The sequence below is a fragment of the Mustelus asterias genome, chromosome 13 (assembly GCF_964213995.1).
Source record: "Mustelus asterias chromosome 13, sMusAst1.hap1.1, whole genome shotgun sequence".
Classification (NCBI taxonomy): Eukaryota; Metazoa; Chordata; class Chondrichthyes; order Carcharhiniformes; family Triakidae; genus Mustelus; species Mustelus asterias.
The window spans coordinates 65653813-66205991 of NC_135813.1; the positions used below are offsets into that span (position 1 = coordinate 65653813).

General features: G+C 46.1%; 5 protein-coding genes, 14 non-coding genes and 2 pseudogenes across 27 annotated transcripts; 17 read left to right on the top strand and 4 right to left on the bottom strand.

Annotated features, from left to right (window-relative positions):
• Positions 1 to 58704: 58704 nt before the first annotated feature.
• LOC144502269 (histone H2B type 2-F-like) lies at positions 58705 to 59413 on the bottom strand (annotated as a pseudogene).
• A 36866-nt stretch (positions 59414 to 96279) lies between these two features.
• On the top strand, positions 96280 to 301059 carry LOC144502721 (hepatocyte nuclear factor 1-alpha-like). 2 transcript variants are annotated; one of them, XM_078226962.1, is made up of 10 exons: positions 96280 to 96876; positions 144293 to 144492; positions 150667 to 150922; positions 184274 to 184509; positions 206380 to 206537; positions 235489 to 235690; positions 244667 to 244858; positions 269158 to 269276; positions 283171 to 283303; positions 284283 to 285144. In XM_078226962.1, exons 1-10 carry the CDS (start codon positions 96539 to 96541, stop codon positions 284297 to 284299), a joined length of 1851 nt encoding a protein of 616 aa, XP_078083088.1. In that variant the 5' UTR covers positions 96280 to 96538; the 3' UTR covers positions 284300 to 285144. The 2 variants fall into 2 exon arrangements, with proteins under 2 accessions (XP_078083088.1, XP_078083087.1); XM_078226961.1 differs by lacking the exon at positions 284283 to 285144 and adding an exon at positions 300805 to 301059 and having other exon boundaries at positions 96545 to 96876.
• A 16721-nt stretch (positions 301060 to 317780) lies between these two features.
• Positions 317781 to 357355, bottom strand: c13h12orf43 (chromosome 13 C12orf43 homolog). 3 transcript variants are annotated; one of them, XR_013499375.1, is made up of 7 exons: positions 357209 to 357355; positions 352270 to 352324; positions 349058 to 349156; positions 344947 to 345008; positions 342602 to 342692; positions 327384 to 330461; positions 317781 to 317879 (listed from the first exon to the last, which is right to left on the bottom strand). XR_013499375.1 is itself a non-coding variant. In XM_078226963.1 (6 exons), the coding sequence occupies exons 1-6, from the start codon at positions 357330 to 357332 to the stop codon at positions 329939 to 329941; spliced, it is 954 nt and encodes a 317-aa protein (XP_078083089.1). In that variant the 5' UTR covers positions 357333 to 357355; the 3' UTR covers positions 326689 to 329938. The 3 variants fall into 3 exon arrangements, 2 of the variants coding, with proteins under 2 accessions (XP_078083089.1, XP_078083090.1); XM_078226963.1 differs by lacking the exon at positions 317781 to 317879 and having other exon boundaries at positions 326689 to 330461; XM_078226964.1 differs by lacking the exons at positions 317781 to 317879; positions 349058 to 349156; positions 352270 to 352324; positions 357209 to 357355 and adding an exon at positions 346624 to 347558 and having other exon boundaries at positions 326689 to 330461.
• Positions 357356 to 360964: 3609 nt separating this feature from the next.
• On the top strand, positions 360965 to 377591 carry slc35e4 (solute carrier family 35 member E4). 4 transcript variants are annotated; one of them, XM_078226968.1, is made up of 3 exons: positions 360976 to 361348; positions 361491 to 362320; positions 377029 to 377591. In XM_078226968.1, exons 2-3 carry the CDS (start codon positions 361711 to 361713, stop codon positions 377466 to 377468), a joined length of 1050 nt encoding a protein of 349 aa, XP_078083094.1. In that variant the 5' UTR covers positions 360976 to 361348; positions 361491 to 361710; the 3' UTR covers positions 377469 to 377591. The 4 variants fall into 4 exon arrangements, with proteins under 4 accessions (XP_078083091.1, XP_078083094.1, XP_078083092.1 ...); XM_078226966.1 differs by having other exon boundaries at positions 361246 to 361363; XM_078226967.1 differs by having other exon boundaries at positions 361302 to 361369.
• A 15773-nt stretch (positions 377592 to 393364) lies between these two features.
• Positions 393365 to 424103, top strand: LOC144502725 (synergin gamma-like). Of its 3 annotated transcripts, none has more exons than XM_078226969.1 (6): positions 393365 to 393637; positions 397788 to 397857; positions 401646 to 401742; positions 410985 to 411145; positions 418256 to 418357; positions 420911 to 424103. In XM_078226969.1, the coding sequence occupies exons 2-6, from the start codon at positions 397807 to 397809 to the stop codon at positions 421124 to 421126; spliced, it is 627 nt and encodes a 208-aa protein (XP_078083095.1). In that variant the 5' UTR covers positions 393365 to 393637; positions 397788 to 397806; the 3' UTR covers positions 421127 to 424103. The 3 variants fall into 3 exon arrangements, with proteins under 3 accessions (XP_078083095.1, XP_078083097.1, XP_078083096.1); XM_078226971.1 differs by having other exon boundaries at positions 418256 to 418361; positions 420911 to 424097; XM_078226970.1 differs by lacking the exon at positions 397788 to 397857 and having other exon boundaries at positions 420911 to 424097.
• A 2634-nt stretch (positions 424104 to 426737) lies between these two features.
• LOC144503196 (U6 spliceosomal RNA) lies at positions 426738 to 426844 on the top strand. Its single transcript, XR_013499429.1, has one exon. It is a non-coding gene; the product is annotated as a U6 spliceosomal RNA (small nuclear RNA).
• Positions 426845 to 433968: 7124 nt separating this feature from the next.
• LOC144503208 (U6 spliceosomal RNA) lies at positions 433969 to 434071 on the bottom strand. The gene has a single exon (XR_013499439.1). It is a non-coding gene; the product is annotated as a U6 spliceosomal RNA (small nuclear RNA).
• Positions 434072 to 434289: 218 nt separating this feature from the next.
• LOC144503195 (U6 spliceosomal RNA) lies at positions 434290 to 434396 on the top strand. The gene has a single exon (XR_013499428.1). It is a non-coding gene; the product is annotated as a U6 spliceosomal RNA (small nuclear RNA).
• A 2144-nt stretch (positions 434397 to 436540) lies between these two features.
• Positions 436541 to 436647, top strand: LOC144503207 (U6 spliceosomal RNA). Its single transcript, XR_013499438.1, has one exon. It is a non-coding gene; the product is annotated as a U6 spliceosomal RNA (small nuclear RNA).
• Positions 436648 to 438708: 2061 nt separating this feature from the next.
• LOC144503204 (U6 spliceosomal RNA) lies at positions 438709 to 438815 on the top strand. The gene has a single exon (XR_013499436.1). It is a non-coding gene; the product is annotated as a U6 spliceosomal RNA (small nuclear RNA).
• A 552-nt stretch (positions 438816 to 439367) lies between these two features.
• Positions 439368 to 439474, top strand: LOC144503209 (U6 spliceosomal RNA). Its single transcript, XR_013499440.1, has one exon. It is a non-coding gene; the product is annotated as a U6 spliceosomal RNA (small nuclear RNA).
• Positions 439475 to 441108: 1634 nt separating this feature from the next.
• On the top strand, positions 441109 to 441215 carry LOC144503203 (U6 spliceosomal RNA). Its single transcript, XR_013499435.1, has one exon. It is a non-coding gene; the product is annotated as a U6 spliceosomal RNA (small nuclear RNA).
• A 1635-nt stretch (positions 441216 to 442850) lies between these two features.
• On the top strand, positions 442851 to 442957 carry LOC144503205 (U6 spliceosomal RNA). The gene has a single exon (XR_013499437.1). It is a non-coding gene; the product is annotated as a U6 spliceosomal RNA (small nuclear RNA).
• A 1836-nt stretch (positions 442958 to 444793) lies between these two features.
• LOC144503197 (U6 spliceosomal RNA) lies at positions 444794 to 444900 on the top strand. The gene has a single exon (XR_013499430.1). It is a non-coding gene; the product is annotated as a U6 spliceosomal RNA (small nuclear RNA).
• Positions 444901 to 445452: 552 nt separating this feature from the next.
• LOC144503211 (U6 spliceosomal RNA) lies at positions 445453 to 445561 on the top strand. The gene has a single exon (XR_013499442.1). It is a non-coding gene; the product is annotated as a U6 spliceosomal RNA (small nuclear RNA).
• A 1629-nt stretch (positions 445562 to 447190) lies between these two features.
• On the top strand, positions 447191 to 447297 carry LOC144503198 (U6 spliceosomal RNA). Its single transcript, XR_013499431.1, has one exon. It is a non-coding gene; the product is annotated as a U6 spliceosomal RNA (small nuclear RNA).
• A 1643-nt stretch (positions 447298 to 448940) lies between these two features.
• LOC144503212 (U6 spliceosomal RNA) lies at positions 448941 to 449036 on the top strand (annotated as a pseudogene).
• Positions 449037 to 450666: 1630 nt separating this feature from the next.
• On the top strand, positions 450667 to 450773 carry LOC144503199 (U6 spliceosomal RNA). Its single transcript, XR_013499432.1, has one exon. It is a non-coding gene; the product is annotated as a U6 spliceosomal RNA (small nuclear RNA).
• Positions 450774 to 454076: 3303 nt separating this feature from the next.
• On the top strand, positions 454077 to 454183 carry LOC144503201 (U6 spliceosomal RNA). The gene has a single exon (XR_013499433.1). It is a non-coding gene; the product is annotated as a U6 spliceosomal RNA (small nuclear RNA).
• Positions 454184 to 457972: 3789 nt separating this feature from the next.
• LOC144503140 (dual specificity protein phosphatase 18-like) lies at positions 457973 to 462332 on the bottom strand. Its single transcript, XM_078227649.1, has 2 exons — positions 462279 to 462332; positions 457973 to 459645 (listed from the first exon to the last, which is right to left on the bottom strand). The coding sequence occupies exon 2, from the start codon at positions 459590 to 459592 to the stop codon at positions 459005 to 459007; it is 588 nt and encodes a 195-aa protein (XP_078083775.1). The 5' UTR covers positions 459593 to 459645; positions 462279 to 462332; the 3' UTR covers positions 457973 to 459004.
• A 485-nt stretch (positions 462333 to 462817) lies between these two features.
• On the top strand, positions 462818 to 462924 carry LOC144503202 (U6 spliceosomal RNA). The gene has a single exon (XR_013499434.1). It is a non-coding gene; the product is annotated as a U6 spliceosomal RNA (small nuclear RNA).
• Positions 462925 to 552179: the final 89255 nt, after the last annotated feature.

Sequence of the window (552179 nt, forward strand, 5' to 3'; positions counted from 1 at the left end):
AAGGATTATTCACTGGAGAAAGGATTCATCCACCCGAATCCTTACACAGTGTTGGTCAATTTAATGGCCTCTTACCTTTCAATGACCGAACTCTATGATCAATCACAGCATTGAAAACATAGTTAAATCATCAAATGCCATTACATTCGGACAGTTGGAGTTGGCAAAAGCTTTTAAATTTAACTATCAAAAGATTCATGACTCCACCCCAAGGTTCATAAACTAACTGGCTTGGTGTGGTTCTGATGCGCGATTAATTCACTCGAGAGGCTAGATCGTACTCGGGAAATAAAGGCTTTTATTCGCAACAAGAATAGAGCATACTGCTTAACAATACTATCCCAGACTGAGGGTCACTAGGAAGTGCAGTGACCTTTATACTCCTATAGGAAGGCGGAGCCAAACGGTGTGTACCACAGAACAATGCTAACAGGTGGAACACCCCAACCCTAACCCCAACAGTAACAAGAGTAACATATGTACAAGTACCCATAGTGGTAACCATCTATGGTTCACCACAGGTTCCCACAACCTCCAGGAACCTGCCTCCATCCGCAAAAGTAGTAATGAAAGGGGATATGAATTTGCGGCAGCCATTTAAATAGAGCATCCAAAGTCACTTTAAGTGAACATAGGGTCACAACCCGCCACAATGCCTGAACTAGTGAAAATGGCAGCCAGTGGGAATTGGAGAGGAAGCTTGAAGATGCAGCCCCGCATGTCTCCCTTCGTTCTCCTGACACAGCTTTGATTAGCGTTGGGAGATTAAAATTCAGCCCTACGCCACTATCTATAAAGCTAAGGATCCATACCCATTTCTCAACTTGTTCCTCAAAGACCTGTGTATGTACACCTCTGTCGCCCTATTCCTACACTCCCTTTATTATTGGACAATTTAGTTTTTATTACCTCTCCTACTAAAATGAATCATTTCATACTTTTCTATGTTGAATTTTAACAGCTTGCAAGAAGTTGCCACACTCCGGTGCCGTCTTGGGCTCCTATTTCTCCAGTCTGAAAAGCAGTTGTCCATCACCACTCGCTGCCTTTTGTCCCTGAGCCAATTTTAAGTTGGCAGCAATTACTCCTTTAATCCCAAAGGCTTTAATTTTGCTCAGAGGTCTGCTATATGGTATTTTATCAAATGACTTTTGAAAATCTGCACACACATACACAACATCAACCGCATAATGCTCCTTAAACTACTTTGTTACTTCATCACAGAACCAATATTGTACGTGCTTTTACCAGCCACTGAAATTAATAGTTGCAAAATCAGATGCAATACCTGCCTTTGTCTCAGGTGTGACCTTTTGGCAACTAAGATCTGTTACCAGAAAAATAAAAACAGAAAATAACTTTTAAAGTACTCTTCAAATACTTATCCTTCCCCTTTCAATTTTTCCCTCAGTTCTCTTCTTCTTTGTCTTATTTTCATTCCAGTGGCATTGCTTGGCATGGGGTTAGGGGGAAGGGTGGAGATGCTGGCATAGTGGTAGTATTACTGGGGCCGTGGGGGGGGTATTGGTTAGCTTAGTTGGTTGCACAGCTTGTGCACGATGCAGAGTGACGCCAACAGCCTGGGTTTAATTCCTGTATTGGGTAAGGTCATTTATGGAGGCCAAAGTTGAGGCCTTCTCAACTTTGCCCCACGCTTGAGGTATGCTGATCCTCAGGTTAAATGGCCACCAGTCAGCTCTCCCCGTCAAAGGGGAGAGCAGCCTATGGTCATCTGAGAATATGGTGACCTTTGGGCTTGAAATCTAGAGGCCCAGGTTAATGCACTGGGGGGTTGCATGGGTTCAAATCTTCCCATGGCAGCTGATGGAGTTTGAGTTCAATTAACAAAATCTGGAATTATGAAGCTATTATCAGTAATGGTGACCATAAAACTATTAATTGTTGTAAAGACCCATCTAATTCACTAATCTCCTTTAAGGAAGGAAATCTATCCCCTTGACCTAGTCTGGCCTTCATGTGACTCCGTGGAACCTGGTTGACTCTTAACTGCCCCCTGCAATGTTCAGTTCAAGGACAATCAAGGATGGGCAACAAATGCTGGCTTTGCAGCAACACCCACATCGCATGAAAGAACAAAAAAAAACTATTGAGACTTTATATTTCCGTTTGCTTCCTGTTGAAGTAAAATCTTTGTAGTCCAAATAATATGAACATAAAACCAGGCCACAAATTTTAATGCACTTTAATTCAATAGTTTACAAACTACCAGGTGAATTAAGGCACAACATACTTATTTTTTCATAAATAATCTCAACAAGTTTCCATGGGGCAGAGTTTCATCTTCCTTGCCTGAAGACTGCAATAGCCTGACAGGGTGAACTCAAATGCCCTTTACAGAACTCACCTGATTATCATTCCATTGAATTGTCGGTGCAGGCTTGATGGGCCAAATGGCCTCCTTCTGCACTGTAGGGATTCTATGAGTCCAATGAGTTTTGTAATTTTAATAAATCCTCAGAGGCAGAAGTCCCTTCACCTCCCTTTATTTACAAGTCTGATAACGGCATACAGAGTGCTTTCAGTTAGCTGTCTACACTCGGAGTAGTAGTCTTCTTACTGTGCTTACCCCAGTCCAACGCCAGCATCTACACTAGGAGTCCCAGAGGAACAGACACTCCTGGTTAAGTACAAAGCAAGAGGCTTCCTGATTAGCCCCTCAATTTGGCCCTTAATCAGGGAGTTAATATTCTAACAGGCCCACTTCAATTGCCTGATTAAAGTCATTACAGTAATGTGTGCATGATCTTCCTGCTAGACCTCTACGGGTCAATTCTCTCTTTGAATGGAAACCCAGGAAATCCTTCATTTATTACTTTTATTTGTCCTTGTGTAATTGATGACTTCTCCCATCATTATAATGTTGCCTCCCACCTATGACTTACGTCCGACTATAAATCAATAGTTACACAGACAAACCTCTGAACAATGATGAAGATTTGACCTTAAACACTCATTCACATTTGCGAGAAAAAGTGAGCAAATCTGGGCAGCCAGCCACGAATCCACCAGTGAGAGCATTGACAATCTGAGGAAAAGCCAAGTAAAATAGTGAGTCATTTTGCTGCAGAAGGTGAACCAATGGTCAAAGAGTTGCCGTGAGCTACAACTATAATTTATGCCAATCGCCTGAACAAACTATTCAACTCCAACTACCTCTTGCTCCTCAGGAAGAGGCAGCAGGAATGGGGAGGCGGTGGCCTAGTGGTATTATCACTAGACTATTAAACCAGAAACTCAGCTAATGTTCTGGGGACCCGGGTTTGAATCCCCCATGACAGATGCTGGAATCTGAATTCAGTAAACAAAAGCTGCAATGATGACCATCAAACCATTATTAATTGTTGAAAAAAAACCCAATCTGGTTCACTAATGCCCTTTAGGGAAGGAAATCTGCCATCCTTACATGATCTGGCCTACATGTAGCTCCAGAGCCACAGCAATGTGGTTGACTCTCAAATGCCCTCTGAAATGGTCTAGCAAGCTGCTCAGTTCAAGGGCAGCAAGGGATGGGCAACAGATGCTGACCAGCCAGCGATGTCCATGTCCCAGGAATAAATAACATAGAAAATGTGGGTCAGAGTAACTACAGCAGCTATAGATAATAAAGCCCAACTGACCTCCTCCTTGATCAGTGACAGAATTGTTGTGACACTATCATTAGGAATAAAAGCGCAGGCATTTCAAGCAGCTGCGATGCAAAATTAATTAAGTTCCCTCCGGTTGAAATGTTCATCCAGCTGAGAATTGATTAAATTAATAAAACATTTGGGTTAACTTCTTTTTTTTAAAAAAAACCTAGTTTCAACCTACACCACCTCAGTGCTGAGGGGAGGTGAGGGAGAGGGGATACCGGCAAGCGAAGGAAAATGGAAGAATAATCAGAATGAGGACTCAAGAGAAAGCTGCAGCAGGGATAAATACCTACTCTTTTCACATGGTTACTATCAAGTTGCTAAAATATGCTCCACTGAGTGACTGTTTCATTGAGGATGCAAGTCCAACGGAGTGAGGTCACAGCGTTTGTGACTTTGACCCTCTCCTCCTCTGACCATCCAAGGCGGTCAGTGTCCAAAATAGGCAGAACTCTCCATCCCGCAGTAATGTACATCATATTTGCTGATTATTCGATATGTTATGGCCTGGATTTACTGTTCTGCAGCTGAGGGGGAATCCATTTCTGTATTACCACTCAGCAACACTTTGCCATAATTTGGGGAGGATATGTTAATTAGCTATAGTTTGGCTATTTAACTATTTAAAATTTTCCTCTTTGCATTGCTGCAAAAGAAATATATTGCAACCTCTCCCGGGAGGGGAAAAGTAGGTGGGTACAGCTTCCCATTTTAACCCTACTCCATATTGACTGGCATTATCATCTTAGCTCCCTCTTACTTGTGAATAGTTCTCTGCACATTCCTGTGAGGACACACTAAGTTGCACTCTGCATTTGCCACTGCCTCCTGTGTTCTTTTTAGGACCTTCACAAAGATATCCATGATATCTCAGTAACAACTTGTAATGTCCTACCTACGTTAGGGGTTGTGGGTTTTACACACAAAAAAAAGCTGTGGTTTTGCACATGTAGATTCAAATTAACAAGAACAGATTTATTCTAGCGGATCTTGCCTGTACAGTGTATAAACTAAAAGTAAAACAACAGCCTCTGCAACACCCTAATGACATCACTGTCACATCATGTGATCAGCAATCTTCAACCACAACTCCTGCATACTGCTTCTCCATGGATGTATAAACCTATGAATGCACAAGGCAAAATGGTGCATTCATTTGGTGACCTAATTCCTAATTCATGGGAATTGCATGGACTCTCTACTCATTGAAGAGCCTTCATTGTTCAATTACTGATTTGCATATGAGTTTTTGATTCCAATGCACCTGGGATAGTTCCATTTTCAACTCACTGAAGTTAGTCCCCCTCCAGTTAAGTATATTTTAAGCTTCATTGCACCTTCTCTGTTTTCATAGATATTCTAACCTTGATGACATGCTGATCATTCTTCTGCAAATGTTCTCCCACTGAAACTCGTGCCACTTAGACTGCTTCATTCCCTGGAACTGATTCCAGGACCTCTTTCCTTCCTGGGAATATCGTGATCAAGAATTTGTTTTTGCAATCATGAGGCGGGCATGTTTAGCGGCATGATTGGAAAATATCATGAGAAGGCCCTAGAGGTGTTTCATGGCGGCTTAAGTACAGGACATGATCATCCCCTCCCACCATCAACGGCGGGCCACATTGCCTGCCATCCAACATCAGGAAAGTCATTATAATAAATTTGCATCACATTATAGTTCCCACGTGCTGGATTCATCACCCCACGTCAAACTCAAATCCCATGGCTGTGTGTTTTCAGAACAGCATCATTCACAAATACCATTGAAAGGTGTGCACCTGGCAGCCTGAACTTCCAGGGGAACTCAGAGGTGAGTCCACAGAACTTAATGCAGCTATCGGGAGGATCCCAATGCAAGAAAACAGCTCCGCAGATTCAGAGGGGGTGGCTCAGCGGCTTGTGGTACTGGGGCAAGGCCAGCAGTGTGGGGGCAGCGGGGTGGTGGTGGGGAGGGGGAGTTTTTGGTCCAAGCAATTGGCAAAGCATTTCAAAATTGAGCATTCTTCCACAGTTGAGACAGTTCAATAACAGTTCCATTGCCATGCTTGGAGTCTGGCTTCTGAAGCAATTATGCCCCCTCAAGCAACACAAATTCCTGCTGTTAGGAGTTTGAAAGTCAATGAAATTAACAGTGAACTTGAGATTGAAAACAAAAAATAACAAACAAGTAACAAGATTGGCAGACATCTCGAGGACCACTGAGATATGATTTGCCCAGTAACAAGATTAGCAGGCGTCAAGAGAAATTGAGGCGCAATTTATCATAGTAGAAACATTGTTTACCAGGGATTAGGGGGGTTATACAAAATAATAAATTTCTACATGCAAGGAATTTTGCAGATAGATAGCTGAATCCACAGGGTGGGTTATCAAAGTGGCTGAACAGTACCTCATTGGAGAGGAGATTAGTCTTCCATCCAACAGTCAGACAGGCCAAAAACCTCTGAGAGGCCAGCTCTATCTCTGAGCAGAGTCATGGAGTCCCATTCTATCCAACATTTAGAGCCACGACGGATTACTGAAATTCCTCTCCCAAAGATGTAGTTTCGTACCTTTACTGAACCAACAAAAGACGTTTTTCCAGACTTGGTTATCTCAGCTGTATTATGAGCTGGATTTAACTTATAGAGATACTAAAGTGGGTGTTGTTTGGGGAAAGGGATGTCTCAGTGAGTTCAGGGAACATGGGTATATTTTGGGAACAAGAAGTAATTTCAGATAAAATGGTGCATTTAGTTATTAATATATTTAACTGTCAAAGTCTGTATTAGTTTTTCTTGCTGCATATTTTCCTTTTCTTTTGCTTTAATTAATACTCTTTCTTAACACAACGTCTGGTCTGGTGCCTCACTGGGTTGTACATTGTTCCTCACATTATTCACCACTAAGAACCAGTATATCAAGTTTTATCTGGAGTTATGGTGCTCTCTGGCCACTTGTGTCCCATTGGTGATCCCCTGGGCCTGAGGCATTCCGGCGATGGCAGCAAATCCAGCAGTCCAGGCATCTTGGTGGGCCTGGTCCAGATGGAAGTGGATGAAGTCAGAGGCCTGGGCTTACAGAGCACCTGTTGCCCCTCGGATGTACTTGTGGGTTGATCACTGAGAGATCCCACGTTAATCGTTGGTCAAATCCTGGAATTATCCAGAGGCAGAGAGAGTTAGGGCTGCCGTGACCTTCACTGCCACAGGGAATGGGTGCCTTCCTCCTCCACGTGGCGTGAGGTCTGCAAGGACGTGGCAGAAGTACTGCACTGTCTCCGTGTTCAGGCAGAGTCTTTGGCAGCACATAGTGTCCGACAGCTCATTGTAGGGCATGCGGGCCCTGTACACCCAAGGTCTCCTTCTCGGGAGTCTGCGACCCTCCTCCTCCTCGGCCTGATGGGCGGTGGGGTCTTCAGCCTGACCAGTGACCTCCTGTTGTACTGGCACAGGCTCCAGCCTGGGTTGGGTTTCTCGGAGTCAGTGATATCTGTCTGCCTCCAGAGCAGTAATCAGGATAATCACCAGCTCCACTGGCTCCATACCGAGATAATCTGGAAGGAATGGGAGAAAGAGAAAGAGAGACAGTCAGCTAGATGACCCATGTCATGACCCTCAATCCCTCCCAACACCCCTTGTCCTTATGATCCTGAGGCTGACAACTCAATCCCATCTCCAGCAGCCAGCGCTACCACAATTCCCTGCTACCTACAACACACCATCGCATCAACATTACTGCCCAAGCCCTTTCATAGTCACCTGTCACCTCCCGTCTGGTTGTTCCTTCCCTTCACATCAGGAGCAGTGGGGTCTTTCGTGTGTTGTGGCAGACGAAGTCTCATGTGAACCTTGAGGGATCTTGGATCCCCCAGGACAATCAGGTAACCGTAGTTGCGAGGTGCTAGTCTATCCCTCCTGATGCCCTGCATCCAACCTTTAACACTTGAGGATTCAACCCCTCATCTTGGAGAATGTGGGAAGCGGACTTTGGTGAGGGGTAAATGATGATGACCCATTAGTTGGAGGAGCAAGACTGTCAGAGATGTTAGAGGGCACAATTACTCTCTGAGGGGGAGAAAGGCAACACCACTAAGCACCGTTAATACGCAGGCTTGGTCATTCCATGATCTAATGGCAGCCATTGCACGACCGAAGAATCAAAGTTCAATAGCACATCCCATATGTTACAAGTTAGCCAGGAAGGACCTGAAGAGAGAGCTAAGGAGAGCCAGGAGGGGACATGAGAAGTCTTTGGCAGGTAGGATCAAGGAAAACCCTAAAGCTTTCTATAGGTATGTCAGGAATAAAAGAATGACTAGGGTAAGTTTAGGGCCAGTCAAGGACAGTAGTGGGAAGTTCTGCGTGGAGTCCGAAGAGATAGGAGAAACGCTAAATGAATATTTTTCGTCAGTATTCACACAGGAAAAAGACAATGTTGTCGAAGAGAATACTGAGATATAGGCTATTAGACTAGACGGGATTGAGGTTCATAAGGAGGAGGTGTTAGCAATTCTGGAAAGTGTGAAAATAGATAAATCCCCTGGGCCGGATGGGATTTATCCTAGGCTTCTCTGAGAAGCTAGGAAGGAGATTGCAAAGCCTTTGGCTTTGATCTTTATGTCATCATTGTCTACAGGAATAGTGCCGGAAGACTGGAGGCTGGCAAATGTTGTCCCCTTGTTCAAGAAGGGGAGTAGAGAAAGTCCTGGTAATTATAGACCGGTGAGCCTTACTTCTGTTGTGGGCAAAGTTTTGGAAAGGATTATAACAGATAGGATTTATAATCATCTAGAAAGGAACAATTTGATTAGGGATAGTCAGCACGGTCTTGTGAAGGGTAGGTCATGCCTCACAAACCTTATTGAGTTCTTTGAGAAGGTGACCAAAGAGGTGGATGAGGGTAAAGCAGTTGATGTGGTATATATGGATTTCAGTAAAGCGCTTGATAAGGTTCCCCACGGTAGGCTATTGCAGAAAATACGGACACATGGGATTGAGGGTGATTTAGTGGTTTGGATCAGGAATTGGCTAGCTGTAAGAAGACAGAGGGTGGTGGTTGATGGGAAATGTTCATCCTGGAGTTCAGTTACTAGTGGTGTACTGCAAGGATCTGTTTTGGGGCCACTGCTGTTTGTCATTTTTATAAATGAGCTGGATGAGGGCGTAGAAGGCTGGGTTAGTGTGGTGAACCACTGTAGTATTGTCTGTTTATGTGATATGCCTGGACACGCCCCTGCTGCCTCAATCCGGGGCTCCACCCTTCTCTGGGTATAAAGGTGACTGCTCTCCGCCCCTTTTGCCTCAGTTCGGATTAGCTATCGGTTCGGCTGTGCTCCAGTTCTTTCATTAATAAAAGACTGTTATTTCGCAACAACGAGTGTTTCCGTAATCAATGGTGCATCAATTTTATTAACGAAAGTTTTTGGGATGGAGCAACTCTTAAAACCTGATAAATTGGACTTGGACCCCCAGGCTGTTGGGGCCTCAAACTGTTTTGATCACTGGCTGTGCTGCTTCGAGACCTTCATCGCCTCCTCCTCCGCCGTCGTCGTAACCGACATCGACAAACTACACGTGCTCCACGCCCGCGTCAGCGCCCACGTCTTCGCGATAATCTGAGACACGGAAACTTACCATGAGGCAATCGATCTCCTAAAGAACCAGAACAACCGGCAGCTGAATGAGGTCTACGCCAGACATCTGCTGGCCACTCGCAGACAGCAGCCGGGGAATCGACGGAACAATTCTTGCGCGAACTGCGTACACTCGGCAGAGCCTGCAACTGCAAGGCCGTTTCAGCCGCCCAAAACGCCGACGGCCTGATCAGAGATGCCTTTGTCGCGGGCATCAGGTTGACTTATATCCGGCAGCGCCTACTGGAACAAGGTGGGCTGGACCTGAAGAAAACTGTGGAGCTTGCCGGCTCGCTGGAGGTGGCTTTCCGGAATCTCGAGGCCTACACCTCCGACCACGAGGGCGCACCGTGGACACCGTGACTGCAGCCATCTCTGTACCCGGGAGGGCCGCAAACCTATGCCACGCCCCGTCCCGACACCGAACTGACCACTGCGGCAGTCTCCAGAGGCCCGAGATGCTACTTCTGCAGCCTGGAGAAGCACCCACGACGATGCTGCCCGGCGAAAGACACGGTCTGCTCTGGCTGCGGTAAGAAGGGCCATTACCTGAAAGTTTGCAGGGCAAAACTGGCCTCCAGGCCCAGCAGCGCCGCGTGCGATCCGCGGGAGACACCGTCTTCGATGCCATCGGCTGCGTGCGATCCGCAGGAGCCGCTATTTTGGACGCCATCGGCCGCGTGCGACCCACGGAGGCCGCCATCTTGGATGCCATCAGCCACGTGCAACCCACGGGAGCCGCCATCTTGGATGAGGTCAGCCGCGTGCGAGTCACGTGGGCCGCCATTTTGGGAACTGTCCACTGCGTGCGGCTCCTCGCCTAATCTGACGGTGGCCTCGGTCACGTTGGACCAGTCCAGGCTTCACCAACTCACCTGGTCTATGATGGACATCAAGGTAAACGGCCACACCACTAACTGCTTATTTGACAGTGGGAGTACGGAGAATTTTATCCACTCTAACACGGTGAGTCGCTACGCACTGCCAGTACTGCCAATGCAGCAATCAATCTCCATGGCTTCGACGTCCCAGTCGGTGAATGTCCTCGGCTACTGTGTGGCAACTCTGACTGTACGGGGCACGGTGTACAAGAAGTGCAGGCTCCTCGTGCTGCCACAGCTCTGCGCTGCCGTACTACTGGGACGAGATTTCATGTGTCACCTTGGGAGCGTCACCATGGTATATAATGGGCCTTTTCCCCCAATCTCCGTCCAAAATCCGCAGCTATTAGACCAGACCACCTGTGGTCTCTCGACCCTTAAAGTTGCCCCTCCCTTGCTCTTTGAACACCTCACCCCCGACTGCAAGCCCATTGCCACCAAAAGCAGACGGTACAGCGCTGGAGATAGAACGTTTATTAGGTCCAAGGTGCGACGCCTCCTGGGGGAGGGGATCATTGAGGCCAGTACCAGCCCCTGGAGAGCCCAAGTGGTGGTTGTTAAGACTGGGGAGAAACATCGCATGGTTATCGACTACAGTCAGACCATCAACCGATACACGCAGCTGGACGCGTATCCCCTCCCCCGCATCTCTGACATGGTCAATCAGATTGCACAATATCGGGTGTTCTCCATTATTGATTTGAAGTCTGCATACCACCAGCTCCCTATCCGCCCGGAAGACCGCCAATACACTGCCTTCGAGGCGGATGGCCGTCTCTATCACTTCCTTCGGGTCCCCTTCGGCGTCACCAATGGGGTCTCGGTTTTCCAGCGTGAGATGGACCGAATGGTGGACTAGAACGGGCTGCGGGCCACCTTCCCGTACTTGGATAACGTCACCATCTGCGGCCATGATCAGCAGGATCACGACGCCAACCTCCAAAAATTCCTCCACACCGCGGCACTCCTCAATCTGACCTATAATAAGGAGAAGTGCGTATTCCGCACACGCCGCCTCGCCATCCTTGGTTGTGTTGTGGAGAACGGGGTCATCGGCCCCGACCCCGACTGCATGCGTCCCCTCCTGGAACTTCCCCTCCCCACCATCCTCAAAGGACTGAAGCGATGCCTAGGCTTCTTCTCATACTACGCCCAGTGGGTCACCAATTATGCGGACAAAGCCCCGTCCGCTCATCAAATCCACATCTTTTCCCCTAGCAGCGGAGGCTCGGCTGGCCTTTGACCGCATCAAAGCGGATATCGCGAAGGCCACGATGCACGCCGTAGACGAATCCACCCCATTCCAGGTGGAGAGCGATGCGTCTGATTTTGCCCTAGCCGCCACTCTTAACCAGGCGGGCAGACCCGTGGCCTTCTTCTCGCGCACCCTCCAGAGCCCTGAAATTCGACACTCTGTCGAAAAAGAGGCACAAGCCATCGTGGAGGCTGTGCGGCACTGGCGCCACTACTTAGCTGGCAAACGGTTCACCCTGCTCACGGACCAACGGTCCGTCGCCTTTATGTTCAGTAACGCGCAGCGGGGCAAAATCAAGAATGATAAGATTTTGAGGTGGAGGATCGAGCTCTCCACCTACAATTACGACATTTTATACCAGCCTGGGAAGCTCAATGAACCCCCAGACGCCCTGTTCCGGGGGACCTGTGCCAGCGCGAACCTAGACTGGTTACAGACTCTCCACGATGACCTCTGCCACCCGGGGGTTACCAGGTTCTTTCACTTCATCAAGGCCCGGAACCTGCCCTATTCCATCGAGGAAGTCAGGTCTGTAACCAGGCACTGCCAAGTCTGCGCGGAGTGCAAGCCGCACTTCTATCGGCCAGACAGAGCGCACCTCATCAAAGCCACCCGCCCTTTCGAACGCCTAAGCGTTGACTTCAAAGGCCCCCTCCCCTCTTCTGACCGCAACATTTACTTCCTCAATGTCATCGATGAGTATTCGCGGTTCCCCTTCGCTATTCCCTGCCCAGATATAACCTCGGCCACGGTCATTAGGGCCCTGCACAGCCTCTTCACCCTGTTTGGTTTCCCCAGCTATATCCATAGCGACCGGGGTTCCTCTTTTATGAGTGACGAGCTGCGCCAGTACCTGCTCTCCAAAGGTATAGCCTTGAATAGGACCACCAGCTACAACCCCAGGGGGAACGGACAGGTGGAGAGGGAGAATGCGACAGTCTGGAAGGCCGTTTTATTAGCTCTCCGGTCTAAGGGTCTTCCAGTCTCCCGCTGGCAAGAGGTCCTCCCTGATGCTCTACACTCAATTAGGTCACTACTGTGCACGGCTACCAACGCCACCCCTCATGAACGAATGTTTGTTTTCCCCAGGAAGTACTCCTCGGGGACCTCACTACCGTCGTGGCTGATGTCCTTGGCCCTGTCCTGCTCCGGAAGCACGTGCGGACCCATAAATCGGACCCCCTGGTCGAAATGGTCCAACTCCTCCACGCCAACCCCCAATACACCTATGTGGCGTATCACGACGGGCGGGAAGACACAGTCTCCATTCGCGACCTGGGACCCGCAGGTACTACGTCCCACGGCCCCTCACCCCCAGCTCCCAACGTTGCCCATGATGCACCAGAGTCGCAGCACACTCATCTAGCCCCTGTGTACGGCACGCCTGAGCCTCCACACACCCTGCAGTCTGAAGGCGCTATGGACGGCTTCACCTATTATGGACTGGCGTCTGACTCATCACCGCAGCTTCCTGAACCGGCATCACGGCCGACACTGCGGCGTTCGCAGCGGCAGATCAAGCCCACGGAGAGACTGAACTTGTAATTCTGTGACTGTTGTTCTACCACCTCGCCCCCGCCGAATGTTTTTTAAACAGGGGGTGAATGTGGTGAACCACTGTAGTATTGTCTGTTTATGTGATATGCCTGGACACGCCCCTGCTGCCTCAATCCGGGGCTCCGCCCTTCTCTGGGTATAAAGGTGACTGCTCTCTGCCCCTTTTGCCTCAGTTCAGATTAGCTATCGGTTCGGGTGTGCTCCAGTTCTTTCGTTAATAAAAGCCTGTTATTTTGCAACAACGAGTCTTTGCGTAATCAATGGTGCATCAGTTAGTAAATTTGCGGATGACACTAAAGTTGGTGGAGTTGTGGACAGTGCGGAAGGATGTTGCAGGTTACAGAGGGACATAGATAAGCTGCAGAGCTGGGCTGAGAGGTGGCAAATGGAGTTTAATGCGGAAAAGTGTGAGGTGATTCACTTTGGAAGGAGTAACAAGAATACAGAGTACTGGGCTAATGGTAAGATACTTGGTAGTGTGGATGAGCAGAGAGATCTCGGTGTCCATGTGCATAGATCCCTGAAAGTTGGCACCCAGGTTGATAGGGTTGTTAAGAAGGCGTACAGTGTGTTAGCTTTTATTGGTAGAGGGATTGAGTTTCGGAGCCATGATGTCACGTTGCAGCAGTACAAAACTCTGGTGCGGCTGCACTTGGAGTACTGCGTACAGTTCTGGTCGCCGCATTATAGGAAGGATGTGGAAGCATTGGAAAGGGTGCAGAGGAGATTTACCAGGATGTTGCCTGGTATGGTGGGAAGGTCTTATGAGGAAAGACTGAGTGACTGGGGCTGTTTTAGTTAGAGAGAAGAAGGTTAAGAGGTGACTTAATAGAGGCATACAAGATGATCAGAGCATTAGATAGGGTGGACAGTGTAAGCCTTTTTCTTCAGATGATGATGCCTAGCACAAGGGCACATGGCTTTAAATTGAGGGATGATAGATATAGGACAGATGTCAGAGGTAGGTTCTTTACTCAGTAGTAAGGTCGTGGAATGCCCTGCCTGCAACAGTATTGGACTCATCAACATTAAGGGCATTTAAAGGGTCATTGGATAAACATATGGATGATATTGGAATAGTGTAGGTTAAATGGGCTTTAGTTTGGTTTCACAGGTCGGCGCAACATCAAGGGCTGAAGGGCCTGTACTGCGCTGTAATGTTCTATGTTCTATGTTCATATCTCCCCCGCTATAATCTCTGAGGGAAGCCAGCAGCTGTAAACAAAAAGCCTCTTCAAACTTTCTGAGCTTTGAGCTGCTTTTACTGGAGACAAGTTGAGGAATAGACTGTGCAGTGAGAAGATCTTAAGAAAGACAGGTTACATATTTGCTTTGGGCTGTGAAGAGGCTTTAAAACAGAAAAACATCAGGCTTCAAGGCAACATAAACCAACCGTGACCCCTATCCAGGGGGAGACCCCCTGACCTGGCTCCCTCAACTCCGGACCGACCCTCCCACCCAACTCCCTTTGAAGGGTCCCCTCCTCAGTGTCTGACTAGAAGTTACTTTTTCTTTGTGCACCCGGGCTCAAGGCAGAGAACGGTAATCACCCCCTTTCCCCCTCTCAGAGTCCATGGCGCTTAGTCCACATTTTGAAAGAGCAGTAGCAATTTGCCCTCGCGTGACATGATACTGGGGGGCAGGAAGATGCAGTGAGGCTGGAACATCTGACATCAACCTCATTAATGAGATTAAAATTAATTCAAAAGCATTTAAATCAGGTTTTCACCCTTTCTGTGGGTGGCACGGTGGCACAGTGGTTGGACTGCTGCCTCACAGCACCAGGGACCTGAATTTGATTCCCGGCTTGGATGACTGTCTGTGTGGAGTTTGCACATTCTCCCCGTGTCTGCGTGGGTTTCCTCCGGGTGCTCCGGTTTCCTCCCACAGTCCAAAGTTGTGCAGGTGAGGTTGATTGGCCATGCTAAATTTCTCTTTAGAGTCCTGGCATGTGTAGGTTAGAGGGATTAGCTGGGTAAATATGTGGGGCTGTGGGGTAGGGCCTGGGGTGGGAATGTTGTCAGTGCAGACTCGATGGGCCAAATGGCCTCCTTCTGCACTGTAGGTTTCTGTGCGTGAACCTTATTATTATTTTTTGAATTTATTTGTGGGACATAGAATCATAGAATCCTACAGTGCAGAAGGAGGCCATTCAGCCCATCGAGTCTGCACCGACCACAATCCCACCCAGACCCTATCCCCATAACCCCATGCATTTACCCTAGCTAGTCCCCCTGACACTAAGGGGCAATTTAGCATGGCCAATCCACCTAACCCGCACATCTTTGCACTGTGGGAGGAAACCGGAGCACCCGGAGGAAACCCACGCAGACACGGGGAGAATGTGCAAACTCCACACAGACAGTGACCCAAGCCAGGAATCGAGCCCGGGTCCCTGGCGCTGTGAGGCAGAAGTGCTAACCATTGTGCTACCGTGCCGATATATCTCTGACTCTGGGGTTGGAGTCGGAGGGTCCGGGGGAGGCAGGGGAATTACCATTCAGAACTTCAAACTTCCCAGGCAATTGCAAAGGGTTCTTGCACTGGGAATTCCAGGGGTCTCATAACATATTTTCCAGGGTATGTCCAGTCCCTGACCATCCAGAGATCAGACAAACTGTGTCAATGTGTTGTAGGGAATGATAAATCCTGGTGGGCAGGTGACACCTTCCTCCTGTGAAATCAAAGTCGTCTTTGGAAGACAATCTGCCTAATAGTCCATCTCATGGGACAAAATTGAAGATATCCTCAATGTGAATCCTATTCCACAGCTGAAATTGCCGACTGCAAACATTCCCAGCCCCCGTGACAATATATATCCGCCCACTGTGCTGTGGGTAAATTCAGTTTCTCTGGGAGACACAATGCTTTCAGAAGCAAATGGAAAGTTGCTACTGCTGCTGATAAAAACAAAGCTTTTAAAACTTTCAGAGGCAGCCATTCTTTATAGGAAGGGAGACACCCCTTGGACTGCAGCCAGCAGGCAGGAAATGACCCGCTTTGATGTCTGATTGACACGGCCTCTGAGCTGTACTGCGGTGCATGCTCAGTGAGATGCGACAGGAAATCTGCAGGCAACAGAAACCTTCCTACACGACTCCCCGGTCATGGTCCCTTGGCTTTGCTTCCCCAAAATGGGCTGCAAAATGGAAGAAAATAGAAGCAGTAACATGTAGAATTATAAGCTCAGGTATCACATCTGAGGAAGTAACTACCAAACCAACAAGAAAATTGTCTCAAAAACAGGAAAGGGTTTGGACTTAGAATAACACAAGTAACCTTTTTGTTTAGAAAAAGTTTTGAATTCACTCATAACCGCACCCACGTAGTTTTAGTAGAGTCCAACCTATGTTTGCCAAACACATTTACGTTGATATGACACTTGTACAGACCAAAAAGTAAAGTCCCAGTCCATTCTCTGCTCAGGGTATGTTGCTGTGAGGACCTGCCTAACTCTACAACACTCCCTGACCACATTAAAGGCATTCTTCCTTCACCGCCTATGTTGATAATCATTTATCTCCATGTGTGATACGTGAACAAATATGTGGCACATACTTATTAGGCTTAGAAATTAGATGTGCCGCAAAGGCCGATCAACCTTTAATTAAGAAGGCTACCAAGACTGGAATTCAATGTAAACTTGATTTGAAGGATTTTCTCTGCCCCTTGATGGTGGGCTTGGAGTCGGGTTGGGGGTGGGGTGGAGTGGGGTGGGGGGGAGTGGAAGAATCAGGGGGGGAAGCCATTTCAGCGTGGCTCCCCAATGCTCTCCTGACACTGGGGATCCCGATCAGTTGCCCACATCACATAGGCAGGCAGCCAAATGAGGTGATTGAGACTGACCCTGTGGGCCGGCAGATCAGTCCCCATCACATACAGAGGCTGCTATCTCCATGGACGTAGCTTCCAGGAAGGGGAGTGGGGCTATCGGAATAGGAGGCTCCATGTCCCCTATTGAGGGCGCCCTCTGACCTACATGATGCACCCAGAGGGGTTGCCCCTCCATTTTGACGGGCCTGACATCTCCCCCCCCCCCCCCCCCCCCGCCCCCTCCTCATAATTTTAACTTGGAATATGTGCTTCTGCGCGGACCTCCATGTTGGTGTGCTCTGCCTGAGCAACACTTATTCCTCCTGGTTTGTCTGCCAATGCCCCAGAACTGTTGATTGGGCTGGCAACATGGAGAACTTGTCTACCATCCTCGCTCAACAGCGATCATGGAGCTGGCCAATGAGGAGGCAATGGGAAGATTATGCTGTCCTCAGGAATGGGCTTGGGATCCCCATCTTGTACCAGGATCCTGAAGCGTGAGGGAAAATTCACCCAAAACACTCAAGAGTTAATATTGGATAAGAATAGAAATTGTGAGGAGAAAATCCAGAGAAGAAGTCCGTGAAGCACATTCCTATATATGGCTGGCGCAAATCTACTGAATGTACAAAGGCTGCATATGAAACAGGAACACACATGCCACAGGGAAAGAGAGGAAGAACTTCTCATAGAATCCCAACAGTACAGAAGGAGACCATTCAGCCCATCGAGTCTGCACCAATTCTCCGACAGAGCATCTTTTACCCAGGCCCACCCCCTGCCCTATTCCCGTAACCCCACACATTTATCCCCCGAATCCCTCTAACGTACACATCTTGGGACACTAAGGGGTAATTTAGCATGGCCAATCCGTGGGAGGACTGTGGGAGCACCCGGAGGAAACCCACGCAGACATGGGGAGAACGTGCAGACTCCGCACAGTGTCCCAAGCCAGGAATCGAACCTGGATCCCTGGCGCTGTGAGGCAGCAGCGCTAACCACTGTGCCACCATGCTGCCCTAGTTTGCCCAGTCTAGACAAGGATAATTGCAGTACCGTTGATACATGCTCCTCTAATCTCCAGATTTATACTTTGTCTGACGCTATAACTGCACTGATACTGCCACCGGTGCTTTCCCACCTTTGTTTTTTCTGTGCTTCATCCATACTGACGACACACGCAGGAAATTGAATCCTGTAATGCTTTCTCAAAGCTGTTGTCCATTATTATCAGGTTTGAAAATTTCACAGTGGGAGTGAAAGCAAAAAGTCAGACAATGCAAGTAATTGGGAGTTCGATTTTGAAGAGAAACAAAATTACTTGCACTTTTCAAAACATGCTGTAAAGTGACAGATAAATATCTTTGGAAAAAAATGAGTGTAAATTCCAGTGGAGAGCTATGCTCAAAGCGGATCAGAGATAAGGCCACAACATTGTAGCACCAGTACTCTCAGCTGCTTTGGTTGATGAATTTATCCTAATCATGCATTAAGCCTGTGTCTTTTGGTATTTTAAAAAAAGTAGGAGTGGCAACCACTAAGTAGAGTAAGAGAAAAACTAGTTATTAACCATAATAACTATTTACAGGGAATGAGGATGAGGCTACGGAATGCTTCGACTCCAAATTCTAGACTGTCTGGGAGAGCCCGCATTCCGCCCCAGGATTCCAACATTTTGGTCTGATTGGCCAATGGGTCACATTACGGGGAGGCGATGGCCGAGTGGTATTATTGCTAGACTATTACTCCATAAACTCGGCTAATGTTCTGAGGACCCGGGTTCAAATCTCACCACGGCAGATGGTGGAATTTGAATTCAATTAAAAAATCTGGAATTAAAAACCTACTGATGACCATGAAACCATTGTCGATTGTTGGAAAAACCCATCTGGTTCACTAGTGTCCTTTGGGGAAGGAAATCTGCCGCCCTTACCTGGTCTGGCCTACGTGTGACTCCAGAGCCACAGCAATGTGGTTGACTCTCAACTGCCCTCTGAAATGGCTTAGCAAGCCATTCAAGGGCAACTAGGGATGGGCAATAAATGCTGGCCCTGCCAGCGATGCCCATGTCCCACGAATGAATAATAACCCTCCGAAGCCTTGCCCCTTAAAGGGGCTCACTACTACAGGTATCAAATCAGGAATGCCATATTTTGGCCTGAAGTCAGTCATGTGATGTACTGTCCCTATGAATTTGCGACAGCGAATGGCCAATAGCTTTGAGTTAACACTGGACCAGAGCCATGGGAAACATCAAAAGCTTTACTCCGGTCTCTGGGCTCCACAAGCAACATCACAGGCAAGCTACACGTGTGCTGTAAAAGAACCATGTGCCCATTGTAAAAATATTGCAACAAGGGTACCGGAGACCCACTCCCCCCAACACCCCATGGTGAGACCACCCACAATCCAGCTGGCTGCCCTTGTATCAGTTTATCGCTGGGAGCAGTGTTAATTGCTCTGAGGCAAGTCAATCGGATGGCTGGCAGGTCTATATTTCCCGGCAAGAGTGGTGCTGACTGCTGGGACTATAGGCAGCCCCAACAAAGGGGAGGTAAGTCTGGTGTATCATTGGCGCTAGGTTGGCAAGCCCTGATGAGGGGTAGGAGCGTTGGAGGAGGTCGGGCAGGGAGAGGGTAAAGGCAGAAGCATGACCTTGGGGGTGGGAGTGTCTCGGATGGGCTAACAGGATCTGAAAGGGAAGATCCACTCCACCCACATGCCCCAACCCAGCCTGTGAAGCTAAAGCTGCCAGGCTTCCTGCCAGGAGTGGGCCTCCCTCGCCATGGGTAAAATGCAGGTGGGCTGGAGGAGGCCCATTAACTGGCCACTCAAGGGTCTCAAAAGGCTAACGTTCCAGAGAGGTTGGGGTGCTTGGGTAAGCGGCAGGAAGGCCACCTGAGAATTTCACAAGCCCTCCCTCTGCCTTCAAATCCGCTTGTTGTGGAGATGCCGGCGTTGGACTGGGGTAAACACAGTAAGAAGTTTAACAACACCAGGTTAAAGTCCAACAGGTTTATTTGGTAGCAAAAGCCACACAAACTTGTGTGGCTTTTGCTACCAAATAAACCTGTTGGACTTTAACCTGGTGTTGTTAAACTTCTTACTGTTCAAATCCGCTGGCAGGTGAGTGTAAAATCCAGACCCATGAGATAGGCATTGCTGTACGAGAAAAGACCAAGGTTAATCTAAATTATCTTCTACCATCCTGGTAACGGCATGATAGAATAACAATGGAGGTGTTGACTAATCATAATAATTGATCTCGATCCACTAGTGTACAAAAGACCCCGGTAGACATGAGGTGAGGAAAATGCCTGTGGTGGAAATCAAGTTTATTTTCTTTGTCCATTATTTTACCGTTCTTATCTTTAAAGAAATTCCTACATTTGTTCTTTAAAGATTTTGTTTAGAAATCCTTTGGTTCAGATTGTTGGATACAGTATAAGAATAATTTGAGACATAGAATACAGTGAGTGTCGGTATTGACAGGTGATATGGGACCAATAATTTCCTGCACTTGCTGTATTCTATGTCTCAAATTATTCTTATACTGTATCCAACAACCTGGACCAAAGGATTTCTAAACAAAATCTTTAAAGAACAAATGCAGGAATTTCTTTAAAGATAAGAACGGTAAAATAATGGACAAGGAAAATAAATTTGATGATTTTTATTTCTTTTATATCCGTTTTTACTATATTTCATTCAATGTCTTTCACACAGCTAAATGTTCCAAAGTGCTTTACAAAAGGGTGGTAGGCATTGAGTGGGAGGTGAAGGAGAGGTTACAGGAGATGACTAAATGTACCATTCTCTCTCTCAAACTTTCCACATCCTGACGTTTTGTCTGCTCCTGGAGCTAATTGTTCCTGGAACAGCTCGCTAGCCTGTCACCAGGGGCTTATAGCTTGAGGGACATTATACCACAACAAGCATAGCCACACAAACTAAGGGGCAATTTAGCACGGACAATCCACCTAATCTGCACATCTTTGGACTGTGGGAGGAAACCGGAGCACCTGGAGGAAAGCCACACAGACATGGGGAGAATGTGCAAACTCCACACAGACAGTCACCCGAGGCCGGAATTGAACCCGCGTCCCTGGCGCTATGAGGCAGCAGTAATAACCATTGTGCCACCGTGCCACCCATATGAAGTTACTGTGAAAAATCCCCAAGTTGTCACACTCCAGCGCCTGTTCGGGTACACTGAGGGAGAATTTAGCGTGGTCAATCCACCTAACCAGCACATCTTTGGACTAAGGGAGGAAACTGGAGCACCCGGAGGAAACTCACGCAGGCACGGGGAGAACGTGCAAACTCCACACAGTCAGACTCCCAAGGCAAGAATTGAACCTGGGTCCCTGGTGCTGTGAGGCAGCAGTGCTAACTACTGTGCCACCCCAAATGTACCATTGAAGAAGTATATTTGAGGAGATTATTGAAAGAAAATAATAGCACATCATTTCTGAGAGCAGGATAGATAGGGGGTAAATCAGATGCCATTTATAAAATGGAAATTACAAATGAAATTGTCATTAGAGGAAGTGAATAAATATTCAGCGCTCCTTAGTGCTGCTTAAGTATTCAGAAGCCAAGAGAACAGCGTGAACAATCACAAAATGCTGTCGGAATTGATGGTAGATGGAGGGAAGCTCAGGCTTAAATGTTTTGCGAGTCAATATCGCACAGAATCAGAAGACTGGGGAACAGCTGATGTTCGCTAGCATGGAAAAGGTCAGAATTATCATCTTACGGGTCATAGGTCCGTTCGCTTGACAGCTATTATGGGTAAAGTATTGCAGCCAATTATAAATGGAGACATTCAAGAGCATTTAACAAAAGTGAAGACAATTATTTGAAAGCAATGTGGGCTTATTAAAGGCCAGGCAAGTTTATTAGACATTTCTGAGGATGTGACGGTACTGGTAGATAATGGCAATGAGGTGCTTGATATGGCTCATCAGAAAGCACCTCATTAAATGATTTGCAACAGATCTGTGGCTATAGAAAAGCTCTTGATTAAATAATAAGTCAGGCTCAGAAACAGTAGGGGTGTAATCAATGCTGGAAATTGAAGTTGGATAGCTCTGACCTATACAGGCCTGAACTGATCAGTACATTTCTCTGACAGACATCCACCAAAACCTTCTCTGCACTACTTACTGCAGGCACCAACCTACCCGCTATCGCCCGCATTATCATAAAGAACAAAGAAAACTACAGCACAGGAACAGGCCCTTCGGCCCTCCAAGCCTGCACCGACCATGCTGCCCGACTGAACTTAAACCCCGTACCCTTCCGGAGACCATATAAAGAACAAAGAAAGACCGAGAAGAATTTGGTACCGGCCTATCCTAATATTTTTAAAATAACGTTGAAGGAGGTAACAAGAGCAGAAGGTTGACATTTTCAGGTGATAGTTGTGTGGGGAAGTCGGATGATGAAAGAAAGGAAGAAATGCATCGATAAAGTTAAAGTTTATTTATTTATTAGTCACAAGTAAGGCTTACATTAACACTGCAATGAAGTTACTGTGAAATTTCCCTAGTTGCCACACTCCGGCATCTGTTCGGGTCAATGCACCTAACCAGCACATCTTTCAGACTGTGGGAGGAAACCGGAGCACCCGGAGGAAACCCACACAGACACAGGGAGAACATGCAAACATCTCACAGACAGTGAGGGAATTGAACCCCGGTGCCTGGTGCTGTGAGACAGCAGTGCTAACCACTGTGCCACCGTGCCGCCCAAATTTCCCAAATGGCTTGACGTGAGAAACATTGGCTGGTCGTGTTTGAAAACAAGATGGCAAAAATAAAGAAATGTTATTGAATAAGATAAACTCGGAAAGGATATTTGGAGATAACAGAGAGTCAAACATTGAATGTAGATTAATACAGCAGAGGAGCAGTTATAATGGCAATTCAGAACACAATTAGATTCACAGATCATTCTGGGCGGCACAGTGGCACAGTGGTTAGCACTGCTGCCTCACAGCACCAGGCACCCAGGTTCGATTCCGGCTTTGGGTCACTGTCTGTGTGAAGTCTGCACATTCTCTCCGTGTCTGCATGGGTTTCCTCCGGGTGCTCCGGTTTCCTCCCAAAGTCCAAAGATGTGCGAGTTAGGGGGATTGGCCATGCTAAATTAACCCTTCTTGTCAGGGGGACTAGCTAGGGTAAATACGTGGTGTTGCGGGACTAGGGCCTGGGTGGGATTGTTGTCGGTTCAGGTTCAATGGGCTGAATGGCCTCTTTCTGCACTGTAGGGACTCTATGATTCTAACATTTAACTTAGGCGATAAAACTGATATACATGTCTGCTGCATCATTACCACAATCACCATCTATAGAATGTATACTTATTCTGCAAACCTTCCTTCATGTTATGTACTTTAGAATGTGCTTTTCTACCAATGTTACCATTGTAACTGACTACGGTAGCATTTCCCATTCAATATTTCAATGTCAACTATCACGAGCTAGTTATAGGTTCTGGTCAACAGGTGGCTCTGTATAATGCATTTCTGAAATCACTCTTTTAATTCCATTGCCAGTTTCAAAATATATATATTTTAAATGTATTCATCAAACAAATGCATGTTAACAATATTTAGGACTGAATAACTTTTTTTTATTCTTAAGTTGGTCTTATTAAAATCGAGCATTACAGGATGCCTTGTTATTCTTACCCTATGGAAGTAAGCGACCCAGTGGTCAGTGTGGCACCATGTTTTCAGTTCTCTACCCAAGGGCAGGTCTGACCCACTGCACAATAATCTCCACCACAGGTAGGGTGAGGAGGCAGGTACCAAATCCACCCCAGTCAGAATGGGGAGCAAATCCCATGCTGCAGGCACCAATCTGGTCCACATCGGCCAATTCACTCAACCTGCTGCAGAAGATGTCTGACTTGCTGGGCCAACCAGCACTTTCCCATACATGTTATAGCCTGGAGCTACAGACAGTGATGGTGGAGTGTAGCCAGATCCAAAGGTTTTGTAGCCGAATGGCTAACAGCAAAGCATGATGGGAAAAGTAGTCAACCTTACACAACGCAAGGTCTGTGAAACAGCTTGTTTTTGCAAGCAAGTGTGAGAAGATGCGCTCAACATGAAATCGCAGCGGTTACTAAGACAGATCAAGGCCAGCAGATATGTAGTGTTTTTGCAAAGCTCGCACTGAGGAAAACAGGTAACTGGTCACCCATGAACGTGGCAAAAAAAACTTTCTGGATGCTGGAAGAAACTGGATAAAAGGGAGAAGTTAGCAGGTTCAGCAGCGAGACCTGCAGGATCAACCATCGCGTAAGAAGACTACCCGGAGTGCGGAACTCAGAGAAGAAGAAGACCCATTGGAGAGAGGCTGGTCACCTCCCCTTTCAATGGGTGATATTTGACTCCAAGTCTTGTGAATCATTGCAACTAACAAATAATCCGTACTTTAACAAGTGAATTTTAAAAATTTATTTATTCGTGGGAGATGGGACTTCGCTGGCTGGTCAGCATTTATCGCCCATCCCTAGTTATTCTTGGAGGGCAGTTGAGAGTCAACCACATTGCTGTGACTCTGGAATCACATGTAGGCCAGACCAGGTAAGGGCAGATTTCCTTCCCTAAAGGACATTAGTGAACCAGATGGGTTTTTCCGACAATCAACAAAGGTTTCATGGTCATCAGTAGATTCTTAATTCCAGATTTATTTTATTGAATTCAAATTCCACCATCAGCCGTGGTGGGATTCGAACCTGGGTCCCCAGAGCATTAGCCGCGTTTCCAGATTAATAGTCTAACGATAATATCACTCGGTCATCGCCTCCCCCAAATGAAGAGTAGTTCAGTGTTTATCTACTGTTTTAAATATTAATAAAGAATAAGTTGTACGATATATCTCGTGTCAGAGTTTCTTTGTCCACCGCATCAGGGAATAACCTAGTTCGAGAGTCAACAAGAGGCTCCAGTTTCTTTCCATCATTCAGTTGATCAGGAATCTCTCCCACTTTTAGCACCTGCCATTGGCAAATGCTGGGAGGATTTACAAGTTGACACTCAACTTGTTTGGTTTCACTTTTAATGCATCTTCCTTGGCCAGCAGGTCCCAAAGCGGGACTCGAACCTAGAGCTTCCTGCTGAGAGGCAATGAAACCATCCTTTGTCCTCAAGGGGCCTCTTCCTTATATTCTAACAATATTCTACACTAATAGTGCTTGTTGGACTATTTCAAGCTGCATGAAAGAAGGTGCCCCTAATTAAATCTAATTTTAATGTAACATATTACAAAACAAATGCTTAAAAACTATCGAATGATGGTCCCAGGCAAAGGCTGACATTTTTCAATATTTTTGGAGAATGAATTGTACAGCTGCGGAAGACTGGAGTGACAATGAGGAAGAAATCCAATTCGCTGTCACCCATTTTGTGCCTGAAGGAAGGGTAGCGGTGGCTTGACAATCAGGAGAAGGGGTGGAGAACTAGGCCTCTCCTTTGATGGCCTACTCGATGTGATATTTGGTTGGGCCTGCAAACCAGCCAGCAGCTTATCACTTTAAAAACCGGCTTAAATAGCCAAATAGCCCTCAGGGGTGGCACGGTGGTTAGCACTGCTGCCTCACTGCGCCAGGGACCCGGGTTTGATTTCTGGCTTGGGTCACTGTCTGCGTAGAGTCTGCACATTCTCCCCGTGTCTGTGTAGGTTTCCTCCGGGTGCTCCGGTTTCCTCCCACAGTCCAAAAGACGTGCTGGTTAGGTACATTGGCCGTGCTAAATTCTCCCTCAGTGTACCCGAACAGGCGCCCGAGTGTGGCAACTCGGGGATTTTCACAATAACTTCATTGCAGTGTTACCGTAAGCCTACTTGTGACACTAATAAATAAACATTAAAGACCCTTAATTGAAACTCAGCCTTTGTTTAATGTTCCGTGGGGCTGCCAACCCACCAGGACTTTATCTGGAATCTCCAGAAATGATAAAGCTGAATGACCTGCACACAACCCAAGAGAAAAATCATAAGCATTAAGAGAAAATATTTTTGTTCATTTTCTTTCGCATAAAATCTCCATCCTTCTTCGTGGCTGGGATTCTCCGGTGCTGCTGTAATGGAGTTTTGGCTGGAATGCCAAATTCTCCGTTCTCACTTGCAGGGTGGTGGACACAGACAAGATTAGAGAATTTGAGTGGGAGGATGTTTTCACTCGTGGGAGAATGTAGGACCAGAGGGCACGGTTGCAGAATGTAGGGGTTTTCATTTAAGGCAGATTTGAGGAAGAATTCCTTGTCTCAAAAAGCGGTGTATCTTTGGAATTCTTTACCCTATTGAATGATGGTGCCAGGCAAAGGCTGCCGTTTTTCAATATTTTGAGAGAATAAATTGTACAGTTATTTCGATAGGAAACTGGTGGCCGAGCCCTCAAACATTTCCAAAGCTGAGATTGATCGGTTTTCAATCAGTTGGGGAATTAAGGATTACAGGGAGATGGCAGGAACATAGAACATAGAACATAGAACATTACAGCGCAGAACAGGCCCTTCGGCCCACGATGTTGCACTGACCAGTTAAAAAAAAAACTGTGACCCTCCAACCTAAACCAATTTCTTTTCGTCCATGAACCTATCTACGGATCTCTTAAACGCCCCCAAACTAGGCGCATTTACTACTGATGCTGGCAGGGCATTCCAATCCCTCACCACCCTCTGGGTAAAGAACCTACCCCTGACATCGGTTCTATAACTACCCCCCCTCAATTTAAAGCCATGCCCCCTCGTGCTGGATTTCTCCATCAGAGGAAAAAGGCTATCACTATCCACCCTATCTAAACCTCTAATCATCTTATATGTTTCAATAAGATCCCCTCTTAGCCGCCGCCTTTCCAGCGAAAACAATCCCAAATCCCTCAGCCTCTCCTCATAGGATCTCCCCTCCATACCAGGCAACATCCTGGTAAACCTCCTCTGCACCCTCTCCAAAGCCTCCACATCCTTCCTGTAATGTGGGGACCAGAACTGCACACAGTACTCCAAGTGCGGCCGCACCAGAGTTGTGTACAGTTGCAACATAACGCTACGACTCCTAAATTCAATCCCCCTACCAATAAACGCCAAGACACCATATGCCTTCTTAACAACCTTATCTACTTGATTCCCAACTTTCAGGGATCTATGCACACATACACCTAGATCCCTCTGCTCCTCCACACTATTCAAAGTCCTCCCGTTAGCCCTATACTCAACACATCTGTTATTCCTACCAAAGTGAATTACCTCACACTTCTCCGCATTAAACTCCATCCGCCACCTCTCGGCCCAACTTTGCAACCTGTCTAAGTCTTCCTGCAAACTACGACACCCTTCCTCACTGTCTACCACACCACCGACTTTGGTGTCATCAGCAAATTTGCTAATCCACCCAACTATACCCTCATCCAGATCATTAATAAATATTACAAACAGCAGTGGCCCCAAAACAGATCCCTGAGGTACACCACTTGTAACCGCACTCCATGATGAATATTTACTATCAACCACCACCCTCTGTTTCCTATCCGCTAGCCAATTCCTGATCCAATTTCCTAGATCACCCCCAATCCCATACATCTGCATTTTCTGCAGAAGCCTACCATGGTGAACCTTATCAAACGCCTTACTAAAATCCATATATACCACGTCCACTGCCTTGCCCCCATCCACCTCCTTGGTCACTTTCTCAAAAAACTCAATAAGGTTAGTAAGGCACGACCTACCTGCCACAAAACCATGCTGACTATCACCTATCAATTCATTACTCTCCAAATAACTATAAATCCTATCCCTTATAATTTTTTCCAACATCTTGCCGACAATAGAAGTGAGACTCACCGGTCTATAATTCCCGGGGAAGTCTCTGTTCCCCTTCTTAAACAATGGGACAACATTCGCTAACCTCCAATCTTCTGGTACTATACCAGAGGCCAACGACGACCTGAAGATCAGAGCCAGAGGCTCTGCAATCACTTCTCTTGCCTCCCAGAGAATCCTTGGATAAATCCCATCCGGACCAGGGGATTTATCTATTTTCAGACCCTCCAGAATATCCTGCACATCCTCCTTATCAACTGTAATACTGTCTATTCTACTCCCTTGCAACCCAGTGTCCTCCTCAGCTATATTCATGTCCCCTTGCGTGAACACCGAAGAGAAATATGGGTTCAATGCTTCACCAATCTCCTCCGGTTCCACACATAACTTCCCTCTGCCATCTATAACTGGCCCTAAACTTGCCCTAACCAACCTTCTGTTCTTGACATACCTATAGAACGCCTTAGGATTCTCTTTAACCCTATCCGCCAAAGTCTTCTCATGTCCCCTTTTAGCCCTTCTAAGCTCGCTCTTCAACTCCCTCTTAGCCAATCTAAAGCTTTCTAGTGCACTACCCGAGTGCTCACGTCTCATCCGAACATAAGCCTCCTTTTTCTTTTTAACCAACAAAGAAACTTTTTTGGTGCACCACGGTTCCCTAGCCCTACCAATTCCTCCTTGCCTGACAGGGACATACCTATCACAGACTCGCAGTAGCTGCTCCTTGAAAAAACTCCACATGTCGGACGTTCCCAGTCCCTGTAATCTCCTAGTCCAACCTATGTTTCCTAATTCTCTCCTAATAGCCTCATAATTACCCTTCCCCCAGCTAAAACCACTGGCCCGAGGTTCATGCCTATCCCTTTCCATCACTAAGGTGAACGTAACCGAATTGTGGTCACTATCACCAAAATGCACACCAACTTCCAAGTCTAGCACCTGGTCTGGCTCATTTCCCAGCACCAGATCCAATATAGCCTCACCTCTAGTTGGCCTGTCTACATACTGAGTCAAAAAACCTTCCTGCACGCTTTGAACAAAAACTGACCCCTCTAACGAGCTAGAGCTATAACAATTCCAGTCAATATTAGTCAAGTTAAAATCCCCCATAACAATTGCCCTATTACTTTCACTCCTAAGCAGGATTGACTCCGCAATCCTTTCCTCAACCTCTCTAGAACTTTTAGGAGGTCTATAAAAGACTCCCAACAGGGTGACCTCTCCTCTCCTATTTCTAATCTCCGCCCATACTACCTCAACAGATAAGTCCTCATCAAACCTCCTCTCTGACACTGTGATACAATCTCTGACCAATAATGCTACCCCTCCCCCTCTTCTACCTCCTTCCCTACTTCGACTAAAACATTTGAACCCCGGGACCTGCAGCATCCATTCCTGCCCCTGCTCTATCCATGTCTCTGAAATAGCCACAACATCGAAGTCCCAGGTACTGATCCACGCTGCAAGTTCACCCACTTTATTGCGAATACTCCTGGCATTGAAGTATACACATTTCAAACCCTGCTCCACCCCACCTCTGCAATGCCGTGCATTGCAGTCCCCATCCATGCATCCCTCACTTTCAGCCCCACTACTCAGGATCCCTCCCCCCCCCGAATCAGTTTAAACCTCCCTGCATGGCCTTAGCAAATTTACCCCCCAGGATATTGGTCCCCTTCTGATTAAGGTGTAGACCATCCTTCTCATAGAGGTCACACCTTCCCCAGTACGAGCCCCAATTGCTTAAGTACCTGAACCCCTCCCTCCTGCACCATCCCCTCAGCCATGAATTCAAACCTTCCCTCTCCCTATTCCTCTCTAAACTATCCCGTGGTACAGGCAAGAGTCCAGAGATAACCACTCTGTCAGTCTTGGCCTTTAGTTTCCACCCCAACTCCATAAATCCCTGCCTAATATCCCCTTCCCCTATCCTCCCTATGTCGTGTGTCCCCACATGTACAATAACTTGTGGTTTATCTCCCTCCCCCCTAAGAGTCCTGAATACCCTGTCAGACACATCCCGGACCCCAGCCCCTGGTAGGCAACACACCAACCCTGAGTCCCTACCTTTAGTTCCGACCCTCCTATCTGTCCCCTTAATTGTGGAGTCCCCAATCACAAGGCCCAGTCTTTTACAGCCCCTAACCACCTGAGCTTTCTCACTCGGCTCACCCCCAGAGATCTGCTCTCTATGCTCAGTTGATTCCTCCTCAACTGTAGCCTCCAGCACCGAAAACCTATTATGGAGGGGAACCGCCCCAGGGGATTGTCTTCCCGATTGCTTCTTACCCCTCCTCCTGGCATTGACCCAAGCCTCATTTCTAGGAGTTACTATTTCTCTATAACTCCTATCAACTTCCACCTCCGCCTCCCGAATTATGCGGAGTTCCTCTACCTCCCCCTCCAGCTCCTTTACACGCTCCTCCAGAAGCTGCAATCTAATGCACTTCTTACAACTAAAATCTCCTGAAACACTACTGGATTTCCTCACCACATACATCCCACAGGAGATGCAGCATACTGCCTGAACTGCCATCCCTGAAGCCATTACCAGCAAGAAAAAAAGAAAACAAAAAACTTCCCCACACTTATAATTAGGTTAGAGGAGGATGGAAGGGTGGGATCCTCTACCAGTGTAGAGGATCGGGTATCTCCTCTGCACCAATTTATAGGGCTAGGGGCCCGAGAGAAAAAAAAAACTACTACTGAGGGGGAACCTCCCAGGTAACTGACTTTTAAAGTTAAAATAAAAACCCTTCCCAGACTCCTTTGCTGCCCACTTCTAGTTTTCACTTTAAACTTGAAAAACTGCTGTTAAAGTAAAGGCCAAAAAAATACACACACTAGCTGACTAATTAAATAAATAAACAATTCAATTAATCCAATTAATCTCTTACCAGCACTGCTGCTTTTCAATCACCCCTCTCAGCTTGCTCCAGTGGATCAATGAGGGGGAACCTCCCAGGTAACTGACTTTTAAAGTTAAAATAAAAACCCTTCCCAGACTCCTTTGCTGCCCACTTCTAGTTTTCACTTTAAACTTGAAAAACTGCTGTTAAAGTAAAGGCCAAAAAAATACACACACTAGCTGACTAATTAAATAAATAAACAATTCAATTAATCCAATTAATCTCTTACCAGCACTGCTGCTTTTCAATCACCCCTCTCAGCTTGCTCCAGTGGATCAATGAGGGGGAACCTCCCAGGTAACTGACTTTTAAAGTTAAAATAAAAACCCTTCCCAGACTCCTTTGCTGCCCACTTCTAGTTTTCACTTTAAACTTGAAAAACTGCTGTTAAAGTAAAGGCCAAAAAAATACACACACTAGCTGACTAATTAAATAAATAAACAATTCAATTAATCCAATTAATCTCTTACCAGCACTGCTGCTTTTCAATCACCCCTCTCAGCTTGCTCCAGTGGATCAATGAGGGGGAACCTCCCAGGTAACTGACTTTTAAAGTTAAAATAAAAACCCTTCCCAGACTCCTTTGCTGCCCACTTCTAGTTTTCACTTTAAACTTGAAAAACTGCTGTTAAAGTAAAGGCCAAAAAAATACACACACTAGCTGACTAATTAAATAAATAAACAATTCAATTAATCCAATTAATCTCTTACCAGCACTGCTGCTTTTCAATCACCCCTCTCAGCTTGCTCCAGTGGATCAATGAGGGGGAACCTCCCAGGTAACTGACTTTTAAAGTTAAAATAAAAACCCTTCCCAGACTCCTTTGCTGCCCACTTCTAGTTTTCACTTTAAACTTGAAAAACTGCTGTTAAAGTAAAGGCCAAAAAAATACACACACTAGCTGACTAATTAAATAAATAAACAATTCAATTAATCCAATTAATCTCTTACCAGCACTGCTGCTTTTCAATCACCCCTCTCAGCTTGCTCCAGTGGATCAATGAGGGGGAACCTCCCAGGTAACTGACTTTTAAAGTTAAAATAAAAACCCTTCCCAGACTCCTTTGCTGCCCACTTCTAGTTTTCACTTTAAACTTGAAAAACTGCTGTTAAAGTAAAGGCCAAAAAAATACACACACTAGCTGACTAATTAAATAAATAAACAATTCAATTAATCCAATTAATCTCTTACCAGCACTGCTGCTTTTCAATCACCCCTCTCAGCTTGCTCCAGTGGATCAATGAGGGGGAACCTCCCAGGTAACTGACTTTTAAAGTTAAAATAAAAACCCTTCCCAGACTCCTTTGCTGCCCACTTCTAGTTTTCACTTTAAACTTGAAAAACTGCTGTTAAAGTAAAGGCCAAAAAAATACACACACTAGCTGACTAATTAAATAAATAAACAATTCAATTAATCCAATTAATCTCTTACCAGCACTGCTGCTTTTCAATCACCCCTCTCAGCTTGCTCCAGTGGATCAATGAGGGGGAACCTCCCAGGTAACTGACTTTTAAAGTTAAAATAAAAACCCTTCCCAGACTCCTTTGCTGCCCACTTCTAGTTTTCACTTTAAACTTGAAAAACTGCTGTTAAAGTAAAGGCCAAAAAAATACACACACTAGCTGACTAATTAAATAAATAAACAATTCAATTAATCCAATTAATCTCTTACCAGCACTGCTGCTTTTCAATCACCCCTCTCAGCTTGCTCCAGTGGATCAATGAGGGGGAACCTCCCAGGTAACTGACTTTTAAAGTTAAAATAAAAACCCTTCCCAGACTCCTTTGCTGCCCACTTCTAGTTTTCACTTTAAACTTGAAAAACTGCTGTTAAAGTAAAGGCCAAAAAAATACACACACTAGCTGACTAATTAAATAAATAAACAATTCAATTAATCCAATTAATCTCTTACCAGCACTGCTGCTTTTCAATCACCCCTCTCAGCTTGCTCCAGTGGATCAATGAGGGGGAACCTCCCAGGTAACTGACTTTTAAAGTTAAAATAAAAACCCTTCCCAGACTCCTTTGCTGCCCACTTCTAGTTTTCACTTTAAACTTGAAAAACTGGAAAGTGGACTTAATGAGTGTTAGATGAGCCATGATTTTATTAAATGGTGCAGCAGCCTTGAAGGGCTGAATGGCCTTCTGCTGGTCCTATTTCTTATGGTCTTTGATTATTAATTATAAATCTATTAGTCACTGTGTGTGAACTGGTCAAGAATCAGGTCACATTCCATTCGGTGTGTAAAGCTGGGACACTCTGAAGTTTGCCGGCTGGATAATAAATGGTATTTATTATCATTTATAAATGATAATATATAAATATTAGGAAGGAGGAAAGGGTTGTTGTGATGGAACCTTCTGGAATATGTCCAATCAGAATGGGGAACTCTAAGCGGTAACAGGTTGGGAAGCTTAACTAACGGTACTGGAGCTGCGGCTCGATGACCTTCGTCTGGTCAGGGAGAATGAGGAGGTGATAGATAGGAGTTACAGGCAGGTGGTCACACCGGGGCCACGGGAGGCAGACACGTGGGTCACAGTTAGGAAGGGGAAAGGTCAGGTACTAGAGAGTACCCCGGTGGCTGTGCCCCTTAAAAATAAGTACTCCTGTTTGAGTGCTGTTGGGGGGAGCAGCCTACCTGGGGGAAGCAACAGTGGCCATGCCTCTGGCGCAGAGTCCGGCCCGGCAGCTCAGAAGGGTAGGGAAAGGGAGGATGAGCAAACTGACCACAGCACCAGGGTACAGGGAGCCATCCAAGTGGGGGGAGAAAAAGGAAATATAGTAGAAATTGGGGATAGTACACTTTTGGATGCTGTTGGGGGGTGGGGGGACTTAGCAGGGGTAAGCCATGGGGTACAGGTCACTGACCTAGAGTCCGTCCTTGTTGCTCAGAAGGGAAGGGGGGAGAGGAGTAGTGGATTAGTCATTGGGGACTACATAGTTAAAGGGACGGATAGGAGATTCTGCGGGAACGAGAGAGATTTGCGGTTGGTGTGTTGCCTCCCAGGAGCCAGAGTCCGCAATGTCTCGGATCGTGTTTTCGAAATCCTTAAGGGGGAGGGGGACCAGCCCCAAGTTGTGGTTCACATAGGCACTCAAGACATAGGTAGGAAAAGGGATGGGGATGTAAGGCAGAAATTCAGGGAGTTAGAGTGAAAGCTTAGGGCTAGAACAAATAGAGTTGTTATAAGACCATAAGACATAGGAGCGGAAGTAAGGCCATTCGGCCCATCGAGTCCACTCCACCATTCAATCATGGTTGATTTCAACTCCATTTACCCGCTCTCTCCCCATAGCCCTTAATTCCTCGAGAAATCAAGAATTTATCAATTTCTGTCTTGAAGACGCTCAACGTCTCGGCCTCCACAGCCCTCTGTGGCAATGAATTCCACAGACCTATCTCTGGTTTGTTACCCGTGCCACGTGATAGTGAGGAGAGGAATAGGGAAAGAGAGCAGTTGAACACGTGGTTACAGGGATGGTGCAGGAGGGAGGGTTTCAGATACCTGGACAATTGGGGCTCTTTCTGGGGTAGGGGGGACCTCTACAAACAGGATGGTCTGCACCTGAACCAGAGGGGTACCAATATCTTGGAAATTTGCTAATGCTCTTCGGGAGGGTTTAAACTAATTCAGCAGGGAGGTGGGTACCTGAATTGTAGCTCCGGTGTACAGGAGGTTGAGAGTAGTGAGGTCATGGATGAGGTTTCAGGGTCGCAGGAGTGTACTGGCAGGCTGGAAGGCGGTTTGAAGTGTGTATACTTCAACGCCAAGAGCATCCGGAATAAGGTGGGTGAGCTTGCAGCATGGGTTGGTATCTGGGATTTCGATGTTGTGGCCATCTTGGAGACATGGAACGAGCAGGGACATGAATGGTTGTTGCAGGTTCCAGGGTTTAGATGTTTCAGTAAGTGCAGGGAAGGTGGCAAAATAGAGGGAGGTGTGGCATTGTTAGTCAAGGACAGTATTACGGTGGCAGAAAGGACATTTGATGAGGACTCGTCTACTGAGGTAGTTTGGGCTGAGGTTAGAAACAGGAAAGGAGAGGTCACCCTGTTGGGAGTTTTTTATAGACCTCCGAAAAGTTCCAGAGATGTAGAGGAAAAGATTGCAAAGATGATTCTGGATAGGAGCAAAAGTAACAGGGTAGTTGTTATGGGGGACTTTAACCTTACAAATATTGACTGGAAAAGCTATAGTTCGAGTACTTTAGAGGGGTCAGTTTTTGTCCAATGTGTGCAGGAAGGCTTCCTGACACAGTATGTAGATAGACCAACAAGAGGCGAAGCCACATTGGATTTGGTACTGGGTAATGAACCAGGCCAGGTGTTAGATTTGGAGGTCGGTGAGCACTTTGGTGATAGTGACCATGATTCGATTACGTTTACCTTAGCAATGGAAAGGGATAGGTATATACCAAAGGGCAAGAGTTATAGCTGGGGGAAAGGAAATTATGATGCGATTAGGCGAGATTTAGCTGGCATAGGTTGGGGAAGGAAACTGCAAGGGATGGGCACAATTGTAATGTGGAGCTTGTTCAAGGAACAGCTACTACGCGTCCTCGATAAATATGTACCTGTCAGGCAGGGAGGAAGCAGTCGTGTGAGGGAACCATGGTTTACTAAAGAGATTGAATCTCTTGTGAAGAGGAAGAAGGAGACCTATGTTAAGATGAGACGTGAAGGCTCAGTTATGGCGCTTGAGAGTTACAAGTTAGCCAGGAAGGACCTAAAGAAAGAGTTAAGAAGAGCCAGGAGGGGACATGAGAAGTCTTTGGCAGGTAGGATCAAGGAAAACCCTGAAGCTTTCTATAGGTATGTCAGGAGTAAAAGAATGACTAGGGTAAGATTAGGGCCAGTCAAGGACAGTAGTGGGAAGTTGTGCGTGGAGTCTGAAGAGATATGAGAGGCACTAAATGAATATTTTTCGACGGTATTCACACTGGAGAGGGACAGTGTTGTCGAGGGGAGTACTGAGATGCAGGCTGTTGGACTGGACGGGATTGAGGTTCATAAGGAGGAGGTGTTAGCAATTCTGGAAAGGGTAAAAATAAATAAGTCCTCTGGGCCGGATGGGATTTATCCTAGGATTCTCTGGGAGGCTAGAGAGGAGATTGCAGAGCCTTTGGCTTTGATCTTTGTGTCGTCATTGTCTACAGGAACAGTGCCAGAAGACTGGAGGATAGCAAATGTTGTCCCCTTGTTCAAGAAGGGGAGTAGGGACAACCCTGGTAATTATAGACCGGTGAGCCTTACTTCTGTTGTGGGCAAAGTTTTAGAAAGGATTATAAGAGATAGGATTTATAATCATCTAGAAAGGAATAATTTGATTAGGGATAGTCAGCACGGTTTTGTGAAGGGTAGGTCGTGCCTCACAAACCTTATTGAGTTCTTTGAGAAGGTGACCAAAGAGGTGGATGAGGGTAAAGCGGTTGATGTGGTGTATATGGATTTCAGCAAAGCGTTTGATAAGGTTCCCCATGGTACGCTTTTGCAGAAAATATGGACACATGGGATTGAGGGTGATTTAGTGGATTGGATCAGGAATTGGCTAGCTGTAAGAAAACAGAGGGTGGTAGTTGATGGGAAATATTCATCCTGGAGTTCAGGTACTAGTGGTGTAGCGCAAGGATCTGTTTTGGGGCCACTGCTGTTTGTCATTTTTATTAATGACCTGGATGAGGACGTAGAAGGATTGAATAGTAAATTTGTGAATGACACTAAAGTCGGTGGAGTTGTAGACAGTGCGGAGGGAAGTGGCAGGTTACAGAGGGACATAGATAAGCTGCAGAGCTGGGCTGAGGGGTGGCAAATGGAGTTTAATGCGGAAAAGTGTGAGGTGATTCACTTTGGAAGGAGTAACAGGAATACAGAGTACTGGGCTAATGGTAAGATACTTGGTTGTGTGGATGAACAGAGGGATCTCGATGTCCATGTGCATAGATCCCTGAAAGTTGGCACCCAGGTTGATAGGGTTGTTAAGAAGGCATATGGTGTGTTAGCTTTTATTGGTAGAGGGATTGAGTTTGGGAGCCAGGAGGTCATGTTGCAACTGTACAAAACTCTGGTGCAGCCGCACTTGGAGTATTGCGTACAGTTCTGGTCGCCGCATTATAGGAAAGATGTGGAAGCGTTGGAAAGGGTGCAGAGGAGATTTACCAGGATGTTGCCTGGTATGGTGGGAAGATCGTATGAGGAAAGGCTGAGGGACTTGAGGTTGTTTTCGTTAGAGAGAAGAAGGTTAAGAGGTGACTTAATAGAGGCATACAAGATGATCAGAGGATTAGATAGGGTGGTTAGTGAGAGCCTTTTTCCTCGGATGTTGATGGCTAACACGAGGGGACATAGCTTTAAATTGAGGGGTGATAGATATAGGACAGATGTTAGAGGTAAGTTATTTACTACTGCCTGCAGCAGTAGTGGACTCGTCAACATTAAGAGCATTCAAATGGTTATTGGATAAACATATGGATGATATTGGAATAGTGTAGATTAGAGGGGCTTTAGATTGGTTTCACTGGTCGGCGCAACATTGAGGGCCGAAGAGCCTGTACTGCGCTGTAATGTTCTATGTTCTAACTCAAAACGTTAGACATATAACTATTAAACAATTCCCACCCCCTCCCCACACCACCCCACCCCCTCCCCACACCACCCCACCCCCTCCCCCACCCCACCCCACCCCCTCCCCACCCCCTCCCCCACCCCCTCCCCCACCCCCTCCCCCACCCCACCCCCTCCCCCCTCCTCCCCCCTCCCCACCCCCTCCCCCACCCCCCATCCCCTCCCCCACCCCTCCCCACCCCCTCCCCACTGTAGCAGTGTGTTCAATGTGCCTCCCCCATGACTGCACTGGCTGGGGGAGGTTCCACAGAGAGATGGACAATTTCCCACTCTCCCTAACTGAGGAGCCGCAGCAAAGCTTCCACGTGACGCCTCCCAGCTCACTGGCTGCATAGGAATGAGACTCAAAGCTAAATATGACTCATGCCATCGCTTCACTAACTGTGCTTGGCCACACGTTAAGTTTCTCAATCGTGATTTATTTCCAAATCTATTGGGGGAATTTTCACATTGTGCAAGCATTAGGTGTACAATGAGGTTTCACCGTGGTCTGATGTCATTGGCAAGAGGCCCAGGGGATGTGAAGGCCAACGTCTCCTTTCCATTTGATTGGTGAGCTGTGAATGCTGAACCAATGCTCACAGTAAATCCACCAGGCCAGGATGTGAAAACGGGTTACTCAAATGGCAGCATTTTCACTTCCATTTTCCAAAGGTTGGGGGTTCAAGTCTCACCACAGAGTTTTCAGCACAAATTCTAGGCAGCTCGGACGCTTTACTGAGTGCTGCACTGTCAGAGATGCAGGGGGCAATTCTCCCAGCCTGGAGACTCGAGTGGAGGCCATTTAGGTTATATGGTGATTATCACAATGTGGGAACTTGCTTGTGCATATACGGGTTAGCACGGCTGCCTCACAGCTTCAGGGTCCCTGGTTCGATTCTGGCCTTGGGTAACTGTCTGTGTGGAGTTTGCACGTTCGCCGCGTGTCTGCATGGGTTTCCTCCAGGTGTTCCAGTTTCCTCCCACACTCCCACACTCAAAAGATGTGCAGGTTAGGTGGATTGGCCATGCTAAATTGCCCCTTAGTGTCCCAAGATGTCTTGGTTAAATGGATTAGGCATGGGAAATGGTGATACGGGAGTAGATCGTGGGAGAGATCCTGGGTAAGATGCTTTGTCAAAGAGTTGGTGCAGACTTGATGGGCCGAAAGGCCTCTTCTGCACTGTAGGGATTCAATTACTCTATGAAATGGGCTGCCATGTTTCGTACAGCACAACAGTGACTACATTTCTAAGGTACCTCATTGGCTGTAAAGTGTTTCGGAACATGAGGTTGTGAAATACACTACAGTGTTTCCTTTCTTTATTGCGAGTGTGGAACTTGGCTGGGCTACCAGTAGATGGGCAGATGTTTGCACAGCCATGGGGCGCGTTTCCTCTCCAACAGACACCACGAAAATCACTGCCAGAGCATTTCTGAAAAGCGATCCCTTTAAGCAGCACTGGCTCTGCTGCTCAATGCCCGTGTGCAGTGCACATTCTACCCATTGATACCTGAAACATATGTTAGATCCTACAAGCGGTGTAGGACACTGTAAAGGAAATTAAAAATGGAAACCCCCATACCTCTTTTACATGGGGAGGGAAACACTGGTGCACACTACGGAAATAAGCCTGAATGTGCTGCATCGACATTTTTAGAGCAGCAGTATTGCCCAGGTCACTGTCCAACAGAGACCCTGACAATTGAGTCCTACCCCCCCTGGTATCTAACAAGACATGTTTCTGACATTGTCAATCCGTACAAGTCACCAGCTGGCTAACAGGAAGGGTCCTATTCAACGAAGAGCCTTCCATAATTGCAGTGAGGTGCCAGCAACATTCAGGGAACTGTGAAAGACTGACTGGAAAAATAGCCTTGCAAAAACATTGTAAAATGAGGCACAAATTGGCAAATATTAATTCCGCCACACTGGAGGATTCAGGCAGTCGAAAATAATGAGAAAGAAATGAACTTGATGTGAGTGCTTGAGTTAAAGACAATCAGAAATGACCTCCATCTGTAACCGCATCCTCCAAAGACTGAACTTGCAAAAAATGAACCATGTAAGAATAAATGAGAAACTGTAGCAATGCTCTTGGTTTAAATGTCACGGAATGGCAAAATAACGTTAATAAGTCAATTAGAAGAAAAGAAACAGGAAATGCAATTTCTTTCCAGTTGTTTAATTGTCTCTCTCTCACTGGTATTACCACTAAAATGTCAGGATATTTCAGAAGATTTTAAACAGCAAGGGAACCTGTCTTTGCAGCTAATTTATTCCTGTCAGCCTATAACTTTAATGATGGGAGCCATTAATTGACAGGTACAGAAGATGAAGCCATTAAGGGTAATGACACTTTAAAGAGAAGCAATAAGTTTATTGAACTGTCAAAGATAGGAATGGTCGAAGCAGAAATAGGCCATTCGGCCCCTTGAGCTTGCCTCACCGGTCCATTAGATCATGGCTGATCCATATCTTAATCCCATCCACCTTCTGAAACTCTTCTCCAGCAAAACAATCCATGGTTTTGAGATTTTCAGCTGATTGAGGCTCAGTAGAATTCCGCCACACTTTGTGTGAAGAAAAACTTGCCAGAGTAACTTCTGATCGGCCAAGCTTTAATTTTAAGGTTCTGAACACTTCTACTCTATTGGTTTTTCGATCAAAACATCGCAAGTAGCTTAGTCCTAACTCAAGGGAAGACAACAGTCATGCTTAGTAACACTGAGAGAGGCAAATTTGTGATTCACTTCTGCTGACAGATAATGATAATCGTTTATTGCCTGTGGTAAGTGTGTGTGTGTGTGTGTGTGTGGAAGGGCGGGGGGGGGGGGGGGGGGGGCGGCGTGGGGGGAACTACAGGTATAAAATTATGTACAAAATGCAAAGTGAAGCATTTCTGCTCTCAATGCCTATTTGCTGCAATGAGCTACAGTATGGGGATAAGGGAACATGATTATGCTTTAAAATCTATTATGAATCTCTTCTTCATGATATCTCCTTGAAATAATACAAAACCTGTACAACGTTGTCACTAAAATTTCAGTGAAGTATGAAATTTCCATACTTGAACTTGAAAATAATACATAGCAATGCAGTCATAGATTTTACCCTTGTAGCGTTGGCTGTGTGTACAGCCATTATTTTGAGTTGCGCAGCATTAAGCTGAAGTGCTGACAGGTACAAGTTTGCCACTGATAGCGCAAGAGATTTGAGATGATGGTTTAAGAGGTTTAAAAATGAGCTCTTAAAATAATAAGTGTGCGGTAAATGAGAGTTAATTTTGTTCCCTTTTCAGCAACACACAGGTTTTGCTCGCAACACATTCTTGGAAGTCAGAAAGACACTAAGGCTGCTCACCACGGGAATCGGAGTGGGCGAGGGGCGAACCATGGAAAGGTACATTGACCTCGGGCGGGAAAATCCCGACCTAAAAATAGGAGCAGAATAGGCCATTCTGTCCTTGGGCCTGTAACAACATTTGATAAGATCACACCTGATCTGATTGTGGTCTCAACTCCACTATTCTTTCTGTCTGCGCCTCAAAACCCTTTGGCTCACTCGCTCATCAAAAATCCATCTAACTCAGCCTTGAATAAATGCAATGACCCAGTCTCCACTGCTCTCTGGGAAAGAGGGTTTCACCAACTGTCGACTCTCTGAGGAAAACAAATCTCCTCTTCTCAGCCTAAAATGGGAGATCCCTTAATCTTGAACAATTTCCTCAATATTTGGACTCTCCCAGAAGGGGAAACATCTTCCCAGCATCCACCCTGTCAAGTCCCTTAGGATCATATGTATCAATAAGAACATCTTTCATTCTCCTAAATGGGTATAAGTCCAACTTGCTCAACCTTTGCTCATAAAGGTAATTCCTCCATCCCAAGAATCAAGTCAAAAGAATCTTCTCTGAGTTGCTTCTAATGTAATTATATGTTTTTTTAAGTAAAGAGACCAAAACTGCACATAACACTCCAGATACTGTCTCATTAAGGCCCTGTACAGCAACACTTGCCCACTTTTATTCTCGATTCTCCTTGCAATAAACATCTTTCCTCACCACTTGCTGTACCTGCGTACCAACTTTTTGTGAGTCATGTAACCATGACACCCAAATCCCTCTGTACCTTAGTGTTCTGCTGTTGCTTTCAATTTAAATAATACATTGGTTTTTGTATTCTTCCTGCCAAAATGGGCAAGTTCACATTTTCCCACATTTTATGCTCCATCTGCTAAACTTTTGCCTACTCTGAAAGCTCTATATTTCTCTGAAAACTCCAAAGCTGTCTACACTCATTATAGCAAGTATATTTGTGGTTGCTAATTATATTTTGAGTGAGTTTGAAATCTGTAGGAAGAATGTTTTGGAACTGATATTGTGATAAGTTAGAAATTAGAGTTGTTTATTAAAGATTGTTCAACTAGAAAGAGTTCAGAAAAAAAATTATTAGGATGCTACCAGGACTTGATGGTTTGAGTTATAAGGAGAGGCTGGATAGACTGGGACTTTTTTCCCTGGAGCGTAGGAGGCTTAGGGATGATCTTATAGAGGTCTGTAAAATAATGAGGGGAATAGATCAGCTAGATAGTCAACATCTTTTCCCAAAGGTAGGGGAGTCTAAAACTAGATGGCATAGGTTTAAAGTGAGAGGAGAGAGATACAAAAGGGGCCAGAGGGGCAATTTTTTTCACACAGAGGGTGGTGAGTGTCTGGAACAAGCTGCCAGAGGTAATAGAGATGGGTACAATTTTAAAAAGCATTTCGACAGTTACATGGGTAAGAGGGGTATAGAGGGATATGGGCCAAATGTGGGTAATTGGGATTAGTTTAATGGTAAAAACTGGGCGTCATGGACAAGTTGGGCTGAAGGGCCTGTTTCCATGCTATAAACCTTTATGACTCTATAAATGTTAAGAGTTAAGCTTCTTCATTTTGTTAGAGTTATACTTAAACTGTGTTATGAATAAAGCTTGTTTTGATAAAAGATCCCTAATGTGTCAGTGGAATTACTACTGGAGTGAAACATCCTTTCCTCACATTGATGTCAAAATAGAAAAAATGTTGGGTTCTAGTCTGGCTTCAAAATGTATCTTGGGGTTCTGGTCCAAAAGATTCCAATAAAAAATGTCCTGTTGCCAGGGAGCCAATAGCAAAGGTTCCAGTCTAATTCTCCTTCTCGCTGTTCATTCAAGTTACTGATGTAACTACTCAGCAAAGTTACTCCCCACATCAACTGAAAACCTTCAGTTCTGGTCACGGATTCCTGTTGATATGCAATGCAAATAAATTCAGAATTAATTACAGATGGAATGTAATTGGTCAGAATATAAGGTGTTTAGTCTCTACACTTTGTCCAGATCTGGAGTTTAATCATGAGGCAATGGTGCTTTGAAAGTTAAGTAGGAATTGCAATGTAGTTTTCCTAATGTACTAGTTGATAACCTATCTTTGTTTACTAATGTTTGTGGCCATTGTAAATGCATTAAAAAATACAGATTTGCTTTGATTTATTCATTATTGAAATGCAGTAATGGTAATAATTTAAGGAATAAGTAGAATATGCAGCGTTGACCTTAGTTAAGAAACATAGAAAAACTACAGCATAAAACAGCCCTTCGGCCCCACAAGTTGCGCCGAACAAATCCCTACCTTTTAGGCCTACCTATAAGCCTCCATCCTATTAAGTCCCATGATAGAAACAAGTTGTGTTGTGTTGTGTTGTGACCTGTTAATTTGCAATGAGATGGGATTCACTAACAGGTATTGCATGTGGACTGGCAACCCATAACCAAACTGCAATGTTACACTTAACAGAACAGGGTACCATGGGGAGGAAGAAGCTTTGCAAAATCCAGGGGTACTTGAATAGGATTCGTATTGAACATATGTCGCTTGAGTCAGAAAGTCATGATGCGGTATTGAGGGGTTGGTTAGCTCAGTGAGCTAGATTGTGCTACTGCTTTGACTTAATCCCTCTGCTGGCTGTGGTAATTTGTGGTGTGTTGCCTCCTTGCATTGCCCCACCCGTGTTTGATGTGCCCCTCAATCTATATAACATATATAACCTAGTGGTATTATCACTAGACTATTAATCCAGAAACTCAGCTAATGTTCTGGGGACTCAGGTTCGAATCCTGCTGCGGCATAGTGGAATTTGAATTCAATAAAACATATCCGGAATTAAGAATCTACTGATGACCATGAAACCATTGTCGATTGTCGGAAAAACCCATCTGGTTCCCTAATGTCCTTTAGAGAAGGAAATCTGCCGTCCTTACCTGGTCTGGCCACAGCAATGTGGTTGACTCTCAACAGCCCACCAAAGGCACCTAGGGATGGGCAATAAATGCTGGCCAGCCAGCGATGCCCATGTCCCATGATTGAATAAAAAAAAATTGTCTCTCCAATGGAAAGAGATACCTATGATCCTTTGCAGACTACGACTAATTAGCCGCAGTACTGAAGAGTGCTGCAGTGTCACAGTTGTCAACTTTTGAATGAAACTTCAAGACACAAGCCTGTCTCAGGTGCATGTACACAGACACCCAGAGCATTGTCTGAAAGGGAGTTCTCTCTGAAGACCTGGCCAATACTTATCCCCGCAGCTAACAACAATACCAACTGATCTGGTTTTCACATTGTCGGTTTTGGGATCTTGCTGCAGGTAAAATTGTCTGTCGGATTTCCAGAATTTAAACATGAATACACTTAAAAATTTACCAGGGGAGGTGATGGCCGAGTGGTATTATCACTAGACTATTAATCCAGAAACTCAATTAATGTTCTGAGGACCTGGGTTCGAATCCTGCCATGGCAGATGGTGGAATTTAGACTCAATAAAAATATCTGGAATTAAGAATCTACTGATGACCATGAAACCATTGTCGATTGTTGGAAAACCCCATCTGGTTCACTAATGTCCTTTAGGGAAGGAAATCTGTCGTCCTTACCTGGTCTGGCCTACATGTGACTCCAGAGCCACAGCAATGTGGTTGACTCTCAACTGCCCTCCAAGGGGCAACTAGGGACGGGTAATAAATGCTGGCCCAGCCAGCGACGCCCATGTTCCAGGAATGAATTTTTAAAAAGTTCTTATTGGCTCTAAAGCACATTGCAACATCCTGAAAATTCTTTCTTTTACAGAGAGGAATCTGGCTGTGATTTTCAAATAATTTGCTGATAATTTGGTTGCCTGGTGTAGAAATAGGAGGAAGGGCTGGAAATGGTAGGAGATGTGTGGTGTTTACATTTGAATTCGATAAGTCACATGCAGGATGTCTGCCCAGGCATGTGTGGGCATGTTGTAATATTGAACTGGTGGAAACATGTCATCAAACTTGTTTATTCTCAAATTGTGTTGTATAGCAATGCTGAATATGAGGTTTGCACCTGGTGTCAAGTGTACTAGGGTAGGCAAACTAGGTCATTAACATTTAAAGGTTTTCCAATCAACACAGAGCAAGTCATTGCACATGCTTTAACCAATTTTCAAAATCTGCAACTGGCAGCAGAGAGGCAGTTGGGGTAGGAATCAGAGCGGAGAGTAATTTAGGAGCCTGAATGAAAACAATGGCTTTGGTCTTTCTGTTGGAAGAGGTTGTGGCTCCTTCATGACTGGTTGTCAAGCAGGCAGTCTGTCCTGGTGGTAGGCTGGCGAGAAGGTGTGGAGAGTAGAGTTGGTAACTTCAGCGTTGCGTACCTCATGCCAACCTGTGATGCTACTGAGGAACTGGAGCAGAATGAAGAGCAGGAAAAAGATTGAGGATAGATCATAGAAATATAGAAGCGTGGAAAACAGGAACAGGAGGAGGCAATTCAGCCCTTCGAACCTGCTCCGCCATTCATTATGTTCATGGCTGATCATCTAACTGATCACACCTTCCCTCCATACCCTTTGATCCCCTTCACCTAGGGGTGACACGGTGACACAGTGGTTAGCACTGCTGCCTCACAGCGCCAGGGACCTGGGTCACTGTCTGTGCAGAGTTTGTATGTTCTCCCCGTGTCTGTGTGGGTTTCCTCCGGGTGCTCCGGTTTCCCCCCACAGTCTGAAAGACATGCTGGTTAGGGTGCATTGGCCACGCTAAATTCTCCCTCAGTATACCCGAACAGGCAGCAGAGTGTGGCGACTGGGGGATTTTCCAGTGTTAAAGCAGTGTTAATGTAAGCCTATTTGTGACACTAATAAATAAACTTAAACTTAAACCTCAAGAGCTATATCTAACTGCTTCTTGAAAACATACAATGTATTGGCCTCAACTGCTTTCTGTGGCAACAAATTCCACAGGGTGACCACTCTCTGGGTGAAGAAACTTCTCCTCACCTCTGTCCTGATCCTCGGTAAGAAGTTTAACAACACCAGGTTAAAGTCCAACAGGTTTATTTGGTAGCAAAAGCCACCCTCGGTAACATTGATCCTCGGTAACATTGTGTCAATCAGCTTGAAGCCTGTAGAATTATTGTCTGCATTTGGACAGTTAGAAATCAATCTATGCAAGGACAATAGACCAAAGGTCAAAGAGGATAACATATCAAGCTCATAGACAGAGGATGTAATTTATAACTTTATCCAGGGTGTCTTGGTATGAAAAGGGAGGAAACTCACATAAACATAATGAAACCATGGCACAATCCAACCATGGTGGAATTTACATTCAATTAATAAAATCTGAAATTGAAAGCCAGTTGCAAATTATGGCGACCATGAAACCATCTTTGATTGTCGTAAGAACCCATCTGGTTCAGTGATGTCCTTTAAGGAAGGAAATCTCTCCTCCTGACCTGCTCTGGCCTACACGTGACTCCAGATCCACAGCAATGTGGCTGACTCTTAACTGCTCTAGCAAACCACTCAGTTCAAGGGCAATTAGAGATGGGCAATAAAATGCTGGCCCAGCTTGTGATATCCACACCCCCTTCTCCACCATCAAAAGAATATTCAAAAATAGGGAGTCTTGGGCGAGACAGCATGAAGTCAGAACGCAATGCCATATGTTGAAAGAGGAGAGAGAGCCTGTATCTCCCAGTGATTGTTCAGACTCTGGATGGGGCACGGGTGGGGTGGAAGGCAGAGAATTGCCTTTCAGGTATAGGTAGTGAGCCTCCACATAGCAGCATCTGTTACTGTCAGTGCATCTCTCCCACCCCACCCCCCGGTGCCCACATCACACACTACCTCCACCAACTGGTGGGATGATCTGAAGAGCAGTGTAGACAGAGGTGACAGAGCACTGGAAGGCAGTCTGGTTGTTCTGTGCTCTGAAGCTGGAAGCAGCTGAACTGTGCAACATAGCTAAAAGGAGTGTGTAAACATGTGACCGCACCGATTAGCTTGGCTTTGTACTCTCCTTGCTCTGTAGTTTTAAATGTTCTGCTCCATCACAGCAGGACAATGCGATATGAAAGCTAGAGAATTAACTCTGCCCACTGTTCATCTTTCAGGGCTTGGTCATGAATTTTCACAGCAGTATGCAAACTCATCGTATTGGAATGTCGACTGAGTTACCCATTAAATGTGGCAAGTTTAATGGCTGCAGATGGTTATCCTTCTGTTCATTTCTTCGTTAACATTTGATAGGGGCCTGATCACTTGTACGACACACACCTAATCCCACAATCTTCTTTTCATTGAGTGTCTCATTTTAGATCTGCTCACAAGACACGGTGGCACAGTGGTTAGCACTGCTGCCTCACAGCACCAGGGACCCAGGTTCGATTCCCGGCTTGGGTCACTGTCTGTGCAGAGTCTGTATGTTCTCCCCGTGTCTGCGTGGGTTTCCTCTGGTTTCCTCCCACAGTCCAAAGATGTACGGATTAGGTGGTTTGGCCGTGCTAAATTGCCCCTTAGTGTCAGGGGGATTAGCAGGGTAAATATGTAGGGTTACGGGTAAAGGGCCTGGGTGGGATTGTTGTCGGTGCAGGCTTGATGGGCTGAATGGCCTCCTTCTACACTGTAGGGATTCTATAATTCTATGAAAGGAAATATCAGGAGGCAGCACACGCAGACAAATGGACAATTCTGGTGTTGAGAAGGTTGGCCTACTTTCCTTATATCAATAGGAAGAATATAATTTAAATATCCATTGATCCCAAAATTATTACATTGTCCATCTACCTGAAGTGGGGAAAAACATAAAGATGGGTACATAACACATAAAATGGCTGCCTGGCACATAAAAAGTTACCTGTGAAAGAGACATTAAGCAGGCACTGACTTTTAGTGCAGACAGCTACTTGAAATTAAAACATGCAGGACAGACAGTTATTTAAAGTTAAACATGCAGGAATCAGGTACCGCAGGAAGCCAGCCAGGGCTTGAGGCACTTTAAGATAAGGACAATAGGGTCTGATAAAGAGATTAGCCCCAAATGGGAACGGGAATACATGAATGCAGGAAAACCAATTCCTGTATGTATAGACCGAAACTAAGTCATTGATAAATCACTGAAAGAGGAAATGTATCCATTCTATGAAACAATGCGATGTTAAAAGCCAATGTCTATATATGTCTGGCTGTAACGATGAGTTAACTATCGATCCTACTCAACTGTAACGATGTGTTAAATGGCTAATGTCCAGACTATCCATTGTCTGAAAAGTATAAAAATGAACCACTCCTATTGTATCATTGAGAGAAGGTAGCTGCCTAAAGTACTGCGGAGTGACAGTGCCTGTTCTCCACGAAGCTTCGTCAAATAAAACTGTATTGTTGAACCTCCAGTCTGACTCCGGTGGTTTTCCTACAACATACCCATCCTGCATCAGGATATGGATTAGCCAAAGTTGTCCTCTAGTTCAATGGTGCCTTGACTGAAGCAGTCCACTAAAGTTCTTGTATACACATCTTGCCTCTTCCATTAATCACAGGCTGTTGCCTTGCATTAACGGTGAATTTCCTTCTTCAGAATCAGGTGAGATGAGAGTGACTGCCCTTCACATCAAGACCGCGTTTGATCGAATGTGGCATCAAGGAGCCCCAGTAAGACTAAAGTCAATGGGAATCAGGGGGAAACTCTCTACTGGCTGGAGTCATACCTAGTCCGAAGGAAGATTGTTGTGACATCGCTGCAGGAGTTTCTCAGGGTAGTGTCCTCAGCCCAACCATCTTCCGTCGGGAAAAAGATACAAAAGTCTGAGGTCACGTACCAACTCAAGAACGGCTTCTTCCCTGCTGCCATCTGACTTTTGAATGGACTTACCGTGCATTAAGTTGATCTTTCTCTACACCCTAGCTATGACTGTAACACTACATTCAGCACTCTCTTGTTTTCTTCTCTATGAACGGTGTGCTTTGTCTGTATAGTGCGCAAGAAACAATACTTTTCACTGTATGTTAATACATGTGACAATAATAAATCAAATCAAATCAAATCAATGCAGGGTCATAAAAGATCCCAGAGTAAAAATAAACAAAACCCCATTTAAGCCATTGAAGTAGCAATAAAAGGACGTCGAGTAGATGGCCTGGGAACAATGAGAAAAAAACTGAAAAGGTCTGCTTACAACTGCAGAGAACATGATTTTTAAAAAAAATTCTTAAAGGTACACTAACATCACAGTTCTGACTAGGAAATGTATCACCGTTCCTTTAGTGTCATTGGGTCTAAAGAAGAACTCTTTCTCTAACAGCACTGTGGGTGTGCCTACATGACAGGGATTGCATTCATTTGAGAAGTCAGTTCACCACCACTTCTCAAGGTCAATCAGGGATAGACAATAAATACTGGCTGAGCCAGTGACGCCCACATCACGTGAAAGAATAATCTGTCAAAATCTAAGATGGTGAAAAGGCAAATGTAAACCAAGCACACACTGCTTATAATTTTTCATCCAATTATTTTAAGTGCCTAACCATGCCTCACTAAGATTTAACGTCTCAAAGTCTGTGTGTGCAGAATCATGGTACTTTGCCTCCCATAGCTATCCTGTAATAGATTGAGGGCCACTCGATATGGCTTGAATCAACAAAGGCTTTACTGGGACACAATAAGAATAATATATATACAACAAGGTCAGACTAAGTTACAACGCAACGGCTCTACTCGACTCCTGGCTCCAACTGCGAGACCCTCCTCGACTGGGGCGGGGTACGCCGATTGGCTCAGTTTCCCAGCGGGACGATTCATAGGGTCCTCACCAATCATGTGGCCCTCGGGAAATTCTCCCCCACCTTAAAGGGCCACGCTACTACACTGCTTCCCCCCTAAAATCTGAAATACACCTATGAAGGACCAAAGAACAGGATAGTAAGACCCACAATAGGTTTCAAATAAAAAGGGTAACAGAAAGAACCACTGGAAAACTCATCAAAGGTTTAATCAGTCCAGAGACTTCCGGGCTCTGGTAGAACGTCTCAGTTTGGCGATAGGCTCTTTGAGATTCAGGGGTCTGACTGGACAGATGAGAAAGGAAGGTTCATTAATCCTGGATCTAGTGGCTCTTTGGCAGCTTCTGGTTCCTCAGTTTCCACAACCATCGTTTGCCCTGGTCCCACATTCTCCACCAAAATCCCAGTAACCAGACTTAGTATCCTCAAAGTATTTGCAGGGTCGCCTGTGGATCCCCTGTGTCCATTACTGTTCTCCTCCTTAGCTGGTTCATGTGTTTCCTGAGCCAATCACGTGACCCTCGAAAATGCCCCACCCACTGCCCCTCCCCCTCCCCTTCCCCCCTTCCTCTACCCCCCCCCCCACCCCCCACCTCCCCTCCCCAAGGGCCATACTGACACATATCCCATTATCAACATTGCTTTCTTCCATCTTTGCAACATCACACATCTCTGTCCTCCCCCACCTCCCGCCCTCACCCACTCCCAACCCACTTCCCCTCCCCTGCTTACAAAACCCTAATCTGCACCCTTATCATTTACAAGTTCCATTTCTCAGGTGCTTTCTCAGTTTAGAGATCTTCTCTCTCCAGATATTACAACCGCTAAAAACTGGTGCAATGTGTATCCTTTCCCAGGCAAAGTTCCCCACCCCCATTAACCTTGTGCTCGTCACCCTATACTCCAGTGAAGATCCTTTTCTTTGATATAAAATCCTTTCAAGGCTTCCTCCTGCCCTAATCCAGCAACCTCCCTTAATCTTAGCTTCTCAGTCACATCTTCCGATCCTTCGGCACCTCTTCACTCCCCCTGCTGCCTCACTTCACCATCCGTAGCCACTATTTCTGACACTCCAGTCCTCTGAAACTCTACCCCCATCTCCCAATTTGACTTTCTCCTTTATGCCCTCAGAAGCCTCCAGGTATATTTCTTTTTTCTGTTTGTGCTTTCAGCTCCAACGCAAAACACTTTTCCGCCATTCTCTTTTCCCATTCCTTACTGTTGACATCCACCCCTGCTCTGTCACGAGCAAGAGGATGTTTAGCAGAAGGCAAGAAGTTTCATACAGGTAGGGATTGTTAATGTGGTTGATAACGTTTAAAACAAAACACTCAGTGCTCAGATGCAAATGGAGAATAATGTTCTTTTCCTTCACCCCAAGAACAGGATGCTCCAATAGTTTCTGCACATGATATTTCAGAGGAGACTTCATTGTTCCCAGTTCCGGTCATCAACGATATTCCATCCAAAGTGGATAATCCCCTCTTTCACTACCGGTCACCATTTCTATTTTTAAAAATTGCAATCTTTTCCCCCAGGCCTTTGAAAATAGTCTGGATGAATACTAACATAATGTGGAGATGCCGGCGTTGGACTGGGGTAAACACAGTAAGAAGTCTTACAACGCCAGCTTAAAGTCCAACATGTTTATTTGATAGCACGAGCTTTTGGAGCATTGTCCCTTCATCAGGTGAGTGCAGGATTTGGTTCACAAACAGGGCATATATAGACACAAACTCAATTACAAGATAATGGTTGGAATGCGAGTCTTAACATGTAATCAAGTCTTTACAGGTGCAGACGATGCGAGTGGAGAGAGGGATAATCACAGGTTAAACAGGATAATATTTAAATGCTTAGGAAATGTCTATTAATGGGCCTGCTCATTTTTTATTTTACTTGGTTCGAGTCTCCTTTAAAATAGGAAAAATAGCCATTAACGCAAACATCTTTCTCTGCACCCTAGCTATGACTGTAACACTACATTCTGCACCCTCTCCTTTCCTTCTCTATGAATGGCGTGCTTTGTCTGTATAATGCACAAGAAACAATACTTTTCACTGTATACTAATACATATGACAATAATAAATCAGATCAAATCAAATATGTTCAGCACTTCATTTTCATATGAGGGTCTATCACCCGGATAATAACTTTGAGGAGGGTTGGGGCCAGTGTGAAATTTAACAGCTAGAAATTTTGGGAGTTGGGATTGAATAGCTGGCCAGCTGGTTGACTGTGGGGCAAGGGAGTTAAATCACCCATCTGTGAATGAGGGGCATTCATCGGGGTTGGCAATCATCTATTGAGGATGGGTGCAGCCAATTGGGGAGGCACTGGCCACGGAGTCAGAGAGGGATATTTGGGAGTGGGTTGGAGCTGGAAGAAGGGGTTGGGAGATAGGAAAGAGGTTGGAGATTGGGAAAGAGTTGGAGATTTGGAAGGGTTTGCAGATTGGGAAGAGGTTGGAGATTGGGAGGGGGTTGGAGATCGGGAGGGGGTTGGAGATCGGGAAGGGGTTGGAGATCGGGAAGGGGTTGGAGATCGGGAAGGGGTTGGAGATCGGGAAGGGGTTAGAGATTAAGAAGAAGTTGGAGATCGGGAAGGGGTTGGAGATCGGGAAGGGGTTGGAGATCGGGAAGGGGTTGGAGATCGGGAAGGGTTGGAGATTGGGAAGGGGTTAGAGATTGAGAAGAAGTTGGAGATTGGGAAGGGGCTGGAGATCGGGAAGGGGTTGGTGATCGGGAAGGGGTTGGAGATCGGGAAGGGGTTAGAGATTAAGAAGAAGTTGGAGATCGGGAACGGGTTGGAGATCGGGAAGGGGTTGGAGATCGGGAAGGGGTTGGAGATCGGGAAGGGTTGGAGATTGGGAAGGGTTGGAGATCGGGAAGGCTTGGAGATCGGGAAGGGGTTGGAGATCGGGAAGGGGTTGGAGATCGGGAAGGGTTGGAGATTGGGAAGGGTTGGAGATCGGGAATGGGTTGGAGATCAGGAATGGGTTGGAGATCGGGAAGGGGTGGAGATTGGGAAGGGGTTGGAGATCGTGAAGGGGTGGAGATTGGGAAGGGGTTGGAGATCGAGAAGAAGTTGGAGATTGGGAAGGGGTTGGAGATCAGAGAGGGAGTTTTAGCAGGACCAATGCACAAGTATTGAGTGCCCTAGGTGAACCATTAGCCTTGCACCCCCTCCCCCATCGCTATTAACTTCCAAAAATTAATAGTGTGCATTAGTATGAATAAAAATTCTTCAGTTATAATTACAGACTCGATGGGCCAAATGGCCTTATTCTGCACTGCTGTGGTTCTATGGTTCTATGGATTAAGGTAAATATTCTGATACTGATTATACGTTCTTATTGTTTTACTCTTTCACAGGAGGTGTACTAGAAGAAATGTATATTATTATGTGTTATATGGCTCACCTGATATAGCTGTGTTCTTGTAACAGTTACTAGATGATTTTATGCACAATTTACACAGTCAATAATCATTACAATAGAGTGGGCTAGATTAAATTCCATTCTTTGATATTATTTACAGGTTCACAGTTTTGGAATAGTCCTGTAGGTGGGCACATTTGTAAAACTGTCACATACACTCTAAATCTTTTGAACTATTTACAAATATACAGGACAGAGTAAAAGCTATGCTTGCTGGTACATACAATTAGTATCTGCTCAACACTAACTGACCCTGGGTACGGGCCACATGCTCTCTTACATCACTGTGTGGCCAGCACTGTACTCAGCCCCACATTCACCCGAAACATGCCCGATGCTTATTCTACAGCTTCCACATTGTGATATCGGGGGTTATTTTAACCAGGGCACCCAGAGAGTGGTTGAAAATGTAAAAAATTGGAATCTGATCTCAAACTGCCCCTGCCACCATGACCATTTCCAGTTTTAATGGAGATAAGTTGCGGGAGTGGGTAACTAACCCATACTTGGAGGTAGATCAGGATTCCACACTTCCAAGTCAATTCAGACTAATCCAAGGCCACATAATTGGGGACTTTGGAGGAAAAGATTTCTGAGTTATGGCATTGCTTCAGGTTTTGACAGAAAGTTAGAAGAAGCAAGGCGGGTCAACACATTACTCGGTAGGTCCGATCATAGAATCATAGAATCATAGAAACCCTACAGTGCAGAAGGAGGCCATTCGGCCCATCGAGTCTGCACCGACCACAATCCCACCCAGGCCCTACCCCCACATATTTTACCTGCTAATCCCTCTAACCTACACATCCCAGGACTCTAAGGGGCAATTTTTTTTTTTAACCTGGCCAATCAACCTAACCCTAACAGACAACATTTTTGCAAGACCGGATATCATTGCATCATCTGCTGAATTTGAAGAAGTATTAAATATTTTAATGTTTATTTTAATCTAAAAAGCAAAAAATACTCAAAAGAGCTAAATTTAACAAGTGAGTCAACAGCTGGGAGAACTTGTCGATTCATTCATCAATGACCTATGCAGGATGGCAGAAGGTTATGAATACAGAGACATCAAATCTGAGTTGATTGGAGATAGAACAGTGGCAGCAGTGCTGGATGACAGACTGTCTGATCTCCTGCACACAAAGACAGATCTAATCTTGGAAAAGGCAATCCAGATAAGTGAGCAGTCAGGATTTCGCGAGCAGGACAGAACCATTTTAAGGGGAGAAAACAAACTGTGGTGCAGAGGCCAGCCCATAGTTCAGCAACAAAGACACAGGGACACTCCAGGCCAGGAAAAGCAATACCCAAACCGGCCAACAGATTGGCCATACCATCACTGTGAAGCAAGCGCCCCCACAGGTGGGATGAGTGTCCTACAATTTCAGCCCAATGCTTTCAGTGCAACGAGATTGGGCACTCCGGAAAACTGTCCAGGGCAAATATTCCAAAATGCACAGAGGCCTAAAGATTATCCACGAGGTTACGGCTGTAATCCCAGAAGACACTCAGTCACTTCTTGGGTGAAGTCAAAGATCTTGGTTTCTCATTTTGGAATGTGGACGTTTCAGTCAATGGCCATTTAACATATTTTAAATTAAACAACTTTGTCAAAGAACTAAAAGACCCCTGGCTTCAAGCCTGGAGGATTCCGACTTCCAGTCATAGGCATGACTCTGGGACCACTAAAGTACGGCAGCAAACAAATCTTCAAGATAATGTACGCCATCCATAACCAGCCTTTCTTCCTCTTGAGCAGAGATGCCTGTGTAATCTGCACTGTTAATGTAAGCCTATTTGTGACACTAATACATTACATCCCTGCTTTTGTATTCTAGTCCTCTAGAAGTGAATGCTGACATTGCATTTGCCTTCCCAACTCAACCTGCAATTTAACCTGAAGAGAATCCTGAACGAAGACCCCCAAGTCCCTTTTCTGAATTCTCTCCCCATTTAGTCCAAAGATGTGCGGGTTAGGTGGATTGGCCGTGTTAAACTGCCCCTTAGTGTCAGGGAGACTAGTAGGGTAAATGCATGGGGTTACATGTAGGCCAGACGAGATAAGGGCGGCTAATTTCCTTCCCTAAAGGAACATATGGTTTCTTGCAACAGTTGCTGATAATTTCATGGTCACCATCACTGAGACTACTTTTCCATTCCAGAATTAATTATTAACTAAATTTAAATTCCACCAGCTGCCATTGTGGGATTTGAACCTATGTCCCTTAGAGCATTAGTCTAGGCCTCTAGATTAAAGTAAAAGTAAAGTTTATTTATTAGTCACAAGTAAGGCTTACATTAACACTGCAATGAAGTTACTGTGAAATTCCCCTAGTCACCACACTCCAGCGCCTGTTCAGGTCAATGCAACTAACCAACACATCTTTCAGACTGTGAGAGGAAACCCACACAGACACGGGGAGAATGTGCAAACTATACACAGACAGTGACCCAAGCCAGGAATTGAACCCAGGTCCCTGGCGCTGTGAGGCAGCAGTGCTAACCACTGTGCCACCATGGATTACTAGTCCAGTGACATTAAACTTCATCCTTTATAATTGTACCACTTTTGCTAGGAACCAGAATTAAGCAGCACAAACCCAGTTCGCCAGTTTGCGAGTTGCGTACCAGATGGGAAGGTCTTTCAATGCTCCCAGAAAATACAGAGCAGCAATCAGCTACGTCAATGGAATATTAAATTGCATAGTTCATCCTTCATTACCCCTCCCCCCTCCAACCCCCAACGGAGCCCATTGCTTCCTGGTAGTAAATACACAGTAAATGGCAGAACCCTTAGGAGCATTGACATACAGAGGGATCTTGGCGTACAGGTCCACAGATCCCTGAAAGTGGCAACACTGGTGTAAAATGTGGTTAAGAAGGCATATAGCATGCTTGCCATCATCGGCCAGGGCACTGAGTATAAAAGCTGGCAAGTTGTGTTACAGCTGTATAAAACTTTAGTTGGGCCACATTTGGAATATTGCATGCAGTCCTGGTCACCACGTTACCAGAAGAACATGGGTGGTGTGGAGAGTGTGCAAAGAAGGTTCACTGGGATGTTGTCTGGTCTGGAGGATTTTAGGTAAGAGAGGTTGGATAAACTCAGATTGTTTTCACTGGAAAGATGGAGGCTGAGGGGTGAACTGATAGAGGTCTACAAAATTATGAGAGGCACAGACAGGGTGGATAGTCAGAAGCTTTTTCCCCAGGGTGGAAAGGTTAACTACAAGAGGGCACAGGTTTAAGGTAAGTTTAGGGGAGATATGTGGGAAAGGTTTTTCACATAGAGGATGGTGGGTGCCTGGACCTCACTGCCAGTAGAGGTGGTTGGAAACAAGCACGTTAGCAACGTTCAAGGTGTATCTTGATAAGACACAAGAATGGGAGGTGAATAGAGTGATATAAACCACATATCGACACAGACTTGGTGCGTTGAAGGGCCTGTTCCTATGCTGTATTGTTCTTAGTTACAATTCTCCTCCTTGTATCAATGGCCTGGGGGATCAGGAAAGAGGCGATGACAGGCAGGTGAGCTTATGGAGACATGTATGATCATTTAAGGTATGGCACGGTGGCGCAGTGTTTAACACTTCTGCCTCACAGCGCCAGGGATCTGGGTTCAATTCCCAGCTTGGGTCACTGTCTGTGCAGAATTTGCATGTTCTCCCCATGTCTGCATGGGTTTCCTCCGGGTGCTCCGGATTTCTCCCACACTCCGAAAGACGTGCTGGTTAGGTGCATTGGCCATGCTAAATTCTCCCTCAGTGTACCCGAACAGGTGCCGGAGTGTGGCGACTAGGGGATTTTCACAGTAACTTCATTGCAGTGTTAACGTAAGCCTACTTGTGACATAGACAAATAAGTAGGAAATTCCAAAAGCGACTTTAAACTAAATTGAAAGGTTGACGAGGGGTCAAAGGTTCAACTCGTAAAAAGTCAATTGAGGACCAATGTCAGGAAGTTCTTCATCCCAAAAATATGCTCAACACTTGGAATGAATTCCCGGAGAGTGAAGTTCAGGATACAGCTCTGGAATCATTTAGGAAACTGCAGCATCCAATTGAGGGGAATCTGGGGAATTTGGGATGATTTTTGAAGGATGAACTATGCAATTTAACATTCCATTGACGTAGCTGATTGCCGCTCTGTGTGTTTTGGGTGCATTGAAAGGCCTTCCCATCTGGCATGCATCTTGCAAACTAGTGAAATGGGTTTGTGCTGCTTAATTCTGCTTCCTAGTAAAAATGGTACAGTTGAAAAGGGTGAATATTAAGACCCCTGGAGGAAAGCCAGTGGGGTTTATGTGCTGCCCATCAGACGCTGAGATCAGGCCCACTCAAACAGGCCAGATTCATCAAATGCTGATCATTTGTCCATCAAAAATGGACATCCAGATTCAACTCACTGGCTTTGGGCCTAAGAGGATCGGAGGGCCCGGAGCAACCAGACGGGCGGCACGGTGGCACAGTGGTTAGCACTGCTGCCGCACAGTGCCAGGGACCCGGTTCAATTCCCAGCTTGGGGGGTCACTGTCTGTGCAGAGTCTGCACTTTCTCCCCGTGTCTGCGTGTGTTTCCGCCAGGTGCTCCGGCTTCCTCCCACTGTCCAAAGATGTTTGGATTAGGTCGGTTGGCCATGCTGAATTGTCCCCTAATGTCAGGGGGATTTTCAGGGTAAATATGTGGGGTTACATGGATAGGGCCTGGGTGGGATTGTTGTCAGTTCAGGCTTGATAGGCCGAATGGCCTCCTTCTGCACTGTAGGGATTGTATTATTTTGTGATATGTGGGGTGGAATTTATGCTCATGGCAGTGGGCGGCTGGTGGCAACTCTGCCATTGCCAGGAGCCTTGATAGGATTTAATCCCCAGCAGACCATCTGCTGGCTGTCATCAAGGTTGCCAGGTCCTGCAGGGAGATGTCCCACCTCTGAAACCTGCCAGTCAATCAGAGGCCAGCAGTACCAACTGTGCCACAGGGAGAAGTGGCCATTGCCGGTATTGCACTAGACCTGAGGCTGAGGGTCATGGCTGGAGCCTCGGAATGCAGGTAACTCGGGTGGGTTTGCCAAGGTCAGTCAGGAGGCCCTGGCGAGGGAGAGCAAGGGGGGGGGAGGGGCCCAAAATACACAGAGCGGCAATCAGCTCCATCAATGGAATGTTAAATTGCATAGTTCATCCTTCAAAAATCATTCCAAATTCCCCAGGTTCCCCTCAATTGGATGCTGCAGTTTCTTAAATGATTCCAGAGCTGTATCCTGAACTTCACTCTCCGGGAATTCATTCCAAGTGTTGAGCATATTTTTGGGATGAAGAACTTCCTGACATTGGTCCTCAATTCACTTTTTACAAGTCGGAACCTTTGACCCCTCATCTACCTTTCAATTTAGTTCCGAGTCACTTTTGGAATTTCCCACACTATAAATGATCAGACACGTCTCCAGAAGCTCACCTGTCCATCATCACCCCTTTCCTGATCACCAGATCATGAATATCCCCACAGATCCCTCCCTTACCACGGGTGGATGGATCCTTCTTGGGCATAGGATACCCGAGACAGAGGAACCCACCCCAGCAGGCCACAGGCATGCCATTTAAATGTACCTGACAGGATTTGCCTGGCAGCTGGTCCAGATGGTGCGGCCCCTGCTTGCCACTTGTTGAATACCAGCAGTGCTGAGGTGACACTATAAGTGGCCACTGAAGGGCTTCAATGGGCCTCTGGCCTGGATGGATGTTCTCCATTCTCCCTGCCCTGGTCTTCATGGGGGAATGGGGGCGTTGATGCTGTTTGGGAGTCAAGAAGGCAATGGACTCTCCTGTCCAAGCCTTCCTGCCCCATTGTATAGCCCACTCCTGCCTCCCAGCCTGCTCCTGGGGGCAGAGGTAAATTTTGCCCATAAGGTGGGAGAGGAACATTCAGGAAGCTTTTGCTGGATCCAGGTGAGCCCCATAATGATATGTTTTAAACATGTGTGTCGGGGCTTTTGCTGGGTGTGTTTTTCAGTGCATTGTACAGCTTTACTTGGAGTTGGGGTACTTGGTCACCATCTTTGTTCCCTCCGAGATGGCGTGCTTGGCCAGTTCTGAGGGCAGCAGCAGGTGCACGGCAGTCTGGATCTCCCTGGAGCTGATGGTGCTGTGCTTGTTATAATGGATCGGGCAGGAAGCCTCACCCACGATGCAATTCATAGAGTTCATAGAATCCCCACAATGCAGAAGGAGGCCATTCGGCCCATCAATTTTGTGCTGACCACAATACCATCCAGGCCCTATCCCTATAGCCCCATGCATTTATCCTAGCTAGTCCCCCTGGCATTAAGGGGCAATTTAGCATGGCCAATCCACCCAATCGCACATCTTTGGACTGTGGGAGGAAACCGGAGCACCCGGAGGAAACCCACGCAGACATGGGGAGAACGTGCAAACTCTACCCGGACAATGATCCAAACCTGGAATTGAACCCGGGTCCCTGGCGCTGTGAGGCAGTTGTGCTAACCACTGTGCCACCGTGCCACCCAGATGTCGCTGACGGTCGTGTCCATGATGCTCATGCTTTGGAGGAGATGCCAGTGTTGGGGTGAACTTGCTTCATCACTTTGTAGATGTAGATGGAGTAACTCTCCTTCCTGGACTTCCGCCTCCTCTTTTTGCCACCTTTCCGTAACAACTTCTTCAGGGCTTTCTTGCCATCCTTCTTGGAAACTTCTTGCTTCTTATCCTCACCCATTGCCACCTTCAATTTTTTGCTGGGTGTCTGTCGAGTTCCATCATGTGGAGTACCTGTAGCAGACCCACTCACACCACAGCAATCACTCCGATTCGCATCGATGCACGAGGTTCCTGCTCGGGCCAGAAGGGAAGCGGAAAAGCCCAGGAAAATCAGCATGAGGCTGACAAAAGCAGGATGAGTCCACCGTCTGAATTTTAATTCCCACTCTCCATGAATTCCAACAGGAAAGGAGTTTGATTTCCATCGGCACAATCTCACACATCAAGACCACGGCTGCTGTGGGAAATGGATAAATGACACAGTTATGTTCTGAGGCCTCATCATTGTAGGGTGGAGTACACGGAGCTTCACCCTGGCTGCAGTTAGCCACCTTATACTTGACTTAGGAGTGTTTGATGCAAAGAGAGGGGGGTCCCCGAAATGGGATGGGTTTCAATCCCTTGAAATGACTTCAACAAGACCCATGAGGTTGGCCTCTTGGAGTATGAGCTCCCTGATTGAGATAAGTATTGCCTGCCCAATCAGGGAGCCTCAGCTGTGTATAAAAATGGGAGTATCAGGCCAACTGACACTCTGGATTCTGACTGTGTACCTGAAGCACTCTTAGGAGTGGAGTTGAGTTTGTAAGAAAACGGAATTTGGTGAAGGGACACCGGCCTCTGAGGAGTTATTTCATCTCTCATCTTGAAACCACGTCACAGAACAACAGTCCTACAGTCCAAAGATGTGCAGATTAGGTTGATTGGCCATAGTAAATTGCTCCTTGCTCAGGGAGACTATCAGGGTGGATAAGTGGGGTTACAGGGATAGGGCCTGGGTGGGATTGTGGTCTGTGTAGATTCGATGGGCCGACTGGCCTCCTTCTGCACCGTAGAGCTTCTATAATTCAATGATTCTAACAAAGGGAAACCCTCATTAGTTGCTTTATTAATGGCCACATGAGTGTCCTTCTGTTTTTATTACAAAGCAGCTTTGCCTGACCTTTAATTGAGGGAGTATATTCACTGGTTGTGTAAACAGTCTCACTGATACTGTATCCTCCTAAACTCCAGCAGCAACAATTACAACCACTATGCACAGCCCCGTGTAACTGCTATTGTGAAGTTGCTGGATTGCATGGAAATGATGAGAAAGGCAAAGCAGGTTGAGCCGTTTACTGGGAGATCTTAGCAACTCTGACATGCTGTTTGTCTGCCCAATGCCAGGGGAGCATGCACTCACTACCCACATCTCACTTCCTGTGTACATGTCATCCCGAGGTACACATGGCCAGCCGGTCTACAGCTTCCCCATTTTAATTGGGACGACTGGTACCACAGGCATGTGACAATGTTAGATAGTGGTAACAAGTCACTATCTTTTTACAATATACAGAGCACAGACCTGGGCTGCAGCACATGGTGCATAGTCCATCTCGTCTCTTCCCACCCCCCTTTATACTATTACTCTAAGTCAGTACATAGTCCTTAAGCTTGGAGTTTGATGTGCTCAGAAGCTGATTTTTTAGCACAGCGGGCCAGGAAATTCAAGCAGCAGCCGATTTGCGCGATTTGCGTTGGGTGTCCGGCCCTGAGCGTGTCTCCCAGCCTAAGTTTTTTGGCATCGACGGATCCACGCTGAAAATCAGCTTCATGGACATTAGCATACGTTTACATACCTTACCATCTAATTAGCGGATCCGCGACTAGAATCTCCACCCCCGCTGGTGGATGTTTCCATAGTGGGCGGAATGCGTTCAGTCCCAAGTTGAGCTTCACATCGTGCCTCCGCTTCATCACAAAGAGTGCGTACTTCCGCCCACACAACATTGCCAGCTTCCACATCTACTTCAGACCCTCGGTCACCACTGAAATCCTTACCCACACTCACATCACCTCCATGCCTGAACACCCGAACGCTCTCCTGGTTAGTCTTCCATTGTCAGCCAGCCATAAGTGCCAGAGTGTACAAAATGCCCATATTCTGTTGCACAGCCAAGTCAATGGGCCTACTGAGACAATGGCTTCCCAAACACATTAGGGGAGGTGATGGCCTAGTGATATTATCACTAGACCATTAATCCAGAAACTCAGCTAATGTTCCGGGTTCAAATCCCACCATGGCAGCTAGTGGAATTTGAATTCAATAAAAACTACCTGGAATTATGAATCTACTGATGACCATGAATTCATTGTCGATTGTCGTGAAAACCCATCTGGTTCACTAATGTCCTTTAGGGAAGGAAATCTGCCGTTCTTACCTGGTCTGGCCTACATGTGACTCCAAAGCCACAGCAATGTGGTTGACTCTCAACTGCCCTCTGAACAAGGGCAACTAGGGATGGGCAATAAATGCTGGCCAGCCAGCGACGCCCGTGTCCGACAAATGAATTTTTAAAAAATGTCGCTAGTGTCAAGCAGACTGCAGATTACTATAATAGGGACAGACATCTTACACATTTGTCCTCACTCGCTGTTGATGCACAGTTAGTTATGGCTCAGTTGGTAACACACTTGCCTCCAAAGCCAGGTTAAGGGCTGGAAATGTCGCACAGGTCGCACGCTGGGTATTTCCAGCATTTTCTGTTTTAGTTTCACGCTTCGGAGACGTGAGTCTATAATCTAGGCTAACGTTCACTGTGTGGTTGCAGTGGGTAATACTGCATGACTGGAGGTGTCACCTTTCAGGTGAAACATTGTACCAAAGCACATTCTGCTCTCTCAGGTGAAGATGAAAAATCCCACCGCACTATTTGAAGAACAGGGGAGTTTCCTCATTTCCTGCTCAACATGTGATTCTCAATAAATGTTTGTAAAACAGATAATCGAATAATTATCACCTTTCTATCTTTTTTATTCATTCATGGGTCATGGGTGGCACTGGCTGGCCAGCATTTATTGCCCATCCCTAGTTGCCCTTGTTTAGAGGGCAGTTGAGAGTCAACCACATTGCTGTGGCTCTGGAGCCACATGTAGGCCAAACTGGGTAAGGACAGCAGATTTCCTTCCCTAAAGGACATTAGTGAACCAGATGGGTTTTTCCGACAATTGACAATGGTTTCATGATCACCAGTAGATTCTTAATTCCAGGTATTGTTTGATTTTGAATTCAAATTCCCCTATGTGCCGTGGCAAGATTCGAACTCGGGTCCCCAGAACATTAGCTGAGCTTCTGGATGAATAGTCTAGTGATAATACCACTAGGCCATCGCCTCCCTATTCATGGGAGCCGGCTGTGTGCAAAATTAGTTTCTCCATTTCCTACATTACAACAGTGTCTATGCTTCAAAAATGTTCTCTTTTCTTTTAACATTTGTCTTTATTTTGTTGTTTCATCCCCAGAGAGAGAGATTCAGTGTGGGTCAGAGTGGATCAGATGCATTGATCTGTGATTAGGGAATTATCCTGGTTGGATTTAGTCTGCTCCGGGTTGCAGGGTTGTGAGATGAACCGTTGCTTGTGGCTGGGTGAACTGTCAAACACACCAATTATAGCTGGTGCTGCATGCTTCGATTGCAAAAGGCAACTAAAACTGGCTTACGTGTGTTGAAAAGAAGAGACTGAAAAGAACTGAGGGTCGGACAATTTAAAATACGCACAAGGAAGGATGTGTCACAAATTTGGCTTTGCTGGAACTAATTTTCCAAATATTTCTGGTCGAGAGAATCAGGGAAAACATCAATGACTTCCTGCCCAAGCATTCCCCGCAGTCAAGACTCTATGCAAGGTGTGAAAGAAACACTCAGTAAGTAGTAACTGGGTCACAGGAAAAATCACACTTTTACCTCAGCCTTCATCCCCAGAGTTAGTCAGATTCCTGCTCAGTTCAGAGTTAGGCCTACCCACAGAGTCTCACAAAAATCTTCTTCAAACCCTGTTCTTCCAAATCGAGTGGTCAGCACTGCTGCCTCACAGCGTCAGGGACCTGGGTTCGATTCCTGGCTCGGGGTCACTGTCTGTGTGGAGTCTGCACGTTCTCCTCGTTTCTGCGTGGGTTTCTCGAGTGCTCCAGTTTCCTCCCACAGTCCAAAGATGTGCGTGTGAGGTGGATTGGCCATGCTAAATTGCCCCTTAGTGTCAGGGGCACTAGCAGGCTAAATACATGGGGTTACAGGGAGAGGCTGGGATTTTTGTCAGTGTATGTTCAATGGACCAAATGGCCTCATCCTGCACTGTAGTGATTCTATGAGTAAACACTGATGGAAGTATGGTTGATCATCACAATTTTTAAATTTTCCTACCATTGCTTTTTTTCCAGAAATCAATTTGTTAACTTAATCTCAAGCCATCCCTTAATGTTCACTTCACTTTCACTTCAAGGCTTCCTCCAATTCAGGGTCATGGGGAGTCGGAGCCTATTCCGATAGATGCTGGGCTCAAGGCACAGGACGGGATGCCAGTCTCTCATAGGGCACACACTCATGTGCAAACTCCACACAGACAGACACCCGAGGTTGGAATCCAACCCGTATCCCTGGCGCTGTGAAGCAGCAGCACTATACCACTGCGCCACCCCTATCCTTTAATGTTGTAACCCGAAATATCATCAGGTCATTGCTCTTAAATACACTTTGGCAATTTGTCTTTCCATTGACCTAAATGTTCATTTAAGTTTGCTCTGGAGAGGCAGTAGCATTGTGGTTTTATCACTGGACTAGTAATCCAGAGACCGAGGACAATGTTCTGGGGACCTGGTTCAATGGTGAAAATTGAATTCAATAAAAATCTAGAATTAAAAAGTCTATTGATGACCATGAAACCATTGTCGATTGTTGTAAAAACTCATCTGGTTCACTAATGCCCTTTAGGGAAGGAAATATAACGTCCTTACCTGGTTTGGCCTGCATTTTACGCCAGACACATAACAATGTGCTTGACTCTTAAATGCCCTCTGCAATGGCCTAGCAAGCCATTCAGTTGTGTCAAACTGCTAAGAATAGCCTAAAACAAATAAAACCGGGCGGACCTTTTGGCTGAGATCAAGCGTCAGATCCAGCCCAAGGTGGGGTGCAATGCCTCATCTTGCCAGCTTGGGTCTTGTTTGTCTCTCTTGTGGGGACCGTGGATTGGATTCAATTGGATTTTGAATTTGGTTTTTGGAGCAAGCAAGAATTGGATTTGGGTTTACCCAATCCGCTGTGAACATCGGCTTTGTAACTTTAAGAATGGAGTAAAATGCTTTTTAAAAATTGAAACCAGATGGATCATCTGGCGTTGATCTAAGCGTCAGAAATGGCAATGGCAAACTCAGCCCCATCGATCCTGTTAGGTCGTCCTTACTAACATCTGGGGACTTGTGCCAAAATTGAGAAAGCTGTCTCACAGACTAGTCAAATTCAGGGAATCGTACCTTACAGATCATGGGGCGAATTTCACCGTCCCGCCCGCCACGAGAATCGGAGCGGGTGAGGGGAGAACCGTGGAAAGGTCTGTTGATCTCAGGTGGGATTTTCCGTTTTCGGGGCGAGCGCAGCTGGAAAATCGTACCCAATGTCTCAGGCATCACCATCCCTGGATATGGTGATTGCACAATGTTCTGCACCCATTTGTCACTCTTCAGATACTGAAACAGTCCATGTCCAAATGCAGCAATCTTGAACAATATCGAAGCTTAGGTAATAAGTGGCAAATACATTTGTGCCACATGTGTGCCAGGCAATAAACATCTCCAACAAGAAAGAATTTAACCATCACCCGTTGACATTCAATGAAATTGCCACCGCTGAATCCTCACTATCAACATTCTGTTTGGTGCGGGGGCGGGGGGAATACTATTGGCCAGAAACTGAACTGGATTAGCCATCTAAATACTATGACTAAAAGAACAGGTCAGAGGCTAGGAATCTTGCTGCAGGTAACTCACCTCCTGACCCCACAAAGCCTGTTAACCATCTACAAAGTGCAAGTCAGGAGTGTGATGGAATACTCTTGACTTGCTTGGATGAGTGCGGCTCCAACAACACAAGAAGCTCGACACCATCCAGGACAAAGCAGCCCACTTGATTGGCATCCCATCCACAAACATTCACCCTCTCTGCCACCAATGAATAGTGGCAGCAGTGTGTACCAGCTACAAGATGCACTGCAGCAACTCACCAAGACTTCTTAGGCAGCATCTTCCAAACCCACGACCACTACCATCTTGGAAGACAACAGCAGCAGATAACTAGGAACATCACCGCCTGGCAGTTCCCCTCCAAGCCACTCACCATTCTGACTTAGAAATATATCACCATTCCTTCACAGTCGCTGGGTCAAAATCCTGGAACTCCCTCCCTGACAGCACTGTGGGTGTACCTACACCTCAGGGTCTGCGGGGATTCAAGAAGGCAGCTCATCACCACCTTCTCACGGGCAGCTCGGGATGGGCAATAAATGCTGGCCTAGCCAGCGATGCCCACAACCTTTGGATGAATTGAAGAAAAGCTCAAAATAAATCCCAGAGTTCATCTACTTCTGGGTAAGTATTAAAAAAGACAATGATTGATTAAGATGTATTCACATTTGAACCTGTTTACAATGTTTAATTATCGAAACTATTGCAAATCACTTCTGGTGACATTAATTAGTTTTCTAAATCTAATTCAGGTATTACACTCCAGCAAAACACAGTGCCACCCGACACCCCCGCTCCGCAAAACATTCTTACACTGGCGTACAATCACTTCCTTGGTTCATCCGTCATATGTGTTTCAGTGGAAGAGAATTTTGGAAACATTTACGAGCTGAGAGGTCATTCAATGTTAATTGAAACTGAGGACTCAATGTCAGTAGCACTGTGCTGCTGCTAGACTCGATTAGTGCCATGTCCAAGACACTCATTAACACTACAGCAACTGCATCCCCTTGTTTCATCTCTTCTCCCTTTCAGTGAATGGTGCTGGTGGAGATGGCGAGGGGGGAGTGATATTAATGTGACACTGGAGGGATTTTGTGGTGGCACAAATAATGTAGTTAGTAAAACAGTGGCGTGATGCTGCCATCTCAATAAAATTTACAATCTTGTTCGGAAACTGCCACCTTGCTCTCTCTCTGAATCATCAGAAACTGTACAACCAAGTTGCTTACCAACTCTGTGGTAACTCGAGGCAGCTCAATGAGGCTTGTAACAAACTGAATGATTTATTGACTGAGAAGGACTAGGATGGCACAGTGGCACCGCTGCCTCACACTGCCAGGAACCCGGGTTCAATTCCCAACTCGGGTCACTGTCTGTGTGGAGCCTGCAAGTTTTCCCCGTGTCTGCGTGGGTTTCCTCCAAGTGTTCCAGATTTCCTTCCACAGTTCAAAGATGTGCGGGTTAGATGGATTGGCCGTGCTAAATTGCCACTTAATGTCAGGGGGATTAGCTAGGGTAAATGAATGGGGTTATGGGGCAGGGCCCGGGTGGATTGTGGTCGGTGCAGGCTCAATGGGCTGAATGGCCTCCTTCTGCACTGTAGGATTCTAAATACATGGGGTTAACATAAGAACTAGGAGCAGGAGTAGGCCATCTGGCCCCTCGAGCCTGCTCCACCATTCAATAAGATCATGGCTGATCTTTTTGTGGACTCAGCTCCACTTTCCCGCCCGCTCACCATAACCCTTAATTTCTTTATTGTTCAAAAATTTATCTATCCTTGCCTTAAAAACATTCAATGAGGTAGCCTCAACTGCTTCACTGGGCAGGGAATTCCACAGATTCACAACCCTTTGTGTGAAGAAGTTCCTCCTCAACTCAGTCCGAAATCTGCTTCCCTTTATTTTGAGGCTAAGCCCCCGCGTTCTAGTTTCACCTGCCAGTGGAAACAACTTCCCTGCTTCCATCTTATTTATTCCTTTCATAATCTTATATGTTTCTATAAGATCTCCCCTCATTCTTCTGAATTCCAATGAGTATAGTCCCAGTCTACTCAGTCTCTCCTCATAAGCCAACCCTCTCAACTCCGGAATCAACCTAGTGAAGCTCCTCGGCAGCCCCTCCAGTGCCAATATATCCTTTCTCAAGTAAGGAGACCAAAACTGTACACAGTACTCCATGTGTGGCCCCACCAGCACCTTATACAGCTGCAACCTCGCTGTTTTTAAACTCCATCCCTCCAGCAATGAAGGACAAAATTCTATTTGCCTTCTTAATTACCTGCTGCACCTGCAAACCAACTCCTTGAGATTCCTGCACAAGGACACCCAGGTCCCTCCGCACAGCAGCATGCTGCAATTTTTTTTACCATTTAAATAATAATCCATCCTATCAAAATGGATGACTTCACATTTACCAACATTGTACTCCATCTGCCAGACCCTCGCCCACTCACTTAGATTATCTATATCCCTTTGCAGACTTTCAGCGTCCTCTGCACACTTTGCTCTTCCACCCATCTTAGTGTCATCTGTGAATTTTGACACACTACACTTGGTCCCCAACTCCAAATCATCTATGTAAATCATAAACAATTGCGGTCCCAACACTGATCCCTGAGGCACACCGCTAGTCACTGACCCCAGGGTTATGGGGTAGGGCCTGGATGGGATTGTTGTGGGTACAGGTTCGATGGGCTGAATGACCTCCACTACTGTAGTGATTTTATGATGTACAGAGAAGGGTTTAACAACACAACTGTACAGATCTACTCCCATCAGTGTCCTGACTTCTGAAGCCTTCCAGCCCCAGGAATGTATGCACTAGTTCCCGATTGGCCCAAGTTCATACACTAGTGCTCCATTGGTTCTGGCCCAGTCACATGGCCCCTGAAGGATCACCCCTTAAAGGGGCCACGCTACCACAAACTCAAACTGTCTTTGTGCCAGCTTTTTGATTTGGAGTTCCAGAGAGTACGTGATCCTTTATTACCAAACTATTTTTTCTTCACTGGTAGCTGGTGGGGGAGGTGATGGTCTAGTGGTATTATCACTAGACTATTTATCCAGAAACTCAGCTAATGTTCTGGGGACCCGGGTTCAAATCTCGTCATAGCAGATGGTGAAATTTGAATTCAATAAAAAAAATCTGGAATTAAGAATCTACTTGTCGATTGTCGGAAAAATCCATCTGGTTCACTCATGTCCTTTAGGGAAGGAAATCTGCCGTCATTACCTGGCCTGGCTTACTTGTGACTCCAGTGCCACAGCAATGTGGTTGACTCTCAACTATCGTCCAAGGGCAACTGGGGATAGGCAATAGCCGGCAATGCCCATGTCCCACGAATAAATTTAGAAAACGCTGTATTTCTAACATGCCGATGTACTGGGTGCGGATCCAAATAGGCCTACATTTTTTAGCTCCTTTCACCCTCACACGGTATCCCAAAGCATTTTACTGCCCATGAAGTACTTCTGGAGTGCAGTTACTGTTGCGATGTCGGAAATGCAGCAGCCAACTTGCACCCAGCCAGCTCCCCCAAACAGGAAGGTGATCATGATCAGACAATGTGATTTAGATTGAGGAATGAAGATTGTCTGGGATACTGGGAATACCTCCCCTGCTCTCCTTCACACAGTGCCATGTGATCTTTTACGCTTGCTTAAGGAAGCAGACTGGGCCTTGGTCTCATCTAAAAACCAGCCCCTCTCACAGTGGAGCAATCCCATTGTACTGCACTAGAGTGTCAGTCTTCATTTCTTTTATGTATTAGTGTCACGAGTAGGCTTACATTAACACTGCAATGAAGTTACTGTGAAAATCCCCTAGTCGCCACACTCTGGTGCCTGTTCAGGTACACTGAGGGAGAATTTAACATGGCCAATGTACCTAACCAGCACATCTTTCGGACTGTGGGAGGAAACCGGAGCACCCGGAGGAAACCCATGCAGACATGGGGAGAACATGCAGACTCCACACAGACAGTGACCCAAGCCAGGAATCGAACCCGGGTCCCTTGCGCTGTGAGGCAGCAGTGCTAACCACTGTGCCACCGTGTGCCCATGCTGGAGTGTGACTTGAACCCACAACCCTCCGGCACTGAGGTGACGGTGCTGCCAAGTGAGTCGGAGCTGTCGCTAAAATCACTTATAAATCAATTCACATCACCTTAGCACCAATTGACTGCATAAATATCTTCAGAGGTATCTGGTAGTGTTTTGGTCTGACATTAGGAGAGAAGGAAGGAGCCAATTGCAGATCTCATTTAGACTGTTGTGTGTTTAAAATTAAACCACTGGGATCACCGAATAACTTGGTTCACTGGAAAACTGGTAGGTGGCATCTGGCTTCAGTATTGACTGAGGCGCCTGGCCTTATCAGCAGGAAAGTCACTGAGCAGGAGAGAAAGGGGGGCAGGAGGAGATTAATAACCTCAGTGTGCCACTTGATGCTCCCTTTAGAGACTCTTGGAGTCATAGAATCATAGAATCCCTACAATGCAGAAGGAGGCCATTCGGCCCATCGAATCTGCACCCACCACAATCCCACCCAGGCCCTATCCTTGCAACCCCACGTATTTACCCTGCTAGTCCCCCTGGCACTAAGGGGCAACTTAACACGGCCCATCCACCTAACCTGCACATCTTTGGTCACTTTCCCATTGGTTCTGGTGGGGCCCAGCTTTATGATCTCTCCCTTGGCCGCCAGGGGATTGAAGTGACCCCCTCCCAGATTCAACAGGCTAGGTTTTGACCCTGTGCAAATGGTTGGGATCTGCCTTGAAAATGCTAATGGATTTGTCCCTGGAATTGGGTCCACACTGCAGGCAGCCAGGAATCCATACCTGACATTCTTCGAGGAACAGCTGGGAGGTCTGGTACTTTGGCTCCAAGAAGTGAAACAAAAAAATCTAATGACAGCTTTCATAGTTACCTGACTCCTTTCAGAAGAATGAGGGGGAGATCTTATAGAAACATATAAGATTATGAAGGGAATAGATAAGATAGAAGCAGGGAGGTTGTTTCCACTGGCGGGTGAAACTAGACCTAGGGGGCATGGCCTCAAAATAAGGGGAAGCAGATTCAGGACTGAGTTGAGGAGGAACTTCTTCACACAAAGGGTTGTGAATCTGTGGAATTCCCTGCCCAGTGAAACAGTTGAGGCTACTTCATTGAATGTCTTTAAGACAAGGATAGATAAATTTTTGAACAGTAAAGGAATTAAAGGTTATGGTGAGCGGGCGGGTAAGTGGAGCTGAGTCCATGAAAAGATCAGCCATGATCTTATTGAATGGCGGAGCAGGCTCGAGGGGCCAGATGGCCTACTCCTGCTCCTAGTTCTTATGTTCTTAATATTCTAGTTTTATTTTATCTGTTCTATTTCATATAAGCTCTTTAATAAGTTCGCTCTCTTTTTAACTTTTGCTGAGGGCAATAGTGTTTCAATCTCTCCAATCTTGCCTCCTCACTCATCCAGTTTACAACTGGGATCATTTGTGACAAGTTCTTCAATCACAGGAAGTAACACGGTGGCCAGAATTGAATGGAATACTCCAAGTGTGAGCTGTCCAATAAAGAAAGGAAAAAATTGCATTTATGTAGCGCCTTCCAACACCTCAGAATGTCCGGCGTCCTTTACACCCAATGAAATACAAAGATTATGAAGCTTTTGCTTGTATATCCCAGAATTTTATTCGCATTTTCATGACCATATTATCGTAATATTGAAAATAATGAATCTAAGACGACTGATGCATTCCTTTCTGAATCTCCTCATGTTAATTCTATTCTGTTCAGTGTATTCTCAAATTGCAGCTTTTTTCCTCTTCAACATGAAATGCTTTACATTTATCATCGTTAAATTTAATTTGACATTTGTTTTTTGGGTGCAGCACTGGGTCAGAAGCACCTGGGTTATCTGTCTTCACTGCAGTGACATCTGCAAATTTCACCAGCTTAAAATCGCTTTTAACATCGGAGTCATTTAGGCAGCACTCTCAACCTATCTACGGAGGCTGGTCGCAAAGACCAAGCGTGGATACTGGAATATGTATGCAAAGAACAAAGCAAAGAACAGCACAGGAACAGGCCCTTCGGCCCTCCAAGCCCGTGCCGATCATGACTCGTACCTACAATATATATTTTACAACCGGAAATAATCCATTCAAGATATAACTGAGCCTTTAAAAATCACGAAAGGATTAGATGACGTAAATTTTGATAAGCATATTTGAAATGAGTAATCATAGAAATCATAGAAATCATAGAATCCCTACAGTGCAGAAGGAGGCCATTCGGCCCATCGAGTCTACACCGACCACAATCCCACCCAGGCCCTACCCCCACATATTTTACCCACTAATCCCTCTAACCTACGCATCTCAGGACTCTAAGGGGCAATTTTTAACCTGGCCAATCAACCTAACCCGCACATCTTTGGACTGTGGGAGGAAACCGGAGCACCCGGAGGAAACCCACGCAGACACGAGGAGAATGTGCAAACTCCACACAGACAGTGACCCGAGCCGGGAATCGAACCCAGGACCCTGGAGCTGTGAAGCAGCAGTGCTAACCACTGTGCTACCGTGCCGCCCATGGTGGCACAAATAGAGGGTTTGAAGTAAGTAATGGTGGCACAAATAGAGGGTTTGAAGTAAGAAACAATATAACTTATCACGAACTGCGCGGATGGTATCTGTGATGTTACTCTGAAATTCCCCTAGTCGCCACACTCCGGTGCCTGTTCAGGTACACAGGGAGAATTTAGCATGGCCAATGCACCCAACCAGCACGTCTTTCAGACTGTGGGAGGAAACCGGAGCACCCGGAGGAAACCCATGCAGACATGGGGAGAACATGCAGACTCCACACAGACAGTGTGGTTCGTGATGGCGTATAGTTCTGTTTTTGGAATTGTGTGAGGAGTCATGAGAATAACCAGCTTAGTCGCTGTGTAACAATTATTAGTGACTATTTATTAAATTAAAGAAAAGACAAATACGCACAAATAGGATGTTAACACTCTCAGACAATTACATATCTGAATTAGTAAACACACACACAGTTTACATAGAAATTCCCCTTGTTCCAAAATATATATCTGCAATCGTTGACCTTAAGACTTTCCCGTTCCCAAACAACATCCAAATTAAATAAATTCAGGAGTCAAACTGAGCTTATAGTTACCACAAATACAAGGTGGATGATTACGTCAGGGAAATGTCTTTTCCTGGTCCAGTGAAGATACTTAAATTGCTTTTATGAAGGTTTCTGCACTATCTTAGAACAAAGAACAATACAGCACAGGAACAGGCCCTTCGGCCCTCCAAGCCCGTGCCGCTTCCTGGTCCAAACTAGACTATTCTTTTGTATCCCTCCATTCCCACTCCGTTCATATGGCTGTCTAGATAAGTCTTAAACGTTCCCAGTGTGTCCGCCTCCACCACCTTGCCTGGCAGCGCATTCCAGGCCCCCACCACCCTCTGTGTAAAATATGTCCTTCTGATATCTGTGTTAAACCTCCCCCCCTTCACCTTGAACCTATGACCTCTCGTGAACGTCACCACTGACCTGGGGAAAAGCTTCCCACCGTTCACCCTATCTATGCCTTTCATAATTTTATACACCTCTATTAAGTCTCCCCTCATCCTCCGTCTTTCCAGGGAGAACAACCCCAGTTTACCCAATCTCTCCTCATAACTAAGCCCCTCCATACCAGGCAACATCCTGGTAAACCTCCTCTGTACTCTCTCCAAAGCCTCCACGTCCTTCAGGTAGTGTGGCGACCAGAACTGGACGCAGTATTCCAAATGCGGCCGAACTAACGTTCTATACATCTGCAACATCAGACCCCAACTTTTATACTCTATGCCCCGTCCTATAAAGGCAAGCATGCCATATGCCTTCTTCACCACCTTCTCCACCTGTGACGTCACCTTCAAGGATCTGTGGACTCGCACACCCAGGTCCCTCTGCGTATCTACGCCTTTTATGGTTCTGCCATTTATCGTATAGCTCCTCCCTACATTATTTCTACCAAAATGCATCACTTCGCATTTATCAGGATTGAACTCCATCTGCCATTTCTTTGCCCAAATTTCCAGCCTATCTATATCCTTCTGTAGCTTCTGACAATGCTCCTCACTATCTGCAAGTCCTGCCAATTTTGTGTCGTCCGCAAACTTACTGATCACCCCAGTTACACCTTCTTCCAGATCGTTTATATAAATCACAAACAGCAGAGGTCCCAATACAGAGCCCTGCGGAACACCACTAGTCACAGGCCTCCAGCCGGAAAAAGACCCTTCCACTACCACCCTCTGTCTTCTGTGGCCAAGCCAGTTCTCCACCCATCTAGCCACCTCCCCCTTTATCCCATGAGATCCAACCTTTTTCACCAGCCTACCATGAGGGACTTAGCTCTAAGACTGCTGAGATGTTAAAATGGTCTCTCAGCTGTGAGGTGTTACAATGCCTGCCTGCTTCTACAGGTGCTGGCAAGTATACCCTGGCTCCTGTTTGATTCTCCCCTCCACATATTTGGGCTGTCTGCATCTCTCACATTCTGTGACTCCCTGAGCATCTGTATACTTCCACTGATCTCTTAGTCATCTAGGTAACTTGTTTCCTGATGATATAAAGTTTAAAAGTTTTAAAATTATTAGTGTACAAGTGGACTTATGTTAACACTGCAATGAAGTTTCTGTGAAAGTCCTCTAGTCGCCACACTCTGGTGTCTGTTCAGGTACACTGAGGGAGAATTTAGCATGGCCAATGCACCTAACCAGCACGTCTTTTGGACTGTGGGAGGAAACCCACGCAGACATGAGGAGGACATGCAAACTCTGCACCGACAGTGACCTGAGTCGGAATTGAAGTCGGGTCCTTGTCACTGTGAGGCAGCAGTACTAACCACTGTATCACCTCACCTTGTCTATCTACACAAGATTCTGTCTGGATGCCTGCTAACCCCGTTACTGGGAAAGGTCGCATCTCCTCATAAACAAAAAGCATGAATTTCTTCTGTTTTCACGTTCATTTGGCACTTAGAATTGTTTGGTCCGATCGCCCCCACAGTCTGTTGGCTGAGAATGAACAATGATATTGAAGCCTTTGTCAAGTGGGAGGCATGTCAAGCACAGTTGCCAAGTCAGCACAAAGCATCATTGATTCTACATGAAGTTCTTACCCATCCTTAGTTCAAAATCGCATCCAACCCATTTATATCCATGGCACTGACTTTATCATCATCATCAACAACTTTCCCAAGTACCCCATTATTCAACAATTGCACAATATGCCAACTGTCACAATTCGTAAGCAATTTCAGGGTCTGTGAGCGAAGTGGAATATAGTCCACACTACTTCTTCTCATTACACTAGGCTGAACAGCCTAGCTGAACAAATGATTTGCATAGTGAAATCCCTAATTCTTAAATGTAGACAGACAAAGCAAGAGCTTCACTTTGCTGTGTTACACCAGAAGGTGACACCTATAAGTGCAACTATTCCATCACTGGCAAAGTTCATGTTTAGCAGACTGGTGTTTACCAATTTACCTACTCTTATCAATTCGACTCTCTCAGAAACTAGGCAGCAACTTTTAAAACTACAAGAGAAGATGGCCAACATGCGTGATAAAGAAGTGGATCCCAAATTGTATGAGGTCTGACTGATTCTATGGACTGTTACTAGTGCGAGGCCATGGAGGGATTTGAACGCATGGATAAGAATTTTAAAATGAATATTTTCTTTGACCAGGAGCCAGTGTAGGTCAGTGAGCACAGGGATGATATATGAAAAGAATTTGGTTCGAGTTAAGACTCGAAGTTGTGGATGACCTCAAATTTACAAAGGGTAGAATGTGGGCCCCCAGCCAGGAGAGCGTTGGAACAGTCCAGTCTAGACTTAACAAAGGCATGAATGAGGCATTGAGCTGCAGGTGAGACTGGGTTATTGTAAGCGGGCTGGAGTGCCAGTGAGAGCCCCGGTTACCGAAAGCAACCACATCAGGTGCCTCTTAACAGGCCAGTGACGGGCCTTCCGTGGGACCAAGGACCCAGGGGAGGTGGGAGAGGGAGAATCTCACCTGGCAATCTGCTCCTGGCCAATCAGAAGCCAGCCAACAACTCTATTGAATGGCAGTACCACTGGGAGACAGTGGCTGTTGCTGGTATGACACCCACCGGAGGCCAAGCATTATCGCTGGACCCCAGGCTGCAGGTAAGTGATGGTAGTGGGGTGGAGGGTGGGGTAAGGTGAGGTGGAGTGGTGGTGGGGGGGTGGGTGGGGGGGTAAGGTGTGGTGTGCTGGTCTGGGGAGTGTGATTGTGGGACTGGCAGTAAGGGTGTGGGCTGGCTCTCAGCGAGCTCCCCATTTTCAATGTCGGGTCCCTCAAAGGAATTGAGTGCCTTTGAATGCGGGACGTCCCCTTGGAGCCCACACATTTCCCCACAGCTGCTCTGTTTGTCAGCCTCTCCCAGTGGAGTGCTCCTGCCCGCCACTGGGTTAATACCACCTAAGGGCATCAGTTGGCTGCAGGATGGAAAGGACATCCATGCACCGGCCCGTCAGAGGCTTCATCGGGGTAGGGGCAGGAAGATGGCCACCTGACACCCTGATTAAATGCCTCCCCTCCACTCCTGCACCACCAAACTCACCACAGGGGAGAATAGAAAATTTGGTCCAATGTTTTTGCACAGTCCATGTTTAGATTATGAATTTCAATGTTTCTAATTGCTTTAACGTACTGCAAAAAGCTAAATAAAAATCTATAATGGATTAGTGCAGAATGTAGCCCTGGAGAGGTGACTCAGCTTTCAATCTGATCAAGGTTATTGATGGTGTTTTAGTTTTTCTTACCTTCTGGGCAAACGTGACTTTTTTACAATGAATTACAATGTTTTCTTTTTGCAATAAAAAGAGCTCAGAAGTCTATAAATAAGTGTTATTACCCGTCACTGGGCAAAGAATCTCCGAGCTTACAAATATGGAGTGCATCTTGCTGACAATCAACGATGCTGATTGGAAAACAGCTAATGTAACGCCACTGTTTAAAAAAGGAGGTAGACAAAAGGCAGGTAACTACAGGCCGATTAGCTTAACGTCCGTAGTTGGGAAAATGCTGGAATCTATCATTAAGGAAGAAATAGCAGGACACCTGGAAAAGAATGGTTCAATCAAGCAGACACAGCATGGATTCATGAAGGGAAAGTCATGTTTGACTAATTTACTGGAAGTTTTTGAGGATATAACGAGTGTGGTTGACAGAGGGGAACCGGTGGATGTGGTGTATTTAGATTTCCAGAAGGCATTCGATAAGGTGCCTCACAAAAGGTTGCTGCATAAGATAAAGGTACATGGAGTTGGGGGTAAAGTGTTGGTGTGGATTGAGGATTGGCTATCTAACAGAAAGCAGAGCGTCGGAATAAATGGGTGCTTTTCCGGTTGGCAATCAGTGACGAGTGGCGTGCCGCAGGGATCGGTTCTGGGGCCTCAACTATTTACCATATACATAGACGATCTGGAGGAGGGGACCGAGTGTAGGGTAACAAAGTTTGCGGATGACACAAAGATGAGTGGGAAAGCAAATTGCGTGGAGGACACAGAGAGTCTGCAGAGAGATTTGGATAGGCTAAGTGAGTGGGCAAGGATCTGGCAGATGGAGTATAACGTTGGTAAGTGTGAGGTTATCCACTTGGAAGGAATAATAGTAAAATGGACTATTATTTAAATGGTGAAAAATTACAACATGCTACTGTGCAGAGGGACCTGGAGGTCCTTGTGCATGAATCACAAAAACTCAGTTTGCAGGTGCAGCAGGTAATCAAGAAGGCAAATGGAATGTTGGCCTTTATCGTGAGAGGGATGGAGTATAAAAGCAGGGAGGTCATGCTGCAACTGTACAGGGTACTGGTGAGGCCGCACCTAGAGTACTGTGTACAATTTGGTCCCCTTATTTAAGAAAGGATATATTAGCTTTGGAGGGGGTACAGAGAAGGTTCACCAGGTTGATTCCGGAGACGAGGGGGTTAGCTTATGAGGAGAGATTGAGTAGACTGGGACTGTACTCATTGGAGTTTAGAAGGTTGAGGGGAGACCTTATAGAGACATATAAGATAATGAAGGGACTAGACAGGGTAGAAGCAGCGAGGTTATTTCCACTTACAATGGAAACAAGAACTAGGGGGCACAGCCTCAAAATGCGGGGGAGTCAATTTAGAACAGAGTTGAGGAGGAACTTCTTCTCCCAGAGGGTAGTGAATCTTTGGACTTCTCTGCCCAATGAAGCAGTAGAGGCTACCTCGTTAAATGTGTTTAAGTCACAGATACATAGATTTTTAACCATTAAGGGAATTAAGGGTTATGGGGAGCGGGCGGGTAAGTGGAACTGAACCCACTATCAGATCAGCCATGATCTTATTGAATGGCGGAGCAGGCTTGAGGGGCTAGATGGCCTACTCCTGCTCCTATTTCTTATGTTATGTTCTTAAAAGGTCCCATTGCCAAAGCCACACAGAACGCCCAGACAGACTTCAACCTCACACAACCTCGTCTCGGAGTGGTCCTCCTCACCCTCTGTAAAATTGGTGTGATTCACCTCTGTCTTTGGCTGGGTGGCCGACATCGAGGAGGGTTTGGTGCTGAGGGAGTCTTGTAGAAGGGAAAGCAGCAAGTACTGAAGTAAATCAGGGAAGAAATCGACCCTGGGACTCATCCTGCCCCTGTGCACCGTTCAGTAACTGGTATGGATGAGTTGTTTGCTAGCAGCTCACTTGCTCGTCACGTGATGGGTGTGGGGCAGTTGGGAGAATCTAAAGAGTGAAGGTGACAATTAATTAAGTGTTGAGAAGGAGGGAAGTTTTAGTATTCGTGGAGCTGTCACTTTGGAAGGCTAACAAAGAACAAAAAACAGTACAGCACAGGAACAGGTCCTTCGGCCCACCAAATCTATGCCGATCACGTTGTCCTATCCTGACCAACCGCCTGTATCCCTCTATACCCCGCCTGTTCATGTGTCTATCCAGACGTTAAATGTCACTAACGTGTCTGCCTCAACCACCTCACTTGGCAGTGCCCCCACCACCCTCTGTGTAAAAAACTTCCCCGTACATCTCTACTGAACCTTTCACCTCTTACCTTAAACTTGCGCCCCCTTGTAATTGGCAGAGCAGTGCAAGTGGTGGTGATCTCTGTCGCTCGAAAAACTCATGCCATCTCTCTTCTTCAACACAGATTATTGGATAAGTTGCACCTTCAACATACTCATAAACCCACCATTATTTATCAGGCATATTGTGAGGCAAACCTAACAGACATGTCATTAGAACCTAAAAGTCCGACAAGTGGAGCAAGTTTTGGATGTGAATCACATTCCCTAGAGATCAGAGCAATTATCTAACACGGACTATCCACTTGTTTTTCGAACATAAATTCAAATGTATCTAATAACGACTGATAAAGATCTTTCCGTTTTTGTACAGTTGTGTTCCGCCAACATGGAACAGAAACCCAACACTATCATTATTGCCATTTCTTATTTTTAAACTGAACTTTTCTGCTGAACAAAGGCAATTAAGATGGTTGACCCTCTGTGTGGGAGTTACCCCAGCAGCCTCCATAGTAAAAGAATTCTCCTCTCAGTCACAACTCATTGTACCTAGTGAGCTGCTAACAGACAACCTGGGACTGATCAGAGAAATTTCAACGGAGCTCCAAGAGACCATTTGTATTTGATAAGCCAACCTTACTGGCAGAGTCAATGGGCCTACTGAGACAATGGCTTCCCAAACACATTAGGGGAGGCAATGGCCTAGTGATATTATCACCAGACTATTAATCCAGAAACTCAGCTAATGTTCTGGGTTCAAATCCCACCATGGCAGCTAGTGGAATTTGAATTCAATAAAAACTACCTGGAATTAAGAATCTACTGATGACCATGAATTCATTGTCGATTATCGGAAAAACCCACCTGGTTCACTAATGTCCTTTAGGGAAGAAAATCTGCCGTCCTAATCTGGTCTGGCCTACATGAGACTCCAGACCCACAGCAATGTGGTTGATTCTCAACTGCCCTCTGAAATGCCCTAGCAAGCCACTCAGTTGTATCAACCACCAACTTCTCAAGGCAACTAGGGATGGGCAATAAATGTCGGCCAGCCAACGACGCCCATGTCCCACAGATGAATAATAAAAAAAGAACCTCAACATAAACCTCAACCCATAATGGCTGAGACATTACCAGTCCTGAAAACAAAGCAAATTCCAGACTTTGGATAAATACCCCTTTCTGCCACCATTGTGGCAAAGGAAGATCACATGATCCAAGCTTTTTGATACTACCTTTCTGAGCTACACATCCAGTTTGCTGTTCTACCATCTGACTGGGGAGCCACAAAGAAACTGGCTCTGTCCCTGCAGGGCCACCGGCCCACTCGACCTGAACTTGCTGGGAAATGTTGTACCATCACCTACAGAACCGGCTCAGTCTCAGCATTCCCACTGCATATTCTGACATCAGCACCACCTGAAAAGTGAATCTTACAACACCGGCCTCTAGCCAGCCCAACTTGAAGTGCTCACCTGAAAGAATTCCTCATTGGATTCTTACCTTGGGGCTCACATTAACCAATATTGGGTGAGATTCTCCGGCCTCTCAGCTGTGTGTTTCCCCCCCGGTGGGAGGTGGTTGTTTGCTTGCAGCTCGATTCTGTCCCGCCGCTGTCAATGGGAATTCCCATTGGCATCACCCTACGCTGGCAGGAGTTCAGCAGCCGGCTCCCTGGATGACCTCAGGCTCCCCCACCCCTTCCCCCACTGGCGAGACTCACATCCTGGCACTGTTTTTGCTCTAAGTGTCATCAGATTGCGACTGGCAGCTCGCCCAAATAAACCAGCACAATCCTCTCCCATTTTCTCACCTATTCAGCACTTAGAACCTTTCTCTTAACATTGCATCCTCAGTGTCGTTTCAGGCGAGAAAGCCGATGCTCTTTGTGCCAGCACGTCCAGCCCACATCAGGCTGCGATTTTCCCACACAGTCATTCTGGGAGGTGGGGGGAGGGGGGTGCGTTTTGTACCCTTTCTGAGGGTCAGAGCCTAACACGCCGGCAGGCCCCGCTCCGCAGAGACTAGGGTGCCATTGTAAAAGGGAGCCCGATCTCAAAGTGAAATTGAAGACCTCCCTCCCTCCCACCATGGACTCCAGGGACCCCCCCCCCCCTCACTATTGATAGCATGTCCGCACCAGGTTCCCGCTGCGCCCAAAGGCTGGAGAATCTCTCGCTGGGCAGGAACCAGTTTACGCCAGGGAACGGGGTCTGGGGGACATCAGCGGAGGCCGGTTAGCGGGGCTTCCCTACTGGGTGCCATGGCCTCTGCGCATCTCCGACTCCACGTTTGTTGGAGTCATCAGCTCCGCATTGATTTCCATATTTAAATTTGAATTTAAATCCCATTAACAGGCCCAGGGCTAAAGTTTCCAGGCCCGCTAGCATCTGGGTGAGGGGGCGAGTTGGGGCGGCGGGGGGGGCGGGAGGGGGGGTGGTTGGTCGGGACTGGTAGGTGGGGGGGTGGGGCGGTCAGGATTGCCGGTGGAGGTGGGGGGTAGAGGGTACATTGGGTCTTGCCTGGAGCAGACCGGGAGGGATGGGGGGGGGAGGGGGGGGGGTGGGTCGAGAGGGGCAGCAATGTGGGGTCACGGGGCTGGCCAGCGATCGGGAAGCCGGCAATGCGGAGCCACTGCGCATGCACCGATCTTCCCTCTGACAGAACGGCGCATGCACAGTGGCCCGCTCAGCGCTATGCTGCAGGCCTCTCAGGCGGGAATAGGCCCCGTCCACAGATTTTCAGAATAATCACGCTGAGGCACTCTGCAGTGCTCAGACTGTGGGAGATTATGAGGGACACGGTCAGAGTGGATAAGGAGCAGCTGTTCCCCTTAGTTGAAGGGTCAGTCACAAGGGGACATAGGTTCAAGGTGAGGGGCAGGAGGTTTAGGGGGGATGTGAGGATAAATCTTTTTACCCAGAGGGTGGTGGTGGTCGGAATGCGCTGCCTGGGAGGGTGGTAGAAGTGGGATTCCTCACATTCTTTAAAAAGTACCTGGATGAGTACTTGGCACGTTATAACATTCAAGGCTATGGGCCAAGTGCTGGCAAGTGGGATTAGGTGGGAGGTCAGGTCTTTCATACGTGTTGGTGCAGACTCGATGGGCCAAAGGGCCTCTTCTGCACTGTATATTTCTATGATTCTATGATCCTGTTTGTGGTTGAACATTGATGGTTAATGAGGTTCTGATAAACGGCCCATATTACTGTGCGAGATTGTCAAAAAGCTCTTGTCCCAGATATTTACCATTTGTAAAACGCATTTCAAAGTGCTGTGAGTGTTTCTGTGAAGCACTCACAATTCTCCACGGGCCTTCTCTGCTTTCATAAGCATCAATTTGCAGGGAAGTCGCGCATTGCTTTTCATGCAGAAGCGCTGCCTGGCTTTAATTGTCCGCTCTTTAAATTTTGGAATGAAAGGTTTGCACAATATCAGGTGCTGTTACGGGCCATCATTCCCGAACCTTTTCACCCCAACTTCAGGCTAATAAGTTAGATTATTCTAAACTGTTTTTCTAAAAAAAAAGTACATAACAAAGCCAGAATAATCGTTTTAACTGGATGAAAGCAAATGACTGCGGATGCTGGAATCTGAAACTAAAAGAGAAAATGCTGGAAAATCTCAGCTTTGACATAGGATCATCTGGACTCTAAACGTTGACTCTTTTCTCTCCTTACAGATGCTGCCAGACCTGCTGAGATCTTCTAGCAGTTTCTCTTCTGGTAATCATGTTAACTGTTTCCTGACTATTTTTCCCAAATTCCACACTTTCCCGATTATGATCAGCCTTTTTTATGAGGCAATTGAAAATGCTTTCAACATATGAGTTACTTTGTAAAGGTTTTCTGTGGGCATTGATTTACATTGGGTATGACCTGCTCTCCCGAGTGATTATCCTTCATGTATTGATCTGGGTTATGATGTTTGCAGGAGGCATCAGGTGAACCCTGATTCCTTCATTACCTCATGGTTGAGAAAGTCAATGGTGCCACACTCTTCCTCTGGGCACTCAATAGGACCTTAAACCTCCAAACTCAAGGGCAGGAGGCGCCATATTGGTATAACCAAAATGTGGATGTGTGGTTCCTGGAAGTTCAAAATAATCATGTTTTCAGACTCATAGGCCATTCCTGCCAGCAGCACACTCCCGCTCACGAGTTTCCCACCAGCGTGGGGTGACACCAATGGGAATTCCCATTGACAGCGGCGGGAGCAGGGAATCCCACTGCTAGCAAACAACGCACCAGAGAATCTCACCCATAGAATCCCTACAGAGCAGAAAGAGGCCATTCAAACCTATCGAGTTTTCACCTACTCTCTCTGACAGAGTACTTTACCCAGGTCCTTCCCCCACCCTATCCCCATAACCCCAGACATTTAGCATGGCCAGTCTGGCCTAACCTGCACATCTTCGCAGTGTGGGAGGAAACGCACGCAGATACGGGGAGAATGTGCAAACTCCACACAGACAGTGACCCGAGGTCGGAATTGAACCCGGATCCCTGACGCTGTGAGGCAGCAGTGCTAACCACTGTGCCACAGTGCCGTCCTAATGCTGAGCTTCATTGAATGTATTTCTCAGACCACACCATGTGCTGGGAACTATATGTATTGTTGTTTCGATACCCTGACTGTGCATTGGTGAGGAACGTGGCATTCTGGGTACTTGTGCGTACGAACGCATGTTCCTACAGTTCCTAAATCATATTAGAATAACATAACTTTCGGCATCCTGGGCCTACTCCTGAATTAGGCCGTGGCCCCTTTGAAGCCGCCTTGTGTAAAATTGGGTTGCACCGAATGCCGGTTAAACTGCATTCAGGAATACCTGGTCTGAATGTGACGTACGCGTGGCTGCCACCCTCAGTAGGTTCCTGAAACACACTGACTTGAACATGGAGCTGGGGGAGGGGGGGGCGGTTAGAAGGAGCACATAAATGTCTAAATCAGTGCCTACACATGTTGCTCTTGTTGAGTCAGTTTGGTTATTGCAGTAGGTGGAGGTGTGTGGGAGGATTGTGTATCTCCACTGAAGGGATTTGGAAAGAAGTTGGTGAGAAATCTAGTCAGTGGTTTTTTTTCTGATTGATTTCTGGAAAATGAATAATAATGTTTTCCTGCTTTATTGAGACAGATGGATAAATAAGCTTGTTTGCGTTACAGAGCGGAGCTATGTAAATACATCTCTGTACAGTCTCACAAAGGGCAAGGAGAGACTGGACAGACAACATGTCCCATTATTTCCGGATGTGGGTTTTTGCAGAGAGGACAAAAATACGAAACTTAACAAAACCTAAAACAATTCTGCCGCTTTCATTTTCTAAATATCTCAGTAACAGTAAACAGGTTTTGCTTAATGTCGAAATTTTATTCAAAGGATGTTTCCTTTCTGCCATTTTGTTCTGTCACTGCCTAATCCCCTGTTCTTGCTACTGAAACAAGATCCCTTTCTGATCTTTCCAAAGATTTCCCAAAGTTTTGTTCCCTTATTATGTCACTCCCTTTTAATGACCCCAAGACCTTCCAAGCTGCACTCAAAAGTAAGTTTAATGTTCCTTCCAAACAACCAAATCCATGTCTGGATCTGTGAATCATTAAGCAAGTGGGTTGACTCAGGAAATTTGAACCAGTAGTGGCTACAGCAGGAATGTGGCTTGGCCTCAGGGTCCAGGAATGACAGAGGACGAAGCATGGCACTGTTCCGCCATTACCAACCAAGTACCACTCTAGTGGGACTTGCAGTGGGGAAGTCCAGATGTGATGAATGGCCACTAAGAGCTGTGGCCGGAGAGCCGACACGGAGGCAGCCAGCAGAGTGAGTGCAGCCTCATATTTACTGGGAGGAGGCGAGAAAGAAACATACTGATGCCAAGAAGGCTGTCGTGGTAACCTCTATTAAAGGTAGGGAGGTGGATTTGAGACCAGGAAGAGATCAGCTGTGATCTGATTGAATGGCGGAGCAGGCTCGAAGGGCTGAATTGCCTACTCCTGCTCCTAATCCCTATGCTGCTATATTCCTACTCAAATTCAGCTCAACTTTCCAATGTTGGCTGACAAGGCAGCTTTGCAGTAATAAAACAATACACATCACTCTGGCAAAAGCTAACGTATAGAGGAATCAAAGTGCACAAAAGGAGGCTAATCAGCCCATTGTGCTTGTACTAGTGCTTTGAAAGATCTATCCAATTAGTCCTACATCCATCTCTTTTCCCATTCCTCTCTAAATGACTCCTTTCCAAGTGTATGTTCGATTCCCTTTGGAAATTTTCCACCGAATCTGCTTCTATAACCTTTTCAGCTAGTTCCAAATTACAACAGCTCACTACCGCAACGATAACAATTGAAAAATTCTCCACATCTTCTCCTTAGTTCTTTTGCAGATTATCTTATATCTGGTGACCAACCCTGCTGTCATCGGAAATGGTTTCTCCCGATCTACTCTGTTGAAACGTGTTCTCAAAACATTGATTTGGGGCTTCTCAGTGGGAAGGTTTCATGGGTTTGGGGAAGTGCTGTCAAGGCGAGTTTGATGTGTTGCTGCGATGCAGCAGGTAGGAGAGCAAACTGCAGCCACAGCACCCCATCAATGCACTTGGCGGGGATACTGACTTAATCATGTGACCTGCTTTATCCTGAATTGTAACGATGTTCATAAAGTGCTGTTGCAGAGGTACTGGAGGTACAGCAACTTGCTCTCTGGCATGTCAACCAAAGGACTTCAGTTGGTGAATCCGGGGAGTGGGATCTCACTGACCTACAAAGGTGACATGACAGCTCCTATCAGCAGTTCATGCCTAATTGCTTTGTTTTCTCAAGCCGTGCAGGTCATCTATTTCTCTGTGGAACACACACTGAAGAGACTTTGCATCTTTACCCCCTTGTCTGGATTCACCAAAATGATTCACCAAAATTACTGATGATGTGTATGAATCATAACCACCAAATCATCAGGAAAGGATGACACTCCATGAATGGATTAGAGTCTTGGCAGACCATGATTCATATACACAACACTTAATCTGACAGTTACCCTGTATCATCATGTTATAGCCCTTCCCCAAGGCCCCCAAAATACTAAAGATTAAAGTTTATTTATGAGTGTCACAAGTAGGCTTACATTAACATTGCAATGAAGTTACTGTGAAAATCCCCTAGTCGCCACACTCCGGCGCCTGTTCGGGTACACAGAGGGAGAATTTAGCATGGCCAATGCACCTAACCAGCACGCCTTTAGGACTGTTGGGAAGAAACTGGAGCACCCGGAGGAAACCCACATGGACACGGGGAGAACGTGCAGGAGGGTAACTAAGAAAGGTCGCTTGGGAAGTAAGACTGTCCATTGCACCCTGAATGCTTAGAGCAGTGAGGGATCCCCGCAGAACACCTGAGCAGAGATATCCTGGGCTGATTAGCCTCCTTTTGTGTGCTTTGATTCCTCTATACGTTAACTTTTGCCAGAGTGATGTGTACTGTTTTATTACTGCAAAGCTGCCTTGTCAGCCAACATTGGAAAGTTAAGCTGAATTTGAGTAGGAATGTAGGAGCACAGGAATTAGGAGCAGGAGTAGACAGATTCAGCCCTTCGAGTCTGCTCTGCCATTCAATCAGATCACGGCTGATCTCTCCCTGGTCTCAAATCCACCTCCCCACCTTTAGTAGAGGCTACCATGCTGCTGTCAGGTTCTTGGTGTTTAGAATGATTGGCATCCTCAAACCTGGGGTCAAATGCTGGGATCGATCAAGGTGAATGCTGGAGTATATAACCTGAGCACATTGTCTAAAACCACTGTCTGCAGTTGCATGTGTTACACAGCAGGCTGGGATAGGCTGAGCACAGTGGGAGACATTTCCTGATCCGCGCCATGTGTACTCTGCCTACTCCTCTATCTAACACGGTGAGTGAAACGCCTGACTGCTACATCACAAAGGTGCAGATTCAACTTCACACATGGAGCTTATTTACAGAAACTGCACTGTTGCCACCAGTGAGACAGCGTGCACTGAACGGATGGGATTTAATAATACATTCTGGAGATGCTGATCACAGCTTCTTTAGCGGTTGGCAGAACAGTGCAGCTTTACTTTCAATTAATATGTATGGATTCATCTGCTGATTTCTAGTAGCATATGCACTGCTGATTATATACAAATGATGGAACGCTAAAAAGCAAATTGCACTCGACAGCACAGTTTCCAAAATTCCTAATGCAGTCACCATACCATTGCCCAGAAACTGAACTGGATTAGCCATATAAATGCTGCGTCTACAAGGTCAGGTCAGGGGCTTGGAATCCTGTGGTGAGTAACTCACCTGATTCCTCAAAGCCTGTCTACCAGAGTGTGATGGAATACTCTCCACATGCCTGGATGAGAGCAGTTCCAACAATTCTAAAGAGGCTTGATACCATCCAGGACAAAGCAGCCCACTTGATTGGCACCCCATCCAGAAACATTCACTCCCTCCACAGACATAATGGTAACAGTGTGTACCATCTACAAGACGCACTGCAGGAACTCACCAAAGTTCCTTGGACAACACCTTCCAAATCCACCACCGCTACCTAGCTGAAGGACAAGGGCGGCAAATATCTGGGAACATCACCACCTGGAAGTCCCTCTCCAAGCCACTCACCATTCTGAATTGGAAATATATCACCGTTCCTTCACTGTCGCTGGGTCAAAATCCTGGAATTCCCTCCTTAATGGGATGGTGGATGTACCTACACCACATGGGCTACAAGAATGCAACTCACTACCATCTTCTCACGGGCAATCAGAGATGGCAGCAAATGATGTCCAAGCCAACAACACCCACACCCCATGAATGAATAAAGGAATGCCCACCAATGGCAGTGAAAACTGCATCTGCTAATAGTCTACCGATTATAAAAATAAATGAAAGAGAAAATCATCACGCCTCATTTAGACAGAAATTGTAAGTGCATCAGTTTCGTTGGGATGTTAACACTGGCATTAGAGAAATGACATTTAAAAAGTTTGCCATCTGTTTCATAATAATGGCGGATATGAAAAGGAGCCTTGTGCCAAAGTGGATAGAGATTCCGTCTCTGTCTAACTGGCAATGTCTGGTTTCCCTAGCTCAATGATTTTATACTGCAGCAACAGAATGTGAAATCTGAACATAACTCTGGGCCTCAGGCACTGTCTGCGTTTTCTTCTCTTTAAGCTATTTTTGTAGGATGGTGTAAAGTTCGCTTTGAAACCAAGGTTAAGGTGTTCCTTTCATTCGCTCATTCGGAAAGAAAGAGCTAGATACTAACTTGAGAAGAAACCATTATAAAAAGAGGACAAGAAATTGGTGTTGAAGAGATAGAGCTTCTGTACTTAACAAAGTGGCAAAGAATGCCAAGAGGTAAAATGGCCACCTCCTTATTTATGAGGACTGGTATAGAGATTAATAAAAGACCACGAGGTATGTGGAAGTAAACTAACTGGAACTGTTAACTAGCAGGTCTGTTCTCTAGCACAGTCAGCACAAGACTGGCTAGGCGGGGAGGCGATGGCCTAGTGGTATTATCGCTAGACTATTAATCCAGAAACTCAGCTAATGTTCTGGGAACCCGGGTTCAAATCCCGCCACGGCAGATGGTGAAATTTGAATTCAATAATTTAAAAAATCTGGAATTAAGAATCTACTGATGACCATGAAACCATTGTCGATTGTCGTAAAAATCCACCTGGTTCACTCACGTCCCTTTAGGGAAGGAAATCTGCCATCCTTAACTGGTCTGGCCTACATGTCACTCCAGAGCCACAGCGATGTGGTTGACTCTCAACTGCCCTCTGAAATGGCTCAGTAAGTTACTCTGTTCAAGGGTGAATAGGAATGGACAATAAATGCTGGCCAACCAGTGACATCCATGTCCCTCGAAGGAATAAAAAAAAAGGCAAGCTCCACCCAGGGTCTTGGGTCACCTGACCTATTCTCTTAAAGGGGAATGCCGCAACATACATAACGCCCCTATTTTTCTAAATAATTATCAATGTCTCTCTTGGTTTTTCTTGTTCCTCTATTTTCTTATAGAGGGGGTGGATTTACAAGGAAACACACCATGTCCCCACAGAGACAGGTTCCCCCCAGAATGTAGGCCCCCTGATTGATGTTTCTCACAGCCAGTCAGGTACAGATATACATTGCAAACCCACCCACGTGTGAAAGATCAATCACTATTCTCAGCCGAGCACAGATGTGAGGGCGGCATTTATCTGATCTGCTGTAGTTCTCAGTTCTGCGCTGGTGCTGTAGAGACATGCACCTGGGAACTATGTTATCCATGCTGCACTTGGCCAAGGACATGTGCATTGCGAATGGAATCGGGGGAGCCCAGCCTGCGGTGCCAGGTGGGGGTGCAGCTGCAATTGGTGCCCAGCGTGCAGGGATACAAACCTGAGAGAGCACGAGTGGGAGCCGCTGCCACCTGGGTGGGGCTGGAATTGAAGGTGTGCAACTGTAAATCCCAGCCCCAGGGGGCAAGAACCATTATTGCAGGCATTTAACCCCCTCCTTCACCTCCACCCCCTCCTTCATCCCCACCTCCGTTTCCCTTTCTTTCATGGGGCATGGTGTGGGAGGGGTGTGTTTCATTGTTAATCCACCTCTGCCTCATCCTAATGTTATCTGCATATCTTAATTGAAAAAAAAAACGATGCTAATTGTCACTGTCGCCGTGAATCAAAGGTGAAGAAAGTTAATAGAGCCACTGGTAAACTTACCTTCCCCATAAAGTGAGTATTTTGTCAAAGGGAAATCCTGCAGAAAGATCCCACTGGCATGTTGACAATATTTTTTATATGTGGACAGGAATTCTTCTTGTCACAGCATGATGAACACACAAAGAAGCAGAAACTAGCTAAACTGCAGCAGACGTTGTGACAGCTGTACCTTGGCGCCCACAGTGAGAATGAGTGCTAAGCTGACCTAACACTTCCAGAGGGTGCAGGCCTCAAGCAGCTGTCTGTCGAGGGAGACAAGGACAGTAATGGAGAGAGTTGTGGCAGGGAAAATAGGCCCAGCCTTTTCAGCCTCTCCTTATAATCCAAACCTGCTAGTCCTGGTAACATCCTTGCAAATCGTTTTTGCTCCCTTTCCAGTTTAATAACATCCTTCCTATAGCAGGGCGACCAGAATTGTACGCAGTGCTCCAAATGTGGCCTTAGCAATGTCTTGTACAGTTGTAACATAACATCCCAACTCCTGCACTCAATGCTCCGATCAATGAAGGCAAGTGTGTCAAACACCTTCTTCACCACCCTGTCTACCTGTGACACCATTTTCAAGGAACTATATATCTGCACCCCTAGGTCTCTCTGTTTGACAACACTCCCCAGGGCCTTCCATTAACCGTGTAAGGCCTGCCCTGGTTTGTCTTATAAAAATGCAACACCTTGCATTTATCTGGAATTCCTCGGCCCACTGGTCCAGTTGATCAAGATCCCCTTGTAGTCTTAGATAACCTTCTTCACTGTCCACTACACAACCAATCTTCGTGTCATCCGCAAACTTACTAACCATGATTCCTATATTCTCATTCAAATCGTTTATATAAATGCCAAACAACAGTGGACCCAGCACCGATCCCTGTGGCACACCACTGGTTACAGGCCTCCAGTCTGAAAAACAACCCTCTACAACCACCCTCTGTCTCCTACTGGCAAGCCAATTTTCTTTTTATTTATTATTGTCACAAGTAGACTTACATTAACACTGCAATGAAGTTACTGTGAAAGCCCCCTAGTCGCCACACTCCGGCGCTTGTTCGGGTACACTGAGGAAGAATTTAGCATGGCCAATGCACCTAACCAGCACATCTTTCGGACTGTGGGAGGAAACCGGAGCATCCAGAGGAAACCCAAGCAGACTCCGCACAGACAGTGACCCACACATGATAGATGATGGAGTCATAGAATCATAGAATCCTACAGAGCAGAAAGAGGCCATTCGGCCCATCAAATCTGCACAGACCACAATCCCACCCAGGCCCTATTCCCATAACCCCATGCATTTACCCTAGCTGGTCCCCCGACACTAAGGGGCCATTTAGCATGGCCAATCCACCTGACTCGCACATCTTTGGATTGTGGGAGGAAACCAACGCAGACACGGGGAGAATGTGTAAACTCCACACACAGTGGTCCAAGCAGGGAATCGAACCCGGGGCCCTGGAGCTGTGAGGCAGCAGTGCTAACCACTGTGCCACCTTGAAATGGTGTGTGGATTATGTGGTTGTTCTCCCAGTACTGGTTGTCAATGTATTGTTTTTAAATTTAAGCTTGATTCACATTATTAGTGACCTCCATTGTCACTGTTCAGTGGCCTCAGCTAGTATGGGAATCGAACCTGCGCCTTTGGCTTCGCTCTGCATCACAAACCAGCCGTCCAGCCATCAGAGCCAGCCAGACCCCCTGATTGTCAATGTATCAGCAAGTGCATGCTGTGATAATGACATTGTTAAGCTAATTGCCTTATTAAAGACAGGTATTGGCTACTGGTTGAACCTCCAGAAGTGTATATATGTACACAGTTGGAACAGTTGCTGTGGGGAAATTCTATGGAGTTTGTATCTCTACTGAGTTGGAGACAGAATAAGCTTGCGGAAGGTAAAAGACAAGCTGCTGTATTATTCCTCCATCATGTACTAACATTCACTTTTAATTGTGGACCACCAGGCCTCTATGAATACTGATAACTGGGGGACATCTGGCCCTGGCTGTCACCGGTTATTTATTTGTGATATAAGTTTCATTCAGAGACACTTCTTTTCTTACAATTTCATGAAGTTTGACTCTTGAGTTTGTTAACTCTTTTCTTAGTTCACAATAATTCATTGCATGCAAAACACCAGTTAACATCAGTTAATGGTAGGGCGATGGGGAGAGTTACAGAACAAAGAGATCTAGGGGTACATGTTCATAGCTCCTTGAAAGTGGAGTCACAGGTGGACAGAGTGGTGAAGAAGGCATTCGGCATGCTTGGTTTCATCGGTCAGAACATTGAATACAAGAGTTGGAATGTCTTGTTGAAGTTGTACAAGACATTGGTAAGGCCACACTTGGAATACTGTGTGCAATTCTGGTCACCCTATTATAGAAAGGATATTATTAAACTAGAAAGAGTGCAGAAAAGATTTACTAGGATGCTACCGGGACTTGATGGATTGAGTTATAAGGAGAGGCTGGATAGACTGGGACTTTTTTCTCTGGAGCGTAGAAGGCTGAGGGGTGATCTTATAGAGGTCTATAAAATAATGAGGGGCACAGATCAGCTAGGTAGTCAATATCTTTTCCCAAAGGTAAGGGAGTCTAAAACTAGAGGGCATTGGTTTAAGGTGAGAGGGGAGAGATACAAAAAAGTGTCCAGAGGGGCAATTTTTTCACACAGAGGGTGGTGAGTGTCTGGAACAAGCTGCCAGAGGTAGTAGTAGAGACGGGTACAATTTTGTCTTTTAAAAAGCATTTAGATAGTTACATGGGTACAAAGGGTATAGAGGGATATGGGCCAAATGCGGGCAAATGGGATTAGCTTAGGGATTTTTAAAAAAAAGGGTGGCATGGACAAGTTGGGCCGAAGGGCCAGTATCCATGCTGTAAACCTCTATGACTCTATGACTCTAACACCACATCAAAGAGTGAGTAACTCCATGTGACAGCCTTTGGCAACACTTCTTTGTGATAATCTGAGCACTTTGCAATCTATTTGAGTGTATTTTCAACCTGCACCGACTCTTTTCTAACTTGTAGTCACTCTGACAGTGGCACTGATGATAATTGAATAAAAGTAGAGTGGGGATAGATCTTGACTTTGTGCCGATGTGTGGAGTAGGTCAATAGCCCATGTTACACATCTATCAATTTCTATTTCCATTGACTTCAATCGTTAAACTGTGGAACGTACTTTAACCTGATTTACGCTATTGTTATAATTCAGGTCAGAAGCTCCAAATTGTTTTATGAAGCCCGCCTGAATCATAAGTTCTGCACCTTGAAAAGCAATGAAACCGAAACAGTTTATAGCTGCAGAGAACATGAGTTAAAAAAAAATTCTTAAAGGTACACTAACATCACATTATGGCATCAAGTTGAGATCCACCCAACATCTGGTATCATAAAAACTAGGTTATATTTAACTGAAGGTCAAAAAAGAAATGAATTTATTTCAGATCAGTGAGCAGAAATTAAAATATGAAAGTTCCTTTCTCATGGGTCACATTAGTTTAAATACTGCACCATGTATAAATTTATTAACATAATGGAGACCCTAAATTTACTTCATTTTCCCATTTCTCACTCTTACTGCTTCAGAGTAATATAATGAGCTAGCAAGAGCAATGACTGCATTTATAAAGCACCTTTAAAACACTTAAACACCCAAGGTGCTTCACGGGAGTGTTATCAAGCCACATGTTGACAAGGATTTTCCTGCTCCGCCTGCTGGTGGGATCGTCCGGTCCTGCCGAAAGTCAGTGGGCTTGTGGCCAGGCCACCGAATCCCCCATGGATGGGTTCTGATATGACGGGGCCAGAAAATGCCAGCCTAAGTCAAGGAAAGAGAGACATTAAAAGAGGTGATCAAAGAATTGGCTATAAAACTTGGTTTGAAGCAGCATGGAGAGGTGGAGCAGATTAGGGAAGGAATGTGAGAGCCTGGGGTCTAAACAGCAGAAAGCACCATTGGCTGCCAATGGAATTGGGAGTTGATTTGATTTATTATTACCACATAGAAGTCATAGAATCCCTACAGTGCAGAAGGAGGCCATTTGGCCCATCGAGTCTGCACTGACCACAATCCCACCCGGGCCCTTTTCATGTAACCCCACTTATTTATCATGTTAATCCCCTGACACTAGGGTCAATTTAGCTTGGCCAATCAACCTAACCTGCACATCTTTGGACATCTTTGTGGGAGGAAACCAGAGCACCCGGAGGAAACCCACACAGACACAGGGAGAATGTGCAAACTCCACATCGACAGTGACCCAACTCTGGAATTGAACCTGGGTCCCTGGCGCTGTGAGGCAGCAGTGCTAACCACTGTGCCATCATGTTGCTCTGTATTGGGATACAGTGAAAAGTATTGTTTCTTGCCCGCTATACAGACAAAGCATACTGTTCATAGAGTACATAGGGGAGAAGAAAAGGAGAGGGTGCAGAATACGGTGTTGCAGTTACAGATAGGGTGAAGAGAAAGATCAACTTAATATATGATAGGTCCATTCAAAAGTCTGATGGCAGCAAGGAAAAAGCTGTTCTTGAGTTGGTTGGTACATGTTTTCAGACTTTTGTATTTTTTCCCGATGGAAGAAGGTGGAAGAGAGTATGTCTGGGATGCATGGGGTCCTTGATTATGCTGGCTGCTTTTCCGAGGCACCGGGAAATGTGGACGGAGTCAATGGATGGGAAGCTGGTTTGTGTGATGGGCTGGGCTATGTTGCCTAAGAAGACAGATTTGGAAAGTTGCAGAGTGTTGCAGGACAGGAGATGGTTAGCCTTTCAAAGAGGCATGGTTATTAAAGTATTAGTACACTAATTTGTACACTAGTGTGCAGTGGCATGACTGATAATGTACGGCACCAATGTGGTATATGTCATTTATAAAAGTGTTCTTTTAATGAAGGCAGGCGACTTCATCACAAATGTTGAAATCCTTTCAGATGCAGCAAACACTTTTTCTGACCAGAATGACAGATGTAGAAGGATCGCATGTAGAGTAGGCTGCCTCACTCATGCGGGGCCTCTGCCTTTCAGGAAAGTGATGATGATGTTGTTGTTTGTACCAGAGGGCAAAGCGACATTCTCTTTCTCACTATCTGGACATTTGCACAGCTACAGTCAGTGTTGATATTGAGGGAGTCACATCCCACAATTGTTTTTGTCCTGGGTTATCCCCCCTCTCCTCTTACCTCCCCACCAGTCACTATTGCATGCCCCCAACTCATTGCAATATGGATACTTCAACAGTATTTAGAGTCATAGAGCTTTACAACAAAGAAAGAGGCCCTTCAGCCCATCATGTCTCTTCCAGCCATCAGGCACCTATCTATTCTAAACACATTTTCCAGGACTTGCTCCGTGGCCTTGTATGCTATGGCGTTTCAAGTGTTCATCTAAATACTTCTTAAATGTTGTGAAGGTTCCCGCCTCCACCTCCCTTTCAGGCAGTGAGATTCCAGACTGCCACCACCCTCTGGATGAAAATGTTTTTCCTCAAATCCCCTCTAAATCTCCTGCCCTGATCGCAAATGTATTCCCCCCGGTTACTGACCATCTACTAAGGGGAAATGTTTCGTCCTATCTATGTCCCTCATAATTCTGTACACGGTACAGTAGTGGCACGGTAGCACAGTGGTTAGCACTGCTGCTTCACAGCTCCAGGGTCCCGGGTTCGATTCCCGGCTCGGGTCACTGTCTGTGTGGAGTTTGCACATTCTCCTCGTGTCTGCGTGGGTTTCCTCCGGGTGCTCCGGTTTCCTCCCACAGTCCAAAGATGTGCAGGTTAGGTTGATTGGCCAGGTTATAAATTGCCCCTTAGAGTCCTGGGATGCGTAGGTTAGAGGGATTAGCGGGTAAATATGTGGGGGTAGGACCTGGGTGGGATTGTGGTCGGTGCAGACTCGATGGGCCGAATGGCCTCCTTCTGCACTGTAGGGTTTCTATGATTCTATGACTTCAATCAGGCCCCCCCTCAGCCTTCTCTGCTCCAAGGAAAACAGCCCCAGCCGAACTGTTTATTTATTAGTGTCACAAGTGGGCTTACATTAACACTGCAATGAAGTTACTGTGAAAATCCCCTAGTCGCCACACTCCAGCACCTGTTCAGGTACACTGAGGGAGAATTTAGCATGGCCAATGCACCTAACCAGCACGTCTTTTGGACTGTGGGAGGAAATCGGAGCACCCGGAGGAAACCCCATGCAGACACAGGGAGAACGGGCAAACTCCACACAGACAGTGACCCAAGCCAGGAATCGAACCCGGGTCCCTGGCTCTGTGAGGCAGCAGTGCTAACCACTGTGCCGCCCGCTTTTCTTCATAGCTGAAACACTCCAGCCCAGGCAACATCCTTGTCAATCTCCTCTGCACCCTCTCTCTAGTGGAATCACATCCTTGCCATAGTGTGGTGACCAGAACTGAACAAAGTACTGTGGCCCAACAAGCATTTTATACAGCTCCATTATGACCTCCCTACTATTATACCCAATGCCTCAGCTAATAAAGACAAGAATCCCATATGCCTTCTTAACCACCTTATCTACCTGTCCTGCTGCCTTCAGGGATCTTTGCACACGCACCCCAAGATCCCTCTGGTCCTCTGTGCTTTCTAGCATCCTACCGTTCATTATGTATTCCCTTGCCTTCCTTGTTAGTACTCCCAAAATGAACCGCCTCGCACTGTTCATTGACTGTACACCCTGAGGTTGTGAAAGGAACATACATGAGTCTACCTCTGGGCTGTCCCTCTCTCTTAAATGAAGGGTTGACTCCAGTTTTGGTTCATTACAAGACTGCCAAGAAAATGAGTAACCCTGCTTTCACTGGAAAGTAGGCCGGAAAACACCACTCTGACCATTGTACCCAGTTTGGAATTCAATCTGGTCGGTAGCTAAAGAGAGCAGCTGACTGGGTCTGATAGCTGAATCAATATTGAACATGAGTTGAAAATAAATATTTAAACAGAGATTGGGGGGGAGGAGGGGGGGAAACAATGAGAAAAATTGGTTTTGAAAAAAAATGCTTTCATTATTTCGTGCATTTCAGATCCAGAGAGAAACAAAAAGAAACGTTTTTTTTTATTGAGCTGTGGCGATGCAGTTTTAGTGTGTAACATATTCCCTGCACTTTGTGCAACAGTTAAAATGGGGTCCAAAGTTCAGTGGCTGGAAGAGCGGATGGATAAACCGTGAACCCTGGAAAATGTGCCTAGTTAGAATGTAAATAGATGAACAGGGGCTAGGGTTTATCAAGCAGGCCACTTTCTAGTGCAGAAAGTAATGGTTTTTGCTGATTTACTTGTACTTTGGCAGAGAGAGCCTTTCCACTTCAGCTCCTCGGATGATGTGGGGAGAGTTCAGGACGAGGGGGAAATGAATTGGAGTTGAAAGCAAATCAGGGGGTGGGGGGGAAAGTTACAACCTTTGTTTTTTTTGGGGGGGGGTTGTTTGGGGTGGAGGGGGGGGGGGAATGGAGATGGTGAGCAAATTGACAGCATTGCAGCAGGAGTTGATGAACGCCCTGGTAGACTCTGGGCTCAGCAAGGAGACCCTGATTGAAGCTCTGCAGGAGCTGGAGCCCCGTCAACCTGTCAAGACGGAGGAGGCCGAGGGGTCGGCGGTGCTCACTCCGCTGCCCAGCGATGGCTCCAAGGCCTTGGCGAACGGCCAGCAGCAGCAGGACAAGCTCTCCGGCGACGAGAGCTCAGAGGACGGCGACTACGACACTCCGGCTATCCTGAAGGAATTGGTCAACCTCAGTCCAGAGGAAGCCGCCCAGCAAAGGGCAATCGTGGAACAACTTCTCCAGTAAGGACACCCCCTCCCCATTACTCTCCCTCCCTCTCTCTCTCTCCTCTTGCCTTAGGCACCACTGAATCTATTGCTGTCCCCATCCAAAGCTGCCCATTCTATGCACAGTGTGATGGCAAGTTTGCCTGGCTGGATCAGGCGTGCCACAGCTAGTTACTAATTATCCAATTGATTGTTATTTCTCTCTTTTGCAAAATATAAACTAAAATAGTGTAGCCGTCCCTTTTTGGAAACATTTGATCATTAACTACTGATTATACAAGGCGGCCGGAAGCGTGTGACCGATATGGGAAATGTCTCTGCCCAGATAAAAGTTATTTCGTTGTTTTGTTATTAATTAATTTCCCCCTGTGTATAAATTCGATGGTAATGAGGCTCCACAATCCCGTTTGTACACGGCAATTGCAACAATTTGGCACCCTGTATTGAAACTACCTACATTTATAAACATCTGGGACAAAAAAAATAATAAATGTTCCTTTTCTCAATCCCCCAACCCCCATCGAATTCATCTTAATGTGTATATTTCTTTCATTTCTAACTAAATGTCCAAATTAAATCGATCGGGACGTCCCTCTGTAGATAAGAGGAATTGTCTGTTACACTTTCTGGGTAAATAGTCAAACAAGTTAAAATATTGCACAAAGAGTTCGTTAACTATTTCCCAATCAGGATTTTTCTTTTAAAAGTAACCGGTTTGAGATTGAGTGTGGCTTGCTGTGTGCACTAACGAATTATTTTGGTGGGGGTTTTCAGCCAACTTTAAGGGAAGGGAGTTCGTTTTTAAAGGAGCAATCGAATATTTTAATTTGATAGTTACATTATGTTATGGTTGTGCAAAGCGCCAAATTTTGAACGCCACAAAGTGAGTTGTAACCCCTAAAAAGTGAGTTCATTCGGGCAGCCAGGGTATGGGTTGTTTGGTTGGAATGTACGGTTGGTGTGAGGTGAGTGTTGAGGGTGAATTTTGGAGTCACCTTTAAGTAACTAAGAAGAGCAGAGAACGTGTGGAGCCAGCGACAAGGTGGAATGTGCAAACTGGGCGGGTCACAGTGTTTGCTCAGACTTTTACAGTCATATATAACTTATCAACCAGGCTCCCATTTCAAACGCAACAGGACTCGGGTTGATGCCTAATCCAATTTGGGTTAAACTGAGTGGCAGGACAGTCCCTCCCCTTTACTAAACCAGAGCTCAGGAAGCACAAGGTGGAATTTGTAACCCAGAGAGGGGGAGTGTATATGGAAGCTGTGGAAAAGAGCGTTTGTTTGTTCCAATGCGATTTGGACTTTGGTCCACGTTGGAAGTTTGATCTGTCCAGTCAACATCAACAGATCAATAAAAAAGTAGTTCAGGATTAGCACAGGCGAACGAGCACGTATTCATTTGAGGGAAAACTGTGTAACAGGTTGTACGAAATGTTAAATCAAAAATCACCGCACTTTCCATTACATGTCCGTGTTGTTGGTGTTTAACACAAGTATTTGTTGCTGGGGTTGGTGATATCACCTGCCGCTGCTGATCTTACCTGAAAACGGGGAGATTAATGTATTGAATTTTCAATACTGGGACCTCCTAGCCCCACACTCCCTCTTTCTCCATTTCATTCATTTCCCAGTTCAGCTGCAGTAGTGGCCGCACTGAACAGATTCCCATTTCAACTGGACCCCACCGTGGACCAGGGCACGTTACTTGTTCATCCAAATACAATCGTGCCATCGCCCAATGGTTACAATACAAGAAGAAACCATTCGGCCCGCCCTCTTTGTACTGGCTCACTGCAAGTGCCTTTCCCCACAGCCCTGCAAATTATTCCAAAACAGAAAATGTTGGAAAATCTGAGCAGATCTGGCAACATCCGTAAGGAGAGAAAAGAGCTGACGTTTCGAGTCCAGATGACCCTTTGTCAAAGCTGCCAGACCTGTTGAGATTTTCCAGCATTTTCTCTTTTGGCTTCAGATCCCAGCATCAGCAGTAATTTGCTTTTATCTTGCAAATTTTTCCTCCGATCTCCCCATTAAGAGCCCCATATTGAATCTGGAATGATAACAACCCCCCCCCCCCCCACCAGAACAAATAAAGGGAAAGGAAATCATAAGCTTTGAATAACTGATTGGCCCAACACACCATATCAACTTCAAGAGGAGGCAATGGTGTAGTGTGGTATTGTCACTAGACTAGTGATCCAGAGTAATGCTCTGTGATGGGCAGCAGGATGGCACAGTGGTTAGCACTACTGCCTCACAATGCCAGGGACCCGTTCAATTCTGGCCTTGATTTCATAGCATAGATTTGAATCCCTACACTGCAGAAGGAGGCCATTCAACCCATCAATTCCTGATCAGCTATGTGATGGAAAGAAAATTGGTACCTAAGACCATAAGATGCAGAATTAGGCCATTCAGCCCATTGAATCTGCTCCGCCATTCAATCATGGCTGATAGAGTTCTCAACTCATTATCCCGCCTTTTCCCCTTGACCTCTTTACCAATCAAGAACCTAATTTTCTTCATCTTAAATACACTCAATGACCTGGCCTCCACAGCCTTCTGTGGTACTGAATTCCATAGATTCTTCACCCTCTGGCTGAAGAAATTCCTCCTCATCTCAGTTTTAAAGGATTGTCCTTTTACTCTGAGGCTGTGCCCTCGAATCCTGGTCTCTCCTACGAATGGAAATATCTTCCCCATGCCCACTCTATCCAGGCCTTTCATTATTCTGTAAGTTTCAATGAGATTCCCCCCTCATCCGTCTAAACTCCATCGAGTACAGACCCAGAGTCTTCAAAAGCTCCTCATACATCAAGCTTTTCATTCCTGGGATCATTCTTGTGAACCTCCTCTGGACCCTCTCCAAGGCCAGCACATCCTTCCTTAGATATAGGGCCCTAAATTGCTTACAATATTCTAAATATTCTCTCACCAGAGCCTTTTAAAGCCTCAGCGGTACATCCCTGTATTTGTATTCGAGTCCTCTTAAACTAAAGGCTAACATTGCATTTGTTTTCCTAACTACCAAGTCAACCCGCAAGTTAATCTTAAGAGAATCCTGAACATTGACTCCCAAGTCTTGGTTACCATCACTATACATAACTCCAGACTATAAGATGTAAAAGTGCAGGTTGCCACAGGATCTCCTCGAGTGGACAGCCAGTGTGGATGGGGTTTGATCTCCATTCTGGCTGGGGTGGATTGGGATAGGCTTCCATGCCCAACCTCCTGTGGAGGTCCTGTGAGTTGGACCTGCCTTTGAGCAGATAACTGAAGAAGAATGTTCCCCGTATAAGGGGATGACCAGCATCTCCCACTCAACATCACTTTCTTGTTTCTGTATTCCGTGACCCATGGGTACAACCCACCATTAGCCATTTTTATGTTATTTCTTTCTTTAATCCACCTTCCAAGGTGTATGTTTTTGTATTCCCCGTGAGCAGTTCGAGACATGACATCTTAGGAAGGATAAGGTCTCGCCTCGGAGCGTATCCAGGTACCAGAATGATAGCTGGACTCCACGGGAAGAGATTGCATTTCCCAGAATGTAGAAGGTCAAGGGATGAATTGGTCATAGTTTTGGGGATATTAAGGGGAGCCAATGGGCTGGTGGAGAGAAACCATTTCAGCTTGTTGGGGAGTTGAAGACAAGGCGCACAGTCTAAAACTGAGAGCAGGACTTCCAGGGGTGAAATTAGGGAACATTTCTTTGTGAAGAGGGGTGGAAAGAGGTCAAAGGGCTAAATGGTCTACTCGAGTGATCTGAATCTTATCATTTAGGAGTGTGTTCCTTTCACTTTTATGTCTTCTGAAATGTACTATTTCATTGTTCATCCCATTTACCCGCTTGTCGGTTCACTCATCTGTTTTAGATTTTCCTGCAAATCCTGTTTCCTTCCATGTTTTGCCATGTCTCTTCTTCACACAAAGGGTTGTGAATCTGTGGAATTCCCTGCCCAGTCAAGCAGTTGAGGCTGCCTCATTGAATGTTTTTAAGGCAAGGGTAGATAGATTTTTGAACAGTAAAGGAATTAAGGGTTATGGTGAGCGGGCAGGTAAGTGGAGCTGAGTCCACAAAAAGATCAGCCATGATCTTATTGAATGACGGGGCAGGCTCGAGGGGCCAGATGGCCTACTCCTGTTCCTAGTTCTTATGTTCTTAATTTGATATTGTCAGAAAACAACAAGGGAACATTTCCCTCATCCTGGGTCTCATTGATTTTTTGGCTTACAGCAAATGTATAAAAAATGAGTGAAGTAGAATGCATGTTGTTAATTGAACCCAGGTAATTTTCTGTTAATTGGAATAGATGGTAAATATGGGGACTTCCTTGTGAGCATGAGCTCCCTGATTTACTTATTCATTCGTAGGATGTGGGTGTCACAGGCAAGTCCAGTATTTATTGCTCATCAGTAATTGTCCCTGAGAATGGGGTGATGAGCTGCCTTCTTGAAATACTGCAGTCCACATGCTGTGGGTTGACTCACAATGCTGTGAGAGAGGGGATTCCAGGATGGTGAGTGGCTTGGAGGGGAACTTGCAGGTGGTGGTGTTCCCAGGTATCTGTTGCCCTTGTCCATCTAAATGGAAGTGATCGTGGGTTTGGAAGGTGCTACCTAAGGATCCTTTGTGAATTTCTGTGGTGCATCTTGTAGATAGTACACACTGCTGCTACTGAGCGTCGGTGGTGGAGGGATTGAATGTTTGTGAATGTGGTGCCAATCAAGCGGGTTGCTTTGTCCTGGATGGTGTCCAGCTTCTTGAGTGTTGTTGGAGCTGCACCCATCCAGGCAAATGGGGAGTATTCCATCACACTCCTGACTTGTGCCTTGTAGATGGTGGATAGGCTTTGGGGAGTCGGGAGGTGGGTTCCTCGCCGCAGTACTCCTAGCCTCTGACCTGCTCTTGTGGCCACTGTGTATATGTGGTGAGTCCAGTTGAGGTTCTGGTCAATGGTAACTCCAAGGATGTTGCAATTGATAGCTCACCTCTTGAGAGCAGATTAGTGGCTAGCAGCCCCTGTCCCATCTCCAGGCAGGTTGGAGGTGGATTTCAGAGTTTTAAAGTGTTTACATCTCACTGTGATCCGAATGTATCTGTTAGTTACCCATGTTGCAGTAAATGGCTAGTTTACCATGTACACATTCATCCACCATTCATTTCAGCAGAACTAATGGCAGCCGTTTCAATCTAAATCATTACTCAGTAGGAGCTAAGGCTTGAACTGTTACCCAACATTTTGCATCTCATATTCAAGGTTAATGGCCGTTTCCATGAATAGACCATGTGGTCAAAAGCCTATGTCTGTGGATGGCTTAACACATTACCGGTTCATAAGTTATCAGACTTGTCTCAGTAGTATAATTCTTGCCCTTCAATCAGAAGATTGTTGGGTTAAATTTCAACGCAGGGATTTAAGCACATGGTCTGTGCCAATGCTTCAGGGTATTACAGAGGGAGTTCTGCACTGCCAGAGGTGCCAGTTAAACCAACAGTGGCGGCATGGTAGCACAATGGTTAGCACTGCTGCCTCACAGTGCCAGGGACCCAAGTTCGATTTCCGACTTGGGTCCCTGTCTGTGCGGAGTCTGCATGTTCTCCCCGTGTCTGCGTGGGTTTCCTTCGGGTGCTCCGGTTTCCTCCCATAGTCCGAAAGATGTACTGGTTAGGTGCATTGGCCATGCTAAATTCTCCCTCTGTTCCCCGAACAGGCGCCGGAGTGTGGCGACTAGGAGATTTTCACAGTAACTTCATTGCAGTGTTAATGTAAGCCTACTTGTGATACTAATAAATAAACTTTAAAAAAGAGGCCCTGACTGCTCTTGCAGCTAGAAGATCACATAGTACTGCCTTCAGGAGCATGAGGAGTTCTCCCTGTATCCTGGTCAATATTTGCCCCTTAATGAATGTCACTGAAACAGATTATCTGGTCATTATTTAATTGCTGTCTGTGGGCCAGGCTAAGACTTTATTCCTTGGAACGGGGGAGAATGAGGAGTGACCTTATTGAGGTACATAAAATCATGAGGGGCAGAGATAGGATGAACGCACATTGTCTTTTTCCCAGGGAAGGGGAATTGAAAACTAGAGGGCCTGGGTTTAAGGTGAGAGGGAAAGATTTAAAAGGGACCTGAGGGGCAACCTCTTCACGCAGAGGGTGGTGCGTAAATGGAATGAGCTTCCAGAGAAAGTGGTTGAGGCAGGTTCAATAGCAACATTTAAAAAGCATTTGGATAAGTACATGGATGGGAAAGGATTAGAGGGATATGGGCTAAATGCGGGCAATTGGGAGGGCACCATGGTCGGCATGGACCTGTTGGGCTGCAGGGCCTGTTTCCGTGCTGTATTGCTCTATGACTCTCTGACTTCACTGCGTGCAATTCTATATTGCCAAAGTTGAACAGGCTTGGAAAAGTACCTTGTTGTCTCCACATGCCCTCAGGTCATTACATATAAATACAAGTTCTTCTTTAATGTTGAATTATGGTATATAGTTATTGAAATTAAATGAATAACCTACTTCCATTTACTATTTGTCAGTTTTATTTGTTGGTTAATATATTTATAAAAACTACAGTGCAGAGGAAAAGTGTAAGAGCATAATACTTGAAAAAAATGAATTTGTAATTAGTCCATGAGGAGTTAATTAGCCCGTGAGAAGAAAGTAAGTAAATGATGTGGAAGTCAGCACATTGTTAGGGTTCAAATCTCCCATCAGAACTGGAAGTACTGGAGTCATTCCTTCCATTAATTGAATCCAGAGACATCTGCACCCGGAGATGGCATAATTATCATTGGAGTTATCTTAAATGTTTCACCTGGACTCATGCTGTGATTGTACAATTGAATTTATTCCTCAAGCAAAGGTCTTGAATTCTGATTAATTCCTAGATGAATAACCATGGTTGGCTGCTGTAGGAGGCAACTGATTTTCTGACCTTAGTTTTGAAATGTGGTCAAGAAAAAGCAACTTCTAATTTGAACTCTTAATTATCTCAAAACAGTACAGCATAAAATACAGATATATCACCATTGTGTCATAACCTGCACAGGCCGATGATTCCACCAGCAACCATATCAACAAATTGCTATGTACTGAATAATGGTGTGTGCCAGAGGACAGAAGTTTACGCTAATGTGCGTTGTGAGGGGGGAGGGGCAATAAAATTGACTGGATGGGATTTCCCCCAGGAACTCCCCCTCCCAAACCCAGGTGCAATTTCTTGCTTGGGTGGGCAGGTTCCTGGCAAGGAAACCTGCCCTTTCACTTATTAAGGCACTTAAGAAGCCACTTAAAAGCCTTTTCTCAGCCAGTCTCAATTTTTAGTCTGATGGGAGCGGGTGCGAGTGGGCTGAGAAAGTGATGATAAGCCTTTTCCCCATCTTGGGTGGCAAGGAGGGAGGCGCCTCACTCTGAAGACCCCCTCAGAGTTGGGGCGCCATTCTCCCTGGGATGTCGAAGCTCCGGTACCCACTCTCCAGCTGACCAACCCCTTCCCCGATATTGTGATCACACCTTCCGACCCCCTAAGGTGTTCCCCACCCTTCTGCCTCCAGGACCGCTGGGACTTATCTTTCCAATGGTCCTGGGACTGGTGCCCAGCGGAGTGCTGCAGTACCGCTTCTGGCCAGTGCAGCGCTGTACCTGGTCGGGTTGGCGAGGCCAATCTGATTGGCCGACAGCTCTCCTAGGCAGGGTTTCCTTCTAATGGCGGGATGGAGGTCCTGCCCAACTCCCAATCAATGCTCAAGTGAGTGTTAAATGGCAGTGGGAGTTGCAGAGTCGGGGGCAGCGCATTAGGCACTGATTCTTGGGATGGTGAGCGCTGATCGCTTGTCCTCCTTAAGATCCTACCCATAGGATTATGGAATCTTTGCAATGCTGAAGGAAGCCATTCAGCCCATCGAGTGTGCATTGGCTTACAAAGAGCATTCCATGGAGTGTACAATGTTTCAAAATGATCAAAATTTTACTTGAAACTTTCTAGCTCAGGAACATTAATGTTTAAAATTTAAAGTTTATTAGTCACAAATAGGCTTACATTAACACTGCAATGAAGTTACTGTGAAAATCCCCTAGTCGCCACACTCCAGCGCCTGAGGGGGAATTTAGCACGGCCAATGCACCTACCCAGCACGTCTTTCAGCTCTGTGGGAGGAAACCGCAGCATCCAGAAGAAACCCACGCAGACACGGGGAGAATGTGCAGACTCCACACAGACAGTGACCCAAGCCGGGAATCGAGCCCAGGTCCTTGGCGCGTTGTGAGGCAGCAGTGCTAACCACTGTGCCACCGTGCTATTTACCAGATACTAAAGATCGAAAATGTATTTGTAAACAGCGCACTCTGGAAACGCTGTGTAACATCATTATAAATGAAGTTGGTATTTCGGATGCAGCCAGCGAGTTAGCACAGAGTGGAGGGCAGAGCTGTTCCATTCTCATCATTACAGATTCTGCAGCATGAAAAGGCACTCGGTTCTAATGTGAAGCCATCATATTGTCAAACTTCAGTGAACACCTCATGCCTTTGCCTAATTTATATCTACATCAAGTATGTAAAGCAACATTTGCTTATTAATGAGACATTGCTGTTGAACTTCTAACAAATCAAAAGCTGGTGTCAAGGTTAATTCAGCAGCAATAATCTTAGCAACTCATAAATTGGTAATAACCGGTTTCCACCCCCTCCCCATCACCAGACATTTCAAGTGCCAACGGCCCATTTCGAGGCCTGCCTGAAAATTGTGGTGGGGGGGGGGGTGTAATGACTTCAATCAGGCCACTGAGGTTGGCCTATTGGAATATGAACTCCCTGATTAAGGTGTCAATTGATGGGCCAATCAGGGAATCTTTTCCTTGTATTTAACCGCGAGTGTCAGTTCCTCTGATAGCACTCTGTGTACTGCTGTTAGACTTGTAAATAAAAGGATTTTGATGAAGGGACTTCTGCCTCCAAAGACTTATTACAGGGAGACGGGAAACATAGGTCATTAATGCGCAGGGTTCCACCCGCAACCGACTCCCCGCAATGTTTGCCCATCTACTGACCAGATTTCAGTGTGAATGGGGCAGACACCATTTGAAAATCATTCCAGAATGACATTAATACTGTTAAGATCATCAGTGGGAAAGGCTGTTGGACACACTTGCGATGCCCAGGTCAGCTGACTATGAAGAATCATGCAGACAAATTGAACCAAGCATGGATCACAAGTCGCAATTTGTAAATACAACATGAAAAGAGACCTGTTCCTGAACAAGTCCCAAGATGTGTGGGTTAGGTTAGGCCATGCTAAATTGTTAAATTAGTGTCAGAGGGTTAGCAGGGTAAATATGCGGTGTTACAGGGATAGGGCCTGGGTAGGATTGTTGTGCAGGCTCAGTGGGCCCAATGGCCTCTTTCTGCACTGCAGGGATTCTATGATTCTATGAAGAACTGCATCTCAACTAATTTCCAAAGACAGTCAAAAACAATGAAAGTTTGGAAACTAATCGGAAATTGTTTCTGAAGGAAAGAATTGAAACTCTAATAAGTGTTAAGTTCATTCCACTGGGGGGCAAATTGAATGGGGTCTACTCCACAGTAATAATGTTTGAGGTGACAATAACTAATGCAGAAAGGATGGGATCTTGGATGTGTTGTGAAGCTTTGCTTTTCATTTTGCTACTCCTGTTCGGTTGTCTCTCTTCCTCTCTGAAAGGTACAGGTGGACATTCAAACCTGATGGGCAATTCCAGCATGGAGTGCACCATGCCTGTGCCTAATCTTTCTTCACTAGACCACTGAACACGTTTATCCGGCAGGAGGAATAATGACCAACTCCCTGTCCCCAACCCTTCACCAGCCCAGCTTACTATGACAAAGGGTCATCCAGACTCGAAGGGTGGAATTTTTCTGTCCCGCCTGCCATGGGAATCGTAGCGGGTGAGGGATGGACCATGCAAAGGTCCATTGACCTCGGGTGGGATTTTCCGGTCTTGGGGTGAGCGCAGCCGGGAAATTCCACGCGAAATGTTGGTTCTATTCTCTCTCCACAGATGCTGTCAGACCTGCTGAGATTTTCTGTTTTTGTTACTATGATTACTGGTGGCCCTACTACCTGAGATCATTCAAGCCAGCACATTGTGAGCTGAGCTGATACAGGCTGAGCTCAGGCCTTCCTGATACCAGGAGGGGAAATTACACAATGGCAGTGCATTTACTGGCATAGCCATTAGGGGAGCGAGCCAAGCATTCCAATGGGGGAGCCCATTTGACTGAACTGGAAACAAGTGAGTCAATGCATTGTTTTACCCTTTAAAAAGGCAATTAAAGGAGGGATTATCCAACTGAATGTTTGTATTAACAGAATATTTCTAACAGGCAGTAATGAAATGAACTGTGTAAAACACAAGATGCTGTGAGAAACATTCACCCAGGGAATGTTTCAGTTGCTGATTTTGTAGACATTCCAATATTTTCATGGTGAGCACGGTGGCACAGTGGTTAGCACTGCTGCTTCACAGCGCCAGGGACCCGGGTTCGATTCCCGGCTTGGGTCACTGTCTGTGCAGAATCTGCACATTCTCCCCGTGTCTGTGTGGTTTTCCTCCGGGTGCTCCAGTTTCCTCCCACAGTCTGAAAGACATGCTGGCTGAATGCATTGGCCATGCTAAATTCTACCTCAGTGTACCCGAACAGGTGCTGGAGTGTGGTGACTACGGGATTTTGACAGTAACTTCATTGCAGTGTTAATGTAAGTCGACTTATGACACTAATAAATAAACTTATATTTTATTTTGGGTTTGCTGTGAATGATCAAAAGTGCAGTAGTTTGTCACAAAGTGCATTATTTATTAATTTGTGATGTTAGGTGGCTGTATGGTGGGGATATTAGTACTCATATGAAGGGGATTGAAAAGTCTGAAACAAATTCAGTAATAAATAGTAATTGCCAACTTACATGTTAAAGATCACTAGGAGCAGTTAATGTCTAATTTTACGGTTTTGTGTATCAATTCCCTCATTCTTGACTCAATGAAATACTTTTGGGATGCTGTTATGGTAGTAATGTATATAAAATATTGGCCAGGGCTGAACTCCCCTTCACTTCAACATAGAGCCACATGAGAAAGCACAGAGAGGCTTTGTTTAATGTCTCATGTGCAAGGTGGCTCCTCTGACAGTGCAGCACTCCCTCGGTGTTATGTTGGAGGGGAATCTACAACTCACAACATGTGACACAAGTCAAAACACTGTCACTTAGCCATGGCAATCACATCAAGAAGCAATGACTGTATAATGTAATCTAGCATTATTTCAGAATATTTTGGCCAACCCACTGCATACCCTTACAATTATAATGCTGATTAGCATCAAACTTGTGGTTGTAATATGGGCCAGAATTTTATGCTCCTCCACCATCACCCGATGGGTTCTGGGGTGGGTTCATGGGAAGCCCACCCATACCCCTATTAAGACCCTTTAGTGACCACTTAAGGGCCTTTTCCCACCTATCCTCAACTTCTAGGCGTGCTGGTTGGAGCACGGTGCCAAATTGTAAAAATTAGCAATCTCCATCCCAGGCAGGAAGGGTGGAGCGGAGGGGGGTGGGGATGGGGGTGGAGCGGAGAGGGGTGGGGGTGGAGTGGAGGGGGGTGGGGGTGGAGCGGGGCTGGGTGCTCAATCTGAAGGCCTCTTTAGATTTGGGGTGCTCTTCCCTCAGGGACCTGAGAGCTTTGGCTCTTTCCCCTCCCCGGGCATCCCCTACCCTCACACCCCCAGGACCCTGGGTACTTACCTGAAGTGTGCATCGCTGCAGTAACTCTTTTGGCCACTGCAGCGCTGTGCCTGGAGGGGCTGGAGAGCTGTCGGCCAACTGTTGTCCAAGGCAGGACCGCCTCCAAGGGCGGACGGAAGTCTCGCCTGCTGCCAATCAATGCTCAATTGAACATAAAATGTTCCTGTTAGAGTTGGTGGGGATGTGTCCTGAAAATTCAGTCCGAGGTGATTTGATTTATTATCGTCACATGTATTGCATAGAGTGAAAAGTATTGTTTCTTGCGTGCTAGACAAAGCATACCGTTCATAGAGATGGAAAGAAGAGAGTGCAGAATGTAGTGTTACAGTCATAGCTAGTGTGTAGAGAAAGATCAACTTAATGTAAGGTAGGTCCATTCAAAAATCTGATGGCAGCAGGGAAGAAGCTGTTCTTGAGTCAGTTAGTAAGTGGTCTCAGACTTTTGTATCTTTTTCCCGATGGTAGAAGGTGGAAGAGAGAATGTCCGGGATGCATGGGGCCCTTGATTATGCTGGCTGCTTTTCCGAGGCAACGGGAAGTGTAGAAAGGGTCGATGAACAGGAGGCTGGTTTGAGTGATGGACTGGGCTACGTTCACAACTCTTTGTAGTTTCTTGTGGTCTTGGTCAGAGCAGGAACAATGCCAAGCTGTGATACATCCGGAAAGGATGCTTTCTATGGTGCATCTGTAAAAGCTGGTGAAATTTGCACGGACATACCGAATTTCCTTAGCCTCCTGAGAAAGTTGGTGGGTTTTCTTAACTATAGCATCAGCATGGAGGAACCAGGACAGGGTTGTTGATGCTCTGGACACCTAAAACGTGAAGCTTTTGACCATTTCCATTTCAGCCCTATTGATGTAGACAGGGGCATGTCCTGCACGATGCTTTCCAAAGGTGTGTTATCTCCCACCACATTATAAGACTCTCAGTTGTGACAATCTCTGTCATTCCCTTCCTTCTTCATAAGGCCTCCTGCTACAAATATCTGGTCCACCTTGCACATTTGTCATATATAACATCGGGGTTCCGTGCTGTGGGGCATATTTCCCAGCAGTTGGTTGGAAATTTATACTCTTGTCAGATACTATGAGACCCAAAGATAATACACCGAATACTTCGGTCTAAAACTTCAGATGAAAAGACATTGAAGTTGACAATGTTTTCTACACTTCCTGCAGCACTGCTCTGCCGTGGAGCCCTGGGTCCTGAGTAGCATGGCCCTATGTCACTAATATTATGGGATGTTAGAGATCTATGAATGGCCGCAGAGAAGACAACACTCAACATTGTGCTACAAAGGTTCAACTGATCTAGATTTTTTATCGCAATTAAACTCTGGAGTTGGCTCCTTGATTGAATTGACTTCCTTTAAGATAGACCAGTAAAGAGTTAGTTGGAACTTTGTGGATTTTGAATAATGGACTGTTCAAATTTTTAAAAGGAACTGTCACTCATGAACAAACTGAACCCATCAGATTACAGATTATTTACATTGGATTTATCTGCTGTCTGGCCTATAATTAATCAAATTTGCAACACTCACTGAAATAAGCTTGGTACAGGGACATGAACAGCAGTTGCTTTGTTAAACAGCTTGCGTGCTAGGATTATATTTCACATTTAATCTTTATAAAGTTTAAGTTTATTTATTAGTGTCACAAGTAGGCTTACATTAACACTGCAATGAAGTTACTGTGAAAATTCCCTCGTTGCCACACTCTGGCACCTGTTCGGGTACACAAATGGATGTGAACGAAACCCAGCCCATCACCCAAACCAGCCTCCCACCCACTGACTCTGTCTACACTTCCCACTGCCTCGGAAAAGCAGCCGGCATAATTACGGACCCCGTGCACCCCAGACATTCTCTATTCCACCGTTTACTGTTGGGAAAAAGATATAGAAGTCTGAGGTCACGTACCAACCAACTCAAGAACAGCTTCTTCCCTGCTGCCATCAGTCTTTTGAATGGACCGACCTCGCATTAAGTTGATCTTTCTCTACACCCTAGCTATGACTGTAACACTACATTCTGTACCCTCTCTTTTCCTTCTCTACGAACGGCATGCTTCGTCTGCATAGCGCGCAAGGAACAATACTTTTCACTGTCTCCCAATACATGTGACAATAATAAATCAAATCAAATCAAAATCAAACTGAGGGGGAATTTAGCATGGTCAGTGCATCTAACCAGCACGTCTTTTGGACTGTGGGAAGAAACCGGAAGCACCTGGGGGAAACCCACGCAGACACGGGGAGAATGTGCAGGCTCCACACAGACAAGCCGGGAATCGAATTTGGATCCCTGGCACTGGCTTTTTCTTTATGAGGGCCACAGAGTGAACACTTGCTGAGCTCCCAGTGACAACTCAAAATGTGACAATGCATTTCTAAAAATGTGTTGCTTTGGCCATCTGTGGCAGGACTTGGAGCTTAGAGTGAAGCCCATGTAAAATTCTTTGCAAGCCAAAATTGTAAATTGATGTTCCACGTTGGCATGCCTTTTTGGGGCCGGGGGGAGAGGAGTTTGGATTGCAAGGCAAGTTTCTTTCCTCTCTGGTTTGTTCTATTGGGTGGAGTTGGGGGGAGGAGGGGCTGTGGTGGCGTGTGGCAGAGGTTGGTTTGCGATGCGATAGAGCAATTAGCCTGGAGAGTATTAAGGATTATTTATAACCACAGCAAATTGTTCATTTTCCGTTTATATAAAAGATTGTAGTGATGAAACCAGTGGTACATTATGGGTGAGTGAGCAATTTTTGGGTGTGATTTCCTGTCCCAGTCCCCACGAGAACTTAGTAACCGCTGAGTTCCAAATGTTTAAAGTTTTAAACTTATAAAATTCTAACAGGGCTAGACAGGGTAGATTCAGAAAGAATGTTCCCAATGGCGGGGGAGGCCAGAACTAGGGGTCATAGTTTGAGGGTAAAAGATAAATCTTTTAGGACTGAAGTAGGGAGAAATTTCTTCACCCAGAGGATGGTGAATGTGTGGAATTCATTGCCACAGAAAGTAGTTGAGGCCAAAACCTTGCCTGAATTCAAGAAGAAATTAGATATAGCTCTTGGGGCTAAAGGGATCAAGGGATATGGGAGGAAGGGGGAATCAGGATATTGAATTCGGTGATCAGCCATGATCAAGATGAATGGCAGAGCAAGCTCAAAGGGCCGAATGGCCTACTCCTGCTTCTAGTTTCTATGTTTCTAAAGTTTTAAAGTTTTTAAAAGTTTATTTATTAGTCACAAGTAGGCTTACATTAACACTGCAATGAAGTTACTGTGAAAATCCCCTAGTTGCCACACTCTGGCACCTATTCGGGTACACTGAGGGAGAATTTAACATGGCCAATGCACTTAAATGGCAGGAGTGACCAACTAAAGCAGGCTCCTCGAACATGCCATCAGGGGCCTCACACCTGATTTCCGGAACTGAGGGTGGGGCAGTGAGAGTGAGGGGACAGGAACTGAGGGTGGGGGCAGTAACTGAGGGTGGGGGGCAGTGAGAGTGTGGGGATAGGAACTGAGGGTGGGGCAGTGAGAGTGTGGGGGCAGGAACTGAGGGTGGGGGGTAGTGAGCGTGTGGGGGCAGTAACTGAGGGTGGGGCAGTGAGAGTGTGGGGGCAGGAACTGAGGGTGGGGGGTAGTGAGCGTGTGGGGGCAGTAACTGAGGGTGGGGCAGTGAGAGTGTGGGGGCAGGAACTGAGGGTGGGGCAGTGAGAGTGAGGGGACAGTAACTGAAGGTGGGGGCAGTAACTGAGGGTGGGGGGCAGTGAGAGTGTGGGGGCAGGAACTGAGGGTGGGGCAGTGAGAGTGTGGGGGCAGAAACTGAGGGTGGGGGGTAGTGAGCGTGTGGGGGCAGTAACTGAGGGTGGGGCAGTGAGAGTGTGGGGGTAGGAACTGAGGGTGGGGGGTAGTGAGCGTGTGGGGGCAGTAACTGAGGGTGGGGCAGTGAGAGTGTGGGGGCAGGAACTGAGGGTGGGGGCAGTGAGTGTGGGGGCAGTAACTGAGGGTGGGGCAGTGAGTGTGGGGGCAGGAACTGAGGGTGGGGGGCAGTGAGTGTGGGGGCAGTAGCTGAGGGTGGGGCAGTGAGAGTGTGGGGGCAGGAACTGAGGGTGGGGGGCAGTGAGTGTGGGGGCAGGAACTGAGGGTGGGGGGCAGTGAGTGTGGGGGCAGGAACTGAGGGTGGGGGGCAGTGAGTGTGGGGGCAGTAGCTGAGGGTGGGGGACAGTGAACGTCTGGATGCAGGATAGGAGGGTGGGCAGGGCCATCTGTCATTTACCCTGGTACTGGTGAAATGCAGGCGGCAGCAGTAAGGCAATGGGTATGCCAACATCCTATCCTGGTCCCACCTTGCTTCCCCTCCCAGCATTCTCCCTGGCGTCCCGCGTGGCTCTCAGTTCAATCACTGGATGGAATTCTCCAACCTCGTCCGCAGCTGGGATTCTCCGGTGTCGCTGCTGTGAATGAGGTTTTGGCTGAGCGCCAAATTCTCCGTTCTCGCTGGCAGCGGTGGCGGAGTGTACGGCGTGGGAGAATTCCGGCCCCTGTCTCTGCTATAACCCTGCCCTTCAATTATTAGGGATGTAAAACACTGAGGGAATTCATAGATGAATAGAAGTGGTGCCTGGTGGGTGGCAAAGATTTACAAGTAAACAGCAGTGACTGAAAGTTCCTTTGTTAAAGAAAGGAATCATTGGTTGTGACAGATCCTTTACATCATGAACCCTCTAACCATGCCAGAAAAACACTGTGGATAAACACTTGCTGTCCTCCACATAATGGATGCTGCAAAGGGAATTGAACCCAATTCTGTAACACCTCTTCAGTGAGAATGTCAAAGTGCTTTCCCCAGCCATTGAACTGGAGCTGAAACTTTTAACCCTCCCGTTCAATCTATTGTAGTTAAGCAAATGCTTTGTAAACACAGCTTATTCTCACCAGATAAACAAACAGAAAAATAGGGTTGAATTGTCACTGTACAACATTGGGAAGCAATATGAAATTCCCCCCTTCCGAACAAGGAGACATTGCTGGGTCAGGCTCTGGGAAATGAAGTGGGCCAAGTGGATCAGGGATTAGGTCGAAAAACATTTAAGGGACAGTGATGAGGTTTGAGGTTAGTTATAGAGCAGGACATTAAAGGCAGCACAGTGGTTGGCACTGCTGCCTCACCGCCAGGGACCCAGGTTCAATTCCAGGCTCAGGTGACTGTCTGTGTGGAGTTTGCACGTTCTCCCCGTATCTGCGTGGGTTTCCTCCGGCTGCTCCGGTTTCCTCCCACACTCCAAAGATGTGAGGGTTAGGTGGATTGACCATGGTAAATTGCCCCTTAGTGTCAGGGGGATTAGCTAGGGTAAATACATGGGGTTACGGGGATAGGGCCTGGGTGGGATTGTGGTCGGTGGAGGCTTGATGGGCTGTAGGGATTCTATGATTCTATGGTGCAACCCAGAATAAAAGTAATTAATTCGGAGGTAGGATCAGTTGCAGTGGGGTGAGAACCCAAATAACTTGTAATTAAAGCATCTGTAAGGAGAGAAAAGAGCTGACATTTCAAGTCTTGAAACCTCAGCTCTTTTCTCCTCTTACAGACGCTGCCAGATCTGCTGAGATTTTCCAGCATTTTCTCTTTTGGTTTCAGATTCCAGTATCCGCAGTAATTTGCTTTGATCCATTTTAACTTGTAATCAAAGATTGGCAGGCACAACGTTAACTGAACTCTGGGGAGCCTTTAAGGAGGAGATGGTGAGGACTAAAGAATGGAAAAATGCAACAACTCCTGAGCAGTCAGTTTAACCTCAGGAGTGGGAAGCTTTGAGAAATAATAATCCAGGACAAAATTAACAGTCATGTGGGTCAGTGTGCATTAATTCAGGAAAGCCAAGACAGATTTGTTAAAGGCTAATCATGCTTACCTAACTTGATTGAGTTTTTTGAGAAGGGAACAGATAGGGTTAATGAGAGTAGTACAGTTAATGTGGTTACGCAGACTTCCGCAAGATATTTGATCAGAAGCTTGCTAGCAAAGTTGAAGCCCAGGGAATAAAAGGCACAGCGTCAATACGGGTACAAGGTTGGCTAAGTGACAGGAAAGAGTGATGATGAATGTTTGTTTTCAGACTGGAGGAAGATATACTGTGGGATTCCGCAGATATCGTTGTGAGCCCTCTGCTTTTCTTGATCTGTATAAATGATTTGGACTTGGGTGTATAGGGCACAGTTTCAAAATTTGTGGATGAAGTATAGTGAACTGTGAGGAGGATAGTGATAAGACTACAAGAAGACACAGCTTGGTAGAATGGGTGGAAATGTGGCAAATATTTAATGCAGAGGATTGATATATCTTGGTAGAAAGAACAAGGCGAGGCAGTAGAAGGCAATATGTCAAGATGTACAAAATTTTAAAAGGGTTTGATAAAGTGAAAGTAGACCAAATGTTTCCTCTTATGGGGCAATCTCGACCAAGAGGTCACAGGTATAGGGTGAGAGGCGATAGATTGAAACTGAGATGAGGAGGAACTACTTCTCACAGAGGATGGTGAATTTGTGGAACTCGCTGCCCCGTTGCGCGGTGGAGTCTGAATCGTTGAATTGTTTCAAGAAGGAGATAGATATATTTCTAATTTAAAAAAGGGATGTGGGGAACAGGTGGGGAGGTGGATTTGAGACCAGGGAGAGATCAGCCATGATCTGATTGAGTGGCGGAGCAGGTCGAAGAGCTGAATTTGCCCACTTCTGCTCCTAATTCCTATTTTCCTAATATAAAGTCAAGGACACTATTCTAAAAGTGATGCAGGAATAGAATTCCTGGGCACACAGCAGAGCAAGCTGAGAAAATGGCTAATAAGGCGTACGGGATCCTGGATTTTATAAATCTGGGCATACAGTACAAAAGTAAGGAAGTTATGAAGAATCTTTACAAAACACTGGTTCAGCCTCAACTGGAGTATTGAGCGGGATTTTCCATCCTGCCCATGGTGTATTTGTGGCGGTGAATCTTCCAGTCCCACCACCGTCAACGGGGTTTTCCATTGTGTGCTCCCTCCACCGCTGGGGAACCCGTGGGAGGGGTCGCCGTCAGCGGCATTGAAATATCCCGGGAACGGCCAGAAAATTCCAGCCCATGTGTCCAATTTTGGCCACTGCATTTTTAGGAAGTATGTGAAGGTGTTAGAGAGGGTGCAAAGAAAATTCATGAGAATGTTTCATGGGACAAGGGCTTGAGTTCTGTGGACAGACTGGAGAAGCTGGTATTGTTCGCCTCAGAGAAGATTAGAGGAGATTTGAAAGAAGTGTTCAAATCTGGACAGAGTTTATTGGGACAAGCTGTTCCCATTGGTAGAAAGGGTGAGAATTGGAGGACAGCGACTTAAGGTGAATAAGACCATATGGCCATAAGATATAGGAGAAGAATTAGGCCATTTGGCCCATCGAGTCTGCTTCGCCATTCAATCATGGCTGATATGATTCTTATCCCCATTCTCCTGCCTTCTCCCCGTAACCCTTGATCCCCTTATTGATCAAGAACCACAATACCAGGTTAAAGCCCAACAGGTTTATTTGGAATCACCTGACGAAGGAGCAGCGCTCCGAAAGCTCGTGATTCCAAATAAACCTGTTGGACTTTAACCTGGTGTTGTGAGGCTTCTTACTGTGCCCACCCAGTCCAATGCCGGCATCTCCACATCACAATCAAGAACCTATCTATCTCTGTCTTAAAGACAGTCAATGACTTGGCCTCCGCAGCCTTCTGTGGCAATGACTTCCACAGATTCACCACCCTTTGGATACAAGATTCAACAATGACATGAAGGAAAGCTTTTTTTTCTGCAGTGTGTGTTTAGGATTTGGAATGCAGTGCCTGAGACTGTGGTGGAGGCAGATTCAGTTTTAGTTTCAATCTACCTGCAAAAGAGAACGGGATAATTAGCTGAAATGGAACAAGTTACAGAGTTGTGGGGATAAGCGAGGGTGTGGCACTAGGTGAGTAACTCTTGTAGGGAGCTGGCACAGACGTGACACGCAAAATAGTTTCCTCCTGTGTTCTAACCAATCACTTTGATTCTAATTGATCATTAACTCCCTTTTTTTGCCGCAGAAAAAAGGTTAAAGTTTATTTATTCGTCACAAGTAAGGCTTGAAGTTACTGTGAAATTCGCCTAGTTGCCACATCCCGGCGTCTGTTCGGGTCAATGCACCTAACCAGCACATCTTTCAGACTGTGGGAGGAAACTGGAGCACCCGGAGGAAACCCACACAGACACGGGGAGAACATGCAAACTCCACACAGACAGTTTCCCAAGCCGGGAATCGAACCTAGGTCTCTGGCGCAGTGAGGCAACAGTGCTAACCACTGTGCCACCGTGCCGCCTGTGGAGGCTGAAGGCTGTGCAGGCCAGGTCATTGAGTGCCTTTAAGACAGAGATAGATAGATTATTGATTAATAAGGGGATCAGGGGTGATGGGGAAAAGGCAGGAGAATGGGGATGAGAAAAATATCAGCCATGATTGAATGGCAGAGCAGACTCGATGGGCCGAGTGGTCTAATTCTTCTCCTATGTCTTATGGTCTTATTCAATGCTACACAAGGAATTTTGTGCTTTTTCTGAGATTCTTAAAATGCAATGTCGACTAAGGCAAGTAGTCTCACCTTGTCCTAGGCAGTAGAACCAGAGAGCATGACCTGTGCTTGGTAAATCCAAAACTTAACCTGCAGAAACATTGGTTCCGATACTTACAGAAAGCTAGGCATGGAGTGGAGGGCGGAGGCACATCTGTCGTGAAACTTGGAAGTACAGGTTTTCTGGCTGGATTGAGAGGTTGGCTGGATGCCAGGCTGAAGTTATAGAGCTGAGAGGAGGCAGGTAAGGAGTGGTTATGGGCCACTGGGATATCAATTGGATGTGGCAGGTGATGGCTTAGAAAGATCAGTTAGGGCAATTGTAGAAAGCAGGGTTGGGGATGGTCTTGAGGCATCAGTTGGGGTTCGGAGAAAACGTGTGGATGGGATCCTAGGGGAGGTTTGGAGCAGTGCCAGGGGGTGGTGCCTGATCACCAGGGGGCAGTTCCAGGACAGTGCCGGGGGGCAGTGCCAGGGGACGGCCTGACCATCTCCCTCTTCCCCTGGGGTAATATTTACCTGAGCATCTCCGGTGGGTTCCCTTCATCTGGTTTGTGCTTTTGAAAAGCAGTTGTAAACCACGCCAGCGGGGGAATTTCAAACGTGGGGAAACAATATGGCAGGGATGCCTGGTACTTGTATTAAAATTTATTGAAATAACGATCGGAAAATGACCTTGCCGGCAAGATTATCCTTTTCTGAGTCTCGTGAGATTTTGCCCATGTCACGGTTTGAGCTCACTCACATCGAACGTGGGTGTTTCATCGCTTGTTACATAAAATCTCATATGTTGGGGGGGGGTGTGGGGGGATGGCAGTATTATCAGTCAATGTTCCCTTTTCTGATCACTTATCCAGTGATTCTTTATGGAAAGTGGAAGTGTGTGAACCTGGGTGAGAGAAGACTTGAACTCATCTGTGCTATTTCCCCCTTTTAAAAGTTTATTTATTTATTAGTGACACAAGGAGGCTTACATTAACACTGCAATGAAGTTACTGTGAAAATCCCCTAGTTGCCACACTCTGTGGCACCCGTTCAGGTACTCTAAGGGACAATTTAGCATGGCCAATGCATCCTAACCAGCACGTCTTTCAGACTGTGGGAGGAAACCGGAGCATCCGGGGGAAACCCATGCAGACACAGGAGGAGAATGTGCAAATTCCACATAGACAGTGACCCAAGCCAAGTTCCTGGCGCTGTGAGGCAGCAGTGCTAACCGCTGTGCCACCGTGCTGCCCTTGTGCCACCATACCAAGAGGGTCATGCTTGGACAATACCCTGGTACTGCCCTGTCACTGCCTAGGCAATGCCTTCTGGCACTGCCATGGCACAGCCCCTTCCACTCCAGGCAGTGCCAGGGGGGTGTTCTGTTTTGGGGGGGGTGTTGTATGGGTGGGGGGTGGCACTGTTTCTAAGGGGGTGGCGCTTTGGTGGTGGTTGGGGGGAACGATGTGGGGGTGGGGGAGTTCTGTGGCAGGGGGGGTTCTAAAGTGGGGGAGTGGTGTGAGTTCTGTAGTGGGGGGTTGTTTCGCCTACCCTGCTGCCGTTTCGGAGTGAAATCCACCCCTTACCTTTTTTGTCCATCAATTAAAAAATATGGTGGGAAACCCTGCCAGTACTGTTAACAGGCTACCCTCTGCTTTCCCTGCTTGAGATGACACTGCTAAAAAAAAATGGCAAAATTCCACCCAATGGCTACTTCACATCCCTCTCTTCCCAGGAATCAATCTGGTGATTCACTGCACCCCATCTTTTTTTAAAATCATTTATGGGACAAGGGCGTTGCTGGCTGGCCAGCATTTATTGTCTATCCCTAGTTGCCCGAGGGCAGTTGAGAGTCAACCACATTGCTGTGGATCTGGAGTCACATGTAGGCCAGACCAGGTAAGGACGGCAGATTTCCTTCCCTAAAGGGCATTAATGAACCAGATGGGTTTTTCCAACAATCGACAATGGTTTCACGGTCATCAGTAGATTCTTAATTCCAGTTTTTTAAAATCAAATTCAAATTCCATCATCTGCCGTGGCGGGATTCGAACCCGGATCCCCAGAACATTAGCTGAAATTCTGGATTAATAGTCTAGCGATAATACCACTAGGCTATTCCCTCCCCCACCCACCCAAGAACATTTAAAGCAAATATAATTTTCTTTTGGTAAGGAGACCAAAACTGTGCTCCAGGTTTGTCTAATCAAAGTCCTGTATAATTCAGCAAGTTGTCCTTATTTTTGTATTCCAACCCTCTTGCAATAGAGGCCAACATATGATTTTCCTTCCTAACCATTTGCTGTACAGGTACCTTCATATTAACTATATTACTAGTACAATGACCCATAAATCCCTTGAACATCAAAATGAGTAGTTTCTCACCATTTTAAATTATTTCGTTTTTCTATTTTTACTTCCAATGCGATAACCTCGTATTATACTCCATCTGCCACCTTTTTGCCCACACATTTAACCTACAAATATCCCTTTGCAGACTCTGTGTATCCTCATTACAGCTTGCTTTCCCACCTTGATTCCTCGCTATTTCTGGTACGTTCTTTGTATCTTCTACTGGCAAAGGCAGACCCAAATATTTGCTTCAATCTTTGCTATTTCCTTATTCCCATTATAATTTCACCAGTCTCTGAGAGACCTAAGTTTACTTTTGCTACACTTTCCTTTTATATGAGAGGTCACACGGCACCAGGTTATAGTCCAACAGGTTTATTTGAAATCACAAGCTTTTGGAGCGCTGCTCCTTCACCAGGTGAAGTGGAGAGAGGCACGCAGGCGTGGAATATGCCAGAATATTCCTTTTATATATTTGTAGAAACACTCCCAATTTGTTTTTATAGTTCCAGTAATTTACTTTCATGCTCCATTTTCTCCCACTTTGTCAACTTTTTTTGCTCTCCTTTGCTAGTTTCGAAAAAACTCCCCCAAACCTCAGGTTTACTACTTTTCTTGGCAATGTGATAAGCTTTTTTCCTTTTAATCTAATGCTAAACTTAGCCTCCTCAGTTAGCCATGAATCAATCTCTTTTCCAATAGAGTTATTATTTCCCAATGGAATATGGATTTTTTGGACATTTTGAAATATTACTTTAAATGCTCACCATTGCTCATTTGCCACCGTACACTTTAATCTAATTTTCCAATTTACTTTAGCCAATTCACCCCTCATGCCTGTGTAGTTGGCTTTATTTGAGTTCAACACTCTTGTTTCAGACGTAGAATTTCACAATGAGTTTGAGTGAAATACAGATCACATTGTGATCACTCTTTCCAAGATGATCCCTTACTATGAGATTACTAATTAACCCTGCCACAAAACAGATTTAAGATAGTCTCTTCTCTGCTTGGTTGCCAAATGCAATATTCTAGGAAACTGTCTGAAAATGGTGAGAAATTGTCTTGAATGTATCTCATGAATTCGCCCTCCGTGTTATTTTTGTCATTTGGACAGTCTCTACAAATGACAGCAAAACACAGACAGAGTTCGATCAAAAATGCCCAATAAGAACAGAATTATTTCTGCAGCAAAATGCAGTTGGTGGAGATTAGTTACATAATATAAATGAAATGTGTAAAGTTATTTACAGCAATGTGACCTTCAGGTGTGATTGATGGGGGAATTAATCATCCCTAAACTGACCAGAATGTGTAGTGCACTATATGCCGCTGCTAGTAAATGCCCATCTTCCCAGCTATGTCCACATCCTGAGAATGAATACAAAAGAAAGTCTTCAACATGTAGTTGTACTTAAGTTGAAATGTTTAATTGAGTAACTTGCCATGGCTGAAAGGTTATTAATTTCCAGGATTTGACAATTGTGACTTCTTGCCTTGCCATACCATCAAAGAGGGAGAGATGGACATCTCAGTGGGTTAGTGCATTGTTGTGGTACCCCATTGGTTGGGGGAACTTGGTTGATGGTCAGTTTCACCTGTTGTCAGTTTCTGAACTGTCAGTGACCTCACCTAAAATCTTGAACTGACCAAAGGTCATATTATGACCTTGTGAGTGTTATGGTTGTTCATTAGATCAGACAGTCAGCTGGGTGGAAAAGTTTTTCAAAGTTTATTTAAGAGTGTCACAAGTAGGCTTCCATTAACACTGCAATGAAGTTACTGTGAAAATCCCCTAGTCGGCACACTCCAGCACCTGTTCGGGTACACTGAGGGAGAATTTAGCATGGCCAATGTGTGGTAAACCACTGTCGTGCCTTCGGCACGGTTGAGCTGTATATATTGTTGCCACTACTGTTCGTATATGAGACACTCCCTGACACCTTTAATTTGGCTGCACCTTTAACTGGAGGCTCCGCCCTCAGGGTATAAAGCCCTCCCCCTCCGGCTTCAGTCGGGAGATCCTCATGCCCAGTATTGTTCTGTTTATTGTCTGTTCCACATCGTTCCTTTTTAGCGAATAAAAGCCTTCTGTTCCTGGCAACATCAGCCTTGTCTATTTATCAGATGTGCCTCACAATGCACCTAACCAACATGTCTTTCGGACTGTGGGAGGAAACCGGAGCACCCAGAGGAAACCCACACAGACACGGGGAGAACGAGGAAACTCCACACAGACAGTGACCCAAGCCGGGAATCGACCCCGGGTCCCTGGCACTTTGAGGTAGCAGTGCTAACCACTGTGCCATCGTGCCGCGCTAAGAGTTGAGCAGTGTTGCTACGGGAACGTAGAACCGTGTTAACAGTTGTCTGGCCTTGATTTGTGTTGCATTTTGCTGATGTACAGTCAGTGCTGGCTGTAGCAGGAGTGCGGTATGTTTCACTCTAACATTGCAGCTTACATTCATGCAGTGAAAATGTAATAGACATCACTTGATTTTCACTGTTCCTGCAGTCTGTGCAACTTACCATTTCATCCGAGTGTTTATAATTGGGCTCCAGAGTTTGAAGAAAACTGGCAGTTGAAAGGGATTCTGTAATGTTTGTTCGATTTATGCCTCAATTTTAAACAGGTGAAGTCTTTGTGGTCTGCATTATAACAAATCTGTAATTTTTAGGCTGAATTGGTCCCATCACAGCCAGCTTATTTTCTAGTTATTTTTTCCCTTAGCTTTCCAATTACTACTGAATTAATCCAGAAGGAGGAAACGGCACCATGGAGATGGCAGGAGAGTGGGAGAGGAGACCAGATATATCAAAGAATAATGAAAAGAACCATAAACAGAACCATAGAGTCCTGATGGTGCAGAAGGAGGCCATTCGGCCCATTGAGTCTGCACTGACTCTCCGAAAGGGCAGTTACTCATGCCCACCCCTCTGCCTTATCCCCATAACCTCACACAAATTTCCTCCTTTGCCGAGTGCCAGTCTGCATCTTGTTTTCATGCTTCCAGAAAGAGCTGTCCTTTATTCTGCCATTAACACTTACTCTGGATCAATGCTTTGTTTCTTTGCTACAACCATTACCTCTCCCTTTGCCCTTTTGTTCCAGGACATTTTTGACATTTAATCTCCCCCGACCTTTAAGCAATCCTTGACTTTTCCTCTTCTTCTACCTGGCCCTCCCCCATCCCTCACCAGCATCAAAGCCATCACATTTCTCCCTTATAGGTGATGTTAAGGTGGCTTTTTAAAGAATCATAGAATCCCTACAGTGCAAAAGAAGGCCATTCGACCCATCAAGTCTGCACCGACTCTCTGACAGAGCATCATTGTAAGCCTGTAACCCGACATTTTTACCCTCCTAATTCCCCTAACATATACATCTTGGGACACTAAGGAGCAATTTATCATGGCCTGTCAACCTAATCCGCACACCTTTGGAGTGTGGAAGGAAACCGGAGCACCCGGAGGAAACCCACACAAACACGGGGCAAACATGCCAACTCCACACAGACAGTGACCCACGGCTGGAATTGAACCCAGGTCCCTGGAGCTGTGAGGCAGCAGTGCTAACCCCAAAGACTCCAGATTGTAGGAGGAAGGGAAAGCTGTGGGAGACCAGACACTCCACGAGGCTCGAGTCCCGAGAAAGACACGTGTTGAGAGTTGGAGCTGATACAGTCAGCCTTAATTTCAACACAGAGATGGTGTGGGGAGAAGGATCACACCGGGTAGCTCCAGATATGAGCAGGAACGAAAATATTCTCAGGAGAAGCTGAGGTTGACATGAAAAGAAAAGTTGAAGGGGCAGAGGTGAGAGCAGGTGTTTAACGATGACAAGATTTTTCTCTTCATTGCATACTCCCACACCATTAATCTTTCCCTTATTCACGGGTGTGGGAGCATAAGCTATTCACAGGCATCTACTTTATACTTCACTTTGCGCTGTTTTGGGTGTGTCTGAGGGTGACTTAATCTCCCTTCTGCACCTGCAAATCAGGCATTGGTATATATTAAAGGATTGATATTGAAGGAAATAATTCTGTCACTTTTTATACATCATTGGGCTAATCACATTTGCATTTACAACTTACCAGTCACAACCTCAGGATATCTCAAGGAGCCTCACAGCCAATGAAATTCTTTCAAGATGTATTTGTGTGAAGGGGAGTTCAGAAGAGCTGGCACAGTGGTTAGCACTGCTGCCTCACAGCTCCAGGGACCTGGGTTCAATTCTGGCCTTGGGTAACTGTCTAGACTGAAGAGATGAGGGATTGGATTATGAAAGGCAGCTATGTGAATTGGGCATGTTCTCTCTGGCAAAGAGCGCTGATATATTTACTGTTTTTAGGATTTTTGAGGAACCGCATAGCATAGGCCATGTCAAACTATTTGACCTTGTCCAGAGACAGGGAGCTGGAGGTCACAGCCTGGGTTTGACGGGGGAATTACAGAATGAATCTGCAGAAAAGTAGGGTTGAAATTTGTGTTCCTGCCACATTCAGAGCGCGGACTTGGTAGTGGATGGAAAATGTGGAAGAGTGGGACGTCTGTTAGTGGCTTTTTAACCGAACCACTGCATTGGGTTTCCTGACGAGTCTGTTAGACCGGGTAGGATAACGACTCTTATGAGTTAATTCCAACTCCAGCCTTTAAAGGGACATTTTAGACATGGAACTTGATGACTCTTGGTGTTGGGAGCAGAACATGAGGAAGTAAGAGAATGGAATACATACGTTCAAGGGATGTACTTGCTTTAATTGGTGCTTCCCTGGATTTGATGCCAGCGGTTATAAGGGCCGTCAGGGAGATACTGTTCCCGACTGACGGAAAGAAGGGGCCTGTCAGTGAAACCAAGATGGTGGGTTTGGAGGCTGTCCACAAAGTCAGCGGCACCAGTCCTTGATGTGTCACATGTTCAGAGATGGTCCTTCTCTCTGGGCTTTAGATATACTCAGTATACTCATACTCTGGTACCTGCTTAACACTTATTTATTAACACGACATCTAAATTACCCTCCAAGCCACTCACCATACTGTCTTGGAAATATATCACCGTTCCTTCACTGTCACTGGGTCATAATCCTGGAACTTCCTCCCTAACAGGACTATGGGTGCCATGTGGACTGCAGCGATTCAAAAAGGCAGCTCACCACACCTTCTCAGGGGCAACTAGGGATGGACAATAAATACTGGCCCAGCCAGTGACACCAACATCCAGCAAATGAATTCAAAAACAGGTTACAGAGTAGGTATGCTGCTCCTAGGCATGACTCCGACCTCTCTCTCTCAAGAGTGAGAGTGTAATACATGACTGGCTGATATCAGTGGTACAGCATCATCTACATCATACATTAGTATATCCCGTCTGTTAACCCTTTATACCACGCCATGCTCATGGATTCAGTGATGCTAGGAGTTTAATGAGCTAAGCAGGACAGGAAAGGTGAGTAACGTAGTACATTCACCTACATCATGATGTGTGTGTCACCCCATCCCCCTCACATTGATTCCCCAGGGAAGATTGCTCATTTTGCCACTATGGACTCATGCAGACCATGCACCAGCTCAGATACTCATTCTTCAGTGGAAATAGGAAGGTAGATGGTGACACATGCAGCACAGGTGAGTGAGAGGAGATAGTGGAGACAGGGACAGGAGTGAAGAGACCGCGTCAGAGGCCCAGGATTCTGTAATCTCCGTTCAGCTAGAGACAGATATAAAACCTCAGGGGCCATCAACATAGAGGATACTTTATTGCAGTATGTCAAATACACAGGCAGGAGTTCCAGCAACACTGCGCGTACTTGCATAGAGATTGGAGGAGTCCATCTCAGACATGAGTGACAAAATACTGCAGGTATTTACAATGATGTCTTCATCCTTGGCAAGAGTGGTCATCTGAATGGAGTATCAAACAGACCAATCTACGGTTTGCACAATTGCCACCTTAACCAGGATGACTACAGATAAGTGTGAGGTGTTGCATTTTGGAAAGTCAAATCAAGATAGGACTTTTGCGGTGAATGGTAGGACCTTAGGGAGTATCATGGAACAGGAGGACCTTGGAATTCAGGTACATGGCTCTCTAAAGGTGGAGTCACAGGCAGATCGGGCAGTGAAGAAGGCTTTTGGCATGCTGGCCTTCAGCAGTCAGGGCATTGAGTATAGAAGGTGGGAAGTTATGTTGCAGTTGTACAGACTGTTGGTGAAGCCGCACCTGGAGTATTGTGTTCCGTTGTGGTCGCCTTGCTATAGGAAAGATGTTATTAAACTGGAGACAGTGCAGAAGAGGTTCACAAGGATGTTGCCAGGACTCAAGGGACTGAGTTATAGAATCCGTTCAGCGCAGAAAGAGACTATTCGGCCCATCGAGCCTGCACCGACAACAATCCCACCTAGGCCCTATCCCCGGAACCCCACGTATTTACCCTGATAATCCCCCTGACACTAAGGGGCAATTTAGCATGGCCAATCCACCTAACCCGCACATCTTTGTGTGGGAGGAAACCAGAGCACCCGAAGGAAACCCACGCAAACACAGGGGGAACATGCAAAATCCACCCAAAACGGGAATCAAACCCTGGTGCTTTGAGGCAGCAGCAGCTCTAACCATTGCGTCACTGTGCCAACCCACGTTTAGTTAACAGAAAAAATGTACTTTGCATTGAGTGATAAATATTTTCTCATTTTAAATTAAAGCTAACTACTCTGATAAATAGGGAGAGATTGGACAGGCTAGGAATTTTCTCTTTGGAGCGTAGGAGACTGAGGGGTGATCTTATAGAGGTCATGAGAGGCATGGAGAGGGTGAATGTACTCAGTCTTTTCCCTAGGGTTGGGGAATCGAGAACTAGAGGACATTGGTTTAAGTTAAGAGGGGAAAGAACTAATGAGAACCTGAGGAGCATCTTTTTTACACAGAGGGTGGTACGTATGTGGAATGAGCTGCTGGAGGAAGTGGTTGAGGCAGGGACATTGACAACATTTAATAGGCATTTGGACAGATACATGGATAGGAAAGGTTTAGAGGGAAATGGGCCAAATGCAGGCAATTGGGATCTTGGACCAGTTTGGGCCAAAGGTCCTGTCTCCGTGCCGTAGATTCTATGATTCTATGACTGTTAACCTTATCTGCAATCAGTCTAGCCTGTTCACTGCTCCACTCACCTACAGCAAAGTGCTCTCCCGCTCATTGTTAGCAGGGAAGTGGGAACGGGCATAAGAGGGGTAATGGCGAAAGGGAAAAAGGAAGTAGGACTGTGCTCAAAGTGCTTCCACTTCTCACCCATATGCCCCCTTCAGTTAGTGCTGCCTCGTGTCCTGACAGCCGGGTCTGCCCCTGCACTGCAGTAGGTGGAGAGGTCTGTAGCACGACTCTCACAGGCTCCTAAACCCAGAACACGCCAGACAAGATCATCTCAACAGTCAGAGCAGGGATCAGGGTTAGGTGGATTGGCCATGATAAAATGCCCCTCAGTGTCCAGAGATGTGTAGGTTAGGTGGATTAGTCATGGCCTGGGTAAAATGCGCTTTTGGAGAGTAGGTACAGACTCAATGGGCCAAATGGCTTCCTTCTGCACTGTAGGGATTGTATGGATCTGAGCAACCTACCTTTACCTCCGCTAAAGCAAGTAAAGTGCGAGGAAAATGAAGAGAAAGATTTGTGGTTATATGTGGATGTGTTTGAATGTTACATTTCTGCTTAACGTTTGAAAGCCCAAGCCTTGCTACTGTGTAATATTGTACAGAGCCCAGTGCACCATAGCCCTTCTGTACACCATGACTGGTGTGTATTGAAGGGCACCAGAGGTGTCCAGGCCCTTGAAACTCACCTTCAGCATGGCCAATGGCTTGTTCATTGGTACATGTGGCTGTCAAATCGTTTTCAGAATACCATGTCCGGGTTGAGTTCATTGTTTGGGTTTCTCTCAGGTGTCACCAACTGGGCTTTAAGTGGGTATCAGGGCCAAGGAGAGTTAGAGTCTCTGGTGTTTCCCTCTGTGTCTGTGTGCCTCATCCCCTCCTCCTTTAACCTCCCCACCACATCCTCCGGAAATTGGCGTCCATAATCACAGTGGGGTCAAACTGTTTTATATTGGTTCAGCAACACTTCTTGGCTTTTGTACTCTATGCTTCTATTTATAAACCCATCTAAAGCTCAGGTTTCAATATGATATACTTTACAAACATGGCTTGGTCAGACACACGACTGGGTCATTCTCATTGTGCAACCAGTTCTGCTTCTTTGAACCTGGCCCTAAGCAATATTCAGACAGCAACCTCCAAAAGTCTTGAATCTCGCAAGCACTGCAAACAACAATCCCATATATTTGGGGGCGTCTTGACAAATACATTAATAGGATGGGAATAGAGGGATATGGTCTCCGGAAGGGTAGGGGGTTTTTGTTCAGTTGGAGAGCATGGTCGGTGCAGGCTTGGAGGGCCGAAGGGCCCATTCCTGTGTTGTAATTTTCTTTGTTCTTTGTACAAATGAGAATATCTTGAACTAACGTGTTCTATTGACACATGACTCCTGGTTACCCTTTTAAATTCAAAAATGGTAAAACCTTCCAGTAGAATAACACCAACCAATTCACCTACGATAATGTGTTATTTCTGTGACATTTCCACTCCATCTGACGAAGGAGCAGCGCTCCGAAAGCTAATGGTATTTGCTACCAAATAAACCTGTTGGACTTTAACCTGGTGTTGTTAAAACTCTTACTTATTTCTATTCAAACAGGTCGGTTTCATAGAATCCCTACAGTGCAGAAAGAGGCTATTCGCCCCATTGAACCTGCACCGACAACAATGCCACCCATGCCCTGTCCCCGTAACCCCATGTATTTACCCTGCTAATCCCCCTGACACTAAGGGGCAATTTAACACGGCCAATCAACCTAACCCACACATCTTTCTGACTGTGGGAGGAAACTGGAGCACCCGGAGGAAACCCACGCAGACACGGGGAGAACGTGCAGACTCCCCACAGATAGTCACCCAAGCTGGGAATCGAACCCGGGTCCCTGGTGCTGTGAGGCAGCAGCAGTGCTAATCACTGTGCCACCGTGCCACCCCATGTTTAGTCAACAGAAAAAATGCACTTTGCATTGAGTGTTACATATTTTCTCATTTTAAATTAAAGATAACCACTCTAATAAATTCCCAGCTTCTAACAGGAGAGTAAAGTCCTGCAGATGTCTGAAATATAAAAGAAAATGCTGGAAATTCTCAGCAGGCCAGGCAGCCTCTGTGGAGAGAGGATTAAAGTCAACACTTCAGGCCCATGCTCTGCTCCTGATCTGACAGAGGGCCACTGTTGTTCCTCTTGGCACAGGCATGCTGAGCATTTCCAACACTTCCTATTTCCATTGGAGCAAGCCAGCCCTGCAAAAAAAATCCACTCAGCCCCTTGCGAGCCTCACCTTCTCCTGCAGCAAGAAACCCGGCAACAGCTCCCTGAGATCATTAAACATTAAACCTTAATTTCAATACAAGTTAAGGTATGGAGAAAACAAAATATCAGAGCCAAAGGAATAAATAGATCGTTTTTTTAAAAAAAGTGTTGTGGATTAAAATTACCATTTAAAAAGTGCCAAGGCGCACTAATAAAACCTTCTTTTGCCTTTTTTGCTTAAGAAGCAAAGCTAGAGGGAGACAGACTTGGCTCCAAGTCCAGGTCACCAGAGAAGGTGCGGGGGAACCGGGACTGAGCTGAGGAGTTGGGTTTAACTAACACCAATCTTCTGTTTTCCTCTGGTGGAGCACATTCCAGACTGGCATTGGTGGAATTCAGGAGTGTGCGTGTGTGCGTGTGCGCGCGTGTGTGCGTGTGCGTGTGCATGTGCACGTGTGCATGTGTGCGCACGTGTCTGTGTGTGTGCACGTGTCTGTGTGTGCGCACGTGTCTGTGTGTGCGCACGTGTCTGCGTACGTGTCTGCGTGTGCGCACGTGTCTGCGTGTGCGCACGTGTCTGCGTGTGCGCACGTGTCTGCGTGTGCGCACGTGTCTATGTGCATGCGCATCTGCGTGCACGTTTCTGTGTGTGCGCATGTGTCTGTGTGTGCGCGTGTGTTTGTGCGTGCGTGCATCTGTGTGTGTGCGTGTGTATTTATGTGGGAGTGTGTGCGTCTGTGTGTGTGTGCGTGCGTGCGCCTGTGTGTGTGCGTGTGTATTTATGTGTGTACGTGTGAGTGTCTGTCTGTCAGCCATTGGTAAAGCAAGGCCACCAGGTCTACTTGCCAGCAATGTCTTATTGCATCAAGCAGCCAGTGCTGAGCCTCTGAGATACCTGGACATGATGCAGTGGTTGACCCTCACTCTGCACATGCTGTGTGACGGGTATAGCCTCTCTATTCACCTCCTGCACCTCTCCTACTGGTGCTATTCCTGTGTTTTCTGTTTTTGTCACTGCTGCTGTTGATGCTGCTGCTCTTCCTGATTCTTGTCTAAGGTTAAACAGCGTAAATGCCACCCACATTGAGCTCCAGCTCCAAAGTGAAGATCAGGCGTACAGGTCGCCACATGCTGTAAAGTTACCTCTCAGAACAAGCACTGTGATCAAAGCCTTTCAACAAGCAGAGTTTGGAAAGTAGCTGGGCAGGGATTCAGTGCTTAATGACATATCTTCCTGCCTTGTCTTCAGCTCCTTCAGATGGATGTGTGTTCTCACACTGTGGAGCTCCAGGAAGCCCGGGGAATGGCTGCTTCCACAGCTCAATTCCAAAAGCCATCTTAATATTGCTGCAACCGAGTGATTAACACATTGAGATCGACACCCCACCTCGCCTGAAGGATAGATCCTTCCTCAATTCCGAGGATACGGCTGGAGAGTCTTCACCTAAAATATTCAGCTCGCTTCAGATACTCGTGGCCTGCTTGGTATTTGTGACATCTTCTGTCAGAACGCGGAGAGGAGGCCTGGAGTATTATCTTTCCCTCGTTTTTCCTTTTCTGGCAGTTTTGCCGTGAATATCAGAGATTTTCAGGTGTTGACTTGTGTTAACAGTTGGGTCTTTATTCAGCTGATAAGCTGGGGGTCCCTGACAGACAGGGTCAGGGTGGGAGTGCAGAGGGAGTGGGTCAGAGTCGGGGTGCGGGGGAGTGGGTCAGAGTAAGGGTAGGGGGGTGGGGGGAGTGTCAGAGTGGGGGTGGGGTGTGCGTCAGGATGGGGGGAGTGGGTCAGGGTGGGGAGTGGGTGAGGGTGTGGGGAGTGGGTGGGTGAGGGTGGGGGTGGGTGAGGGTGGGGGGAGTGGGTCAGGGTGGGGGTGGGTGGGAGTGTATCAGAGTGGGGGTGGAGGAGTGTGTCAGAGTGGGGGGGAGTGGGGTGGGGATGGGGGGGAGTGGGTCAGAGTGAGGGGGAGTGGGTCAGGGTGGGGATGGGGGTGAGTGGGTCGGGGTGAGGGGGGAGTGGTTCAGGGTGAGGGGGGGAGTGGTTCGGGGTGAGTGGTCGGGCTGAGGGGGGAAGTGGGTCGGGCTGAGGGGGGAGTGGTTCAGGGTGAGGGGGGGAGTGGTTCGGGGTGAGTGGTCGGGCTGAGGGGGGAAGTGGGTCGGGCTGAGGGGGGAGTGGGTCGGGCGGAGGGGGGAGTGGGAGTGGGTCGGGCTGAGGGGGGAGTGGGAGTGGGTCAGGCTGAGGGGGGAGTGGGTCGGGCTGAGGGGGGAGTGGGTCGGGCTGAGGGGGGAGTGGGTCGGGCTGAGGGGGGAGTGGGTTGGGGTGAAGGGGGGAGTGGGTCGGGCTGAGGGGGGAGTGGGTCGGGCTGAGGGGGGAGTGGGTCGGGCTGAGGGAGGAGTGGGTCGGGCTGAGGGGGGAGTGGGTCGGGCTGAGGGGGGAGTGGGTCGGGCTGAGGGGGGAGTGGGTCGGGCTGAGGGGGGAGTGGGTCGGGCTGAGGGGGGAGTGGGTCGGGCTGAGGGGGGAGTGGGTCGGGCTGAGGGGGGAGTGGGTCGGGCTGAGGGGGGAGTGGGTCGGGCTGAGGGGGGAGTGGGTCGGGCTGAGGGGGGAGTGGGTCGGGCTGAGGGGGGAGTGGGTCGGGCTGAGGGGGGAGTGGGTCGGGCTGAGGGGGGAGTGGGTCGGGCTGAGGGGGGAGTGGGTCGGGCTGAGGGGGGAGTGGGTCGGGCTGAGGGGGGAGTGGGTCGGGCTGAGGGGGGAGTGGGTCGGGCTGAGGGGGGAGTGGGTCGGGCTGAGGGGGGAGTGGGTCGGGCTGAGGGGGGAGTGGGTCGGGCTGAGGGGGGAGTGGGTCGGGCTGAGGGGGGAGTGGGTCGGGCTGAGGGGGGAGTGGGTCGGGCTGAGGGGGGAGTGGGTCGGGCTGAGGGGGGAGTGGGTCGGGCTGAGGGGGGAGTGGGTCGGGCTGAGGGGGGAGTGGGTCGGGCTGAGGGGGGAGTGGGTCGGGCTGAGGGGGGAGTGGGTCGGGCTGAGGGGGGAGTGGGTCGGGCTGAGGGGGGAGTGGGTCGGGCTGAGGGGGGAGTGGGAGTGGGTCGGGCTGAGGGGGGAGTGGGTCGGGCTGAGGGGGGAGTGGGAGTGGGTCGGGCTGAGGGGGGAGTGGATCGGGGTGAAAGGGGAGTGGGTCGGGGTGAAGGGGGAGTGGGTCGGGGTGGGGACCGTGTCGGGGTAGGGGTGGCGAGCGTTTCGGGGTAGGGGTGGCGAGCGTGTCGGGGTGAGGGGTGGCGAGCGTGTCGGGGTAGGGGTGGGGAGCGTGTCGGGGTAGGGGTGGGGAGCGTGTCGGGGTGAGGGGTGGCGAGCGTGTCGGGGTAGGGGTGGGGAGCGTGTCGGGGTAGGGGTGGCGAGCGTGTCGGGGTAGGGGTGGGGAGCGTGTCGGGGTAGGGGTGGGGAGCGTGTCGGGGTAGGGGTGGGGAGCGTGTCGGCATAGGGGTGGGGAGCGTGTCGGGGTAGGGGTGGGGAGCGTGTCGGGTGAGGGGTGGCGAGCGTGTCGGGTGAGGGGTGGGGAGCGTGTCGGGTTGAGGGGTGGGGAGCGTGTCGGGGTGAGGGGTGGCGAGCGTGTCGGTGTGAGGGGTGGGGAGCGTGTCAGGGTAGGGGTGGGGAGCGTGTCGGGGTAGGGGTGGCGAGCGTGTCGGGGTAGGGGTGGGGAGCGTGTCAGGGTGAGGGGTGGCGAGCGTGTCGGGGTAGGGGTGGCGAGCGTGTCGGGGTAGGGGTGGCGAGCGTGTCGGGGTAGGGGTGGCGAGCGTGTCGGGGTGAGGGGTGGCGAGCGTGTCGGGGTGAGGGGTGGCGAGCGTGTCGGGGTGAGGGTGTTAGGGTGAGGGTCGGGGGTGTGTGGGTTGGGGTGAGGGGGGAGTGGGTCGGGGTGAGGGGGGAGTGGGTCGGGGTGGGGAGCGTGTCGGGGTAGGGGTGGCGAGCGTTTCGGGGTAGGGGTGGGGAGCGTGTCGGGGTGAGGGGTGGCGAGCGTGTCGGGGTAGGGGTGGGGAGCGTGTCGGGGTGAGGGGTGGCGAGCGTGTCGGGGTGAGGGGTGGCGAGCGTGTCGGGGTAGGGGTGGGGAGCGTGTCGGGGTAGGGGTGGGGAGCGTGTCGGGGTAGGGGTGGGGAGCGTGTCGGGGTAGGGGTGGGGAGCGTGTCGGGGTAGGGGTGGGGAGCGTGTCGGCGTAGGTGTGGGGAGCGTGTCGGGGTAGGGTTGGGGAGCGTGTCAGGGTGAGGGGTGGCGAGCGTGTCGGGTGAGGGGTGGGGAGCGTGTCGGGTTGAGGGGTGGGGAGCGTGTCGGGGTGAGGGGTGGCGAGTGTGTCGGTGTGAGGGGTGGGGAGCGTGTCAGGGTAGGGGTGGGGAGCGTGTCGGGGTAGGGGTGGCGAGCGTGTCGAGGTAGGGGTGGCGAGCGTGTCGGGGTAGGGGTGGGGAGCGTGTCGGGGTAGGGGTGGCGAGCGTGTCAGGGTGAGGGGTGGCGAGCGTGTCGGGGTAGGGGTGGCGAGCGCGTCGGGGTAGGGGTGGCGAGCGTGTCGGGGTAGCGAGCGTGTCGGGGTGAGGGGTGGCGAGCGTGTCGGGGTGAGGGGTGGCGAGCGTGTCGGGGTGAGGGGTGGCGAGCGTGTCGGGGTGAGGGTGTTAGGGTGAGGGTCGGGGGTGTGTGGGTTGGGGTGAGGGGGGAGTGGGTCGGGGTGAGGGGGGAGTGGGTCGGGTGGAGTGGGTCGGGGTGAGGGGGGAGTGGGTCAGGCTGAGGGGGAGGGTGTTAGGGTGGGGATGGAGGGGAGTGGGTCAGGCTGAGGGGGAGGGTGTTAGGGTGGGGATGGAGGGGAGTGGGTCGGGGTGAGGGGGGAGTGGGTCGGGGTGAGGGGGGAGTGGGTCTGGCTGAGGGGGAGTGGGTCAGGCTGAGGGGGAGGGTGTTAGGGTGAGGATGGGGGGGAGTGTGTCAGGGTGAGGGGGAGGGTGTTAGGATGGGGATGGAGGGGAGTGGGTCAGGGTGGGGGGTTGGGGCAGCTCATTCCGATGCAAGTTTTAGTGGGCAGATCCCAGTTCACCTGTTTTGGGATGAGTGGGGTTTAAATTTACAAATCTGGGAGTTTGATTGTTGTCGAATGCCAATGTTAATGTTGAAGTGGAGAGAGGCAGTGAACTGTCCAACCAGCATCCCTTAACGGGACAGCTCCTGCCCTTTCTTCAAATAAAAACCCTTCTTTCTAACGTTTGGTTTGCCCCAGTGAGGCTGCTGTCCCACACTGACCCTCTTGGACTGACTGATGAAATCCTGCAGCACTCTCCTTGCCCCTCGGCCCTGTCCTGCTGGGTGGCCCAGGGTGGGGATTGGCAAATCTCCCACTCTCCCAATCCCTCTTTGCCGCCCTTTTCCTGCTGGCTGCCTTTGGATGAGGTCTCGCCCCGGAGTTAGGTCAGGCCTGCTGAAGCTGGCATTGGAATGGGGGTGGTGTGACACAGGAAGAGACCAGCTGGCCCATGCCAGTGTTTGGGTTGTACCAAGCCTCTTTATCTAACCCTATCGGCATAGCCTCCCGTTCCTTTCTTCCTCATGTTTATCTAGCTTCTCCTTATGCGCCTCAGCAGCCCCATGTTTTACAAAATGCCTGATTAATTGCCTGGTTTGTCTGTGTTTACTGGTCTCAGCTGACGAGGCAGGGAGTGGTGATCAAAGCGACCAGAATATCCTGGGCTTGGAGGGGGAAAAGCAGATTATCGGCCAGTTTTTCTGTAACTCTTGTTAGTGGAGTGACGGCTGTGATTTCATCTGTGGGAGAATAGCTTTATAGAATATGGTTTTCTGGACATTAGCCATCTTTTCTAACTTTCCCATGTAGCCATCTATAAGTGAGACGGCCAGATTACTTGGCTTGATGGAGAATCCTAGCTGAAACCAGTCCCAGCATTCCCACAGATCAAGACCAATTGTAGAAAGCCATTTCAGCACAGACCAGTGATTGAGTTCAAGGCCTTCCTCGATCCCCCTGGACAGTGAGAGAATGTGTGGGTGTGTGTACATCTGTGGGTGTGTGTGCGTGTACGTCTGTGGGTGTGTGTGCGCGTACTGATGCGCGATTGATTCACACGGGAGGCTAGAACGTACCCGGGAATAAAGGCTTTTATTCACTACAAATAGGAGCACACTACTCAACAATATTATCCCAGACTAAAGACTACTAGGAAGTAGCAGTGACCTTTATACTCCTGTAAGAAGGTGGAGTCCTGGGCGGAGCCGAACGGAGTGTACCACATAAACAGGTGGAACACCCAACAACCCTAACCCCAACAGCAATGAGAGTAACATATATACAAGTACCTATCGTGGTAACCATCTATGGTTCACCACATTCACCCCTCCTTTAAAAAACAAAGACAGGTGGGGTAAAAAAACAATAAGAACTGTCCACATGTTCACAAGTTCAGCCGAACTCCGCAGTACCGGCTCCAGTGCCGGTTCTGGTGACCGTGGTGACGACCCTCTCTCCGAGGTGGTGTCCACAGACTCCTCCAGTTCCTCTCCCGACCGCCGACCTCAAGATGGCGACAATCCCCTGGACTCAGTCAAGCTGCACACGGGAGTAAGAGGGTTAAGTTGAGGTCCCGATGCTGCCCGCGCCGTGTCAGGAGGGGAGAGAATGGGCAAAGGAATCCTAACCAGGGGTGCGGGAGTGACGGGGGTTTCCAGGTCCCCTGCAGGCACCAGATCTCTGATAGAGACCGTGTCCTCTCGCCCGTCAGGATATGCCACATAGGCATATTGAGGGTTGGCATGGAGGAGATGGACCTGTTCAACCAAAGAGTCGGACTTGCGGGCCCTAACATGCCGCCGCAGGAGAACAGGTCCTGAGTACGTCAACCAAGATGGCAGTGAGGTCCCAGAGGAAGACTTCCTAGGGAAGACAAACATCCGCTCATGTGGGGTAGTGTTGGTTGCCGTACACAGGAGGGACCGGATCGAATGGAGCGCATCAGGAAGTACCTCTTGCCAACGGGTGACTGGAAGACCCCTAGACCGTAGCGCTAGTAAAACAGCCTTCCAGACTGTAGCGTTTTCTCTTTCGACCTGTCCGTTACCCCTGGCGTTGTAACTTGTAGTCCTACTTGAGGCAATTCCCTTAGAGAGCAGGTATTGCCTCAAGTCGTCGCTCATAAACGACGAACCCCTATCACTGTGGATATAACTGGGGTAGCCGAACAGGGTGAAAAGACTCCGCAGGGCCTTGATGACCGTGGCAGAGGACATGTCAGAACAGGGGATGGCAAAGGGGAATCGGGAGTATTCGTCAACAATGTTGAGGAAATACACGTTCCGATCCGTCGAAGGGAGGGGCCCCTTGAAGTCGACACTCAGTCGTTCAAAAGGGCGAGTGGCTTTAATGAGGTGTGCCCTGTCAGGCCGGTAGAAGTGCGGCTTGCACTCTGCACAGACCTGGCAGCGTCGAGTTATCGACCTGACATCCTCTATGGAATAGGGCAGATTCCGAGCCTTTACAAAATGGAAGAGCCGAGTGATCCCCGGATGGCAGATACATTGTGGAGGGCCTGTAACCGGTCCTCCTGCACACTGGCACATGTTCCACGCGACGGTACATGATATCATAGTTGTGGGTGGAGAGTTCGATTCTCCACCTCAAGATTTTATCATTCTTAATTTTTCCCTTTAATGTGTTGTTGAACATAAAGGCCACGGACCTTTGGTCCGTGAGCAGGGTAAACCGTTTGCCAGCCAAATAATGGCGCCAATGCCGTACGGCCTCCACAATGGCCTGAGCCTCTTTTTCCACAGAGGAGTGCTGAATTTCAGGGCCTTGGAGGGTGCGAGAGAAAAAGGCGACGGGCCTGCCCGCCTGGTTAAGTGTGGCGGCCAGGGCGAAATCAGATGCATCACTCTCCACCTGAAAGGGGATGGACTTATCGACAGCATGCATCGTGGCTTTTGCGATGTCGGCTTTTATCCTTTCAAAGGCTAGGCGAGCCTCTGCTGTCAGGGGAAAAGGGGTAGATTTTATGAGCGGACGGGCTTTGTCCGCGTAATTGGGGACCCACTGTGCATAGTACGAGAAGAAGCCTAAGCATCTTCTCAGTGCTTTGATGCTAGTGGGTAGGGGAAGTTCAAGGAGGGGACGCATACGGTCTGGATCGGGGCCCGATGACCCCGTTTTCCACCATGTATCCGAGGATTGCTAGGCGGTGCTTGCTGAATACGCACTTCACCTTGTTATAGGTCAGGTTCAGGAGAGCCGCAGTGCGTAAAATCTTCTGGAGGTTGGCGTCGTGGTCCTGCTCGTCATGGCCGCAGATAGTGACGTTGTCCAGGTACGGGAAGGTAGCCCGTAGCCCATTTTGGTCCACCATTCGGTCCATCTCACGCTGGATGACCGAGACCCCATTAGTGACACCGAAAGGGACTCTTAAAAAGTGGTAGAGACGGCCATCCGCCTCAAAGGCCGTGTGTTTGCGGTCCTCTGGGTGAATGGGGAGCTGGTGGTAGGCTGACTTCAAGTTGATGGTGGACAACACCCGGTACTGCGCAATCTGATTGACCATGTCAGATATGCGCGGGAGAGGGTACGTGTCCAGCTGCGTGTATCTATTAATGGTCTGACTATAGTCTATGACCATCCGGGGCTTGTCTCCAATCTTGACCACCACGACTTGTGCTCTCCATGGGCTAGTACTAGGTTGAATGACCCCTTACCTGAGGAGCCGCTGAACCTCAGATCTAATAAAGATCCGATCCTCAGCGCTGTAATGCCTGCTTTTAGTCGCGATGGGCTTGCAGCCTGGCACGAGATTTTCGAATAGGGAAGGCGGGGTAATTTTGAGTGTTGAGAGGCTGCATGTGGAGCGCGCTGGACAATTTGGAGGCTGCTGTTTTCCCACTGAAAGTGGAGGGAGTGGCCCATTGTACCGCAGGGTCACGTTCCTCAGGTGGACCATAAAATCTAGCCCCAGGAGTACCGGAGCGCAAAGGTGCGGTAGCACGAGGAGCCTGAAGTTCTTGTAGACTGTGCCCCGCACCGTTAGAGTTACCACACAGCTCCCGAGAACGTGGACAGATCGGGACCTCGATGCCATGGAGATTGTCTGCCTGACAGTTTGCACACGGAGAGCACACCGTTTTACTGTATCCGGATGGTTGAAGCTCTCCGTGCTCCCGCTGTCAAACAGGCAATGCTCCAGGCGCCCGTTTACCTCTATGTCCATCATGGACTTGTCGAGTCTGTGAGGCTTGGCCTGGTCCAGGATGATTGACGCCACTGTTGGATCCCGAGCGTAACTGCAGGCAGCTGAGATAGCCGCCGCCGACGACCCCTGCTGGTCTCCTGTGGCCGATGTCAACCAAAATGGCTGCGCCCATGAATCGCACGCGGTCGAGGATGTTGAAAATGGTGGCACCCGCAGGTCGCACGTGGCTGGCGTCATCGTCATAGGAAATGTCGGCGCCCGTGCATCGCACGTGGTTGAAGGCATCGACGAGGCTGGAGACGAGGAGATGGATCCTGGAGAGTCGCACGCAGCACTGCTGGGCCTGGAAGGGGTCTTCGCTCGGCACACCTTTGCACAGTGCCCTTTCTTTCCACAGGCGGAGCAAAACACCGCCCTGACCGGACATCTTTGGCGAGGATGCTTCGCCAAACCGCAGAAGTAGCACTGTGGGCCTCCAGGAGCTGCTGCAGCCGTCAGGTCCGAAGTTGGGAGCATCATCGCGCAGTTCCGAGGAGCCGCCGAGTACAGCTGAGGCGGCGGCTGTGCTTGCCACGCTGTTCCCACGTGGTCGGTGGGGTAGGCTTCGAGATTTCTGGAGGCTGTCTCCAGTGCGTCGGCCAATTCTACCGTCTTAGCCAGGTCCAGGTTACCCTGTTCTAGCAGCCGCAGGCGGATATAGGACGAGCCGATTCCAGTCACGAACGCGTCCCGAATGAGGTCGTTGGTGCATTGAGTAGCCGACACCGCCTTACAGTTGCAGGCTCTGGCTAGCCTTTGAAGTTCGCGCAGGTACTGTCCCGTAGTTTCGCCGGGCTGCCGCCGTCGAGTGGCTAATAGGTGACGAGCATGAATTTCGTTCGGCTGTTTGTTATACAGCCCCTTGAGCAAGTCGATAGCGTCTTTATAATTTTGGGAATCGCGGATTGTTGCATACACAGTGTCGCTCACCCTGGCGTGGAGGACCCGCAATCTGTTGGCGTCGGGCTGGACTGCTGCCGAGGCCTCAACGTAATCCTCGAAGCACTTTAACCAATGGTCGAAAGTGTTCGATGCCCCAGCGGCATGCGGATCCAAGGTTAGCCGACCGGGCTTTAGCATCTGCTCCATTTTCTTCGAACAAAATTTTCAGTATTTTGTCGTGAATAAAATTGATGCGCGATTGATTCACACGGGAGGCAAGGACGTACCCGGGAATAAAGGCTTTTATTCACTACAAATAGGAGCACACTACTCAACAATATTATGTCAGACTAAAGACTACCAGGAAGTAGCAGTGACCTTTATACTCCTGTAAGAAGGCGGAGTCCTGGGCGGAGCCGAACGGAGTGTACCACATAAACAGTAATAACAGGTGGAACACCCAACAACCCTAACCCCAACAGCAACGAGAGTAACATATATACAAGTACCCATAGTGGTAACCATCTATGGTTCACCACACATACGTCTGTGGGTGTTTGTGTGTACATGTGTGCATACATGTGAATGTGCATGTATACAAATGTGTACATGTGTGTGTGTGTGTGGTGAACCATCGTTGGTTCACCACTGGGGTTGTTATTGTATTACTGTTGGGCTAGGGTGTTGTTGTTATGGGGGTTGTACTATGTTGTTGGGATAGGGTGTTTACCTGTCCTAAGTGTTATCATGGCACACTCCAGTGGGGTCCCGCCTCCGGTGGCAGGGTATAAGACCCCCTGCTCCGGCAGGACCCCTTCAGTCTGAACGGGTGAATTTGTGTTAGTAGTTTCATTGTTAATGTATTAAAGCCTTCAGTTCTAAAGCCTTGTTTCCGGGTGCTCATTGAGGTGCATCAATTTAATACATTAACTGAGAATATGGAACAGATCCTAAAACTGGATCGTCTGACACTGGACCCACGTGCGGTCGGTGCAGCTAACACGTTCGAACATTGGTGGAAGTGCTTCGAGGACTACCTGGCAGCCTCGGTAGCTATCACTACAGACAGTGATAGACTCCAGGTCCTCCACGCAAGGGTAAGCGACACGATTTACCTAGCCATTCGTGCAGCTTCCACTTACCAGGGTGCCGTCGAGCTCCTAAAGAATAGGTACATTACGCCACCCAACGAGATTCACGCTCGTTATCTCCTCGCTACACGACGTCGGCAGTCGGGCGAGACCATAGAAGACTACGCCAATGAACTCCTGCAGCTTGCCAGGGGTTGTGACTGTAAGGATGTCTCCGCCGAGCAGTACATGCAAGACCTCGCCCGAGACGCGTTCGTAGCAGGGGTAGGGTCCTCGTACATCAGACTTAAATTATTAGAAAAGGGGAAACTCAACTTGACCCAGGCAATGGGGATGGCCGTGAGGTTGGAGGCGGCGTCGAAGAGCTTGGCGCTGTACCCCGAGGACCACGTGCAGTCAACGTGGTTGGAGCAAGCTCTGCTCCCTCCTCGCCCCGCGAACCTGCGCTCCCAGATCGATTCGACGACGGCGGCAGCTCCAGGTGGCCAGCGATGCTATTTTTGCGGTGGGGCCAAGCATCCACGGCAACAGTGTCCGGCAAGAACGGCAATCTGCAGCCAGTGCGGTAAAAAAGGCCACTACGGCAAAGTCTGCAGGTCCAAACCTAAAAACGGCAGTGCAGCTTGTAACCCTCCAGAACGGAGACCATCTCTTTCGGCGCTGCAGTACCCACGAGGTCCGACCACGTGCGATCTCAGGACGGCGCCATCGTGGCAGACAGAGGAGGAGGAAGACCACCAGGAGTCGCTGCGCTTGGAGCCCTCGGCCACATGCGATTCATGGGGGCGGCCATCATGGTCCACGACGACTAGGAGCGACCAGCAGGGGTCCTCAGCATCCACATCGGCAGCATGCAGCAGCGACCAGCAGGGGTCCTCAGCATCCACATCGGCAGCATGCAGTGACGCCCAGGGGCCAACGGTGGCGTCGATCTCTCTGGATCAGACCAGGCATTACAGACTGGAACATTCCATGATGGAGGTAAAGGTTAGTGGCAGAACTGTAAATTGTCTGTTTGACAGTGGGAGCACCGAAAGTTTCATACACCCTGAAACTGCTAAAAGGTGTGGACTCCGGGTTCTCCCTGCCAAACAGACAATTTCCATGGCATCACAGTCCCGGTCTGTACCGATCCAAGGACAATGTATGGTAACTCTTGAGGTACAGGGCACAGTTTACGAGCAATACAGGCTCCTTGTGCTACCTCACCTTTGCGCGCCAATTCTCCTCGGACTAAACTTTATGGCCCACATGAGGAGTGTGATCCTACAGTACGGTGGGCCACTCCCTTCACTGGCAGTAGGGAACCAGCCGCAGCCTCCAAATTGCCCAAAGCGCCCCGCGTGCAATCTATCCACCCTGAAGATCACAACACCATCCCTTTTTAAAAATCTGGTACCTGGCTGCAAGCCCATCGCTACTAAAAGTAGGCGTTACAGCGCTGAGGACCGGATCTTTATTAGATCTGAGGTTCAGCGGCTCCTCAAGGAAGGGATCATACAGGCCAGTGCTAGTCCGTGGAGAGCGCAGGTCGTGGTAGTCAAAAGCGGGAACAAACCTCGGATGGTCATCGACTATAGTCAGACCATTAATAGATACACGCAGCTGGATGCGTATCCTCTCCCGCGCATTTCTGATATGGTCAATCAGATTGCGCAGTACCGAGTGTTTTCTACCATAGACCTTAAGTCCGCCTACCATCAACTCCCCATCCGCCCAGAGGACCGACAATATACGGCTTTTGAGGCGGATGGTCGTCTATACCAATTCCTCAGGGTTCCATTTGGTGTCACCAATGGGGTCTCGGTCTTCCAGCGTGCTATGGACCGAATGGTGGACCAGAACGGGTTGCGGGCTACCTTCCCGTACCTGGATAACGTCACCATCTGCGGCCATGACCAGCAGGACCACGACACGAATCTCCACAATGATCTGTGTCATCCTGGAGTCACCAGACTCTACCACTTCATAAAAGCCCGCAACCTACCCTACTCGGTGGAGGAGGTCAGGTCAGTTACTAGAAGTTGTCGGATTTGCGCAGAATGCAAACCACACTTTTATCGACCAGACCGGGCACATTTGGTCAAGGCCACTCGCCCTTTTGAGAGGCTGAGTGTAGATTTTAAGGGCCCCCTTCCCTCAACGGATCGGAATGTCTATTTTCTTAACATAATAGACGAATTTTCCCGGTTTCCGTTTGTTTTCCCCTGTGCGGACACGTCGACTGCCACCGTCATCAAGGCATTCAGTGAGCTTTTTACCCTGTTCGGGTACCCCTGCTATATTCATAGCGACAGGGGCTCGTCGTTCATGAGCAACGACTTGAGGCAATTCCTGCTCTCATTCGGGATTGCCTCTAGTAGAACCACGAGCTACAACCCTAGGGGTAACGGACAGGTGGAAAGGGAGAATGCTACAGTCTGGAAGGCTGTCCTACTGGCACTGAAATCCAAGGGCCTTCCAGTCTCCCGGTGGCAGGAGGTCCTTCCAACTGCGCTCCATTCTATCCGCTCCCTCCTGTGTACGGCAACCAATGCTACTCCCCACGAGAGGATGTTCTCATTCCCTCGGAAGTCGTCCTCGGGGACCTCATTGCCAGCCTGGTTGACGTACCCAGGACCCGTCCTTCTGCGGCGCCATGTGAGGGCTCGCAAGTCCGACCCCTTGGTCGAACCGGTCCAACTCCTCCACGCCAACCCTCAGTATGCCTATGTGGCATATCCTGACGGGCGAGAGGACACTGTCTCCATTAGAGACCTGGCGCCCGCAGGGGACGTAGCAACTCCTGTCGCTCCTATTCCCCCAGTCACAGATCCACTACTCCTCATTACTTCCCCAGACGTGGCGCGGTCAGCACCGGGACCAGTGCATAACACTTTTACTCCCATGTACAGCTTGCCTGAGACTCGGAGATCGGCGCCACCATCATCACCACCACCACCACCACCAAACGTTCCAGGATCCCCTACACCATCGCCTCATCAGGGCCGGCTGGCCCGGGAGTCTTTGAGGGGACAGCCAGATGTTGTTTTGAGAGAGCCACCGCAAGCACCTGCTCCGGTTTCGCAACCGGTGTTGAGAAGATCGCAGCGTCGGTGTGGTCCTCCAGACCGTCTGGACTTGTGAATCCTGTTATTTTTTTTTTGTCATTGTCTGTTTTCATCCACCCCGCCACCTTTGGTTCCTAAAGGAGGGGTGAATGTGGTGAACCATCGTTGGTTCACCACTGGGGTTGTTATTGTATTACTGTTGGGCTAGGGTGTTGTTGTTATGGGGGTTGTACTATGTTGTTGGGATAGGGTGTTTACCTGTCCTAAGTGTTATCATGGCACACTCCAGTGGGGTCCCGCCTCCGGTGGCAGGGTATAAGACCCCCTGCTCCGGCAGGACCCCTTCAGTCTGAACGGGTGAATTTGTGTTAGTAGTTTCATTGTTAATGTATTAAAGCCTTCAGTTCTAAAGCCTTGTTTCCGGGTGCTCATTTTGAGGTGCATCAGTGTGTATACACGTATATATGTGTTGTGTGTGCACATATCTGTGCACGTGTGTGTGTATACATGTGTACAACATTTGGGGGAAACTGGAAGGAGCCCCTATTCCCAAGTGCCTGTATACTCACGGTCTACTTTCACAGATGTCCTCTTGAATGAGATAAAGGAAATTGATCAGTACCTATGAGCAATGCTGCAATGTGAGGGAAATGAGAAGGCGAGAGGAAGGCAAGGAGACAAGGCCATTAAGTTCCTTTTTATTCATTCATGCAATGTGGGCGTCGCTGGCTGGGCCAGCATTTATTGCCCATCCCTAGTTGCCCTTGAGAAGATGATGGTGAGCTGCCTTCTTGAAGCGCTGCAGTCCACGTGGTGTAGGTACACCCACAGTGCCGTTAGGGAGGGAGTTCCAAGATTTTGACCCAGCGACAGTAAAGGAACGGCCGATATATTTCCAAGTCAGGATGGTGAGTGGCTTGGAGGGGAACTTGCAGGTGATGGTGTTCCCATGTGTTTGCTGCCCTTGCTAATGATACGAATCAATTCCAGAATTGTAACTCTGTTCTTTGCCTTCACTGCAGAGAGGACCCATGGAGGGCAGCGAAGATGATAAAGTGCTACATGCAGCAACACAATATTCCACAGCGAGAGGTAGTGGACACAACTGGCTTAAACCAGTCTCACCTGTCGCAACATCTGAATAAGGGGACGCCAATGAAAAACCAGAAACGTGCTGCCCTCTACACCTGGTATGTCCGGAAACAGAGGGAGATTGTCCAGCGTAAGTTTCATTCCTGCTAACACCTTGCCTGATGCTCAAGGCACTGTCCATGAATTTTGCACTAACACAATTCAGAACTCTTGATAATTTACTTTCAGAAGTAATTTACTTCAGTTTTCATCACTCTGAAAATTATTGAGATCCGTGGGGATTTATTTTTGCCTAACTTTCTTTTTTAAAATGAGAAATCTTATCCCTTGCAATGTTGTGCATTAGTGACTGAAGTGAGAGGTAATGACCTTCTCCTAGGCGTCTATTAACACTGCTCCCAAACTCTCTGTCAAGGAGAGAGCAACTCTCTGACTTTCTTTACCTCCCTTTGAAAGACAGGTTTCTAGGTGTCCAGATCACCAACAACCCGTCCTGGTCCCTCCACACCGACGCTATAGTTAAGAAAGCCCATCAACACTCCTTCTTTCTCAGGGGGCAAAGGAAATTTGACATATCCGCAACAACTCTCACCAGCTTTTACAGGTGCACCATAGAAAGCATCCCTTCTGATTGTATCACAGCTTGGTATGGCTCCTGCTCTGTCCAAGAAACTATAAAGGGTTGTGAATATAGCCCAGTACATCACTCAAATCCATCCATTGGCTCCGTCTACACTTCCCGCTGCCTCGGGAAAGCAGCCAGCATAACCAAGGACCCCTCGCACCCGGACATACTCTCTTCTACCTTCTTCCATTGGGAAAAAGATATCTAAGTCTGAGAACGCGTATCAGCTGACTCAGAACAGCTTCTTCCCTGCTGCCATCAGACTTTTGAATAAACCTACCATATATTAAGCTGATCTTTCTTCACATACTAGCTCTGACCATAACAATATATTCAGCACCCTCTCCTTTCCTTCTCCCCTATGTACTCTATGTACGGTATATTTTGCTTGTATAGCGCACAAGGAACAATATAGTCATAGTAATACAGTTGTAGTATGTTATATGTACCCTGTTCCTGATACTTAGGCTGTACTTCAGTCATCATTAGCGAGCCCCCCCACAACCCCCATCACTGTTACCATGGCAATGTTATCCCATGGCCAAATTCCAGGGACACCCCAAGTGACAGGCAGATTTCGAATGTTATTCAGAATAGTTGGACACAGACACACTCCTGATTCTCATCATTGGGTAGAGCATTTGACCCGCACACATTGACCAGTCACAACTGGCCACCTGGTCAAAGGGAATCCCAAAGGTATTCTATTTCTTTGGGCAGGAAGAGATTGAGTGTTTTTCCATACTCCACAAAGCTAGCCTGGGACACCCCATTTCCAGACATCAAGCCAACCCCCCCGCGCCCCCCCCCCACCCCCCCCCCCCCCCACCCACCCCCCCCCCCCCCCCCCCCCCCCCACCCTCCGCAACTCCACAACTGAATAGGTCCACAATGGGAGCGGTTGGTGGGGGAAGGGGTAATCCGCCTCATTATAAGATGTGGCTATAGAGAACAGGGGATGACTAAAATTGCATGCTCAGTAAGCTGATTAAGGTACCTCACAGCAGCACTGTTTAAAAGTGAGTGCAGATCCCTCCAAGATGGCAACATGGAGGCACAGTGGTTAGCACTGCTGCCTCACAGCGCCAGGGGCCCAGGTTCAATTCCAGCCTCGGATCACTGTCTGTGTGGAGTTTGCACATTCTCCCCGTGTCGGCGTGGGTTTCCTCCGGGTGCTCCGATTTCCTCCCACAGTCCAAAGATGTGCGGGTTAGGTTGATTGGTCATGCTAAATTGGTCAGGGGAACTAGCTAGGGTAAATGCATGGGGTTGTGGGGATAGGGCCTGGGTGGGATTGTGGTTGGTGCAGACTCGATGGGCCAAATGGCCTCCATCTGCACTGTAGGATTCTGTGATGTTAAGCCCCCTGCGTTTGGGATTTTTGCTCCTTATCGGGTGTCCTACATCTGTCACACGTTCCGGCCATGATGGATTCCATTCCTGAGAGATGCTGATGGGTTTTGTCAATTCTCAATCTGGTTATAACAATGCAAGGGATTGAAGCTAATGCATCCCAATCAGTAAAATGCAAATTAATCTCTCACTATAGTTTGTCAAGGTTCCCAACGGCGATGAAATATAATCTAAGGTACCCCAGAATCCACTCCTTACTCGTCAGCCTTGTTTAGATTGGGACTGACTTCATTAGAGGAAAATTAAACCTGCCAGAAATGAGTTATAGCTACAGCAACATCCACAGAGTTGCACCTGTGGGGCCTGGAGCCAGACCTATAGCAACAGAGAATGATTGAGAGCAGACTTCCTCGTGTAAACAGGACTCTGAGATCGTGGCACATTGCAGAAATATTCTGAGTTTAATACTTAAGCAGAAATGATTGCTTTAATGAAACTGCATTTGCAGTAAAATTGATTGAATGTAACTTGACTGTAATGATCTCGAATACAATAAACCTCCACTTCTCGTGAGCTCATGTACAATGAAGATCTAACAGAGAAGAGAATAATGTGTTCCATTTCATTTACTGCGCATGTTCATGGATAGTAGCTGGTCCACAACTGGGGAAAATCAATAATAGAAATACAACAGTAAAGATCAAATAGTTTATTGTCGGAAAGCTGACATATAGTATTGAATTTGTTCTCAGGTTCCCGTTACATGGTGTGTGTGTGTGTGTGTGAATGAGTATTTGTCCACATCCTCTATCTCCTCTAGATATTCAGAAAGATTTTAGCCTTTAGCTAGTTGCAACTGTCCGCTCTGTGTCAAAGCTCAGATTCAGATCTTGAGTAGGATCGATTTGACATACCATAGAATATACAGCAACAGAAACACGCCATCGGCCCAATTAGTCCGTACTGGTGTTAATGCTCAACACCAAACCTTTCCCCACTCTTTTCCTTCTCACTGTATCAACATATCCATCTATCTCGCTTTCTCTGAGACCCACCCATGCTATTTCCTCAACTACTCCGTATTGTCGCAATTCCCACATTATAACCACTCTCCGGGTGAAGAAACATCTCATCTTCTTATCGGATTTATTAATCCAATTAAAATACATCTTGTATTTGTGACCCCTTCGTTTTGGACTCGCCTAGAAAGGAAACATCTCTCTGCCTGCCTTATCGACCTCTTCATCGTTTGAAAGACCTCTCTTGGTACACCCCTCAGAGAGAAGAGCCCCAGGGTTCAGTCTTGATAAATGGGTGGGATTTTCCTTCGGAGAGGTGGTGCAGACTCGATGGGCTGGACAGCTTCTTTCTGCACTCTAGGGATTCACTGCTTCTTTGGTGCAATGTACGCTGAATTCTAAAAAAATATAAGTATCGTACATTTAGCTAAATAATTCACCTATAGTGAAATGTGCTTATTTATATTAAAAAAACGGTTCTGGGCATGGATTAATAATGCACTGTTTATTCCCACGGAATCTTGCTCTACATATCAATACCTCCACTTGATGTTAATAATGCACAGTTTAACCCCAAGGAAGTTTGCTCTGCATATCAATACCTTCACTTGATGATTGCCTCTACTTACTGAAATCCTTTAAGTATACCCTTGAAATGGATCAGCTGTCCTGGAGCCATCATGCCCCTTCGCTTGATACATGGAATTAATTTACAGACAGGTTCGTATTTGGGAGCAGGGAATGTAACTCCCATTCACTGTCCGAATGAACCCAAACTAGGACGTTTCAGTCCCGTTGTTGGCCCCTCCTCTCGTGTCCAGTGCACAATCCCTGCTCTGAGAAATACAGGGACCAACATAAACTACAGTGAAGCACAGCGCGCTTCTGACAAACAACCATATTAATCACCAATGTAAACACGGAAAACGCTGGGTAAACTCAACAGGTCTGGCAGCATCTGTGGAGAGAGAAACAGAGTTAACTTTCTGAGTCTGTGTGATTCTTTTTTAGAGTTAAAGAGAAGGAGAGATGCTGATGAGTTTCATTAATTCTCAGTCAGGTTATAACAATCCAAGAGACTGAAATTAAGTTTTAAGTTTATTTATTATTGTCATAAGTAGGCTAATATTAGCACTGTAATGAAGTTACTGTGAAAATCCCCTAGTCGCCACACTCCGGTGCCTGTTCGGGTACACTGAGGGAGAATTTAGCATGGCCACTGCCCCTAACCAGCACACCTTTCAGACTGTGGGAGGAAACCGGAGCATCTGGTGACACAGGGAGAACGTGCAAACTCTGCACAGACAGTGACCCAAACTGGGAATTGAACCCGGGTCCCTGGCATTGTGAGGCAACAGTGCTAACCACTGTGCCACCACGCCACCCCAAAGCTAATGTATCGCGTTAACTCTGCTTCTCTCTCCACAGATGCCACCAGACCTGCTGAATTTCTCCAGTGCTTTCTGTTTTTATTTCAGGTTTCCAGCATCCGCAGTATTTTGGTTTATTACTCACTGATATGTTTTTCAGAGTGGATTATGCTGAAAAATCCTACCGGATTAATCTTACCAGCATTGTTGGCATCCCATTCCATTTCTCATGCAAGTTCGTGGATGGTGGCTGGTCCACAGTTAGTGGACACCGATAATAAAAATACAAGATCAAATATGTATTGTCTGAAAGCTGACATTTTAGTATTTAATTTGTTCTCAGGTAACCATTACACTCCTGTGTGTGTGTGTGGGCGGGGGGGTTGTGTGGATGTGTGTGCGTGTATTTGTGTGTGGGGGAGTATGTGTGTGGGGGTGTGTGTGTGTGTTTGGGGGTGAATGGGGTGTGTGTGGGGGGGGGGGGGGGGCGGGTGGGAGTGTGTCCACATTCTCTCTCCTCTAGATTTTCAGAAAGATATTAGCCTTTAGCGAGTCGCAGCTATCTTTCTGTCGTATGTTCAAGCTCATTTTCGGGTTTTGGGCAAGATCAATTTTGGTGTCTCTTGACGCAACTTACAACCCAGATTTACATGACTGATTTATGACCGGTATCTTCAGCTGTTGATGATTCATAGTGTAATTCGCACGAGGAACTCCCAGAACTGAAACCTGGGCTAGATCTTCATCACAAGAGAGGGAAAAGTGGGGGCGGGGGTGTTGAATTCAAGGGTTCCCTTGAAACAGTCAGGTACATCTGTATGGTACCTGGCAGCCTTAACATCTGGAGACTCTATGGAGAGATAAACTCAATATTGCTCACTCCATATAGTACAAATACTCGATAAAATGGACACCAGACTCTCGCAGGCGTAAAGCGCTTAAAGCAGGTGGAATTGGCCTGTGCTTGACAGCACCAAATGGGGATATAGAAAATCAACGTCCCCGTTACACCAGGTCCGCCTTCCTTACTCATTGACGTCTAACATGCTGCTATTCCTTTACAAGTCAGTTCCATGCCTCTGATACAGACCAATTGCACCTACAGAACATCGTCTGTTAAAACATAGCCACAGTGTAAAATACTATTCAATGGCTCTCAAAGGGCGGCACAGTGGTTAGCACTGCTGCCTCACAGCGCCAGGGACCCAGGTTTGATTCCGACCTCGGGTGACTGTATGTGTGGAATTTGCACATTTTCCCTGTGTTTGCGTGGGTTTCCTCCGGGTGCTCCGGTTTCCTCCCATGGTGCAAAGATGTGTGAGTTAGGTTGATTGGCCATGCTAAATTGCCCCTTAGTGTCAGGGGGATTAGTAGGTTAAATGGTTGGGGTTACAGGGATGGGGCCTGGGTGGGATCGTAGTCGGTGCAGACGCAATGGGCCGAATGGCCTCCTTCTGCACTAGGGATTCTACGATTCTATAACTTGTGGCCGTTTACTTTTAAACCATCTGTGCATGGACGAATCACAGTGTGGCATTGCATGGTGCTATATTCTGCAGTACTCACATTCATTTCCATGAAAACTGCACTGTATGCAGCAAGTTCTTCATCCTGATAAATCTCTCAGAAGAATAAACCGGAATAACAGTGTTGGAGGGAAAGGTGGAGGCAGTTACAAATTGTATTTCTGTCACAGAATGAGTTCTCTGAAGTTGGCAGACTGGACAATACAAGTAGAAATCAGATCTAACCTGACTGCAGGTTGTGTTTTATGACTGGATTATTATTGTATTTCGGGCAACATGAAAACTCCTGAAAGCAAAAGCAGGATGGTCACAATATGCTGCCTATTAATGTTCTTGTTTTTTTAGCCTTTGATCATGCAACTTCCTTTCTTTTTTAAATTAGCCACAATTGTCTCCTCTTTCTCGTTTCAGAGTTCAGCCAACCGACACAGAAAATGGGGCAACATGTGGTGGAAAATAGGCAGCAGCTGTTTCTCTTTGGAGAGTTCAACAATTCAGCCCAGGGAGTTCCTGGGGATGAACCCGTTGAAGAACCAGCCAACAAGAAGATGAGGAGAAACAGATTCAAGTGGGGGCCTGCGTCGCAGCAAATTCTATTCCAGGCTTATGAGAGACAGAAGAACCCAAGCAAGGAAGAGCGAGAAGCATTGGTGGAAGAGTGCAACAGGTAGGTCGAGCAAGAATGGGTAACTGTGTTGAGTGTGGGACGGAATAATGCAGACTTGAAAGTTCCCAGGTTTGGAAACTAGTCTGAGTGGCATGGTGGCACAGTGGTTAGCACTGCTGCCTCACAGTGCCAGGGACCCGGGTTTGATTCCCAGCTTGGGTCACTGTCTGTGCGGAGTCTGCATGATCTCCCCGTGTCTATGTGGGTTTCCTCTGGGTGCCCCAGTTTCCTCCCACATTCTGAAAGACGTGCTGGTTAGGTGCATTGGCCATGCTAAATTCTCCCTCAGTGTACCCGAACAGGCGCCGGAGTGTGGCGACTAGAGGATTTTCACAGTAACTTCATTGCGGTGTCAATGTAAGCCTACTTGTGACACTAACAAAAATAAATTTAATGTTTCAGCCCAGCTGGTGGTAGAGATGCTACAATTGGCCTTAACTTGATCTTAACACTGCTGAACTAATGCGGCTAATAAGACTGGGGTTCACTTCCTGGCCTTCTGGCTGTGATCAAGCATCAGATTGAGCCAAAGGTCTGGTGTAATGGTGTTTCTTGACAGCTTGGAACTTGTATGTCTCTCTTGTGGGGACCATACATCAGATTCAGTTTGAATTGGAATTGGTTTGTGGAGCAAGCAAGGAGATGGATGAAGGGTTCGCCCAGTCCACTCTGCACGTTAGCTTTGTAACTTTAAGAAGTAATTTTTTTAAAAAAAGGCAGGTGGGCTCAGCCTTCCCATCTGACATTGCCATGACGATAGTCACAAGCTTAATTCAAATATACGGAATGGCAATTGGGACGAGCTGCAAAAGGCTGCCCGTTCGTGCGTAACTGAACCCAAGTGTGAGCTAGTCCCACTGGAAGAGATGAAGAGAGAGGTTTAGCGATCACATAGAAGCAAAAGAACGGGAGCAAACCACATAGTCCGTTGGGTGGCACAGTGGTTAGCATTGCTGCCTCACAGCGCCAGGGACCCGGGTCCGATTCCCGGCTTGGGTCACTGTCTGTGTGGAGTCATAGAAATCATAGAAACCCTACAGTGCAGAAGGAGGCCATTCGGCCCATCGAGTCTGCACCGACCACAATCCCACCCAGGCCCTACCCCCACATATTTACCCGCTAATCCACGCATCTCAGGGGCAATTTTAACCTGGCCAATCAACCTAACCCGCACATCTTTGGACTGTGGGAGGAAACCGGAGCACCCGGAGGAAACCCACGCAAACACGAGGAGAATGTGCAAACTCCACACAGACAGTGACCCGAGCCAGGAATCGAACCCGGGACCCTGGAGCTGTGAAGCAGCAGTGCTAACCACTGTGCTACCGTGCCGCACGTTCTCTCTGTATCTGCGTGAGTTTCCTCCGGGTGCTCTGGTTTCCTCCCACAGTCCGAAAGACGTGTGGGTTAGGTGCATTGGCCATGCTACATTCTCTCTGTGTACCCGAACAGGCACTGGAGTGTGGCGACTAGGGGATTTTCACAGTAACTTCATTGCAGTGTTAATGTAAGCCTACTTGTGACACTAATAAATAAAATTTACTTATTTTTTAGTCACAGTAATTCTGCCTCTAATCCCAGCCCACCCTTTCTTCTTACTCTTTAATATTTTTGCTTCGTAACAACATTTTGATCTTCCTTTTAATTGAGTCTGCATCAATTGGCTTCCAGGACAGCGCATTTACTTTCTCACAATCCCCTCTGTCAACTTTATTCCCCTGCGATTCTCTTCGCATCAGCTTGGACTACACTTTAATGATGCCTCCTTATTGTAGATTGCAGGTCTGACAGCATCAACTCTGATGAAGGGTCATCCAGACTCGAAACGTTGGCTCTCTTCTCTCTCCACAGATGCTGTCAGTCCTGCTGAGATTTTCCAGCATTTTCTGTGTTTATTTCATTTCTCTACCAAAATGCAGTAAGTGAGATAGTTACACCAGCGTTTCCCAAACACGGGCAGCGCGGTGGCACAGTGGTTAGCACTGCTGCCTCACAGCGCCAGGGACCTGGGTTCAATTCCCCACTTGGATCACTGTCTGTGTGGAGTTTGCACGTGTCTGTGTGGGTTTCCTCCCACACTCCAGAGATGTGTAGGTCAGGTGGATTGGCCATATTAAATTGTCCCTTAGTGTCAGGGGGACTGGTTAGGCTAAATCCATGGGGTTATGGGGATAGGACCTGGGTGGGTTTGTGGTTGGCGCAGGCCCGATGGGCCGAATGGCCTCCTTCTGCACTGTATGATTCTATGATTTTCTTACTGTGACCCTATTTCAATGCTTGGACAAAGGTGCAATGAGAGCAGGAAGGGGTCGGGGAGAGTTACTGAGCGGGGTTGGTGGGGGGTGGGGAACTACCGAAGGCAGCCTGATGGTTTTGTTCACAGCTGTTCTGGAGGTTCTGGATGGGGCCTTGGAACTGCGCGAGCACGTAATGGCAACTAGTCACCGATCCCAGGAGCATCTGCCAGAGTCTCCTCCGCTCGACAGTTGCCATTGCTGTCTCCACCACTCAGAGTTTGGGAAAAAATGAGTTACGCAATATGAATTGATTCATTGCCTAGCAAAAAGCAGTGAGTGGAGGATAGTCATGTACTGTAATGCAAACTGATTTCATCTCCAGCAAATAGCAGTGGATTAAAGATAATTACATAATGTAACTTGGAATAGAATCATAGAACCCCACCAGTGCAGAAGGAGGCCATTCAGCCCATCGAGTCTGCACTGGTAACAATCCCACCAAGACCCTATCCCCATAACCCTACATATTTACCCTGCTAATCCCCCTGACACTAAGGCCGGAATTTTACTGGCCCACCCGCCACGGGAATCGGAGCGGGCGAGGGACGGACCATGGAAAGGTCCATTGACTGTGGGCAGGATTTTATAGTTTCGGGACAAGCGAGGCCATAAAATCCCACCTCAAGGGTGAACTTATCATGACCAATCAGCCTAACCCGCACCTCTTTGGAGCATGGGAGGAAACCGGAGCACCCGGAGAAAACTTGCACAGGGAGAACATGCACACAGACGGTGACCCGAGGCCGGAATTGAACCCGGGTCTCAGGCGCTGTGAGGCAGTGGTGCCAACCATTGTGCCATCGTGCTGCCCAATTCACTTGTTTGCAAAATGCAGTGAGTGGAGGGTTATTGCACCATACAGATTTGGTGTGTAAATCGATCCTAATCACTTGGAGCATTGCAGGCTTGATTTTCCTGGCAAAACTATCCAATCATCTCCGTCTGATCTGGATTCATGTAATCAATGACATTCCTTTGGCAAATGGAGTTTAACCCTGACAAATGGTAGGACAAATTTAAATGTGGATTACAGGGTCAAAGGTAGGGTTCTGAAGAATGTGGAGGAACAGAGAGATCTTGGGGTTCATATCCATAGATCTCTGAAGGTTGCCACTCAAGTGGATAGAGCCGTGAAGAAGGCCTATAGTGTGTTGGCGTTCATTAACAGGGGGTTTGAGTTTAAGAGCCGTGGGGTTATGCTGCAACTGTACAGGACCTTGGTGAGACCACATTTGGAATATTGTGTGCAGTTCTGGTCACCTCACTACAAGAAGGATGTGGGGACACTGGAAAGAGTGCAAAGGAGATTTACCAGGATGCTGCCTGGTTTGGAGGGTAGGTCTTATGAGGAAAGGTTGAATGAACTTGGGCTTTTCTCTTTGGAGCGGAGGAGGTTGAGAGGAGACTTGATAGAGGTTTATAAGATGATGAGGGGGATAGATAGAGTGAACGTTCAAAGACTATTTCCTCGGGTGAATGGAGCGGTAACTAGGGGCCATAGCTATAGGGTTCATGGTGGGAGATATAGGAAGGAAGTCCGAGGTAGGTTCTTTATGCAGAGAGTGGTTGGGGTGTGGAATGGACTGCCTGCAGTGATAGTGGAGTCAGAAACTTTAGGAACATTTAAGAAGCTATTGGATAGGCACATGGAGTACTTCGGGATGATAGGGAGGAAATAGCTTGATCTGGGTTTCAGACAAAGCTCGGCACAACATCATGGGCCGAAGGGCCTGTTCTGTGCTGTACTGTTCTATGTTCTATTCCAACATTAGTATTGGTGCTTAGGCTGGTACCTGTGTGGACCTGACTATGATCCCTTTGGTCGCACAGCTTTTTACTTCCTTCCCTGTGTGGAATTTGAGGGCTGAACAAGCATTGAAGTGTGACAGCAATGCGTCCTCATTTTGCACGGATCATTAGAATTATTTCATAAACAGTGGTTGCATTGGTAAATCACACCTTTGTTTTGCTCAGCAAATCTCACATGCATTCAACAGCGGCAGAGTATTTTCTGTTCATATTTCCTAACTGGTTATACTGCAATCCTGTTCAGCTTCAATTTTTTCCAAACATGTGTAACATCTTGCCTCCAGCATGAAGCCTTCAAATTATTCCTCAGTCATTGCCAACAGAAGGAAGGGAATATCTTATTGTCCAAGAATGTGTAGATTAGGGGGATTAGCAGGGTCGATGCGTGGGGATACAGGGTTAGGGTCTCGGTGGGATGTTCTGTTGGAGAGTCAGTGCGGGCTCGATGGGCCGAATGGTCTGCGTCTCCACCGTAGGGATTCTATGACTCTATTCTATGATTCAAAACAAGGCCTGCCAGTGAAGTCTGATCTTTCTAACACAAGTGAAGCTGATCACACGAACCCAGCAATTTTATCCTGATAAGCTACTGGTTTGAGTAAGAGCAAAAGGCTGTGAAACTGCATTGTTGGGGAAGGGGAGGAAGAGGCAGAACAAGGACAAATTTAGTGACAAGCTACTTAGTCTCTGAATAGCTGCTTCCAGTATCGGATGGGTTGAAGGAATGGAATTTGATTCATTTGCATTTATTCACTTCTATCTTCCCCTCAGGACGGCAGTGGGCGATACATAAGCTTTAGCAATCTATTTTTCTTTGATCTGTGTTGTATCAGTTGAACTGAGTTGGCAGTTGAACATTCAAATTAGCATCACCGTCCTTGGCTTAAGGCAGGGGAATGCAGTTTAACCCGTAGGAATGAGTCGACCATTCAGATCTTGTGCCCACTCTGGCGGCACGGTGGCACAGTGGTTAGCACTGCTGCCTCACAGCGGCAGGGACCCGGGTTTGATTCCCAGCTTGGGGTCACTGTCTGTGCGGAGTTTGCACATTCTCCCCGTGTCTGCTTGGGTTTCCTCCGGGCGCTCCCACAGTCCGAAAGATGTGCTGGTTAGATGCATTGGCCATGCTAAATTCTCCCTCAGTGCACCCGAACAGGCGCTGGAGTGTGGCGACTCGGGGATTTTCACAGTGACTTCATTGAAGTGTTAATGTAAGCCTACTTGTGACATGAATAAATAAACTTAAATTTAAAAAAAAAACAGATTCAGGGTTTCCCAAACTGGGTTTCGTGTGGCAAACAGTCGGGTCAAATGAGCCCCTCAACCACCCAGCTGCTGGACCTGTTACTTGGCTAGGCCCAGGAGGTTAATGAGGAGGTCCTCTGCTTATCCCTCTCAGCATCGGGTGACTAAACAAGAGGAGTGTGAGGCTGAAGTGCCTAAGATGGAAACTTATTAAATTGAAATAACATTTTGGTGGGAGCTGATGCCCACCAGCCCCTGTGGTGCCCACTGGCTGTGAAAAGTCACGAGCATATCAGTGGTCACCCTGTGCTCTGTCCAAGGACGCTGTGAGCAATTTTGGGCTTTGTTTCTAAGGAAGGATGTGCTGGCCTTGGAGAGGGTCCAAAAGTGATTCACGAGAATAATCCCAGGAATGAAAAGCTTGATGGAGGAGCATTTGAGGACTCTGGGTCTGTATTCGATGGAGTTTGGAAGGATGGGGTGGGGGGTGGGGTGGTAGTTCTCATTGAAACTTACAGAATATTGAAAGGCCTGGATAGCGTAGATGTGGGGAAGATGTTTCCATTCGGAGGAGAGACTAGGATCCGAGGGCACAGCCTCAGAGTAAAGAGACGACCTTTACTGAGATGAGGAAGAATTTCTTTAGCCAGAGGGTGGTGAATCTGTGGAATGCATTGCCACAGAAGGCTGTAGAGGCCAGGTCATTGAGTGTATTTAAGACAGAGATCGATGAGTTCTCGATTGGTAAAGGGATCAAAGGTTATGGGGAAAAGACGGGAGAATGGGTTTGTGAAACTTATGAGCCATGAATGGTGGAGCAGACTCGATGGGCCGAATGGCCTAATTCTGCTCCTATATCTTATGGTCTTAATCTTTCGTGCAATCAATTTGTGCAAGATTTCTTTGTCAACCCTGGGGAGAATGAGGCTGGAGAGCTGTTGAGAGCCCCATATTGCCACCTCTGGGGAAGGCATGCCACATTATGGGCCTATCGGACAATTAACAGGCTGTGGATGGGCCTTCCCGAGGATCAAAGGCCCCGGGAGGAGGTGAGGGGGGTGGGGAGCAACCCAACAAGAGATGCCGGCCAATCCGAGGTCTGTGTGATAAAACTGGAGGCCTGGGATTATAGAGTAAACCCAGACTGGAGGTAAGTGACGGCCGGGGGGGATGGGGGGACATCGCCGATGGAATCTCGGAGGGGCTGAGGGTGTCAGGGGGTCCAGCAGCAAGGGCATGGGGTCCACTTTCAGCTGACCTCCCCGCTTCCCGATACCAGGCTCCTCAATCAGGCACTAAGTAACTTTGAACAAGGGAACATCTCCCCCTCTTGACCCTGCACATGTTTGCTTGTGTGGTCCCATGTGGCAACAGGTTGGTCTGCTGCTGGTTTAATACCAGCAGCCATGGACTCAGGCCCCTAATTGGGCATTAATTGTCCACTGAAGGACCTCAATGGAAGGCTGCCTATGGGCCTTCCTGCCACGGACTTGGAGTGGGAGTGGGAAGTTGGCGGGATCCCATCTGGCACCACTCTGCCGATTGAATGGGCTTCCAAGCTCAGCAGGGAGGGAGGGCACTAAATTCCACCCCGTGTTTTTGAGTGAGGTTCACTCCCCCCCCCCCCCCCCCCCCCCTCCTCTTGATTCCCTTCATGCAGCTCCCTCTGCCTCTTCAGCTTACTTGCCTGCATTGGTTCACAACAGAACCTCAATTCCTTAAACCACTGGCACTGAACAGATTCAGACACTTGGTAATTTTTGCCCCGACTGAGCTATTTTGATGGCTTTACATGAAGCTGATGTTATATGATTTCCCGGTGCACTAAAGCGGATGGACATGATAAAAGACGCTGAGTGAATTGACGATTTCCTGAAAACTGCATTTGTAGTCACCTTGATTTCTGAGCCATCAGTCTATCAAATAGCACAGCAGGATGAGAATAACATGGAATGCTCGGTGAAAACCAGGTCAAGCATATTTCAAAGTGTATTTTGATAAGGCTGGAATTCCTTTCAGCAATTTTCTCTTAACCTTTTGTACGCTGTATCTCAATGCCCTGCAGTTTTCAATATTATTGTGATAAATGTTTCTGGGCTAAAGATTTACTTTGAGCCTAAGTATAAAATGGCGTTTTATAGAATCATAGAAGCCCAACAGCGCAGAAGAAGGCCCATCGAGTCTGCACCGACTCTCCGACAGAGCATCTTACCCAGGCCCTATCCCCGTAGCCCCAAATATTTTCAGGGTGGCACAGTGGTTAGCATAGCTGCCTCACAGCGCAAGGACCCGGGTTTGATTCCCGGCTTGGGTCACTGTCTGTGTGGAGTTTGCACATTCTCCCCGTGTCTGCGTGGGTTTCCTCCGGGTGCTCCGGTTTTCTTCCACTGTCCAAAGATGTGCAGGTTAGGTGCACTGGCCATGCTAAATTCTCCCTCAGTGTACCCGAACAGATGCCGGAGTGTGACGACTAGGGGATTTTCACAGTAATTTCATTGCAGTGTTAATGTATGTCTACTTGTGACACCAATAAAAAAAAACTTAAACTTAACCTGCACATTTTGGGACAATAAGAGATGATTTAGCATGGCCAATCCACCTAAACTGCACATTTTTGGACATGTTTTATTTCCACTGTGACCAATGGGGAACATGTCAAACGGACTGCCACCTCACAATTGTGCAGTTGTCAAGATCTATCCCTCTATTATTGCAGTATTTTACATGGAGATTCCTAGGATTTTAAAACATTAAAAAACAAGAGTTTGCTGTAAAAATGACATTGTGTGAACAGCGCACACTGCATATTCACATGCAAATCATCCAGCAATCTGTGATGAATAAGAGGTACAAAGTCAATTGCAAATTGCCACAAGTTGCATTACTTTACCAATAGCTTCATGAGGAAAGGTACCTCCCTGGAATCTCTTTGTGATTTTGATAATGTTGCTGCATTGGCAATTTGTCATGCGTGGAAAATTAATTGCTGACTCACTCCCATCTGTTTGCAGTGTCACACCAAGTTATAGTCACCACCTTTAATGTCTGTAGGAGGGGAGACCTGAGTAAGGGAGAGACGAGCTTATTGAATCTGTAATAGATTGAGGGGGACTTGCTGTGGCTTGAATCAACAAAGGCTTCATTGCCAAATAAAGAGTAATATATACAACAAGATCAGACCGAATTACAATGCAACCGCTCTACTCAACTCCCTGGCTTCAACTGTGAGTCCCTGTTCGACCAGGGTCAGGGTATGTGCCCTCCTGCTGATTGGCTTAGCTTCCCGCCTGGACGATCCATAGGGTCCTCTCCAATCACGTGGCCCTCGGGAACCGCGCCCTTGCTTAAAGAGCCACGCCAGTGCAGAACCTTTATAAACAGTTGTTGTATTTGTGATCTAATTTCAAGAGGATTTTCAATGCAGGCGACGGTCCATGCTGTCCTGGCTTATAAAGGTATAGGATGGGATATTCCAGCCGCACTTGCCGCAAGACCAGAAAATCCCGCCTGTGGTCAATGGACCTTTGCATGGTCTTGTCCTGCCTGCTGCTATTCCCATGGCGGGCGGGACGGGAAAATTCCACCCAGAATGTTGTTTCCTCATATCGCCTTCAGGACCATTCAGCATTTAGATGGCTCTGCAGCCAATGAAAACACTTGAGCTGTTCAGATTTGCTCAGGTGTCTGTCGGCTCCAGAGAAGAGTTGAGTTATCCAGTGATTTTCCCTCCTTATTTCAGTTTTGATGATGACACAGGTAATCCTGCTGATAAATTAAATACTCTTTTGTCTGTGAACTTGCACATTACGAAAAAAAATTCCAAAGTACACCAAACTTTGAGGGACAGCGATGGGTTTAATAGAACCAGCTGGCTCAGGTGACCAAGAGAAAGAACTCGCTGTGTATCTGTGTCGCAGCCTTTGGAGATGATTAACAAACTATCCAGGCAGCAAAGTGGCACAGTGGTTAGCACTGCTGCCTCATAGCGCCAGGGACCCGGTGTGGTGGACTTCAGTTGTGCCCTTGTCTTACATGGACCACCGTTGTGTGTTTGTCATGCCTGGGCACATCCCCTGCCGGCTCGGCTCCTCCCCTTGTCACCTAGTATAAAGGTGGCTGTCTCCTCCCCCTTGTTCAGTCCTGGGTCGGTTACCTGTTGGGATGTGCTCCTGATTCTGTTATGAATAAAAGCCTACAGTTGTATTGGCACACGAGTAGTCTTTTGCCTAATTGATAGCGCATCACCCGGGTTCAATTCAGGCCTCGGGTCACTGTTTGTGCGCAGTCTGCATGTTCTCCCCATGTCTACGTGGGTTTGTGCAGGTTAGGTGAATTGACCATGCTAAATTGACCCTAGTGTCAGGGGGATTAGCAGGGTAAATGTGTAGGGTTACGGGAATAGGGCCTGGGTGGGATGTGGTCGGTACAGACTCGATGGGCCGAATGGCCTCCTTCTGCACTGTAGGGATTCTGTGAATGGGGAGGAATGCCGGCCAGGGTTCCTGATCCCCGACTTCTGGAAAGGACACATCAGGGTGCAGCTCAAGCTGTGATGACTCTCTCACACTCTTGCTAACACCCGTCGCTTCGAGCCATGCATGAGGGAAGCTGCTTTGCTGAGGTGAGTGGCCACGCAGCAGTCATGTCGAGAAGCACAACAGGCGAGTGAAATGTGGAACTCTCTCCTCTGAAAGGCTGTCGAGGCTGAGGGAGTAAACTGAAACATTTCAGAGCTGTGTTTGATAGATTTGTGTTAAGGGAGGGTGGACGGAGTTCAGATACAAATCAGCCATGATCCGATTGAACTGCCTGAGGGGCTCGATGACCTTCTTGTGTCAAGTGTGCCCAGCGGCAGAGGGAAGAAAGGACTCAAACCCTGCAATGACTGCCTGTTATAATAACAGGCGACTGCATGGGGTGTACATGTGGAGTTCTTCAGAGCGCTACTTTAGTAGAGGCATCGATTTTAAGATACTGATTAAAATGGCAGACAAGGGAATCTCGTACAAGTCTGCTTCCGAGTCAGTTGATATTGCCAATGTTCACTGTTGAGAGAATGTGGATAATGTTTTGCCACCCTGGGTGGCTTTTCCTACCTCCCTTAAAGAGGCACATCTGGAGATTGGACTTGACAGCAATAGAAAAATGTGAGCTGATCCTAATCAAAGCAGATGGCAGTCTGTTCCCTCTGTGCATTTACACATTCCCATATGTTGAAAGTGAGCACATTGTCAGCCAGGCTCACCCTGTGTCTCAATCCAACCCAACGCGGGGTTTTCTATCTACTGGGTGGCCATTGTGAAAGGCAATGGGATCAGGTTCCCAAGCATCATGCAGAGAAGCTGACCATTGTTGATGTGCAAAGTGACAAGCATGCCTCACTCTGGAACATAATTCATCATTTTTATTAGCTCAATATTGTTGCAGATATTTGAAACTCCCTCTGCTTGGACTCTCACACTTCTGTAATTGAGAGATAATGAAGAATGAAATGAAAGACAGATTATGTGACAAAATAATCAACGGCTTGTATTTATGTAGGTAGTTCTTTGAAAGTGGGAAAATGTCCCTGCGTGCTTCATACATGCATTTCAGATACTGAGGCAAAGGAGAAGGTACAGGAGCTGTGAAGAAAAGCTTTGTCAAATAGACAGGTTTCAGAGAGTCTTAAAGGAAGGGAGGGAGGTGCTGAGAATTCCAGGAAGTTGTAGCCACGGTTGCAGGATGGGGTAGGAACTCGGGCGACATGGTGGCACAGTGGTTAGCACTGCTACCTCACAGCGCCAGGGACCTGAGTTCAGTTCCAGCCTTGGGTCACTGTCTGTGCGGAGTCTGCACGTTCCCCCCGTGTCTGCGTGGGTTTCCTCCAGGTGCTCCGGTTTCCACCCACAATCCGAAAGACGTGCTGGTTAGGTGCAATGGCCATGCTAAATTCTCCCTCAGTGTATCTGAACAGGCATTGGTGTGTGGCGACGAGGGGGTTTTCACAGTAACTTCATTGCAGTGTTAATGTAAGCCTACTTATAAATAAGCTTTAAAAGAGTGGGGAATGCTTTGGAGGCCGGAGGTGGAGGAGCACAGGCTGCGAGATTCAGCTCTGCCGCTGGTTTCAGTGCTACGGAAGACAGGTGACAAATGAATGGCAGGGGTTCCTATCCTTACTGGCTAGTGGTGTGGTTTGCACCATTTGCCTTGTTTTGAAAGGCAATGGCGCAGCCACCCTGCGGAGTGGGCAGATTGTGATATCAGTCAGCTTCTAACTCTGGTTTGATGTACAACATGTCATTTTCACTCTTACTGCTCCTGTTAACGCCCTCTCTAAAACATGCACACAATACACTGAGTGACTGCCTCACCGGCACTGTTTAAAGGCATGAGGTGCCTTTAATAATCTTTTGACTGCTGCAGTGATAGTGTTGTTGGAGGAGTTGGCAGATGTTGTTTTAGAAGCCAGTGGCACTGCATCTTTGGAATGATTGCTATGGATTTGAAGGGTCTCCAAGAACACCACTTCACAGAATCACAGAATCCTACTGTGCAGAAGAGGCTCTTTGGCCCATCGAGTCTGCACCGACGCATGAAAGGCCCTGACCTGCCCACCTAATCCCACTTGCCAACACTTGACCCATAGCCTTGAATGTTATGGCGTGCCAAGTACCTCATCCAGGTACTTTTTAAAGGATGTGAGGCATCCCGCCTCCACCACCCTCCCAGGCAGCACATTCCAAACCGTCCCCACCCTCTGGGTTAAAAAGTTTTTCCTCAAATCCCCCCCCTAAACCTCCCACCCCTCACTTTTAACTTGTGTTCTCTTGTAACTGACCCTTCAACTAAGGCTCACCCTATCCATGCCCCTCATAATCTTGAACACCTCACTCAGGCCACCCCTCAGTCTTCTCTGCTACAGAGAAAACAACCCAAGCCTATCCAACCTCTCTTTATAACTTAAATGCTCCATCCCAGGCAGCATCCTGGTGAATCTCCTCTATACCCCTTCCAGCGTGATCACATCCTTCTGATAATGTGGCAACCAGAACTACACTTGCTCTCTGTCATGAGGGCTGTACAAGAGGTGAGGTGAGAGTCACTCCCCTTGACATCAAGGCAGCATTTAACCAAGTGCAGCAACAAAAAATCCTTGCAAACTGGAATCAATGGGAATCAGGGGAAAATCTCTCCGCTGGTTGGAGTCATACCTGGCATAAAGGAAGGTGGTTGTGGTTGTTCGAGGTCAATCACCTCAGCTCCAGGACATCCTGAGGGCAGTGCCCGAGGCCTGACCATCTCCAACTTCATCACCAATAATGATCCCTCCATCATAAGGTCAAAGATGGGGAAATTCACTCACGATTGCGCAATATTCAGCAACATTCACAACTCCTCAGATACTGAAGCATTTGTGTCCATATACAGCAAGACCTGGACAATATCCAGGCTTGGGCTGATAAGTGGTAAGTTACATTTGCACCATGAAGTGCCAGGCAATATCCATCTCAAACAAAAGAGAATCTAATCACAGCCCCTTGACAGTCAATAGCACAACCATTGCTGAATCCCTCAGTATCAACACCCGGGGCCACCATTGATCAGAAACTGAACTGGACCAGCCATATAAATCACAAAATGATTTATGCTTCCCATTGTGGAAGTGGCCAAGCCTGAATATTGTCCAGGTCTTGCTGCATTTGGACATAACTCCATAGATACTGAAGGAGACCCATGTGTGGTGTGAGCATTGTGCAATCATCAATGAATATCCCCGCTTCTGACCTTATACTGGAGGGAAGATCATTAAAGTAGCAGTGGAAGATGGTTGGTCCTGAGGAACCCCTAGAGACATCCTACAGCTGAGATGATTGGCCTCCTAGAACCATCTTCCTTTGTGCTGGGTATGATTCCAACCAGCGGAGAGTTTTTCTTCCCCTGATTCCAAATGACTTCAATTTTCCAAGGTTCCTTGCTGCCATACTCAGTCAAATATTGCCTTGATATCAAGGGCAGACATTCTCCCTTGATCTCAGGAATTCAGCTCTTCAGTCCATGTATGGAAGAAACTGCAATGGAGTTGAGTTGAGTGCATGGTCCTGGTGGTACCCAAACTGAGCATGTATGAACAAAGTATTGCTGAGTAAGTGTTGCTCGATAGCACTGTTAATGACTGTGGTGAACCATAGATGGTTACCACTATGGGTACTTGTACATATGTTACTCTTGTTACTGTTGGGGTTAGGGTTTGGGTGTTCCACCTGTTATTATTGTTTATGTGGTACATTCCGTTCGGCTCCGCCTTCTTACAGGAGTATAAAGGTCACTGCTACTTCCCAGTAGCCTTTAGTCTGGGATAATATTGTTAAGTAGTGTGCTCCTATTTTGTCGTGAATAAAAGCCTTTATTCCCGGGTACGTCCTAGCCTCCCGTGTGAATCAATCGCGCATCAATTTTATTCATGACAAAATACTGAAAATTTTGTTCGAACAAAAAAATGGAGCAGATGCCAAAGCCCGATCGGCTAACCTTGGATCCGCGTACTGCTGGAGCGTCGAACACTTTCGACCATTGGTTGAAGTGCTTCGAGGATTACGTTGAGGCCTCGACAGCAGTCTAGTCCGACGCCAACAGATTGCGGGTCCTCCACGCCAGGGTGAGCGACACTGTGTATGCAACAATTCGCGATTCCCAAAATTATAAAGATGCTATCGACTTGCTCAAGAGGCTGTATAACAAACAGCCGAACGAAATTCATGCTCGTCACCTATTAGCCACTCGACGGTGGCAGCCCGGCGAAACTACGGGACAGTACCTGCGCGAACTTCAACAGCTAGCCAGAGCCTGCAACTGCAAGGAGGTGTCGGCTACTCAATACACCAATGACCTCATTCGGGACGCGTTCGTGGCGGGAATTGGCTCATCCTATATTCGTCTGCGGCTGCCAGAGCAAGGTAACCTGGACCTGGCTAAGACGGTAGAATTAGCCGATGCAATGGAAACGGCCTCCAGGAGTCTCGAAGCCTACCCCACCGACCACGCGGGAACAGCGTGGCAAGAACAGCCGCCGCCTCAGCTGTACTCGGCGGCTCCTCGGAACTGCGCGATGATGCTCCCAACTTCAGACCTCTCGGCTGCGGCAGCTCCTGGAGGCCCACGGTGCTATTTCTGCGGTTTGGCGAAGCATCCTCGCCAAAGATGTCCAGCCAGGGCAGTGTTTTGCTCCGCCTGTGGAAAGAAAGGGCACTCTGCAAAGGTGTGCCGAGCGAAGACCCCTTCCAAGCCCAGCAGTGCTGCGTGCGACTCCCCAGGATCCATCTCCTCGTCTCCAGCCTCGTCGATGTCTTGGCACGTGCGATCCACGGGCGCCGCCATTTCCTTTGATGACGACGCAAGCCACGTGCGACCTGCGGGTGCCGCAATTTTCAACATACTCGACCGTGTGCGATTCATGGGCGCAGCCACTTTGGTCGACACCGGCCGCAGGAGACCAGCAGGGGTCCTCGTCGTCGGCTATCTCAACTGCCTGCAGTTACGCTCGGGATCCAATAGTGGTGTCAATCATCCTGGACCAGGTCAAGCCTCACAGACTCGACAAGTCCATGATGGACATAGAGGTAAACGGGCGCCTGGCGCGTTGCCTGTTTGACAGCGGGAGCACGGAGAGCTTCATCCATCCGGATACAGTAAAACGGTGCGCTCTCCGTGTGCAAACTGTCAGGCAGACAATCTCCATAGCGTCGAGGTCCCGATCTGTCCTCGTTCTTGGGAGCTGTGTGGTAACCTTAACGGTGCGGGGCACAGTCTACGAGAACTTCAGGCTCCTCATGTTACCGCACCTTTGCGCTCCGGTACTCCTGGGGCTAGACTTTATAGTCCACCTGAAGAGTGTTACCCTGCTGTACGATGGGCCACTCCCTCCACTTTCAGTGGGAAAACAGCAGCCTCCAAATTGTCCAGCGCGCTCCACATGCTGCCTCTCAACACTCAAAATTACCCCGCCTTCCCTATTCGAAAATCTCGTGCCAGGCTGCAAGCCCATCGTGACTAAAAGCAGGTGTTACAGCGCTGAGGATCGGATCTTTATTAGATCTGAGGTTCAGCGGCTCCTCGGGGCAGGGGTCATTCAACCTAGCACTAGCCCATGGAGAGCACAAGTCGTGGTGGTCAAGACTGGAGACAAGCCCCGGATGGTCATAGACTATAGTCAGACCATTAATAGGTACACGCAGCTGGACGCGTACCCTCTCCCGCGCATATCTGACATGGTCAACCAGATTGCGCAGTACCGGGTGTTCTCCACCATCGACTTGAAGTCAGCCTACCACCAGCTCCCCATTCGCCCAGAGGACCGAAAATACACGGCCTTTGAGGCGGATGGCCGTCTCTACCACTTTTTAAGAGTCCCTTTCGGCGTCACTAACGGGGTCTCGGTCTTGCAGCGTGAGATGGACCGAATGGTGGACCAAAACGGGCTACGGGCTACCTTCCCGTACCTGGACAACGTCACTACCTGCGGCCATGACCAGCAGGACCACGACGCAAACCTCCAGAAGTTTTTACGCACTGCATCTCTCCTGAACCTGACTTATAACAAGGAGAAGTGCGTATTTAGCAAGCACCGCCTAGCAATCCTCGGATACGTGGTGGAAAACGGGGTCATCGGCCCCGATCCAGACCGTATGCGTCCCTCCTTGAACTTCCCCTACCCACTAGCATCAAAGCACTGAGAAGATGCTTAGGTTTCTTCTCGTACTATGCACAGTGGGTCCCCAATTACGCGGACAAAGCCCGTCCGCTCATAAAATCTACCTCTTTTCCCCTGACAGCAGAGGCTCGCCTAGCCTTTGCAGGGATAAAAGCCGACATCGCGAAAGCCACGATGCACGCTGTCGATGAGTCCATCCCCTTTCAGGTGCAGAGTGATGCTTCTGATTTCGCCCTGGCCGCCACACTTAACCAGGCGGGCAGACCCGTCGCCTTTTTCTCTCGCACCCTCCAAGGCCCCGAAATTCGGCACTCCTCTGTGGAGAAAGAGGCTCAGGCCATTGTGGAGGCCGTACGGCATTGGCGCCATTATTTGGCTGGCAAACGGTTTACCCTGCTCACGGACCAAAGGTCCGTGGCCTTTATGTTCAACAACACGTTAAAGGGAAAAATTAAGAATGATAAAATCTTGAGGTGGAGAATCGAACTCTCCACCTACAACTATGATATCATGAACCGTCCGGGGAAGCTCAATGAGCCCTCAGATGCCCTGTCGCGTGGAACATGTGCCAGTGTGCAGGAGGACCGGTTACAGGCCCTCCACAATGATCTCTGCCATCCGGGGATCACTCGGCTCTTCCATTTTGTAAAGGCCCGGAATCTGCCCTACTCCATAGAGGATGTCAGGTCGATAACTCGATGCTGCCAGGTTTGTGCAGAGTGCAAGCCGCACTTCTACCGGCCTGACAGGGCACACCTCATTAAGGCCACTCGCCCTTTTGAACGACTGAGTGTCGACTTCAAGGGGCCCCTCCCTTCGACGGATCGGAACGTGTATTTCCTCAACGTTGTTGACGAATACTCCCGATTCCCCTTTGCCATCCCCTGTTCTGACATGTCCTCTGCCACGGTCATCAAGGCCCTGCGGAGTCTTTTTACCCTGTTCGGCTACCCCAGTTATATCCACAGTGATAGGGGTTCGTCGTTTATGAGCGACGACTTGAGGCAATACCTGCTCTCTAAGGGAATTGCCTCAAGTAGGACTACAAGTTACAACGCCAGGGGTAACGGACAGGTCGAGAGAGAAAGCGCTACAGTCTGGAAGGCTGTTTTACTGGCGCTATGGTCTAGGGGTCTTCCAGTCACCCGTTGGCAAGAGGTACTTTCTGATGCGCTCCATTCGATCCGGTCCCTCCTGTGTACGGCAATCAACGCTACCCCACATGAGCGGATGTTTGCCTTCCCTAGGAAGTCTTCCTCTGGGACCTCACTGCCGTCTTGGTTGATGTACTCAGGACCTGTCCTCCTGCGGCGGCATGTTAGGGCCCGCAAGTCCAACCCTTTGGTTGAACAGGTCCATCTCCTCCACGCCAACCCTCAATATGCCTGTGTGGCATATCCTGACGGGCGAGAGGACACGGTCTCTATCCGAGATCTGGTGCCTGCAGGGGACCTGGAAACCCCCGTCACTCCCGCACCCCTGGTTAGGATTCATTTGCCCATTCTCTCCCCTCCTGACACGCCGCTTGCAGCATCGGGACCTCAACTTAACCCTCTTACTCCCGTGTACAGCTTGCCTGAGTCCAGGGGATTGTCGCCATCTCGAGGTCGGCAGTCGGGAGTGGAACTGGAGGAGTCAGTGGACACCACCTCGGAGAGAGGGTCGTCACCACGGTCACCAGAACCGGCACTGGAGCCAGTGCTGCGGAGGTCGCAGAGACGGTGCGGACCCCCGATACGGCTGAACTTGTGAACATGTGGACAGTTCGTATTGTCTCCTTACCCCACCGGCCTTTGTTTTTAAAGGAGGGGTGAATGTGGTGAACCATAGATGGTTACCACTATGGGTACTTGTACATATGTTACTCTTGTTACTGTTGGGGTTAGCGTTTGGGTGTTCCACCTGTTATTATTGTTTATGTGGTACACTCCGTTCGGCTCTGCTTCTTACAGGAGTATAAAGGTCACTGCTACTTCCTAGTAGCCCTTAGTCTGGGATAATATTGTTAAGTAGTGTGCTCCTATTTTGTCGTGAATAAAAGCCTTTATTCCCGGGTACGTCCTAGCCTCCCGTGTGAATCAATCGCGCATCAATGACACCTTGTGTCATTGCACCGATGGGTGAGAGTAGGCTGATGCACTTGACCAGATATCCAGGAGCCGCTGCCTGAGGATAAAAGCCTGGAGGAAGAGCAGACCTCAGGAAGAAGCACCCATCAACTGATATGATGCTCCCAGCCACCAGCTCAGACACTGAAACTTGGGGCATGGTGGCACAGTGGTTAGCGCTGCTGCCTCACAGCTGATTCCCGGCTTGAGTCACTGTGCAGAGTCTGCATGTTCTCTCCATGTCTGCGAGGGTTTCCTCCGGGTGTTTCGGTTTCCTCCCACAGTCCGAAAGACGTGCTGGTTAGGTGTATTGGCCGTGATAAATTCTCCCTTGGTGTATCCGAGCAGGTGCCGGAGAGTGACGACTAGGGGATTTGCACAGTAACTCCATCGCAGTGTTAATGTAAGCCTACTTGTGACACTAATAAATAAACTTCACTGCACAGACACCGAGATCTTGATTTTCCTGAACAGGATGTATCGGGGCAATTTCCAGCAATTTCCTGTTATTTGGTGGCTCCAGCCTGTGCTGAATAGGAATCTACGACTTCAAGTTAAAGTTTTATTTATTCGTCACAAGTAGGCTTATATTAACACTGCAGTGAAGTTACTGTGAAAATCCCCTTTCATCTACCAGCTGCTGCACTATAGCTGGGTCTACAAGTCTTCTATTGAAATTAGTCACCACTTCCACAATGGGAAGTATAGGCTCCAAGCTCTGTGCAAAGGCCTGAGCCATGTTGGAGCAGACTCCACTGTGTACCTTGACAGTGACAGCAGGCTTTCTAGCAGAGCTGCGAAGCCACCAAGAATTTTGGTGCATGGGCCCATCACCTTTTTTCCTGTATGCCACCCCATCACTGTCCATACCTATCGGCAACCTCACCCTCTGGGAGCTGGCTAACTCACCATTCCTTCCCCCGACTTCCCTGCAGCCCATTCCTACCTGGTGACTCATCACATGCAGATCCTGCCTCTGTACCACCCTGTGAGGTTTGTGCAGTACCAGTATCTGAGCTGGCTTTTCTTCATTCATTTGTGGGACATGGGGGTGACACAGTGGCACTGGGGGGGGGGGGGGGGGGGGGGGGGGGCGGCACAGTGGTTAGCACTGCTGCCTCACAGTGTCAGGGACCCGGGTTTGATTCTGGCCTCGGGTGGCTGTGTGGAGTTTGCACATTCTCCCCATGTCTGTGTGGGTTTCCTCCGGGTGCTCAGATTTCCTCCCACAGTCCAAAGATGTGCAGGTTAAATGGATTGGCCATGCTAAATTGCCCCTTAGTGTCAGGGGGATTAGCAGGGTAAATATATGGGATTATAAGGATAGGGCCTGGGTGGGATCATTGTCAGTGCAGATTCGATGGGCTGAATGGCCTCCTTATGTACTGTTGGGATTCTATGATAATTCTATGACCGTCGCTGGCTGGCCAGCATTTATTGCCCACCCCTAGTTGCCCTTGAGAAGGTGGTGGTGAGCTGCCTCCATACATGGACTGAAGAGCTACAGTCCATGTTCTGTGGGTTGACCCACAATGCCATTCGGGAAGGAATTCCAGGATTTTGACCCAGCGACTGTGAAGGAACAGTGAAAGATTTGCAAGTCAGGACGGTGAGTGGCTTGGAGGGGAACTTGCAGGCGGTGGTGATCCCATGTATCTGAGCTGGTGACTGTGAGTGTCAGATCAGTTGATGAGTGCTTCATCCTCTGAGGTCTGCTCTTCCTCAAAGCTTTTATCCTGAAGCAGCAGCTCCTGGACATCTGGAAGCATCAGGGCACAAGGGGATGGTTGGGGGTGAGTGAAGGAAGAGATGGGTAGGAAGCAAGAGATGCATGGACGTATGATCTGCTGCTTGGTGAGAGTTAAGTGCGAATTCAGAAGGTGCATAAGGCAGAAGCATCCTGGATGTCTTCAGCATTTGGTATAGCCACAGTGATGTCTCCTCCAAGGGACTGTGGACATGTGCGTATCCCTTGCCCATTCTTTGCTGCCTCCACCATGTCCTGCAAGACAGCCGGAAAACTATGGGTGAAAATGTTGTAATGTCTTTGAATGAAGTGCCTGTTGTTGCTGAAAATCTGGAAGTATGTGGAAGCTCTGAGATGAAGGTGTGAGGTTTGTAGCCACGGCAGGTATGTGAGTGTGAGGCGGAGCATATGAATGTTAGGGGTGAGTTTTGACTACTGGAAATTGTTGATGAGTGAGTGACGAGAGTGGGGGGTATTGAGCAGTGTGTGAGGATGGTGGTGCAGTGGGTGGGAGATGGCATTTGAGGAAGCATTCGCTGACCTTGGCAACTTGAGTGAGGTTCATTGAACTTTTTCCAGCACTGTGCCCATGTTTCTGGGGCTAGACTCTTGTCATTGTCCTCTGTGACTGACTCCAACTACCTTTATAGGGTATGTACCTTTATAGGGTATGTATAGGGGCGGCACGGTAGCACAGTGGTTGGGGCGGCACGGTAGCACAGTGGTTAGTACTGCTGCTTCACAGCTCCGGGGACCTGGGTTCGATTCCCGGCTTGGGTCACTGTCTGTGTGGAGTTTGCACATTCTCCTCGTGTCTGCGTGGGTTTCCTCCGGGTGCTCCGGTTTCCTCCCACAGTCCAAAGATGTGCGGGCTAGGTTGATTGGCCATGCTAAAAATTGCCCCTTAGTGTCCTGAGATGCATAGGTTAGAGAGATTAGAGGGATTAGCGGGTAAATGTGTAGGGATATGGGGGTAGGGTCTGGGTGGGATTGTGGTCTGTGCAGACTCAATGGGCCAGATGGCCTCTTTCTGCACTGTAGGGTTTCTATGATTCTATGATTCTATGTATGTCTGCAGGATCTCCTTATGGAAAGATGAACTCTTTCCTCCTTTCCACCTCATGCTCTAAGGCCCCCAGTGTTGCAGTTGAGAACCTAGGAACCCTGTCTCTGGTCTGCTACTATATTGCTCCACCTGTTCCTGCTCCAAAAGTCTTTCTGAACCGCTTGCAGCATCTGCAGCAGACAAAATACACCTTTAAGAGGTCCATGTTACTTTTAAGGAGTACAGACTAACTTTAATTCCTGCTAGTCTCACACAAACCTGGGTCCCCTGCTGAGCTAACTGCCACTCAGCATCACATTAACACTGGCCCGGATGCCCAGAGGAGGAGATGAACATGAAACACAAAGTTTACATGTTGCCTGTATCAGTTCCATTGGGCGTGGGGTAATTGCACAGTGAAATCCTTGGGCTGGCTATCGGGCTTTATTGAACCCTTTCTCCATAGTGTTCTAGCGGGGGGTTGCAGGGCTGGGGGAGATGGGTAAGGCCATGGAAGGATTTGAAAACAAGAATGTGATTCCTAAAGTGCGGGTGTTGGTGCATCGGAAACCAGTGTAGGAGAGTGAGCACAGGGCTGTGTTTACCTCAGAGATGTCACTGAGCCAGCCTGCCTGAAACAACACTGACTGAAAAGGTAACCTTAATTATAGCTCCTTTGCTGACTCACCGGGTAAATACAATGCCCTATTTTTAACCTATCAGATTAGGAAGGAAACTGATGCAATCTCTATCCAGTGCCGAGTTGACTAATTATCTCCGTCACTGAAGTTGGGCGAAGGTAATGTTTTTGCTCCTGTTATTCCCTTTGTGAATGATACATTTCACAAACTAGGGGAGTGATCGCAATGATATTTAATACACAGATAGGGCCTGGCTCAAGGAAGAACTGATTAGACTTTGGTGAAGTTATAGATCCAGATCCTGGAGGATCTGTTAACATTCATAGAATCATAGAATCCCTACAGTGCAGAAGGCCCATCGAGTCTGCACCGACCACAATCCCACCCAGGCCCTATCCCCGTCATTTTTATTTATAAAAATAAAAAATGAAATCGTTTTACCAACAGTTTCCATCTCTTGGAGGAGGCTTCAGGCCAATCCACATCCAACAACCTGCACCGAAAACTCTGCACATACTTTGACATGTATAACAAATCCTGCCACAGCAACTGAGATCATCCATAAATCAATCAGCAACATTCTAAATAAAGCTATTTATTCCTATCCCACACAGTGGCACTGCAGCCCCAGAGCGCCACGGACCCGGGTTCAACTCCGGCCTCATATTTACCTTGCTAATCCCCCTGACACTAGGGTTAATTTAGCATGGTCAATCAACCTAACCAGTACATCTTTGGACTGTGGGAGGAAACCGGAGCACCCGGAGGAAACCCACGCAGACACAGGGAGAACGTGCAAACTCCACACAGACTGAGGCTGGATTTGAACCCGGGTCCCTGGCACTGTGAGGCAGAAGTGCTAACCAATGTGCCACCATGTGGGATAGGAATAAATAGCTTTATTTAGAATGTTTTTGATTGATTTATGGATGATCTCAGTTGCTGTGGCAGGACGCCTGTCAAAGTGTGCGCAGAGTTTTCGGTGCAGGTTGTTGGTTGTCCTTTGGCCTGAAGTATCCTCCATGAGCTGGAAACTGCTGGTAAAAAGATTTCATTTTGTATTTTTTGAAGTTAGAGAGCATCAAGCAGACAAGGAAACAACTCAGGGAAGAGTGGTGTAATTGTAATAACATTGTGTTAACACTGCGTGGTGGAGGAATGCACTCTCACCACTTGTTTAGGCATTGGTAGTATTGGTATCAATTGCTATTGACTTGAACAACCTCAGACCAGGAAATGAGGAGCTAGATCAGCCATCAGTTCCTAATTACCATTTGGTTCTCCTGTTGGAAATCTTTCTCTCTTCTTAGGCAGCCCCCTGTCAGGGCCAAGGATGACTTGATTCCACTCTGGTTAAATGGTTTCTGAGATAACTGACAAACCCACTACATGGTCTGCAGACTCTGCCACATAAAACCGTAAGACTTAGAAGCATAAATAGGCCATTCAGCCCATCGCGTCTGCTCCGCCATTCAATGACATCATAACTGATCTGATGTGATAATCCTCAACTCCACTTCCCCGCCTTATCCCCATAATCCTTGATTCCCTTCCTGATTAACAATCTGTCTATCTCAGCCTTGAACATACTTAATGACCCAGCCTCTCCAGCTCTCTGCGGTAAAGAATTCCACAGATTCACTACCCTCTGAAAGAAAAAAATTCTTCCTAATCTCTGTCTTAAATGGGCGACCCCTTACTCTGAGATTATGCCGTCTGGTCCTGGACTCTCACACAAGGGGAAACAACCTCTCAGCATCTAACCTGTCAAGCCCCCTGAGAATCCTACATGTCTCAATAAGGTCACCTCTCATTCTTCTAAACCCTAAGGAGTGCAGGCCCGACCTACTCAACCTCTCCTCATCAGAAAATCCCTCCATACCTGGGAACAACCTAGTGAACCTTTGGACAGCCTCCAATGCCAGTATATCCTTCCTTAGATAAGGTGACAAAATACGGGGCAGGTGGTGTTTGAAGGGTCAGGGAGATGTCGGGAAATTGTCTGCCTAGTGATTGCATTGTGTGACATTCGATAAGACCACAAGATATAGGAGCAGAATTAGGCCATTTGGCCCATCGAATCTGCTCCGCCATTCAATCATGGCTGAGAAATTTCTCAAACCCATTCTTCAGCCTTTTCCCCGTAACCTTTGATCCCCCTACCAATCGAGAAGCTATCTATTTCTGTCAGGTACAACCCATTCTTTGGTGCACAGTGAGAGACAAACACATGACAAGAGCACAAGAATGGCCTCTCTGATGATAGTTATACCGTGCATTCAGAAGAGGATAGAGAACTGCCTCTCGCTGCACAGCTTGCTGTTACATGTAATCGAATTCTGAGACAGCTGCCTCTGAGAGGGACACAAAATGGGGTCACGTACAATGTACATTTGGGGAAGTAACACTACAAGCTCTGTCAAGCCTCTTTAATGTTTGCACATGTCATCTGTCACCCAGACTAGACTTGTCTCGTGTGTACACGATTCTCCAGTCACAAAAGCAGGGTGGATGTTTTCCTTCAGGTTTCATCACATGACCTCCCGTCTCCAGCCGCCCCACCCAGTCGAACAGCCTCTTATCCCATTTCCACTGTTTTCACACCAAATAAAAGGAAGTGAGTAAAGTGTACAATTATATTTAATGCCCCGATGATTTTATTTCTTGGGCAGTGCCCAGATTCATTCTTAATTCTTGAGCACTTCCAGGCAATGCTGAAGGGCTGGTAACTCTAGTGACAATTTGCATATAGAATCCCTAGAGTGTAGAAGGAGGCCATTCGGCCCATCGAGTCTGCACCAGCCACAAACCCACCCAGGCTCTATCTCCGTAATCTCTAATTACCTTTGTTAATCCCCCTGACACTAAGGGCTGGAATTTACAGCCTCACTTGTCTTGAAACCATAAAATCCCGCCCAAGGTCAATGGACCTTTCCATTGTCCGCCCCTCGCCCGCTTCGATTCCCCATGGGGCGGTAGAATTCCACCCTAAGGGGCTATTTAGCATGGCCAATCCATCTAACCTACACATCTTTAGACTGTGGGAGGAAACCAGAGCACCCGGAGGAAACCCACGCAGACACGAGAAGAACGTGCAGACTCTACTCAGACAGTGACCCAAGCCGGGAATTAAACCCGGGTCCCTGGCGCTGTGAGGCAGCAGTGCCAACCACTGTGCCACCGCGCTGCCCTGGCCCAGTGGGAAATGAAATGTTGTTTCCTTAGCTGTGGTAGTCTGGCAGATTTTTTAGCACGTCTGGATAATCATAGAAACCCTACAGTGCAGAAAGAGGCCATTCGGCCCATCGAGTCTGCACCAACCACAATCCCACCCAGGCCCTACTCCCATATCCCTACACATTTTATCCACTAATCCCTTTAACCTACGCATCTCAGGACTCTAAGGGGTAATTTTCTTTTAGCATGGCCAATCAACTTAACTTGCATATCTTTGGACTAATGCAGATCACCTCAGCTACTTGTTCTATTTCTGTAATGACTTCAATCAGGCCATTGGAGTTGGCCTATTGGAATATGAACTCCCTGGTTAAGGATCCAATTGACAGGTCAATCAGGGAGCCTTTTCCTTGTACTTAACTGGGAGTGTCAGTTCCTCTGGCAGTCCTGAAGGTAGGCTGCTGACTGATAGCACTGTGTGTCCTGCTGTTGGAATTGTAAATAATGGGATTTTGGTGAAGGCACATCTGCTTCCAAAGCCTTATTACAATTTCATGTCGACACACCACCTTCTGTCTTCATAAGGCATCGGGATAATTCTGCACTGAGTTTGATGTAGTAAAGAGAAATGGGGCAAATGAATTGAGGTATTAACAGTAATTGCTAAACTTAACTAGATCCTTGTTGCTGTTCAAAAATAATAAACAGTTTGTAACTTCTACATTAATCTATGATGTGAGCAATCTTTCTTACAAAGTTATTGCTCTTTTTCCTAATCCTCAAACTATGGCCTCGCTAATCCTCTTTAAACAAAGTTTAATTTCAAAGGGACCTTTCAATTGACGTACATGTTAATTAACCTCACAGAATGTTTAGGGCTGATTTTAAGTTCCATCACTGGTGAAAAAGAGGCAGAAGTAGATTGTTGGCTTGTTGTATTCCATCGTGGGAAGGAAAATCAGATGGCTGATCTGTTATTGCTTAGCTTCTGCCACTCCCAAAAGTTCAAATGACATTTTGTGTGTCAGGATTGAGTGTCGATGGCTTATCTTTATGTTCCCGCACTGTCACCTCTGGGGTTCCTCTTTACCTCTCCTATTTCTCATTTCTATGCTGCCCCATAGTGACATAATCTGGAGATATGGCGCCAGGTTCCACATGTCCATTGATGCCCCACCTTGCCATCACTGCTTCTGACTCCTTCAATGCCCCTGATTTGTCAAACTGCCTGTCGGTTACCAAGGTGTAATGAGGGGAAATTTGCTTCAATGAAATATCGAAGCCAGTGAGCAGGGTTTTCCACCGCTCTGCGTGACGTGTTTTGTGGCGGCGGAGGCAGTCTGCAATTGGCTAGTGGTAGGACTTTCCGGTCCCGCTGCTGTCAACGGGGTTTCTTTTGCTCGCGCCCTCCGCTGCCGGGGAACCCATGGTTGGGGGCTTAGCGTCAGTGGGACTGGCGGGAAGGGCAAGAAAATGGTAAACTCCATTCTCCAGAAACTAACTCCAGCCACGAACCCCTGCCTTCTCCAGATTGTAGGTTGAAGTAGACCGGATAAAACCTTGGCACCTTTATCGACCTTGATCTGAGCTTTAAACCTTATTCTCTCCATCACCAAGACTGCCTACTTCTATCTTTGTTATGTGGTCCATCTCACCCCCTCCATTGTTGAAACCCGCAACCAACCGTTGCCACCTCCAGGCCCCAATGCTGTCCTGATACATCTCTTACCCGAAGTCATCCAAAACACGTCAGTTTACATCCTAACCCTCAAAGAGAGACCCGTTTGCCCATCACCCCCTGTGTTTGCTGAACTACATTCTGGGACCCAGTCGGGAATCACCTCAATTTTAAAATTCTCAAACTTGTTTTCAAATCTTTCTGCGGCCTCAGTCTTCCCTATTTCATGAATCTCCTTCAGCCCCACAGCCATCCATACTTCTCCAATTCCGTGCATCCTTGGTTTAAATTGCTCCATCATTGACGTCCGTGCCATCATCTCTCTGGGTCTTGACCGCCGGAACTCTCCCCTGAGCCTCTCCATCCCGCTACCTCTCCCTCTCCTCATTTAAGACATTCCTCAGAACCTACTTCTTTAACCAAGCAGTTTGAAAGTGCCTTGGAAAATTTTGTTATGTTACAAGTCCAAAGATGTGCGAGTTAGGTTGATTGGCCATGTTAAATTGGCCATGGTAAATATGTGGGGTTACGGGAATAGAGCCTGGGTGGAATTGTTGTCAGTGCAGGCTCGATGGGCCAAATGGCCTCCTTCTGTACTGGAGGATTCTATGAAAACAAAGGTGCCATATAAATGCAAGTTTGTTGTTGTTGCCTGTGCCACTGAGACCTGTCATCGGAAAGATTAATTGTTACAACAGTTGACTGAACTAGGCCAGAATGTGTTTTAATTTATGTTTTGAAAAGATATTAGAGTTTTAAAAGCACATATTTGGTGGTGAACATACAAATTAGGAGCAGAAGTAGGCCATTTGGCCCCTCGAGGCTACTCCGCCATTCAATAAAATCTCGGCTGATCTGATTGTGGTTTCAACTCCACATTCCATCTACCCCGATCATCTTTGACGCCCTTGTTAGTCAAGAATCTGTTTACCACTGTCTTTAAGTTTATTTATTAGTGTCACAAGTAGGCTTACTGTGGTGAACCATAGATGGTTACCACTATGGGTACTGAACCATAGATGGTTATCACTATGGGTACTTGTACATATGTTACTCTTGTTACTGTTGGGGTTAGGGTTGGGGTGTTCCACCTGTTGGTGTTGTTCTGTGGTACACTCCGGTTGGCTCCGCCTTCCTATAGGAGTATAAAGGTCACTGCACTTCCTAGTGACCCTTTAGTCTGGGATTGTATTGTTAAGCAGTATGCTCCATTCTTATTGCTAATAAAAGCCTTTATTTCCCGGGTACAATCCAGCCTCCCGAGTCAATTAATCGCGCATCAATTTTATTAGCAATAAATTTTGTTTGAAGAAAAAAAAAACCATGGAGCAAATGTTAAAACCCGATCGGCTTACCTTAGATCCGCGTGCCGCTGGAGCGTCGAACACTTTCGACCATTGGTTGAAGTGTTTCTAGGATTATATCGACGCCTCGACAGCAGTCCAAAACGACGCCGACAGATTGCGGGTCCTCCACGCAAGGGTAAGCGACACTGTGTATGCAACAATCCGTGATTCCCAAGACTACAAAGGGGCCATCGAACTACTTAAGAAGCTGTACAATAAACCGCCAAACGAGATTCATGCTCGGCACCTACTAGCCACTCGACGGCAGCAGCCCGGCGAAACGACGGGTCAGTACCTGCGCGAACTTCAGCAGCTAGCCAGAGCCTGCAATTGCAGGGAGGTGTCGGCTACTCAATACACTAACGATCTGATCCGAGATGCGTTCGTGGCGGGAATCGGCTCATCCTATATTCGCCTGCGGCTGCTAGAGCAAGGTAACTTAGACCTAGCTAAGATGGTGGAATTGGCTGATGCGATGGAAACGGCCTCCAGAAGTCTTGAAACTTACCCCACCGACCACGTGGGAACATCGTGGCAAGTACAGCCACCGACTCAACTCTACCCAGCGGCTCCTAGGAACTGTGCGATCGTGCTTTCAACCTCGGACCTGACGGCGGCGGCAGCTCCAGGTGGCCCACGGTGCTATTTCTGTGGATTGGCGAAGCACCCTCGTCAGCGATGTCCGGCCAGAACGGCATTTTGCTCTGCGTGTGGGAAGAAAGGACATTATGCTAAAGTGTGCCGAGCGAAACCACCTTCGAAGCCAAGCAGTGCTGCGTGTGACTCTCCAGGATCTGTCTCCTCGTCTCCGGCTTCATCGAAGTCTTCAACCACGTGCGATTCACGAGCGCCGCCATTCCTGAGGACGACGACGCAAGACACGTGCGACCTGCGAGTGCCGCCACTTTCAACGCCATCGACCACGTGCGATCCATGGGCGCAGCCATTTTGGTCGACACTGACCGCAGACGACCAGCAGGGGTCATCATCATCGACCATCTCAGCTGCCTGCAGTTACACTCAAGATTCAACGGTGGCGTCAATCATCCTGGACCAGGCCAAGCCTCACAGACTCGACAAGTCCATGATGGACATAGAGGTAAACGGACGCCTGATACATTGTCTGTTTGACAGCGGGAGCACGGAGAGTTTCATTCATCCTGACACCGTGAAACGGTGCTGTCTCCGAGTACAGACTGTCAGACAGACAATTTCTATGGTGTCGAGGTCCCGATCTGTTACCGTTCTTGGGAGCTGCGTGGTAAACCTAACGGTGCGGGGCACAGTTTATGAGAACTTCAGGCTCCTCGTGTTACCGCACCTTTGCGCTCCGGTACTCCTGGGACTAGACTTTATGGTCCACCTGAGGAGTGTGACCCTGCAGTACGATGGGCCACTTCCTCCACTTTCAGTGGGAGAACAGCAGCCTCCAAATTGCCCAGCGCGCTCCACGTGCAGTCTCTCGACACTCAGAATCACCCCGCCGTCTTTATTTGAAAATCTCGTGCCAGACTGCAAGCCCATCGCAACTAAGAGCAGGCGTTACAGCGCTGAGGATCGGATCTTTATTCGATCTGAGGTTCAGCGGCTCCTCAGGGAAGGGATCATTCAACCTAGCACTAGCCCATGGAGAGCACAAGTTGTGGTGGTTAAGACTGGAGACAAGCCCCGGATGGTCATAGACTATAGTCAGACCATTAATAGGTACACGCAGCTGGACGCGTACCCTCTCCCGCGCATATCTGACATGGTCAATCAGATTGCGCAGTACCGGGTGTTCTCCACCATCGACTTGAAGTCAGCCTATCACCACCTCCCCATTCGCCCAGAGGACCGAAAATATACGGCCTTTGAGGCGGATGGCCGTCTCTACCACTTCTTAAGGGTCCCCTTTGGCGTCACTAATGGGGTCTCGGTCTTCCAGTGTGCAATGGACCGAATGGTGGACCAAAACGGGCTACGGGCTACCTTCCCGTACCTGGACAACGTCACTATCTGCAGCCATGACCAGCAGGACCACGATGCCAACCTCCTAAAGTTTTTACGCACTGCGTCTCGCCTGAATCTGACCTATAACAGGGAGAAGTGTGTATTCAGCAAGCGCCGCCTAGCAATTCTCGGATATGTGGTGGAAAACGGGGTCCTCGGCCCTGATCCAGACCGTATGCGTCCCCTCCTTGAACTTCCCCTACCCACTAGCGTCAAAGCACTGAGAAGATGCTTAGGCTTCTTTTCGTATTACGCACAGTGGGTTCCCAATTATGCGGACAAAGCCCGTCCGCTCATAAAGTCTACCTCTTTTCCCCTGGCAGCAGAGGCTCGCTTAGCCTTTGAAGGGATAAAAGCTGACATCGCGAAAGCCACGGTGCACGCTGTCGATGAGTCCATCCCCTTCCAGGTGGAGAGTGATGCATCTGATTTCGCCCTGGCCGTCACACTTAACCAGGCGGGCAGGCCCGTCGCCTTTTTCTCTCGCACCCTCCAAGGCCCTGAAATTCGGCACTCCGCGGTGGAAAAAGAGGCTCAGGCCATTGTGGAGGCCGTCCGGCATTGGCGACATTACTTGGCTGGAAAACGATTTACCCTGCTCACGGACCAGCGGTCCGTGGCTTTCATGTTCAACAACACGTTAAGGGGTAAGATCAAAAATGATAAAATCTTGAGGTGGAGAATCGCACTCTCCACCTACAACTATGATATCATGTACCGTCCGGGGAAGCTCAATGAGCCCTCAGATGCCCTGTCGCATGGAACATGTGCCAGTGTGCAGGAGGACCGGCTACAGGCCCTCCACAATGATCTCTGCCATCCGGGGATCACTCGGCTCTTCCATTTTGTAAAGGCCCGGAATCTGCCCTCCTCCGTAGAGGATGTCAGGTCGATAACTCGAAGCTGCCAGGTATGTGCTGAATGCAAGCCGCACTTCTACCGACCTGACAGGGCACATCTCATTAAGGCCACTCGCCCTTTTGAACGACTGAGTGTTGATTTCAAGGGCCCCCTTCCTTCGACAGATCGGAATGTGTACTTCCTCAATGTGGTTGACGAGTACTCTCGATTCCCTTTTGCCATTCCCTGTTCAGACATGTCCTCTGCCACGGTTATCAAAGCCTTGCGGGATCTTTTCACCCTGTTCGGCTACCCCAGTTATATCCACAGTGATAGGGGTTCGTCGTTTATGAGCGACGACTTGAGGCAATACCCGCTCTCTAAAGGGATTGCCTCAAGTAGGACTACGAGTTACAACGCCAGGGGTAACGGGCAGGTCGAAAGGGAAAACGCTACAGTCTGGAAGGTTGTCTTCCTGGCGTTGAAGTCTAGGGGTCTTCCAGTCTCCTGTTGGCAAGAGGTACTTTCTGATGCGCTCCATTCAATCCGGTCCCTCCTGTGTACGGCAACCAACGCTACCCCACATGAGCGGATGTTTACCTTCCCTAGGAAGTCTTCCTCTGGGACCTCACTGCCGTCTTGGTTGATGTACTCAGGACCTGTCCTCCTGCGGCGGCATGTTAGGACCCGCAAGTCCAACCCTTTGGTTGAACAGGTCCATCTCCTCCACGCCAACCCTCAATATGCCTATGTAGCATATCCTGACGGGCGAGAGGACACGGTCTCTATCCGAGATCTGGCGCCTGCAGGGGACCTGGAAACCCCCGTCGCTCCCGCACCCCTGGTTAGGGACCCCTTGCCCTTTATCTCCCCTCCTGACACGGCGCAGGCAGTTTTGGGACCACCACTTAATCCTCTTACTCCCGTGTACAGCTTGCCTGAGTCCAGGAGATTGTCGCCACCTCGAGCTCCACCCGTCCGTGAGGAACTGGAGGACTCACTGGACACTGCCTTGGAGAGAGGATCATCACGGTCACCAGAACCGGCGCTACCGCCAGTGTTGAGGAGGTCGCAGAGACGGTGCGGCCCTCCGATACGACTGAACTTGTGAATATATGGACAGTTCGTACTGTTTTTTTTTGCCCCACCGGCCTTTGTTTTTAAAGGAGGAGTGAATGTGGTGAACCATAGATGGTTACCACTATGGGTACTGAACCATAGATGGTTATCACTATGGGTACTTGTACATATGTTACTCTTGTTACTGTTGGGGTTAGGGTTGGGGTGTTCCACCTGTTGGTATTGTTCTGTGGTACACTCCGGTTGGCTCCGCCTTCCTATAGGAGTATAAAGGTCACTGCTACTTCCTAGTGACTCTTTAGTCTGGGATTGTATTGTTAAGCAGTATGCTCCATTCTTATTGCTAATAAAAGCCTTTATTTCCCGGGTACGATCCAGCCTCCCGAGTGAATTAATCGCGCATCACTTACATTAACACTGCAATGAAGTTACTGTGAAAATCCCCTAGTCGCCACACTCCGGCGCCTGTTCGGATACACCGAGGGCGAATTTAGCATGGCCAATGCACCTAACCAGCACATCTTTCAGACTGTGGGAGGAAACCAGAGCACCCGGAGGAAACCCATGCAAACTCCGCAGACAGGCATCCAAGCCGGGAATCGAACCCGGGTGTCTGGCACTGTGAGGCAGCAGTGCTGACCACTGCGCCACCATACTGTTGTCTTAAAAATATTCAATGACCCTGCCTCCACTGCTCTCTGGGGAAGAGAGTTCCGAAGATTCACAATCACCTGAGAGGTAAATTTTCTCCTCATTTCTGTCTTAAGTGGGAGACCCCTTATTTTTAAAAGGTGTCCCCTATTGAAAGAGTCCCCCACAAGGGGAAACATCCTCTCAGTATCCACCCGGTCAAATCCTCTCAGGATCTCCTCTCTATCTTCTAAACACCAATGAATACAGGCCCAACCTGTCCACCATTTCCTCAGAAGATAACCTCCCGTTCCCAGGTATCATTGAACCACAGAATCCCTACAGTGCAAAAAGAGGCCATTTGGCCCATCACGTCTGCACCAACTCTCTGAAGGAGCATCCGACCCAGGACCTCCAGCACGGAGGCACAGTGGTTTGATTCTGCCTTGGGCCACTGTCTGTGTGGAGTCAGCACGCTCTCCCCGTGTCTGCGTGGGTTTCCCCCGGGTGCTCCGGCTTCCTCCCACAGTCCGAAATACTTGCTGGTTAGATGCAATGGCCATGGCAAATTGTCCCTTCGTGTCAAAAGATGTGTAGGTTAGGTGGATTAGCTATGGTAAATGTGCAGGGTTAGGGGGATAGGGCGGGGTGGGGGAGGGGGGCAGGTCCTGGGTCGGGTGCTCTTTCAGAGTGTTGGTGCAGACTTGATGGGCCAAATGGCCTCTTTTTGCACTGTAGGGATTCTATCAGTCGAGTGAACCTTCTCTGAACTGCTTCTAATGCAATTATATCCTTTGCTACTTAATTCCTAGCCTGGAAAAGGGAATGAAAGTTTATGATGATAAGGACTAACAAAAACTTCTTTGACCCAAAGCAGAAATGTTTTTTTTCAATGTGTATTCACAGTGTGAATTTGGGAAAGCTGTAAAGAATCTATCTCATGTAAATTTTCCCTGGAAGCTTCCAGACAAACTGATATTAAATGGGCTCCTGCTCTTTCACATTTATTATCCATCTTTATTGCAGAGCAGAGTGTATACAACGAGGGGTTTCCCCATCACAGGCCCATGGGCTGGGCTCGAACCTGGTTACCGAGGTGCGGGTGTACAACTGGTTTGCTAATCGAAGGAAGGAAGAGGCTTTTCGGCACAAGTTAGCGATGGATGCATACGGCACTCAACAGCCCCACACGGTAACCCCCGTGACACCCCATAATAACTTGCCCATGCAGCCAAGTGCCCTGTCACCCAATAAATTACATGGTAAGGTTCAATCCATTCACTTTTTTTGACTACAGTGTTTAAGGTACCTAATGTGGGATATTCAATCTAAATAAGACAGGGCACGCTGGACCTCAGACTGAGTTGACTGTATGTTAAGAGTCAAAGGCTATGGGCAACCTCCTGAAACCTTAGATACCATGTTGTCCTGTGCAGTTTAGCGGATACCACTTTTCCAAAACATAGGCTGGAATTCTCTGGCCGTTCACACTGCAGCGAGAATGGATAATTTGGTGCTCAGCCAAGTCTCCGTTCACTACAGCAGGACTGGAGAATCCCAGCTGCGGACGCAGCCAGAGAATCCCAGCCTGTACTCTCGCAGGAGAATTGCATCAAACGCGTTCAGGTTATCCAGCACTAGTGTTCCATTAACCGTGCATCGAAGCATTTTGAAGGAGTACAATCCACATGATCCTTTGAAACTGTTTGAAGCTATTCTCGAGCATCAGCCTCCACATGCAGCTCCCAGTTGATCCATCTCGCAGCTGAAATTTCCCCGTTCACTATTTTCAACGCTTGCTTCCAAATTCTTGTAAGGTAACTTTACCACTAATGAACCAGTTTAAACCAAGTGGATTTAAAACTGGACACTAACTTCATTAAAACAGTGCACACAGGAGTTTCATTGGCAATATGTTAGTCAGCGTGTTAATCATCCCTGTTGATGTAGACAGGGGCATGTTCTCCTTCACGCTTCCTGAAGTCGATGATATTTCCTTCGTTTTGTTGACATTGAGGGAGAGATTATTGTTGCCGCACCAGTTCACCAGATTCTCTATCTCATTCCTGTACTCTGTCTCATCATTGTTTGAGATCCGACCTACTACGGTGATGTCATCAGCAAACTTGAAAGTCGGGTTGGAGGGGAATCTGGCCGCAGTCAGAGGTGTATAAGGAGTATAGTCGGGGGGCTGAGAACACAGCCTCAGACTTTTGTATCTTTTTCCCGATGGAAGAAGGTGAAAGGTCCGACTCAAGAATAGCTTCTTCCCTGCTGCCATCAGACTTTTGAATGGACCTACCTCCCATTAAGTTGATCTTTCTCTACACCCTAGCTATGACTGTAACACTACATTCTGCACTCTCTCCTTTCCTACTCTATGAACGGTATGCTTTGTTTGTATAGCGCGCAAGAATCAATGGGCCCGATTCTCCCATCCCGACGCGCACGTCGTTTGACGCTTTGGGATGGGAGAATTGTATGTCGGCCATTTTGAGGGATTTGCGCATGCGTTCTTGATGCATGTGCGTCTCCCACAACCGGAGAACAGGCGCAGTCGGAACCGCGCTGGAAACCGACGGGAAGAGAGGCAAGTAATTTAAATCCTTTTTAAATGTATTTTAAATGTGATTATCGGGCCCGGCACGGAATTCTCCGGGCCCGATAGCATCTCCCACCTCGTCAGGAGTATTTCACTCCGGCGGGGTTCAGAGTAGCTCCCCACTTGCAGGGAACTAGCGGGAGACGACTCTGGAGTGAATCAGGGGGCAGTCGGGGCCCCCTCAGGGGTTGGGCAGCAGGGGGTGGTGCCTCCTGGGCATGGGCACCCTAGCAATGACAGCCTGTACCCCCTGGCACTGCCCAAGAGGCAAAGTGCCCATACCCAGGGGGCACCTTGGCACTGCCCATCGGGAATGGGTCAGGGCCAAGGGGCAGGGCCTAGAGGGCAATGAGATGGGGCCTGGGGTGGGGAGAAGGGGCAGGGCCTGTTGTGGGCAGGGCTAAGGGGGTGATCGGTGGGAATGGGGGTTCCGCTGCCACTCTGCATTGATATCGGTTGGGGCTGGAGGGAGGCCAGCGCTCGGGGCGGGCTAAGAGGGATGGTCTGCCGGGGGGTCTGTCTCCGGGGCAGGGGGGGGTTAGCGGTGGGGGGTTTGCTGGAGATTGGGGCGCTCCAGGATGGGGAGGTCGGGGAGGTGGTCGTGGCTGGCCGGGAATGCTTGTGGACACCGTGATCAGGCTGTGGGGGGTTTGGGGGGGCAGCACTGTGGCCAGCAAACAGGGAGACTGACTAAATAGCATTGTGTATGTTATATGAGAGGAGTGTAAGAGAATGCAGAGCTTGAGAGGACAGCTGATTTTCCCTACTATCTAGAAGACGTCCGCTCTGCTCACTGCATCAAGGTGGAGTAGTGTTCGCTGTTCTCTGCACTTCTCTTGAAGCTGACATAGGGATAAGATCATGTCCACTGTGGATCTGCCTTCTCTGAAGCCACATTGTGCTTCTTGGTGTATTCTGTTGGTTAGTCAATGGAGTCTCACTAGAATAACTGGCTCTGCCTGTGTGTCAGTGCTTTACCGCAGGATGATGCTGTGTGTCAAGTGTAGCTGTATGATCTGCTGCTGCTGGCTAGCTTACTGCGATGGGGAGGCAGAACGTGTAAGGCTCTGTTGCCAGGACGTAGCCTCTGCATCACCACGACCCCCTGTAATGCCTCCTCACAGCAGCATACAGTAACTAGACACCCTAGGGCCCTAGGCTGATCTGCTGGTAATCTCGGAGGAAGCTTGCTGTTCACAGCTGTGATATACATTCCCTCTTGTGAATTTGCGTGTCCTTGCATCAATCAGCCAGGTCCCAGCTATGGGTCAAATAGTATCCACTGTCTTGTGGGTCTGGCTCAGGAGAGTCACGGGCACTGCAGTGGGGTCTGAGGGTGCCTGGTATTCCCGTTAAGCAGTTACCTTCTGGAGTAGGCTCCAGATGTAGGGGTGGCCCGCCCATCATCTGGATTCAGCCTATAAGGTCGAGGGGGAGTTGCAGATACTGTGCCAACAAATGCTGCCCTGGTTACCCCGACTATTTATAAAATGGAGCAGCACGATAGCACAGTGGTTAGCACTGCTGCCTCACAGCGCCAGGGACCCAGGTTCGATTCCCGGCTTGGGTCACTGTCTGTGCGGGGCCTGCACGTTCTCCCCATGTCTGCATGGGTTTCCTCCGGCTGCTCCGGTTTCCTCCCACCATCCGAAAGGCGTGCTGGTTAGGTGCGTTGGCCATGCTAAATTCTCCCTCAGTGTACCCGAACAGGCAAGTAGGGGATTTTCACAGTAACTTCATTGCAGTATTAATGTAAGCCTACTTGTGACACTAATAAATAAACTTTTAAAAAAAGATAGGTGTGCGGCCTTCTAGCACCTTTCATGAATTCTATACATCTCAAAGTGCTTTACAGTTAAATAAGAACTCTTGAAGCACATTCTGTCTTGTAACGTATGTAAAACAGCAACCAATTTGTTCATAGCAAGGTCTGACAAACAGCATTGAGATCATGGCCAGGTTATTGATATTTGTCAGTGGCGCTGGGTTGAGGGATGAATGTTGGTCAGGACCCTGGCATCAATTCCCCTACTCTTCTATAAAATAGCGCTGTGGGATTTACCTGACATGGCAGACATGGTTTTGGTATAACAACCATCCCCACCCCCCTCCCCCCTCAAAGTGACCTCCAGAAGGTGGAACAAAGAGATGTTGTGACCTTAAAGGGACACATTCAAGCTGTAATTCAGCAGCAGAATAATGGATCATGCCTTAGGTTGCATATTGTTCCAATTACTATTGAACAAATGTGTGTGAACAGCCCACAAGATGGGCTAGTGGTGACAAGATTCATCTTCTGTGTCCCTTTAAAGTTTATTTATTCATGTCACAAGTAGGCTTACATTAACACTGCAATGAAGTCACTATGAAAATCCCCTAGTTGCCTCACTCTGGTGCCTGTTTGGGTACACTGAGGGAGAATTTAGCACGGCCAATGCACCTCACCAGCACATCTTTTGGACTGTGGGAGGAAACCCACGCAGACACGGGGAGAATGTGCAGACTGCACAGACAGTGACCCAAGCTGTGAATTGAACCCAGGTCCGTGGCGCTGTGAGGTAGCAGTGCTAACCACTGTGCCACCGTGCCGCCTGAGCTCCTACCCCATCCTGCAACCGCGGCTACAACGTTCCGGAATTCTCAGCACCTCCCACCCTTCCTTTAAGACTCTCCAAAGCCTGTCTATTTGACAAAGCTTTTCCTCACAGCTCCTGTACCACCTCCTTTGATTCAGTATCTGAAATGCACACATGAAGCACCCTGGGACATTTCCTACTTTCAAAGAGCTACCGACATAAATACAAGCCGTTGATTATTTTGTCACATAATCTGTCTTTCATTTCATTCTTCATTATCTCTCAATTACAGAAGTGTGAGGGTCCAAGCAGGGGGAGTTTCAAATATCTGCAGCAATATTGAGCTAATAAAAATGATGAATTATGTTCCAGAGTGAAGCATGCTTGTCACTTTGTACATCAACAATGGTCAGCTTCTCTGCATGATGCTTGGGAACCTGATCCCATTGCCTTTCACAATGGCCACCCAGTAGATAGAAAACCCCGCGTTGGGTTGGATTGAGACAAAGGGTGAGCCTGGCTGACAATGTGCCCACATTCTGTTTGAAGAGCTATCAGACTGAAGACATTGGCCGAAATTCTTCGGCCGTTCCAGCTAGTGGGATCTTCCCTGGCAGCGGAGGGTGTGAACAATGGCAGTGGGTGAGGAATGGGTGGGAAATCCCATCCATTGTTTGTGACAGGAGAAGCAAAACAAAACCTTTTGGACCAGGTTCAGACCTCAAACTTGCGACTTGGCAACTCGTACCTACTTCCCGCTGTCAGCAACTCTTATTGCTTCACAGGGCCTGTCATCTGTTACCAGCACTCCAGCGCTGACAGGCTGTTGTGCTCTGATTTGACAACCAATTAATAATAATAATGCTTTGAAAGTCTTTTATCAATTACTTAACAGCGCTGCCTAATGAACACTAAAGGCTCGAAGTAGGTCAGTAGATGATGGATGGACAACATATTAACGATCATAATGTTCAAAGTTTTGGCTGCAATATGTGCTAGATCAGCTATACACCTCATTTATTATCAGCCTGCATTTTTCCACCCTCTTCCTGGCAGGTAAGAGTGAGATGTTTGGCAGGGAGCTGTCTCCACTGACTCTCTGACCTCTGCAGGCCTTCCCGCAGGAATAGGAACAGAGTTGGAAGATTCAATGTTAATGGTAGAAATACATCATCCAGTATCTCTCATCATTAATGCCTTGCACTGCCCTCCTTCTGAGCAATGTTGAAATATGGATGAAATGGGGGTAGCTCTTGTCTTGCATCTGTCCTGATCGGGGAGTGACAGAGAATGGATAGCTGATCCGATGTAGCCCCTTTTACACCACTGATCAACATCAAAATTCCCTGGGGCCAGAATTTAACATTGCTCAGGAGAATGTGCGCCCATTCTGGAAGCATGCGGAAACGTCAGGCGCATGTCCTGACCTCATCGGCTATATAAAACCTTGGTTAGGCCGCATTTTGTGTGCAGTTCCGGTCGCCACACTAGTTTCAGTTTATTTATTAACATCACAAGTAGGCTTGCATGAACACTGCAATGAAGATGAACGTCTGAGGATCGTGGGATTATATTCATTGGAGTTTAGGAGGTTGAGGGGAGATCTGATAGAGACTTACAAGATAATGAACGGCTTAGATAGGATGGACGTAGGGAAGTTGTTTCCATTAGCAGGGGAGACTAGGACGCGGGGGCACAGCCTTAGAATAAAAGGGAGTCACTTTAGAACAGAGATGAGGAGAAATTTCTTCAGCCAGAGAGTGGTAGGTCTGTGGAATTCATTGCCACAGAGGGCTGTGGAGGCCGAGACGTTGAGCGTCTTCAAGACAGAAATTGATAAATTCTTGATTTCTCGAGGAATTAAGGGCTATGGGGAGAGAGCGGGTAAATGGAGTTGAAATCAACCATGATTGAATGGTGGAGTGGACTCGATGGGCCGAATGGCCTTACTTCCGCTCCTATGTCTTATGGTCTTAAGTTACTGTGAAAATCCCCTAGCCGCCACACTCCAGCGCCTGTTCGGGCCAGTAGGATGTGGAAGCTTTGGAGAGAATGCAAAGGAGGTTCATCAGGATGTTGCTTGGCCTCGAGGGTGTTGGCTATGAGGAGAGGTTGAATAAGCTAGGATTGTTTTCACTGGAAAGATGGAGGTTGAGGGGAGACTTGATAGAGGTCCACAAAATTATGAGAAACATAGACAGGGTGGATAGTCAGAGGATTTTTCCCAGGGTGGAAGTGTCAATTACAAGGTTCAAGGTGAGAGGGGGAAAGTTTAAGGAAGATGTGTGGGGAAAGTTTTTCACACAGCGAGTGGTGGGTACCTGGAATCCGCTGCCAGAGGAGGTGGTGGAAGCAGACACATTAGCAACATTTAAGAAGCATGGGTACATGAATAGGGAGGGAATAGAGGGATGCGGACCGAGTAAGGGCAAAAGGTTTTTTTTGTAGTTTAGTTAGGGCATCATGATCGGCACGGGCTTGGTGGGCTGAAGGGCCTGTTCCTCTGCTGTACTTTTCCTTGTTCTTTGTATTTTGGTTGGTGGAGGCAGGAAACATGCCTGCCAAGAATCAAGCAGGCAACTTAACCAATTAAGGAGCCAATTGACCATAGTTTTACCTGGCCATCTGGTTTTACAGATGGCGGGTCTGCTGATTGGCCGGGCGGGCTTTACGTTATAGCTTCAACCTCAATCCAGGACGGGATGAACTGTCCGGGCTGAGATAACATTAAAAGGGGGTCTGGGGTATGAGGCCAGTGTTTGAATGTGCTGCCTAGACACTCTTTGCATAGTTTTTTCCATCGCTATTTATTTTTCACATGCCTGCAACTCCCAGAGATAGCTCCAGAGCAGCCGCTCCCCCTGAGGGGGCACCAGGCCGCACCCTCCCACTTCTCAGTGCCGCCCTCTTACCGCCCTCCCCGGCAGCGCTCAGCCTTTTGCAGCACGTGCTTCACACCGGATGGTCATTAGTTGGCCAGCCAGCATGGAATTGCGCTCCAGGGCAGTTTACGGCCGGCACCGCGTTTCATGCCCGTTTTCGGACCCGCTGAGTGTGCACGAACTACAGAGAAAACACCCAGGCCCTGGTTTCGAGCTTTGCTAAGGCAGTCGAGGATGACTCGGAATTTAAAACATGGGTTTGTAGGCTGGCCCTACCCTGCTGATTGAATGGTCTCTGACGATAAACTCCTAACTTTTAATTGGTCCCTTGCTGAGTTAAGAGGAGCAAAACTTGGTCTTTTGTGGCTAAGTGGCCGAGAGCTGCATTTTGGGAGATCAACAGAGGCTTTGTGAATCAGAGAATGAGGAACAGGTTGAGGTAAGGAGGAAGCAAACGGCAGTGGGAAGGAACTGGAGGGGGAAAGTTACTGCAGGTTCTGTGTTCTGGTGAGGGCTGGACTGGCACCAATTTAAGAGGCAGGATTTTCCCAACCCCAGGTGTCAGGCCGGGAGGTGGGTAGTTTGGAAATTAGTGCGGGGCCTTGTGGGGACAGCTGTCTGAAGCAGTGCCATAGCTGATGAAATTTCCCAGCAGTAAGACAGGGTCTACATTGGCAGGCTGCTGGACAGAGGCTGACAGTCAATTGAAATCACTAAAGGCTCTGTTAAGGGCAATTTTCCTAGCCTGCTGATGTTTAGCAGGTAATACCCCCCTCCAGCCAGTCCACACCCCTGCGGGGGGGTCACTGCCAGCTTCAAGGGGGGGCTGACTGACTGTGGAACCATCAAGGCTGGAGACTTCATTCTCCAGAGAGGGGGCCACGGACAAGGAAACCACCCCCCTCACTCCAACCTGCCATGTCCACAATGTACCACCAGGAGTGGGTTTGATTCCCAGCTTGGGTCACTGTCTATGTGGAGTTTGCACATTCTCCCCGTGTCTGCGTGGGTTTCCTCTGGGTGCTTTGGTTTCCTCCCACAGTCCGAAAGACATGCTGGTTAGGCATATTGGCCATGCTAAATTCACCCTCAGTGTACCGGAGTGCCGGATTTGTGGTAATAAGGGGATTTTCACAGTAACTTCATTGCAGTGTTAATGTAAGCCTACTTGTGACGCTAATAAATAAAATTTACTTTCATACACAATGAATTAGTCAAACCTGGAGTTACCATTGTCATGTGGATAAGTATGGAAGCCATTTTGTACACATTAAGGTCTCACAGACAGCAGCTGGCCTGGATAAGCAGCTGGATCTTTTTGGATGTTGTTTGAGGGAGGAATGTTGGCTGCGGCGCCTCCCTGCTCTTTGTTGAATAGTGTCCAGAGATTTGGAATGCCACCTCAGCCACTAAATATGCAATAGTGTGTCAGCTTAGTCATGAGCTCAAGTTCTGGACTAAGCTTCTAATTCAGAGGTGAGACATCCAGTCACCAATAATGGAGCTCCGAGGGGGAGGTGGTATCAGGTCTCCCCTCAACCTCCGTCTTTCCAGTGAAAACAATCCTAGTTTATTCAACCTCTCCTCAATTCCACTCCTAAGGGGAGGTGGTGGTGCAGTGGTATTGTCACTGGACTAGTAATCCAGAGAGCCAGGGTAATGCTCTGGAGTCCTGGGTTCAAATCCCACCACAGCAGATGAATTCAATAAAAATCTAGAATTAAAAGTCTAATGATGACCATGGAACCATTGTCAATTGTCATAAAAATCCATCTGGTTCATGCATGTCCTTTAGGGAAGGAAGTCTGCTCTCCTTACCTGGTCTGGCCTACATGTGACTCCATAGCCTAGCACGCCACTCAGTTCAAGGGGAATTAGTAATGGGCAATAAGTGACACCCAGCCAGGTACACCCACATCCCCTGGACAAATAAGAAACAAAAGTGAAGCCAATACAAGGTTCTAATTAATGGGCGTTTTGGATGTTACACGGAAGAAAATCGGTTTCCTTATTTTGCAAACTTTCTTCCAATCTCCCATTATGCAACTCTTCAACCAGTGTTTCTCACAGGCATTTAAAAATATTTGGCTCTGCATTGGGCTGGGGGGTCCTACAGCAGATCGGAGTGAACCAGTGAAGATTAGAGATGGAATATTTGTCTGTGTTTCTCTGTTTTCTCCCTACAGTGCAAAAGGAGGCCATTTGGCCCATTGAGACTGCACCGACAACAATCTCACCCAGTCCCTATCCCTGTAACCCTATGTATTTACCCAGCTCATTCTCCTGACATTAAGGGGCAATTTAGCACAGCCAATCCACTTAACCAGCACATCTTTGGAGCGTGAGAGGAAACCGGAGCACCCGGAGGAAACCCACGCAGACACAGGGAGCACGTGCAAACTCCACGCAGAAGTAACCCAAGGCTGGAATTGAATCCGGGTCCTTGGCACTGTGAGGCAGCAGCGCTAACCACTGTGCCACTCAAAAAATTCATTTTATGGGATGTGAACATCACTGGTTGGGCCAGCATTTATTGCCCATCCTTTACTGCCCTCCATTTCAGAGGGCATTTGAGAGTCAACCACATTGCTGTGGCTCTGGAGTCACATGTAGGCCAGATCAGGTAAGGATGGCAGATTTCCTTCTCTAAAGCAACATTAGTGAACCAGATGGGTTTTTCCTGACAATCAACAATTTATATTGAATTCAAATTTCACCATCGGCCGTGGCGGGATTTGAATCTGGGATCCTCAGATCTTGCTCTGGATTGCTAGTCCAGTGACAATACCGCTACACCACTGCCTATAGCAGATAATACTTAATAATCCAGTAGGTTCATAAGCCACTGTCCTTCTCTCCAATCATGTGCCCTGCTCTTCCTTGTGTTAAATTGACTTTGTAATTTTCGTAAGCCTTCATTAAACGGAAGGTGGATTTTTTTGCCACTTCCTGTCCTTAATACACACCATCAGTCCATTCAGTTTTGCCTCCTGTTTATTAACTCCTTGTAATAATCCTACGTCCTGGTCTGCACACCAGCTAGAGCTCTTAGCATTGTGTAGAATAAGCCTGATTACACATCAATCCTAAGGTTTCCTCGGCAGATCTCTGTAGATTTTGTATGCAGCTATTTGTGATTCATCATACATCCAATATTTGCATAATGCAATGAGCAATTTTCAAATGTAAAAACAGCCCTGCTATCAACTGCTCAGATAGATCACATTCTGACCTGAGAGAGCAGTAAATACATCCTGAAGGAACGGCTGCTCAGTCAAAGAGTTGGCAAAGTTCCACGCTCCGAGCAGCTGGAAGACAGAGGAGAACGGCACAAAGTGACTTGTTCATTTGCAGAGGTAGTGTGGACACGATGGGCCAAATGGCCTCCTTCAGCGCTGTAACAATCGTACTATGTGAAATCATGGCTTATTTATGTGAACTGTACTTTGGTAACTCAATCCCATGTACTTCAATAACTAAGATGTGCAGATGCCGGCGTTGGACTGGGGTGGGCACAGTGAAAAGTCTCACAACACCAGGTTAAAGTCCAACAGGTTTATTTGGTAGCACGCGCTTTCGGAGCGCTGCTCCTTCATCACCTGAAAGCTCGTCCTACCAGATAAACCCGTTGGACTTTAATCTGGTGTTGTGAGACTTCTTTCAATAACTAATGTATTCTTTCAATACTCTGTATAGAACGGATAGCCTTTTTTGCTAGACATTTTGAAACCTCTCTTCTATCTAATGAGGCACAATCGGGAAACCAATTCCATCCAAGTCAAAACAAACACCAATTTGCTCTCAATTCAGTTCTGAATCTCCAGTTATCCTCTGCCAAGTTGGCCCCATTCCAAATTGCTGTGATAAATTGTAACTTCCTGAAGATGCTGAGAGCTCTCCATTAGCTTTTGACTCTGGCGTTTTCACGATGGAAAAGGGTGGCACGGCGGCACAGTGGTTAGCACTGCTGCCTCACAGCATCAGGGACCCAGGTTCGATTCCCGGCCTCGGGTCACTGTTTGTGTGGACTTTGCACATTCTCCCCATGTCTGCGTGGGTTTCCCCCCATAGTCCGAAGATGTGCGGGTTAAGTTGATTGACAATGCCACATCGTCCCTTAGTGTGAGGGGGACTAGCAGGGTAGCATAGGCTGAGAATTGAATTAATTATGGCTTAGAATGTCCTGGAACCACATGTTGCGCTAAAATTTATATCATTCCAAGTAAGATGATGCTGTCATTTCCTGAGAATCTGATTAGCGTACACCACAGAAACCTCTGTACAACGATTAATGCCATATTCTGCCTTGAAGTATCTCTCTGTGGATGAAAGTTAAAGTCTCAAAGCCATTAAGCCATAATTTAAGTGTTAAGGCTCAGGCCAGAAACTCATAGAATCCCATAGAGTGCAGAAGGAGGCCATTTGGCCCATCGAGCCTGCACCAACAATGATCCCACCCAGGCCCTATCTCCATAACCCCACTTATTTACCCTGCTAATCCCCCTGACACTAAGCGGCAATTTAGCATGGCCAATCCACCTAGCCTGCATGTCTTTGGACTGTGGGAGGAAACCAGAGCACCCGGAGGAAACCGATGCAGACACCGGGAGAACATGCAAACTCCACACAAACAGTGTCCCAAGCCGGGAATCAAATCTGGGTCCCTGGCACTGTGAGGCAGCAGTGCTAACCTCTGTGCCACCGTGCCGTCAAGGTATTTTATGCAGTTAGCCTAGACCTCAATTTTTGCATCTGGTTTTTGCATTAGGGTGAGCATAAGGTGTTTCACTACAGGTATGAATGAAGTGACCCACTGGGAAGTTTTTATCAAGAAAAGTTAGGATATAACAAAAAGAATTAGAAAAACTTTTTCCAATTAAAACACTTGGACTTGACAAAGTATAATCCTTAATAGCTAGCTATCTCTGTTGTTCCAATTTAAAGGAATGCCCCATAGATCCAAATCCTTCTGTAGAACCAATTAGCTCAGAAGCCAAAGATGCTCACATGATGCTAGACTTCCAGCTTTTTAACACTTCTGGACAGAAATCCAGAGAGCAATTTTCAGAGAGAGATCCACTCTCATACAGAATCTCCAAGAAAGAAACTTACCTCCTGTAGATTCCAGTCTCCCACTTCAGAGAGGGGAAAAGAGAGACACTGCTCCCCCTCGACTCAAAAAGCAGGGTCTAAGCTTGAATATCTTGTATAAGCCCAGCTTCCCCGTCACATGGGGCTAAAGGGATCAAGGGATAAGGGGGGGATTAGGATATTGAATTCGATAATCCGCCATGATCAAAATGAATGGTGGGGCAGCCTACTCCTGCTTCTAGTTTCTATGTTTCTACGACGATACCTGCCAATCATCCCAAACAAGCCCCACTCTGCAAAATCCCAGGGAAAAGCAGCAGAACAGCATTAGTTCAGACATAAAACCAACATTCTAGCGGTTAGAAACAGTTATGCTGTTGCAGCAACACTACAGGATTCCGGTAGACAAAATGGCTGCAATAAAATGGAAGGGACTGCTAGAAATATCCTGTACAGAACCATGACTAAAATATATTTCTTAAAGGTACAGTATGGTCACATAAGTACCTTAGGCACAAAAGCCTAGGAATGAGTTGGTATTGCAACCTTTAAAAAGGGGAGCCCAGCTGTCAAATATGGCAGTTTAAAAAAAATTGATTTATGGGATGTGCGGATGACTGGCTTGGTCAGCATTCTTTGCCCATCTCTAATTGCCCTTGAGAGACTGGTGCTGAGCTGTCCTGCTTGAACTGTTGCAGTGGTGATAATGGCATTTCTGGAGATCTCGAGATTGAGTTTATATTCTTCCAAATGCCATCAGTGAAAGCTGAAAATACTTAACACATATCCTCCCAGCACCTCACAGTTCCAGGCAAGCCACGGTCTGCACTATGGAGAACACCTCCCAGCCCTACACAACTGGAATATGTGGGGAAAATGTGAAGTAAAAGCTGAAGCTTTGGGAAAGATGTCAACAATAATTATGATCATAGAATCTACAGTTTAGGAGGAGGCCATTCGGCCCGTTGAGCCTGTACCTACAACAATCCCACCCAGGTCCCATCCACGTAACCCCACGTATTTACCCCACTAATCCTCCTGACACTAAGGGGCAATTTAGCATAGCCTATCAACCGAACCCGCACATCTTTGGACTGTGGGGGGGGGAAACTGGAGCACCCGGAGGAAACCCACGCAGACACGAGGAGAACATGCAAACTCCACACAGACAGTGGCCCAAGCCAGGAATGGAACCTGGGTCCTTGGCGCTGTGAGGCAGCAGTGCTGACCACCGTGTTGCCCACAATATTTCAAAACAAAGCCCCCAAATTTCACAGGAAGTGTTGATTGCCGGCTAGACCAGCATTTATTGTCCATCCCTAATTGCCCTTGCGAAGGTGGTGATGAGCTGCCTTCTTGAACCGCTGCAGTCCATGCGGTTTGGTACACCCACCATGCTGTTAGGGAGGGAGATCCAGGAATTTGACCCAGTGACGGTGAAGGAACGACGATATATCTTCAAGTCATGAAGTTGTGGTCCTCGAAATCTAGCTTTCTGTGCATTCCTGATTTACCCTGCCCCAGCATTGGCAGCTTTATGTTCAACTAGAAGGCGGCAGTTAGGGATGGACAATGAATGCTGGCCTAGCCAGCGAAGCCCACATCCCCTGCATGAATAATGCCTAGCTCCTAAGATATGGAATTCCATCCTAAACGACTGCACCCACTCTGCCCCAGTATATACTTGACCAAGCTTTGGGTCACCTGCGCTGATCTCTCCTTCTCTGGCTCTGTGCTGAATGTTTGCTGATAATACACATGTAAAATACCCTCGGATATTACATTAAAGGTGCTATGCAAATGCAAGGTTTTTGTTGTTTGACACCTAGAATCATAGAATCCCTACAGTGCAGAAGGAGGCCATTTGGCCCATCGAGCCTGCACCGACAACAATCCCACCTAGGCCCCATCCCCATGACTCCATGTATTTACCCTGCTAGTTCCCCTGACATTAAGGGTCAATTTAGCATGGCCAAACAACTTAATCCGCACAAGCTTTGGACTGTGGGAGGGAACCGGAGCACCTGGAGGAAACCCACACAGACACGGGGAGAACGTGCAAAACTCCGCACGGAAAGTCACCCGAGGCCGGAATCGAACCTGCGTCCCTGGTGCTGTGAGGCCATGATGTGGAGATGCCAATGTTGGACTGGGGTAAACACCGTAAGAAGTCTCACAACACCAGGTTAAAGTCCAACAGGTTTATTTGGTAGCACAAGCCACTAGCTTTCGGAGCGCTGCTCCTTCATCAAGTAAGTGGGAGTTCTGTTCACAAACAGGGCATATAAAGACACAAACTCAATTTACAAAATAATGGTTGGAATGCGAGTCTTTACAAGTACTCAAGTCTTAAAGGTACAGACAATGTGAGTGGAGAGAGGATTAGCACTGCTGTGAGGCAGCAGTGCTTGCCACCATGCTGCCCTATCTACTTGTCGATAAATAGACAACTCTAGTAAATAAACTTCTACCAAATGTTTGATACCAAAGGAAAGAAGCCTCCAATGATAATTTGAACATATCTGTCTGGAGATTGGCGCTGAGGTGTAACGAAAGCTCTTGAGTAAGCTGGAAAAAACTATGACGACAAGCTCTTCTTAGTAAGCAAGAATATCCACTATAAACAGGTTCTACATGTCCCTTCATTCAGTTGTGGTTTCTTTGCTGTCAAAAACATTTGCCTTTTAAAAATAATTCTTGAGTTCCACTTTCGCTCAGCTGAGTGTGCCAGTGAGTATTGGAGGCAACAAGACCAGGAAAGTTCCAGTTTGGATTTCTGATTGGTAATTAGTTAACTGATCTCCGTACAGAATCATAAAATACTATGGGTGCTGGCAGATGGAAATTGTTGTAAATACTCAGCAGGTCAGGCAGCATCTGTGGAGATAGAAATAAACTTAATACTTCGAGTCGATGGCCTTTCATTAGAAGTGAAAATGTTTGAAATCAAATACAGAGCCAGGGAAAGGGTGGGAGCGGAGGCTGAGAACAAAATGGAAAGTCCGATAGGGCAGAAAGTGGGAGAGATGAAGCAACAATAAAGGGGTGATGGTGCAAGGGATGGTAATGAGACAAGGAGCGAAACAAAAGATGGGCTTAGAGGAGGTACAAAAAGGAAATCATTACCATTATCTGTTGTCTCAAAACTAGGGCAATAGTCCTGATCGGAAATTGTTGGACTTAATGTTAAGTTCAGGAGGCTTCAAGTTGCCCAATTGAAGGATGAGTTTACATTGAGCTTTATTGGAACAGTGTAGGAGGCCGATGATAGAGAGGTTAGAGTGGGGCAGAGGATTAAAATAACAAGTGCTCAGAGTCACATTTGTAGACTAAATACAATCCCACCCAGGCCCCAACCCCGTAACTCCATGTATTTACCCTGCTATGTGTTCCTCACAGTGATTCCCCGATCTGCATTTGCTTTCCCCAGTGTAATGGCTCAAACTTTTTCTAGTTCGGGTGAATGGTCATCAGCCTGAAATGTTAGCTGACCTCAATAACTGGATCTCTCTCTTCCTTCCATGGGAGAGAGGTGAATCATCCTGATTGCTGGCCGCTGACCGTTACTGGAGGTGTGTGTGTGGTGTGGCAGGAGTGGTGAGAGAATTAGGTTTGAATCTGAAATACCCCACGGCCCCTCCCGCCCACACTCTGTGATAAAATGAGCAGATGGTGCTGGGGTCAGTGGGGCGGGGAGCGGGTGAGTTTGTACTTCCCATGTCAGGGTACTGACAGAATCAGACATGACACTAGTTCCTTCCTGCTATCGGGTTTCCTGCTTGACGGGTTAGCTTCAGATTATTCCCTTACAGTCTAGACTTGCAGATAAACAATGATCATCTGGGCCACATTTCAGGACAGGAGATTGCTGGTTACGTTGACTCATATTTCAGTAAGGAGTCAAATCCTTCAGGAGAGGAGGAGGAGGACAATGGGTGGATTTTTGGCAGAGAGAGGGAGAAACACTGCCAACCTGTCAATTGTAATTTAATTTCCGATAAAGTGATCCAGAAACACACCCAATCTGCATTCGGTGCCCTCAGTGTACAGCCTCTAATGTTTTCCTCTTCTGATGAACATAGAAAAGCTGACACTCGAGTGAAGTATTTTCTCATTAACCGTGATTGGTTTCGTGAGCAGCAATTAGCCCCTCAAGTTATATCAAGTCTACGGCTGGGATTTTCCAACGGGATCTGCCGCAGTGGGGTGCGGCAGGCCAATCAAAAGCCCATTGAGTTTTGGCGGGACTGGACGATCCCGGCGGCGGGCGGGACTGGAAAATCTTGCCATACAGCACAGAAATATCCCACTCAGCTTAACTAACCTACATAAGTGTCTATGCTTCATGTGAGTCCATGCCACTTTCCTAATCTCACTCTCTCAGCATATCCATCTATTCCTTTCTCTCTCATCTATTTTCTAACTTCCCCCTTGCATGCTTCCATGTTCAACTACTCCTTCAATACTTGTCAAATTCTTACTACTCTTTTGGGTTAACTGCCTGAATTTCCTATTGGAATTATTAGTGATTGTCTTATATCGATAACCTTCCATTTGGACTCCACCATAAAGCGGAGGTTTTTTACCTCAGTGTCAGCACCAAAGCCACTCTATATTTTTCTGGCCAATCAGCCAGTTTAGGTTGGTGCATCCAGATGCTGGCAGTGTAAGGAAATGTAGGAAGGGAAACCATGGAAAGATCAGTGCCTGGCAGAAATGGGAAGCAGGAAGGATGTTACCTGGAAGCACAGGCTAAAGGACAAAGTAAAGAGAATTGCAAAATTAATAGTACATAAAACTAACGTTAAGTTGGAAAGTGAGTGATCAGTAGCTTCTGTTCCACCCATGACGAAGGGTCATTCTGACTGGAAACATTGGCTCTATTCTTTCTCATGATGTGGAGATGCCGGCGTTGGACTGGGGTAAACACAGTAAGAGTTTTAACAACACCAGGTTAAAGTCCAAATAAACCTGTTGGACTTTAACCTGGTGTTGTTAAAACTCTTACTCTATTCTTTCTCCACAGATGCTGTCAGACCTACTGAGATTTCCCAGCATCTTGGTCCTGTTCCCTGTATTGTTGAAGCAGTACAGCTTTTACACTATGCATAGAAATACCAACATTTACATTGCACAATAGAATGTTGGCGTTGCTCAGAAGCTCTGCTTTCTGGGGACTTTGCTAAAATGTCAGCCAGATAATTGAAAGGCTTTTAACACATCTTTCATAATTCCTATAGCTCCTTTCAGAGATCTACACCAATGCTGAGGCATTATAATAACCTTGCCCTGTTAGGGGCGGCACCGTGGTTAGCACTGCTGCCTCACAACGCCAGAGACCCGGGTTCGATTGCAGCTTCGGGTCACTGTCTGTGTGGAGTTTGCACCTTCTCCCCGTGTCTGCGTGGGTTTCCTCCGGATGCTCCGGTTTCCTCCCACAGTTCAAAGATGTGCAGGTTAGGTTGATTGGCCATGCTAAATTGCCCCTTAGTGTCAGGGGGATTAGCAGGGTAAATATGTGGGGTTACGGGGATAGGACCTGGGTGGGATTGTTGTTGCTGCAGGCCCGATGGGCCGAATGGCCTCCTTCTGCACTGCAGGGATTCTATGAGGTGTGGTTGCTAATCACCATTGTTGATTTTCACTTTTGTGCTTTCCATACTGGTATTGGCTTGTTGGCAAAGCAACAAATTCCACATTGCTTTGCTGACTTTCTTGAACTGAGCTGTTCTGTAAATTTATTTCATATTATAGTAAAATGCATGCTCAGTCGAAACTGCGGAATGGTTCAAATGTGAATCCAGGTACAAGTGCTGATTAATTAGCTTCAGCACTTTCTTCTCATTGTTAAAGTCTGTTGTGCAGCGATACCAAACTCAAAGGCCCATCCTTATTGTTCACATCACTAAAGACTGCTCCTCTTTACTGACTCAACCTGTGCGAGGAGATAAGAATGTATTCAGCATGCGGGCTACTGCTAAGTAGTTAATCAGGAATCCGAGAATTGCAGTGTCGGACACTGGCCTCTCATCTCGGGTATTGGCTCAGGATGAAAGTTCCTCTGTCTGCTAGCTTTAGGAATCATGTGTGAAACATACTCGTGCAATCTGAATCCAGTTGCTCGAGTGTAGAATGCTGACAGTATAAAATTGGACTGTCATTCAGAGGGACCTAAGGATGGTTGCTATGGATATACATACTTCATAGAACCATAGGAAATAGGAGCAGGAGTAGGCCATTCAGTTCATTGAGCCTGCTCAATATGATCACTTACACTCCATCTAAATATATCTTGATGCCTTTAGTGTCTAGAAATCTATTTATTTTCTTTTTAAATACCTGGCCCCCACAGCCTTCTGTGGTAGAGAGTTTCACCATCCACTGAGTAAAGAAGTTTCTCCTCATCTCAGTCCTAAATGACCCGCCCCGTATCCTGATACTGTGACCCCCTTGTTTTAGACCCCCCCCCCCACCCCCCCGCCACCCCCACCATCAGCCCTGTATCCAGTCTGTTCAGCTTCAGTTCCAAAGGTTGATTGCTGCTCTGTAATAAACAGCTCATTCCAGCGACAGAAGCTGATTGAGAAGTAAAGAAAATCTTCTCAGTGTTCCTGCACCTGGGAGGAGGTATGTGTAATAATCTCGCCAAGGACGGTCTTCCGTCACCAACACCCTTTACCTACAGTGTGCATGAGGTACCGCTTCTGTGGCTACAGTGTACAAGTCAAACCCCGCAGTCCTTTGACTGCCAGCCGGAGTGGAGCCAGCTGGTTTTAAACCCCCCACCCCTGTTGCCCCTTCCCCATAGGACGAGCCTCCATTTACTTAATAGGAGAGCTTGTACTCTAAGAGGTGCGCAGGGAGATCTACTGATGATTTAGGAGTGGGCACCCTGCCCACTTTATGTTTCTTCCCTCTGTAGTCCAAAGCTATGGAGCTTCAGTAGGCAAGCTGGAACCTTGCCGGCACCAACACAACATCCGATTTAACTCCCATTTTGTAATTCTGCTGGATAAACCCTTGTACTTAATTCTGAATCACATTCAATTATTTCTCAGCTTCCTTCAGTGTGTACGAAGCAATCCTTCCAATACCATCAAGCCTTTAGCAGTGAGTACATTAACACGCTGATACTTGAGCTCATAATAACAAGACAAAGTGCTGTTTTAATTTCTTTGATTTGATTTATTTTTATCAAATGTATTAGTATACAGTGAAAAGTATTATTTCTTGCGCGCTTTACAGAGAAAGCATACCATTCATAGAGAAGGAAATGAGAGAATGCAGAATGTAGTGTAACAGTCATTGTTAGGGTGCAGAGAAAGATCAAAACTTAATGTGAGGTAGGTTCATTCAAAAGTCTGATGGCAGCAAGGAAGAAGCTGTTCTTGAGTCGGTTGGTATGTGTCCTCAGACTTTTGTATCTTTTGCCTGACGGAAGAAGATGGGAGAGAGTATGTCCATGGTGCATGGAGTCCTTAATTATGCTGGCTGCTTTTCCGAGGCAGCGGGAAGTGTAGACAGTGTCAATGGGTGGGAGGCTGGTTTGAGTGATGGGCTGGACTTCATTCACAGCCCTTTGTAGTTTCTTGCAGTCTTGGGGAGAGCAGGAGCCACACCAAGCTGTGTTACAACCAGAAAGAATGCTTTCTATGGTGCATCTGTAAAAATTGGTGAGAGTCGTAATGGACATAGCTTTCTTAACTATAGTGTCGGCATGGGGGGACCAGGACAGGTTTTTGGTGATCTGGACACCTAAAAACTTGAAGCTCTCAACCATTTCTACTTCGTCCCCGTTGATGTAGACAGGGGCATGTTCTCCATTACGCTTCCTGAAGTCAGTGACTATTTCCTTCGTTTTGTTTGACTTTGAGGGAGAGATTATTGTTGTTGCGCTTAAAATGTATGCATCCTTTGGTGATTTTGGTTCTGGTAAAGGTCACTTCTTCCCTATTTTTATCACCTGTATCAGCAGCAGGTTAGGTACTGTATGGGTTAGATGCTGAGCAATGCTCCTTCTCGCTACCCCAGCAATGTTCTCCCACTCAATGTCAACACACCACCTCCTCTTGCACCAAAATGGCATTTATGTTTGCCATACTAATGTGTCAATGTTTTAATTCAATGACGGTGCCATTTCGATCTGTCTCAATGTGTCTGGATTGAGGGTAGTTTGGTGCTATGGACCTGGGCTAATTGGATAGAGATTGTCAGATGCATTTCACCAAGCTACCTGGCACCCACTGTAGAGTGACTTGCAGCACGGACAGGATTCAAACCCAGCTCCTGGACATAGAAGGGCAGAGCGCTCACTTACCATAACAAAAAAAGCAGTCCATCTCACTCATGGAATTTGACCAATTCTGTGACTAGTTTTGAAAGTGGAGAAATGTCTTAATCCACGTTTGGGAGAGGTGAGTAGCCAGTGGGAAAGATAAAAGGAAGTCAGTGCGAATCTCCACTGTTCTGAATTGTTGGGCCAAGTGATCTGCTGAATATCGCAAGTTTCAAATTTGTGAAAAATCAAACCATAGTGAAGGTAATTTGCTGGGTGCACCATTACTTGTCCTAATATTTATCATCCGAATTGCTAGGTATTCACAAAATCACTGGATAATTGGAGTTTGGCACATCCTAGCCCATTCACCTTGGGCAGGGATAGAGACTTAACAGAGTCAAATCACTCCAATGTTTTGTAACATATATTGTGAATTATTTTCCTCTTGATTTCCCTCCGTAAACCCCTCATGGTTCAGTCCACTGCCTTAACAACCTGCTGAAAGTCTATCTTATTAACCAAGAGCTTTCAGCCACGTCCTGTGACTCTCCCTCCTATCGTGTTTCAGCATTCATTCCTTTATCTAATGTATTTATTTAACATCGGCCCTATCGCCCTCAACTGCTTACTCTGCAACTTCCTCTGGAATATTTATAAAGTCTATATAAACACAATTTCTTCTTGAATCTATTTTATTCCATACTTGATCTGAGATATTTGATCTAAGAAGGACGGCACGGTGGCACAATGGTTAGCACTGCTGCCTCACAGCGCCAGGAACCTAGGTTCAATTCCCAGCCTCGGGTCGCTGTCTGTGTGGAGTTTGCACATTCTCCCCATGTCTGCGTGGGTTTCCTCCGGGTGCTCCGGTTTCCTCCCACAGTGCAAAGATGTGCGGGTTAGGTGGATTGGCCTTGGAAAATTGCCCCTTAGTGTCAGGGAAATTAGCAGGGTAAATACGTGGGGTTACAGGGATAGGGTGGGTGGGATTGTGGTCGGTGCAGACTCGATGGGCTGAATGACCTCCTGCACTGTAGAGATTCTATGATTCTAAGATATTGTTAGTAGCAGTATTGAAAGTGGATATCTGTGTTCAGTATTGTTTGCTGAAGTCAGTGACATTCACACTAAAAGACTAACCACTGTGACATGACAAGTTTATCAAAAAGTACTTTGAAGTTTATAAATGTGAAATGATGTAGCCAGTTACATGGCCAACTTTCCTGTATCCTTCAAGTGTCTTAAAGTTTTAAGTTTATTTATTAGTGTCACATGTAAGGCTTACATTCACACTGCAATGAAGTTACTGTGAAAATCCCCACACTCTGGCACCTGTTCAGGTACACTGAGGGAGAATTTAGCACGGCCAATGCACCTAACCAGCACTTCTTTCAGACTGTGGGAGGAAACCGGAGCACTCAGAGGAAACACATGGAGACACGGGGAGAACGTGCAGACTCCGCACAGACAGTGACCCAAGTCGGGAATCGAACCCAGGTCCTTGACGCTGTGAGGCAGCAGTGCTAACCACTGTGCCACCGTGCTGCCCAGTTGTCTTGACAACTAAAAGAAAGGGCTGCGCTCAACATCTGACCCTCAGTATCCATCGTTCCCACAAGATGTCTCTCGGGCTGATCCTTTCTACTCAATGATGAGTGGTTTTCAGTAAGTCCCCTAATTTCTCCTTTCTTTTCTCATGACAGGAGTAAGGTACGGGCAGCAAGCATCCAATGATGTGGTGCCTCCATCTGTTAGTCACCAGGGCAACAGCACTATGGTGACAACTCACACTGTACTCCAACCTGTTTCTCCTCCTGGCCTGGAACCAAGCCATAGCTTGTTGACTACGGATACCAAACTGGTAAGTGCGTCAGAAGTGATAGAATCACGACGTCTTATGTAGGATGATGCTGTCATCAGGAGATAACAGTCATAGTCCACAGGCTCTACCCTTGAGCACTCTGCTCTTATCAGACATTGTGATACTTGTTGCTTTGTAAACCTGTGTGGTGGAATTTTTCAGCCCCTCCCACGGGCGGGATTTTCCGGTCCCGCCGAAGTCAACGGACTTTCGAACAGCTCACTGCATTTTCCGACCCCAGCTCCGGCCGTGATAGAGCCGGAAAATCTCGCCCCAGGTTTCCACTCAAAACCTTGAAGGGCTTGAAGCTTGACAGAAACCCCTTCTGTCATAATGTATAATGGTTGTTATTCTTATTATAGATGCTGTGCTAGCTTAAACTGAGCACATGTTGAATTGTGGGGTGAATATTTGCCCCGCTGATGTGTTGAAGGCCAGGCAGTTGGGGAGAGGGGGGTAGGGAATGTAAAATGAAGCAGGTAGCCAATCCAGCGCCTTGCTGCCCACCCTGATCTGTATCTCGTATTGGTTAAGATATGGAGATGCCGGTGTTGGACTGGCGTGGGCACTGTAAGAAGTCTCACAACACCAGGTTAAAGTTGAGGTTTATTTGGTGGCACAAGCTTTCAGAGCGCTGTCCCTTTATCACTCACCTGACGAAGGGGCAGTGCGCCGAAAGCTTGTGTTCCCAAATAAACCTGTTGGACTTTAACCTGGTGCTGTGAGACTTCGAACTGGGATTGGTTAAGGCATCGGCCTGTCCTTGGGTCTACTGGGGCTCTTAAGTGGTCAACTAATGGCTACTTGAGGATCTCATTCCACCCACCTCCTCCGCTGTAATGTGTGCGGATGGGCAAGACAAACAGAAGGTGACTAGCCCGACAGATTTTACCGCATGGGCTAAATGCAAGTAGGAAGGGGTAGGGATACCTCCATCGCGGACTATTGGTGGTACCCCAAGCCCAGATCGTAACCTCCCCACCCCCCCCTCCCCCGATGTGCCTCCTCACCAGCCCTTAAACCTTCACTCCCTCTTCACCCTCCCACCTCGTTGGGATCTCCAATCCCTGCCTGACCAAAATACCTGGTCTGACCAAGTTTGGGAGCCATCTTCTTCCTTCCAGGGCACTGTTTGCAGTCCCAGCAGTGGCACTACCATCTTCTGATGCTGCTGGGAGTACAGAGCTGCCAGCCAGTCAGATCGATCATGCTGGTAAACATCCTGAAGTATGAAGCAGCTCAGGGGAGAACCTGCCCTGCCCTTTCCCCAACTGCAGAGAATCCAGCAATGCCCTCTTTATTTATTCACTGATGTTGGAAGTGTTAAGGAACCCATGACCCAGTAAGACCCGGTTGCAGGTGTAATTCAGAGCACCTAGAATCCCTGCAGTGCAGAAGGAGGCCATTCGGCCCATCAAGTCTGCACCGACCACAATCCTACCCAAGCCCTATTCCTGTAACCACATATATACCCTGCTAATCCCCCTGACACTGAGGGGCAATTTAGCATGGCCAATCAACCTAACCCGCACATCTTTCGGACTTTGGGAGGAAACTGGAGCACCCGGAGGAAACCCACGCAGACACGGGGAGAATGTGCAGCCTCCACATAGACAGTGACCCGAGGCTGGAATTGAACCCGGGTCTCTGGCGCTGTGAGGCAGCAGTGCTAACCACTGTGCCACCGTACTGCCTATTAAAAGCATTGAGAATTTTGAGAGATAGTGTATGCAAAATAATTATTTTCTACAAATTTTCATGATGTTAGTGAAGACAATTGAAACCTTAATGTGAAGAGTTTACCAGGGCAGTAAGCAGCTTCTGAAACCCATTGAGCTGTTTCCAAAATTCCATTAACCCTTCAAGACCTCTTGTTTATTTTTACCATTTTGCTTCATTCACACCAGTTTCCTAGCAACATTATTTTTATGTGCAATGTTCCTCAGTGAGAAAGGATGTCAAGAGCGGGCCATATCTGAGCTCGTGACATAGAATGATATTGAAGCTAGTTAGAGGGTGGAATCTTGTGGAGACGACCAGGGTTACAGGTGCTGGCTGGAGAGAACCAGTGAGTGAGCCCCAGGACACCTCTGTTTGGGAAGACCCGCCACATCTTGTTCCACTCAGGCACTTGAGAGGCCAGCAACAAATCTTCCCCTGGGATCGAGGACCTCGGGGTGGAAGTCCATGCTGCCGAGAGATATTGGCCAACCAGAGGCTGAACACTAGTGCAGCCAAGATGCTGCTCCCAGTACTACAATTACCTGAGGCCTAGTATCACCACAACAGGGGAAAGGGCTAGCTCATCAAGTGTACTCATCACCAACCTCCATTGCCTTCCCATCTCTTGGTGTGTCTGCTTCAAAAATCTTCATTTTGTAAATCTGTACACCATCTCTGTCGCCTCCAGCAGCCTAAAGTCCCAGGACTCACCCTCTGTTCAGCTGTCTCACTCTGCTAGGCCAGTGGTGGCAGAGCACTTTAGAATTCTCTTCTTAAATTCTTTCACCTTCAAAATCTACCTCTTCAATGGGGTCAGCTTCCTAATAATCCCCCCATTTCATGCTCCCCTTCTATACCTCCAAGTTGGTTGGGCTAATTTTAACCTTAACCCTGCCAAGTGGAAACTGGTAGGATTGGAAATGGGTCCAGCCCAAAGCTATCCCCTTCCCTTCACCACACCCATACACACACACACGCAAACACTCTCTCTCACATGCACATACGCACGCACACACACGTGTGCGCGCACGCACTCGCACGCACGCACACACACACACACACACACATGCACACTCTATCTCTCTCCCACGCACGCAATCCACAGACACGCACACACTCTCTCTCTCTCTCACACACACATACGCCCACTCTCGCTCTCTCACACACATAGGCATGTACAGGCCCGCACACATGCACACAAAGATACATGCACGCACACACACGTGCACAGATGCACACACATACACACACTCTCTCTCGCACATGCGCGCGCACACACACACACGCACGTGCACTCTCTCTCTAACACACACACATGCATACAAACGCATGCAGAAACACGTATGAACACACACGTACACAGACACATGCATACACGCATGCACACATGCATACAGAAATGCACACACACACACACTGACTGCCTGTGTTTCAATGTGATCACTAAGTGTGTGTATGGCTACATCTGGAACCAGTAGAAAACTGTGCAGCTTATCAACAAGGATCACTGCTGGGTTTCCTGCTGGCTGGACTGGCTAGGACAGCCCTCTCATACACTGACTCGTTACTTAGAGTCAGAAATGAAGACTGTCATCTTCCAGTGACAGGTCCCGGTGACATTAATGAAGCAGACAGTTTGCGCAGTCACTAACAGCATTGTGGAGCTCTGGAGGTGAAGGACAAAGTGTCCAATTAATTAGAATCGGAATTAATTAGAATTAACTAGATGAATTAATTGGCATCCTGACTGTGACAAAGATAAACTTTCTCTCCTTGTCCATCTCGATCTGTCTGTAACTTTTGACACAGTTGACCTGCACTAACCTCCTTGAACACCTTTCCACTGTTCCTCAGCTGTGGGGACACCAGCCTGGTTCCATTTATATTTATCTAATCACGGAATGTGGATGTCACTGTCCTGGCCAGCATTTGTTGCTCATCCCTCATTACCCTTGAGAAGGCGGTAGTGAGCTCCCTTCTTGAACCACTGCAGTCCACGTGGTGTAGGTACACACACAGTGCTGTTAGGGAGAGAGTTCCAGGATTTTATCCAGCGACAGTGAAGGAACAGCGATATATTTCCAAGTCAGGATGGTGTATGGTTTGGAGGGGTATTTGGAAGTGCTGGCATTCCCATGCATTTGCAGTCCCTGTGCTTCTACAGGTACATGTCACAGATTTGGAAGGTGCTGGCAAAGGAGCCTTGGTGTGTTGCTGCAGTGCATCTTGTGTATGGTACACACCGCTGCTACTGTGCACTGATGGTGGAGGGAGTGAATGTTTAAGGTGGTGGATGGAAAGTCAATCAACTGGGCTGCTTTTTACTGGATGGTGTTGAGCTTCTTGAGTGTTGTTGGAGCTGCACCCATCCAAGCAAGTGGGGAGTATTCCATCACACTCCTGACTTGTGCCTTGTAGATGGTGGACTGGCTTTGGGAGTCAGGAGGCCAGTTAATGCCTGTAGAATCCCACCTCGGATCTGCCCTTGTTGCCACAGTATATATTTGGCTAGAGTATCACCTGAAATGGCTTCTCTTCCTGATTCTACCTATTACGTTTGGTGTCCCTGAAGGGCCCAACCTCAGCCCCCTCTTATTATTGAGATAATGGGTGGCACTGTGGCACAGTGGTTAGCACTGCTGCCTCACAGCGCCAGGGAGCCGGGTTCAATTTCTGGCTTGGGTCACTGTCTGTGCGGAGTCTGCACATTCTCCCCGTGTCTGCGTGGGTTTCCTCCGGGTGCTCCAGTTTCCTCCCACAGTCCGAAAGACCCGTTGGTTAGGTGTATTGGCCGTGCTAAATTCTCCCTCAGTGTACCCGAACAGGCGCCGGAGTGTGGCGACTAGGGGATTTTCACAGTAACTTCATTGCAGGGTTAATGTAAGTCTACTTGTGACACTAATAAATAAACATAAACTTATTGCCCCTCCCATGACATCATTCACAGTGTCAGTTTCCACAGACTCCCTAATGACTCCCAGCTCTGCCTCACCAACACCTCTCTCGACTTCACTATTGCTAAATAATCGGACTATTTATTCATCATCTGAATGCTGGATGAGCAGAAATTTCCTCTATTTAAATACTGGGATGGCTGAAGCCATTGTTTTCAGTCTCTGCTGCAAACGCCCATTCCTTGCTACCAACTCCATCCCATACCTTGGCAGACTGTCTGAGACCAAACCAGTCCAATCTCAACCTTGGTGCATTATTTGATCCAGAGATGAATTTCTGACCACATGCCTGCATCATCACTAAGATATTTCCACCTCTGTAACATATAATCCCTATAGTGCAGAGAGGCCATTTGGCCCATTGAGTCTGACCGACTCTCTGAGAGAGTATCTTACCCATGCCCTCTCACTCACCCTATCCCTGTAACCCCACACATTTACCATGGCTAATCCATCTAACCCACACATCTTTGGACTCCACGGAGCAATTTAACATGGCCAATCCACTTAACTTGCACATCTTTGGACTGGGGGAGGAAACTGGAGCACCCGGAGGAAACCCACGCAGACACGGGGAGAGTGTGCAAATTCCACACAGACAGTCACCCAAGGCCAGAATTGAACCTGGGGTCCCTAGGGCTATGAGGCAGCAGTGCTAACCATTGTGCTACCATGCTGCCTGACTTCACCACTGCTTCTGTTTATCTGCTCTTGAGAGCCTCAGAAAGTCTTTGTTATCTCTAAATTTGCAGACACTCACAGCTGGCCTTCCTTCTGTAAACTTGAGCTCATTCGAAACTCCCTATCTCCCCTATGTTCACTGATCTGCATTCGGTTCCCGTTTAAGCAACTTAATTAGAATTTTAAAATTTTATCGCTGTTTTCAAAGCCCTCCTGGGTCTCGTCCGTCCCTATCTCTGTAATGCCCTCCAGCCCCGCGACCCTCCCTGATATCTGCACTGTTCTGATTCTGCCCCTGGAAGAGATCTGAAGTTAAACGCTCTTCCATCGGTGGCCGTGCCTTCAACTGCCTAAGCTTTTGAATTCTCTCCCTGAAACATTTCGCTTCTGTCCTTCGCTCCCTTCCTTCAAAATAAATCTTAAAATTTACCGCTAACCAAGAGTTTGGCCGTGTCCTTTTGTGGCTTGGTGTAATGCGAGAAGATGGCGACATAGTAATATCGCTGGTACTAGTAATCCATTAGACCTGGGGGCCTGGGTTCAAATCCCACCATGGCAGATAGTGACATTTGAATTAAATGAAAAAGAAATCTGGAATTAAAAGTTTATTGATGACCATTAAACCATTGTTGATTGCCATAAAAATCCATCCAGTTTGCTAATATCCTTTAAGGAAGGAAATCTGCCATCCTTACCCAGTGTGGCCTACATGTGGTTCCAGACCCACAGCAATGTGGTCTTAAATGCCCTCCAAAATGTTCAGTTCAAGGGAAGTTAGAGATGGGCAGCGTTCCATGAAAGAATTAAGTAAACTTTGCTTCATGGCAAAATGAGATTTTGTGACATTAAAGGTGCTATATTAATATTACTTGTTGCTGCAGTTTTAAAAGCAGAGAATTTAATATTATTTGTTTTCATTTTGAATTCTTTGAACCCACAAGTGCTGATATAAACTGATTTTCCCCCACAGTGAAGGATAGAATAATGTTGCTGAATTTTAAAAAGTCAGTTATTTTTAAATGCAAAGATTGAATTTATATATTGTCCACTCATGTTTCTCAGTAACACTGCAAGCTACCTCACAAACGAGGCAGCACGGTGGTGCAGTGGTTAGCACTACTGCCTCACAGCGCCAGGGAGCCGGGTTCGATTCCTGGCTTGGGTTACTGTCTGTGTGGAGTCTGCACATTCTTCTTGTGTCTGTGCGGGTTTCCTCCGGGTGCTCCGGTTTCCTCCCACACTCTGAAAGACGTGCTGGTTAGGTGCATTGCCCGTGCTAAATTCTCCCTCAGTGTACCCGAACAGGCACTGGAGTGTGGGGTCTAAGGGATTTTCACAGTAACTTCATTGCAGTGTGAATGTAAGCCTACTTGTGACACTAATAAATAAACTTAAACTTAGTGGGAAATGCAGGGACTGTTTTAACATCAGCAAATACAGCAGGGATTTCACTTTTAAAAATTAATCTACAGGATGCAGCCAGCATTATTGCCCATCCCTAATTGCTCTTGAACAGAATGGCTTGCTAGGCCATTTCAGAGGGCAGTTAAAAGTCAGCTGTGGTGGGATTCGAACCTGGGTCTCCGGATTACTGGTCCAGTGACTTCCAGAAAGACAGAACAAACACCAAAAATGTGAAAGCAGTTAACTGTGAGAAATAGGATCCGAGACACCAGGCAAACTTCCTGCTGCTCTTCAAATAGTCATAGATTCCTACAGTGCAGAAGGAGGCCATTCGGCCCATCGAGTCTGCATCGATCACAATCCCACCCAGGCCCTATCCCCATAACCCCATGCATTTACCCTAGCCAGTCCCTCGGACAACTTATCATGGCCAATTCACCGAACCCGCACACCTTTGGACTGTGGGAGGAAACCGGAGCACCCGGAGGAAACCCACGCAGACACGGGGAGAATGTGCAAACTCCACACAGACAGGGACCCAAGCCGGGAATCGAACCCGGGTCCCTGGCGTTGTGAGGCAGCAATGCTAACCACTGTGCCACCTGGTCTCGGCAACTTTAATGGCCACAACCTTAAATCCCAGACAAGAACGGCTGCTGACTGAAGCAAGCTGAGTCTCTTATCCTTTTGAACTCAGAGGGAGGGGTGGTTGCTCACATCAGTGACGCTGCGCAGTTGTCAGTGCAAATTACTTTCACCGCCCTGAGTTCTTTGTGCAGACTGTTTGAGGAGCTGTGCCAAGTTGAATAGGCCTGAATGAGCCCTTCAGACAGAATCAAACAGAAACAAACATTTTTGGGTTCTGCTCATATTACTCAGCTCCAGAACTTGAGCTGCTGTGTCCGAACTTGGTTGCGTTCCTGAAACGACACTCCTGTCACAACACAACACTCACAAAGGTCAGAGTACAGCTGCAAAGAAACTGAGGCCAGGCAATTATCCTCATTATTCCTTTTCTGCTCCCACTACTGGAATGAGGTGGCGACAAGTGCTGCTTCTCAAAATAATTTCAACGCAGGTTTGATAGATACGATGGAATGCTTGGCACAGCCTCCTGTTGAAGGAATTCTCCAATAAAACAATGGGTTAAAACCGGGCTGTGCAATGTCAGTAACACTTGTTCTGCAAAAGCAGACTAAGTGCCATACCATTGTGTCTGGGAGCTCACCCAAAAAATAGGTGTGATTCGCTCCCCTTTTCACGCTCGGTTGGCACTTGGAATTTGCTTGGTAAGATCGCCACCCCCCCGCCCCCCCCGCTCCCGCCCCCGCCCCTGCCCCTCTTGTCTATCAATTGTGTCATTCTTAATTTTTATTTTGAACCCTATTTTATCACCGCCACCTTTGCCTGAATGTTTCCCTACTGATCCTGAAGGAAGTGAATGAATAAAAGATTTCATTCCTTCCCTACCTCTAGTTTGCATCCTTTGGGGAACTGTGCTCATCAAGTTGAAGGATGTTAGGAATGCAATATCTGCCTATTTCAGCATCTATTATTCAGAATAAGCAATCCCAGAAGGAAAAGCAAAATACTGCAGAAGCTGGAGATCTGAAGTAAATCATTAGATTTACGACCTCTTTTTCTGGTGTCTCCTCCCAGTGGAATCCTCTTCTTCATGTCTACCCTACCAAACTCTTCCGTAATTGTAAAGACCTCGAACATGCCACCCTTTGGTCTTATCTTTTAGAGAAAACAGTCTCAGCCCATTCGATCTTTTTCAATAGTTTACATTCCCGGTTCTGGTATCCTTCTTAAAGATCTTTTATACTTTCTCATGTGCCCCATATTCTTTACAAATGGAGACCTGAACAGTACACCGATTCCAAGAGTAGACTAAACAAGGTTCTTTACAAGTTTAGCATACCTGCTTTGCAATGTTTTCCCTCTAGAAGTGAGCCACAGTGTGTTGTTGGCCTTTCGATGTATATTTGTAACCCCCTTTGATGGGAAACTGCCTGAAGTTCAGCTTTTAATGGGGGTGAGCCCTTAATTTACACAGAGAGCAGTTTCCTGTGCAACTAGAGCCAGTGGAGGTAGTAATGGAGGTGGGTCCAATTCAATGGACCATGGCAGCCAACACTGAAGCTGCTGATAGTCCTGAGGGAGAGATCTGTACCAAATACACAGGGAAGCAAGATGTCCAAGTGAACTGGAGGCCAGACAGCCATGAGGGAGAGAAAGGTAGTCCTCTTCACAGAGAGTGGCAGGAGGACGCTGCCTCATCCTGTAACAGGGACACCTCTCTGTTCACCATCTTCCCTCTCCGCCTCCATATCCTCCTCCTGTCTCACCTGCTGCTCCTTCCCTTCTGAACTTTCCAAGGCCCCACTATCATCAGGCTCCTGACCTCTGGAGAGCCATGTTATGAGGCGTGTAACAGATTGTCACAATGGCCCAAGATCTTTGCAAGAGGCAGGGTACCAACTGACAGTTCCAAGCACGTGCCTGAGTGCCCTCTGACCCACTGCCCTCTGACCCACTGCCCTCTGACCCACTGCCCTCTGACCCACTGCCCTCTGACCCACTGCCCTCTGACCCACTGCCCTCTGACCCACTGCCCTCTGACTCACTTTCCCCTGACCCACTGCTATCTGAGCCTGTAATGCTCCATCAGATGTAAGTCTGATGTATTGGTGATGAGGGTGTCACCTGGGTGATGTTCTAGTGTGCAGGATGCTGCAGAGCTCCACACTGACACGGACACAGATATCTGTGGCCGTCTGCTTCGAGAGTTGCAGTCTCCTTTGGCAGTGGTTCTCAATCATGTCCAGGTAGCTTTGCCTCTGCCCATAAATCCTGTGCTCTGTGTAGTATCTCCTTCTGCTTTCTGCCCCTTGTCCCTCTCCTCCAGCCTGCTGGTACCCGACGCACTGTCCTTCCTGTGCAGGTCACTGCCCCTCATCTTCAATGGCTGTGATTTCTGAGGGCGCAGTGCCCATTTTCAGCTGCAGCCTTGTTGATGCTCAGGTGGCATCCCAACACCCTAACCCACTGCTCCGATGCCCATGTGATGCCAGGAGGATAGAGTTCACCTGAACCAGCAAAGTTCTTAATTCTGATTCCTTCTCTGATCAGCCGGCATGGTGGCACAGTGGTTTGCACTGCTGCCTCACAGCACCAGGGTTCGATTCCCGGCTTGTGTCACTGTCTGTACGGACTCTGCACATTCTCCCTGTGCTTGCGTGGGTTTCCCCCGGGTGCTCCGGTTTCCTCCCACAGTCCAAAGATGTTCAGGTAAGGGGGACTAGCCATGCTAAATTGTTCCTTAGTGCTGCAAGATGTGCAGGTTAGGGGGATTAACCATGGTAAATACACGGGGTTACAGAGATAGGGTGGGGTGGGCCTGGGTAAAGTGCTCTGTCAGAGAGCTGGTGCAGACTCAATGGGCCAAATGGCCTCTTCTGCACTGTAGTGATTCTATGATTCTATCTGTGATATGAACATATAAAATAGGAGCAGAAATAATCCATTTGGCCCCTCGAGCCTGTTGCACCATTTGATAAGATCATGGCTGGTCTGTTTGCGTTTCTAATTCCACATTCCGTCTATCCTCTTTAAGCTTTGATTCCTTTTCCCAACAGGAATCGATCCCCTTGAGCTGCTGCAACTTTAACTTCAAAGGGGCAAGTCCTTTAATCTATGAAAAGCATGAACGTTCACTCTTTTATACCTTTCTTGCCTCCAATGACTCGCTCCAGACATGGTCTTTATCTGCCTCCGGCCAGGAGGATTCAAAACATTTGCAGAGATGGGCTTTTAACAAACCCTTAACTACTTTAATTGGCCGGTTTAGGATCATGAGTGAATTTGGAGACCCCCCCCCCTCCCTCCCCCAGCACTCACAACCCCTGAGCCGCAGTCCTTATTAAACATAGCTGAGCTCTGAAATGAAGACAGAGCATCTGATCTCACAAATGTTGTCCCATTTTATCCGTGGGTCTCCGTCCGTTGCGACCTGAATCTGCCTTGCAGAAATCCAGCCCACTGTTTCCAAGGTGGTAACTCCAATGTGATGTGTTTGAGTGAGATTGTAAATCTCTTTACTTTTCTGGAGATGAGATACATCAAAGCAGGCTGCATTTAACGTGCAAATGAGTAATCGTCATTCATACTTAGTGAGAATTGTTGGCTTGCAGATGAGTGAAGTCTGCCTGCCTGTGACCTTGTTGGACAGATGTATGCCAAAAATATACAAGAACACAAGCAAATTCAGGATGGAATTCTGTACTTGCAAGGGTAGGTTCGGACTGCGCAACGGGATTCGAGTGAGACAGGTTAGCAGTGCTGCCTCACAGCGCAACACGGTGGCACAGTGGTTAGCACTGCTGCCTCACAGCGCCAGGGACGCAAGTTCGATTCTGGCCTCGGGTCACTGTCTGTGTGGAACTTGCACGTTCTCCCCATGCCTGCGTGGGTTGCCTCCGGGTGCTCCGGTTTCCTCCCACACTGATGTATGGGTTAGGTTGATTGACCATGATAAATTGCCCCTTAGTGTCCGGATAAATGCGTGGGGTTATGGGGATAGGGACTGGGTGGGATTGTTGTCAGTGCAGGTTCGATGGGCCAAATGGCCTTCTTTTGCAGTGTAGGGATTCTATGATTTGCTTAACAGTAGTTGATGAACTTCATACATCTGTATTTACAACAGGAAAGGGTGAGGGAGCCTAAAAAACTGCAGGTTTAACAGTAAATCACCTATATCATAGAGAAAAAAAATACCCTACTACAATTAAAAATGGATAGATTTTGGGTTTGTAACCCTGATAGGAACAAGGAAACCATTTAACAGTGAGCATAAATTAACACGAGCATTTCTTACACAATCAAAGGGGAAAGGCCTCTTACCACACTTAAGTTTTATAGATTTAAACACATCAGACTAAAAGTACTTGGAAATAGTGGTGCCGCAAACTGAGGCCTATGAGTCACATGTGTGGCACTTTTACAGTGTGGTTCAGTGGAAAAGTTCCATCTGCCCTTTGCACTCTTAACTTAGTGATAACTGTCATTAAACAGTGGCGGCCTATTGGCATCTCCTGAAAGGCCTTGACCATTATTCTTTGCCCCTGACCTTCTTGCTGATAGCAAATGTACCTTAGTTCTGGGAGCCAGGATATCGCCGTGATTGTTGTCTTTTTAATTCAGTGTCAGGATGTGGGCATGGCTGCCCATCCCCCTTTGCCCTAAGAAGATGGTGGCGAGCTGCCTTCTGGAACAACTGGGAGCGGTCTGGCATAACCGAGGGGCTTGCTAGGCCAATTCATAGAATCATAGAATCCCTCCAATACCGAAGGAGGCCTTTCAGCCCATCGAGTCTGCACCGACAACAATCCCACCCACACCCTATCCCCGCAACCCCACGTATTTACTCTGCTAATCCCCCTGACACTAAGGGACAATTTAGCACGGCCAATCAACCTAACCCGCACATCTTTGAACTGTGGGAGGAAACTGGAGCACCCGGAGGAAACCCACGCAGACACAGGGAGAACTTGCAAACTCCACACAAACAGTGACCTGAGGCTGGAATTGAATCCGTGTCCCTGTGCTGTGAGGCAGCAGTGCCTGCCACTGTGCTCTCTGAGGATAGCTAAGGCACAACTATGTTCTTCATGACAAGGTTCAGGAAGTGCCTTGTTTCTCTTATTCTCCTCCCCCTGCCCCCCAGCCTTTCTTGCCCTTTTGCTCTGGCAAGTGCGGACCTTGTATCTTCACCAAACGGCCAGTGATTCACGTGTGAGCCCTGGACAGTCAGTATTGGTGGCTTAATCAATCGTAAGGAAGTTCATAACTGAGCCAGATCCTTGATGTCAGCATGCAACCAATGCTATTGGACAACGATCAGTTGTGGGAGCCCTGGCCAATATTTCTTTCCTTAACCAAAAGAGAAAATGCTGGAAAATCTCAGGCAGTCTGGCAGCATCTGTAAGGAGAGAAAAGAGCTGATGTTTTGAGTCCAGATGACCCTTTGTCAAAGTTAAAAGGCAAAGAAAGTGGGAGATATTTATACTGCAGGGGGAGGGAATGAAAGATGAGTCATAGCCATAGAAACCAGGGGAAAAGACTGCTAATAGCTGTCTGCAGAGAGAATAAAGGGTGTGAATGGCCAAACGGCAGAGAAGCTGTAAGTTGTGACAGATGGAGATGTTGGGGGAAGGGGGGTACAGAGGTAGAATATAGAAAAGGGGAAACGGGGTGAAAAGGTAAGGGAAGGGGGATGAAGTAGGGGGAAAGAGTGGGGGGGCGGGGAAGAAAAATGAAGAAAGACAATAAAGAAATAAAAGGTAGAGAACAGTAAAAAATTAAATAAAATAGAATGAAACAAAATAGAATTTCTTTCCTTAACCCACCCATGTAGCAGCCAGTGTTGATGCCCTGACATCTCCCCTGGTCAAGATTAGCTTACTCGAGGATTGAACCCATGGCCGTTCTGGAGTGAAAGGCTTAGCTAAATCGCTAAATAAAGTTCACTGAGTCGTTGAGGGGGCTTCGTCCCAAAGTGCCATTACATAACCTCCTGTAGTAGACAGAGAACAAGGTCAAAGTTCTTCCTTAGAATGAAAACGTAAATAAAAGTACGCAGAGTATTAGAAAATTCCTCAAAACAATCATTCATCTGGATTTATTCATCTGATTTTAATAAAGTGAGTGATGCAGAACTGTGAGGAAAGCCAATAAGAACAGAGCCCATTTGCAATGAAAGCTGAATGTTAATAACGGGGAGGGTGAGTGGATCATAGTTGACTGGCGGTGTGTCTCATCACAATCATTTAGTCAGGCACGTCCGACAGTATTGTAAACTGGATCCGTGACATTCAAACAATTCCGGAATATCCGTGTAGCTCTGGGATGGAATCCGCCACTTCCAGCTCTTCCTGTTTTGGGTGCCGACTCTTAGTTTTACTTAGTGCCGCGGAGGCTGAATTAACAGTGGGGTCAAATTGCTGAAAGGAGCACTGGGAGGTTATCCAGGATAACCTTAATCACAAATGATATAATAAGATCATGGCTTGTCTAGAAGATCCGTGAAAGACCAGTGGTGGTTTGAGCAGGTTTCAGGAATGGAGCCAATTCTTTAATGGGATGTAGGCACCGCTGGCAAGGCCAGCATTTGTTGCCCATTCCTAATTGCCCTTGACTAGAGTGGTTTGCTCGGTCATTTCAGAGATGCAGCTAAGAGTCAGCCACATTTTGTGGATCAGGAGTCACATGTAAGCCAGAACAGGTACGGATGACAGATTGAAGTTTAAAGTTTATTTATCAGTGTCACAAGTAGACTTGCATTAACACTGCAGTGAAGTTACAGTGAAAATCCCTGAGTCACCACACTCAGGCGCCTGTTCGAGTACACTGAGGGAAAATTTAGCATGGCCAATGCACCTAACCAGCACGTCTTTTGGACTGTGGGAGGAAACTGGAGCACCTAGAGGAAACCCACGCAGACACGGGGAGAGTATGCAGACTCTGCACAGACAGTGACCCAAGCCGGGAATTGAATCTGGGTCCCAGGCACTGTGAGGCAGCAACGCTAATCACTATGTCACCTTCCTTCCCTAAACATAGAAGATAGGAGCAGGAGGAGGCCATTTGGCCCTTAGAGCCTGCTCCGCCATTCATTATGATCATGGCTGATCGTCCAACTTAATAGCCTAATCCTGCTTTCTCCCCATAACTTTTGATCCCATTTGCCCCAAATGCTATATCCAGCCACCTCTTGAATACGTTCAATGTTTTGGCATCAACTACTTCCTGTGGTAATGAATTCCACAGGCTCACCACTCTTTGGGTGAAGGAAGGACATTAGTGAACCAGATGGGGTTTTTATGATGATCAATGATAGCTGTCATGGTCACCATTACTAACAGTAGCTTTATAATTCCAGATTTATTCATTGAATTTAAATTCCGCCAACTGCTGTGGTGAGATTTGAACCAGTGCCACCCAGACCATGAGCTTGGGCTTCTGGATTCTTAGCCCAGTGAAATTACTGCTAGGGCACCATCTCCCATCACATGGCAAGGGATATGTGCTGGATAGACAATGCCAAGAGTGACTTATCACAGAATAGATACAGATGCCTGAAGTGAGCAGGCTAGTGCTGGACTGAATAATACAGTGAATTCATTTGCTCCCTTTGTCACTGCTGTTTGGAGTTCAGTGGTAATTTAGTACTAGTTTAGTACTAGTTTGGTAGTAGTAATAGTTGAGGCAGCTTAAAGCAGAAGAAAAGTTAATGATGAGCTAGCATCTGAAGGGATGGGTTTTCAAAACAATTGGCAATAGTTGTCATGGTAACCATTACTGAGACTAGCATTATATTCTGGGTGTACTAATTGAATTTAAAATCCACCAGCTTCTAGGGTGGGATTTGAACCCATGACCCCTGGGCCTCTGGATTACTCATTCAGTGACATTGCCATTACACCACCATCTCCCTGTAAATTGTAAATATGGGACCCTGAAAGACAAATGAATTTGGGATTGCGAAGTTGTGGGAGTCTCCGAGGAGACTTTATCAGGTTTTCTACAGCCCAGGGAGCATTTAATGCTATTGGAAGCTGGGCAGTTAACAAGGTAGGCAAAAATGAGAAAGCAAGATCATATATTTGTGTGAGATGGCTGCGAGATTTTATGGAGGAAAATGACAGAGTGCAGAGTTTTGTATACAGGGGCAGCTACTCAAAAAAAAAGAAAGAATGAAGTGGCTAAGGAAATTCGGCATGTCCACTATGACTCCACCAACTTTTACAAATGTACCATAGAAAGCATTCTTTCCGGATGTATCACAGCTTGGTATGGCTCCTGCTCTGACCAAGACCGCAAGAAACTACAAAGGGCCGTGAATGAAGCCCAATCCATAACGCAAACCAGTCTCCCATCCATTGACTCTGTCTACACTTCCCGTGCCTCAGAAAAGCAGCCAGCATAATTAAGGACCCCACACACTCCAGACATACTCTCTTCCACTTTCTACTGACTCAAGAACAGCTTATTCCCTGCTGCCGTCACAATTTTGAATGGATCTACCATATGTTAAGTTGATCTTTCTCTACACCCTCACTATGACTGTAACACTACATTCTGCTCTCTTCCTTCTCCCCTATGAACTCTATGAATGGTGTGCTTTTTCTGTATTGGGCACAAGAAACAATACTTTTCACTGTATCCCAATACATGTGACAATAATGAATCAAAGCAAATCGAGTTGACACAGAAGCTGCTATTATTCAGTGTTCTCACTGTGGTGGGCAAAGGCTGCATTGGCACTTAGAGTGTCCCGCCAAAAATATGGAGTGCCGGTTTTGTAAGAGACGAGGCCATTTTTAAGCCATATGTCCACAGCAGAAAACTCCTAACATAAATGTAAGGGGGAAATAATTGAAGTGTGTTGCATTCAAGAAACTAAAGATATAAAAGGCAATGAAGTGCCATTCCTGTGAGAAATTACAGGAATAATAGGAACTATTGGAGTGCAGAGCTTATAGTCAATGGGCCTAAAACAAACTTCAAATTAGACACCGGAGCTGGAGTTTCAGTTCTTTCAGACTAAAGCAAATGGCTAAAGCAAGACTTCCTCCAGCCATCGACCATACAACTCCATGGTCCAGGAGGCACTCAGCTGAATGTCAAGGGACTGCAAAACTTCAGTACAAAGGAAGATAAATCACAGGAACTTTGTAAGTGATGCAAAACCAAGAGTGTTCGTGATTAAATCGAAAAGCTTGCATGATCTACAGTTCATATATAAAGTTGGGAAGCCAAGACAAACTGAAAGAATTCAGGATAGATTTTCCAAACTTAATTAGAGGTCTTGAGGAGACTGAAACTAATGCCCAGAAGCGGGAGCACCAGAACCTAATAGAACCATGTGAAAACATTGGAAAAAAAGGTAGAAAGTTTCCCATGATCTGCAGGTAAAGGAATCACCAGTTAATTAGCAGGAAGGGTAACTTGCATCAATCAAAAAACCAATGGAGAAACGTGAGCACAAGAAGAAGAGACCAATAAGAGGACATACATTTTGTCAAAGAAGTGGGCCGAAATTTCCCGGCCCTTTCGGCCAGTGGGACCTTCCATTTGTGCCGATGGTGACTCTCCCGCATTGCGTTCCCCAGCAGCAGAGGGTGCGAGACATACAAAACACCATAGACATGGGCGAGACTGGACAATACTGCTGCCAGTCAATGGCAGGCCACCGCCACAACTGGAAGTATGCTGCAGGAAGTGGGGATGGGGGGAATTCTGCCTGTGGAGTCCCATACCTCACTGAGCACAAAGATTTCCACCAGCAACAACACAGGATCTAAATGAAATTTAGAAAACACAAAAAGCAGATGAGGAATGTGTCCAAATTTGGGAATACTGCATCAAAGGATGGCCAGAAAACCTTCCAAATAATCTCATCCTGAAGCATTACTTTGAGCAATGGTGAGAGATTGGTCAACTATAGAGTCCTCAAACTCAAGAGTCTTTAGAGAATATAACAGGCACAACTGGGCATTAAAATGTTTCATGGTAGAGCATGGAATTCAGTTTGGTGGCCAGGGATCACAAAATCATTAGAAGAAAATAAGAAGAAATGAAAGAAAAAAAAAATATATGTAACATGGGGTTATGGGGATTGGGCCGAGGTGGGGCTGTGGTCGGTGCAGACTCGATGGGCCGAATGGTCTCCTTCTGCACTGTAGGATTCTATGATTCTCTAATTTTATATATATCTATAACATCCTGGCTATTTTATAAAATTCCATATACTTTTTTAAAATAATGGACGCTGACGTAAGACCTGACTCTCTCTGATTTACACAAAAGAAATTTCTAGCCTTCAGAAAACTACAGCAACCTCGCTATCTCTAAATAGGCATAAACGCCCTCTGTGACTGCAAAACTCAAGCTGTAAGGAAATGCAACAAAGGACTCTTTACATTTCTGAGGTAAATCCCTTGACGATGGGGACAATCTGTCTGTGTGAACAAAGGAGACAGGAAGCTCTGGTAAACTTATTAATGGATATAACCATCTCAAGGATCCACACCAGGGATATACATCCTTTCTCCAAACCGTGGGGAAGAATTGGGAGTTACATCATACAACCCCTACCACCCTCCCCAAATGTGCTAGAACCTATAATATTGCCTTGTGAAGCTAAAGGAGGGTCCCTGCTATCTTCCATCAACAAAAACAGCAGCAGAAACACAGCTCTGTCCAAGTTTAAATTCATAGAATGGAATCGTAGAATCCCTACAGTGCCGAAGGAAGCTATTCGGCCCATCGAATCTGCACCAACTCCCTGAAAGAGCATCTTGTCCAGGTCCTCCCCTGACCTGTCCTGGTAACCCCACATATTTAAATCCCCTAACCCACACATCTTTAGACACTTAAAGCATAATTTAGCATGAGCAACACCTAGCCTAAAGTTTATTTATTAGTATCACAAGTAGGCTTACATTCACACTGCAATGAAGTTTCTGTGAAAATCCCCTAGTTGCCACACTCTGGCGCCTGTTTGGGTACACTGAGGGAGAATTTAGCATAGCTATTGCACCTAACCAGCATGTCTTTTAGAGTGTGGGAGGAAACCGGAGCACCCGGAGGAAACCCATGCAGACACGGGGAGAACGTGCAGACTCCGCACAGACAGTGACCCAAGCTGGGAATCGAACCCGAGTCCCTGGCGCAATGAGGCAGCAGTGCTAACCACTGTGCCACCGTGCCGACCTGCACAGTTTTGGACTATGGGAGGAAACTGGAGCACCCGGAAGAAACCCACGCAGACATGAGGAGAACGTTCAAACTCCACACAGACAGCCACCCGAGGTCAGAACTGGATCCGGGTCCCTAGCACTCCTCTACACTGTTTTCTACTGAAACATCTGAACTTCTATACCAGTGACTACCACAAGATTCATCCATCTCCACGTGCTTCTTTCATTGTGGAAGTCATGCTACTGGAAAAGTGATTTACCCTGCATCAGCTTCATCCTGTCAACCTCTCTGAAAGAATACACCCTTGGATGTTTGATTCTGGACACTGGACCCATGTGAAACAATGGCTCTCATTCTGTCTGTGGTCTTTGCCCTACATCTCGATTTTTCCCTATCCCTCTTCTATTGCATGAATGCAAAAACGTGGGGGTGATGTTGCAAAACCTCCTCCCAGGTTTTCAGTGGGTGTAAAATATACTAACCCTCTGATTTTACCTGATCCGGAGTTTGCTGTGGGGTTATTAATAGAGGATTTGATCACTCCAAAACTGAAGGGTTGGGGAAAATGCATGATCACCACCAAGTCAAAACTCGAAAACACCTTTCTGTTTATGGACAGGTGGTAAGGAGAGAAAACAGGTTTGGTTTTAAATTAAACCCACTCCTGTCCACAACACATTCCAAACTGAATCCAGGAACAAAGAGACCCACTAAAGATATCCTCATTCCAGTCCAGGCCCGTGGGAAGGTCTCCGAATGGACCTTTTCGAGTTCACGGCGAAGACATTCCTCATAATTGTTGATTATTACTCCAGATGGATTGAGGTTACACATCACCACATCAGAAGCGACCACACATTACTGAAATACATGGTTTTTCCAACCTAGTCATTTCACACAATGGCCCACCGTTTGCTAACACACATTTTCAGTCGTTCAGTGAAGCTAATGGGTTTGTGCACATGACTACCAGATACCTGTAAACTAATGGGCGGGCCACCAAGGAGTAAGGATGGTGGAGGCTTTATTGAAGAAAAATGACAATGTCAACTTGGCACCGTTGAGCTACCATTCCATACCGTGCCAAAATGGTCCAATCTCTAATAGCAAGACAACTGCGGACTCAACTTCTCGCTCTTCCTCACAGGCTTATGTTGTGCCTCCACACAACAGATATGGAGAAAGTAAGGGAGGATGAGTATCGTGCTAATCAAACCAGAGACTATAGTCAATGCCACAGAGGACCTAACGTAGCAGAACTCCAGGCAGGTGAGTCAGTATGGGTTTGAGACCAAAATCATAAAGGCCAGGTTTTGGATAAAACACGAGGGGTCTGATTTTCCGGCCGCATTCGCCCCTAAAGCGGAAAATCCCACATGAGGTCAATGGACCATTCCATGGTCCGCCCCTCGCCTGCTCCGATTCCCGTGGCAGGCGGAACGGGAAAATTTGCCCCTACATCCACAATCTTGTCTTGTGGAGACTGAGAATGGAATAGTGAGAAGAAACAGAAGCACACTCGTATCTACAAGAAGAAGCCCGTCAATGGAATGATCCTTTTCCCAGACAATCAGCAAGATGACCCGAACAACAAGCTGGTAGTCTCTGATGATTCACATTCCATTCTAGAGAGTTCAGGAAAAAATATGGAGAACGTGAATCCTTTACATCTTCCGAGAGAGCTGGAAACAAGGTCAGGGCGATTGGTGAAACGACCACATCTCTCTGAACCAAGGATGAAGGCAGACTTCGGCGAGAGATGTAGGATAACATAAGCAATGTATTTAACAGAGTCAGAGACTTGGGCAGGGAGATGTAGTGTTAAGGGTTTATGTAAATAGACAGTCTGGATCATCAGTGATCTTAGCTCACATGACAATAGAGTATGCTGGGAGATAGTTCTATGTGAAACCTCGTGCTAAGCTTTATCCTGTATATGGTTAGAAAATACTTAATTAAAAGTGAAGGTTACTAACAGCCTTGCCTCCAACAGTCTCTCTCAATCCTAACCAAGCTAAGAACCCCAACAATGAAAACAGCACCATCATCTTCTCAAGGGCAATCAGCAGTGGGCAATAAACACTGCCCTTGCCATCGATGCCCATATCCCATGAATGACTGAAGAAGAAGTGACTAAAAGGATTCACAGATGAGAACTTAAATCAAGTTGCCTTATCAGTGGATAGTGCACTAAGCTGTCTTTGAGAGACAACCTAAGACTGCCTAACAGCATCGTGGGTGTAGCCACACCACAACTACACTGCTTCAAGAAGGCAGCTCACCATTATCTTCGAAAGGACAATTAGGGAGGGGCAACATGTGCTGGCCTAGCCAATGACACTCAACATGCCATGAAAGAATAAATAAATAAACAGGCTATAGAGGCATTACGTATTACTGGCATCATGTTTATACTACTTGTAGGGTCCATTCATCCCTCAAAATAGACAAAGACAGCAGTGGTACTAAGTTGAATTCTTTTATTGAACAGACCTTAAAATTAACATTACAGAAAGCGAACTGAAAATAATTACTGGGGAGGGAGAGAGAGAAAGAGATACTGGCTTTTGCCAGTCCTGTACTGATCACAGCAGAACTCAAAACAGACTCTGGACTGAACTAAAAGCATAGAACTGTGACTACAGGGTGGCACGGTAGCACAGTGGTTAGCACTGCTGCTTCACAGCTCCAGGGACCTGGGTTCGATTCCGGCCCTGGGTCACTGTCTGTGTGGAGTTTGCACATTCTCCTCGTGTCTGCGTAGGTTTCCTCCGGGTGCTCCGGTTTCCTCCCACAGTCCAAAGATGTGCGGGTTAGGTTGATTGGCCATGCTAAATTGCCCCTTAGTGTCCTGAGATGCGTAGGTTGGAGGGATTAGTGTGTAAATATGTAGGGATATGGGAGTAGGGCCTGGGTGGGATTGTGGTCGGTGCAGACTCGATGGGCCGAATGGCCTCTTTCTGTACTGTAGGGTTTCTATGATTTTCTATGATACAATATATATTAACTCTTATCTGTATTATTGAAATTGCTCGGCACATGCTGTCTCTAACTTTCATAAACAACTTGCAGGTGCTGTTTATGAAAAACTTTATTTTGGCTTATGAGAAAGCCCGTTTCTGCTTGCATTGGACCTTCAAAAAAATGTAATTAATTTTCCTAGTTAACGCAGCATGCCTGCTGAGTCTTAGAATGTGGTTAAATTCGCTAACTCCTACAAGTCTAGCATTTAAATGTAATTGCATAGGCAGAAATATCTTAAAATGAAGTCTTTGCATTAATGAAGCAAACATAGCTAAGCATACATAAGATCCCTCACTATTTCATTGAATCAAACTTTGTACCCAGGTTTGATCCTGGCAAATATGTCTACCCCAACAATGATCATTAATGGCCAGACCTTCCATAGAACAGCCGCACCACAATCAGATCTGTTTGCAAACTCTCCTACTCTCAAGTTAGTAAAAGGAATGTAGAACTGAGACTTATTGATGAGGGAATTACTTATTAGTGTCACAGGTACGCTTACATTAACACTATAATGAAGTTACTGTGAAAATCCCCTAGTCGCCACACTCCGGCACCTGTTTGGGTACACTGAGGGAGAATTTAGCATGGCCAATGCACCCAACCAGTGACCATTAGGAGTCAGTCCCAGGTGGCTGCAGTGCATGAGTGGACAAGAAGGAGTGTCAGAATTGGCCTCAGTGTCTTATGATAGAGAGAAAGGGTAATCAGTCAGGATTGAAGCTCAAGTTGGAAAGAGCATTGGGATGGAAAAGGTTTGGATTGGGATTTGACCATGATTACACTCCCCTCCCAGAACTGAATAAGTGCATGTGGACTATTTTGTGGCATGAGTCAAAGCTTTCAAAAGTGGAAGATGAAAAGTTAAGCCATCTTATTTGAAGCAGAATAGTTAATTTCTATTTAAGCCACACAACCAGGTTGCCTTCATAGATATCCTCAAAGAAGTAGTAGGCCGCCAGGCACCAGAACCACACATTTGGATTAGAATGCATGTGTTCAATTTGTAGGTTAAGGATAAAAAAACACTTTTATCTGTAAACAAGTCTTATCTTCTCCATATTTGTTCATCTAAATACAGAGTTGCCAGGGAGATGAGTGGAGACTGCAGGGACCCAGCACAGTAGACCAGATTCATAAAAGACCCAGTTATTTATTTGTTAGGGCTGAACAATTCTCTCCAAATATAGCAACTATTTTCCTGAGCGTGGATGTATGGGCAATTGGCTCGCCTGAGTGAAGTGCTTTGAAAGCATTATTTTACATTATTTGATTCATTAACTGTGAGGGGTTCATCAACTGCTTTTACACTTCATAAAACAGATCTCCGGAAATAAAAGGCTATTAAGTAAGGTCTTTGTTTTATGACTATTCCAATTATAATTAGACAACTCTGTTGAAGGAAAGAAAGCCTTTAACTTCTTAGTAGAGCTTGGATTTCTGTATGTTCTCCACTTGCCTCCTAAAGGAGTGACCCCTTGCTGAGGTACCATTCTATTAGTGCTGGCTACCCTCTCGTGCCTCACTCAAAGTGGCCATTTTGACAAGCGTGAGGCCTAATCATGAATGTCAATGGAGCTTTCAAAGGGCAGTCCATCCAGGCATCTTGCTTTCACTTAATGTCCTTTTCTTTTATTTGTTTATGGAATGTGGATGTTGCCGGCAAGGCCAGCATTAATTGTCTATTCCTAATTGTCCCGGAGAAGGTGGTGGTGAGCCGCCTTCTTGAATCTGTGCAGTCCATGTGATGTAAAGTGCTGGTCCAAGGCTGGAACTAGCAATCAGGAACTAGATGTCTGGGTGGTTCTACTCTCCATAGCTAGGGCCTCAAACTTCATCCCCAACTGCAATCCCAACCAGGTCAACATAGATGAGAAACCTCTGGGAGATGCTGAAGATTTGAGGTTCTGATTTTGACTGTAGTAGATTGTCCTGCATATTGATTTACAAATAGGAACATGTGAACATAGGCCATTCAGCCCTTCCAGCCTGTTCCGCCATTCAATAAGATCTGATTGTGTCTTAACTCCACTGTGCTGTCTGACCCCATGACCCTAAAGAGCGGGGAAGAAGAAATGTAAAATATTATTTGTGTTAAAGTCAATAATGTCCATATCTCATGAACCCTAACAGCCAAGAAAGTAAGTACTGTACTTTGTTTTGTCAGTCAGCAGGTTTTACTGCAACAACTTGTTCGCTAACGATAGTATAAGCTGTGTATTGGCCATAGGTTGCACAATCTGATGTTACAGAACTTCTAACAGTAGGGCACAGAGTTATATAAATACATGAAAAGCATTCATTTAGTTAAGAGACAGTTTTACCATTTAGAAATCCCTGGCCGACAGATATCCCATCAACAAGAACCCTGTTGAGGAGAGAGTCTTGCCATTGGAAACAATCTGTTAAAAACAGCCTTTCACCATTGGGAACTGAGACCCACATTAACCCGTTTGACCCATTGCGCCTGTGCTGGTTCATTGTCAGAACAATTTAAATCTAATCCCGCTGCCTTGCTGCCTCTCGATAGTCCTGTAAATTACGCTTGAAATGTTTAACTGCCCTTCTTCTAAAACATGGTTGGCCTCTGCCTCAATGAGTCCCTGTGGTCCATCCCTGCACACTTTAACAACTCTATTAAAGACAGTTTTCATAACCTCGCTCCTCATTCTTTTAATGACAGGTTTTAGTGGATGAGCCACTCGTCCCCCGACAAGAGTAAACGGCCTATCCCCATTCAGTCTATCGAGACTTCTCATAATCTAAAAAATAAATCTCCTATTAAATCTAACCTCAAACCTCTCTGCTCCAGTGGTAATAATCCTAGGATCACCAGTTACCTCTGATAACAGTATAATTCTGGTGAATTTACTTTTTACGCTTTCTTTGGATTTAATGTCTTTTCTACGATCAGTCACGCTAAACAACGCATTGTAAAGTGTAACTGAACTTTTAAAATTTAATTCTAACTCCTTTAACGTTGCACTCTACGTTCCTATTCGTAAAACTCAAATTGCCACGGACCTATTTATGATTCCGTCAAGCTGCATTTGTAGTTTCAGGTAGTTCAGCATCTTCCCATCAAATGGGCGGCACAGTGGTTAGCATTGCTGCCTCACAGCACCGGGGACCCGGGTTCAATTCCAGCCTCGGGTCACTGTGGAATCTGCAGATTCTCCCCGTGTCGGCGTGGGTTTCCCCCGAGTGCTCCGGTTTCCTTCCACACTCCAAAGATGTGTGGGTTAGGTGGATTGGCCATGCTAAATTGCCCCATAGAGTCAGGGGGGTTAACAGAGTAAATACATGGGGATATGGTGATAGGATCCGGGTGGAATTGTGGTCGGTGCAGGTTCGATGGGCCAAATGGCCTCCTTCTGCACTGTAGGGATTCTAAACGTAAAAGGAAGATGAACTTGCATTTATTGTAGCACTTTTTGCAATCTCTGGACTTCCCAAAGTACGTTACAAACTGGTGAAGTTCTTCTTTGAAGTGTAGTTGCTGCTGTAATGCGGGAAACCCCCCAACGGCCAACTCCACAATTTGCCAAACCATTCCTTTCAGCAGCAAATTTTGATATCATGCTTCTAACGTTTGTGTACAAATTATTTAAACACCTACCAAGAGCAGAAATATATGCAGTATCAGTCCTTGCTCTAACCCTTCTCCAATCTGAGCAACACCCTTTAACCCAATGCCTTTGTTTCCTGTCCAGCAACTAACTTCCTACTAATGCCGCTACATTTCCTTTCGACTATTTACCTGAATGTTTGTAACATGTCGACTGTGAGGCAATTGATCAAGTACCATTTGGAAACTCATATACACAGTGGGTGGAATTTTCCAGTCACACTCACCCTGGGATTGGAAATTCCTACCTGAGGTCAATGGACCTTTTGCTTGTCCGTCAAATTCTCCACGGTGGATGGGCGGGTGGGTGGGACCGGGAGATTTCCGCCAATCTTTATCACATTCCTTTTAATGTACAATTGGTCACTGCTTCAGATATTTTTTCCCTTTAACAAATAGATGCTCCCTGTCCTTCATTAGCCCACCACTGTCTTTCTAAGTTTTAAATATTTATTCTTGGGCAGAAGGAGCCGCTGGCAGTAAAGGGTTCACATTGGTGTGAACATAAAGGTATAAAGAGTTGACCATTTGGGCTGTTCGATATGATCATGGGTAATTCTGGCCTTTATTCTGGCGGCATGGTGGCACAGTGGTTAGCACTGCTGCCTCACAGTGCCAAGGTCCCGGGTTCAATTCTGGCCTCTGTCTGCGTGGAGTTTGCACGTTCTCCCCTGTGTCTGCATGGGTTTTCTCCAGGTGCTCCGACTTCCACCCACAGTCCAAAGATGTGCGGGTTAGGTTGATTGGCCAGGTTAAACTCTCCCTTAGTGTCAAGGGGACTAGCTAGGGTAAATATGTGGGGTTACGGGGATAAGGCCTGGGTGGGATTGTGGTTGGTGCAGATTTGATGGGCTGAATGGCCTCCTTCTGCACTGTAAGGATTCTATGATTCTATGAGCTCCACTTTCCTGTCTCTTCCTCAAACCCCTCGATTCCCTGAGATACCAAAATCTCCAGTCTTAAATGTATTCAACGATGGTGCATCCACCCTCTGGGGAGAGAATTCCAAAGATCCATGACTTTTTGAGTGAAAAAATTTCTCCTCATCTCAATTCTAAATGATTGTCCCCTTATCCTGAAACTGTGCCCCGTGTTGTAGATTCCCCGGCCAGCAGAAATAATCTCCGTGCCCATCCAATCAAGCCCCTTCAGAATCTTGTATGTTTCAATGAGATCACCTCTCGTTCCTCTAAACTCTAGAGAGTACAATCAGCCTCTCATCATAGGGCAATCCTCTCATCCCCGGGACTAATCTAGTGAACCTTCTCTGTATTGCCTATGGAGCAGTGTGTGAAAAAGGGGGAAAGCTTGCATCATTTGTTGCTGTTTAGAGCCTGGTCAGGCTCAGCCTTGTCAATGGCTGCAATTTTATCGCCTTACAGAACGTAATTCTCCTTTGGCCTCCGTTGGATTTTATAAGTGTAACCCCCTGCTGACCACTATATGGGGCTACTATTTAAATATTCAGTCAACAGGATCCCGAATTCCTAGCGGTTGATGTTGATTTGGCTAATTCCCTGTTTAGCCATAAATGTCAGTACTGTAATCGGAATATCAAAAATAAATTTAATAACAAATATAATTCACAGACATAAAACAGTGAGCTCTGATCTATAACCGTTGGGGCCCATCCGTTGGTGCACACATGGGGAAACTCGTCCTCAGTAACACACTTGTAGATACTGTTCCAGTTGGATTGTATAGTCCCCACCAGTTACTCACGACACACACACACACACAGTCCAGAAGAGAGATACATGTGGAAGATGATGCTGTAGGATGCCGCAAGCTATCCGTGCAGCAATGTAGGTCCAGTGCGCTGAAGGCCGTCCTTCTCGGCAGTAATGAACAGAACAGGCAGGGGAACGCCTGGCTGCCTTTCACTCCAAACCAAATTCTCACTGCCTGAGAAAAGCTCCCCTTCAAAACGTGGCTATCTCTCTCCGCACACTCCCTGCCTTACCCCGCAGCTGCCTCACTTCTTGGCGCCTTTTTTCTTCTTCCCGCCCCCAGAGCAATCCGATTGGCCCAGCCCACATCACTCAACAAACAGCATCCTGTTCAGCAAACAGGACACTGAAACCCACAAGGGACAAAGAACACTTGTAAATGTCTTCCCCACAAATCCCCATTTTTCTCAGTCCCTTACATAAGCCACACCCGAGCGAGGTCATAAAGTCCCAACCAATGGGTCTGAAAGTGACTGCAGCCATTAATATTCTTGTCTTCAGTGCAGCTGTTAATATTAGCAACAATCAATCAATTAGATGTTCACATCTACATCGAGCTAGTGAACGGTGAACCTTTCACTCCAGAGCCAACAATCTCATCTCATCTTCTTTATTGAGGTTACACAGAAGGAAGACAAGACTTGCAAGATGTCAGGCTACTCCCTGCTCTCCCCCCCCCCCCCCCCCCCCCCCCGCCAGGTGCAGGCCATCACCAACTGTACCACACAAACTGAGTCCAATATCGCAGAGAATGCACGGAGAGGAAATGTTTCTGTTCACACTGCTCATGATGCAGGCCTGTGTCACATATCCCCACAGTTGCCATGATGTCTTCAGCCAGCGTCCCCACTCCCCCTCTCTCTCTTTCAATCAGATCACTGCGTCAGAGGCTGGCTGCTTGAGGACAAGGGCTACCCCTGCACACTTGCTTCATGACAGTCTCCGAGATGAAACGGCACGGTGGCACAATGGTTAGCACTGCTGCCTCACAGCACCAGGTTCGATTCCCGGCTCAGGTCACTGTCTGTGTGGAGTTTGCACGTTCTCCCCATGTCTGCGTGGGTTTCCTCCGGGTGCTCCGGTTTCCTCCACTCAAAAAATGTGCGGGGTTAGGTTGATTTGCCATGGTAAATTGACCTTTCTGCCAGGGGGATTAGCAGGGTAAATATGTGGGGTTACGGGGATACGGCCTGGGTGGGATTGTGGTCGGTGCAGGCTCAGTGCAGGCTCGAATGGCCTTCTTCTGCACTGTAGGGATTCAATGGGCGGAATTTTACTGGCGCATCCGCCCGAGGTTTGAACAATCCCGCTCGAGGCCAACAGAGAATGCTGTTCTCCGAGCCTTGCCCGTCCCCGGAATCAGGGAATCGGGGTGGGCGCGGCGGTAAAATTCTGGCCTATGATTCTATGAAATGCAATCAAAGCTGAGAGTCCACCGCGGGGAGAGCAACCATTAAACTTACCAAAGCGTGGCAATGTATTACATCTTATCACACTGCCTCCTAGCTGTACCCATACAAACCCTACAGCACAGACACTGTAACGACTGGGTTGATTCACTCCATTGAGATTGGAAATTGTACTTGGGCTGAGGTGAGGCCTATTCTGTCCCTTGATGCATAGTAAGCTGGTAACTAGTAGGCTGCAACAGGCAATGATAGTGTGGTGAACCATCGTTGGTTCCCACTAGATAGTACTGAGCCAGGGTCTGGCCAGTACTACAAGTATGTATATATGTTGCTGTTGGGGTTAGGGATGGGGTGTTCTACTTGTTGCTGTTGGGGTTAGGGTTGGGCTGTTACACCTTGTATTATAGTTATTGTGGTACATCCCAGTCGGGCTCCGCCTCCTGGGAGAGGTATAAAGGTCACTGCTCTGTCTGGGACCCCTCAGTCTGGGATCGTGTATATAATTAGTAGCTTCGTTGTAACAGCAAATAAAAGCCTTTATTTCCTGAGCATCTCAAGCCTCGTGTGTGATAACGCGCATCAGATAGTTCACATTTAATTCTTCGATCTAACCTTGTGTTCTCTTCACAGATAGCTGCCACTGGAGGAACCCTTCCCCCTGTCAGTACACTGACTGCCCTCCACAGTTTACCACACAATACCCACACTGTAACCCAACAGACCCAGAACCTCATCATGGCTTCCTTACCCAGTGTCATGGCTATTGCACCGAGTGAGTCAACCTGTCTGTCACCTGCTTTAACCAATGGAGGAGCTTCAGCTTTGGTGATAGGTAAGTAGGTGTGAGTGGATGGGATATTTATTATAACCTCCTAAAAGGGAGAACTATACACATTTATTCAGGCTCTTTGCCCATCTGTAATAAGCATCTGAAAATCTTTCAAACTCACTGAACATGTGAAGCACAATGGATGGGATTTTCCGGTCTTATTCATCCCGAAACCGTAAAACCCCACCCAAGGTCAAAGGACCTTTCCATGGTCCGCCCCTTGCCCGCTCCGATTCCTGTGGCGGGCAGGACGGTAAAATTCCAGCCAATGTCTGTTGCTGGGTATGAGAACATGGCAGCCATTTTGTACAGAGCATCATCCCAATGCGCCAATAAAATGCCAGGGCCTGCTTGAAACAACCCTGCAGAGAAACATGATTAAAATACATTTCTTAAAGGCACAATATCATCACAGCACCTTCTCAGGGGCAGTTAGGGATGAGCAATACATGCTGGTCTAGTCAGCGACACCCACATCCCATGAATGAATTTTATAAAAGATAACTAATGAATCTGTTTTTTGTTGTATTTGTGAGGGAGGATGTGAGAACCCCAGACTCTGGTTTGAATATATTTGAAGATCTTTAGCCTCTAACTGGACAAGTTATACATAAAGATGATGGGGGCGATTCTCTCAGCCCAACTCTAAAAGCACAATGGGCCGGGAGATATCAGCGGAAGCCTTTTAGCGGACTCCCCGCTGGGCGCCATGGCCTCTGCGCGTCTCCGGGACAGAATTTGTGGCGTCGTCAGCTCCGCGCCGGAAATCGGTGCGGTGCTGATTTAAATATTAAAATCCCAATTTGACTATCATTAGCAGGCCCAGGAATGAAGTCTCCGGATCCGCTAGCCTCTCACCCCCACCCGCCCACCAGAAATGGTTCATTCCAGCAGGGTTTACAACAACTCCCCACTAATGGGGAGCTGCTGGGCGACCCCACAGGAATGAAGGGGGGGGGGGGCATTGAGGCCCCACCAGGAGGTTGGGGGTAAGGGTGGGGAGTGCCAGCCAAGCAATGCCCAAGGGGCAAAGTGACAATGCCCTAGGGATACCTTGGCATTGCCCATTGGGGAGGACACATCAGGGCAGACCCCGGTGTTGTCCAGGAGCTCAGCGATCGGGGGTGGCGTGGGGGGGGGGGGGTTGGATTGGGGGGTCGCGGGGCTGGCCAGCAACCGTGAGGCCGGCAGTGCGAGGCTACTGCCCATGTGCCGAGCGCCGCGCTGACAGATTGGCGCATGCACAGTGGCCCGCTCAGCGCTATGCTGCCGGCCTCTTGGGCAGGAATAGACCCGTCCCTGGATTTTCAGCGTGAATCTCTCTGAGGCTCTCTGCAGAGTGTGGGAGATTCATTTTCAAAACCCCGTTTCTATGTGAATTCGGCACTTTGAATGTTTTCTTTGGGAGAATCGCCCCTAATATCTCAGGTTAACTTATTATTCAAAGAACAAACATCAAAATATCAAAAAGCACAAATATCCTTGAGACCCAGACACTGGTTAATCAGCAACAGGACTGACTGACGTGTAATTCATACTATTAAAGATGACAATATTAAATCATTCACCCTATTGTGCCTAGGCTAACTCTCTGCCAGAGAAAACTCCTGCTGTCTTGCTCTCTCTACCTTGTCCCATACCTTCCACTGTTTCAAATGTTACCCTCTCTCCCCTTAAAAGAGGCAATGGTTTCTGCTTCAACTGATCCCTGTACTCACATTCAATGTCTGATCTTTTCTGAGTAAATTGATTTTGGGCGGTACGGTGACACAGTGGTTAGCACTGCTGCCTCACAGCGCCAGGGACCTGGGTTTAATTCCTGGCTTGGGTCACTGTCTGTGCGGAGTCTGCACGTTCTCCCCGTGTCTGCATGGGTTTCCTTCGGATGCTCCGGTTTCCTCCCACAGTCCAAAAGACGTGCTGGTTAGGTGCATTGGCCATGCTAAATTCCCCCTCAGTGTACCTGAACAGGCGCCGGAGTGTGGCGACTAGGGGATTTTCACAGTAACTTCATTGTAGTGTTAATGCAAGCCTGCTTGTGATACTAATAAAGAAACCTTAACTAAGCTTGCGTTTTATAGCACCTCATGAACTCAGGATATCCCAAGCTTCTTTACTGCTAATGAGTAGTTGATGTTGTAATGGCTTACACACAGCAAGATCCCACAAACAGTAATGTGATAATGACCATATCATCTGCTTTAGTGATGTTGATTGAGGGATAAATATTGGCCAGGACATGGGATAACTTTTCAATTCTCCTTTGAAATGGTGCCAATTAAATCTTTAATGTCTACCCAGAATTTAACGCATCCAGGGCATGTCCATCCCAGAAGAGGGTGAAGTAGCTCGTGATGATGTTGGGTGCGCATCCCGATGATAGAACAGCACGGTGGCACAGTGGTTAGCACTGCTGCCTCACAGCGCCAGGGACCCGGGTTCAATTCCGGCCTCGGGTCACTGTCTGTGTTGAGTTTGCACATTCTCCCTGTGTCTGTGTGGGTTTAGAAACATAGAAAAACTACAGCACAAACAGGCCCTTCGGCCCACAAGTTGTGCCGAACACATCCCTCCGGGTGCTCCAAAGATGTGCGGGTTAGGTTGATTGGCTGTGCTAAATTGACCCTAGTGTCAGGGGGATTAGCAGGGTAATTGTGTGGGGTTGCAGGAATAGGACCTGGGTGGGATTGTGGTCGGTACAGACTCGATGGGCCAAATGGCCTCCTTCTGCACTGTAGGGATTCTATGATGATAAGTCATCCTGCACCTGCACGATATTTCGCTTGGCGGGTGTAGGCGTGGATCAGCCATGGGCCCATCGACAATTATGGAGCCAATTGAAGGGAAGATCCGCCCGGAATATTATGTTGCATGTTGCAGCAGGACGCTGTGTAGCTCAGATGTGCTGGCACAGCGGATGGAGTAGCCCATGCCTTTGGAACCAGATCGCCAGCTGTGCCAGTGCCTTCAGGAGAGGAGGGGGAACCGATCAGGGCTGAGAGGAAGCAGAGCTTTGAAAACTTCTTGGAGACAATGATATAGTAAACAGGAGATTGTGCTTCCAACGCGCTGTACCCAGTGAGCAGAAAAACTGTGAGGCTTCAGTCAAACCTGATTTATGGAGTGCCGAGTGAATGTGACTGCATTCCACCAAGGATTTCCACATAAAATCCTCAGCCTGTGCTCGCTGGCTGCTTTGGATTGAAATTTTAATTGAATTTTTAAATAAGGTGCAGTGATGAATTACTTGAGTATCCCGGTATCAAAGAGCAGGAAGACCTGGTAGAGGTTTGTGCAGTTCAGTGGGAAAGACAGATGTGGCTCTCTCAGAAATCTGAAGCTTGCACGCTCCAGCGTATACATATGGAAAGGAAAATGTTCAGACTTCTCAATCAGTGCATTCACTTCACACAAGAGGCAGCGAACGGAAGGTGGGGACATGCACACACCTCCATGAACATACCGGTTATAACAAAGACTCATTTATGACTGGGGTGACGTATGAACATGCAAAACCGACGGGCAAAAGAATCCAGCCAGGCCCAGCAATCGATAACAGCGGCTTGCTTTCATAATAAATATGTCTCAAGACACTTCCGAGGAGCGTTACAAAATAAGGTTTGACCCTGAGCCACACAAGGAAGTATCAGGACACATGACCAAAGGCTTGGTCAAAGAAGCACTTTTAAGCAGAGTCTTAAAATAGGCAAAAGAAGCAGAAAGGTTTAGGGAATTCCAGAGCAAATAAAATTGGGAGTGCCAGAATTAGATAGGCGCATATTATCTCAGAGGATTGTGGGTCTGGAGGAGACTACAGAGTTAGGGAGGGGTGTTGTTGGGGATTTGAAAATGAGGAAGACAGTTTAATAATTGAGGGTTTGCCAGGCTGCGAGCTAATATAGGTCAACAATATCAGTGGGTGAATGAGATTTGGTGCAAGTTAGGCCGCAGGTAGCAGAGTTGTGGCTGACTTCAAATTTACAACGAGGAGAATGTGGGAGAGCAGCCAGGAGTGTATCGGAATAGTCAAGTTTTGAGGTAACAATGACATGAATGAGAGTTTCGCAATGTATGTGCTGGGGCAAGGATATGAGGTGATGTTACAGAGGTGGGAATAGGCTGCCTGAGTGATAGCATGAATATGCATCGGAAGCTTACACGGGGTCAAATTTGACACCAAGGTTGTGAACCATCTGGTTGAGCTTCAGTTGCCAGGGAGATTGGTAGCTAAGGAACAGAGTAGTAGGGCTTGATATGATGGTGGCTTCTGTATTGGAGGATATTTCTGCTCATCCAGTACTGGATGTCAGAAAACAGTCGTATAATTTAGAGACAGTAAAGGAGCCAGGAGTTAAAAGCGGCAGTGGTGAAGAGTGGTATTGTCACTGGACTAGGAATCCAGAGACAAAGAAAATTACAGCACAGGAACAGGCCCTTCGTCCCTCGAAGCCTGTACCGACCATGCTGCCTGACTTAACTAAAACCTCCTACGCTTCCAGGGCCCATATCCCTCTATTCCCATCTCATTCATGTACTTGTCAAGACGCCCCTTAAAAGTCACTATCGTATCCGCTTCCACTACCTCCCCCGGCAACGAGTTCCAGGCACCCACCACTCTCTGTGTAAAAACTCTGCCTCGTACATCTCTTTTAAAACTTGCCCCTCGCACCTTAAACCTATGCCCCCTTGTAATTGACTCTTCCACCTTGGGAAAAAGCTTCTGACTATCCACTCTGTCCATGCCTCTCATAATCTTGTAGACTTCTATCAGGTCTCCCCTCAACCTTCGTCAGTCCAGTGAGAACAAGCCAAGTTTCTCCAACCTCTCCTCGTAGCTAATGCCCTCCATACCAGGCAACATCCTGGCAAATCTTTTCTGTACCCTCTCCAAAACCTCCACATCCTTCTGGTAGTGTGGCGACCAGAATTGAACACTATATTCCAAGTGCAACCTCACTAAGGTTCTATAAAGCGTCAACATGACTTGCCGGTTTTTAAACTCAGTATCCCGGCCGATGAAGGCAAGCATGCCGTATGCCTTCTTGACTACCTTCTCCACCTGCATTGCCACTTTCAGTGACCTGTGTACCTGTACACCCAGATCCCTTTGCCATTTACTGTATATTTCCTATCTGTATTAGACCTTCCAAAATGCATTACCTCACATTTGTCCGGATTAAACTCCATCTGCCATCTCTCCGTCCAAGCCTCCAACTGATCTATATCCTGCTGTATCCTCTGATGGTCCTCATTGCTATCCACAAATCCACCAACCTTTGTGTCGTCCGCAAACTTACTAATCAAACCAGTTACATTTTCCTCCAAATCATTTATATATATTACGTACAGCAAAGGTCCCAGCACTGATCCCTGAGGAACACCACTTGTCACAGCCCTCCATTCAGAAACGCACCCTTCCACTGCTACCCTCTGTCTTCTTTGACCGAGCCAGTTTTGTATCCACCTTGCCAGCTCACCTCTGATCCCATGCGGACTTCACCTTCTGCACCAGGGTAATGTTCTGAGGACCCGGGTTCGAATCCCACCATGGCATAGAATCAGACAATCCCAGCAGTGCAGAAGGAGGCCATTTGGCCCATTGAGCCTGCACCGACAACAATTCAACCCAGGTCCTATCTCTGTTACCCAATGCATTTACCCTGCTAGTTCCCCTGACACTAAGGGGCAATTCATCATGGCCAATCAATCTAACCCGCACATCTTTCAGACTGTGGAGGAAACCGGAGCACCCGGAGGAAACCCACACAGGCACGGGGAGAATGTGCAAACTCCACACAGACAGTGACCCATGGCCAGAATTGATTCCGGGCCCCTGGCGCTGTGAGGCAGCAGTGCTAACAACTGTGTCACCGTGCCGCCCAATCATGGCAGATGGTGAAATCTGATTCAATAAAAAATCTGGAATTGAGGGTGGGATTTTCTGGCCGTGCTCGTCCCCAGACTGGAAAATCCTGCCTGAGGTCAATGGACGTTTGCATGATCTGTGTCCCGCTCACTACGATTCCTGTGGCTGGCGGGACAGCAAAATTCCGCCCGAAGAATCTAATGATGACCATTAAAACATTGTCGATTGCCATAAAACCCCATCTGGTTCACTAATGTCCTTCAGGGAAGGATATCTACCGTCCTTATCTGGTCTGGCCTAATGTGACTCCAGAGCCACAGCAATGTGGTTGACTATTAAAATGCCCTCTGAAATGTTGAAGGGTAATTAGGCATGAGCAGTAGATGCTGGCCCAGCCAGCAACATACAGATCCCAAGAATGGATTAGAAAAATAGAGCGAGGAGTAGTCCACCTATGTGAAAACTAGACGTTGTTGCTGAGGGACAGTTTATAGGGATGAGAAATAGGACGGGGCCAAAGATAGATGCTTGGGAGATGCCACAGCTAATGGTGCAGGAGTGGAAAGAGAAGCCATTGCGAGCAATCACCTGTTAATGATCAGATCGATAAGACTGGAACCAGGTGAGTGCTGGCCCACCCAGCTGGGCAACGGTGGAGAGGTGTTGGAGGAGGATGGTGTGGCCAACAACATCAAAGACTCCAGAGGTCGAGAGGGATGAGGAGGGAAAGTTGCCACAGTCACAAAGGATATCATTTCCCTGCCAAAGTTGGTCGGAGGGATTGGAGTTCCGGAAAAGATGGGCATAGATTTGGGGGACGACAACGTGTTCAAGGACTTTGGAGAAGAAATGGAAGGTGGAAGTATCATGCTTTCATAGCTGCAGGTATCTTGGCTAAACACTGTCCTCTTACCATCCACCACAGGCAAGTAATCTCTCGAGGGGAGAGATTATTCAATGTTGCTGGGTGTGTTTCATTTTCTGCCTCACCTTCTCTCTTTTGAAGTCTCACTGTTATTAAGAAAATGGATGAAATGAATTCAGAATACTACTTATATTAACTTGCCAGAGTAGAACAAGGGCTACAATTTTATTTAAGAGGTAAATAGTGGAAAGAATCAGCCAGTCAGGCGATATCCGAGGAGAGAGAAAAACATTCGGGTTTGATGACCAATCATCAAGCAATTCCAGTTTGTGTTTCAGCTTTCTGGCATCTGCAGTACTTTGCTTCATTTGGACACAGGCTCAGACCAGTAAGAGATACATTTTGAATTGATGTAAGTTCGCAGCGAGTGTGATTAACATATAGAATAGACTTTCAGATAGTGAAGGCAAAGACTGATGAATAATTTCTAAAAACATTTAAATGCTCCATTAAGCTTTAGGATTATTTTGGTTGCATGAATTAAGCTTGGTTGACAGACTCCAGATTGGTGTCAACAGTTGCTGATTTGGTTGCACTCTTGCCTTTGAGTCAGGTTGTGGGTTCAAGTTCCACTCCAGAAACATGAAAGTGCAACCTAGACTAATACATAGTGTGGGACAGAGGGGAGCGGGATTTTATGGCCTCGCTCGAGCGAGACTGGAAATTCCCGCACAAGGTTAACGGACATTTCCGTTGTCCGCCCCTTGCCAGCTCCGATTCTGTGGCAGGCGAGGCAGTAGAATTCCGGCAAGGGAGTGCCATGCTGTCAGAGATGCTGGTTTTGAGATGAGGCAATAAACCACAGTCTTGTATGCCCTTTTGGCTGTCGTATGGTGTTGCAAAAAGAGTGGGGGTGGTCTCCCCAGTGACCCGACACAGTTATCCTTCAGCCAGCATCAGTAAAAGGCAGATTATCTGGCCATTATCACATTTGTGGGATCTTGTTGTGTAAACATTTGCTGTTGCATTTCCTATATTGCAACAAAGACTTTTCAAAAATAATCTGTGGTGATTGTCACTTTAAGACGAGGCTGACTGAGTAAGGGTCACCTGGTCTGGACAATCAATCAGCATGATGTGGAGATGCCGGCGTTGGACTGGGGTAAACACAGTAAGAAGTTTAACAACACCAGGTTAAAGTCCAACAGGTTTATTTGGTAGCAAAAGCCACACCCAGCATGGGGAATCTCTCTAAGGCAGTGGTTCCCAAAGGGTGCGGCGAGAGAGGATGGCAAGTGTGGTGGGAAGATTCAAGGACAATCAAAGAAACATTTAAACATGGTTTAAACAAGCATTGTTTTATACTTTCTGGATGTCCCATGATCATATTATAAAGTAGTTGTGTTCTATGTTATAAACCAAGCACTGCTAGGAGTTGTTTTCTTTTGTTTTTGAATGTATTTCTTATCAATAAAAAATTAGATGTGGCGCGGGCAAATTTTTATTCCGAAACTGCGGCCCAGTGAAAAAAGTTTGGGAACCACTGCTCTAAGGGTCTACGTTTTTCTAGCTAGAATTAGTTTTCTATGGACTAGCGCAAAGCATGCAGCTCATGAAACAACCTTGTGAATAAAATTCATTTGTTCAACTGAAGAAGTTTCCAGAGTCTATTTGCACATTCTTGATTGGCTTTTCGGCCTTTTGGCTAAGATTAAGCATCAGATCAAGCCCAAGATCAGGTGCAATGCCTTATCTTGTCAACTTGGATCTTGTTTGTCTCTCTTGTGGGGGACCATTAATTGGATTCAATTGCATTTGGGGTTTTTGGAGCAAGCAAGGAGATTGATTCGGGTCTGCCCAGTCAACTCTGTGCATTGGCTTTGTAACTTTAAGAATGGAGTTAAAAATTAAATTTAAAAAAATATCTTCAGATACTCGATTGGCTGTCAAGCACTTTGGGGTATCCTGAGGTCATGAAAAGACTGCAAAGTCTTTCATCCCAGTCTGAGAGGGTGGAGTGGCTTGCTGAGTTATTGCTGCTGGAAACATCCAAGGACTATTTCAAACCCTTAGCGTAAGTTGCCAGCATCTTTAATGTTCAACGTAACTCCCCAACAAAAACAAACCCTCAGTTTACCCACAATGTGCGTTGAATGAGGACGTTTTAATGTGTTCTGAGGTTTCAGCTACATGGAATATGCCAACAAAAGCATTTCCTAACACAAATGTTTATTTTTGCACTTTCCAGGCCTTGCCACGACTCAAGCTCAGAATGTTCCGGTCATTAACAGCGTGGGCGGCAGCCTGACGACCCTTCAGCCAGTGCAGTTTCCACAGCAACTACATGCCCACCACCAGCAGCCAATCATGCATCAGGTCCAGGGACACATGGCCCAGAGTTCATTCATGGCTACAATGGCACAGCTTCAGAACCCACATGGTGAGTTCTTTCTTGTTTATTGTCATTCCAGTGGCATGTGGCTTCAAAAGCCATCTAATGGAATTCACAGTCAAACTCAAAACTCTCCAAAATATTTTTGCATTTAAAGTCTAGCTGGCGATACATCTTGCATCCTACCCAATTTCGGAGGTTACACATATTGTGTAGAAGCGCTGATATTGGGAACAGGAGAAATTCTTCCTTCCCCGTGCAAGAGATTTGTTTTTCCTCAACGTTCCTCAGCTACTAACTAAAATGTGGAATACGCAATTCCTGTGGAAACATATTTCTTGGTGTAGATTTATCAGCCAGTCATGAGCCACCTGTGATAACACAAAAGCAAAATACTGCAGTTGCCAGAAGTTTGTAACAAAAACAGAAAATGCTCGCCGGGCCTGGTAGCAAAGAAAAGTCTTCCTGATGCAAGGTTATCTACGTGATAACCTGCTCCGAATTTTCTCAAATCCCAGGTTGTGCCGCCATCAGGACCGAAGGTTGTTCCCGAGCCCTTGCGGGACCCTGGGTAAGATATTATCACTGGAGGTCAATTGAGCAGCCACCAACCCAACCGCCATCTTCAATTGAGGACAACAGTCTGCTTTTCAAAGTTGGCAGCCAAATCAGAGGGCCGGCAGCTCAACAGCACCACCAGTAGAGATGGCCACTGCTGAGAGTGCAGGAAAAAAGAGGGCACCTCACAGGCTGAGGTACCGTCGAAGGGAATTGAATATTTCATTAGTTGTGGAGGGGCCTGGCGATTGGAGGGGTGACCCTTCCTGTGGTGGCATTGCAGCTGTGGGGGGTGACCATACTTTCCAGGGGAAGTGGGGGTGGGGGGAGATGTCTGTGGGCAATGGAAAGGTTATTAAGATGCTCCCCCCACAAACTGAAACCCATTAGGAAGATGCCATTGTTTCCCTGCCAGCAGGGACAGGAAGTGACCGTTAATTGGTTGCCCAGTCAGTCAGCAATGGACAGCTATGCAGCTGTCGATTCCACCATTGGGAATACCCCGTGGAGGTGGGAATATTCACTTTCTATGCCTCTGCCACCATTTTACCAGGTCTCCCACCTCCCAGACTGTCTCCAGAAGGCTGGTAAAATTCAGCCTGTTCTCCACAGACCTGCTAAGCATTTCATAGAAACCCTACAGTGCAGAAAGAGGCCATTTGGCCCATTGAGTCTGCACCGACCACAATCCCACCCAGGCCCTACCCCCTTGTCCCTACACATTTACCTGCTACTCCCTCTAACCTATGCATCTCAGGACACTAAGGGGCAATTTTAGCATGGCCAATCAACCTAACCCGCACATCTTTAGACTGTGCTTCCGGAAATTGCTGCTTTAATTCCAAGTATCATTATACTTCAGTGATTCTCAAGCAGCGAAATGAGTCTCTTAACCTTGGTGAATACCTAGAAAGGGCAGCAAAAGATAACTAAATACTTCAGAAAAAAAAATACCAACTCAAGACAGTGTTGTACGCATGTTCAACATTCCTGAGCTTAATTTATCCATGTTTTCCCTACCCAGAGGCAAGTCCTTGACTCACTGTCTCCTGGCCCAGAAGGAAGAAATCAATTCTCATCTGCAGTCTTATTTCCCGATTTTACTGGTGTCCCATTTTAAAGTATGATGTGGAGATGCCGGTGTTGGACTGGGGTGGGCACAGTAAGACATCTCACAACACCAGGTTAAAGTCCAACAGGTTAATTTGGAATCACGAGCTTTCGGAGCACTGCTTCTTCCTCAGGTGAGTGGCTGCCGCTCACCTGATGAAGGAGCAGTGCTCCGAAAGCTCGTGACACCAAATAAACCTGTTGGATTTTAACCTGGTGTTGTGAGATATTTTAAAGTATACAAGACCAGTTCAGACCAGTATTCTTATTTCTGCATGTTTACTGTTTTTTCCTTCTGGGGGTGTTTCAGCCTGAGCTGTTTTCTTGACGTTTTGTGTCAGTGGTGGTTTTTCCATTAGGGTAGGTAGAGGAGGCAAGTCCCAAGTCAACCTCAGCCAGAATGGGAATCAAACTGGCACTGCTGGCATCATTCTGAAATGATGTGGAGATGCCGGCGTTGGACTGGGGTAAACACAGTAAGAAGTTTAACAACACCAGGTTAAAGTCCAACAGGTTTATTTGGTAGCAAAAGCCACACAAGCTTTCGAGGCTCTAAGCCCCTTCTTCAGGTGAGTGGGAATTCTGTTCACAAACAGAATTTATAAAGACACAGACTCAATTTACATGAATAATGGTTGGAATAATCATTCTGAAACACATACCAGCCATCTAGCCAACCGAGCTAACTGGGCCCCATCCTTAGATTTATATTGGAGGGAGCATTACAAGTCCATGAATTCACAGAGATTTTTATGTTGAATTCAGACTTGAAGCTGAAACTTTGCACGGGTTTTTCAGGCGCCATTTCCCTCCCTTCATCTTGCAGTTCTCCACCCTCTTGGCACTCGTTTTCCCCTGCCCACTCCTTCCCAAGTCCAGTGGCCCGGTGTGCCAAACCTGCCTTGCTCTGAAAATGTGGCACTGCGCCGGCATTGCAACAGTACGGATTTTGTGCTTAAGTTCTATGGCGGAACTTAAACTCATGGCCTTCACTCAAGAGGCAAACATTTTTCATCATTCTTTCACGGGATGTGGGCGTTGCTGACGAGGCCACCATTTATTACCCATCCCTAATTGCCCTTGAGAAGGTGGTGATGAGCTGCTTTCTTGAATCGCCGCAGTCCATGTGGTATTGGTACACCCACAGTGCTGTTAGGGAGGGAGTTTCCAGCGTTTTGATCCAGTGACAGTGAAGGAACGGTGATATATTTCCAAGTCAGGATGGTGCATGTCTTGAAAGGGAACTTCTAGATGGTAGAGGTTGTGGGTTCGGAAGGTACTGTTGACTGGTAATTGATAGCAATCTGCTGAGCCAATCCATATTGGTAAGAAATTGTATTCTTCTTTTGCACCATGCTTGACGTTGTCAGGGAATATCAAAGAATCATAGAATCCTACAGTGCAGAAGGAGGCCATTCAGCCCATTGAGTCTGCACCGAACACCATCCCACCCAGACCCTACTCCCATAACCCTACACATTTACCCTGCGACCCCCCCCCCCCCCCCCCCCCCCGACACTAGAGTCAACTTAGCATGACCAATCAACCTAACCCGCACATCTTTGGACTGTGGGAGCACCCGGAGGAAACCCACGCAGACACGGGGAGAATGTGCAAACTCCACGCAGACAGTGACCCGAGTCCGGAATTGAACCCAGGTCCCTGGCGCTGTGAGGCAGCAGTGCTAACCACTGTGCCACCGTGCCGGCCCTCCCTCCTCGGCCCATGTAACCGCCTTTCATCCTTTCCTATTTCCAATGCTGTGTGCTCTCCGTGAAATTTGTGGTTGTTTATCGAGTGTGAAAACAGAAGGGGCACACTATTTTACAACACATCCCACCTACATATCCGGGTACCTTTAATTAGCAAATAAAATGATAGGTCGGGAGCAGCTCAGGGGAGGTTTGACTCCCAACAGCTCTGAGGGGCACTTCTCCGACCCCACCATTGAAGAGGCGTCACAGCTGTCACCCCCACCTCACCAGCGCAGATACTCACACCTCAGTGGGATCACTAAGTAGACAGGCTTCTGGGTCACTCACTGATGAGGACCTCACAGCTGAAGATCCACAGCAGGTGGGGGCAGGCACTTCCCAGGGGAATGGCACTCGAAGGGATGCGAGAGCCCAGGACTCTGCTGAGCTCCTGGCCGATGATGGTTCCCTGGGCCCGGTCATCCCACAGCTGCTGGAGCTGCAAAGGCAGAGTTGCGAGACTAAGGGAGGGATGACAGCAACCCTCCTCGGAATGCAAGGCCAATTGGAGGTGTCCCATCACCTTCGATCTGAGGAGATGGTGCCACCACTGCAAGCACCAAAGCCAACACTGCAAGGTTGGTGTCTGTAGTGGAGACCTTAGTGCAGGATGTACACTCCATGGCAGGAGATGTCCGCAACATGGTAGGATTTCAACTGCATGATGCAGGCACTGGTGGGAATCCATAAATGTTGTCAGCGCCAGAGGACGGTGGGACTTCTGGATCTCACTCCAGTTGCCTCTCCACCCCATGGAGGAGCACAGGGGTCCCCAGAACCCAGGGGGAAGGGGATCAGCAGGAGTACAGCCCCAAACCCTCCAGCCAACCGTGTGCAGGTTTGCTCAACATATTTAAGAAAGGATAGACTTGCAATGGAGGCGGTACAGCGAAGATTCATGAAATTGATCCCTGGGGTGAGGGGGTCGATTGATGATGAGAGTCTGAGGAAATTGAGCTTGTATTCTCTGGAGCTTAGAAGAATGAGAGGCAATCTCATTGCAATCTACAAAACTCTGAAGGGGCTTGATAAGGGTGGATGGTGAGAGATTGTTTCTGCTGGTCAGGGAATCTACTACACGGGGGCAAAGTCTCAGCATAAAGAGCCAAACATTTAAGACAAAGATGAGGATAAATTCCTTGATTCAGAGGGTTGTGAATCTTTTGAATTCTCTCCCCCAGAAGGTTGTGGATGTTCAATCATTGAATGCATTTAAAGCTGGGATATAGACACGTTTTTGGGCTCTGTGGGAATTAAGAGGAGTGGAGTTGAAGCCCAAGATCAGCCATGATCATATTGAATGGCAGAGCAGACCCGACGAGCTGTGTGGCCTATACTCCTGCCCCCATTTCTTATGTTTTTACACCCTGTGATCAGCAATATACTCGGACTTTTCAGAATGGTCAGGTTTTCAGAATGGGCTCTTGAACTTGCACCAAATCATAGAATCCTAGAAGGAGGCCATTCAGCCCATCGGGCCTGCACTGACAACAATCCCACCCAGGCCCTATCCACATAAACCCATGTATTTGCCCTGCTAATCCCCCTGACACTAAGGGGCGATTTAGCATGGCCGATCTGCCTAACTCGCACATCTTTTGACTGTACTGACATCTCTCACAAAACCTGCAGCTTTAGTACGTGAGCAACATCCCTTCGCACTTTGAGACAATGGAATAACTCTGGGCGCGATCATACCGCCCAGTCACGCCACGCTCCCACTGCAGCGGAGATGGAGAATTTGGCGCCCAGCCAAATCTCCGTTCACGGCAGCGGGATGGGAAAATCCCGCCGGCGTGAACGGTCGGATAATTCCAGCCATTGTATCCGCCTTACGGAATTGTTACACCAATAGTGGTGTAAAAATGAATCTAAGGAAAGGTCAGATAGTTAGGTTCTGGGTAAAGTACGTCAGCGTGGTTTTAGAGTTTGCATCTAGACAGGTAACGAACAATGTCAGGTGTAGGTGCAGCCCTGATGCCACTGCATGTGCTCTTGGGAATGGTGAGCATGGGGAATGCATAGAAATGTTGCAGATAGAGTAATGCCATTACTATCCTTAAAGAAATGGGGATCAATTCAGGGACAGGCATTGACTGGTTTAAAGAAGACCCAGGCATTGGCACTCAATACACCGGAGTCTAGAAATGGGCTTTCGATTCCTCACTTTCCACAATCATAGAATCCCAACAGTGCAGAAGGAGGCCATTTGGCCCATCGAACCTGCACCGACAACAATCCCACCCAGACCCTAACCACGTAATCCCATATAGTTACCCTGCTAATCTCCCTGACCCTAAGGGGCAATTTAGCATGGCCAATCAACCTAACCCACACATCTTTGGACTGTGGAAGCAGAGCACCCAGAGGAAACCCACGCAGACAGGGGGAGATTGTGCAAACTCCACACAGACAGTGACCCGAGGTTGGAATTGAACCCGGGTCCCTGGAGCTGTGAGGCAAGCAGTGCTAACCACTGTGCCATCATGCTGCCCATTCTATTACAAGAAGAACTCAATGTTAGGGTCTCAGTCACATATGGAGCTGAGTCAAAAGGAAGTGTATAATGAGTGTGAAAAAAAACTCCCAGTATATTGGGTACAAATATACCTGCAGTTTATTCTTATTTAACCAGACTTATTATATTACAGATAGCAAAGGAGATTTTTCTCAGGACACTGTGTCAAAACCTTGCCACCTCCTTTGTGTTGCACGTTGCCAAATTTATATTTATTTGGTATAAAACCAATATTAAACTCACCAATTTTCTTCCAAAATGTGAGTTTAAAACGTGATTGAATGTTTCTAACTTCAAGAAGGGTTAGTTTGCCTTATTTCTTGAGAAACTGACATGATGGGTTAGCTTAAAGGATCCCACTGGAATGAGTAGGCCAAAGGGCCTATGTTGGGCTTGGTTTGTTTAAATGAGATCGACAAGCTCCAGGACAGCCTGGAGCGGCTCAGAGACCTTCAACATCAGCATGCTATCTCACCAGCTGCAGCCCTCTCTCTGGGAGAGAGTCACAGGGATGCAACCAGGGGAGAACCAAGCAACAGTCACTGGTGATGCAACAAATCTTCACGACAACCTAATACAAGGCATGGCGATATAGACCATGTTTCCCTGGGCTGGATTTGAACCATGGTGGTATGGTGGCACACTGGTTAGCACTGCTGCCTCACTGTGCCAGGGACCTGGGTTCAATTCCGGTCTTGGATGACTGTCCGTGTGGAGTTTGCACATTTTCCCCGTGTCTGCGTGGGTTTCCTCTGGCTGCTCCGGTTTCCTCCCACACGCCAAAGATGTGCGGGTTAGATTGATTGGCCATGCATAATTGCCCCTTAGTGTCCCAGGATGTGCAGGTTAGGGGCATTAGCAGGGTAAATACGGGGATATGGCCTGGGTAAGATGCTCTAGCAGAGAGTCAGTGCAGACTCAATGGGCCGAATGGCCTCCTTCTGCACTGTAGGGATTGTATGATTCTATGAATATCCCCGCCCGAGATGAAGGCGCAGCATGGTAATCCAGTGTGCCATCCAGTCACCATGGTTACTTTGGGACTCACTTTTCCATGCAGAACCTGACTGAATGGAAATGTGAAAGTGAGAACTCGACTGAGATTACCTTCCAATGACATTCTTAAACTAAATCAAACAGTGCACACTTTGCATAAATGACTGCCGGCTGTAACCATGGAGATTCCCTCGCTATTGACTCTGGAGCATCGATAACCACAAACACAAACCCACTAGCACAGCATAGTCAGCCCACGTGAAGCTTATGAGAATACCCGTCTGAATTAAACAGAAACAAGTCACAGTCAAGTCCAAGTAAACTAAAGGTCATCCAAAATTGCTGCCCAGGCCCATTCATCCCTCACCCTGTGCTCTCTGACCTACATTGCTTCCTGGTTAAGCGACGTGTCAGTTTAAAATACATTTTCTTATTTACCATTTCTTCCATAGCCTCATTCCTCTCTCTCTCTTTCTCTGTCACAACCCCCTCGGCCCTGTGATTCTCCACCCTGATATCCTGACGACAGGGACATCTCTGATTTTAATCACCCCACCATTGATAGCTGTGCCTCCAACTGCCTCAGCTCTGGTCTCTGGAATTTGCTCCTTAAACCTCTCTGCCTCTCTACCTCACCTTCCTCCTTTAGATGCTACTGAACACCTCCCTTTCCATCCAAACATTGGCTCACGGGACAGCACAATGGTTCGCACTTCTGCCTCACAGCGCCAGGGACCTGGGTTCGATTCCTGGCTCAGGTCACTGTCTGTGTGGAGTTTGTATGTTCTCCCCGTGTCTGCGTGGGTTTTCTCCGGGTGCCCCACAGTCCAAAGATGTGTGGGTTAGGTTGATTGGCCATGCTAAATTGCCCCTTAGTGTCAGGGGACTAGCAGGGTAAATATGTGGGATTATGGGGATAGGACCTGGTAGGATTGTGGTCGGTGCAGACTCGATGGGCAGAATGGCCTCCTTCTACATTGTAGGATTTTATGATTCTATCTGCCCTAATAGCTCCTCGTGTCAAACTTGTCACATAGTGTTCCTTTTGAAACACCTTGGCTATATTAAAGGTGCTATATAAATGCAAGTTGTAGTTGAAGGAACACAAAGTTCACACACTGCATCCTCTTCAACAGCTGAACATCTGAAGCTGATGTCCGGCAATGACCATTGGCCCTTGGTGTTCTGGGAGGGTGAGGCTTTAATGTTCTGCATCATATACTAGGGATTCTTGACCATGTCCGGGCATGCGCAATTATACATCGGAATAGAATTTTGTGGAGAAATGTATTTTTCCTGTGAATAAGACACTTGTCAAAACCGACCTCGTTGACAAAGCATTTGGTCATCTGACCTAATGGCTGGAATTCTCCGAAGTTGTACACCCCACTACCGCTGCCAGAGAGGATGTGAAATTTGGTGCTCAGCTAAATCTCCGTTCTCAGCAGTGGGATCGGAGAATCTCAACCACAGGTGAGGTCAGAGAATCCCAGCCAATATCTGTTTAAGGGAAGCAATGTCATATTTTGTTTTATATTGCCTTTGTGTAGCACCTTGCCATGTTTCATTACATTAAAGGTGCTATATAAATGTAAATTGTTGTTGAAGGAGACTGCACTTACAACTTTGAGTATAATAAACAAAGCAACCCTCTTCCTCGCTAGAGTGCAGAAGGAGGCCATTCGGCCCATTGAGTCTGCAGCAACCTTTTTATCTTACCCAGGCCCTATGCCCATAATCCCACGTATTTACCCCGCTAACCTACACATCTTGGGACACGAAGGGTTCGATTCCCGGCTTGGGTCACCGTCTGTGCGGAATCTGCACGTTCTCCCCGTGTCTGCATGGGTTTCCGTCTGGTATACCGGGCCATTGAGCTCTGTGGAAATTCTTAAAGCCCTCATCAATTACTCAAAGTGGTTGGCATTTTGTGGGGCTCCACCCAACCCCGACTCTTTGATATGGCTTAAACTCGACTTCCCCAGTGCCCCACATTGTGGTCTGGTCAAGAGCTTTCAAAACGCACCACTGGTAAACTGGAATTCCAGTCGGCCCATGGTGATTCATTCTTCAAACCTATGGGCAGAAACACAGATTTGTCCCACATACTCAAAGAGAACAAAGAACAAAGAACAATACAGCACAGGAACAGGCCCTTCGGCCCTCCAAGCCCGCGCCGCTCCCCGGTCCAGGATTGAATCCTGAATCCAGGATCCCCGCCCAATTTTCCAGCCTATCTACATACCAATATCCTATCCACCGAGCTGTCCCTCACAGCTACGATGCTTTGTTCATCACAACCTATTAACTCACCCCCACCCCCCCATTCCAGACCATGTGATCTCCAGGGAGAGGCGAAAACCCAGAGTGAAAACCCCACTCATGTGGGATATCCTGTTGAGTACCAACCTGTATGTATCTAAAACAGTCATAGCACGTTAATAGATTTGCCAGTGTCTTAGAATCATGTAAAGTGCCACACAGTCATCAGGATGTCTCAGAGTGCTTCGCAGAGGGGGCGGCACAGTAGCACAGTGATTATTGCTGCTGCCTCATAGGGCCAGGGACCTGGTCCGATTCCCGGCTTGGGTCACTGTCTGTGCAGAGTCTGCACGTCCTCCCCGTGTCTGCGTGGGCTTTCTCTGGGTGCTCCGGTTTCCTCCCACAGTCCGAAAGACGTGCTGGTTAGATGCATTGGCCGTGTTAAATTCTCCTTCAGTGTACCCGAACAGGCGCTAGAGTGTGGCGACTAGGGGATTTTCGCAGTAACTTCATTGCAGTGTTAATGTAAGCCTTCTTGTGACACTAACAAATAAATAAAATAAATCTGGGGACAAAGAGCTGGCAAACTTTACCATTCTCAAAATGGTGGATAATCTGATAAAGAACAAAGAAAATTTTTAATTTTAATCCAAATGTTGCAAATGTAGCGTTTGTCTTGAAATGTATTTATGAAGAGCTGTTCCTTTAAGTGAACACGTGATTAAGAAAGAGATAATATCACTGGCATAACTTTAGCCAGTGGGTATAATTTGAATGGACTCTGTTTGGTAGTATGCTTTCCCTTCTTTAATAAGGAACAGCCATTGATTACTGCAAGCAAATGTTAAATTGCTTCTCATAAAATTTTACTCTTTAATTTATCATAGTTTGATAAGCTATTTGGGAAATGAAATAATTCTACACGAATATTAATGGTAAGAGTGCTAATAGTTTTACTGTGTGTTAATGCTTGCCAGATGAAATGCAAATAAGTAATTTACTATTAATTTATGCACTCTTGGGACGGCAGTGGAGGTGCCAATAAATTAGATGAGTGTTTCTGTACTACATGGACACCCTTGGGCCTGTCGCTCAATATATTGTAAATTACAACAAATATCTTATTGCATATACATATTTTAACACAATTTATGCATTCAGGCAGTGGTCGTACAACCCTTCTGATTTTTCATTGCGAGATCATTAGGGCAGCACGGTGGCACAGTGGTTAGCACTACTGCCTCACGGCGCCAGTGAGTCGGGTTTGTCGTGCAGGTTAGGTGGATTGGACATGCCAAATTGCCCCCTAGTGTCCAAAGATGGCAGATTGGTGGATTGGGTGGAGGGGGAGGTCCTGGATAAGATGTTCTGTCAGAGTTGGTACTGAATCAATGGGCTAAATGGCTTCTTCCTGCACTGTAGGGATTCTGTGATTAGTGCTTTTTTGCAAAGAAACATTGTAATACTTGGTTAGTAAGCAAAGATTGTGATTAAGTTGTAGACTCAAGTCTGATAGTAGTGGACTATGGGGTTATTGAGTTATGCCTGTCTGTGATTCCATGTGTGGATGAATCCAGTCGGGAAAAGCATTTGACAATTTAATTCAAAGGACTCCATGAAATTCATCGATTTCTCTTTAAATCATCATTATACATTGTCCCAATGTATCAAACATGAGTAATAAAACAAGCCAAGAACCTAGAAGAGAATGTACGGTGGACATAGGTAATGGATTAATGACAGGGTAGGAATAAACAATGTAACAGCTTTACAAAGTCAGGGTTTGAGCTTCAACCAATGCTCGTTTTGATAGCTTAGCCTTGGGTTTAGACAACTGTTCAAGTGGCAGATTGTTTCATATCTTTATAACGTATTTTCCCCTTTGGGGAATAGTGAGGCCTCGGAAAGATTAACAGGCTGATTGGTCACTTGTTGAAACTTGTCAGGAGATCTGCTTCTGTGGCCAACACGTCCTGGAGTGGGACTCGAACCTGGATCAGAGACTACCAACTGAGCCACACGACCAAGAAACAGAGTTATAGAAACATCTTTAAATGGAGAATTCAGGAAATGTTAAAATGATGCGGTAGTGGAATATTGTAAGACAGGTTGATCTTTCTGAATGTAGGGGAAGATGGCTGCTGAAGGTTCGAATCATAGTGTAACCGATTGTACTGTAACAGTTCTGGATCCCAACTACAGTTTTAGTCCATAACTTATTATTTATTAGTGTTACAAGTAGGCTTACATTAACACTGCAATGAAGTTACTGTGAAAATCCCCTAGTTGCCACATTTTAGCACCTGTCCGGATACACTGAGGGAGAATTTAGCATGGCCAATGCACCTAACCAGCACTTCTTTCAGACTGTGGGAGGAAACCAGAGCACCCGGAGGAAACCCACAGAGACACGGGGACAATATGCAGACTCCGCACAGACAGTGACCCAAGCCGGGAATCGAACCCAGGTCCCTGGCGCTGTGAGGCAGCAGTGCTAACCACTGTGCCAGTGCGCCATCCCTTCAACTTCACTGCCCTTCTTGATTTGTCACTAGGCCACTGGGATTTCTAGTTCCACATCACTCCCTGAACTCTTGCTCCCAATTCGTCACTCCATGCGGTTCCCTGATTTCCCAATCCAAAGCCTCATTGTTTGACTATTTGCTCAAACAGGCTGCACCCTGTGAGGCCGATACTTCAAGTTTCTGTCTTTCATCCAATTTTGCTCGGAATCTGACGGAGGAATTGTGAAACATAAACACCAAAGCACCGGTGGAAATAAACACTGGAAGCTTTGTCCAGAACAGAATTTACTTCCAACAAAATCAGAACTGCATGTTCGTAACGCTTCCTCTGAGCACGCAGATATCATCCTGATTGGCATTATCCCAGAGTATTCGTAAACAGGAAGAAACATTTGGGAGCAAGTACAGTAAATCTTCCAAACCAGAACTCCTGTTTAAAATGGGACAGGCAGAAACCAGAGTTGCTCTCTGAAATTTCCATTGCCTGTATGAGCAGCAATCAATTGCGGTGCAGTTTCTCACTCATTCTGATTCAACAATCTTTGCATCAAGATTCTTTGCCACAATCCAGTGGAGAAATTCAATATGGGATGGAGTTGTCCCCTCCTGCGCTATGTCCCATGGCAACACCAGAAAGTCGGAGTGAGTCCCGCCACAGAACAGGTTGGGCAGTTACATGCAATCATGTGCTTCCCACCTCCTTATGCATGCGCACCGTTGGAGTCGGGTGCCCTGGCAGTGGGCAGGAACTCAGCCATCATGCCGGGCACCATATTAAAAAGGAATCCGGTCAGCTAATCGTTAATGGCGTCAGGGCCCCGGAACAGCGATGAGCAGCAGAAGACAGTAAGCACCTGCCTGCTGCTTAGCGATGCCTCTTCGGAGAAGCACCTCCGGGCCGTCAAGGAAAGGCGGGATGTCCTGTTCCCAAGGAACGACAGTAGGAAGCCCGGCCAACTGACCAGGTCAGCCTGGGAGGAGGTCACCCGGGTGGGTCAATGCTCAGGCATTCCTCCTCCCCATCTCCTCTCTCTCTTCCTGCTGCTCTGGCTGCCTTTTCCTACATGAAGACAGATTGTGAGGATGTACAATGAAGGAACAGGTCACAGGCTGATAGTTCAGTGGCTAAGAACTGACTTTGTGACTTGTGTATGACACAAGTGAGGAATATGATGGAATAGTCAGATACTTGCCTGTATGAGTGCAGCCCGAACAACACTGGACACTATCCAGGACAAAGCAGCCTGATTGATTGACCTATTTACCACCCTCAACATGCACTCCCTCCGCCACCAACGCACTGCAGCAAGTCACTGATGCGCTATCAATAAGGCGAAAGACTACCGATATGCCAATATAAGTGTAGGCTTTTATTCACAACAGAATCAGGAGCAGATCCCAACAATTAACCGACCTGGACTGAACAAGGGGGAGGAGACAGCCACCTTTATACTAGGTGCTGAGGGGAGGAACCAAACTGGAAGGGGATGTGTCCAGGTATGACAAACACACACAACGGTGGTCCATATAGGACAAAGGCACAACTGAGGTCCACCACATTCACCCCTTCCTTTTAAAAAAACAACACGGGGGTGAAGCGGAAACAATATCACAAGTCCAGACGAACCGGTGGCTTGATCCGTCGTCGCGATCGTCGTAGTGCAGGTCGCAGAGTCGTCCGAGCAGGGAGCGATGTCGGCCCAGGCTCCGTACAGTGAGCGTCGAGAGAAGGCGCTGGGTGGTGTGAAGCGGACCGATCCGTCGTCCCGTCCAGTCGTCGGGTACTGCATGGCGACGGCTCCGGCGACTCAAGCGAGCTGTACATAGGGGCGAGAGGAATGAGCAGTGGCCCTGGTGGCGTATGGGGAACAGTGGGAACCGGAGCTGGGGGGTGGGGGGCCGCAACAGGCTCAGGGCGCACTACATTGGGGACAGGGACTGAGGGAGGAAGAGGCGTAGCAGTCTCCGAATGGACGACACCAGGGACCGTGGGGCGGAAGGACGTGGTGACCTCCGGGGCACCCGCGGGTGCCAAGTCACGGACAGAAACCGTGTCCTCCCGCCCATCAGGGTACGCTACATAAGCATATTGGGGATTAGCATGGAGCAGTTGGACCTCCTCGACCAAGGGATCTGCCTTATGGGTCCGGACATGCTTCCGAAGCAGGACGGGTCCCGGGGACATCAGCCAATCCGGGAGCGAAGTACCCGAGGAGGACTTCCTGGGAAACGCAAACATCCGCTCGTGAGGGGTCGTATTGGTCGCTGTGCACAAGAGTGACCTAATGGAATGTAATGCGTCCGGAAGGATGTCTTGCCAACGGCTGACTGGAAGGCCCCTAGACCGTAACGCTAATAGAACGGCCTTCCAGACGGTTGCGTTCTCCCGCTCTACTTGACCATTGCCCCTGGGGTTATAGCTAGTGGTGCGGCTGGAGGCAATGCCTTTGGCGAGCAGGTACTGCCTCAGCTCGTCACTCATGAAAGAGGACCCACGGTCGCTATGAATATAGGCTGGGAAGCCGAACAGGGTGAAGAGCTTGTTCAGGGTCCGAATCACTGTAGCCGTGGTCATGTCCGAGCAGGGGAAGGCAAAAGGGAAACGTGAGTATTCGTCAATGATATTCAGGAAATAAACATTGCGGTTAGAGGAGGGGAGGGGGCCTTTAAAATCAACGCTAAGGCGCTCGAACGCGCGAGTGGCCTTTACAAGGTGCGCCCTACCTGGCCGGTAGAACTGCGGTTTGCACTCAGCGCAGACCCTGCATTGCCTGGTAATCATCCGGACTTCCTCAAGGGAGAAGGGCAGGTTACGGGACTTGACAAAATGGAAAAATCTGGTGACACCCGGGTGACAGAGGTCGTTATGGAGGGACTGTAGCTGGTCAAGTTGGGCACTGGCACATGATCCACAGGACAGGGCGTCTGGGGGCTCATTGAGCTTCCCGGGCCGGTACATGATGTCATATCTGTAGGTGGAGAGCTCAATCCTCCACCGCAAGATCTTGTCATTCTTAATCTTGCCCTTTTGCCTGGTGTTAAACAGGAAGGCAACTGACCGCTGGTCCGTAATTAAGGTGAATCGTTGGCCCGCGAGATAATGGCGCCAGTGCCGGACGGCTTCCACGATGGCCTGGGCCTCCTTCTCGACCGAGGAGTGTCGAATCTCAGGGCCTTGTAAGGTCCGGGAAAAGAAGGCCACCGGACGGCCCCTCTGGTTAAGGGTGGCAGCTAGGGCAAAGTCAGACGCATCACTTTCCACTTGGAATGGGATGGATTCGTCCACAGCGTGCATCGCGGCCTTCGCGATGTCCGCTTTGATGTCATCGAAGGCCCGACAGGCCTCCTCCGCCAGGGGAAAAGAGGTCGATTTTAGGAGCGGACGGGCTTTATCTGCGTAACGGGGAACCCACTGGGCATAATAGGAGAAGAAGCCCAGGCATCTCCTCAGTGCTTTGAGGGTAGTAGGGAGGGGAAGCTGCATAAGGGGACGCATACGGGCTGGGTCGGGGCCAAGGACACCATTTTCTATCACGTACCCAAGGATGGCGAGGCGGCGTGTCCGGAAAACACACTTCGCCTCATTGTATGTGAGGTTCAGGAGAGTGGCCGTACGAAGGAATTTTTGTAGGTTGGCATCATGGTCCTGCAGGTCATGGCCGCAGATGGTGACGTTATCCAGATACGGGAAAGTGGCCCGTAGTCCGTGCTGGTCCACCATTTGATCCATGGCCCGTTGGAAGACTGAGACCCCATTGGTGACACCAAAGGGGACTCGGAGGAACTGGTAGAGGCGGCCATCCGCCTCAAAGGCAGTGTATGGGCGATCCTCCGAGCGGATAGGGAGCTGGTGGTAAGCCGATTTCAAATCGATCGTTGAAAAAACCCTATAGTGCGCGATGCGGTTGACTATGTCCGCGATACGGGGAAGAGGATATGCATCTAGTTGGGTATACCTGTTTATGGTCTGGCTGTAGTCAATCACCATGCGGTGTTTCTCCCCCGATTTAACTACGACCACTTGCGCCCTCCAGGGGCTGGTGCTGGCCTGGATAATCCCTTCCTGGAGCAAACGTTGTACCTCGGACCGAATGAAGGCCCGGTCATCCGCACTATAGCGCCTACTCTTGGTGGCTATAGGCCTACAATCCGGGGTGAGGTTATCAAATAACGGGGGGGGGGGGTGATCTTGAGGGTCGAGAGACTGCAGGTGGTGCGCGAGGGGCGCTGCCGTGACGGCGCCTTGCAGACGGAGAGCGGGGGATAAGGGCCATCGTACTGCAGGATGACGCTTCTATGATGGCTGAGGAAATCTAACCCCAGCAGTACAGCTGCGCAGAGTCGCGGCAGCATGAGGAGCCGAAAACGCTCGTAGACTGTGCCCTGTACCGTCAGCGTCACCAAGCAGCACCCGAGGACCTCCACTGAGTGAGAATTCGAGGCCATGGAGATGGTCTGGCTCCAGGGTCGCACGGGAAGGGCATATTGACGCACTGTGCGAGGGTGTATAAAACTTTCCGTGCTCCCACAGTCAAACAGGCAGTTTTCTGCATAACCATTTACCTTGATCTCCATTATGGACTTGGAGAGTTGATGTGGCTGCGACTGGTCCAGGCAAATCGATGCCACTGTTGAATTAAAGAAGAATCCATCTTCGTCGCCGTCTGATGACGTCACGGATGAAGCTTCCTGCTCAGCTTGCCTTGATGCCAGTCTCAAAGATGGTGACTCCCGCACTTCCGGTGACCGCATCAAAGATGGCGATTCCCGCACTTCCGGTGACCGCATCAAAGATGGCGATTCGCGCGCAGCCACCGCCTGCATCAAAGATGGCCGCGCCCTCGGAGCACACATGGCTCCACGAGTCCTCAGAAGCGGCTTTGCTCGGCAGACTCCAACAAAGTGGCCTAGCTTACCGCATCCGGAGCAAATCGCGTCCTTTGCCGGGCAGTGACGCCGAGGGTGCTTAGGGAGGCCACAAAAGTAACATTTGGGCCCTGCTGGAGCAGCCGTCGCAGTGGAGCCGTCGGTGGAACGGGATCCAAGGTAAGACCCGAGATTATGGGAGGCTGCTTCTAGCGTTTCAGCCATCGTGGCCGTTTTCCGGAGGTCTAGGTCATCTTGTTCCAGCAGACGCTGCTGGATGTATGTAGACTCAATGCCCGCAACGTAGGCGTCGCGGATCAGATCCTCCGTGTTCTGAGCTGCTGAAACAGCCTTACAGTCGCATGCTCGGGCGAGGACTCGCAGGGCGCGCAGAAATTGGGCGCACGATTCTCCTGGCTGCTGTTTGCGGGTAGTTAGGAGGTGTCTGGCGTAAACCACGTTAGGGCTCTTTTGGAACTGCTCTTTTAGGAGTTCGATAGCGTCCGCGTAAGTAGCAGCGTCCTGGAAGATTCCATAGACAGTTTCGCTTACCCGGGCGCGGAGCACGTGGAGTTTAGCAGCGTCGGTGTCGATGGCCGTAGCGGTGTCGACGAATGCTTCGAAGCAGTCCAACCAATGATCAAATTTATCAGAGGCTCCAACCTCTTGAGGGTCTAATGCTAACTTGTCGGGTTTTAGAAACTGCTCCATACTAGTAACTGTTGTGAATAAAATTGATGCGCTATCAATAAGGCGAAAGACTACCGATATGCCAATATAAGTGTAGGCTTTTATTCACAACAGAATCAGGAGCAGATCCCAACAATTAACCGACCTGGACTGAACAAGGGGGAGGAGACAGCCACCTTTATACTAGGTGCTGAGGGGAGGAACCAAACTGGAAGGGGATGTGTCCAGGTATGACAAACACACACAACAGTGGTCCATATAGGACAAAGGCACAACTGAGGTCCACCACAGTCACCAAGGTTGCTTCAACAGCACCCTCCAACCCTGCGAACCCTACCAGCTAAAAGGGCAAAGGGCAGCAAATGCATGGGAGCAGCGCCAAATGCAAGTTGCCTTCCACTCCACAACCCCTGGCTTGTGCCTTCACTGTGGCTGGGTAAAAACCCTGCAGTTCCCTCGCTAACAGCACCCCACATGGTTCAAAAACACAGCAGCCCCGCCACCTTCTCAAGGGCAATTAGGGATGGGCAAACACCTACAAGATGCGGTGCAACAAGTATCCTTTTACAGCACCTTCCAAACCCCATGCCACCTAGATTGACAAGAGCAGCAGCAGATATCTGGGAACACCACCACCTGCAAATTCCCCTCCAAGCCACTCACCATCGGACTTGGAAATATATCCTTCACTGTCACTGTGTCAAACTCCTGGAACTCCCTCCCTAACAGCACAGTGGGTGGTGTATCTACACCACAGGGGGACTGCAGCGGTTCAAGAAGGCAGCTCGCCACCACCTTCTCGAGGGCAATTCGGAATGGGTGATAAATGCTGGCCTAGCCAGTGACGCCCACATTCTGTGAACAAATAAATTCACAAAAATACTAAATTACCCCAAAAGCACACTCAGCATTCAATTTAAACACAAGGAACTAGAAGACAATATTATCTCTCTGTCAGAACCCTAATGACAGACTCACTGTAGCTACTGTTGCCAGAACATTGACAGATTTGATATTGCCCTTAAATTGGGCACCTCCTCTTTGATGTCCTATCATTTTTCTTTGTCACTTGAGCGTTTGCAAAAGAAGTGGGATGCCTGTACACCAGTGATCCATTGACATACATGCAGACATACAGAGCTCTTATGAGCAGTCTTGAAAAGGCATTCAAAGAAAAGGAAATATATTAAATTGTCAGCCAAGATGTGCATGCAGGCAAAAATCAATAAGGGATGGACCCAGTTTGCAGTTGGCAGTGGGAGTAACCTGTCTGTAATTGTGCTTGAGCTGTTGATCTGAAAAACAAACATTAGATTTCCTTGGAAGTTGCGCAGAGCTAAGCAACAACTACAGCCTCATGGAGCTAGTGTTCTCAAATATTAAAGAATTTATCTTCAGCTGCAATGTACACGGACATTCTGGGCTTGGAGGGTTTTGGATAATTATACCCAGATGTATATAAACTGTTGTTTCATTACATTCTCAGCTACAGCTTTCAAGCTCGGGAAGGAGGGCATGGCCTCCTCCTGTCAGCTTGGATCTTGTTTGTCCCTCACATGATTGGACCTAATTTGAATTGGCTTTTTTGATTCAAATTAAAGGACCGAAAGGTACCAATAAAAAAAAGGTTCTACCTAAATGTAAGTTTGTGTTGTTGTAGCACAGAGTCCTGATTGTGGAGAAACATTCTGTAATTCTTCATTTGGATGGAGAATTTGGGGTGAGATTCTTCGGACTCCCAGCCGTGTGTTTCCCGCCAGCGGGAAGTGGCGCGTTGCTTGCTAGAGACAGGATTCATTGGTCCCACTGCTGTCAATGGGAATTCCCATTGACGTCACCCCACGCCGGCGGGGATGCGCTGCCAGCAGGCCCGGAGAATCCCGCTGGTGTGAACGGTCGGAGAATTCCGGCCTTTGTCTTTCATCAGTATATAAACCCGTGCCTTCTGTACCACAGTTACATTTGATGTTGAAATAGTGCTCCAAACATTTACCTTTCACATGAAAGGGCTTCTTGTTGGGTCCATGACTCCTTCACTCCATCAATTCCAATCATCCGAACTAAATATGAACAATTCACATAATGATATATTATTTAAACAATTGAAACTGATGGAGGGTGTGCAGACATAAGGTATGATTAATTTAATCACAATTACTTCCAAAGTGTCTTCATGCACATTTTTTTATGAGCATACAAGGGATCTAAGACAGCAGTGAAAGTATCAAATAAACCGAAAGTGCTGGAAATACTCAGCAGGTCAGGTAGCAGCTGGGGAGAGAGAAACGGAGTTAACATTTCATGACCGGGTGGAAGTGAGGAGTGACTAAATAACAAAAGGGACGATGGTACAAAAAAAAAGTGGGTGTTAACCTGAGAAGAAGAGATAAAGCTGGTTCCAGAGGATCTAAAAATAATAAAAGCAGAATAATTGCCAGCAACTACTGATTTGAAAAAATGGGAGCAGTGGTTATGATCTGAGATTGTTGGAATTGTATGTTGAATGTTGATACCTAGAAGGTGATTGATCGTATTCATACTCTTTGTAAGACTAACTCAGCCAGTCCCACTTTCTCCTTTCAATGCTATTTTTCTCTTCAGGTGTTTATCCAATTGCTTCTTGAAAACTACCATTGAATTGGTCTCCAGCACACTCCAGTGCATTCCAGGTATCCTGCTGGGTGTAAGAGCTTTTCCTCATGCCCTTGTTGGTCCTTTTGCTCATCACCTTTAATAGGAGTGTTCTTGCTCTTAAGCCTCCCCTCAATGGGAACAATATCCTTCCAGTTACTCTGCCGGGACCGGACATGACTTTCAACACTTCCATTAAATCTCCTCTTCTCCAAGGAGAACAACCCAACAGCTTCTCTAGTCTCTCCATGCAACTCCAGTCGCTCATCACTGGAACCAGTCTTGCCATTTTTTTCTGCACCCTCTCTATGGCCTTCACATCCTTCCTAAAGTGCAGTGTCCACAATTGGATGCAATACTCCTGTTGAGGCCAACCCAGTGTTTTATGAAGATTCGTTATATCTTACTTGTTTCTGTACTCCATGTCTCTATTTATAAAGTAAGAAGTCTCACAACACCAGGTTAAAGTCCAACAGGTTTATTTGGTAGCAAATACCATAAGCTTTCGGAGCGCTGCTCCTTCGTCAGATGGAGTGGAAATGTGCTCTCAAACAGTGCACAGAGACACAAAATCAAGTTACAGAATACTGATTAGAATGCGAATCCCTACAGCCAGCCAGGTCTTAAAGATACAGACAGTCCAACGCCGGCATCTCCACATCATGTCTATTTATAAAGACCAGGATGCAGTGTGTTCTTTTGACCACTTGCCCAGTCATCTTCAATAATTTGTGCACATATATCCCCAGGTCTCTCTGTTCCAGCACCTGCTTTGGAATTGTATCCATTTTGTATTGCCTCTTCTTGTTTGTCCTACCAAAATGTATTTCTTCTACTTCTCTGCACTGAATTTCATCTGCCACGTGTTCGCCCTTTCCACCAGTCTATGTCCTCTTGAAATCCATCACTATCCTCTTCATAGTTCATTGCTTTGTGTTACCTGCAAATATTAAAATCATGGCTTGCACACCTAAATCGAAGTCATTAATACACATGAAGAAAAGCAATGGTTCTAATGTCAACCTCTGGGGGAAGTCCACTGTGTATCTTCCTTCAGTTCGATAAAACAACCATTCTCCGGAATAAAGGCAAAATATTACAGATACCGGAATCTGAAACTAAAAGAGAAAATGCTGGAAAATCTCAGCAGGCCTGACAGCGTCTGTGGAGAGAGAATAGAAAGAAGTCTCACAACACCAGGTTAAAGTCCAACAGGTTTATTTGGTAGCAAATACCATAAGCTTTCGGAGCAATGCTCCTTCGAAGGAGCATTGCTCCGAAAGCTTATGGTATTTGCTACCAAATAAACCTGTTGGGCTTTAACCTGGTGTTGTGAGACTTCTTACTGTGCTTACCCCAGTCCAACGCCAGCATCTCCACATCGAGAGAGAATAGAGCCAATGCTTCAAGTCTGGATGACCCTTCGTCAGAGCAGACTCAACGTTAGCTCTATTCTCTCTCTCCACAGATGCTGTCAGACCTGCTGAGATTTTCCAGCACTTTCTGTTTTTGTATTCACCAGAATGTTCTGCTTCGTTCACTCAGTCAACTTCATATCCATGCTGTCACTTTCCTTTTTAAGCCATGGCCTTCAACTTTGCTGGCTAGCCTGTTATGTGTAGGTTTATCAAACACCTTTTGGACGTCCATATGCACCATGTTGACCAAATTATCCTCATCAATCATCTCCGTTACCTCATCAAAAAACTCAATCAAGTTACACACAATTTTTCTTGAACAAATCTATGCTTGCTCTAAGCAACACTTATCCAAGCGACTGTTAATTTTGTCTCAGTTTATCATCTCTAAAAGCTTTTCCACCATTGAGGTTAAACTGATTGGCCTCAATGTTGTTTTAAAGGGATTAGTCTTCCCTTTAAAGGTCTAATTCTGTTCACCCACATCATTTAGTTTAGTGATAATCTGGCTAACAGGTTATTGCCTCTCCAAATGTATGCTTTGTAGTCTGTACGCACATTCCATACTTTACTGGCAGATTAATGGGCCACATTCACTTCTTGCTCATTGCTGATCAATTCATCTAAATGGGGAGAATGAGCAGTCCATTATTCACAGAGTCCAGGCAGTACAAATGCTCCGTAGAAAATCTGCAAAGTCCACACCTGCTTTCGCTGAAATTCCTCTACCTTTGATTGAAGTCAAAGTTCAGCTTTCAGTAAGAAAAGGTAAAATTAGCTGGAATCTGTTAGACGGGATCTTCCAGCCAGAATTGTGTACCACTTTTAAATGCATTGAAGGTTTCTTCCTCTAACACCCTTTAGGGCAGTGAGTTTCAACACGCATCAACCATCTGGGTGAAAAGAAAATACTCAACTCCCCTTTAATCCCTTTATAAAATACTTGAGGTCTGTAATAAAAACACAAAATGGTGGAGGTAACCAGCAGGTCGGACAGCATCTGTGGAGAGAAACGATTAACATCTCAGGCCTGTGATCTTTCATCAGAGCATTCTGCTTTTCTATTTTCCCAACTATAGCGTATAACCTCACATATCCCCACAGTAACCTACAATAGCTCAGCCTATCCGTATCCCTTTGCAGCCTCTTTGGGCTGAATGTTCCTGATTGAGTCTAAAGTCTTGATATCAGTCTCAATTCCAGGTCAGGTATCCAGAATAGCACTTGATACTTGGCCTGGTACTTGGCGCCTGGTACTTGGCGTCTGGTACTTGGCACCTGGTGTTTGGTTCCTGGTGTTCCCGAGTGGACACCTAATCGTGCCTGATTAGCTATTCATCACTTCCTGAAGGAAGCAGGACCTGTAAGTAAAGTGATTGAGAAGAGATACGTGTTACAAGGAAAGATGTGCATGATATAATCAAGGTTGAGACCAATGGAATTTTGGATTCTATAGATTGGTCAGTCTCCTTCCCCAGATATTTGATATATTGTATTAGGGCAGGAAATATTTTTGGCTGCATTCATTTCTTTTCTGTGCTGACACCAATCTTTCCTTCTGTAGTCTCCAGTATTGATGGGAAATTGTGGAAAAACAATTTTATAATTACCAAGGTGATAACTGTAAGTCCCCCCTGTAGATTCTCAAAGTGGTTTTAATACTGTGTATTCAGAACCCAGGGGAAGTTTTGACATTCTCAGTACACCTCAGAGATTAATAGTTCTGCACTGAAATAATAATTTACTGGTAATTTTCCTTTCCTTATTACAAATATGGATTACTTGTGCTTAAAATAGAAGCATCGCCTTCAAGGTGTACCTTTGATGCTTGCTTTTATATATGGCTGAACAAATTTCCTGCAGCAATACCCTGTAGACAGAAGGAGAATGCAAAGTCTCCAGACCAATAAAATTCTGCTGACGCCAGCAACTTCAGTGGGCTGACTAGTCTTCCTATGGCAAAGCAGGTCATTTAAGATCAGCTAATGTTACAGTGTAGGAAGTTCTCTGCTGCAATCATGGACAATTCATAGAGAAGGCCCCGCCACAATCCCTGATTCCTCTCCACTTCCTCTCTCTGCTCCCCACTCCTGTTCTGACCATCCCATTCTGTTCCCTCCCCCTACTGCACCCTCCCACTCCGCCTCTTCTCTTTTCCCCCTGGCCCTCCTTTTGCTCCCAATTCCTGCTGCCTCTCCACACTCATGTTCCCTCCTGCCCAGTCATGCACCCTCCCCCATTCTCCATTTCCCCTTATTCCCCCTCTCTCCCCCACTCCCTTGCTCCCTTTGGGTTTGAAGCTGCAAACTCTTTGATTGCCCTGCCCCTTGCACATAAATGGCAGTGGGTGGCACAGGGTCTGGATCCTGGCTGTATTTTCCTCTTGTCCACTCCACTTCCCAGGCCCTGGCATTGTGTCCTGTGAAGAGGTGATGAAAATCCAAATTATCCAAGTGAAGTGAGAGGACTTGATTGAAACCTTCTCTCCCTCCAAGGTAGTCTCAGCAGTTAATTTCTTCAAGCCCTGGAGACAGTCAGTGCCAGCCTTATTACCGTCCCTTTTGGCTGCACTGGTCTCTTCCCCTTCATCTTACACTGCAGTAACAGAAAATTAGCAGGAGAACTGAGGCACTCATTGAGTTTTGACGTTGTAATATTAGAGTTGGCAACCTCTGTTGGACATGCGGCTGGACGTTCCATCACTTGCTCTCTCACCTCCAGTGATCCTGATCAATCGAACAGCCTTTCTCCCCCATTTCAAATATTTTTACACCAAATAAACTAATGTGTTCCATAACTCTTTCAAATGCCTCACTGATTTCCCCTTCAGACTGCTTGCAGCAGTGCCCCACAGATCAACCTCCAAACTCCAGGACAAACCTGGAGGGTTGGCAACCCTGAGGATGGTTGGTGGCTTCGACAAGAAATGATAAAGAGTAACCCACAGGAAAGTGCTGTGTAGCACAAATGTTTAGGGTGATGCACATTAATAACCATCCCCTTTTCTTCTTAAATACAGCTGTATATAGCCACAAGCCAGAGTTGCCGCAGTACCACACCAGCCTCTTCCCACAGACCATGGTCTTCACGGACGCCAGCAACTTCAGCGGGCTGACCAGTCTTCCTATGGCAAAGCAGGTAATTAATGATGCAAAGCATCTTTCTGTCTGTTTGTATCAGGAGCCGGTGGGAGCAGGTCAGGCATCATCTGTGGAGAGAGCAACAGAGTTAATCTCTTACATCGACAAAAGCATTTTCTGTTTTTGATTCCAGCAAATATTAGTTGATTGTCAATTGAAATTTTTATAACAGTGCAGGAAAGTTGCTCGCTAGTTGCTCCAGAATGAATCTGGATGGCACGGTGGCACAGTGGTTAGCGCTGCTGCCTCACAGCGCCAGGGACCCGGGTTCAATTCCTGCCTTGGGTGACTGTCAGTGTAGAGTCTGCACGTCCTCCCCATGTCTGCGTGGGTTTCCTCCGGGTGCTCCGGTTTCATCCCACACTCCAGTGATGTGAGGGTTAGGTTGACTGGCCATGCTAAATTGTCCCCTAGTGTCAGGGGGATTAGCAGGGTAAATAGTTGTGGTCATGGGGATAGGGCCTGGGTGGGATTGTTGTCGGTGCAGGCTCGATGGGCTGAATGGCCTCCTTCTGCACTGTAAGAATTCTATGATTCTATGAATATCATTTTGGAGGCAACATCAAATGAAAGACCACTAAAGAGCACTGTGGTCATTTATAAACTATAACTGGAATATTTCAGGGTCTGAGGTGGTCACTGCGTGCTCTCTACCCTTCCAAGAACCACGTGCAGTATGCTCCCTGACTCTGCTAAACAGATTACCAAAGTACTTCAAGCCTGAGGATGGCTGGTGGCTTCACCAGACATCACCGGTGAATGAAAAATTGCATTGAAATGTGTCTGCTCATCCAGTACAAACTAGACGATGCCGATAAACTTCATGGAACTGCAGGCAGATTTCCCAGGGGAAAGTCCAACTGTCTGCACTAAACAATAACAAAATTTAAAAAAACAGGAACAAAGCCAAGATTCAGTGGGTGATGAATGAGTCCAAGTTAGAAACCTCCATCAGTGCAGGCTCCACTTAGCATCCTACCAATTCACACGGCACTTAATGATTGCTTAAACCTGGTGATGTGTGAGGAAAAAATGTCAACTACTTCGATCCTACGCAGGGAAATAGTCCATCCGATAATTTTATCCTTTCAGTAGTCAAACTATTCATTTCATTGAGTGTACATTCATGGGAAAACTGCCAGTTTTGCCTTTGTGCTATTACGATCTTCTTCACTAACAGGTGAGGATCACTAACTGCTCTCTAACATGGCCCTATATTACATGGTCTTCTGCCTCAACCCAAACAAACCAACCTTCCATTCCCATTTTTACAACCGGTAAGGCTTCAAAGAAAGCGAATAAAACATTTCCTTTAATGGTTTATTGCCCTGTTTGCCCTCATTATTGTCCAGGGCGTTAATTTTTAATCCTTGGCGAACTCAGGATAATCCTCAACGAATGGTGACTCCAAATGGGGTTATTGATACAAGGAGTATTCATTTTTTTGGAGTTTTCTGCAATTACTCAATAAAACCTCTCTGCCTCGCCACCTCTATCCTCTCCTTTCAGACCTTCCACTCTTCCTCCCATCCCCCCACTTTCTGAATGACTCCTTTTTTGTAGTAATCTTTTCCCAATTACTCTCCAGGGAAAGACCCTTTGATATTTTACTCTGTTAAAGGTTTAATATCAATGCAAATTGCTGTTGCTAAAAAGTCAACATCTCCTGTTTTACTGTCGATGAAAAAAAGACCCAAGGTCCATCTGGTTCACCTTCGACCATCCTGACAGTCTCTTACTGTAACAGAAATGGAGTCATTGATGAATGATAGTAATCAAACTCCAAGTCAGGATTGTATGTGGCATGGAGGAGGACCTCCAGGTGGTGGTGTCCCCGTGCATCTGTTGGTAGATGCTGTCGAAGGAGACCTGGTGAGTTGCTGCAGTGCATCTTATAGATGGTACACAGGGCTGTGACTGTGTCAGTGGTGGAGGGAGTGGATTTTGGAGTTGGTGGATAGGGTGCTGATCAAGTGGGCTTCTTTGTCCTGGATGGGGGTATCAAGCTTCTTGAGTGTTGTTGGAGCTGCATTCGTCCAGTCAAGTGGAGAGCATTCCATCACACTCCTGACTTGTGTGTTGCAGGTGGTGGACAGGCTTTGGGGAGTCAAGAGGTGAGTTACTTCCTGCAGAATTCCCAACCTTCTGTTGTAGCCACAGTATTTATATGGCTGGTCCAGTTCAGTTTTTGGTCAGTGGTAACCCCCTAGGACGCTGATAGGTGCACTGTGCAAACCTGAAGGACTCCCGGGGTTTATAAGCGTTCCAGGCTGATCTCGGGTGAGACAATGGTAGTAATAAGGACTAAGAACTGGGGCTGGCTTCCTACATTTGTAACTACCCGGCTATGATATGCTCATGGTTAAGGAGCCTGTTGACATTCATTGTTTCAGCTTACATATTAAGAATGGCCAGATCAGTATGTTGTTAAAGTCATAGTCATAGAGGTTTACAGCATGGAAACAGGCCCTTCTGCCCAACTTGTCCATGCTGCCCCTTTTTTAACCACTAAACTAAGGAGCTATGAACCTGTACCCCTAGATCTCTTTGTTCTCTTAGAAGGGCATTGACTGATATGGACCAGCGTGAGAGAGCAGCTTCAGGAGCTAAATAGTGACAACACATGAAGGACTGCCTTATTTAACTTTTCATTATGCCCAATTACTCATGCTTCCCTTTCCAAAATATAATTATTTTTCTAACTCGAGAATTTCTTTACCTATTTGATGGGGAAGAGGTTGCCCGTGCTGACTGTTTATTGGTATTCCTGTCGGCTATTTGTAACACATAGTGTTTTAATTGCTGTTTACGTTTTCACAGTTCAACAACAGTTCTTCAGTCTCGCAGCCTTTCGACCTCCCACAATATTCAAAATTGGACTTTTTCAAAATAAGACATTCTGCAATGCTTTCTACTCTCTTGCCTTCTTTTCAGCAAGGTCACAAGTTTCATTACACAATGTTAGAGGTACTGCAACAGGAAGTCAAGATGAGTCACATAATTGTGGTGATGCAAGGCGCATATATCTTTCCACCAGCAACCAGGTCAAAGCGGGGCTTTCAACAGTTGCTCAATGTTGGTAGCTAAAAGTAAGAAAAACAAAGTGCTGGAAGAGAAAGAAAAGGCAGGAACTTTAAAGTTTGCTTGTTAGTGTCACAAGTAGGCTTACATTATTAACACTGCAATGAGGTTACTGTGAAAATCCCTGAGTCGTCATATTCCGGCGCCTGTTCGGGTACACTGAGGGAGAATTTAGCATGGCCAGTGCACCTAACCAGCACGTCTTTCGGACTGTTGGAGGAAACCGGAGCACCCGGAGGAAACCCACACAGACACGGGGAGAACATGCAGACTCTGCACAGGCAATGACCCAAGCCGGGAATCGAACCCGAGCCCCTGGCGCTGTGAGGCAGCAGTGCTAACCACTGTGCCACCGTGCTGCCCCTTTGTGAACTCTATGCCTGCCTGCGCTCCTTCATCATGAAGCCTTTGGGACTAGGCCCAGACAGCAGGGCACCATTACGGGTCCAGGGCAGACGGGGGTGGGAAATAATGAAGTGAATGTGAGGGCAATCCTAAAGTATAATATAGTGATGCCATGCTTACAGATGTATCTTTTTTAAAAGCTTGTGGGCTGTGGGAGCAAGAGATGGAAGGCCTTTTGGAACAGAAGGAGCTCAGTGTGTTGGGGTGAATCTCAGGCACACTGGACTAGTTGAAGCCACAACATGTGTTGATTCAAGGTCAATAAGATTTAAGGCCTTTTTTTTTAATAAGAGAGATAAAATTGAAATGTAAAGAAATTATGCTAAACCCAGATTGAATCTTGGTTAAGCCACACTGCATCCAATTCCGGTCGCCATATTATACAGAGGATATTGAGAGACTGCAGAGAAGATTCACAAGTTGATACCAGAAACGTGTGGTTTTACATATCAGGAATGGATTGACAGATTGGGTCTCCTGCCCCTTGCAAAAAAGGCTGAGAAGTGATCTAATCAGAGGTCTTTAAATATTACGAAAGGTTTTGATAGAGTCGATACAGAGAGAATGTTTCCTCGCATGGGGAAGAGCACAGCTAGAGGCCATCATTATAAGATAATCACCAAGAACTCCAATCGGGAATTCAAAAGAAACTTCTTTAACCAGAGAGTGGTGAGAATGTGGAACTTGGCACCACAGGAAATGGTTGAGGTGAAAAAGGAAGCCGGATAAACGCATGAGGGAGAAGGGAATAGACGGTTAAGGTGGTAATTTTAGGTGGGGGAGGAGATTCAAGTGGTGCATAAGCACCAGCATGAACTGGTTGAGCCAAGTAGCCTACTCCTGATGTGCCGTGTATCCTGTGTAATCCTATACAGACAGAGGGGGCGACCTCACCAAAAACATCTTCAATGCCGAATGAGCGTGAAAATGGGAGAGAATCACACTGATGTTTTGGGCGAGCTAAAAATCCAATCTTACCACACTCTGAGCAAAAATTGAAGCAAGATCTGTTTCCTGACAGCAGAGGGAGAGAGCAGAGCCTAAACGCGCCCGAAAGCCGACAGATTACAGCAGAGGGCACCATTGCCCATGCGCAGATCTGTCACTGCCTCCCCCCACTACCGCTACCACCCCTCCCCGGCTATCGATGGGCTCTGCGGTCGATTGTCCCCCCTCCCGCACAACCTGACTGATTTCCCCCCCCACCCCCCTGATGCATGGGCTGGCCGATCATGCCCCCCATCCTTGTCGATTGCCGGTTGCAGAGTGTGCCAGGCTGACAGTGCCAGTGTGCCCAACGGGCAGTGCCAGGCAACAGTGGTAACAGCAATGTTAAAAACACATTGATGGTTCCACAGCAAGAGAGTGAAGAAAAACCCGATAGCAGCTCGTACTTATAACTCTACAGAAGGAGGATGCACACTGCAGGAGGTAACAATGTCTGTACCCAGTGAGCAGTCCCTGTCCCTGTTGAATATTTTGAGGGCCTACAGAAAGCCAGTGTTGGGAGTTATGGAAGAGGCGCTTCCTCCGAGATCGAGCTGCGATGGGCCTTCACGCTAAGGAGCAGAAGCACCAAGTCAATTTGTTTCCTTATGCTGTGGGTCCAGTAGCAGATGATGCTCTCCTGAGGGAGGGAGTGGAGGAGTCCACTGCAGACTTTGACATTATCCTCAAAGCCTTTGCCACATAATTTTGTTCACCGTGGTGTCTCACTTTCGATCAAATGGATCAATACACGAGGCAGGCTGAGTTCAGAATATTAAACCAGGCAAAAACCCAGCGTAACTCCAAGGCTGGATGACCCAGTTAACCAGGTAGCCACATGGGCAGCAGTCCCACCCCACACAAAAGTCTGCCAAAGTGGACAAAAAGGTGGGAAACTCCACAGCAGCGCTCACTGTGTGGTGCAAAGAGAAATATGGATGTCAAGACTGTCCAGCAGGGGACACGGAATGCTTCCAGTGTGGGAAGACTGGATATTTCAAGCATTTCTGCAAGTCCAACAATTTTAATTGAGGAGATGTTGGAGTACGACTGGAAATTCTGGGAAAACACAGACATTGACCAATGGGTGGGATTTTCCAGCTGCGCTCGCCCCGACTGGAAAATCCCACCTGAGGTCAATGGACCTTTCCGTGGTCCGCCCTTCGTCTGCTCCAATTCTCATGGTGGGCGGAACAGGAAAATTCGCCGCAATCTTTCATGGACCAATCTTCACTATTTTATGTGATGGAATGTCAGCTTACAGAAGCTGAGGAACTTTACTCAATCAGATGTGAGCTCCTTTCTTTCACAGAGACACCATCCACGTGGCCCTGGATGGATATTGAGGTTATGGATCTCTTGGTTCCTTATGAAACTAGGCCAGAGGTGGCGGATACAGAAGACACTATCGCAGACAGTGACCATCTGCATGAAGGCCTTTTGGACCTGAGTTGGGCCTTTTACCCTGAAGAAAGTAGTGAGGAAGAGGTCATTGTGGTACTGAGTGATCTGTTGGAACATGAGGTCTTACAAGTCAGTTTGCAACGTCAATCTACTGTTTAGTCAGGTGAAGCCTCTAGTCTTTGCTTTGAGGAGCCTGCTGTATTTCTAGTAGAGCAACAAGCAGGTCTTTATTCCTACTTACCAGTGCAATGCCTAGTCTAATCGCCAGGTGACTATGAGAAGTTGTCCAGAGAAAATGCCTTGCTTGAGTCCATAGAGGATCACACGGCCAACAAGTTGACACAACCTATTTCCAGGGGTGAATGTCCATATGATGCCCATATTTCAGTCCCAGTTGTATATCCTCTTCCCACTACAGCTGCCCTATGGTATCAAAGCTGTTCCAGAATCTTTGAAGCTTGGAATGCTGAAGAATCCAGTACAAGCAACTCGTCCACAGGGAACACATCTACCAGAAATTTGGCTTCACACTGTCTCCGAAATTCAGCCTATTTTGGAGAATGGTGCTGTCTTATCTTCGTAACCTCAATAATTCCTCCCATTGCTCATGATGGAGTCACCCCACACAGAGAAGAGTGTGACAGTTTTACCATTACCCACAGAACCTTCAATGAAGGCTCTCACAGACGTAAGAAAAACAGAAAATGCTGGGTAGACTCAGCAGGCCTGGCAGCATCTGTGGAGGGAAACATGGGGCGAAATTCTCCGGCCTCCCAGCCAAGTGCTTCTCAGCGGCAGGAGGTAGCACACCGTTCGCTGGCGGCGAGTTTCTCTGGTTCCACCGGTGTCAATGGGATTTCCCACTGTAGACACCCCTCACCGTGGGAAAATCCGCGGGCGGTGGTGCGCTGCAAGCAGGACCAGAGAACCCTGCTGGCATGAGCGGCCAGAGAATTACGGCCAGATTCAATGTTTCAAGACCAAACGCGCTTCGGCAGAACTGAAGAAAGGTAGAAATGTGGTGTCTTTTAGTCTTCTCTCTTGAATCAATCTTTCATCGCAAAGGATCCATTCTCCTTACAGGTCAGGGATGCTGCAGTCTACACTCTGATTATCAGCAATACTGCAAAGTTGCTGTTGTTGATGCCCTCCAAGGAAAAGAAGAAAGCTCACATGTCTCCAAGACGTCTTCCCTAAGGGCTAAGAACACTGTGGGAGATTGAATCTTTCACAACAGTGATTTGGGGAGGGGAAAGCGTCGGAGTTGGGTAGAATCTGTTGCAGTAAAAGGGAGTCACAGAATTACAATGTGAATAGTTTAAAACACGATTTCGTACGGTTGCTAAGACGTTGATAGAATACCTGGGAGGTGTATTGTAATGGGTTAGTAGATACGCTAATAAATGACGTAGATGGTGATGTGTCAGTGACATTAGGCGATCAGCTGCTGGACTCACTGTCGCCAGAGGATGGAACACTCTGTACTCGGGGGCAGCATCTCTATTCTGTAACCTGTTTATCCACAGTGTTAATAAACTACTTTAAAACAAGTACTTTAGACTGCAGTTTGCCCAGGGAAGATAGCTCACACAGATCCGTAACTAAGGACCATGCACCAGTCCACAGATCATGGTGACAGTACAAAACATGCCTGCTCTCTCTGGTGCATGTAATAGATCCTGTGGCTTTGTTTAATAAGAGCAGCAGAGTTCTCCCCGGTGCCCTGGCCAATATTTATCCATCAACCAACCTCACCAGCACATTGCTGTTAGTGGGCTGTGTGCAGATCCACTGCTGCATTTCCTACATTACAACCATGACGACGCTTCACAAAATACTTCACTGGCTGCAAAGTGCTTTGGGACATCCTGTGAAAGGTGCTATATGAATGCAAGTCTTTTGTTTAGTTTCAACCGGTGCGATTGGAATTTCCCATTCCGGGACCAAGGGCGGAATTCTCCCATTCTGAGACTAAGCGAGATGGTGGGTGACTCCAGCAGCACCAGTCCCGCAGACCAGAATGGCAGGATCCCACATCAGATTCTGTGCTTGGAACCCCATTATGCACAGGCGAGTTCCCTTCCCACTCTCCTGATGAGCTGGTAGCTGGTTTTGTCCGCCCGTCCTGAGCTGACGGGTTCAAAGGTCCTGATGTGACGTTTAAATACAGGTCCAGCGCGCTCCGATCACTCTCTCCAGCCCCAGCTGTCTGCACCAGACCGTGCAGAATGTCTGCAACACAGAGGGATGAGGTTAGCAGCCTCAGGAAGAAGGCTGTTCCTCTCAAGTCCATCACCTGCGAGGTGCCAATGCCCCACTTGAACCTCTATCCACTGCCTCTGGTCTTCATCCATCCCCTTCCAGTAAACAGTGTGGTATTCCTCTGACCTCCTTGTTTGTGAGCTTTCAAAGCAGCCTTGTCAGGGTCCAGACTCTCTCCCCTTGGTCACCCCTCTGCCTTCCATTTTATTGTCTTCTTCATTCTCCTCCTTGTCCCTCTGCCTGCCATAGTGTTTGCTCACCTTCCCACCTCCCCTTTGCACAACCCTCCTTCCACATTGCCCCCTCTTGTCTTTATCAGGAGGGCAGGAATAGATCTGCCCATTCAGAGTGGTGAACAATGCATTTGGAGCGGTGCAGCACTGTGGCAGAAAGGCTTTGTTGCACTCACCTTGTCCCTGCCAACCAAGGACCGCATTGTGCCCGCTATTCTTTAGCAATTGGGTTTGACGCTGAAGTAATTTCCCGCAGCCGTAGCGCAACATTGACGGGATGCCGGCAGGCAGCAAATGTTGTTGGCACCCCCTGCCAGTGCGGTGACTGACCCGCCATTGGAAGAATTGCAGTGTAACTTTATGCTGGCAGGTTTCCGACTTTTTGATTCCTGTTAGATTCCCCGCGTCCATGGATGGGATGGGAGAATTCCATGATGGGCATGGGAACCAAGAGTGTTCAGGGTTTCCCGACATTCTGCGCAGCAGAATGGGCTGGATGGTTTAGACCTGCCATTATATGGTGCCAGGACATCAGCTTACCCACTGTTGGAGAGGATCAGCATCCTGGAATTGCCTGCAGTGAATAGATCCATGTGGTAGTTACTCCACTCACCCACTGCTGCACATTGTGTTCCATGGAGGCCTCCATCTTCTCTTCCAATCTCCACAAGCTGCCCCAGGCCTTCTTGTGGGTAAGCCCAAAATGTACCCGCCACATTGGTCCAAAGATGTGCGGGTTAGGTTGATTGGCTATGCTAAAATTGCCCCTTAGTGTCCTGGGATGCGTAGATTAGAGGGATTAGCGGGTAAAATATGTAGAGATATGGGGATAGGGCTTGGGTGGGATTGTGGTCGGTGCAGACTCGATGGGCCGAATGGCCTCTTTCTGTACTGTAGGGTTTCTATGATTTCTATGAGGTGTTCTGGAATGATGTGATATCAAGTTGGCAGTGCAGAAAATTGGACAGGGGGGTGGGGGGAGAAAAAGAAGACCAATGGGATGGAAAATGGTTTCATGCCAGCCTCTGGCAGGATGGCGATCCGCCATGATGGGTGGGAGCACAAGTTTCTTCTGTCTTTTCAGAGTATCAGGAAACCAAATTTCCAGTTCCTGCTGCATTGACCCCCTTCGCCCACTGCAACAGGACTGGAAAATTCTGCCCTAAGTTTGAAAAACTCAGACCTCTCAGTTTCTTTCTCTGCTAAATAGCCCATGCCTTTCTGAATTTGTTGAATGTTAGCCACCAACCCACTAGGCCCTCTGCTTCATACACTCTGCAAGCTCTATGTCAGTGGTTCCCAAACTTTTTTCACTGGGCCACACTTTCGGAATAAAAATTTGCTCGCGCCACACCGAATCTTTTATTCATAAGAAATACATTCAAAAACAAAAAAAGACAACTCCTAGCAGTGCTTAATTCATAACATAGAACACAACTACTTTATAATATGATCATGGGACACCCAGAAAGTATAAAACAATGCAGCTACATAAAAACATCTATCCATTATTAAATGTTTCTTTGATTGTCCTTGAATCTTCCCGCCACACTTGCCATCCTCTCTCGCCGCACCAGCGTGGCGCGCCGCATCCTTTGGGAACCACTGCTCTATATAAATTACAGTCAGTAAATCCAAAAGCACTTTCCAATTTCCCTTTCATGAGCTTGATTATGTCTTAATGCTAAAACCTCAGATGGAGTTATTCCTCACTCCTGCATCCTGACTTCGATTAAATGCTCTGTGGTAAATGAGGCATCAGAGGCTTCCAGAAAAGAGGATTTCAGCAGCGACTAAAACCACAGAATCCCTAGAGTGCAGAAGGAGGCCATTCAGCCCATCGAGTCTGCATCGACTACAATCCCACCCAGGCCCGATCCCCATGACCACTCATATTTACTCTGCCACCCCCCTCCCCCCAACACAATTTAACATGGCCAATCAACCTAAGCCGCACATCTTTGGAGTGTGGGAGGAAACCGGAGCACCTGGAGGAAACCCACGGGGAGAATGTGCACACTTCATGCAGACAGTCACCCAAGGCCGGAATTGAACCCTGGCGCTGTGAGGCAGCAGTGCTGCCCTCTTAAGCAGCCCCAAATCTTAAGCAGCAACACCCGTCATCATTGGTGTGAGAGGAAGCCATTTTCTGAAGCTATGATTGTTCACTATATCCATCCAGGACATTCCAGCTGCTGGTCTGAATGGGTCACCTCCAATCATGGGGGAGGTGCAGAGACAATTCTCAGATAATTGAGCCTGCAATGTTGAGGATTTTTTGGCTATGGTTCTGTGGATTCAGTTACCTTTTAAACCCATTCGCAAATAGTACGCAATACGATTTGGAACTTCTCCAACACATATTTGCAGCAACATTTAGGTTATCATAAACATACCTCTGTATTCTATAATTGAACCTTACCACCTTTAGTGTGATATGGATGGAATAACATATCACAGAACTAACAACTACCCTTTTTGCACAGTACAATGTACCAGAGATTACATTTACTACAGATGTTTTATTTATTAGTGTCACAAGTAGGCTTACATTAACACTGCAATGAAGTTACTGTGAAAATCCCCTAGTCGCCACACTCCGGCGCCTGTTCGGGTACACTGAGGGAGAATTTAGCACGGCCAATGCACCTGACCTGCACATCTTTGGACTGTGGGAGGAAACCGGAGCACCCGGAGGAAACCCACGAAGACACGGGGAGAACGTGCAAACTCCACACAGACAGTGACCAAAGCCAGGAATCGAACCCGGGTCCCTGGTGCTGTGAGGCAGCAGGGCTAAACGCTGTGTCACCGTGCCGCCCATTTTGAAAGGTGGTCAGTCACACAAAGCCAGATCATGTTCAGACTCAAAATAGTAGTTAAGAATTTACAGGTGAGATAATCACACTGAACACATGCGAAGAACAAGCCAAGGATATAGCAGGAGCAGCAATTGATTGCAGTCCACAATGGGTACGAGTTGAAATGGTTGTACTGCCCACTTGTGGCTGGTGTTGGGAGGCCGGAATTATTTATAGGTTTGGAGTTTGGTCTTCATTTGAAGGCACCAGGACAAGAAAGAGATCAGCGGGTTCCTATTCTGATCCAGCCAGCACATCAAATCTAGATGGCAGGGGGAGAATCCTTGAGGATCACCCTGGAGTCCCTGGGAGTTGAGAGCTAATCTCCAGGACAGTGCTGCAAACAACCCGGGAGAAAAATCATAGAGCATTGAAAATAGAACAAAGTGTATTTTAATTCGTTAGAAAAATATTTAGAGATGGAGAAAAGGGGGAATGTTTGATGGGGTAGGGCCAGTTAAGGGAGATGAGATGTGATGAAACCGCCAGTGATATGATGTGCTGGGGTGGCACAGTGGTTAGCACTACTGCCTCACAGCGCCAGGGACCTGGGTTCAATTCCCGGCTTGGGTCACTGTCTGTGCAGAGTCTGCATGTTCTCCCCGTGTCTGCGTGGGTTTCCTCCGGGTGCTCCGGTTTCCTCCCACAATCTGAAAGATGTGCTGGTTGGGTGCATTGGCCATGTTAAATTCTCCCTCCATGTACCTGAACTTTCGCCTGAGTGTGGCGACTAGGGGATTTTCATCGTGTTAAATGTAAGCTTACTTGTGACTAATAAATAAACTTTACTTTTCTGAGTGTGTTGCATTGGGCATATCCTCCAACTCAATCTGCAATATGTGCTTTAGTATAGAAACACACATCATTCCCTTTTGAGGAGCTCCTGGTTAGAAATCCATGGCCAGGATTTTCCAGCTCCGCTGTGGCAGCTTTTCCTGCGGCAGCCGTGGCGAGCCACTGGTGGAATCTTCTCTGGTCTCACTGAAATCTATGCGTATTTGTGTGTCTCGCCCGCTCCGCTGCTGGGGAACCCATCGTCAGAGGTTGATTTCAGCGAGACCAGAAGATCCCGGTGACAGGAAGGACTGGAAAATCCCCCGCGTGCTTTCCTCATTGAGGCTCAGTGACAGGTGCGCATGTGCTGGAGAGTTCTGTCTGTATTACAAAACAAACAGGTTTTTTTTCATGGGACGTGGGCATTGCTGACTGGACCAGCATTTATTGCCCATCCCATTTGAACTGAGTGGCTAACCAGGCCATTTCGGAGGCTATTTAAGAGTCAGCCACATTGCTGTGGCTCTGGAGTCACATGTAAGCCAGACCAGGTAAGGACGGCAGATTTCTTTCCCTAAAGGGCATCAGTGAACCAGATGGGGTTTTGTCCACAATAGTTCCATGGTCATCATGAGACTTTTAGTTCCAGATTTTTGTTTTGAATTCGAATTTTACCATCTGTCATGTGGGATTTGAACTCGGGTCCCCAAAGGATTACCCTAGGTTTCTGGATTACTGGTCCCGTGACAATACCACTGTGCCACTGCCTACTTGTAGCTATTTGAGATTCACTGTATGAAAAATAAAATCTTTGCCACCCACGATTTACTCCCTACTTTAAACACTTTCATGGAGCCTTGACTTTAACCAGGTTCATTTGTGTACAGCGGTGAAGGGCTTTAGGGATAAAATAAAAGAAATGAGATCACATTGTCATGATCCCAGCTGATGTTACCACTGAATAGGTCAGATGTGGAGGGCAATCACTGAACAAATTCACAGGAGACTGCTAAAGAATTTTTAACAAAAGAATAAGACATATATTAAACCAGAAAAATGAACTATGTTACACAAGGCAAAAAAGATTGGAAAAATTTCAATGCAAACATCAGTAAATGAGTCAAATCCATTATTCCTTTACCCTCTCTATACCTTTACAAATTCATAAAAATAAGACAATTTGCAATATTTTTCTTAAACTCTGATATTCATGGTAAGTATGCGACACATGAAAACTAATAAGCAAACTGTGGTCAGACACCCCACACCCCAAAACCAAGTGACATGCCACCAAAGCAGAGTCTATGGATTTCTTATCAAACCATCGGACGCTTGTTACACCATGAGCCAACTGGTCTCACTGAAACTGTCTCTCACACCAAGGCTTACAATCTCCATGTTTGAAGAACTCGCCTTGCAACTCCCCCCCCCCCAAATGATGCTTTCACTCTAACACGTTCACCAGGGATCCACCTCCAGAGTTTCAATCTCTCCTCCAAAGTTCCTTTCCTCCAGATATCCACGTGCATTGAAGCCTCAACTTCCATGCACACTCAGATAATTTGAAGGTTACTATTGTATTTGCTTCCACCATTCTTTCAGGTGGAGAGATTTCATATCGCAAAAACTTACTGAATTTAAAAAAGTCTTCTCATTTCCCACCTGTTCTTTTGGCAATTATCTTATATCTGTGCCTTCATGTTACTGACCCTTCTTACTAGTGGAAAACTGTCTACTCTATGAAAGCCTCTCACAATTTTGAACAACTCTACTAAATCTCCACTTAACCATCTCTGCTCTTAGGAAAATTATCACAGGCAATGAAGATGATATAAGTGGAGATGGAGAGTTTGTGTACTAATGCTCACTTATTGTTTCAATTCAGGTTCTGACACTAAATTCGGAAAGCCAGTCAGAAAATCAGATCCATGCATCCGTGCAACAGGTACCTTTGCAGAATCTGGATGGCTCCATTCAACATATCCATCGTGTTTCCTCAAGCCCAGCCATCACCACAGGTAGAGTCTAATATTCAATTATACTTGGTGCAGTGTACCCCAAAGAAGTGGGTTGATGCTCTAAAACACCACGGGCTGCCCTCCCTGCCAGCGGGATTTTACAGTTCCGTTGAAGGCGGCCAGCCCCCCCCCCCCCCACCCCCCTCCCCCTCTCCCCCACCCCCCTCCCCCTCCCCCTCTCCCCCACCCCCACTTCTCACAGTGGGTTCCCCGGTGGCAGGACGGATGCAATAGGCCGTAGATATCAACAGGACCAGAAGATCCCACCAGCACCAATGGCAAGCCACCTCAGACCCTGAAAAACACACCAGAGTGTTGGCGGGGTGAGGGTCAGTGGAAAATTTGTCCTTCCTATTGTTCACTAAGACTCACCAATTGGAACTTAGGTTGCAATCTACAAAGGTACTTTTCAATTGTTGAAAAATTGTTATAGTTTTCATGTCAAGGGACTGGAGACATTGAACAGAATTAATTTTGTGTTTATAAAGGGTGAAAAAACAAAAAATACATTTTGGTAGCAAGATTTTTCATTATGCTAAATGGTTCAAACATCAAGAACTCAAACCAAAACCCGAATGTTTGATATAAATCAGTTTGAACTATTTCACCCAGAGAACTGTGGCATAAGTGATGTCGGAATAAAGAACAGGAAACCCGGGTTCTTACATAACCCATTGGGGTAAACTTCCTAGTCCTGTCCAACATGGGAATAGTACCAGGCGGGATGGAAAATTCGGCGGATCGTTAACCAGTTGCAGGTCCATTGACATCGGGCGGGAATTTCCAGTCTCGGGGCAGGCATGACTGGAAAATTCCATCCATTATATCAGGAACAATTCAAGCCTATTGATTTTGTAGGCGGTTTAGATTTGTACAATGAACTCTCTCAGGCTACAGATAAAATTTAATTCAACATTCTCATCAACTTGTATTTGTCACAAACTACGATGACTAACAGATTACCTTTTTTTTGATTTAGGATTTATCCACCAATGAGGCAACAGTGCCAAGGATAACCCTCTTACCCTCTTCAACCTCTCACGCCCACAAGACTGAAACAGGAATAAGATAGAACAGTACACTGTGCTGCATTCACTCACACTGCTAAGGCCTGAGTGCTTGAAATGGACAATCACGCTTTGTTTGGACACCTCTGTATTATATAGATTTTATCCAACTTTTGCCTCCTGTGCAGCCTGATTTCCTTTGTCCCAAAGCTGCACCTTGAGCTTTTAGGCTCTAAGTTGTGGAATTCCTCCCCAAACTTCTCTCCCTCCATCTTTCTTTTAAGATGCTAATTAAAACGGATCTGTGACTAAGTTTTTGGACACCTGCCTTTATACCTTCACAGATGCTGCCTGACTGGCTGAATATTTCCAGCATTTTCTGGCAGCTACAGTATTTTCCTTCTGTATTAATATCTCCTTATAAGCCATATCTCTTATCAACTTGTGCTCCTGTGAAGTGCCTTGGGACAATTTGCTACATTCAAGGCACCATATAAATGCACGTTATTGTTGTAATGTAAATGTGACAGTGATTGATTGGTCCATATGTTTTGGATGGTTGTTTTACGAGATGGCCCAGATGTTCTGTGCTGGGAGATCCGATGCAGATTTGGTGGCATAGGCGTCTTGGCTTCACTTTGCATTTCTCCATTTCGCCAAAAGTCACTTGTGGTTGCAAGCTTCACACAACTGAGCAAACGGTAATGTGCAGCAGCAATATAGTTCTACGGTTGCTGCTAGCTCACTGTTACCTCACCCGAGTGGTGTCTGTCATCGTGTAACTGGAATAGCCATTTTGTGCTGTCAAAATAAAAGCAACTCAGTACAGCCCTGAAACAAAATCAGTATTTTAATGCATGGGCAGAATTTTAAAATGAACAGCAACATGATTCAGTGTAAATTGGAAACACAGAAAGGGATATTTTGCAAACTTTGCTCTTTATGCAACCTCGGTAATAGGGTACCGGTGAACGGTGGGAAGCTTTTTCCCAGATCGGTGGTGACGTTCACGTTGGGTCATAGGTTCAAGGTGAGGGGGGGGGGGGGGGGGAGGTTTAACACGGATATCAGAAGGACGTATTTTACACTGAGGGTGGAGGGGGCCTGGAATGCGCGGCCAGGCAAGGTGGTGGAGGCGGACACACTGGGAACGTTTAAGACTTATCTAGACAGCCACATGAACGGAGTGGGAATGGAGGGATACAAAAGAATGATCTAGTTTGGACCAGGGAGCAGCGCGGGCTTGGAGGGCCGAAGGGACTGTTCCTGTGCTGTATTGTTCTTTGTTCTTTGGTACATTGTAGAGGAGTTTGGGTTGCTCCATTGGAGAAAGTAAAAACAGAAAATGCTGGAAAAACTCAACGGATCTGGCAGCATCTGTGGAGAGAGAAACAGTTAATGGGTGGAATTTTCCTGTCCCGCCACCACGGGAATTGTAGCTGGAGGGCTGCGGGGGCGTGATGGGTGGATCTCGGGTGGGATTTTCCAATCTTGAGGTGAGTGTGGTTGGAAAATCCCACCCAATGTTTCGAGTCTATATGACTGTTTGTTAGAGCTAAGATTACATTGGCACCTTGATATTTCCAACCAATATGGGCTGGGTTGACTGTCTTGCAAAATTTCCCTCAACTCTAGATTCACAATAGATTATTTGTTTAAAGCTTTGGACAGCAGGCATTTGGTGACCACAATCTCAACAATATTGGTTCGGCGCAGCTATGTATGTTTGCTTCTCCTCACTAATGTGGGTGAAAGTGCAGGTGTGAGTACAGACTGGCTTTGCCTGAAACAGATACAATAACACGAAGAAGTTCTGACTCTATAATTCTTGGCAGTGTTGAAGCTTTAACCTGTGGGGTAGGGGAAGGCTTTCTCTGATCATTATGGGTTACAGGCAGCTGGACGATTTCCCACTCTTATTTCTAGCTGTCAGGAGAAATTAACTGCTTTGTGTCACCATCGATTGTTAAAAATCGTGGGTGATTTTCTGAAGCACATTAGATGCAAAATTACTGGTCTGAAATCCCCTCCATCTCCATCTATCACTGAATATGGTTGAAATCTGTACGGTACTAAAAAGTTTGGTAACGTTGACGCAGTTTTGTCTGCCTATGCTGCCCCCAGTTGTTAATTCCAATAATCGGATGTTGAGGAAGATCGAATCTGAAGCCAGCCTGTCCCTTGAAACAGCTTTCTCTCATGGACAGCAAAGTCACAGACTCTCCCAGTTCCTCCCAGAATGAACTGGTTTATATAATCTGACAATGACTCCCTAATCCTTCCCTAGTTAGAGACAACTCGGCTTAATTTACCAATTTAAAACATGCATTTCACAGCAACATAAATTCCACATTAACACCAGTCCCCTGGTGGTATTCCGGCGGTGTCGCTACCGAGGGGGTTTTGTGTGTGCCGTTAAATAAAAACATATGAACCAACCAGTCACCCACACATTTATATTACAACAACAATGTGTATTTATATGGTAAGAAGTCTCACAACACCAGGTTAAAGTCCAACAGGTTTATTTGGTAGTAAATACCATAAGCTTTCGGTATTTGCTACCAAATAAACCTGTTGGACTTTAACCTGGTGTTGTGAGACTTCTTACCGTGTTCACCCCAGTCCAACGCCGGCATCTCCACATCATATTTATATGGTGCCATGAATGTAGCAAATTGTTCCAAAGCACTTCACCAGAACATAATTTGATAGAGACATGGCACGTAAGGAGATATGACTGTGTTATGATCCCAGATGATGTGATAACTGGACAGGAAGAGCCCACAGTGGAACCCTGACTCAAAAGACTGGAAATGCGTTTTATCAAATGTGGAGGAACAGAGTCACAGGACTGCTACCTAGTTTTAACACCAAAACAAAACATTTATTAAACATGAAAAAAAAATATTATAATACAGTACCCCTTTACTCCCATCTGAGCTTAACCAACACACAGGTTTTAAGACTAACAAGGATGGTACAGTACATTTGAAGCTACAATTAACACACAAAGTTCCTTTTAAGCATGCAAGATGGTTGTGCTCAGTTATACACTGCTCTCTGAACCCAGGTTAGTGTCTGTGGTTTTCATCTCAGAATTCCCCAGATGATTGTCACATGAAAGTTTCCAAATTCCACTCCTTACACACAGTGACACGGTGGTTAGCACTGCTGCCTCACAGCGCCAGGGACCAGTGTTCAATTCCCGGCTTGGGTCACTGCCTGTGCAGAGTCTGCATGTTCTCCCTGTGTCTGCGTGGGTTTCCTCCGGGTACTCTGGTTTTCTCCCACAGTCCAAAAGACGATTAGGTGCATTGGCCTTGCTAAATTCTCCCTCAGTGTATCTGAACAGGTGCTGGAGTGTGGTGACTAGGGGATTTTCGCAGTAACTTCATTGCAGTGTTAATGTAAGCCTACTTGTGACACTAATAAATAAACTTACAAAACGAAAACAACCTTTAAAACCTCTCTCCCTGTAATACTCCCAGTCCAGATTTTACAAATGACCCTTTTAACCAAAGCTTTGCTCCATTTTTAACAGCGAATCCACTCCAGGATTTTGCACCAACCCCTTTTGTATTTCTTTGTGTTGACTGTTTTTACAAACAAACTCTGATATCCAGACACTGATTGCTCCACAGTTATTTCAACTAACGTCTCACAAACTGTAGTGAGATATCACAAACCTTAAAACCACTTAAGATATCTTTCTGACTTTTCACTAGCCAACTCCTTTTCAGTTCTGTGACTTGAAATGAACAGTACCCTGTTCTGCTCCCAGTCCCTCTTTGTTCATTTAATTTTAGTCTTGTTGGAAACTCCTCTTCATTTCTCTAATTTCCTTCAGTAGCTGTCCTTTAAATTTCTGGCACAAGCTTTCATTACTCTGCTTCGTTACTCTGTCATATCGCTTTTCTTCTAGCACAGCTGAAAAAGATGTTCTCTCTTTAACTGCCCGGCTTCCAGCTAAAAGCTACAGAACAAAGAAAAGCTATTTTTTCTTAAAGGACCTCTAGTTGCTAAGCAATTATATTTATTATTCATGTTGTAGCTCCCTTTTAGCATAATAGCATCACAGTTGAAACTTAACCAGCCCCCACACATACAAACACCTTTGTCCAGCATGAATCGAACTTTAAGTCTCTTCTAAGCACAGAAACATTAAATTAAACCCACCTAAAACCATACCTTATTTCTAATGTTTACACATACAAATAAAAATCCCTTAAAACTACCTTTGATTTCCTAACAACTGGCATAAAAGGATTGAGCTTAGAGACTATTCAAATCTTGGTTTTGGGTTGTCCCTGTCTGCTGCTGGCTAAAGTGTCACAACCTTTAATAGGGGCATCAAGTACCTTCTCTCAGTCAAAGTGCTGGCTGCAATATTACAGCAGTACCAGAGGCAGCACTCTGGGACCGTGCCGAGGTGAAGAAGACACCTGAAGCTTCAGTATCATTTATTACCAGGACCAGGCATAAGTCCTGTCCTTGCTGAGGGTCAGATGACAGCCCTATATTTTTCAACAATTCACGGGAGGAGTGAATTTAACAATTGTTTCTCATCTTTCTTCCCCCCGCCCCTCCAGCTTGCTATTCAGCTTTGGACTCCTTCAAATCCTTGGGCGGCACGGTGGCAAGGTGGTTAGCACTGCTGTCTCACAGCGCCAGGAATCCAGGTTCAATTCTGGCCTTGGGTGACTGTCTGTGTCGACATGGGTTTCCTCCGGGTGCTCCAGTTTCCTCCCACTCTCCAAAGATGTGCGAGTTAGGTTGATTGGCCACGCTAAATTGCCTTTAGTGTCAGAGGGACTAGCTAGGGTAAATACATGGGGTTACGGTGATAGGTTCTGGGTTGGTGCAGACTCGATGGGCCAAATGGCCTCCTCCTGCACTGTAGGGATTCTATGTAGTCAGCCAAAAATATGAATTGTAAACATTAGGCTAGTTATGTTGAGATGGCGATGACTTTATGCTAGTGACAGGCATACGTTGCTCATTATGTGAAAAGCCATGGCTATTGTAGCCTAACTGCTTCATTGTGGAAGGGTTTGTATGATATCTATATTCTAATGAAACATATGGAGTTACTCTGGTGCTGTTGGGTCAATGAGAGAATGTGCAGCCTTTCTTTAATTACAAGCTGAGTTTGTAGTAGATGTTCGACCTGCGTGGGACACTCAGTCAGACATGTTGTAGCAGGATCTGCATCGTCTGCTGACAGGCTCAAGGGTATATCTGCTTAGGGGACTGTGCAATGATTTATTTATTTTTGAATCCTTTTCTGCTCTCTATCACGACACCTGGTTTAAAAACTCAGGCTAAGCATAAATTCAGCTGTGTGAGTTGCGCTAATGTGACAGGTACCAGGACCTTGGGGAAATCCAAACCGCATCATTGGAATATCCCATGATAAATCTCAAACTCTTCCAGGCTGGGATGGGGGAAGGGAGCATCCCTGTATGTGTTCAATGCACTACTGCCTACCAATGGAAATTGTACCTCATTATTTTAAAATCAAAGTGGATATATTCGAACAAGCAATCTGCACTTGTATGTGGTAAAATATCTCAAGGCACTTTGCAGGAGCTTAAGTAGATTCAAATTAACCTGAGCCAAAGAAACAGCGATTAGAATGAGTGATGACAAGCGAGGTTAACGGGATAGGTTCCAAGGAATGTCGGAAAGGAGAAGGAGAGAGCTGGGGAGATTTTGGGAGGGAATTTGGGTTTTTTCTTCCTTTTTAATGGAGTCACGTAGAGTCAGAGACTTTGTGCTGAATCGTGCTAAGAGCACACAGAGGATTCAAAGAGGCAGAAGAGAATGCAGCTTGGTATATTTGTAGAAACAAGGCGGAGAAGGTTGGGGAAGCACTGACAGCAGTGATATTAATAAAATTACTGTAAGACATCCAATTTCATTCTATATTCTTCCACTCAGTTTTATCTGAGGAATTTAATGTCTTTTCTGCTGCAAAGAGAGAATACATTGCGTAAAATAAGTGCTGCATTCCTGAAACCGAGAACTCTCTGAGGGAGTCGATGCATTGGAGTACTATGGACAGTTACGACACATTCGGGGCCCACAATCACATGTGCTCACTGCCACTGGGGATATGCAAAGCCACCAGGACTGGAAGATCTTCCCCACCCTGAGCTGGAGACATGGTGGCTAATCGCAGTCCTTTCATTGCCCAGCTGAGATCATCTAGCGGGGGAGGGGGGGGGGGGGCCTCTCTGAATCAGTATCCCCAGTAAGCAGTATGAATGAGGGGCTGCATAGCAATCCAGAACATACCTCACAGTGCACCAAACAAGCCTTGTTCAACTGATGTTCCCTTTAGATACTGCTGTGGCCACAAAGCAGTCTTAAAGATACCATGTGGTACAACAAAGAAATATTAGAGAGAACCTTGCTCCGAACAACTCCATCTTGAACCAAAAGTTAAGATGAAATGTGTACAGCAGCTGCAGAGCATCCTGAAAGGGGAGGGCGCTGAGATAGAGGTCGTGGTACATGTTGTGACCATCGATACAGGTAATGAGGTCTTGCATCAAGAATTCAGGGGACTCTTTAGTCGATTAAAAAGCAGGTTGTAATCTCTTGGATTATTCCTGTGCTGGCAAGTATAGAAATAGGAAAATAGGGCAGATACATGCATGGCTCAAGAGTTGGTGCAGGAGGGAGGGTTTTAGATTCCTGGATCACTGGGGAAGGTGGGACATGTACAAGCGGGGCGGTCTGCACCTGAACCACATTGGGGCCAACATCCTTGTGGGTAGGTTTGCTAGTGCTGTCAGCAGGAGTTTAAACTAGTTTGGCAGGGGGTGGGGACACAGAGCATTAGTGAAATAGTGACACATCATGCTACAGTAAAGGAAGCAAGTCAGAGTGAGTTCAGCTGTGTTGAGTGTCAAGAAAGTAAGGCAAGGCTGGATGTTCTTTACTTTAATGCTTAATGGAGTGTAATAGGTAAGACTGATAAGCTAAGGGTGTGGATTGACACATGGAATTGTGATATTGTTGCATCTCAGAAACATGGTTGAGGGAAGGGCAGGACTGGCAACTTAGCATTCCAGGGTATCGGATCTTTAGATGAGGTAGAGGAGGGTGTAAAAAGGAAGGTGGTGTAGCACTATTTCATAAGGAGTAAATTACTGAAATCAGGAGAGATGATATCTTGGAAGTGCCTTTAAATGAGGCTTTGTGGGTAGAATTTAGGAATACAAAGTGCATGGCCATATTATTGGGGGTGTATTATAGACCCCCAAAGAGTCAGTAGGAAATAGAGGAGCAGATATGTAGACAACTTACTGAGGTGTGTAAGAATAATAATCAGGCCATTAAACTAGGAGATTTCAACTTTCCCAACATAAATTGGGATAGTCATAGTGTTAAGGGTTTAGAGGGGATGGATTTCTTGAAATGTATTCAGGGGAGGTATTATATCAACATGTAGAAGGCCCAACAAGGGATGGTGCAGTGCTGGATCTGATTCTGGGAATGAAGCCAGACAAGTTTTCAATGTGACAGTGGGGAGCACTTTAGTGATAGCGACCACAACACGGTATGGTTCAAGTTTGTTTTGGACAAGGAAAAAGATGACCTGCAAAAGATGGTTTTGGATTGGGGGAAGGCAAATTTTATTAAAATACAGCAGGATCTGGTCAAAATTAACTGGGAACAGCTTCTTGCGGGAAAATCTACAGCGGGGCAGTGCGGGGTATTCAAAAGGAACTAGGTCCAACATGTTCCCTATCGAGTGAAATGTAGGAGCAATAAGATCAGGGAATCCTGGATGTCTAGGACAATTCAAGACAGGACAAGGATGAAGAGAAAAGCTTTTAGCAAGTCTAAAGGGAGCAAATCAGCTGTGGCCCTAGAGGAATATAGGAAGTGCAGGAGGGAACTTAAGAAAGCAATTAGAAGAGCAAAAAGGGGGGCATGAAAAAGGACTTTTGAATAAGATTAGGCAGAGTCCTGAAATATTCTATAAATATCTTAAAGGGAAGAAGTTAGCTAGGGAAAGAGTGGAGCCCATTAGAGACCAAGGGGCAAGCTGTGTGTGAAGCCACAGCTCATTGGAAGGGTGTTAAATGAATACTTCTCATCGGTCTTCACTCAAGAGAAAGAGGACATCGGTATAGAATTCAGGAAAAGGGACTGAGAGGATCTTGAGCAATTTTTCATAGGAAATGAGGAGGTATTGGAGGCTTTGACAGGCTTAACAATGAACAAATCCCCAGGCCTGGGTGAATTGCATCCCAGGCTGCTGTGGGAGACAAGGCAGGAAATTACAGGGGCTCTGATGCAAATTTTTTATTCCTCTCTGGCCACGGCGGAAGTGCCAGAGGACTGGAGGATGGCTAATGTGGTGCAACTTTTCAAGAAGGGTGGTAGAGATGAACCAGTGTGGCTTTGTCAGAGGGAGATCATGCCTAAAAAATTTGTTAACATGTTTCGAAAAAGTGATTGAGTGTGTGGATGAGGGAAGTGAGGATGATGTAGTTCATGGAATTTTGCTAAGCCTTTGACAAGGTCCCACATGGGAGAGTGATTGAGAAGGTTGAAGCACATGGAATTCAGGGTAACTTGGCAAGATGGATCCAAAACTAGCTTCGTAATAGGACACAAAGGGTGGTAGAGACTGTTTGAGTGACTGGAGGCCTGTATCCAGTGGCGTACCACAAGGACCAGTGCTGGGTCCCTTGCGGAAGGTGTGGTGGGGTTGGGGGGGGAGGGAGGGTGGGAATGAGAAGTAAATTTGCAGATGACACCAAGATCGGTAGGGTGGTAAATAGTGAAGAAGTCATAGGTTACAGGAAGATATAGATGAGTTGGGAAGATGGGTAGAAGGTATTTAACCCTGAAAAGTGTGAAGTGAGGCACTTGAAGTAACAGGACAAGGGAGTATTTAGTGAATGGCAGAACACGAGGAAGCTGAGAGAAGCAGATGGATCTTGGGGTACTTAATCACAGATCCCTGAAGGCAGCAGAGCAGGTGAATAGGGTAGTTAAGAAGGCATATGGGACACTTGCCTTTATCAGTCATGGCATAGAGTATAAGAGAAGGGAGGTCATGTTGGAGTTGTACATAACATTGGTTAGGCCACAACTGGAGTACTGTGTGCAGTTCTGGTCATCTCACTATAGGAAGGATGTGATTACACTAGAGGGGCTACAGAAGAGATTCACCAGGATGGTGCCTGGGATGGAGCATTGGAGCTACAAGAAGGGCCTGGATAAGCTTGGTTTGCTTTCTTTAGAGCAGGGAAGGCGAAGGAGGGGCATGATTGAGGTGTATAAGATAATGAGGGGTTTGGGCAGGGTGAATAGGAAGCAGCTGTTCCCCTTGGTTGAGGGCCAATCACGGGGGTAGCATAGTTTTAGGTTAAGGGGCAGCGGATTCAGAGGGGATTTGAGAAAAAAAATCACTGAGTGGTGAGAGTCTGGAATACACTGCCTGGGAAGGTAGTGGAGGCCGGAAACCTTATAACCTTTAAGAAGTATTTGGATGAGCACTTGAAATATCGCAACATTCAAGGATATATGGCAAGTGCTGGAAATGGGATTAGCGTGATTTTAGTGGTAGTTACTGTTGGTGCAGACTCAATGGGCTGAAGAGACTTTTCTGCGCTGTATAACTATTAAAGTATCTTCACCAAAATTTGCCAAGTCGATGAACCTACTCAGATTCATCCTGATCATCACAGATACAAAGGGAGCGATCTTACCGTTATGATGAGTGGGGAGAGCCGGTAAAACCGCATGAGAGCCGGGAAATCAGGTTCATGCCCAATTTCTCACCCTTCACAATCTTACCGACGCCAGATATTTGGCACAATCAGCCTCGTGCCCATTTCCGGCGCGAGGCTGAATAATTTATTTAAATTATATTTGCATGTGTTTAGCATTGATTTAATGAGTCCGGGACATTATCGTCCGGGCTCATTTGCCCTCTGTGGCTTTGCCAGGAGAGGTTCTCCCCGGTGAGGATCACAGCTGGTGCCCAGCAACGGGAACCAGTCATGATGGCCTCGCTGGTAGAACCAGAGGCCATTGAGGCCCCCCGAATGTCAGGGGCAAGGGGGGCTGGTGACCCTAGGGCAGTGCCAGCCTGGCACCGTGGCACTGCCCACCACGGGCGGGGCCAGACAGGGGGCAGCCGGTCGGGGGTGGGGGGGAAGCACTGCACACTCTGCATCAGGGATTGGTGGGGGGAGGGAGGGGGGATCTGCTGCCTCTCTGCATCAGTTAGACTGTAACGGTTCAGGAAAATTCCTCACCATCACCTTTTCAAGGGGCAATAAATATTGGCCTTAGCCGCAGTACTTACATCCCAGGAACAACGAAAGACAAAATCAGTTTGGGGTCCACTGAATGTGTCACAGCATAGATTCAGGCATAGAAATGAGAGTTGAATACTAGCAGAGAAGTCAGAGTGACTGCCTTTGACACCAAGATAACATTCAACCAAGTCTAACATCAACGAGTTTGAACAAAACTGAAATCAAAAGGAATGCAGCTTCACTGGTTAAAGTCATACTTGACGTTGAAGTGGTTTTGGTTGACAGAAACCCATCTTCGAAGTCCCAGGATATCACTGCAAGAATTTCTCAAGGCACTTTCCTCAGCCAAAACATCTTTGGATGTTTTATCAATGACTCTCCCTCTTTTATAAAAATGATAAGATGCTGTTCATTGATGTTCAGTCCATTCATAACTCCAATAATCAATAGTGCACACTTATGGGAACAGTAGCATTGTGCTTATGTTACGGTACCAGCAATTCAGAAGGTGTGGACTAAATGGTTGGTAACGAGAGTTCCAATCCCACCATTTCCAGCTTGGGAACTTAAATTTAGCTAGCTTATTTTTATTTAATCCAGATTTATCTAACTAAAGTGACCATATAACTACTGGATCATGGTTAAAAAAGATCTGTTCAGTAATGTTCATCAGGAAAGGAAATCTGCTGTCCTTACCCTGTCTGGTCTATATATGTGACACCAGGCACACAGCAATGTGGTTGACTCTTAACTGCCCTCTAAAATGCCAAGCAAGCCACTCAATTGTTGAAAAGATAGCTTCTCGTTTCCAAGGGCAGTTAAGAGTGGGAAATAAATGTTGGCTTTATCAGCAACATCCATATCCTATGAAGGAAAAAAGATGCCAGCATACACGAGGATTTGCACAACATGCAGGCTTGGGCTGGAAAGCATTATTGAATTGTTATGGGATATGGACATCTCTGGCTCGGCCAGCATTTATTGCCCATCCTTAGTTGCCCTTGAGAAGGTGGTGTTGAGCTGCCCTTTTGAAAGTGGCCTTTTGAACCACTGCAGCCCTTGAGATGTAGGTACACCCACAGTGCTGTTAGGGATTGTATTCCAGGATTTTGACCCAGCCACAGTGAAGGAATGGTGATATATTTCCAAGTCGGGTTGGTGAGTGGCTTGGAGGGGACCCTCCAGGTGATGGTGTTTCCAGGTATCTGCTACCCTTGTCCTTCTGGTAGTAGTGGTCATGGGTTTGGAAGATGCTGCCTAAGCAACCTTGGTGAATTCCTGCAGTGCACCTTGTAGATGGTACACATGGCTGCCACTGTTTGTCAGTGATGGAGGGATTGAATGTTTGTGGAAGGGGTTGCAATCAAGCGGCTTACTTTATCCTGGATGGTGCTGAGCTTCTTGAGTGTTGTTGGAGCTCCACTCATCCAGGCAAGTGGAGAGTATTCCAACTCACTCCTGACTTGTGCCTTGTAGATGGTGGGCAAGCTTTGGGAATCAGGTAACATTGATGCAAGGTAATAATCATCTCCAAGGAGAGAAGAGCTGGCCACTCCTCTCTGCCCTTCAACATCATTACCATTAATAAGTCGCCTATGATCAATATCCTGGAGGTCACTAAACTAGACCAGACATATCAATACTGTGGCTACAGGAGCAACAATGAACCTATGTAGCAAATGGCTCACCTCCTGACTCTTCGATGCCTCTCCACCAGCTACAAGGTTCAAAACAGGTGAGCGAAGGATTATTCAACACTCAACAAGCTTGACAGCATCAATGCTTGATGGATGCATCTGGAACTGAACTTAATATCCATTCTCTCCATCACTCGGATGGATAGCAGTTATCATATACACAGCAGGAACTCAAAGCAGTTGAAGGAAACAATCTACCACTCACTTGGGGCAACAAGGGATGGGCAAAAGATGGGCCTTGTCAGCTCAGCACAGACCAGGGTTTGAATGTTCTCTGTACAGCTCAACTACTTACTGAACAAACTCACAGAGCCATTGGGGGAGATTTCCCACATAGAAATTTAACTGCATTGAGGTGTAAAAACTAATTTCATGAAGGACAGGGCCACTTCAAGACATTTATTCTGGCTGGAGTCCAGCAGATGATGAATAATGAAGAACTGGACTGACCCACTTAGACATATAAGTGGTTCATAGTTACAAAGGCTGGAGTGGTGTACGAAGCTTAAGATTATAGAATCATAGAAACCCTACAATGCAGAAGGAGGCCATTTGGCCCATCGAGCCTGCACCAATGCTCAATTGAACACAGACAAAATTTGACACTGAGGCAGGTGAGGAAATATTGAGACAGGTGATCAAAGCCTTGTTCAAAGATATCGATTTTAAGGAGCTTCCCTTAAAGGAACTGGTATAGCCAGAGACATTTAGGGTGGGAAAACCAGAGTTCAAAGCCTAAAAAGCTGAAGGCAAGGCCTTCAATGGTGGGTGAAGGGAATTGGGGACGCGCAAGTACTTCAAGGATTTATTACTTGAGGCTTTTGATATTTAAATCTCTTTAGAATGAGTTAGTGTGCTCTCCGATGGGAAATTGTATCATTTTCATTGAAATGTTTCTGAATTTGATGAACTCTGATCCAAATTTCTCACTGCTAACTAAACGAGCGGAACATTCCAGTACAAAAACAGTGTTGAACCTTCAGTACTCCCTTATAATGAAGGCAATTCCCAGATACAGGCCCTTCAGCTACACGTAAACCACCTTGTCTAATCCTGCTCTCACCTCAAGTCCTTCAATACTCATCTTCTTCGAGCATTGCTTTGAAAACATATTATAAATCAAAACCAGTGGGATTGAAAATTGGGCCCTTTCTACGATGGGTGGCACGGTGGCACAGTGGTTAGCATTGCTGCCTCACAGTGCCAGGGACCCAGGTTCGATTTCGACCTCGGGTGACTGTGTGGAGTTTGCACGTTCTCCCTGTGTCTGCGTGGGTTTCCTCTGGGTGCTCTGGTTTCCACTAACACTCCAAAAATGTGCAGATTGGGTGGACTGGCCATGTTAAAGTGCCCCTTAGGTGGACTAGCCATGGTAAATGTGAAGGGTTACAGGGATATGAGTGGGTGGCCTGGTCCTGATGGGCCGAATGGCCTCCTTCTGCATTGTAGGGATTCTATGGACTGTTAATCCTTAATGCCAGTTTTACACCAGGACAGCAAGCTGAAAATTTACCTCACTGTAAATATATTATTAAAGATCTTGGTATTCCGAATACAATCATGAATGCGCCATAAGCAAACACATTTACAACTTTGTTCGAATTAATGAGCAGGTGAATTCCTCCCAAAGCCATTTACAAATGGGAGAGAAAATTTCTCGTGTTCTGCATAGAATGACATTGCAAACGTAAAGAAACCCACCACTCTTAGTAACCCACAGGAGCTGAAAGATGAAGATACAGTATATACCAGAGTTAGTACAGTCAAGGGTCCCTTAATTGTGAATTATGTAAGCTGCCAGTAATATATTATTTTTCAAGTCACGCATCGTTAGGGACTGAATGCAAAGTGTAATGCTGCTCCCTCCTGGTGCTAGGCTGTCATCCTTCCCTGTAACCCGGCGCTGTTAACAGACAGATTCTGCTATCTATTCTTCTAGTACATGTAGTGAATTTCAATTCAAATCACATTTAGTCTGTTATCCAATGTGATGCACAAGCTGAAAGAAGCAGTGCTGTTGAAACCAGAATAAAAATAGAACCAATATTTGTATTATTAGGGCCATTTTTCTGATTGTACTAATAGATATAAAAAGGATGGAAAGTCATGTGTCATGTGTAACTTCCCAACATGCACTCACAGCGGGAAGAAACAGGCGATTGGAAAACTCACTGAAGCTTACCACCGTTCACACCAGCGAATTTTCTCATCCCGCCGCCGCAGTGAACAGAAATTTGGCTGGGTGCCAAATTCTCATTGGGATCAAGGCATGAATGGCAGGTCTGTGTCAGGTTAGATCGGCTGGAATCTGTTTTAATGGCTGGGCCAGGCCCCGTGCCTATCATTTATCAGGCTGTTTAATCCTCATGGCGTACTGTCTCATCACAGCACAGTGGATTTGCACATGCTTTTGAGCTGGTGATCTCATACCTGTGGGGTTCTAAGCTGCAGCTGTGTGAAGCATGGGAATGTCGAGTGTAACCAATGTGCAGTGCAGGGCGAGAGAGAGAGGAAACGATGGATTCATCCCTGAGCTGCTTCCACTGCCCCCACCCCCTGCAATACTTCAGAGCTGGGAAACCCAGGTCAGCCAGCTATGGCAGACACACAGGGGACAGGATGGAAATAAATCGGAAAAATAACCTAGATTTCATGTTAATCATAATATGCATTCTGGAACCTAGAAATTGTTGATATAATGTTGGCAGACAAATGCTTAAAGGGTGTACAATGTGCCTCCCTTGGCTGTTTAAAGCAGGGCTGCTCTGTTAAACTCAATCCCAAATGAACCAGTTAGCTGCAGGAGGCTATGTTACGGAATGATCTTAACTAGGTCTTAGCCCTTTTCTCAGCTCCTGCTCAAAGTTCATTCTAACCACAAACTGTGCGCCTTGTTAAAATTAACAAGAAGGATAATATCATCCAAAGAGTAAAAGCTTTGTTCAAAAGATTCTTTCCTACTTTTTCCTCTTCCTTTCTTTTAAACACAAAACTACAGTAGAATGTTCTTTCTTCCTGCCCTGAAGCTCGGACCCATTGTAAAATGTGTTTCCCTCACAGACACCCAGGTGCCCTTTAACCACTGGCACTTTTCTCAAGGATGAGTCATAATGTGGGGTGTTGTTTGATATTGGGCGTATTCAGGCTGAATCGTATATTGTCCCCACCCACAATGCCTGGATGCTTGATGGTGGATAAGCAGCAGAAGTGCTGGATGTGTATATTAATTTTAAGAATTGTGACATTTTTGGACATTCGCGGTTTACCTCATGACTTTATAGTTTATATTTTGATGTTTTCCACCCAATCTTTATTCCACCCCTTGGGCATTCACAAACAACATTTACAACTCCTGCTGTAATGTTCAACCTATTCAATGCTTCAACAACATTTTTCTCGTTATTCTTTCAGGGGTGTGCCTGTCGCTGGCTAGGCCAACATTTGTAGCCCATCCCTAATTACCTAACTGTTGTCTTGCTTGACCATTTCACCCAATCCTATCATGACCATGGGTGGAATTTTCCTGTCCCGCCCGCCACGGGAAGCGTAGCGGGCGGCGGCGGGGGGAGGCCGACCATGCAAAAGTCCATTGACCTCGGGTGGGATTTTCTGGTCTTGGGGTGAGCGCAGCCGGAAATTACTGCCCCCTATCTTCATACAGAGGAATCATAGAAAATTATGGCACAGGAGGAGGCCATTTGGCCCATCATGTCTGTTCTGCTCAAAATGTTGTGATCCAGCCTGATTCTGATTTCCAGTTCTTGGTCTGTAGCAACGATCCCTTTAAGTTTGTTTTTGTTGCGTATGGTCCATCCATTCATGTATGTGGGATGTTTGCATTTTTACACAGGTCATGCATGAAGGGTAACATTCTTGTGCCTACTGTGTGTGGAAACATTTGGGTTTTTCCATGATCGCTTGACTTAGAAGAAACATTGATCTGTAGCTTTGTAGGTTATGACATTTCAAGGACTGTTTACATGCAAGGAAGGTTTCTATCTCTACAATCCTTTCAGGCAGAGATTTCCAGATCCTCGCCACCCTCTGGGTGACGAATTTCTCCACCACTTTGCTCCCTCTTTCTTCCAATTGCTACATGCACATTTTAAGCTGGGGAAGGGACCTGTTGGGGTGGGGAGAGTGGGTGTTGCTGGAAATAAGTTCAGGAGCGGAACCCCTATTGATCTGACTGATATCAAATAACACAGCAGAATGCAAGAGATTCTTTATCGACCTACCTTACAGATGGTTGGGCGAGATTGTTGTCTTCCCTGCCTGGGCAATTATCCGGCGGTGTCGCCTGCCCTTTATAGAACTGGCCTGCTTCTCCTTCCCCTGAAATTAATGGGCACTGTATCAGGCAGGTTCTATAGGGATCGCCATTGGCACATCACAGTCCAGGCACACCGAAGTCAAGAATCTTCCCCGGAGTCTTTACCTTGACTATAAAGAATGTTTTAAACGAATGTCAGTGTTGTGACAATTCTCTCCTTCCTCATTCACAGTTTCCTCGAGCAGTCTGGTAATGTACCAAAATACACAGTCAGCAGACAGCAACAACCACCTGCTATCGCCCAGTCACAGCAACATCGAGACCTTCATCCCACAGCAGATGGCCTCCACTGCACCGTAACCATGTCAACTAGAGTGGACTCTCCTGTAACTTGCTTTTGGCCTGGATCAAGTCATTGAGAAAAAATAAACCAGAGTTAAACAATTTTCCAATACGTTCAATTATGCTTCGGACAGTTAGTCTTTGACGAAAGCCATGAACATTCCGTGAAGATGGTACTTATTTGCGTATTACTGGCTGGAGAATTACTTTCTGTTTTGAGAGATGTTGAAGTGCAATAGGTTTAATGAAATCCCTCAAATCGTGTGTCTAATTAAAATGTTGCATAAGACAGAAGGGTTTGGGTGGTGTGTGGATGGAGCATTACAGTCCAAACATTGATAATGATGCAAACCTCTACCCCAAATGTTCCCAGTAATGTGATACTCTATAGAGATATTTAGCATTGTCAACCCTGCATTTTGTGCTGTCATTGTGGCCACATGAGTGAAGCTCACATGATAAAATTTAACCTCTGATTTTGAAATTCCTTTTCCTCACTTTACATATGTATTGACTATTTTTCCCCTTGCCCTGCTGATTGTCGAATTTGGACTGAAGTATTTAACTCACAAATTGTTTAATGTCTTGCAGCTCACTTTGTAAACTCAGTAGATTCACTTAAAATGTACGGCGCTCACAGTATTAAAGTCCATTCAGTTTGTATTGTTGCCTAAAGCTGTTCATTTCTTTTTCTTTGATTGTATCTGCTGATGTAAAACATTTGTCCTTTCTGAAACCTGACTATCTCTGGCCTTATTCACCTCTGAGTTGGAGGTTAAAATAGAGCAGATTGGATCCTTGTGCTTGAGAAATGTAACCTTTGACCTCTCTGGATGACCACTTCTAATTTGGGTTTTAAGTTTATTAGAGGAACATGTCTCCCAGTGAAGGCAAAGAGTAAACTAAAGGTGGATAGGCACATTGATCAGTCATGATCATATTGAATGGCGGAACAGTCTCGATGGGCTGAATGGCCTCTTCCTGCTCCTGGATTCCTATTCCCAGCAACACTTCAAGACTTTAGAGTTTTGCTCCTCCAATTCTCTCAGGTGGTGACAACCCTTCAGAACTTGCCATTGTCAGTTAATGTAACAGTGGGGAGCACTTCAACCAAACTGTATTCTGCTGTCTCAGCCCAATGTCCATAATTGTACATAGAGTCACTTATGGCCATTTGACTCATCGAATCCATGCCGTCCCTCCAAGGAGCAATCTAGTCAGTCTCATTTCCCCAGTTCAATCCTGGTAGCCCTGCTGGTCTATTTCCTTCCAATGCCCATCTAATTTCTTTCTGAAATTGTCAATTATTTTCACTTCCACCACCCTTGTGGACAGCAAGTTCTAGATCATGACTACTTGCTGTGTAAGCAAATTCCTTCTCGCATCCCCCTGCCCAAAACCTTAAATCTGTGTTCCCTACTCCATACACTAACAGCAAAGAGGAAAGGCTTCTCCATGTCTACTTTATCCAAACCTGTCATAATCTTCTACGCCTCTATTAAATCTCCCTTCAATCTCTTTTGGTCCAAGGAGAACCTTTTCCAACTTTTCCAGCTGAACCTTTGTGACTAAAATCCCTCATCCCTGGAACCACACTGATAAATCTTCTCTGTGTCCTCTCAAGGACACACACATCCTTCCTAAAGTGTGACAATCAGAACTAGAATCCCCGCAGTGCAGAAAGAAGCCATTCAGCCCATCAAGTCTGCACTGACTCTCTGAAAGAGCATCCCGCCCAGGCCCTCCCCTCCGCCCTATCCCCATAATCCTGCACATTTACCATTGGTACTCCACCTAACCTGCACATCTTTGGAAACTAAGGGGCAATTTAACATGGCCAATCCACCTAACCTGCACATCTTTGGAGTGTGGGAGGAAACTGGAGCACCCGGAGGAAACCCACGCAGACACAGGGAGAATGTGCAAACTCCCACACAGACAGTGACCCAAGGCTGGAATCGAACATGGGTCCCTAGACCTGAGGCAACAGTGCTAACCACTGTGCCATCATGTCACCCACATGGTTAATTGACCTAACTAACGTTTTATAAAGATACAGTGTAATTTCCCTGCTTTTGTACTGAATGCCTCTACTTTCTCAATGTGCCCAGTAAGATCAATGCACCTGCATCCTCCAAATATCTCTGTTCCTGAACACTCTTTGGAACCATGCCAGTAAATGTTTATTGACTCTCCTATCCCTTCTGTCAAAATACATCACCTCACACTTCCAGATAAAAAAACCTGCCACTTGTTTGCCCATTTTGCTAGCCCATCGATGTCATATTGCAGGTGATTTGTTTTATCTCACTGGTTGCAACTCCTCCAAGTTTTGTATCATTGGAAATTTTGGAATTCTACTCTGCATACTGAGTTCTAAGTCATTTCATAGATGACAAAAAAGGGCATTGGTCCTAGCACTGACTATTGGAGAACACCACTCCCTCCAATCTGAAAGACAACTCATTGCTTTCTGTCCTTCAGCCAATTTTTTTTATCCTATTGGACACAGACCTTATTCAAAGAGCCTCAATTTTGTTAATCAGCCTTTTATACATTACTTTGTTGAAGGTTTTCTTAAAATTCAAATCGGTAAAGTCCACCGCACTCCTTCATCAACCTTCTCTGTTATTTCATCAAAAAATTCAATTCGTTTAGACAAGCATGATCTGCCTTTTACAAATTCGTACTGGGTCTCCCTAATTAACTCAAACCTCTCCAAGTGCCTGTTGATTTTATTCCCGTTTATTGTTTCTTAAATCTTATCCACTATTGTACTTAAACTAACTGGCCTGTAGTTGCTAGAAATGGGCAGCACGGTGGCACAGTGGTTTAGCACTATTGCCTCAGAGCGTCAGGGACCCAGGTTCGATTCCCGGTTTGGATTACTGTCTGTGTGGAGTCTGCAAGTTCTCCCCGTGTCTGTTTCCTCTGGGCGCTCCGGTTTCCTCCCACAGTCCAAAAGACGTGTTGGTTAGGTGCATTGGCCATGCTAAATTCTCTCTCAGTGTACCCGAACAGGCGCCGGAGTGTGGCGACTAGGGGATTTTCACAGTAACTTCATTGCAGTGTTACATCCTTTCTCGAATTAAATTTGCACTTCCCAATCCTTTGACAACTCCCCCATATCTTGGGAAGATTATGGACTATTGATTCTGCTATCTTCAACCACACTTCCTTTAGAAACCTGGGATACAAGACATCCAGACTTATCTAAGCATTGCCAACCTTTCCAGTACTCCTCCCTCTCTCACCCTATCCATTGCAGCTTCCTCACTTCTACCAACATGTTAGCGGATTATTTTTCCTTAGTAAACAACCCTCCTGGTGGGGGATGGAGATGTAGAGAGATTGGACATCCTCTAAGCAGGTCACCTTCTTTGTCCCATTAGGACCTACCCTAACTTTTGATTGGGTTTCCTTTTATTATGACTGCTATTCTATTCTCATAATTCTCTTTGCAAGTCTTAGTTTTGTATTTGACCTGGTTCTCACATGAAGACTTCACTTGAAACACAACATACACCCGCCTTTTTCATCACAATATTTCTCCTTCAACATCCAGGGAGGTCCAGTGTTTCCTATCTTTCGCCTTTGTTTGAATGTACCTAGCTTGTAGCTAAAGCATCTCTTCCTTAAAGATCACCCATTGTTCCATTACTAATTTTCCTGTTAGCTGCATGTGTGTGTGTGTGTATATGTGTGCGTTAGAGAGAAGGAGACATCTGTGTGTGTGACAGCGTGACATGTGTGTGTTGGAGAGCGAGACGTGTGTGTGTGAGAAGTTGACGTGTGTGTGTGAGAGTGAGACGTATGCGTGTGTGTGTGTGAGGGCGACGTACGTGTGTGAGAGAGATGTGCATGTGTGTGTGTGTGCATGAGAGAGGGGGAGAGATGTGTGTGCAAGAGGGAGACGGTGTGTGCAAGAGGGAGACGAATGTGCGTGAGAGAAAGACATATGTGTGCAAGAGGGAGACAGGTGTGAGAGCGGCACAGCCAGGGTTTAATGTGAGGGGACCATGTAGCTGGTAAATGTATTTATGATTGTGTGCCTCTTCCCAATTCCTAATACATGCATAGAGATACTAGAAAATACTTTTTTACATTTGATATCTGTGTTTGCATCTATCTCGTGGCTAAAAAAGGGGTGTCGGGATTATGAGAGTGCTTGGGGTTTCCTGATGCAATTGGGAGGTCACTAGGGCTTCTGCAGCTCGAAAGGTTTGGAAAAGCACATAGTAAAGGATGCTCTTTCAAGACTGAGGTGGCAGTATGTTGTTGGGATAAAAGAGAGAGAATATGATTCACCACCTAATCCATGGGAAAGTCTGGTAATAATACTGGGCACACGAAAAAGGTTCTATTTCCAATTGCTAACCTCACTTGATTTGAAGAGCGTAAAAATTGTGCAGTTGACAGTGAGATCGAAGATAACAATGTCAGAAGATAACTCACTGCCCCTCTCTTGGAGTGTTATGAAGGCTTCTTGATAACTCTTTCACCGCTGTTGAATTTCTGTGATTTTAATTTTGTGTGTGTGCACTGTTAGCACACTGATTAACACAGGTTCTGTCTGTGCTATTTAAACACAGTCACTGAACCTTTAGAAAGATTAATGTCTGTATTAAAGGTTCATAGACGGGGGTGTTGCTGTAAATATGTCCAAATAGTACAGACAGGAACCTAACCTATTGGTGTTAAAATAGCCAGAATATATTAGTGGGTACAATTACAAAAATTAACATTCCAGAAACCAAGAACCCTTTGAAATTCAGACTTGCTGTGAGTCTCCTGATGACTGAACAATTTCATCGGGTGAACAGCTGGTCCCAGCTGGATCACCAAGTGATGTACTATAATTGGCCTCAGTGCCCCAGCTGAAGACAGATGTCAGGCAGTGCTGGTTTTTATCCTACTAGAAGTATGGTCACTTTGGCAAGACACTGGAAAAATAACCAGTACACATAAAACTGTATCTCCGCAATCATGGATTACCTTGAGAAGGGAGGGGAAAATATTTCAGGGAAATCTTCATGGGGGAAAGCTTATTCAATTCTACCTTCGTCCTTGCGATCAGCGAATGCTAAAAGTTGAACGCTAATTGTTGAAATTATCTCGCAGGCTGCTGTGTCACTGAGAATTGCAGGGCTTAGGGAGGACTGATTGATGGTGTGCTTGAATCACTTGTCCGACCCTGGTTCAAATCCAATGCTGACAGGCAGGAGAGGGGTCTCCTCGCTCTTGACAGCTGTTGTAGGTCTGAGAGAAAGAGATTTGGAAGTTTCCACTCAGGGACCTTGGGGGGCATGAGGCAATGACAGGAGCAGTCTCTCTCAGGGTTAGAAGTCATAAGCGTGCGAGATCAGAAATAAAACATTAACAGGTGCTGTAGTTATGGCTCATTTAAATTTGGAGCTGAGGTATGTGCAACTTAGAGAGAAAGAAATTTAATTCCCTGATCTTCGCCTTCTTTCATACACTAACACTTCTGTTAATACTCTGGCTCCAAATACTCTATGATTTAAATCTAAACTTCTGATAGGAAATGTGATCAGAACTAATTTCTGTTCTAATTCATCATTTTTTTAAAAAACTCTTGTTAGAAATGTGTGGTTATAACTTTCAGGAGCGAATGAAAAAGACTTTCTTCTCTCTTGAAAATGGATTGCTGAGAGGTGACTTTTAAATGATAGAAGGCATTGGGAGAGTAGCCATAGAAAGAGTGCTTTCATTTGGAGAGCAAAGCTGGAGGCAATGAAGATAGTGAGCCAGAAATCAAACTCGGGAGAAACATCTTTGCCCAGAGAACGATGAGAATGTGGAACTCACTGCCACAGTGAGTGGTTAAAGAGAATGATATAGACAAAGTTCAGGAGTGAGTGGATAAGCATTTGAGGGGGAAGGGGTGATGCTGGTAGGGTTAGATAAAGGATATGTGGGGGGGCTTTCAAATGGAGTATAAACTAAAGTGTTCTCTGGGGCAGTGACCACACGAGGTGCTGTGTCCCAGATAAGCAATGTCCCAAAAGAGTCCCTGGTTCATGCAACTCAGCCTCAAATACCTGAGCTTTTAATTTCTCATGTTGGACTATGTCTCATGCTGAAGTGAGGTACAGTACAGAGAATGTAGCGTAAGTTGCCTTGCTGTCTGCTAAGTAATACTAATAAATGCTTTGGAGAGAAATATCCAGAACATTTCTATTATTATTACCATAAACTATGACATAGATGGTACAGCATTATAGTCATTGCCATAGTTACGATGCTGACTGAATGGGGTATGACGGAGAGCTCATGCAAAATTCGGCATTCAGTGTAAGTGAAAATTGGCATTGTCAAAGAAAGCATAATTACTGTCTTAACAATCATCTTCAAAAGGATTTTCCATAACTATGACGAACTAGAAAAGATAAATCTATGTACAATATGCCAGTCAGAATGTTCCATTTTCAGAGGGGGCAGGACATCTGATGAAAGAACACAAAGGTATCATTAACCCCTTACAGCACTGGCTGGTTCTAATAACATAACTGATTTCTTTGTCCCACACAGGCCAGGTGCTACGGGCAGCAGGTGCAAAAAATCCGACACTCCAGAACAGTGTTATAGTATTATTTATAAATAGTGTCTGAATACAGTTCAATGGTGTGATGACACATCGGTGGTAATTATATCCACTGTTATTTTGCATCGGGGTGATTAGGTCCCTGGCTGTAGTTCCATGTTTAAGCAGTTTAGTTTTAGTTCAGAATAAGCAAAGAACATCTCTTTCAGGCAGGAATCAGTAGAAATTCTGTGTGCTGGCTAAAGGAGTTTTAAAAAATCTTGTTAACTGAAGCCTCAACTAACAATGATTTGGACTTCTGGAATAGCCAAACTGAAAAGAGAGAGAAAGAGAAGGAGAGAGAGAGACACGCACACAGTGCTAGATATAAGACTCTAAGATAAAGAGCATTAGAACCAAGAGAATTCCAACCCAAGGTGGCTATGCTTAAGACATTAGCAACATCTGTGTTGAATGGGGAGTCTACAACTGTGGGATGGTTGGAGGAAATTCTTCCTGGAATTAAGTGGAAGTCCCAGGAAATCTCAGCCCTGAGGCAAATCTTCGCAGCAGTTCTCAGATCAGGTGGTTAACCTTCCAATTTTTGATAAGTATCTGACTTGGTTTTTTTGGGGTACAAGTCAAATGGTTGTCGAATGAAATTTGACTTGAGAAGTTCAATTTAGAGCCTGAGTAACTGTATTCTTTGTACTTTTGATGGCTTTAACAGAACTTGACTATTTAAGGTAGAGTGTAGTTCTTAGTATTCATGTCCTTTGATTTTGATGTGACAAAATTATTTTGTTTTAAACTGTTGTTTCATTCTTTCAGTACATACCTGAGTTTTCGGATTCTAAAATATGTTGTGGTCTCGATCATAACACTCACTACACTGCACAACCAACATTCTCCATGCTGACTATTCGCTGTACACCTACCCCGTATGTTCCTGGATTCAGTTTAGAACATAACTCGTGTGCCAGTGTGGAACTGCTTGGGCAGAATGGCCTCCTGCTATGCAGCATGTTCTATGTGCTTCCCTAAAATCACCAACCCACTCTTAGGTGTGGTTCCAGAGGTACTGTGCGCTCTACAATACCTCACACATTCTTCGGTATGCGAGCACATATAAGGTTTAAACCATGGCTTAGTGGTAGCACTCTTATTTCTGATGTGGAAGATGTGGGTTTAAACCCCTCACCAAAGTCATGAACACATAATTTAGGCTGTTGCTTCAGTATGGCACTGTCTTTTGAATGAAATATTAAACCAAGGCACGCGAAAGATGATGTCGCATTGTTATGAAGACAAGCAATGGAATTGTCCCAGTGGCCTGGCCAATATTTATCCCTCAATCAACATCATTCAAAACAGATGATCCAGCTTTCACACTGTAACTTGTGGAACTTCGCTGAGCGGTTCCTACATTACAAAAAAGTCCATCATTGGTACAAACATGTTTTGAGACGTCCTAAGGTCACGAAATTCCAATTCTCTCCCCACATCTAGTGGTGCACTAAGGCAGACTTTCATCTATTCCTATAGCTAGGTTAATCCCAGAACAGGTCACTAGTCTGTCACCAGGGGCTTATATCTTGCAAGGTGCCACTCCACATCAAGTATGGCTGACCAGGAGTCTCGCTCTTACCACCAGCCGTTGGTTATTTGGAAGGATTTTGCAGGTTGATGCTCAAACTGTTTGAGGCGGCACAGTGGCGCAGTGGTTGGCACTGCTGCCTCACAGCACCAGGGACCCGGGTTTGATTCTGGCCTTGGGTCACCATCTATGTGGAGTTTGCACATTCTCCCTAGGTCTGCATGGGTTTCCTCCGGGTGTTCCGATTTCCTTCCATAGTCCAAAGATGTGCAGGTTAGGTTGATTGGCTATGCTAAATTAACCCTAGTGTCAGGGGATTAACAGGGTAAATATATGGGGTTACAGGAATAGGGCCTGGGTCGGATTGTGGTCAGTGCAGACTTGATGGGCTGAATAGCCTCCTTCACTGTAGAGATTCTATGACTGTTTTATGAATGCACCTTCCTTGATCATCAGTCCTGGGGTGAGTCTTGAACACAGAGCTTCTGACTTAGAAGCAGCGATGCTACCCACTATGCCACAAGGTGCTACATAAATTTAGCATCTTTTTTCTTTGTTATCAGGTGTCTTCACACAACATTTCAATGTGGAGACCCAGTGGATGGCAGTCAGGCACTAGGCTACACTACACTGACATATTGTTCCTACTGGTTGGCAACACAGTAATAAGAAGACATTTAAAAAAATCATAAAAGGAATTAAAAGATAGAAAAGATTTTTACACCGAGAACAGATTGAATGGGGAATGTTCTGCCAAATATTTGAATTAAAACAGAGTTTATAATTTCTTATTAAAAATAATAGTTCATAATGCATTTTTAAAAAGGAATTAGATAGTTATTAAGGGGAGGTGATGGCCTAGTGGTATTATCGATAGACTATTAACCCAGAAACTCAGCTAATGTTCTGGGGACCCAGGTTCAAATCCTACCATTGCAGATGGTGGAATTTGAATTCAATTTTTTAAAAATCTGGAATTAAGAATCTACTGATGACCATTGTCGAGCGTCGGAACAACCCATCTGGTTCACTAATGTCCTTTAGGGAAGGAAATCTGCCGTCCTTACCTGGTCTAGCCTACATGTGACTCCAGGGGCCAGAGCAATGTGTTTGACTCTCAGCTGCCCTCCAAGGGCAATTAGGGAAGGGCAATAAATGCTGGTCAGCCAGCAGCTGTGTCCATGTCCATGAATGAATACAAAAAAAAATTTGAGAGAGATGCAGTATTAAAGGATATGAGGAGTAAGCGGGAGGGAGATATTTGATTAGGTGGCTCATGTGAAAAAGAACAACTTTAAAGACCTTATGGGCCCATGGGCTGTTTGTTTAATCGACCATCTATGACTGAGAGCACAATCATAGATGCACACTTAAAACTTGTTGCATCAAAGTTAATAGCAAGACACTTTACCATACTTACAATTAGTTAAAGTTGGGATACTTTCATCGCATGTCTGATACTATAATTTATTTTAACCTTGGCTTTAAGTGAGCATTGATGTCCAGATAAAACGACTACGGTTCTGTGTAACCAACAGAAGGACATGACATTCATGTTGCAATCAAGGAATTGTTGACTGCAACCATGGGGGCGATTCTCCCAGCCCGGGCCGGGAGACATCAGCAAAGGCTGTTTTGCGGGCTCTCCTCTGGGCGCCATGGCCTCCATGCATCTCCGGGGCAAAGATTTTGAGCGTCATCAGCTCCGTGTCGGAAACCGACCTGGAGCCGATTTCAATATGTAAATTCCAATATGCTTCTGATTAGCTTGCCCGGGACTGAAGTCTACGGGCCCGCTAGTGTCTCCCCCACCGCCAGGAGTGGTTCATTCCATCAGAGTGCTCCCCACGAACAGGGAGCTGGCAGTCTGACCCCGCTGGAAGGAAAAGAGGCCTTGGAGGCCCCCCCAGGAGATCAGGGGTCAGGGGAGGTGCCCTCTGGGCAGTGCCAGTCTGGCCCCCGTCGGGGCTGCTGGGGGGGAGGAATGGTGGGGGGAGGGGGGCACATCAGGGCTGGCCGGGAGCGTCCCGGGAGGCCATCGATCAGGGGTGGTGGGGGTCGGAAAGCCAGCGATGGGGGGTTGCTGTACTGGCCAACAATCGGGCTGGCCAGCAATCTGGAGGCCGGCAGTGCAGGCCCTCGGTGCTGACAGATCGGCGTATGTGCAGTGGCCCACTCAGCGTTATACTGCCGGCCTCTCGGGCAGGGATAAGTCCCGCCCCCTGGTATTCAGAGGGAATCCCGCTGAGGCACTCTGCAGTGCTCAGACTGTGGGAGATTCAATCTGAAAATCCCGCTAAAAAAAGCAGCAGGAGTTACTCCAGTTTTCACGCAAATTGGGGACTTAGGATTTTTTTGGGAGACTCCCGGACCATATTTTTAAAAAGTGCACTTTTAACAGGGTCTTGAAACAAAAGTTCCCCCTTGTGTGTGAAAGCCAGTTCACTTTGGAGCTCGCAGTTTAGGAGGAACATTTCCAGCAGGGAACCATGGCAAAGGAGTTATTAAGGGAAGCAATTTCCAGCAACAAGCCCTGTCTCCTTATTTCAATCAAAGGTAATAAAAAGCATCTTTAATGTGGTGCACATTGGTCACATCACACATCAATCTGGCACACAGGCAGTTTATCAAAAGCAAGAGTCTTAGAAAGGAATTTACAGCCATCGCTCGAACAGCAGTAATCAGTGCTCACTGAAAGTGATGCCTGGTTGATCATCACATCAATATTAAGCTGACGGTTTTTGCTTCACATAAGATTAGATACCAAAGTCACAGAGTTCAGGAGATACAAGGCTGGCTTGTCCTTTGCACTTGTTTAGCAATAAGACCATGAGACATTGGGGGGGCAATTCTCCCAAAAGTGCTGAATTGGCAAGAAAACTGGTCTAAATCCTGACTGTTTTTTCAGTTCAACTTCAGACTCGAATCTCCCACACTCTGTGCAACACAGAGGTCACAATCATGAATATCATTAAATGCTCGAGGATGGGGCCTATTCACGCCAGAGCCTGATAGTTCCGGGCCTCTGCACATGCGATCACTGGCCAGCCCGGGACCCTCGGAGTGGTGCCCCCCTAGCCCCTCCCAGGGCCCCTCCCCCAAGCATTCCCCCCATCCCAGAGTGCACCGATGTCCAGTCCAGCCCCCCAGCAATGGCGATCCCCTCCCACCCACCAACTCCAGCAGACCACATCCGCTGAGCCCCCCCCACCCTCCCAGCAGACCATCCCCCAGGAGGCAGACACCCTCAGCAGACTAACACCTCCCCAGCCTGCCCTGATCGTGGCCTCCCTCCAGCCCCAACTGATCCCCATGCAGGGTGGCAGCGGGACACCCCACCAATCGCCCTCTAGGCCCCATCCACAATAGGCCCTGCTCCTTGGCCCCGCCCCTGACCCTGCCCCCTTGGCCCCACCCCCCTCAGCGCTGCCTGATGCCCAGTGGGCAGTGCCAAGATGCCCCATGGGCATAGGCACTTTGCCCCTTGGACAGTGCCAGGGAGCACAGACTGGCACACCAGGTTGCCCATACCCAGGGGGCATCACCCTCCCCCCCCCCCACCACCCAACCCCCTGGGGACCCGATTTCCTCCCCCTTCACTCCAGCGGGGTCTCCCGCTAGTTCCCCAAACGTGAGGAGCTACTCTAAACCCCACTGGAGTGAAATACTCCTGGCGGTCTGGGAGATGCTATCGGACTCGGAGAATTCCGTGCTAGGCCCGATAATGACATTTAAAATACATTTAAAGAAAATTTAAATCACTTATCTCTCTTTCCGCCCAACTGCGCCTTTTCTCCGGGTGTGGGAGACACGAATCCCGCAAAATGGCGACATGCAATTCTCCCATCCCGATACGCCAAAAAACATGCGTGTCGGGATGGGAGAATTGCCTCCATAAGAGCAGAAGTAGGCCATTTAGACCATTGACCATGCCCTTTGACCTATCTCAGACAGAATATGCAGAGGCAACACAGAGGAGGTTAAGGAGGAAGGGGAGATGGGCACCAAGCAGGAAGCCATATCCACCCAGGGTCTTCAGGGGGAAATTCTTCTCCCTGAACGTCAGCAAGAAACAGAGAACTATAAGCTCCATATCACGAGGGGGATGGTCACTGATATCTGGCACTTGTTGCAAATAGCCGTGCAGCTTTGGACCAGGATGGCGATGGCACTGCCACTGACTGTGAAGATGACCGTAACCACGAACTTCTTCACATTGAGCTCCGTCCAGCTGGGGAAGGAGACACCTTCAACATTTCGCAGTTCACCATCCAGTGCTGAATAAGGAGGGTGGTTGACATGTGTGAAAAGAGAAGGGAAATACGTTGCCTCCTTTCTTTCCAGAGAGAAGCAGATGGAGCATGTATTTTTTTTATTCATTCATGGGACATGGGCGTCGCTGGCTGACCAGCATTTATTGCCCATCCCTAGTTGCCCTTGGAGGGTAGTTGAGAGTCAACCACATTGATGTGGCTCTGGAATCACATGTTGGTCAGACCAGGTAAGGACAGCAGATTTCCTTCCCTAAAAGACATTAGTGAACCAGATGGGTTTTTCTGACAATCGACAAAGGTTTTACCAGGATAGTGGGCTTCCCCATGGAGCAAGTGTCCTTAATTGCGCACACATTACTTTATAGGCACCGCGTCTAAATTCAGAAGTATATCATAGTTATTAAGTGTTCCACTCCCTCGCCATGCATCTGGTGTACACCCATACTCAGAGAACCATGCAGTTCAATGCCCTCTGTGCTGGCAGCAGTCTTCAGAAAGTATCCAAATGTTATGGGCACGTGCAGTGCATTTGGACGCCATTAAAGACATGAACTGAATCTTGCTGTCTGTCTTTCTTTGCAAATGCCTCCCAAAATATAACAGATTTTGGTGAGGAGATGGAATGAGTGTACAACAATATTGCAGCAAACAGCAGTAGGGACTGTGATGAAAAGATTAGCTGGCTCTCAATGATCTATCTCTTAGCATGGTGGAGATTTCAACTGGATTGTGCTGAATGTCATCTGACATTGTATGGCTACACTCAGTTCAATGGGCTGCTGCAGATCCTAGTGTCCATTTGATAAAACAATGATGAGACTGGCTTCAGGCGAGTTTTTCCGACCTGGGCTGTCTTCTCTGTCACTATTATGGACAGTCACAGTGAAGTGTTTACTGGTTCATTGTGCATTTGAAACAAGACAATATAACTGCACCCATGGGATACATCAGAAGACTGGAAACATATAAAAGAGCTCGAAAGCCATTCAGTTCTTAGATTGAGAGAATAGGCATACTTTTTGGGGGCTAATGATATTTTAGAATTTGAAGGTGGTCCAGACTCTGAATAAGACAATTCTTGAGTGCAAGCAAGCAACATTGCTAATGGAATGGAAGCTAAAAAAGCCTTGCTCTCAACAAGGCAAAAGATGTGCCATTCAAAACAAGTCTCAATAAGTTGGGAGAACATTTCAACCCTAAGCAAATGGAGAAAGTGGAACACTACAAATTTAGAATCAGAAAATTAGCAAAACAGTTGACGAGTATATTATGGCACTGAAGAATTAATCATTAAATTGCAACTTGGGCACACATAGACCATGCATTGCGAAACAGATTTGTGTGGGGATTGGTGGATGAAATAATCCAATCAATGTTAATAAACAACAAAATCTTACATTCAAGCGGGCAAGATTGTACCATGAAGTTGGCATCATGACCATATTCTTTGACTCCTTTGTCAATTAATGTCTCCCGTCTTCCACCCTATCACAGATCTTCTCTAGTTCCTTTTCAAACCTTCCCACATATTACCTGCATAAAAGCTAATACATTCCTAACTTTCCCCAGCTCTGGTGAAAGGTTGCTACCTGAAATGTTAACGCCGTTTCTCTCTCTTATGCTGCTGGACCTGTTGAGTATTTCCAGCAGTTTGTGTGTTTTTGAAGTGTTGTTGCTATGGTACGAATGTTGGAAACACAGCAACCAATTTACACACAGCAAGCTCTCTCAAACAGCAATGTCATAACAACCAGTTAATCTGAGTGGGGAATAAATATTGGCCAGGATCCAGGGAAAACTGCCCTGCTCATGTTCAAAATATTATCGTGTGATCTTTTATACCCACCTGACTGAGCAGAGTGGGCTTTGATTTAACATATCAACTGAAATAATGCACCTCCAATGGTGCGACACCCCCTCAGGACTGCACTGAACAGTTATCTTAGATTTTCTGCTCATCTCTCTGACTTGAACGTATAACCTTCTAACTCAACCCTTCTATTTGATTAGTTCAAAGGTAACTGGACTCCTAAACCAATGCACACAGAATCCTTCAGTGCAGAAGGAGGCCATTCGGCCCATCGAGTCTGCACCAACCACAATCCCACCCAGGCCTTGTCCCCGTAACCCCACATATTTACCCCGTTAATTGTCTAACCTATGCATCCGGGGACACTAAGGGGCAATTTAGAATGGCCAATCAACCTAGCCCGCACATCTTTGGACTGTGGGAGGAAACCGGAGCACCCGGAGGAAACCCACGCAGACATAGGGGGAATGTGCAAACTCCACACAGACAATGACCTGAGCCGGGATTCGAACCCAGGTCCCTGGAGCTATGAAGCAGCAGTGCTAACCACTGTGCTACCGTGCTGCCCCTGAAATCATCCCCTTCCCCACTCCCACCACCAACTCCCCAACTCACTGAGATACAAAGACAATTAAAATCTCTTCCAGAAACAATCAACAGAAAACAGTTCAAATTTTTTAAGACTATGAGAAAAGAGCAAGGGACTGGGACAAATGAGATAGCTCTATTAAAGAATTGGCACAGGTATGAAAGGCCAAATGGCTTCAATCTGTGCTCCATAATTGTATGATTCTACCATTTGAATAAGTTTAACGGAAATATTTGTTAAAAAACAATAATTTGAAATAGGGTGGATCACAGTCTCACTACTGTCTCCAAAGAGTACAGTGCTGGTCAGCACCTTTTTAACCCTTGAAATTTATGGTTTTTATTCGAATAAATGACAAATAAATGGCAGTGTTGCAACTGATGCCAAGTGTCAACTTTTTGACTCTACAGGGTTCTTTAGAAACCACCTTTTCTTTTTCCCAATCTAAATAGCAAGTGAAGAGACCATTGCCTTACCAAAGAAGAGCACAATTGCAGGTATCTTGGTTAGTCTAGCAGCCAAGAGGGGAAATGAGCCGAAACAAAGAAACTGTCAATAATACAGTTCTGCGCCCATGAGTTACAAAAGAAAATTGTCCCACCTATGTAAAACGGGTTCACATCTGTCCGGAGCAATGACACAAAAGCTTTGTTTCGCTAACGAATATTGAAATTCATTGAGTTTAGACAGTTTCAATGGAGTTCACAAATGAACAAAGTCCATTGCTTAGAAATGGAAATTACCTCAATTTCTGTGCTTTTCAAGGACATCTTTCTGCATACATTATAAGCAAATGAACAACTAAGCATCACAATGTTTCTGGGACAAATCAAGTTGAATGTAAGAAAGCTCCACATATTGGCATTTTACCTGAATTTGATTACTTGGTCAGTTTATACAAGGGTCAGCCAATTGGAACTGGCTTATATCCTTTACTGTTTGTGCTTATCTGTTTTTTTTGTAACATTTTGACCTCTCCTCAAGAGACCAGGGATTTCCTCCTAACTCATCCAAGTGGACTCGACACTCTATAGCCCTCTGCACTCAATATTGAGTTCAAAAATATTCAAAAATAACCTCTAGCTGCCTCCATTTTGTTTCTTCTTTTTTATTGTTGGTTTTGTTTCTGACTTCTTTCTTTATTCCTTCATTTTGCAATCAGACAGCTGCTATCCAGCCATCCACACCTGACCTGGACATATCTTTTGTTTCTTTTCCTGTCCCATTAGCACTCCCTTGGCATTTGTACCATGCAAATTTTGCCATTTAACCTCTCCTGCCCTCCACCCTATCACAGACCTTCCCTTTTGTCCCGCCCCCCACCCCTTCCCCTTTCACTTGCTCAAATTCTATTGCATTTCTAGCTTTCCTCAGTTCTAACAAAAGGTCATCAACCTGAAACATCAACTCTGTTTCACTCCACAGTTTTTGTTTTTATTTCTAGTTTCACCCTAACAAGGAAATTGAGCCTAATTGTAAATACTCAAATGCCACACTGGTTAAGTTGAATTAAGGTGACAGAAAGCTGGGGTCACGTATATATATTATACACATGCACTATATATATATATACATATGCATACAAATCTATGGTATTTTAAATAGCTTAATAATAGATACCTACTCATGTTTTTGGTTATTACCATATCGTTCATAGTCTACATCAAATCTAACAAATTGCATTAAAAATGTTTAGAAATCCTAACCACGTGTTAGTTATACTCATGTCTATTCGTGTTTAGCCTAATATGGTGCATTCCACACCAAACCATTCACTCCGCAAAGCTTTTCAAATGCTAAGGATGAAGTATTTTAAAAATTGTGTTGTTCTGGAAGTTCATGAATCAAGAAATATTGCTGTCCTAACATTTTTGTTTTGGCTCCATTTTGCCTTATCATTGGTTTAGAAATAAAGCTTCCATCTCTGAGGTGTACCGATCAAAATTATCCAAGGTACGACCTTCAGTCTGCGCTTGAGGTTGGCTGTTGTAGCCCCAGCTTAAAGGATGTAGTCAGCCAACAGACCAGCTCATGATTGCGATGTTACTGGGAGTCTGTGTGGGTAAATCACAGGATCAGATTGGCAGTGTAGTTCTTCACGGTTAGTTGGTTAATTGTTAAGATTCACGTCTTAACACATGGAGTACAGTCCTGTGAGGAACAGAGAAGAAAGGCAAGTTGCATTACAGTTAGGGGAGCAGTGGCCTAGCAGTACTGTCAGTAAACTAGTATTCCTGTAGAGCAAGGGTGATGTTCTGGGGACCTGGGTTCAAATTTCACCACGGCAAATGGTGAAATTTGAATTTAATGAAAAAAAATGTCTAATGATGGCTATAAAACCATTGTTGCAAAAAGCCACCTAGTTCACTAATGTCCTATAGGGAAAGAAATCTGCCATTTTTACCTGGTTTGGTTTACATATGACTCCAGATGCACATGACTCTTCACTGCCCCCTCAAGGGCAATTAGAGAAGGGTAATAGATGTAGGCCCAGTTGGTGACACCCACATCCCATGAGAGAATACAGAAAAAAAAAGTTGACCCTGTAACCCAGAGTTTCACTCATGAGAAGAACTGGCCGGTCTTACTTGGTCACTGCAAAAACAAGGGGTTAAATTGGGTTAATTATCTTTCACTAACTTTTCACCAATTTAATAACTGTCAATAGAAACCACCATGATGTACTCTGCTACTCGAATGATGCCACTTCTAAATAAATAAAGCTTGTATTACAAATGAGCAACCTACAATATGCAATTAGTGTGACTGATGCATGGATAGCTTTAAGTGGTCTCACCCAGAGGCAGTTATGCTTAAGTTATCCGACTCTGCAGTGCTTGAAGTAAGATTCTTATCAATAATGGGTAAAAGAACTCCTTCCCATCGATGACAATACAGCTATACCTTCACAAAAAAATCAATTGCATAGTTATTATATTTATGACTAGATGTTAGGATCTAAGATGCTAACTTTTGCAATATATCCCCTTTCAATTACTGACATAATTAACAATTATGTTCTTGTCAGAGGTAGGTGATTACTACTGATTGGTGTACATGAGAATTAGTCTGCATAAAGTTACTCATATTTGCTGTACCACAACTGTGTTTGACCCATGACTTCTCACTTTAGATGGAACCATGATGCAACAAGCTGAAGGCTTATGTCTGGAAGGAAGACATGAAAGGGAATGTAGTAATACAGACTTCCAAAGGCGAAGGCACTTCCCATGTGGTTACAGACCAGGAAAGCACCAGGTTTAATCTTGTTTCCAGCCAGGGCATTCAGTATTTGAGTTGGAAAGTGTGAATGTTAGGTGAGGACAGGGCTGGATTTTGACTGGGCTGCCTAACCACACCCTGCAACTCACTCCACCCCTCCCATCCCTCCAACCTCCGACAATAGAACAGCACGTCACAGTCTTATTTGAAAAGGATGTAATTGCATTAGAAGCAGTTCAAAATAGATTCACTTGACTCATACTGAGCTGATAGGCCTATCTTATGAAGAAAGGTTGAACAGGTTGAGCATATACCCACTGGAGTTTAGAAGAATGAGAGGTGACCTTGGTTGGGCATATACCCACTGGAGTTTAGAAGAAAGAGAGATGACCTTGGTTTGGCATACACCCACTGGCATTTAGAAGAATGAGAGGTGATCTTAAATATATAAGATCCTGAGGGGATTTGATAGGATGGATACCGGGAGGATGCTTTCCCTGCTGGGGAGAATAGAACAAGGGGACACAGTTTAAGTATAAGGGGCCTACCATTTAAAGTTTCTTTATTAATCACAAGTAGGCTTACATTAACACTGCAATTAAGTTACTATGAAAATCTCCTAGTTGCCACACTCCGGCGCCTGTTCGGGTACACTGAGGGAGAATTTAGTATAGCCAATCCACCTAACCAGCACATCCTTCAGACTGTGAGAGGAAACCGGACCACCCGGAGGAAACCCGTGCAGACACGGGGAGAACATGCAGACTCCGCACAGACAGTGACTCAAGCCGGGAATCGAACCCAGTTCCCCTGGTGTTGTGAGGCTGCAGTGCTAACCACTGTGCCACCGTGCCACTCTAAGACAGAGATGAGGATTTTCTCGCGGACAGTCGTTAGTCTGTGACATTCTCTCCCCCAGAGAGCAGTGGAGGCCGGGCCATTGAATATATTCGAGAATGAGTTAGACAGATTTTCAATAGAGAGTGGACAAGAAAGTGGAGTTGAACCACAACCAGATAAGCCCATAATCTTACTAAATGGCGGAGAATCTCAGAGGGTCGAATGGCCTACTTCTGTTCCTCAGACCTATGTTCCTATTTGGCACTGTTTGCTCTTCAAAATTGATGAATAATCAATTGTACTTTGGAGCGTGATCATTGTTTGTGACAATGATCAGAGAGAAGGGAAGAAAAATACAGGCACAATTTTTTTTTAAACTTGCTTAGACAGGGTGAGTATTTTTTCAGCTTATAAGGTGCATATTGTCATGATCTCAACAATGCCCATGAGGTGGGCCTCTTGGAATATGAGCTCCCTGATTGAGGTAGTGATTGCACGCCCTATCAGGGAGTCTCACCAGTATATATAATGAGGAGTGTCAGGTCTACTGCACTCAGATTCTGACTTTTTACCTGAGGCGCTCTTAGGAGTGGAGGTAAGTTTGTAAATAAAGGGAATCTGGTGAAGGGACCGGCCCGGCCCCTGAGGAGTTATTTCACATATAGACATGCTTATAATAGCTGATAGCTCATACTAGGTAGAGCTGATATTGATTCTCTCACTCTCTATGACAAGGTTTAGCCCTCTTTTATTAAAACAGCTGAAGGCAGAATTTGGGGTTAACAATCCACACGAGGCCAAAGAAGGAAAATTGATTTTGGTATTTCTGCTCCGAGGTTAGACTGAATTGCCAGCATGCGAGTAATTACATTCTGTAATTGGCTCCCAAATAATGTAGCTTCTAGGCCCTCAGTTCTGTACTTGCCCTTTTTAAAAGTTATTTGTGCAAGTTGTGGGTGGCACTGGCTAGAAAATCCCTAATTGCCCTTGAGAAGATGGTGGTGAGCTGCCTTCTTGAACCACTGCAGTCCATGTGTTGTTGGTCCCCCATAGTGCTGTTAGGGAGGGAGTTCCAGAATTTTGACCCAGAGACAATGAAGAAACAGTGTCATATTTCCAATTCAGGGTGGTGAGTGGTTTGGAGGAGAAACTTGCAAGTGGTGGTGTTTTCCTGAATCTGTTGCCCTTGTCCTTCTAGGTGAGGTCATAGGTTTTGAAGGTGCTATCGAAAGATCGCTGCAGTCCACATGTTGTAGGTACATGCACTGTGGCATTAGGGCCAGAGTTTTAAGGAATTTGACCCAGTCTGCGTAGGGATGGCAATATCGTTCCAAGTCAGAATGGTGTGTGGTTTGGAGGGGAACTTCCAGGTGGTGGTATTCCCATGTATCTGCAGCCCTTGTCCTTCTAGGTGGTAGAGGCCATGTCCTGTTAATGGAGCCTCAGTGAGTTGCTGCAGTGCATCTTGGAGACGGTACACATTGCTACCACAGTGCGTTGGTGGTGAAGGGAGTGAATGTTTAAGGTAGTGGATGGATGTCAGTCAAGAGGATTGCTTTGTCCTGGACATTGTCAAACTTCTTGGGAGTGTTGATGGAGCTGCACTCACCAGGCAAGGGAAAAGTATTCCATCACACTTAAATGTTAAGCTCCTCTGTTGCGCTGCTGATGGTCTGCTGTGTATTTCAGCTTCTAAGTGACAGAATTAATGCATCGTTCACTCACACCTGCAGAATGGAGAGCATTCAATATGAAATTTAAACAGGAAAAATCTTGTTCCTGTTCATTTTATCAAGAATGGTGTTTGAGTGACCCTCCATGTGCATCGATTTCTGAAACTACATTAGCATGGACAGTTATCTATCTACAACAGGTCAAAGATTAAAAGGTAATGAATCTGTCCTTTCACTTTGGGATTCCCACAAAGCCCAAACTGGTGGGATTGTTTTTTTAATGAATTGAATTAGTTCAGACAGCTTAACTATTTCACTGAGGAAATCTGTGCCGAACTTAAAAGCAATGGGGGGAGGGATCTCTTCAAGGTATGCTGTCAGAACGTTGTATCTAATCTAATACACATGTGACCTTGGAGTGTTCAATTTTCCCTGTAGTTGCAAAACAAATGAAAATTCTGCAACACTATCTGTCACATCAATACACCCATTATCCAGAATCCTTTGTACTGGTCTGAGTGCAAGAGAATGCACAGGTCCTGGCCTCTCCAACAAAACACCGAGAGCATTATGAAAATAAGTAACAGTAATTAAAAGAACAAGGGCCACAAAAATGCAGCAAACGGAAGCACAGTAGAATCTTCTTGTCAGACCATCAGTTATGTTAAAAACCTAATAAGTCATGTTGCAGGTTTCTCTAAGTAAGCATTTCTAGAAGGCACCTCATTTAAAGAAGCATTTCATCACCTTGCTTCTCTAGGCAACTCTGACTCCAAAGAAAAAGTCCATTGGACAACAACTTGTATTTGTATAAGCATGAATTTGGGATATGCAAAGTTCACAGGCAATGAAGTACTTATGAGCTGTATTCATCGTTGCAATGTCTATGATTCTATGTCGGAAATGTGGCAGCCAATTTACACACATTGAGGTCTCATAAATAGCAATATAATAATGTCCAGTTGATCTGCTTTTTAGTGACATTGGCTGTGGCATTAATACTAGTCAAGACTTCATGGAGAACTCCTCTGCTGTTCTTCAGAAAAGTGTTGTGGTAATATTTTACATCTATCCTTGTACAGGAAATTCCAGAGCTTAGGGCCTAGATTGCTGAAAACAGATTAGTGGGGAAAAGTAAGTGGGAGATGTACAAGAAGAGGAACAAAGAGTTCTCAGAGGTGGTGGAGGAGCATACAGGAATAGGGATGGACAAGGCCAAGGGTGGATGTTAACAGGAAATTTAGTATTTGAGGTGTAATTTTTATTCGTTCATGAGATGTGAGTGTTGATGGCTAGGCTAGCATTTATTGCCCATCTCTAATTGCCCTTGAGAAGGTGGTGGTGAACTTCCTCTTGAATGACTGCAGTCTACCTGGTGTAGCATATCCACTGTGCTGTTAGGGAGTTCCAAATTTCTGACCCAGTGCCAGTGAAAGAACAATTTATTTCCAAGTCAGGATGGCGAATGGCTTGGAGGGAAACTGCAGGTGGTGGTGTTTCCATGCATCTGCGACTTCTGTGCTAAAGATCATGGGTGGGATTTTGTGGCCTCACTCGGGCGGGACCGGAAATTCCCACCTGAGATCAACAGAGATTTCCATTGTCAAACCCTTGCCCGTGCCCATTTCGTGGCAGGCAAGGTGGTAGAGCTCCAGCCCACGTGTTTGGAATATGCTGTCAAAGGAGTCTTGGTGAGTTGCTGCATTGCATTTTGTAGATGGTACACACTGCTGCCACGGAGCACCTGTGGTGGAGGGAGCGAACATTTAGCTTGGCGCATGTGGTGCCAATAAAGTGGGCTGCTTTGTTCTGCATGCTGTCAAGTTTCATGAGTGCTGTTACAGCTGCATTCATCCAGGCAAATGGAAGGTATTGCGTCACATCCCCGACTTGTAACAGGTAACAATGAACAGGTTTTGGGGATTCAGAAGGTGAGTTACTCACTGCAGAATTCCTAGCCTCTCTGATTTGGTCTTGTAGCCACAGTATTTATGTGGCTGGTCCAGATAAGCTTCTGGCCAATGGCAATCCCTGAAAATGTTAATAATTGAGGATTCAGTGATGGCAATGTCACGAATGTCAAGGAGATTGGACTTCACCATCTGCCGTGGTGGGATTCGAACCTGGGTCCCCAGAACATTAGCTGAGGTTCTGGATTAATAGTTAGTTAGGCCGCGCTTGGAATATAGTGTTCAGTTCTAGTCGCCACACTACCAGAAGGGTGTGGAGGCTTTGGAGAGGGTACAGAAAAGATTTACCAGGATGTTGCCTGGCATGGAGGGATTAGCTATGAGAAGAGTTTGGAGAAACTTGGTTTGTTCTCACTGGAACGACGGAGATCAAGGGGCGACCTGATAGAAGTCTACAAAATTATGAGGGGCATGGACAGAGTGGATAATCAGAAGCTTTTTCCCAGGTGAAAGTGTCAATTACTAGGGGGCATAGGCTTAAGGTGTGAGGGGCAAGGTTTAAAGGAGATGTACAAGGCAAGTTTTTTACACAGAGGGTGGTGGGTGCCTAGAACTCACTGCCGGGGAAGGTAGTGGAAGCAGGTACAAGTGAGTTTTAAGGGGCATCTCAAGAAATGGGAATAGAGGGATATATATGGTCCCCAGAAGGGTAGGGGGTTTTAGTCAGTCAGGCAGCATGGGCAGTGCAGGCTTGGAGGCTGAAGGGCCAGTTCCTGTACTGTAATTTTTTTTGTTCTATTAGTGTAGCGATAATACCACCATTAAGAACATAGAACATAGAACAGTACAGCACAGAACAGGCCCTGCGGCCCACGATGTTGTGCCGAGCTTTATCTGAAACCAAGATCAAGCTATCCCACTCCCTATCATCCTGGTGTGCTCCATGTGCCTATCCAATAACCGCTTAAATGTTCCTAAAATGTCTGACTCCACTATCACTGCAGGCAGTCCATTCCACACCCCAACCACTCTCTGCGTAAAGAACCTATCTCTGATATCCTTCCTATATCTCCCACCATGAACCCTACAGTTTTGCCCCCTTGTAATAGCTCCATCCACCCGAGGAAATAGTCTTTGAACGTTCACTCTATCTATCCCCTTCATCATTTTATAAACCTCTATTAAGTCCCCCCTCAGCCTCCTCCGCTCCAGAGAGAACAGCCCTAGCTCCCTCATAAGACCTACCCTCCAAACCAGGCAGCATCCTGGTAAATCTCCTCTGCACTCTTTCCAGCGCTTCCACATCCTTCTTATAGTGAGGTGACCAGAACTGCACACAATATTCTTGGTGGTCTCACCAAGGTCCTGTACAGTTGCAGCATAACCCCACGGCTCTTAAACTCCAACCCCCTGTTAATAAAAGCTAACACATTATAGGCCTTCTTCACAGCTCTATCCACTTGAGTGGCAACCTTCAGAGATCTGTGGATATGGACCCCAAGATCTCTCTGTTTCTCCACAGTCTTCAGAACCCTACCTTTGACCCTGTAATCCACATTTAAATTAGTCCTACCAAAATGAATCACCTCACATTTATCAGAGTTAAACTCCATTTGCCATTTTTCAGCCCAGCTTTGCATCCTATCTATGTCTCTTTGCAGCCTACAACAGCCCTCCACCTCATCCACTACTCCACCAATCTTGGTGTCATCAGCAAATTTACTGATCCACCCTTCAGCCCCCTCCTCTAAGTCATTAATAAAAATCACAAAGAGCAGAGGACCAAGCACTGATCCCTGTGGCACTCCGCTAGCAACCTGCCTCCAGTCTGAAAATTTTCCATCCACCACCACCCTCTGTCTTCGATCAGACAGCCAGTTACCCATCCAATCGGCCAACTTTCCCTCTATCCCACACCTCCTCACTTTCATCATAAGCCGACCATGGGGGACCTTATCAAACGCCTTATTAAAATCCATGTATATGACATCAACTGCCCTACCTTCATCAACACACTTAGTTACCTCCTCAAAAAATTCAATCAAATTTGTGAGGCACGACTTGCCCTTCACGAATCCGTGCTGACTATCCCGGATTAATCCGCATCTTTCTAAATGGTCGTAAATCCCATCCCTAAGGACCTTTTCCATCAATTTACCAACCACCAAAGTAAGACTAACTGGTCTATAATTACCAGGGTCATTTCTATTCCCTTTCTTAAACAGAGGAACAACATTCGCCATTCTCCAGTCCTCTGGCACTATCCCCGTGGACAGCGAGGACCCAAAGATCAAAGCCAAAGGCTCTGCAATCTCATCCCTTGCCTCCCAAAGAATCCTCGGATATATTTCATCAGGCCCAGGGGACTTATCGACCTTCAGTTTATTCAAAACTGCCAGTACATCCTCCCTCCGAACATCTATTTCCTCCAGCCTATTAGCCTGTAACACCTTCTCTTCCTCAAAAACATGGCCCCTCTCCTTGGTGAACACTGAAGAAAAGTATTCATTCATCACCTCGCCTATCTCTACTGACTCCATACACAAGTTCCCACCACTGTCCTTGACCGGCCCTAACCTCACCCTGGTCATTCTTTTATTCCTCACATAAGAGTAAAAAGCCTTGGGGTTTTCCTTGATCCGACCCACCAAGGACTTCTCATGTCCCCTCCTAGCTCTCCTAAGCCCCTTTTTCAGCTCATTCCTTGCTAACTTGTAACCCTCAATCGAGCCATCTGAACCTTGTTTCCTCATCCCTACATAAGCTTCCCTCTTCCTTTTAACAAGACATTCCACCTTTTTCTGAACCATGGTTCCCTCACTCGGCCATTTCCTCCCTGCCTGACAGGTATATGGGAGATATAGGAAGGATATCAGAGGTAGGTTCTTTACGCAGAGAGTGGTTGGGGTGTGGAATGGAGTGCCTGCAGTGATAGTGGAGCCAGACACTTTAGGAACATTTAAGCGGTTATTGGATAGGCACATGGAGCACACCAGGATGATAGGGAGTGGGATAGCTTGATTTTGGTTTCAGATAAAGCTCGGCACAACATCGTGGGCCGAAGGGCCTGTTCTGTGCTGTACTGTTCTATGTTCTAACACAAGAAGAGATTCTTTACTCAAGAGTTAATGATGTTTGAAATAACTTACTGAGGTAGTTGAGGTAAAAATATTATGGGCAGTTCAAATGCAGTGGGATGCTAAGAGTTGAGAATGCTAAAAGGCGGGGCCAAATGGTCTTTTATTTATCTTATTATTTTTTCATAGGATGGGCTAGGCCAGCACGTTGCCAATCCCTAATTGCCCTTCGATCAGTCGAATCACACTAAAAGGGGATTAAAGAGGAAGGTGCCAATGATCCTATCCTATCCTATGCAAGTGCATGTAACGCCTGTCCTTTCACCTCCTCTCTTCCCACTGTCCAGAGCCCCCAAACACTACTTCTGCCAGGTGAAACAGTAATTTGCCTGCATTGCTTTCAACTTAGCACACTGAATTTTGACACTGGGCAAAAATTAAATCCAGACTGAGTGATCATTTTGCCGAATCCGTCCATTCAGTCCACAAGCTTAACGACCGCTTCTGTCCACTTGCCATTTAATCCTCCGCCCCACTTTCACTTTTCAGCTTCCTGCATTGTTTCAGGAATGTTAACTAGGTTACTTGCTCCACAGATGCTGCCTGCGTATTTCCAACATTTTCTGTACATTTAGTCTTAGTGGTTTAGTCACTTCCTTGGTTTGATAAAATTCAGCGTCAGCAGAAAACTGACAGCAGGTTACTCGATTGGTCTCTCCACTGGGCATTGTTTCAAGGGAAATATTTTATAACAAGAACACTGCGTCTGGCCAAAAGATAAACAAAGGAAGTTTCAAGTCAAACCTGTAAATAGCTCAGTCAAAAGTCCAGAACGTGGACAGAGGGATGTTAATAATATATTGTATTTGAAATAATTACATTTATAACTAAGGTTTCATACTTTGAATATTTTAACTGAGACTCTTGTGCTACCTATTTTTTTGTTACTGAAAGGGTTGCGTCCTCTTCAGAAAGTAGGTGTTACCACTCCCTGAGGTTGTGTAGGTCAGTATAGCAATAGAAAGCCAAGCGGCTAGTTTGGAATTGACAGAAAAACATAGTTATCATTTTAACAAAGATACCAAAATACCAGACAAAGGAATTTACTTTTCATGTTTCAGCCCATTCTATACAAAAAGAGCAATATAAACTAGAAATAGTGAGTTGTTATCTGAATCACCTGAGAAATCCCCTGCTCAAAGTGAGTGAATGTGGAGCACTAATGTTTTTCTAATGCCATACAAGACAGAACTGATACACACATTCAATGCAGAGAATGATCAACTAATTAGACACACAGAGGCCCAGCTTACCTGGACGGCTGGCCACTTTCAGTAAACTGCTTTGAACAATTAAATAGGATTTTTTTTTTCTTTTAACAATTGCATATTCTTTAAAAATTGGAAAATAAAAGCCCTTTTGGCATACAATGTAACAGAATAACAGTACCAAGGGTGTGATTTTTCCCCAGTGAAACAAAACAAAGGTGCAGGAAGGGTCATCGGAACATTGGACTATAGGAGCAGTAGGAGGTTATTTAGTCCCTCCAGCCTGTTACGTCATTAAATAAGATCATGGATGATCTGTGACTTAACTCTACAAACCCATCTTTGCTCCGGATCCTTCAATACCTTTGGTTAACAAATAAAGCAAATATTAGTTACAAAATTAATAACTGACCTGGCCTTATCCAGATGGCACAGTGGCAAAAGTTTGACTTTAGGTAACTTACCAACACTGATTTCCCCATACTTAATAACAACCACACCTTACATTTACAGCGCAGAAACAGGTAATTTGGCCCAACTAGTCTATTTTGCAGTTTATATTCCACACGTTCCTCTGCCATTTTACTTAATCTAACTCCATCAGAGTATCTGATAAGGTTATCATGTAAATATAGCCTAGTGAACCAGATAAGGCAGAGAAGGTCTCAACCACGATCTGTTTTGTGTTGACTTATTTAATCTCAGGAATGCAGAGTGGAGATGCTACTCAGCTCTCCTGTGCTACTGATGTGCATTGACTGTCACGATTCTCAGGTTTAATTCTCTCCTAGGTTCAAAACATTCAAAATGCTCACTTTTCTGGGCTTACATATGAAGAATAACCACGTAGGCAAAGTACTGGAAGAATCATCATGCTCAGGAGAGGCGAGAAAAAGCCGACATGTAAAAAATGGCAAATCTGACATATCCACCATGGAATCATAGAATTCCTACAGTGCAGAAAGAGGCCACTTGGCCCATCGAGCCTGCACCGAGAGATCTAATAGAGGTGTACAAGATTATGAAGGGGATAGATAGGGTGAACGGTGGGAAGCTTTTTCCCAGATCAGAAGTGACGATCACGAGGGGTCACGGGCTCAAGGTGAGAGGGGCGAAGTATAACTCAGATATTAGAGGGATGTTTTTTACACAGAGGGTGGTGGGGGCCTGGAATGCGCTGCCAAGTAGGGTGGTGGAGGCAGACACGCTGACATCGTTTAAGACTTACCTGGATAGTCACATGAGCAGCCTGGGAATGGAGGGACACAAACGATTGGTCTAGTTGGACCAAGGAGCGGCACAGGCTTGGAGGGCCGAAGGGCCTGTTTCCTGTGCTGTACTGTTCTTTGTTCTTTGAGAACAATCCCACCCAGACCCTATTGCCATAATCCCACGTATTTACCCTGCTAGATCCCCTGGCACTCAGGGGCAATTTTAGCATGGCCAATCAACCTAACCCGCACATCTTTGGACTGTGGGAGGAAACTCACGCAGACATGGGGAGAACGTGCGAACTCCACACAGACGGTCGCCCGAGGGTGGAATTGAACCCGCGTCCCTGGTGCATGGAGGCAGCAGTGCTAACCACTGTGCCACCCATGTAAGGCACAGATCTGATGGGTTTTGGGAATCGGGAGAGTTTGGTAGACAAGTTGAATTTTGCTCTTGCAGTTTGAGAGTTCAGACAGCATCGGATATGTTGCTTCAAAGATATTGCTCTTTCATTCATCGCCCTTACTCAGTGGGAAAGGAACTCAAACATTGGGTGGTCTCGTTATTGAGATACGAGTTACAATGCTTTAGAGAAAATAATAAATTCACCATTGAATCCATGTGGTGAAAATGCTGCAGATTTATAAAACTACAGCAATTAAAAAGCAGGACACCAAAACCACTCTTGAAACCCAAGAACATGAACCGAAATTGTTGCAGTTTAAACTTCCAATTGAATTCAAACTAAAGCAGGTCTACAAACCAATGAATCAAAGGTCCATTATCATTTCAGCTATGTTGGAGATAAATGGAACAATAAGCTCTGCAGTCAGAATTCTCTCGAGTGAGCTCTCTATTCAAATACATGCTTTGTCATCCCTTCTGAGAACAGAGTTATTTCAAAGTAATTGTCAAAACAAAAGTATACAAAATAAGAAGAACCAAAGAGCTTGCAAAACATCATTTGAAAGAAACACAAATAGGAGCCCACAGAACTCTAGTGCCCTATCAGGGCCCATATGTTGCAGGAACTTTATTTTTCTTTGTTTGATAGGAGTTTGAGTCAACTCTTTCAAATTCGTATTTGGCATTTTTGTGTTTCCCTTTTTTCTTCTTCTTGCTCCTCCTTTCGAGGTCAGCCTGTTCCATTCCGAAGTATCCTTGCCCCACGGGGGTTCCATCCACAAGTTCAATTTGTCCCAGCCCGCTCACTGGGGCTTTGCACATCTGCTTTGATTTCTTTGTTGAACTGGAATCGAAACCAGCTTCCCTGGACACTTGCTCACCTCCTTTGCGACTGCTGTCCGCGACTAAATTAACCTCACCTTCCGCGACCAGATTTCTCTTTCTCTTTCTCTTCTTTTTCTTCTTCTTCTTCTTCTCCTGCTTCCCTTTTCCTTCATCTTCAGCCTCAATGGGGTCTTTGGCTTGGCTTGTTCCTGACCACGTGCTGAGGAGGGAGCTTTGCTGGAGTATGTCGCTGCTCGACACTGCCGCTTCCTTCAGCCGTTCCCACTCACTGTCGGAATCACTGTAATATTAGACACAGAATGGTTAAGAACTTGTGGTATGCACTTGCAACAGAAACAGAGTGAACCCAGTAAAATTGTGCAATCATTTTATACATTTAGGACTATCTCAAAGTATAGTGTTGTGTATCTAGTCCAGTAAAAGATCTGATACAGCTTTTGAACATCAGATACGATGGTTTTCTTTCTCCCCTCCCCGCAAAAAAACCTAAACGTGCTTCTTCTATGCTTCAATTGTACAATTCTTCCCAAAAAACTGATCAAATGAATTACAATGCTGCATCAGGCAATGGAAGTAAATTCCTATTAAGCATGCAAAATGTGGCCTCTCAGTTACATGCTGGGTTTCCACGGACACAAAGGTACTCAGGAACGGCAGTCTGACCTACCAGTCTCGATAGTGGTGCTCCTTAAAATTAAACAATTCTGAACATCAATCGCGCGCAATTTGAACAATTGCCTCAGTGAAACAGTTACCATAGCTGCCTTAAAGATAACCAATGAAGCAAGCTCAGGTACAGTAACCTTCAGTGAATGGTTAACTATTTACCTGACCTTGGGCAATCTGGATTGATCAGAGGGAGCCGTGTCAATAGATTCTACGGTTCCAAGCCCAGGATTCAGTGCTCACAAGGCTGCTGGCTTGCATCACAGACAACTAACTGACGTTTCATAAGAACATAAGAAATAGGAGCAGGAGTAGGCCATCTAGCCCCTCAAGCCTGCCCCGCCATTCAATAAGATCATGGCTGATCTGACGTGGATCAGTACCACTTACCCGCCTGATCCCCATAACCCTTAATTCCCTTACCGATCAGGAATCCATCCATCCGCGCTTTAAACATATTCAGCGAGGTAGCCTCCACCACCTCAGTGGGCAGAGAATTCCAGAGATTCACCACCCTCTGGGAGAAGAAGTTCCTCCTCAACTCTGTCTTAAACCGACCCCCCTTTATTTTGAGGCTGTGTCCTCTAGTTTTAACTTCCTTACTAAGTGGAAAGAATCTCTCCGCCTCCACCCTATCCAGCCCCCGCATTATCTTATAAGTCTCCATAAGATCCCCCCTCATCCTTCTAAACTCCAACGAGTACAAACCCAATCTCCTCAGCCTCTCCTCATAATCCAAACCCCTCATCTCCGGTATCAACCTGGTGAACCTTCTCTGCACTCCCTCCAATGCCAATATATCCTTCCTCATATAAGGGGACCAATACTGCACACAGTATTCCAGCTGCGGCCTCACCAATGCCCTGTACAGGTGCATCAAGACATCCCTGCTTTTATATTCTATCCCCTTCGCAATATAGGCCAACATCCCATTTGCCTTCTTGATCACCTGTTGTACCTGCAGACTGGGCTTTTGTGTCTCATGCACAAGGACCCCCAGGTCCCTTTGCACGGTAGCATGTTTTAATTTGTTTCCATTGAGATAGTAATCCCATTTGTTATTATTTCCTCCAAAGTGTATAACCTCGCATTTATCAACGTTATACTCCATTTGCCGTATCCTCGCCCACTCACTCAGCCTGTCCAAATCTCTCTGCAGATCTTCTCCGTCCTCCACACGATTCACTTTTCCACTTATCTTTGTTTCAATGTTGCTGTTGCATTTTTTTGCAGGACTCTGTCCAATTAAGGTTAATCAAAAACAAAAATGTACTCGCTTTGAGACACTGCGACTAAGTTCTGGGTGTAGACTTTATAATGGTGAGGAAGGTCCTTTCAGGCCATTTATGGGGAAAACAAACCCATGCCAACCTTGGATCATTGGCAGTGTCTTTGTGTGCGTCAGAAGATGGTGGGTTTAAGGCACACTCTAAACACTTGAACACAAAATCCAGGCTGACACCTTAGTCTAGTATTGAGGGTGGCACAGTGGTTAGCACTGCTGCCTCACAGCGCCAAGGACTTGGATTCAATTCCGGCCTTGGGTCACTGTCCGTGTGGAGTTTGCACGTTCTCCCCGTGTCTGCGTGGGTTTCCTCCGGGTGCTCCGGTTTCCTCCCACATTCCAAAGTGTGCAGATTAGGTTGATTGACCATACTAAATTCCCCCTTAGTGTCCCAAGATATGTAGGTTAGGTGGGTTAGCCATTGTAAAATACACAGGCTTACAGGGATAGGGCAAGATGCTCTTTTGCAGAGGTGGTGCAGAATTGATGGGTTGAATGGCCTCCTTCTGCACTGTAGGAATTCCATGAAGTACTGTATGGTTGAAGGGGCCGTTTTTTGGAAAGGGCGTTATGAGGCTCCATTTGCACTCTCAAAGATGCAAAGAGCTGTGAAGCTCTTCCAGTGTCCTAGCCACAATTTCACAGAATCCCTACAGTGCGGAAGAAGGCCATTCAGCTCATCGAGCCTGCATTGACTCTCTGACAGAGCGTCTTGCCCAGGCACTATCCCCCACCCTATCCCTGTAACATCTTGATGACCATTACCAGGCTAGCAATCCTAAGATAATTACATCTTTTCTGTTTGTGGGACCATACAGTGACCTTAGTGAGCATTTTTCTGCATTGCATAAGAAAATAAGAACTAGGAGCAGGAGTAGGCCATCTGGCCCCTCGAGCCTGCTCCGCCATTCAATAAGATCATGGCTGATCTTTCCGTGGACTCAGCTCCACTTATCAGCCCGCTTACCACAACCCTTAATTACAACAGTGAACTGGCTGTGAACTATCTTTGAGATGTCCCGAGGTCACAAAAGGCGATATATGAATGCAAGTCCTTTCTTTCTTGGTAGCTTAGCCTAATTGTGGCTTCAAAACATGACAGCCCTCAGCATCAACGACCAGTAACAATGATTTTTGTCTGTCGTCAGCTGCACTGTTGCCATCTATACTTCCTGCGACGGCAACCTCTTCTCGGCCTCTCCATCAACAGCAGTGTTCCTCACTCACAGTGCTACCACTGTAGCCAGAACGGTCATTGGCAATGATCCTTGGTTACATTATCTGTGCAGGTCAATAGTGCAATCGCTCCTCTCCCATTTATTAGTTTTTAAGCATTTGCCATACATGAGAAGTCAGTCAAATTCCAACCAGGGTGTTGTCACATCAATTAACACTTGGCTCGGTTCAGCAATTTACAGCAGTGCTGCGGGCCACAGTGTCAAAGACCTAAACGGAGCACTAATAATCATTACCAGGGGTTTACACTGAAAATTGACACCGAACGTCGCTGCTCCACAGAAAAGACTGGTCAGAAACTGGAAAAAGGACTGCAAGTGCAGCATATACTGCCACCTACCAGTCAAACACCCCCCACTGCAACAAAGAGTTTTTATTTGAAGTAGAAAGTTCAAACAAAATGCATTTATAGGGCACAACTCACCATCTGCCAAGGGGAAGTGACTGCCACATAAAGTAAAATACAAAGACCTTTCCACGCCTGAGTCTTCATCCTTCATCATTAGCTTCTTGCCATATTTCAATATCTCTCAGACCTCTTTGTTGCGTCCAAAGATGTGCAGGGCAGGTGGATTGGCCATGCTACAAAGTTGCCCCTTAGGCGTCCAAAGTTGTGTAGGTTAGGTGGATTGGTTATGGTAAGTGCGTGGGGTTAAGGGGATAGGGAGCAGGGGTGGGCCTGGGTAAGATGCTCCTTCGGAGAGTCGGTTCAGATGGATCAAGTGACCTCCTTCTGCACTGGAGGGATCCTATGGTTCTATGGAGTGCTAAAATCTCAAGCAGATTCTTGCTTCTAGACCAATGTGAGGAATGGTACAGCAACATGCGAATAAGATGCGGATGTGCTCCAGCGCTTCCTCACATACCACACGACTGAGTTTAATAATACCACTATACAGGAAGAAAACTGTTGGCTCAATTGCTCTTTGCATTTCATACAGGGTCCTTTTGTTTTCCTTACAGACAACTTGGATAGCAGTTGTCAGGAAATCATGATAACACGAAAAATCAAGAAAATCCAGTAATTGGGAATGCGTTCTGGTGGTTAAATGTTTTTTTTTTAAAAAGGGTTTCAAAGCAGAAACTGTGTGGTGGTAGAGACACTTTGGCCTGTTGATGGAACTAGGGGCTTTTGATATGTTGATAAACCTAGCAATACCGTAAACAGATGTTTACCTAAGGCAAGTTGGTTACAACGGAGAATAGAATGTCAAGGGTTTAAGTAAAGATGTGAAGAGGTTCAAAGGAGATGAGATGTGAACATTCTTGAAGGTGGACTCATAAAATAAAGGTATTTAAGAGTGAATTTAGAGCAATTAGTTCAGATAAGAGATAATCAACAGAGAAAATGGTGTCAGGAGCAATTTGAAACAATGCAAGTTGGCTGTTTTGAGAACTCAGCCCACAACAGGAAAAGCTGTGTGAACTCCTAATAAGCTGGGTCGATAGAAAAGCATGTTTGAACAACTATTTGTTTTGCCTTATGGAAGAAATAGCACTGAAAGCCAACTGCCTGGTGTGGTAACTATTACTGCATTTTGCCTATAGTTTGTAAAACCCTAGAGGATGTTGACTGGAGAAGATTAGCTTGAAATTAGGGAAAATAAAGGGATTTCGAACTGGGTAACTTTAATGATACTGTGTTTAGCCATTGAAGTGTGTCTAATAAATCTTTATTTTAATTAAAACCATCAAAAAGTTGTCTGGGACATCCTTCTCTGGTTTTCACATCTTTCCTCACATTCGACCAAATTGCAAATTCAGTTGAAAGCAGGTATTTCAAGATTCCCTTCTGAGATTTGGAATATCCTGGCATTTAACATCTGATTGGGCTCCCAATCAGACTCTCTTCACGCGTGTGTGGCAAGGGCGTCTATATGTGTGTGTGCGTATGTGTGTGTGCATATGTGTGGAGAGGGGCCAGTGTGCGTGGGGGGGGGGGCATGTGTGCGCGCATGTGTATGTGGAGGGGAGACGTGTGTGTGCGTGTGTGTGGAAGAGAGAGAGCGGCCACCCCAGACCAACACATACTCATGTGCCCACTAAGTGGGTGAAGGTGAGCAAGTGAGCAGGAGACGCACATGGTGATTTTTTTTAATTGAAAAACTTTCAACTTATCAAATTAATGTTCAGATATGGCTTTACTTTTGCTCAGAAATTGTTGCCTTTTTTTATCAGCTCACTTTTTTTTGATATTCAGTTTATTGTCTTGCCAAATGTTATTTTTCCGAATTTTTCTTATTGGTCCTTGAGTGAGAAAAATTCCTGAATGAAAATCCTGACTGACCGGGCTCGGGTGTGGGAGTGAGTGACTGACTGGGTTTGGGTGTGGGAGTGAGTGACTGACCGGGCTTGGGTGTGGGAGTGAGTGACTGACTGGATTTGGGTGTGGGGGTGAGTGACTGACTGGGTTTGGGTGTGGGAGTGAGTGACTGACTGGGTTTGGGTGTGGGAGTGAGTGACTGACTGGGTTTGGGTGTGGGTGAGTGGATGACTGGGTTTGGGTGTGGGAATGAGTGACTGACTGGGTTTGGGTGTGGGAGTGAGTGACTGACTGGGTTTGGGTGTGGATGAGTGGATGACTGGGTTTGGGTGTGGGAATGAGTGACTGACTGGGTTTGGGTGTGGGAGTGAGAGACTGACCGGGTTTGGGTGTGGGAATGAGTGACTGACCGGGTTTGGGTGTGGGAGTGAGAGACTGACCGGGTTTGGGTGTGGGAGTGAGAGACTGACCGGGTTTGGGTGTGGGAGTGAGTGACTGACCGGGTTTGGGTGTGGGAGTGAGTGACTGACTGGGTTTGGGTGTGGGAATGAGTGACTGACTGGGTTTGGGTGTGGGAGTGAGTGACTGACTGGGTTTGGGTGTGGGAATGAGTGACTGACTGGGTTTGGGTGTGGGAGTGAGTGGCTGACTGGGTTTGGGTGTGGGAGTGAGTGGCTGACTGGGTTTGGGTGTGGGAGTGAGTGACTGACTGGGTTTGGGTGTGGGAATGAGTGACTGACTGGGTTTGGGTGTGGGAGTGAGTGACTGACTGGGTTTGGGTGTGGGAGTGAGTGACTGACTGGGTTTGGGTGTGGGAGTGAGTGACTGACTGGGTTTGGGTGTGGGAGTGAGTGACTGACTGGGTTTGGATGTGGGAGTGAATGACTGATCGGGTTTGGGTGTGGGAGTGAGTGACTGACTGGGTTTGGGTGTGGGAGTGAGTGACTGACCGGGTTTGGGTGTGGGGGTGAGTGACTGACTGGGTTTGGGTGTGGGGGTGAGTGACTGACTGGGTTTGGGTGTGGGGGTGAGTGACTGACCGGGTTTGGGTGTGGGAATGAGTGACTGACTGGGTTTGGGTGTGGGAATGAGTGACAGACTGGGTTTGGGTGTGGGAGTGAGTGACTGACCGGGTTTGAGTGTGGGAATGAGTGACTGACTGGGTTTGGGTGTGGGAATGAGTGACTGACTGGGTTTGGGTGTGGGAATGAGTGACTGACTGGGTTTGGGTGTGGGAGTGAGTGGCTGACTGGGTTTGGGTGTGGGAGTGAGTGACTGACTGGGTTTGGGTGTGGGAGTGAGTGACTGACTGGGTTTGGGTGTGGGAATGAGTGATTGACTGGATTTGGGTGTGGGAGTGAGTGGCTGACTGGGTTTGGGTGTGGGAATGAGTGACTGACTGGGTTTGGGTGTGGGAATGAGTGATTGACTGGATTTGGGTGTGGGAGTGAGAGTCTGCCATACACACAGTCTCAGTTTGCTGATTCACATTCAACACAAACACACGCACGCAGCCACACACACCCATAGAATCCCTATAGTGCAGAAGGAGGTCATTCGGTTCATCAGGTCTGCACTCTCTCTCCGTAAGAGCATCCCACCCAGGCCCACCCCCTCGCCTTATTCTCATAACCAGCGCATTTACCATTTGCCATGGCTTACACATCTCTGGCTTGTGGGAGGAAACCGGAGCACCCAAAGGGTGCCCCAAGGCGTGGTATATCGACGAGACCATGGATTTCCCAAAGTGTGGTGCATCGGCGAGACCATGGAGACGCTATGACAACGAATGAACGGATATCATGTGACAATCACCAGGCAGGAGTGTTTCCTTCCAGTCGGGGAACACTTCAGCAGTCAAGGGCATTCAGCCTCCAATCTACGGGTAAGCGCTCTCCAAGGCAGCCTTCAAGACACACGACACCGCAGAATCTCCAAGCAGAAACTGATAGCCAAGTTCCGCACGCATGAGCAAGGCCTCAACCGGGATCTTGGATTCATGTCACACTACGTGTAACTCCCAGCATTTGGCCTGGGTTTGCAAAATCCTACTAACTGTCCTGGCTTGAGACAATGCACACTTCTTTAACCTGTGATTATCCCCTCTTTCCACTTGCAGTGTCTGTGCCTGTAAAGACTTGCATTCCAACCATTATCTTGCAATGGTGTCTTTGCCTATATATGCCATGTTTGTGAAACCGACCTCTCCACTCACCTGATGAAGGAGCAGCGCTCCGAAAACTCATGATTCCAAATGAACCTGTTGGACTTTAACCTGGTGTTGTGAGACTTCTTACAGTGTGCCCACCCCAGTCTAACGCCGGCATCTCCACATCATTGCTCTGCATTGGTTCAGCAATTTCCTTAAAACCTCAACTTTTCTGACATTCAGTTTATTGTTTCGCCAAACCTTATCTTTCCGAAGTTTGCTCATCAGCCCTGGATATGCAAAATAAGCAAATGTGGCCCCAGGAGTGGAAAGGTTGGACAAGCCTGACCTAAGCTGCTGGGGCTGACAGCTTCTCCTGTTGTTAATGCACAGCGCCCTCTCGCAACCCCTTTAAAACTGCAGATTTATCTGATGCAGACTTCACATATTGGGCAAATTGGAAGTAAAACCCAACATGACCAGGGCACAAGGAGGCACAAATTTCCATTGCATCTAAAACACTATTATCCTCCCATTTCACAATCCCAAAAAAAACTCCCAAAAGATTAATACACATGCACTTCACTATGGCAAAGGGAATTTACAATCCACTCAGTTAAGATTTCTTTAAACTGAAATGCTGTTGTCCCAATTTGGGTGGCACAGTGATTATCACTGCTGCTTCACAGTGCCAGGCACCGGGTTTGATTCCTGCCTCGGATTACTGTCTGTGCTTTTCCCAGTGCCTGTGTGCCCCAGTTTCCTCCCAGTCCAAAGATATGCAGGTTAGGTTGATTGGCCATGCTAAATTGCCCTTTGGTGACAGGGGGACTACGGGGTTACAGGGATAGGGCCTGGTGGGATTGTTGTCAGTGCAGGCTCAGTGGGCCGAATGACCGCCTATAATTCTTCTAAATGTTGAGCAGTTGAGGGTTGCCCAGATTTTTCGTGGAACTTTGAAACCTGGCCACTCACCACTCGGGTCTGTTACCGAGTTATGGTCAGTGACATTTACAGTCAAACAGGATATGCATCATTGAGAGGTGAGACTTGATGGCTTAGTTATAGGCCTCTGTCTGTCAGGCAGCGAAAATCACAGATTCAATAATGAAGGCTTATATAATTATAAAGGCAGTTGGCGTTATGACTGAAGATTCTAAAGAACATTACTTATATTTGGAACAGTACTTGTGATGCTGAATATTAAGCAGAGATCCTGTCACATTATCCTAAATATAGTCAGTCAACCTCCCAACTGAATTTGACTGCTAAAGTCCTCATTGAAGCTCAATCTGCTGATTCCAAAAATGCCACATGAAAAATTACTACTTTTTTCAGAATTGATGAAAGGAAATGAAAGCTAAAGCAGTTGAATCATAGTACTAAAGTTGTTGATCCATAGTGCTAAGCAGTACACTGTCCAATATGGAAACAAAGAAAATAGTAGCAGGAGTAGGCCATTCAGCCCTTCAAGCCTGCTCCACCATTTAGTATGATCATGGCATCCAATTCAGTATCAGTCTTCAATCCCATCATTTCTCTACTAATACTGATCTCCTTCAGTTCCTCCCTCTCACTATATTCCCCAACATTTCTGGTATGTTATTTGTGTCCTCTTGTAAAGACAGAACCAAAGTATGTATTTAATTGGTCAGCCATTTATTTGTTCTCCATTATAAATTCCCTTGTCCCTGATTGTAAGGGACCTACATTTGTCTTCACCAATCTTTTTCTCTTCACATAGCAAAGAAATTTTTAGTCAGTTTTTATTTTCCCTGCAAGCTTACTCTCATGCCGCCCCCAATCCTCAGGTGTGTTGTTTTTTCTGACAAATTTGTATGCCTCTTCCTTGGATCTCATACTATCAATTTCCCTTGTAAGCCATGGTTTGGTCACCTTTCCCATTTTACTTTTGCACCAGACAGGAATAAACAATTGTTGCAGTTCACCCATGCGCTCTTTGAATGATTGCCGTTACCTATCCATTGTCATCCCTTTTAAGTAACATTTCCCAATCCAACATAGCCAACTTGCGCCTCATACTATTGTAGTTTCCTTTAATAAGATTCAGGACCTTAGCCTCCGAATCAACTATGTCACTCTCCATCTTGAAGAAGAATTATTATTATGAAGATCGCTCATCCCCAAGGGGTCTCGCACAACCAGATTGCCAATTATTCTTTTCTCATTACATAATACCCAGTCTACGATGGCCTGTTCTCTACTTGGTTCCTCAACTTATTAGTCCAGAAAACCTCCAAAAATTCCTCCGGTATGGTTTTGTGACTAAGTTGATTTGCCCAACCCATATATGTAGATTAAAGACACCCATAACTACAGAGGTTCCTTTATCGCATGCGTCTCTAATTTCCTATTTAATGCCATTCCCAACATCAACATTACAGTTTGGGTTCTATATACAACCACACTAATATTTTGTGCCCCTTAGTATTTCTCAGCTTTATACAGATTCCACACCACCTGAGCTAATATCGTTCCTCATCATTGTGCTAACTTCCTCTTTAACCAGCCTCCACTGCCATTTTCTTTTTTTCTGTCCTTCCTAAATACTGAATACCCCTGGATGTTAATTTGCCATTCCTGGTCACCCTGCAGCCATGTCTCCATGATCCCTACTACATCATACCCGTTTACATCTATTTACATAATTAATTCATCTACTTTATTGTGAATGCTCCACACATTAAGGGACAAAGCCTTAATTCTTGTCTTTTTAATATTACTTGCCCCATTCCTACTATTTTTCACTGTGGCCCTGTTTGATTCAGCACTGTGGGCATACCTACACCGCATGCACTGCAGTGGTTTAAGGCCTCAGCTCACCATCACCTTCTCAAGGAAAATTAGGGACGGGCCATAAATGCTGGCCTTGCAGGCAAAGCCTACATAATAACTGGTCTGTTCTATATGTGACTCCAGACTCTCAGCATTGTGGTTGACCAGTAACGATCCTCTGAAATAGCCCTGGAAGCCATTTAGTTGCAGTCAAAAAGACAGCTCATCACCACTTTCTCAAGGGAAATTAGGAATGGGCAATAAATGGATTTGTTAGCAACATCCTGCGATAGAACAAAGAAATCTGGTCATCAATCTCATTGCTGTTCATTGGGAGATTGCTGCATGAAATGTTGACTGTCACATTTCCCATACTGCAACAGTGACAAGGCTTCAAATCTACTTCATTGGCTGTAAAATGCTTTTGGGGTGTCTGGAGGTCCTGGGGAAGGTGTTGCATAAATGTAAGTCAGTCTTTCCTTTTCACCATTAAGTACTGTCAAATGACAATTACAGTTCTCAGTAATACCAGCAGCAATTTCATCAACTCTTTCACTCTGAAGCTGAAAGACTCCGTTTTTGAGGGTGCATTTCAATTTACTTTTGATTTCCCTCCCTTGATATCAATGCAAATTCACCTTTAATTCCCCAGTTTTTTGATCTCCCACACTGAAGAAGCATTAAAGCATCAAGCACAAGCATTATGCAGCACATGGGTGGCAGCCAGTATTACTATGCAACAGTCTTTAAAAAAACAGGCAGCTTGCACTCAAATGGTGACGCCAAAAGCCTGTCTAACTCATCATGATGCGGAGATGCCAGTGTTGGACTGGGGTAAACACAGTAAGAAGTCCCACAACACCAGGTTAAAGTCCAACAGGTGTATTTGGTAGCAAAAGCCACTAGCTTTCGGAGCACTGCTCCTTCATCAGGTGAGTGGGATTTCAGTTCACAAACAGGGCATATAAAGACACAAACTCAATTTACAAAATAATGGTTGGAATGTGAGTCTTTACAGGTAATCAAGTCTTAAAAGTACAGACAATGTGAGTGGAGAGAGGGCTAAGCACAGGTTAAAGAGATGTGTATTGTCTCCAGACAGGACAGTTAGTGAGATTTTGCAAGCCCAGGCAAGTCGTGGGGGTTACAGATAGTGTGACATGAACCCAAGATCCCGGTTGAGGCCGTCCTCATGTGTGCGGAACTTGGCTATCAGGAACTCATCATGAACAAACAGAAACAGGTAAGCTTTGGCTGTGACTCCTTCGCTCGCTTTAGGTTTCCCGCAAACACCATTTCCTTGAATTGGTGTGGTTCACAAGAATGTTTAAGAATGGAAAATTGCCACTGGGTTCACAGGAGTCCTTTTTACATCAACAAACCCCATCTTCTCAACCCAAATACGTGCCTAAGGTAAAATGTACCTCGTGTTATTTATAGCTAAATGAGATTATAAAACACTTACATATAACGGAAATAGGAATTTGTCTCCTGAGTGCCTTGTGGAATCCAATAACAATACAGCACAGGAACAGGCCCTTCGGCCCTCCAAGCCTGTGCCAAGAACCTGCATCAATCCAGCACCTGCCATATAACTGTTGCAATCCATGTAGTGTAGGTGCATCCACAGTGTAGTTAGGGGGGATTTTTATGCAGTAAAATCCACCAAGAGTCTACTTTCTCAGTAACTTATTTCACAAACCTATTGTGCTTTGGATGAAAATATTCTGTCCTACTTCGCCTCTTAATTCTAATCTTCAATTCAATTTTCTTGATATTTAAACCCCTGACAACAGTCGACAAACTCGGACTGCTAATTTAGCTTTTCTTGAATAACCTCATCTCCTCTCTAGCAAATTCAGCTTTGATGAACTATAGTAGCATTCTGCACTAATTTCCAAGCATTAAAGTAGGGTCACAGTGAGCAAGGTTTGGTCTGTCATGTTCTATTTAGCTCTATTCTTTGCAAATTTGCCAAGAAACTAATACGGTCTCGCAGCAAATCTATTGAAAATCAGACATTACCTTGAACTGGGTGGAGGTTTCTGTCTCACTGGAGGCAAGGATTCTACAATCCCGAGATCTCCTGGTATAGATGTAGAAAATAAACGAAAGTCTGCAAAATAACATTCTTAAATTGAGGCACAGCAAACCTTCAAAAAAGAAACCCAACATAGATCAGTGAGATGAAGGCCTTTTTCAGCTGGCTGGAAGATTCTTACACAAATGAAGTTTTGACAGATATAGTCAGTATGACTAAATTTGGCAAAATTGCAAATGGCCATGAGATGGATAGTATGGGAATTGGAGCCACGTCACACTGTTGCAATACGTTTGCCCTAAGGAATGGGTTAAGGAACATGACTGGAACAGAAAAGAGGGAGCTAGTATATGCTCACTGCACCCTCTCTTGACGACAGTATTTGAAAGGATAACATCAGGGCGGTAGTGAGAGATGATATAGGCTCTAAGGAGCAAAATGTGGAACCAATGTGGGTGGAGGTAAGGAATAGTAAGGGGAAAAAGTCACTGGTGGGCGTAGTCTATAGGCCCCCAAATAATAACTTCAAGGTGGGGTGGGCTATAAACAAACAAATAACAGATGCATGTAAAAATGGAACAGCAATAATCATGGGGGATTTTAACCTCCATATTGATTGGTCAACTCAAGTCGGACGCGGTGGACTTGAGAAAGAGTTCTTAGAATGCTGTCGCGATAGTTTCCTCGAACAGTATGTTACAGAACCTATGAGGGAGCAAGCTATCTTGGATCTGGTCCTGTGTAACGAGACAGGTAAAATTAGTGATCTCCTTGTTAGGGATCCTCTTGGAATGAGTGATCACAATATGGTTGAATTTCTAAAACAGATGGAGGGTGAGAAAGTAGGGTCCCAAACCAGTTTCCTCTGCTTGAACAAGGGGATTACAATAGGATGAGGGCAGAGTTGGCTAATGTAGACTGGGAACACAGACTAATTGGTGGGACAGTTGAGGAACAGTGGAGGATTTTTAAGGAGATTTTTCTCAGTACTCAGCAAAAATATATTCCAGTGAAAAAGAAGGAATGTAAGAAAAGGGATAACCAGCCATGGATAACTAAGGAAATAAAGGAGAGTATTAAATTAAAAACCGATGCATACAGAGTGGCCAAAATTAGTGGGGAACTAGAAGATTGGGAAGGCTTTAAAAAACAACAAAGAACTACTAAGAAAGCAATAAAGAAAGGAAATATAGATTATGAAAGTAAACTAGCACAAAATATAAAAACTGATACTAAATGTTTTTACAAATATATAAAACGGAAAAGAGTGGCTAAAGTAAATGTTGGTCCCTTAGCAGACGAGAAGGGGGATTTAATAATAGGAAAGATTCAATTTCAAAATTCACTGGACTCTGGGGAGGTGCCAGCTGATTGGAAAACAGCTAATGTAACGCCACTGTTTAAAAAAGGAGGTAGACAAAAGGCAGGTAACTACAGGCCGGTTAGCTTAACATCCGTAGTTTGGAAAATGCTGGAATCTATCATTAAGGAAGAAATAGCAGGACACCTGGAAAAGAATGGTTCAATCAAGCAGACGCAGCATGGATTCATGAAGGGAAAGTCATGTTTGACTAATTTACTGGAATTTTTTGAGGATATAACAAGTGTGGTTGACAGAGGGGAACCGGTGGATGTGGTGTATTTAGATTTCCAGAAGGCATTCGATAAGGTGCCTCACAAAAGGTTGCTGCATAAGATAAAGGTACATGGAGCTGGGGGTAAAGTTTTAGCGCGGATTGAAGATTGGCTATCTAACAGAAAGCAGAGTGTCAGAATAAATGGGTGCTTTTCCGGTTGGCAATCAGTGACTAGTGGCGTGCCGCAGGGATCGGTGAATCTTTGGAATTCTCTGCCCAATGAAGCAGTAGAGGCTACTCCTTAAATGTGTTTAAGTCACAGATAGATAGATTTTTAACCATTAAGGGAATTAAGGGTTATGGGGAACGGGCGGGTAAGTGGAACTGGACCCACTATCAGATTAGCCATGATCTTATTGAATGGCGGAGCAGGCTTGAGGGGCTAGACAGCCAACTCCTGCTCCTATTTCTTATGTTCTTATGAAAGGAAATATGTTTCATTTTCCAACCTCAAAGAGTCAACAAGGATATACAATTCACATTTAAGAAAAAGCACCAATGATAATACAATGGTAAACTAGGAAATAATATATTTATCTAAAATATAGGTTATACTGAAGCTGCATGACAGCAACTCGTATTTGTAGAGCAGGTAAAGGAATTTGGCCCCCAACAGCCTGCTCCTGTTGAATACAATAATGGCTGATCCACTACCTCAATTCCTTAATGTGAACAGGAGTTAATCAAATTACCTTCGTCATCATCCTCGACTTGCTGCTGGAGAAAGGGCTCAGAATTGTTAACGCTTATGACACTGAAAAGTGAAAACAGGCTGCTATTAAAAACATTGAATAGAGTTGAATCGCACCCATTACATTCATAAACACAACCAGGCTGCATCCAGTTGAAAGCAACATCCAATTAAAATAGACAATGAGTTAACATTGCCCGGTCCTCATTCTGAACAAGGCCACACTCTATAATTATACTAAGCGTGAATTTAATGTTCATTGCTGCGGAGAGAGACATGTTGTCAAAGCTTTTCATCTTGCACTCATCAGAACAAATGCAAGAGTGCCAATTTTAAAGAACAGACAATGCTGCTACTTATCAGTTTTCAGTGATTGGTGTTTTGTATAGGATAGAATGCTAACGTCAGTCCAAAAAACCAACCACACAATTGAGCAGTATCATTAGAGTTTCAATTCTGGCACATGCCAGGTATGTAGATCATACGTTCCAACGACTGGCTCATTGAAGCAAACAATATGTTCCCCCAGCTGTTCATAATAAGCAGAATAAAGACCCTACTCAAGCAGCCCGGTGCTTGCAAAATCGAAAGCAAAATGTCTACTGTTATATAAGATTCTACGATTGGGCAGCACTGGCTCATTAACACTTTCTAGAAGTGAGATACATTCATACACAGGGACCCAACAAACAAAAGGAATATATTCGAGCCTTGCACCTTTTTCAAGTTACTCAGAAGCATGGGGAGCCAATAGCTCCTGCTGGTTTCTTCATTTCTTCATCTTGGCCAGAGTTGACTTGCCAACCAATCAGCACCCTTTTCTCTTGTGGGATAAATGATTATCACTGTTTGAAATTTAGTATTCTTGCATCAAGATGAAAAGCTTTGGCAACATGCCTCTCTTTTCAGTAATATTCAAGTTCTATAATACCAAGTGACTGTTCATGCTCATCGTGACTGCAATGACTTCCAGCATGGCAAAAAAGTAACTGTTGCTATCAATGTTATTTTCAACCCTGCCATGATTCCCCTTCATGCGCTTATCCAATCTTCTTATGAAAGTCGTGATTTAATCTACCTCCATCATACTCTCAAGCAAAGCATTCCAGGTCCTAACTGTTCACAGCGTAAAAGGAGCTTTTCCTCATGTCACTAGTGATTCCTCTGACAATCTATTTTCTTGACTTTTCTACCAACTAGAACAATTTCTTTCTATCTACCTCACCCACAACCTTCATGTTTTTGACCACTAACAAATTTTCCCTCAATCGTCTCTTCTCCAAGGAGAAACAACTCCAATTACCTAGTTTTTCCCAAGTAACATCCCTCCAATCAATCTCATAAATCTTTTCTGGACTCTCTCCAAAGTCTTCGCACCTCTAAAAGGCGCATGATACTTTGGTAGAGGCCGAACCGATGTTATAGAGGTTCTTTTCTTTTATACTCTATGCCTTGACTGATAAAGCCCAGGATCCCGTCTACCTTTTTAACCACTTTCTCAACCTGCCCTGCCACCTTCAATGATGTGTGCACAAATACACCCAAATCCCTCTGCTCCTGCACCCTCTTTTCGAATTGTACTCTTATTTTATGTTGCCTATCCCATTTCCTCTTACCAAAAATGCATGATTTCACACTTCTCAAATTACATTCACCATGTTCTGCCCTTTCCACCAACCTGTCTGCATTCTCATAAGGTCTTTCAACATCCTCCTCACAGTTCATAATGCTTCCAAGTTTTGGTTCGTCTGAATATTTTGGAACCGTGCCCTGCACACCCAAATAAAAATCATTCATGTCAATCAAGGAAAGCAGTAGTCCTTGTTCCCACCCCTGGGGTACAACAATACATACATTCTTCTAGTCTGAGAAATAGCCATTCACCACCTCTCCTGCTTCCTGTCACTCAGCCAACTGCACATCCATTCTGCTCCTATTCCTTTTATTCCATGAGCTTCAACTTTGAGGGCATTGATAATGAAGCACTTTATCGAACACCTTTTAGAAGTCACATATACATCAACCACATTAAGGGGTAGCACGGTGGCACAGTGGTTAGCACTGCCTCGCAGCACCAGGGACCCGGATGCAAGTCCAGCCTTGGGTTACTGTCTGTGTGGAATTTGCACATTCTCCCCATGTCTGCGTGGGTTTCCTCTGGGTGCTCCGGTTTTCTCCCACAGTCCAAAGATGTGTGGGTTTACGGATTGACCGTGCTAAATTGCCCCTTAGTGTCCCAAGATATGTAGATTAGGGGGAATAGCATGATAGATGTGTGGGGTTACAGGTATAGGGCAGGGGATGGGCCTGGGTAAGATGCTCTGTTGGAGAGTCGGTGCAGACTTGATGGGCCGAATGGCCTCTTTCTGCACTGTACATTTTGTATGAGTCTATGAACTCTCTGTTACCTCAACAAAAGCTCAATCAAGTGAAGTAAACAACATTTGCCTCCAACAGATCTGTGCTGATTTTCCTCAATTAATCCACACTTGCCCAAGTGAGCATTAATTATGTCCTTTTCTAAAACATTTCCTACCACTTGGGTTCAACATGCGGATCGCTGCTGACTCCAGTATCAAAGCCGGTTTGGAATATTATGCCCAGCATTTTCACAATTTCCACACTTACCTTCCTCACGATGCATCCAATCCGGTCCTAGTGACTTCGGAACTTTGATCTGCAACCAGCCTTTCCAGCTCCTTCTCTTTATCAATTTTTAGCTCATCATCAAAAAAACTGCTCCATGTAATTTTAATTATCTCCCATGATTTGAGGATGGGAGGGGGTGTGGTGCGATGATTATCCTCTTATAAAATGAAATAGGGTCAAGAATGGATAGTCCTTTTGCACAAAGTCTCGTACATTGAGGTTTTGCTTTGCTAATTGGTCTACAAAAAATAAATTAATCAAATTCCCAGGATGTAGAGACTTGGCATACATTTTCCAATCTGAAAAAAAATCTTTGGCAGACAAGTTGTGCTGGTCTGAGACCGATTCCTGTTGCTGTCCCGATCAAAGCCAAATAATAGAATGTCGCGGATATTAGATTCCACCAGTTGCTATTGCAAACGCTACTTTTGTACATATTCAAAGGCATCTTAGATTTGTTTTGCAAAACCATGCTCCAATTGCCACAAAAAATATTTTGCATAACCAAATAAGCAAAGTTCTCGTTCACATACAAAACTAATCTGATGCTTTCCCCGTTTTGGTTCCTGGTCTCTTTCTGCTGTAGAACAAACTACTTTTATATAGCTCCATGAACGCCTAAAGGTGCTTCACAGGATCATAATGAGAGGAAATTTGACATTGAATCTTATAATGGGAGCCACTGGGACATAAAAGGAATCTGATGAAGGGGTAGACTTTAAAGACTGTCTTAAGGGAGCACAGGTTGAGAATAGGAGAAGTTTAGGGAGGGAATTGAGAGCTCAGGGCCTAGGCAGCTGAAGGCACAGCCACCAATGGTGGGACAAATGAAGAAGAGGATGCACAAGAGGCTAGAATTGGAGAAATACAGAGATTGGGAGGGCCAAGGGTATTGAGGGATTTGAACACAAGGATAAGGATTTTTACAATCGAGGCATTCCAGGATAAGCATAAATCAAGAACTGTGCTGTGTACGCAAGTGGAGACAGATGCCGTCAGAAGGTTAAAAGTTAGTATGTGTGTAACAAGGTCAAAATGATCAGTTTAGTTCAATTTTATACTGCTACTGAAGTACTTAATTTGCACCACTAGATATTCAAATAAGCCTTGCAACTTCTACAGCATCCTCCCAGCAACAGAAATTAGGCGTTGCAATGAATTATCATACTCCTATTTTACTGATATGGCACAGATATTTTCTACATTTACAGACCCAAAACATAAAAAAGTAAGTTTTCCAATTTTGATTTCTTTTCAACTAATTTTCCAAACAAGAACTGTCCTTCCTCTTTGTGGCTAATGCTTGACACTGTTCCTCCGCAGTAAACAAAGAAATGCTTAACTCCAGGAAGCAGCACTCTAGAAAAACAAATAGCAGGCTACTCTGGGAATGCAGACTGACATGTATTTGGTTACATGCATTGCCAAGAATTCACTGTAAAAAGAGCATTAATTCCTCCTACCTATCTAAAAAGGCACCCAACTTTTTAGCAACATGACATCGGAATTCAGGAGTTGTCTGCAGCTCATTTCCATCATCCTGGTGCTCATCTACTTTCTGCCTGCGGGAGAGGACAAAACAAGATCTCACTACAGAACTGTGAATTCACATGAATGCTTTAAGGACTCTGTTTGCATTACTGCATCAAAAGCAAACACTTATAACTGTTACTGAAACCGAATTCCAATAACATGAATAAATAGTTAATTAATTCTGTAAATCTGTCTAGTTCCAATTTACATCGTTCATCTGAGAAACAGAAAACCAATTTAATAATGCTACATTCAATAAATATTTTATACAATTTTGGAAACTGTAAAGAACTCTCATAGTACTATGGTAATATAGATGGACAGTGTAATCAGGCAAACATTGATATCGAACAAGGTGTTATTGGGTGGCACGGTAGCACAGTGGTTAACACTGCTGCCTCACAGCACCAGGGACCCGGGTTCAATTCCCGGCTTGGGTCACTGTCTGTGTGGAGTTTGCACTTTCTCCCCGTGTCTGCGTGGGTTTACTTCGGGTGCTCCAGTTTCCTCCCACATTTTGAAAGATGTGCTGGTTCGATGCATTGACCCGAACAGGCGCCGGACTGTGGCGACTAGGGGAATTTCACAGTAACTTCATTGCAGTGTTAATGTAAGCCTTACTTGTGACTAATAAATAAACTTTAAACTTTAACTTGAAGAAGTAGGCTTTAAGAAGAGTTTTAAAGGAGAAGGTGGAGAAAGAAAAGTTAGGATAGAATTCCAGAACTTCCAGTCTACACAGCTGAATGCATGGCCACGAATGGTGGGGTGAAAGGAGAGTTTTGCAGGTGACAGAGAGAAAGTGGCATAGCCACAAAGGGATCTGGACAAGAGGCTGAGAATGTTAAATTGGAAATGCTGGGGACAGGGAAGCAATAAAGGTCAATGAGCACAGGTTGATGAGTGAGCAGAACTTGCTTCAGGTTAGGGTATGGCAGAGATTTGGATGAGCTACAACAAGGAAAGGGGGGCAGGTTAGGAGGACACTGAAGGTGGCAACAGCATGGTTTAGGTTTGTCCAAAGTACAACCCGGGGCTGGATGTGGCCCGCGAAACGTCGCTAGGCACCAGTTTTAAAAATCCCGATCAATCAGGTGAGTTTCAATGGAAGATTCATTCTTGGAGCTTCTCCTCCAATCATGGGCCAATTCTCTCCCACGTTTGATTCTGATAGATCGAATAGTGAGCCTATCAGCAGCAAATGAGGGGATCAAACAGTGTTTGATTGGAGAAACAGCAACCAGACACTAGTGAATGTGCTGAGGAGTGCTGGGCCAAGCACTGGGGAGAACAGTGCTGTGGTGAATGTGTGGAAGAACGTGAGTGAGTGTATTGTGTGTGTGTGTGATTGTGTGTGTGTGGAGGTGGCAGAGAGTGAGTGGGTGGGTGAGTGAGTGGGTGGGTGGGTGGGTGGGTGGGTGGGTGGGTGGGTGGGTGGGTGGGTGGGTGGGTGGGTGAGTGGGTGGGTGAGTGGGTGGGTGAGTGGGTGGGTGAGTGGGTGGGTGGGTGGGTGGGTGAGTGGGTGGGTGGGTGGGTGGGTGAGTGGGTGAGTGGGTGGGTGGGTGGGTGAGTGGGTGGGTGAGTGGGTGGGTGAGTGGGTGGGTGAGTGGGTGGGTGAGTGGGTAAGATTGTGAATGTATGTGTGGGGTGGCAGTGAGTGAGTGGGTGGGAGCAGATGGATGGTTGTGAAAGATGTGTTAGGTGGGTGGATGCTTGCGAGAGTGGGAGCGTGTGGATGGGTGGGAGTGAGAGACTGAGTTTGCAGGGGTGAGCATAGGTCTGCCTTATGCCCAGACTCGAGCTTCTTATTCACTCTTCACACCCTACACCAACCACTCGCACTCACCCACACACACTGACCCTCAGACAATGGTTACTTTTGTTTTTGAACATAACTTATTGTTCTGACATTGCTGTACTTTTACTTAGCAATTGTTTCTTTCTTTAAAACCTCAACTTTTGTTTTTAAAATCGAGTTTGATTTTATGCCAAAACTTTCTTTCTGAAATTTGCTCATTAGCCCCTTGAATGAAAAAGTATGGCTCCCTGGGTGAAAAGTACGGGCAAGCCTGGTTTAGTGTTTTGGCAGCAGAGTGGTTGACACCCAAGTGGTGCAGGTGATATCACAGAGGTGGAAATAGACGATCTTTGGGAAGGAGACAATATGAAGTCAGAAACCATTTTTCCTGTCCAAAGGTCAGCTAAACTCTTTTTAATGTCATATTCACATAGACCAGCTCAATCCACTAGGACTGGTTTCACAGCCAGAAAAGAAAGTCATGATTGTGACTTTCCAACAACTGCACAGATTCAAGAGTGCAGCCATGTTATTGCCTGGCATGGTGGCACAGTGGTTAGCACTGCTGCCTCGCAGCGCCAGGGACTTGGGTTTGATTCCTGGCTTGGGTCACTGTCTGTGCGGAGTCTGCACATTCGCCCTGTGTCTGCATGGGTTTCCTCCCACAGTGGGAAAGACGTGCTGGTTAGGTGCATTGGCCATGCTAAAATTCTCCCTCAGTGAACCTGAACAGGTGCTAGAGTTTGACGATTAGGAGATTTTCACAGTAACTTCATTGCAGCCTACTTGTGACACTAATAAATAAACTTAAACGTTTCTTTGACTTTCAATGACATGTTCTTGACATTTGGGTGATGCTTGCAAGGCTGTATTCATTGTGCATTCATCGTTGCCCAGAGAAGGTGGTGGTGGGTTGTGTTCTTTAACCTTGCAATCCTTGGGGTAATGGCGTTCCTACAATAATATTAGGGAAGGAATTCCAGAAATTCCAGATGATTGACCCAGCAATGATAAATGAGAGGCAATATATATATTCACAGCCTGTGTTGCTGTGATATGGTGGAAGTTACCCAAAGATGTCTGATGTGGAATTCATAGGAAATTCCAGCAAATTACTGATTGCTTTCGGAGTTATTATAAAGAGCAAATGAAGAATGAGCATTGCAATTCTTTTTTGCAAGGTTAACATATTCTTCTTAGTGCTAATTAAAACATAAAACAAACAAATATAGAGCCTGCAGCACTTATGAAATCCATAAAGTCAAAGATTCCACATCCTCTGAAGATTGAAAAGGAAATCAACATTACTCAGTTGCAAGTACATAACAAATTGCGGAGACATACCTCAGACTTGGTCTGGTTAATACCGAAATGCACTTCTCATCTTCACTGGTCCCAGCTAATAAGGGAAAAAAAAATTAAAAGGACATAGTTGTCAGGGTTATAACTAGGAAGCTGCATTTGTAATATGAATTATCATTTTTTGGCAGAGAAACACTGATAAACAGATTTCCTCTAAGTATGTAGATAGTGACAAAGGAAACAAACCTCGGAAGGAAGTTATAAGAAATGTAGAATAAACTTGAAGGAAAAGACAAGCTATTTTAAACAATTTCTGTGGTTCAATAAGCCAGCGCAGACCACACTTTGCACTTGTATCTAAAATGAAATAAAATGTCCTTCATGGAGGTTAATGTAATTAGACATTCAAATAATGGGAGGCAGATTTGCATGGTGAATTAATATCTGGTCAAGGAGGAACCTTTTTGGAGGTGTTCAAAGTAGGGGCTTGTAATGTCCTAACTACGTTAGGGGGTGTGGGTTTTAAACAAAAAAAGATGTGATTTGCACACATAGATTCAAACTGACAACAACACATTTATTGTTGGAACTTTTGCTGATCGAAGTTTCAGATATGCAGGCAGGAGCGCAAGATTCATGTAGAAGAAATTGCTTGGAAGCAATAGTGCCAGTACTGAATCAAGCAGACACTTAAAGGTTAAAGGGTAATTCCTGCTGGGGTCTCATGGAGCCCTGTGGTTTTATGGAACCCATTTTGGGAACCTCTGCCTTAATTAAGTAATTCTTAAACCAGGGAAAAACTATTTAGTTAAAGTGATCTCAACTTGTAATCTAACATTTGGAGGTCTGGTAAATCTACGCTGTTTTCCTTCAAAGGACAACATATCCTTATGAAATACCCAGAACTCTAAACAACTCAAACAGATATGGTGAACCAAGGTTTTGTTTAGTTGTAGCAAAATTTTCTCCTCTTCTTCCTTCTTTTTTACATTCTGTTCCTCCAATTTTAAAGATTAACATTCCATTAGTCTTTTGGCTTATTTTTGTGCTTGTTACATTTTAGTGGTATGTTTTCACCAACCTCTAAATCCCATTGGATGTCCACTGCTACAATGCTTGGATCTAATCTTTTTTGTCTTGTATGGGTGACCTCACACCTACCTGCATTAAAATCCTAGTGTTTCACCTACTACCATGTCTCTTTATAATTCTAAGCTCCGATCTACACTTTTACTGTACTAATAATCTTTGTCATCTGTAAATTTGGATGTAAGACTTTTTATTTTAACACAAAAACAAAAATATCGTGGATGCTGGAAATCTGAAATGATTCCGGAAAACTTAATTCAAATAATACTCAGCACGTCATGCAGCATCTATAGAGAACGTGGATTAATATTGGAGGGAAGAGTCTGATGAGCCAGAACCATGAATGATATTAGCAAAACAATGGGCTGAAGAAGGGCATTTTGACAAGAAGGTAAATGTGTGTTCAGGGCCAGTGGAGAAAGTTTTCGTGGAGATGGATTTGTATGGCCAAATGATTTTATTATAAATAGACGTGAGGAATGGTCACAGAATGGGAATAGACTAAGAACTGCCAACAGCACAATCACGCTAGCTAAAAGTCCTCGATCAATTAATTTTGGGGAGATATACTGGCTGAAGTCCAGGATAAATAGAAGCTTTAAATGATCAGAATATTCAAAATAAACAACTAGTCCTCTCAGTTTTTATTTTTCCCTTTTTAGATTTAGTGGAGTTTACAAATAACGTACAAGGTGCAGCCTTCAAGTATGTCCCCCAACCTTCTACAATGCTTAACATATTCAATTAGGCAAGTTTTGGATATCTTTATAGTTGCTGAATGTATTTTCCAAATTTGTAAAATAAAAGTTTGCACATTATGAATAATGGAGCCATCAACATTAGAGAATCTTGGGTGTTATAGAAACAGGAAGTAATAATGTCAGAAAAGTATGGCAATAATCATGGGTGATATTGATCTACATATAGATTTGAAGAATCAGATTGGCAAAAGTAACCTGGAAGATGAGTTCATAACGTGTTTGTGGCTCAATTTCTTAGGGCAGCAAGTTCTAGATCCAACCAGAGAGCAGGCTATTCTAGATCTGGCAATGTGCAAGGAGACGGGATTAATTAATTAACTCAGTGAAGGAGCCTCTAGGTAGAATGATCAGAACATGCTTGAATCTTGCATTCTATTTAGGGGTGAGAAGAGCGAGTCTAAGACTAGTGTTTCAAACTGAAATAAAGGCAATTGCAAGGGTATAGCGGCAGGGCTGGCTAAAGTGAACTGGGAAATTAGGTTGAGGATAGGACAGTAGAGGTGCAGTGGCAGAGGTTTAAGGGTCTATTTCATAACTGTCAGCAAAGATGTATTCCAATGAGAAAGAAATACTAAAGGGACGGCACGGTAGCACAATGGTTAGCACTGCTGCCTCACAGTGCCAGAGACCCGGGTTCGATTCCGGCTTGGGTCACTGTCCGTGTTTGCACATTCTCCCCATGTTTCTGTGGGTTGCCTCTGGGTGCTCCAGTTTTCTCTCACTTTCTGAAAGACTCGCTGGTTAGGTGCATTGACCTGAACGGGCTCTGGACTATGGCAACCTTGGAATTTCACAGTAACTTCATTGCAGTGTTAATGTAAGCCTTACTTGTGACTAATATATAAACTTTAACTTTAATGACTAGGAGAAGGATGCACAATCCCTGGCTAGCTAAGGAAGTCAAAGATAGCATTAAATTAAAATAAAAATTGGACACACACAATTGTGTGAAGATTATTGGTTTTTCAGAATAATGGATAAAAATTTTAAGAACTAAAATGATGACTTTTTAAAAAGTGGGAGAAATCAAGAGCATGAGAAAAAGCCAATTAGAAATATTTTTTAAAAGTAGAAGTTTCTAGAGCCATTGTCCACATTTAATTTACACAGTCCAAGAATACTTAAACATTTAGTACATTAATTTAGTCAATTATAAATTAAGTCTTTCAGGGGGTTTCCAATTCCTCGTGGAGTAGCGGAACTCCTCTGTCTGGGGCACTTCCACAGGATTGCTGCCAGCCAAAACCACAATGACAGGTGCCTCTTCAGGCACAGGCAGCTCAGTTCTAGCTGATTCCATTGAGATGTCCCTTGTACCTGCCATAGAATGACCAGTACTTCAGTGCCAAAACAGTTGGCAACATTTCCTGATGACAATATACTTTCTGGATGCAAAAACTGGCTGCCAGGGCATTTCATTTTTTCTCAAATGGATATGTATTTGGACAATTCTTCCTTCTACGTACACTTGGTAAGACAGGTATCCAGTTTTAAAATCAACAATTTCAAGGATCCAACTCCACCCACAATCAAAATTCCTCACATACACGGCATCATTTACCATAAATGACCAAGTTGACTGATGTGGATCATGACTTGCCCTCTGACTGATTTAGCTGGCCTCTACCCCACCCCCAGCCAATTTGGAAACACAAGGCTTAGTCTCATTCTGAGAAGATGGTTCATTAACAACTCCGCTGGCGGGACTCCTGTTACTGCATGTGAAGTGGTCTGGTCAAACTTTGCTGATCAATTGTCTATTCTAATGTTCTTGTCTTATTTATTCCTGAACTCGTTTCCTGCCTCGGTTTTGGCGCCACTGCTGACTGCAGGTTTCCGTCCTGACTGGTGAATGGTGCCATTTTGCTCTGTAACTCCATTGTTCATTTAAAATTCATCTCCATTGCTCATTTAAAATTTATATCAACCTCCACAGTAATCTATGTTGAATTGCCTTGATATTCACCCTGCAGACTAATCTGTCTTGTAACATATTCAAGGTGGCTCCAAAATCACAATACTCAGATATCTGTTTCAATGTAGTGATATAAGACACAAACATTTCACCTGGGGCTCTCTCTCTGGGAGTATGATTGATGGTTTAAGCTGGAAATGTGACTTCAGCAATTCTACGAGTTCACTGAATGATTTGGAGTTGGGCACACTTAGAACTGTGAAACTGCAAATCAGATAAGTTAGGTTCCACATACACTCAGGAGAATTGCCTTGCACTTTGTCTCCATTCCCTATTTTGTTCACTTGGAAATACTACCCAAGGCATTCTATGTATTGTGTCCGGTCCTCCACAGAGGAGCAAAATATATCCAAAGAGGGTCATCTTGGTAACTACTCTTTTCTCAACTTTAATGTAAACTGGGTACTCATGGTCCGAGGATCCTTTTTTACCTTTACCAATATAAAGATGCTCATTCACCAGTTAATGGAAAAACTCAAGTTGTTTATTGAACAAGTTAAAACTATACAGAGGTTTGCAGCCTCATGGCTGCAATCAGTTCCCAAGATGACTATGGGTACAGAAGCCTATGCTAACTGGTGTGGTCCCCCACCATGCTCCCGATCAATTCTACAGGGCATGTGACCCCCTACTCTGCAGTTTGAATCAAAGGAACAATCACCACATCCAGGCAAGTGGCGAGTATTTCATCACATAACTCACTTGTGCCTTGTAGATGGTGGACAGGCTTTGGGGAGTCAAGAGATGAGTTACCTATTGCAGAATTCCCAACTTCTGACCTGCTCTCGTAGCCACAGTATTTAAATGGCTTGCCCAATTCAGTTTCTGGTCCATGGTAACCCCAGCTTGTTGATATTGGGAGATTCAAAAGGTGGGAATGCCATTGAAAGTCAAGGGTAGTTGGGTTAGATTCTCTCTTAAGGCTGCAGATGGTCACTGCCATGCACTTTTGTAACACAAATTATTATGAAGAAAGTGGGATCATTGACCTGAAACGTTAACTCTTTTTCTCTCTTCAGAAGTACTGTCAGATCTGCATTGCTAAAGTTTTCCTTTCAATCTGTGGAATTGGATTTACTTCTCCCGGTGCAATATATTAAATAGATTAAACCAGGAAGGCTTAATAAATCTCGCAGAAAATACATTCAGAAACTACCTCTTGCGCTGTGAGAACTAAAATTGCCAATATCCCAGGCAGCCTCTTTTAGACGGGACAGCTCCTCCACGCTGTCAGAGTCTGAACCAGATATCCAACCACCCGCCGCCGCCGCCGCCGCCATCTTCTATCCCCGAGCGCTTCTGCGCAGTTGCGGCCCGCCGCTGCGCCCTGTGGGAAATGTAGTCACAAGAGCGTCACCGTGAACCACGCAGGCACGTCATGACGTCACAGAGGAACTACATCGACCATGAGGCTTTGCGCTACGCCAGAAGCGGAGCCGCTAAATCACATGACATCTTTGCCCTTGCCGACGGGATCCGGCCTTGGCAACAGCATCCAGGGAAGCATCTGGACTCTTGCCGCAGCATCAGGGCAAGGGACATGTTTTGGTGCAAAACTACATGGCATGAACTGCAGGTGAGGCTTCGCCTCGTGTAAGTGATGTAGGAAAGTTTATAAATATGTTTATCAGATCATTTGAAGTGTATTAAATCTTAAACTATTAACGTAATCCATTTTAAAATGGGTATGTATTGAGCAGTAGGGAGCTATTAAGTGTGTCATGGGGTCTTCAGTTATACCTACATTGAAAGTAAAAACAGAATATGCTGGAAATCCTGCTGGAAAGCAGGATTAGGCTATTGAGTTGGACGATCAGCCATGATCGTGATGTATGGCAGAGTAGGCTCGAAGGGCTGAATGGCCTCCTTCTGCTCCTGTTTTCTATGTTTCTATGTTTCTATACTCAGTAGGTCAGGCAGCAAGTGACACGATGGTAATGGCAGCACACTGGTTAGTGCTGTTGCCTCACAGCGCCTGGTACCTGGGTTTGATTCCCGGCTTAGATGACAGTTTGCATGTTGTCCCCATCGGCGTGGGTTTCCTCTGGGTACTCTGGTTCCTTCCACAGTTCAAATGATGTACTGGTTAGGTGCATTGGCCATACTAAATTCTCCCTCAGTGTACCCGAACAGGTGCTGAAGTGTGGCGACTAGGAGATTTTCACAGTTACTTCATTGCAGCGTTAATGTAAACCTACTTGTGACACTAATAAATAAACTTTAAAAACAACAGCTTTGGAGAGAGGGAAAAAAACAGAATCAACTTTTGAGATCAAAGACCTTTTGTCAGAATGAGAGAAATTAGAGCTGCATCAACTCAGCTAATGTTCTGGAGACCCGGGTTCAAATCCTGCCATTGGAAGATGGTGGAATTTGTATTCCTTAAAAAATATCTGGAATTAAGAATCTACTAATGACCATGAAACCATTCTCCATGGTTGGAAAGACCCATCTGGTTCACTCATGTCTTTTCGGGAAGGAAATCTGCCTGTCCTTACCTGGTCTGGCTTACATGTGACTCCAGAGCCACACACAGCAATGTGATTGACTCTCAATTGCCCTCGGGCAATAAATGCTGGCCAGCCAGCAGCGATGCACTTGTCCCACGCATGCATAAAAAAAATGTTTTAAGCAAGGAATGCGGGGAGAATAAAACAGATGTTCTTTCGTAAGGAGGAGATCAGGGAGATTAAATGACAAAGGTAATGGGACAAGTGGCATGGTGGCACAGTAGTTAGTACTACTGCTTCACAGCGCCAGGGATCTGGGTTCGATTCCAGCCTTGGGTAAAGTTAAAGTTTATTTATTCATCACAAGTAGGTTTACATTAACACTTACATTTTCACAAGTTATTGTGAAAATCCCCTCGTCACCACACTCCGACGCGTTTGGGTACACTGAGGGAGAATTTAGCATGGCCAATGCACCTAACCTGCAGGTCTTTTGAGACTGTGGGAGGAAACCGGAGCACCCGGCGGAAACCCACACAGACATGGGGAGAACTTGCAGACCCCGTACAGACAGTAACCCAAGCCGGGAATTGAACCCAGATCCCTGGTGCTATGAGGCAGCAGTGCTAACCACTATGCCTGTCTGGATAACAGTCTGCGTGGATTTTACATGTACCCCCCGTGTCTGCGTTTCCTCCAGATGCTCCGGTTGCCTCCCACACTCCAAAGATGTGCAGGTTAGGTGGGTGGACCATGCTAAATTGCATCTTAGTGTCTAATCGATGTGTAGATTAGGTGGATGGTAAGTGCACTCAGTTATGCGGATAGAATGGAGGAGTGGATCTGGGTAAGATGCTCTTTCGGTGCTGATTTGATGGGCTCAATGGCCTCCTTCTGCCCTGCAGGAATTCTATGGTTCTAAGTAAAGAAATAAAGGCGCAAATAAAAGTAGCGAAATGATCACCAACAGCTGCTGTCCAAAAACTGGGGCAGAGAATATGATCTGAAATGTTTGATAAGAACTTGTGTCTTCGTTGGGCCTGGGTAGGATTGTGGTCGGTGCAGACTCAGTGGACTGAATGGCCGCCTTCTGCACAGTAGGATTCTATGATTCTATGAGAATGGTTCCGGGAATGAGGAACTTCAGTTGTGAAGATAGATTGGAGAAGTTAGGAATGTTTTCCATAGAGAAAACATTGAAATTTGATAAAAGTATTCAAAATCATGAAGGGCCTGGATAGAGTAGATAGGGAGAAACTGTTTCCACTCTGAAAGGATCAAGAATACAAGGGCATTGATTTAAAGTAATTTGCAAAAGAAGCAATAGTGAGATGAAGAGAAACTTTTTATGCAGCGAATAGTTAGGGTTTGCCATACACTACCTGAGAGTGTGGTGGAGGCAGGTTCAATTGAGGAATTAGATTATCTGAAAAGGAAGAATGTGCCAGGTTACGGGGAGAAGGTGGGGGAGTGGCACTAGGTGAGTAGCTCTTTCAGAGAGCTATTGCAGAAACAATGGCCTCCTTCTGTTCTGTAACAATTCTGTGATCTCTTAGAAATGATATGTTGGCCTTATTGTTGATTCACCAGAATTATTTAGAATTTTAAAGACTTTGTTTATTGGCCCAGGCTGCATAAACTATGGGCGGGATTTTCAGCCTCGCTTGCCTCAAAACCGGAAAATCCCACCCCAGATGAACGGACTTTTCCATGGTCCACCCCTCGCCTGCTCCAATTCCTCTGGCGGGTGAGATGGTAAAATTCCAGCCAACATGTCTATTTCCACAAGTTCCTAAGATGGTGGGGGTGATCTAATTGTGGTGTTTAAAATGTTTCGTATCTCGAAAATCAAATACCTTTGATCCTGCATTAGTCCTAGTCATCACCTTTAACAAAAATAATTCTGATCTCTTGGTTTCTGATCCAAACCCATCGTTTTCCCCACATCAATTCCATCAGCTGCAGTTAATCTGCCTCTGCCCCTCTCCAGCTTTGTGCTTCCATGTACACAATTTACAGTGCCTTCTTAACTTGGTGTCATCTGCAAATGTGCATTTACAACTCAAATTCCTTCCTCCAGAACATTCTTACACTGCAAATTCCTTCCTTCAGATCATTCTCACACTGCACATGTGGTGAAAAGCTACAATCAGCGATGTTAATAAATAATGGTCCCTAATTAAATTATTGAACCACATATAGACAATAAAAGGTGAGACGTTAATGAAACGTTAGATAAAAGAAAGTAGAGATTCGAGTCTTTGCTTTTATATTTTAATATGTTTTATTCGCCATTTTTTTTAGAAAATGAAACCGCCTAACATGTTCTATTCTGCACAAGAATTAATAATAAAAAGTAAAAGCTTGCGCTGGAGGTTGCCTAGTGGAAGGCGACATTAGTGGTTGTATGACGATGTTATTTATGAGGAAGTAAATGGTATTACAAGGATCACGTGAACGGGATACAGTGTCTGCAGTGTAAATATAAAGACAAGCAAGCGTGTGTGGATTACTACAATACCTCAGCCCTCATTGATTTAAACACGGTGCCTCGATAATTGCCATCACCAAACAATAACACTATGTTGTGAAATTCGCACTTTGTTTATTTATTAAAAAATTAAGTCCCACACATACAATGGCCCTTTGCGCCGAGGCATGGGTTTGTATTTTGGAAGCTGCCCAGAGGGGCGGGTTTCAGTTTCATCAAAGTCTAAATTTGGAAATCTGACGTGTGGATTGTGATCTTGCGGAGATCTGCCTCTTCAATTAGACCAGCCGGGGCTGCAACAGCAGTTTTGATGAAGACACAAACGAGCGAAGGCAGCAGCCAGGAGGGTGTTTTAGTAAGACTTGAACAGGCACGGGTGATTCATCAGCTCAGCATCCTGACTACAGCAAAGGCGTGGTGTTTGATTTCACATAGCCCCGTGTCCTCTCGCGTTTGCAGACATTAGTTTTAAATTGGTCTCTCTTTCTTTCCTTTAGAGTAAGAGCGGAGACGTGAAGGTGAAACGTTATGTTCAATGGGCTGTGATTTACTAGAGCAAGGTACAGGCTGCCGAGATGCCCAGGACTGCTTGCCGGGAGGGAGCAGCGAGCCGCTGGGTCTGATCGCAGTAGTCCCGGAGGGGGGGCAGAGCTCCAGAGGAGCCGGGGAGCGGGATAACCCAGAGACTGTATCTTTTCAGCCCGGGATGGAGTTGCCATGACAACTACTGATGTATTCCCGGAGTTCCCTCCGCCAATATCCGATACGGCAGCAGCAGCAGCGGCAGGGGCGAGCCAGAAGAGGAGGCAGATGCTGCACACTCTGGCCGCGGTCACTGCGCTGCTGGCCACCGGGACCACCATCACCAGCCTCAACAAGTGCATCTTCGCCGTCTACAATTTCCGCTACCCCCTGCTGCTGTCGGCGCTCCACATGCTGACGGCCATCGTGGTGGACTATGCCCTGATCCGCCTGGGATTCGTCGACCTGAAAATCAAAGAAGTCACCGGGCTGCCCACCGCCGCCAAGCTCAAGGTGTTCCTGCTGAGCCTGACCTTCTGCGCCACCATCGGCTTCGGCAACATGGGCCTGAACTGTGTGCAGCTCTCCTTCGCGCAAGTGATCTCCACCACCACCCCCCTCTTTACCATAGCCATCTCCAAACTCTTTCTGGGCAAGCACCACCACATCCTCAAGTACACTGCCATGATGCCCATCTGCCTGGGAGCTTCCTTCAGTCTCATGGGCGAGGTCCAGTTCGACCACAAGGGATGCTTCTACATTTTCGCCGCCACCATGTTGAGAGGAGTGAAGTCCATCCAACAAAGTGAGTTAGGTTGTTGTGTGATCGTTTTACTGACTCCGCCATGAGCCGGTGGAAAGGGCGGGCTGGCTGGGTGTGTCGGGGCTGGGTTTACCATTAAGACAGGCAAGAAGATTATTTTGTGTTGGAAAGAGAATGTTGCCCCAAGCCTGTCTTTATGAAAAGGAGGTTGAGTTAAAAGGCCTATTGAGGGAGAGTGAGAGATTATGCTCCTGTCCCATCGTCCAAAGGTAACAATTTTCTTAAGTTCCACCAGAAAATGAATATATAGATGATATGGCCCAGTCAGTAATAGTTAATTACACTGTGGGTTTCAGATGGCTGCAAGTGCAAATCTAATTGTGACACTAATTGCAGAATAATAGTTACATGATTCACAGCTGGGAATGATGTAAGGACATAAGTCAAGGGTGATAAAGGGGCACTCAGCTGTGAAGCTCCTCCCTTAAGTGTACTTACCTCGCTAACAAGGTATCCACCTGTGTCTTTGCACCTGAAGTCTGCATTACTACTTATCAACCTGGAAAATTCTTCCATACACTTCATAGCATTAATAACTTTTATAATACTAGCTGCATTCTGATGAAAACAGTAAGTGTCATCGGGCTATATGGTTATGGGTGGGGTTGCTGGGAGTGGAAAGGGTAGGACGCATGCAGTTGTGATTGATCCTATCCTAGACCAATGTCTGCACTTTGGAATTTTCCATAAGGGAGTACTAAATTAAAATTGTGGGAACTGTGACTGTTTCTCCACTTTTCTTGCAGTGTAGCGATGCCTAGCACTACTAACAATATAACAATAGGAGTTTGGAACGAGCAGGGTAGACAAAGGGGAGCCAGTGAATGTGCTGTATTAGAAACAAAAACAGAAAATGTTGGAGAAACTCAGCAGGTCTGCCAGCATCTGTGGATAGAGCCAAATTGCTCTATTCTCTCTCCACAGATGCTGTCAGACCTGCTGAGCTTCTCCAGCATTTTCAGTTTTTGTTTCAGATTCCAGCATCCACAGTATTTTGCCTTTATCTTATGTGTTGTGTTAGGATTTTCACACAAGATGTTATTACATGAAATTTGGGCACACTGTTTCGAGGGATAATATGTTAGTATGGATTGGTTCATGGACAGAAACAGTTGCAATAAACAGCTCATTTTTTGGCAGGCTGTAACTAGCCGGGTACCAAGGCTTGGGCCTCAGCTATTTACAATCTATATCAATGACTTAAATGAGGGGAATGACTAAGGTATAAAATGTAAGCTGTGAGGAGGATGCAAAGGGATATAGACAGTTGAGTAAATGGACAAGAACATGGCAGGTGGAAAATGTAGGGAAGTGTGAAGTTATCCACTTTGGAAGGAAAAATTGAAAACACAATATTTTCAAACGGTGAGAGATTGGGAAATGTTGACATTCCAAAGGACCTATGTGGCCTCGTACACAAATCACTAGAAAATTAACATGCAGGTACAGCAGGCAATCCAGAAAGCAAATGATACGTTAGTCTTTATCAAAAAGGGATTCGTGTATAAGTGTGAAGGAGTCTTACTGGAACTGTACAGCAAAAGCAAGATACTGCAGATGCTAGTAATCTGAAATACAAGTAGAAAATGCTGGAAATACTCAGCAGATCAGCCAGCAGCTGTGGAGAGAAAAACAGTTAACACTTAAGGTGGATAACCTTTCACCAGAATTAATTGTGCACCAAAGATGCTTAAGCCTCTGCCCCTTAGATTTGGTACGTGCAAGCACTTAACTAAACACAACCTAGACTAGTTATAGCCCCCATCGTCTTTTGCACAGATTTGCAGTGGTAAATGTGTGGCCTATATGGTATAGTATTCCTGTTCCTGTAAGTAAAAGTTTATTTATTTATTAGTCATAAGTAAGGCTTACATTATCACTGCAATGAAGTTACTGTGAAATTCCCCTAGTAGCCACACTCTGGCACCTGTTTGGGTCAATGCACCTAACCAGCATGTCTTCCAGATTGTGGGAGGAAACCGGAGCATCCGGAGGAAACCCACGCAGACGTGGGGAGAACGTGCAAACTCCACACAGACAGTGACCCAAGCCAGGAATCGAACCCAGGTCATTGGCGCTGTGAGGCAGCAGTGCTAATCACTATGCCACCGTGCCGCCCACGGTGTTATATTATCTGATGACGGTAAACACATGAAATTCAATGGTCACTAACAACAATTTTTTTTGATTATTTAGTGAATGCACGTTGCACCTGACAATACAAAAGATGTTCATTTGGCCAATAAAAATAAAAGTAAGTGTTAGGTGAAACATAACATCCTTAAAATTCTTGGGTGCAATCCTAGAGATTTCCAATATTAAGTACATGAGGTGGGGTCATAATGTCCTGCCATTTATATCTACATGGTATGCTTCCACACCACTACATGTGCTCCCTGGATGCCTGCCTGTTGCTGCCCACGGAGGCTGAAAAATCACCCAAGCTCCACTGGCTACAACCTCGGTTTTTGGAAGGTGATTTTAAGGCATCCTCAGTCCCCGTTATTGGGACAATAAATTCAAAGAAAAAAACTGTCCAGTCTTTGGGGGCCAGGTCATCAGCCTGGTGTGGAACATCAAACCGGACCGCATAACATCCTCCAAAGTCTGCTAGCAAATGCAGTGTTGGAAGTCGCCATGCCCTCTGTGCCAGGCATTAGGTTTGGCTCAGGCAAAGGTTCCAGATTTACTCTCTCCAAGGAGAGTGAACGGAAACTCCCATGACAGAATTACAGCAGGAAGTTACCAAAGAGGCAAATTCAGACAAAATGCATTCCGTGGCCATCAGCATCGGGGGAGTTTAAATACATTTTAAATGATTGAAGAGCCTTTGCTATTAATAAAACAAGTGAGTTGTTAGCAGTGAAACTAAGCTCACAAAATATAGACTGCCACATTACGAACTGTTAGACAATAAAACCTAGACATATAAATTGCTGATTCTTCCGTTCCATCTCCGTTAAGTACAAGTCTTATTTTTAATTTGAGCTGATTACAGAACAAAGTAAACAAAAATTGTGCATTTTTCTTATAGCTATCTCAGTTTGGCTTTCATTCTGTTTCCCAACTTTCTGTTCATCCTTTACTTTTTTATCTCCCTCTTTCTTGCTCTATTGTATTGCTCTCAGTTTCCCTAACTGTTTCTGATATTTTTACTCATTCTTTCTCATGTCCTTCTTAATTAGTCCCTATTACCTTACTGTTATTGGGTCAGAGTTGCTTGACAAAACTGACTATTGCTCAAAGTTTATTTTGCAACAAATATGTACATATATTTGCAAATCTAATTCCATTATATTGTAGATAGCAGTTACACTAGGGAACGTTCTACTAATTAAGCCACTGAAGGAGCTTGAGAGAGCCATTAATGTCCTGGAGAATACCATTGACCAGAAATTTGAAACAGCCAATTAAACGAGTAGCTCACCTCCTGACTCCCCAGGCCTTGTCAGGAGTATGATGGAATGCTGTCCACTTGCCTGGATGAATGTGGCTCCAACAATACTGAAGAAATTCAATACCATCCAGGACAAAGAAACCTGCTTAATTGGCACGAAATCCACCATCCATTCATTCCCTCCACCACCACGAACAGTGGCAGCAGTGTGTTCCATCTAATTTTTAAGTTTATTGTCAGTGTCACAAGTGCGCCTGCATTAACCTGGGAATGAAGGTTTTGTGAAAATCCCCTAGTCGCTGCTCTCCAGCACCTGTTCGGGTACACCTGAGGGAGAATTTAGCATAGCCAATGCACTTAGCCAGCATGTCTTTGCATAGTGGGAGGAAACAGGAGGAAACCCACACAGACATTGGGGAGAACGTGCAGACTCTGCATAGTGACCCAAGCCGGGAATTGAACCCGGGTCCCTGGTGCTGTGCAACAGTAGTGCTAACTACTGTGCCACCATGCCGCCCTACATCTACAAGATGTACTGTGGCAACTCGCCAAGGCTCTTTTGATAGCATCTTCCAAACCTGTGACTTCTAGAAGGACAAGAACAGCAGAAGGATGGGAAGCTGCAAGTTCCCCTCCAAGCCAGATACCATCCTGACTTGGAACCATATTGCTGTTCCTTTGCTGCCACTGGGTCAACATCCCAGAACTCCCTTTCTAATAGTGCTGTGGGTGTAGCTACAACAGAGAGTATGGTGGCTCACTGCCATCTTCTCAAGGGCAATGAGGGATGGACAAAAGTGCTGGGCTTGCAGCGATGTTCATGTTCCATGAAAGAATTTAAAAAGAGTCTCCCTTTCATGAAATTTTACATCCCTTTACCTCGGGTCAGTGGACTAGTAATCCAGGGGCCCAGACTATTGCCCTGGGGGCAGGAGTTCAAATCTTTCCATAGAAGCTAATGGAATTAAAATTCAATTAATTAAAAATAAATGGAATTGAAAGCTAAGCTCAGTAATTGAAGGCATTAAACTATTATGGACTAACAGGAAATCTGCTGTCCTTACCTTATCTGCCTTGTGACCCCTGACCCACAGCAATGTGGTTGAACCGTACTGCTCTGAAGGGCAGTTAGGGATGAGCAACAATGCTGATCTTGCAATGATGCCCGGATCTTATGAATTGGGTAGGTGGGAAATGGTTTGATAGCTCTTCAGTATTCCTTTGCCTAGGAACCATGTGGAGAGATGGTGGATGATGCCTTGCATGTTTAGATATGGGGGGTTGAAAGTGCAGTGGCTCCAAGGGGATCCTCTGTAAAAGAATTCTTAAAATTGGAATCTTGGGGATTTGTTACTTGTTGGGATGGGGAGGGGTAGTAGTAGATAATATACTTTACTGGGGGATGTAGTGGGAATTCATATGGAGTGGGATAGGAAGGGAGTTATTCTACTGAGCTAGAACTCGTTATGCACAATGCAGCAAGGGGTACTGAGCTAGAACTCGCTTTCCATAGTGCAGCAAGTGGTAATGAGTGAGAATTTCTCTATCTTCGATATATGACATTTTTGGAGGTGTTATGGTAAGAATGGGTGAGGAACTGTCATAGCAATTATATTGAAACTTTTTAGGGCAATACAAATGCAGTACAAAATTGAAATTAGAGAAAAAAATTTGCTTGGTTTGATAGGTGTTCAGAAAAGGAGTAAAAACAGAAATATCTGGTCACTGGGGAAGAGCAAAACTGACATCCAGGCTTGACCGGCATAACAGACTCAAGAAATGTGATTATTAGAAATTGGTGTTCTACCTTTTCTGATGTGCTTTTGTCCTGGTCCAAAAACATGGGCTGAGATTTTACAGGGCGTGATGTGGAGATGCCGGCGTTGGACTGGGGTAAGCACAGTAAGAAGTCTCACAACACCAGGTTAAAGTCCAACAGGTTTATTTGGTAGCAAATACCATAAGCTTTCGGAGCACAGCTCCTTCGTCAGATGGAGTGGATATCCACTCCATCTGACGAAGGAGCTGTGCTCCGAAAGCTTATGGTATTTGCTACCAAATAAACCTGTTGGACTTTAACCTGGTGTTGTGAGACTTCTTACTGATTTTACAGGGCTCCAGGGAATGTGTGGTAAAGTGTGAGGCATAACATTGTGTGCCCATTGCCTTCCTGCTGCTGCTGGCATTTTATCAGTGGTGGGGAAGGGAGTGGATGGTCCAGCAACTCTTAGTCCAGTTGAGGACCTTTTGTGGCCAGTTATGGGCAGCATAAGAAATTCTTCCTTCTACTGATGGTGGGCACCTCCAGTTACATCCCTCATGGGCTCAGTGGTAGGGTTGCCAAATATGATTAAATATATTCATGAAGGTTTCACCACATGACACCCCCCCCCCCGCCCCCGCTCCCCATCATCCTCCAACCATTAGTCAATCAACACTTCAGTCATTGTGACATTATGCCTTCCTACACCAATTGGAAATCAAAAAGACTCATTACCCAGTTGGATGATTGTCAGTCTGAAGTAACTCTTCCAAGGGCGGTGTCCCTTCACCAAATTTAGATTTATTTACATAGTAAGTAACACTCAGACAGGTACTTCCTTGTACACAGTGTAAACCTGACACTCCACATTTTATACACATATATGACTCCCTGATTGGACAACCCATTACTGCCTTAATCAGGGAGCTCGTATTTGTTAAAGTCATTACAAAGTCAACCAGCCCATTCCCATTTTCAGTATTTTTATATCCAGTGAAGAGAAGTGTTCAAAGAGAATTTTTTTAAAAACATTTTTTAATGTACCCTTGATAATTCTCTATGGTTGAAATCAGTGCTGGTTTGGAGGTTTGATTTTTCAATTCCTAAAGACTCCAGGCCAATCCTGGAGGTTTGGCAAACCTACTTGGTGGGGTGGTCAGAGCTGCCTGATTGGCCCCAGAAAGCTTTACCCAACTTGTATCCATTCTGGGGCCTCCTCCATCATGGCTGGTGACGGGCAGTTGCATTCCCAGTGGCGGCCACTAGTCCCAGCAGCACTGGGAGTAAAGAGCTGCTGACCCTCAAATTGGCTGGCAGATCTTAAGGGCAGCATCTCACCATCTTAAGGGATGGAAACCCCCACTGCAAGCGGATAACTGCCTGATGAACATAAACTGCAGATGGATAAGGCAAGGTCGTGTGCCCCTGACTTTCAGCTGGTGGATCAGACCTGTAAAATCCCGACCATGGAATTTTCAAAGCCCATCTAGTTGAAGTTTACTATGGAGTGTAGCAGTGTTCAGAACGCCATTCACGAATTAACTGCCTCTCAATGACTGTTGAATGCTCCTTGTGGTATCTTCTCACTCTTGTTAATACTTCAACACACATTTTCAACACATTTCAATTATCAACGCTGGGCTAAAAATAAAATTTTTTAATCTCATTGCTTCCTTTCTGCTTTCAGTCTATTTTAAACGTCAAACTGCTGAATATGTCCCTGGGCCCTCACATTTTGTAACACTGTTGTGAACATTAATGTAGCAGTTGCAACATCGCTTCAACATTAGGAGTAGCTTTTATACTGTAATATGAATCCTAAACTACACTTACAACATGGTTTATGTCAAAGTATATTTGAATATTATCCTCATACATCCCCTACTTCCTCTTCTTCCTCTATTCCATTTCATTCTCTCTGTCCCATTTCATGCTTTTAATTTTACTTTTTTTCCAATTAATCTAACTTACCTTTGCTTTTCCAAACTCACCACGTCCCACCTTAAAAAAATCACATCAAAAGACGTGTTTCCTCCCTTTTTACTCTTGTAATTTCAATTGGAATATGGAAACAGAAATTTTCATTCGTTTCAAAACCAGTTTTTGACAAAAGTCCAGATGTTTCGTATAAGAGGATCAGGACTTGGAATTTACTGAGACATGGCCACATATGAATAAGACTGGGGATTAAACATTGCAGGGTATAATATATTTAGACAAGATAGAGAGGGGAAATAGGGAGATGGTGTATTATACTTATTCAGGATACCAAAATAGCAGTAGAAAAAAACAGATGGAACTATCAGCAAGACGAAAAATAGAATCCATATAGAGATAACAAATAGTGAAGAATCAAGCACACTAATCAATGTAGTCTGCAGATCACTTAATCGTGGAAGGGAGGCAGAGGAAGAAATAAGCAGACAAATTCGGGACTGGAGTACAACACATAGAATAGTGACCATGATAGGTTTCAACTATTCTGATATTAATTCAATATGTCCAGCGAATTATGTCTGCCCAGTCTGCTTAACATCAATGGTAGAAAAATAATGGAATCCCAACTAAAGGAAAGAATAGAAGAATGGGGCGGCATGGTCGCACAGTGGTTAGCACTGCTGCTTCACAACTCCAGGGGCCTGGGTTCGATTCCCGGCTTGGGTCACTGTCTGTGTGGAGTTTGCACATTCTCCTCGTGTCTGCGTGGGTTTCCTCCGGGTGCTCCGGTTTCCTCCCACGGTCCAAGGATGTGCGGGTTAGGTTGATTGGCCATGCTAAAATTGCCCTTAGTGTCCTGGGATGCATAGGTTAGAGGGAGTAGTGGGTAAATATGTGGTGATATGGGGGTAGGGCCTGGGTGGGATTGTGGTCGGTGCAGACTCGACGGGCCGAATGGCCTCTTTCTGTGCTGTAGGGTTTCTAAGTTTCTAAGAACATCTAGAAATGAGAAATATAAAAATGAATAGTCAGCAAGGATTTCAAATGGGAAAATGTTGATTGACCGACCTTATTGAATCTTTTGAGGAGATAACAGAGAGGGTTGATGGTGATAATGCAGTAGATGTAATTTATCTGGATTTTCAAAAGACATTCTCTCCAGTGTCTCATTCTTTTTTTAAATAAAATGGCAACGAGAACTCCGGACAGTACTGTAAGAGGGGTATTCAATGGAGATGACAAGGGCTTCATGCTGGGTGTCCCATAATAGACTAATGAATACGGTCAGGAAATGTGGAGGTTGGGGACAATTGGCAGAGTGGAGTGCCAGCTGGCTTCAAGACAGAAAGCAGAGAGGGGGAGTAAAGGATAGTTATTCAGAGTGGCAGAAGGTGGGAAGTGATGTTCCACCAGGATCAATGTTGTGACTACTGCTATTCACAATTTATGTTAATTATTTTGACCTTGGAATCAAAATCATAATTTCAAAATTTGCAGATGACATCAAATTGTGGCTGTGGTGGGCGAGGGAGGTTGGGGGTTGGTGGGGGGCCATAGGGGTGGCGAGTGTGGAATATTCAATACCAAGGAGGACTGCGACAAATTACAGGTGGACAATTATTAAACTTACAGAATGGGCAAATAGTTGATAAATGAAGTAAATATGAGTAGTACATTTTAGTTAGAAAAATAGGGAAGTCACTTATTACTTAGAATGTACAAGACTAGGTGGGGCAGAGGAACAAGGAGAACCTGAAATACAAATGCATCAACTACCAAAATTGCACAAAAGGATAGCAAGGCCAAACAGAAAGCAAATCAAACTAGGCTTTATTTCTAGGGAGATAGAATTGAAAAGTAGGGAAGTTATACAGAACTGTATCAAACTTTGGTTAGACTGCACTTCAAATGGAATTTAATGCCCCCCCCCCCCCCCCCCCCCCCCGAGCAAATTTGGTGGGTGGCAGGCGGCTTTTAATTGGGTGGGAAAGTGGTGGGTAGGAACCCCCCCCCATACACACGCTCGGTGATCCAGAGCCTTGGGTGGGTACAATACCGGAGGCAGCCACTGTTTCCCTCAATGATGCAGCCAAGCCAAGCAAGGCATAGCTGCTGGCCTTGAATTAGTTGGCAGCTGTCTGGAGGGGGGGAGGGGGGGGGGGTTCCGTCCGCAGGGTTCTTGAGAGGCACTTAATATGGTGGGCCTTTCTGAAAGCAGGAGACACCGCACTCTTGCTGGCTCTCCAGCATTAAGCCCTTGTTGTCTCCATTAAATACCCATCTTACAGTACTGTCCGGAGCTCTTGTTGCCATTTTATAAAAAGCAAAGAGACACTGGAGAGAATGCAAAGAAGCTTTACAAGGATGATACAAGAACTGTATGTGTATACATCTCGGGGAAAGATTGATCTCTTTTCTCTTGAAGAAGGAAAGCTGAGGGGTGACCTGATAGAGGTCTTTAAGGTTTTGATAGAATGGATACAGAGAAAATGGGCAGAATTTTACTGGTACATCCACACGAGGTTCATATGATCTCGCCCAAGGCCAATGGAGATGCTGTTCTCCGAGCCTTGCCCGCCCCCGGGATCAGGGCGGGCATGCCAGTAAAATTCTGACCATTGTTTCTTCATTTGGGAAGAGCATAGCTAGAGGCCAGATAGTCACCAATAAGTCCAAATTAGTTTCTTTCCCAAAGAGTGATAAGAATGTGGAACTTGCAATCACAGGGAGTGGTTGAAGTAAATTGTATAGATTTAAGGGGGAACTCAACAAGCATTTGAGGGAGAAGTGAAAGACTTTTACAATGGTTGATTTAGATGGGAGGAGGTGGAAACAACAACATGGATTCGTTGGATCAAATGAAATGTTTCTGTGACGTACCAATGTAATCCTGTGTTAATGAGTGAGTTGGAAGGGTTAATATTGAAGCCCATTTAGCAGGATTTGTTTTCTGGTAGCTCGTTAGTTAATTCTTCCACATAAAATCCTATTTTGTGCCATTAAAATAACAAAACAGCCATTAACATGGTTACTTTAATCAGGTCAACAACAGGATTAAAATAGATTAGAAATAGATTTTATATATCACTTCCTGGAACAGCTTTGGGCTAGAATCTGTATCTGAAATCATGATTGTCAAGAAGAGATCATCAGGCACCAAGTCTACACCATTCCTCCGCAACACCTTATCCCACCCCCCTTCTCCCCCCACCATGGAGGCCGATCTTGGGAGAGGTACCCCAGAAATTATGCCCACATGCCCTTAGGCCCAGAGAAGCCACACGTATTGTGCGCTGATGTGTCTTTCATTATGTGCTTATTGAAAGCCACCAAAACACAAAGAGACAAAGACAATTGGTCCCAGATAGTGTCCCTGTGATTAAAGATAGTCAGCAGAATGAAAGCCTAGTAATGTTGAGGTATTGGCCCAGGACTTGCTGGAATGGATCTCGATAGATTGAATTTCCTGACTCGTCAGCTCAAACCTTTCGTGTGGAATTTTCTCAAGCCCCAACAAAGGTTCGATGGTAGGTGTTGTCCAGTATGGCAAGACGCCCGGAAATCTTTTTCATGCTGGTGTGAATTTACAGCGGGATCTTCCACTGGTGTCAGCCATGGCAGGTCAGAATGAACCTCATCTGCATCCTGTTAGTGAGATGTAGGTAAAGGCCTGACCCATCCCACACCAGATTCTCTGCCATGCCTGCAAGAAAACACACTGGCATGAAACACATTCGGAACAACATGGCGTGCAGATGTTGGGACTCATCTGAACAATGCCTGGAGCTGCCTCTGGAGTTTAGGATGGAAGCTGCTCGCAACCCTGGAACACCACAGCAGTGGGTCGCGGGTGGGAGGTCATCTGGAGGTGGACCGGAGAGGGGTCCATCTTCCAGCTTCCAAATGTCCCGAGAGATATATTGCTGTTCTCAGGAGATCCATCTTCCGATCTCAGAGTGATCCTTGAGATCTATTTTCATTTTCAGGAGGTCCACCTTCTTTCTTCATTAGTGGGTCAGTGACGTTGGAAGCCTTTTCAATATGGCACCCGGACACATCGGTGGACTATGCACCATCCTGGTCTACCCCATCACTGAATACAGTGTAAAACACCAAGGTGCATAAGGGGCCAGAAGGTTTGGTATGCTTTTCCAGCAGCAGCCACAGCAAGAAATACTCTGTGTTCCTGCCCCCATTTCGAGACTAAAGAGGTGATTTTCTGGCTCTTCCTGCCAGCGGGATCTACTGCTTCTATGAAGGCAAAATCCCGCCAGGGGTTCTGGGTGGTGAGGGGTGGAAACGATGGGGAGTCCCATTGAGAGTCCAGACAGACCGCCTCCCATTGCCGAGAAACACAGCGGGGGTGTGGAAAAATATCCCGCTTTAGACTCAAAATGGGAGATTTTCACCCTTTGAAACTGCAAGTATAAGTTGATGAGGGCACGGCAAGGTGAAAGGGCATCCACGACTTTGATGACTGACAGGACCAACAGTCTACTGATAACTAATGAGATTTAAGGATAGCAAGAGAACCAGAGCAATGGCTGATAAATGAGTGTGAATTAGAATCCAGCTAGATAGCGAAAGAGGGGAAAAAACTGGACTAAGAGAGACAAAAAGGAAAAGTAAGTACCTTGTTTTAAAGTTTACATTTTTTAGTTTAAAAAGAACTTTGAGATACATTTAGTTGCTGTCCTGCATAATTTCTGGCCTGCATCATGTTAAATATATATTTATTACTTGCATTCCCTTTGTAGTTCCCCCTGTTTGACAGACTGGAACCGGGGGTCTCCCATTTAAGATGGAGATGAGAAGAAATGTTTTCTATCAGAGGGTCGTGAGTCTGAGGAACTCTCTTCCCTGGAGAGCAGCCATTGAATATTCCTTAAGGCAGAGGTAGATAGATCCTTGATCGACAAGGGAGTCAAAGATTATCGGGGGTGGATGGAATGTGGAGTTGAGGTCACAGTCAGATCGACTATGATCTTACTGAATGGTGGGGCAGGCATGAGGGGCCGAATAGCCAACTCCTGCTCCTAATTTGTATGGTTGTATCTTTGTATGCAGGAGTGAAACTTCTTCTCAATTTCAGTTGTTTCCCTTTCTGGACCTCCAAGGTTGAGTGACATTGTAGTAAAAAAAAATTCCTCATTAATGGGAATCTTACAATCATCATCAAATACCAATCCAATATTCTTTGTCAAGGGTAATTTGTTTTAACAGTTCAAATGCAGCAACTTATTGAAAAGTTAATGGCAAGCTCTGGTTTTTGGGTGGCTGGCAGCAGAATGGAGCAAACCATCCATCAATCAGGAGCAATTTGCAACTTGTGGCCTACCTCTTTGATGCCACATATTGCTGGACTGTTCACATCAATGTGCCCATAAAACTCAGAATCTCCCCAGCAAATACTGAGGCTGCATGTCCCAAATTGATATAGCAAACTAGATATATCTCAATTATTGCATGTTAGCTGCATGTTAAACGGAAAGCAGAATATTGAGTGTTGATTTATAGCATCATGATAACGTCAGCTTGTGTTTTTTGGAATGCTAACTACTGCTTTTCCAGTCCAGCCCTCACCATCCCAACACAGGAAGTTGTAATAGCTAACACAATGACAGAACTATTGCAAGCAGTTACCTTTCTACTGACCATGTCTTAGAACCTGTGCTGTTGCAATATTTCACCAGCCTATACATAGTCTGTGATTCAGAGAAATCACATGGGTGAAGGTCACTTTCCTCCTGGCAGTGCTTAAACAGATGCAGAGACTTGATATTCAGTGGGTATATTTAGAGCACACTCATCCGAACTGTATGTTCATATAAAGAAATAAACACTTGTCAGGAAATAAATATTAGCCATGTGTATGTATGCAGTTTGCAGCCTGCCCGTTCTCATCTAGTCTTCCATCAACAACAAACAACAGCGTTCTTTATAGAGCAGGACACCATTTGTTTCACACTTCTCACCTCCTGAAGGTACTGACAGTTAATATAGGTACTATTGTATGAGCATCTCCAGTATCTCAGCCAGATCAACATTCTTCAGGTGTGTAACAGAGTGCCAGTAGGGTAGGTGACTGTAAGGAATATTTCCGGTGCAACCAGCCCTATCCTAACACGATGTTCATTGTGCCCTTCACAGCGGTTACCATTGGATTAGGATTAGCCGCACTAGCTAATTTCCTTGAGAAAGGGAGAGAAGGAGATTATCCACAGACATCATTTTCCATTGGGCATGAAATGCCAATTGATGTAAAATGTTAATCCTGATTTCCACAGCCAGTGTAACAGTGTGGCAATCATTTCTCCGTTCCTTTTGTCTTCTAATTCCTATCCACATCCCAAAACAAGAGCCCTTGAAGGATGAAGAACAGTGTAGATACAAAGCTTTTAAATTCATTCTTGCATTCAGTTAGCCAGCTAGTTACTCAGTCTGGAGACAGGGATGACTGTTGTAGTGGCCCTCGATAAGACAGCAAGCTCATCGCAGGTCATGGATCATACTGAAGGCTTTCCTGGTCTGTACAGCAAGAAGTGCACTTGCCACTTGAGGCACTTGGGAAGCACTTTCCTGTCTTACTGCATATCATATTTTTAGATGAGGACATTTCGAAACCCATCAAAGCAAAGTCATGCTGGTTGGCGTCATAAACATTACTTCTGACAGTCATTTTTCTTGTCAGGTGTTTTTATTCTTCAACAGCCCATACACCTGTTTATATAACAGCTCTGTCCATATGTACAGGGATCATTATCATTACACTTTAGTTAATTGACCTGAAAATGAAAATATGATTCTAGCAAATAGAGCTCTGCTGCCTTTATATTTCAGGATCATCCAGTGACACATTTGCTTTTAAAACTAATGAGTCACTTTCGCCATCATTGAGTATTACTCAGGAAGGAAATTGTTCCCACTTTTGGCAGATCACGAACTAGTGAAAAAAGATGTTATGAATGAAGTTACAGTTACTGATATTTAGGAAAGACCGGACCCACATCACCTCCCACACAATTTGGTTTCATGGTTGCTGAATTGAATAAAACATTCCTTAGTTACAATACGCAGTTCAGTAACTTGCATGTAATGATCTTATGTTTTTCCATGCTTACGTTTAACATGGCTAGGGGAAAACATAGTTTTTGCTGTGTTGAATCAATTACTATGGAAACATGATGCGGCTCAAATGCAGTGTTTGATGTTTCAAAGAAACTCCTTCATCAGAAATTCTTTCATCTTTGCAACTCACATTTTTAGAAGTGTTCAAATTCATTTGAAAATTAGAGTAGATTCCAAACTGTGGGATTACAACAGTCATCAAAAATGCTGTAAAAGTCAATTGGAAATATCACTTTTACAGCACTCGACGTTTGCTCTTTTTTTCGGTTTCTTTGGTTGTTGCTTTGTTCGCTCCTGCCTCTGATTCTGTCCCTTGTCTACTGCCTCAAGCTCTCCTGTGCCTCCATTTGTAACATTCCAACGGAGCCCTTGATGTTTAATGGAAAATTGCATGTTACATGTCTGTTCACTGGACAGGCTAATGTATCATCTATTGCAATGCTCATCATTGTCTCTCTTTTCCAGGTATTCTCCTTCAGGAAGAAAAGATCAACTCTGTCATCCTGCTCTACTTGATGTCCATCCCAAGCTTCTGCATCCTTATTTCGGCTGCGATTCTGCTGGAGAGTGGTGCTGAGTGGGAGCCATCCGTCAAATATGACAACAGACTGTGGATTATCATCCTCCTTAGCTGCCTAGGCTCAGTACTGTACAACCTGGCGAGCTTCTGTGTCACCACACTTACCTCCGCGGTCACTCTGCATGTTGTGGGCAATCTCAACATGGTGGGAAACCTCGTCATTTCGCAAGTCCTCTTTGGCAGTGAGATGACTGCGTTGAGCTACGCTGGAATCGGGCTGACGCTAACGGGTGTGTTGATGTATCAGAACTCGGACTTAATAACAGACTATTTGAATTCAAGAAGTAAACATCATGAAGAGCAAGACAAGTTAAAAACTGACTGAAAGAAAGCCTTGTGTACAGACTGGAGATGACGTTATTTGTAATTCAGTAGGGTTACATTTTGCCAAACTGCGGGCAGACAAAATGCTAAAATTATTAAAGTAAAGCACATTGCCTTATTTAAATTAATGCTTTACTCAATATTTTTTCCATTCAAGTGTATAGAGAGTCTGTGACTGGGATTGTATTTATTACATTACGTAGTTCTAGACCAGATTATTAAAAAAAAAGCTCAATTTTTATTGTAACTGTGCTTTTGAACATTTTTGCATGCAAAGGGAAAAAAAGGTCATTAGCACTAAGCCATGGCTGATACCAATTAAGGAAGATGCTTGAATGTAACTCTAGATCTTGGAGTTCATCAGAACAAGCCTCCAGGGTAGTCGGCCGGTATTGTACGACCTCACTCGGCTGAGGCTTGTAAAATCCCGCCCGAGGCCAATGGAGAATTCCGTTCCGCGTGCCTTGCCCACCCTGATTCCAGGCCGGGTGAGGTGGTAAAAGATTTCGGCACGCTGGTATTTTGCTGGCCCGTGGCATTAAAACAAAACCTTATTACCGTGCTCGGAGGCAGATATTAAATCTTTATCTGGCTCACATTTAGATTCTGATGCCACAAATCTGAGACACCACTTTCTCCGAGGTTAATAAGCTATATTGAGCAGAGTGGTAAATCCAGGAAGTTATTGGAGAATCAGCTTAAATACATGAAAGTCCAAAGATGTACAGGTTAGGTAGATTGGGCAGGTTAAATTGCCCCTTAGTCTCAGGGGGATTAGCAGGGTAAGTATGTGGGGTTACGGAGATAGGGCCTGGGTGAGATTCCCAGTGATGCAGGTTCGATGGGCCGAAAGACCTCCTTCTGCACTATAGGGATTCTATGATTATCAATCCCCCTGGTACTAAATCATGGATTGATCTGGCCAAAGTTCCAACAGAAATCTTTGATACTGTAAAATCACTGTCAGTATAAATGTTGATTCACAGTTGAGTAGTAACCATCCTCTTAAATATAATTTAGAATCTGGTCTTATTTATATAATCAGAATGAAAGGGAATCCAGTTGCAGAGATACTGGCCGGAATTTTATTGTTCCACCCGCCACGGGAATAGGAGAGGGCAAGGGGCGAACCGTGGTAAGGTCTGTTGACCTCGGGCGGGATTTTATGGTTTCAGGACAAGCGAGGCTATAAAATCCCGCCCACTGTGCGCCCATTTCTAATGGACCTCATTTTCATGCATAAATAAGGTCTACATAATTCATTTGCAAAATGGTGCTCTGCAGCCTGTTAATCTAAACTGACTGATTATTCAGCCAAACAGGCCCAGATTCTCGCTCCTAGGACCTGTGCGCAGAGGCAAGAAAATTCCCTGCTGTGCGAACCTGACCTTTATAAATGGCCACCCACTGTTCCGATGTTTGTTGGGGGAACGGGGGGAGGCTGCTGGATTAGAAGAATGAGGGGGAATCTCATAGAGACTTACAAATTTCTAACAGGACTAGACAGGGTAGATGCAAGGAGGATATTCCCAATGATGGGGGAGTCCAGAACCAGGGGTCACAGTCTGAGGATTCAGGGTAGACCATTTAGGACGGAGGTGAGGAGACATTTCTTCACCCAAAGAGTGGTGAGTCTGTGGAATTCATTACCACTGGAAGTAGTTGATGCCAAAACATTGAATGTATTCAAGGGGCAGCTAGATATAGCACTTGGGGCGAATGGAATCAGAGGTTATGGGGAGAAAGCAGGACTAGGCTATTGAGTTGGATAATCAGCCATGATCGTAATAAATGGCAGAGTGGGCTCGAAGGGCCAAATGGCCTCCTGCTCCTATCTTCTATGTTTCTATGATAGTTGGACACTTCTTTGACAGCTTGACAGTTCCAATTAGTAGTATGAAAAATCATGCTCACTTTATACAATTCCAAATGTGATTCAGGATTATATTCAAAGGGGTGCCTGATCCCTTTTTCCACAATATTCAGATGACCTCGAACCCGCTCTAATGTGCACAGTCTGGGTTTTATACTCATGGCCTACTAAAATCTCACTTCAATGGAGGCAGCTGGTGATCTTAATGGCTAACTGGCTCCATAAGCCGCATATGTGTAAACACTTGTCCGACTCCACTGCCGCCCCCGCGAGAATGGAACGCTCGGTGCTCAGGGGTGAACTTAGAATTTTCAGCCAAATCCATCATTTTCAGTTTTCTTGGTTCTGTTGGTTTTCTGCAGCTGACAATGTAGTGCAGTTTAACCTTGGTTTTTGCAGTTGTCCTACACACAATGCCAGCCATGCATTTGGAGACTAGAAAGGGGATGAATCTTGTGTAGCCATCCAGATTTGTAATGACGCACTCATTAAATTGTGTTAAGGCAGGCAGAAAATTCTCCACCAGCTGGAGTCGTAGCTAGCAACAAGGAAGATGGTTGTGGTTGTTGGAGGCCAATCAGCTCAGCCCCAGGACATACAGGGCAGTGTCCTGTGACCAATTATCTTCAGCTACTTTGTTTTGCCTCTGTCATCAGAAAGTGAGCTGTTCATTGATAATTGCACAGTTCCACGTGCAATTCCTTAGATACTGAAGCTTTCTATGCCCGCCTGCAATGTCCAGGCTTGGGGTGACAAATAACCATTGTACCACATGTGTCAGACAATCTCCAATCAGACAAAGTCTAGTTACTTTCCTTTAACGTTCAATGCTATTACATTTACCTATTCCCCAGGAATCGGCAAATAAATAGCTATAAATGCTTACTTAAGTGGTGCAATAGGCCCACAAGTGGGCTGGCCATCTGACGCCTCCACCACCCACCTTAAAATTAGAGGCAGGTTGGGAGTGGGCAGGAAGATGGTGGGCAGGCCAGGTGCTGCATTTACAAGCCTCCTATCTTCACATAGAGCAATGGGAATTTGGAAGTAAATGAAACACATTGAAATTTAACTTGTTTCATTTGAAACCTACTTTTCATTGAGTAGCTGGCTACCTTTTTAAAATATAATTTCCCTTTCCATATTTTATTGACCCCTTTTCTGGCAGGCTAAATGGTGCTTTGCAACAGTTTGGTGAAGCTATTCACTCTCTAATACCTTGTTCAAGTCCTTGAGTCGAAGCATTGCATGTCAGCAAGCTACTCAACAATAGGGAGTATACGTGATTCTATTCTCAAATTATGCCCACAAGCTTTCAACAAGCGGCACTGTGAAATAGCTAGGATTTCTTTCCCCCTAAGATATCAGGTTGGTGCTGAGCCGACTGTAACCGCACCCAGCTCAAGCAGCACAGATCAGAGATTGAACTCTAGTCCTTTGAGATCTTTGGGACTTGTGTCTACAGAAGGCAGCACAATTATTAAAGGAGCTGCAGTACTGGCTGTTTTATAATGAAGGACTATATCAAAAATTCTTGAATATGATAAAAAAATACACTTGGAAAAGTGTCATTTTGCAAACAATTGCGACATAATGTGTCAACAGCAACATGTTTGGGTGGCACAGTGGTCAGCACTGCTGCCTCACAGCGCCAGGGACCTAGGTTCGATTCCGGCCTTGGTCACTGTCTGTGGAGTTTGCACTTTCTCCCCTCGTCTGTGTGTGTTTGCTCCAGGTGCTCTGCTTTCCTCCCACAGTCCAAAACTGTGCCGGTTAGGTTGATTGGCCATGGTAAAATTGACCATAGTGTTGGGGGATTAGCAGGGTAAATGTGTGGGGTTATGGGAATAGGGCCTGGGTGGGATTGTGGTGGGCGCAGGTTTGATGGGCTGAATGGCTGCCTGCAGGGATTCTTTGATTCTATGTATTTATACAATGGACTTAACGTAACTAAATATCCCAAGGTTGGACATTAGACCCAAGAAGGAGTTGGAAGTTCGTTAAAAAAATTGACCAAAAGTACAGCTAAAGAGGTAGATTTTAAGGAGGATTTTTATGCTAACAGGAGTAGATTGAAATTCTCCGGCTGTTCACACCCGGCCGTTGTTACCAGCGAGAATGGAGAATTTGGTTCTCAGCCAAATCTTCATTCACTGCAGCAGGACCAGAGGGTCCCAGCCCCGGACAAGGTCAGAGAATTTTGGCCGTCTGAAGGTGACTGGGTTTAGGGAAGGAATAGATGACACTTGGAAAAATGGAGGATGTGGCTAGAGACACAGAACAGAATTTTAACTGTCAAGGCAAGGTAGGTTCTGTAGTAAGTGTCTGGCACATACAGGATTAATGTGGGACTGAGTACAGTATCTCCCATACAGTAATGAACGAAGGCACATGATCCAGACCTAGGGTCAGTGTGGTGTTGAACAGGCATATGTTAAAACCTGGACATGGAGATAGTTCCTTGCCTCCACCCTTTACTGTATCTATGTATATAGTCACAAGTACTTTATAAAGACACTATTAACATACAGAAGATTACAAAGAATTCCTCAACAGACACGATGTGACCAACATCAGCTGGAGGTGGTTAAAGCCCCAAAAAGTGGTGTTGTGTCGGGAACCCAACACAATCCTGGGCACTTCTGGGGTTAAGCCGAGCAGGTAAGCGGGAAACCTTGTGGAGCTGTTGGGTAAAATAGGTCGGATCTTCCAATTGGAGTAGCGGGAACATTGAGACATTTGACATTGCTGTCCATTGGGACCCAGAGGAAGTTGCTCATTTGTGGTACTTCGGTGGGAAATTTGAACATCCGACAGAAGTGATACGCTATCAAGACCCATCTGTAGATGTCTCTGTCTCAGACCCTGCTGTGGGAGACTTGGATTAGATGCCTTGAACTTGCCCAGAAATTTACAGCAGAATGGATCACATGTTTTACACCATGCATAGGGCTAAGGTGGGAAGTGATTTACAGTTGGAACAGTTTAAGGAAGGCCCAAGTCTATTTGTATTTTTAAGAAAATCTTGCCCATAATTTTACACTTCCCCCAACTCCCTCCGACTCTCGGCAGGTTCTGAGTGAGAAATTGCCTGGAGGGGATTGCCTCTGGGATCCTACCCACCCTGACCGGGTAACGATTTAATGGTGGGGCCAATTAATGGTCTTTTCTCGGCCAGCTTGAATTTTTAGGCTGTGGGCAGTTGACAGCCCAGGGGGAAGAACGATAACTGAACAAAGTTGGATCTCGGGTGGGAATATGGGGGTGTGTGGAGGGGGGTGGGAGTTGCACCTCCATCAGAAGTCCCCTTCTGACTGGGGTCATCCACCCCTTAAGACCTGGTGACCTTCAGACTTCCCAGCCACCCCCTGCCAATCCAACAAATCACGATTGCTTCCTTGCGACTCCTCCCAACCCTTTCTGCCCTGGGAACCTGCCACGTATCTGCCCTCTGGTTCCTGGCACTTAGTGCCAGGCAGCTACCTGCAATACCTCTTCTGGCCACTGCAGCGTTGTGTGTGGAGGCACTGAGGAGCTGCTGGTCAATCAGATTGGGACGTCCTCCTGAGTGAGGTAGGATGTACCCCAACCTTATGCTGATCATTGTTTGTTAGAGTGTGAAATGGCATTGGGGCTGTGAGAGGACTCTTCAGATGGTGCAGGCCAAATCCACACCATCCTGAAAATGTAGCCCAATGGCTGTTTTTTTATCTCAACTATACCTTTGTGCATTTTTCCCACGTCGCTTTACTCTCTTAACATCCAAAAATCACTCAATCCTCAGTCTTTAATATACTAAATGATAAGATTCACAAGCCTTGGAATGAAGAAATTTCTCCGCATCTCAGTCCCAAACAGACAACCCAATCCATCACGCAAACCAGCCTCCCATCCATTGACTCTGTCTACACTTCCCCCTGCCTCAGCAAAGCAGCCAGCATAATTAAGGACCCCAGGCATCCCGGACATTCTCTCTTCCACCTTCTTCCGTCGGGAAAAAGATACTAAAGTCTGAAGTCATGTACCAACTGACTCAAGAACAGCTCCCTCCCTGCTGCTGTCAGACTTTTGAATGGACTTACCTTGCATTAAGTTGATTTTTCTCGACACCCTAGCTATGACATTACATTCTGCACTCTCTCCTTTCCTTCTCTATGAACGGTATGTGTTGTCTGTATAACGCGCAAGAAACAATACTTTTCACTGTATGTTAATACATGTGACAATAAATCAAATCAAATCAAACAAGCCTTTATTCTGAGACTGTGACCCAGTGTTTTAAATGGCTTAGCCAGGGCAAACATCTTTCCAGCACCCATCATATCAAGCCCTTGAGGGAGTTTATATTTTTCAATGTGATTATATCTGCTTCTTCTAAGTCTTGGGAATATCATCCTAGTCTACCCAAGGTGTCCTCATAGGACGATTCCATCATCTTAGAAATCAGTCTAATGAGCCTCCAATGCACTCCCTCTAAGGCAACCATATCCTATAGGGGGCTGAAACGGTACAGAGTACTCAAAGTGTGGTCTCACCTAGACCCCATACAATTGCAGTAAGGTTTGTTGGTGAGTTTAAAGAAATAGTTAACGTTTGGAGTCTGCATGACTACCATACGGACTTGAAATGTTCACACTGTTTTTCTCTCAGCAGATGCTGCCAGACCTGCTGAGTTTATCTGGCATTGTGGTAAACCACTGTTATCTGTGGTGGTATTTATTATTACCTGTATATGTGGCACATCCCTGTCGGTTCCGCCCAAGACTCCTCCCCCTGGTCCGGATATAAAGGCGGTGGCTCCTCCCCCTAGCCTTCAGTACAGACCAGATCACCGACAGGGATGGCTCCAAGTTCTTGCTAATAAAAGCCTATTTGTCTTGCTCACAGCTAGTCTTGACTCGATTGATAGTGCATCAATTTTATTAGCAAGTTTTTTTAAAATGGAGCAGTTACTAAAACCCGAAAGGCTGAATCTGGACCCGCAAGCTTCTGGAGCGTCAAACACGTTTGATCACTGGCTGCAATGCTTCGAAGATTACATCGAAGCCTCCACTGCCGTCCGTACAGATGCTGACAAACTACGGGTGCTCCACGGCTGGGTAAGCGACGTAGTATATGCTACGATCCGAGACACGGAAAATTACACGGCCGCTATCGAACTTTTAAAGGGCCAGTATAATAAATGGCCTAATGAAGTCTACGCGAGACACCTCCTCGCTACGCGCAGATGGCAGCCAGGAGAATCGGTTGACCAGTTCCTGCGCACGCTGCGACTGCTTGCCCGGAACTGCAAATGTAGGTCTGTGACTGCCACCCAATACACAGACGACTTAATCCGGGATGCCTTTGTCACAGGCATCGGAAATACTTATATTCGGCAACGGCTGCTGGAACAGGGTGCGCTGGACTTAAAGAAAACGGTGCAACTGGCTGAATCCTTAGAGGTGACCCACAATACCTCGAAGCCTACTCACCTGACCACGTGGACGCATCGTGGACACCGCAGCCGTCGCTACCGGGAGGACCACAGATCTATGCCGCCCCACGCCTCACCGGTGACCTGACCACTGCAGCAACCTCTGGAGGCCGAAATTCTACTTCTGCAGCCTGGGTAAGCACCCCCGACAATGCTGCCCGGCGAGGGAGTTGTTCTGCTCTGCGTGTGGGAAGAAGGGGCACTATGCCAAAGTCTGCCATAAGTCTACGTCCAAATCCACGAGCGCCGCGTGTGACCCGCGGGGGCCGCCATCTTGGATGACTCCGGCTGCGTGCGACCCGCGGGGGCTGCCATCTTGGATGACGTCATCGGCCGCCTGCGACCTGCGGGAGCCGCCATCTTGGATGACAACGGCCGCGAGTGACCAGCAGGGGCCGCCATCTCCTACCTCATCAGCCCCCTACGGCTATCTGCAGGATTCAGCGGTGGCATCAGTTACCCTGGACCAGACCAAGCCTCATCGTCTCGCCAAGTCCATGATGGCCATTGAGGTAAACGGGCACAGGGAGTATTGTTTGTCTGACAGCAGGAGTACAGAGAGCTTCATTCACCCTGATACGGTGCGCCGATATGCCTTTCCCGTGCGGCCCGTCAAGCAAACGATCTCCATGGCATCGCAATCCCATTCTGTAAATCTCCTCGGCTGCTGCATGGTGGCCCAGACGACGCGGGGCACAGTATACGATAACTTCAGGCTCCTCGTGCTGCCACACCTCTGCGCTTCTGTACTCCTGGGGCTAGATTTCATGACCCATCTGAAGAGTGTCACTATACAGTATAATGGGCCTTTTCCCCCGCTCTCCGTCTGCAATCAGCAGCGTCTAAATTGCCCACCGCGCACCACCTGCAGTCCCTCGACCCTTGAGATCGCCCCTCCCTCCTTGTTTGCGAATCTCACTCCCGACTGCAAGCCCATCGCCACCAAGAGCAGGTGGTATAGTGCTGGAGACAGGGCCTTTATCAGGTCCGAAGTCCAGCGGCTCCTCAGGGAAGGGATCATCGAAGCCAGTACCAGCCCCTGGCGAGCACAAGTGGTAGTCGTTAAGTCTGGGGAGAAACACAGAATGGTCATTGTCTACAGTCAGACCATTAATCGATATACGCAGCTGGATGCGTACCCCTTCCCCGCATATCTGACATGGTCAATCAGATTGCACAATATCGGGTGTTCTCCACCATTGACTTGAAGTCGGCGTACCACCAGCTCCCTATCCGCCCGGAGGACCGCCAATATACGGCATTCGAGGCGGATGGTCGCCTTTACCACTTCCTTAGGGTCTCTTTTGGCGTCACCAACGGGGTCTCGGTCTTCCAGCGCAAAATAGACCGAATGGTAGACCAGAATGGGCTGCGGGCCACCTTCCCATACCTGGATAACGTCACCATCTGCGGCCATGACCAGCAGGACCACGATGCCAACCTCCACAGATTCCTGCACACGGCTAGTCTCCTTAACCTGACTTACAATAAGGAGAAGTGTGTATTCAGTACACACCGCCTCGCCATCCTCGGGTACGTAGTGGAGAATGGGGTCATCGGCCCCGATCCCGACCGTATGCGTCCCCTCCTGGAACTTCCCCTCCCCACTAGCCTCAAAGCACTGAGACGCTGCCTGGGTTTCTTCTCGTACTATGCACAGTGGGTCCCCAACTATGCGGATAAAGCCCGTCCGCTTATCAAATCCACCCTTTTTCTCTTGACGGCGGACGCCCATCTGGCCTTCGACCGCATCAAAGCTGACATCGCGAAGGCCATGATGCACGCTATAGACAAATCCATCCCATTCCAGGTGGAGAGCGATGCGTCTGATTTCGCCCTAGCCGCCACCCTTAACCAGGCAGGCAGACCCGTGGCCTTCTTTTCACGAACCCTCCAAGGCCCCGAAACTCGACACTCCTCTGTCGAAAAGGAAGCCCAAGCCATAGTGGAAGCTGTATGGCACTAGCGCCACTATTTAGCTGGTAAACGGTTCACCCTACTCACGGACCAACAATCCGTTGCCTTCATGTTCAACAACACGCAGCGGGGCAAGATCAAGAACGACAAGATATTACGGTGGAGGATCGAACTCTCCACCTACAATTACGATATCTTGTATCGGCCCGGGAAGCTCAATGAGCCACCTGACACCCTGTCCCGTGGAACATGCGCCAGTGCGCAGGTGGACCGGTTACAGGCTCTCCACAACGACCTCTGCCACCCGGGGGTCACCAGGTTTTTTCACTTCATTAGAGCCCGAAACCTGCCCTACTCAGTTGAGGATGTCAGGTCCGTAACTCGGAATTGCCAGGTCTGCGCGGAATGCAAGCTGCACTTCTACCGACCAGACAGGGCACACCTCATAAAAGCCACCCGGCCCTTTGAACGCCTAAGCATCAACTTCAAAGGCCCCCTCCCCTCATCTGATCACAACATATACTTCCTCAATGTCATTGACGAGTACTCACGTTTCCCCTTTGCAATTCCCTGCCCAGATATGTCCTCGGCCACAGTCATTAGGGCCCTGCGCAGCCTCTTCACTCTGTTTGGCTTCTCCAGCTATATCCATAGCGACCGGGGATCCTCCTTCATGGGTGATGAACTGCGACGGTACCTGCTCTCCAAAGGCATAGTCTCAAGTAGGACTACTAGCTACAACCCCCGGGGTAACGGACAGGTGGAGAGAGAGAACACCACTGTCTGGAAGACCGTTTTACTAGCACTACGGTCTAAAGGCTTCCAATCACCCGCTGGCAAGAGGTCCTGCTGGAGGCACTACACTCCATTAGGTCCCTCCTATTCACGGCAACCAATGCCACCCCCCACGAACAGATGTTCGTGTTCCCCAGGAAGTCTTCCTCAGGGACTTCACTACCGTCGTGGCTGGCATACCCGGGCCTTGTCCTGCTTCGGAAGCATGCCAGGACCCGTAAGTCTGACCCCCTGGTTGAAAGGGTACAACCCCTTCATGCCAACCCCCAGTACGCCTATGTGCTGTACTCCGACGGGCGGGAGGACATGGTATCTATCCGTGACCTAGCGCCCGCAGGTGACTCAGGGGCCTCTATAGCCCCCAACCCCTCACCCCCAACCCCCGACTTTGTCCCTACCACACCAGAACCACTATTCACTCCTCTCGCCCCCGTATACAGCTCGCCTGAGCCCCAGGAGTCGTCACCACGCACTAGACTATGGATGCCAGCAACGTTCCGGCGCTCGAAACGACACCGCAACCTGAAACCACATCGGAACCGGCACTACGGCGATCGCAGCGACAGAGCAAGCCCCCGGATAGACTAAATCTGTAAATATTGTTCACTCTGCCTCACCCCCGACGGTCTCAATTTTTTAAACAGGGGGTGAATGTGGTAAACCACTGTTATCTGTTATCTATGGTGGTTAACCACTGTTAGTTAGTATCTATTATTACCTGTATATGTGGCACATCCCTGTCGGTTCTGCCCAAGACTCCTCCCCCTGGTCCAGGTATAAAGGCGGTGGCTCCTCCCCCTAGCCTTCAGTACAGACCAGATCACCGACAGGGATGGCTCCAAGTTCTTGCGAATAAAAGCCTATTTGTCTTGCTCACAACTAGTCTTGACTCGATTGATAGTGCATCAGGCATTTTCTTCTTTTATTTCAGATCTCTGGCATCCGCAGTATTTTGCTTTTAATTTTGACCTGACATTTGGCCTTCCAGTGGCGTTGCTCATTTTTTAACCCTTACTGTGCACAGTTTACTACTTGTCAGACAAAGGCCTGTGTTCCACACAAAAAGAAACTAATCTGTTTAATCATCCTGTAGGACATGACCCTCAGGATATATTTTGCACCTTCTTCTGGAGTCCTTGCGTGCTAGTTCACCCTGACAAGATAGCATAAGAAAAGCAAAAGCAGGCCCCATAACTCAGGCACCGTCCCGGTTTTGAGAGAAGGTGAAATAAATCAGGCTGTAGTGCCCCAACCTTGGATTTTAAAGGGATTTGTCACTGTTCTTAAGTTTTGCTTTCACGGAGCGCTGATCTTTGTTCTGCTATTAACACATTCTGCTATCTTATCTTTATCGCTATCAGCACTTTCTTTAGTTCTTAACATTAACATTAACACTCCCTTTGTCTTGAGCTCATATCTCTCCTAGATATCCAATCTCTCCTAGCTCCCACCTATCCCTGACCTTCTATTTTGCATCACCTGCTCCACCCCATCTTAAATGGGGTGGCACAGTGGTTAGCACTGCTGCCTCACAGCGCCAGGGACCCGGGTTCAATTCCCAGGCTCGGATCACTGTCTGTGTGGAGTTTGCACATTCTCCCCATGTCTGCGTGGGTTTCCTCCGGGTGCTCCGGTTTCCTCCCACAGTCCAAAGATTTGCAGGTTAGGTGGATTGGCCATGCTAAATTTACCCTAGTGTCAGGGGGATTAGCTAGGGTAAATATGTGGGGTTACAGGAATAGGGCCTCCGTGCAGACTTGATGGACCGAATGGCCTCCTTCTACACTGTAGGATTCTATGATTCTATGAAATAGCATAAAATCAATCATGTTTTTTCCTCTCTTTAGCTCTGAAGAAGAGTTATTTGTTTATTGATTAGTCACAAGTAGGCTTACATTCACACTGCAATGAAGTTACTGTGAAAATCCTCTCGTCGCCACACTCCGGTGCCTGTTTGGGTACACTGAGGGAGAACTTAGCATGGCCAATGCACCTTTCGGAATGTGGGAGGAAACCGGAGCATCCAGAGGACTGGAAACATGATCTGTTTCTCTCTCCACAGATGCTGCCAGACCTGCTGAGTTAACCCAGCATTTTCTATTTTTATTTGACAAAACAGTAATTAAGTCTTACAGCCTGACTACACAAACAAAATTAAAAATAGCAGATTGATTGTCGTTATTAAATATAAAATTCTCCTTTCTGGCAATGCTTATTGTGAGCACTAGCTTTCAGTTAGGCAGTCAGTGTAATCAAGCAGTAAGATTTTTGATAAACACCTAAATGTGCTCATTGGAGTTTGTAGACCTCTGCTATATTAAACAAAGGTGAACATGTCCTTGGCATGTTAGGATGTGAAGTGCTGAGGGCTACAACCCCAAGCCGTTTCTTGTTTGGGAGCCACAACAGGAATGCTTACACACACCTCACCATGAAGGGATGAAATACAGGCCTGCACTTGTGATTGGTGAACTGTGAGTTCATTATTCTTTAGACTCATAAAACCTAACAACATGTGAGGAGGCTGTTCAGTCCATCATGTCCATGTCAGCCCTTTGAATCATAGAATGGTTACAGTTCTGAAAGAGCAATTTGCCAAGTGTCATCCCCCCAACCCCTTTTCCCTTAGCCCTGCAATTTTTTCTATTCAGATGATAATCCAATTTGCTTTAGAAAGCCTCAGTTGACCCTGCCTCCACCATGCTCTCAGGCAGCACATTCCAGATCCTAGCCAGTCGCTGCATAAAAAGGTTTTTTCTCATGTCACCTTTGATTCTTTTGCCGCTCATTTTCATTCACGAAGAGAGGGATAAATCCAGATTAGAACAGTCCACTGCACTATCAAAATCCCCTTCATCTCCCTGTTGCTTCTTTCCAGCCTGTACCATTGCCAAGTAGAGACACCCACAGTGAGAGAAAAGGAAGGAAATCAAGTGTCAGCTCTGAAATGTTCAATTCTGAGTCTTTGTCCAGATGATTTGGGCACAGCTTGACATGGTTGGAGTGGCACATGCTGGGAAAAGTTTGTGAGACTGCCTCAGGCCAGTTCCCTTAAACCTTCCCTTTGCTGGGCAAAATTAACGTGGGGTGGGGAGGGATGGTGCCAGGGATTGGGAATGGAAGCGTATCGGCTTGTGGTGGGAACCCAACAGATACGGTTTTATACGGTTAATTAAAGGTGATTTTGCCTGATGATTTGAGTTTTATAGAGGGTGTCTGAATCCTACAAAGCTTTATTGACTCACCGGCCCAAATGAGGCAAGAGCACAATGAGTAAGCGACAGGAATTAAGTTGTGCAGAGTTTGTGCAGGGCTGCCATTGGAGACGAGTGTACTTTAAATGGATTGCTGTGTGGAGGCCATCCGATTCTTCAAAACAATTTCCTACACTTGTCCTCATTGTATATGCTTGACTAAGATGCCAGACTCAAAAAATGATTATCTCAGTAGGGGATCCTGTTCTGACAACTGTTGACTTTGCTTGATTGACATTTTTAAGCAGTTATAGTAAGTTGCTCTTTCTGCGATCTCTTCTGTCAATGCCTCAAATGTTTCTTTACACAAGATGAAGAGGTATGAAGTGTTTGAATATTAGAATCATAGAATGGCTATTGAGTTATTAAATTATTACATTTTTCAATTGAAACCTATGTTATTGATATTTTAATGGCCTCTCTGATTGACACTTTTATAGGGTTGTAGGAACAGCAGTTTTCTTTTCAAAAGAAGGTTCCTGATTTTTTTCTCTGAGCAGTTCCACATATAGACATTGGTCCTGGGTATACTGGGTGAATGGGCATGGAAGGGCTATGAGTTAGCACTAAGTTGGCATGACAGTATGAGGGGACATGGAGTGGGTGGGGCCTGCATTGGCATGGAGGGCATCTAGGTGGCATGGGGAGTGGCTAGTGGGGTGGGTGGTTGTATGTATGGTTAGGGCCAGACAGTCTATCTCTAAAAATCTTTAATACAACTGGAGGACAGTCCCAAAGAACCTAGGTGGACCTTCTGACCAACTTGTCTCAGCACTCGGTCCATGGCTGCCCACACGCTGCTCTAGATTAGCGGGTCCAACTTCATCCTACACCTGCTCCAACCCCAAAGAATGAAGATTGAGACATGTGGCATTCAGGGACCTTTCTGCAGAGCTGGATGTGGTGAAACAACTGTTTTTGTTCAGAAGGTTTGTGAATTTTCTTTTGCTGAGCACATGCCATTGTTACTCATTGTAGCTCATTGGTTCTGAGTATACTGGGTGAATGGGCAAGGAAGAGCTATGAGTTAGCATTAAGCTGGCATGGAGAGTAGGAGGGGAGTGATGTTATAGCAGTTAATGCCATGCCATGACTATTTCACCAGCCTCATGTGGAGCTCATCCCAAGTCAATCGACGCACTTGATGATCATCCAACCTTGTCCAACATTAACCAACATCCCTTTCATGGGTTCCAGTTCCATGCCACAACATCTGGTCACACTGTCCCATAAGAATCACATGAGATGTTGAATATAGGCATAAAATCTATGTTGAGGTGAACAAATTAAACAGACAGTGCCATACATGGAATGAAGACAACCCCATGAGACCTCGTATGCAACAACATTGCGCATTTAAATGCTCAATCCAGTCTGTTTCTAGATGTTTCATCCACTGTGTCCAGAGCTGATTGGAGGGCAGCTTTTGGTTTCACTACTCCTGTCCATTTCATGCCTGTTGCGGGTAATATCCGGGTTGTAGGGCCCTTCCTGCTGGGTGCCACATTTGATTCATGGTCAGAGAGGCCAGGATGCTGCTGTCTACCTGCACTTCCCTGCTCACCAGGAACAGACTGCGGTCCCGAACCATAGGTCCATGGCCTGTTTCTGTACCATAAATTCTATGATTATTAAAGAAATAAATCTGAATGCCAGCAACACAATGCAGGAGTTACAAAAGGAATGTTAACATGGGAATGATTCTCGGGGAGTAAATTCATCTCAGAGTTACCCTTGTTCCAGCTTGTCTGCTGCAGAAACCCTTATCCCCTGTCCAAACCTTGGTACCTCCAGACTTGATTGTTCCAATGCATTCTTGAAGGTCTCCCACATTCTCCATCAACTTGAGGTCATCCAGAACACTGTTGCCCGTGTCTTAACTTGCAACAAGTTCCGTTCCCCTATCTTGTTGATCCACAGTGGCTCCCAGTCAAGGAACGTCTTGATGTAATAATTGTCATTCCTGTCTTTATAGCCTTGCCTTTCCCTATCTTAAAGATACTATATAAATGTTGTTATAAATTGCTTGAGTTTCCTGTTTGTAGACTGTGACCTTAGGAGAGCACTTTGTGATTATTAGAGTATTTCTTACACCAGGACAGTGTTATGCCATACATAATACTATTCCTTGACAATCGATTGTTGATTAATTGACAAAAGAAATCTTGTTAACATTTCATGGTCTTTAATGCAATGAGTGTGCAATAATAACGAGAAGTGCATTTGCCTGTCAGCATCTGCGTTGATACATTTTTGGGCAAAGCAGCACGCTGGCAAAAATTGGAAAACTGCATTCAATAGAATTTACAATACATGCTTACTATTTCATACATTATGCGGCATAAAGACATGACATAAATAATAAACCCTGCCCCTTTAATAGCTGGAGGCTTCACATAAAGGAATGGAGTTAAAAGGCTTGCACTATAGTTGTGGGGGACAAAAGACAGCTCAGTTAATTTGAACTGGCAAATAAATCTGCTCAGAAAGCTGTCCAACCGGTCCAAAATCATGTGATCCAGGAAAACAGGAAGTTCAAACCCAGAAATCCTTTATTTCAGGGCAAAGTGCACTGAACCTAACTTCCCTTCACCTCAAAGCTCCCGAAAGATGCTATTGAATACCTGAGTGTGCTGTGGAGGCAGTTTATGTGCTTGGCTACACTGTTAATTAAATCTACTCCCCTCTAAGGAGGAATCCAGATTACTAACGTTCTCTGGACTGCCAGTTGTGACTTGTTTTAACTAATCTGCAGTTTGCTGCTGACTTAACCATTTACTAAATGGCTGCAGTGTATTTACTTCCAAGTTGGTGAGTGACAGAAGCTAGACAGAGGGAAGGACTGCACAGGCATGGTAAGAGGAATATATATTGTTGTGGTGGTATACTGTTTTGAATAAATGAGTGTAATACAATATGCTTTTGTGTAATATGTTGTGTTTTTTTCAGATACAAGAGTTAGTAAGGTGGTGTTCATATCAATGTAGCTTGTGTAAGTGCGTGCATGTGTGAGTCATATTCAGGGTCAGTCCTGCTGTGTAATTCACTATTGTGCCAGAAAAAAACAACTTGTTCTTGTGATAACAGCATCCCACCCCATCCTATGCTACAACAGGGAACTAGGAACTGTGGTAGAGCACAAAGTGGAGTAACCAAGGCTAGATCTGTGGTAGCACTGCTCGCTGAGTCACAACTGGGAGCATACAAGTACTGAGGTGGGGAGTGCTACACTGTCAGAAGTACAGCATTTCAGATTAAATATTGGTCCACGGCACCATCTTGCCCTCTCTGGTAGATGGAGAAGATTCCTTAGCATAACAGCTGACTATGTGGTCATTTAACTCACTGTTGTTTATGGGATTTAGCTAGCTGCAAATTGGTTGCCACATTTCACAACAGTGGCTATGATACTTCAGTGGTCTCAAAAGCTGCCATTGAAGTACTACTTTTACTTTTAACATTTGATCAGCTTGAAGTTTATTTTTTCAACATGGAACATGTTTTGAATCCAGCTAAGTTATTATTGTCAATTCGTTTGAATTTAGTTTAAGAGATGGATTTTGAATTTGTTAAAATTTATACTGTATTCAGAATTTTTGGGGACTTTGGACTTTTTTTCTACAACAACATGAGGGAAATCAGTTGTTCTGTGTTGTCAAATAATGTTAACAAGTGTCACACATGTTACTGACCAGACTTCATAACAGTGCAGGAATGTGGTTCCCTATCCGAGAACAATCGACACATTAAAAAGTCTTTTACTTTCAAGTTGATTCTGACAAGTTTTAAAGCATAAGACACAGTGAAAGGAGGTTACAGGCATTGTTAAGTGTACAGATACTTCTCTTTGAGTTGTGAGGGCAGCATGTTACTACGTGTTGGTAGCAAATAGGCTATTAACTATGGATTATGGACAGCCCATGCAATTTATGATATGGAGATGCCGGTGTTGGACCGGGGTGGGACAGTAAGAAGTCTCACAACACCAGGTTAAAGTCCAACACGTTTATTTGGAATCACAAGCTTTTGGAGCACCGCTCCTTCATCAAGTGAGTGGAGTGGAATGTCCACTCACCTGATGAAGGAGCAGCGCTCCGAAAGCTTGTGATTCCAAATAAACGTGTTGGACTTTAACCTGGTGTTGTGAGACTGCTTACCATGCAACTAATGAGAGATTTTGTAAGTGGAACGCCCAGAACATTCCTTTCATTTTTTAAATAATAAACTAATGTGCAGAATGTTCTGAATTTCATGTTCTCTTCTTTTCAAGGCTGCTGAGTCCCACATCCTTGAAACAGAAGTAGGCTATTCTGCCCCTCAAAGCTATTCTGCTATTTTATCAGATCCTTAACTGTATCTACTCACCTTGGTGCCAGAACCCTTAATACCCACGTCTGACAAAAATATATCGATCTCCGGCTTGAAAATTTGGACTGCTTGTCCCCCATGTACCAAAGAACGTACCTCCTTAGGTATGAGGCATTCAACAAAAAAGTTAGCGATTGGCAACTAATGTCATCTCTCAAAAACAGGGATCGGGGTGCAGAATCTTGAAATTTCCCAGATCAATTGCAGTGCAAGGTTGGAGGTAAACCCGGGAGAAGCTGCATGAACAGCTGTGGACGTTGCTTCTAAGCATATTTGCTGATCAAATTTATGGTGGGAAGTCACAAGACCCTTCCCAGTAATTAAAGCGAGTATGCCTTCTTTACAACATCTTACCTTAGAATATTTTACAACTGACGTTGCCCTTTCTGCAATTTTAAGATTATACCCCCTTATTCCGGACTCCTCCAGCAAGGGAATTATGTTTCTCTATCAATTCTTTTCATTATTTTAGTCACTTCAATCACCCCTTACTCTTCTTTACTCAAGGCAAGATGTGTCTAGTCTATGAAACTTTTCATCATAATTTAGCCTTTTTAGCCTCTATTTTGGTGAATTTATTTTAAAATTCTTAAATGGGATGTTGGCATCAATGGCTATTACCCATCCCATTTCAGGGGGCGTTTTAAGAGCCAACCACATTGGGTCTGGAGTCACATGTAGGCGAAACCAAGTAAGGATGGCAGATTTCCATCCCTAAATGGGCATGAGTGAGCTGGATGGGCTTTTATAACAATCATCAAAGTTTTCATGGTCATCAGTAGACATTTAATTCCAGATTATCACTGAATTCAAATTTCACTATCTGTTGTGTTCCCCAGCATGTTAAACTGAGTCACTGGATTACTAGGCCAGTGACAATACCACTACACCACCCCCTGCCCTATGCCACCAGGGCCAATATAGCATACCAGAGGGTGCAGCGACTGAACTGAATAGGGTCAAATCCAACCTTAAGTATTATAGCATTACTTCCACCACTTTGTATTCTAACCCCTCGAGATATAATTTGAACAGCAACATTTTTAGCAATTAGAGATGATGTTATGACATCAATTATCCACAGGCGGCACAGAATTGCTTATTGTTTCAGATTTTGTTTAAAAGGAAACTTTGCTTGAGTCACTTTGTTAAGCACTGCTTTCTGTGGGGGGGGGAAAGGGATAGTAGAATTCGGTCCAAGTCTAGAAAATGGCTTTACACCAGTGTAACATTCGTGCTGTAGACCGGCATGAAGCTGATTTACATCCTGTTAATAGGATGCGGATGAAGGCTCAACTGGAATCTTCCACTTGGGCCCGATTGTCCGTGATGTCAGCTGGAAAACACACCAGTCTAGAAAATGCTGAGTCTGGATTTTACAGCACAGAAAGCGGCCCTTTGGCCCATCATATATGTGCTGACCACCAAGCACCTATCTATTCTAATCCCATTCTCCAGCATTTGGTTGATAGCAATGGTGTTTCAAGTCTTCATCTAAATGCTTCTCAAATGTTGTGAGGGTTCCGGTCTCTATCACCCTTTCAGGCAGTGAGTTCCAGATTCCCATCACCCTCTGGGTGAAAACGTTTTTCCTCAAGTCCCCTCTAAACCTCTGCTCCTTCTATTGGCTATTGGCTTTTCTACTAAGGGGAATAGTTTCTTCCTATCTACCCTATCTATGTCCCTCATTTTGCCTAACTGGCCTCTCTTCATAGCTGAAACTCTCCAGCCCAGGCAACATCCTGCTGAATCTCCTCTGCACCCTTTCTAGTGCAATCACATCCCTCTTATAGTGTGGCGAACAGAACTGCACACAGTACTCTAGCTGTGGCCTAAAGAGTGTTTTATACAACTTTGTCATAACCCCCCTGCTCTTACATTCTATGCCTCGAAATATCCTATATGCCTTCCTACCATCTTATATGCTTGTCCTGCTACCCACAAGGATACCTGGACATGCACCCCAAGATTCCTCTGGTCATCTACCGCCTAGCATCCTAAGGGAACATTGTGTGTTCCCTTACCTTGTTAGTCTTCCCAAATGCATCACCTTGGAACAATGTGGAATGTTTGGAACAATGTGGCATGCACAGGTCATGTGAACAATGCCTGGGGCTGCCTCCAGAGTTCAGGATGGAGTTCACCAGCAACCTTGGACCCCAGAACACCACAGTAGTGGGGGGAGGGGAGCGTCTACAGGTGGATCTTCCAGATTTAATGTCATCGAGGAGGCTGGAAGATGGACCTCCAAGTGTTCCTGGAGATCTATCGTCTTTGTCAGGAGGTCCATCTTCTTTTTTCAGTGGTGAGGTCAGTGATATTGGGCATCCTTTCAATGCGGCATCTAGGTATGATGACAAGACATTAGCCACCATGCATGCCCCGCCATGGAATATGGTGCAAAACTCCTGTGTGTATAATCAATGAGGTTGGGCCTGGAAGATATGGCATGGTTCCCCGTTGGGCTCTGCAGCAGGAAACACTCCTTCTTCCCACCCCTGGCATGGGGTTTTGGGCGTCCACCCAATGTGTTTAACAATTTATGGACCCCTGTAGCAATTCTAACCTGAATTAAGTGTTTCATTTTAATCCCCATCCGTCATTAATTTAAAAATATTTTGATTTTCATTTTGACAGTTGTGTGTGTGTGTGCATCATGGAAGCCAAAGTCAACACATTGCAGAAATGCCTCAACAGTATTTATAAGGTAAATTACAAAATCTTTATTTTAATAGTTGCATTGACTTCTACCTTTTCTGATATTTCTCCTCTAATGCTGAGGCCCAAATATTTTATTTGAAGGATACACAATGGTGATGTCGGTTTCCACTTGGAGAATAGAGCAATGGGAGTTTTATCTGATTTGTGTACTCGTATACTCAGAGGTGCTTCTTTTGTAAATTGAATGCCTGGTGTTTTTTGTTATAAGTTAAAAAATATTAGGTGTAATTTTTATTTCATGTTAATAAATTTTAAAAAAACCTCTTGCCTTAAGTAAATTGTGTAAATGAGTCGCATCAGTTTTACAGTCTGATCCCAGTTGTTTATGGATGTGGATAAACTATTAAATCCTCAAATCAATATAGAGTTGCCCCAAAAATTTGTTAGTCTCTAATAGAAGACTATATTGGTAACATTGTGGGCCTTTTCTTTTTAATTGGTAAGGTAACCCTAACTGGGCATGTTTCAGGAAGTTTGCCAATGCCTTGTGTTAGCTCAAAGAGGTAATGGTGTTGTCACTGGACTCCTAATCCAGAGACCCAGTGTAATGCTCAGGGGATCTGGGTTCAAGTCCCATCCTGTCAGATGGTGAAATTTGAATTTAGTAAAAATCTGGAATGATAAAGTCTAATGATGACCATGAAACCATTGTTGATTATTGTAAACATCCATCTGGTTCATTAATGTCCTTTAGGGAAGGAAATCTGCTGTCCTTACCTGGTCTGGCCTACATGTGACTCCAGATCCACAGGAATATGGTTGACTCTTAAATGCCCACAGGGGTGGACAATAAATGCTAGCCCACTCAGCGACACCCACATCTCATGAATGAATTTTTAAAAAGTTAGATTACTGATTTTTATCGGTTAATCCCCAGTGGCATCCTGCTGAACTTCGGAATTGCTTAAGGCTGGCTCTTTGCAATAATGCAAAGGATTATTTGGGATTTGGACAAGTGGAATGTGAACCTGGAGTTCGGGTTTCTCAAATATAATCATAGAATTCCTACAGCGCAGAAGGAGGCCATTCAGCCCATCGAGTCTGCACCGACCACAATCCCACCCAGCCCCTATCCTCTTAGCCCCACATATTTACCCTGCTAGTCCCCCTGACACTAGGGTCAATTTCACATGGCCAATCAACCCGACCCGCACTTCTTTGGACTATGGGAGGAAACTGGAGCACCCGGAGGAAACCCACTGAGACACAAGGAGAATGTGCAAACTCCACAAAGACAGTGACCCAAGGTGGGAATTGAACCCAGGTCCCTGATGCTGTGAGGCAGCAGTGCTAACCACTGTGCCACCATGCAGCCCAAATAATATAATGATTAATTATATTAATTATTAATATTGGCTGGCTCTGACGAAGGGTCATCTAGACTCGAAACGTTGGCTCTATTCTCTCCCCACAGATGCTGTCAGACCTGCTGAGATTTTCCAGCATTTTCTGTTTTTGATACGAAGGAGTATTTCTTTAAAAAGATATATTTAAATTTCATAAAATCAGTGGGAATCTTTCCTTACTGTCTGAACTTTTTGAAAGCAAATTTAAGATTGTGTGGGGTCAGTAACAGACGTTCTGCACCTGTGCTGATACTGGCACATTATAACAGAGGCATGGACAAATTATGTCTTGGACAGTATCCATCATCAACTGTTTCTGGATCTCAGTTGTAATGATTGCAGGCATGGAAACTGTGGGCGTCCGCTCTGGCTCACCAGCCTGTCAATGTTGTTACGATCCCCGTAGCAACTATTAACTTTTTAAAGAGAGATCTGAGATCCCAGTGATTGACTTAAAGGACCACACAAGATTTCACTTTGCCTGCGGAAAAATAAACACACTGAAAGCAATATTGACTAAAAATTACCTAGTAGGCAACTCCTCCGCTAAGCTAAGCTACGCTAAGCTACAGAAATAATAACCCTCCCACCTCCTTAACTTCCTAAATGGACCAAAAATCCCACATTCGCACTGACACTTTACAATTCTGCAGAGAGGACGGTGTAGTTTTCACGGGAACTAATCCAAAGTTACACCCTGTTTCCAACAGGTTTACTTCTCCCAAGTTCACTGAGTCGCAATGTCCAGTGTTGTCAAAAGTCATTTCCCTTAGTCGGAATTGACTTCCCACTGCAAGACCCATTCTGCTGCTTCCTTCTTCTGAGGCTATCTGGGTGAATCTTCCACCGTGCATTTCAGTGGGTGCCATCTCTTCGACCAGGGAACGTGTTCCTACCATCCTTCTCCCTGACAGCTAACAGAGAACAGCCTTTTTCCTGTGCTGACCATCTGAGCCTCTCTAAGTCTACACAAAGCCAAGCCAGCTGCTTCCCTTTTGCATTTGAGTGTGAAAGCTGGCACTTGGATTTCGATAGGACCTGACCTGGGCCCCTGTGTCCCTATAGTAGCCAGGTCAGATCAGCAGATCTAGGAGGAAGTCACGTGGTATTTACCAGCCCAGACAGCTACTCGCATACTACAACATCTGTTCTGCAGAGGAAGTAATATTGGATTCACAACTCAGACTCTGGAATCAAATTCAGTGTTTCCTTATACAAGTTAAGTAGAAGTTCAAGGGTTGGTGGTTTTTGAGACTTCAAAGGCTTGCATGATTGACACTTTTATCAGCTTATACTTCAGACTTTTTAAGAGGGGGGCTTCTTAATTAATTACTTTATTTCAAGGTTTTTAAAAAAAATTCACTTCACACTAGTGTTCATTAGTTCTCAAAAGTGTACAGTGGGTCAATGGGGATGGATGTGCCAAAGCTTAGCATAGAGGCATGTGGGGCCGCAGTGGGTGGATAGGGTGGCATTGGTGGTATGGAACGATACGGGATGGAAGGGTAGAGCTTGGCATGGGACATGAAGGGCCAAAAGGGGTTGTTAGAGGGGTGTGAGGTCCCATGGGGATGGGAGGTGCCTTGGTGGGGAGTGTTTGGAGGGTGAGAGGATGTGAAGGCTGGATGGCCTTTGTGTCTTGATCCTAGCTGGGACAAAGTCCCAAGGTGCCAAGGCAGACCTTTTAAACAGCCTGCATCTGTACTGGCACCACTGTGCTGCCTCTGCACTTCTTCATGGCTCGGCTGGCCTGGCTCCAGTGCCCCCCGCCAGCAACGAAGATCCCTCCTTGGCGGGCATTTTCTCCCAAGGTGGACGGGCTGAGCCAGGGATGTTTTCCAACTTGCCTACCCGCCTCAGGTCCAGCAATAAACCAAGGCGGCATGGTGACACAACGGTTAGCACTGCTGCCTCATAGCACCAGGGATCCGGGTTCGATTTCTAGGGCCTGGGTAAGATGCTCTGCCGGAGAGTCGGTGCAGACTCAATGGGCCAAATGGCCTCCTTCTGCATTGTAGGGATTCTGAGTATTTCAGGCTGCTGACCCTTCTTCATAACCGCTCTTGCCTTCTTGGCCAACTGTTTGGTCAACTGTCCTAATGTCGCTTTAAATGGCTTAGGGTCAACTTGAGTTGGCTGTGCACAGATGAAGTGGCTTGGGATGTTTTACTGCATTGGAGATGCTATATTAATGGAAGCTATTGTTGTTCTTGTTGACACAGTGCTCCAGTTAACAATGCAAAAAGGTAGTCAACATGACTACCTTCCCCTAACCACTGACTTCGAGCCTAAAAGCAGATGCACTCCTATGTCTGTAAGACTCCCAGCACAGTCTTGTCCGTAGCAAGGAACTTGAATGTGTCACTGTACACCTGTGTAATCAAATTGTTTGAAGGCAAACATTTATCTCGGTTGTGGACCTTTCTAGGTTATTAGAGCTGCAAATGATACCCTGTGCACCATCAGCAAACCGTCAGTGTGCAGTGAAGTTCTGCTGTCTCCACAAGGAACCGCTTACATCTCAGGTGAGTGACACTTCACCACTGGGCTTTACTGACAGCTCTGATAACAATATCCAGATTTTTTGGTATTCCAGAAAAACTCTGGCACAGTGGCACAGTAAGGGCGGCACGGTGCCGCAGTGGTTCGCGCTGCTGCCTCAAGGCGCCAGGGACACAGGTTCAATTCCGGCTTTGGGTGACTGTCTGTGGAATCTGCACGTTCTCCCCCTGTGGGTTTCCCCCGGGTGCTCCGGTTTCCTCTCACAGTCCAAAGATGTGCAGGTTCGGGGGATTGGCCATGGGAAATGTGTAAGGTTACAGGGATAGGGTGAGGGCGGGGGCCTGGGCAAGATGTTCTTTTGGAGAGTCGGTGCAGACTCGATGGGCATACTGTCGGGATTCTATGATTCTATTTTTTTTTAAAATTCCAGCACCCAATAAATTTTCACAGAGAGCTTGCCCTGTTTCCAATATCTACTTCCTAACACTGGTTCCACTTGCCCCAGAAGCAGCAATAACCTTGCCTGTCTCCGTTCACCTGCTACTGAAACCCTCATCCATGCCTTTGCTAACACCAGACTTGACTATTCCACTGCTCTCCTGCCCCACCCCCCCACCACTACCCCCCCACCCCCTCCCCCCATCTTGCTTGCTGGAGAAACCTGAGCTTATCCTGAACCTTGACTTCCATATCCTAACCTGCACCAAGTCCAGTTCACCCATAATTCCTCAGCTCCATAACTGACTGGCTTCAGGTTTGGCAATATTTTTAAAAATATTCTCATCCTTGTTTTGATATCCCTCCATGTCCTCGCCACCTCCCATCTCTGTAGCTTCCTCCTGCCCCATGACCCTTTGTGATCTCTGTGTTGCTCCAGTACAAGATTCTGTGTCCCCAATTTTAATTGTTGTACCACTGGTGACCATGCCTTCCGCTGTCTGGCAGCTAAGCTTTAAAATTCACTCCCTAAACCTCTCCTCCTCCTCTCCCCTCTACTCTCTCCTTGCTCCAAACCATGGTGGCACAGTGCCTAGCGCTGCTGCCTCGGCGCCAGGGACCTGGGTTCGATTCCTGGCTTGGGTCACTGTCTGTGCGGAGTCTGCACATTCTGCGTGGGTTTCCTCCGGGTGCTCCTCTTTCCTCCCACAGTCCGAAAGGCGTGCATTGGCCATGCTAAATTCTCCCTCAGTGTACCTGAACAGGTGCCAGAGTGTGGCGACTAGGGGACTTTCATAGTAACTTAATTACAGTATTAATGTAAACCTACTTGTGACACTAATAGAATAAAAATTATATCTCATGTGGCTCGGTTGCTTGGCACATGAAACACCTACAGACATTTTAACTATGTATAAGGTGCTATATTACTGCAAGTTGTTGTTGTTTCAAAGTTGACATTCCCATTTTTTGTGAAGTGACTGTCTCTCTCCTGCTGCTATATAAATTCAGCTATCGGGGAAGAGACAGCAATCTCTGTTGCTGGATTGGCTCAGCAGCCCTCATGTTGGTCATGTTTTCCTACGGATCTTCTTAGTCACTAAGCAAGGTATCGCTGCTGGGTCAGCACAAGCTGGTCCTCTTGGCGCCCTATATGTGACTGTACAAGCAGGAATTCAGTGGGATTTTGAAAGCGCTTGTAGTTATTAGCTGCAGATGGTAAAATCATGTTGTTTATCGCAATGCCAATTAAGGGATAAATTTCACATAGTTAGTCTCTGAGACAATTTTATCATAGAATCCCTACAGTGCAGAAGGAGGCCACTCAGCCCATCGAGACTACACTGGTAACAGTCCCACCCAGGCCTTATCCCTGTAACCCCACATATTTACCCTGGCTACGGGGCAATTTTAATATGGCCAATCAACCTAACCGGCACATCTTTGGACTGTGGGAGGAAACCGGAGCACCCGGAGGAAACCCACGCAGACACGGGGAGAACGTGCAGACTCCACACGGACAGTGACCCGAGGCCGGAATTGGACCTGGGTCCCTGGCGCTGTGAGACAGCTATGCCACCATGCTGCCTCTTTCAAGGAACATATTCAGGATACTTGATGGGATGGAGAAAGAAATGGAAAAAAAAACTTTGATAAGCTGTGGATGTCGATTAAGGATTATAAAATGGAAGTTTAGGACAGATATTTGGAACTATTTCTTTCATTGGCAGATTAATTAAAGATGGGGCTGGTTGCTGTAAAAGGAAAATGATAAGGTTAGCACACTGGAAGAATGCAGTCAAATAAACCTCAGGGCCCTCTTCACCTTAACTTAACCTTTCAAACTTTGAATGGGTTAAGAGGGAAAAAAAGAACACCTGCATTAATGAGAAATTAATATTTAAGACGTTAAGTTTGTTACATACAAAGAGGCAGGGGCCATCGCCATTGGCGGTTGTAACTTTAAGACAATACTTTTTCTGTGATTCAGAGTTTTGCCTTGCTGGCTTCAGATTCTGTTTACTTTCTTCAGATCCATGACTAACTCTCCTATCCTGTTTTCGACTGAGCAATTCTTTTGAAACAAAAAAGAAAGTTCTATTGCCGCCTTCTAGATAAACAAACCCAGGTTGTCATGGAGACTGCAACAACCCCAGTGCTCAATGCTGCACAGAGGTGGCAGGAGTAGCAGTGTGCAGTGGATAATGGAGAATGAACCAAAAGAATCTCATTAGTATGAATGGAAGATTGGTGGACAGCGGAAGTGCAGGCCCAATTTTTCAAGGTCACTCTTTTCCGTGCTATTATGATTCAATTTTCAGAACATTTCCCACATATTTCCTGAACCTCTTTCTGAACTACTTCTGTATTTAGATTATCATCTTGCCCTTGACCACCTCCTCTGCCTATGCACCTTGAAGCACCCTCGGGCTGTTCTTGAGCACTTCCTGGTGGCTGGCTGAGTGCTGTTGGAAGAGATCTGGGAGCATGTCTCATAGACACCCTCCCTTGTCTGGTATTGGTGCAATCATTTGGGAGGAGAAGGGGTAAGAACCCTAATGAAAAGAAGACTGCTTCAAACTAGGAGGGCAAGAATTTAAAAAAAATTTGATTCTACAGAGAATGGTATTTTATAGAACATAGAACATAGAACATGACAGCCCAGTACAGGCCCTTTGGCCCTCGATGTTGCACCGACCAGTGAAACCAATCTAAAACCCATCTAACCTACACTATTCCAGTATCATCCATATGTTTATCCAATGACCATTTAAATGCCCTTAATGTTGACGAGTCCACTACTGTTGCAGTCAGGGCATTCCATGCCTTTACTACTCTCTGAGTAAAGAACCTACCTCTGATATCTGTCCTATATCTATCACCCCTCAATTTAAAGCTATGTCCCCTCATGCTAGCCATCACCATCCGAGGAAAAAGGCTCTCACTGTCCACCCTATCTAATCCTCTGATCATCTTGTATGCCTCTATTAAGTCACCTCTTAACCTTCTTCTCTCTAACGAAAACAGCCTCAAGTCACTCAGCCTTTCCTCATAAGACCTACCCACCATACCAGGCAACATCCTGGTAAATCTCCTCTGCACCCTTTCCAATGCTTCCACATCCTTCCTATAATGCAGTGACCAGAACTGTATGCAATACTCCAAGTGCGGCCGCACCAGAGTTTTGTACAGCTGCAACATGACATCATGGCTCCGAAACTCAATCCCTCTACCAATAAAAGCTAACACACTGTACGTCTTCTTAACAACCCTATCAAGCTGGGTGCCAACTTTCAGGGATCTATACACATGGACACCAAGATCTCTCTGCTCATCCACACTACCAAGTATCTTACCATTAGCCCAGTACTCTGTATTCTTGTTACTCCTTCCAAAGTGAATCACCTCACACTTTTCCGCACTAAACTCCATTTGCCACCTCTCAGCCCAGCTCTGCAGCTTATCTATGTCCCTCTGTAACCTGCAACATCCTTCCGCACTGTCCACAACTCCACCGACTTTAGTGTCATCCGCAAATTTACTAAGCCATCCTTCTACGCCCTCATCCAGGTCATTTATAAAAATGACAAACAGCAGTGGCCCCAAAACAGATCCTTGCGGTACACCACTAGTAACTGAACTCCAGGATGAACATTTCCCATCAACCACCACCCTCTGTCTTCTTGCAGCTAGCCAATTTCTGATCCAAACCGCAAAATCACCCTCAATCCCATGCCTCCGTATTTTCTGCAATAGCCTACCTTGGGGAACCTTATCAAACGCTTTACTGAAACCCATATACACCACATCAACTGCTTTACCCTCATCCACCTCTTTGGTCACCTTCTCAAAGAACTCAATAAGATTTGTGAGGCACGACCTACCTTTCACAAAACCGTATTGACTATCCCTAATCAAATTGTTCCTTTCTAGATGATTATAAATCCTATTACTTATAGACAAGTAAGCCTCAGTAAACTTAGTAAATGTGTAATTTGGGACTGGTAAAATATTAATGAACTGAGGTTTGTAATTTAAGCTGACTTTCAAATAGTTGGGTACAACAATAAGCAGAAGTCCAACGTGAAGGCAGATTTGTTGCCCCTGTTGGGGAGAGTTGCGATTTGAACCCAGTAGAGTGGGCAGCACAGTGGTTAGCATAGCACTGCTGCCTCACAGCGCCAGGGACCCGGGTTTGATTCTGGCCTGAGGTGACTCTGTGTGGCGTCTACATGTTCTCCCATATCTACATGGGTTTCCTCCGGTTGGTTCAGTTTCCTCCCACAATCCAGAAGTGTGTAGGTTAGGTGGATTAGCTATGGTGAATAGGCTATGGTGAATAGGCTATGGTGAATAGGCTATGGTGAATAGGCAGGGGAAGTGGGCCTGGGTGGGATGCTCTTTTGGAGAGTCGGTGAGAGTTGAATGACCTCCTTCTGCACTCTAGAAGTCCTAGGGATGGTATAGTGGCATGGCTATTGGAATAATAATGCTCTGGGCACGTGGGTTTGAACACATCATGGTAGATGGTGAAATTTAAATTCAATAAAAATCTGGAATTAAAAGTCGAATGGCCTTGAGACCATTGCCAATTGTTGCTACTTTAGGGAAGGAAATCTGCCGTCCTCACCTGGTCTGCCCTACATGTAACTCCAGATCCATAGCAATGTGGTTGACTCTTAAATGTCCTAGATCTAAGCCATTCACTTCAAGGGAAATTAGGGATGGGCAATAAATGTTGGCCCAGCCAGTAACCAAATGGAGAGGGAAAGAAAAATCATACATTTGATAGGAGAGAATCCAAGAGGCAAATCAAGAAAGTGGTGCCTTCTGACTGAATATAATGTTAACTTCCTCTTGTAGTGTTGAACTGTCCTGTTCATGTTGAGCAGCAGAAGAATTATGGAGATACTTGTCCAAGTTTATGTCTGCCATTTTCTCCAATCATGTTGAGCTCCTTGACTGCTGAGCCAGTCAAACCAGTGAGTAGATGAGTAATGTTCAGATTTGATTGCCAGACTATGTTGTGTAAGATCATCCCTCTGTTGGAGACAGAGAACAATTAGCCTTGGAACTGCTGAACTAGGGAGGAGAAACTAGGCCAGACATAATGCTACTGTTTGCTAACCAGAAGCATATGTCTCAAAGTTGGCAGTGAACATGCTCAGGCTTGGCAGAGAAACATCCATAGACCCATAATTTGCAGTCTAGGTTTTTGTATGAAGAATGACCACTAGAGTGTAGTCTTGGAGGGAGAGGGATGCGATTATCAGGAAAACTCTGGTGACAGGAAACACAAATTGCAGTTAACTTTACATCTAACTCCTCCAATAATACTGGTGAAATAACTTGTGCTCAAAATATATTTTGATCCGAGGAAACAAAGTGAAGACTTGTCCGTTTGAGGTTTTACTGAAGATATTTTCTTCAGTGATGCTGCTTCAATTACTATCAGAGATATTAACCAAGGTAGGCTTTTTCCCCGTCCAGTAATTAGATCATTGTGTCTAGAACGAGAGGTCATAGTCTTAGGATAAGGGGTAGTAAACTTAAAACAGATTTGAGGAGAAACTACTTCTCCCAAAGTGTTGTGAATCTGTGGAATTCGCTACCCAAAAGTGCAGTGGATGCTGGGACAGTGAGTAAATTTAAGGAGGACTTAGACAGATTTTTAATTGGTAATGGGTTGAAGGGTTATGGGGAGAAGGCAGGAAAATGGGGATGAGGAGTATATCAGCCATGATTGAATGGCGCAGCAGACTCAATGGGCCGAATGGCCTAATTCTGCTCCTGTATCTCATCAATTTATGAACCCAGGGATTAAATAAAAACCCCTCAGTTTATTAATTTTATCACTTGCCCTCAAGAGGTCTTTATTGATTTTGGAATGCAACATTTCACAAGCATTTGGCTTAAGGCTACAAACAGCCAGACAAATTTGTTAAAAAGCAGTTGGGTAAGTAAACAATAGCAATGACATATAGCAGATTTACAGCTGTTCCATTCTTAACTATCCCTCCTTGTCAGACACAAGAGGCACTTAAGCCTGGCACAGTGCCTCTGAATACTGGGTATTGTTCACTGCTGACCATCCAGGGAATCTCCTAGGCTTATTATTATCTTTCCAGTGGCTTCAGACAGACTGCTCAGAAAAACTGAGCTGAAAAATTGAAAAGGGCAATCAAAATTTAAATGTGTACCTCTTTAAACTCGGCTGTCGACCAGGTCTATATCCAAACAAATTCACAGGGCGTTTGATTTACTCTAGAGTAAGACCTCTCAAAATCTTCTCTGCAGACCCCCCTGAGGGGGGGGTGGGGGTGAACAGCCAGCAGTCACGGTTCACGTTGGTACCAACAATGTGGGTAGAAAGGGGGATGTGGTCGTGCAGTCGGAGTTTAGGGAGCTGGGTGAGGAATTAGCAAGCAGGACTTCAAAAGTAGTAATTGTCAGTTATTCCCAGTCCAACGCTCCAGTGAGTATAGAAATGAGAAGATAAAGCAGTGGCTGGGGAGGTGGGCAGGGAGGAGAGTGCTTCAGATTCTGGGGGCATTGGGATCCGTTCTGGGGGAGATGGGTCCTGTCGCGACCTGAATGGATCAACGAATTTTAAATGCCCAAAATTGCAAGAAGCAAGGCAACCATTTTGGTTATGGAACTATTTCATTTGCAGGCAGTTTTAGTTCCAGACACCTTCATTCTGTTACACTACAGAAATCGATTTTGCATGTAAACAGAGCCAGGACCAATTCCTTGTGGGGTGACTTTCTAGTGCTTTTGGGGAGAGTTTAATTTAGTTTAGCAGGGGTGTGGGAACCAGGAGTTTAAAGTTTATTTATTAGTGTCACAAATAGGCTTACGTTAACACTGCAATTAAATTACTGTGAAAATCCCCGAGTCGCCACACTCCGGCGCCTGTTCAGGTACACTGAGGGAGAATTTAGCATGGCCAATGCACCTAACCAGCACGTCTTTCAGACTGTGGGTGGAAACCGGAGCACCCGGAGGAAACACATGCAGGTAATATCTGAGAGGGATTCCCAAGTGCAAAGGATATTGGGAGAGAAGGGTGGAAATTAATTGGAGTCAGCTTTCAAAAGTAACTAATAAAGTTTAAATTAGGATGACACTGAATGTATGCGAACGTGCTGAGTGTGGTAAATAAGATTGAGTTGCAGATACAGATAGTCATGTGGTAATATGATGTGACAATAACAGAGGCCTGGCTCAAAGGAGGGCAGGACTGTGGATTATATTCCTGGAAATAGCACATTCAGGAAAAGGAGGCGAGGCGACAGTATCGATGGAGGAAAACATTGCAGTGCTGGAGAAAGAGGATGTTCCAGAGGTGTCGAGGGCAGAATCTATTTGGCTAGACCCAAGGAATAAAAAAGGTGCGATCGCATTGCTCAATGTAGCCCATAGGCCAACAGCCATTAGGAAAGATGTACAAACTTGCAAGTAAATTACAGTGAGGTGAGGAATTAACAAGTAGGGTGGAGTTGATTAAAGAGCAAATGTGGGATTTGCGCACAGAGGAATGGGGGATGGCCAATTATAAATGAGTACTTTTGCATTTGACTTTCCCAAGGAAGAAAAATGTAGTTCAAACACTTGAAGGGTTTAAAATATTCATTAAAAACTTATTTGGTTCACTAATGTCCTTTTGGGAAGCAAATCTGCTGTCCTTACCTGGTTTGGCCTACTTATGACTCCAGATCCACAGCAATGTGGTTAACTCTTAACTGCCCTCTGAAATAGCCTATCAAGCCACTCAGTTGATGGTCAATTGGGGATGGGCAATAAATGCTGGCCCAGCCAGCAAAGCCTACATCCCATGAATGAATACAAAAACAATTGATAAGGAGAAGCTATTGAAGAGGCTGTTCTTAAAAGTTGATGAGATGCATCTGAGGATACTGAGGGAAGTGAGTGGAAATTGCAGAGGCACCTGTTCATAACTTTCTAATCTTCCTTAGACACGGGGGTGATGCCACACAGAGGGTGGTGAGTGTCTGGAACAAGCTGCCAGAGGCAGCAGCAGAGGCAGGTACAATTTTGTCTTTTAAAAACATTTAGACAGTTACATGGATAAGATTGGTATAGAGCGATATGGGCCAAATGCGGGCAATTGGGACTAGGTTAGCGGTGAAAACTGTGCGGCATGGACAAGTTGGGCTGAAGGGCCTGCTTCCATGCTGCAAACCTCTATGACTCTATATTGTTTACTTAAATTGAACAGCTTGGACGCCTTTAGATACCCATTGTAGATCATCTGTTCTGGGATATTATGTAACAAAACAAACTGCATCATTTTCTTCTAGTGGCTGTGAAACGCGGATGGCCTGTGATAAACAAACAAGATAATAACTTAATAGATCATGAAAAGAAATGGTAAAATTTTGATCACTGACAGGTCCATGCAATATCAAGTGAATGTTTGCCCACACAGCACATTATCATACTCCGATTTTCATAGAATCATAGAATCCTACAGTGCAGAAAGAGCCCATTCAACTCATCGAGTCTGCACCAACCACAATCCCATCCAGGCCCTATCCACATATCCCTATATATTTACCCACTAACCTATGCATCCCGGGACACTTTAGCATGGCCAATCAACCTAGCCCGCACATCTTTGGACTGTGGGAGGAAACCGGAGCACCCGGAGGAAACCCACGCAGACACAGGGAGAATGTGCAAACTCCACACAGACAGTGACCCGAGCTGGGATTCGAACCCAGGTCCCTGGAGCTGTGTAGCAGCAGTGCTAACCACTGTGCTACCGTGCCGCTCATAATTCTTTTTTGGTTGTATTTCCCAGGTGTTACTGAGGTGTACCGTGTGGCAAAGAGAGTGGAAGGTGGAATGAAAACTCTAAATATTAGCAACGAAACACTTCAGCGTAGTCTGAGGGACATTGAGATAATCTGGAACAATCTGCAGGCTTTCATCTCATTTAGCCCCTCTGTGTTACGGATGCTGGTAAGTTAATGCGAGAAATCCCTGTTGGTGGCTGTACTATAAGTGTGTTTAAATGATACTGCTTTGCTATTTTAATAAAATCATTTATTGCACTTTTTTATCAATTTGTTTGAAGCACTACATTTTGACCTGCTGAAGATATTGATAAGAAGATGGTCTCATTCGAAAACACTTTTTAAGCATTGGTAGTGTGGAGTGTGCATGTGGCCTGATATTTAATTGTGAATCCTCCACGTTTAGAATGAACAAAGATGAAGATGTCCAATTATTAAAAGAGGAGTGGATCAAGCTGTAACTGTAAAGTAGACATTGTAAGATAAAATTTCTAAAATGCAAATAACTACAAGTTTACGGAAGGCTTCTTGCTGATTGTGCATCTTTCCATGGATGAATATTATGTTGCTGATTATGGACCCTGATTATTTATGGATATTTTTCAGAATGTGCCCAGTTTCATTTTCCAAAGTCATTATTTACCTCCAGTACCCTGAGTTGGTGTCTACACAAACTCCTGTTTCAGGCCCTCAGTGAAGAAGCAAAGATTGAATTACTGACTCCACGGTACTTACATTGGGACAAGTCAAACTGGTCTTATATTTGAGTACGAATTACCCACTGTGCAACTAATTTGAAGGAGAGAGGTTAAAATCCTCGTTATAGCACAATGCTTCTTCCACCAGCAGTACAGTAATATAAAGTTAAAAATGGTAGAATCACTAATGGAACAATGAGATAGGCAGCACGGGGTGGCGCTGTGGCACAGTGGTTAGCACTGCTGTCTCTCAGCGCCAGGGACCCGGGTTCAATTCCCGGCTTGGGTCACTATCTGTGCAGAGTCTGCACGTTCTCCCCGTGTCTGCGTGGGTTTCCTCCGGGTGCTCCAGTTTCCTTCCACAGTCTGAAAGACGTGCTGGTTAGGGGCATTGGCCATGCTAAATTCTCCCTCCGTGTACCCGAACAGATGCCGGAGTGTGGCAACTAGGGGGTTTTCACAGTAACTTCATTGCAGTGTTAATGTAAGCCTACTTGTGACTAATAACTAAACTTTAACTTTTACTTTAGGTACTCCAGAGACTGTGGCCGTGACAGTGAACTGGCTGGGCCTGCAATATTTATTTTATCCTCTTGCCTCCTGACTCCTTTTATTAGGATATTTTTGATGGATACTTGGTCTTGTGAACCTTGACGGCCAATTTAGACAGTTGGATGGACACGGTGGGTGGGGGAGGGGACATCACAGCCGAACCCAATGTCTCCATACACATGCACTTCCAGCAGGAGTCACTAGATGGTGATCAAGAGTGGGAATGCTGCTTGATATTAATGTGGAAATGTTGAGTTCCTTGATGATTCATCTGGTTAAAGACAGTAAGTCTTGCTGAACCATATAGATCTGAAATCTCCAGGTTTGATCTCCAGTGTGTGCCTCAGTACAGGGACAAGGAGCAACAGGCTTCAGCGGGGAGGGAGGAGTCAGCTATTACAATAATACTCTGACTGCCAGTCCAGTTTAGAAACATAGAAAAACTACAGCACAAACAGGCCCTTCGGCCCCACAAGTTGTGGCGAACATATCCCTACCTTCTAGGCCTACCTATAACCCTCCATCCTATTAAGTCCTATGTACTCATCCAGGAGTCTCTTAAAAGTCCCTATTGAGTTTGCCTCCACCACCACTGACAGCAGCCGATTCCACTCGCCCACCACCCTCTGTGTGAAAAACTTCCCCCTAACATTTCCTCTGTACCTACCCCCCAGCACCTTAAACCTGTGTCCTCTCGTAGCAGCCATTTCCACCCTGGGAAAAAGCCTCTGAGAGTCCACCCGATCTATGCCTCTCAACATCTTATATATCTCTATTAGGTCTCCTCTCATCCTACGTCTCTCCAAGGAGAAAAGACCGAGCTCCCTCAGCCTATCCTCATAAGGCATGCCACTCAATCCAGGCAACATCCTTGTAAATCTCTTCTGCACCCTTTCAATCATTTCCACATCCTTCCTGTAATGAGGCGACCAGAACAGAGCACAGTACTCCAAGTGGGGTCTGACGAGGGTCTTATATAGCTGCATCATTATCCCCGGACTCCTAAACTCAATCCCTCGATTGATAAAGGCCAGCACACCATACGCCTTCTTAACCACCTCCTCCACCTGCGGGGCCGATTTCAGAGTCCTATGGACCCGGACCCTAAGGTCCTTCTGATCCTCTACAGTACTAAGAGTCTTTCCCTTAATATTGTACTCCTTCATCCCATTTGACTTGCCAAAATGGACCACTACGCATTTATCTGGGTTGAAGTCCATCTGCCACTTCTCCACTCAGTCTTGCATTCTATCTATGTCCCTCTGTAACTTCTGACATCCCTCCAGACTATCCACAACCCCACCAACCTTTGTGTCGTCGGCAAACTTACCAACCCATCCCTCCACTTCCTCATCAAGGTCATTTATGAAAATGACAAACAGCAAGGGTCCCAGAACAGATCCCTGGGGCACTCCACTGGTGACTGACCTCCATTTAGAAAAAGACCCATCTTTAAGGTCAATCAACTGGGTCTGAGGTGGGCTTCCAGCACTCTGCTTTTTCACATTTTTGCCCTTTATACATCTTCCTTTGCCTTCAGCATAGGCTTGCGGCCAGAGGGTGTTGATTCTAATCTTTAGTTTTTAAAGTTTATTTATTTGTGTCACAAGTAGGCTTGCATTAACACTGCAATGAAGTTACTGTGAAAATCCCCCAGTCACCACACTCCGACGCCTGTTCAGGCACACAGAGAGAATTTAGCATGGCCAATGCAACTAATCATGATGTGGAGATCCGGCGTTGGACTGGGGTGGGCACAGTAAGAAGTCTCACAACACCAGGTTAAAGTCCAACAGGTTTATTTGGAATCACAAGCTTTTGGAGCGCTGCTTCAGGCTGTGGGAGAAAACCAGAGCATCCGGAGGAAACCCACGCGGACACGGGGAGACCGTGCAGACTCCGCACAGACAGTAACCCAAGCCGGGAATCGAACCTGGATCCCTGCCACTGTGAGGCAGCAGGGCTAACCACCGTGCCACTGTGGTAGGCAGGTAGGCAAGTACAGAACATTATGGCTGCAGGTGGCTTCATTTTCATCACAGCTGCTGTTCAAGTGAAATGGACGGGTCGCACTGCATTTCAGAAATTCACGAAAGGGGCAAGGCAGAGCAAACAGATTTTTATCATGTTTATCATGAGAAATGGAAACCGAGTTAACTCCAGGCACCCCGGACATACTATCTCCCACCTTCTTCCGTCAGGAAAAAGATACAAAAGTCCGAGGTCATGTACCAACTGACTCAAGAACAGCTTCTTCCCTGCTGTCGCCAGACTTTTGAATGGACCTACCTCACATTAAGTTGATCTTTTTCTACACCTTAGCTATAACTGTAACACTACATTCTGTGCTGTCTCCTTTCCTTCTCTATGAACGGTATGCTTTGCCTGTATAGTGCGCAAGAAACAATACTTTTCACTATGCTAATACGTGTGACAATAATAAATCAAATCAAAGAGTTATGGGATAAACTGGCTGCTATTGGTTACAACAAGTAATGTATCAATGTAGAGAAATGTCAATACTATGAATAGATAGATGATAAAATTTCCATATCCCATAGCAACCTTGGCGCAAACTCCTGCCACAACCCTGACCTTCCTAAAATTAACTACGCAATATTTTTGGTTACTTTAATTCCTGAGGACATAATGTTTAGATGACGGATTGGCCTTCCTTCCCTCTTTAATCCACAAGCCTTTAAAATCCAAGGTTGGGATATCACGGCTTTTTATCCCATCTCCTCTCTTAAAACCCGGACAGAAACTGAGTTATGGGGCCTGCTTTCCCTTTTCCTGTCGGGGTGAACTAGCATGAGAGGACTCCAGAAGAAGGAGCGAAATATATCCCGAGGGTCCTGCCCTACAGGATGAATAAACAGATTGGTATCTTCTGTGTGGAACGCAGGCCTTTGTCTGACAAGTAGTGCACAATGAGGGATAAAAATGAGCAACACCACTGCAAGGCTAAATGTAAAGGCTAAATTCTGCGGGTGCTGGAAATCTGAAATAAAAACAGAAAATTGTGGAAAATCTCAGCAGGTCTGGCAGCATCTACGGAGAGAGAAACAGAGTCAATATTTCAAGTCCATGTGACGAGTCATGTGGACTCGAAACGTTAACACTTTCTCTCTCCGCAGATGCTGCCAGATCTGCTGAGTCTTTCCAACATTTTCTGGTTTTTTAAAATTATAAAGTCAAAAGTTGTTTTGGGGACGTTTACACTTTGCGAAAGTCGCCTGTCACTGGAGTGCTGTTTGTTCTTTTCTCTGTTGGTTCATGGGATATGGGTGCCGAGTTGCCCATCCCTAAATGCCCTTGAGAAAGCGGTCAGGGGTCACCCACATTGCTGTGGGCCTGGAGTCACATGTAGGCCAGACCAGGTAAGGATGGCAGATTTCCTTCCCAAAGGACATTAGTGAACCAGATGGCTTATCCTGTCTGTAGTCTGGCCCAGCATACGCTGTCAGTATTTCGCAGCACACGGGTGAACAAATATTTTTACAAGAAAATCTGCACAATTCCCACACTGGATAAAAGCAAATTACCGCAGATGCTGGAATCTGAAACCAAAAGAGAAAATGCTGGAAAATCTCAGCAGGTCTGGCAGCATCTGTAAGGAGAGAAAAGAGCTGACACACTTGTTAATGTTTGTCAAAGCTAAAAGAGTCATTGGGACTCGAAACGTCAGTTATTTTCTCTCCTTACAGATGCTGCCAGACCTGCTGAGATTTTCCAGCATTTTCTCTTTTGGCTCCATAAGTTCCACTTCTGCTTGATCCTGTTGAGCATTTGCAGAACATCTTTTGGCAGTCTGAAGCTACCCGACAAAGAGAAGCTAGTCCAATTCCAGCACTAACTTAATGGCAATAACTGGGCGGCATGGGCAAGTTGGGCCGAAGGGCCTGTTTCCATGCTTTAAAGTTCCTCTCTTGTGGAGATGCCGGTGTTGGACTGGGGTGGGCACAGTAACATGTCTCACAACACCAGGTTAAAGTCCAATGGGTTTACTTGGTATCACAAGCTTTTGGAGCGCTGCTCCTTCATCAGGTGAGTGATGAACACTCACCTAATGAAGGTGCAGTGCTCCGAAAGCTTCTGATACTAAATAAATCTGTTGGACTTTAACCTGGTGTTGTGAGACTTCTTTCTGTATACCTCTATGACTCTATGACACTGTGAAACTTACTGGTAGTGTTGTACAGCAAATGGTGGTCCAATCAATGTAAATCTGTCTTGACGAAGGGTTATGTTTGAATGGCTGCGTGCAAATCTGACATTATAAAAAGGAGTGCAAATATTTGACCAATCTGAATGTGGAAGTGTTTTAGGAGAAAGGAAGTAGAGGTTGTGTTAATAGGATTAATCAGGATTCTGACTCTTAAAGCATTGTAAGAAGTTTAACAACACCAGGTTAAAGTCCAACAGGTTTATTTGGTAGCAAAAGCCACACAAGCTTTCGAGGCTCTGAGCCCCTTCTTCAGGTGAGTGGGAATTCTGTTCACAAACAGAACTTATAAGACACAGACTCAATTTACATGAATAATGGTTGGAATGCGAATACTTACAACTAATCCAGTCTTTAAGAAACAAAACAATGGGAGTGGGGAGAGCATCAAGACAGGCTAAAAAGATGTGTATTGTCTCCAGACAAGACAGCCGGTGAAACTCTGCAGGTCCACGCAACTGTGGGAGTTACAAATAGTGTGACATAAATTCTGATTCTAGGATCGCATGATAAAGACTCAGGAGGAAAAAAGCAGAAATATTTATGTGAAATAGTGTGACATAAACCCAATATCCCGGTTGAGGCCGTCCTTGTGTGTGCGGAACCTGGCTATCAGTTTCTGCTCCGCGACTCTGCGCTGTCGTGTGTCGCGAAGGCCGCCTTGGAGAACGCTTACCCGAATATCAGAGGCCGAATGCCCGTGACCGCTGAAGTGCTCCCCAACAGGAAGAGAACAGTCTTGCCTGGTGATTGTCCACCAGGTGGACAATCACCAGGCAAGACTGTTCTCTTCCTGTTGGGGAGCACTTCAGCGGTCACGGGCATTCGGCCTCTGATATTCGGGTAAGCGTTCTCCAAGGCGGCCTTCGCGACACACGACAGCGCAGAGTCGCGGAGCAGAAACTGATAGCCAGGTTCCGCACACACAAGGACGGCCTCAACCGGGATATTGGGTTTATGTCACACTATTTCACATAAATATTTCTGCTTTTTTCCTCCTGAGTCTTTATCATGCGATCCTAGAATCAGAATTTATGTCACACTATTTGTAACTCCCACAGTTGCGTGGACCTGCAGAGTTTCACCGGCTGTCTTGTCTGGAGACAATACACATCTTTTTAGCCTGTCTTGATGCTCTCCCCACTCCCATTGTTTTGTTTCTTAAAGACTGGATTAGTTGTAAGTATTCGCATTCCAACCATTATTCATGTAAATTGAGTCTGTGTCTTATAAGTTCTGTTTGTGAACAGAATTCCCACTCACCTGAAGAAGGGGCTCAGAGCCTCGAAAGCTTGTGTGGCTTTTGCTACCAAATAAACCTGTTGGACTTTAACCTGGTGTTGTTAAACTTCTTACTGTGTTTACCCCAGTCCAACGCCGGCATCTCCACATCTTAAAGCATTCACAGCCATGGCATGTAAGTCTGCCCTTCTACCCTAAAAGGCTGGATCTGCAGAATATTAAGTTGAAACTGATCATTTCAGATGTGAAGCTTCATCAGAACTAGTCCCATCAGCCCAGCGCTTAGTGCATTTATCACATTTTGAACAATTTGTGCAGTCTGCCATCTGGTGGCATCTCGTAGAATGCCATCTGCAATAGTTTTAAAAAAATTTAACAAGATCATTTTTATAGAAAGTGTGTTTGATGACTGATGCATTGGTTAAGTTTATTTCCACATTTTGGCATGCAATTTACGTCCTCCACTCCAGTACAAGATATCAGCCAATATTCTTTTTTTTTTGGTTGATATGTGTGGATTTTCTGGTTAACGGGAGATTTTTATTTTCCGAATCTATAGCCTGCTGAATCCACCCTTGACTGTTCAGCTGTGACTGCTTCAGGAAGTACTCAGAATGAAACCTGCGGAGTGTGTCTGCTCAGAACACTGAATGAGCCGAATGCAAGTATAAATGATTTTCTTTTTCCATGTATTTTAAGAACATAAGAAATAAGAGCAGGAGGAGAATATTTAGACACTGGACATGGTATGGCACGGTAGCACAGTGGTTATCATTGCTGCCTCACAGCGCCAGGGACCCTGGTTCAATTCCTGGCTTGGGTCACTGTGTAGAGTTTGCATGTGTCTGCGTGGGTTTACTCCAACATGCTGGTTAGGTGCATTGACCCAGGTGCCAGACTGTGGCGACTAGGGGAATTTCACAGTAACTTCATTGCAGTGTTAATGTAAGCCTTCCTTGTGGCTAATAAATGAACTTTGACTTAACTTTTTTGAGTGGTCTGCCATTCAACATGATCAGAGCTAATCTTCAACTTAACCTCCATTTTCCTGCCCCCCCCCCCCCCCCCCGCCCCCCCCAAAATCCCTTGATTCCCCCCATCCCGAGAGATCAAAATCTATCAATCTGCGTCTGGAATACATTCGGGGATTGAGAATTACAATCCTCTGGGGTAGATCATTCCAAATGTTCACAAGCATCTGGGTGAAGAAATTCCTTCTTCTCCTCCCCTCAATCTTAAATTATTCAACTCTACTTGTGAGACTAATAAATAAAGATACAAAATATGTGTTTAACATTGTTCTAATCTCCTCATGCCCCATGATAATTTCTCCAGTCTCTGCCTCTAAGGGACTGATGTTTACTTTAGCTACTCTCCTTTTTTATATACTGGTAAAAGGGCTTACAGTCTGTTTTTATATTCATGACTAATTTATTCTCATTCTAGTTGCCTTTTTTATTAGCTCTTTCATTGCCCTTTTCTGGTTTCTAAAACTCTTTGCAATGTTAGAAACCTCTTGTTTTAATCCAATTAATTTCACTCTTGTACAAATCTTAAGACACAGATGTATCTTTCTTGCTCAGTTTTTGTTTTTTAATGGAATGTATTAAAGATTTTGAATTGTTTCTTTAAATGTTTCCCATGTATATTTATTACCTGCTCTCTCCTCACCAGGTTTTATGTTTTAAGGTTCTTGTTTGGAACTGGAGTATGTCACTTTCTAACTTAAGACGAATATAATTATGTCCTGATCATTATTTCCCAGCAGAGTTTTTTTTTACAATGAGATTACTAATTAACACTCCCTCATTGTGTAATACTGGCTTTGAAATAGCTTTATCCTTAGTTGGTTCATTACCATATAGTTCCAGGTAACTGTTGCAAATGTATTCTACTAACTAATTTTCCACATTACCTTTGCTGCTTTGATTTGTCCATGTGAAGATTAAAGTCCCCCATTATTACCTTGCCTTTATTACGAGTTCCAATTATTTCTCATCTAATACCCTGTCCAGCAATATAACCGGAGTTAGGGGGCCTATATACTACTCCCATCAACTTTTTCTGACCCTTGTTATTACTAAACTCCACTCCAAAGAAATTCTACTTCCTGATCTTCTGAGCCAAGATCCTTTCTCATTGATGTCCTTACGTCATCCTTTACTACCAGGGCTACTCCTCCTTTTCCATTCTGTCTGCCTCGTTCTTGTTTGGAAATGTTGTGTACCCTGGAATATTTATTTCCCAATCTTTTCTTGAAAGTCAGATCAAGGATTGACAATTTTAGTAGAAACTGATCATAGCTCAACCCTGTGTGACAGTACATGTTTTGAGACCAAATGGATTTGGCAATTGGCTTTGACCATTTCATAAAACGTACCTGCCTCGGATCACACCAATGTGCAAACTCTCCTGGATGTGCCCTGGATGGATTTTAAAGTTTTGGAACATTGATAACACATTGGGGCGAATTTTCCCATGGGAATCGAAGCAGGTGAGGGGAGGAGCGTGGAAAGGTCCATTGACCTCGGGTGGGATTTTCCAGTTTCGGGGCGAGCATGGTCAGAAAATCCCACCTGTTGTATCTTATTTGGCACAAGGAAATGTGGGTCTCCCACATCATAGGTGGGATTTTCTGGCTGCGCTTGTCCCAAGATCGGGAAATCCCACCCGAGGTCAATGGACCATTTTTTAAATTCATTTGTGAGACATGGGCATCACTGATTGGCCAGTACTTATTGCCCATCTCTAGTTGCCCTTGGAGGGCAGTTGAGAGTGAACCACATTGCTGTGGCTCTGGAGTCACATGTAGGCCAGACCAGGATGGCAGATTTCCTTCCCTAAAGGATATTAGCGAACCAGATGGGTTTTTTCCAACAATCGACAATGGTTTCATGGTCATCAGTAGATCCTTTGTTCCAGATATTTTTTATTGAATTCAAATTCCACCATCTTGCATGGTAGGATTCGAACCTGGGTCCTCAGAACATTAGCTGAGTTTCTGAATTAATAGTTTAGCGATAATACCATTAGGCCATCATCTCCCCTCATGGATCATGTCCCGCCTGCTCTGATTCCCAATGCGGGCGGGACAGGAAAATTCCACCCAATGGATCAGTAAGGTTTGCAAATTATTATCCTGGATCCTTTTAAAAGTATGTATACTGCCTTTCACTTAACAAAAACATTTTGCTCTCTCATTCTGTTCCGACAGGACTTGAATGACGCAGAAAATTCAGTTCTTCACAATGGATGTCGCTATCACGCGAGCTGTGCAAACTTTTGGCTAAACTGTGTGGACTCAAATTTACCAGGCCTCCTTACACCCGAGGACAGTTCTGAGGCCTTGAATCTGGAAGCTCTCGCGGTTCTTGGACCAAACTGCTTGGAGACCAGTTCTAAAGAACTTACTGTTTCTACAGCTCATTGACTGCAAACTGTATTTATTCTCCGAATCGAGGAACTCTTTTTTTTCAGAGCAAGCAGTTTTGTTAGGGGCATCCTTTTTCGGATGGCTTTAAAGTATTGGCTGTTTACAAATGATGCTTCAGAGACTTTTCTTGTCTGGAAAATGTTAACTTTTCTAAGACAAAACTAATGCAACCTATTGACAGCACCGACATTAACCCGGAGAAAACACAAGAAATTACCACGAAAAGCATGTTGGAAAAGTTGTACTGATTATCTTCCTTTCTAAGCAAAGTATTGTGGTGAAAGTGGCTCTAGGTCTGAATTTGAATTTGTGTATGAATCCAATTTGACGGCATGAAGCCCGACTTCCACTTTTTTAATGTGATTCCCCTCTCCGCTTTAATCCCTGCAACAATCTTGCATGTATAATTGTGCTTCCACACCAGAGGGAGTGCGAGCGTTGTGGCACAGCACTTAGAGTACTTCACGTACACGCAGTACCGAAAACATCAGCTGGGAAAAGAAACATAGACATATATAGGTGGACTATTTGCAGTTTGATACCTGGCTTCCCAACTCCAAGCTGTTTTATAATCGTACATTAGGAATAGAAACTAGAAGCAGGAGTCGGCCATTCGGCCCTTCCAGCCTGCTCCACCATTCATTATGATTGTGGCTGACCACCAAATTCAATATCCAGGTCCCCACTTCATCCTCCTATCCCTTTAGCCCCAAGAGCTATATCTAATTTCTTCTTGAAATCACCCGATGTTTTGGCCCCAACTATTTTCTGTGATAGTGAATTCCATACATTCACCACTCCCTGGGTGAAGAAATTTATCCTCATCTCATGTTTACCCCTTATCCTCAAACTATGACCCCTAGTTCTGGACTCACTCGCTATCGGGGACATTCTTTCTGAATCCACCCTGTCTAATCCTGTTAGAATTTTATAAGTTTCTATGAGATCCCCTCTCACTCTTCTAAACACCAATGATTACAATCCTAACAGACTTAGTCTCTCCTCATATGACAGACCTGCCATCCCAGAAATCAGCCTGGTAAACCTTCGTTGTACTTCCTCTATAGCAAGGACATCCTTCCTCCGATGAGGACACCAAAACTGCGCACAATACCAGGTGTGGCCTCACCTGTTGAATGCAATATTGATGAACATTTCTCAAGACGTGTGTGGAAATGTTAGTATTACTTAATAACACAAAATCTGGAACAGAATTGGGTTTTAAGAATGGAAGTAAGCCATTCAACCCCTTAAGCCATTTCTACTATTTGCTGAGATCCCTTGATGTTTTGGTGATCTTGGTCTGAAAATTTCAGGCAGAAAAACGGGGAAAGGGGGGAAAATTCCGTAGCAGACAAACAATGCATAAAACAGTGGCTGGGAGTTTCCCGTCCCACCCACCACGGGAATTGTAGTGGGCGGGACATGGACCATGCAAAGGTCTGTTGACCATGGGTGGGATTTTCTGGCCTTGGGGCGAGCACAGCTGGAGAATACAGCCCCGTATCTCTTAGACCACATTATGATGCATGTGCAGCTTTACCATGAGCTTTGAATCCAATTCAAAAGTACACTCTGTAATACTATTTAACCCATGCTTAACTGTTAGAAATATTGTGCTGTTGATGAATACCACTTACTCTTGTTAGGCAAGGGGATCAAAGGTTATTGGGGGTAATGGGAATGTGGAATTAGAAACACAAACAGATCAGCCATGATCTTATGGAATGGCAGAGCAGACTCAAGGGGCCAAATGGCCTCCTTCTGCTCTTAGTTCGTATGTACGTAACTGCAGAGTACACAACTCCTGAGTGACACGTGGGCACAATACAAACCCCAATTTACTGATAAAGATCTTGGCAGATGGCTTGAGTACACAAGTGTCTTATATGATGTCCTATAGTCAAGCAAGAACTTCCTCAAAGCCCTTCACAATGAATGAGTTACTTGTGAAAATCAGTCACTGTGCCAACCATGCTCACACAAAATTCCATACACACAAAAAGCCAATTACTTTTGGCCGGTATACTTGCAGAGTTCCCTCTTCTTTACATGGGATCTTTTACATCTGGCTAAATAAATTGATGAGGGAATCCTAATTCAATGTCGTGTCCAAAAAGGACACAAGTAAGCAATGAGGATAGCTATGAGGTTGCCTTGTATATTGATAAACAGTTTTTGTCTAGCAAAGATATAGATGTCTTGACAATTGCCATTGTTTAGTATTCGTAATGTGGATTGAACTAGCAACCTGCGGCAATTGTGACATCATGGAAAATAAACCTAGCAAGAAGCTAGACAAGCAGGCCCAAAAAGGTTAACCTCAGGGTTGGGTGAAAAATATGGTAACAATGGCTTTAACCACTTAGTACACGGGGATGCAAGATGAAAACTTTTCAAATATTGAGAATGCATGTGTACTTTGAAACAGTTATGAATACGTAACCTCTGCTTACCTCAACTTTAATAACTTAGTTCTGAAACCAGTTAAACACAAACAAATGCTGTTATCATCTCAGATGTTCTGAGAAATGATCAGGATGATGGTTTCTGTGGAATGACACCAGTCACTAACAATTTTATTCTATACGATGCACCCTCCACACACCACTGGAGGTTTCAGGCTCTGGAAGCACTTTCATTTTTGCAGAAGTGTTTCTTCCATCAGAGCAAATAATCTATCCCAAAAGCAGTATTCTTGATCATTCCTTTTAGGGCTGTAGTGAAAAATGCAGTCCTTCCGAATGCCACATTCATCCCTTCTCTCTCATGTGCATGGTTACAGGGAAAGGGATGGGAAAAAGGCAGGGACATGGAACTAGGTGAGTTACTCAGAGAGCTAGTGCAGACATTGTGGACCAAATGGCCTCCTGTGCTGTAACAGTTGTGATTCTGTGACTAATTGCTGGCTCCATGGACAGGTCTAAGGCACTTTCCTTGGAAAAATAAAAATGGTGGTATTTAGTTTAATATCAAATGCCTTGTTTTTACTTTGCAATTGTTCCATTGTTAGCTTACTAACAGTTACCTCCTCAAGGCTCTGCACTCCCTGGACACACTTCAAGTCTTCTAAACAGCCCATCACTCAGTAAAGAGCAGGAGACAATGAGAACAACACAAGGGGGGTGGGTGGGGGGAATGGGTATGAAGAAGTGTGAGACTCGTGCTGAGATGTGGGGAAATGGCTGGGTCAGAGCTGAAGGAGGAAGGTACTACGCTCACCAACTGCAGCCCAATTTCAATAGTGGGGAAGCCTCTAGAGAGGATCATCTGAAACAAAATTAATTGGCATTTGGAAATATATCAGCATGAGTTTGTTAAAGGTGAGCTATGTTTGATCAACTATTTATTGCAACCAAAAAGGTGGATAAGATTATGATTTTTGTCCTGTATATGGACTTTCAAAAGGCGCTTGACAAAGTACAGTACCACATTGACTTGTCAGCAAGAGTAAAGTCTATGGGATTGAAGAGACAGTGGCTGCGTGGATACAAGATTGGCGCAGCGACAGGGAACAATGAGGAAATGCTTTTGTAGTCTGAAGTGCATCGATATCCCCAGGGATTGGTGTGAGGGTCACTGCCCTTTCTGACAATTGTCAATGACCTGAACTTGGATATACAGGGCAATAATTTCAAAGTTGCAGGTGAGAGGGAACAGTAAAATATGGTAAGTGATGAGAAAATAACAAACTTCAGGAGGAAAAATAGGCAGACTCCTGAAATTTTAACAGAAAAGATGATAAATATTTTGATGAGAAGAAGGTAAGGCACAATTTTAAATGGGGTGTGGAGCTGTGGGAGTGAGCGCACACAAATTCTTGAAGATAGTAGGCAGGTTGAGAAGGCAATTTAAAAATCATACTCAGCATTAAAGGTGACCATTCGGTCCATCAAGAAGCATGTCCAAAAGGCGTGCTGGTTAGGTGCATTGGCCGTGCTATAGAGTTATAGAATTCTATAGTGCAGAAGGAGAACATTCAGCCCATTGAGTCTGCACTGACCACAATCCCACCCAGGCCCCATCCCCATGACCCCATGCATTTACCCTAGTTAGTCCCCCTGACTCTAAGGGGCAATTTAGCATAGCCAATCTGCCTAACCTACACATCTTTGGACTGTGGGAGGAAACCAGAGCACCCAGAGGAAACTCACACAGACACGGGGAGAATGTACAAACTCCACACAGTGACCCAAGGGGAAACCAAACCCAGGTCCCTGGTGCTGTGAGGCAACAGTGTTAACCACTGTGTCACCATGCCACCCTGATTTGCAGGCTGGCACAGTAGTTAGGACTGCTGCCTCACTGCGCAAGGGATCCGGGTTCGATTCCTGGCTTTGGGTCACTGTCTGTGCGGATTCTGCACATTCTCCCCGTGTCTGCGTGGGTTTCCTCCGGGTGCTCTGGTTTCCTCCCACAGTCTGAAAGACATGCTGGTTAGGTGCACTGACCATGCTAAATTCTCTTTGTGTACCCGAACAGGTGCCGGAGTGTGGTGACCGGGGGTAACTTGATTGCAGTGTTAATGTAAATCTACTTGTGACATGAATAAACTTAATAAAAACAATGAAGAATTTTTGAATTGATGGAGGAGAACAGAAAAACAAGGGAGTTATGCTAAATCTTTATGAAACACTGATTAATTCTCAGCTGGACTGCATATTTCAGGAGGGATGTTAAGTCTTTGGTGAGTGTAGAGGACCTGCTGCAAAAGGCCTGCAGTGGCTGGGAGGGCCTGGGCCAAAGGTGAGCTTCACTCAACAAGCTGGAGTACAAAGCCTGCCCACCCAGTCCAACAACAGGCCCCGCCCACCCGGCCCAGCCCAGCAACAGGCCCCGCCCACCCAGCCTAGTAACAAGTCCCGCCCACCCAGCCTAGCAACAAGTCCCGAACACCGAGCCCAAACAACAGGCCCCCGCCCAGCCCAGCAACAAGTCCCGCCCCCCAACCCAGCAACGGGCCCTCCCCACCCAACCCAGCCCAGAAACAGGCCCCGCCCACCAACCCAGCAACAGGCCCCGCCCACCCGGCCTAGCAACAAGGCCCGAACACCGAGCCCAAACAACAGGCACCCGCCCAGCCCAGCAACAAGTCCCGCCCACCAACCCAGCAACGGGCCCTCCCCACCCAACCCAGCCCAGAAACAGGCCCCGCCCACCAACCCAGCAACAGGCCCCGCCCACCTAGCCCCCGGTCCAGCAACAACCCCGCCCACCCTGCCCAGCAACATGCCAGGCCGAGCCTCGCAACAAGCTTCGCCCGCTCAGCCTAGCCTAGCAACAGGCCCGCCCGCCCAGCCTAGCCTAGCAACAGGCCCCGCCCACCCAGCCCAGCAACAAGCCCCGCCCACCGAGCGACTCAGACTGGGACTAAAGCCCCGCCCACCTTCCTTATCTGCATTTAGATCCGCACCAAAAACTCATATCTTGACGTCCGATATCAGTACTGCAGTTACAAAACGAAACAACGGAACTTTGGGGTTCCTGATAATAAGCATAACCGCGAAAGTAACATCAGAAAATATGATGCAATAAAACCCACATAATACGACTATAAAGTGTAGGCGGATTGGATCATTTATAAGCTATTCAGACAGCCCTATGTATCGTGCTCGCTTCGGCAGCACATATACTAAAATTGGAACGATACAGAGAAGATTAGCATGGCCCCTGCGCAAGGATGACACGCAAATTCGTGAAGCGTTCCATATTTTACACTTCCTGAACATTTCACCTTCTGCAAAACAACCACATTTTCCTTTGCTTCAAACTCCAGTCAGCACACAGATTCAACATCTTTATTCAACTCCTCTCTCACTTCTTGGTGTCATCTACAGACTTGCTTATCATTCCCCACACATTCTCATCTACATCATTTATGTATATAACAAACAATAAGGGACCCTTGTCGTACCTCACTGGACACCGGCCTCCAGTCATTAAAGCAGCCTCTAACACTACCCTTTGTTTCCTATTAGTAAACCAGCTTTGAATCCATCTCGCCAGGTTTCCCTGAATTCCGAGTACTTTAAACTTCTCGATTCATCTCCCATGTGGAGCCTTGTTGAAATCCCTATAAACGACATCAACTGCACTTCCCTCACCTACACACTCCATCACTTTTTCAAAAAATTCTATCAAATTTGACAAAGCCGTGCTGACTATCCATAATCAAGATGTGGAGATGCCGGCGTTGGACTGGGGTAAGCACAGTAAGAAGTCTCACAACACCAGGTTAAAGTCCAACAGGTTTATTTGGTAGCAAATATTTGCTACCAAATAAACCTGTTGGACTTTAACCTGGTGTTGTGAGACTTCTTACTGTGCTCATCCATAATCAACCCATGCCTTTCCAAGTGGAGATTAATTCTCTCCTTCAGAATTTTCTCCAATAGTTTCCCTACCACTGACATGAGACTCACCAGTCTGTAATTTCCTGGTTCATCTCTACCACCGGTCTTGAAAAGTGGAACCATTCTCCAGCTTTCTGGCACTTCTCTCGTGGCCAGAGAGGAATTACAAATTTGCCCCTGCAGAGAGAGCCCCTGCAATTTCCTGCCTCACCTCCCACAGCAGCCTGGGATGCAATTCATCTGGGCCTGGGGATTTGTTCATTTTTAAGCCTGCTAGAGCCTCCAATACCTCCTCACTTCCTATGTAAAACTGTGCAGGTTCTCAATAATCTCTTTTCCTGAATTTTGTACTTAAGTTCTCTTTTTACCTCGAGTGAAGACCGGTGAGACGTATTCATTTAATGCCCTTCCAATGTCCTGTGGCTTCACACACAGATTTCCCCTTAGTCTCTATGGGCCCTACTCTTTCCCTGGTTAATCTCTTCCCCTTAAAGTATTTATAGAATATTACAGGATTCTCCCTAATCTTGTCCTTTTTCATGCCCCATTTTGCTCTTCTAATTGCTTTCTTAAGTTCTCTCTTGTGCTTTCTATATTCCTCTAGTCACAACTGAATTGGTCCCTTTGGACTTGCTAAAAGCCTTTCTATTCTTCCTTAGCCAGTCCTGAATTGTCCGAGATATCCAGGATTCCCTGAACTAATTGCTCCTACATTTCGCCCTCTAGGGAACATGTTGGAACTGTACTCTCCCCAAGTCCTTTTTAAATGCCACCCACTGCTCTGCTGTAGACTTTCCTGCAAGGAGCTGTTCCCAGTTAATTTTGTCCAGATCTTGCCTTTTTTAATAAAAGCTGCCTTCCCCCAATCCAGAGCCATCTTTTGCAGACCATGTTTCTCCTTGTCCATAACAAACTTGAACTGTGCTGTGTTGTGGTTGCTGTCGCTAAAATGCTCCCCATTGCAACATTGAACACTTGTCCAGCTTTGTACACCAGAACCAGATGCAGCATTCGCCATCCCTTGTTGGGCCTCCTACATTTTCTTTATTCATTCATGGCACATGGGCATTGCTGGGTAGCCAGCATTTATTGGCCATCCTAATTGCCCTTGAGAAGGTGGTGGTGAGCTGCCTTCTTGAATTGCTGCATTTCACATGCTGTAGGTTGACCCACAATGCCGTTAGGGAGGGAATTTCAGGATTTTGACCAAGCGACTGTGAAGGAATGGCGATATATTTCCAAGTCAGGATGGTGAGTGGCTTGGAAAGGAACTTACAGGTGGTGGCATTCCATGTATCTGCTGCCCTTGTCCTTCTAGATGGAAGTGGTCGTGCGCTTGGAAGGATCTTTGGTGAATTTCTGCAGTGCATCTTGTAGATAGTACACACTGCTTCTACTGAGTGTCAGTGTGCAGGGAGTGGATGTTTGTGAATGTCATGCCAATCGAGCAGGCTGCTTTGTCCTGGATGGTGTCAAGTTTCTTGAGTGTTGTTGGAGCTGCACCCATCCAAGCAAGGTGGACAGTCTTTGGGGAGTAAGGAGGTGAGTTACTCGCTGCAGTATTCCTAGCCACTGAGTTTATGTGGTGAGCCCAGTTGTGTTTCTGGTTAAGGGGGATTGACAGTGGGGGATTCAGTGTTGGCAACACCATTGAATGTCAAGGGATGATGGTTGGAGTGTCTCTTTTTGGTGATGGTTATTGCCTGATATTTGTGTGGCACGAATGTTCCTTGCCACTTACCAGCCCAAGCCTGGATATTGTCCAGATCTTGTTGCATTTGAACATAGAAATCCTACAGTGCAGAAGGAGGCCATTTGGCCCATCGAGTCTGCACCGACCACAATCCCACCCAGGCCCTACCCCCATATCCCACCTGCTAATCCACACATCCCAGGACACTAAGGGGCAATTTTAGCATGGCCAATCAACCTAACCCACACATCTTTGGACTGTGGGAGGAAACCGGAGCACCCGGAGGAAAACCACGAGGGGAATGTGCAAACTCCACACAGGCAGTGACCCAAGCCGGGAATCGAACCCAGGTCCCTGGAGCTGTGGAGCAGCAGTGCTAACCACTGTGCTACCGTGCCACCCATGGACTGCTTCAGTATCTGAGGTGTTGCAAATAGTGCTGAACATTGTGCAATCATCGGCGAACATCCCCACTTCTGACATTATGACGGAAAGAGATCATTGATGAAACATCTGAAGATGGTTGGGCCTAGGACACTACCCTCAGGGACTCCTGATGTATTGACTACAAAAAAAATCCCCTGAATACATTACAAAAAATTCACCCCCTCTAACCCTTTACACTATGACTATCCCAATTTATGTTGGGGAAATTGAAATCCCCGAGTTTAATTTCCAGATCATTATTCTTACACACCTCCGTGAACTGTCTATATATTTGCTCCTCTATTTCCCACTGACTCTTGGGGACCGTTAATACACTCACAGTAATGTGAGTGTATTAAGGCCCCTTTAAATTCCGAGTGTACAGAAGGCCCCCTATATATTCCGAAGTTATACCCACAAAGGATCGTTAGAAGACCCTTCCAAGATAACATCGCTCCTTATTGCTGTAATTTACTTCTTAATTAATAGTGCTACACCACTTTCCTTTTTACACCCTCCTCTCCCTCGCCTACAGATCCTATACCCCGGAATGCTGAGTTGCCAGTCCTGCCCTTCCCTCATCATGTTTCCTGCTCTTCCCTCATCATGTGGCAAAAAAAGTCACACTTCCATGTGTCAATCCATGCCTTGAACTTATCAGTCTTAGTATTACGCTCCTAGCATTAAGTTAAGGGCCATCCGGTCTTGTCTTACTCCCTTGATACTCAACATAGCTGAACTCACTGGGACCTGCTTCTTTTACTGTAGCATGATGTGTTTCTATTTTACTAATGCTCTGTGTCCCCTCCCCCTGGATGACTAGTTTAAACTCCTCCCAACATTTGCAAACCGGTCCACAAGGATGTTGGCCCCAATGTGGTTCAGGTGCAGACCGCCCTGTTTGTACATGTCCCACCTTCCCCAGAAACGTTCACAGTGATCAAGGAGTCTGGTGAACCTTTCCTGAAGATGTCGCTTCATTCCACATGCTGGTTAGGTGCATTGGCCATGCTAAATTCTCCCTCAGTGTACCCGAACAGGTGCCTGAGTGTGGCGACGAGGGGATTTTCACAGTAACTTCATTAGGGATTAGCGGGTAAATATGTGGGGGTAGGGCCTGGGTGGGATTGTGGTCGGTGCAGACTCGATGGGCCGAATGGCCTCCTTCTGTACTGTAGGGTTTCTGTGATTCTGTGATTCTGTGATTACACTGTTACTGTCAGCCTACTTGTGACACTGATAAATAAAATTAATAAAAACTTAATGGGCAATCCTTGAATTCATAGAGAACAGAAAAACAAGGGAGTTATCTTTATGAAACACTGATTAATTCTCAGCTGGACTGCATATTTCAGGAGGGATGTCAAGTCTTTGGTGAGTTTAGAGGACCTGCTGCAAAAGGCCTGCAGTGGCTGGGCCTGGGCCTGGGCCTGGGCCAAAGCTGAGCTTAACTCAACAAGCTGGAGGTCCAAGGCCCGCCCACCCAACCCAGCCTAGCAACAAGCCCCACCCACACAGCCCAGCCCAGTAACAAGCACCGCCCACCCAGACCAGCCTAACAACAGCCCCTACCCAGCAACTGGCCCCGCCCATCCAGACCAGCCTAGCAACAGCCTCCGCCCAGCAACTGGCCCCGCCCATCCAGACCAGTCTAGCAACAGGCCCCGCCTTCTGAGCCTGGCAACAGGCCCATGATGTGGAGATGCCAGCATTGGACTGGGGTAAACACAGTAAGAAGGTTAAAGTCCAACAGGTTTATTTGGTAGCAAAAGCCACTAGCTTTCGGAGCGCTGCTCCTTCATCAGGTAAGTGGGAGTTCTGTTCACAAACAGGGCACATAAAGACACAAACTGAATTTACAAAATAATGGTTGGAATGCGAGTCTTTACAGGTAATCAAGTCTTAAAGATACAGACAATGTGAGTGGAGAGAGCGTTAAGCACAGGTTAAAGAGATGTGTATTGTCTCCAGACAGAACAGTTAGTGAGATTTTGCAAGCCCAGGAAAGTCATGGGGGTTACAGATATTGTGACATGAACCCAAGATCCCGGTTGAGGCCGTCCTCATGTGTGCGGAACTTGGCTATCAGTCTCTGCTCAGTGACTCTGCATTGTCGTGTGCCGTGAAGGCCGGCTTGGAGAACACTTACCTGAAGATCAGAGGTTGAATGCCTGTGACCGCTGAAGTGTTCCCCAACAGGAAGAGAACACTCTTGCCTGGTGATTGTCGAGCGGTGTTCATTCATCCGTTGTCATAGCGCCTGCATGGCTTCCCCAATGTACCATGCCTCGGGACATCCTTTCCTGCAGCGTATCAGGTAGACAACATTGGCCGGGTTGCAAGAGTATGTACCGTGTACCTGGTGGATGGTGTGCTCACGTACGATGATGGCATCCGTGTCGATGATCCAGCATGGCGTGCAGAGGTTGCTGTGGCAGGGTTGTGTGGTGTCGTGGTCACTGTTCTCCTGAAGGCTGGGTAGTTTGCAGTGGACACTGGTCTGTTTGAGGTTGTGCGGTTGTTTGAAGGCAAGATGTGGGGGTGTAGGGATGGCCTTGGCGAGATGTTCGTCTTCATTAGTGACATGTTGAAGGCTCCGGAGAAGATATCGTAGCTTCTCCGCTCCGGGGAAGTACTGGATGGCGAAGGGTACCCTGTCCGCCGTGTCCCGTGTTTGTCTTCTGAGGAGGTCGGTGCGGTTTTTCGCTGTGGCAGATGCAAGCCCACGAATAACGTCACAATGCTCCACTTTTCCAGCTTCCACCCTAAACACGTTAAAGAAGCCATCCCCTATGGACAAGCCCTTCCTATACACAGGATCTGCTCAGATGAGGGGGATCGACACAGACATCTCCAGATGCCGAAAGATGCCCTCATAAGAACAGGATATGGCGCTCGACTCATCGATTGACAGTTCTGACCCGCTACAGCGAAAAACCGCACCGACCTCCTCAGAAGACAAATACAGGACACGGCGGACAGAGTACCCTTCGTCGTCCAGTACTTCCCCGGAGCAGAGAAGCTACGATATCTTCTCCGGAGCCTTCAACATGTCATTGATGAAGACGAACATCTCGCCAAGGCCATCCCCACACCCCCACTTCTTGCCTTCAAACAACCGCACTACTTCAAACAGACCATTGTCTGCAGCAAACTACCCAGCCTTCAGGAGAACAGTGACCACGACACCACACAACCCTGCCACCGCAACCTTTGCAAGATGTGCTGGATCATCGACACGGATGCCATTATCTCACGTGAGAACACCATCCACCAGCTACACAGTACATACTCTTGCAACTCGGCCAACGTTGTCGACCTAATATGCTGCAGGAAAGGATGTCCCGAGGCATGGTACATTGGGGAGACCATGCAGAAGCTACGTCAATGGATGTATGAACACTGCTTGTCAATCACCAGGCAAGCGTGTTCTCTTCCTGTTGGGGAACACTTCAGCGGTCACGGGCATTCGGCCTCTGATCTCCGGGTAAGCGTTCTCCAAGGCGGCCTTCACGACACACGACAACGCAGAGTCGCTGAGCAGAGACTGATAGCCAAGTTCCGCACACATGAGGACGGCCTCAACCGGGATCTTGGGTTCATGTCACACTATCTGTAACCCCCATGACTTGCCTGGACTTGCAAAATCTCACTAACTGTCCTGGCTGGAGACAATACACATCTCTTTAACCTGTGCTTAACCCTCTCTCCACTCACATTGTCTGTACCTTTAAGACTTGATTACCTGTAAAGACTCGCATTCCAACCATTATTTTGTAAATTGAGTTTGTGTCTTTTTATGCCCCGTTTGTGAACAGAACTCCCATTCACCTGACGAAGGAGCAGCGCTCCGAAAGCTAGTGCTGCCAAATAAACCTGTTGGCCTTTAACCTGGTGTTGTGAGACTTCTTACTGTCAACAGGCTCATAGAAATCATAGAAACCCTACAGTGCAGAAGGAGGCCATTCGGCCCATCGAGTCTGCACCGACCACAATCCCACCCAGGCCCTACCCCCACATATTTACCCGCTAATCCATCTAACCTACACATCCCAGGAGGAGGCCATTCGGCATTTTGAGTCTGCACCGACCACAATCCCACCCAGGCCCTACCCCCACATATTTACCCGCTAATCCCTCTAACCTACACATCCCAGGACTCTAAGGGGCAATTTTTAACCTGGCCAATCAACCTAACCCGCACATCTTTGGACTGTGGGAGGAAACCGGAGCACCCGGAGGAAACCCACGCAGACATGAGGAGAATGTGCAAACTCCACACAGACAGTGACCCGAACCGGGAATCGAACCCGGGACCCTGGAGCTGTGAAGCAGCAGTGCTAACCACTGTGCTACCGTGCCGCCCTCAAAATATGGAACGCTTCACGAATTTGCGTGTCATCCTTGCGCAGGGGCCATGCTAATCTTCTCTGTATCATCCAAGCGAACGACACAGCCTGGGACTAAGCCCCGCCCACCTTCCTCATCTACATTTAGCTCCTCATCAAAACCTTAACATCGTCAATTCCTGTAATCAGTATTGCAGTTACAAAATGAAACAGCGGAAGGTTCAGATTCCTGATAACCGGGAAGATAACATAAGAACAGGTTGTACAAAAAAGATAGTATAACTATAAAGTGTATGCAGATTTGATCATTTATAAGCCTTTCGCACAGTTACCATCTTTGTGCTCGCTTCGGCAGCACATATACTAAAATTGGAACGATACAGAGAAGATTAGCATGGCCCCTGCGCAAGGATGACACGCAAATTCGTGAAGCGTTCCATATTTTACACTTTCTAAACATTTCACCTTCTGTGAAACAGTCACATTTTCCTTTGCTTCAAACTCCAGTCAGCACACAGATTCAACATCTTTATTCAGCTCCTCTCCCACTTCACTCTATTCAAACTTTTAACTCCACAACCTTATCAAACTTGCAGGCTTGACTCTTTTCAATGGGATTTTTAACATGTCTAAAACATTAATTCGTTAATTCTTCTTGATTTACTAAAAGCAAAATATCACAGAAGCTGCGAATCGAGAACAGTAACACAAAATGCTGATAACACTCAGCAAAGGCAAATGGAGATTTGGGGAATCTGATGGAAGTGAAAAGCTGCTGGACATCAAGGCTGTGGATCAAATCAGCAGCACAGTGTTCTGCTAGAAAGAGTATTTTCAAATGGATTGACTCGAGTTCATGGGAGGGTGGAATGTTGGCAGGAAAATGGAGAATGGGTGTTAATGATGTGGTCCAAGATGTGAAATCAGCTTTGGGGAAAGAGAGGAAGAGCTGGGAGTGGCACCTTACCCAAAAGCGAGGAGTAAACAATCCCAGTGTGAGTGTATTGGATGTGGAGATGAGAGATTGTGTGTTAGGGTGAGGGGTTCAGTGTGTCTGGGTGAGCTAGGACACATGGATAGACTTTGTGAATTGGGGTGTTGGGGTGTGGGGGGGGGGGGGGGGTGAGATATGGATTGTGATGGAATGAGATACACTACTTTTAGTTTAGTGATGGTCTGTTATACAATTTAAATTGTAACTTTAGTTCAGTTTATTCTTCATTTACAAAGTATCTATGAAATGTGATGTAGGAAAGTGCTTCAAATTAACATGCTTATATCATTACTTATATTGTAAAACCCAATGTTTAACTGTGCGTAATCCCCCAGAGCCCCTTGAAATTATCATTCACTGTGCACCTTGCTTCAGCACTAGTGAATTATGTTGTACATTTCTCCAGCTAAAGTGACAGAATCTGTATCAAGCGCTTGTGTCAGGACTGTTCCTGAGTCTTGAATTTTCACTGAGGCTGCGGCATCTTTCTGAAGCTGTCGCTTCATATCACAAACTCTTTTCTGTCGGCAACTCTGAACTATCTGACGCAGTGAAATCTTTGCTGATTGTTGCACCCATTTGGAGCACTCCCAAGTGGTAGATAGTTGGTAAGTGACAAGGTGGTTGCAGTCAGTAGCATTGTTGTGCTAAGTGCTGTGGAAATGTTTGAAGGAAAGTCTTGCTGGGCTGTTTTGCTGCATCATGATGCTGAATGTATTGTCTTCAGCAGCATGTTGGAAGAGGGAGCTGTGACCTGAGTAAACTAGAGAACATGGTCATTTACATGGACATCTGCTTCCCTGTTAGTGTTTATGATTGGAAATCCCAATATATACAAGTTCAATTGTAGGTGTATGACGGTTTGTTTGAGTTAATAGACTGCAGCAAAATGTTGATGCAGAATTGAGGAAGAATGAAGTGTAGTAATTGAAGTCAGCACAACAAGAAAGTGGTGTCAATATTGAGGATTGATAAGACACTGATCTTCATTAAGCATGCTGAAACTATAGTTAAGAAAGCCCACCAATAACTCTACTTTCTCAGAAGACTAAGGAAATTTGGCATGTCAGCTATGATCCTTACCAACTTTTACAGATGCACCATAGAAAGCATTCTCTCTGGTTGTATCGCAGCTTGGTATGGCTCCTGCTTTGCCCAAGACCGCAAGGAACTACCAAAGGTCGTGAATGTAGCCAAATTCATCATGCAAACCAGCCTCCCATTCATTGACTCTGTCTACACATCCCACTGCCTCGGCAAAGCAGCTAGCATAATTAAGGACCCCACACACCCCGGCCATTCTCTCTTCCACCTTCTTCCATCGGGAAAAAGATACAAAAGTCTGAGGTCACATACCAACCGACTCAAAACAGCTTCTTCCCTGCTGCTGTCAGACTTTTGAATGGTCTTACCTTGCATTAAGTTGATCTTTCTCTACACCCTAGCTATGACTGTAACACTACATTCTGCACTTTCTCATTTCCTTCTCTATGAGTGGCATGTTTTGTCTGCATAGCGCGCAAGAAACAATACTTTTCGTTGTATGTTAATCCGTGTGACAATAATAATTCAAATCAAATCAAATCAAAATCAGTTGGGCTCACTTCGGCAGCACATATACTAAAATTGGAATGATACAGAGAAGATTGGCATGGCCCCTGCGCAAGGATGACACACAAATTCATGAAGCGTTCCATATTTTACACTTTCTAAACATTTTCCTTTCTGTAAAACAGCCACATTTTCCTTTGCTCCAAACTCCAGTCAGCACACAGATTCAATATCTTTATTCAGCTCCTCTCCCACTTCACTCTATTCAAACTTTTAACTCCACAACCTTACCAAACTTGCAGACTTGACTCTTTTAAATGTGATATTTAACACATCTAAAACATCAATTCTTTCATTCTTCTTGATTTGCAAAAAGCAAAAGATCACAGAAGATGCGAATCGAGAACAAAAACACAAAATGCTGATAACACTCAGCAAAGAGAAATGGAGATTTGCGGAATCTGGTGGAAGTGAAAAGCTGCTGGACACCAAGGCTGTGGATCAAATCAGCAGCACAGTGTTCTGCTAGAAAGAGTATTTTTAAATGGATTGACTCCAGTTTATGAAAGGGTGGAATGGAGGAGGAAAATGGAGAATGGGTGTTAATGATGTGGTCCAAGATTGAAATAAGCGTTGGAGAAAGAGAGGAAGAGCTGGGAGTGGCACCTTCCCAAAAGCAAGGAGAAAACAATCCCAGTGTGAGTGTATTGGATGTGGAGATGAGAGATTGTGTGTGACAGGGTGAAGGGTTCAGTGTGTCTGTGTGAGCTAGGAAACATGGATAGACTTTAAGTTGATGAAGTTGATCTTTGTCCACACCCTAGCTGTGACTATAATATTATGCACTGTCTCCTTTCCTTCCCTATGAATGGCATGCTTTGTATAGCGCCCAAGAATCAATATTTTACACTGTATGCTAATATATGTGACAAATAATACGTCAAATCAAATCAAATCAAACTTTGTGAATTGAGGTGTGGGGGTTAGATATGGCCCTGTGATTGGATGAGGTACACTTCATTTAGTTTAGTGACTGTCATAGAATCCAAATTCTAACTTTAGTTCAGTTATTTATTTATTTTAAGGTGTCTATCAATTGTGAAGTTTGAAATTTATCCTGTCTATATCACTAATCATAATGTAAATGCCACTGTTGACTGGGGGTAATCTCCCAAACCCCATTGAAAGGATCAGCAACCCTTATCAATTACTTAACTCATTTAAATCAGGTATTTAACATATATGTTGGGCTTATTTTCTTTTGAACAAAGAAGACTGAGGGTGACTCAATTGAGGTGTACAAAATTGTGAGGGGAAGAGATAGAATGGACAGGATAAAATGGTTTCCCTTGGTGGAGAATACTTGAACCAGGGCACATTGATTCGATAAGTAGCAGTAGGTGTAGAGTGGACACAAGGAAAAACTATTTTACCCAGAGGGTGGGTAAAACTATTTTACCCAGAGGCTAGAATTTGCTGCCCGAGTTGGTGGTGCTGGTAGAGACCGTAAACTGTTTTTAAAAGTAGTTGGATGTGTACCCTAAGTGTTGTAAGCTACAGGGTAATGGGCCCGGTGCTGGAACTTGGCATGAGAAAGGGTACCTTTGTTTCCTCAGGCTAGCATGGAGAAGATGGGTTGAACAGCCTCCTTCTGTACAGTAGCGTTTCTCTGGTTCTATGGGTCTAGCGTTGATTTACAAACTATCTATGATATGTGAAGTACGAAAGTTTTTCAACTTACCCACTCTATATCAGTAATTATAATGTAAAGCCCACTGTTTAACTGGGTGTAATCACCCAAAGCCCCTTGAAAATACCATTCACTGTGCACCTTCCTTCAACACTACTGAATTATGTTGCACATTTCTCCAGCTAAATGTTTGAAGGAGAGTTTTGCTGGGCTGTTTTGCTGCATGATGATGCTGAATGTATTGTCTTCAGCAGCATGTTGGAAGAGGGAGCTGTGACCTGAGTAAACTAGAGCCCATGGTCATTTACATGGACATCTGCTTCCCTGTCAGTGTCTACGTTTGGAAATACCAAAAGATACAAGTCCAATTGTAGGCGTATGACGATTTGTTTGAGGTAATAGACTGCAGCAGGAAGTTGATGTAGAGTTGAGGAAGAATGAAGTGTAATAATTGAAGTCAGCACGACAAGAAAATGGTGTCAATATTGAGGATTGATAAGACACTGATCTTCATTGTACACTTGTGCTCGCTTCGGCAGCACATACACTAAAATTGGAACGATACAGAGAAGATTAGCATGGCCCCTGCGCAAGGATGACACGCAAATTCGTGAAGCGTTCCATATTTTACACTTTCTAAACATTTCACCTTCTGCAAAACAGTCACATTTTCCTTTGCTTCAAATTCCAGTCAGCACACAGATTCAACATCTTTATTCAGCTCCTCTCCCACTTCACTCTATTCAAACTTTTAACTCCACAAGGGATGCTCAATGGTCCGTCCTAAACTTGCTGATCAGCCAGGGCAAATATTTGTTCTCAACCAATTGTTGCAGGCTGGCACATTCCAAGGTCCAGGACCATGTGCTGAGCGACGCTCTCAAGCTTGGGGCAGTCGTCGCAAAGGCACAGTGGGGAAAGGCCACCTTTTAAAGCCTTTCAACCAAGGCAGATGGAAGGGCCAGTAACTATAAAAAATCCTCAGACTGCATAACTGTGTGCAACTCTGAAAAACAACTCACAGTGAAATGTGATGGATGTATATTGTTTCGTTGAAGAACTGAACTGTAATAAATGTAATGTCTTGGAGCAGAGCACCGTAAAGTATTGTAAATAGGACTGTTTTTTTTGCACTGTTTGTAATGATTGGAAATGTCGTTTCTGCAATGGTTTATTTCAGAGTATTTATCAATAAAGTATATTTTTGAAATAAAAAAAAGATACCGAGAAGATCAGCATGGCCCCTGCGCAAGGATGACACGCAAATTCATGAAGTGTTCCATATTTTACACTTTCTAAACTTTTCACCTTGGGTAAAACAGCCACATTTTCCTTTGCTTCAAACTCCAGTCAGCACACAGATTCAACATCTTTATTCAGCTCCTCTCCCATTTCACTCAGTTCAAACTATTAACTCCTCAACCTTATCAAACTTGTAGACTTGACTCTTTTAAATGGGATATTTAACATAGCTAAAACATTAATTCTTTAATTCTTCTTGATTTAGTGAAAGCAAAATATCACAGAAGCTGCGAATCGAGAACAGAAACACAAAATGCTGATAACACTCAGCAAAGAGAAATGGAGATTTGGGGAATCTGATGGAAGTGAAAAGCTGCTGGACACCAAGGCTGTGGATCAAATCAGCAGCACAGTGTTCTGCTAGAAAGAGTATTTTCAAATGGATTGACTCGAGTTCATGGAAGGGTGGAATGGAGACAGGGAAATGGAGAATGGGTGTTAATGATGTGGTGGAAGATGTGAAATCAGCTTTGGAGAAAGAGAGGAAGTGGTACCTTACCCAAAAGCAGGGAAAAAACAATCCAAGTGTGAGTGTATTGGATGTGGAGATGAGAGATTGTGTGCGACAGGGTTAGGGGTTCAGTGTGTCTGTGTGAGCTAGGAAACATGGATTGGCTTTAAGTTGATTAAGTTGATCTTTGTCTACACCCGAGGTATGACTGTAACACTATATTCTGCACTGTCTTCTTTCCTTCCCTAAGAACGGTATGCTTTGTCTGTATAGCGCGCAAGAATCAATAATTTACACTGTATACTAATACATGTGACAATAATAATTCAGATCAAATCAAATTTTGTGAATTTGGGTTAGACATGGCCCTGTGATTGGATGAGGTACACTACATGTAGTTTAGTGATGGCCTATCAATTGTGAAGTATGAAAATGCTTCAATTTACTCTGTCTATATCGCTAATTATAATGTAAACACCATTGTTTAACTGTGCGTAATCCCCCAGAGCCCCTTGAAATGATCATTCACTGTGCACTTTCCTTCCTTCCTAGTGAATTGTTTGGTACATTTCTCCAGCTAAAGTGGCAGAATCGGTATCAAGCGCTGGTGTCAGGACTCTTCCTGAGTTTTGAACTTTCGCTGAGGCTGCGGCACCTTTCCTGAAGCTGTCGCTTCATTTCACAAACTCTTTTCTGTTGGCAACTCTGAATTGTCTGACAGGCTGAAATCTTTGCTGACTGTTGCACCCATTTGGAGCGCTCCCGCGTGGTAGATAGTTGATAAGTGACAAGGTGGTTGCAGCCAATAGCACTGGTGTGCTAAGTACTGTGGAAATGTTTCAGGAAAGTCTTGCTGGGCTGTTTTGCTGCATCATGATGCTGAATGTATTGTCTTCAGCAGCATGTTGGGAGAGGGAGCTGTGACCTGAGTAAACTAGAGCCCATGGTCATTTACATGGACATCTGCTTCCCTGTCAGTGTCTACGTTTGGTAATGGCAAAAGATACAAGTCCAATTGTAGGTGTATGACGATTTGTTTGAGGTAATAGACTGCAGCAGGAAGTTGATGTAGAATTGAGGAAGAATGAAGTGTAGTAATTGAAGTCAGTATGCCAAGAAAGTGGTGTCACTATTGAGGATTGATAAGACACCGATTTTCATTCGACAATTGTGCTCGCTTCGGCAGCACATATACTAAAATTGGAACGATACAGAGAAGATTAGCATGGCCCCTGCGCAAGGATGACACGCAAATTCGTGAAGCGTTCCATATTTTGCACTTCCTAAACATTTCCTCTTGGGTAAAACAACCACATTTTCCTTTGCTTCAAACTCCAGTCAGCACACAGATTCAACATCTTTATTCAACTCCTCTCCCACTTCACTCCACTCAAACTTTTAACTCCACAACCTGATCAAACTTGCAGGCTTGACTCTTTTAAATGGGATATTTAACACATCTAAAACATTAATGATTTAATTCTTCTTGATTTAGTGAAAGCAAAATATCACAGAAGCTGCGAATCGAGAACAGAAACACAAAATGCTGATAACACTCAGCAAAGAGAAATGGAGATTTGGGGAATCTGATGGAAGTGAAAAGCTGCTGGACACCAAGGCTGTGGATCAAAGCAGCAGCACAGTGTTCTGCTAGAAAGAGTATTTTCAAATGGATTGACTCGAGTTCATGGAAGGGTGGAATGGAGACAGGGAAATGGAGAATGGGTGTTAATGATGTGGTCCAAGATGTGAAATCAGCTTTGGAGAAAGAGAGGAAGTGGCACCTTACCCAAAAGCAAGGAAAAAACAATCCCAGTGTGACTGTAGTGGATGTGGAGATGAGAGATTGTGTGTGACAGGGTTAGGGGTTCAGTGTGTCTGTGTGAGCTAGGAAACGTGGATTGGCTATAAGTTGATTAAGTTGATCTTTGTCTACACCCGAGCTATGATTCTAAGACTATATTCTGCACTGTCTCCTTTCCTTCCCTAAGAACGGTATGCTTTGTCTATATAGCGCGCAAGAATCAATAATTTACACTGTATACTAATACATGTGACAATAATAATTCAAATCCAATCAAATTTTGTGAATTGGGGTGAGATATGGCCCTGTGATTGGATGAGGGACACTACATTTAGTTTAGTGATGGCCTGTCAATTGTGAAGTATGAAAATGCTTCAATTTACTCTGTCTATATCGCTAATTATAATGTAAACACCATTGTTTAACTGTGCGTAATCCCCCAGAGCCCCTTGAAATGACCATTCACTGTGCACTTTCCTTCCTTCCTCGTGAATTGTTTGGTACATTTCTCCAGCTAAAGTGGCAGAATCGGTATCAAGCGCTGGTGTCAGGACTCTTCCTGAGTTTTGAACTTTCGCTGAGGCTGCGGCACCTTTCCTGAAGCTGTCGCTTCATTTCACAAACTCTTTTCTGTCGGCAGCTCTGAACTATCTGACACAGTGAAATCTTTGCTGATTGTTGCACCCATTTGGTGCGCTCCCGAGTGGTAGATAGTTGATAAGTGACAAGGTGGTTGCAGCCAATAGCACTGGTGTGCTAAGTACTGTGGAAATGTTTGAAGGAGAGTTTTGCTGGGCTGTTTTGCTGCATCATGATGCTGAATGTATTGTCTTCAGCAGCATGTTGGAAGTGGGAGCTGTGACCTGAGTAAACTAGAGCCCATGGTCATTTACACGGACATCTGCTTCCCTGTCAGTGTCTATGTTTGGTAATGCCAAAAGATACAAGTCCAATTGTAGGTGTATGACGATTTGTTTGAGGTAATAGACTGCAGCAGGAAGTTGATGCAGAATTGAGGAAGAATGAAGTGTAGTAATTGAAGTCAGCATGACAAGAAAGTGGTGTCACTATTGAGGATTGATAAGACACCGATTTTCATTCAACAATTGTGCTCGCTTCGGCAGCACGTATACTAAAATTGGAACGATACAGAGAAGATTAGCATGGCCCCTGCGCAAGGATGACACGCAAATTCGTGAAGCGTTCCATATTTTACACTTCCTGAACATTTCACCTTGTGTAAAACAGCCACATTTTCCTTTGCTTCAAACTCCAGTCAGCACACAGATTCAACACCTTTATTCAGCTCCTCTCCCACTTCACTCTACTCAAACTTTTAACTCCACAACCTGATCAAACTTGCAGGCTTGACTCTTTTAAATGGGATATTTAACATATCTAAACCATTAATTCGTTAATTCTTCTTGATTTACTAAAAGCAAAATATCACAGAAGCTGCGAATCGAGAACAGAAACACAAAATGCTGATAACACTCAGCAAAGAGAAATGGAGATTTGGGGAATCTGATGGAAGTGAAAAGCTGCTGGACACCAAGGCTGTGGATCAAATCAGCAGCACAGTGTTCTGCTAGAAAGAGTATTTTCAAGTGGATTGACTCGAGTTCATGAAAGGGTGGAATGGGGACAGGAAAATGGAGAATGGGTGGCAATGATGTGGTCCAAGATGTGAAATCAGCTTTGGAGAAAGAGAGGAAGTGGCACCTTACCCAAAAGCAAGGAGAAAACAATCTCAGTGTGAGTGTATTGGATGTGGAGATGAGAGATTGTGTGTGACAGGGTTAGGGGTTCAGTGTGTCTGTGTGAGCTAGGAAACATGGATTGGCTTTAAGTTGATTAAGTTGATCTTTGTCTACACCCCAGCTATGACTGTAACACTATATTCTGCACTGTCTCCTTCCCTTCCCTAAGAATGGTATGCTTTGTCTGTATAGCGCGCAAGAATCAATAATTTACACTGTATGCTAATACATGTGACAATAATAATTCAGATCAAATCAAATCCAAAGATGTGCGGGTTAGGATGATTGGCCATGCTAAAATTGCCCTTAGTGTCCTGAGATGCGTAGGTTAGAGGGATTCGGGGGTAAAATATGTAGGGATATGGGGGTAGGGCCTGGGTGGGATTGTGGTCGGTGCAGACTCGATGGGCCGAATGGCCTCTTTCTGTACTGTAGGGATTCTATGATTCTATGAAATCAAATTTTATGAATTGGGATGAGATATGGCCCTGTGATTGGATGAGGTACACTACATGTAGTTTAGTGATGGCCTATCAATTGTGAAGTATGAAAATGCTTCAATTTACTCTGTCTATATCGCTAATTATAATGTAAACACCATTGTTTAACTGTGCGTAATCCCCCAGAGTCCCTTGAATTGACCATTCACTGTGCACTTTGCTTCAATACTAGTGAATTGTTTGGTACATTTCTCCAGCTAAAGTGGCAGAATCGGTATCAAGCGCTGGTGTCAGGACTCTTCCTGTGTTTTGAACTTTCGCTGAGGCTGCGGCACCTTTCCTGAAGCTGTCGCTTCATATCACAAACTCTTTTATGTCGGCAGCTCTGAATTGTCTGACAGGCTGAAATCTTTGCTGATTGTTGCACCCATTTGGAGCACTCCCGCGTGGTAGATAGTTGATAAGTGACAAGGTGGTTGCAGCCGATAGCACTGGTGTGCTAAGTACTGTGGAAATGTTTGAAGGAGAGTTTTGCTGGGCTGTTTTGCTGCATCATGATGCTGAATGTATTGTCTTTAGCAGCATGTTGGAAGAGGGAGCTGTGACCTGAGTAAACTAGAGCCCATGGTCATTTACATGGACATCTGCTTCCCTGTCAGTGTCTACGTTTGGTAATGGCAAAAGATACAAGTCCAATTGTAGGTGTATGACGATTTGTTTGAGGTAATTGACTGCAGCAGGAAGTTGATGTAGAATTGAGGAAGAATGAAGTGTAGTAATTGAAGTCAGTATGACAAGAAAGTGGTGTCACTATTGAGGATTGATAAGACAGCGATTTTCATTCAACAATTGTGCTCGCTTCGGCAGCACATATACTAAAATTGGAACGATACAGAGAAGATTAGCATGGCCCCTGCGCAAGGATGACACGCAAATTCGTGAAGCGTTCCATATTTTACACTTTCTAAACATTTCACCTTGTGTAAAACAGCCACATTTTCCTTTGCTTCAAACTCCAGTCAGCACACAGGTTCAACACCTTTATTCAGCTCCTCTCCCACTTCACTCTATTCAAACTTTTAACTCCACAAGGGATGGTCATTGGTCCGCCTTAAACTTGCTGATCAAGCAGGGCAAATATTTGTTCTCAACCAATTGTTGCAGGCTGGCACATTCCAAGGTCCAGGACTATGTGCTGAGGGACGCTCTCAAGCTTGGGGCAGTCGTCGCAAAGGCACAGTGGGGAAAGGCCACCTTTTAAAGCCTTTCAACCAAGGCAGATGGAAGGGCCAGTAACTATAAAAAACCCTTAGAGTGCAGAACTGTGTGCAACTCTGTAAAAACAACACACAGTGAAATGTGATGGATGTATATGGTTTCGTTGAAGAACTGAACTGTAATAAATGTAATGTCTTGGAACAGAGCACCGTAAAGTATTGTAAATAGGACTGTTTTTTTTGCATTGTTTGTAATGATTGGAAATGTCGTTTCTGCAATGGTTTATTTCAGAGTATTTATCAATAAAATATATTTTTGAAATTAAAAAAAAGATACCGAGAAGATCAGCATGGCCCCTGCGCAAGGCTGACATGCAAATTCATGAAGTGTTCCATATTTTACACTTTCTAAACTTTTCACCTTGGGTAAAACAGCCACATTTTCCTTTGCTTGAAACTCCAGTCAGCACACAGATTCAACATCTTTATTCAGCTCCTCTCCCATTTCACTCAGTTCAAACTTTTAACTCCACAACCTGATCAAACTTGCAGACTTGACTCTTTTAAATGGGATATTTAACATATCTAAAACATTAATTCTTTAATTCTTCTTGATTTACTAAAAGCAAAATATCACAGAAGCTGCGAATCGAGAACAGAAACACAAAATGCTGATAACACTCAGCAAAGAGAAATGGAGATTTGGGGAATCTGATGGAAGTGAAAAGCTGCTGGACACCAAGGCTGTGGATCAAATCAGCAGCACAGTGTTCAGCTAGAAAGAGTATTTTCAAATGGATTGACTCGAGTTCATGGAAGGGTGGAATGGAGACAGGGAAATGGAGAATGGGTGTTAATGATGTGGTGGAAGATGTGAAATCAGCTTTGGAGAAAGAGAGGAAGTGGTACCTTACCCAAAAGCAGGGAAAAAACAATCCCAGTGTGAGTGTATTGGATGTGGAGATGAGAGATTGTGTGCGACAGGGTTAGGGGTTCAGTGTGTCTGTGTGAGCTAGGAAACGTGGATTGGCTTTAAGTTGATTAAGTTGATCTTTGTCGACACCCGAGCTATGATTCTAAGACTATATTCTGCACTGTCTCCTTTCCTTCCCTAAGAACGGTATGTTTTGTCTGTATAGCGCGCAAGAATCAATAATTTACACTGTATACTAATACATGTGACAATAATAATTCAGATCAAATCAAATCAAATTTTGTGAATTTGCGTTAGATATGGCCCTGTGATTGGATGAGGTACATGTAGTTTAGTGATGGCCTATCAATTGTGAAGTATGAAAATGCTTCAATTTACTCTGTCTATATTGCTAATTATAATGTAAACACCATTGTTTAACTGTGCGTAATCCCCCAGAGCCCCTTGAAATGACCATTCACTGTGCACTTTGCTTCCTTCCTCGTGAATTGTTTGGTACATTTCTCCAGCTAAAGTGGCAGAATCGGTATCAAGCGCTGGTGTCAGGACTCTTCCTGAGTTTTGAACTTTCGCTGAGGCTGCGGCACCTTTCCTGAAGCTGTCGCTTCATTTCACAAACTCTTTTATGTTGGCAGCTCTGAATTGTCTCATAGGCTGAAATCTTTGCTGACTGTTGCACCCATTTGGAGCACTCCCGCGTGGTAGACAGTTGATAAGTAACAAGGTGGTTGCAGCCAATAGCACTGGTGTGCTAAGTACTGTGGAAATGTTTGAAGGAGAGTTTTGCTGGGCTGTTTTGCTGCATCATGATGCTGAATGAATTGTCTTTAGCAGCATGTTGGGAGAGGGAGCTGTGACCTGAGTAAACTAGAGCCCATGGTCATTTACATGGACATCTGCTTCCCTGTCAGTGTCTACGTTTGGTAATGGCAAAAGATACAAGTCCAATTGTATGACGATTTGTTTGAGGTAATTGACTGCAGCAGGAAGTTGATGTAGAATTGAGGAAGAATGAAGTGTAGTAATTGAAGTCAGCATGACAAGAAAGTGGTGTCACTATTGAGGATTGATAAGACAGCGATTTTCATTCACCAATTGTGCTCGCTTCGGCAGCACATATACTAAAATTGGAACGATACAGAGAAGATTAGCATGGCCCCTGCGCAAGGATGACACGCAAATTCGTGAAGCGTTCCATATTTTACACTGTCTAAACATTTCCCCTTGTGTAAAACAACCACATTTTCCTTTGCTTGAAACTCCAGTCAGCACACAGATTCAACATCTTTATTCAGCTCCTCTCCCACTCCACTCTACTCAAACTTTTAACTCCACAACCTTATCAAACATGCAGAAATGACCCTTTTCAGTGGGATTTTTAACATGTCTAAACCATTAATTCGTTAATTCTTCTTGATTTACTAAAAGCAAAATATCACAGAAGCTGCGAATCGAGAACAGAAACACAAAATGCTGATAACACTCAGCAAAGAGAAATGGAGATTTGGGGAATCTGGTGGAAGTGAAAAGCTGCTGGACACCAAGGCTGTGGATCAAATCAGCAGCACAGTGTTCTGCTAGAAAGAGTATTTTCAAATGGATTGACTCGAGTTCATGGAAGGGTGGAATGGGGACAGGAAAATGGAGAATGGGTGGCAATGATGTGGTCCAAGATGTGAAATCAGCTTTGGAGAAAGAGAGGAAGAGCTGGGAGTGGTACCTTACCCAAAAGCAAGGAGAAAACAATCTCAGTGTGAGTGTATTGGATGTGGAGATGAGAGATTGTGTGTGACAGGGTTAGGGGTTCAGTGTTTCTGTGTGAGCTAGGAAACATGGATTGGCTTTAAGTTGATTAAGTTGATCTTTGTCTACACCCGAGCTATGACTGTAACACTATATTCTGCACTGTCTCCTTTCCTTCCCTAAGAATGGTATGCTTTGTCTGTATAGCGCGCAAGAATCAATAATTTACACTGTATACTAATACATGTGACAATAATAATTCAGATCAAATCAAATTTTATGAATTGTGGTGAGATATGGCCCTGTGATTGGATGAGGTACACTACATGTAGTTTAGTGATGGCCTATCAATTGTGAAGTATGAAAATGCTTCAATTTACTCTGTCTATATCGCTAATTATAATGTAAACACCATTGTTTAACTGTGCGTAATCCCCCAGAGCCCCTGAATTGACCATTCACTGTGCACTTTGCTTCAATACTAGTGAATTGTTTGGTACATTTCTCCAGCTAAAGTGGCAGAATCGGTATCAAGCGCTGGTGTCAGGACTCTTCCTGAGTTTTGAACTTTCGCTGAGGCTGCGGCACCTTTCCTGAAGCTGTCGCTTCATTTCACAAACTCTTTTATGCTGGCAGCTCTGAATTGTCTGACAGGCTGAAATCTTTGCTGACTGTTGCGCGCATTTGGAGCACTCCCGCGTGGTAGATAGTTGATAAGTGACAAGGTGGTTGCAGCCAATAGCACTGGTGTGCTAAGTACTGTGGAAATGTTTGAAGGAGAGTTTTGCTGGGCTGTTTTGCTGCATCATGATGCTGAATGTATTGTCTTCAGCAGCATGTTGGAAGAGGGAGCTGTGACCTGAGTAAGCTAGAGCCCATGGTCATTTACATGGACATCTGCTTCCCTGTCAGTGTCTACGTTTGGTAATGCCAAAAGATACAAGTCCAATTGTAGGTGTATGACGATTTGTTTGAGGTAATAGACTGCAGCAGGAAGTTGATGTAGAATTGAGGAAGAATGAAGTGTCGTAATTGAAGTCAGCATGACAAGAAAGTGGTGTCACTATTGAGGATTGATAAGACACCGATTTTCATTCGACAATTGTGCTCGCTTCGGCAGCACATATCCTAAATTTGGAACGATACAGAGAAGATTAGCGCAAGGATGACACGCAAATTCGTGAAGCGTTCCATATTTTACACTTTCTAAACATTTCCCCTTGTGTAAAACAGCCACATTTTTCTTTGCTTCAAACTCCAGTCAGCACACAGATTCAACATCTTTATTCAGCTCCTCTCCCACTTCACTCCACTCAAACTTTTAACTCCACAACCTGATCAAACTTGCAGGCTTGACTCTTTTCAATCGGGATATTTAACATATCTAAAACATTAATGATTTAATTCTTCTTGATTTACTGAAAGCAAAATATCACAGAAGCTGCGAATCGAGAACAGAAACACAAAATGCTGATAACACTCAGCAAAGAGAAATGGAGATTTGGGGAATCTGGTGGAAGTGAAAAGCTGCTGGACACCAAGGCTGTGGATCAAATCAGCAGCACAGTGTTCTGCTAGAAAGAGTATTTTCAAATGGATTGACTCGAGTTCATGGAATGGAGACAGGGAAATGGAGAATGGGTGTTAATGATGTGGTCCAAGATGTGAAACCAGCTTTGGAGAAAGAGAGAAAGTGGCACCTTACCCAAAAGCAAGGAAAAAACAATCCCAGTGTGACTGTAGTGGATGTGGAGATAAGAGATTGTGTGTGACAGGGTTAGGGGTTCAGTGTGTCTGTGTGAGCTAGGAAACGTGGATTGGCTTTAAGTTGATTAAGTTGATCTTTGTCTACACCCGAGCTATGATTCTAAGACTATATTCTGCACTGTCTCCTTTCCTTCCCTAAGAACGGTATGCTTTGTCTGTATAGCGCGCAAGAATCAATAATTTACACTGTATACTAATACATGTGAGAATAATAATTCAGATCAAATCCAATCAAATTTTGTGAATTGGGGTTAGATATGGCCCTGTGATTGGATGAGGTACACTACATGTAGTTTAGTGATGGCCTATCAATTGTGAAGTATGAAAATGCTTCAATTTACTCTGTCTATGTCGCTAATTATAATGTAAACACCATTGTTTAACTGTGCGTAATCCCCCAGAGCCCCTTGAAATGATCATTCACTGTGCACTTTCCTTCCTTCCTCGTGAATTGTTTGGTACATTTCTCCAGCTAAGGTGACAGAATCGGTATCAAGCGCTGGTGTCAGGACTCTTCCTGAGTTTTGAACTTTCGCTGAGGCTGCGGCACCTTTCCTGAAGCTGTCGCTTCATTTCACAAACTCTTTTATGTTGGCAGCTCTGAATTGCCTGATAGGCTGAAATCTTTGCTGATTGTTGCACCCATTTGGAGCGCTCCAGAGTGGTAGATAGTTGATAAGTGACAAGGTGGTTGCAGCCAATAGCACTGGTGTGCTAAGTACTGTGGAAATGTTTGAAGGAGAGTTTTGCTGGGCTGTTTTGCTGCATCATGATGCTGAATGTATTGTCTTCAGCAGCATGTTGGAAGAGGGAGCTGTGACCTGAGTAAACTAGAGCCCATTGTCATTTACATGGACATCTGCTTCCCTGTCAGTATCTATGTTTGGTAATGCCAAAAGATACAAGTCCAATTGTAGGCGTATGACGATTTGTTTGAGGTAATAGACTGCAGAATGTTGATGCAGAATTGAGGAACAATGAAGTGTCGTAATTGAAGTCAGCATGACAAGAAAGTGGTGTCACTATTGAGGATTGATAAGACAGCGATTTTCATTCAACAATTGTGCTCGCTTCGGCAGCACATATACTAAAATTGGAACGATACAGAGAAGATTAGCATGGCCCCTGCGCAAGGATGACACGCAAATTCGTGAAGCGTTCCATATTTTACACTTTCTAAACATTTCCTCTTGTGTAAAACAGCCACATTTTCCTTTGCATGAAATTCCAGTCAGCACACAGATTCAACATCTTTATTCAGCTCCTCTCCCACTCCACTCTACTCAAACTTTTAACTCCACAACCTGATCAAACTTGCAGGATTGACTCTTTTAAATGGGATATTTAACATATCTAAAACATTAATGATTTAATTCTTCTTGATTTACTGAAAGCAAAATATCACCGAAGCTGCGAATCGTTCATACTTTCACTTTCATACTTCACAATTCATAGATACTGTGTAAATCAACGCTGGAACCATAGAACTTGAGAAACGTTACAGCACAGAAGGAGGCCGTTCAGCCCATCTTGCCCGAGGAAACTACGGTATCCTTCCTAATGCCAAGTTCCAGCACCCGGCCCATAACCGTGTAGCTTACAACACTTGGGGTGCACATCCAGCTACTTTTTAAAAAGAGGTTAAGGTCTCTGCCAGCACCACCAACTCGGGCAGCGAATTCCAGACACCCACCACCCTCTGGGTAAAAATGTTCTTCCTCGTGTCCCCTCTATACCTACTGCCACTTATCGAATCAACGTGCCCTGGTTCAAGTATTCTCCACCAAGGGAAACCATTTCATCCTGTCTATTCTATCTCTTCCCCTCACAATTTTGTACACGGCAATCTAGTCCTCCTCAGCCATCTTTGTTCCAAAGAAAATAAGCCGAACATATATGTTAAATACCCGATTGAAAAGAGTCAAGTCTGCAAGTTTGATAAGGTTGTCAAGCGAAAAGTTTGAATTGGGTGAAGTGGGAGAGGAGCTGAATAAAGATGTTGAATCTGTGTGCTGACTGGAATTTGAAGCAAAGGAAAATGTGGCTGTTTTGCAGAAGATGAAATTTTTAGAGCACTCCCAAGTGGTAGATAGTTGGTAAGTGACAAGGTGGTTGCAGTCAATGGCACTGATGTGCTAAGTACTGTGGAAATGTTTGAAGAAAAGTCTTGCTGGGTTGTTTTGCTGCATCATGGGGGGGGGGGGGGGTGGAGGGCAGGGGGGAAATGTACGAAGAAGTTGGGGCGGCACGGTAGCACAGTGGTTAGCACTGCTGCTTCACAGCTCCAGGGACCTGGGTTTGATTCCTGGCTTGGGTCACTGTCTGTGTGGAGTTTGCACATTCTCCTCGTGTCTGCGTGGGTTTCCTCCGGGTGCTCCGGTTTCCTCCCACCGTCCAAAGATGTGTGGGTTAGGTTGATTGGCCATGCTAAAAATTGCCCCTTAGTGTCCTGAGATGCGTAGGTTGGAGGGATTAGTGGGTAAATATGTAGGGGTAGGGCCTGGGTGGGATTGTGGTCGGTGCAGACTCGATGGGCCGAATGGCCTCTTTCTGTACTGTAGGGTTTCTATGATTTCTATGCAGTGCTGAGATGTGGGGAAATGGCTGGGTCAGAGCTGAGGGGAGAAGGTACTACACCCACCAACAGCAGCCCAATTTCAATAGTAGGGAAGACTCTAGAGAGGATAATCTGAAACAAAATTAATTGGCATTTGTAAAATATATCAGCATGAGTTTGTGAAAGGTGAGTGAGCTATGTTTGATCAAGTATTTATTGCAACCAAAAAGATGGATAAAATTACTGCGGTTGTTGTCCTGTATATGGACTTTCAAAAGGCGCTTGACAAAGTACAGTACCACATTGACTTGTCAGCAAGAGTAAAGTCTATGGGATTGAAGAGACAGTGGCTGCGTGGATACAAGATTGGCGCAGCGACAGGGAACAATGATGAAGTGCTTTTGTAGTCTGAAGTGCATCGATATCCCTAGGGATTGGTGTAAGGGTCACTGCCCCTTCTGATAATTGTCAATGACCTGAACTTGGATATACAGGGCAATAATTTCAAAGTTGCAGGTGAAAGGGAACTGTGAAATATAGTAAGTGATGAGAAGGATAGTAACAAACTTCAGAAGGAAAAATGGTCAGACTCCTGGCAGATTAAATTTTGACACAGAAAAGCATGGTGAGTATTTTGATGAGAAGGTAAGGCACAATTTTAAACAGGATGTGGAGCTGTGGGAGTGAGCGCACACAAATTCTGGAAGAATTTGGTTGAGAAGGCAGGTTAAAAATCATACTGAGCATTAAAGGTGGCCATTCGGTCCATCAAGAACCATGTCCAAAAGACTATGCCGGTTAGATGCATTAGCCATGCTAAATTCTCCCTCAGTGTACCCGAACAGGCGCCGGAGTGTGGCAACGAGTGGATTTTCACAGTAACTTCATTGCAGTGTTAATGTAAGCCTACTTGCGATACCAATAAATAAACTTGATAAAAACAATGAAGAATTTTTGAATTGATGGAGGAGAACAGAAAAACAAGGGAGTTATGCTAAATCTTTATGAAACACTGATCAATTCTCAGCTGGACTGCATATTTCAGGAGGGATGTTAAGTCTTTGGTGAGTGTAGAGGACCTGCTGCAAAAGGTCTGCAGTGGCTGGGAGGGCCTGGGCCAAAGGTGAGCTTCACTCAACAAGCTGGAGGTCCAAGCCCAGTAAGAAGTTTAACAACACCAGGTTAAAGTCCAACAGGTTTATTTGGTAGCAAAAGCCACACAAGCTTTCGAGGCTCTGAGCCCCTTCTTCAGGTGAGTGGGAATTCTGTTCACAAACAGAACTTCAAGTTCTGTTTGTGAACAGAATTCCCACTCACCTGAAGAAGGGGCTCAGAGCCTCGAAAGCTTGTGTGGCTTTTGCTACCAAATAAACCTGTTGGACTTTAACCTGGTGTTGTTAAACTTCTTACTGTGTTTACCCCAGTCCAACGCCGGCATCTCCACATCATGTCCAAGCCCCGCCCAGCCCAGCAACAGGCCCCGCCCACACTGACCAACCATAAGCCCCGCCCACCCATCCCAGCACCAGGCCCCGCCCACCCAGCCTAACCTCGCAATGGACCCCGCCAGCACAGCCTAGCAACAGGCCCCGCCCACACCGCCCAGCCTAGCAACAGGCCCCGCCCACACTGCCCAGCATCAGGCCCCGCCCACCGGGCAACGAAGACAGCGACTGGCGCCCCTCCCATCTTCCTCATCTACATTTAGGTCGGCACACAATAAAAGCACATCTTCAACTCCTATAATCAGCATTGCAGCTACAAAATGAAACAGCGGAACGTTCAGATTCCTGATAATCAGTGCAATCAGTGCAACCGCGAAGGTAACATCAGAAAATATTATTTAGCGTTTAGCATGACCATAAAATAGAGGCAGATCTCATCCTTTATAATCCACTCGCATAACCTTTATCATTGTGCTCGCTTCGGCAGCACATATACTAAAATTGGAACGATACAGAGAAGATTAGCATGGCCCCTGCGCAAGGATGACACGCAAATTCGTGAAGCGTTCCATATTTTACACTTCCTGAACATTTCACCTTTTGCATAACAACCACATTTTCCTTTGCTTCAAACTCCAGTCAGCACACACCTTTATTTCTTAATTCTCATTGTTTTTCAGTATCAATGTTTGGAAATCCCAAAATAGAAAATCTAATGTAATTTGTGGCATGATTTGTTTGGCGTGTGGGCAGAAAGTAAACAGTTGAAGAAAAACTAACCACTGCAGGACAAAAAAGCCTTGAGGATTCCTGAGGCACTGATCTTCACCCGGGAATTAAGCATAGGTGCTGCAGCAGCACCTATGCTTAAAGCTGGAACGATACAAAGAGGTCTTGCTTTAAAAAAGATATATGTTGAAACTTTCTGTATTGCGCTCGTCATGGCAATTTGCAAGAAAATATCCATGGTCAAGTTTTTCATTGGCGTCACGAGTAGGCTTACATTAACACTGCAATGAAGTTACTGTGAAAATCCCCTAGCCGCCACACTCCGGCGCCTGTTGGGGTACACTGAGGGAGAATTTATCATGGCCAATGCACCTAACCAGCACATATTGGGATAAGCAACAACTTTATACTGTGTAGAAGAGAGATCTGATGGACTCACATTGATAGAGAATGGAGACCGTGGAGAATGCAAGAATGCATGAGTTGACGTTTACTGACAGTTCCTGCCAAGCATTGTTTCATACCAAAATGTATGGTTTCACACCTTTCTGCATTAAATTTCACCTACCACTTAGCAGGTCATACCAGCCTGTCTTTGTTCCCTTAAAAACTATCATTATCTCTTCACAGCTCACAATACTTGTAAGTTCTGTGTCATCTGCAAATTTTTAAATTTCTCTCTGTGCACTCAGTCACGTTCATTAACCTACACAAAGAAAAAGCACTAGTCCTCATACTGAACCCTGTAGAACCTGCCACATACCTTCCTCCAGTCCAAAAACAATATTCACTATTACTTTTCGATTTCTGTTCTCACCCAACTTTATATCCATGCTGCCATTCTTTCTTTCATTTCATGGGCCTACAATTCTGCTGCTGCCAATCACTTTTAGATGTCCACTTCCACATCATCAACCACTTCACTGAACCATCGATTACTTATTTCATCAAAAAAAACTCAATGGATTTAGTTAAATTCAATTTCCCTTGAACAAATTCTTGCCTTAATTAATCCACACATCTCCAACTGAGTATTCATATTGCCCCATATCATCATTTCTAAAAGATTTCCCACCACCAAGGTAAAATTGACTGGCCTGTAGTTGCTCAGTGTATCCTGACACCCTTTACTGAAAAAGGGTGTAACATTAGCAATTTTTCCACCCTCCAGCATCACACACTGGCATCTCAGCAGAGTTGGATGATTATGGCCAGTTCCTCCTCAATTTTCACATTTACTTCCCGCAGTAACTCAAATGCATCTCATCTGGTCCTGGTGACTTCTCTACGTTAAGTACAGTCAGTCATTCTAATACATTCTCTTTATCAATGTTAGTCCATCTAGTAATTCAAGCATTCCCTGTTTCACCACAACTTAGGCAACATCTTTTTTCTTGATAAAGACAGGTAAAATATTCATTAGTTTCTCAGCTACGTGCTTGTCTTTCACGCATAAATTCCCTATTTGGTCCCTAATCAGCTCCTCTCCCCCTTCTTTATTACCTTTTTATTATTTATATGTTTGTAGAAGGGTTTCAGAATTCCTTTAAATTAAGTGCCAGTCTCTTCTCATACAATCTCTTTGCCTCTTTTATTTCCTTTTTCATTTCTCCTCTGGGTTTTCTGTATTTGGCCTGATTCCCACTTGCATTGTCAACCCAACATCTATCATCCATGAATATCTCCATGCTCAGTATAGCTCTGTGTGCGAGCTTACTGCAAAAGATGAGGCTGAAACATTTTCAACAATTTTTAGCCAGAAGTACTGAGTGGATGATCCATCTTGGCTGCCTCTTGACGATCACAGAAGCCAGTATTCAGCCAATCTGATTCACTCCAAGTGAGATCAAGAAATGGCTGAATGCTTTGGGTACAGCAAAGGCTATGGACCCTAACAATGTCCTAGCTGTAGTACTAAAACTTTGTGCTGTAGAGCTAGCTAAGTCATTCCAGAAGTTGCACTCCTGAAATCTGTCTCACGCAGTGGAAAAATGGTTCCGGTATGTCTGAGTCACAAAAAGAAGACAAATCTATTCCAACCTACTACCACCCCATCAGATCATAATAATAGAGTAGGCTATTTGGCCCTTTGAGCCAGCTCCAACATTCAATAAGATCATGTCTGATCTTCTTACTGCACACTTTTCCATTCTATCCTTTCATTCCTCGATTTCCTTAGTATCCAAAAATCTATCGATATTTACCTTTATAATATTCAAACCACTTTCATCCACAGCTCTCTGTAGATTCAGGAAGAAAATTCTCCTCATCTCACTCTTCAATGGTCCACTTCTTACTCTCGAGTCGCTGGGTCAAAATACTAACGGCATTGTGGGCCAGCCCACAGCACATGGACTGCTGCATTTCAAGAAGGCAGCTCACCACCACCTTCTCAAGGGTAACTAGGGATGGGCAATAGATGCTGGCCAGCCAGCAACGCCCATGTCCCATAAATGAATTTTAAAAATTGTAACCCCATAATTTGCCTTTCTCAGCCTTCCCTTATTGATCAGCAGAACAATCGAAGGTTCATTGGCAATGCTATCAAACAGCATTTAATCACCAACAACCTGGTCACGGGTGCTCAGTTTGGATTTCACGAGAACCATTCAGATTTTAGAGCAGTTTGAAGTCTTAGTCCAGAAATGACAAAAAGAGTTGAATGACTGCCCTTTATATCAAGACAGCATTTGAGTGTGTCATCAAGGAGCCCTATTAAAACTGAAGTTGATGTGAACTGTGGGCCTCTCCACTAGCTGAAATCATACCTAGCATTAAGGAAAATGGGTGTTGAAGATCTCAGCCTCAGGACTTCACTTGAGGAGTTCCACAGTGCAGCGTCCTAGCAATCATCTTCAGTTGCTTTCTTAAATATTCCCACTCATTATCAGGTCAGAAGTGGGGATGTTCATTGATGAATGCAGTATTCATCTCCAGTCGTAACACCTCAGATAAAGATGACACCCATTTTCATTCATCACTTTAAACATTTGCTTCCTCCACCACCAGCGCACATGGCCACAATGTGTATCATCCATGTGATGAATTGCAGCAACTCATCAGGCTGTCATCAACGAAATCCATGACCTCTATCGCCCACAAGAAGGGCGGCAGTTGCATGGGAACACCATCATCTCCAAGTTCTCCTCCAAGGCATACACCATCTGAATGGAAGTATATTGCTGTTCTTTATCCTTGCTGAGTCAAGGTCCTAAAAGCACCTTGGGAGTACCTTCAGTACACTGACTGCGCAATTCAAGGAGGCAGGTCATCATCACCTTCTCCAGGGAAATTAATGGTGGGTCACAAATGCTGGCCTTGCCAGCAAAGTCCACATCTCATGAAAGAACAAAAACATAAGGCAGGGCAGGCAGTAATTGAAGAAGGAAATTAACCTGTCAACCATGACTCCTCCGTGGCACTGGGTCCACCTTCAAAGGTCCCGCCAAAGACTAACCAGGACTTTGTCCTTTAGATACTAAGAGGACTGCTGTACATTCCAGACTTTCCAACATAAATAGTATTACTGCACAGTATTTTGTTACAGATTATTATTACTCCATCACCAAAGCTTAGTCTTAATTATAGGTACTGTACAAAAGTGGGCAGCTAGAAATACATTACATTTGTGTAGTTTGTGAAAACAGTTCCAGACTTATCATCTTTATTACTCCATTTTAATAATACATAATTATCATCACTCCAAGATGTGCTGCAATTTATTAAGCCTAGCCGTGTAAAGTTAATACACCTTTAGAACTGAATACAATGTACACATATATATTCAGATACAAACCTATGTCTTAGTTTGGATCACAAGTGGTGCTTTGAACATGTTCCTCATACACATAGAATCCCTACAGTGCAGAAGGAGGCCATTCGGCCCATCGGGTTTGCACCGACCACAATCCCACCCAGGCCATATCCCCATAAATTTACCCTAGTTAGTCCCCCTGACACTAGGGAGCAATTTAGCATGGCCAATCCACCTAACACATACATCTTTGAAGTGTGGGAAGAAACCAGAGCACCCAGAGGAAACCCACGCAGATACAGGAAGAACATGCAAACTCCACACAGACAGTGGCCCAAGCTGGGAATTGAACCCAGGTCCCTGGTGCTGTGAGGCAGCAGTGCTAACCACTGTGCCACCCCATGGATTGCATCCTCCCAATGCAGCAAATTATCCAAAGACAGCACATCCATTGGAAGCAGAAATACATTATGATGGCAGCTTTTCCTTCTGAATCCTAGGGCAATTCAAAGGTCCCACGGCAGATTTTGAATCAATAACTGACCAGCAGCAAAGCTAGAGGAAGAAGTCAGCAGCAGCCAGGACTGACTGCAGAAGGGAGATGTTCCATTTAAATATCATCCCACTGGTTGATAGAACAAGAGTAGATGAGAGTGAGATGATTGAAATGAGTGTAGTGGAGAGAAGATATCCACAGACCCCATACATTATAAAGAACAGCATTTTAGTGTACAGGAGTTTTGTGAAGTTGAACCTTGTCTTACATGAGGGTCATGGAATTTTTGGGACAAGTTATGCATGGTACCTAAAATAATGTTATCTTATCCATGGATGCTTTTGTAGGCAAACACATACAGACGTAACGTATAGCACAAATGTGCCAAGAAAATAAACATTTTTCATTGGATGTACAGTATCAACAAGGGATCATTCCTCTTGTTTCTTTTTCATATATGTCTGGGACAACTCCCAGCGGTGACATCACCATTTTGATGCTAGTTTTTCCAAAGAGTCCATCTTCATACTCAATCAGCTGCTTCCAGAATCCGTTGTTGGGCCTAATTATAGGTCTGCATGCCCTCAACCAGGCATGAGCCTCGAGCAGTGACATTTGGTGATACTTCATGAGGTAAGCAAGGCACAAAGTGGCGGATCTGCTGACTCCTGCAACACAGTGCAGCAGTGTTCGTCCACGCAATTTTTCAACGAGGTGGATTTTGTCCGCCACCACGTCAAAGTACTCACTTAACTGCGCACTGGGAGAGTCTGCAACAGGAATGCTAATATACTCCATGTCGGGAAACATAGGACTGATCACCCCTGGGGTCACACTGATTACACATGTGACTCCACTGGCCTGCAAGAGACTCTGGTTGTGTGCAGCAACGGCGTTGCTTAAATACAAACTGTGTGTGATCGGAGCCAGGCCTGAGAGTTTTGGTGTCGGCCGCACAGAGTGAAGTGATGAAATGTTTTTCCATGTTGAGTGGGGACTCAAATCCATTACAAACAGAACATCGGGTTTTCTTCAAATCTTTGACATAACGTTCAAGTTGCCTAGAAAGGAAAAAGAGTAAAAGTACTAATTAGAGGAGGGACAATGATAGATTCTGACCAGTGAACAATATTCATTTGGATGATCCTGACAGTGTGGAGGACAACTACTTGCATTTATATAGCACCTTTAACATAGTTAAAAAAAACCCAAGATGTTTCACAGGAGTATTATCACATAGAAGATATGGTCACAGGTGGCCGAAAACAGGGTAAAAGCAATAGATCTTGAAAAGAACAAGAGGTAGAGAGGTTTAAGGAGGGACTTTCGGTGCTTATGGCTGAGAACACTAAAGACCCAGCTGCCAATGATGGGATGAAAGAATTCAGGGATGCACAAGAGGCCAAAACAAGGAAAATTCAGCGCTCTCTGTGGGCTGTAGTAGGTTGCAGACAAAGAGAGGGTCAAACCCATGCATGCATTTTAAAAGCGGCAATTACCAAAATGTTAGGAGGAAATAAAATGGGTTGATTTGATAATACTGCAGTTAATATAGAATCATAGAATCCTACAGTGCAGAAGGAGGCCATTTGGCCCATCAAGTCTGCACCAACCACAATCCCACCCTAGCTCTATCCCCATAACCCCATGCATTTACCCTAGTGAGTCCCCCTGACACTAAGGGGCAATGTAGCATGGCCAATCCACATCTTTGAACTGTGGGAGGAAACCCATGCAGATACAGGGAGAATGTGCAAGCTCTACACAGACAGGGAATCGAACTCGAGTCCCTAGCGCCGTGAGGCAGCAGTGCTAATCTTCTATCGCCTAATGGAGAACATGCAGGGCTATTCAAATCCAGGATTGGTAAACATAAATTAGAAAAGAAAATCAGTGGCATTGGATAATCCAGAATAAATGAAAAAAGATATGTTTCATAAAATATTGTAGAAAGATCCACTGGGAAGAATAAAAGAAACTTCAAAAGTTTATCAAAAAGGTGTCAAAATGTCAGAGAGACAAATGGATATAAATACAGCCAAAGTTGCTAAAAGCAACAATGGGGAAGATGCAAAAACATTAATGGGTACCAAGAAAATATTTTATGTTCCCTTGTGTATATTAGGCATTATTTGCACAATATTGTTAAATGCAAAGGACATTCACATTCCACGTTTGTGAGTAATATTGATTTATTACTGAATATTTGAAATTTATGCCAGATAGTTAAAAGAAGCATGGGAGGAAATCGTGAAGGCCCTGGCGATCAAATTTCAATTTTCCAGGGCTACACGACTGGTGGCAAAGGACAACCAATGTTGTACTGTTTGTACAGGAAGGGATAATCTGAGTGCTTATAGGTCTTATGGTTTAACTTTGTTTGTGAGCAAATTATTGGAATCAATCCTAAGGGACAATATAATCCTTCATTTTGAAAGGCAGAGATCAGGGGTGACCAAACTTACTGAATTTAAGGGCCACCTGTGATAATCTTCAGATGCTCGAGAGCTGCAAGGCACTAGCATCCTTTACACAGGCTAATTACTGCCCCGTGCATCTCCAGCCTGGCCCTAAGTCTTTGAAAATTGGGCTATGCAGTCAAGGCTATATGAAAGAGCTCTGTCAGGATTTGATTGACTTTATTTATTTATCTCAATTCACAGTAGGATGTTGTGCCAAAAATTGAAATGAGCTGCACATTAGTTTTCTCAAGTTGAGGATATTTTACTTCTGGAACTTGCCTACAGAACTCAAATGTGGATTAGTGATTTATGCTCTCGACCCTCATCCTCCTGGAAGTCCAATATTTCCACTTCAACCACAGATGTTTTTGTAACATCTTGTTACAAGATTTGAAAATTGGACAACCATCAGTGTCCACATCAACCATGAATGGTTTCACAAGGCAACTCTGACAAGACAACAAGACAACGAAGGGGCAGCGCTCCGAAAGCTAGTGGCATTTGCTACCAAATAAACCTGTTGGGACTTTAACCTGGTGTTGTTAGACTTCTTACTGTGGAAAATTATCAAGCAGTCCTTGTAATTTATCTTTGCGAGTGAGAGTGCTGAGGTTGGGAGGATGGTGGCAGCAGTGATTCCTTATCACCCTTTCCAAACAACCAGCCATTTGCACTGATATAGTGCCTTTAACTCCAAATCACATTGCAAAGACAGAATCAGACAGGATAATGGAGAGTGCAGCTTGGTTAGAGATAAATATGTGCAGATGCCGGCGTTGGACTGGGGTAAACACAGTAAGGAGCCTAACAACACCAGGTTAAAGTCCAACAGGTTTATTTGGTAGCAAATGCCACTAGCTTTCGGAGCGCTGCCCCTTCTCACCTGACGAAGGAGCAGCGCTCCGAAAGCTAGTGGCGTTTGCTATCAAATAAACCTGTTGCACTTTAACCTATAGATAAATAGTCAGGGATGCTGGAAGGACAGAGAGATTTAGGAATGTAGCCCAGAGTTTAGCTGATGGTTCAGCGCCCAGTGGTTGTCCCAGTCGAGGGGGGGAAGGAGAGCTGAGGCCAGGAAAAGGCCTGGGGCCTACACTGATCCAGCTGTGTGTACAGGGCGGGTAGGCAGCGCTGCTGAGCCACACCGGCACTGGGGCAGCACTGACCCCAATCCCACTCGCTCCGGGGCTCAGCCTCCCTCCCAGGGCCAATCCTCATAGAGTCTCACTCACCCCCGGCTCCAGGCAGCAACCCGCCAAGTCTGCCTAACAACAGACCCCTCCCCACAGCAACAAGCCCCGCCCAATAGCCACCGGCCCCGCCCACCTAACCAACTGGCCCCGTCCGGCATGCTCGGCCGCGTCTGCCTAGCAACAGACCCCGCCCCATAGCAACAAGCCTCGCCCACCTACCAACCGTCCCCGCCCGCCCAGCCACGCTTTAGCTGGCGGGGCTGAGCTCGGTGGGCGGGCCCACCTGACAACAGGATCCGCCCACCGAGCTCAGCCCCGCCAGCTAAAGCCCCGCCCACCTATCTGATCTGCATTTGCCGACCATAATCCACTGCGGTTACATGTACTTTACTTTCAATACTTAACTGAAACGAATCATAAATAATAAAAGTAAAAATTATCTATTTTGACTCTGTATATCTTGTGAATAATATTGTATGAAAACCCTAATTTAAAAGCATAAAAAAACGTAGGCAAAACCATATAAAGGTGGTTGCAATTCCCAGCCCTTATAAAGCACTGAGACTTCCTGTAGTAGTGTGCTCGCTTCGGCAGCACATATACTAAAATTGGAACGATACAGAGAAGATTAGCATGGCCCCTGCGCAAGGATGACACGCAAATTCGTGAAGCGTTCCATATTTTACACTTTCTAAACATTTCACCTTCTGCAACAGCTTCACATTTGCCCCTTTTTCACATTGATTTCCAAACACTCATTATCGCACGGTGACAATATCTTCATTTACCTCCTTCCCAGGTTCAATCTTATCCACTCTGTGCCTCTAAAGTATCAGTAATTATTCACCATTGCCAGAGACTGGCATGAAATCAGGGCAACTACTGTCTTCACATTTCACACGGTTCAAATGTCCCGGCAGCATTAACAAACACAACTTGATCCAAAACGATAGAGGGAGACCAGTGCCCAAACAGGCAAGAGCTTGGGCCAAGAGTGAGGTATAGAATCCCGGCAGTGTAGAAGTAGGGCATTTGGCTTATTGAGCCTGCACAGGCCACAATCCCACCGAGGCCCTATCCCAGTTACCCCACATATTTACCCTGATAATCTCCCTGACACTAGAGTCAATTTAGCATGGCCAATCAACCTAACCAACACATCTTTAGACTGTGGGAGGAAATCGGAGCACCCGGAGGAAACGCACACAGACACGGGGAGAATGTGCAAACTCCACACAGACAGTGGCCCGAGGCTGGAATTGAACCCAGGTCCTTGGAACTGTGAGATACCAGTGCTAACCACTGTGCCACCCCAGATGGAGAGGTTTCAGGGGCATTCCACAACCTGTGCACCAAGCCGCTGAAGGCACAGTTGCCAATGTCCGAGTGATGGGAATTGGGGACACCCCATATTGGGGAAGATATGCTTTGTACTTTGTCACTAATATTTGAGGCTCACTGCCTTACGTTGCTCACATCTACCAGTCTCTGGGTCATTGGAGACCCGATGTGTGATGGCAGGACCCCACGGAAGCCCTGGCGCATGGACATTTATGGAAATTGCCGGGAAGTTTAAACTTCTGATGGGCTCATTCCCTGCTGCCTGGGCCCCTGTGCGAATATCTCCAAACCAAAGCTGGGCCGAAATTTGTTGCCCATTCTTACTTGCATCTCGAGGAGGCGATATTGGGTTTTGTTCTTGGGCTGCTGGTTTGATACGCCTGAGTGGCTCACCAAGGCCAATTAAGAAGGCAGAAAAGAGTCAACCACATCAGTCTGGGACTGCAATCACTCTGCACCAAATTTCCAGGCCACTCTCAAATCTCTCCACTTCACAACAAACTTGGTCTGTTCTCGAATGCTGTCAAAACAAAACTCATATGTAAACCCACACAGTATCATTCCTCCTGTGTGTTGAAGGAGAAACTCCGGAATGTGTTGGGGCCCCCTCCATGCCTTGGCAGGCATCTCTCCCAACAGGTCAGCATTAACAAGGAAATCTACCATCAGTCCAGGTGTGCTAGCTCAGCCTGCTACAAGCTATGTCAGGCTTAACCATGCTGGAGGAGGTGGGAAGAGGACGGGCTCCAGGACCAGTAAGAGTGTGGGTGGGCATGATTTAGATAGACCTCCCCTCAGGCTGGAAGTCAGTGCTCAGGAGCCTCAGGGAGCTGCTTTGGAACTGGCTCTTTTGGACAGTTTACTTGATTAAGGGCACTATTACTGTCTCCAGAATGTCATCACTGCCTGGAGCCCAAGCCAGGCTTAATGGTAATGCCTGGAGCCAGTCTGTCCCCTGTTTTGCAGATGAGTGCCTCAGGGTCTTGCTCGAGGCAATTAGTGACTGTCGTGACATCCTGCTGCTGCGGGACGGCAAGAGGAGGCCACCTCATGTGACAAAGAAGGCCTGGACAGAGTGGCCCATTTGCAAAACCTGCATCCAGTGTAAGGTTGTTTAAAATTTGTTTTACAGTTAGGGATGTGTGTATTGCTGGCTGGGCCAGTTTGTATTGTCCGTCCCTAACTGCCCTCTGTCTAGAGGACACTTAAGAGTCAACCATGTTGCTGTGGATCTGAAGTCACATGCAGGCCAGACCGGGTAAGGATGGCTTGATTGAGGGTTACAAGTTAGTAAGGAATGAGCTGAAAAAGGGGCTTAGGAGAGCTAGGAGGGGACATGAGAAGTCCTTGGCGGGTCGGATCAAGGAAAACCCCAAGGCTTTTTACTCTTATGTGAGGAATAAAAGAATGACCAGGGTGAGGTTAGGGCCGGTCATGGACAGGAGTGGGAACTTGTGTATGGAGTCAGTAGAGATAGGCGAGGTGACGAATGAATACTTTTCTTCAGTGTTCACCAAGAAGAGGGGCCATGTTTTTGAGGAAGAGAAGGTGTTACAGGCTAATAGGCTGGAGGAAATAGTTTGTTCGGAGGGAGGATGTACTGGCAGTTTTGAATAAACTGAAGGTCGATAAGTCCCCTGGGCCTGATGAAATATATCCTAGGATTCTTTGGGAGGCAAGGGGTGAGATTGCAGAGCCTTTGGCTTTGATCTTTGGGTCCTCACTGTCCACGGGGATGGTGCCAGAGGACTGGAGAGTGGCGAATGTTGTTCCTCTGTTTAAGAAAGGGAATAGAAATGACCCTGGTAATTATAGACCAGTTAGTCTTACTTCGGTGGTTGGTAAATTGATGGAAAAGGTCCTTAGGGATGGGATTTACGACCATTTAGAGAGATGCGGATTAATCCGGGATAGTCAGCACGGATTCATGAAGGGCAAGTCGTGCCTCACAAATTTGATTGAATTTTGTGTTGATGAAGGTAGGGCAGTTGATGTCATATACATGGATTTTAGTAAGGCGTTTGATAAGGTCCCCCATGGTCGGCTTATGATGAAAGTAAGGAGGTGTGGGATAGAGGGAAAGTTGGCCGATTGGATGGGTAACTGGTTATCTGATTGAAGACAGAGGGTGGTGGTGGATGGAAAATTTTCGGACTGGAGGCAGGTTGCTAGCGGAGTGCCACAGGGATCAGTGCTTGGTCCTCTGCTCTTTGTGATTTTTATTAATGACTTAGAGGAGGGGGCTGAAGGGTGGATCAGTAAATTTGCTGATGACACCAAGATTGGTGGAGTAGTGGATGAGGTGGAGGGCTGTTGTAGGCTGCAAAGAGACATAGATAGGATGCAAAGCTGGGCTGAAAAATGGCAAATGGAGTTTAACCCTGATAAATGTGAGGTGATTCATTTTGGTAGGACAAATTTAAATGTGGATTACAGGGTCAAAGGTAGGGTTCTGAAGACTGTGGAGGAACAGAGAGATCTTGGGGTCCATATCTACAGATCTCTAAAGGTTGCCACTCAAGTGGATAGAGCTGTGAAGAAGGCCTATAGTGTGTTAGCTTTTATTAACAGGGGGTTGGAGTTTAAGAGCCGTGGGGTTATGCTGCAACTGTACAGGACCTTGGTGAGACCACATTTGGAATATTGTGTGCAGTTCTGGTCACCTCACTATAAGAAGGATGTGGAAGCGCTGGAAAGAGTGCAGAGGAGATTTATCAGGATGCTGCCTGGTTTGGAGGGTATGTCTTATGAGGAAAGGTTGAGGGAGCTAGGGCTGTTCTCTCTGGAGCGGAGGAGGCTGAGGGGGTTTATAATAGAGGTTTATAAAATGATGAAGGGGATAGATAGAGTGAACGTTCAAAGACTATTTCCTCGGGTGGATGGAGCTATTACAAGGGGGCATAACTATAGGGTTCATGGTGGGCGATATAGGAAGGATATCAGAGGTAGGTTCTTTACGCAGAGAGTGGTTGGGGTGTGGAATGGACTGCCTGCAGTGATAGTAGAGTCAGACACTTTAGGAACATTTAAGCGGTTATTGGATAGGCACATGGAGCACACCAGGATGATAGGGAGTGGGATAGCTTGATCTTGGTTTCAGATTAAGCTCGGCACAACATTGTGGGCTGAAGGGCCTGTTCAGTGCTGTAGTGTTCTATGTTCTATGTTCTTAACCGACATTCGTGAACCAGATGGGTTTTTCTGACTGTGGAAGGGGATTTTAGGTCAGCTCGCAGATCCACAGGCAGATTTTTAGTTTTAGTAACAGTTTGTTGGGAAAGGGTTAAAATGATCGTACCCAACAAGATAATGTTAATTGTTTGCTCATATGTGAACGTAATAACAGAATTAAAATAAATGAGACATGATTCCTAAAGTATTAAATATCTATACATTGAAATATTAAGTGATTCTGTATTTTAACATATTAAGTGAATTTTTAATAGATATAAATGTATTTGTTCGCCTCAGTCAAAAATGCGTGTGCTGCAGAAATAACGATATGAGTTCAGAAGTTCAGTAGTTAGAATCCATTAGAATATTCATTATAGTTTCAAATCCCAGGACAGTTATAGAAACATAGTGTATTAAATAAAATGCATCTATTGTCCAGACATGAAAAAGAGTCTTTCTATGGGCGCAAGGGAGATACTATCTGATTGTTTTGGCAATACACTTATGGGAATGGAATTAGGATAGAGGCGTCCTTAGCAACATAGCAACAAGGAAGTGAATCTTGCCAAAGGGAAGAAGTCCGGTATTAGACGGACAAATAGAATAACATTATGTCAAGTAGCATATCGCAATTGGCTGAGGGAATTTGTCATGTTTTGGACTGACATGTTAACATGGAATGAAATTGAATCTAAGCTAATTAGAAGGAGTATCTTAGATAACAAAAGGTATAATTGTATGTATTTTGGCTCAATGCCTCAGATCTTTGGAAGCATCTTGTAGCGCTGACCCAGAGTATTCGACCATCTGAAGGCCTCCCAACGGATATAGGTTAATGTTTTGTTTGTCTTGTATGATTTTTATGTTTAAAAAAAAATAAATTTTAGTTCCGTCTTGAGTAGAGACTTTGCCTTTGCGAGTTTATTTTTAAAGTAATTTTCAAGTTTTTTAAGAAGTTAGGCTATCATCAAAGTGGTACGATAGCACAGTGGTTAGCACTGCTGCCTCACAGCGCCAGGGCCCCAGGCTCGATTCCTGGCTTGTAGGAATCTGTGTGGAATTTGCACATTCTCCCCGTGTCTGTGTAGGTTTCCTCCGGGTGCTCCAGTTTCCTCTCACAATCCAAATATGTGCTGGTTAGGTGCATTGACCATGCTAAATTCTCCCTCAGTGTACTTGAACAGGCACTGGAATGTGGCAACTCGGGGATTTTCACAGTAACTTCACTACAGTGTGAATGCAAGCCGACTTGTAAGCATACAGATAATCCAACTAGGGAAGGGGCAATACTGGACCTGGTATTGGGGAATAAGTCAGGTGGTTGATGTTTCAGTAGGGGAGCGGTTCGGGAACAGTGACCGCAATTCAGTAAGCTTTAAGGCACTGATGGATAAAGATAAGTGTAGTCCTGAAGTGAAGGTGCTAAATTGGGGGAAGGCTAATTACAACAATATTAGGCAGGAACTGAAGAATGTAGATTGGGAGCAGATATTTGAGGGCAAATCAACATCTGGCATGTGGGAGGCTTTCAAGCGTAAGTTGATAGGGATTCAGGGCCGGCATATTCCTGTAAGGATGAAGGATAAGTATGGCAAGTTTCGGGAGCCTTGGATAATGAGAGATATTGTGAGCCTAGTCAAAGAGAAAAATGAAGCATTTACCAAGGCTAGGAGGCTGGGAACACATGAAGAAAGTGTGGAATACAAGGAAAGTAGAAAGAAACTTAAGCAAGGAGTGAGGAGGGCTAAAAGGGGTCACGAAAAGTCATTGACCAGCAGGATTGAGGAAAATCCCAAGGCTTTTTATACATATGTAAAGAGCAAGAGGGTAGCCAGGGAGAAGGTTGGCCCACTCAAGGACAAGGGAGGGAATCTGTGCGTGGAGCCAGAGGAAATGGGCAAGGTATTAAATGAGTACTTTGCGTCAATATTCACCAAAGAGAAGGACTTGGTCGATGATGGGTCGGCGGAAGGGTGTGTAGATAGTTTGAGTCATGTTGAGGTCAAAAAGGAGGAGGTATTGGGGTTCTTGAGAAACATTAAGGTGGACAAGTCCACAGGGCCTGATGGGATATACCCCAGAATACTGAGAGAGGCAAGGGAGGAAATTGCTGGGGCCTTGAGGGAAATTTTTGTATCCTCACTGGCTACAGGGGAGGTCCCAGAGGATTGGAGAACAGGCAATTGTTGTTCCTTTGTTTAAGGAGGGTAGCAAGGATAATCCAGGTAATTACAGGCCGGTGAGCCTTACATCAGTGGTAGGGAAATTATTGGAGAGGATTCTTCAAGACAGGATTTACTCCCACTTGGAAATAAGTGGACGTATTAGCGAGAGGCAACATGGTTTTGTGAAGGGGAGGTCGTGTCTCACTAACTTGATCAAGTTTTTCGAGGAAGTGACAAAGATGTTTGATGAGGGTAGGGCAGTGGATGTTGTCTGCATGGACTTCAGTAAGGCCTTTGACAAGGTCCCTCATGGTAGACTGGTGCAGAAGGTGAAGTCGCATGGGATCAGAGGTGAACTGGCAAGGTGGATATAGAACTGGCTCGGTCATAGAAGACAGAGAGTAGCAGTGGAAGGATGTGTTTCTGAATGGAGGGCTGTGACAAGTGATGTTCCTCAGGGATCAGTGCTGGGACCTTTGCTGTTCGTAATATATATAAATGATTTGGAGGTAAATGTAACTGGTTTGATTAGTAAGATTGCGGACGACACAAAGTTGGTGGATTTGCGGATAGCGATGAGGACCATCAGAGGATACAGCAGGATATAGATCGGTTGGAGGCTTGGGTGGAGAGATGGCAGATGGAGTTTAATCCAGACAAATGTGAGGTAATGCATTTTGGAAGGTCTAATAAAGATAGGAAATATACAGTAAATGGCAGAACCCTTAAGAGTATTGATAGGCAGAGGGATCTGGGTGTACAGATACACAGGTCACTGAAAGTGGCAATGCAGGTGGAGAAGGTCATCAAGAAGGCATACGGTATGCTTGCCTTCATCGGCCGGGGCATTGAGTTTAAAAATTGGCAAGTCATGTTGCAGCTTTATCGAACCTTAGTTAGGCCGCACTGTTCAGTTCTGGTTGCCACAGTGCTAGAAGGATGTGGAAGCTTTGAACAAAGAACAAAGAACAATACAGCACAGGAACAGGCCCTTCGGCCCTCCAAGCCTGCGCCGCTCATGTGCCCACTGGACCATTCTTTTGTATTCCTCTATTCCCAGTCTGTTCATGTGGCTACCTAGATAAGTCTTAAACGATCCCAGCGTGTCCGCCTCAACCACCTTGCTTGGGAGTGCATTCCAGGCCCCCACCACCCTCTGTGTAAAATACGTCCCCTGACATCTGTGTTGAACCTTGCCCCCCTCACCTTGAACCCATGACCCCTTGTGTTTGTCACCTCCGACCTGGGAAAAAGCTTTCCACTGTTCACCCTATCTATGCCCTTCATAATTTTATACACCTCTATTAGATCGCCCCTCATCCTCTGTCTTTCCAGGGAGAACAACCCCAGTTGACCCAATCTCTCCTCATAGCTAAGACCCTCCATACCAGGCAACATCCTGGTCAACCTTCTCTGTACTCTCTCCAAAGCCTCCACGTCCTCCTGGTAGTGTGGCGACCAGAACTGGATGCAGTATGCCAAATGTGGCCTAACCATCGTTCTATACAGCTGCAACATCATATGCCAACTTTTATATTCTATGCCCTGTCCAATAAAGGCAAGCATGCCATATACCTTCTTCACCATCCTCTCCACCTGTGCTGCCACCTTTAAGGATCTGTGGACTTGTACACCCAGGTCCCTCTGTGTGTCTATACTCCTGATGGTTCTGCCATTTATTGTATAGCTCCCCCTTACATTAGATCTACCAAAATGCATCACTTCGCATTTATCTGGATTAAATTCCATCTGCCATTTCTCCGCCCAATGTTCCAGCCTATCTATATCCTGCTGTATTTTCTGACAATGTTCATCACTATCCGCAACTCCAGCAATCTCCGTGTCATCCGCAAACTTACTGATCACACCAGCTACATCCTCCTCCAAATCATTTATATATATCATAAACAGCAGAGGTCCCAGTACAGAGCCCTGCGGTACACCACTAGTCACAGACCTCCAACCGGAAAAAGACCCCTCCACTGCTGCCCTATGTCTTCTATGGCTAAGCCAGTTCTCCACCCATCTAGCTAGCTCACCTTTTATCCCGTGAGATTTAACCTTTTGCACCAGCCTGCCATGAGGGACCTTGTCAAACGCTTTACTAAAATCCATATAGACGACATCCACGGCCCTTCCCTCGTCAATCGTTTTTGTCACCTCCTCAAAAACCTCAACCAAATTTGTGAGGCATGACCTCCCTCGTACAAAACCATGCTGTCTATCGCTAATGAGATTATTCAGTTCTAAATGAGCATATTTCCTATCTCTAAGAATCTTCTCCAACAACTTCCCTACCACGGACGTCAAGCTCACTGGCCTATAATTACCCGGGTTATCCTTGCTGCCCTTCTTAAATAACAGGACCACATTTGCCATCCTCCAATCCTCTGGGACCTCACCTGTGTCCAGTGAAGAGACAAAGATTTCTGTTAGAGCCCAGCAATTGCATCTCTCACCTCCCTGAGGAGTCTAGGATAGATGCCATCCAGCCCTGGGGATTTGTCTGTCTTAATGTTTCCTAAAAAACCTAACACTTCCTCCCTTGTAATTGAGATTTTTTTCTAACAGGTCAACACATCTCTCTAAGACACAACCAGTCAACATGTCCCTCTCCTTTGTGAATACTGATGCAAAGTATTCGTTTAGGATCTCACCTACTTCCTTTGGTTCTAAGCATAATTCCCCTCCTTTGTCCCTGAGAGGTCCGATTCTTTCCCTAACAACCCTCTTGTTCCTAACGTATGTATAAAATGCCTTAGGATTCGCCTTAATCCCGTCTGCCAAGGACATTTCGTGACCCCTTTTTGCCCTTCTAAGTCCCTGTTTGAGTTCTTTTCTACTTTCTCTGTATTCCTCCAGTGCTCCATCTGTTTTTAGCTGCCTGGACCTCATGTATGCCTCTTTTTTCTTTTTGATTAGACCCACAATTTCACTGGTTACCTTTCCTGTCCTTCCTCTTTACAGGCACATGCCTGTTCTGCACTCCGATCAACTGCTCCTTAAAAGACTCCCACATGCCAGATGTGGATTTACCCTCGAACAGCCTCTCCCAATCAACAGCCACCAAATCCTGCCTAATCCGGCTGTAGTTAGCCTTCCCCCAATTCAGCACCTTACCCATAGGACAACACTCATCTTTTTCCATTACTATCCTAAAGTTTACAGAATTGTGGTCACTATTTGCCACACTTTGGAGCGGGTACAGAAAAGATTTACTAGGATGTTGCCTAGTATGGAGGCATTAGCTATGAGGAGAGGTTGGAGGAACTTGGTTTGTTCTCACTGGAATGACGGAGGTTGAGGGGCGACCTGATAGAAGTCTACAAGATTATGAGGGGCATGGACAGAATGGATAGTCAGAAGCTTTTTCCCAGGATGGAAGAGTCAATTACTAGGGGACATAGTTTAAGGTACGAGGGGCAAGGTTTAAAGGAGATGTATGAGGCAAGTTTTCTACACAGAGGGTAGTTGGTGCCTGGAACTCGCTGCCGGGGGAGGTAGTGGAAGCAGATACAACAGTGACTTTTAAGGGGCGTCTTGACAAATACATGAATAGGATGGGAATAGAGGGATACGGTCCCCGGAAGGGTAGGGGGTTTTAGTTTAGTTGGGCAGCATGGTTGGTGCAGGCTTGGAGGGCCGAAGGGCCTGTTCCTGTGCTGTAATTTTCTTTGTTCTTTGTTATTTGTGACTAATAAATTATCTTTAACTTTAATTTTAATCTGTCGCTACACTGACAATCGACAATGGTTTCATGGTTTTCATTAGACATTTTAATTCCAGATTGTTATATGAATTCAAATTTCCTCATTTTGGGATCTTGCTCTGGGTCTCTGGGTTGCTAGTGCAGTGACAATACCCCTGCACCACTGCCTCCCCATGAGGCCCAATGACCTTCTGCGTTCTGCCAGGGTGAGTACTGATTCCAGTTGGAACCATGGGTCTTTGTGGGCGGCGGCACTTGTTGGGACTCACAGGTGTGAAATGCAGAGCGTGTTGTGGCCATGGCTGTCATGTATGTCACGGTGATGTGCGACAAGGTGACAAGTTGTGGGGGAGAGGCTGTGGGGACAGGGGGAGGGGGGCAGGCTGGGGGGGTTCGGGAGGGGGGGGGGGCGGGGGGGAGGCGAGGGTTCTGGCATGCTGAGGGGAATCTAACAAAAGCACTTTTGTTCTTGCCGGACAAGAGAAGTCACAATGCGCTGAGGCGGGGATGGATGGGTTGTGGGATATCCAGCCTTCTTATCAAACCCTGGAAATGTCCTGCAAACGTGGAACCAAGTCTACTGGTCACATAGTGACACGAGTGTTGGACGAGGGTGAGAGTCTGAGGACAGGAAAGAGATTGGTAGAGGGTTTGAAAGATGTGGGGGCAGCAGTTGTAAAACTGACAGGCAATGTCCAGTGATGCCATTGCTCATCCATTCAGAAGTCTTCGCTCACTCAACCACTTGTCCAGTCTGAGCAGCCACCAAAATGCATGCACTCCGATGTGATAATGATCTTCCATAGTGATATTTTTGCTTCGTCCCTCAGATACTGCATCATCATGACCCCCCCAAAGGACCCAAGGCCGATGACAAGCCTCCAGAGTTGTCCATCAGGTGGCAGGTGCAGGATGTCCAGTGGGAGACACGGCAACATCTGGCCAGGATCTCTGAGGGTGTGTGTGCGTGCCATGGTCTCCGTATTGAGGAGTGCATGCGGAGTGTATGCACTGCATTGGCACACACAGCCTCCTTCATAGAGAGAGAGTGGCGGCCCTTACGGAGAGGCATCTCCAGGAACTCAATCAGGGATTTCTGATGTTGCATTCAGACATGCAATCCCACTCACTGGCAGTGACTCCAGCAAGTCAGTGACAGTATGAGAGGCACTGAGTAACTCTGCTGGCATCCTGTCCATCCATGGTGAGCAGGGTGGGTCAAACCAACCTCATGGTGGCAAACAAGCTGCAGCCCGCGTCTCCTCTCGGGACGTTCTCAATGATGGCCCCTCTGCCAGTGCCCATCGTATCTGATGGACCTTTTATCCCACCCTGGATACGGAATGCATGAAAAATGTGACGGCTGCCCGGCCAACTGGTCCACGCACCGAGTGTCAAAGCACCCGGGCCACTCAAAATTGCTGACAATTACTTTTTCAAATGGCGTTAATTGGCCCGTCATCTGTTGGCAAGCATGGCTCCGACTTAAGCATATGCCTGCCAACTGAAATAGTGCAAGTTGGCGCCAGGATGTTCTCCCATTTCACGATTTTTCATGTCAGCCGTGCACCTGCTCAGTGAGCACAAAGCTCTGAGCCTAGTGTCCTTCTTGAAGCTCCAAAACATTCAAGCAAAGCTCCTACAATATCTGTGCGGAGACTGCATGTTCTCCACAAGTCTGCATGGGTTTCCTCCGGGTGTTCCAGTTTCCTCCCACAGTCTGAAGATATGCAGGTTAGATGGATTGGCCATGCTAAATTGCCTCTTAGTGTCAGGGAGATCAGCAGGCTAAGTACTTGGCATCATCGGGACAGGGCCTGAGTGGGATTGTTGTCGGTGCAGGCTTGATGGGCCAAATGGCCTTGTTCTGCACTGTAGGGATTCTATGTTTCTTCTATGATTCTGTATCAACTTCCATCATTGAAGGGACCTATCTTATATTAAGTTGATCTTTCTCTACACCCTAGCTATGACTGTAACACTACATTCTGCACCCTCTCCTTTCCTTCTCCCCTATGTATTCTGTGAACGGTATGTTTTGTCTGTATAGCATGCAAGAAACAATACTGTTTGCTGTATCCCAATACATGTGACAATAATAAATCAAATCAAATCAAGTTAAATCCATGGACTGGACAGGGTGTCCAGATGGTTGAAAGGTGTCTCCTCTGCCAGGTCCTGTTTTCTCAACTTTCACATGGTCAACGTTCCACTGAAGGACATAGAAACAGTTTCAAAGTCACTCTAAAGCTCACCTTGAAGAACAACAGCATTGACAATAATGACTGGGAAGAGATTGCTACCAGTAGTTCAAAATAACAACAACTTGTCCATCAAGCTGCATCACACTTTGAGTCCAAATGCATCAATGATGAGACAGAGCGGCAGCACAGAAGGGGAGGCGATGGCCCAGTGTTATTATCGCTAGATTATTCATCCAGAAACTCAGCTAATGTTCTGGGGACCCGGGTTCAAATCCCGCCACGGCAGATGGTGGAATTTGATTTCAATAAAAATCTGGAATTAACACTAATGACCATTGTCAATTGTCGGAAAAACCTGTCTGGTTCACTAAAGTCCTTCAGGGAAGGAAATCAACTGTCCTTATCTGGACCTGCGTATATGTGACTCCAGAGCCACAGCAATGTGGTTGACTCTCAACTGCCTTCTCAGGGCAACTAGGGATGGGCAATAAATGCTGGCCATCCAGTGATGCCCATGTCCCACAAATGAATAAATAAAAAGGAAAATAGAGGAAGCAAATCCTGCACTTTGATCCCACTACATTGTGGGTCCATCTGCTCCATGTGAACAAAGATTCAAGGGTCGAGAATCAACCAGTTCAGCCACATGAAGGCCTGTGGCAGAATCAATGGGAAACTAATGCCAATGATCAACAAGGTATTATCAGTCTCATCCAATAGGGGGCAGCAAATCCAAAGGTATCACCTTTGTACCAATGATAGTACCAATTCAATGGAGTTACTATGAAAGTAAAGGTTAGGTCATGGCTGTGGATTCTGCAGGCAGCAGTGAAGGAACATCACTCATTGTTAACCTCTTAAAAAGTTGCCCATAAAGAGTTTTGAGCGCGGATTTCCTCTATTCCAACATGACTTTAAATTTAAAGGGGATGTGTGGCATCCACCAATAGGGCAAAGAGCAGGCAGGCTAAGCAATCAGACAAATGACTTCTCATGAAAGACAAAACAAGAAGCGAAAAGCAGTTTCTATAATTCAAACTTTAATCACTGTACGCAAAGTGAATTTTAAAATTGGGACCCACATTGGATTCAGGGGGAAAGGGAAATTGGGTATATATATAATAAACCTTCCATTTGTTTTATGATTTAAAAAGTCATAAAAGCAAAAGATACAGGAACGGGAGTAGACCATATGGCCCAATAAACACGCTCAGAGCTGGCCTTTCACTTTTCTTTCACATTGCTTGATTCTCTGACAGACCAAAAATCTATCTCAGCCTTAAATACATTCAACAGTGGGGCATCCATAACTCTCTGAGGTGGAGACTTTGGAAGGTTTACAATCCTCAGAGTGAAGTAATTTCTCCTCCTGTCAGTTCTAAGTGATTGAACCAATATCCTCACTCTTTGTCCCCGTGTTCTAGACTCCCCAGCCAGGGGAAACAACTTGAGTTAAACCTTGCTAATATCTTAAAGTATATTTATTAGTGTCACAAGTAGGTTTGCATTAACACTGCAATGAAGTTACTGTGAAAATCCCCTAGTCGCCACATTCCAGTACCTGTTCAGGTACACTGAGGGAGAATTTAGCATGGCCAATGCACCTAACCAGCACGTCTTTCAGACTTTGGGGGGAAACCAGAGTGCCCGGAAGAAACTCACGCAGACACGGGAGAACATGCAGACTCCGCACAGACAAGTTGAGAATTGAACCCGGATCCTTGGTGCTGTGAGGCAGCAGTGCTAACCACTGTGCTACCATGCAAATCTTGTATGTTTCAATGAGATAACCTTTTCATCCTAGGAACCAATCTAGTGAACATTTGCTGTAATGCCTTCAAGACGAGTCTATTCTTCTAGTTGAAGACCAAACGCCAATGTCAACAAAATGAAGGAGATTGTCATTGACTTCAGGAAGCGCAAAGGAGAACATGCCCCTGTCTACATCAATGGGGAAAAAATAGAAAGGATCGAGAGTTTCAAGTTTTTAGGTGTCCAGATCACCAACAACCGGTCCTGGTCCCCCCCAGACCAACACTATAGTTAAGAAAGCTCATCAAGGCCTCTACTTTCTCAGAAGACTAAGGAAATTTGGCATGTCAGCTATGACTCTCACCAACTTTTATAGATGCACCATAGAAAACATTCTTTCTGGTTGTATCACAGCTTGGTATGGCTCCTGCTCTGCCCAAGACCACAAGAAACTACAAAAGGTCGTGAATGTAGCCCAATCCATCACTCAAACCAGCCTCCCATCTGTCTACACTTCCCGTTGCCTCGGCAAAGCAGCCAGCATAATTAAGGACCCCATGCACCCCGGACATTCTCTCTTCCGCCTTCTTCCATTGAGAAAAAGATACAAAAGTCTGAGGTTACGTACCAACTGACTCAAGAACAGGACTTACCTTGCACTAAACTTATCTTTGTCTACACCCTAGCTATGACTGTAACAGTACATTCTGCACTCTCTCATTTCCTTCTCTATGAATGGTATGTTTTGACTGTATAGCGGGCAAGAAACAATACTTTTCACTGTAGGTTAATATATGTGACAATAATAAATCAAATCAAATCAAATCAAACTGCATGCAGAACTCTATGTATGGTCTCACCAAAGCCCTGGACAATTGTAGCAAAACTCCCTTATTCATGTATTCCAATCACCTTACCTGGGGCCAACTTGCCATTTGCCTGCCTAATGGCTCGCTATACCTGCATACTCATTTCCAATGTTGCTTGTACACATCCAAGACTTCCTGGACATCAATATTGACAGGTTACCCACCTTTTAAATAATGTTCAGCTTTTTTATCCTTTCTACCAAGGTGAATAACTTCACATGTCCCCACACTATACTCCATTGACCATTTTGTTGCTCATTCACTTAACGTATGTGTCTTTGCAGATTCTTTGGGTGGGATTTTCCGGCTGTGCTTGCCCCGAAACCGGAAAATCCGCCTGAGGTCAATGGACCTTTGCATGGTCCGCCCCCTTGCTAACTACAACTCCCGTGGTGGGCGGGACAGGAAAATTTCCCCCTTTGTGTCCTCCTCACAGCTTACTTTCCCACCTAGATTTTTAACATCAGCAAACTTAGATATTTCTCTCTGGGCAGTTTGTCCAAATGCAGGGCAATATTGTCATTGGGTATTGGGTATATATTATGAATTTGACCAGTCAATCCAGTCCTTTTGCTTTTTTTGGAGGTTATAGGGGGCATTTTTTACCTTCTGAAGATGACATAAACATGGGTTAACTGTTCATCGCACACCAGAACTAATGTACCTTTGGGACGGGGTGCATATGGAGGACAGGCTTGAGGGACTAAATGGCCTATTCTAGTTCCTATTTTCTATGTTTCTAATCCGATACCTCGGCATACCCTTTGAAAGTTATGCCCATTATGCATCAAGTGGGACTGTTGGGAACTGACAGCTTGGAGCCTTTCTGAAAGTCATATCTGAATTATATCGAATCAGAAAGTTCACTTAACTCACTGGGTTGAAGCAATATTAGGCTGCAAGTTGGTGGGAGGGTGGGGGAGTCGTGATTGAATGAAAGTGGGGGGTGGCGGGGGGAATTTAATTTGATTTAATGGGACCGCAAGGAAGACTCCAGCTCATCCCATGAAATAACTTGAACCTTACAGCAACCAATGGGGTATTAAATCTACCACCATCAACAGCAATTCTGACAAGTGTGGATGAACAGAGGGATCTGGGTGTCCATGTGCATAGATCCCTGAAAGTTGGCACCCAGGTTGATAGGGTTGTTAAGAAGGCGTACGGAGTGTTAGCTTTTATTAGTAGAGGGATTGAGTTTCGGAGCCAGGAAGTCATGCTGCAACTGTACAAAACTCTGGTGCGGCCGCATTTGGAGTATTGCGTACAGTTCTGGTCGCCGCATTATAGGAAAGATGTGGAAGTGTTGGAAAGGGTGCAGAGGAGATTTACCAGGATGTTGCCTGGTATGGTGGGAAAATCGTATGAGGAAAGGCTGAGGGGCTTGAGGTTGTTTTTGTTAGAGAGAAGAAGGTGAAGAGGTGACTTAATAGAGGCATACAAGATGATCAGAGGATTAGATAGGATGGATAGTGAGAGCCTTTTTCCTCGGATGGTGTTGGCTAGCATGAGGGGACATAGCTTTAAATTGAGGGGTGAGAGATATAGGACAGATGTTAGAGGTAGGTTCTTTACTCAGAGAGTAGTAAGGGCGTGGAATGCCCTGCCTGCAGCAGTGGTGGACTCGTCAACGTTGAGAGCGTTCAAGTGGTTATTGGATAAACATATGGATGATATTGGAATAGTGTAGATTAGAGGGGCTTTAGATTGGTACCACTGGTCGGCGCAACATCGAGGGCCGAAGGGCCTGTACTGCGCTGTAATCTTCTATGTTCTAAGTTATAATCAGCCCCTTGAAGTTTACGTTAACATCTTAATTATTAATAAATAGGGATGACAAATCAAACTAGATTAATTTATCCATATGACAAAAAGTCTTTCATGGATTGGTAAAGGCTGGAATTTTCCGTCCGTTTAGGCTCCGCCCCTGCTGCAACCGAGGGCGGAGCGTTTGGCGCTCAGCCAAGCCCCTGTTCACTGCAGTGGGACCAGGGAACCCCGCCAGCGGTGACCAGCCAGAGAATCCCGCCCAAAGTGTTTCTCCAATCACAAGGGATGTCCCAAAGCACTTCAGAGCCAATAAAATACTTACGGAATGTAATCGCTGTTTTAATGTAGAAAACATAGCAACTAAATTGTGCACAGCACGATCCCACAATCTGTAATCTGACACTGACCAGATAATCTGCTTTAATCCATGGAACAGGCTCGTTGGGCTACTCCTGCTCCAGTTTCTTATGTTCTGATGACTTTTTAAATCATAAAAGAAGTGTATGAAAGGTTTGATTACGATTTTCCATTTCTCCTTGAATCTAAAGCGGATCCCTGTCTTAAATTCACATTTCATACAGTGATTAAAATGTGAATTACAGTACTTCTCGCTTTGCTCTTTTCGAGAATTATTTGCTCTGATTGGTTGATTCACCCGCCTGTTCCTTGCCCTATTACTGGATGCCACACACTCCCTGTGAAAATGGCGTCAAATTTAAAGTCATGTCAGAATAGAGGAAAACTGTGTTCTGGACATAATTGTTCTGATTAGAGCCAGTAAGTATGAAATGTATGTCATTTATTCATGTATTTATTCAGTGAGAACGCTGAGTTATTGAGAGTTATTGTCAAATTTGTATTTAACCTTGGTTAAACCACATAGAATACTGTGCATAGTTCTGGACCCCCCGCCCCCCCCCCCCCCCCCCCCGCCCCTCCTGCCCCCTTTTCCCCTCCCCTCCTGCCCCCTTTATAAAATGTATAAAGAGACACTGGTAAAAAGGTGCATAAGAGTCACAAGGATTACACCAAATACCCATCAAGAAAGGCTGGAGCTCCTTCCCCCTAGAAATGAGAAGGCTGAGGGGTGACTGATAGAAGAGTTCAACATCGAATCATAGGCTGGAAGTCTACACCTTGCCCGCCCAGAATTGGAGTGGGTGAGGGTCCGACAACAGAAATCTCCTTTGACCTTGGGTGGAAATTTCCGGTCTCGCCTGAACGAGGCAGTAGAATCCTGCCCATAGGGTCATAAAGGTTGATCCTTCGGCCCAACTTGCCCATGCTGCCCAGTTTTTACCATTAAGCTAGTCCCAATTGCCCACCTTTGGCCCATATCCCTCTATACCCATCTTACCCATGTATCTGTCTAAATGCTTTTTAAAAGACAAAATTGTACCCACCTCTACTAATACACTGGCAGCTCGTTCCAGACACTCACCACTCTCTGTGTGAAAAAATTGCCCCCCTGGACTCTTTTGTATCTCTCCCCTTTCACTTTAAACTTATGCCCTCTAGTTTTAGACTCCCCTACCTTTGGGAAAAGATGTTGACTATCTACATTATCTATGCCCCTCATTATTTTATAGACTTCTATAAGATCATCTCTAAGCCTCTTACGCTCCAGGGAAAAAAGCCCCAGTCTATTCAGCCTCTCCTTATAAATCAAACCATAAGTCCCTGTAGCATCCTAGTAAATCTTTTTTGCACTCTTTCTAGTTTAGTAACATCCTTTCAAAAGTAGGGTGACCAGAACTGTACACAGTATTCCAAGTGTGACCTTACCAATGTCTTGTACAACTTCAACAAGAAGTCCCAATTCCTGTATTAAATGTTCTGACCATGAAACAAACAATGAAACTAGCTCAGAGATAGCGTCACTACTCACTGCGCCATAAGACCTCCTTACCAATGGTCGTTATCATATATTTATGGGGCAGTAGTGCTGTGGTATTGTCACTGGACTAGTTGGGCGGGATTTTCCGGGCATGATTTTCCAGGCGTGCTCGCCCCAAAACTAAAAAATCCCACAATTCCCGTGGCAAGTGGAATAGGAAAATTCACCTCATCATCCAGGGACCCCATGTAATACTCTGGGGACCAGGGTTCGAAACCCACCCGAATAAATCCAGAATAAATCTGGAATTGAAAGTCTAATAGTGACCATGAAACCATTCTTGATTGTTGTCAAAACCCATCTGGTTCACTAATGTCCTTTAGGGAAGGAAACCTGCCGTCCTTACCTGGTCTGGCCTACATGTGACTCCAGAGCCACAGTAGTGTGGTTGACTCTACATGCCCTCCTTAAGGGCAATTAGGGATGTGCAATAAATGCTGGCCAGCCAGTGATGCCCACATCCCCCGAATCAATTAAAAAAAAATCCTAGTTTTGATTCCCCTGCAAGTGTAACCAATCTTCCCCACGTCCACCCAATTAACTCACCTAATATTTAATTTAGATAAATGTGACGTGATGCATTTTGGTAGAGATCCACCCGAGGACTTGGTGATCAAGGAAGGCGTGTTCATAATGTGGTCAGACAGGTTGAGTGTCAGCCAACAAATCCTTGCAAACTGCCAATGACTGGTGGTAAGAGTGGAAGAGACTCCTGGTCAGTCATGCTTGATGTGGAGTCACACCTTGTAAGCTATAAACTCCTGGCGACAGACTAGCGACCTGTCCCGGCAACAACAAGCTTTAGAAACAGACAAAAGTCTGACTTAGTGCACCACTAGGACAAGAGAATTGGAATTGAATCAATTAGAAATTCAAAAGAAAACATTTTTACCCAAAGACTGGTGAGAATCATAGAATCCCTACAGTGTAGAAAGAGGCCCTTCAGCCCATCGAGTCTGCACCGACCACAATCCCACCCAGGCCCTATTCCCGCAACCCCACACACTTACCCTGCTAATTCCCCTGACACTAGGGACAATTTAGCATGGCCAATCAACCTAACCTGCACATTTTTGGACTGTGGGAGGAAACCCACGCAGACACGGGGAGAATGTGCAAACTCCGCACAGACAGTGACCCAATGCTGGAATTGAACCCGGGTCCCTGGTGCTGTGGGGCAGCAGTGCTAACCACTGTGCCACCATGCCATCCTGAATGCAGCACTCACAAGAATAGTCCAGTTGAATAACATTTAAGGGGAAACTTGATAAACACATGGGGGTGAAAGAAGTAGAAGGTTATGCTGATAGAGATAGACATGGGGGGTGGGGGGCGGGGGTGGAAGGAGATGACAACATCAGGCAGGATTATCCTGATCCATCTGCTTTTGTAAAGAACAAAATAAAAATATTCAATATTATGGAGTTTACAGAGGTCAAAGTCCATGCTGAGACGGGTTTGCATTCTCATGAGGTTGCTGGTTGCAGGTCACAGAGTTGTTGCTTGTCGATAAGGCATTGCTAAGTTATTTCACCATGATGTGGGAGATGCTGGCATTGGACTGAGGTGGGCACAGTGAGAAGTCTCACACCATCAGGTTAGAGTCCAACAGGTTTCATCTGGAATCACGAGCTTTCAGAGCGCTGCTTCTTCATCAGGTGAGTGATGAAGGAGCAGCGCTCTGAAAGCTCGTGATTCCAAATAAACCTGTTGAAGTTATTTTACAGCACACAGAGGGCGGGATTCTCCAGCCCCACCCGTTGGTGGGATCTTCTGGCCCGGCTGATGGTGAACCCTGCCCCCCAACTCACATCCCCCTGTGGCAGGTTTCCTGGCGGCAGGATGAGTGAGGCACAAAAAATGTTGTAAACTTTGTTGGCACCGGGAGATCCCATCACCGGCGGCCAATGGAAAACTGTCTCCCTAACCGAAAAAACTGCCATGGAGTGGAAAATCCCACCCAAAGTTAGCCAAATTAGTTTGCAAAGACACCAAAGCACGTGGAAACATATCAGTCTGTTCCCCCAAATATTGCAGCAAATCTCAAAATGTCCAAACTATTTTCGATAAAAGAGGGGCCTTCATTTGAGGTTGTTTTTTTCCTGCAATGTGGAGCTGAAATGTTTACAATGTCTTTGGGCTTGAGTTTAACACTGTGCAAGTGGCTGGGGTTTTGAATGGATTAAAATGGGGCCCCTAGAGATTTAATTCTGCTGCTGGCACGAGACAAAAAAGCACTTGCCAAGAAAGTTAACATTAATCAAGAACAAACTTAAATGCAATTAAGTTAAATTAATGACAGGTGTCCTAGATCTTCTGGTCTTAAAACGCCAGGCTTCAATCAACACACAACAGCAGAATAATAGATTTGGCTCTGATAGCTGAAACTAAGAAAATTGGGCATGTCAGCTACGACTCTCACCAACTTCTGCAGATGCACCATAGAAAGCATTCTTTCTGGTTGTATCACAGCTTGGTATGGCTCCTGCCCTGTCCAAGACCACAAGAAACTACAAAGTGTCGTGAATGTAGCCCTATCCATCACGCAAACCAGCCTCCCATCCATTGACTCTGTCTACACTTCCTGCTGCCTCGGAAAAGCAGCCAGCATAGTCAAGGTCCCCACACACCCCGGACATTCTCTCTTCCACTTTCTTCAGTCGGGAAAAGGATACAAAAGGCTGAGGTCACGTACCAACCGACTCAAGAACAGCTTCTTCCTTGCCGCCATCAGACTTTTGAATGGACCTTCCTCGCATTAAGTTGATCTTTTTCTACACCCTAGCTTTGACTGTAATACTACATTCTGCACTGTCTCCTTTCCTTCTCTATGTATGGTATGCTTTGTCTGTATAGCGCGCAAGAAACAATACTTTTCACTGTATACTAATACATGTGATAACAATAAATCAAATTAAATCGAATCAGCAGACTCCAGTTATGTATGAACTGAGCAGCAGAAGTGTAAATGAGTGATAGTGGCTTGGCCACTTTCTGTACACCTGGCTCAACTTTCCTTCCCATTCACTTCAATGGAAAGGAAAATGGCAGGGGGTGTAGAGTGTTTAATGGGCAGTCAATGCACTGGACCTCCAGCCAAAAGGTGAAAGCCAGCCCAGCATTCTATCTGACTTGACGTGAGCAATGCCACAGAAAATCTGCTGATTATTTAAGGCCCGTGCAACCGTATGAAGGAAGAGATTTAAGATTTCAGTCTGTTCTGGGCTTCACTCTTTGGAGACTAAGAGGCCAGGGTGAATCCTGAGGTAGGTGAAAAGTGGGGGCAGAAGGACTGGACCAAGAAGAGTTACCCAGGAGCAAGGAACAATATGGGTCAGTGATTCCAGGCAGAATACTGACTTCAGGTAAATGCTCCTCAACCTTTTGGCTAAGATCAAGCGTAGGATCAAGCCCGAGATCAGGTGTAATCCAGGTCTTGTCAGTTTGGATCTTATATGTCTCTCCTGTGGGATCGTGAATTTGTTGCCTGTGAAATATTCTATACAGACACTTTGACCAGCTTATTACTCAAAACACATTTACCCAGGTACCCTTACTTTATGAGACAAAGGACTGTGGTTTGAACTTAGCTTTATTGAAACACTTGCAAGTTAAAGAAACAACTCTTATGCAATAAAATTAAGTTAACTTTTCCCCAAACTAGACTGACTGCCTGAGAAACACATACTACCCATTCTGGTGAAGGTGACAGGGCTGTTGGGGTGAATTCACTGAGTTTGTATCGACAGATGAATTCAGGGGTTTCCTTAGTATGAAGGTGGACCTCGCACGTCCTTTTCCGCCATCACGGGTTTCAGTATGCTGGTCGAGTCTTCACTGAGGTTTGTCTTAAGATGTCTGTTTTCATTCTCCTCTTTGAGCCCTTCTGGAAAGCTCTCTGGGTTTCAGCCAATGGGATAACAGGGCAGGGGTCACAGCACCCAATGAGGTTAGGCCAGGTCATCTTAGTTCCAAGATATGGTTAATAACGGGGACTCTGGCGGAAACTAGGGAATACACAATCATAATGTCTTCTGACTAAGTATCTCCTGATGGATTTTGAATCAGACAATTCCCCCACTGTCAAGGAAGGAATAGTAAGGGGAGAAAGTCACTGGTGGGCATGGTCTATAGGCCCCCAAATAATAACTTTGAGGTGGGTCGGGCTATAAACAAGCAAATAATGGATGCGTGCAAAAATGGAACTGCAATAATCATGGGGGATTTTAACCTGTATATTGATTGGTTGACTCAAGTAGGACGCGGTGGACTTGAGGAAGAGTTCTTAGAATGCTGTTGGGATAGTTTCCTCGAACAGTATGTTACAGAACCTATGAGGGAGCAAGCTATCTTGGATCTGGTCCTGTGTAACGAGACAGGTAAAATTAATGATCTTCTTGTGAGAGGTCCTCTTGGAATGAGTGATCACAATATGGTTGAATTTCTAATACAAATGGAGGGAGAGAAAGTAGGGTCCCAAACCAGTGTCCTCTGCTTGAACAGAGGGGAGTACAATAGGATGAGGGCAGAATTGGCTAATGTAGACTGGGAGCGCAGACTAGTTGGTAGGACAGCTGAGCAACAGTGGCGGATTTTTAAGGAGATTTTTCTCCGTACTCAGCAAAAATATATTCCTGTGATAAAAAAGGAATGTAAGAAAAGGGATAACCAGCCATGGATAACTAAGGAAATAAAGGAGAGTATTAAATTAAAAACCGATGCGTACAGAGTGGCCAAAATTAGTGGGGAATTAGAAGATTGGGAAAGCTTTAAAAAACAACAAAGAACTACTAAGAAAGCGATAAAGGATAGATAGATTATGAAACTAAACTAGCACAAAATATAAAAACTGATAGTAAAAGTTTTTACAAATATATAAAAAGGAAAAGTGTGGCTAAAGTAAATGTTGGACCCTTAGAAGATGAGAAGGAGGATTTAATAATGGGAAACGAGGAAATGGCCGAGGCCTTAAACAAGTTTTTTGTGTTGGTCTTCATGGTAGAGGACACAAATAGCTTACCAAAAATTGATGGTCATGGGACTGTAGGGGGTAAGGTCCTTAAAACGATTACTATTACTAAAGAGGTAGTGCTTGGTAGGCTAATGGAACTAAAGGTAGACAAGTCCCCGGGCCCGGATGGAATGCATCCCAGGGTACTGAAAGAAATGGCAGAAGTAATAGCGGATGCGTTGGTTGTAATTTATCAAAATTTGCTGGACTCTGGGGAAGTGCCGGCTGATTGGAAAACAGCTAATGTGATGCCACTGTTTAAAAAAGGAGGTAGACAAAAGGCGGGTAACTACAGGCCGGTTAGCTTAACGTCCGTAGTTAGGAAATTGCTGGAATCCATCATTAAAGAAGAAATAGCAGGACACCTGGAAAAAAATGGTTTGATCAAGCAGACGCAGCATGGATTCATGAAGAGAAAGTCGTGTTTGATGAATTTACTGGATTTTTATGAAGATGTAACGAGTGTGGTTGACAGAGGGGAACTGGCGGATGTGGTGTTTTTGGATTTCCAGAACGCGTTCGATAAGGTGCCTCACAAAAGGTTGCTGCAGAAGATTAGGGTACATGGAGTTGGGGGTAAAGTGTTAGCGTGGATTGAGGATTGGCTATCTAACAGGAAGCAGAGAGTTGGAATAAATGGGTGCTTTTCTGGTTGGCAGTTGGTGACTAATGGCGTGCCGCAGGGATCGGTGCTAGGGCCTCAACTGTTTACCATATACATAGATGATCTGGAGGAGGGGACCGAGTGTAGGGTAACAAAGTTTGCGGATGATACAAAGATGAATGGGAAAGCGAATTGCGTGGAGGATGCGGAAAGTCTGCAGAGCGATTTGGATAGGCTAAGTGAGTGGGCGAGGATCTGGCAGATGGAGTATAACATTGACAAGTGTGAGGTTATCCACTTTGGAAGGAATAATAGTAAAATGGACTATTATTTAAATGGTGAAAAATTACAACATGCTACTGTGCAGAGGGACCTGGGTGTCCTTGTGCATGAATCACAAAAACTCAGTTTGCAGGTGCAGCAGGTAATCAAGAAGGCAAATGCAATGTTGGCCTTTATCGCGAAGGGGATGGAGTATAAAAGCAGGGAGGGTACTGGTGAGGCCGCAACTGGAGTACTGTGTGCAATTTTGGTCCCCTTATTTGCGGAAGGATTTATTGACCTTGGAGGGAGTACAGAGAAGGTTCACCAGGTTGATACCGGAGATGAGGGGGTTAGCTTATGAGGAGAGATTGAGTAGATTGGGCCTGTACTCGTTGGAGTTTAGAAGGCTGAGGGGAGATCTTATAGAGACATATAAGATAATGAAGGGGCTCGACAGGGTAGAGGCAGAGAGATTCTTTCCACTTAGAAAGGAAACAAGAACTAGAGGATACAGCCTCAAAATAAGGGGGAGTCAGTTTAGGACAGAGTTGAGGAGGAACTTCTTCTCTCAGAGGGTAGTGAATCTCTGGAATTCTCTGCCCATTGAAGCAGTGGAGGCTACCTCGTTAAATATGTTTAAGTCACAGGTAGATAAATTTCTGATCAATAAGGGAATTAAGGGTTATGGGGAGCGGGCGGGTAAGTGGAACTAAACCACTATCAGATCAGCCATGATCTTATTGAATGGTGGGGCAGGCTCGAGGGGCTAGATGGCCTACTCCTGCTCCTATTCCTTATGTTCTTATTAAGGTCAAGCACCCCTGTTCAACATGCAAGGTCTGGACTGGTCCCTGTTGGCTTTTGACCTGTGGTAACATTGTTCGCATTGCATCAGGCCTTGTTTCTAGAAGCAGTTTAGCTGTATATTAAAGTGTCCAATTTTATGTTGGCCCTAGTTGCCTAGGCCATACATTGGATTCAATTTGAATTTGAATTGATTTTTTGAGCAAGTGAGGAGATGGATTAAGGGCTGGTCCACTCTGCGCCTTGGCTTTGTAACTCTGAGGAAGGAATAACATTTAAAAAGTAGGCTTCAGGGAGATGTGAGCACTCGCTGGCCCAGTGTAGGGATACATTGCACGAGGTGAATTCATGGAAACAAAGCCTGTGGAGACTAAAGCTGAATTGTGCAGTTAATGCATTAATGTTTAATAGACATTGAGCAACCTGAACATAACTTGCAGTTTGAAGTAACTAATTAGATGCAATCCCAGTATACACTGTAGTAATGTGTAGTTCATAGCAAGTATTTCAATGTTTAACTTGTCCAGTACAACTTGTAGCAACTTTCATGTTTGCCGTATTGTCCACTCTGCGTATATAATCACTGATAGGTCAGGTACCTCCCATAAATAGCAGCAGAACATGCTGGAAATATGTGGCAGGACTGGCAGCATCTGTGGAGAGAAACAGAGTTAACAGTTCAAGTCTCTTTCATCAGAACTGGGACAAGTTTGAATGTAATGGAAGGAGGGATTGTGGGCTAATGTAATAATGACCAGATAATTTCTTTTAGTGACGTTAGTTGAGGAGTAAATGTTCCTCCTCTAGCCTGGCATTATTGTCAATGAACTGGCAATCCATAAACCTAGGGCAATGCTCTGGGATCCTGGGCTCGAATCACCATGGTAGATGGTCGAATTTGAACCCAAGATCCTGAGGAGAACTCTTCTTTGATCAGTGCTGTGGAATCTTCTAGATTTACCCAAGCAAGCAGACAGACCTCAGTTTAACCTCTTATCCAAAGGACAGAAAGTGGGGTCATTTTTAACATTGTCACTAAGACAGTAAACAGGCAGTGCTGATTTCCCATTCGATTTCCACTCCAGGGATTTCAGGCCTGTTGTCTTTTTGGTCTTCCATAGATAACCAGATTCCTAATGAAACAAAACGTTGGAAATTCTCAGCAAATCAGTCAGCAGCATCTGTGGAGAGAGAAACAGATACTTGGGCCTGTGACCTTCCATCAGAACTGAGAAAAACGCAAGTGATTTTGGGCTGGTGAAATGGGGTTGGCGGGAGGAGGGGAGGTGGTGGGGAGGTGGGGGGGTGGTGGGTGGGGGGTGGGGGGGGGGGGAGTGGGGGGCGGGGAGAGGGGGTGAGATTGGGAAAAAGGTCAAAAGGGAAAGTCTGAGATAGGGTGGCGGGCAGGAAAAGTTCAATTTCAAGACATTTCATTGTATCTCCAATTTCTTGAATGATTTATCCACCCACGATATTGTGTCCATAAGTTCATAAGATATAAGAGCAGAATTAGGCCATTCGGCCCACCGAGTCCGCTCCGCCATTCGATCATGGCTGATATGTTCCATATCCCCATTTTTCTGCCTTCTCCCCATAAACCTTCAACCCATCACCAATTAAAAATCTGTCTAACTCCTCCTTAAATTTACCCACTGTCCCAGCATCCGGCGCACTTAGCGAATTCCACAGATTCACAACCCTTTGGGAGAAGTAGTTTCTCCTCAACTCTGTTTTAAATTTGCTACCCCTTATCCTAAGATTATGACCTCTCATCCTAGAATGCCCCACAAGAGGAAGCATCCGCTCCACGTCTACTTTATCCATACCTTTTATCATCTTGTGCACCTCAGTTTGATCTTCTTCATTCGTCTAAATTCCAGACAGTATAGGCCTAAACTGCTCAATCACTCTTCATATGACAAATCCCTCATCTCTGGAATCAATCTAGTGAACCTCCTCTGAACTGCCTCCAATGCCAAGACATCTTTCCATAGATTAGAGGACCAAAACTGTGCACAATACTCCAGGTGATAATTTATCCACTTATTCTGCAGAAAAGGACACAGCTTTGTAGAAAGGCCTTCTTTAAGGAGATAAGTTTTTTTGTGCCAAGAAGATTCATCAAATCAATGGCTGTGGTTACATTAGGTTACCAGACTCACTGTTGGTAATGCTTTGTTTAGTCTGCCTTTCCCGGATTTGCGTGCTTACAAGTGCTGAGCTCTGCTTACTGCCTTTGTTTTTAAATGGAAAATATCGTCACTAACAGTATTCTGCTTCAACTTGTAAAGAACGAAGAAGGCCCAATGATCTTGAAGCTTGAGTGGATTGATGCTGCAGGCGATGTCAGGCCTATTGGTAATTATTGAGTTCTGGAGTCAGATTAATACGAGGTCCAGCAGTTACACCATTACTGCCTAGTATAGAGTACTCGACTGGGGTACAGATGTGGCAGTGTAACTGTATGGTGCCCTGATGTTTGGAGCTAGGTGTGCTGTAAGTACTGTAGAAGGATGCTAGGCAGCAATGGGGTCTTACCACTGCCCCCCCTACCTCAGCATCACTCAGTCCTCTGCCACACAATAGATTTCAGTAAGAAGCTTTTACCAGCAGTGCTTTCAGGCTAAGATCAAGCACAGGATCAAACCTGTGACCATGTGTGATGCCTGCTCTTGTCAGCTTGGATCTTGTGTGTTTCTCCTTTGGGTACCATGAATTGGATTCAATTTGAATTTGAATTGTTTTTTGGAGCAAGCAAGGAGGTGGATGAAGGGCGTTGGTGAGGCCACACCGAGAGCATTGTGCGCAGTTTTGGTGTCTTTATCTGAGGAAGGATGTTCTTGCTATAGAGAGAGTACAACGAGGGTTTACCAGGCTGATTCCTGGGATGGCAAGTCTGTCATATGAATCACTAAATCAGTTAGGATTGTATTCACTGGAGTTTACAAGGGTGAGAGGGGATCTCTTAGAAACTTATAAAATTCTAACAGGGCTAGACAGGGTAGATTCAGAAAGAATGTTCCCAATGGTGGGGGAGTCCAGAACTAGGGGTCATAGTCTGAGGATAAGGGGTAAATCTTTTAGAACTGAGGTGAGGAGAAATTTCTTCACCCAGAGGGTGGTGAATGTGTGGAATTCACTACCATAGAAAGTTGAGGCCAAAACATTGTCTGATTTCAAGAAGAAATTAGATATAGCTCTTGGAGCTAAAGGGATCAAGGGATATGGGAGGAATTGGGGATCAGGATATTGAATTCAATGATCAGCCATGATCAAACTGAATGGCAGTTCAGGCTCGAAGGGCCGAATGGCCTACTCCTGCCTCTAGTTTCTATGTTTCTATGTTCCTATGACTTACACTCTCCAGTCTATGCATTGGCTATGAGAAAGGAATAAAATTAAAAGAAAAAGCTTCTGTCATCAGTAATGACTTCAAAGAAAATTTCCCACAGTTGTCAATATTGAGCTGTTTGAGCTGAGTGTGGCTCTCACGACAGGTGTGCGGTGAAGCACCATTGTCCCTCACAATCGCTGACAAACTAGAGGTGTGGCCTCGTACCTGGCTTTAGCCACATGCTTTAATTTGAGTAGAAAATGTCTCTCACAATCATAGAGTAGCAGCAGATGTACCTCACACTTAACATTTACTTCACAAACATCTATCACCATTCAGGTCCAAGACTGAACCTGAGGAAATATCATTAAAAAGAGTGCTCAAGCCAGGAGTGACTGTGAATATGATACGGCGATTGATGTGTGGCACTGAGCTGTCTGTGGTTAGAGGATTGCTGGAACAGGGCATTTATTTGAATGGAGGTAGCGTTAGTGGCTGGTGGACATGAGGAGTTCAGATTCCCAGTGACCATCCACCAACTTTTCTTTTATCTGCACTTCTCATTTGGCTCTTATTCCCAAGCAGCACAGGACCGTAAAGTGAGGGAGGTGGAGGTATAACCACTAGACTATTAATCCAGAAACTCACCTAATGTTCTGGACCCCTGGGTTTGAATCCCGCCACTAGATGATGGAATTTGAATTCAATAAAAAAAATATCTGGAATTAAGAATCAACTGATGACCATGAAACCATTATCGGAAAAAACCCATCTGGTTCAGGTGGCACGGTGGCACAGTGGTTAGCACTGCTGCCTCACAGTGCCATGGACCCAGGTTCAATTCCCGGCTTGGGTCACTGTCTGTGCGGAGTTTGCACGTTCTCCCCGTGTCTGCGTGGGTTTCCTCCGGGTGCTCTGGTTTCCTCCCGCAGTCCGAAAGATATGCTGGTTAGGTGCATTGGCCATGCTAAATTCTCCCTCAGTGTACCCGAATGAACTAAGGAGTGTGGCGACTAGGGGATTTTCACAGTAACTTCTTTGCAGTGTTAATATAAGCCTACTTGTGGCACTAATTAAAAAACTAATGTCCTTCAGGGTCGAAAATCTGCTGTCCTTACCTGGTCTGGCCTACATGTGATTCCTGAGCCATAGCAATCTGGTTGACTCTCAACTGCCCTCTGGACAAGGGCAACCAGGGATGGGCAATAAATGCTAGCCACCCAGCAACACCCATGCCCCACGAATGAATAAAAAAAAATGCAATCCACCGTCCATGGACAAAAATCCCTGACAGCAATGCCATTTCATAAACTGACCATTTCCTTTATCCGCTAAGGTAGACAGTTAACTCAAATACCTCAGGATGGAGGTAAAATCCATGGATGAAGGCATTTGGTCAAATCCTGATGATTTGTATGTGATATAACTTGTTTTATTGTACGGGCCCCCTCTCCTTGTATCCCTGCTAGATCCTTCCTTTCCATTATTCCAAACCTAAATTGGCATTTCATAGAGAACAGTCCTTGGCCACTTAATTATTAACATTGTTCTCCCCTTTACTTGACTCCTTCTAGAATGAACTTAAAAAAATGTCCCTCCTTGCTTGAAGTCAATAAATTCTTTATCAAGTTTTCCTCGTGGGCTGGCGTGGGGCCACTAAATTATGAACAATTTCTTTTCCATTCACATTTCTGCTTTAAGTAGATAAATTATTAACTGAAGTGTTTACTTCATATGTCAGTAAAAAGGCAATTAATTATAAAATGATTAGGCTTGCTCACACTTTGACTGCAAGTCAATAAGTAATTAATCAACTAAATAGGTCATTTCAATCACTTCAAGTTCGTGTCAATCAAAAATAAATATTTTCTCACACACCCCGGTAGAAAGTCAACTGCTGCCAATGAAATAATTTGTTTTGCCTCACCCGCTGGTTTTTAAGTCTATAACGATTTGAGAACCACATTTCCTCAGAATGATGTGAGTAAACAAGTAACAGCAGACAGCAATGGATTTTCTTTCACTTATAACACAAATTGCTGCCTCGATAAAATGGATTTTCAACTAAACCTTAAAAAGTATTGCTTGCTAAAGGCATGGTGGCACAGTGGTTAGCACTGCAGCCTCACAACGCCAGGGACCCGGGTTCGAATCCTGGCTTGGGTCACTGTCTGTGTGGAGTTTGCACATTCTCCCCGTGTCTGCGAGGGTTTTCTCCAGGTGCTCTGGTTTTCTTCCACACTCCAAAGATGTGTGGGTTAGGTGGATTGGCCATGCTACACTGCCACTTAGTGTCAGGGGGACTAGCAGGGTAAATATGTGGGGCTAAGGGGTTGGGGGTGGGATTGTGGTCAGTGCAGACTCGATGGGCCGAATGGCCTCCTTCTGTAGAGATTCCATGATTCTATGACCATCTGTGTCACGGTTAGGTTGATTGGCCATGCTAAGTTGCCCTTTAGTATCAGGGGGACTAGCAGGATAAAGGCACGAGTTGTTGGTGCAGTCTTGATGGGCTAAATGGTCTCCTTCTGCACTGCAGGGATTCTATGATTCTCTATGATTCTAAGACTTCTCAAACCTGTTAGTATCTCATAATTTTGAGATAGGCAACTATTAAATGTTGACATTGGATTTTCTGTGTTCCTGTTGGGCAGGTTTCCTGTCACCCTCCCTGTGGCAGGTGAAATGATACATTTAATAAAGGGGGGCAGGTCATGAAATTTAGGAGTATATGTGGTACAAGTCATTGAAGGTGGAGAAAGTGATTCTTTTTATTTGTTGCTGGTGGCCAGTATTTATTGCCCATTCCTAATTGCCCTTGTGGAGGCAGTTACGAATCAATCACATTGCAGTGGATCTGCACTCTCATGTAGGCCAGATCAGGTAAGGGTGGCAGATATCCTTCAGTAAAGGACATGAGTCCAGATGGGTTTTTATAACAATTGTTTCATGGTCCGGAGTTTTACTAAATTCAAGTTTCACCATCTGACAGGGTGGGATTCGAACCGCGGTCCCCAGAGCATGACCCTGGATCTCTGGATTACTATTCCAGCGACAATATCACTACACTACCACCTTCCTCGATATACAAGATCCTGGACTTGACAAATAGAGGCATAGGCTGAAATGCTTGCGCGATCTCCCAGTCCAACCAGCAGTGCTCCCCCTCGTCATGGGTGCAGAGTGTGCGGACATTGGGAAAAATTATTGACAGTGGCAGGACTGGAATACTTGCCGCCACCAATGGTGGGCTACCTCAGTGCTGGAAAACATGCTGCGGGGTGGATTCGGGGGGTGGCAAATTCACCCCATAGAGTACAAAAGCAAGGAAGTTATTGTGAACTGTGGTCAGGTGTCCTATGACCCCCCAGGATTGTTACAGAAATATTGATATTTCATGGCACGGTGGCACAGTGGCTATCACTGCTGCCTCACAGTGCCAGGGACCTGGGTTCGATTCCTGCCTTGGGTCACTGTGTGGAGTTTGCACGTTCTCCCTGTGTCTGCGTGGGTTTCCTCCGGGTGCTCCGGTTTCCTCCCATAGTCCGAAGATGTGCGGGTTAGGTGGATTGGCCATGCTAAATTGCCCCTTAGTGTCCTAAAATGTGTGGGTTGGATTAGCCATGGTAAATGTGTGGGGTTACGGGGATTGGGTGGGGGGAGAGGGCCTGGGTAAGATACACTGACAGAGAGTCAGTGCAGACTTGATGGGCCAAATGGCCTCTTCTGCACTGGAGGGATTCTATATTTTTCATGAGAATGGATAAAAACTCAAAATGTGGAAGCCAAGTTTAATCCCAGCCGGACTCTGCAATTTGCAAACTGCAGAGCTGGAACAGACAGTTTTCAGGACAGTTTTCATGCAGCCAGGCCTTGGACATTCAACTTCTCACTGAAACCAGACAAGCCTGGAACTGTCTGGCCAGGTCTAACAGCTGCATTGTTTCAGAACAAACCTCCAGTGAACCTGCTTTGTTAGAAGAATGCTGCGCAGTCTTGGTGGCACCCAGCTCAGTAGGAGGCCAGAGGCATCGTGTGACAAGGACAGCACTCGACAGTTGAAGGTTCAAAACCATATTCTGTGACTTCCAACTATAGAAAATGGTCACCTCAATGGATCTTCTTTCCCCCGCCCAATGCTAGTATTGGACACAGGCCACAGGATCTTCGAGAAGGGCGAGGAGAGGGGGATAAAAGGGGCAACCTGGAACCCCAGCTCTCTCTGCTTTTGCACCTTCATCAGCGGCCTCTGCGGACAGCACCTTCAACTGGCAGCCGAGCAGCATCTCCAGCTCCTTGTACCTCGTGGCGAGCATCATCAGACTGACCAGACCCAGAAGACCACACCGGTGAGACGACTTGAAGACCAGAACCAGACCTAGACGAGAGGGGAAAACCCAAATCGACGACTGCAGATCCTGAATCATCAGCCACTCCTCAATGACTGGGGAACAGCCTGTCCCACCCTTATTGAATGGGTATTACCAGCCTTTTCAGACAAGCAGTTCAAATATAGTGATAGGGAAATGTAGAGAATCCTCGGAAGCGCATGTCAGAAATAGATAGCTGGTGTAGATTTGAGACTGTTTACTGAAGCGTCCTTGAAGAGATTGATAGAGTTTAATTAAAGTATAATAGCAGAGACTGATAAATCTTGTTTTTCTTTGATGAAGTGTCCAATAAAGTTGTGTTGGACTTTCACCTGACTCTTGTCCCCTTTGTCTATCTCGTCATGTAACGCACCTGAGTTAAAAAGGGTTACTATAAACTGGTCAAGGGTTAGTCAGGGTACATTTACCCACCTTTCACTTGACAACAGAACCTTCACAAAACCTTGATTCAGCCTCAACTGGAGAACTGTGCTTAAATCTGAACATTACATGGTGGGAAGAATGTGAAGGCTTTAGACAGGGCACAGAAACAACTTAAAAATGGTCCAGGGATGAGCGATTTCATGTGGATAGACTGAAGTGGCTGGGGTTGTTCTCCTTGGAGAAGAGACAGCTAAGAGGAGTGTAAGTTTTAGGGCAAATCCTCCATGATTAAAGAACCCAGGAATAAGGAAAATGGCCGGCTTTACAGCCACATGAATATGCAAGAGGCTGGGAATAACGAGAAGGTGGAGACAGGGATGATCTAATCAACAGGAAACAAAGGAGAAACCATGGCCAGCAGACGAGGAGTAAATAGCCCAGCAGCAAGACAATGAGAACAGACATCATTTCATCCACGGACAACATCAAGACTCATCTCGCTGATGGGATTCCAATCAGGCTGACTCAGAGAACATTTAAAAGACATTAAAATATCGATTAAGGGCGGTCCCGACAGTTCCGGCCCTTTTTTGTTCCAGTCAATCGAAACTACCAATGATCAGAAACTGTTTTGTGTGAGAGAATGACTGGTTCAGGTTTTAAAAAGGGACAAGCAAGCTCTGGTCACTCTCTCTGCTCTCTCTTCTCCTGTTCCTGCCTGCCTCTTGTTCGTCTCCAGCACGCAGCCCGAAGTCCACTGAGCAATTTAAACTAGGATTGTGAGTATCCTCTGGTAATTCGCGAAGTTCCCGAGATCATCATAGTGGATGAGGCTTTGGGGAAAGGGGGGGGGGGTGCTTTTGCATGCACCTTTCATAGTTTAAGACACTGGTAAACTTGTGTAAAGTAAGCATTCCTGTTGTGCCCGTTTTAGTGTTCCTTCCATAGCTATAGTCTTATAGAGCATAAGGCATTGTGTGTTGTTTTCCTGGTGTTTGGTGATCTTGACCTTGATGTTTTAACAAATATATATATATCTTTGACTTCCATTGGAGTCCGTTTTGATCTTTTCAATTTCTCACCAACGATCTCTGACCAAGTCACAATATTAAATATCCCTTACCATAATTCCGGAGTCTAGAACTGAGGGTACTCTGGGCGCTTCGAAACTGCCCACTCAGGAAAGGCTGCCAGATAAAGGTGGGCAGAGGCTTTCCTTCCCTCTCTCTCTCTAGCGGAGTAGGCGCAAGGTGGCTGTGAGTCCACCGGTAAGAGAGAGAGGATCACCCGGGCAGTGGTGGGGTTTGGACAATCGGTGTGCCAAGCCCAAAGTGAGCCCGTTGGGTGGAGTTAAAAAGGGGATCCCGCTACAGGAGATTTGATAGATGTGTTCAAAATCACGAGGTGGTCTACAGGCAGTCGATAAGGAGAAACTGTTCCCATTGGCACAAGGGTCAAGCGTCAGGTTTACAGAATCATAGAATGGTTAAAGTTACATGGAGGCCATTTTGCCCATTGTGTCTGTGCTGGTTCTCCAAATGAACTGGTTGCCAGTGAGGGCTAGAAAGAAAGACTGGCGGCTAGGCTTGTGAGGGCAGATAAGTGAGAGTGAGACTGGCTGAGGGGCAGTTGGAGCAATAGGGGGTAGAGATTGTTTGCAGGGAGTTACGGGTGATAGAAGAGGGAGAGACTGGTTGCAGGGAGTGAGGGGGGAATAGGAGAGGGAGAGACTGGTTGCAGGGAGTGAGGGGGGAATAGGAGAGGGAGAGACTGGTTGCAGGGAGTGAGGGGGGAATAGGAGAGGGAGAGACTGGTTGCAGGGAGTGAGGGGGGAATAGGAGAGGGAGAGACTGGTTGCAGGGAGTGAGGGGGGAATAGGAGAGGGAGAGACTGGTTGCAGGGAGTGAGGGGGGAATAGGAGAGGGAGAGACTGGTTGCAGGGAGTGAGGGGGGAATAGGAGAGGGAGAGACTGGTTGCAGGGAGTGAGGGGGGAATAGGAGAGGGAGAGACTGGTTGCAGGGAGTGAGGGGGGAATAGGAGAGGGAGAGACTGGTTGCAGGGAGTGAGGGGGGATAGGAGAGGGAGAGACTGGTTGCAGGGAGTGAAACATGTGGTGTGGGCGCACGGAAAACTATGCCTTATTTTTCTAAAATCTGCTCATCTGGCCCTTGAAGTTGAAATGTGACGCCTCACGTGACAGGCCCAGGCTGCAATGATTCAGTCCTCCGCCAGTAGTTGGCGCTGTGGCAGCTTTTCTTTCCGTGGAATTTTAACGGCTGTTCCTCCCGCCTGGATCTTCCTGTCCTTCCGAAGTCAAGGGAATTTTGAACGCTCGCCGCATTTTCCTGCCCCACACCCAAATGCAACAGGGCTGTAAAATTCCCTCCTTAGGTTTCCTAAATAAAAACAGAAAATGCTGGAAATTCTTGGCAAGTCAAGCAGGATCTGTGGAGAGAGAAAATAAGCTAATGTTCCAGGTGGCATGGTGGCACAGTAGTTAGCACTGCTGCCTCACAATGACAGGGACCCGGGTTCAATTCCTGGCTCGGGTCACTGATTGTGTGGAGTCTGCACGTTCTCCCTGTGTCTGCATGGTTTTGCTCCGGTTTCCTCCCACAGTCCAAAAGGCGTGCTGGTTAGGTGCATTGGCCATGCTAAATTCTCCCTCAGTGTACCCAAACAGGTGCCGGAGTGTGGCGACTAGGGGATTTTCACAGTGATTTCATTGCAGTGTTATGTAAGCCTACTTGTGACTAATAAATAAACTTTAAAACTCATCAAAACATTTATTTCAGATTTCCAGCATCCACAGTATTTGGCTTTTGTGCCTTGGGTTCCTGTGCTGACCTGCATGAATGACCTCTGACCTGCCTGACCTTTAAGAAGGCCTGCAGCTTTATACTGTATCTGGAACCTTTCCTGTGTGATTTTGTTTTTAATGTATCTTCACTTGTGTCAATCAACTCCCTCCCTATCAGTTTTATCTGGAACTCTGATCTTCACCTGGGTTCTGCTCTGTAAATACCATGGCCAATGACACATGAGATTTACAGATATACAAGTACAGATATTCCGATCAGACACTCCTGCCTAAATTCACTTTCACTGTCGCAAATTATTGCTTAAAGATTGTGGCCTGATAATGTTTAGTCACTTACTGCAATGTAATAATACCCTGAATGCCATTACAGGTTCTTGCAGATAATTCTCATCAATTCAAAACATTAATCTGTCTGTTTTATAAGTGCCTGTCAAATATTGTGTCTCTACATCTAAATTGAGTTCATATGTTATCAAACTTTCTTAAGAATTTCCACAGTAAACTTTGTCTACACTGTAGCGATGACAGTAACACTACATTCTACACAATCTCCTTTCCTTCTCTCACCTGATAAAGGAGCAGCGCTCCGAAAGCTTGTGATTCCAAATAAACCTGTTGAACTTTAACCTGGTGTTGTGAGACTTCTTACTGTTCTCTATGAATGGTATGCTTTGCCTGTATAGCTCGCAAAAAACAATACTTTTCACTGTATCCCAATATATGTGACAATAATAAATCAAATCAAATCAGTTACTGAAGTACCAAATGTTTTTTAGAAGCTATGTGGATGTTCTTTTTCTTTTATTTTCTGGGGTTTTTTTTTCTTGGCTCTGTCCTCAGAGCTTGTTGATTGAATTCAAGCTGGGAGTTCAGGATCTGGCATGAAGTATGGATGATGCAAGTGGCTTCAAAGTCAATCTGTGGCAAGGCCGCTTAATGGGACAGCACGATCTCTGGGAGCATGATCTTTCTCTACTGTTGAGATCTTTTCCCCTGAATCCTGCAATCTATCCTCTGGCCTGGTCTCTTCCCTTTTACAGGCTGTTGAGAGGAAGGAGGTGCCTGTTGTTTTGGAGATCTCTCCTTGACAGAGGTAGATTTGTCAGGGATTTGGAGTAGTGTAAAATCTTGATTACCTGGCAGGGAGTGAGTCAGCGCGATTACCAGGTTAATCTGGTACACCAATGCCCCTTTATAAAATGTCTGCTGCTCTGATTATTGGGCTTATAATAGGGACCCGGGTTCAATTTCTGTCTCGGGTCACTGTCTGTGTGGAGTCTGCACGTTCTCCCCGTGTCTGCGTGGGTTTCCTCCGGCCGCTCCGGTTTCCTCCCACAGTCCAAAGATGTGCGGGTTAGATGAATTCGCCATGCTAAATTGCCCCTTAGTGTCAGGGTGGCTAGCAGGGTAAATATGTGGGGTTATTGGGATACGGCCTAGGTGCGATTATTGTCGATGCAGGCTTGATGGACTGAATGGCCTCCTTTCTGCACTGTAGGAATTCTACAATTCTCTCCTTCGCCCCGATCATCACTGACTTTCCATTCTGACCGCTCTCCCCACCCTCCCCCCCCATCCAACTATATAATTCATTGCATATCTACCCCTCTGTGGAAGGGTCACATGGACTTGAATCATTAACTCTATTTTTCTCTCCACAGAGATTGCCAGACCTGCTGAGGTTTTCCAGAATTTTCTGTTTTTACTTCAGTAGGGAAGCACCATAAGGGGGAAAAAAATTGCAGAGTTAATACAGGTAAAAGGTGAGGGGGGGCGGGGGTGGAGGTGGAGGAGGAGTGGGACTGATTGTTCTTGCAGTGAGCTTACACAGGTTGAATGGGCCAAATGTCTTCCTTTGATACTATAATCTTTCTATAATTATATGATTCAAAAATTGCGCTGGTGCCAACCTGCCTCAAGTTAATGAGGAGTTCTTTCACTGCCCTGCAAACTGTGGCAGTGCCACAGGTCGGGAGGGTACTAGGGTAGGCGCAATGTCAGTGTAATGGTGGACCCAGTGATTTTCCAGCTTTCGTAATCTCTCTCCCGCGTGTTACTGATGTTCAGAAGCTGGGGACTGCATTACCGACTTCATTACACATTGGTCAGGTTTATCAGAACCAAGGGAACATGTAAAGTAGCTCCTGCGTTTGATTTGACTGTGCCTCAGCTGTCTCTCCCAATGCCACAAAGGTATTTGACTTGGTCTACTGCCATTTGTAATGTATACCGAGTGGCAGATGGTGATTGCACAGCATTACCTTACATGGGCTTGCACTCGGTATCAATTGGCAGGGGTAGGGTTGCCAACTGCGGCTGGATATTTTCTGAGAGCTTTCATCGATTGACCTCCTGCCTCAAACTGCCCCACCCCCACCCAATGCGTCCATCATTGTGGTGTCCCGCCCCCCCCCCCCCACCCAATTAGCAAAGCGAACGTGTCCCTTGTCGCCAGATTGGGTAATTCCAGACTGCCAGTCAGGCTGCCTTTTGCCTTCCCCCTCCCCACAGTTAAAAACAAAGGTTTTCAAAGCAAATAAAGAAAATAAGTACGTTTTAATTTTTCTTTTTCATTTGTGGCACAGTGGTTAGCACTGCTGCCTCACAGCGCCAGGGATCCAGGTTCGATCCCCGGCTTGGGTCACTGTCTGTGCGGAGTCTGCACGTTCCCCCCCCCCGCTGTGTCTGCGTGGGTTTCCACCGGGTGCTCCGGTTTCCTCCCACAGTCCGAAAGACGTGCTGGTTAGGTGCATTCTACCTCATGCTGAATTCTCCCTCAATGTACCCGAACAGGTGCCGGAATGTGGCGACTGGGGAACTTTCACAGTAACCTCATTGCAGTGTTAATGTAAACCTACTTGTGACACTAATAAATAAACTTAAACTTTCAAACTTAAACTTTCTCTCAGGTTACCTCCAGGAGATTATCCCTTATTCCTTAGAAACTCAGGAGAGCCCTGGGCGAGAGGGCAGTGCTTTTCACTGGTACTTCATTGAGGGGCTGGAATCCCACCAATTATCTTCACTTGAGGACCACTCTTTCAACAATGCAGTGCTATGGAGTCTTGGGCCTTGAAATTAACTCTCCAATGCATGGTCTAAGAATCCATATGAAGAGATAGAATAATTGAGAACAGGTTCCCACAATGCAATTGGGAGACTGATTTGGAATAAACCGTTGCCGTGCACATTTGCCAGATGTTGGCAAAATTTGATAGTAAAAGGGAGGAGGGAGGTGCTAACTTCACACTTTCGGATCAGAAGGAGCAGGTATGCTCCTCTCAGCTTCCCCAGCCTCCTGTTCCTCCCAAGCAAGGCTACACCTCCCCAAAGTCCACCTCACCCTGATTGCAAATCTCCTACCCCTTCCCAAGGTTGAACTGATAACCAACCTCTCCTAATTGCTGGGAAAGATTTTCAAGTGATTTCCCACTGAAGCACCATCCCACACTCACCTCTTTTCTTCCTCAAGCGGCTCTCCAGTTGTCATCAGATTAAGCCGAGGTTCCACATGTTCTTTCAGGTACACATCAAAGATCATAAGCCGCCATTTCAATGAAGCTCAAGTGAGTTGTCCATGGCGTCCTGGTAAGTGTTAATCTGTCAACCAAAATCATAACACTGATTACCTGATCATTGATTTTTATTTTGATTTGATTTATTATTGTCACACATATTAGTATACAGTGAAAAATATTTGTTTCTTGCACGCTATACAGACAAAGCATACTGTTCATAGAGAAGGAAAGGAGAGAGTGCAGAATGTAGTGTTGCAGTCATAGCTAGGATGTAGAGAAAGATCAACTAGGGTGTAGAGAAAGATCAGAAAAACAGCGAGGTAGGTCCATTCAAAAGTCTGATAGCAGCAGGGAAGAAGCTGTTCTTGAGTCGGTTGGTACGTGACCTCAGACTTCTGTATCTTTTTCCTGACGGAAGAAGGTGGAACAGAGAATGTCTGCGGTGTGTAGGGCCCTTAGTTATGCTGGCTGCTTTTCCAAGGCAACGTGGAGAGGCGGTGGCATCATAGAATCATAGAAACCCTACAGTGCAGAAGGAGGCCATTCGGCCCATCGAGTCTGCACCGACCACAATCCCACCCAGGCCCTACCCCCACATATTTTACCTGCTAATCCCTCTAACCTATGCATCTCTGGACTCTAAGGGGCAATTTTTAACCTGGCCAATCAACCTAACCCGCACATCTTTGGACTGTGGGAGGAAACCGGAGCATCCGGAGGAAACCCACGCAGACACGAGGAGAATGTGCAAACTCCACACAGACAGTGACCCGAGCCGGGAATCGAACCTGGGACCCTGGAGCTGTGAAAGCAGCAGTGCTAACCACTGTGCTACCGTGCCGCCCACCACGGCATAGTGGTGTTATCACCGGACTAGTAATCGCCAGGGCAACCCAGGTTCGAATCCCACCGCAGCAGCTGGTGGAATTTGAATTCAATAAAATCTGGAACTTAAAGTTCAATAATGATCATGAAACCATTGTTGATTGTCGTAAAAACCATTTGGTTCGCTAATGCCCTTTAATGGAAGGCAATCTGCTGTCCTTACCAGGTCTGGCCTACATGTGCCCTTAAAGCGCCCTCTGAAATGGCCCAGCAAGCCACTCAGTTGAAGGGCAATGAGGAATGGACAATGAATGCAGGCCCAGCCAGTGACGGCCACATCCCATGAACAAATAAAAACAAATGACTTCATTCCCTTTTGAGGGAGATTGCTGTCTACAAATTACAACAATGACGACTTCTCAAAAGAACTTAATTGGTTGCAAAGTGCTTTGAGACATCCCAAAAATGTGAAGCCCAATTTCTTTACATTTTATTGAGTGGCAAGTGTCTGTGCCTGCAACGTCCACAGAGTACGTCACTCTTTTCAAGTATAGCGCTGTCAATCGGAGGCCCAAAATGTCTCCACAGGAAGGGGGAAAAATAGGCTTTCGGACCAACCATCCCATTCTAGAGCTGTTTTGTAAAAAGATTGCTTGATATACAGAAACTGGGCCTGTGAGAGCATTTCCTTCTCGTGATTGACAGCCCACAGCTGGGTGGGTTTGGAGAAGAGTCCCAGAGGCACACTGAGCAGCGAGGATGCCAAGTGTGGCAGGTGAATGAAACTGGCCCCTCACGTTATAACATGAGAAGCACTGGGCTGGACTAGTGCTGATTGATGGGGGAGTTAATGTCATCTGGCTTTCGTCTCTCTGGGACAGGAGAGCTGTCCAACACTTGCGCAAGCCTGTGATTGGATCTAGGGACCTCCTTTTCTAAAAAACAATTAACTTATTTCAGAGACTGTTTTTGAATGGTTAAATGTTACATGTTTCCCTATACAGGCTATATTGAATGATAACAGAAAAATGCTGGAAAATCTCAGCGGGTCTGACAGCACCTGGGGAGAGAGAACAGAGCCAACATTTCTAATCTAGATGACCATGGATGCTGTCAGACCTGCTGGGATTTTCCAGCATTTTTCTGTTTTTGTTTCGGATTCCAGCTTTTATCTCGCTTTTATCTATATGGAATGATGTTTCCTGTATAAAATTGATTGGAACAGGGCAGTGGTAACACTGCTTTTGTCCAATTCCAACCATTAAATTTGACTGGACTTTATTTGGTTGCAGTGTCACGAGATGTCCAGGTCACAAAGGATCTAGATCAGGACTGGTCATTTCAATTGTTGATTTCAAAAGACAGACTTACATTGCGCTGGAGGATTCTTTAATTCCTATTTGGAAAGGACAGAGTTGTTCAAAACAGGCCTCAGTTATTTTCCCCTTTTCCTTTCTCGGTCAGCGCTCCACATTTTAATCTCTTAAGGAGAATGTATTACTTGCCATTCTGGCTGGGATTTCAAAGAGTGAAGAGAAATTAATTTCACTAACAGGTCAAGGGCTTAATGGATGACTCAGTCCAAATGATTCTCAGGCGCCAAATTTCCTTAGCACCGCCCCCCCCCCACACCTTTGACAATCCTTTGGCACAGAGTTGGGTGCAGGAGGAAAGAATTCTTCCTCAGAATCTCACTACCTCCGGTTCATGGAGATATCCGAGGCGGGTGGACCTCCAAGCCTTCCGAAACATGGCTGCTGATGCCAGAGCAGGTCGGTACGAGGGTTGGACAATCCCATCTCAGACAATCCCTGCTACCAAATGACCTAGGACTTGAGGTGAGCATGGGGTACAAGTCAATTCAATGGTGGCAGCAAGGTCCACTTGGAGGCCAAGGCCGATCCTGGCTTCGATCTGTGATTAGAGCATCAGCAACATAAACATTGGGTTTGGGGCAGTGCAATTGCGTACAACATGTAAGTACAAGTCAGTAGCCCCAACTGACCATCAACCGACCAGTTTTCCCTTCCCTCTCTGGGATGTCCAAGAGTTACTGACTGTAGGGCAGGTGCCAGTTACATAATCCTGACCCAGAACTGTGTTCCCTGGTGAAATTAGAAGCTGGAGAAATGATCCATTGTATTAATATTTCTGGAATGAGAAGCCCTCATCTTAGTTTCTATTATTGCTCCTCTAATCTTCGACTGTTGGAACCTTGTTTTTAGGCTCGTTATGTTGTGCTCTGATGATTTTAGATGTTGATTTATTTTGCTTTAATATGTGTCAATTTTCACCCATTGTACTTCATCCAACACCATCCATATTTTGTTCTGTTCCTTTCACCCTCACCTACTTAACTAGCTTCCACTAATTCCATCTATCCTAATTCCCACTACAGAGCAAGTTTTTTACACAGAGGCTGGCGAGTGCCTGCAATATGTTGCCAGAGGAGGTGATAGAAGCAGATACAATATCAATGTCTCAAAGGCATCTTGACAGATACACGAATAGACAGGGAATAGAGGGATACGGACCGTGTAAAGGCAAAAGATCTTTAGTTTAGTAAGGTGTCATGTGTCGGTTTAGGCTTGGAGGGCCGCAGAGCCTGTTCCTGTGCTGTACTGTTCTTTGTTTTCTTTGTACGCCACGTGGTATTAAGTTCATATTCACCCCACTTTCTGAAAAGGAAGTCTTTACTCCTAAACGCACCCACTCACTCTCTCCAACTCTCTTTCTTTCTCACACTCTCTCTTTCTCTCACACTCACTCATTCTCTCCCACTCTCACTCACTCACTCTCTCTCCCACACTCTCTCTCTCCCACACTCACTCACTCTCTCCCATTCTCACTCACTCTCTCACACTCTCTCTCTCCCACACTCACTCACTCTCTCTCCAACATTCTCTTTCCCTCCCACACTCACTCTCTCCCACTCTCACTCACTCACTCTCTCTCCAGCATTCTCTTTCCCTCCCACACTCACTCACTTACTCTCACTCACCCACTCAATCTCTCACTCACTCTCTCTCCCATACTCTCTCTCGCCCACACTCACTCACTCACTCAATCTCTCACTCACTCTCTCTCCCACACTCACTCTCTCCCACTCTCACTCACTCACTCTCTCTTTCTCTCCCACATTCACTCATTCAGTGGATATCAGCAACTGGTGAAGTTGTTGGCACTAATGTTGCGGACAGATCTTGAGAGGTTTGAATGCCATATTGACCCAGAGTGGCCAGTGTAAATCCTAAATCACTGGCCCAACAACAGATTGGCACTCAGCTGCCTCCATCCGTTTGCCCTGGCTCACAAATAGTTTGGACTTCATCCTGTGTTTCCTCCTTCTATCTCAAAACTTGAAAAATTAGTTCAAGCAGTGGTGACCCAGGAAACTCTGAGGGTGGTGTCCTGTCTCAGGCTCGAAAATGATAAAAGGCATTGGGCTGACGAGGCTTGGGAGAACACACTGTACTTTGTTATTTTGCAAGGTTACTGTGTGTTCCCTCTCAATTCTCCACTTCCTGGCAGTCACACAAACCAAGAATCACAACCTCCTCCAGCTCTTAAACTCTGCTCTTCCCTGAGCATTTCTGGGACAATGATGTCAAGTGTGGCCATGTCAAAGGGGCTGAACATCCTAGACTGACTGCTCCACCATCCTCTCCCAATCTACCCTTGGCTCATCCTGAGGATTAAATGATAACAAGGTTTAGAGGCTGGTACGCATCGTTTACTAAGGGACTTTACAGATTGCTATTTGTGGGAAAGTGCTCTATGCATATTGGCTGCTGAATTTCCTGCAATACAACAATTATAATTCTTTGGCTATAAAGTGATTTGGTTACGAGGATATATGGATTGGAGAGGCTGGGACTGTTCTCTTGTAGAGGAGAATGCTAAGTGGAGATTTGATAGTGATGTTCAAAATCATGAGAAAGCTGGACAGAGTAGATCGGGAGAAACTGTTCCCACTCGTAAAAGGGTCAAGAAAAAGAGGGTACAGATTTAAAGTGGTATTTCACACAGCGAGTGGTTCGGGTCTGGAATGCACTGCCTGAAAATGTGATGGAGGCAGGTTCAATCGAGGCATTCGTAGAATCCCTACAGTGCAGAAAGAGGCCATTCGGCCCATCGAGACTGCACTGACTACAATCCCACCCAGGCCCTATCCCAGTAACCCCATGTATTTACCCTGCTAATCCCCCGACGCTAAGGGGCAATTGAACATGGCCAATCAACATAACCCGCACATCTTTGGACCGTGGGAGGAAACCGGAGCACCCGGAGGAAACCCATGCAGACACGGGGAGAACATGCAGACTCCACATGGACAGTGACCCAAGCTGAGAATCAAACCCGGGTCCCTGGCATTGTGAGGCAGCAGTGCTAACCACTGTGCCATAGTGCCACCCTCAAAGAGGGCATTGAATAGAAACAATGTGCAGGGGTATGGGGAAAAGATAGGGGAATGGCACTAAGTTTAAATGCTCATTTGGAAAGCCAGTACAGACACGATGGGCCGAATGACCTCCTTCTGTGCTGCAATGGTTCTGTGATTCTTGTCTGTGGCATGTCCTGAGGTTGTGAAAGGTGCTTCCTCCTTTCTACGAGAAGACACTTGCTGCATAGTCCCTGAAGCATCAAGTACAGTGAAGCTAGATTGGCAATCATTATACACGATGCACTCCCCAAGTTATAACTTTAAAACTCACTGTTGCCTCTTGCTTGACTGCCAGGGTTTTCCATCATGCAGGTCTTGGTCAGAAATATTATGGAATCCCTACAGTGCAGAAGGAGGCCATTCGGCCCATTGAATCTGCATCGACCATAATCCCACCCAGGCACTATCCCCATAACGCCATTCAGTTACCCTAGCTAGTCCCCCTGACACTAAGGGGCAATTTAGCATGGCCAATCCACCTAACCCGCACATTTTTGGACTGTGGGAGGAAACCGGAGCACCCGGAGGAAACCCACGCAGACATGGGGAGAAAGTGCAAACTCCACACAGACAGTGCCCTAAGCAGGAATTGAACCCGGGTCCCCAGCGCAGTGAGTCAGCAGTGCTAACCACTGTGCCACCTTGCTGCCCACGGTGTCTGTGAACACTCAACCTGAAAACTAGAGGAAGCCGAGCAGTCACGATAAAGAAACATGAGGCCTCAGAAATGGGTCACAACCTGTACTTACAGAGATAGTGAATTAGACCCCTGGTTTGAGGGAAGGACAGTAAGAAGTCTCACAACACCAGGTTAAAGTCCAACAGGTTTATTTGGTAGCACAAGCTACAAGCTTTCGGAGAGCTGCCCCTTCATCAGGTGAGTGGGAGTTCTGTTCACAAATAGGGCATATAAAGACACAAACTCAATTTGCAAAATAATGGTTGGAATGTGAGTCTTTAGGAGCCAGATAAACAGCACAGCGATGTGGGAACCTCGGAGTCACTCCAAGGGGTAGATTCAGGAGAAGTACCAAGGGATGTAGCTAAAGCATTATTGATCCTGGCATGAACATCACACTTTTCCACTACCCCTCTCACCGCCTGGAAAACTCTTCTGCCAACACAGAGAAACAAACATGTATCTCAAAATGCTGATGTGTGCTTGAAATGCTGACATGTGTGACATGTCATGTGGGAGGTTATCCCATCTCAGTTATAAAGACTCACATTTATGTTGCAACTTTCACAATCAACGGATGTTTCAAAACACTTGACAGCCAATTAAATATTTTGACGTGTAGTTACTGAAGAGTGACAGCCAACTTACGTTGAGCAAACTCCCACAAATGCTAACGTGATAATAAGCAGATAATCAGTGAGAGAGTGTGAGGTTCATATTAAGTTAATATTAAGATATTAAGATCAAGTGGGGCAAGTTAAAATGGTTTGACCTTCCGGTGGCCATATTTGGGCTTTGCTGTACCCCTTTTCCAGTGACAATCTCCAATCTATCGGGCCACCAGGATTTCCAGGATGCTAAATCTGGCCATGGGTGTGACTGTTCTATTTTACTGAATTAATTACTGAGTATAATCAGCATGAACTAACTGTAAATAGAGGGGGTGATCTTGAGCCCGCACTTTCTGTCTGCGAGATCGGACCAATCTGGCAGTGCCAACCTGTGCTGGGGTCAGTGCTGGGGCATGCCCTTGTGGGGGGTGGGAGGGGGCATGTATGTGTAGTGGGGATGGAGAAAGCTTTCGTGGAAGGGGATGGAAATACCAGTGGTTACTGTTGGGGGGAGAGAAAGGGAGATGCTGGCGTTTGATGGGGAAGGGTGGAGTGGGGGGAGAGATGCTAGCGTTGATGGGGTGGGGGGGTGGAATTAGAGGGTATTCTGGGAACAGCTCGCAAGAAGCCTAGTCGTTTTGGTGCCAGCTTGAATCAATTGGCTTGTGTCTTTAGTGCAGCTTCCCCTAGGTGGGGTGCAATCAAACCTAAAGCGATCCTATCTACTCTTTAAGATGGGATTAGTGAGTAAAGTTAGTGTAACTCTATGTTTTGGACATTAATCCAACATTCAGAGTCACTATTCTGATCTTTGCTTGCTGGGGCTCCTTGGAATGGGGGTTTTGGAGGTGGAATTATTGCCCATCCCTAGTTCCCCTTGAACTGAGTGGCTTGCTAGGTCATGTCAGAGGGCAGTTGAGAGTCAACCACATTGCTGTGGCTGTGTAGGCCAGACCAGGTAAGGATGGCAGATTTCCTTCCTCAAATTACTTTCATGAACCAGATGGGTTTTTCCGATAATTGACAATGGTTTCATGGTCATCAGTAGATTCCTAATTCCAGATTTTTAAAATTGAATTCAAATTCCACTACCTGCCGTGGTGGGATTCGAACCCAGGTCCCCAGAACATTAGCTGAGTTTCTGGATTAATAGTCAAGTGATGATACCACTAGGCCAATGCCTCCCCTTTGACTTCAATCAAAAAGAAATTCAGGAGGGACATTATTATATATTAATATGGTCAGCTTACTTGTACAGCAAGATAAAAGGATGAAAAGGTTGCCACATGTTGGGTGAAATAACCAGTTAGTCAAGCTTTATTCGCTAGGTGTTGCGTGCCTTCTAGGATGGAAGAGAGGAAAAATCCCGCAAATGTCTCTGATGCCATCACTACATGTCACGTGACTAATCAAGCAGAGATGCATTGGTTTACAATACAGAACAGACATTAAACCGGTGGATGACCTGATATTGTCTGGTTTACTCTGTTGCCCAAGAGCAGAATTACATCCATCGTCTGTCAATTGCAATTTCAACTTGGTTTGGCAGTGAAGAAATATCCTGTTAGATCTTTTGTTCCAAAGAGGAGGTAAAATTGTGAGATATTCAAAATGCAGAGGTAATAATTTCTTTTCTTGAAGGCGGATTGTATTTGTCCTGGAGTACATTTCCACCCACGCCAGCAGCCTTCCACCATCTTATCCTCTGGCCATAGAGGTGCCAAGCCCAACATCCAAACATGCTCAGAGTCGACGGCTAAGTGGTCAGATGGGCATAATGGCTGATTTCCATTACTCTTCCCTGGCTAAAGGAAATTGAAGCCCATTTGCAGTACTTCAAGTAAGTCAGCTCAATTAACATAGACTGGGAATTATATCTGGGTCCTTTTGGTCTATGGCTTTATTGAAATGTGATAATCCCCAGGATTTGCATGGGGAATCACTGATTGAGCTCCATGTCGGACTCGTAGAATACCTGGTGATTGGTAATTACTTTACCAGGTAGAGCTCATGTACTGAGCCCTTTATAAAGCAGGCCCCTGAGTGGGTCCATTATTGTCTTGTCCCGGTTGGGATCTGTTTGTATTCACCACAGGCTTGTTGTTTTTGCTTTACTTTATTTTGTGCAATAAAGCAATGTTCCTTTACAGTCGATTCCTAGAGTTACTATATGAACAATCAGTAATCCAGTTTCCACCAAGTCGTCAGTGAGTGACTGAAATTAATGCTTTAAAATCCTTTCGTTTGGATTTCCCCGATCATTTCTCTGAGTTTATTCACAACAGGTCCCTATCACATCCGTAACCTTGAAAACTGTACAAAATGGCACTGAAATTTAATCACACAAACATAGAGGCTGAGTCAAAGAAAGAGGTAGGAGGGGGTTAGTAAAACATTGTCAGCGGCAGGTTTTAGAGAGAATCATGAAGGAAAAGAGGGAGGCAGAGGAACAATATGGTGTAAGGAGGGAATTCTAGCGTTTAGGGTCCAGATGGCTGAAGACACGACTGCCAACGGTGTGGTGAAGGGAACGTGGCACTCAGAAGAAGCCAGAGATGAAGGAAAGTAGAGATGTTAAAGAGATGCAGGGCTGGAGGAGATTATTGAAATTGGAAAAAGTGAGCTCCTGAAGGAATTTAAGCTTGAGGATAAGAATTGTAAATCTGGCAGAATGCTTAGAAGCATTAACATGTAGAGGATCGAGGCATAGAAGTCCACAGTTCCCTGAAAGTGGCAACACAAGTGGATAAGATGGTCAAGAAGGCTTATGACATGCTTCCCTTTATTAGTAGTGGCACAGAGTATAAAAATTGGCAAGTCTTGTTGCAGCTGTGTAGAACTTTAGTTCGGCCACATTTGGAATATTTGCCTACTGTTCTAGTCACCACACTACCAGATGTGGAGGCTTTGGAGAGGGTACAGTAAATGTTTACCAGGTTGTTGCCTGGTTTGGAGGGTATTAGCTATGAGGAGAGATTGGACAAACTTGGTTTGTTTCACTTGAACATCAGAGGCTGAGTGGCGACCTGATAAAAGTTTGCAAAATTATGAGAGGCATGGTTAGAATGGATAGTCAGAGTCTTCTTCCCAGGGTAGAAATGTTTATTACTAGGGGACATAGGTTTAAGATAAAAGGTAAAAGGAGGAAGGTTTATAGGAGGTGTGCGAGGCAAGCTTTTTTACACAGAGGGTGGTAAATTATTATTTTATTTAATTTATTGTCACAAATAGGCCTACATTAACACTGAAATGATGCTACTGTGAAAATCCCCTAGTCGCCACACTCCAACGCCTGTTCGGGTACACTAAGGGAGAATGTTTTAGCATGGCTAATTCACCTAACCAGCACATCTTTTGGATTGTGGGAGGAAACCCACGCAGATACGTGCAAACTGCACACAGTCAGTGATCGAAGCCAGGAATCGAACCCAGGTCCCTGTGAGACAGTAGTGCTAACCACTGTGCCATTATGCTGTCTGGAATATAAGCGCCTGGAATGTGCTGCCAGAGGAGGTGGTAGAAGCAGATCCAATAGCAACGATTAAGAGGCATCTTGACAAATACATGAATAGGCAGGGAATAGAGGGATATGGACCGCATAGAAGCAAAAGGCCCTTAGTTTAGTAAGGTGTCATGTGTCAGTGCAGGATGGTGGGCTGGAGGGCTTGTTGTTGTGTTGTACTGTTCTTTGCTCTTCGGTGCTGGGGCACTGGGTTCCAATGCAGGTCAGTGAGAGAGACTTGAGGCGAGATGGGGCATAGCTGGCAGTGGGAGGAGGATAGGAGGCTGGCCAGTATAGATTTGGAATAGTCAAGAGTGTATGTTAGTGAAAAGTTATCTAATGAGTAACTGAGCCAGGCTGGGAAAGTCCAAATTTCAATCTCTGTCTTGTGTTTGCTGATCTCTGCTTGGCACCACAATTGGCACTGGCACTTTTCAGCCAGAGAAGGAAAAATGTTTCCCTCTCCTGCTCACTATCCAGTCAACACCACTGAGCATTGGGCACATGATGGCTTGGGGAAGAAATTGAGCTGAGTTGTGTTGCCTCTAGAGCATGTTTCCACATTGTACACGCTTGTGCCTGAATAATGATCATAAGCCATCAGACAATCTGGGCCAGCACCCTTGCAAGGATTCCTGAGAAATGTGAGATGAAAATCATTGTAAATCAGAAAATGCTTAAGTACAACTCTTCAGTCAGTCATCACAATCAAAGTGGCAAAGCAACTAAATAAAGACAGAATTTATTTTCTTTTGTTTTTGGTGATCAATTCTGGTCGCTGCACTACCAGAGGATGTGGAAGCTTTGGAGAGAGTGCAAAGAAGGTTCACTAGGATGTTAACTGGTCTCGAGGGCATTGACTTTGAGAAGAAGTTGAATAAACTAGGATTATTTTCACTAGAAAGATGGAGGCTGAGGGGAGACCTGATAGAGGTCTACAAAATTGTGAGAGGCATAGACAGGATGGAGAATCAGAGGCTTTTTCCCAGGGTGGAAGTGCCAATTACAAGAGGGCACAGCTTCAAGGTGAGAGGGGGAAAGTTTAAGGGAGATGTGCAGGGGAAGTTTTTCATGCAGAGAGTGGTGGGTGCTGTTGGAGGAGGTGGTGGAAACAGGCACATTAGCAACTTTTAAGAGGCATCTGGATGGGCACATGAATAGGGAGGGAATAAAGGGATACGGACTGAGAAAGGACAGGACGTTTTCTTTTTACTTTAGTTAGGGCATCATGATCAGCACGGGCTTGGAGGGCCGAAGGGTCTGTTCCTGTGCTGTACTTTTCTTGGTTCTTTGTTTTTCTATGCTTGCAGAACAAATCCTTGAGAAGTATTTATCAGTAATAATGTACCATCCTATTGAGATTCCTCACACATGGAAGATAGCGAGTATGTGTTAGTAAAGTGCAGTTTGGCTGTGTGATGTAGGGACAGGACAGAGCTTGCTGCTGAGCCAGACAAGAAGATAGCGAGAAAGGAATCATTGTTGTTGACCTTCAGTAACCCAAAGGAACACAGAGAACATCAGAAAAAGAAGCCAAATGGCTTCAGCACCCAGACTTAATCTGTAAACAGGTCGAAGACGACAGAAGCTAGCTCTGGCAAGAAGGTACCATGATGTCAAAATTGGCTTATCGTTATGTCAGGTTGGATTCAGTTATTTCTGCGTATTATCAGAAAATCCAGTTTATTGTCATACTTACTATGATTTAACATCAATTGATTCGTGTCAGTTAATTCTGAAATTATATTAATTTTATCACTGAGGCAGTGCCTTATGCTGATGCTTTTGGCTGTCGCTGAGCTGAGCTGAGAGCTATATATAGATTGTATTGTGGATTGCTATGTGCGTATGGTGGCACCGTGGCACAGTGGTTCACGCTGCTGCCTCACAGTGCCAGGGATCCAGGTTTGATTCCAGGCTTGGGTCACTGTCTGTGTGGAGTCTACATGTTCTCTGCGTGGGTTTCTTCTGGGTGCTCCGGTTTCCTCCCACAGTCTGAAAGATGTGCTGGTTAGGTACATTGGCCGCGTTAAATTCTCCCTCAGTGTACCCGAACAGGTGCCAGAGTGTGGCGACTCGGGAATTTTCACAGTAACTTCATTGCAGTGTTAATGTAAGCCTACTTGTGACACTAATAAGTAAACTTAAACTAAGGGTTAAGAATAATTATTTGCAAGAGACAATAAGGGTGCTACAGCTGGAGGTAGCAGGAAATGGTGAGATTGCCATTCCCAATCTGTAGTCATTGAAGAGGGTCACTGTGGTGTTTTATTCAAAGCACACGATCTGATTAAATTCACTTATCATTCAAGGGTGACATTGGGTTATGTTAACTTTCTGCAATGTTACCTCTTCAGTGATGAGGACACAGATATTTGTCACCATCTGCCAGGAGAATCACAATCTGCGTTATTATTGGTTCTGTGCCATGTCCAGGTCATCTTGCCAATACTCATGCCCCTCATCACTCTCCATTGGCATGAACCCGCACAAAATTTTCACGACTCCGGACTTACCCCCAACTTGGCGCACACCCCCTTTCAGTGGCTCAGATGGCAGAGAACTCCTAAACGTTGGTCACCTCCACCAACGTTGCAGAGCTTCTGGACGTTAGGCTTCTGACAAGCCCCTAACGAGGTTAATTGGCCTGTTTAGGAGAGTGAGTGAGTTGGGAGGATCGTGCCAAACCCCCAGTCCTCACAAATAATTCTGATGTGGGACATTGGCCGGCTTGGCATTGCCACCATTGTTTCCGCTGCCCATCTTCATTCCAGCTCAAATCAGGACATGAAAATCCAACAGTTTCTAATGGATTTGTAATACTTCTCATCAAGTGTTAAACAGATTCTCCTCTTGACCCAATGGACTGTGTTGCATTGTCTTACATCACTGTGTAGTTTCTATTCACCAGAGATGGCTGAACATTGCTGTGTACTTGTTCTCCGTTTCTTCCTACTTTAAGCAAGTGTATTAAGTTTGGTTTGGCCTTGGGATCTTTTGTTATAGTTCCGTGTGGTGCTTCTGTCTGACTCTTCCTTGAGTCTAAACTCACATAACTCCCTATCTCCAGAGATATTGGTGGAGGTCAACTACCTGTGAGCACAAATATTATTGCCAAACGAAAGGTAGTTTTATTAAAAAATTAGAAATATTAATATGCGCTATACTTGGAATGACCATAGGCTACGATTAAGGCAAAAAAACATTTAGTTGTCCGCTGCGTTGGAGAAACTGTAATTTTTTCCAGATTGCTAATCTGTGATGGAATCATGGGATGGTTACAGCTCAGAAAGAGGCCTATCGTGTTGTGCTGGCCCTCTGAAGGAGCAATTCACCCAGTGCCACTCCCCTGCCTTTTCCCTGTGTCCTTGCACATTTTTTCTTTTCAGATACTGGGCGAATTGCTTCCACCACATCCTCAGACAGTGCATTCCAGATCCCAACCACTCACTGTGTGAATCTGCCTCCACCACACTCTCAGACGGCACATTCCAGATCCTAACCACTCGCTGTGTGAATCTGTCACCACCACACTCTCAGGCAGTGCATTCTAGATCCTAACCACTCTCTGAGTGAATCTGTCTCCACCACACTCTCAGACAGTGCATTCTAGATCCTAACCACTCACTGTGTGAATCTGTCTCCACCACACTCTCAGACAGTGCATTCCAGACCCTAACCACTCTCTGAGTGAAAAAGTTTCTGCTCATGTCTCCATTGCTTCTTTTGCAAATCGCTTTAAATTTGTGCCCTCTCATTCTCCATCTTTGCAACAACGTGGTTGACTCTCAACTGCCCTCTGAACAAAGGCAACTAGGAATGGGCAATAAATGCTGGCCAGACAGCGATGTCCATGTCCCACGAATAAGTTTTAAAAAAAATTCTGCTACCTGGCAGTGGGCAGCAAGGGACCCCTGCCAACCCTACCCTCACCAGCCCTCCCCCACCCCTCTCCCCACTCTCCTACCAAACTCTGCCCCTCCGATATGGATGTTTAAATTGTGTGACACTGGTAACATCACTGGGCCACAGCTTTCAAAATGTACCTGGGATCCTGCTACTAGAAGGGATCAGTCCCTTCTACTTGTGATTGGATGTCAGGTTGTGGTGAAGTCAGCAGCGTGTGTGTTTGAAGAAATACAGAAAAGCAATAATCAGAGATCCCTCTCCAAGAGAAAGTAGCTTTTATTTTCCTTCATTTATTTTCGCTTTACAATCCAGCTCTGGGAGATAAACAATCACTCAATAAAGCACTTGCTGGTTAGGTTTTAACTTGACGTGCCTCTTCTGCACTTTTGAATGTTTGAGCAGAGCTCTGGACTCTCCCGAAAGCAAACTTTCACAATCCAGCCTGCTAGTTACCACCCCCAAATCTTCCCTCAATCTCCAGCAAAGCGATAGAAGGGGTCATTAATAATGCTATCAAGCAGCACTTACCCACTGATGCTCAGTTTGGGTTCCGCCAGGCCCACATTGCTCTGATCTCATTGCAGCCTTGATCCAAACATGGACAAAAAAGCTGAAGTTCTGAGGGAAGGTGAGAGTCACGACCTTTGACATCATGACAACATCTGACTGACTGTAGCATCAAGGAGCCCCAGCAAAACCGGAGTCGAAGGGAATCCAGGGGAAAACTCTCCACTGGTTGGAGTCGGAGGTTATTCATGAAGATAAAAGCAAAACACTGCAGATGCTGGAATCTGAATCAAAAACAGAAAATGCTGGAAAATCTCAGCAAGTCTGACAGCATCTGTGGAGAGAGAATAGAGCCAACGTTTCGAGTCTAGATCACCTTTCTAGAATCAATTTGATGAAGAATCATCTAGAGTCGAAACGTTGGCTCTATTATCTCCCAACAGATGTTATTCATGGAGGCCTGATTTTTCAATCTTGCCCCTGGCCTGAGGTGGGGTGATCCTCAGGTTAAATCACACCAGTCAGCTCTCCCCCTCAAAGGGGAGAGAAGCCTGTGGTCATCCTGGAACTATGGCGACTTTACCTTTTTACTGACCTGACACAAAGGAAGATGGTTGTTGGAGGTCAATCATCTCACTTCCAGGACATCACTGCAGGAGTTCCTCAGGGTAGTGTCCTAAGCGGCACGATGGCACAATGGTTAGCACTGCTGACTCACAGCGCCAGGGACCCAGGTTTCATTCCAGCCTTGGGTGACTGTGCGGAGTCTGCACGTTCTCCCTGTGTCTGCGTGTGTTTCCTCCGGGTGCTCCAGTTTCCTCCCACAGTCCAAAGATGTGTGGGTTAGGTGGATTAGCCATGCTAAATTGCTCCTTAGTGTCCCAGGATGTTTAGGTTAGGGCGATTAGCGGGGTAAACGCGTGGGGTTACAGGGATAGGGTGGGGGGGGGGGGGTTGTGTCTGGGTAAGATGCTCTGTCGAAGAGTCGGTGCAGACTCAATGGGCCAAATGCCCTCCTCCTACACTGTAGGGATTCTATGATAGGCCCTCCCAACTTCAGCTGCATCATGAATGACCTTCCTTCCATCATAAGGTGGAGAGGTTCACTGATGATTCTACAGTGTTTAGTCGCATTTACAATGTTTCAGGTACTGAGGCAATCCATGCCCACCTCCAGCAAGACCCGGACAACAAACATGTAACATTCACATCACACTTGCAAAGCAATCACCATCTCCAACTAGGGAGACCCTCACTACCTTCATTTGCATTACTATCACTGAATCTCTCACAATCAACATCCTAAGGGTCACTGTTCACTAGAAAGGTATCTGGACTGGCAATATAAATGTGAGAAGAGCAGATCATAAACTAGATATTCAGTGGCAAGTGACTCACGTCTGACTCACTCGCATAGCCTTCCCACCACACACAAGGCATGTGTGTGATGAAATACTCACAACCTGCCTAGGTGAGTGCAGCTCCCACAACACTCAACAAGTTCAATACCATCCAAGCAAGGCAGCCTGTTAGATCAGCACCTCATCCACCACATTAAACATTCGCTCCCTCCACTACTGGTGCACTGGTAGTAATCAATGTGTGCCATGTCCAAGATCCACAGTAAAAACTCACCAAGGCTCCTTCCACAACAATTCCCACACTGCTCACCGAGAAGGACAAGGGCAGCAGACACAGGGGAACACCAGTACTTGGAAGCTCCCCTCCAAGCCGCACACACACCAGCCTGACTTGGAAACATATTGACGTTCTTTCGTCACTGTTGGGTCAAAATCCTGAAACCCCCCTTACCAAACAGCACTATGGGAATAACTTCACAACGAGGACCGGAGTGGTTTGAGAAACTGGCCATCCCCTTCTCGAGGGCAATTAGGGATACTCAGTAACAGCAGCATCCTGTGAATGAATAAAATAAAATAATTGATTGACTCTGTCGGAGGTGAAGGGAGCCGGTTAGTCATGAAAGGATTTTTAAAAACCGCTTAATAGATGTCTGCAGCGCTTGAATTTACAGTCTGAATTCCTCGCCCTCCCCTCACCAATATGCTCCCATCCTCTCCCTCTCTCCTGGACGTACTAGGGGCAGCACGGTGGCACAGTGGTTAGCACTGCTGCCTGCCAGGGACCTGGGTTCGATTCCCGGCTTGGGTGACTGTGTGGAGTCTGCACTTTCTCCCTGTCTGGGTGGGTTTCTTCTGGTTGCTCCGGTTTCCTCCCACAGTCTGAAAGATGTGCTGGTTAGGTGCATTCACCCGACCAGGCGTCAGAGTGTGGCAACCAGGGGAATTTCACAGTAACTTCATTGCAGTGTTAATGTAAACCTTACTTGTGACTAATAAATAAACTTTACTTTACTGAGGAGTCTTAGCTGGAGTACTCCAGATTCTATGTGCTTTTTGGTACCTTGCCCAAGTGAACTTTCTTCACGTTTGAGTGGAGAAAATGAGGTCAAGTCGTTCGACCTGTTAATATTGACAAATCTTTGGTATCGTGATTTGAGATCGATTCTTCATCGAACATCCAGACTCCCAAGTTTTAACAGGAGAAACCCATGAAAAAGAGATATCAGTGCAAATGGAAATGAGCTGCCTTCGCTATGCAGAACAGGCTTGGGGTTGCCAACTTGACATACTCTAGGAGATGTTATATGACATCCTGCCAACTGCCCAAACCCCACATGGGATGGCAGGGGGGGGGGGGGGGGGGGCGAGGAGGGGGGGGGGGGGGGTGCGGGAAGGGGAGTGGCAGCACGGTGGCACAATGGTGAGCATTGCTGCCTCACAGCACCAGGGACCCAGGTTCAATTCTTGGCTTGGGTCACTGCTGTGCGGAGTCTGCACGTTCTCCCCGTGTCTGCGTGGGTTTTCTCCGGGTGCTCCAGTTTCCTCCTAGTCCGAAAGATGTGCTGGTTAGCTGCATCAGCCATGCTAAATGCTCCCTCATTGAACCCGAACAGGCGTCGGAGTGTGGCGACTGGGGGATTTTCATAGTAACTTCATTGCGGTGTGAATGTAAGCCGACTTGTGACACTAATAAATAAACTTTAAACACTCTCCTTCCATAGGCTTCCCAACAAGCCGAGCAAATAGACTCATCAATAAATTGGATAATTCTTGACCATCAGTCAAGCAGCGCTTCTTCCCATGTCTGATACTTTTCTAATTACCAAACAAAGCTATTCAAAGAAAACCTTAAGACACAACACAGTTTTTAATGGCCAAATTATTTTTATGTTGGGCTGCTGGCAGTTTTCTTCCGGGAATTAGTCTTTGCACAATCCTGAATGGTTGGCAATCAACGGGTTGACAGCTCTTTGGCCTTGATATTGGTCCTTGGGTAAGATTCTCCGGCCTCCCAGCCTCCTGCCGACGGGAATACCCATTGACGTCACTCCATGCCGGCGGGAAACCTACGGGCGGGGGTGCGCTGCCAGCGGGACAGGTGAATCCCGCCATAATTTGGAGAGTTCTGCTTTAAGGGACGTCACTGTTAATTCATGGACATCTCGCTGTCCAACTGGATGGTTTTGTAAAATAAGGTCCTCTTACTTTCTCTAGGAGGGGTACATAGGGAGAAGAGATACTAAATCCTAGAAATACCCCCACACCGCCAAGGCAAAGTAAACCTAAAACAACATGGTGACAAACAGGAGATTTTATATCTGGACTCCATTTAGCACTGGGTCTGTTACTGGAACCCAGTTACATGTGATATCAATTCATAAGTGTTGTAATGTTGTGTAAAAGGTACAAAAAGTCAATGAGGTGGATGGCTGCTTTCACATCATAGGTCAAAGTCAACCACTAAAGGAATAAATTAGTCACCTCTACCACTTGTCTTTATATGTCAATAAATAATCGACCACACCCTTTGACTCTTAATCACTTAATGAATAATTAGCTAGTTTTGAACTATGCAAAACAGGAAAGGTCACTGGTTTATTCCTGCTCTGTTCTACATCAGTGAGTCCCAACAGGGAAGCAGCTAAAACAGGCCTTAGGGGAAGAGTCAGATCAGGCTTCCACCTTCCCATTTACCCCAAATCGAAGGTAGATGTAGGTGAGGGCAGTGTGAGGTTTTGGTCTGAAAGCTGCAGTCGGGGCAGGAGTTTTGCCTCATATTGTCCAGACCCTTTGATGCAATGTGAATGGAAATGGGTCAAAAAGCTGGTTCTCTCTTAGCCTTTGGCCTCTTTCAGAATTTCCCAGGGGAACTATCACCAGTACATAACTGCTTGGGATTTACTTCAGTGACCCAGCCGTTTTCCAGAGCCATGTGGTTTGGGAGAGCCATCTGCCAAATTCCCACCCATACAGTGGAACAGTGGTTAGCACTGCTGCCTCACAACACCAGGGACCCGGGTTCGATTCCCGGCTTGGGTGTCTGTGCGGAGTCTGCATATTCTCACTGTGTCTGCGTGTGTTTCCTCCGGGTGCTCCGGTTTCCTCCCACAGTCTGAAAGACGTGCTGGTTAGGTGCATTGGCCATGCTAAATTCTCCCTCAGTGTACCCGAACAAGCGCTGGAGTGTGGCGACTAGGGGATTTTCACAGTAACTTCATTGCAGTGTTAATGTAAGCCTACTTGTGACACTAATAAATAAACTTTAAAAATAGGGAGGCACGATGGTCTAGTGGTATTATTGCTAGACTATTAATCCAGAAACTCAGTTAATGTTCTGGGGCCTGGGTTCGAATCCCGCTGTGGCAGATGGTGGAATTTGAATTCAATAAAAAATATCTGGAAAAAAAAATCTACTGATGACCATGAAACCATTGTCGATTGTCGGAAAAACCCATCTGGTTCAACAATGTTCTTTAGGGAAGGAAATCTGCCGTCCTTACCTGGTCTGGCCTACATGTGCCTCCAAAGCCACAGCAATGTGGTTGACTCTCAACTGTCCTCTGAAATGCAAGCCACTCAGTTTAAGGGTGACTAGGGATGGGCAATAGGTGCTGGCCAGCCAACGACGCCCATGTCCCACAAATGAATTTTAAAAAAGGCCGATGGTGATTATTTCCCCTTCTCTCAATCAGCAGACTCAGTTACGATCACTTGCACCTTAGCAACACCGTACAAAAAAAAACAGTGTTGCTAGGGATGAGTGATGGGGCTTTAAATCGTGCTGACTTCCTAACATCATTGCTGCTCAAAAAAGAGTCGACTCAACTCGGGAGAGGATTGATTGACAACGCGAGCCTCAGGAATTTCCCAAGGGAAAACTCTTGGGGCTTCTTCCCACGGCATTTGGGGTTGCATCCTGATTGCAGGAAAACTCTGGCCCAGCCAAATATACACCGAGGTTACTCGTGAGGCAATAATCCCATTCTGGCTGCTTTGGTTCCCCTGAAGACATTGAAGTTTTGCTTTCAGAACAGAAAAGACAACAGCGCAGAGAGAAAAAAGAAAATGTAAAAGTACAAGAGGAAATAGGGGGTTTTCTATCTGGAAAGGAGTGAATTTTGTTTCTAATATTATTAAGGATATAGAAAAAGTAAACCGGCAATAATACTGTAAATTAGACTGTAGGAGTGGAACTAAGGGACATTGGTTCCATCCAGGTCCCCTTAGGATAGATGGCATGAAATTCTTCCTCACACAAAAAATGGTTGATATTTGTAAATGGTTGGCAAATGTATTCCTGGAGGTTTCATAAAGTTATCTATTAGTGTCACAAGTAGGCTTTCATTAACACTGCAATGAAGTTACTGTGAAAATCCCCTGGTCGCCACATTCCGGTGCCTGTTCGGGTACACTGAGGGAGAATTTAGCATGGCCAATGCACCTAACCAGCAAGCCTTTCAGACTGTGGGAGGAAACAGGAGCACCTGGAGGAAACCCACACAGATGCAGAGAGAACGAGCAGACTCTGCACAGACCCAAGCCGGGAATTGAACCCTGGTCCCTGGCGCTGTGAGGCAGCAGTGCTAACCACTGTGCCACTGTGCGGCTGGCTGTCCTTTGGGACAAATAGCCCTATCCTATGCTTCAGCATCACTTTGTTCATATTCAGTCAATCTGCCATAGTCTATTTCTTGTAATCCTTTACTGCCACTGAAATTGAATAGAGTTTTGGCCCGGAATGCCAAATTCTCCGTTCTCACTCGCAATGGCGCGCCCATGGATCAGACAATAAGAACATAAGAACTAGGAGCAGGATTAGGCCATCTAGCCCCTCGAGCCTGCTCCGCCATTCAATAAGATCATGGCTGATCTTTTTGTGAACTCAGATCCACTTACCCCGTCGCTCACCTTAATCCTTAATTCCTTTACTGTTCAAAAATTTATCCATCCTTGCCTTAAAAACATTTAATAAGGTAGCCTCAACTGCTTCATTGGGCAGAGAATTCCATAGATTCACAACCCTTTGTGTGAAGAAGTTCCTCCTCAACTCAGTCCTAAATCTGCTTCCCCTTATTTTGAGGCTATGCCCCCTAGTTCTAGTTTCACCCACCAGTGGAAACAATTTCCCTGCTTCTATCTCATCTATTCCCTTCATAATCTTACATGTTAGATTGAATAGGTTGGGACTTTATTCCCTGGAGCGTAGAAGATTGAGGGGAGATTTGATAGAGGTGTATAAGATTTTGATGGGTATAGATAGAGTGAATGCAAGCAGGCTTTTTCCGCTGAGGCTAGGGGAGAAAAAAAACCAGAGGGCATGGGTTAAGGGTGAAAGGAGAAAAGTTTAAAGGGAATATTAGGGGGGGGCTTCTTCACGCAGAGAGTGGTGGGAGTGTGGAATGAGCTGCCGGATAAAGTGGTAAATGCGGGGTCACTTTTAACATTTAAGAAAAACTTGGACGGGTTCATGGATGAGAGGGGTGTGGAGGGATATGGTTCAAGTGCAGGTCAGTGGGACTAGGCAAAAAATGGTTCGGCACAGACAAGAAGGGCCAAAAGGCCTGTTTCTGAGCTGTAATTTTCTATGGTTTCTATGGTTCTATGGTTTCTATAAGATCTCCCCTCATTCTTCTGAATTCCAATGAGTATAGCCCCAGTCTACTCAGTCTCTCCTCATAAGCCAAACCTCTCAACTCCGGAATCAACCTAGTGAATCTCCTCTGCACCTCCTCCAGTGCCAGTATATCCTTTCTCAAGTAAGAACATAGAACATAGAACAGTACAGCACAGAACAGGCCCTTCGGCCCACGATGTTGTGCCGAGCTTTATCTGAAACCAAGATCAAGCTATCCCACTCCCTATCATCCTGGTGTGCTCCATGTGCCTATCCAATAACCGCTTAAATGTTCCTAAAGTGTCTGACTCCACTATCACTGCAGGCAGTCCATTCCAAACCCCAACCACTCTCTGCGTAAAGAACCTACCTCTGATATCCTTCCTATATCTCCCACCATGAACCCTATAGTTATGCCCCCTTGTAATAGCTCCATCCACCCAAGGAAATAGTCTTTGAACGTTCTCTCTATCTATCCCCTTCATCATTTTATAAACCTCTATTAAGTCCCCCCTCAGCCTCCTCCGCTCCAGAGAGAACAGCCCTAGCTCCCTCAACCTTTCCTCATAAGACCTACCCTCCAAACCAGGCAGCATCCTGGTAAATCTCCTCTGCACTCTTTCCAGCGCTTCCACATCCTTCTTATAATGAGGTGACCAGAACTGCACACAATATTCCAAATGTGGTCTCACCAAGGTCCTGTACAGTTGCAGCATAACCCCACGGCTCTTAAACTCCAACCCCCTGTTAATAAAAGCTAACACACTATAGGCCTTCTTCACAGCTCTATCCACTTGAGTGGCAACCTTTAGAGATCTGTGGATATGGACCCCAAAATCTCTCTGTTCTTCCACAGTCTTCAGAACCCTACCTTTGACCCTGTAATCCACATTTAATTTAGTCCTTCCAAAATGAATCACCTCACATTTATCAGGGTTAAACTCCATTTGCCATTTTTCAGCCCAGCTTTGCATCCTATCTATGTCTCTTTGCAGCCTACAACAGCCCTCCACCTCATCCACTACTCCACCAATCTTGGTGTCATCAGCAAATTTACTGATCCACCCTTCAGCCCCCTCCTCTAAGTCATTAATAAAAATCACAAAGAGCAGAGGACCAAGCACTGATCCCTGTGGCACTCCGCTAGCAACCTGCCTCCAGTCTGAAAATTTTCCATCCACCACCACCCTCTGTCTTCGATCAGATAGCCAGTTACCTATCCAATCAGCCAACTTTCCCTCTATCCCACACCTCCTTACTTTCATCATAAGCCGACCATGGGGGACCTTATCAAATGCCTTACTAAAATCCATCTATATGACATCAACTGCCCTACCTTCATCAACACACTTAGTTACCTCCTCAAAAAATTCAATCAAATTTGTGAGGCACAACCTGCCCTTCACGAATCCGTGCTGACTATCCTGGATTAATCCGCATCTTTCTAAATGGTCGTAAATCCCATCCCTATGGACCTTTTCCATCAATTTACCAACCACCGAAGTAAGACTAACCGGTCTATAATTACCAGGGTCATTTCTATTCCCTTTCTTAAACAGAGGAACAACATTCGCCACTCTCCAGTCCTCTGGCACCATCCCCGTGGACAGTGAGGACCCAAAGATCAAAGCCAAAGGCTCTGCAATCTCATCCCTTGCCTCCCAAAGAATCCTAGGATATATTTCATCAGGCCCAGGGGACTTATTGACCTTCAGTTTATTCAAAACTGCCAGTACATCCTCCCTCTGAACATTTATTTCCTCCAGCCTATTAGCCTGTAACACCTTCTCTTCCTCAAAAACATGGCCCCTCTCCTTGGCGGACACTGAAGAAAAGTATTCATTCATCACCTCGCCTATCTCTACTGACTCCATACACAAGTTCCCACTACTGTCCTTGACCGGCCCTAACCTCACCCTGGTCATTCTTTTATTCCTCACATAAGAGTAAAAAGCCTTGGGGTTTTCCTTGATCCGACCCGTCAAGGACTTCTCATGTCCCCTCCTAGCTCTCCTAAGCCCCTTTTTCAGCTCATTCCTTGCTAACTTGTAACCCTCAATCGAGCCATCTGAACCTTGTTTCCTCATCCCTACATAACCTTCCCTCTTCCTTTTCACAAGACAGAGCAAGACAGACTCATAAGGAGACCAAAACTGTACACAGTACTGCACGTGGCCCCATCAGCACCTTATACAGCTACAACATAATCTCGCTGTTTTTAAACTCCATCCCTCTAGCAATGAAGGACAAAATTCCATTTGCCTTCTTAATTACCTGCTGCACCGGCCAACCAACTCCGTGAGATTCCTGCACAAGTTCACCCAGGTCCCTCTGCACAGCAGCATGCTGCAATTTTTTACCATTTAAATAATACAATTTTTCTGTTATTCCTACCAAAATGGATGACCTCACATTTACCAACATTGTACTCCATCTGCCAGACCCTCACCCACTCACTTAGATTATCTATATCTCTTTGCAGACTTTCAGCGTCCTCTGCACAGTTTGCTCTTCCACCCATCGGAGAATTGCGCCCCATGTTTCCACTTTATTCTTCCATTGGTCATAAGGTTCAGCTTCACAGAAAAAAGGCGGAGAATCAGACCCTGATACTTTGCATGTGGTGCCAGATATTCTTCTCCAGAGTACCTCCAGACCTTCGGATGAACAGCAGTCTTGGTTTCCAATGTGCACATTTAGGCCAACCATTTTCTTCCACCAATGTTGGTTGGATCTAAGCTGGTTTGGGAAATCGAAAACAAGACACAGAGCTTCTCTTTATTTGCAGAGATCATTGACTTTGTTTGGTCTCATAGCCCTCCTCACACACACACACAGTATTCCAACCATCCTCTATTAATGTGCTTGTTTGAGGAATAATAAATAAAAACAAATGATCAGCAAAGCAGAGTAATCAAAGAGGGGGTTTGACAGCCCCTAGTAGGAAACTTATAAAGCCAAAATGGTGTCTCTGGGGATGATGACGTACCCCATCCCCTGCGGAGCTCATCAGACAGGGAGGCCGCCAAGCATACTGTTATGTATATGGGACATAGCCCCTTTAAGAGGATTGGTCAGGTGACCCAGGGCATGGGGTGAACTGCCTGGGAAACTGCTCCTCCAGCCACTTGAGGGCTGGAGCCTGAGGAATATAGTTCTATAATAAACCCTATTGTTCCTGTGGTTTGCCTTTCCGTGTGATTTCTTTGGAGCTACCTCCCTGGTAGTCTCAGACATACTGGTCTTGACCGATTGACACTGTGTGCTCCCTCTCCAGGGCCATTCGGCTACGAGCATAGCTGTGGAGGAGGGGCAGACAGCCCGAATCCCTGATTTATATATTTATAAATAACGCTCTTCATCTAGCAATGTAATTAACATATTATTGACATCAGATACCGAAGCACTCTGTGCCAATATGCAGCAAGTAAGAACAACACTCAGTTTTAAGCTGGTAAGTGGCAAATAAGATTCGCACTTCACAAGTACCAGGAAATGACCATCTCCAACAAAAGAGAAGACAACCATCGCCCTGATGCGCGATTAATTCACTCGGGAGGCTAGATCGTACCCGGGAATAAAGGCTTTTATTCGCAACAAGATTAGAGCATACTGCTTAACAATACTATCCCAGACTAAGGGCCACTAGGAAGTAGCAGTGACCTTTATACTCCTGTAAGAAGGCGGAGCCAAACGGAGTGTACCACAGAACAATGCGAACAGGTGGAACACCCCAACCCTAACAGTAACAAGAGTAACATATGTACAAGTACCCATAGTGATAACCATCTATGGTTCAGTACCCATAGTGGTAACCATCTATGGTTCACCACATTCACCCCTCCTTTAAAAACAAAGGCCGGTGGGGCAAGGAGACAATACGAGCTGTCCATATGTTCACAAGTTCAGTCGTATCAGAGGTCCGCACCGTCTCTGCGACCTCCGCAGCACTGGCTCCAGTGCCAGTTCTGGTGACCGTGGTAACGACCCTCTCGCCGAGGTGGTGTCCAGTGACTCCTCCAGTTCCTCACACGCCTGTGGACCTCGAGGTGGCGACAATCTCCTGGACTCAGGCAAGCTGTACACGGGAGTAAGAGGATTAAGTGGAGGTCCCGATGCTGCCCGCACCGTGTCAGGAGGGGAGAGAATGGGCAAATGAATCCTAACCAGGGGTGCGGGAGTGACGGGGGTTTCCAGGTCCCCTGCAGGCGCCAGATCTCTGATAGAGACCGTGTCCTCTCGCCCATCAGGATATGCCACATAGGCATATTGAGGGTTGGCGTGGAGGAGATGGACCTGTTCAACCAAAGAGTCGGACTTGCGGGCCCTAACATGCCGCCGCAGGAGGACAGGTCCTGAGTACGTCAACCAAGACGGCAGTGAGGTCCCAGAGGAAGACTTCCTGGGGAGGGTAAACATCCGCTCATGTGGAGTAGCGTTGGTTGCCGTACACAGGAGGGACCGGATTGAATGGAGCGCATCAGAAAGTACCTCTTGCCAACGGGAGACTGGAAGACCCCTAGACCTTAACGCCAGTAAAACAGCCTTCCAGACTAGCGTTTTCTCTCTCGACCTGTCCGTTACCCCTGGGGTTGTAACTCGTAGTCCTACTTGAGGCAATTCCTTTAGAGAGCAGGTATTGCCTCAAGTCGTCGCTCATAAATGACGAACCCCTATCACTGTGGATATAACTGGGGTAGCCGAACAGGGTAAAAAGACTCCGCAGGGCTTTGATGACCGTGGCAGAGGACATATCAGAACAGGGGATGGCAAAGGGGAATCGGGAGTACTCGTCAACCACGTTGAGGAAATACACATTCCGATCTGTGGAAGGAAGGGGGCCCTTGAAATCGACACTTAGTCGTTCAAAAGGGTGAGTGGCCTTAATGAGATGTGCCCTGTCAGGCCGGTAGAAGTGCAGCTTGCACTCTGCACATGCCTGGCAGCTTCGAGTTATCGACCTGACATCCTCTATGGAGGAGGGCAGATTCCGGGCCTTTACAAAATGGAAGAGCCGAGTGATCCCCAGATGGCAGAGATCATTGTGGAGGGCCTGTAGCCGGTCCTCCTGCACACTGGCACATGTTCCACGCGACAGGGCATCTGAGGGCTCATTGAGCTTCCCCGGACGGTACATGATATCATAGTTGTAGGTGGAGAGTTCGATTCTCCACCTCAAGATTTTATCATTCTTAATTTTTCCCCTTAACATGTTGTTGAACATGAAAGCCACGGACCGCTGGTCCGTGAGCAGGGTAAATCGTTTGCCAGCCAAATAATGGCGCCAATGCCGTACGGCCTCCACAATGGCCTGAGCCTCTTTTTCCACAGAGGAGTGCCGAATTTCAGGGCCTTGGAGGGTGCGAGAGAAAAAGGCGACGGGCCTGCCCGCCTGGTTAAGTGTGGCGGCCAGGGCGAAATCAGATGCATCACTCTCCACCTGAAAGGGGATGGACTCATCAGCAGTGTGCATCGTGGCTTTCGAGATGTCGGCTTTTATCCCTTCAAAGGCTAGGCGAGCCTCTGCTGTCAGGGGAAAAGAGGTAGACTTTATGAGCGGACGGGCTTTGTCCGCGTAATTGGGGACCCACTGTGCATAGTATGAGAAGAAGCCTAAGCATCTTCTCAGTGCTTTGATGCTAGTGGGTAGGGGAAGTTCAAGGAGGGGACGCATACGGTCTGGATCGGGGCCGATGACCCGTTTTCCACCACGTATCCGAGGATTGCTAGGCGGTGCTTGCTAAATACGCACTTCTCCCTGTTATAGGTCAGGTTCAGGAGAGACGCAGTGCGTAAAAACTTCTGGAGGTTGGCGTCGTGGTCCTGCTGGTCATGGCCGCAGATAGTGACGTTGTCCAGGTACGGGAAGGTAGCCCGTAGCCCGTTTTGGTCCACCATTCGGTCCATCTCACGCTGGAAGACTGAGGCCCCATTAGTAACGCCGAAAGGGACTCTTAAAAAGTGGTAGAGATGGCCATCCGCCTCAAAGGCCGTGTATTTTCGGTCCTCTGGGCGAATGGGGAGCTGGCGGTAGGCTGACTTCAAGTCGATGGTGGAGAACACCCGGTACTGCGCAATCTGGTTGACCATGTCAGATATGCGCGGGAGAGGGTACGCGTCCAGCTGCGTGTACCTATTAATGGTCTGACTATAGTCTATGACCATCCGGGGCTTGTCTCCAGTCTTGACCACCACGACTTGTGCTCTCCATGGGCTAGTGCTAGGTTGAATGACCCCTTCCCTGAGGAGCCGCTGAACCTCAGATCGAATAAAGATCCGATCCTCAGCGCTGTAACGCCTGCTCTTAGTCGCGATGGGCTTGCAGCCTGGCACGAGATTTTCGAATAGCGAAGGCGGGGTAATTTTGAGTGTTGAGAGACTGCATGTGGAGCGCGCTGGACAATTTGGAGGCTGCTGTTCTCCCACTGAAAATGGAGGAGTGGCCCATCGTACTACAGGGTCGCACTCTTCAGGTGGACCATAAAGTCTAGCCCCAGGAGTACCGGAGCGCAAAGGTGCGGTAACACGAGGAGCCTGAAGTTCTCATAAACTGTGCCCCGCACCGTTAGGGTTACCACACAGCTCCCAAGAACGATAACAGATCGGGACCTCGACGCCATAGAGATTGTCTGCCTGACAGTTTGCACACGGAGAGCGCACCGTTTCACTGTATCCGGAAAAATGAAACTCTCCGTGCTCCCGCTGTCAAACAAGCAATGTGTCAGGCGCCCGTTTACCTCTATGTCCATCATGGACTTATCGAGTCTGTGAGGCTTGTCCTGGTCCAGGATGATTGACGCCACTGTTGGATCCCGAGTGTAACTGCAGGCAGCTGAGATAGTCGACGACGAGGACCCCTGCTGGTCTTCTGCGGCCGGTGTCGACCAAAATGGCTGCGCTCACGAATCGCACGTGGTCGAAGATGTTGAAAGCGGCGGCACCCGCAGGTCGCACATGGCTTGCGTCGTCGTCATCGGAAATGGCGGCGCCCGTGAATCGCACGTGGTTGAAGACATCGACAAGGCCGGAGACGAGGAGATGGATCCTGGGGAGTCACACGCAGCACTGCTAGGCTTGGAAGGGGTCTTTGCTCGCCACACTTTTGCATAGTGCCCTTTCTTCCCACAGGCGGAGCAAAACACCGTCCTGGCCGGACATCTCTGACGAGGGTGCTTCGCCAATCCGCAGAAATAGCACCGTGGGCCTCCTGGAGCTGCCGCAGCCGTCAGGTCTGAAGTTGAGAGCATTATCGCGCAGTTCCGAGGAGTCGCTGGGTACAGTTGAGGCGGTGGCTGTACTTGCCACGATGTTCCCACGTGGTCGGTGGGGTAGGTTTCAAGACTTCTGGAGGCCGTTTCCATCGCATCGGCCAATTCTACTGTCTTTGCCAGGTCCAAGTTACCCTGCTCTAGCAGCCGCAGGCGAATATAGGATGAGCCGATTCCCGCCATGAACGCATCTTGGATCAGATCGTTGGTGTATTGAGTAGCCGACACCTCCTTGCAATTGTAGGCTCTGGCTAGCTGTTGAAGTTCGCGCAGGTACTGTCCCGTCGTTTCGCCGGGCTGCTGCCGTCGAGTGGCTAATAGCTGACGAGCATGAATTTCGTTCGGCGGTTTATGGTACAGCTTCTTGAGTAATTCGATGGCCTCTTTGTAATCTTGGGAATCACGGATTGTTGCATACACAGTGTCGCTCACCCTTGCGTGGAGGACCCGCAATCTGTCGGCGTCGGTCTGCACTGCTGTCGAGGCGTCGATATAATCCTGGAAACACTTCAACCAATGGTCGAAAGTGTTCGACGCTCCCGCGGCACGCGGATCCAAGGTTAGCCGATCGGGTTTCAGCATCTGCTCCATTTTTTTTTCCGGAACAAAATTTCGGTATTTTATTGCGAATAAAATTGATGCGCGATTAATTCACTCGGGAGGCTAGGTCGTACCCGGGAATAAAGGCTTTTATTCGCAACAAGAATAGAGCATACTGCTTAACAATACTATCCCAGACTAAGGCCACTAGGAAGTAGCAGTGACCTTTATACTCCTGTAAGAAGGCGGAGCCAAACGGAGTGTACCACAGAACAATGCTAACAGGTGGAACACCCAACCCCAACCCCAACAGTAACAAGAGTAACATATGTACAAATACCCATAGTGGTAGCCATCTATGGTTCATCACACGCCCCATGGCACTCAATGGCATTACCATCTCTGAATCCCCCGCTATTAACATAAATGACCAAAAATGAAAGTGGACCCGTCATATAAATACCCTAATTGACACCTTAACCACCACCATAAACAGTCAGTCCCTCCACTGTTGATATACAGTGGCAGCAGTGTGTACCAACTACAAGATGCACTGCAGGAATTCAGTAATCCTCCTTTGGCAACACCTTCGAAACCCACAAACTCTGCCACCTAGAATGACAAGGGCAACTGGTGCTTGGGAATACCATCACCTGCAAACTCCCCTCCAAGTCACACGCACCGTCCCTGACTTGAAGCGGCATCGCCTTCACTGTCCTTCACTGTCGCTGGGTCAAAATCTTGGAAATTCCTCCCTGACAGCACTGTGGGTGTACCTACACCACGTGAATGGCAGCAGTTCAAGAAGGCAGCTCACCACCACCTTCTCAGAGGAAAATAGGCACTGGAAACAAATGCTGCCCTAGCCAGTGATGCCCACATCCCGTGAAAGAATAAAAAATAATTTGAGATAATAAATGATGGACCTTGTCATATTGCATAAATTAATAAAAACCATTAGGTTTTAGGGAACATGTTAGAGAAGGAAAGGAATGCCGAGAGATAAAGAGGTTTCGGAATGGAATTGCGGGATCAGAGCCCAGGCCGTTGATGGCAATGGTGTGCTGAAGGAAGTCAGTGATCGATAGGAAGCCAGAAATGGGACAAAGCTGCCAGAGGAACAGGAGGAGGCCATTCTGCCCCTTGAGCTTGCTCCTCAATTCAAATAAGTCATGACTAATTTACATCTTCATTCCATTTATCTGCCTTAGTTCTGTAACCCTTGTCCAGCTAAAATCCATCAGCCTCAGTTTTGACATTTTCAACAAACTCAATCTTAACAATGTTTTAATGGAAAGCGTTTAGGATTGTCGCACCTCTTTATGTGAAGCAGTGATTCCTGAATGACCTAACTCTAATATTAAGAACGTACCCCAGTGTTCGAGACTCACACAGCATGGGAAACAGTTTCTCTTTATCTACCCAATTAATTAATTCATTAATCTTAAATACCTCAATTAGACCTATCCTAATCCGCCTTTACTGCATTGAATACAAATGCTTGTGTTTGCAACCTGCTCACAGAATTCAATCCTTTTAGTTCTAGTATCAGTGTGCTGGCTCGGTGCTGCATCTGCTCCAAGGCCAGTGTATTATTCCAGAGGTTCCGGGTCTTGAACTGAACACCATACTCGAAATGGGGTCCAGCCAGACAGACCATAATATAACTGAAACATAACTTCCAGCTCTTTGCATTCCATCCCCTTGAAAGATGGAGCAATGTTAGATCAAGATTTCCAGTCACTGTACCTGTCCACGATAGCTTCTATGATTCCTGCACTTGGACCTGTGAACTATCTGCACCTCCTCAATTCCTCTTCAGAATTGGGATCTTCTATGTGCACCCAAGAGGGCAGTTGGGGACTCGGTTCAATATGTCATCCGAGCGAGGGGACCTCTAAAAGTGGAGTGCTTTCGCAGCAGTGTAAATGACACTATGGACAAGGGACTGTGTTACAGACAGTGTGTGTAAGGGATTGTGTTACAGACAGTGTGTGCAAGGGATTGTGTTACAGACAGTGTGTGTAAGGGATTGTGTTACAGACAGTGTGTGCAAGGGATTGTGTGAGTGACAGTGTGTGTAAGGGATTGTGTTACAGACAGTGTGTGCAAGGGATTGTGTGAGTGACGGTGTGTGTAAGGGATAGTGTTAGTGACAGAGTGTGTAAGAGATTGTGTTAGTGACAGTGTGTGCAAGGGATTGTGTGAGTGACAGAGTGTGCAAGGGATTGTGTTAGTGACAGTGTGTGTAAGGGATTGTGTTAGTGACAGAGTGTGTAAGAGATTGTGTTAGTGACAGTGTGTGTAAGGGATTGTGTTAGTGACAGAGTGTGTAAGAGATTGTGTTAGTGACAGTGTGTGTAAGGGATTATGTGAGTGACAGAGTGTGTAAGGGATTGTGTTAGTGACAGAGTGTGTAAGAGATTGTGTTAGTGACAGTGTGTGTAAGGGATTGTGTGAGTGACAGAGTGTGTAAGAGATTGTGTTAGTGACAGTGTGTGTAAGGGATTGTGTGAGTGACAGAGTGTGCAAGGGATTGTGTTAGTGACAGTGTGTGTAAGGGATTGTGTTAGTAACAGATTGTGTAAGGGATTGTGTTAGTGACAGCGTATGCAAGGGATTGTGTTAGTGACAATGTGTGCAAGGGATTGTGTTAGTGACAATGTGTGCAAGGGATTGTGTTAGTGTCGGTGTGTACAAGGGATTGTGTTGGTCAAAGTGTGTGCAAGGGACTGTGTTAGTGACAGTGTGTGCAAGGGACTGTGTTAGTGACAGTGTGTGCAAGGGACTGTGTTAGTGACAGTGTGTACAAGGGATTGTGTTGGTCAAAGTGTGTGCAAGGGATTGTGTTAGTGACAGTGTGTGCAAGGGACTGTGTTAGTGACAGTGTGTGCAAGGGATTGTGTTAGTGACAGAGTGTGCAAGGGATTGTGTTAGTGACAGTGCGTGTAAGGGATTGTGTTAGTGACAGTGTGTGTAAGGGATTGTGTGAGTGACAGTGTGTGTAAGGGACTGTGTTAGTGACAGTGTGTTTAAGGGATTGTGTTAGTGACAGTGCGTGTAAGGGATTGTGTTAGTGACAGTGTGTGTAAGGGATTGTGTGAGTGACAGTGTGTGTAAGGGACTGTGTTAGTGACAGTGTGTTTAAGGGATTGTGTTAGTGACAGTGCGTGTAAGGGATTGTGTAGTGACAGTGTGTGTAAGGGATTGTGTTAGTGGCAGTGTGTGTAAGGGATTGTGTTAGTGACAGAGTGTGTAAGGAATTGTGTAAGTGACAGTGTGTGTGTAAGGGATTGTGTTAGTGACAGAGTTTGTAAGGGATTGTATTAGTGACAGCGTACAAGGGATTGTGTTAGTGACAGTGTGTACAAGGGATTGTGTCAGTGACAGTGTATGCAAGGGATTCTGTTAGTGACAGTGTGTGTAAGGCACTGTGTTAGTGACAGTGTGTGCAAGGGATTGTGTTAGTGGCAATGTGTGTAAGGGATTGTGTAGTGACAGTGTGTGTAAGGGACTGTGTTAGTGACAGTGTGTGTAAGAGATTGTGTTAGTGACAGTGTGTGAGGGATTGTGTTAGTGGCAGTGTGTGTAAGGGATTGTGTTAGTGACAGAGTGTACAAGGGATTGTGTTAGTGACAGTGTGTGTAAGGGATTGTGTTAGTGACAGTGTGTGCAAGAGATTGTGTTAGTGACAGAGTGTACAAGGGATTGTGTTAGTGACAGTGTGTGTAAGGGATTGTGTTAGTGACAGTGTGTGTAAGGGATTGTGTTAGTGACAGAGTGTGTAAGGGATTGTGTTAGTGACAGTGTGTGTAAGGGATTGTGTGAGTGACAGAGTGTGTAAGGGATTGTGTTAGTGACAGTGTGTGTGAGGGACTGTGTTAGTGACAACATGTGTAAGGGACTGTGTTAGTGACAGTGTGTGTAAGGGATTGTGTTAGTGACAGTGTGTGTAAGGGATTGTGTGAGTGACAGAGTGTGTAAGGGATTGTGTTAGTGACAGTGTGTGTGAGGGACTGTGTTAGTGACAGTGTGTGGAAAGGACTGTGTTAGTGACAGTGTGTGGAAAGGATTGTGTTAGTGACAGTGTGTACAAGGCATTGTGTCAGTGACAGTGTGTGCAAGGGATTGTGTTCGTGACAGTGTGTGCAAGGGACTGTATTCGTGACAGTGTGTGCAAGGGATTGTGTTAGTGTCAGTGTGTGTACGGGATTGTGTAGTGACAGTGTGTGTCAGGGACTGTGTTAGTGACAGAGTGTACAAGGGATTGTGTTAGTGACAGTGTGTGAAAGGGACTGTGTTAGTGACAGTGTGTGTAAGGGACTGTGTTAGTGACAGTGTGCGCAAGGGATTGTGTTAGTGACAGTGTGTGCAAGGGACTGTGTTAGTGACCGTGTGTGTAAGGGATTGTGTTCGTGACAGTCTGTACAAGGGATTGTGTTAGTGACAGTGTGTGTAAGGGATTGTGTTAGTGACAGTGTGTGTAAGGGATTGTGTTAGTAACAGTGTGTGCAAGGGATTGTGTTAGTGACAGAGTGCGTAAGGGATTGTGTTAGTGACAGTGTGTGCAAGGGATTGAGTTAGTGACAGTGTGTACTAGGGATTGTGTTAGTGACAGTGTGTGCAAGGAATTGTGTTAGTGACAGAGTGTACAAGGGATTGTGTTAGTGACAGTGTGTGTAAGGGATTGTGTTCGTGACAGTGTGTGTAAGGAATTGTGTTAGTGACAGTGTGTGTAAGGGATTGTGTCAGTGACAGTGTGTGTAAGGGATTGTGTTAGTGACAGTGTGTGTAAGGGATTGTGTTAGTGACGGTGTGTACAAGGGATTGTGTTAGTGACAGTGTGTACTAGGGATTGTGTTAGTGACAGTGTGTGCAAGGAATTGTGTTAGTGACAGTGTGTGCAAGGGATTGTGTTAGTGACAGAGTGTGTAAGGGATTGTGTTAGTGACAGTGTGTGTAAGGGATTGTGTGAGTGACAGAGTGTGTAAGGGATTGTGTTAGAGACCGTGTGTGTGAGGGACTGTGTTAGTGACAGTGTGTGTAAGGGACTGTGTTAGTGACAGTGTGTGGACAGGATTGTGTTAGTGACAGTGTGTGTAAGGGATTGTGTTAGTGACAGTGTGTCCAAGGGATTGTGTTCATGGCTGTGTGTACTCGGGATTGTGTTAGTGACAGTGTGTACAAGGCATTGTGTCAGTGACAGTGTGTGTAAGGGATTATGTTAGTGACAGTGTGTGCAAGGGATTGTGTTAGTGACAGTGTGTGTAAGGGACTGTGTTCGTGACAGTGTGTGCAAGGGATTGTGTTAGTGACAGTGTGTGTAAGGGACTGTGTTAGTGACAGTTTGTGTAAGGGACTGTGTTAGTGACAGTGTGCGCAAGGGATTGTGTTAGTGACAGTGTGTGCAAGGGACTGTGTTAGTGACCCTGTGTGTAAGGGATTGTGTTCGTGACAGACTGTACAAGGGATTGTGTTAGTGACAGTGTGTGTAAGGGATTGTGTTAGTGACAGTGTGTGTAAGGGATTGTGTTAGTAACAGTGTGTGCAAGGGATTGTGTTAGTGACAGAGTGCGTAAGGGATTGTGTTAGTGACGTTGTGTACTAGGGATTGTGTTAGTGACAGTGTGTGCAAGGAATTGTGTTAGTGACAGAGTGTACAAGGGATTGTGTTAGTGACAGTGTGTGTAAAGGATTGTGTGAGTGACAGTGTGTGTAAGGGATTGTGTTAGTGACAGTGTGTGTAAGGGATTGTGTTAGTGACAGTGTGTGCAAGGGATTGTGTTAGTGACAGAGTGTACAAGGGATTGTGTTAGTGATAGTGTGTGTAAGGGATTGTCTTAGTGACAGAGTGTGTAAGGTATTGTGTTAGTGACAGTGTGTGTAAGGGATTGTGTGAGTGACAGAGTGTGTAAGGGATTGTGTGAGTGACAGTGTGTGTGAGGGACAGTGTTAGTGACAGTGTGTGGAAAGGACTGTGTTAGTGACAGTGTGTGGAAAGGATTGTGTTAGTGACAGTGTGTGTAAGGGACTGTGTTCGTGACAGTGTGTGCAAGGGATTGTGTTAGTGTCAGTGTGTGTACGGGATTGTGTAGTGACAGTGTGTGTCAGGGACTGTGTTCGTGACAGTGTGTGAAAGGGACTGTGTTAGTGACAGTGTGCGCAAGGGATTGTGTTAGTGACAGTGTGTGCAAGGGACTGTGTTAGTGACAGTGTGTGTAAGGGATTGTGTTCGTGACAGTCTGTACAAGGGATTGTGTTAGTGACAGTGTGTGTAAGGGATTGTGTTAGTGACAGTGTGTACTAGGGATTGTGTTAGTGACAGTGTGTGCAAGGAATTGTGTTAGTGACAGAGTGTACAAGGGATTGTGTTAGTGACAATGTGTGTAAAGGATTGTGTGAGTGACAGTGTGTGTAAGGGATTGTGTTAGTGACAGTGTGTGTAAGGGATTGTGTTACTGACAGTGTGTGCAAGGGATTGTGTTAGTGACAGAGTGTACAAGGGATTGTGTTAGTGACAGTGTGTGTAAGGGATTGTCTTAGTGACAGAGTGTGTAAGGGATTGTGTTAGTGACAGTGTGTGTAAGGGATTGTGTGAGTGACAGAGTGTGTAAGGGATTGTGTTAGTGACAGTGTGTACTAGGGATTGTGTTAGTGACAGTGTGTGCAAGGAATTGTGTTAGTGACAGAGTGTACAAGGGATTGTGTTGGTGACAGTGTGTGTAAAGGATTGTGTGAGTGACAGTGTGTGTAAGGGATTGTGTTAGTGACAGTGTGTGTAAGGGATTGTGTTACTGACAGTGTGTGCAAGGGATTGTGTTAGTGACAGAGTGTACAAGGGATTGTGTTAGTGACAGTGTGTGTAAGGGATTGTCTTAGTGACAGAGTGTGTAAGGGATTGTGTTAGTGACAGTGTGTGCAAGGAATTGTGTTAGTGACAGAGTGTACAAGGGATTGTGTTAGTGACAGTGTGTGTAAGGGATTGTGTTCGTGACAGTGTGTGTAAGGAATTGTGTTAGTGACAGTGTGTGTAAGGGATTGTGTCAGTGACAGTGTGTGTAAGGGATTGTGTTAGTTACAGTGTGTGTAAGGGATTGTGTTAGTGACGGTGTGTACAAGGGATTGTGTTAGTGACAGTGTGTACTAGGGATTGTGTTAGTGACAGAGTGTGCAAGGAATTGTGTTAGTGACAGTGTGTGCAAGGGATTGTGTTAGTGACAGAGTGTGTAAGGGATTGTGTTAGTGACAGTGTGTGTGAGGGACTGTGTTAGTGACAGTGTGTGTAAGGGACTGTGTTAGTGACAGTGTGTGGACAGGATTGTGTTAGTGACAGTGTGTGTAAGGGATTGTGTTAGTGACAGTGTGTCCAAGGGATTGTGTTCATGGCTGTGTGTACTCGGGATTGTGTTAGTGACAGTGTGTACAAGGCATTGTGTCAGTGACAGTGTGTGTAAGGGATTATGTTAGTGACAGTGTGTGCAAGGGATTGTGTTAGTGACAGTGTGTGTAAGGGACTGTGTTCGTGACAGTGTGTGCAAGGGATTGTGTTAGTGTCAGTGTGTGTACGGGATTGTGTAGTGACAGTGTGTGTCAGGGACTGTGTTAGTGACAGAGTGTACAAGGGATTGTGTTAGTGACAGTGTGTGTAAGGGACTGTGTTAGTGACAGTGTGTGTAAGGGACTGTGTTAGTGACAGTGTGCGCAAGGGATTGTGTTAGTGACAGTGTGTGCAAGGGACTGTGTTAGTGACCGTGTGTGTAAGGGATTGTGTTCGTGACAGACTGTACAAGGGATTGTGTTAGTGACAGTGTGTGTAAGGGATTGTGTTAGTGACAGTGTGTGTAAGGGATTGTGTTAGTAACAGTGTGTGCAAGGGATTGTGTTAGTGACAGAGTGCGTAAGGGATTGTGTTAGTGACAGTGTGTACAAGGCATTGTGTCAGTGACAGTGTGTGTAAGGGATTATGTTAGTGACAGTGTGTGCAAGGGATTGTGTTAGTGACAGTGTGTGTAAGGGACTGTGTTCGTGACAGTGTGTGCAAGGGATTGTGTTAGTGTCAGTGTGTGTACGGGATTGTGTAGTGACAGTGTGTGTAAGGGACTGTGTTCGTGACAGTGTGTGAAAGGGACTGTGTTAGTGACAGTGTGCGCAAGGGATTGTGTTAGTGACAGTGTGTGCAAGGGACTGTGTTAGTGACAGTGTGTGTAAGGGATTGTGTTCGTGACAGTCTGTACAAGGGATTGTGTTAGTGACAGTGTGTGTAAGGGATTGTGTTAGTGACAGTGTGTGCAAGGAATTGTGTTAGTGACAGAGTGTACAAGGGATTGTGTTAGTGACAGTGTGTGTAAAGGATTGTGTGAGTGACAGTGTGTGTCAGGGATTGTGTTAGTGACAGTGTGTGTAAGGGATTGTGTTAGTGACAGTGTGTGCAAGGGATTGTGTTAGTGACAGAGTGTACAAGGGATTGTGTTAGTGACAGTGTGTGTAAGGGATTGTCTTAGTGACAGAGTGTGTAAGGGATTATGTTAGTGACAGTGTGTGTAAGGGATTGTGTGAGTGACAGAGTGTGTAAGGGATTGTGTTAGTGACAGTGTGTGTGAGGGACTGTGTTAGTGACAGTGTGTGGAAAGGACTGTGTTAGTGACAGTGTGTGGAAAGGATTGTGTTAGTGACAGTGTGTGTAAGGGATTGTGTTAGTGACAGTGTGTCCAAGGGATTGTGTTCATGATTGTGTGTACTCGGGATTGTGTTAGTGACAGTGTGTACAAGGCATTGTGTCAGTGACAGTGTGTGTAAGGGATTATGTTCGTGACAGTGTGTGCAAGGGATTGTGTTAGTGTCCCTGTGTGTACGGGATTGTGTAGTGACAGTGTGTGTAGGGGACTGTGTTCGTGACAGTGTGTGTAAGGGACTGTGTTAGTGACAGTGTGCGCAAGGGATTGTGTTAGTGACAGTGTGTGCAAGGGACTGTGTTAGTGACAGTGTGTGTAAGGGATTGTGTTCGTGACAGTCTGTACAAGGGATTGTGTTAGTGACAGTGTGTGTAAGGGATTGTGTTAGTGACAGTGTGTACTAGGGATTGTGTTAGTGACAATGTGTGCAAGGAATTGTGTTCATGACAGTGTGTATAAGGGATTGTGTTAGTGACAGTGTGTGTAAGAGATTGTGTCAGTGACAGTGTGTGCAAGGGATTGTGTTAGTGACAGTGTGTGTAAGGGATTGTGATAGTGACGGTGTGTACAAGGGATTGTGTTAGTGACAGAGTGTGCAAGGGATTGTGTTAGTGACAGTGTGTGTAAGGGATTGTGTTAGTGACAGTGTGTGTAAGGGATTGTGTGAGTGACAGTGTGTGTAAGGGACTGTGTTAGTGACAGTGTGTGTAAGGGACTGTGTTAGTGACAGTGTGTTTAAGGGATTGTGTTAGTGACAGTGCGTGTAAGGGATTGTGTTAGTGACAGTGTGTGTAAGGGATTGTGTGAGTGACAGTGTGTGTAAGGGACTGTGTTAGTGACAGTGTGTTTAAGGGATTGTGTTAGTGACAGTGCGTGTAAGGGATTGTGTAGTGACAGTGTGTGTAAGGGATTGTGTTAGTGGCAGTGTGTGTAAGGGATTGTGTTAGTGACAGAGTGTGTAAGGGATTGTGTAAGTGACAGTGTGTGGGTAAGGGATTGTGTTAGTGACAGAGTTTGTAAGGGATTGTATTAGTGACAGCGTACAAGGGATTGTGTTAGTGACAGTGTGTACAAGGGATTGTGTCAGTGACAGTGTATGCAAGGGTTTCTGTTAGTGACAGTGTGTGTAAGGCACTGTGTTAGTGACAGTGTGTGCAAGGGATTGTGTTAGTGGCAATGTGTGTAAGGGATTGTGTAGTGACAGTGTGTGTAAGGGACTGTGTTAGTGACAGTGTGTGTAAGAGATTGTGTTAGTGACAGTGTGTGAGGGATTGTGTTAGTGGCAGTGTGTGTAAGGGATTGTGTTAGTGACAGAGTGTACAAGGGATTGTGTTAGTGTGAGTGTGTGTGAGGGATTGTGTTAGTGACAGTGTGTGCAAGAGATTGTGTTAGTGACAGAGTGTACAAGGGATTGTGTTAGTGACAGTGTGTGTAAGGGATTGTGTTCGTGACAGTATGTGTAAGGGATTGTGTTAGTGACAGAGTGTGTAAGGGATTGTGTTAGTGACAGTGTGTGTAAGGGATTGTGTGAGTGACAGAGTGTGTAAGGGATTGTGTTAGTGACAGTGTGTGTGAGGGACTGTGTTAGTGACAGCGTGTGTAAGGGACTGTGTTAGTGACAGTGTGTGGAAAGGATTGTGTTAGTGACAGTGTGTGTAAGGGATTGTGTTAGTGACAGTGTGTCCAAGGGATTGTGTTCATGACTGTGTGTACTCGGGATTGTGTTAGAGACAGTGTGTACAAGGCATTGTGTCAGTGACAGTGTGTGCAAGGGAATGTGTTAGTGACAGTGTGTGTAAGGGACTGTATTCGTGACAGTGTGTGCAAGGGATTGTGTTAGTGTCAGTGTGTGTACGGGATTGTGTAGTGACAGTGTGTGTCAGGGACTGTGTTAGTGACAGAGTGTACAAGGGATTGTGTTAGTGACAGTGTGTGTAAGGGACTGTGTTAGTGACAGTGTGTGTAAGGGACTGTGTTAGTGACAGTGTGCGCAAGGGATTGTGTTAGTGACAGTGTGTGCAAGGGACTGTGTTAGTGACGGTGTGTGTAAGGGATTGTGTTCGTGACAGTCTGTACAAGGGATTGTGTTAGTGACAGTGTGTGTAAGGGATTGTGTTAGTGACAGTGTGTGTAAGGGATTGTGTTAGTAACAGTCTGTGCAAGGGATTGTGTTAGTGACAGAGTGCGTAAGGGATTGTGTTAGTGACGGTGTGTACAAGGGATTGTGTTAGTGACAGTGTGTACTAGGGATTGTGTTAGTGACAGTGTGTGCAAGGAATTGTGTTAGTGACAGAGTGTACAAGGGATTGTGTTAGTGACAGTGTGTGTAAGGGATTGTGTTCGTGACAGTGTGTGTAAGGAATTGTGTTAGTGACAGTGTGTGTAAGGGATTGTGTCAGTGACAGTGTGTGTAAGGGATTGTGTTAGTGACAGTGTGTGTAAGGGATTGTGTTAGTGACGGTGTGTACAAGGGATTGTGTTAGTGACAGTGTGTACTCGGGATTGTGTTAGTGACAGTGTGTGCAAGGAATTGTGTTAGTGACAGTGTGTGTAAGGGATTGTGTGAGTGACAGTGTGTGTAAGGGATTGTGTTAGTGACAGTGTGTGTAAGGGATTGTGTTAGTGACAGTGTGTGCAAGGGATTGTGTTAGTGACAGAGTGTACAAGGGATTGTGTTAGTGACAGTGTGTGTAAGGGATTGTGTTAGTGACAGAGTGTGGAAGGGATTGTGTTAGTGACAGTGTGTGTAAGGGATTGTGTTAGTGACAGTGTGTGCAAGGGATTGTGTTAGTGACAGAGTGTACAAGGGATTGTGTTAGTGACAGAGTGTGTAAGGGATTGTGTTAGTGACAGTGTGTGTCAGGGATTGTGTGAGTGACAGAGTGTGTAAGGGATTGTGTTAGTGACCGTGTGTGTGAGGGACTGTGTTAGTGACAGTGTGTGTAAGGGACTGTGTTAGTGACAGTGTGTGGACAGGATTGTGCTAGTGACAGTGTGTGTAAGGGATTGTGTTAGTGACAGTGTGTCCAAGGGATTGTGTTCATGGCTGTGTGTACTCTGGATTGTGTTAGTGACAGTGTGTGTAAGGGATTATGTTAGTGACAGTGTGTGCAAGGGATTGTGTTAGTGACAGTGTGTGTAAGGGACTGTGTTCGTGACAGTGTGTGCAAGGGATTGTGTTAGTGTCAGTGTGTGTACGGGATTGTGTAGTGACAGTGTGTGTCAGGGACTGTGTTAGTGACAGAGTGTACAAGGGATTGTGTTAGTGACAGTGTGTGTAAGGGATTGTGTTAGTGACAGTGTGTGTAAGGGACTGTGTTAGTGACAGTGTGCGCAAGGGATTGTGTTAGTGACAGTGTGTGCAAGGGACTGTGTTAGTGACAGTGTGTGCAAGGGATTGTGTTAGTGACAGAGTGTACAAGGGATTGTGTTAGTGACAGTGTGTGTAAGGGATTGTCTTAGTGACAGAGTGTGTAAGGGATTGTGTTATTGACAGTGTGTGTAAGGGATTGTGTGAGTGACAGAGTGTGTAAGGGATTGTGTTAGTGACGGTGTGTACTAGGGATTGTGTTAGTGACAGTGTGTGTAAGGAATTGTGTTAGTGACAGAGTGTACAAGGGATTGTGTTAGTGACAGTGTGTGTAAAGGATTGTGTGAGTGACAGTGTGTGTAAGGGATTGTGTTAGTGACAGTGTGTGTAAGGGATTGTGTTACTGACAGTGTGTGCAAGGGATTGTGTTAGTGACAGAGTGTACAAGGGATTGTGTTATTGACAGTGTGTGTAAGGGATTGTGTTAGTGACAGTGTGTGTAAGGCATTGTGTTACTGACAGTGTGTGCAAGGGATTGTGTTAGTGACAGTGTGTGTAAGGGATTGTCTTAGTGACAGAGTGTGTAAGGGATTGTGTTAGTGACAGTGTGTGTAAGGGATTGTGTGAGTGACAGAGTGTGAAAGGGATTGTGTTAGTGACGGTGTGTACTAGGGATTGTGTTAGTGACAGTGTGTGCAAGGAATTGTGTTAGTGACAGAGTGTACAAGGGATTGTGTTAGTGACAGTGTGTGTAAAGGATTGTGTGAGTGACAGTGTGTGTAAGGGATTGTGTTAGTGACAGTGTGTGTAAGGGATTGTGTTACTGACAGTGTGTGCAAGGGATTGTGTTAGTGACAGAGTGTACAAGGGATTGTGTTATTGACAGTGTGTGTAAGGGATTGTCTTAGTGACAGAGTGTGTAAGGGATTGTGTTAGTGACAGTGTGTGTAAGGGATTGTGTGAGTGACAGAGTGTGTAAGGGATTGTGTTAGTGACAGTGTGTGTGAGGGACTGTGTTAGTGACAGTGTGTGGAAAGGACTGTGTTAGTGACAGTGTGTGGAAAGGATTGTGTTAGTGACAGTGTGTGTAAGGGATTGTGTTAGTGACAGTGTGTCCAAGGGATTACATAGAACATAGAACATTATAGCGCAGAACAGGCCCTTCGGCCCACGATGTTGCACCGACCAGTTAAAAAAAAAAACTGTGACCCTCCAACCTAAACCAATTTCTTTTCGTCCATGAACCTATCTACGGATCTCTTAAACGCCCCCAAACTAGGCGCATTTACTACTGATGCTGGCAGGGCATTCCAATCCCTCACCACCCTCTGGGTAAAGAACCTACCCCTGACATCGGTTCTATAACTACCCCCCCTCAATTTAAAGCCATGCCCCCTCGTGCTGGATTTCTCCATCAGAGGAAAAAGGCTATCACTATCCACCCTATCTAAACCTCTAATCATCTTATATGTTTCAATAAGATCCCCTCTTAGCCGCCGCCTTTCCAGCGAAAACAATCCCAAATCCCTCAGCCTCTCCTCATAGGATCTCCCCTCCATACCAGGCAACATCCTGGTAAACCTCCTCTGCACCCTCTCCAAAGCCTCCACATCCTTCCTGTAATGTGGGGACCAGAACTGCACACAGTACTCCAAGTGCGGCCGCACCAGAGTTGTGTACAGTTGCAACATAACGCTACGACTCCTAAATTCAATCCCCCTACCAATAAACGCCAAGACACCATATGCCTTCTTAACAACCTTATCTACTTGATTCCCAACTTTCAGGGATCTATGCACACATACACCTAGATCCCTCTGCTCCTCCACACTATTCAAAGTCCTCCCGTTAGCCCTATACTCAACACATCTGTTATTCCTACCAAAGTGAATTACCTCACACTTCTCCGCATTAAACTCCATCCGCCACCTCTCGGCCCAACTTTGCAACCTGTCTAAGTCTTCCTGCAAACTACGACACCCTTCCTCACTGTCTACCACACCACCGACTTTGGTGTCATCAGCAAATTTGCTAATCCACCCAACTATACCCTCATCCAGATCATTAATAAATATTACAAACAGCAGTGGCCCCAAAACAGATCCCTGAGGTACACCACTTGTAACCGCACTCCATGATGAATATTTACTATCAACCACCACCCTCTGTTTCCTATCCGCTAGCCAATTCCTGATCCAATTTCCTAGATCACCCCCAATCCCATACATCTGCATTTTCTGCAGAAGCCTACCATGGTGAACCTTATCAAACGCCTTACTAAAATCCATATATACCACGTCCACTGCTTTGCCCCCATCCACCTCCTGATTGTGTTCATGATTGTGTGTACTCGGGATTGTGTTAGTGACAGTGTGTACAAGGCATTGTGTCAGTGACAGTGTGTGTAAGGGATTATGTTAGTGACAGTGTGTGTAAGGGACTGTGTTCGTGACAGTGTGTGCAAGGGATTGTGTTAGTGTCAGTGTGTGTACGGGATTGTGTAGTGACAGTGTGTGTAAGGGACTGTGTTCGTGACAGTGTGTGTAAGGGACTGTGTTAGTGACAGTGTGCGCAAGGGATTGTGTTAGTGACAGTGTGTGCAAGGGACTGTGTTAGTGACAGTGTGTGTAAGGGATTGTGTTCGTGACAGTCTGTACAAGGGATTGTGTTAGTGACAGTGTGTGTAAGGGATTGTGTTAGTGACAGTGTGTACTAGGGATTGTGTTAGTGACAGTGTGTGCAAGGAATTGTGTTAGTGACAGAGTGTACAAGGGATTGTGTTAGTGACAGTGTGTGTAAGGGATTGTGTTCGTGACAGTGTGTGTAAGGGATTGTGTTAGTGACAGTGTGTGTAAGGGATTGTGTTAGTGACAGTGTGTGTAAGGGATTGTGTTAGTGACAGTGTATGTAAGGGATTGTGTTAGTGACAGTGTGTGTAAGAGATTGTGTTAGTGACAGTGTGTGTAAGGGATTGTGTTAGTGACAGTGTGTGTAAGGGATTGTGTTAGTGACAGTGTGTGCAAGGGATTGTGTTAGTGACAGTGTGTGTAAGGGATTGTGTTAGTGACAGTGTGTGTAAGAGATTGTGTCAGTGACAGTGTGTGCAAGGGATTGTGTTAGTGACAGTGTGTGTAAGGGATTGTGTTAGTGACGGTGTGTGCAAGGGATTGTGTTAGTGACAGTGTGTACTAGGGATTGTGTTAGTGACAGTGTGTGCAAGGAATTGTGTTAGTGACAGTGTGTGTAAGGGACTGTGTTAGTGACAGTGTGTGCAAGGGATTGTGTTAGTGACAGTGTGTGTAAGGAATTGTGTTAGTGACAGTGTGTGCAAGGAATTGTGTTAGTGACAGTGTGTGTAAGGGATTGTGTTAGTGACAGTGTGTCCAAGGGATTGTGTTCATGATTGTGTGTACTCGGGATTGTGTTAGTGACAGTGTGTACAAGGCATTGTGTCAGTGACAGTGTGTGTAAGGGATTATGTTAGTGACAGTGTGTGTAAGGGACTGTGTTCGTGACAGTGTGTGCAAGGGATTGTGTGAGTGACAGTGTGTGTACGGGATTGTGTAGTGACAGTGTGTGTAAGGGACTGTGTTCGTGACAGTGTGTGTAAGGGACTGTGTTAGTGACAGTGTGCGCAAGTGATTGTGTTAGTGACAGTGTGTGCAAGGGACTGTGTTAGTGACAGTGTGTGTAAGGGATTGTGTTCGTGACAGTCTGTACAAGGGATTGTGTTAGTGACAGTGTGTGTAAGGGATTGTGTTAGTGACAGTGTGTACTAGGGATTGTGTTAGTGACAGTGTGTGTAAGGGATTGTGTTCGTGACAGTGTGTGTAAGGGATTGTGTTAGTGACAGTGTGTGCAAGGAATTGTGTTAGTGACAGAGTGTACAAGGGATTGTGTTAGTGACAGTGTGTGTAAGGGATTGTGTTCGTGACAGTGTGTGTAAGGGATTGTGTTTGTGACAGTGTGTGTAAGGGATTGTGTTAGTGACAGTGTGTGTAAGGGATTGTGTTAGTGACAGTGTGTGTAAGGGATTGTGTTAGTGACAGTGTGTGTAAGAGATTGTGTCAGTGACAGTGTGTGCAAGGGATTGTGTTAGTGACAGTGTGTGTAAGGGATTGTGTTAGTGACAGTGTGTGTAAGAGATTGTGTCAGTGACAGTGTGTGCAAGGGATTGTGTTAGTGACAGTGTGTGTAAGGGATTGTGTTAGTGACGGTGTGTGCAAGGGATTGTGTTAGTGACAGTGTGTACTAGGGATTGTGTTAGTGACAGTGTGTGCAAGGAATTGTGTTAGTGACAGTGTGTGTAAGGGACTGTGTTAGTGACAGTGTGTGCAAGGGATTGTGTTAGTGACAGTGTGTGTAAGGAATTGTGTTAGTGACAGTGTGTGCAAGGAATTGTGTTAGTGACAGTGTGTGTAAGGGATTGTGTTAGTGACAGTGTGTGTAAGGAATTGTGTTAGTGACAGTGTGTGCAAGGAATTGTGTTAGTGACAGTGTGTGTAAGGAATTGTGTTCGTGACAGTGTGTGTAAGGGATTGTGTTAGTGACAGTGTGTGTAAGGAATTGTGTTCGTGACAGTGGGGGTGGTTCTCCCAGAAGTGCTGGATTGGTGGGAAAACTGTTCTAGATCTAGATGTTTTTCAGTGCAGCTCCAGACCTGAATCTCCGCACTCTGTGCACTGCAGAGCTCACAATCGTGAATCTAATTAAAAACCCATGGGGGTGGGGCCTATTTGCGCCAGAGTTTGACAGTTCTGGAACTCTGCGCATGCGCAGTGGCCCCGATCTGAAAGACTTCCCGTTTGTTGGTCAGCTCGATCACTGGCCAGCCTGGAACCCCCGCAGTGCTGCCCCTCCAGCCATGCCCCCTCTCCATGGCCCGATCGCAGCCCCCATGGCATTCCCATGCCAGCCCTGAGCCCCACCCTCCTGGAGTGCCCCGATGTACAGCCCACTCTCCCCAGCAGTGGTGATCCCCCCCATTCCCTCACCCTGGCAGTCCCGCCTCTGCTGACCCACCCCCCAGGGTCAGACCATCCACCCCCCCCCCCCCACCCCGCCTCCGGGAGGCTGGCCCCTCTCCAGCAGACCACCATCCCCGCCCCGATCGCTGGCCTCCCTCCAGCCCAGATCAATCGCCATGCAGAGTGGCAGCAGGACCCCCCATCCCCAACGATTGCACCTCGGCACTGCTCACAATAAGCTCCACCTTCTTTGCACTGCCCAATGCCCAATGGGCAGTGCCAAGGTATACCCAGGCCATGGGTACTTTGCCCCTAGGGCAGTGCCAGGGGGCACAGCCTGGCACTGCCAGGGTGCCCATGTCCAGGGGGCACCACTTCACGACCCCCTTCGGGGCCCCAATTCCCCCCCCCTTCATTCCGACGGGGTCTCCTGCTAGTTCCTCGAATGTGGGGAGCTACTCTAAACCCCGCCGGAATGAAGTACTCCTGGCAGGGTGGGAGATTCAACCAGGCCCGACAAGTTCCCGATAATCGCATGCAAAACATATTATAAATTCATTAAAAAAGATTCAATTGACTTCCCTGTGTTCCCGCCGGTTTCCAGCGCCGTCTGGATACGACTGTTCACCGGCTGTTCTCCAAAGATGTGCGGGTTGGGTTGATTGGCCGTTAGTGTCAAGGGGATTAACAGGGTAAGTAGATGGGGTTATGGGAATAGGGCCTGGGTGGAATTGAGGTTGGTGCAGACACGATGGGCCGAGTGGCCTCCTTCTGCACTGTAGGGATTCTATGGATTCCATGGATTTATGGATTCTATGGGTCTGGGAGATGACTTACCTGTCTTCCCGCCGGTTTCCAGCGTGGTCTGGACTCCGACTGTTCTACGGCTCTGGGGAATGCGCATGCATTACCGGCGCAAGCGCAAATCCCAGCAAAAGGCCGACGACACGCATCTCCCAGCCCGACCCGTCCGAAAGGATGCGGGTCGCGATGGGAGAGTCGCCCCCAGTGTGTGTAAGGGATTGTGTTTTTTGACAGTTTGTGTCTGGGATTATGTTAGTGACAGTGTGTGTAAGGGATTGTGTTAGTGACAGTATGTGTAAGGGATTGTGTCAGTGACAGTGTGTGTAAGGGATTGTGTCAGTGACAGTGTGTGTAAGGGATTGTGTTAGTGACAGAGTGTGCAAGGGATTGTGTTAGTGGCAGTGTGTGTAAGGGATTGTGTTAGTGACAGTGTGTGTAAGGGATTGTGTTAGTGACAGTGTGTGTAAGGGATTGTGTTAGTGACAGTGTGTGTAAGGGACTGTGTTAGTGACAGTGTGTGTAAGGGATTGTGTTAGTGACAGTGTGTGTAAGGGATTATGTCAGTGACAGTGTGTGTAAGGGATTGTGTTAGTGACAGTGTGTGCAAGAGATTGTGTTAGTGACAGTGTGTGTAAGGGATTGTGTTAGTGACAGTGTGTGTAAGGGAGTGTGTTACTGTCAGTGTTTTCAAGGGATTGTGTTAGGGACAGTGTGTTTAACGGATTGTGTTTGGGACAGTGTGTGTAAGGGATTGTGTTTTTTGACAGTTTGTGTCTGGGACTGTGTTAGTGACAGTGTGTACGAGGGATTGTGTTCGTGACAGTGTGTGTAAGGGATTGTGTTAGTGACAGTGTGTGTAAGGGATTGTGTTAATGACAGTGTGTACAAGAGATTGTGTTAGTGTCAGTGTGTGTAAGAGATTGTGTTAGTGACAGTGTGTGCAAGGGATTGTGTTAGTGACAGTGTGTGTAAGGGATTGTGTTAGTGACAGTGTGTGTAAGGGATTGTGCTAGTGACAGTGTGTGTAAGGGATTGTGTTAGTGACAGTGTGTGCAAGGGATTGTGTAGTGACAGTGTGTGTAAGGGATTGTGTTAGTGACAGTGTGTGTAAGGGATTGTGTTAGTGACAGTGTGTGTAAGGGATTGTGTTAGTGACAGTGTGTACAAGAGATTGTGTTCGTGACAGTGTGTACGAGGGATTGTGTTAGTGTCAGTGTGTGTAAGGGATTGTGTTTTTTGACAGTTTGTGTCCGGGATTGTGTTAGTGACAGTGTGTACGAGGGATTGTGTTCGTGACAGCTTGGAATGTCAGTGTTGTGGACTGTCAGTGATTTTTTTCACTGAAGTCTTGTGTGGTTTGAACCTTTTCCCTCTGAGTCAGAGATGAGAATGTTACCTAGTGACTCCAGGCTGACATCAGTGTTAATATGATAGTGGAGGTTCTGCGGTATGGCCATCATAACTGAGTGGTTTATTACCCACCTAGCTATGCAGCGGCTTGTACTAATGATCTAACACAGGGGTGGGATTTTCTCACCTTTCCTTCCCATGGGATGTTCCAGTCCTAGTGATGGCGACCATCCCCACCCTGCCCATGTACCTTGGTGGCCAAACTGGTGAGCCACGCAAAATGCCGTCGACATCTCCCACCGGTGGCCAATTGTAAATCATCACGGCGACCAGAGAACCCGCCATGGGGGGGTGGAGGCGATGGGGGGAGGGGGGTGCCAAGATCCTGCCCAGGTTTTCAAATCCCACCATGACAAATGGCAAAGTTCAATTCAAGGAATTAATTGAATCTGAGATAAATAACTTGTAGCAGCCATGGTACTTCAAGAAGCTGGCTCACCAACTTAAAGAACAAAGATCAAAGAAAATGACAGCACGGAACAGGCTCTTCGGCCCTCCAAGCCTGCACCGACCATGCTGCCTGACTGAACTAAAACCCCCTACCCTTCTGGAGACCATATCCCTCTATTCCCATCCAACACGAACGTTCACGAGGGGTCATAGGTTCAAGGTGAAGGGGGGGAGGTTTAACACAGATATCAGAAGGACATATTTTACACAGAGGGTCGTGGGGGCCTGGAATGTGTTGCCGGGCAAGGTGGTGGAGGCGGACACACTGGGAACGTTTAAGACTTATCTAGACAGCTATATGAACGGAGTGGGAATGGAGGGATACAAAAGAGTGGTCTAGTTGGACCAGGGAGCGGCGCGGGCTAATTGTTCTTTGTTTCTCGTTTCAAGGCTTCATTCTATGATCATCTTGCTGGTGCCAGTACAGAGCGAGACTGCGGATAGTTGGGAACCTGTCTCGGGGGCAGGGAATTCATATGGTGTTCGTGGAAGTGGAAATGAATAGGGTTGGGAAGCATTTTCCGATCAGGGCCAGTGTGATCTCCTGGACTCGTTTCGATCGCCTCAGGGGGTCGGAGAGGAATTTCCCAGATTTTTTTTCCCCATATTGGCCCTGGGGTTTTCACTCTGGGTTTTCGCCTCTCCCTGGAGATCACATGGTCTGGAATGGGGGGGTAGGGGTGAGTTAATAGGTTGTGATGAACAAAGCATCGTAGCTGTGAGGGACAGCTCGGTGGATAGGATATTAGTATGTAGATAGGCTGGAAAATTGGGCAGGGATCCTGGATTCAGGATTCAATCCTGGACCGGGGAGCGGCGCAGGCTTGGAGGGCCGAAGGGCCTGTTCCTGTGCTGTATTGTTCTTTGTTCTTTGTTCTTGTTCTTATATTCATGTATTTGTCAAGACGCCCCTTAAAACTCACGATCGTATCTGGTTTCACTACCTCCCCCGGCAGTGAGATCCAGGCACCCTCTGTGCCTCGTACATCTCCTTATGGGTAATAAACTGCAGCTCTTCTCATGATACCCACACTAGCTCAGTTGGCTGCACAGCTGGTTTGTGATACAGAGC

What these genes read in the sequence shown, in the direction of transcription:
- LOC144502721 (XM_078226961.1), top strand. Translation starts at nt 96,545, where the DNA reads ATGGTGAGCAAATTGACAGCATTGCAGCAGGAGTTGATGAACGCCCTG. An exon ending in ACAGAGGGAGATTGTCCAGC is followed by an intron (nt 144,493 to 150,666) that starts GTAAGTTTCATT and finishes TTCTCGTTTCAG; the next exon opens with AGTTCAGCCAACCGACACAG. An exon ending in ACAGCTTCAGAACCCACATG is followed by an intron (nt 244,859 to 269,157) that starts GTGAGTTCTTTC and finishes TCTTAAATACAG; the next exon opens with CTGTATATAGCCACAAGCCA.
- c13h12orf43 (XM_078226963.1), bottom strand. Translation starts at nt 357,332, where the DNA reads ATGGCGGCGGCGGCGGCGGCGGGTGGTTGGATATCTGGTTCAGACTCT. An exon ending in TAGTTCTCACAGCGCAAGAG is followed by an intron (nt 352,325 to 357,208) that starts GTAGTTTCTGAA and finishes TTCCCTTATTAG; the next exon opens with CTGGGACCAGTGAAGATGAG. An exon ending in TTGGGTGCCTTTTTAGATAG is followed by an intron (nt 345,009 to 349,057) that starts GTAGGAGGAATT and finishes TTCACTTTTCAG; the next exon opens with TGTCATAAGCGTTAACAATT.
- slc35e4 (XM_078226965.1), top strand. Translation starts at nt 361,711, where the DNA reads ATGACAACTACTGATGTATTCCCGGAGTTCCCTCCGCCAATATCCGAT. An exon ending in AGTGAAGTCCATCCAACAAA is followed by an intron (nt 362,321 to 377,028) that starts GTGAGTTAGGTT and finishes TCTCTTTTCCAG; the next exon opens with GTATTCTCCTTCAGGAAGAA.
- LOC144502725 (XM_078226969.1), top strand. Translation starts at nt 397,807, where the DNA reads ATGGAAGCCAAAGTCAACACATTGCAGAAATGCCTCAACAGTATTTAT. An exon ending in AGGAACCGCTTACATCTCAG is followed by an intron (nt 401,743 to 410,984) that starts GTGAGTGACACT and finishes TGTATTTCCCAG; the next exon opens with GTGTTACTGAGGTGTACCGT. An exon ending in CCTCTGTGTTACGGATGCTG is followed by an intron (nt 411,146 to 418,255) that starts GTAAGTTAATGC and finishes CCGAATCTATAG; the next exon opens with CCTGCTGAATCCACCCTTGA.
- LOC144503140 (XM_078227649.1), bottom strand. Translation starts at nt 459,592, where the DNA reads ATGGATTTGAGTCCCCACTCAACATGGAAAAACATTTCATCACTTCAC.